We start from the raw sequence: 470,844 nt of genomic DNA on the forward strand, positions 1-470,844 counted from the left end.
ATCAGCCAGCGGGACCCCGGGAACCCCCCGCTCTCGGACCGGTAGCCAGAGATCCATATCTGGTCGCCGCTCTGACTCCCCCTCCCCAGGGCAGCGCGCCAAATCGGCGCATGCGCACTCACAAGATTGCCGCGTAGCTCTTTCTCCCCCCCCCCTTTTTTTCTTTCCCCGCCCCTTCTCTCCCTCCCTCCTCTCCCGGTCCCCTCCCTCTCCCCCCCCCTCAGCCCGCCCCGCGGCACCTCAGTCCGGGGAACAGTGGTGCGAGCTCCAGGCCCGTGCACTGAGGAGGCGGAAACGAGGGGAGACCCCATAGCTCCATCAGGCCCCTTCCGAAGGCTCCCCCACCCGGTCCACGCCCCCCACTCCCCCACCCCGCCTCCTCCCAATTGTGCATTTTTGCAGCCGGAGGCGGCTCGGAGATGGGGCTGTGAGCTTCGCCCGGGAGGGGGAAAAAGAGGAACGAAGAGAAAAGCCGGGGGTGAAGGGTTTGGATTTGGAGGCAGAGGGTGCACCCCCGTCTGCAGGCCCTCCCCACGGGGCTCCGAACTCTACCTCTTCACCCAGACCCCTGGTGAGCTTTGCTGAAGGATAGGATAAGAATAGAGGAGGAGAAGGGAGGAAGGAGGAAAAAGGGGACCCCCCAATTGGGGGGGGGGCGGCGACGGCGAAAAGTAACAGGACCAGAGGGCAGGGGGCTGCTGCTTGCATCAGCCCACACCATGCTGACCCCGCCGCTGCTGCTGCTGCTGCCCCTGCTCTCAGCTCTGGTCGCGGCCGCTGTCGATGGTGAGTGAGATTCCGCGGCCCCCTTGGACCCCTGGGGACACCCACTCCCCAGCCCCCACTCCTGCGTTCGGATGGGAAAGGGAGACGCGGGAGGGGGTGCCTTTTGTTATCCCAGCCCAGCTGACACAGCAGCGGCCTGACTGGGGGTGGGGATGGGGGTCCAATTTGGAGGATAGGGGCCCCAGGCAAATGATGCTTCTGGGACCCCCCCCAGCCCAAACAAAGACCAGAGGCCTGGGAAGGGAGAGGAGGGATCCCCCTTTTTCTGATTCTGGCATCTAGAGGCCTTCTTTTCCTATCTCTGGTGGGGGAGGGCCTCCGCCTCCCCTACATCCTCCACCCCCCCACAACACATCTGAATTGTAAAGGAATCCGGATTTGCTGTTTACTGGCTGCAAAAGGGGGCGGGGGTCCTTTTGCAGTGGCCTCTGCAGAAGGAAGGGGAGCCGGGTCAGGGGTGCCCCGCTGGGCAGAGGGCAGGCAGGACAGGGGGGATGGCTGTGGTGGGGAGAGAGAGGGCCACGGGAGGGCCCCCTGCTTGGGTGTGGAATCTGGGCCCTTGGAGACCGGGCTTGAAGGCCTGGGTCCAGGATCCAGCGGGCTGCCAGCCTGGGTTCCGAAATGAGCACTTCCCCCTCTCAGGGCCTCTGTCAGTAGCCTGGAAAGGGCTGTGTTGGGGGCTGTAGCGGGTGGGGGAAGGCGAAGCTATATGACTTTGAATTTTCCTTCTTAATTCCTGGGAGCTTTGAGATGAAAAACGTTAGATGTCATCATTGGGGAAGGGGACTGTAGAATGGCCTGGAATGCTGAGGTGGGAGGGTGGAGGAAGGCTGCTTTCTCCCTGACTTCTGGTCTGATCACAGTTTGTACTGGAAGGAGAGTTGGAGGCTGGATGGGGTTATGGCTATGCCCCCACCCCCTAATTCCCTGCTCCTTTGGTAGGTGTGTTTATTTCTCTCCACCATTTCCCCTCCTCCCCTCATACGCACACACTTTGTATACTGCCGTTAGGTTTGGGCTAGAACTGTGTCCTTTTGGAGAAATGGGGTGCCCTCTTGCCTTTCTTTAATGTCAGCTATTTTCCCTCTTACTTGTGAGTCACTGGTTCAAGTCTTGCTCAAGCTCTGAGCTGGGGTCATGGGGTTGGGCTGGGCTGGGCCCCTGATTTGGAAGGGGTGGGATCTCATCCCTTCCCGTCATTTTAGTCCTCTCATCCAGGGAAAAATCTGGACCCAATACCATCATGCACCCCTCCTCCATCTTCTAAATTTTGCCAGATTGTGATTGGGAAAGTTTTTCTCTGAAACCAGACTATCTCTCTCTCTCTCTCTTCCCCTCCCCACAACTTGCTTCAGTGGGAGGAGGGAGGTTAGGGGGTCAGGAAGTAGCTGTGCCCAGAAAGACAATATATTCAGTAGCACTCAATTATGCTGTCTTGGGGACTCTGTCTGCCTAACCCCCACCCCACATCAATTATCTGCCCAAGAGGAGGAAAGAGGCTGTGCCCTGAATACCCTTCAGACTAGCCCTTGCCCATGACTTATTCAGTTATGCATGTTGTTTCCTCTTGTTCTCAGCCCTGTGAAGTGAGAGGGGAAACTGAGGCAGAAAGATTTGAGCACAGCGGCTTCTGGGAGGGATAGAAAAAAATTTTAAGAGAGAGTGACCCATCAAGAGCCCCACGATGGGAGGCGGATGGAGTTAGGCAGAGGGACAAGGAGGTCTCTGTGGAGAGCAGAAAAGGTCCCCAGCCTGGTCAGGAATGGCCCCAGGAAGCTTCACCCCCAGGGTTCCAGAGCGATTCTGTCTGTCACACCAAGTTGGTGGGTGGTGAGTGGAAGAGGGAGACTGGATGTGTTTTCCTTAATGGTCTCCCACGCTTTTGTAAGTTTCCACCCAGTCCACAGCTGTAACCCCAGCTCAAACCAAACTCTATCCAAAGTCCTGGAGAGAGGACCCCTCCCCAAACACACATACTGTTCTCACCTTAAGAATGGGAATAGTGAATCATCAGTTCTACCCCATTCTGTGGGGTGCGAAAGGGAAACTGCACAGACCTGTAGGGCCAATGTTGTCTAGGACAGCCTAGGGATTCCTCTATTCCCACCCCTGCCCTCATGTCTCAGGCCCACAGACACGGAACTTTCTCCTTCATTTTCTGGAGAAGGACACGTCCTGGCTCCAGCTTACCTGACTCAATGTCTAACCTTCCTTTCTGCTGCTATCACAGACCTTGCTGCTTTCCCTCCAGGGAGCAGCCCTAGGGTCCTTCTCCACCATTTCTGCCTTCTCTGCTATGCCTGAACCCAATTCCCAGGGTCCCCTTCTCTTTGGGAAGCAATGTCACTCCCTGCTAGTAGATAGAATTGAGTATACTTGCTACCTGGGAGGATGGAGAAACAGATGGAATGGGGAATGGGAAGAGGAGTTATTGAGGTTCCTGCTGAGATTAGGAACATTTTGTAGTGGAGAGGGCTGGCTGCCTTCCTCTCTCCTACCCATCTCCACGTACCCCCTCGAGCCAGTGTATTACCATTTATCAGACAATCTGGACAGTTAAGTGAGTTATGAGGCTGAGTTGTTTGCCTTCTGGCTCTTTGAGAGATGGTTCCAAACTCCTTTCTCCCCTGGTCAGACTCAGATCTTGGACATCTCCCCTCACCCTCATCTGTCAAACCAGGGATGTGTAGGACATTGATTTGGGGATGGAGGGATATTTTGATGTTTGAGGCTGCTTCTCAAGACTTCCTTTTCTCCTAATCTTGCTCCCCCTTCCTCCATTTTCTCTATATTTTTTTGCCCCCAACCACTCCCCATCACTGGGCCTCTTAAGGATGTCAGCAGGGGCCCTGGCCAGAGCCAGATCCTGTCCAAATCCCCGGAACTTTACAAAACTCCTTCCTTACCTTTGGGAAGCCCTTCCTTACCAAGTCTAACTTTCTTTCCTCTTGCTGTAGTCTCAGCCTTTGCATATCAAAACCCAAAGCCTAAGGCGTATTCCCCTCAGTAGTTTCCTGTCAGGGCACCACCCCCTCCCTCCCCAACCCTCTATGAACTCTCCAGCATTCAAGTCCTCCAGCTCTGGATGGGGGCTTCTTGCCCTTTGGGAATCTGAGTGCAGTTGAGTGGGACCATGCAAGCTGTCCCTGACCTGGTGGAGCTGGGTGCTGGGTGTGGGTGTTTGAAGAACCTAGACCCATGCCCCTGTGTTCAGTCCCAGATTTCAGCCTGGTTAGCAGGATCCTGCATTGTTTGGAGAAGGAAGCAGTTGGCTCCGGATTGCTTCCGGTGCGGTGGCCCCAGGCCCCAGTGTAAAACCTCCCTGGGAAAGAGGTGAGGGACAGTGAAGGGAGGTATTTATCCCTCTTGCACCCCCAGGGAAGATGAGAATCTCCTGGAGGCCTTGGCTTCCCTGTTGAAGAGCTTCAGTCTTCCTTCCTCCCACCCTCCCAATTCCGTGGGAGGCAGCGGCCCCTATTCTGAGTCTCCCTTGGGTCAGGCACTGCTAGGGCAGGGACTCTCTTTGTCCAAGTCAAGGTATATGCTTCCCCACCCTGAGTCTCAGGGATGTTATTCTCCGGGTTCATCCCAAGACAACTGTGTCATTGTCTTGGCAACCTCTCGACTGAGACCCCTTCCCTGGTTTTTGCCTCTGTCTGTCTATCATTGGTGTGTGCTCTCTTGGCCTCAAACAACCTCTGTCTCTCATCCTCTCATCTCTCTTATCTCATCCTTCTCTCATCCTTTGTGGCATTCTCTGTCTTGTCTCTCTCAGTCTCTGTCTCTTGCTTTGTCTCTGTCTGTCTCCATCCACCTCCATCCAGGCCTCTTGGTATCTTGAAAACTACCTGGGAGCAGAAGTCTCTCCTGGGCTTTCCCACGTGCTCGCCATTTTGGAGTTATTCTTCCCCTCCCAGGCCAAGCTTGGAATATCCAGTTCGGCAGTGAAAGTTCTCCCTCCACTTTCCTCCAAGTTCCTCTCTCTTCTTCCCCCTCCACTAATTTTGGAGAGAATGTTTCTGGAAGAAGGGAACTTGATACCCTTTGTGGGTTGAGTAAGAGAGGGAGTGCAGATCATTCAGACAGGAGGAGGGAGGTTAGACTTCTGGCAGAACTTCCTCATGACCTGAGAACTGGAGAAAGGTGTGAGGAATGGGTCAGGAGCTTAGAGCTTTTACTTCTGCAGCGCGTAAGCTGTGTGTGTGTTGGGGGGTAGGTGGGAAGGGCTTCTAAAGGCCTGGTGAGAGATATGCTGACCTCTGGAGACATTCGAAGGGTCTGATTTTACTTGTGGGGAAAGGAAAAGATGGTGGGGAGGTCAGGCTAATGTCCTGCTGAGTCAATATTGACTCAGGATGGAGGGGGAGACCCTTCCCCTCCCCCAGCAGCCCAAGCCATCCTGTCTGTCTGTCCAGGCCGCAAAGCAGAGGCCCAGACTCAGGAATGACAAAAATGTGTCTGAGCCTCGCTGAGCTGCGGGAAGGAGCCACGGGTAACACCCAAAATACATAAAATTCAGTGAAAAGCTCTTGGTTAGGGTCTGGGAGGCCCCTGCTGTCCCACCCCCATATGTCTGAAAGTTTAGATTCCTGCAGGCTCTGCCCCCCACCCCCTGGCCACCCCCTGGCTCCTCTGTTCCCTTAGATATATCACGTGGCTCCTTTCAGAAAACATCCCCTGATACACAGCCTATCTCTCCCTCTGCTGTGTCTGCTCTTGAAAAGGGTCTCAGGGGTCTTTTTCACGCTTACCCTGTCTCGGGTCTCCTGGGTCTTTAGGAAATCTCACCACCTCTCTTCCTCTCCATCTCTGCTCCCAAGGGGATCAACGGATGGGTCCCCTCCTCTGGAGAAGACTCCCTCAGGGCTGTACTTCCCAGTCACCCTCTCTACTCTGGTCAGGCCCTCTCACTGCCCTTCCCCACCCTGCCCCCAAGGTCCCAGAATGGGACAGGACGACAGCCAAGGCTCAAGCAGGGCAGCGGGGTCCATGTTGTGTCTGGATGCACACCCAACCCTACACCTCCCGTTCTGGCTCCATCTTGGTGGCCCTGGGGGCCATGGCTGGGCTGGGTGCCTGGGTTTGAGGGGGGGCAGGGGTATTGGCCAGAGTTAGCATGGCGGTCACATTCATCTCCGGGCAAAGCTGAGAACAGACGGCCCCTGTGTCCTGGCGTTCTCTCTGCAACCTCACTCGCTCTCCCTCCGTAGTCCTCTCCTCCTTCTTCTCCCTTCTCTCTTCCCTCTTCTGTCCCGTTCTTGTCCCTTTCCCTCTTCTCCACCCTCTCCCCTCCTCTCTGAGGAGCCCTGAAGGCCACTGCCACCTCCTATAATCCCTGTCCCCACTCCCAGCGCCAGAGGACCCTGCCATTTCCCTTCTTCATCCTTCTTCATGTGGCTCCATCATCGTGGCCAGTGAGGAACCGCCGGTTCAGTCACTAATCGCTCTGTACCTCAGTTCCCTCGTCTGTATGATGGGGATTGCAACAGTACCCACGTCACAGGGTTTGAGGATCTAAATGAGTTAATGTGTACAAAGTGTTTCAGCTCAGTGGCTGACACAGAGTGACCATGTTGAAAAATGTTAGCTCATATCCTTAGAAAGCCCCAAGTCTCATGAGGGGCGGGAGGCAGGGGAGGCCTCTAGTTGCTCCTGAACTTAAGGCCACGTTGTTCCCTCATCTAAGGCCACAGAGGTGGGTTTCCTGGGTGCTGGCATCAGATGCGGAAGGCGCAGCTGAGGGCAGTGGGGTTGGCTGCTGGCTCTAAGCAGATTACAAGTTTCCTACCCCACCGCACTGCAGCTCCCTCTGCCTCCAAGTGAGGCTTCCCTTGGCTGTGTAGACTGCCCCAAAGTAGGTTATTTGTTTCTTTCCTCCCCTCTTCCCCCTGAAGGAAATCAAAGACAGGCCTCAGCCTTCACACTTGAGATTCCTAGGGCTTTCTCCACCATCCCTGATGGAAAGGAAGTTCTTTCACATCTCTCGAGACCCTTGTGCTGCCCTGACCTGTGGGAGACGTGCACCTCCAGTCCCCCTGCCCCGGCCCAAAGGGATGCTGCTGTGGGACAGGGGCCCTGAGCTCTCCTCTTCCTTTCACTCCCCATCCCCCGCTCCCTTCCCTCCGCAAGAGCACATCTGGTTTGTGAATCTCTCTCATTCCAGCTTTTGGAGTTTGCCAGCTGCTGTTTCCTCTGTCGAGTTCAGGCCAAAAATGGGGGTGGGGGACAGCGGGGGGACAAAGTGAGGGCCAAAGGAGGAGGGGATCGTGGCTGGGACTCGGACTGGAGAGGAGATTGGAGTGACCAACCGGTGACCTCAGGCCTGGGCTGTGAGTTCTACCCTGGGGAGGAGAGGGGGCGTGGACTAAAAGTCCAGGTGGAGGCAGGGGTGGCATGGGGGCCTTTCTGGGCTCCAAACAGCCCATCTGCCTCTGAGTCCCATTCCAGCCCCCTCTACCCGCCCCCCGACCAGCCAGTCTCGGCTGGCCAGGGGAAGAGGACCGTTCTCCGGCATGCTAACTAGGCTGGCGGGCTGTTTCCCCGGGAAGACCTCACAGCTGGCCCAGTGGGGCAATGAACTCAGCATTATCCACCTCCTCAAGGGGCCTTTATTCCCTGCTCAGGGTGGGGGGGAGGGGAGGGGGACTCCGGGGCCGGGGCCCTAGCCAGGCCATCCTTGATGTGTTTCCTGAACTCGGCTCTCATCCTGGCCAGGGGCCTGAGTGCAGTCCCCTTTGCCAGAGATGGGGGTTAGGGAGGGAGGACGTCTTCTCAGTGTGGCTCCCCTCAGACTCCATCCCTCCCTGCTCAGAGCCCTGACATACTTTCCTTCTGCTCCGTCCCAGCCCCGAGCTCACTCTGCCCTGCTGTCTTCCCAGGATGCTGTGGCTCCTGAGGGGCCATCTCGCCCCTCCCTGGCACCCCAGTGCCTAGTGCAGTGCCTGGCACAGAGCTGGCTTCCAGTGCACGACAGCTGAAGAGAAATGGGATTGACAGAGACCAAGGAAGAGGCGATGAAGGGCTGGGAGACTGGTTGGGGGTGAAGGAGGGGGGTACTTTTCTTCCGTAGAGGGCATGGTGACGGGATTGGGAGGAACAACTCCTGAGAACCTCTCAGTGAGAATGGGGAGACTGGTGTGCACTGGTTGGTTAAAAGCTTAGAGTCAGCTCAACTGGTATGAGTCCTGATTTTGTCACTTGCCTGCTGTGTGAACCCACCTTCTTTGAGGCTTGGTTTCCTCATCTAGGAAATGGTGGTATTAGTAGTACCTACTTTGTCATATTGTGGAGAGGATTAAATGAGATGATACATGGAAAGAACTAGTGTGCCACATTTCCTGGCACATACTGAGGTAACAATGAGGGTTAGTGTTACCATCTTTAATTCATCCTCGGAGAATGAGGTAAGAGAATGGGGCAGGAGCAGAGGGAAGCTGGTGGGGGTGAAGGGTTAGGGCAAAGAGGTCCCGGATATAGGACCTTAACAGGTCGGCTGGGCTGAAACCAGCTCCTACAGGTCACCCCAGCCATCCCCCTGCCTCAGCTCTCCAGCTCTGTCATCCTGAGCAATCTTAGGTGCTTCTTACCTCTGGGGGCATCTGCTGAAAGTCTAACCAGCAAGGGAGGCTGTGTCTTTAGAGAATGCAGGTGGAGGCAGTGCTCCTCTGCTGATGCCATCTCCAAGCCACCACTGTGCCAAGGGCACCCCAGACACACATCCCATCTGGGGACCTGGTGGTTAGGAGTTGGAGATGGGCAGGATGATGGGTCCCAGGGACCAAAAGTGTCCCAGAGGGCGAAGGAGCAGAGAGGTTAGAAAAGACCAGCTCTGGACCTCTGGTGAGATAGGGAGGAAGATAAAGAGAAAACACGTCAATGGCCTAAATGCCCCATCACTCTCAGTCAGCAAAGTGGGGTTGCTGGTGTCTGACCAGAGTAACAGAGAACAGCAAGGGCTTTGACCCTGAGGACTGGGGGAGGGCACACCGAACAGGCAGTCTTCGGGACTGAGTGGGGGGCAATTAAATGTGCTCCCTGCATCCTTCCCCTCCCGCCGTCGCAGGTACGCAGTTTTCCGGGAGTGAACCCCAGCCACGTGCCCCAACACATGGACTGTGGGTCAGAGTCTGGGCCAGATGGAGACTGATGCTGGGGGAGGAGGAGGAGCCCTAGAGGGCTTTAAGGCCATAGAGTTGGCCTCCATCCCTCATTCACACCCCTGTTCTCTTCCCTTGCCCCCAGTCCCTAAGACTTGCAGCCCCAAGCAGTTTGCCTGCAGAGACCAGATCACCTGTATCTCAAAGGGCTGGCGCTGTGATGGTGAGAGGGACTGCCCCGATGGATCTGATGAGGCTCCCGAGATTTGTAAGTGCCTTTTCTGGATCCCTCCCCCACACCACCGATTTATGCCTTTTCCTTTTGGCCCAGGCAGTTTGGGATGAGGACAGTTGAGCTCTAGCCTGGTGTGGACCTTGCTCTATGATTGTTTGTACATGACACAGCTAAAACTGTCCTCTCCCCCTCTTCAAAGAGCCCGGCATGGTGCTTGGTGTGCTCAGAAATGAGCTCCCTCAGCTGCTATACTCCCAAGCCAGCCAGAGATTGTGTTCTCTGGGCTGACAGCTTTGCTGGAAGGAGAGGGCCCAGGCTCCCCTCCTTTCTGGCTCATCCCTCTTCTTCCCACCTCTGAACCTCCTGATCCTTAATGAGTGCCCCCAGGTCTTGCTGGGTCCCCTTCCTGTCCTCAGGCTCCCAGGCCAAAGGCCACTGGCTCTTGCTCAGTCTCTGTACCAGAAGCCCCACCCCTGCACATTTCCCGCCCTCCCCCTCTCCCCCTGCCCTCCGTAAGTGGTGTAATCAGAGGCAGCTGTTTAAACTGGGAGAAAGGTCCCCACCCAGGCTTTACCCTGCCAGTGGGGGGGAGTGGAGGACTTTCTGGCGGGACCCTAGAGTCCTGGGCAGCTGGCAGAGTCTCTCCCCTGCTGGGCTAATCTGGGCTGGGGTCTAGGGGACCCTGCATTCCTAGGTCTGTCTCCGTTCTCTCTCCGGCTTTATCCTGTCCCAGCCCCATCTCCACACCCTCACCCATAATTATTAGGGGTAATTTTAGGGCCAGAAAGGGAGCCACCAGTTCTCTCTGCCTCACCCCCATACCCTGCCCTGGAGGTGTGGGAGCCAGGGATATTCTGCAAGTGTTTGTATGGGGGGGTGGCTCAGCCTGGGGCATCTTCTTGTCTGATGCCGTCTTTATGCCCCACATTTCTGACCCCAATGCTTGGCGTTAGGGATAAAGAAAGCCATGAGGAAGGTCCAGATCTGGCTCTTTTTATCCATCCTCCCTTTAAGTTGATGTAAACCCCACCTTATACACATCCCCACACTGTCCCCACTCATGCACACTCCTGGACCCGTCACACCCACACTCAGCCCCTCCCGGGCACTGACTCACTCCCCTCCACCCTCCCCGACATACACAGACAGAGGCAGATGCTGGCACAGACACGCTCTCACAGCAACGCAGAGTCAACACTCTGAAATGGGGATGCAGAGACACAACCTGCACTCAGACAGATGCTCCCAGACACTCACACACAAACCCAGACTCGCTCCCAAAAGGACATGGAAATGCACATACTGAGGCCAGAAGCACCAGCACACGTGGAGATTCACAGATTCACCCTCACTCCACACCATTCTGCTCCACGGTACACACCTCCCTCACCTGTGCACGCGGACTCCTACCAGGCACAGGCGGACAGGTGCACTCACATACAGACACTCTCTCACACCTTGTCCAGGCTTGGGAGCCAATGGGCAGTGGTCTGTCTACCAGCCCACAGGTTCAGCCAGCGCCCTAGGTCACCTGGCCTCCTTAGAATCCCCTCAGGAGCTCTACCCTGCCCTCCCCCCAGCCTATCTTCTTGGGCAACAAAGGAAGTACCAAGACATCATCAGTGGGCCACAGCCTTTGACCGTTTCCAAAGCCTTGCATCAGGCCAGCTGCTCTGGGGCTGGGGGTCTATAACAGTGCATCCAATAGAAATATAATGCAAACCATGTACACAATTTCGAAATTTTCTAGTTGCCACATTCAAAAAGGTAAAAATAATCAGGTGAAATTAATTTCAATTTTATTTTACCCAGTGTATCCAAACTATTATCATTTCAGTATATTATTTGTTTAAAAGTATTAATGAGATCTTTTGCATTCTTTTTCGTGGCTGTGGTATTAAGTCTTCAAAAGCCAGTGTGCATTTTATTTTATTTATTCATTCATTTGTTTGTTTGTTTTCGGCCATGCCATGTGGCTTGCGGGATGTTAGTTCCCTGACCAGGGATTGAATCCAGGGCCACGGTAGTGAAAGCACCGAGCCCTAACCACTTGGCCACCAGGGAACTCCCATTGTTTTTTGTTTGTTTTTGCCAGTGTGCATTTTATACTTACAGTTGGAACTAGTCACATTTCAAGTGCTCAGTAGCCACGTATGATGCTGCATATTGAGAAGTGCAGTTCTAGAAGACTTGGTCCAGCTCTCAGCCCCAGGCTCTGTGACCTGGGGAGCTATGGGAAGGAGGTGTACTTTGTCTCCTGAGTGTAGAATGTGAGGCATTGGGGTCCACAGCATGGGGCATTTGGGGAGTGGACTCTTTGCTAAAACCTAGTTCTCCCCTCCACCTGGCGGCTCCCAGGTGTGTAGCTGCTATTGGGAATGGCAGAGGAGAGCTCGAGGTTGAAGAGTCTATCCAGGCTCTAGGCCTCCTGAGATCTAAAAAGTGCAGGTGCCTGAAACCCCAGTCCCAGTTCCCCACTCCCTCCCCCAGTGAACAACTAGGCAGACAGCCTCTGTAGCCAGCGCAGTCATGCTGGCCTTTCCATCTGCCCCCAGGTCCACAGAGTAAGACCCAGCGATGTCAGCCGAACGAACACAATTGCCTGGGCACCGAGCTGTGTATTCTCATGTCCCGCCTCTGCAACGGGGTCCAGGACTGCACAGATGGGTCGGACGAGGGGCCCCACTGCCGAGGTAAGGGCTCTTCCACCTCTCCCGTCCCAGGTGGGTGCAGTGAGTTCTCAGGTGGGCACCTGACAGGTTTGGAGGCCTGCCATCCAAGGACTGTCCTTGCACCTTTGGGGAGGATGAGGCCTTGTCCTGCTCCCCGGGCACTTCTCTGTGTGTTCTTGGACATGTCACTACATGTCACTCTCCAGTCCCCAGTTTCCCACCTGTGAAATGAGAGCTTTATACTAGATCAGCGTTTTTGTACTTTTTATTTTTGTAAATAGCGGGGTCTTTTCTTCAAATGGTTTCTTACATGAGTATGAACAGAGAAGAGCAGATGCTGTGATTGAAGCTGGGGTGGGGGGGGTTCTGGAGCTTTGTCCCCCTGCCTCCCCTGCCAGGGCCCCCAAGGGCGTCCCCTGGGAAGTGCAGATCTTTGAGGCTCTCTGAAGTTGCTTGATGGGAAAGTCACCCAGGCTGAAGAGGGAACTGTAGGATGATAGGTCAGACTTCCTTCCCTGACCTGCAGGCAGCTCAGGTCACCAGCTCTGCAGTTCTTCCCCTGGAGGTCCCCATGACCCAGGGAGAGTCTGGATCTCACGTGAGCAATGGGAGAGATTCTTTGAGGGCAGTGGGGACAGGCAGGGCCTCAGGCCTGTGAGTCAGGGAATGGGGACTTCTCCTACTGCCCTCAAGGTCTGGGCCTGGAGCAGAAGGCTTTGTGAGGCCCTAGGCAAGCCCCTGGGTGTGGGGCAATCTTCCCTGGGGGGGTGGGGACCGTGTCCTGTGCCTGTAACGCATGTCAGAAAACATCTGCCTGTGGGAAGAGACACATCTGGATCTTGTTCACTGAGGGCAGGGAGTGTGGAGCAAGGGAGTTTGTGGAAGATTTTTATCCTTTCCTTTGGTTGATTCTGCATGTTTTCGTCTGAAGCTCCTGGAATGGGATGCAGAGTGTGGGCCTAGGGGCTGACTTCAATTACCACGCACGTCCCATCTTATCGGATGGCGCGTGTTCAAGTTTGCTTGCTTTTGTATACCTGGTCAGTATCAAAAACAACCAAGAACCTCAAAAACCTAGGGTTTGAACTTCCTTCTCTGATATTACAGAAGTTGGACCTCATCATCCTCCCACCCCATATCCAGAAGAGAAACTCTTTTCCAGATTTTCCAGAACAAACACTATTTCCCCCCTGTGTTGGGGGAGGCTGGACAGGGCAGCACATTCGGGCTCTTGGGCAGAGATGGGGAGGAGAGGGAATAACCGCGGCCTGGCCCCCGATCCCAGCTCCTCCTGGCAGGCTTAGTGCCTCTAAACGTCTTAGCATCTCAGGCAGTGCTCTCTCCTAGGTGGGAGGCGGGGAGCAGGGGTGTGAGGCAGCTGGACAAAGGGGTCTTTGTGGCCAGACCGCCTGGCCCCATGCAAGGCCATTAATTGGGTCGCTGGTCTGGGGGGGCAGCTGCTCTCCCACCTCTTCCCCCTCCTGTCTCATTCCCTTCTGTCTCCCCTGTGGAAGTGGGTCAGTGGCAGGAGGAAGATTAGAGAAGGATCCCAGGGGAGCCAGTTTTGCTCCTCCTCCTCCTATCCTCTACCTGGACCTTGGGCCTTCTCTCTGAGGCCTCTAGAGCTCAAGGGATGGGTTGCAGGGGTGCTTCTAGACAAGAGCTGGGGTGCTGCACAGAAAGACTCGATTCCATGCCAGCTCTTCACCCTCAGCCCCAAAGCCAACATTGCAGTCCTCGGGCAGTGCAGGCAAGAGGTATGTGAAGGGGATGAGAATCACTGTCCCCACTTCCCGTTGACCCCAACAAACTACCAGAACCCCTCTCCATGGGGACAGAGGGAGTCCAGGGCAGCCAGAGCAGGGAGATGTGGGTTCTAAATCATAATTGGCTGTGTGACCTTGGACCTGCCTTATACCCACCCTTGGTCTCAGTTTCCTCACTGGCACTATATTTTTTAGAGTCGATGCTTCGTAAGCCCCTTCATCTCTGACACTGCAGGCAGCAGAAGTGGTTTCTGAAGGGTTGGGGGAAGGTTGCAGTCTGGGTACAGCTGCCGGGTCTGGAGGCCTGAGTACGTGTCGCCTGCTCCCACACAGAACAGCGAGGACAGTGCTCTCATCTGGGCTGCCAGCACCACTGTGTCCCTACACTCAGCGGGCCCACCTGCTACTGCAACAACAGCTTTCAACTTCAGGCAGACGGCAGGACCTGCAAAGGTAAGTGTGCCCGCCCGCGCGTGCTGGGGGTGAGGGGTAGTGGGCCGCGCAAGACAGGAGGCGGGGTGACAGGCCTTAGAGCCTCAGGGCATGACTGTGGGCCCTAACCACTTGCTTCCACCAGACTTCTTAAAAGTCATCTTAAAAATTATATAAGTCAGGGACTTCCCTGATGGTCCAGTGGTTAAGACTCCACGCTTCCAGTGCAGGGGGCGTGCATTCGATCCCTGGTCAGGGAACTGAGATCCCACATGCCGCGCAGCGCAGCCAAAAAAAAAAAAAAAAAAAAAAATTATATAGGTCATATGTGAGTTTTCTTGTAAAAAAAAAAAAAAAAAAATTAAAGCATTATAGATAAAACCAAAGTCCCCTTTGACAAATCCTCTTCAGTTCTGGTCCCTTTCCCATCTCTCTGGAGGTCAACTCTGTTACCAGTTTGCTATTTCTCTGTCCAGGCCTTTTTCTGTCCATGTATACATGTACTCATGGAGAATCTAATTGAAAGTACTGTTTATGTGCATGTGATTTTTTTTTTTTTACATAAATATCATACTGTACATATTTTTTTTCAATTTTTTCACCCAGTATGTTCTAGAGATTTTTCCATGTTTATATGTAGAGATCTACCTCATTCTTTTAAAAACCACTGTGATGTATGACTATTACCACAGTTTACTTGGCCATCTCCCTTTTGACGCGTAAGATGTTCCCAGTTTCTTCTGTTACACACAATGCAAACTTTTCTGTTTTAAATTTACCTCCCTGGGGTCTTTGCACAAATGCCACCTTCTCAGTGAGGCCATCCCTACTGCCCTAAAATCCCACCCCCAGCGCCCGCATTCTCTGTCCCCTTCCTCTGCTTAATATTTTTCCATAGCACCAGCCACTTTCCATTGCACTAGCTCCTCTAACATGCCATTTACCTTTTTGTCTTATTATCGTAGTAACAGTATTTCATTTATTATCATAATTTAAGTTTTATGAGGGCAGCAATTTGAATCTGTTTTATTCACTGATGTATCCCCTTAGCCTAGAACAGTACCTGGCACATAGTAGGTACTCAAGAAATCTTTTCTGAACGAATGGATAATATGCATGTGTGTGGATATTTCTCCAGGGTAGATTCCAAGTCTGGACTCTCTAGGTGATAAAGTTTCCACATTTCTTATTGTAATAGATTCTGCCAAACTGTCCTCCGAAGTAGCCATAGGGATGGACACATCCCTGGTGGTGTCTGAGGGCACTCCCTTCCCTGCCCTTGGCACGCTGGAAATGACCACGCTCTCGCCTTTTCCCGGCAGACTTTGACGAGTGCTCGGTTTATGGCACCTGCAGCCAGCTGTGCACCAACACAGATGGTTCCTTCACGTGTGGCTGTGTGGAAGGGTACCTGCTGCAGCCAGACAACCGCTCCTGCAAGGCCAAGAACGGTAGGTGGGGTCACCTGTGGCCATACAGCTGGGCGCCCTCAGTGTTGTTCCCTGATGGGGAGTGGCCGGAGAGGTCCCAGGGCCACTTGCTGCATTGACCCTTCTCTCCTCCATCTACAGAGCCGGTAGACCGGCCCCCTGTGCTGCTGATTGCCAACTCACAGAACATCCTGGCTACATACCTGAGTGGGGCCCAGGTCTCTACCATCACACCCACTAGCACACGGCAGACCACAGCCATGGACTTCAGCTACGCCAACGAGACGGTGTGCTGGGTGCACGTTGGGGACAGTGCTGCCCAGACACAGCTCAAGTGTGCCCGCATGCCGGGCCTGAAGGGCTTCGTGGATGAGCACACCATCAACATCTCCCTCAGCCTGCACCGTGAGTCACCTGCTCCAGCTTGGAGGGCAGGGAAGGGCAGGGGAGATGGGCAAGACACAGCCTGTCTGGGACAGAGTCAGAGGGATATTCGGGATGACCCCTGTCTGGGGCAGGAGCCTAAACAAAAGCCCCTGACGGAGGCCGAGGCAGGGGGTTGCACATGATGACACTTGTTTGGAGCCGGGGCAGAGTTATGGCTGTGCTTCCTCCCCTCTCTCTGAGCTGAGTCTCTGATGGCTCCTGCATTTCTGGCTCAGGGCAGAGAAGGACCTCCCAGGAGAAGTGCCCGATGGGGGCAATAACTGGTCAACCTCCGGGGACCAGGGGCTGTCCCTTTTCAGAGAGAGGGGTGTTGATTAGTCCACAGAGGGGCTTTCCCACACAGCGAGAGCCAGAGCAAGGGAAAGAAGAGGCCTGGAGCCAGAGGAGCCTTGCTAAGTTGTGGCTGAGGGCAAAGGAGCCGTGGCCAGGCTGGGTCCATCTCCTCTTCCATCATTTCTCTTGGGGGCATCTCCAGAACGGACTCCCTGCTGCAGCGTGGCTGTAGGGGTCCTGAGGCTGTTTCTAGGGGGCTTTGTGGCAGGCATGAGCCCAGAGGAGGAGTCGTGAGCGCCGGGGCCGTGTGAGCGTTCTCAGATATCCTGGATGTTCCCCTTCGGGGCTCCCTCCCAGGCCATACTTCGCTGTCTCAGAGGTGGAAGATGGGCTGTCACTGGGGATGGGGCCAGGGCATAGATCCACTGCCTGGAGCCGTCCTGCTCATCTCAGATGCTGCTACATAAACAAACAGAACGTCTGGCATCATCACATTTCCAGGAAATGCACCACAGGGCTGAGGGGGGAGGTCTGGCCTATGGTTGATCTCACCCCCCGGGAGAGAGGGTAACTTGATCTGTGACCTTGAGTAAACCAGAACTCCCTGTCTCTGCTTTGATTTCCTTATCTGCATAATGGGTTTGAGCTTGTCTGGCGAGATCAGATAAATTGCAGAGAAAGCCAGAAGTAACTAGAGGCCAGTGCACACAAGGTTTAGGATGGTAAACCTGGGTCCTGTCTAGAAGATCTTGAAGTTCCTTCTCTGGGTCCCCATGTGATGATCCCCACAGAAGACCAAAATCCCAGGAGGACACAAGGGCTTAGTTTTTGAGGAAGCAGGGGTTCCTCCAAGAGCCCTCACCCTCTTGCAGCCTCATTGTGTGGTCCACACCTCAGCTGCAGCCCTTCCACAGCATCCCCATAGCTGTTGGTGACCAAGGCTCACCTGTGATAGACCTGTCCTCCTTGGAGTGCTGGGCTGGGGGCTGCTACGCCTGGTTGGCTGAGCTCTTGAGGGGTGGGCAGTCGTGGTAGGTAGGGTAGTATTAGGGTGAGACCCCATGAGACCGCTGCCCTCTCCCTGTTCCTTGTCGACGGTCCCACCCAACAGGGCTGTCTGGGCAAACAGCTCCAGCAGTTCCCTCCCTGGCCCTGCTTCAGGGCAGCCAATGGGCTGATGAGCTTGTGGGTAGGTGGCTGGCGGGGGTGCCCTGATGGGAACCTTTTTTGCTCTGGCCTGGCCCCTCTCCTGCCTTCCTCCCCAGGAGAAGCAGGAAATAACCTCAGGTGGGTACCCCTCCCTTGGCAAACAGAGCCTTGCCTTCAAAGTTTGCTAGATTCGTTGGGCCCCTCTGGGGCAGAGTCCAGGAGGCCAGAAGAGACCGGAAGGTTCTGGGGAGAAATGCTGCTGGGGCAAATGAATGGGTTCCTCTTGCCCCAACCTCTGTCCCTTCCTCCTGCCCTACCCCCACCCCATGCCCCATGCCGCCTGCATGTCTGGCTGTCACCCTGAGGATGGTTGTTTTGCTCTCATCCCAATGTCTGGCTGTCACCCTGAGGATGGTTGTTTTGCTCTCATCCCACAAACTAATTATGGACCCTGAGCTGAGGATGTCGGAAGTGTCTCTCCCCAGCACCCTCCCCCCGCCCCCAGTTCATCCCCCTTCCCAGGAGAGGCTGATGGCCTGCCCTGGTGTGCAGCGTGGCTGGTCCCAGGCACTCACCTGTGCAGTGGGTTGCCGGCCTGTAATTAGCTCCCCCAGGGGCAGGAAGAAGAAAGGCTGCTGCTTTCTCCTGCTTTCTCTCTGCCCTCTGGGGGAGCCCTCCCTGCAATCATGCCATTCTTGGCTGACCGTGACCTCCGTGGGACCCCTGGCCTGAGCCCCATGCAGTGGGGAGGAGTCTGACAAGGGTGAGGTGCTGGAGCCCAGAGCCCAGAGGCTGAGAAGCCCGCCTGCTGGTGTGGGAAGAAGGGGGAGCCTGCCCTGGAGAAAACTCTGGAAACAGAAATAGAATAGAAAGAAGGAAGGAGGCCAGGAAGTGAGCCTGTTTCACATGGGTCCTCGGGCGTTTGTGAGCCAGGCCTGCTCAGTCCTGAGCCCTCGGAGGGCCCCTCCCAGGCCCCACAGTGGTTGGTGCGGCTTCATGACTGGCTCTGTGGAATAGGCTTAGGGCCGAGGTCCGGCCTTTTCCTGTCTGAGCCCAGCTCCTTCCCTCCGTTTCTACTCAAGAGTGGGGAGAGACCCACTGACCGCATCCTCACTCGTTCTGACAGGTGTGTGTGCATGTGTGTGCGTGCGTGCCTGCGTGTGTGTGTGTGTGTGTGTTTTCATCCCTTAACAGGCTGGGCTGCCAGCCCTTCCTCCCCCAGCCTGTGTCTTGCATTGGCCTGGGTTGGGGGGTGGGTCTTAGGAATCAGTCCTCATCTCTTCTCCTCCCTCCTGGGATGTAATTCCACGGTCCATCCTCCCCTCTGCCGCTGCCCCAGCAGGACGGGGAGGTCTCTGAGGACTCTGATCCCATGACTAGAGAACACGATGGGGTGAGCCAGGAGACCCTCAGGGAAGACCATGGCCCACCCCTCAGGGTTTACTACTGCCTTTCCCAAAGCAGGAATGCCTTGATTTTTAGGTCGTGTATGGACTTGCATTTTTTATTGTTATAGTTATGTTTTTATGTAATACCCATTAGGAAACTCCTACAACTAGCATATCAAATCTATGATTTCATAGATTGTTTAGGATGCAGCAAAATAAGAAAAGTGAGTTGATGTAAAGAAATGGTAGGTAAATGGTAGAGCAAGCTGCGCATAAACATGGCAAGCATTTTGAAAGTGACAGACAAAAGACTGAAGTTCTGGAAACCGAGGCCAAGAGGAGTTGACAGGCCTGGCCTGCCCACCCTACCCCCCACCTCTGACCACCCTCTCAAGGAACCTCAGGCCCTGTCCAGTCCCCTGCAGGGCCGCCCCTGGGCAGGACTGGAGGTCAAGTCTGCTTGACCCCAGCCCAGCCCAGCCCTGCATTGTCTAGGCTTCACTCCTCTGACTTGTCTTCCCTGAACTTTGAGGATGTTTCTACTGTAGAAAGAACGAGCACAGACTGCAGGAGCGGGGCCCTGGGAAGATGTGTGTGTGGTGAGGGGAGGTTCTGAGGTTGCAAATAGAGGCCTTGAAGGACATAAGGTTTGCTGAAGTCACTTCGTTTGGGACTGTGTATGAGGGAATGCTCTGGAGGGGCCCTCGGGGGTCCTAGGGTTTCCTCCCTGTACCATGCTGCATGGGGAAGGAGGAGATTGGAGGGGAGGCCCAGAAAAGGCCTCCTAGGCTGCAGGCTGCAAGGTTGCGAAATGGGCCCCCAAGTCCAGCTGGCCAGCTTCACTTTTCCCTCCCTCTCGTGTGTGTGTGTGTGTGTGTGTGTGTGTGTGTGTTTAAAATCACAACAGGAAATAGGACAGTGATTTGTCTAGAGAAGGGGCAGAGAAAGAGAGAGTATCTCCTCTGAGTCTGATGAACTGGCTTCCCCGCTGGAAGGGGAGCCGTGCTCCCACTGAGCTGGGCACCCAAGGCCCTCTCAGCCCCCACCCCAGCCTACAGAACATTTCCAGTGTCACAGATGAAAACTGGCCACCTGCTTCTTTGGCCTTTCCACCCATTGGCTGTCAGAATATTGGGGGGCTCTCGCCAGCCTACTCTTGGCCTTGGGCCCCCCGCATCCTGGTGCTTTTGCTTCCCATTCCCATTCCGAGTTTCCTAATCATTTAATGGCCCTTCTCTCCTCTTCCTGGCCAGGCCAGCCCTGTGTCTCCCGGCACAGCTCCAGCCCAGTCCTCTCCTCCCCCGCTGTCTCCTTGAAGTTGCCTCTCCACCCAGCCTGCTCCCAACAACCCCCTCCCTGTTTTCAAGCCAAAGGAAGTAACTTAAGCAAGAGAGATGTGTTTTAGAGCCCAGCAAGAATTTCTCAATAGTGGGAAGACCCTTGTTCTGATTCTGAATCAGAGTTGCAGAGTCCAAGCATCTCATCCCCGGGACCCAGGACTGAGAGCCTGTGTGGACCTGGGCCAGTCAGGGGAGGGGAGCGGGGCTGGAAGTACAAGCGGGGCAGGAAGGGAGCCCAGGGACAGAGCTGACCCAGTGTGGCTGATCCCCGGACCTGCTGGTGGAACAAGAAGAGCTGAAATCAGGACCCAGCAGGAAACAGGAGTGTGAGGACATGCCATTTAGCAAAACTTCTGCCAGGCCTGCCCCGTGGTCTCCTCCCTACCTGCAAAGGCCCCGGGCTCCCGAGCGTCTCCCCCAGCCCTTGGGTGAGATCCCAGAGTGGCTCTGACAAGCAAGAACGTTGCCGGGCAGACGTCTTGTCCCACTGTCTTAGGCATCCTCAGGCCAGAAAAGGAGGATCCTGGCAGTAGAAGGGAAGGAAAAAATTAAGTCCCAGCTCTAGGACAACAGAGTGAGCACTCAGCATTCACCAAATATTTGTTGAATGAATCAGTACGTGTGTGTCAGGCGCTGGGGACAAAAATGAAAGACCTGCCCTGCCCTTACAATATTTGTAATCAGGTAAGCAGGCTGTGATAAAAGGGGCTTATGGAAGCCCGCAATACAGAAATTTTCCTTCTGGGGGCCTGAACTGTCTTGAAGAATAAATAGTAGGTGTCAGCCCCAAACTGCCCACCTGGAGGGCCTACCTTCAGTCAGGAGGCCACAGGGCTGTGGCTGGAGGTACAGATGGAAAAGGTAAGGAAGGATGGGGTTGAGGTGAGGGAGGATCATGCAATGGTATGAACAACAGCTCCCATTTGTGGAGCGTTTATCATGTGCCAGGCCCCATGCTAAGTGCTGTTAATGCACCATCCCATCCCAGATCAGCAGACTGAGACTCAGAGACATCAAGTGACTTGCCCATAGTTCCACAGTTGGAAGGTGACAGAACTAGGATTCACACCCAGGCTGTCAGTGTCTGGAGGCTGTCTGGGCCCAGGGCAGAGCAGAGTGATGGGAGAGGCAGGGAAGTTTCCTGGAATAAGGGCAAGAACTCAGTGGGTTCACTGGGGATGTGGTTAAGGTAGAAATGGGATTTTCCTTCCTCGTCCAGAGACCTGGTACCCTATTCTGCAATCTTTAGGTGTGTGGATGTGTTGGGGGATATTTCCTCAAGGCATAGAGACTCTCCTCCTTCCCCAGAATTATTTTAGGAAGAGTGACTAGAATCCTGCGGCTGAAGTTAGGGTCTTCTTAGGAATGGGCTGGGGGCTGTTGTTTTTGGAAAAGCAGCCACCGTTTAGGGAGACACCTCTTGAGTGATGTGAAGGATGGCAACGTCGAGGAAAGCTGGAGTGGTGGCGCGTGCCGAGCGCTGAGCATCAGGGTTGGGGCACAGGGAGGGCTCAGCAGTTACAAACACACAGCCCAGGTCTATTCTGGGGCCTGGAGCTGAAAGTCCTTTGTGATATCGAAGACAGGCTGTGGTCTATCCTCTGTCTCATTACGCTCCCAGCTTCCTAGCCTCCTTCTCTACCCTGGGATCCCTACCCCTCAGCCTCCAGACCAGCCCCACACTCCTCCCATCACCACACAACGTCCCTCCCCTTGGGTTTACAGGATTTTCCTGTCTTCAGGATCTGGGGCCTTTGGCCAGAGAGCCCTTGTGGAGGGTGCTGTGAGGTGGATCCGTCCAGAGAAGGCTGGGCCACGAGGGGCCAGCTGCCCTCTGGGCGTGTGGAGACAGAATGTCCGGTCCTCCAGGCCGAAGCCCAGGACTCCAGTTGCCCCCTCCACGCCCCGGGACAGGGGGGCAGTGGCCCAGACACTGCCTGCGGGGAGCCCGGGAGGGAAGGTGCCCTCTCCCAATTTGAGCCCGTCTCACTACACTTGGAATGGGAAGAGTGGCCAAGCTTGTGTGTGTGCGTGTGAGTGTGTGCATGTGTGTGAGTGTATGTGGTGGGGTGGCCAGAGGAGTCTGGACTTTAGAAGAGAGGAAGATAATGTGGTGGAGGGGTTGGATAACAAAGGATTTTTGCTTGCAACTAATAGTCTCCAGCTGCAAAAATACCAAAGGGGAGCCCAGGCCGGGCTGGGGACTCCAGTCCTTGCCAACTCCTCACCGGCCTGCTGAGTGGGGCCCTGCCTGGCCTTTGGGAGGTGGAAGAGGAGACGAGCCAAGGGTAAATACCTGAGAGCGGGACGATCCCTCTGCCTTCCTTTCCAGGCCAAGAGGGAGGCTCGAAGGTCGGCCATCCTGAGGCTGGAGGGGAGGATGTGGAACTGCATCTGGGATGGGGGGGGCATCAGATCCCTTCAGGTTTCTTCCTCCTCCCCTCTTGCCGAGGGAAGGGTGGATGGGAGAGCAGGGGAAGGGTGTTGCCAGCCTTGGAGCTGGGCAGTGACTCAGGGAAGCCTCAGGAAGTTGGAGAGAAGGACGCAGCTGCCCCAGCTGGTGCTGGGAAAACAGCTTTGAATGATGAGGTTCGTCTACATGCCAGCATCCCCCAGACCCCCACCGTGCCCACCAAGTAAAGGGCACACAGCCCTGTTTGCCTTTCACCCACCCTGCTGGCTGCCTGGGACTGCGGCAGGGTCCACCCACCCCCGCCCCCCCGGCCCCAGCTTGGGACCTTGGTTTCCTCTGGACGCGGTCCAGCAGCGTTCATTTTCATCTGTTTTCTCTGTGGTCACAGTGTGGGGTAGTTTGCTCGCCTAACCCCTGCACTGGGCCCTCTTCCTACCCGGCCTGGGACCCAGGCGCACAGGCTGCTCTGCCCCCTCTCTTTGACCTTGTCAGTAGGGGACAGTACTGGGGCTCAGAGGAGAGAGTTGCTGGGTTTAGGGACACATCAGCAGTCACAGGGGTAACACCTCACCCCTGTGACCTCTTTCTCCAGTCATCTTGGGGTGGGGTTCAACAGGGGGGACCTGAAGAGGAAACTAGTTTGGTGAGAGTCTCAGATTGGCTCTTTCCCTTCCTCCCTCAGCCTAAGTCCTGTGACTGTGAGTCAGTGTCAGGGCCTGGCCAAGTTCCTTGGGAGCCGCGTTCCTGTTCCCTTTGCCCCCCACCCCTACCCACTGTTAGGAAACAGCCCCTGAATCCCTGTGAGGGAGGGGGGAGGATTAGGGAGGGCTGAGCAGAAAGCCTAGTCATTATACCTGTAGCTGTGTAGGGATTGAATAATCTTTACCAGGTTGAGTGTGGCTAGTGGGGATTTCAGTAAAAAATAAATAAATAAATAAAAAAGTTTCAGCCAAAGACAGGTGGTCCAAAGATTCCTTTTTCCCTGCTGAGGAAATTGGTGGAAGTGGAGTGCAAGGCAGGGGTCCCAGGGAGTCATTGTCTTGGAAACTTCCCAGCTTGCAAGAGGTATCACCTCTGATAGCGGTAGTTGGAGAGGGCAGTGGGTGGATGGGAGCCAGTGGGTCCTGGAGAGAAGGAGCTGCACCGCCCCCCAGGAGGCCAGCAGGGGTCCCGTCCCCAGACTTCCTGCCTCCTAGACTTCCTGCTGCTCTTGCCCCACCCCTGATCTCTTAGGCCCTTTTTGCCATAGACTGAGTATGGGCACCTGGTCTCCATCCTCTTCCCCCACTCCCACCCTTCTGAAGCTCCCCCTCTTTCTGAGCCATGCCTCAGTTTACCTTCAGAGTCCTTTGATGGCTCTCCTCCTCTGCACTCTCTCCTCCAGCCCTATATCTTATTCCCTGCTCCTTCCCACCCTCCCGAGGACTGGAGGAAATTGAGAAATAGGGACATTGAAGAAACAGGGGAATGGGAGTGAGTACAGGAAGTTTGGCCCATGCCACTGGTTCCAACCTTTTGCCACCATGGACCTTCCCTTTTCCATCTCTGTGGACCCCATATTTGGACATTCTCTTCTCTCAGATTGGATTTATTGATGGATGCCCTGCTTTTCCATTTTTAAAAGTCATGCAGCACGTACGGCTTCCAGTCAGTGCTCCTGGCTAGTGTGATATAACTCGACGTACCATACAAAGATGATGAAAGTCCAGCCAAAAGCAGAGATGTGTGATGTTTTCTTAGCCTGAGTGCTCTTATCTCAAGTAAGAGCAGATTTTAAAAATTCTGGAATGAGCTAGTAGACCTATCCTCACTGCCTTTTGGAACCCCAAGAAGATGGTCCCATTCAAGCAGGGGCTGGAGTTGGGAAACCTGTCAGTCAGCCAACCAGCCAACAATTACCCAGTGCCCCTGTGTGCCCACCCTGAGCTCGGCATGGGGAGCAGGGCTGTGTGGGGGGATACTCAGAGACTTCTCTTTGGAGAGACCCTGTTGGTGAAGGGTGGCCAAGAACACGAGGCAAAACGTGCCACTGCCAGTAACTCCCGTAAGAGCTCAGGGAGGAGAGACAGCCGTGGCATGTGTGGTAAAGGAGGGCACCCCACAGGAGGTGGGCTTCCCACGGTAGGTTCTGCACCAGCAGAGGATGGGCATGTCTGTGGGAGGACCTCCCCCATAACCCTTTCGTTCACACTCTCCAGACGTGGAACAGATGGCCATCGACTGGCTGACAGGCAACTTCTACTTTGTGGATGACATCGATGATAGGATCTTTGTCTGCAACCGAAACGGGGACACGTGTGTCACTTTGCTAGACCTGGAGCTCTACAACCCCAAGGGCATTGCACTGGACCCTGCCATGGGGTGAGCGGGGCAGGCAGGGGCACTGGTCCTGGAAGGGGGAGGCAGAGGCTGTGGTAGAAGGGAGGGTGCCCAGTGTCCAGCCCCCATTTAACATGCCATCTGCTCACAGGAAGGTGTTCTTCACTGACTACGGGCAGATCCCCAAAGTGGAGCGCTGTGATATGGATGGGCAGAACCGCACCAAGCTGGTCGACAGCAAGATTGTGTTTCCTCATGGCATCACGCTGGACCTGGTCAGCCGCCTCGTCTACTGGGCCGATGCCTACCTGGACTACATTGAGGTGGTGGACTACGAGGGCAAGGGCCGGCAGACCATCATCCAGGGCATCCTGGTGAGGAGGAAGTCTCGGCCGGGAAACCCTTCTCTAGGCCTCCTGGGAGGGCGGGGGACAGAATGGGAGCGTGGTTGCCCTGAGCCCTCTGGTAGGGAGGGGGTGGGCACGAGCATCCGGGGGAAAGGACAGGATATGGCTTCCACTCGGATGGCCACAGTCATTTTAGAGACCACCGTTTACTTCCCTTTTCTCACTTGAGTTGGGTTCTTACAACAAGCCCCTGGAAAATGAGCAGGCAGGTGTCTCAGTTCCCTTTTGGCGGCTGAAAAAAGGCAGGATTCAAAGAGGTTAAGTGATTTACTTGAGGTTACACAGCTGGGAAGTAGCACTTGAACCTAGTCTAGAAGCCCTTCCAGCTCAGAGATGACATCTCTATTCTGGGATAATTAGGGTGACCCTCCATCCCGATTTGCCTGAGACTGTCCCGGTGTCAGCCCTGAAAGTCCCCTGGGCCAATCTTGGGCAAACTGGGACAGTTGGTTACCTTAGATACATTACGCAGGTAGCAGAGGCTGTTATCAGGCTTGCTTGGGGCCAGTCTGTTCTCTCAACCCTCCCAAAAGCTGGGAGCTAGAGGCGGGCCAAGAATGTTCTCTGTGGACAGAGTGTAGGGCCCAACTCTACTTCAGTGCAAAATCATCCCATCATTGAATATGTGCCTGGTTCTGAGAGGGATATGGTTCCTGCCCCCAAGGGGTTTGAGCGGAGTGGGTGGAGTAAACCCACAGATCACCAGACAGTGGATTACAGCCAGAAATGGAGTGTGGAAGGAGAGACTGTCCTCTCTGGTTAGAAGATTCCAGAAGCCCTTCAAAGAGATGCTCTGTGAAGGATGGATGGGATTTGACAAGCAAATCTCAAGAACAGGATAGTCCAGAGGAGACAGGAGTAAAGCACGGAGTCAGACAACTGGAATGAGTTTGGGAATGCAAGTAATGGAGTCTGGAAGAGAAGCTGAGGGGCTCACCAGGGGCAGAGAGGGAGGATTCTCTTCTCCTCTCACGTTGACCGTTCCTGCCTGCCCATCTCAGATCGAGCACCTGTATGGCCTGACCGTGTTTGAGAATTATCTCTACGCCACCAACTCGGACAATGCCAACGCCCAGCAGAAGACAAGTGTGATCCGCGTGAACCGCTTCAACAGCACCGACTACCAGGTCGTCACCCGTGTGGACAAGGGAGGTGCCCTCCACATCTACCACCAGCGGCGTCAGCCCCGAGGTGAGCGGGGTTCCACAGCCCCTCTAGGGACACCCCTGATTCTCTTGTGGCATGACTGCTTCTCCTAGTCATCCACCCCAGACTACCTCCTCTCCCCCGTCTGCTTCCCCTGCCGCCCCTTCCTGCCCCTCAGCCTCCAGATCCCACCCCCAGGGAGCCCCTTGCCCCTATTCTGCTCGGGACGTAGATCACCGCCCCCACCCCCAGTTCCCTGGCTGGTCTAGAGTAGAAGCGTCTGGCTGTGGGCAACAGTGTGACTCTGTCCCCTGACCACAGAAGTCCCCACCCAAGAGTCTGAAGGCTGGGTGGTGTCAGGGTGGAGGAATGCCAGTTCTGTGGCTTCCGAATCCCCAGAGGGGACAACAGGCACAAAGACCTTAGCAGGAGGGAGAGTGGTCAGACTGCAGGAAGCCTTCTCAAGGCCTGGCACAGGGGCTTCGAGGGGTCCTGACCAGCTCTCCACCCTGCCCCAGTGAGGAGCCACGCCTGTGAGAATGACCAGTACGGGAAGCCGGGCGGCTGCTCCGACATCTGTCTGCTGGCCAACAGTCACAAGGCGCGGACCTGCCGCTGCCGCTCCGGCTTCAGCCTGGGCAGTGATGGGAAGTCGTGCAAGAGTGAGTGACAGGGAAGGGCTTGTATGCCTGATGGGGTGGGACGGGAGGGGTCCTTACCTGCCTCCCATAGCGCAGCTGCATCTGTCTGAGATGCAGAAAGATGGAGGGGCTTACCCAAAGTTTCACCCTAGTGAGGGGCAGGGATGGGACTTGCGCTCCCATCCGAGAGCAGGGCTTATCCCGCTACCCGACTCAGGCTCCGGAGAACACTGTCAACTGGCCCATTCATCCCTTCATTCCTTCATTCATTCAACAAGTATCTAGTGAGCACGCGCTGTGTCTGGCACTGTCCTGGCAGTGAGGGTTCAGCACTGAACAAGATAGATGTTGTCTCTGGCCTCATGGAGCTTATAGTCTGGCAGGGGAGGCAGACAAACACATAAATAACTTGAGGTGAGGGTAGGTGTTAGGAAGAAAATAAAGTGCAGCTTAGAGTTAATGATGACAGCGAAGGCTCCAGTTTAGACAACCGTCAGGGAGGGCTTCTCTGCGGAGGTGAAATTAACGTCAAGCTCTCTGTGAAATGAGGAAGTGAATCATGTGAATCATGTACCTGAAGGAAGAGCGTTTCTGGCAGAGGGAATCTATAGTGCCGAGGCTCAGAGGCCAGCGTGAGCTTGGTGTGCTGGAGAGCAGAGAGGCGGCAGGGGGATGGGAGTGGGGCGGCGCGTGAGTGAGGGGAGATGAGGAAGGGTGTTGGATTATATTCTAACTGGAATGAGAAGCTCTGGGTGGCTTAACAGATTTGATTCACGTTTGTAAAAATGATCATGCTGGCTGCTGGGTGGAGGATGGGCTGCAGGGAAGTGGCAGGACGCTGTTTTTGCGGCGTAGGCAAGAAGTGATGTGGCTTAGACTAGGATGAACAGAGGAAGTGGTCAAAAGGGACCTGATTCCAACATATTTGGGCCACTAATTTCACTACTCAACAGAAGGCACTTACTGAAAACATGCTACTTTTGCCCCATTTCCCACCCCTAGAGTGCATAGGAAAAACTCCCAGGGCGTTGTTCCCTGGACCTTACATGCTTATGTGTCTGTCCATGTGATTCAGACCCCCTGCTGTCCCCACACCCTTGACCCAGTACAGCCGGTGCATTGGCTGGGTGGTGGTCGTGTGTGTGTGTGTGTGTGTGTGTGTGTGTCTGACTTTGTGCCCCTCCTTGTGCCTGCCTTAGAGCCGGAACACGAGCTATTCCTCGTGTATGGCAAGGGCCGGCCAGGCATCATCCGGGGCATGGATATGGGGGCCAAGGTCCCCGACGAGCACATGATCCCCATCGAGAACCTCATGAACCCCCGGGCCCTGGACTTCCATGCTGAGACCGGCTTCATCTACTTTGCCGACACCACCAGCTACCTCATTGGCCGCCAGAAGATCGATGGCACTGAGCGGGAGACCATCCTGAAGGATGGTAAGGGCCCCAAAGCGGGAGGTGTGTGGATGGGACCCCCAAGGCACGCGCCCACCTGAGGCAGGAAGTGATTTGGAGCCTGGGCATCTCTCTCCTTGTGCCCTTCCAGCGTGGAAAGTCCCCTGCTGACTGGCTAGCTGGGCTGGTTGGCATGGAGATGAGGGGATAGACAGATTGACTCCTGGGTGACCCCCTTCTTGGCTGAGCCGGAAAGAGCCCAGAGGATGGATGGGTAAGGCAGTGTGGGCCGTCCTTGCCAGCCCTTGGGAAAACTCAGGGTCTCTCTGCCATTGGCTCTGAGCCCTGGAGCTGCATGCGGCGCACAGCCGGGGAGAGGCCTGAGGCTCTGAATCGGCGCAGACACACCGGCACACGTGTGCACACACAGGGTCTGTGCAGCCGGACCTCACGGCCGCCAAGAGCTGCATGCTTACATGTCCTGAGAAAATTGTGTTTTGTGAATGGAATCCAGTTTTTCCCTCTGAGCTGCCCCAGCAGGTCAGCAGTGCACTGTCTTCTGAATATCCATCGGCGTGGGGGCTCTGAGCCTCCGAGTGCTGCACCATGCCTCCCGGGTGTTAGGAACTCCCAAACCTGCACTCGGGCCCCCAGGATAAGGCTTCCTAGCCAATCATCTGGCTGATGCTGGTTACCACCCTTTGCCCTGCTCTCCATCCCCCACCTCGGCTCAGAGAACCTCAGCCGTCAGCAATCATAAGACTTTGGGGAAATCAAAAGTAACTCCTCATCAGGAAAGGATTGGGGTTCCCTGTACCAGGGATGCTATTTAGCTTGAGATGAAGCCTGTAAGTGAAAAATCACTTCCTAACTTACTCATTTTGTTAGCTCAGGATTTTTAGGCCTGGGATGTGGCATCGCACTTGTGCCCAGAGCCACATGCCTATCGCTTCAGCTGTCCACCCCAGCTCAGGCCCCCGACGTGCCTTCTCGAGTGAGCCCACGTGTGCCACGTAGGTTTTCTTGCTGCCGTGTGCAGCTTTGAGAGACCCTGACTCAACACAGATGTGGCAGCACAAAAGACCTCCCTGGCTCCTTCCTCCAACCTCCTATTCCATCCCATTCCAGCCACTGTCTAGGGCACAGGAGGCTCCCTGCATTCCCCACTAACCAAGTGCTCCAAGGTGCAGGTACCTTAAGAGCCAGAGGCAGGCAGATTTGAGCCTCCTTTGAGGCTCTCCCTCCTTGCTCCGCCCCGCCCACTGCAGGCATACACAATGTGGAGGGCGTAGCTGTGGACTGGATGGGGGACAATTTGTATTGGACGGATGATGGGCCCAAGAAGACCATCAGCGTGGCCAGGCTGGAGAAAGCTGCTCAGACCCGCAAGACCTTAATCGAGGGCAAAATGACACACCCCAGGGCCATTGTGGTGGATCCGCTCAATGGGTGAGTCCTCCCACGGCCTTGGGAGGGGAGGAGCCAGGGACTGCGTGGGCCTCAGGACTGGGGGATAAGAGAGAGAGTGGACAGGGGAGGGCAGCCGAGGTGGGATGCTTAGGCGAGAATTGGGCTGAAAGGGGAAAAGGTGTCCCCATCTACAGGGCAATGGGAGTGATGCTCTAAACACATACATAGAAATCTGGTCCTGTCACTCCCAGCGGGCCCTCCCCTGGCTCCCCTTGCCCTTATCAGCCCCGGAGTCTTACAGGGTCTGCCTGCAGCTCGTTTGACCTCATCTGCACCTCATATCCTGCATTTGGAAGTTTTGTCCTCACAGCCTGCTGTCTGTTCCTTAAACCAGCACTCCAGCTCTTCCTCCCTCAGGGCTTTTGCTCTTGGAGTTCCTCTGCCTGGGACTCCCAAGTATTTGCATATGTGGCTCCTTCTCAGCATTCACATCTCAGCTCAGATGCCACTTCCTCAAAGAGGCCCTCCCCACCGGCTGCCCGGTCACTCTCCATGCCATGCCCCTGCTTTGAGTCCCTCCTGACTTTTCTCACTCTCAGTTGTGTGTGACCCTCTTGACTGACTTGTTTCTTGTCTGTGTCCTGGGTGGGACATATCTCTACGAGAGCAGGGGCTTTGGCTGCCTTGGTCTCTGCTGGGTCCTCCAGCGCCAGAACTGTGCCCAGCTCAGTAGGCGTTCAACAGATATTTGTTGAATGAAGGAATGAATGAATGAAATATGTGGGCCAAGGGTGAGCAGGGCAGGAAGACCCCTGGGAGGAGCTCTGGGATGGCCCGCCTGGATTGGGGTCACAGGGGAGGATGTTGATGGCAGGAGTGGCTATGTGGTGCTGACCAGTAGCTGCCCACAGGTGGATGTACTGGACTGACTGGGAGGAGGACCCCAAGGACAGTCGGCGAGGGCGGCTGGAGAGGGCGTGGATGGACGGCTCACACCGAGACATCTTTGTCACCTCCAAGACAGTACTTTGGCCTAATGGGCTGAGCCTGGACATCCCAGCTGGGCGCCTCTACTGGGTGGATGCTTTCTATGATCGCATCGAGACCATCCTGCTCAATGGCACAGACCGGAAGGTGGGCAGGCGTGCACCTCTGTGTGGGTGTTCATGTGTGCGTTGCTGGACCACATTTGTATGTGGGTGAGGCTGTGTGTCTGAATGTGTGGGCGTCTGTGTGTGTCCGGGCCTGTGTGCTTCATGTGTGTTTACCTGTGAGCCTGTGGGTGTGTCCCTCTGTGTGCTTGTGTGCCTATGTCTTGCGTTGTTTGAGGATTGCTTCTATCAGAGTATCTCTGTGACCATGCACATGGTCTGTGGGCCTGACCACCTGTGTGAACACCTGAGCATACACATCGTGTGCACCTCTGCCTGGTTGTGCACATACAGGCAGCACACACTGGCATGTGCCTGCACTGTATGCCTCTGTACAGGTGCGAGATGCCTAGAGACGGTGTAGACGCACGCTCGTTCATTCCGGGGGCTACGTGCTTCATTCATGAGCCCCGTGCAAGTCTAAGCGTGTGGACCAAGCTCTTTCATGGTATATAAGGCCCTTTATGATGTGGCCCCTGACCGTCTCTGTGGTCTTCTTTCACCCTCTGCTCCCTGCATCCCAGCACTTGGAACAGCAGCACTAGACAGCTTTTAAGTCCAGCACACGTCAACGTGCTGCCCTCTTTGCTGCTGCTCATGCAGATTTTTCTGCCTCCACCCAGCTCCTCCTCAACTGGCACAGCACTCAGGGGCGGGCCACCTCCTCTGGGGTGTTGTCTCCAGACCCCTCTCCACCGCAGACGGCCTTGTGTGCCTTTCCTGAGACAATAGGCAGCTCCAGAGAAGGGATCACGTCTTTTCCGTTTCTTAGTGCTACCTTAGTAGGTCCTGGCAAATGTGTGGTGGACGAAGAAACGAATGTATGGATCCTGGCTGTCTGCTCACTACTCTGTGTGTGCGCGTGCGTGCGCACGTGCACGTGTGTTGGAGGGTTATGAATGAACATGAATCAGCCCAAGAGAGGAGTGTGGGCAAGCTCCCCATCAGCGCTTTGCTGGGTTCAGGGTCTGACACTTCACGGTGTGCACCCTTGCGGGCTTCTAGGCTGATGGGGAAGACAAGTCCCACACCCAGGCCGTGGACATATGAGTGTACAAAACACTGACTCCCCCCGGACCTCCCTGAGGCACCCCCACTTGTCTCCCAGCTCCTTGGTAACCTCTTCTCCATTCCTAGATTGTGTACGAGGGTCCTGAGCTGAACCATGCTTTTGGCCTGTGTCACCACGGCAACTACCTCTTCTGGACCGAGTACCGGAGTGGCAGTGTCTACCGCTTGGAACGGGGCACAGGAGGCGCGCCCCCCATTGTGACCCTTCTGCGCAGCGAGCGGCCCCCCATTTTTGAGATCCGCATGTATGATGCCCAGCAGCAGCAAGGTACCCCTGGGCTGGGACTTGGGTCTGGGGTGGGACCTAGATGGGGGGGTGAGGCTCCTGTGGTGGGTGAGGGCACTCCCCAGGGATCCTAGGCTCTGACTTTTTTTTTTTTTTTTTAAAGAAATTCACGTTCTTTTATTTATTTATTTATTTATTTATGACTGTGTTGAGTCTCCGTTTCTGTACGAGGGCTTTCTCTAGTTGCGGCAAGTGGGGACCACTCTTCATCGCGGTGCGCGGGCCTCTCACCATCGCGGCCTCTCTTGTTGCGGAGCACAGGCTCCAGACGCGCAGGCTCAGTAATTGTGGCTCACGGGCCCAGTTGCTCCGTGGCATGTGGGATCCTCCCAGACCAGGGCCCGAACCTGTGTCCCCTGCATTGGCAGGCAGACTTTCAACCACTGCACCACCAGGGAAGCCCCTAGGCTCTGACTTTTGAGACTCTCTAGAAGAGAGGCCCCCACCCCAATTTGACCTTCTGTGTTCCCCATCTTCCCCCCGCCCCATGCCTGCATCTCCTCTTCCTCAACCCCTCCATATTTCCTCTTTCTGTCTCCTCCTTTTAATGCGTCTCTTCCCCCGGCCTCTCATCTCCCCTCTCTGGCCTTTCCTGACCCTGCTGCAACCCATCCCCTGTCCTCCCCCTCCTTCCTCCTCCCACCCGTGACCCCTCCTTCACAGTGGGTACCAACAAATGCCGGGTGAACAATGGCGGCTGCAGCAGCCTGTGCCTGGCCACCCCTGGGAGCCGCCAGTGTGCCTGTGCTGAGGACCAGGTGTTGAACGCAGACGGTGTCACTTGTCTGGGTACGAGGGGCCCAGCTGGGGTGGGAGGTGGGGGAGCAGACCCCAGCAGGAAGAGGCCACAGTGTCCCCGTCGGAGATGAAGGAGGCAGAGAGGGCCCTGGGGGGTAATAAGAGGTGAGGGATGGGGTGAGAGAAGAAGGCTCTGGGGGCTGGAGGGTGTTTAGGGGTGACCGGGGGGTGGGAGGTTTGGGAAGGCATGAAGATCAGGGGAAACCAAGTGAGGAGCAGGACAGCTATGGAAAGAGAAAACCATTAACTTCTTTTACATTTATTTCCGCATTATTAAAGTTATACAACAATAGTTCAAAATACTGGAAATTAGAGGAGAGAAAAAAAGCCCAATCTCACCAGCAAACACCACTATATTGTTAGTATTTTGGTAAAGGAACACCATCCTTTTTTCCTTAGGTGGGTTTTTACATGGTTGGAATATACTGTATATAAATGTTTTCTGCCCCTTTTGGCTCATATATGTCACAAATTTTCTGTGTTATTATTGCATTATTTTAAATAGCCCTATTTTTTAATAAAAGCGGGTCATGCTCATTGTAAAAATAAACAGTATAGAAAAATACAAAAGAGAAAGTACAAATCACCCCAAATTCCACCACCCATAGATTCCACTGTTACCACTTCAGTGAACAACCTCCCAGTTTCTCTATATATTTACTTTTGCTTAAATGGAATCGTGCTGCACATGCTGTTCTGTTTCCTGCATTTGTCACTTGACAGTGTGTCATGAATACATCAGCAGAATTTCTAATGGCCAAAATATATTTCATTTGGTAAACATCCCATAATTTACTGAACCATTTCTCTACTGTTGGATGTTTAGGTTGTTTCCAGTTTTTTGTTGTAATCACTGCCAGCATTTATTGAACACAGACTATGTACTAGGCATGGTTATAAGCAGTCCTCATGCAGTAACTTATTTACTCCTTAAAATATTCCTGTAGGGAAGGTATTTTTATTATCCCAATTTATAGATGAAGAAATTGAGGCCCAAAGTTAGAGCAGGGGTTTGAACCCAGGAACCCTGACCCAGAGTCTGTTTATTAATCACCTGCTCTGCTATTTCCTATAGCTTCATGCCTTCGCATATTCTGGATGATTTCCTTAGGATAGAATCCCAGAAGTGAAAATGGGTCAGTGGGCCATAGCGTACACCTAAGAGTGAGTGACTGAGGCCAGGTGCAGGGCAAGAGGATTGGTGAAGAGGAGCTTAGAAACTGAGGGGCCAGCGTAATGGAAGAGTCACCTATATGGACGTTGAAATCACCAAGAATGAAGAGGGAGTGATTATGGAGAAAGTGACTCTGAACCAGGAGCCAAAAACCCTTAAGGATGCTGGGGAGTAGCCTTGGGTCCTTTGAAGTAGGGGTTCTTATAGTCTAGTAATGTGAAAGTCAACACTGATTTTTCAGAGGGGAGAGAGGGAGAATGGTCGGGAAGCAGAGGTGAGGAGCAAGGCGGACACATACGGCCTCCAGGTCCAGTGGTCCTTGGGACCCACAGGATTAGAGGGGGTGAGAGATGGGTCAGAAAGGCATGCACAGAGTAGTGGGGTCCAGGGCCAGGGACTGACGTGGGCGTCCTGGGCTTCCTGAGCTTACCCTGTGCAAACACAAAGGACGAAGTGATTTCACTGCTGATAGCCGAAGGCAGATGGCGGTGGTGAGGTGTGAGTTTTCACTCCTGCCGGTAGAGTTGATGCATTTTTGAAGGAAAAAGTCCAGGGACCAGAGCGGGGTCCGGGGATCCTGGAGATGACTTCCAAGGGGCAGTTCATGGAGATGGCAGGGAGGGGCAAGGGGCGGTCTGCTCGGTGGGGACAAAAGGATGGGGGGCTCTAGGCTCTCTTGGAAGCTTCTTTATTCTCAGACCACATTGCAGTACTGGAAGCAGCAGAGCAAACATCACCCTTGTGGCCTGAGAAAGAGTTGCAGTTTCCATCCAGATAATTTCTTCACGAAGAACTATGCACTAGGAAAGATTACTGTGTATATTATTTTAAAATCATAAAACAAGCAAACAGAGGACAGGGGGCTCAGCACCTGTCCGTGACCTGGGTCTGACTTTCCCCCTCACGCCTCGTGGTGCCCACAGCAAACCCGTCCTACGTGCCCCCACCCCAGTGCCAGCCAGGCGAGTTCGCCTGCTCAAACAGCCGCTGCATCCAGGAACGCTGGAAGTGCGATGGGGACAACGACTGCCTGGACAACAGCGACGAGGCCCCCGCCCTCTGCCGTGAGTCCCCGCTGCACAGCCGGCCCTTGGGCAACAGCTGGAGAGCTGGGGGCCCCTCCCTCTGGCTGACCCCTGACCTCTCCCTCCCCAGATCAGCACACCTGCCCCTCGGACCGGTTCAAGTGCGAGAACAACCGTTGCATCCCCAACCGCTGGCTCTGTGACGGGGACAATGACTGCGGGAACAGCGAAGACGAGTCCAATGCCACTTGTTCAGGTGTGGGAGGGGCGTGATCACACCGGCACCCCTCAGTCACCAGGGCAGGGCAGGCGGGGGAGCCAGGCTTGGGAAGACAGAGGGGCCTCAGGGAGAGAAAGGAGCACGGGGCACCCAGGGCAGAGGGGAGGGAGGACAGGGTTGGCTGGGAGGCCCGTGCTTGCAGGGGATAGAGCACAACTCTAGGTTGGGGATGACAAGCGAGGCGGGTGGATCTTCTCCTTGGAGGACACCAGCGACCCCTCGAGAGATGGGGTGAAGCGTCCGGTGTGAGACCACGTAGGTGATTTTGAATGATGTCTCTAAGAGGAATAGCTTTGAGGTCCTTGGGGAGACTTCCAGAGAGGCAGAGAATAATAGCAAAGAAAATGAAATTAAAGAGGGGACTCAGCTATGAGCACTCACGCCCATCCCTGTCCCCAGCTCGCACCTGCCCACCCAACCAGTTCTCCTGTGCCAGTGGCCGCTGCATCCCCATCTCCTGGACGTGCGATCTGGACGATGACTGTGGGGACCGCTCCGATGAGTCAGCCTCATGTGGTGAGCAGGACAGCAGGAAGGCCAGGCTGGCACGGGGAGGGAGGGCCCACGAGAGCGTGCCCTGGGGTGGGGGTGCTGGAGAGACCCTGCAACTTAGTACTTGGGTGGCCTTGAGCAAGTTACTTGATCTCCGTGGGCCCCTGTGAGTTTCATCTGCAGAGTGGGGATAATACTGGCACCCACGTCACAGCACTGACGTAGGGGTTCAGTGAGATCATGCGTGGAGAGCACTCAGCACACGGCCTGCGTTTGGTAATTAGTTGCTTGAAAAAAGGATGCTTAGAGGGATAGGAGTGAATGGGCAGAGTTCCAGGCCAAGGCACCTCCACTTAGCCTTCCCCCCCCCATCCGGCTGGGCTGAGGGCTGCTGGTTATGGGAAGGACCCAGCACCCACCTGCTTGGTGCTGTGATGCTAAATAATCTTGAGGACCCTACTCAGCTACTCTTTCTCCCTGACAGCTTATCCCACCTGCTTCCCCCTGACTCAGTTTACCTGCAACAATGGCAGATGCATCAACATCAACTGGAGATGTGACAATGGTAAGAACTTGTTTCCCTTCACCTGCCCTGATTCCTAGGAAAGCTAGAAGCCACAGCCAGGCCCTGGGTGGCAGGTGAAGGGGTTTTAGAATCAAGCCAGGGCCTTCCTCCAGTTCACAGAAGCCCCCCTGGGTTGTCTGGGAGAAATAAGGACAAGCTAGAAACACTGTGGGGGAACCAAGATGGACCCAGGGGATACCCCGCCCATCGCCTGTCAGTGCCATTCCTCCCCGGGCAGGGCCTGAGCTGCCCATCCTCTGGCAGAGGCTCAGGGGCCAGGGAGAGATGAGCAAGAAGGGCCAGAGGGGCAGAGCAAGGAGAGTCCATGCCCAACTCCATTCTCCCTGCAAACCCCGCCTCCTGGGGTCCCTCCAGGCTCTGGCTCCAGACTCGGGAGCCCACCTGGCGGTCAGCCCTGGACCAGGTGATGTCAGCCATGGGGGCCAGGGGACTGTTGTGTCTGTGCCGTCTTGGGGCTCTGGTCGTGTCTGGTGTGGTGTTGTGACGTGTTGCAGCAGTGGCTCGAGCCCTGGCTAATGTGTGTGAGGATGTATTGGGTCAGCCCCATGTTGCCCCTCATCTTTGCTGTGTCTCGTGTGCCAATGGTTGCCTTGGCGGTTTCTGTGTTTCAGAGAAGGATTGTGGGGACGGCTCTGATGAAAAGACCTGTCCTGAGCCTGCCGGTCAGTGCATAGAAGCACATGCACCATCTCCCCTAGAGCCCCAGCTGGCCTTGGGCCTCCTCCCAGGAGCCCCATGCAGCTCCCCTCCCCAGAGCTCCTAGGATGTGAAGGAAAAGCAAAGAGAGAAAAGAGAGAGGAGATGATAGAAGGAGAAAGAAAACAGTGAAAGGGAAAGCAGAGAGGGCAGAAGGAGCCTTTCACAGGAGAGATGACAGAGAGGTGGGGACAAGAAGACCAAGACATGGGGGAAAGAGAGCGTCAGAGATGCAGAGGCAGCTGGAAAAGAGGCAGGAACACAGCCCAAGGGGGACGGCCAAACCCGTCTTCTCAGGCGTCTTGAAAATGTGAAGGGAAGTCTGGTGGCCCCCCCACGAGGCCTAGAAAGCAGGACATTGGCTCAGTCACCCTGATGCCTCCAGGAGGGGCCCCCCCGGCCTTTCCAGCTGCAGGCAGTGCCCCTCGTGAGCCGGGAGCCCAGAGCTTGGGGCCGGTGATGCCCACACTCAGGGCGGGGCCTGATTAACACCTTCCCTCCCCAGCAGAGAGGCCTCACCTATACTCCGCCCACCTTTGTCCCTCCAGAGCCAGAGAAATCCCTGCCTTTCCCGCAAAGCAAGCGGACCCCTGTTCCCACACCCTGCTGAAACGGGAAAGGAATGAGTCCCGTCCCCAGCCCCAGCCTTCCGAGACTCAGGGAAGGGCCCTCCTGGAGCCCGCCCTGCCTCTCCCTGCCCCCATCGCGTGGGCCATGGTGCATGCTGCAGTCTATGCAGTTTCTGTGTCTTTTCTGTTTTTTATTTTCTCAGTGGGAGGGTTGGGGTGGGTCGAGGGTGGGAATGGGGAGGTGGGAGTGGGGGCCCCATGCTGGGGTCATAGAGAAGGCCACTTGCTGACCCCCTGCTCTCCTCTTCCCTTCTTGCCTCCCCCCAGACAATGACTGTGGGGACAACAGTGACGAGGCCGGCTGCAGCCACTCCTGCTCCAGCACCCAGTTCAAGTGCAACAGCGGGCGCTGCATCCCCGAGCACTGGACCTGCGATGGGGACAACGACTGCGGGGACTACAGCGATGAGACACACGCCAACTGCACCAACCAGGGTGGGCGCCTGGGGACCGGTGGGCTGGGGACCGGACCATCCACCATCCATCCACCCTCCCCACTGCGTGTTGCCACCATCTGGGAACCAGAGATAACCCAGACGTGGCTCTTATCCTTCAGCAGTTTCCAGTCCTGTGGGAGAGGGAGGTTGTCGACAAATCATTGTCACACGCTGTTAAGATCTCAGGCTTTGCAGTTGGGTGGCCTTGGGTTTGAGCTCCATCTCTGCAGCTTACTATCTGGGTGGCCTCGAGCAAGTTATTTAATCTCCATGGGCCCCTGTGAGTTTCATCTGCAAAGTGGGGATGATAATAGCACGGGCATCATCATGTTGATGTGGGGCTTCAGTGAGATCATGCACGGAAGGCACACAGCTCGTCTTTGGTAGCTGGTAGCGTGAAAAAGGGATGCTCAGAGGGGTAGGGGTGAATGAGCACAGTGGGGACCAAAAGAGAGAAGGGTTGGCTCTGTGAGGTCCCCAGTGCCCAGGCCTCCAGACCTAGCGTCTGTGGGATCCCCCGTGGAGGCGGGGGTTACTGGAAGGCACAGACCTCCTCAAGGGATGTTGGTTTCTCATCCCTGGCCGATGGTTACCATGGAAGAATGCAGACCCAAGATTGCCCTGACTTCAAGAGAAGCCAGAAATGCAGATTTATATGTGAAATCTACCCGTTTTAAAGCACTGGTATATTAGTTTCCTAGAGCTGCTGTAACAAAGTACCACAAACTAAGTAGCTTAAACAACAGAAATTTATTGTCTCACAGTTCTGGAGGCTAGAAGTCCAAGACCAAAATGTTGGCAGGGTTGGTTCCTTCTAAGGGTTATGGGGGAGAATCTATTCCAGGCTTCTTTCCTAGCTTCTGGCGTTTGATGACAATCTTTGGCGTTCCTTGGCTTGTACATGCTTTACCCAGATCCCTGCCTTCATCTTTCCTGGCGTTCTCGCTGTGTGCGTGTCTGTCTCTGTGTCCAGGTTTCCTCTTTTTATAAGGACGCAGTCATATTGGATTAGGGCCCACCCTAATGACCTCATCTTAAGTTGATCATCTGGAAAGGAAGACCTATTTCCAAATAAGGTCATGTTCATAGGTACTATGAGTTAGGACCTCAGCCTCTTTTTAGGGAGAGCAAATCAACCCATACAACTGGCAATTGATTTGAAAAGTTTTAAAAACATGGCAGACCAAAATCTCTCTGTAGGCCTCATCTGGCCCCTGGACCACCAGCTTACAACCTCTGCCTTGTAGAATTAAGGTGCGCATAGTGGGGACAGTACTGAAAGCACTGAGTACCCACTGCAGGCCCAGGACTAAGAGGGAGGATGGGGAGGGTCACCCGAGGCCCGGGAAACAGTCACTGAGCCTCGAGGGCCATCTCTGAGAAGGGTCGGGTGAGTGGGACAGGTAATAGTGCCTTGGGATTCTGAGAAGAGGACCCCTGGAGGCCCGTGATGTGGTGAGGTGGGAAGAGCTCTCTGCCCCTCACAAGCTGGGCGAACTTGGACAAGTTGCTTCCTCTGAGCCTTGACTTCCTCCTCTGTGAAGTGAGAGGAGATGTGCGGGGACCTGGCCCGTGGGAGCAGGGATGTCATGATTGGTAGCAGTTGTTAACTATGGTTGTGAGCTGGAATGGTCTGGGACCATTCCAGAGGAGGTGGGATTTGAACTGGGCCCCGATGAGGGATTAGGCTGTGGGTAAACGGACAAGAGAGGGGGTCTTTTTTTTTTTTAATTTTTATTGGAGTCTAGTTGATTTACAATGTTGTGTTAGTTTCAGGTGTACAGCAAAGTGGATCTGCTATACATATACATATATCCACTCTTTTTTAGATTCTTTTCCCATATAGGCCATTACAGAGTACTGATTAGAGTTCCCTGTACTATATGGTAGGTCCTTATTAGTCATCTATTTTATATATAGTAGTGTGTATGTGTCAATCCCAATCTTCCATTTTATCCTTCCCCCCCTTACCCCTGGTAACTAGAGGAAGGGTCTTTAGATGGAGGGTGGGAGTGGCCTGGAGAACCCAGCAGTAAGACTTAGAAGGTGAAACTGAGTACTCCTGCAGGGGCCAGTGGGGCTGGGTGGGGCCCCTCAGACTAGAGGGGACAGCGGGGAATGAGGCAGTGCCTGGAGGGGGCAGATTACAACAGCAGGTGAAAGCAGGTCAGGCACTGGGGACCTTCGAAGGATCTCAGAGCTGGAAGGCGATAAGGTGTAGGAAATGCTTTCAGAAGGCAATCCTGGAAGGGCATTAGATTGGAAAGAGGTTCAGGGGCCCTGAGGAAGGAAAATCAGCTCGGAGGCTGCTGCTGAAATCCGGGCATGAGATGAGCGCATCGACCGTGTTCATGGTGGGGCAGGCAGGAGGAGCAGGGCATGCGGGGGAGCGGGAGTGTAAGGTGAGGCTTGTGCACAGTCACCTGTGCCTCGGGTGCTGCTTCCACTCCTTCCCCAGACTCCTGAGTCCGATCTCACCGTAGCAGCCAGAGTGATGCTACAGAACATGTCAGATCTCTCCCCCAGCCCTGCCCTCAAGCCTGCACTGGCTCCCTGTACACTTTGAATTCATGCTGAGCCCCGCTCCATGGCCTGCAGGACTCCCCCAACCTATCTGACCTGCATTCCTGCCACTCATCTCCTCCTTCACTCTACTCCAACTGTGCAGCCTTAAATATGCCCTGGGCATTTTTCAGATATGCCTTGCATGGTCCTACCTCAGAGACTTTGCACTAGCTGTTCCCTCTTCCTGGAATGCAACTCCAGTTAATCTCATGGCTCACGTCATTCAGGCCTCTGCTCAAACATCTCCTGCTTAAGGGCCTTTCCTGACTGTCTTGTCTCAAGTAGCATCCCATCCTCCCTGGCCTTGACCTGGCTTTGTCTGCATAGCCTTGATCACTACCTGCAGTTCCATTCTGGATTTTTGTGTCATGTCTTCACTGTTTCTCTTCCCTGCTAGAACTTCAGCTCCATGAGGGTAAGGACTTTGTCTTGTTCATGCTGGCACCTGAAACAGTGCCTGGCACACAGTAGGTGCTCAATAAGTGTTTGTGAAGTGAATGAATGAAACGGAGGCTAGGCTAAGGTGGGGGCATTTGAGCTCTGGCTTAGCAAATTGCTTATCCAACCAAGCTCTCGTGTGTAAAATAGGGAGATTAGACAAGATGATTTCTGAGTCCTGGAAGGTGTAATAGCCCTGACTCTGAGTTAGCGCTTTCGAGGAGTGTCAGCAGGACTCAGAGAACTCTCCATCCCTGCCTCAGCTCATAGCCCCAGGCTGGGTATAGCGGGAGGAGGTTGAGAAGGTAGAGAGGGGAACAGCTGACCTGGAGCCCTTAACCGCCCCATGCCCTCCACCTGTCCCCCTGCAGCCACAAGGCCTCCTGGCGGCTGCCACAATGATGAGTTCCAGTGCCGGCTGGATGGTCTGTGCATCCCCCTGCGGTGGCGCTGCGATGGGGACACTGACTGCATGGACTCCAGTGACGAGAAGAGCTGTGAGGGAGTGACCCACGTCTGTGACCCCAATGTCAAGTTTGGCTGCAAAGACTCCGGTAAAAAGGACTGAAGGGAAACAACATGGACAGGAGGAGGCCCTGTTGAGAGCAGAGCAGTGGCAAGGGAGACAGCACCGTACTGTGAGGAGTGGGGTGGGGACGTTGTGAGGCAAAAGGCTGCACAGAAAAAGCTTGTGCCTGTTGCATGGGGGAAGGTATGAAGGGGCCAGGGCCTGCACTAAGGGCCCTGGGAACCAAAACCCTCACCGGTGTTGAGCTTCAACACCTCCTACAGATTCCTGCTTTCTTTGTTGCCCATGTGAATTTGACAGAAAAAGCCTCAAGGTTCCTAGTGGACCCCAAAGCCTTGTAGTCATGACCCTGTTAGAGAAGCCCACTGGGTCTGGGAAGAAGGGCACAGAGAGCCCTGCTGCCCAGGCCTGGCCCCTGATGCTCTACCCATCCCCCAGCTCGGTGCATCAGCAAAGCATGGGTGTGTGACGGCGACAGCGACTGTGAGGATAACTCGGATGAGGAGAACTGTGAGTCCCTGGCCTGCAGGCCACCCTCACACCCCTGTGCCAACAACACCTCGGTCTGCCTGCCGCCTGACAAGCTGTGTGATGGCAGCGATGACTGTGGAGATGGCTCGGATGAGGGAGAGCTCTGCGGTGAGGCCTGGGCCTAGGAGAGGCCCCAGCAGAGGAGTGGGCAGCGGGGCTGGATAAGGAGTCTGGGCCAGGCCAGGGCAGTGGAACAGGACAAGCTCTGTGGGGAGAGGTCTCAGACTGGAAAAGGGCAGCTCTGGCAGCTGGGCAAGTAGTACCCAGAGCAATTAACAAAAACCCGTGTCGATTTAGGACTCACTTTGCCAAGAGGCTGTGCTAAACGTCACACTGTTATAGCATTTAATCCATAAAGGAGCCCTGTGAGGCAGATATGATCCTCACCCCCATCTTACAGATGAGAAAACTGAGGCTCAGAGAGGTTAAATAACTGGCCCAAGGTCACACCGCTCGTGAAGTGCTGTGGTGCAGTGCAGCCCCACCCTGCAGGCACAGCCCACTCAGCCACACTCGTGCTGCAGAGCAGTGCAGAGCAGGCTTTCAAGATGAGGGCACCAGGGTTGATGTGGTCAGGGCAGTCTCCCATCCTGCCGAGTGAGTGAGAAGGTCAGGGGAGGAGGGTGTGCATTCAAGATCAGAAGAATGGGGGTCAGGGAGGGCCACATGGTGTGACTTGGGGATGAGGAGCAGAGCAGAGCAGAGCAGCCTTATCTCCTCTGAGCCAAGCAGAGTCAGGTTCTCGGAGGAGAGGAGTGGGAGATAAGGACTGGCCCTGAGAACTGCTGATGGGTCATCTTTCAGGGCTGGCAGGTCCCAGCGTGTGTCAGAGGACCCAGAGCAGCACATTCCCTACCACAACCCCCCCAAAATCACACCTACATCAGGAGAGAGAGAGGAAAGGGGACCCTCCCAGAGAGAGTCGAAAGGCTGGGGCCCCCACGGTGGGCTCAAGAAGGGGCAGGGAAATAGAGACCAGAGAGAGATGCAGCCATGATGGAGGGGTGCTCCTCGGGGGAAGGAGAGGGTTGGTCCTACGTGGTGGGTGCCGGGGTCCCAACCCTGGTCCTGAGGGAGCCTGGGAAGCAGTGGGACAGAGGAATGGAAAGAAGGACGCCACAGGCAGGGTGCCAGGGTGCCATCTCGGCTACTGGGGACTTGGGGCCCAGCCAGGCCACGGTCCTGCCTCCTTCCAGATCCTGACCCTGATCCTTTGCTCCCCACCCCCCAGACCAGTGCTCTCTGAATAACGGTGGCTGCAGTCACAACTGCTCGGTGGCACCTGGCGAAGGCATTGTGTGCTCGTGCCCTCTGGGCATGGAGCTGGGGCCTGACAACCACACCTGCCAGATCCAAAGCTACTGCGCCAAGCACCTCAAGTGCAGCCAGAAGTGCGACCAGAACAAGTTCAGTGTGAAGTGCTCCTGCTATGAGGGCTGGGTGCTGGAGCCGGACGGCGAGAGCTGCCGCAGCCTGGGTGAGACATGGGTCGGGGTGGCTGGGCAGCTGGGCAGGCCAGGCAGGCCCCTGAGCTGCAGTAGGCTGGACTTGGGCGGCCGAATGCCAGAGGCTGAGGTTTCCATCCAGGCCCGGTGCCAGGGCCCATGGAGACCCTCCCTGCCTGCCCCTGGACAGGGTGGCTCGGAGGCAACAGGCCCCTTGTGACCCCATCACACCCCTCCCCAGACCCCTTCAAGCCGTTTATCATCTTCTCCAACCGCCATGAGATCCGGCGCATCGACCTTCACAAAGGGGACTACAGCGTCCTGGTGCCTGGCCTGCGCAACACCATCGCCCTGGACTTCCACCTCAGCCAGAGCGCCCTCTACTGGACCGACGTGGTGGAGGACAAGATCTACCGCGGGAAGCTGCTGGACAACGGAGGTGACCACCGCCTGCCCAGGACCGACGCGGGGCCCAGTGCACCCAGACCGGGCCCTTGGGCGCTCAGAACCATGGGACCAGATGCAGGCTGCCGGGAGCAGAGGCCCTTAGCTCCCCTGTCCCCCACACTCTTGTTAATTGGGTTAGATTTTGCTGTGGGTCTCAGTGCCTGACGCCCCATAATTATTGTCAGCAGAGCTGCCAGACTGATAATTAACAAAATGATCGGCCTTTCTTTGGAACGGCCAGAATTGCAGGCTTGCAAGAAAAAAGGCATTTAGGGGTGGGGTACCTGAACCCTGCCTTCTGTCCCAAGGCGGCCTGACCCATCACAGATTTCCTTCACTAATAATACACATTCCTGGGACTTCCCTGGCGGTCCAGTTGTTAAGACTCCGTGCTTCCACTGCAGGGGGGCACGGGTTCGATCCCTGGTCGGGGAACTAAGATCCCGCATGCCCCTCGGCGCGGCCAAACACAAAAAACAAAAAAACCCACATTCCTGAGCCCCTGCCACACACACCGGGCCCAGGGGAGACAGCAGGGAGCAAACAGGTCAAAATGTCTGCCCTCATGGAGCTTACACACACGTGGGAACATCAGATATAAACACAGCAAATGAGTACAACACGGACTGTGACGGAGCAGGTAGCACTGTGGATAAAGAGAAAGGAGGCAAGGTGGGTAGGGAGAATGGGAGTGGCATTTGAATAGGATGGTCAAGGAGGGCCCCCTGAGAAGCTGACGTCTGAGCAAAGACTTAAAAGAAGCACATTTTACTAGAGGAGTTGGTATTTTTTGTAATAGAGAAAACCTGGAACCATCTCAAATATCCATCAACAAGGGGATGGCTAAGTAGACTATGAAAATGTTCACACTATGTAATGGTTTCTAAATTAATGACATATATATACATATATATGTACACACACATATATATATATGTATATAAAACCATCGAAAAACCTCTAGGACTGTCTGTGGAGTGACTTCTAGAAAGTTCTGTCTGCCTCATATTGGGTCTAGGTCTGTTCCCCAAAGCCCTCACCCTCTGCTCTGACCTCCTACCAGGGGTTAGCCCTTCAGAGAGTTGCAGGCAGAAGATAGCTGCCACTTCCCCTTCTCCAGTGTTCTAGAAGCCAGGCTTCTACTTGACCTCCTGAGGCAGGGGGCCTGGGTGAGGAGACCGGGGGCTCTGGGAACCCCAGTCAAATCTGGAGCACACCAGAGGTGTTTGCAGAGGTGTCAGGGTTGAGGGCAGGCCATCCAGGTTTCCTAGGATATCGTGAATTCACCCCGCCCCAGGTGATTCTAACCTCCTGCAACCTCTCTTCTCCAGCCCTGACCAGTTTCGAGGTGGTGATTCAGTATGGCCTAGCCACACCCGAGGGCCTGGCTGTAGACTGGATTGCAGGCAACATCTACTGGGTGGAGAGTAACCTGGACCAGATTGAGGTGGCCAAGCTGGATGGGACCCTTCGGACCACGCTGCTGGCCGGTGACATTGAGCACCCAAGGGCGATTGCACTGGATCCCCGGGATGGGTGAGGACCCCGCCCAGCCCTATTCTGGCCTCGTGACCCCCCTGAAGCCTCGTTCAGCTGAGCCGGGCTAGGCATAGCTGCCTCCTCAATGCTATTCGCTCCCTCCGGCCTTCACCAAGGATCCTAGCACAGCCCCTTCCCCGGGCCTCGACCTTGGCCATCCTGACCCCCTCCCCGCTCCCCAGGATCTTGTTTTGGACGGACTGGGATGCCAGCCTGCCCCGCATCGAGGCAGCCTCCATGAGTGGGGCTGGGCGCCGCACCATCCACCGGGAGACGGGCTCTGGGGGCTGGCCCAACGGGCTCACCGTGGACTACCTGGAGAAGCGCATCCTCTGGATCGACGCCAGGTTGGCACCCGGCACCTCACCCAGGAGGCCTCCATCCTCCCCTCCTCCTTAGGGACAGGGTGGAGCCAAGGGTCCCAGGACCTGGCAGCCATGAGGGTGGTGAGAAGGCCCGGGGAAGCTGGAGCCAGAGCCACACGGCCAAGGGCCCAGGAAGAGGACTGAGTAAGGGGAGAGTCTGGGCTGGGGAAGAGGTGCAGATGGAAGAGGGTAGAGGCAGGGCTGCCCCCAGCACAGGGGTGCCCGCCGAGGGCCGAAGTGCAACGCCATCCTCACTCACACATCTGTGTGCTCTCCTAGGGGCTCTGTCTGCCCAGGGAGAGGGGAGACTTTTTCTAGGTGGTGTCCCCAAAGGGGGTGCCTTTTTCTAGTCTTCACCACAGCCCTGTGTGCTAACAGCAGCCCTGGGGAGAAGCAAGCTGAAAGACCTGGGTCAGGGGAATTGGGGTCAGAGCTGGGATCCCAGACCTCGAGCCACGTGGTTCCTTCTCCACAGGGTGCCGTGGGCTGGGGCATGGAGGGTGGGAGCCCCAGGCCACGTGCCCCGAGGTCTGAGGTCCCCACCGGCTCCTCACTCTGCCCCGACCACGCTCTCAGGTCAGACGCCATTTACTCAGCCCGTTACGACGGCTCCGGTCACATGGAGGTGCTTCGGGGACACGAGTTCCTGTCGCACCCGTTTGCAGTGACACTATACGGTGGCGAGGTGTACTGGACGGACTGGCGGACAAACACGCTGGCCAAGGCCAACAAGTGGACCGGCCACAATGTCACCGTGGTACAGAGGACCAATACCCAGCCCTTCGACCTGCAGGTGTATCACCCCTCCCGGCAGCCCATGGGTAAGGGACCAGAAAGGAGCCAGCAGCCTCTGTAGAAGCTTCCAAGAGAGGAGGGGTCTGTGCTGGGGCGGCGGGGGTGAGCCAGCCTGCTGACAGAGGCGGGTCTGGCAGCAGCAATGCTGGGACAGGAAGGGGAGTGGAGAGGGTGTAGGCCAGGTGAGCAGGGCCAGTAGGGTCACTGGATGCTCTTGCTTTCCCCTGCCCTCCCAGCTCCCAACCCCTGTGAGGCCAATGGGGGCCGGGGCCCCTGCTCCCACCTGTGCCTCATCAACTACAACCGGACTGTTTCCTGCGCCTGCCCGCACCTCATGAAGCTCCACAAGGACAACACCACCTGCTATGGTAGGAGGCCGCCCCTCCAGAGCCGGGGTAAACCAAGGCTGAAGGGGAAAGGGTCAGGCACCCAATCTCCAGGTTCTAAGTCAAGGTAGGCAGTCTCAGCTGGGAGGAGCCTGAATGGAGAGGCTCCAGAGACAACTGATGTAGGAAGAGGGTGGCACTCCGGCAGGAAGGTTATGCCCAACAGGGTCTCCCTGATAGCCAAGGGCCAGCAGCAAACAGAAGGAACCAGGAGAATCCGGGGGGGTGGGAAGCGTGGAGGCAGGGGGCCGCCCTCAGTGACCCGCCCCTTGCCCACAGAGTTTAAGAAGTTCCTGCTGTACGCACGTCAGATGGAGATCCGGGGCGTGGACCTGGACGCCCCCTACTACAACTACATCATCTCCTTCACGGTGCCTGATATCGACAACGTCACGGTGCTGGACTACGACGCCCGAGAGCAGCGCGTTTACTGGTCCGACGTGCGGACCCAGGCCATCAAGCGGGCCTTCATCAACGGCACAGGCGTGGAGACGGTTGTCTCTGCAGGTTCTGTCCTGGCCCTGGAACCCCTACTGGGCATGGGTACCCCCGCAACCCCGCCCTTGCTCCCAACCCTGGTCCCAGCCCCACTCCCTGGTCCCCTTGGTCCTGATGTTCCTTCTCCAAATTCTTTTCCCTCTCTGTGCTCCAGTCCTGGTTTCATGATCCCTGTTCCCCCAGAAACCAGGCTGGCCCCTCCCCTCGAGCTTCCTGACCTGTGTCCTGAAAACACCCAATCACAACTCCCCACTGTGTCCCCAGACTTGCCAAATGCCCATGGGCTGGCTGTCGACTGGGTGTCCCGAAACCTGTTCTGGACAAGCTACGACACCAACAAGAAGCAGATCAACGTGGCCCGGCTGGACGGCTCCTTCAAGAATGCGGTGGTGCAGGGCTTGGAGCAGCCGCACGGCCTGGTTGTCCACCCGCTGCGTGGGTAGGTCCAGGGCCCAGGGTTGGGGAGCATGGGGTGTGGGGTGGGGGAAGAAGAGGACCCTGACTCTCCCCTCCTGGCACCCCCAGGAAGCTCTACTGGACAGACGGTGACAACATCAGCATGGCCAACATGGACGGCAGCAACCGCACCCTGCTCTTCAGTGGCCAGAGGGGCCCTGTGGGTACGAGCTTACCCTGCTGCCCTGCAGCCCTTCCTCCCCTAATTCCTCCACCAGGAGATGCTCTCAGGGTTCTCCCCAGTTGTCCCTCCATCTCCCCAAACTCCTGGCTTAGTACTTGTTCTCACCACCCTCCTCCCAAAACCACACACATACTCTGTACCTATCCCCAGACGTGAGGGGCCCAGCTGGGGCAGGCTCCTGGATCCCGGCCCTGGTGCCGTGCTCTCTGGCAGTGACACCCCCCCTCTTCCAGGCCTGGCTATCGACTTCCCTGAAAGCAAACTCTACTGGATCAGCTCCAAGAACCATACCATCAACCGCTGCAACCTGGACGGGAGTGGGCTAGAGGTCATCGACGCCATGCGGAACCAGCTGGGCAAGGCCACCGCCCTGGCCATCATGGGTGAGGGCCACTGGGTGGGAGCAGGGACCAGAGCAGAGCAGGTGGGCCGGACTGGCCAGGAGACAGGGCTGGCCTGGGGGCGGGGCCTTCCCCAGAGTCTCATCCCCTCCTGCCACCACAGGGGACAAGCTGTGGTGGGCGGATCAGGTGTCAGAGAAGATGGGCACGTGCAACAAGGCTGACGGCTCGGGGTCCGTGGTCCTGCGGAACAGCACCACCCTGGTGATGCACATGAAGGTCTACGATGAGAGCATCCAGCTGGGTGAGGTGGGGGGCAAGGGGCAGGGGCAGTGGGATGGGGGGTCACAGAGGTTGGGGCTGTGGCTAGGAGGGGCTGCAGGAACCCCCGGGCAAGCAAGCGAATGGAGATGAAAATGGGTTAGGCTCTGCTCACCACCCAACGGGGCTCCTCTTTCACAAGGGCCAGGGGCCCTGCAGGACAGATGACCTGAGAGCTGGGTTGGGTGGTGACCCCCACAAGGTCCAGGGGCCCTGCAGGACAGAAGACCTGAGAGCTGGGTTGGGTGGTGACCCCCACAAGGTCCAGGGTAAAGGGGTGTGAGCCTGACACCGCGGTCCCGAGGAGAGCCACTAACCCTTTCTCTCTGCCTCCCACCTGACCCCAGACCACGAGGGCACCAACCCCTGCAGTGTCAACAACGGCGACTGCTCCCAGCTCTGCCTGCCCACTTCGGAGTCCACCCGCTCCTGCATGTGCACAGCTGGCTACAGCCTCCGGAGTGGCCAGCAGGCCTGCGAGGGTCAGTGCCCCTGCCTCTGCTCCCCGCCTTGACCCTGGTCCCCAACCCAACCCGACCCTTCCTACTCTACCGCCCACCTTCCTCTTCTCACCTTGGGGACAAGACCGAGTTCATCGTGTATTAAGTGTTCTCTGGGTTAGATGCTTAGTCAGCGCCCACTGTACTGCTTGCCGTGGAGGAAGCCAGGGGGCAGAGGTCCCTGTCCCTGTGCTCTGCAGCCTTAACCAGAAGGGGGGGCCAACATGAAGTGGCTCTGACTTCAGTAGGATTTTGGAGAAATAGACGTTGGAGGGGGCGCCAGGGCCACTTCATGCAAGAGGTGTGTTGGCTGGGTTTTATAGGGCACGTAGGATTTGAGTGTGTGGTTTGAAGAAGGGACGATGTGCAAGGCAAGGGGTCCAGAGCAATAGGAGGGTGTGTGCAGGGCCCTGAGGTGCCAACCCGCGTGGCGCAGGGTGTGGGGAGCCATGGGTGAGGCTGTGGTGTAGGCGGGGCTCCACGGGTTCTCAGCCAGGAGCACCTGGAAGGTGGTGTTTGGGGCAGATTAACCTGGCGGCAGAGAGCCGGCTGAGTGGGGGAGGGAGAAACCAAGGCAGTCAGACCAGTCAGGGGGCTGTTGGCCTGGGCTGGGGCTTAGCAGCTGGATTGAAGAGAAGGGGTGAAACTCAGAGACATTTCACAAGAACTTGCTGACTGATTTACAAGCCTGCCCCAGGACAGCATTTCCGGAAGTGCACTCCTGGGAACCTCCCTCTTTGATGTGATAGATGTTATAGAAAGAAACACTGGGTTGAACGAAGTTTAAGTGTTTTTCTGCTGCACAGTTTCTCAGAGCCTTGAATATGCTCATCTGCACAGAATTTTTCACGGGACGACTCTAGTGTTTGGGGTCTCCCCAAACTCACTCGACCATGAGTCCTTTTTTTCAGGGAGCCTGAGCAACCAGGACCCATTAGGGGATTCATTTGAGGACAGGCTGTGTGAGGGGATAAAGGCAAGGGAGGATTCTAGGGTGCATGGAGAGTGGCGCCTGGTAAGAAATGGGAAACTGGGAAGGAGACTGGCTCCGGAGCGAGGTGTCAGAGACAGGGGTGTGACACAGACCAGACGGATGAGGACAAAGAGGAAATTAAGGTGGAAACCTAGAGTTGGGACTCACCCAGTCCTATTGTCTTGTGTAAACCTCCCCAGATTCTCCCTAACGCCTTTGGGGGTGCAGGGTTGTGTGGAGTGAAGAGGGACTGGAGGGCAGAGCGCGGAGAGAAAGTCAGGTCTCTGCTGCCCTCTAGTGGGCACTAAAGGTCTCACAGGTGGTTCCCCAGAGCTGCATGCTCCCTTGCTCTCTCCCAGCCAGGTGACCTCCCTGCCCAGGCCCCAGGCTAGAGTATGTGTGTTGAGGGGGGAGGTGTGATGGCTGGGAGAAGGTATCAAAAGGGTTTGAGGGTGACAGAAGCCAAGCTTAAGGGGTGTCAGCAAAGCCCATGCCCAAAGTGTCCTTGTGTTGCAGGTGTGGGCTCCTTTCTCCTGTACTCTGTGCATGAGGGAATCCGGGGAATCCCCCTGGATCCCAATGACAAGTCAGACGCCCTGGTCCCAGTGTCGGGGACCTCCCTGGCTGTCGGCATCGACTTCCATGCTGGTGAGCCATTCGGTGGCAGGAGAGGGTGGGACATGACCTTCCCTTTGGGGTGGTGTGCTCTGGGGCTCCAGGGAGAGGCTGCCTGACCACAGCTGGAAGGGGCAACACTTACCACAGCTGCCCCTGCCCCGCTATCTCAGCTTCCAAGTCCTTGGTCCCCCCAGCTCTCAGTCAGCTCTATCCTTACCCCCTTGTGATTCTGACCTCCCACCTTCCCCCTACCTTGTTGAGCGTCCCCATGTTGGCTCCTCCACCTCCAGAAAATGACACCATTTACTGGGTGGACATGGGCCTAAGTACCATCAGCCGGGCTAAGCGAGACCAGACGTGGCGTGAGGATGTGGTGACCAATGGCATTGGCCGTGTGGAGGGCATCGCAGTGGACTGGATCGCAGGTGAGATGCGGAAGGGCTGAGGGGCTGCAGGTGAGGCAGAGGACTGGGGAAGTGGGATCTCGGAAGGAAGGGTCTGAGAAGAAGGGGTGGGCAGGAACAGATGGGGAGAAACAGGGGTATCAGGGGGCTGGAGGGGACCAGGTACCTGCATCCCCACCCGACCCCTGAGCCCCCCCTTACTCCCTCCTCAGGCAACATCTACTGGACAGACCAGGGCTTTGACGTCATCGAGGTCGCCCGGCTCAATGGCTCTTTCCGCTACGTGGTCATCTCGCAGGGTCTGGACAAGCCCCGGGCGATCACTGTCCACCCGGAGAAGGGGTGAGGCGCTGGACAGGCTGACCACTCCTGGCTCTGGTCTGGCCCGGTCACTCTGGCCACAGGCCCCCTCTCCTCCATGTTCTGGGGACTGACCCCCCTCTTCCGCCTCCACCCCAGGTACTTGTTCTGGACTGAGTGGGGCCAGTATCCGCGTATCGAGCGGTCTCGCCTGGACGGCACTGAGCGAGTGGTGCTGGTTAACGTCAGCATCAGCTGGCCCAACGGCATTTCAGTGGACTATCAGGTTTGGATGCAGGCTTGGCCCTGGGGCCGATGGGATGGACCCCGTACTCTGGGGGGCAGCTTCCCTTACCCTGTGCCCTGCTCCCCGTTGAGTCTCGTGTGATGAGCCCATTGGTGGGTAGATACGGACCCAAGGAGTCATGGGGTCCTCTGGCCCAGCGCCCCACCCAGAGTAGGATCCCACCACCCCAGAAATGGCGGAGGGGGTCCCTCAGAAGCGGGCACTGGAAGAATGCCGAGAGGTCGGTAGATCAGCAGGTCAGGGAGCGGGAGGATGTGGAGGAAGGAGGGGAAAGACGAGAGAGGCAGGAGTGAGTGGGCCCTGGGGACTGGCAGTGAAGCGGGTGCCTCCGGCCCACAGGATGGGAAGCTATACTGGTGCGACGCCCGGACCGACAAGATCGAGCGGATCGACCTGGAGACGGGCGAGGACCGCGAGGTGGTTCTATCCAGCAACAACATGGACATGTTCTCGGTGTCCGTGTTTGAGGAGTTCATCTACTGGAGTGACAGGTGGGCCACTGTCCTGGCCTTCCCCTGGGCCGTCCGTTCCCTCCCCCCGGCCCCGGATGACGTCCTGCTCGTGGCCCTTCCCTTCCCCCAGGACTCACGCCAACGGCTCCATCAAGCGCGGGAGCAAGGACAATGCCACAGACTCCGTGCCCCTGCGAACGGGCATCGGCGTCCAGCTCAAAGACATCAAAGTCTTCAACCGGGACCGACAGAAAGGTGAGGCTGGGGCTCCAGGCTGGGCAGGAGAGGCCGGAGGGCCCCACCTGAGAGCCCAGAGTGAGAAGGGCTGGGAGAGGAGTTAGACCCACAGGGCACCCTCTAGGGTCCCACGAGGCTGAGGAGTTGAGCTCAGGGGCCTGGAGGGTTGTCTGAACTGGGGATACTGAGGCAGAGCCGGGCGCCAACCAGAGTTTCCACCTCTGCTGAGATGACAGAGGCACCAAGGTGGCCCTGCTCTCTGTAACCTCTGCCTTCCCCGTTTCCCCCCACCCCCAGGCACCAATGTGTGTGCGGTGGCCAACGGCGGGTGCCAGCAGCTGTGCCTGTACCGGGGGGGCGGGCAGCGGGCCTGCGCCTGCGCCCACGGGATGCTGGCTGAAGATGGGGCGTCGTGCCGCGAGTACGCGGGCTACCTGCTCTACTCGGAGCGCACCATCCTCAAGAGCATCCACCTGTCGGATGAGCGCAACCTCAACGCGCCGGTGCAGCCCTTCGAGGACCCTGAGCACATGAAGAATGTCATCGCTCTGGCCTTCGACTACCGAGCAGGCACCTCCCCGGGCACCCCCAACCGCATCTTCTTCAGCGACATCCACTTTGGGAACATCCAGCAGATCAATGACGATGGCTCGGGCAGGACCACCATTGTGGAGAGTGAGCCCAGACTTCCGTTCTTCCCAGGAAGTGGAGGGGGAGTGCAGAGAGGGTCAGCACAGACTCAGGGTAGAGAAGCCGCAGACACCAGCCAGCCCACCCCTGCCCCGGATCGGAATCCCACCTGCCTCGGTGTCCCTGACATACGGCCAGTGAATCACACTGCACCCATTGTAGTTACTTGAAAGTCTCTCCTCAGTTGGAGTCAGAGTTGGCCCCCTCTGGTCATAGTTCTGCCCCCAGGCTACACAGAATAAGCTGAAGCTCTCCTCTGTGTGTCCACTGCTCACAGAACAGGCTACAGAGGTGGGGTGGGTTCAACCCCAGACACAGGATTTTAGTCACTTGGGCAAGTTTTCTGTGCTCTCTCAGCCTCAGATTGCTCACCAGTGCACAGAGACAGGATGACCTGAGACGACAGGTGGGAGAGCTTAGCTCGGTGCAGGGCACATTGTGTGAGCTCCATGAAGGGTGGGGGTGGTTAGAGCTGTCATCCTAGGACAGCCTTTCAGCTCTTTGAAAACTGCTATTTTATTGCACTAGTTTTCTCTTCTCCGGGCTGGATGCTCCTAGGTCCTTTGACTCATTCATTTGTTCACACATTCATCACTCCTGTCCGTAAAGACCTGCCAGGCGCGGAACTAGGAGCCGGGTATACAGTGGTGATAAAAACAGACCTGTCTTTCAACCTCCTTGGCCCTTTTCTGCCTCATAGAATCCAGTCCCCACATCTGTCTAAAAATGTAGTGTCCAAAGCTAAACTCGATACTCTGTAATCGTAGCTTGATCAGGAGAGGCTGGCAGAAGTGTCCCCTCTCTCCGGGCCATTGTTCGGGCTACAATACTTCTGTTAATGCGGCCTTCTGGCAACCACATCGCCAGACAGCTTGAAGTCACTGAAACCCCTGAGTCTTTTTTCTCTTAACCTAAGTTCTGCTACATCTCTTTCATCATGCACTTAGTTCTTAACCTGAGCCTAAGATGTCTACCAGACAATCCAGTTCAGGGTCTTTTTAAGTAGGAAGCTCCCCAGTACAGCCCACGTGGGAACTGATTTACTGAAATCCAGTTTGCGCCCAACTTGGTAGAACTCTAGCTCCAGGAAGTGTGACCACAGCATAAAGCCAAATCTATCCAGCCATGGGAAGACACAGAAAGAAGGGTTAGGGGGATGGACCATGGATCATTTGGGTGGGAAATAGGGGGTTGAAGAAAGGGCTGGGGGCACTGAGGGCCACACCCATACATGCTCCCCAGCTCCCACACTTCCCGTCCAGCCCCACATATGCCAAGGGAGAGGGTGCCCCAGGCCATCCCCTTAGCGTGGGGATGCCCAGGCTGCCCCTTCGCTCTGCTCTCTGGCCGTGTCCTGACCCATCGCTGCTCCTGTCTCCTCGCAGATGTGGGCTCCGTGGAAGGCCTGGCCTATCACCGTGGCTGGGATACTCTCTACTGGACAAGCTACACGACATCCACCATCACCCGCCACACGGTGGACCAGACCCGCCCGGGGGCCTTCGAGCGTGAGACGGTCATCACCATGTCTGGAGACGACCACCCAAGGGCCTTTGTGCTGGATGAGTGCCAGAAGTGAGCTGCGGGCCCAGGGCATGGGGACAGTGGGCCACAGGGTGGCAGGAACTGCCCCCAGGCAGACCAGGAAAGGGGATGCAGGAGCAGGGGAGGCTGGCTCTAACCTGAGCTCAGCCACTTCCCTGCTGTGTGACCTTAGACCAGCTGCGTGACCTCTCTGAGCTTTGGTTTCCTCATCCGTAATATGAGGACAATAACATTTCAGGTGCCTCATCAAGGGGAGGATGAGAGGGCTGTGGAGGACCCTCTGGCTTGGTGATTAATTGATTCATTCATCAGAGAGCCATATTCAAGGCACACAGTAGGTCCTCTGTCTTTCTGGGTCTCCAAGCTTCAAGCAAAGATTGTTCACTGAACACCTGTTGTGTGGAAGCCTTGAGCTGGGCCCATTCAAGCCACCTAGCTGGGGAGAGAAATCACTGGTGGGAAACTGCTGACGGCACAGGGCTGGATGCGATGACCGAGAGGCAGCACGGGGGCAGTGGGTTGGCACAGGGCCTGGAATTGCAAAGGCCAGGGAAGGGCAGCCCGGATGAGAGCTTTGAGCAAGAGCCGGAGGAGGGAGGGCTCCAGGCAGGGAAAGACTGCAAGGGGCCTCAACCACGCCCAGCCCAGTTGAGGTTCTGGGGCTGGGGGTGCGGGGGGTGGTGCCGGGGGGTTGGTGGGGGACAGGCTTGAGGAAGCCCAGGAGGCTGGGCTAAGGTTGCAAAGGGAGAATTTGGGAGGAAACCCCCCGGCATGGTACACACCCCCAGCCTCCACCCACTCTGCTCTCCTGCAGGGGCAGCCCCCGGCCCCATCACGTGGGCCTCTAGTGAGCCCCCAGCCTCACCTTAGGACTGCTGGCCCACATTCTAGCAAAACTTTTTTCCCCTGGATTTAGCAGCGCTTGGAATGTTTTCTCAAAGCTTTACTAGGAAACTAAGGAACAAACAAAACCCAAAAGCAGCTACTTAGAAACAGTGAGTGCACCAAACCTAGATTCCTTACCCTGATGTAACTCACGCCCGGCCCAAAGCCGGCCTGCCTGGCACCGCCAAGCAGCTCGAGGGTCCTTCCTGCCTCAGTCCTGTCCTGCACATACACGGCTCATGACGGAGATCCCGTCTCCCCCACCGTGACCCTCGGTGACTTCACCTGCCTGGGGCTGGCCCCCCCGGGCCCGTCCCTCGTGAGCCTGGAGCCTCCATGGAGGGGCCATGCTCTGGGCCCCCCGGCCTGCCTCTCACGTTTGATTCAGAGCCCACTAATTTCCTTTGCTCTGAGCTCAGGGGATTCAGTCCTTCACTCAGCAAATGGTTTTTGAGAACCAGCAATGTGCTGAGGATCCGATGGGGAGCAGGGTTGTGTCAGCCCTTTGTCGGCATATTTGATTCTTGCCCTCATGAGGCTGCAGGGAACTCCATGAGTGGGTGACGAGGACCTGACCCAGGCTGGAAGTCAGGGAACGTGTTCTCAAGGGGGCAATGCATGAGCCAGGTCTGCAAGACGACAGAGTACACTGAAGCCGGGCAGGGCACAGGAGAAAGAGCTGAACTGTCTGGGAGAGGCCCTCCCTTGGCCAGAAGGAGCGAGCGCTTTGGAGGAACGGGAGGGAGCCAGTGTGGAGGGAGCAGCGGCCTCCCCCAGCCCGGTTAGAAAGTCACCGCAACCCTGGGTGCTGACTGCCTGCCCCTCAGGAAAGCCTCTCCTCCCCACCATTCCCCACGGCCCTTTCCCGGGGAGTGGTTTGACCGAACTTGGAATCCACAGTGACAGCACGGATCGTTCTGCCACGTGTAGCAGTTTATCATGATAGCAGGAAAGCCGCTTCCCAGCACGGAGCGTGCTGTACCTGAGGGTGTGGGTGTCCCTGATGGGAAGGAAGATGACTCTAGCAGCTGCCTTGGGACACCCATTTTCTCTTGTGGAGGCCAGAGGGAGATGCCTCCATCTGCGCCCATCCTGATTCCAAGAACCACCAGAACCCCGCCCCTCCCCCTGATGAGGCCTTTAAAGCCAGAGCCTTATCCTCATGGGCTCAGGAGCAGCCAGCATCTCCCTAATGGGAGGGAAGCATCCTTTTCCTACCTGAGCACAGTGGCAGGATGGAGAGACGGGGGAGGGGGAGTGTTCAAAAGAGTGAGACCTGGAGAGGTTTGAGGAGATAAGTCCCGCAGCTCTGCAAGACAGCTCTGTAGCCAGAACAGCAGAAGGACAAGGGACACAGGGGCCCGGGGGTTGGGAGGCAGAGGGCAGGTCCTGTGAGGGAACTGAAAAGCGGATCCGGCTTTGGTGTAGCTCAATGCTTCTCAAAGTCCAGGGTGCATGAGGGTGACCTGGGGAGCGCTGGGAAGTCTGGTTCCCTGGCCTCACCCTACCCTGACTGCATGTGAATCTCCAGGACAAAGACCCAGGAATCGCCATCCAATGCAGGTGGTCTGAGGACCACACTGTCACACCCACGTAGTGCTTGACCAGCCCGGAGGTCTTCCACACCCATCTCTGGGGCCTCAACACCACCCCCACCCGAGAAGCACGGCATGGCTGGCCGTTCCCACCACCTCCTTCACTGAAAGGAAGCTGAGGCTCAGAGGGGCCAAGAGGGATGTTTAGGTCAGAGCTAGTAAGGGGCAAAGCTGGGGCTCAGATCCCAAATATGCAAAGGCCTTAAATTATGGAGAAGGTGATTCCTGGGAACTTGATGGTAGAATCCATGCATCCCCAGGACCTAGGACACACTAGACACTCAGCGGTTTCCTGGATGCCAGGAGAAGAGAGAAATGAAGGGGAAAATAATCGAAAATCCTCACATAGAACACACAGCTGTCGTTTAATCCTCAAACCACTCTATGGGGCAGGTAGTAGTATTATTCCTATTTCATAGAGTGGGAAGCTGAGGCACACAGGGGTTAAGTAACTTGCTAAGGTTCCTAGCTGGTCAGTGCTGGAGCCAGGATTGGAACCCCAGAGGCTGACTCACTTGGCTACGCTGTCTCAGTAAATGCAGGTGGCCATTTCACAGACACTGAGAAACACTTGTGCACGTGCACATACACACACACACCCCCCCCACACACACACACACATGCAGGCTGTCTGTGTGGCAGCCCTTCCCAGGCACCGGGGCTGTGTTGGCCTTGGTGGCTCTGAGGTTGCCTGTGGTGCAACCTCAGGTGTCTAGTTGACACCCTGGCCGACCCCTGGGTCTGGCTGTCTGCACGCCCGGGCCTGGTCCCTCCACGGCGGACTCCCTGGCTTTGAGTCCTGATCTCCGTGGCCCTCTCTTCCCCCAGCCTGATGTTCTGGACCAATTGGAACGAGCAGCACCCCAGCATCATGCGGGCAGCCCTGTCAGGAGCCAATGTCCTGACTCTCATCGAGAAGGACATCCGCACCCCCAATGGCCTGGCCATCGACCACCGGGCCGAGAAGCTCTACTTCTCCGACGCCACCCTAGACAAGATCGAGCGGTGCGAGTATGACGGCTCCCATCGTTATGTGAGTCTCCGGGGCAGGCGGGACGGGCGGCACGAGGGGGCTGACACTGGGGTACTGCCGGTCAGCCAGGGAGGAGACTGCCCAGGCTGAAAGCAGGAGAAAGCAGGAGAAAGGGAGGCCACCTGGCACGGTGGGAAGAGCCAGGAGGACAGTGAGGAGTCCCAGTCAGGCCCTGACCTTGCCACTTAGCCATCCTCAGCCTTCCAGGCTTGGTTTCTTCAGCAGTTAAATGAGGAAGGTGATCACAGGTCTCTGCAGATCCTGCCCCTTCCGTGACTGTGTCTAAGGAGCCGGGCCCCTGGTCCCTGGAGCCAGCTGCAGGGGGTGGAGGTAGGGGCGAGAGTGATACCTTTGACGGGCTGATGCTGTCTCCGCAGGTGATCCTGAAGTCAGAGCCCGTCCACCCCTTCGGGTTGGCTGTGTATGGGGAGCACATCTTCTGGACCGACTGGGTGCGGCGGGCCGTGCAGCGGGCCAACAAGTACGTGGGCAGTGACATGAAGCTGCTGCGCGTGGACATCCCCCAGCAGCCCATGGGCATCATCGCCGTGGCCAATGATACCAACAGCTGTGAGTGGGGCCGCTGCCACCAGCCTTGCTCTCCTGCCCACCGTGCCAGCATGTACACACACACACACACACACACACACACACACACACACACACAACTGGTCTGATTCACATCTTTGGACACCCCCAGCACAAGCTCTAGCCATTCCTCCCACTCAGAACCACACCTACCCGCCAGAACCTGATCTCACACCCATCCCAGGCGCTGCCTACTCCACCCTCTGTGTGCACGTGCACAGACACGGTCCCACACTGGCTTGACGACCAAGGGTCCCCCACACAGATGTGCAGCTGTGCCGGCCTCTCACACACTCCTCACACGTGCCCTGGGGCGCCCACCACAACACACACGACCTTAGGCTTGACTCTCCCCAGAGTACGGCTCAGAGCCCCAGTCACCCCACCTAAGAGCACACACATCCTCAACCTCAGGCTCACCCAAACGCTCCCACCCGGCCTTCCCACGGCAGCCCCCGCCCCAGCCGTGAGCCACCGTGTCACAGGCGGTGCCAGGAAGCTCGTCGAAGCTGTTGGGGGTGGGGGGGCGTTCTGCGTGTGCACAGCAGAGGACGCGCTTAGCCCACTGTCCTCCATCCCTGCCTCAGGCGAACTCTCCCCTTGTCGCATCAACAACGGGGGCTGCCAGGACCTGTGTCTGCTCACTCACCAAGGCCATGTCAACTGCTCCTGCCGAGGGGGCCGCATCCTCCAGGACGACCTCAGCTGCCAGGGTGAGAGGGGGAGGAGGGAGGAGGGCACTGACGGGGGGCCCTGGGCGTAGACGGGGACCGTCTCCTCCCAGACTCTCCAACAGCCCAGCCCCGCAAAGCCTTTCATCAAGGTGCGACAGGATGGCCTCAGTTCCTGGGGGGAGAGGCGTATGGGCACTCAGAGCCCCAAGGCCCTGCCTCAGGAAGCTCCTCCACCTTCCTCCCCAGCCATGAATTCCTCATGCCGAGCTCAAGATGAGTTCGAGTGTGCCAACGGCGAGTGCATCAACTTCAGCCTGACGTGCGACGGCGTCTCCCACTGCAAGGACAAGTCTGATGAGAAGCCGTCCTACTGCAGTAAGGAGGCTCCTCCAGCCCCAGAGCCCCCGCCCGCGCCCCCAGGCCCCCACCTCCTGAGTCACCAGCCTCAGCCCGCAGCAGGGTGTGGCATGGGAGTGAGAGGAGCAAAAGCCGCCCCGCGCAACCCCGACCCGAGGAGTCTAGCCCCATGCCGGGCCCGTAGCAAAGCCTCAAGTTTGTCAAGGGAGCAAACGCAGGACGTCTCATCAGAGGCAGCCCCTCCCCTGTAGCTGCTGCTGACTGTGGCCTTCTCCCCTCTCCGCAGACACACGCCGCTGCAAGAAGACTTTCCGCCAGTGCAACAATGGGCGCTGTGTATCCAACATGCTGTGGTGCAACGGAGCAGACGACTGTGGGGACGGTTCTGATGAGATTCCCTGCAACAGTGAGTGGGACCCGTGCCGGGCCTCGGACCGCCCCCAACCCTGCCCCACCCTCTCCCTTGCTGATCTTTGGTCCCCAGGCCCCAAGGAGTCTGGTTCAGGGCACTATATGATGGGGCTGGACAGGCATTTTGGGCCGGGAGCTCTGGCCTGGGCCTGCCTGGCACCCCCAGGGAGGACCCCGCCTGATGGCACCGGGTGGGTGCTGTTCTAGAGACGGCCTGTGGTGTGGGCGAATTCCGCTGCCGGGACGGCACCTGCATTGGGAACTCCAGTCGCTGCAACCAGTTTGTGGACTGTGAGGATGCCTCGGACGAGATGAACTGCAGTGAGTGATGCCTCTTTCCTGGGTGCCTCCTCGGGTGCCCTGCCCTCCTGCCCGGGCTCCTCTCTGCCTTCCCTCTGGCCCACGTGGCAGCCTCAGTCCCCTCCCAGTCTGCCCCGGGCCTGGGCTCCCTGAGACTCAGGGAGGGGGCAGGGATTGGAAAGTGTGGGCAAAGCACCACCACCCCCCTCCCCCCTGAACAACACGGTTCAATTTTCTAAAACGCTTGAAGGCGCCGTATGGGCCAACAGCTCTAAGGGAGGGTGTTTGGAGGGAACCTGGTGTCACCCCTCATCCTCGCCTTCGCCAGGCGCCACAGACTGCAGCAGCTACTTCCGCCTGGGGGTGAAGGGCGTGCGCTTCCAGCCCTGTGAGCGGACCTCCCTCTGCTACGCGCCCAGCTGGGTGTGCGATGGCGCGAACGACTGCGGGGACTATAGCGATGAGCGCGACTGCCCAGGTCGGGCCAGTGGGCAGGTGTGTGGTGGGCAGCGGACCCCCGAGGTGGCTGTGCCTTCATGCCTCCCTCGCCCCCAGGTGTGAAGCGCCCCAGATGCCCCCTGAACTACTTCGCCTGCCCCAGTGGGCGCTGCATCCCCATGAGTTGGACGTGTGACAAGGAGGACGACTGTGAACACGGCGAGGATGAGACCCACTGCAGTGAGTGACCGCAAGCACCCGCTCGCCTGAGCTAGGCACCCAGAGGGCCTGTGGGGTTGGGGCTTCGCCTTAGCTGCTGAGACCCTGTCCAGGCCCCGCCTCTTGGTTCCCTCGCAGGAAATGCCCTCCTTTGAGAAGGGCACCCCGGGCTTCACCCCATGCCCCCAACCCAGACCCTCAGGCTCTGAGACGGGGGCCGTCTCTCCAGCCCCTGCTGAGCTCCACACAGAGGGTGCCGTGGGTTTCTCTCCCATCCGTCCTCTGGCATCTACCTGCCCAGCTGGGTGACCCGCCATCCCTCCCCCATCTAACTGTGGCTTCTGACTGCCCCAGACAAGTTCTGCTCAGAGGCCCAGTTTGAGTGCCAGAACCATCGCTGCATCTCCAAGCAGTGGCTGTGTGACGGCAGCGATGACTGCGGGGACGGCTCGGACGAGGCCGCTCACTGTGGTGAGAGGGGCCTGGGGTCTGGCTGGGGAGGTGGCCCCGGGAAGGGCAGAGCCCCCCCACGCACCCCACCCAGGGACAGCACAGCAGTGGGGACATCACCCCAGCTGCCTGGCCCTGCTCCTCCCGCTCCTGCGTCTCTCAGTGGCTCCCTGTTCCCTCCACAGAAGGCAAGACATGCGGCCCCAACTCCTTCTCCTGCCCGGGCACCCACGTGTGCGTCCCCGAGCGCTGGCTCTGTGACGGTGACAAGGACTGTGCTGACGGCGCTGACGAGAGCGTCACAGCCGGCTGCTGTGAGTGGTGGGGCCACGGTCTCACTTTGCAGAAGGGGAGACTGAGGTCGAGGGGAGGAAGTGTTTCCGCAGGGGTCACTCAGGCGGTCAGTGGCAGAGCCCTGTCTACAGCCCAGGTGTCCAGACGCCCCGTCCAGCGCTCTGCCCATTCTACCACTCAGACCACAGGAAGGTCGGGGGGTGACAGTCAGCAGCCGGTCGGGCGGGGGCTGAGGGGCCGTGTCCGCCTTTGTCCGCAGTGTACAACAGCACCTGTGAGGACCGCGAGTTCATGTGTCAGAACCGCCAGTGCATCCCCAAGCACTTCATGTGTGACCACGACCGGGACTGCGCCGACGGCTCTGACGAGTCCCCCGAGTGTGGTGAGCCCGGGGCCGCGGTGGGAGGGGGCCCCGCCCTCCATGCACAGGCCACCAGCCTCACCTGCCCCCTCCCACCGCAGAGTACCCGACCTGCGGCCCCAACGAGTTCCGCTGTGCCAACGGGCGCTGCCTGAGCTCCCGCCAGTGGGAGTGCGATGGTGAAAATGACTGCCACGACCAGAGCGACGAGGCCCCCAAGAACCCGCACTGCACCAGCCCAGGTGGGCCCCACGCGTGGCTCCCTCCCCACTCTCGGCCCCTGGCCCCATCGCCCAGACCGCCCAGGACCCGGCTGACCCGCCACCTCCGTCCCCCCAGAGCACAAGTGCAACGCCTCCTCGCAGTTCCTGTGCAGCAGCGGGCGCTGCGTGGCCGAGGCGCTGCTTTGTAACGGTCAGGACGACTGCGGCGATGGCTCGGACGAGCGCGGCTGCCACGTCAACGAGTGTCTCAGCCGCAAGCTCAGCGGCTGCAGCCAGGACTGTGAGGACCTCAAGATCGGCTTCAAGGTGTGCTGTGCCCCGGGTGGGAGCCTCCACGCTTCCGAGCCTGGCTGGGGCTCCTTTCTCCATCCCTCATTCATTCATTCATTCATTCATCCATCCAACAAGGGCTAACTCAGCTCCTGTTCTGCCAGGCAGTGTTCTAGGCGCTGGGGACCCAGCATTGAGCAGAACAGAAATCTCTGCGTAGTTGGTTCTGCATCTGTTTGGAAGGTAGAGCCAGCAGGCTTTGCTGGCAGATGAGTTCAGGGGCACGAGAGAAGGAGGGGCATGCAGATGTCAAGCAGGCACCAGATGTGCAGGTCTGCAGTTCAAGGGAGAGGCCAGAAAGGAGAGAGAGTCTGGGAGCTATCACCATAGAGACGGCATTTAAGTCATGAGTCTGGATAAGATCCCGAAGGGGGCGAGTGTAGATGAGGAAGAGGGAGGTCCGAGGCCTGAGCCCTGTGCTCAGCCACGCTGAGGGCAGTGAGGTGAGGGGGGAGCAGCAGAGGAGCCTGAGCAGGGGCAGCCTTGGGGGCGGGAGAGCAGCCAAGCGAAGAAAGTGCTGGAGGAAGAGGTGATGGGCTCTGTCAGATGAGGCTCGCGGGTCACGGAAGAGGAGGCCTGAGCCTCGACCTCGGGACGCAGAGTCGTGGCGGTCACTGGGGACTCACGCCAGTGGTTTGGGTGGGGGTGAGAGCCCGACGGCTGGCGTGGGCCAGCTCAGTGCCTGTGTGCTGCCTGCTTCCCTTGGTGAGGCTGGGCTTCCCCGTCACAGCCAGCCACCCAGGGTGGAGGGGGCTTCTGACCCTCGGTCTCGAGGTGAGAGGCCTGCAGTTCCTGGGGCGGCCCAGACCCCTGCCCATGCCCACCCCAGGCTCCTTGTGCCCGCAGTGCCGCTGCCGCCCTGGCTTCCGCCTGAAGGACGACGGCCGGACGTGCGCTGACGTGGACGAGTGCAGCACCACCTTCCCCTGCAGCCAGCGCTGCATCAACACCCACGGCAGCTACAAGTGTCTGTGCGTGGAGGGCTACGCCCCCCGCGGCGGCGACCCCCATAGCTGCAAAGCTGTGACTGGTGAGATGGGGCCTTAGAGGGTGTGCCGTTGGCCCTGGCAGGCAGCCAGGGGCTGTGGTGGGCGGGCTGGAGCAGCAGGGCTGAAGGCAGACTGGGGACGGGGGGTGCTAGAATGTGCCCCAGCCAGCAGCTGAGCCGGCCTCCTCTGCCTCCAGACGAGGAGCCGTTTCTGATCTTCGCCAACCGGTACTACCTGCGCAAGCTCAACCTGGATGGCTCCAACTACACGCTGCTTAAGCAGGTGCCAGACCCGCCCTCCTCACCCCACTGCCTCCCCAGACCCACAGCTACGTCCCTCACCCAGTACAGCCCCTCGTTCTCCACACTCGGGCCCCTGGCCATCCCCCCACTGACTTCTCCCGCCATCCACGTCCTGACTCTTTGGTTGCTCACCCCCGAAACCAAGGGCCTAAACAACGCTGTCGCCTTGGACTTTGACTACCGAGAGCAGATGATTTACTGGACAGACGTGACAACCCAGGGCAGCATGATCCGAAGGATGCACCTTAACGGGAGCAATGTACAGGTGAGGCCGGGGGCAGAGAGTCAGCCCGTGTCCCTGCCCAGAGGGCCCTCTCTGTTTCAAGGCCATCTCCCCTTCTTCTCACCCACCCCACTGAATTATTCCTTTTCCCCGCTCCACACTGAGTCACCGCAGGACTCTGCTTGTCCTTACTCCTCTCTCCCCTAAGCCCAGCGAGCGAGGTCTAGGAGATTCCTGTCTCTCTTTCCCTAATTAGCAGTAAGTTCCCCTTCTGTCTGACCTCCCTTAAACCTGTGCTCCCGGGCACTGTGGGGTTTGGGTTGTGGTCTCTCTCATCCAGAGACACCTTTCCTCGAGCCTGGGCTGACACCATGCCCGGGGCTGGGCCTTTTCCATCCACTGTGCTCCTAGAGCGGCTGAGAGTCCTGCCCCAACTCACCCAGGGCCCTTCCTCCCTGCCCCTGCCCGCAGGTGCTGCACAGGACGGGCCTCAGCAACCCCGACGGGCTGGCTGTGGATTGGGTCGGCGGCAACCTATACTGGTGTGACAAAGGCCGGGACACCATCGAAGTGTCCAAGCTCAACGGGGCCTATCGCACGGTGTTGGTCAGCTCTGGCCTCCGTGAGCCCAGGGCTCTGGTGGTGGACGTGCAGAATGGGTACGTGGGCGAGGAGGGTTGGGGGAGCCTCTGAAAGCAGCTGGTACACTCGGGCGTCCAGGCCCAGCCTCTCTGCAGGCCCCTGGTGGGACCAGTTGCTGGATCTCTCAGGGCTCACTGCTCACCCACCTGACAGGTACCTGTACTGGACAGACTGGGGGGACCACTCACTGATCGGCCGGATCGGCATGGATGGGTCTGGCCGCAGTGTCATCGTGGACACCAAGATCACGTGGCCCAACGGCCTGACACTGGACTACGTCACCGAGCGCATCTACTGGGCCGACGCCCGTGAGGACTACATTGAGTTTGCCAGCCTGGATGGCTCCAATCGTCACGTCGGTCAGTGTGCCAGTGAGGCTGCCCAGGCACAGCAGACCTAGTGGGGATGGGGGTTCTGAAGCTACAGGGGATCAGGCCTTTGGGGCAAGAGTAGGCTTAAAAGCCAGAGGGCATGGTCTGAGGACACCACCCACTAGGGGTCTGGGGGTTCAGAGCACCCCAGGGTATGCCCCCTGGATCCGCCCAGGCCTGAGGCCACCACCAGCTCCCTCGGGAAGGAGAGAGAGAGGCACCTTGCCATGCACAGTTTCAGATGACAGGCCCCGAGGAAGGTGGGAGCAGGACTGGGGCTGGCGTACCCAGGACGCCCCTACTCCCTCACAGGGAACCGTAGAGTGTATTTGGGCAGGAACCTGCTGTCAGACAGGCCAGGAGTTGCATTTCAGCTCTGCCACTTACCAGCTGTGCGGCCAGGGGCTGGAGCGTGGCTAGTGCCCACCTCACAGCATTGCTGTGGGGTTAAGGGCCCAGTAGGGAAGGCGCCCAGTACTACTTGGTGCTGACCGGCCGCCCGGCCTGTCCCCCGGCCCCCTGCCGCCCTCAGTGCTGAGCCAGGACATACCGCACATCTTCGCCCTGACCCTGTTCGAGGACTACGTCTACTGGACCGACTGGGAGACAAAGTCCATCAACAGAGCCCACAAGACCACGGGCACCAACAAGACGCTCCTCATCAGCACACTGCACCGGCCCATGGACCTGCACGTCTTCCATGCCCTGCGCCAGCCCGACGGTAAGCAGCCGAGGACCGAGAGCCGACCCCCGATGAGCCAGGCACGAGGAGCCCCTGAGGTGGGATGGGGCCCCACCGTCTCAGCAGGGGTTCCAGTCCACCCCTTCCCCAGCACTGACCAAGCAGTGCCTGCAGACACCAGGAGATTCGGAGGCCTATAGACAGGCTGTGCTCTGGCTCTCAGGAGCTACAGCCCAGCTGGGGTCCAACCCTAGTCTTGTAGCAGCGAGGCCCTTAGGCCGTCCAGTAGAGCAGGTCTGGGTGGAGACCACCAAGGCCAGACCCCAAAGGCAGGCAGGCCAGAGCTGAGGGGGAGAGCACGGGGGAGGCAGCGTGCGGGGTTCGGGTCCAGCCTGATCCTGGGACCTCAGGAGAGTCCTCTCCTATCTCTGGCTTCAGCTCCCTCCTGAAAGAGCAGGGTCTGGACCCATCCCACCTCTGCCCAGGATAGATGGGCCAGGCAGCCTTTGAAAGACCAGAAAACGTGTTACCAGTGAGCACTGCCCTCGCCCTGCCAGAGGCCGGCGGCCCAGGGAGCAGTGGTCCGTAAACTGGGCCAGTCCGCCACCCTCTAACCACGTTTCCTCCGGCAGTGCCCAACCACCCTTGCAAGGTCAACAATGGCGGCTGCAGCAACCTGTGCCTGCTGTCCCCCGGGGGCGGCCACAAGTGTGCCTGTCCCACCAACTTCTACCTGGGCGGCGACGGGCGCAACTGTGTGTCCAACTGCACGGCCAGCCAGGTGAGGCTGTTCCCCGGACCCCGCTCCCCATGCCTCGTTCCCCGATCCCCTACACCACTACCCGCACTCCTCCTGGGACCCCAGCACCCGCCCTACTGTCCTCACACATCTGGTTTTCCCACGCTAACACCCCCGCATTTCTTGCCTACCTCTTGTCTCCCCACAGCAATACTTTTACACCCGTCACCTCACACAAACACCCCACCCCCTAACCCTGACCCCCCCCGCCGACCTCCACACAGATGCCCCCTCGCCTGGCCTTCCTGCGCTCACCACACCCCAACCTCCCATCCAGCTCAACCTCCCCCCGAGATACCTGACCCCCCTGCTTCTTTGAGACATCCCGGCCCCTCGAAAGAAAACCTCCTGAGTTCCCCAGACCCCCACCAACCCCTCTCGCCCCCACCTGCCCTCCAGTTTGTGTGCAAGAACGACAAGTGCATCCCCTTCTGGTGGAAGTGTGACACGGAGGACGACTGCGGGGACCACTCGGACGAGCCCCCAGACTGTCGTGAGTGCCCGGGCGGGGTGGCAAGAGGGTCCTGCGTCAGGGCCGCCCGACTCCCGAGGCCCCGAGTGGCCCACCCCCCGGCCCTGCTGACGCTGAGCCTCCCCTCCCGGCAGCCGAGTTCAAGTGCCGCCCAGGACAGTTCCAGTGCTCGACAGGCATCTGCACGAACCCTGCCTTCATCTGTGACGGGGACAACGACTGCCAGGACAACAGTGACGAGGCCAACTGCGGTAAAGGGCTGCCCTCCCGCCCCGCCTTGTCCCCCCCGGGATTTGGGGGTTTGGTAAATGCGCTCCCAGGGCAAGGAGGCTCAGCCCACAGCGGCCACCTCTCCAGGCTGGACTCCTGCTGCTCCAGCCCTGGGCCTGCGCTCTCCCCCCTGAGGGAGTGGGACCCCCGCCCTTCCTGAGTCCTGCATCCACCGTTAGTGACCCTCCCCTCCTCCCACCCCCACAGACATCCACGTCTGCTTGCCCAGTCAGTTCAAGTGCACCAACACCAACCGCTGTATTCCCGGCATCTTCCGCTGCAATGGGCAGGACAACTGCGGAGACGGGGAGGATGAGAGGGACTGCCGTGAGTGCCCCGGGCGGTGGCAGGGAGGGGGGTGGTGGAAAACGGGCACGGAAACACGATTCACATTGAAATCTAGCCCCCGCTTCTTCTAGGGGTCGTGCTGCTCTCAAGTAATGTTACTAGATGAGCAACATAAATTATATGGGGTGTGACTTGGTTTGCTCGTAAAATCATCATGCACATCGTAGAGATGTGCAGATCCAGAAGACAAAATCACCAAAATTGAAGATAATTTTCCTTCCTCCCAAGAAATTGCTGGCAGGGCCAGGACAAGGCCAGGGCTTGGAAGAGGGAGAAGATGGGGATCTTGAACTGTGGTGGGGAGGCGGAATGGGCAGGTCCTCATTCTCTCCCCAACCCCGCAGCCGAGGTGACCTGTGCCCCCAACCAGTTCCAGTGCTCCATCACCAAGCGCTGCATCCCCCGAGTCTGGGTCTGTGACCGGGACAACGACTGTGTGGACGGCAGTGACGAGCCCGCCAACTGCAGTGAGTCTCCTGGAGCCCACCCTCCCTCCACAGTGTCTGCTGCTCCCACCACCCCCACGTGTGACCCCCCTCGATGGCCGCTCCCACCCAGACCACACCCTCACAGTGCATTCCTGAAAGGAGCCTCCCCCTCATCACTGGGCCACCCCCTTGCAGCCCAGATGACCTGTGGAGTGGATGAATTCCGCTGCAAGGACTCGGGCCGCTGTATCCCGGCGCGCTGGAAGTGTGATGGAGAGGACGACTGCGGGGACGGCTCGGATGAGCCCAAAGAAGAGTGTGGTGAGCTTCCCCAGCCCTGCTCCAGGGGAAGGCACCTGACGGGGTGGGCTGGGGCTGCCTGCCGCCTGGGTCCCCGTACGGCCTGTGCCCACCACCTCCTGTCTAATTCCAGTCCCCACTCCCGCCAGCACCTCATCAGCACACACCTGCCCACCCTATGGGATCTGTCGATCCCCTCCCCAAAGCAGCTCCCTCCACTCTTGTCCCTCCTGCCCCAGAAGTTCCCATAGACTCCACATCTCAGAACACGGCCTGGACTCCCACTGCTGACCTTTGTCAGGCTGGAATGCCCACTCTCCCGCTCCTGGCCATCCTGACCACACCTTCCGGGACCCTGACGTCTGCCCCCCACTCTGTCCCTGACTGCCCCTCAATCTTGCCTCTTCTAGACGAGCGTACCTGTGAGCCCTACCAGTTCCGCTGCAAGAACAACCGCTGTGTGCCGGGCCGCTGGCAGTGCGATTACGACAATGACTGCGGCGACAACTCCGACGAGGAGAGCTGCAGTATGTCCCCTACCCCGTCTCACCCGGCCCAGCAGGTGTCCTCCCCCAGGAGACCTCCCCGCTCAGTACCCCTGCCCCTACTGCCACCAGGCTGCACTAGAGCAGGTGGCTGCTTCCCAGGGCTGGGGGTCAGGAGCTCCCTCCCGCCTCACCCCCCCCACCCCGCTCCATGTTGTGTATTTGAGTTTGTGCCATTTCACCTCATCTCATGTTTCTCTCCATTTTCACACTGTCCTCTTGGGGTTGCAGAGGTAGGTGTCTCTGATGTGCCCGTGCTCCTACCACATCCCCTGCTGCTGCCCCAGAGCCCACCTGTCCCCGTGCTGTGCCAGCCCATCATCCTTTACTGACCTCTCCCTAAACCCTGGTGCTTGTCTTAGTGGTCTTGTCCCTCCCTTCCCCTCCCCACACACAGTCTGTCCTGAGGGCAGGGCCAGGGACCCGTGCCCTCTCTCATGTGTCTGCCCCAGAGGGGCACATGTGAGTGCCCTCTGGGCCCGACCAGTCCCATGAGGGCAGCCAGTTGGCTTGCCTGGGATTAGTTGAGCATCTTGGTCATTATGCCAGTCAACTGTGGCCTTCAGGGACACAGGGATGGGCGATATTGCTCTGCAAGGGCTGGAGATGCTCTCGAGGGCTGAGTCCCTATGCCCACCCTCCTGGGGCCTGTCTCTCCCCTGTCCTTCCCAGCCCCTCGGCCCTGCTCTGAGAGTGAGTTCTCCTGTGCCAATGGCCGCTGCATCGCTGGGCGCTGGAAATGTGATGGGGATCATGACTGTGCAGATGGCTCAGACGAGGTGGGCAGGGAGACCAGAAGGAGGGAGGGATGGCCTTAGAAGAGTCAGGCCAGGCCTGCAGGGGTGCCCAGGTCTGACCAGGATGCTGCTGCTGCGCCCACAGAAAGACTGCACCCCCCGCTGTGACATGGACCAGTTCCAGTGCAAGAGTGGCCACTGCATCCCCCTGCGCTGGCGCTGTGATGCAGATGCCGACTGCATGGACGGCAGTGACGAGGAAGCCTGCGGCACTGGCGGTGAGCCCCTCCAGCTCGGCTCCCCAGCCCTCCCACCCTACCCCCACCCCGCAATAGCACTTAATCCAAGAGTCAGTTGGGTTGAAATCCAGCAGAAACCTGTGGGCTGTGTCCACCCAGGCCCCATCCCACAAGTTCCAACACAGCAGTCAGCTGCCCTGAGAAGTAAAGTCCCTGCTCACTTTCCTTTCCTGGGGCAGTGAGGCAGCACCTGCCACTGGCCTGGGCTCAACAGCCCAGAGGCGGCAGTGGGCAGGCCGGGTGAGAGAAGGTTGGCGCTTGGAGCAGTGAGGGCAGATATCCTAGCTCTGCGCTGGTGGGCTGAGGACAGGGATTGGACCCTAGGTCTCCTGACTCCCAGCTGAGTGTACCTGCCATTGAACTACAGTAGGCCCCGGAGCCCTGCCACACCACCAGAGAAAGAGGGCTCTCTGGACCCTTCTGGACACTTTCCCAAAAATGCCTCTTCTCCCCTAAATACCAGAGGAGGCAGTTCTGCCCAGCTTACCCAGCTGGTAGAAAATTAGGAAACTCGGGTTCGATCTGGTGGTACCACCACTTTCCCCGTGTTCCCTCTAGGTCTCTGCCCCTGGAGGGAGGGGTCTGGGCAAGACCCGGCCGCCAGCAGCCTGGGGCTCAGGGCTCATTCTTTACTCTTTGCTCCCCCTGACGCCCAGTGCGGACCTGCCCCCTGGACGAGTTCCAGTGCAACAACACCCTGTGCAAGCCGCTAGCATGGAAGTGCGACGGCGAGGACGACTGCGGGGACAACTCAGACGAGAACCCAGAGGAGTGCGGTGAGGCTCCAGGGGCGGGGCGGGGCTTCGGAAGGGGCGGGGCTCCCCGGCGTGGGCGGGGCTTCTGTCGGGGCAGGGGCGGGGTTCTGACGCACCCTGGTGGCCCTCGGCCCGCCCCCGAGGCTGATTCTGACTTGTCTCCTCTCCCTGCTGCAGCCAGGTTCGTGTGCCCTCCAAACCGGCCCTTCCGTTGCAAGAACGACCGCGTCTGCCTGTGGATCGGGCGCCAGTGCGACGGCACGGACAACTGCGGGGATGGGACTGATGAGGAGGACTGTGGTGAGCAGGGGGCCAGTAAGGGGGAGCCTGGGGCGCCTAGAGTGGGGGTGCTGCACAGGCAGTGGGGCTGGGCCAAGTGGGCTCATCGTCCGGTGAGCCGATTCACCAGGAGAGGGGAGGATCCAGAAGAGGGGAGGATCCACTGCCGGGAGCCTGGGGGCCCTGTCTTGGAGGGAAAGAAGCCCCTGAGGAAGGTATTGAGGTGGAGACTGAGAATCAGGATGTTTAACCAGATTCCCCTGAAGCTTGACAGCCAGGCTTGGGACCCCCTCTACCCGTGACTGACTGGGGGTTCCAGTGGGAAGAGGGGGCAGGGTGGTAAATACCCCGGACCTCAAGCCCCGCCCTCCCCCAGAGCCGCCCACGGCCCAGACCCCCCACTGCAAAGACAAGAAGGAGTTTCTATGCCGGAACCAGCACTGCCTCTCCTCCTCGTTGCGCTGCAACATGTTCGATGACTGCGGGGATGGCTCTGACGAGGAGGGCTGCAGCATCGGTGAGACCCGGCGTGCTGGGGCGAGGTTTGGCCGGGAGGGGTGGAGAGCCGAAGCCCAGGCCTAGACTCTCTTGTCTTCGCAGACCCCAAGCTGACCAGCTGCGCCGCCAACGCCAGCATCTGCGGGGATGAGGCACGCTGCGTGCGCACTGAGAAAGCCGCGTACTGTGCCTGCCGCTCTGGCTTCCACACGGTGCCAGGCCAGCCTGGATGCCAGGGTAGGAAGGTGGGGCCCAGCGGGTCGGGCAGAAGCCCCAGCCGCAAGACTTTCCATGACCCTCCTGTGTAACCCCCAGACATCAACGAATGCCTGCGCTTCGGCACCTGCTCACAGCTCTGCAACAACACCAAGGGCGGCCACCTGTGCAGCTGCGCGCGCAACTTCATGAAGACACACAACACCTGCAAGGCGGAAGGTAGGAGCTGGGAGAGGACGGAGAGAGGGGGCGGGGCTTACAACGCCAGGATAAGAAAGGGGACCTGGAACGCTGTGTTTTCCTCCAAGCACCCTTGCCCAAGCTTGGAATTCCAGACCCGCAGTACAGCTTTCTGCACTCAGTTCTGGCAGCCCTGCAGGGGCCAGAGGTACTGGGGCTGAGGAAGTTTGGGGGGAGAGCACGCAGGCGCGCATCACCATACTTACAGAGCCAAGTGTACCCTACCTGCATATTCCCATTATGCTTTTTTCAGGTTTATTGAGGTATAATTGACAAAATTGTAAGATATTTAATGTGTGCAAGGTGATGATTTGATGTACATACGCCTTGTGAAAGGATTCCCCCCATCGAGTTAACACATCTATCAGTTCACGTATTTACTTTTTTTTTTTTTTTTTTGGTGAGAACATGTAAGTTCTACTCCCACATATGCTTCGACGCACACCTGCACCTTCCTCGTGCCTGTATACAAACACACCCCACATCCATGTATGCACACCCAGGCATACACACACACTGTGCACACACAACCCCGCCACACGTGCCCAGGTGCACTCAGATGCCCATGCACACCTGCCCCCCTCCATGGCCATGCTCATACACCCCCACATACGTGTGCACCTGCAAGCAGATATCAGTGTGGAGCAGGGACCGTGGTGATGCTAGCAGAGGCCATGAGGAGGCAGAAGTCCCTGAGGCTGGAGGAGGAGGGACAGCAGGTCACACTAGATCACCTCAGGAGAGGAGAGGAGAGGAGAGGAGGGGAGGGGAGGAGAGGGGAGGGGAGTTCCAAGGGCTGAGGCTGGAGTCCTCAAGCCTGGCTCTGGGGCAGGATGACAGAGGCTTCTGGCTGGGTCAGATGGTTTGATTAGGAGGAGAGACATTGTTAGTGTGAAAGGCTCTGGGCTGGGTGGGGAGCACGTCGCGGCGGCTCCTTCCAGCACCAGGCCCAACAGCCCCCAGCCCCACCTTTCACCCCCGCCAACATCTGGTCTCTTGTCCCTCCAGGCTCTGAGTATCAGGTCCTGTACATCGCTGATGACAATGAGATCCGAAGCCTGTTCCCCAGTCACCCCCATTCGGCTTATGAGCAGGCCTTCCAGGGTGACGAGAGTGTCCGCATCGATGCCATGGATGTCCATGTCAAGGCTGGCCGTGTCTACTGGACCAACTGGCACACGGGCACCATCTCCTACCGCAGCCTGCCACCTGCTGCGCCTCCCACCACTTCCAATCGCCACCGGCGACAGATTGACCGGGGCGTCACCCACCTCAATGTGAGCACCCAGCCTGGGATGGGACCTACATGGAGGCACGGGCTGGGTGGGAAGACTCCAAAAAGCAGACTGTTCAGAGCAGAGTTTGCAGAGGACAGTGGAAGGGGCAAAGGGTGAGACTGGCATGCAGGGCAGACTGCGGATTATGCCATGAGGCACGGACAGCAGGTAGACAGAGCAGCACCATCATCAGTAGGTGTTTCTGCCGCACGGCAGCCCGAGGCTACAGGGCACAGGGGGCACCTGGCCGGCAGCATCAGAGCCACGTTCAGTTCCTGATCGTCACAGCCAGCCCAGTAACTAACCTATTCCATCTTACTAACCTACTTCGTCTCTTTGGGCCTTACTCTGTTCCTCAGTAAATCAGGGTCATGATATCTAGCAGGGACAGGCTGGCGGGGTGTCGGGGGGCTGGACAATGGGCAGGAAGACAAAAGGTGGAAGCCTCTGAAACTGTAACCCCCTCATCCAGATTTCAGGGCTCAAGATGCCAAGGGGCATCGCCATCGACTGGGTTGCCGGGAACGTGTATTGGACCGACTCGGGCCGAGATGTGATTGAGGTGGCACAGATGAAGGGCGAGAACCGCAAGACGCTCATCTCCGGCATGATTGACGAGCCCCACGCCATTGTGGTGGACCCGCTGAGGGGGTGGGCAGGGGTCCTGGGGGGAGGCATCTGGGCTGGGGCTAGGAAGCCCCTGGGTTGGAGGTGGGTGCCCAGCATCCCCCGGCTTGTCCTTCCTCTCCCAGACCAGCCTGAGGTCAGAGTCCTCCGCAGGCCCCTGGGTCTTCCAGGCTGCGCCCAGCCCTGGCCCTCCCTGATGCTGCCTGGGGTCCTGCTGGCCTGCTCAGGTGGGGCCTGACCTCCACTTGGCTAGCTGTCATGGGCAGCCAGGTTCTGGGCTTCTCCTCTGCTCCAGGGGGCAGCTCTGCCTACTTAGACGACTCTGGAGCAGCACAGTGTGGTTTTAGAGTAAAAGATCTTTAACCTGGTCAGGAAGTTGACTCCCCCCAGTTCTCTCTGGAGGAGGTGGACAAGAGCGCCCTCCTCTCTGTGTACCCAGCAGTCTCTGTGCCCTGTGCCCACCTTGAGTGGCCTCCTGTGGGAGCCCAGGTCCTAGCCACACTCACTCCTTCTCCCTCCCCAGCACCATGTACTGGTCAGACTGGGGGAACCACCCCAAGATTGAAACAGCAGCCATGGATGGGACCCTTCGGGAGACACTGGTACAGGACAACATCCAATGGCCCACAGGTCCGTGCAGAAGTGGGCAGGGGATGTGGGAGGGGTAGGCTCGCTGAGCCTGGGGCCACACAAAAGTTAGGGAGGGGAAGAGGCTTGGACTGGGGTGGGACAGATGGGTTGTGGAGGCTTTTCCCAGAAGAGGTGATTGGGAGTGATCATGGGAACAGAGTGGAACTGTCCCAAACATGGAGACAGTCCTGCTTGCTCCCCCAGCCTGGGGCAGGGAGGCTGGGCCCTCACAGTGCTCTCTGCTCCCCCAGGCCTGGCCGTGGATTACCACAATGAACGTCTGTACTGGGCGGATGCCAAGCTCTCAGTCATCGGCAGCATCCGGCTCAACGGCACTGACCCCATCGTGGCTGCTGACAGCAAACGAGGTTAGAGTCCACCAGCGGCCTTGGGCCCTTGTCCTCCCCTCTGAGCCCAAGGCCTCACCTAGCACCTACCATCCTCCTCAGCCTGGCCCTCAACAGTCTTGCAGTGCCTTTCAGGCCCCTCCCAACCAGACACCCCCTGTACCAGTCCTGCAGGCCTGAGGCCCACCCTGACCCTCTGGGCCACTTTTCCATTCATTCATTCTACCAATGAGTATTGAGCTGCTGCGTGGAGGCGATATGGGTAATAGTAGGAACTTAGCCAATGTGAGAAGAGGGAGCAGAAGTTGATCCTGACCCCAGACATCTAGGGCTGATGGGACCTTTTGCCAGTAGTGGCCACAGCAGGAGGAATAGGTTGAGGAGAGTTTGCTTTGGGATGTTTGAGTTTGAGGTACCTGGGAGCCTTGGGGCCCAGTGTCCTGGAGAGTGTGACCAGGCCCTGAGTCCCCTCTGACCCCTCTGCAGGCCTAAGTCACCCCTTCAGCATCGATGTCTTTGAGGATTACATCTATGGCGTCACCTACATCAATAATCGTGTCTTCAAGATCCATAAGTTTGGACATAGTCCGTTGATCAACCTGACTGGGGGCCTGAGCCACGCCTCAGATGTGGTCCTGTACCACCAGCACAAGCAGCCTGAAGGTGAGCGGAGACAGAGAGCCCAGGCTGGGGCAGGGAAGGCCAGGGGGTGCTGAGCCTCCAAGCCGCAGCCTCAGGTCCTGGTGGGCAGGGGAGGTTCTGGGTCCACAGGGCTCAGCAACCTCCCCCCCTTGCCCTCACCTGCAGTGACCAACCCCTGTGACCGCAAGAAGTGCGAGTGGCTCTGCCTGCTGAGCCCCAGTGGGCCTGTCTGCACCTGTCCCAACGGGAAGCGACTAGACAATGGCACCTGTGTGGCTGTGCCCTCACCAACGCCCCCGCCGGACGGTATGCTCACGCCCCTCCCCGGTCCCCCATCCCATGCTCCAGAGCCCTCCTCCCTGCAGCCCCTGAATTCCCCTCCCCACCCCCTGGCTCTGCCCCTCCCCCCATGACCCTTCCTGCAGCTCCTCGGCCCGGAACCTGTAACCTGCAGTGCTTCAATGGTGGCAGCTGCTTCCTCAATGCACGGAGACAGCCCAAGTGCCGCTGCCAGCCCCGCTACACGGGCGACAAGTGTGAGCTGGACCAGTGCTGGGAGCACTGTCGCAACGGGGGCACCTGTGCTGCCTCCCCCTCCGGTACGGCCTTCAGTTCTCCTGCGGGGACTCCTCCCGGCCCCTGGGCCCCAGCCCCTCCAGCAAGCCGCCTCCGCTCAGACAAATCCCCAGCCCCTGCCCTGCCTTACTTCACCCCTGCCCCCAACCCCGTGTCGCTTTCCTCTGCCGTCTGCCCTCCGCCCAGGCCCTCCCAGCCCTGTTCCCCTGCAGCAGGGCAGGGCGGCTCAGTGGGCCACAGCCCCGCTCACACATCCTCTCCCGCCAGGCATGCCCACGTGCCGGTGCCCCACAGGCTTCACGGGCCCCAAATGCACCCAGCAGGTGTGTGCGGGGTACTGTGCCAACAACAGCACCTGCACCGTCAACCAGGGCAACCAGCCCCAGTGCCGATGCCTGCCTGGCTTCCTGGGCGACCGCTGCCAGTACCGTGAGTGAGCCGTCCCCGGGCCCTGGGGCAGGGGATGATGGAGCTGGGGGTCTGAGAGCGTAGGGTGATGTCACAGGTGCGAGTTCTCTGGAGAGAGGCCGTTTGTGGCCCAGCCAGGCCCAAGTTGCCAGTGCTCCCCCGCGGAGGGGTCAGCACACTCCCCCCCTCCGCCGAGGTAGTGAGCCCTCTGGCATCAGGATTTTTCAAGCAAAAGCAGTGCCCTGTCAGGATGCTCCAGGACATCTTTGTACCCTGGAGCCTGTGACGTGGGGGCAGCCAGGGGCTCAGGAGGAGGCGGGAGTCACCCAAAAGGCCTGGGGGTCCCCTCAGGTGGGCAGCTGCCCCCCACAACCCCTGGGGGACCCTCCTGAGGGTGGCATTCGAGGCACCTCCTCTCGCACCCCCCCAAAACCACAGGGCAGTGCTCTGGCTACTGTGAGAACTTCGGCACGTGCCAGATGGCTGCTGACGGCTCCCGGCAGTGCCGCTGCACCGCCTACTTCGAGGGGCCCAGGTGTGAGGTGAACAAGTGTAGCCGCTGTCTCGACGGGGCCTGCGTGGTCAACAAGCAGAGCGGGGATGTCACCTGCAAGTGAGTGGCGCCCCGCCCTGCAGTCTGCCCGGCCAGACCCTGCCCTGTCCCACCCGCCCCCCACCCCTCCCAGCCCCGCCCCGCCCCGCCCTTTCCCCAGCATCTCACACGCCCTCCATCAGCCCTGCCCAGCCTCTCACTCCTTCCTGCAGCTGCTCCGATGGCCGGGTGGCCCCCAGCTGTCTGACCTGCGTTGGCCACTGCAGCAATGGCGGTTCCTGCACCATGAACAGCAAAATGATGCCTGAGTGCCAGTGAGTTGGGCCTGCGCCTCACTGAGGCCTAGATTATCCCTCCCTCCCCCATGTCTGAGCCGGACCAGCAGAAGCCTGCGGTCCCTCCCAGTTTCCCCGGCAGCCACGGTTGTGGACGTCATGCCTCCTCAGCTCTGCCCCTCCCGTCTGCAGGTGCCCACCCCACATGGCAGGACCCCGGTGTGAGGAGCAAGTGGTCGGCCAACAGCAGCCTGGACGTAGGTGGCAGCGGTTGGGGAGGCAGGGCTGCCGGGACCTGGGACAGAGGGCTTTGTGCCTCCTAAGCCTTTCAGACTGAGCTTCCCGCCTCCTCCCCTCTAGATATGGCCTCCATCCTAATCCCTCTGCTCTTGCTGCTGCTGCTGCTTCTGGTAGCGGGAGTGGTGTTCTGGTACAAGCGGCGAGTCCGAGGGTGAGTTATGGGGAGTCTGGAAAATTGTGGCCCTGATTTTACCACCCTAGCCATATCCCCCTGGAATCCCTGCCCCCAACCTCCTTCCTCCTCGCAGGGCTAAGGGCTTCCAGCATCAGCGGATGACCAACGGGGCCATGAACGTGGAGATTGGGAACCCCACCTATAAGATGTACGAAGGCGGGGAGCCTGATGATGTAGGGGGCCTACTGGATGCCGACTTCGCCCTGGACCCTGACAAGGTGGGCTGGGAGGACAGGGGAGGAGGCTTCAAGGACAGGGACAAAGGGCTGTGGGTGGGGTGACCAAGGGTATTGGGCTGGATGATGGAATGGAGGTGGGGATGGGGTACCCGGGCCACAGAGCCCAGCCCCTGAGCCCCACCTGACCCCTCTGTCGCCTTGCAGCCCACCAACTTCACCAACCCCGTGTACGCCACACTCTATATGGGTGGTCATGGCAGCCGCCACTCCCTGGCCAGCACGGATGAGAAGCGAGAACTCCTGGGCCGGGGCCCTGAGGACGAGATAGGGGACCCCTTGGCATAGGGTCCTGCACCATCGGACTTCTGCAGAGAGCCTCCTGCCCCCTGCCGGAGAAGTCCTTCAAGGAGCCCCCACCCTGCCCAGCCAACCCCTCCCCAGCCCTGCTGGGATGTATAAATGTAAAAATGAAGGAATTACTTTTTATATGTGAGTGAGCAAGCGAGCAAGCGAGCACAGTATTATCTCTTTCCGTTCTCCTTCCTGCCTGCTCCTCAGCACCCCGCCCAATGCTGCCTTCCGGGAGGGGGCGCAGGAAGGGGGCCCCTACAACTTACAGGTATAAGGGGGCCCTGCCTCCCACCTTCCCACCAAAAACGCAGCCCCACTGGGAGAGCTGGTGGTGCTGCCTCCCCCTCCCTGTACAAGACACTTCGTCAAGGCTCTCCCCTCTCATCCCCCCCACCCCTCCCAGCTCCCTGAGGGCTGATTCTGGGAATCTGGGGCGGGTGAGTCCTTTGCTGCCCTTGTCTGGAAGATTTGGCTCTGGCTGAGGTAGGAAGGAAAGGATGGAGTTTTTTAGTTCTTCTTGGGGGAGGCCATCCCATGCCCCAGCCCCTACTCTAGGGGCACCTCTGAGATGGCCACACTCAGTATCCCTCCCAGACAGGCCCTCCCCCTCTCCAGTGCCCCCACTGTGGCTCCCAGGGCTGGAGACTTTCTTTGGTAAACACTCCCCCAGGCTCCCCTCCCCTGGGGATGAGGAGGAAGTGGGGCACACCAAGGGCAAGCAGGCAGCCCCGTTTTGGGGATATGAACGTTTTAATAATTTTTGCTGAATTCCTTTACAACTAAATAACACAGATATTGTTATAAATAAAATTGTAAAAAAAAAGAAAAGCCGTTTGTGTCTACCTGAGTGTGAGACTCTGGGAGCTGGCCTGTGCTTGCATGCTCCAGCCACCAGAGGGAGCCATGCTCTGTGCTGGAGGGAGGCTTGAGCATCGGGCCTTCAGTGCCCTTCTGGAGCTCCATCCCCCTTCACTGGGCTGTGGCAGGGAAGTGGGTGGCACTGGACTTGACCAGAAAGACCTGCTTCTCCTGGCTGTGTGAACTTGAACCAGTGACTTCACCTCTCTGGATCATGTGTTCTCTCTGGCTCTAGGACACTAACTCCAAGATCTGTGTCTCTGTACTGTCACTTCTTTGGGACAACACCGCCACCCCTACCCAAAATTATCTCCCACAGTGAGAAATCCCCCAATAAGAAATGAACACACTGGGGTTGTGAACGGCTTTCTAATCCTTCAGGGTGGTCCCATACAGCTCTCTCTAAGTTTGCTCTTGAAGCACTGACATCTCACACTTCATGGAGAGTAATTAATCAGATGCCAAGAGTCAGAACCCTGGATTCAGGAGAAGGAGGGTCCCTGGAGTTAAAGCTGGGAAGACTAGTTTTCCAGGCCCCACGGTTCACCAACAGACACATCTCACATCCCAGGGGTTGACAGGAAAGGACTGCTACAACCAAAGGGGGTACCAGGTCTACTTCAGCCCCTGCCCAGAGAAGGGAACCTCTTGCAGAAGGTCACACCGCTTTACATGGTCCAAGATTGAGAAAGGGTTAGAGCCCCGCTCTCCCCACAGTAGCAAATATGCTCAGTGATGGCAGCTTTAAACGTCTGAAGGACCCTTGCCAAGCCCAAGGGGGGAGCACTGCCTTTCATTCCCCCTCCCTCCCTGGTTTAACCTTCTCAGTCTATTCCTCCTTTCTTGAGGAAGCTATGGGTCCAAGCACCTCTAGAAACAAGAGCCCTCCCCTTCCCTCTTAGGCCTGAGATGCCATCTCCAGCCTCAGCTTCCAAGCCAGTTCTGCGATCCTCCACTGCCTCCCGGGCTCCCTAGGGCCCCAGGGCAGAGCGATCCGGCTGGGGAAAGGGGGCGTCCTTGTTGATCGCTTAGAGGGAGGCTTGTGTCCTCATCTGTCCACCAGGTGGCGTACGCACTCCTGCAGCGCAGCTCATCCTCAAGCCCAGCACAGCCCCCTCCCCAGGACACTAATTATGCACCTCCAGGCGGACCCCAGCCCAGCCTCTCACTTCCTTCCCTTGGGCTATTCTGCCACACCCCCCTCTTCCCTCCTCCAGCCGGCTCCTCTCCCTCCCCCAGCGCCTGCCTACTACCCACCACCACCAGCCCCACCCCCTCACTCCCTCCTTCTGCCAGCCGCGCATCTGGCGCCCCCGGGGAGCCACTGATTCTCTGCCTGTCGCCTCAAGATCCTGGGCAGAGCGAGAGGGGCCCCCAGCTGCGGCTTGGAACACACACCCCTCCAGTCAGCATCCTCCCTCTGCCCACCAGGGTGGCCAGGAGAGGGTCTACCAGGAGGCAGTCCTCAAAAACTCCCCACCTGCCAAGGATGGCACAGAGACCTAAGACAGAGATGGAGAAGAGACAGGGGCAGAACCAGAGGCAGAGGCTGATACAGATGGAATGAGAGACAGAGACACAGAGATGGAGACAGGGAGTGGGGTGTGTGTGTGTGTGTGTGTGTGTGTGTGTGTGTGTGTAGCTGGAGACAGAAAGCAGTGACCTGAGACTAGCAAAAGGAGGAGAGATGGGGTGGGTAGGACTCCAGAAAACCAGGACTCTAGTGATGGGCTTCTGTCCTGGGTGCCCTGGGCCTGAGTGTGCCTACTTCCCCAACTGCCCACTACCATTTCAGCAGCCCCTGTGCTTAGCACACAGGCTCAGGATTCTGGATGGAGCCTCTTGGCCTTGGGCCTTCTACCCCTTCCTGCCTCCCTCTCTGCCCCACCTGCACCCAGGTTCCTACCTCCTGGCTTCTGTCTGTCTCTCTGGGTGTCTCTGTGTCCGCCTCATCTTCTCAGCATTCCTAATCCTTGTTTTGTGTCTGTCACATCCCTATATCTATCTGTCTTTGTGTGTGCCTGGGCTTGTCTTTCGGACTGCCAGTGCCGGCGTACACCTGAGTGGGTGTCCATCTCCATATGTGGATGTTTGCCTCTCTGCCAAGGCAAGGAAGGTGGGGTCGGCTCTGAGTACCTGGCTGGGTATGCTTGTCTCTTGGTGAAAGTGTCCATTTGTCTCTCTGTCTCTGTGTGCTCCTGTGTGTGTGTAAACCAAGTGTGTCCATCTGTGTGGATCAGTGCCTCTAGGTGTGCACCTGTCTGTGTGTGTGTGCTGCTCTCTGTGTGAATGTGTTTCTCTCTGCCTGTATGTTCACCTCTGCAGTGTGGCCTGCCCCTGTGAAGCACCTGCGTGCATGCCTGGGGGCATGTGCTGGTGTCTCCGGGTATGTGTCTGTCTCTCTGTCTCTCTATGTCTTTGCTTGTCCCTATCTCTTGCTGTCAAGGTGTCGGTCATACCACAACCTCAGCCACAGCCTCAGTGCATAGCAACAGCTGACAGCTGAAGACTCCTTGGGCAGGAGAGAGAGAGAGACTAGTGGGAGGAGGGAGGGATGAAGAAACAGCCAAGAGGACAGGGCCAGAGACAGGGCCAGGCTGGAGACAGAGACAAGGACAGAGACAGAGGAGGAAGGGGAGAAGGATCTAGAGGAGCTGATGATGAAAGATGGGACACTGGGAGAAAAGGGATGGAGACTGCACCAAGAGGCCGGACAGGCGGCGCGGTTCCTGCCCAACCCCACACGCGGGGATGCTCTGGGACGTGTGGAGGGGTCGGCGGTGGGGGGCGAGGGGCAAAGGTGAACGGCGGATCTAGCGGAGAGGTCCTGAGACCGCAGAGGTGCCTTGAAGGCGGGGGCGGTGGGGGGGGCGGCGGGCGCCGTTTGTCAGCCCTATTGACAGAAGTGATGGGGTTTCCGTCCGTGATCAATGATTCTCATCTCCGGGCCGAATGAGCCGCGGGGCGCCCATCCATCCCCGTCAGCGCCGCGCGGCGGCAGGCGCCCGGGGCCCAGCCCGCCCTCACCTCGGCCCCTGCCCTGCTTCTGCCCTGGGACCCTCCAGGGCCCGGAGCATCGAAGGGGCCCGGAGCTCCGAGGGACCCTGGTCTTGCTGGGCCGCTGAGCCTCCCCAGGCCCCTGCTCCACCGTGCCCTGCTTCGGGAACAAGGTCCCGGAGCCTCGAGCCCCACTCCCGGCCCTATTCCTCAGCGGTGCACAGACCCGGCCTCTCGGGTACAGGGTGCCCGAATCCCTCAGCCCTCTCCACTTCGCACCTGGGCCGGGGGCGTGTCTGGGGCGTGTCGGGGTGAAAGTCACCTTCGGTGCCCCCAGCTGGGCGGGAGGGGGCGCGCGGGGCGCGGCCGGGATTGGAGCTCCGCGGAGCCCCGCCCCCCAGCCCGCCCGAGTCAGACCCAACTTTCTCCCCCGCCCGCGCCCCGCCCCCAGCGCCGCTCTCCGCTCCTCTCGCCGCTCAGTCCGCGGGCCGCGCCGCCCGCTCCCGCCGCTTCGGCAGCCACCCCGCGCCCTCGACCTCAGGCCCGGCTCCCGCTTGCCCGGGACCCGCCCCGCGCGCCCCGCCCGGCCTCCCGGGAAGATGCGGCTGCTCCCGGAATGGCTTCTCTTGCTCTTTGGCCCGTGGCTCTTGAGGAAGGTAAGGGCTGCCCTGCGGTAGCGCGAGCGCTGGGGTCCGGGACGCAAAGGTCCCAGAGTGCGAGGGGCTCTGTGCGCCCGCCCCGCCTCCCGCTCGGAGCTTCCGAACTTTGAGCGGCGTGGGGGACGCGGACAGACAGATTCCCGATTCAGGATAGGCGCTCTCCCAGCGCAAGTTGGCTGAGGGTCCGGGAGGCTGGTGCCAGGGTGGAGGCCCGACTCGGATCCCGCTCCAGGCGCGGCGGGGGAGGGGACGAAGCCCGACCCGCGAGTGCGCCAGACGGAGCGGGAGTGCGAGACAGACAGACAAGCCAGCAGGGTGTCAGCCTTGCCGTCTTTCCGCGCCAACCTCGCTCGCCTTCCTCGCTGTCTGTCCTTCCGCCCATCCACCCCCGCCTTCTCATTTCTCTTCTCTGCCCTTGTCACAATGCCAGGTGGGCACTGTGTTCCGAGGATACACAGCTCGAACACACGCGCGCACACACGGACTCACACAGATACCGCCGAACTTGGCTACAGTCTCCCATCACATTTCCCGCGGAGACACCATCTCCCCTGCACAACCTCACAGACACACCCCTCTCTCACGCCCGGCGGGTAGGGGGAGAGGGCTGTCTGGAAAGAGTCTCTCCTCCTGCCCTGTCCTCGCCCCCATCTCCCTAGGCTGCCTCCTTCCCTGAGGCTCCAGGGCGAAGACAGAGGCTAAAGGGGCCCCGACTTGATCTGCCTCCCTCCCGACTTGGAGGCTTCGATTTGTGTACACGGCGCGCTCGTGTGTGCTGGTGTGGAGTGCGGGGGTCAGCGTGTGCACCTGTGTGCGCGCCTGTGTCTGGGGCAGCCAGGCTTGGGTGTCTAGTGCTGGGGTCCAGGGTGCGTGTCTGCTGGTGTGGCGTGTGGTGTTGGCTCTGAAGGGGTGAGTGCAAGTGTGCCTGCTTCACAGTGCAGCCATCTGTGCCCTGCCGTGAGTCCCATAATGGGGGCCTAGGCCCAGGACCCCTATCTTCTTCCATCAGCTCCCCTGTCTCTGACTTTACTCTTTCCTACCCTAAGTGTGACCTACCCAGTTTGGGGCAGACAGGTGGCTCCCCAAACCCCTACTCCCTGCACCCCAACGCCCAGACCCTGCAGAATCTGGAAGGGGTGTAGTTCTCCCCACACACCTGGACCCCCACCTGCTCAGCCAGATCGCACTCAGCAGCTCCAGCAGGGCAGGGGCTGCCCTAGTGAAGCTGGCGATGGAGCTCCCTGATTCTCCCAGACCCGCCTGGTGACCTTGAGGAGCTGGAAGGTGGGCAGAGGAGCCCCCTCCACAAAAACTGCTTCCACTGGCAGGAGCTTCTTTTGGACCTGCTGCCTAGCTCTGCCCATAGAGCCCTGTGGGAGGGGGTCTGTGTCCCACAACCCACCCAGGTGTGAAGGCCCCGGAGGAGAGGTGGTGGGGATGGATGGTACTCCCCTGCCCCTCCTTTCTAATTCCTCCCCACTCTCCTCTCCCCTCTCCCCATCAAGTAAACTCCCCTGTGGACCTATCTGGTTTAATTTCCTTTGCCCCCTGAAGGGGAATGAAACATCTGGTGAAGACTTGAGGGAGAGTAAGCGCGAGGATGTGAGCGATGGGGATGTATCTGAGTGTGCTAGAGCTGCCGCTGTGGGCCTCCGTGTTGGAGTCCGTGGGGGAGAGTGTATCTACCATTTAGTCCAGCTTGTGTGCATGTGAGAAGCTGTGTTTACGTGTACATACAGACCGTGGGTGTGTGAATATGTATAACTGCATGAGGGAGTGTGTGTAGGAAAGAGTGTGTCTGAGTACCTATCTGTGTGCGCTTGTGTGCACTCGTGAGTATGGGGTGTGCTCATGTGTTTACCCCGAGGTGTGTCTCTGGTGGATATATGTGTGTTGGGGTGCATGTGTTGTCTGTATGTGAGTCTCCGAGGCTTGTGAGTGTGTATCTGCTTTCTTGTCATTTTGAGTGCGTTTGAGTGTGAGCCTCAGGATGTGTTTACGTATCTGAGTGTGGCTTGTGTGTGTGTGTGTGTGTGTGTGTGTGTGTGTGTGCGCGCGCGCTCAGGGCTATCTCAGCGCCAGAGCTGGCACTGGGTTGACACTGGGTAAGAGGCTGGTGGGGCACAGTTTACAGGGAAACCCTAATTGTCCAACATTAACAACCCTGCCTTCTCCCATGACGCGCTCACTTGCCCCTCCTTCAGGAGCTCTCTCCCTCCTTCCTCCTTGCTCCAGGCTCCCGGTCTCCTTTCAGGGCCTGCGACTCCTGGCTTCCACTGCCCCTGGGGCTCTGGCCCAGGCCTCCTTCAGGATCTTTCTAACACTGTCTTTGAGTCCTCTCTCTGTCTCTGGTCTTCCCCACCCCTTGCCAAAGCAGCCGCCTACTGGGAGAAGCAGCAGGCGATCAATAGTCACTAATCACTAATCACTAATTACTAATTAGCTGGGGGAGGGCAGGGGCGGGGCCCTGTGGGACCTTCCAGCTCTATCATGCCTCAGGGAAGGATTAGGCTGAATTGAGTCTCTCAGCACCGGCTGGCCCCAGCCCTGCATCTAGCCACCCCCTCCTGCCTCCCTATTCCCCTCTAGCCCCCCAGCTAATCTCTGGCTGGGCCACTTAGGCACGTGCAGCCTGGGCCAGGGCCCAGAGCTGTCCGCAGGGATTTGGGGGTAATCAGGGGCCGCAGCTGGGCCAGGGACACAGGCGAGGTGGGCGCTGTGATAGCTCCCTTGGGCCAGGGCCTGCGAGTATGGGAGGGGCACCCGCGGAAAGAAGAATTTAAACGGTCTTAGGTTTGGGGTGGGGGAGGAGCTGGAGGTCCAGGACAGGGTGGCTGGGGAAGAGGTGAGGTACTTGGGGGACAGAAACAAGGTAAAGAAGGGTCACTGGGGTCAGAGACAGGGTCTTTGGGAAGGGGCGAGATAAACGTTCAGAGAGACCAGGTAAGTGGAGGGGGCATCCGGGGGGTCAGAGATGAAGTCATCGTCGAGGAGATGCGGAACTTTGGACCGAGCCCTGGAACTCCACATGGGCGGGGGCCAGGACAGGGGACAGGGTAACAGAGAGAGGGCAGGGTCGGTCATGGGGGTGGGGTCCCAGGGCTCAAGGGTGGCTGGGCGCAGTGGGGAGTCGCGGGGCTTGGGGTGGGAACGAGCTGCGGGGCGGGGATGGGGAGCAGGGAGCGCTGCCTTGAGCGCTGGAAATTGGCGAGTCTCCCCCTCTCCCTCGCCTACCCCTCCTCCACCTCCACCCCGCCCACTCCCCCTCCGGCTCCGGCTTCGGGAAATTACATCCCAGCTCCGCGGCTCCCACTCCCCCCACACCGCGCCCCGGAGCCCGCGCCTTTATAGGCACATTTATTGCAATAATAAAGTGAGACGCAGGGCAGGGGGCGGGGGGCGGCTGTTCCCGGGGGGACTGCGCCGGCTCTGGGAAGCAGGGAAATAAAATAAAATAAAATAAAATCAAAATTCAGATAACGGTGAGCCTTGCGCTGCAGGCCACGAGCAGGCGGGCAGGCGGGGCTGAGGGGGAGGGGGCGCCCTGCCCAAGGGCAGAGCCCGCCCCACCGGCGATCCCCGCCCCCTCACGCTATAGCTATAGTAGGGTCTGGAAGGAGGTATCTTCGCCTCCACCTGCCTGGCCCCCTCCCATAGCCTGATCCTGCCGGTCTTCTGCCTTTTCCTCTGACTTGTCTCCCACACCTGTCCTCAGCTCCTGTCTCCCTGTCCCTGTCTCTTATCTCCTTCCTTGTCCCCCATTTCCCATTCTAGTCCCCATTCACATTCCCCATCCCCAACCCCATCCCCTGGGTCTCTGCATCCCTCAGTATCCCTGTTTCTGCCCAATAACCATTTCCCATCCCCCATTTCTCTTCCCACCCCCATCTGGTCCCCATCCCCATCTCCCAGTCCCTATCCCACTCTCATTCTTCCCCAATGCCCACCCCTCATCCACCATCCCTGTCTTCCTCCATCCCCATTTTAGGTCCCACCTTGTTCTGTTCCCCCACCTTCATTCTCCTGGCCCCTATCCCATCTGCATCCTAGTCTCTGCCCAATGCCTGTCCACCGCTTCTGATCTCCTCTTCATCCCTGTTCCAATGCCTGTCCTTGTTCCATCCTTATCTCTGCACCATATACCTGTGCCTGCCCAGTCCCCCTCCATCTCTGTCCCAGTCTTCACCCCAGCCTGTCCAGTCCACCCCACTTCTGTCCTCACCCCCATCTCTATCCCTGGTTCCCAGCCAGGCCCTGGCTATTTCACCCGCCCTGACTGCGGTGCCCGCACCTCTTTCTAGGTGCAAGGGTTCAGTACGCTATTCCCTCTCCTTCCCCAACCCAGGCCTGGAGCACTCCTCCTCCCCAACCACAGGGTGCCATCCCCTCCCCCAGTCAGAATCCTGAGCCACCCCGCCTGACCCACACAGCAGGAGAGAAGCCACCGACAGGTCTGGAGGCCTGGAGGCCTGGAGGAGGGGTGCCCTGCAATGCGGCTGGGGGGCCGACAGCCTGATCCTCCCGCATTCCCAGCGGTCCCGTCCCAAAAGAGCCCCCCCACCCCAGTGGAGTTTGTTCAGCAGCAAAAGGCAGCCTCAACTCCTCTCCAATGCGTGGGCTTGCTGCCTTGGGGGCAAAGCACTCCTGGCTCGGCTCCCGCCCCGCCAGGGCCCGGAGGCGTCTGGTGAAGCACACCCCCATCCTCACCCTCCCACTCCCTCCTGCCCCACTAAGCCGACAACCGGACTAGCTTCTCCCCTCCGCAAATGTCACTGCGCCCAATTATCTTAATTAAACCAGCTCTGAAGTGAGGGGGACCCTTCCTCAGACAACACCCTGCTCCCACTCTCATTCGTAGAGGGGGAGGGAGAGCACCATGGATTCTAGGCAAAGAGGGACTCCCTTATCACCTTGCTTTCCCCTCCCTCCCATCCCCACCCACGGTTGGAGACAGACAATCTGAAGGATAGAGGGAAAGAACCACAGTTAGACAGACAGAAACAGAGAGAAAAACAGAATCACAGAAGGAGAAAATTAGAGACAGAGTGAGGAAGAGACAGAGACAAAAAGAGACTGAGAGAGGGAGAGAGAGAGAGAGAGATGGAAAAACAGTGAGAGGGAGAGGGAGAGCAAGAGAGGGAGAGCGAGCGTGCGGGCAAGGAAGCCAGAGGGAGGATTTGATTTGATTTGATTCCATGTTCCCATTTCTCGGCTCGTTTCCTCGAAGACTCTCGCCCCTCCCTGACTGAGCTCTCCACACAGGGTGGCTTCGGCCGCCCACCGCCCCAGCCCCGCAACTCTTCCCTTTTATCTTGGCTGTCTGCAGCAGCGGGCGGGGGGCGCGGGCGCCCAAAGCCCAGGGATTTGCCAGGATCAGAGAAGTGCAGGCAGCAATTTGTCTGGGATCACAGTGGGGGGACACCTGGCACCCCTCACAGCCCAGCCAAGCCTACTTGCCTCTCCCAGCCCCTGCCTGGGAGGAGTCGCTGGACTGAAGCAGTTGACAGGTCCTGCACTGGGTGCAGGATGTCTGGTGCTGCTGGGGTGTGCTGGGAGGGGATAGCTCAGAGGCATTCGGGGTCATAATGGCAGGCTTGGGGACCGATGGATGCCCCGGAAAGAGCTAGTGATTGGGCCCAGAGGGGTGAGGAGATTAGGTGTCAGAGTTCAAATGACTCGCCCCCAACCATTCTTTGACTTCTCCTGGAAGCTTCACACGCTCCCTCCTCCGGGGCTCAGGCTGCTCTCTCTAAGCCCACCTCCTGGGGCCTTGCTCCCTCCTCCTGGAAGGCCCTTTCCCCCTCCCCCGTGGCCCTGGACCCCTTCCCCTCAGCCCCTCTCAGGCCCACCCTCCTGGTGTTAGTTGCCAGCTCGAGCTTGTCAGTCTGAGTCAATCACTCTTGACGCTCCCGCCCCCCTCACCTGAGCTGGGAGGAGAGATGGACGGGAGGAGGAATGAGGGGGGCGATAAATATGTATGACGAGCGGGTGGCGGCGGCATTAATAACCCAGGATCGCAGAGCTGTGGGAATGGGGACCAGGCGGTGGAGATTCTAGCCCAGCAGCTTGACTCTGCCATTCCTGTCCCCTGTGGACACATGGTGTATGCAAACAGAGGGGGACACCCGTGCTGCCTGGCCTCTTTACCTACCCAAAGCTCATCCTGCAGGCCAGTGTGGGACCCGCCCCCCCCTCCCCAGACCATTCATATACAACTCACACATATGCACCCCCCAGGGGAACATAATGAGACCACAGTTGTTATATCATTGTGGATACACTGACACACACCCTTGAGAAAGAGCTTGACACATGGACGGGGGATGATAGGAGCTCACACAGGGAAAGTGACACCCTCAGTGAATCACACACAGCCACCCTTAGATATACAGCCAGTCCAGGCATACAACTGCACCAGCCACACAGATGCAACTACCACAAACTGAAACACAGCCTCACTCAGATCAACACACACAGACAGACAGACACAGCCAACCCAAGCACATATGCAGCCTGGACACCTCCACATAGCCATCACAGACTGATACAACAGACGTTCAGCCGCCACAAGCAGGCAGACACACATGACACAGCCTCCTCAGACTGATACACAGGGGCATACAGATACACACACACACACACAGAATCATCACTCCAGGCAGGCAGGCAGACACATACGTACAACCCTCTCAGGCCAACAGAAATACAACCACCCCAGGCTGACACGCGCAGTACTCCCTGCCCCCCAAGCCGAACCCGCACGCAGTACGGGCCACACTGAATGGCCACAGCTGGCACAGGCTGGCTGACACACTCTGACGTGCACGGCTCCTCTCCCTCTCCTCGCTGGAGCAGCATCTCCGTATTTCTTCCTCTCGCTCGCTCTCGTCGCCTTCACTCCCGGCCACCACCCCACACACCCACACACACACACCCCCGCTCCGCCCCAGATAATTGATGGCCCGGGCCTGCCCGGGCAGCTCTCGCCTATGGATCCATCTTGTACTCCCCCGTGCTGTCTCCCAGATCGGTGGCCACCTGAGACACACGGAGACGAGTGGGGGCAGGCAGGGGGTGGTCTTCCAGCACCCTCCCAGCCCAGGGAGACCACCAGGCGGCCTCCCCCACAGCAGGAGTGCTGGAGGCAGAGAGGGGTGCCCACGTAGCTCCCAAGCCTCAACCCGCAGCGTCCAGACTCTCCACAGCTCTCCGCAGCTCTATTGGTTTCCCTTGCTTCTCCACACAAGGCAGTAGAGGCTGAGGCCCGGGTGAGGGCTCTGGTCTTGGCAAAAGTGTTGGGAGGTCTCACTCTTTCTTGATGCTGGACATTGACAGTGGTCATGGCCTCCCTTTGCTGGAGTCCAGCTTCTCCCTGGCCCATTACTCCCAGCCAAGCCCGAGTCCACAGCTCCACTCCCTATTCAAACCCACATTGGCTTTGGCCTTTTTGGCTTTCTCAGCCCTCATCAGAGTTCCGAGAACACAAGGATTCTCAGTGTCATTTCACAGATGTAGACATTGAGGCAAGACCACACAGCCTGAAAGGGCTGCAGGCCCACTCAAATGCGCACTCCCTGAGCAACTGCTCCGGGAGGCCCGATTCCATTTGGTTTCCTAGCGGCTGTGGAGAGGGACCGGCGTGGCCCTGGCGGGTGGCCCCAGACAATCCCAGCGTCTCTCTTTTCCTCTTTCTTCGTCCACAGGCCGTCAGTGCCCAGATACCAGAGTCCGGAAGGCCGCAGTACCTGGAGCTGCGCCCGGCCACGGCCGGAGGGGGAGCCCCTGGCCATCGGCTCCCGGCACCGCCGAGGTCCTCCGACGGCCTGGGCACCACCCGTGCCTGGAGCTGGGCCTGGCCGGCTAACCACACCCGGGCACTGGCCCGGGCTGGGGCGGCGGGGGCCCCCGCGCAGCGCACCAAGAGAAAGCCGTCTATCAAAGCGGCCCGCGCCAAAAAGATCTTCGGCTGGGGGGACTTCTACTTCCGGGTGCACACTCTCAAGTTCTCGCTGCTGGTGACGGGTAAGATAGTTGACCATGTGAACGGTACCTTCAGCGTGTACTTCCGCCACAACTCGTCCAGCCTGGGCAACCTCAGCGTCAGTATCGTGCCGCCCTCCAAGCGTGTCGAGTTTGGGGGCGTCTGGCTGCCGGGGCCCGCCCCCCACCCTCTGCAGTCTACGCTGGCCCTGGACGGGGTGCTCCCTGGGCTGCGGCCCCCGCTGGGGCTAGCGGCCGCGGGGTCGGGGCTAGGGGGCACCCTCGGGGGCGCGCTGGCGGGTCCGCTTGGGGGCGCGCTGGGAGTGCCCGGGACCAAAGAGTCACGCGCTTTCAACTGCCACGTGGAGTATGAGAAGACGAACCGCGCTCGCAAGCACCGCCCGTGCCTGTACGACCCATCGCAGGTGTGCTTCACCGAGCATACGCAGAGCCAGGCCGCCTGGCTCTGTGCCAAGCCCTTCAAAGTCATCTGCATTTTCGTCTCCTTCCTCAGCTTTGACTACAAACTGGTGCAGAAGGTGTGCCCAGACTATAACTTCCAGAGCGAGCACCCCTACTTTGGATAGCGCGCCCCGCCCTCGCCCGGGCCGTGAGCTTCCCGCGAAATCCCGGACTCCCTAAGTGGGACCTCTCCCCGTACCCCGCAGCTCCTGTGGCCGCGTCCACCCTTTCCACTCTGGGGCGGAGAGGAACAGCCCTCCGGGGGACCATCAGTCGGCGTGGGTCCCCTTTTCCTTATTGGGAGTGCCCACGAGGCTGGGGGTAGCCCCCTTGGCTACAGGCCAAAGTGGAGGAGCAAGAGCGCAGCCCCAGAATAGGCGGGGCTTGGAGGCGGTCCCAGCGTCTCCTGCGTCCACACTGGGTCCTCTTTACGCCCCTGGCGCTGGGCTGGATACTCCCTTTGCCCGCAGCTTTAATAACGCCTGGCCTGGCACCCTCATCCCACCCTGACTTTCTTATCCCCAGGCACTTGTCCTCCACCCTGTACCCACGTAAAGACCATAAAGGCCTATAAACCGTGGCCTATTCCCATCCCCTTCTGCTTGCCGTATGCCTGTCCCCCTTTCCCCGAAACCCCAATAATTAGGGTAGCGGAAGCGGAACTCCGGGGCATAGGCGATCGACCCGGCCCCTGCCCTCCGCCCGCCTCCCTCCGGTCCTTGCCATCCTGCTCCAGCTTTCCGGCTGCTTCCTCTCGGTGATTTTTTTTTTTTTTTCCTACACCAAAACAGACGGGAAAGGGAACAAAATAAAGTGAAATCCAATACGCGTCTGTGGGAGACCTTTGTAGGGAAGGGGGTGGTGGTGGTGGTGTGGGTTTATGTCTGGCAGAGACCTGGCCAGGGCCTCCTTCCTCGGCGGCTCGTGGGGAAACTGAGGCAAATATTGACGGAGCTAGCACCTTGGAGGTCATCCAAGACCAGATCAGATACAGATGAGGACGACCCTTGGGGTTGGAGCCCTGCCTGAGGTGGGAATTTTCCTCCCAGAGGTGGGCGAAGTGAAGCTGCCGAAAATAGGATGGGGATTAGACCTGACAGCGGACCACCAGCGGGCTACTTTGGGGGAGGAGGTATAAGGCCTTGAATGGGATGGAGATGTAGGGACAGCGTAGGCAGAGCGCTGACAACCTGCTAAGCTCCGCGGGGCTGGCGGGAGGCGGCAGGTGGGGCGGGGGGAGGGGAAACGGTGTTTTCGGCATCTGGAGTCATCGATCTTCCTTTTCCTTCCTAATTCCGTGGGCGCTGAGTTTGCAGACGGTTGGGGGAGGGAGGGAGAGAGGCAGGGAGGCCTGAGACGAGGGGGTGGGGGAAGGGACGAGCGCGAGTTTGGAGAACCCAGCAGCGTCGCTGCTGCTTGCCGTCTGCAAACGCAAACAAGGGCCCCTTCAGCCAGCTGCCCACCCTCCCCACCCGCCGCCTCCAGCTCACTCCAGTCGACACAGCTGCTAATTTTATCCGCCCCCAGCCCTGGCCCGGGCGTTAATTGGCTGCGGCTTCATTAGCAGTTCTCAAGCTCAGCTCCCCGCCCCCCCCGCCGCCTCCCCTCGGGACCCCTGACTGGGGCGAGGGAGGAGGTACAGACTAGCTGAGGCACAGAACGACACCTCGTCTTCAGCCTTCCTTCGCCTTGAGTCCTGGGTCAAGGTAAAACCGGAAGAGAGCAGTGTTCTCCAGAGGATTGCCCACTGGCTCCAGCGGGAAACTGAGTCGGAGGTGAGTCTCACCCAGACACACCTGGGAGTGAAAAGTCAGTATGGGGAAAATAAATAGGTGATGGATGGATGGATAACAGGATCAACTGAAAGGAAGAGGAAGGTGGGAAGTGGCTCTGGGTCAGAGATTATAAGAAGGAGAGGAACCCAGCAGACTCCCAACACCAAGCTTATTACTGGAAAAAGCTGAAAGCACCTGAGGCTAGAGTGGGAGAAGGAGGTTAGAGCTAACTAATGGGGGACTTCTGAGGCCTGATATGAGAACCAAGTGGGAATGGCTGGAATTAGCAAGTTAGCCCATCTGGGCCTCAGTTTCCTCACTTGTAAAGCAATAATAAAATAGCCTGTTCTGGAGATTAAATGAGACTTTGCAAGTGAATAGGCTTTGTGATGGATTGTCCTCCCCCTCTTTGACTCACAAACCTATCTCCTCCATCGCCATCCTCTCCTCCTCCCCTTGCTCTTAGGACATCTGGACATCTGGGAGCAGAGTAAGGTGCCTCTGCCTGTAATTGCATTTGTTGTTCACCTCTTTATGGACCGGCAGTCAGTGATCTATTCTGATATTTCCACAGCTATGGCATGCCTAGCATGGTGAAGGGGCTCAATGTGTCTGCTGAATGAATGAATGAATTGTAATGTTGTAAGGCAGTGGTTCTCAAATTCACTGCTTATTAGAATCACTAAGGAGAGGTTTTGTTGTGTTTCAGCGTGAGTGGGCAAATGCCCACTCTTTAAGATCCATTGAATTAGAACCTCTGAGGAAAGGCTCCCCACTCATATATTTATATCACATTTCCCAGCCAATTCTGATGTCCAGGTTTGGGAACCTACTCCTGGAGGGATCGATGAGTCCCTCCCCTAAAGGATGAGTCCTGATGAAGTCAGGCTACAAGGAAGATCCCTTCCAGCTCCAAGGATCTATAGCCCTAGGATACAAAGAGAGCTCCGTGATTGCTGGAGCAGCAAGAATGAATTGGTAACAAAATTCAGCAAGTGCAAGGAAAGGAGGGAGCACCTCAGTCAGCTCCCGGATGTCCCAGGGAAAGAGGAGACGGCCACGGAGGAGGCAGGTTTGTGAGGATGAGGGGGGGGATGATCCATCCAAGAGCATATTTACATACAGCCTCATTTAATTCCTACATGTTGTTTTAGTATTGATTTATAAGTGAGGAAAATGCGGCTCAAATAGGTTAATTTGCTAGTTAGTCCCAGAGCTGGAACTTGAACTTGGGTCTCTCACTCTTCCAAACCAGGGTGCTTTCCAGTGCAACAGGGTTCTTCAGCTTGTATAGGACTCTTTGTATTTCCCAGAGAGCCTAATAATGCTAGGTTCACTCAGTAGACACCCAATAAATTGTTGCTGTCTGGACAACAGACAGGAAAAAAAAAAAAAAAAAAGAAAGAAAACCTTGAAGAGCTTCAGGACAACGAGGAGATGGGGCGGCACTGGATCTCTTTTCTTTCAGGCAAAAGCTTCTGACCCTGGGGCTACAGACGGGAAATGAAAGTGAAGAAGAGGGAAAAAAAACTACAATTCCCAAAAGACCATAAAGCGTCCACCTTACGCATGCATAGACCCCGCCCTAATTCTGTGGCTTCCCGGCAGCTCTTTTTGCGCATGCGCTCTCCGATCAGTCTTCTTCCAACCCCTCGTTTTTCCCGGACGGAGTTGGTGCGTGGAACTCCTGCGACCTTCATCTCCGGTTGCGATGTTGCCCTTCTCTTTGCTCTGGGCGACTCGGGTAAGAATGGGGCTCCGGAGGCTGGGTGACTAGTAGGAAGTAAGCTCCCCTCCTATCCTAGTTAACTATTCACAAACTTGGGGTTCTCTTGGCTTTTAAACGCACGTGTCTGGGTCCTCCGGAGGGGAGAGCGGGAGGGGAGAGAGAATGGGCAACTAGGGGGTCCCTGAGACCCCCGGTGCACGTGGGGTGATTGGGGTCCTCCATTCCGGTAACCAGATGCCCCAAGGCCTTGTGACCGCCCATTTGACGTGGCATTAGGGAAGAGAACTGTGGACCCTGTGCTGGCCAGCGAGCGGGGTTCCTGGCCTGGACCGGCGAGCTAAGTCTTTCCTGCGAGCTCTGAGCCATGCAAATGATGCAGCTGGTTACCCTTGCTTGAGTCAGGGGTCCCACAGCTCTGTGGGCTGGAAGGAGGTGGAAAGAGTGGGAGCACAAAAGACAAGATGTGGGTTTTGGCTTCCCTGCCAAGCAGTCCACCCCCAACCCCGTACACACACCTCTTCCCCAGGGGCTGCTGAAGGTCTACCCTGCCACTTCCGTTGCTCTGGAAACCACCTGTACAGCTCGTTGCCCTAACTCTTGCCAGTTTGGTTGCCTCCCACCCTGACTGGGGTATCACTTTGTGAAGGCTCTGCAGGAAGACCATGCGTTTCTGTGGGTGGGGACTGCCCCTGAGTTCCAGAGACATAGGCTTCTGGAGGACAGACTTTGCCCGAGGCTTTGCAGAGTGGTTCAAGGGCAGAGGTGGAGGGAGAGTCTGAGGTGAGGTGAATGGACCGAATCAGAACCACCCCCTGGACATTGATCTCAACCTTGGCTCTAGAACTGGCTTTTGAAGGTGGAGGTGGAAGTGGTGAGAACTGGAACAGACCGATGAGACAACTGGCTGCTGGATATGGAGCCTGAGGGCCTGATAAGCATGGCTGAGGGTTGTTGACTGTTTTTGTCTGGGCACTTTTTCTTTGACCCTGTCTTTTCCTCCCCCAGCCTCTGCGGAGATGTGGTCGGCTGGTCAGGATGGCCATACGGTGCCAGCACAGCGAGGCAGCCCAGACCCAGACTGGAGAAGCAACCAAGGGCTGGTCAGGCCAGGAGAGTCTATCGGACAGTGACCCTGAGATGTGGGAGCTGCTACGGAGAGAGAAGGACAGGCAGTGTCGTGGCCTGGAGCTCATTGCTTCAGAGGTGGGGCCTGGGAGAGGGGCCAGGGCTTAGGCCACCGTGGGTGCTGCAAGTAACAGGTCATCTTCCTGCTATTTCTCCAGCTCTCCCTTTCAGACTCAGGGCCTTCCTGCTGGACCTCATCTTCCTCTCTTCTTACTGACCTCTGAAGCAAAGGCAGGGCCAGTCTGGCTTATGGGATGGGGCATTAGAAAGCTTCCAGAGCCTCCCGGGGCTCCTATAGTTTAGTCTGGTCCCTCTTCCATCCCAAGAGGAAAGAGAAGCTTGGAAGTGCAGGTTCAACTGGACAGGTGGCCTTGCTGGAGACACCTATCACAGCAGCTGGGTTTCTGAGGATGCTGCTCTGGCCCTGCCCCAGGCCTGGCACGGAATCCTGAATGAACAGAGCTTTCTGTAGAACCCGGCTCCTCCCTGCAGCCTGGGCCTCTGGCAGGATGGGGCTGTGGGATCCAGGGAAGGGGGCTCAATACCTTCTGACATTGCCCCCTCCCCCACCCCAGAACTTCTGCAGCCGAGCTGCGCTGGAGGCCTTGGGGTCCTGTCTGAACAACAAGTACTCGGAGGGTTATCCTGGCAAGAGGTGAGGGCTAGGCACCAGAAGGCTGGAGGACAGCCTCAGGGATGGTGATCCCAGTGGGGGACACCTGCCTGTACCCTCCCAGTGTGTATAGAGAAGTGGCCTTCCCAGTCCTTTGCTGCTGGTCCAGGGGGATGGTGGAACCCTTTCTCTGTGCCCTGATCTACTCCCCTCCCATTGCAGGTACTATGGAGGAGCAGAGGTAGTGGATGAAATCGAGCTGCTGTGTCAGCGCCGGGCCTTGGAGGCCTTTGACCTGGATCCTGCTCAGTGGGGAGTCAATGTCCAGCCCTACTCGGGGTCCCCAGCCAACCTGGCTGCCTACACAGCCCTTCTGCAGCCTCATGACCGAATCATGGGGCTGGACCTGCCCGATGGGGGCCAGTGAGTATAGATGGGGTGGGTGATGGGCTTGTGGGCAGTATGGGCGTGGGAGAAGAGTAATTTGTTGAACACCTACTGTGTTCCATGCGGATGAAACAGGGCTCTCCCAGTCCTGCAAGTTCCAGTGAATGAGGAAGATAAGACCGCAGAAAGCGGTGCCCAGAGCCATGAGGGTGGTGCCTGCTAGGAGCAGTGTTCCAGAGACCCCGGCCTTTGGGGTTGGGCAGGAAGGGAGTGGCTAAGTCTGAGAGTTATTCCACTCTGAACCTGCCTACTTCCTCTCCTCCCCTCCCAGTCTCACTCATGGCTACATGTCTGATGTCAAGCGGGTCTCAGCTACATCCATCTTCTTCGAGTCTATGCCCTATAAGCTGAATGTGAGTGCTCCAGGGTGTGGGGAGGGAGCTGTGAGGAGCTGCCCTGCTTTCTTCTTAGGGCTTTAGCTTTTTGTCTGTCTGTCCAGCCCAAAACCGGCCTCATTGACTATGACCAGCTGGCACTCACTGCTCGGCTCTTCCGACCTCGACTCATCATAGCTGGTACCAGTGCCTACGCTCGCCTCATCGACTACGCCCGCATGAGAGACGTGAGTGGAGGGCTGGAGTACCCGCCCCTCCCTAAGGGCTGGTGGGGAGATTTTGGAGGAGGGGCAGCCTTGGGCAGGCCTGTCTGGGCCCTCGCCAGGCTGAGGCCTGTCTCTGTACCTGCCCAGGTGTGTGATGAGGTCAAGGCACACCTGCTGGCGGACATGGCCCACATCAGTGGCCTGGTGGCTGCCAAGGTGATCCCCTCACCTTTCAAGCATGCGGATGTTGTCACCACCACCGCTCACAAGACCCTTCGAGGGGCCAGGTCAGGCCTTGCCTCTCACTGCCTTCACTCCCGGGGCGTCGTTGGGCTGGATCTGAGGAATTCATTCCCACCAGAAGCCCTGTCTATGACAGTTCTCCTTCTCTTGCCCGTGGAGGCAGTTCCCCGACAGGGGGTTTGGGGGTGGAGGTGAGGGCTGCTCCCCTCAGCCCCTGGAGTCTAGCACACTGAGCACAACTGTGCTGGACTCTGAGAGCCTGCGGGGCTGGGCCAGCCAGCTTCCTCTGTTCTCCCCACCCCCTTGCCCTTTCTTTTCGGCTTAGCTTCTGACCGCCTACCTCCTGCACAGGTCAGGACTCATCTTCTACCGGAAGGGGGTGCGGGCTGTGGACCCCAAGACGGGCCGGGAGATCCCTTACACGTTTGAGGACCGAATCAACTTTGCTGTGTTCCCGTCCCTGCAGGGGGGCCCCCACAACCATGCCATTGCTGCGGTGGCTGTAGCCCTAAAGCAGGTTGGGGAGCCTACTCTTGTGGGGTGGGTGGGGCATGGCCTACAGGTTCAGACCCTGCAACTTGCCAACTGAAGTTGGAGCTGATGGAAGGGAGGTGCCAGGATGGGAGGGGGTTGGGATGGGGTCACACTATGCTGGGGGTGGAGGGGCAGAAGGGGCAGGGCTTAAGGTGGCAGTGCTGCTGTCTCATCTCCAGGCCTGCACCCCCATGTTCCGGGAGTACTCCCTGCAGGTTCTGAAGAACGCTCGGGCCATGGCTGATGCCCTGCTAGAGCGAGGCTACTCGCTGGTGTCTGGTGAGCCAGGGGGTAGGTGAAAGCCTCTGTACCCTCAGGCAGAGGCCCAGGACTCAGTACTTCCTGCTTACTGTCCCCCCTCAGGTGGCACTGACAACCACCTAGTGCTGGTAGACCTGCGGCCCAAGGGCCTGGATGGAGCTCGAGCTGAACGGGTGTTGGAACTCGTATCCATCACGGCCAACAAGAACACCTGTCCTGGAGATCGAAGTGCCATCACACCTGGGGGCCTGCGGCTGGGTGAGACCTGGGTTCCAGGAGGGAAGGGTGGCTGCCAGGTGGGCTTTGGCCATGCTAATCCTCTCCTGCCTCTCTCCCAGGGGCCCCAGCCTTGACTTCTCGACAGTTCCGTGAGGATGACTTCCGGAAAGTTGTGGGCTTTATAGATGAAGGCGTCAACATCGGCTTGGAGGTGAAGAGCAAGACTGGTGAGTGGGCAAGACCTCCCCTGCCCCCACCCAGTTTACATTCACTGTCTCCCCCCTCCTTCAACTGATCGGATGGCCTTCCCCAGAGCTCTGACCACTTTTTTTTTCTCCCCCATCTCTAGCCAGACTCCAGGATTTCAAATCCTTCCTGCTCAAAGACCCAGAAACAAGTCATCGGCTGGCTGACCTCAGGCAACGGGTGGAGCAGTTTGCCAAGGCCTTCCCCATGCCTGGTTTTGATGAGCACTGAAGGCACCTAAGAAATGAAGCGCACAGACTGACGTTTATTCCTCTTCCCCCACCTGGACAAATTAGGGGTGGGGGTAACTGCCTATCTTCCAATTTTTTGCTGGAGGAGGGGAAGGCCGCCCACTTAGGGGAAAAGGCGGGTATAGTTCCCCTTCCCAGGATTTGTAGCTGAGGAGGTTTCTTCTTGTAACAAGACTTAGAAGGAAGAGGCTTGGGGCTTTCTGCCCTAACCTCTCTCATTATCTCAGTGTTATAGACTCCCTGCCCTCTCTTGGGGAGGGGGGAGTTCCCCTTGTGAGCCAGAGGAAGGAGTGGGTAGGCACCCTTCTTTCATTTTTATCTAATAAAATGCTGACCTACCCTGAGCTTCTGTTACTGTGGGAGGGGTCCCCGGGCCAGGTGGTGATTTGTCTCCCTCAGCATGCCTCCCTTCCCTCCCACCACTACCACAAGGATCCCTGGGGCTGCAGTCTCCTCTCCCTCTGATCAGAGCCCGACACCAGACGTGATTAGCAGGCGCAGCAAATTCAATTTGTTAAATGAAATTGTATTTTGCCCACGGCTGCTTCTGTTTGATCCCAGGGGACGGAGAGGAGCAGGGGAGGGGTGGGGAAGGCAGGGGGAGGCCCAGGTGTGAGGTGGGAGGGGGTGCCCATTGGCACGGGAAGCAGGGGGCTTGGGCACTGGGAGGAGCAAGCTTCACCTCCTTGGGTGTAGGTGCCTCATCCCAAGCTGGCTGGGCTGTCAGTGACGAGCCTGGCCGAGCCCAGTCGAGCCAAAGCACCGCCCCTGGGCTGGTGCCCAGAGCCTGGGCTAACGTGGGGCCCGCCACGTCACTTGGCACTCAGGCCTCTGCTTGGTCTTGGCTCTCACGTAGGCCACGCTCCACACGTAGTGTGCACCACGCCCTGTGAGGCCCGCGGGGCAGGGGGACTGGCATGGCCTTTTGGGTTGCCCAGGCTACTGCCTGCCCACCTAACTCCCCCTCCCCCTCCCCCTCCCCCCTCGTGGGACTGAAGCTGAGGGTCAGAGGTGCTTCCGCTGCTGGGAGCAAAGGAAGAGGGTGGGGGTGGAGCTGCCTGCCTCCTCGTGGGAACTGGCCTGTGTAAGCAGGAGCTGGATGGGGTGGCTAGAGTGGTGCCCTGGGGTTGACGGTGGAGAGTGGAAGAAATGAGTAGGCTGGCTGGTGGTGGTTTACATCGACGTGCTCTGCAACCAGGCTTAGAAGTCTGGCCGGTCTTTCTTCAGTTTCTTATAGTCAGTGGAAACTGCAAGGAACTACAGGAGAGAAAGGGGGATTGCACCGAGTGCCCCAGGCCTCCCTTTGCTGGGGTGGGAGGTGCCAGCTGGGATCAAGAGATGAGCGGATCGAGGCGCAACCCTGAAGCCACTGGGAGTTACCTTGTATTGGTCATTGGGGCTCAGGCGGTTCCAGGGCTCCGGGTTGTTCTTTCGGTCCCAGCTGTGGAGAGGGAGGGAGAGGGAGGGGGAGGGGGAGGGTTAGGGTTTCCTCTCTGGGAGCTAGGACTCTGGAGCTTCAGGGGACCAGCAGGGTCTGCGCCCCCGCCCCAGCACGCCCCCTCTTCCGCGGAGGTGGGGGGCATTTCCCAGAGACTGAGAGGGGAGGGGGCACGTTAGCGGGTGCTGACAAGTGAGACAAGAAGGCTGTCAGCATTGTCAGCCTGGGGCCAGGTGATAGACGTGACAACCCGGCCCAGGGACTCCCGCCTGCTCCTTGCCACCCCAAGTTAGCCCCATAGAGCAGAGCGGTGGGAATCAGGCAGAAATCCCGAGGCGCTGGGGTTGTAGTGACGTGCCTCGAATTCAGACAACGCCGTGGGTGCTTCTGCGTGCTGGAGGACCCTACGCTGCCGCCGCCTCTGGCGGGGCTTGCGGTCTCCGCGCCGCCCCGGCCCCAAAGGCACCCGCAGCAGCTCACCCGGCTACACCCCCAGCGCTTGGGCGGCGAGATAGAGGTACCAGAAGGCCACCGGCGGCCAGCAGAGAGGCGTCACCATGGCAACGCGGCCGGGAGCGGTGCTAGTTCCGCAGCCCAAAGCGGGCCGAGTCGCCAGCCACTGAGGAGTGAGCTGTCTGGTGGGCCCGAGCGAAGGCGGGGAGCCTCGCAGGTCAGGAGCGGGCTCCATCCCCGAGATGCCACCTGCCTGGGGATTCCCGCGAGGACCACTCATTCCCACCATTCCTGGGAGGCCTGTGCGTCCCTGTCTCATCTTGCCCCACCCAGGACCCCTTCCTGCGTCCCAAGCCCGGCCTTTACCAGACGTCGGGGCTGCGCAGGGCGAGTCGCAGCAAGTAGAGCATAGCGCTGCCCATGCCCAGGCCAATGAAGCCGATCATCGGGATGAGCTGCGGGAAGACAGAGGGAACTTTCAGGGGCAGCCCCCTCCCAATCGCCCTTTACAAGCTTTTCTGCTCGGCCCGCCCGCTCCTCCACCCCGGGTCTGGCGCCCCCTCCCTTCCGCGAGGGAGGACCGGCAGCCTCCCACACCACATTTTTGCCTTAGTCTTCCTCAACCTATTGCGAGTCTGTCTGAGGTGGATTCAAGGGACACGGAGGGCATATTGCAGGGATGGATTGAGGGCACCCTGAAGAAATATTAGGAGCTTTGGGGGAACTAGGCAAGAGGCAGGGTACTGGGAGATTTGGGGGTTGCCAGGGCAGCTAGAGAGTTAGAAGGTAGAATCATGGCTCCTGGGACCAAACTCACCCCGGGATGTCTCTTGATCTGCCGGTAGAAGCGGGCTCCGAGGCTGGTTCCTGCCATATCGCCTCTCCAGTGTCTGGTCCTCTCCAACGTCCCTGCTCCCTTCCTCCTCCTGGGGTCCCGCCCCTCTCTGGGGAGGGGTCAGCCCAGCCCAGCCTGGCCCAGCCCGGCCGCTTCATCAGACTCACCCCGCCCCCAATCTCTCTCCCTACAGCAGTTCCAGGCTCGGCTGGGAAGAGAATTGTTGGGGAACAGGGGCATTTCTCCTCATCCACTCTCCACTCCAAGGGGTCGGACCCTCGCCCATGGGATATCATCATGCTTTGGGCTTTGCCCTGGTCCAAGGGAGAGGCCTCTCAGACTGACTCAGAGACTGATTGAGGGGGATCCAGAAGTGGGAGGAGGGACTCACCATGGGACAGGCAGACAGACCTCCAGCAAAGTGCAGGTGGGAGTGTTCACAGGTGGGACCAGGAGGGGCCAGGAAAGAATGAGGGCATCTGTAATGCTTCCCTGACACCCCTAGAGCCACCCAGGAGCTGGCAGGTCTTGGGGGCCCTGGTTCTGTCTCCCTCCACAGTATAGTGGGAAGAGGAGGAGGACAGGTAGACCAACAGCACTAAAGCTGCCCCAGCCACTCTAGTCCTGGGTGGTTTCTTCAAGTTGGTTTCTCCAAGTTGTGTTGTGGTTAGCCTGGAACAGTGTTTGGAGGCCAGGGAAGCCGGGCATTATCTTACACCTGGCTCAGAATAGAATAAGTCAGTTGGTTAAGTTTGGGGGCTTGAGAGACTTCCTTCCCCTGCCTACCTGGTGTAGCCATCCAAGGAGGCCACGTTCTGTCTCTGGCTGTGATGGAGAGAAAGAGAATGGAGTAAAGGAAACAGTCGAGGAAAGATAGAAAAGATGTCGAAGGAGAAAAGAGAAAAAGAGACAGAAGCGTCGTAGAGCGATTGCCTCCCTTTACGCGACCAACTGGGGTGTATGAACTTGCGTGTATGCTATGTTGTCAGGGTGGGAAAGCTCACTGCCACCGTCTTTGGGGAACTGGGGTCCTAGGGACCCAGGAGCTGAGACCTAACCACCTCTCCCCCCTCCACACTAACCTCCATCCTCCGTGCCTCCCCCACTGCTGCCCTGGCAGCCCATCCTACAGAGCTCTCTCACTTCTCCCCTCCAGAGCCCCGTGGTGCCCAGGCAGGGGCGAGCTGTGCACCCACCGCTGTGCCCCTCAGAGCACCGAGAGGGAGAAGTCCCTTTCTGGGGGCCCTCCTGCTTTCGCCCCGAGCTGATACGTCCCCAGCCTCCTGCGCTGACAAGCGCGGCTGTAATTAGGCTGCGGGGTCCCGAGCTCTCCGCCTCCCTCCGGCGGATAATGAGATAAAGTGTCAGAGACACGGCGAGAACAAAGAGACAGAGACTCAGTGCTTACGTGTGTGGGGGGACGGGGGAGGGCGACTGACGGGATGTCAGAGCCTGGAGCAGCGCAGAGCCCGGCCCTCCCTGAGCACCCGCACCTCCAGGGCTGGGTCAGAGGCTGAGGTGTCCTGTCACCTGTGCCCCTTAGCCCTCCAGCCTCTGGGACTAAAAATCACTCCTGGAGCTCGAGGTCGAGGGCCGCACAGCTGGGCTGCACATCTGGCTCTTGTGGCACAGCTGGGGCGCCAGGATGCCGATTGGGAAGTCTGGCCCCTGTACCACGCCCCTTTGCTTCTTGGGCCCTCTCCTTCCTTCCGGTGCCATTTCTTGTGAGTTCCAGTGACCCGGGCCTAGCGCATTCCGGACCCTCTGACCCGCTTCTTTCCGTGGAGCCGCCGTTGATCCTCCTGCCTTGGGCCTCCGCCGGAGTTCCTTATTACATTACTGCTTTCGCTCTTGCCTTTCTGGGGCTCCTTGCCCCTTCACCTGCTTCTGGTACTTGTCTCTCACCCCTTGTCGGTGACCCTATTTCTAAGGTCCTGCCCATCTCTGGATCGTGGTCTCTGGGGCCAAGCTGAGACACAGAACTCCTTGGGTTCCACATCCCATTTCTTCCCACCTCTCCGCATTTTCCCACCAGAAGGACTCAGGCCACGCTGACCGAGCCGACTGAGGTCATTAGCTGCGGAGTAGGCGTGGCCAGGGGCGGGCTGGTTTCCCGCTGCGATCTGACTCTGAACCCTAACCCGTACAGGACACTAATCCGCGCTCTGGTGGAGCCGAACGTCAAAAGCAGCTGGACTCCACGGAACAAGTTGGCAGCGGGGCCGTGGGTGCGGGCGCCCCCTGGAGGCGGAGCTGCTCTCAAGCTCTTAGGGGACGATGCCCCAGGCGCCCCCTATCGGGCCGCGCTGGCCCTGTGCCCCGCGGCTTTTGAGCAGGTAAATTAGTGCCAGGAGTGTCGGTCCGGCCAGCAGACCAGCCGTTCCTGCCACTCCCACCGCCAAGGCAGTGGGTCCCTCAACTTCCACTCTTCTGTTGTGAGGTGGGGCCGAGTGAAGGGAAGGAGAGGGGACGCGGAAGCTCCCACTTCGCCAGCTGTGGGCACCCCAGGTTCAGGCCAGTTTCTCTCGACAGGCTGGGCTGCCCCAGATGCCCGGGGCTCCGCCTCCGCCCCGAGACTGCTCTCTGCCCTCTGACCCTACCTGCCCCAGTCTCTGGCTGCCCATTTTTTCTGCGTCTGCTTCAGACCCTATCACTGTCTCTCTGTTCCTTCTCATTCTGTCTCTCCCTCTGCAGCTCTCTTTACCTGGCTGTGTCCCCCTGCATCTGTTTCTCTGTGTCTCCCTCCGTTCGTCTCTCCTTCCCTCTACATTGCTCTACCTCGCTGTGCCTCTTTACAAATGCCTCTCTCTCTGTCACTGTCTTTCTCCCCCCTCCCATTCCCCGGTTCTATTCCTATTCTCTGCCTTGCTGCCCCTGGGGGTCTGCAGCAGTCCAACGGGACAGCCTGGGGACACCTCGGGGCACTGCCCAGGGTCCCCTTCCCGGTCACCTCCACACGCCCGTCACCTTGGCGCGGGCTCCGTCTTCCCTCTGCAGCAGTGGGGCGTGGAGGGGGCGCCAGGGTGGGAAGACACAGTGCCCAGCATCTGCTCGGGAGCCCCGGGGCCCCTGACCCCCTCTGCCGCTATTAAGGACGCCGGGTCCCGAGGCTCTGAGATGATCATGATTGCATCAGCCAGACAGCCGCGGAGCCGGGAGCCGCGCAGCGAGCGAACCAGCGAGACAAAGACGCCTGCGCCATCTGTTTATGCAAAGCGCTCTCCGCCCGGGACCCCGGCGTCCCGGTGCCTGGCCCAGCTCGGGGCATAGGGTCATGAGTCCGCTACTGCCCGGCGCACCCGCCGCGCTGCGGCTCCCCCACTCCCCAGCACCCGGAGGGGCCGCGGGGCGAGCGGAACTGAGGGGGGCGGGGGGTGTTGATGTGATTGGAGCGGACGCGGCTCTTTCTTCAATAATGGATGGAGATGATGCGGACGGCGGAGCCAAGCCCGCCCGGAGAGGAGAGAGGAATAGAAATGGGGAGAGGAAGGGGCGGGGGCGGGAGACTCACCCTGGCGAGCGCACACGCGCGCGCGCGCACACACACACACATATACGAGCGTGCGTGCGTCACACTGTCATTCGAATATACGCCGCCGCGCGGCTCACACCCAGGCACACGCCCACGCACTGTCACTGAGGCACACACACCTGCAGGCAGAGACGCCCGAACAACACACACTCACCAGAAGCTCTTCCTGGTTCTCACACATACACGGTCCTGCAGGTAGAAGCGCACGTAAATGCCCACAAGCGGGGCACACGCAGGAGTGAAGAATGCACAGACACGTAGACCCGTCAAAGCACATATGTACATCTGACACCCAGGGGCTGAGACAGCCAAAAATCTTAAGAGGTTAGGGGTGGGGCAGATCGGGGACAAGACACATACTCAGCGGCACAGGCACACACCAGGGGCATACATACCAGGGGTCCACACATATACACACACACAACACCTGGGACTCTGATAGACACACATTCAGGGCACAGACACACACATACACACACACTACAGAGCAGGGACACAGACACCCATAATCAGCAGGGGCACAGAGAAACCCCCTTCCCCCTTCCCCCCACACACTCAGAGTTTCACACCCACACATGCCAGAGCTGCTGCCTGTGCCCTGCGGTGGCAAAGTGTGGCAGAGAGGTCACTGGGATCCTTGAAGCAGGCCTTGTTAGTCTAGCCATATAATGAGGTTCTGATGATAGGAGATTCCTGGGGCTGTGGACCCTGTGCCCCTGCTTGACTGCCTACAAACTTCCTTTCTTGGCCCCCAGGGCCAGTGGTGTAGACCTTAGGCCTCTCTGGCCACAGCCGACCCTGCCAGCCTCAACCCGGGTAGCTGGGGGAGAGGTGGGAAAGCCATAAAGGGATATTAGCAACTGCACAGGGAGACTCCCAGCACATCCCCAACACAGCCAGGAGGCAGGCTCATCCCTGGTGCTGCTCAATCTTCGGACTTCAAGGGGCACTTTCTTTGCTAAGAGCCGGGTGGGCACTGGGGAGGGGTAGGACGTGGGTTGTGTTCTGGACCCTAGTAACCCGGCCCCTCCTTCAGTCTGTTTTCAATTCAGTCAGCTCCTTGGCCCAGACTTATGACCTTTGCAGTGTGAAGCAGCATCATCCATCACCCAGGTGGCTGCTGGCAGGGGTGGGGGGCGTTGGGGGCTCACACAGGGTCGCTGTCCCTCCTGCCTCCCTCTCCTGAGACCTGCTCTCTTCCCCAGGGTCCACGGGCGGGGCAAGTAGTGGGGGGAGGGTGTGACCAAGAGGCTCAATTGCTATAACTGGGCCTTGCGTCCCCACCCCTGGCACCCCAGCACCCGTCCTTCGAACTCGGCACAGTCAGCCTCCCCGCTCCTCCCGCCCTCCCTCTCTCGGGCCTTTTGCTTAATTTCCTATTAACTGCTGATAAATCCAATTAAACCGCCGCTCTAATTAGGGACAGCTGCCGGCTCCGGGAGGCGGGGGAGGAGGGTGCCCCCCGAGTGTAGGGGGAGAGAACAGCAGCTCTCTCTGCTTCTCGGTACCCCTACACCAGCACTGCCGCCCAATGAGCCAGTAAATTGGTTTTGCTTCAGCATTATGTGTGTGGGGCGCTCTCGAGGATCTTGGGGGGCTCTGGTTGTGAGTCCCTTTGATCGCTTGATGAAGAGTTGCGACCCAAGCCCTATCCGTCCCTGCCCCCCGCTTTGGTGGTAGGTGGATCCTGAGGAGGGATGGGGCAAAGGTTTGATTTGTGTGCGGTGGTGGAGGGGGGCCTGCGATCTGCTATTCCAGCCCAAGCGTGATTCGAGGGGGCTGCCTGAGCTTCCCTTTATGACCCCGCCGCCGCCCCAAGGCGTCCGGGACAGTCAAGGGCAAAGGGAACAGAAAACCGAACCAGGTTCTGAGGCGAGTCTTCTCGTGTGCTTCCCTACCCCCAACACACCTCAGCCTTCTGGAAGGAAGGGGGGCGCTCCCGTCCCGGGCCCTCCTCTTCCCCAGCCCAGCTGAGACTCTGCCCTTCCCCCGCCAGCAGCAGATGGTGCCCGGGCTCCCGCTGCCAACCTTGCTAGGCGGTGCCAACCTCAGGCCTGGCTGACAACCGGCAGAAGAGAAGAGGATCTCTTGACTGGCCAGGCTGACCCTCCCCCACCCGCCATCTCGCTCAAGACCCTCAGCCAGCCCCATTCCAGCGGCCACCCCAGGCTGCCGCTCACTGGTCCGCTCCCAGGTCCCTAAACTCCTCGTCTCCTTCAGCTCCCTTTCCTACACCTTCCCGCTCCCCACCACCTGCCACCGCGACCTGGGCTGGTACATTTGCATATTTGCATATGCAAATGATATATTTGCATACGGAACACAGCAGTGGGGGCCTCCGCTTGAGCTGCTTAGCTGTCTGCCCCGCGCCCTCTCACTTGGTACCTGTCGCAAAGGGCTGGGGCGGGGGCCGCGCGGGAGGGGTTAGGCGCCCCCCCCAGTCTCGCTCGCTCAGTTCCCGGAGGACTTGAGGAAGTGTTGCCATGGAGACGGCACGCACCCCACCCCCTTCCAGGACCAGGGTCTCGGGCTTGGTGTCTCCGGTTCTCTCCTCTCCCCCCCGCCCCCCCCCCCCCACCCCCGTCCCTCGCACTTCAACCGAGATCTTGTATCGCCCCCTGGCGGCCTAGCTCGGAACTGAGCCAGGTTCGGAAACGCAAGGGGCTGCCCACGGCGAAATCACTAAGAGCTAGTGGGGCCTACCCTGCTACCCGATCCTGCTCCCAGCAGCAGGGGCTCGGGGGTCGTGACCCCAGTCCAGCTCCCCTTTCTTCATTGACAACAGAGGCCTTCCCTGGCGGACGCATCTGTCTCCCCACCTCGCACCAGCCTCGGCCCAGGTGGGTCTCGGGTTACCCGATGGTAGTGAGGGGAGAGCTGGGGAAGATTCGCCACCCCTTCCTAGGCACTCTCCTCCCTCTCCCCTCGGCCCCCAGTTAAACAGCAAACTTTTCTAACTTTTGTCAAAACTTTAATAAATTCGCAACATTCGATGGTTCGCCTCAATCGTCACTCCCGTCTCCCTAGTGGAGACGCGTTCTTTTTCCGGATCTCAAAGGTTGGACCTGAGGGGTTGCGAGTGAGGCTGCTCCCGGCACCAAGTATCCGACGCCCTCGGCGGGGGAGGGGGACGGGAACCAGTCCCTTCCCGGAAGCACCGTCACGTTCCGGCGGGCCTTCCCATCTCCCCCACCCAGCAGTATAGTTGCTTTCGCCCCTTTTCTCCCCAACCTCCACTGGGCCTGCCCAGAATGGGGTTTGGTTATCTCCCGCCAGCAGGCGTCTTCACGCCTAAATCTCCTCCAGGAAGTCGGTGGGAAACAGCCCCACCTTGCGGCCGGTGTAGACCTTGACGTAGCCACCGGCTTCATCTCCTTTCTGCACCACAATCTAAAGGATTAAGGGACGAGGGAGGAGAGGAGTCAAGAGAAAACCGTAGAAGAGCTGAGCAGGGGAGTCCAGAGTTATGGAGGCCCAATCTAGTCCCATTAATGGGTTAAGATCTGCAAGGAGTGTAGTTTGCAGAGAAGCCTCTGGGCCTGGGGTTGAGTTGGGGCACCAGAGCTACCTGGTCCTTCTTGAGAGTGATCTGCCCTATCTCGCGGTTCCCCACGAAGGATCTCGTTACGCGGTGCACACGCTCTCCAGACCGGACCCGAATGATGAAGTTTGGAGGGAAAAATCCGACCTTCTCCCCTATTTTCCCCTAAAGGAGATGGTAGGGGGAATTAATCTCACAATCTCTGGTTCTAAACTCAACCCATGTCCCACCCGAGTCTCAGACATTTCTCTTACCCGCCACCACTCCTCACTGGAGTCATCAATGACTGTGATCTTCTCTCCAGGCCTGGGAGAGGAAGGAAGGGGCCTCTGAGATTTAGGGGCCTTACACATTCAGTCCCTTGGCTGTGCCCAGGTCCAGCCCCAAATAGGCTCCATGCCTGAGTCCCCCCTTTTCCTTTCCCATAGGGAGCTGGGCTCTCCCCTCTCCACTCCCAGTACACCGCCACCCCAATCCTAAGGCCTCTCACGGGAAATCCAGATCGTCCTTCTCCAGGGCTTTGAATCGATAGAGAGCCACAAAGTAATGAGACTGCTGGAAGCCAGGCTGCTTGTGCTGGGGGTGAAAGGGGGTGATGAGTCTCAGGGCACCTCTGTCCCAGACTGAGGGGCAGGAGGCCAAGGCAGGGGTATTTTCTAGACACACTACATTCCACCTCTTTCATGTCCCTGAACTAAGAGGAATGTGTTGGCTGTGTGTATGTGTGAGGTGGTAGAGAAGACAGGTTAATGATTGGAACCCATGAAATAAGTGTGAGCTTCTGCTGAGGCCGTGAGTGGCGTGAGTGGTGTCAGACCTGGGTTGGGGAGAGGACTGGGGTCCCTGTAGGGAGAAAATATTCTCACTTTGTCATCAGGTGTCTTCTTTTCAGCTTTCTTATCCCCATCAGGGTTTCCTGGAATGGGAAACACCGACAAATTGTCTCTGGCTTCTGGAGTGTAGCCCTCAATCCCTTACCTTACTGTTCCAGGGCCTCTTACCTCCAAACCTGGCATGCTCTTTGGCCCTCCATCTCCTGTGCCACAGCTGAGCCCTGACCCTCCTCCATCTCTATGGATGGAGGTGGGTGTTACTCACCATTCTGGGGTTTGCCTTCCTGTGGTCTGGCAGACTCTGGCTCCTCTTCCATCATGGCTGCTAGAGACTGGAGAGGGCACTAGAGTTAGGAAGATGCTGTCTTGGAAACCCATGCTTGCCCTGGCTCTCAAGTCAGACCAGAGAACTAGAGAATAGGATCTCAGTGTTGGAAGGAGCCTTGGAAGAAGTATCTAGTCAACCACCTGCCTAATGCAGGGACTTCCTCTGAAATAACATGGCAGGTGACCACCCACATTGTGCTTGAATGTAGTTGACAGGAAGCTCACTACCTTGCAAAATCCATGTCCTTTACTATAATGTCTGCCCTTAAAAATACTACAGTGTGTAAGAGAAAAATTACAATTTTTAGCACAATTTTTAGAATTCCCTTAAAAGAACAGAACCCGAGTGGGCCTTTCTGGAAGCAGTCAGATCACACTGATAGTGCCTTATAAGTCATAGTTCACTCCAAGAAATCCCTAATTTGCCCCCAACTTCCATATCAACTACTTTGAGGCCAGATCTCTAGTTCTGTTTTTGTGCAGTTGGTTTTCTTTTTTTGATCCAAGAACAGTTAGGTATTTTTCCTTACACAATTTTGAATGATTAGTTCTTGGTCTTTCTTCTAGTCTGAATACATTATTCAGGGTATGAGTTTTCCCTCCTAGGTTTCCCACAAACTTAATGGGATATATCATTTATATCTTCATTTGTATCAGAGAGAAAAATGTCCATAGGTGAGGACTAAGGACTAAATCATGTCATAAAGCATCAGAAATCTCCCTCTAGTTGGAAACTCCCTATAGGACCAGAATCCTTTGGGTGCTGTCATTCAACTAATTTTAGGAATCCATCTAACTGTAACCATTATCCACATTAGTTAGTCCATCCTTGTTGTCCAGAAAGATATAAGGATATGCTAACAAATTCCTTGCTGAACTGAATACGTCTATTGTATTACCAATCTAGTAACCTATTACAAAAGGAAATGAAGGTGCTCTTGGCCACAAGCTTTGTGCCTCAGTTTCCTCATCTATAGGATAAATGGGTCAGACCAGATTATCTTCATGGACCCTTGGGGGGGCTCTAGAATTCTCTGATTAGTTGGCATGACAAGCTCTCCTCTCCAAATCCAAAAGCATAGCTTTTCCTCTGTTGCCTGGCAATGCCAGGGCCCTGGGGCCTAGCCTTTAGTTAGTTATGGTGGTTTATCTGACAATTTCAGAAGGGAGCTCCTGGAGTAAACACATGCTATGGTAGGAATTGTTAAACTGAGGCCTTTTAAAATTGCATGCAAAAATTTGTCTGTTGGGTTATGTGCAATTTTAGGGGAAGAGGATCCCTACTTCTGTCAGCTTTCCAGAGAGGAGACAGGACCTGCTCCATGGGGTCTCTGGAAGGCCTCAGTAGGAAAATTGGGTGCTCACATTTTTTTTATCTGCCTGTCCCTTCTTCCGTTCCTTGTTTGCCATGATCACCCCAGTGCGAAGGGTTTCAAACACAGGGTCATTGCGATTGGCAGCAGCTAGTTGGAATGGGAGAAGAAAGGAGACATTACTGGGGAGGCAGAAAAAGGCTTGGAGGAAAGAGAGACCTCCTAAGTAAGGGAGAGATGGGACTGAGTAGGTGCGTGTGTGTTTAGAATTAGGAAAGTGTCAGCTGGGTATACCTAGGGTCATCAATTTATAAAGAGCTCTAAAGACATCACTGGAAATGTGATGGAGAAAAATATTTACCAGCACTCCTTCCAGGCAGAGCATTATATGATGTTGGAAAGACAACTCTGCTAATGAGTTGCTTGGGAGTTGGGGAATGCTCAGAATCACTATTTTCCTTTTAAGGAGAGTGGTCCTTTAACTGCTGGCTTTTGTTCCGCTGAGTGGCATGTGCAAGCTGGGGTACTACCACCAGTGGGTTCTTCTTTCTCCATCCATGCTCCTCACAGAGTTCAGCCTCTCCTCCAAATAAATGTTGAGCAAATTGTCAACAAATACACTTTTAAGGGTTGCCAAATTATGAATCTGCCCAGGATGCCCACAGCTCTTGGTCTGGCCCTGAGTCTGGCACTATGCTCTAACAAGGATGAGGACAGTCTGCTTCATGCTTAGAAATGGTTTTGCATATGAAGAGCAGAGTTTGAAGTCAGGCAGATGAAGGTTTCAGTCTTGGTTCTGTCTCTTTCTTACTGTACAAAGCCCGTGCTAAATCTTATCTCCCTCTGCTATGAAACAGGGGAATGTTGACTCTGCATCCAAGATGGCTAAAATATTAGATTGAGCGAAAACCATAGGAAATAGAGTCTGTTTCAGAATTTGGCTTCCCAATCTGGAGATGGTGCTGAAACCATCTCTAGGCTTGCCCATTCCCTCAGGTCCCGTATGGGGCACTTACAGAGATCTTTGACACAAGCGTACTGCTGGTTGCTGTAGAGAGGGGAGCTATAGGCCCGACGGAAACCAGGGGGCTGTAGGATTGGATGGGAGAAAGCATTAGAGATAACAAGGTAGGGTCCAGAACCCATCTCTCCCATGAGTATTCACGCCTTCTTGGAGTAAGAGATGGGTTGAGGAAAAAAAAGCAGGGAAATGGGTGGGATGATTTGAGGAGGGACTGGCAAGGAGGTAGCTGGCAACACGTCCCCTCCCTTCTACTTTCTTGCTCCCCAGAGCCTACTCACGATCTTGCCGAAGCATCTCTGCATCTCCACATAGGACTGACAGTGTTCGTGGATGTTAGTTTTGCAGTTCTTACAGCGAAGCCCAAATTTGTTGTTGACTTGGGAGATGGGGAGAACATCTGGGTGAGGTTCCTGATTTCCCTTCCCCTTTGTACCACTGCTGCTACTCTAGCTCTTAGGTCCTTTTTCTGTCTGGGACCCAATACTCTCAGTCTGTAATAGTATTTTCTTAAAGCCAAATCTTACCACAGCCTGTCTGATATACAAATACTCCTTTCCTAAACACTTTCCCCCACCCCCTGCCTTCAACATCACACTTTCCACTTCCCTTCATGACTCACGCACAATCATCCGGGCACAGACATCACAGAACTTGGGCTTCTTGAAGAAATGATCTTTGAATTTGTGGGGCTTATCATTAACAAGCTTAGGAGGTTCTGGGGGTGGCTCCTCCTCCTCTTCTTCCTCCTCTTCCTCATAGATGTAGTAGATGGGCCCACCCCCAGCTCCCACTTCCTCCCCATTGGCCTGGGGCTCTGGGGGAAGCTCCATCTCCTTTGTCCCTGTAGACTCCTTCCTGAATAATTGCTTCAGCCGCTGTAGCTGAGGGAGGGAGTGAAGGAAATCCAATGTTAAAAGAACTGTCTTGCTTTCTAGAGTAGGTAAGGCTGAAGCTAACTATACATTTTTCTAGCCTGGGGCAAGGGGCACACCCCAGGATTAGGGGGTATCGGGGGCTGCGGGTGCTAGCTAGCATTTTAACAATAAACGCGTCATATACAAGTGAGATCAATTCAAGCACTTTTCTTCAAGGGCTGCAGTGGTTTCCCAGCTCCCCCCACCCGGTGGTCAGAAGCCCAGACTCACCCCACTTTGCCGAGTCTCTGCTGGGAAGCAGGAGGAGTCCAGCACCTCCTTTTCTGTCATCCTGCAAGAGGTTGGACCCCACTGTGAAACCTAATCCCTGACTGCCATTCTTCCCTCCCGTATTCCTGTCCCTTGCAGTGGGGTGGTCCTTGAAGGGGAGGCTTTGGGAGAAATTTGGTTAAACAGAGATCCTTCCATAGGGCTTATGAGCAGAAAGATTCCATGCAAGTCCAGAGAAAAGCCCAACAGACTAAAGACCTTCCCAACCAGTTCCTCAAACCAATAACCATCCTTCTACCCTGAGGGGCAACCCCAGAGTTTACAGCCCCAAGACAGTGCACAAGGCTGTGTGGTTTAGGGATTTTCCTACAGGTACTTTGTTTCTCTTGGGAATCTGTGGGCAATAGAAATGTGACACACACCTTCCCAGATCCCCTTTCAAGAGGTTTACTGTGTGTGTCCACAAGCATGCGTGGAGGGATGGGCTGGGGACATTTGTTCTCCTCTACCTCTCTCTTGAGCCCTGGGGGCCCAGTGCCTAGTTCCCAGCCTGCCTCAGGCCTCAGCTATTTTAAGTTTTCAGAGTAATATGAGCCTTTCCTTCCCTTACTACTCCATTCCCCTGATCCCACCCCCACCCCACCCTCTAATCCTAGCTCTTGTCCTGGAGTAGAATAATAATAATTTCACTCCTAAAACCCAAACTACTCACAGACAAGCAGAGAAATGAAGAAGCTGAATAGACTACGGATTGGGGAAGCTTGGGTGAGCAGTCCTGGAAATGGAAAGAGGATGAAGAGGCAACTTACGTTTGGAATTCCCTAAGTCAGTCCACAGCCTGTGGAGGAAAGAGGGAGCCCCTGGGATCTTGACGGTGGTGCTGGGGGAGGGCTGGTCCTCTTCCTTGGGGGCTAAGCCCCCCCAGTACTCTCTGTACTCACACCAGCTACCCAGACGGTGTTTGTAGACCTCCTAGCCTCTCGCCTTGGTGTCAGAGCTGAAATGACAGGGCTGGAGGAAAGTGGACAGCTGAGCGACAACAGCTGACACAGAGAAATTGGACACGGGGAGGGCTGGACCCTAACTCCTCCCACCCCCCCAGAGCTGCTGTTGCCTGGTTTTTCATCTATGGTGTGCAGGTCAGGACTGGCTAAATTCAGGAAGGTACATGCCGCATACTCATATGGGCGATTTTTTTTTTTTTTTTTTTGGTCACACTCTGTGTGTGTGGCTTGTGGGATCTTAGTTCCCCATCCAGGGATCACACCTGGGCCCTCGGCAGTGAAAGCACGGAATCCTAACCACAGGACCGCCAGGGAATTCCTTCATGTGGGTGATTTTAAATGACTAAAGGTAAAGATGAATTATAAACAGGCTTCTCCGTCCCCTTTTCCCAAGGTCCAAACATCTCCCCAATTCTACCCTCCCTGGATCTACTTTAGGAACTAGCCTTCGACTTCTCAGCCACCACCTTCTTGTGGCCATGGTTTTTTTTTACCCTCAAGCATCAATCTAGCCTCCAATCTTTAGGAAGGAAAGGGCTTGGAAACTGGTGAAGAAAGGAACATCTGAATTTTCAGAGCTCTCCTATCAGCCAAACTAGATTGCTTTCTTATCCATGGGTAGTTAGAAGGGTACCTTGCTGCTATCCTGTTAAGGGAGTGAAGAACATGTAGTACTGCTTTGTTCCCTCCAGCTGCCCCCAGAGATATCTTTCCCCTATTCCTCTAAAATCTTGTCCACAGGGTGAAAGGAATTCTAAGAGCTATTAAAAAAAGCCAGGCTGGGACTTCCATCTGAGGGGTTCTGGGGGAGTGAGGGTCTAATGATCACATAGAGATTGTTTTGTTAATATTGGACAGAAGGCAATAGCTGTCACACATGGAGTTTTTATCATCTGTAAGTAATGTCCCCTTTCCCATGGGAACTGCAGACTCTTGGAGGTAGGATGGCCAAGCCTCAAGCTTCCTTTATCATTCTGATTCCCTGATTCCATCTCTTTCCTCTGGTGCATATGATCTGATGGGTCAATGAGATATCTGGCATTCTTATCTCACAGGGATGCAGCCTTTTCCTAGTCTGAGCTGTGGCATGGCTGAAAAAGGAGATACTCCCATCTCAGAGCAATTTGGAGGTGGTAACGTCGTGCTGCTTTATCCCTTGTATCTGTAAGAAGTAAAGGATTATGTTGGAGGTTGGGCCAGACAAGCTTCAGAGGAGGCTGGCTAGAGAGATACTGCTACCCAGACACAAGGGATTTCCAGGGCAATGTGCTATGTCATTTCTGCCTACTGTTCTTTTTTCCTTCTTTAAGGGGTGGGTGACATTGAAAAGGGGCTGCTGGATGGTTCTGGGTCAACAGGCTCTTTAATGGCCCTTGTCTGACAGGCTGCAAAACAACAGGGCTAGCTTTCGGAAGATAGAGGAAAGCTCTATTATCTTACAGGCAAGTGACTTCTGCTCTTCACCTTTCTTCAGCTGCACAGAACAGGGACTGCTAAGCACACCTGGATAGTATGACATCTTGGCACAGCAAGTTCAATTGATGTAGCTTTTATTGTAAGAAACATGCAGTTCTGTTCCTGCCAGGTAGAACCCAATCCTCTGGCTTTGGGATTAAAGAAAGGCCCAAGTCCTCCATCCCTGAAGACTTTTCAGAATATGAGATGGACGGGTATGAACCATCTCGACCCAGTTTTGGACGTCACTCACACTCCTCTGGCTTAGCTACCAGGGCCCTAAATGAGTATCACAGAATTAACAGGGTGGAAGGAACCTCGGAGGTCGCCTAGTCAGTCCAAGTCTCTTATTTTACTGGTAAGAACTCAGAGGTCCAGAGTTGAGAGTGATGTGCTTGATAAACCACAGTTAGTGGCAGAGTCCCATTATAGACCCAGCCATCTATCAGAATTATTTGTAAGGAGTAGGACAGGATGCAGGGAATAGTGTTAGGAAGATATGTGTGCATATGCCAGAGAAAGCCATCCCAGCCCGCATCAAATCCCTCCGACCCCACCCACACCAGGGTGGCAACAGAAAACGGACTGATGTCCAGTGACAGATTTTTTTTTTATATTTAAAAACAAAATCAACCCCCCCCCGAAGAACCCCCCAACAAACAAAAAATCAGATTAAATAAAATTTACAGTGAATATACCCAGCAAACATCTGTATGTGCAATTAAATACTGTGTCTGTTACTGCAGCACAAACCTCAAACAAACAATATACAAGTATTCTGGGGGGCGGAGGGAGGCCCAAGTTTTAACTCTGTGGGGTTTGGGGAGATAAGATGGGGTGGGAGAAAGGGGAAATCAATTTCATTTTTTTCTTAATTCTGTCCATATAAATATATTCATAAAGACCAAAAAAGAAAAGGGAGCTTGGGATGGTAAGGAAATAGGAGAACATGGGAGTGTGGGACCCTCCCAATTCTACCTGACCAAAAAATATGAAAGAATTAATTTCATGGTGAGAGAAGAGATAAAAAATCATAGAAGAGGATGGGAAAGAGAGGGAAGCAGACATAGGGCCAACCAGGGAAAAAGAGGGACCCTTGGCAGGAGAGTGAGAAAGAGTCCAGTGCCAGTGTGAGTGTCTGTCTCTGTTTCCATCTTCATCCCTACTCTCTTAGGCTCCAGTTTAGTGTCTGTCTGTGGACCTTACCTTACCTTCTGCCTCTGTCTGTGGTCTGACAGGACCCCTTGACCCCCTCTACCCTGCCCCACCCCTGCCATGCTGGTCCCTTCTTCTCCTCCATTTATTGGGAGCTGGCTCGCTCCAGGATCCTCAGGTCATAGTTCTTTTTGGCCACTCGAAGTTTGAAGCGACTCACAGAGTTGTTGAGGCGAAGGGAGGCATTTTGGGCAGCCAGAGGGCTGGGGAACACAGCCACGATGGTGTACAAGGCAGCGAGGTCCGAGTGGCGGCCATTCTCAGCAGTCCCACCGTTGTCCCCCCCACCCCCACCAGGCAGCCCCTGAGCATCCTTGAGCCACTGGATCTTGGCGCCGGACATGGCAAGCTGAGTGAAGAGTTTGTCCGCCTCGGTACGGGTGATGCCCTCAGGGAGATCTGTCACCTCCAGCACCCGTCCCAGGACTGGAAGGGGAGGAGACAGGACATGGTTGTAAGAGGTATAGAGTAGGAAGGACTGGCCAGCAGCCCAGCAGAGGAGTATCCAGCTGACCAAGTCTGTATACAATGTCCTCAAAAGCCCAGCCTTTCTCACTTAGCTCTTTCCTCCCTCCCCAAATCAACCCAACTCCCTACCATCCAGACTCTGATCAGGGCAACTAGGAGACACAAAGGAAACTTTCTCTTCTCCTAGCCTAGAGATGTAGGCAAGAGGAGACTGGGAATCAGAATCCCAGATTTAAGATCTGGAAACCTATACCTCAGTTCTCTCACAGGGTGCAATTACTGTGAAGGAAGTGTGGTTTTTGGTTATGTTCTTTCACAAAGTTAATAGCTCAATCTGAAATATGTTCCATTCCCTTCCCAGAGGCTGGCCCAGGTAGATTCCTCTTTCTTATCATCTAGGGAAGTCAGTTTCCCTTCCTTTCCTTGTTTAGCAAACTGCTTCAGTAGGCGAAACCCCAAGAGATCTTGTTATGCCTAGTATGGTAGGCCTGCAGGAGGAGAGTTACTCCCCCATATTCTCTTATCAAGCCTCTCCTAAACTGGGTCTAGGACTACCAAAGGTAGACATCCTAGATCAGGGTCAGGACCACTTCCACAAGATTGTCTGTTAATAGCAGGCTCAACAAGCCCCATCATTGTGTTATTCCCAATTTTCACCCTCGTCTTCCCTAGGACTTGGAATGGCTTGGTAAGGAGGACTGAGACACCTCACTTCTCCAGCTTCTCTTTGCTCTTGAGTACGAAAAGGTCCTCTTTTGACTCCCCAACCTAAGCTGGCTTTTCTCACCATCCTGGGCTGGTAATGCAAGGCTGGAGGGGTAAGCACCTTCTTTTGGGGATTCAGCATCCTGTCACTCACCAACGTCTGTTGTCCCCAGGTCAGTGGAGGCAGATTTGAGTGCTTGTCTCTTGCTCCGGTTTCCATGCTTCAATCCACTCTGTCCCTTCAACATTCGAAAGATAACTCTCATTCCAGGTAAACAATGACTGCCTTACATCCCAGTCTTTCTGAGAGATTAAGGAGCAGTACCCAACCCTGAGGACCCCATCCCACCAGGCAGTCAGACTGGCCAGAGAGTGGCCACTGAGAGACAAAGAGCCTCTCCCTCTTGGCACTGGGGAAGGGGTGACAGGAATGAGTACAGGAGTGGGGTAAAGGCTCTTCCCACTTCGTCCATTCTCTCTGTGTTGTCTCTCTTGTCCACCCAGCTAGTTGAGGTGGATGGCTCAGAAGCAGGGGCCTGGATGAGAAGGGGACTCTGATGGCCCTAAGGCTGATGGGAGACACCCTTACCTGGTGCACCGTGTAAGCTGACTGGCCATGGAGCAAGGGAGGGCAGATGGACAGGTTGTACTGTAATGGCTGGCCCAAGAGGGAGTAGTGACCATCACCTAGGGAGGAAGAGCAGATGGTTTTCTGGGAGTTTGAACTACATGGTATGACTTTTATGAGACTTCATGGGGCTTTGGAGATGGACAGCAACAATGCATACTATTCCTACTTTTTCTACGATAGGAGTGCCCATGTCACTGATTTAAGAGTTGTCTCTCTTCCTAAACCCCTTGGCTCTCGGCTGTATCTCAGACAAAAGGGGTTATTAGGTTCCTTCACCTTTGAAGAAGGGCTCTGTCCATTGAAGACAAAAGGCCCTGGAGGAAACCTACAGACCCTTATGACTGTCTTTTGTTTCTCATATAGTTTCTTCTCACCTTAAACCCAGGGCTCAAGTTTCTGACTCACGTGAGAGGCAATACAATGCAGTGGACAAGAACACAGACTTACAGCCAGACTGCCTAGGTTCAAATCCTAGCTCTGTTACTGAAAATGGGATGTTGGGTATGTTTTCCTCTCATTAGCACTGCTGAGGTTAAATGACTATAAGACACTTACAGCACCTATAAAGTAAAGTACTTATAAGTAAAGCACTTAGAGCAATGCTTGATACATATTAAGTACCATGTGTTACCTATTATTGGTGATAAATACTGTATTTCAGAGCAATTTGACGTTTTAAACCATATTTTCATCTTAATTTTATACTGCTTTTGATAGCCACGGCAGAAAGCAGATAAGATTATTTCCATCTTACGTGTGATTAACCTCATTTTATAATATTAGAAAACTGAGGTCCCATTTTAAGTTTAAGTAACATGTTCAACATCACAAAGCTGGTTAGTTGTAGAACTAGAATTTGAACCCAAGTCTTTTAACTCAAATCCAGTATTCCCTCTTCTAAAACCATAATGTTTCTGACACATACCGTTTCTGACACCACCCCATATTCCCAGCCCTCAGACTCAGTACTGATGGATTAAACTCTTTGTTGTTCATTAGAAAGTTCAGTGAACTTCTTTTCCCTGGCTCATAATCACCAGGGACTTGGAAGTAAATACAAAATATCTAACGGAGATCTAGAGTAAATTAACTATGGGCAGCACTAAAGAGGGGCAGGTGTCTTTGGCCTAAACAGGGCCAGAGTTGGATGACCAGCCACACTGGTTCCCTGCCTGTTGCTGCCCTCTCGATCTCCCCACTTGGGAATGGGATGCGAACAGTGAATTTGACAGCAACCAGCCCTTATCTAACCCCTTACCCTGTGCTGGACCCCCAGGACGGGGGAACTGTGTGAGGACAGGAAGGGGACTGAGTCCTGTGCAGACGTTGCTGAGGCTGGTGACAGGAGAGGGTGCTGGAGACTGAGTAGGAGATGTGACGGGGCTGCTGCTCATTTGTGTGTTGGCCTGTGGGAGAGAGAGGAGTACACATCATACACACACTAAACATTACCCTCTGGATATTCCTATGGCTTGGCTTAAAAGTCACCCCTCTCAGGAAACTTCTCTTGCTGAACTCTGTCAAAGTCAGACTGCTCCTTCAAACTAGCCCCTTAGTCTCTAATTAGTTTGTATTATTATTATTATTATTATTTTAAAATTTATTTTATTTTTGGCTGCGTTGGGTCTTCACTGCTGTGCGCGGGCTCTCTCTAGTTGCGGCGAGCGGGGGCTACTCTTCGTTGTGGTGCGCAGGCTTCTCATTGCGGTGGCTTCTCTTGTTGCGGAGCACGGGCTCTAGGCGCATGGGCTTCAGTAGTTGTGGTACGTGTGCTCCGTAGTTGTGGCTCACGGGCTCTAGAGCGCAGGCTCAGTAGTTGTGGCGCACAGGCTTAGTTGCTCCGCAGCCTGTGGGATCTTCCCGGACCAGGGCTCGAATCCGTGTCCCCTGCATTAGCAGGTGGATTCTTAACCACTGCGCCACCACGGAAGCCCAGTTTGCATTATTTTAATATCCACTTTTTGACATACTGTTTTAAGTATTCCCTTAGCATTTTCAAGCATGTGTCCCATTTGCCACCTTAAATCTTAGGTTCCTTGAAAGAAGATGCTCTCTTCTATTTCTTGTGTTTCTTCCCGAAAAGTGCCCAGGGAAAGACAAGTAACAGAGGTTGCTCAGTCAATGGCAAAGATTACTTCCTGAGAAGAATCTGGTTACCTCTCTGCTAAGACAAAGCTGGGTTGCAGGGACTCACCTGGGGGCTCCTGTCAGGACTGTACAGGTCTCCAGGTTTCTGCCCCCGCTGGTCCATGCTGTAATATTTACAGTGACTCCACTGGACCATGGATGGGTTCTGGGGGGGCTGGGGTCCATTAGGGACATTCAGCTGCATGACCACCACACCTGGTCCAGAAGGTGACACTCCTGGGTGGCAGGAAAAAAGCAGTTGGTTGTGAATTCAAACTACATTTTAGGCCTGTCAGCTAACCCTAGGTGGAAAAGCCAGTAAGCAAATCCACCTACTGGCTTCAGGGTCACTTAAACTGTGTCCTGCCAGGAATCTGAGATAGTTGCTGATTTGGTCTCTGACTCTCTCTCAGACCAGTGGAAACTTCGAACCAGTGGAAGTTTGAGTGGAAGATGCCAATGCCCTCCTGGCCTTCACCTGGTGAGGGGTACTTTGGTATGCTTGGCAGAAAACTACTTCATTTCTGTCAAAGTTGGGTATTACCAAATGCCCGGGTCAGACTGCTCAACTGTCTGGGCATGGTACAGGTCCCAGTCTGGGGCTTGGGCCAGGGCTGCAGGCACGTGCCGGCTTTTCTGGTAATGGCTGCAGATAAGTCAGCGATCTCTGGTTGTTCTGGAGAAGATAAATGTGCATAGCTTCACTAAACCAGATCCAGGATATAATTCTTGGGCAAGGGTTGGGTGAATTGGGAACATTTCAAGTAGAGGGAATGGCATAGAGATGTATGTCATACTCAGGAAATGACAAATAACTCAAGGTGCTAAGGCACAGGGGCTATGTAGGGGAAGTAGTAGGAGATGAGATACATTTATTCATTTATTCAACAAACGTTTATTGAACATTTGTCTATGTGCCAGTTCCTATGCTGGGCACTGGGTATACAAACAAACAAACAAACAAAAAGACTGGTCTCTACCCCCATGGAATGAACAGTCCATTAGGGAGTCGGACATTAAACAATTAGCTGGTGTCAGAGTTTGAAGCACATTCTGGTAAGGGTTGTATCCCGTAGGTGTTGGGAACAGGACTTGTGTTTCAGAGAGCTAACCCAAGTGGCCGAATGTAAGATGGCTGAAGGGAGGGAGAGACTAGTGACCAGAAGACTAGTTAGGAGGCTACTGAAACAGAACAAAGTGATTATGAATTAGAGCAGTGACAGCAGGAATGGAGTGGGAGGGTGAGACTCTCTGAAGGTTTTACTGACAGGTTCAAGGTGACTGACTGGATGCAGCCCTGAGGTTTTAGCCCAGGCAACCATGGATATAGTCTTACCCTCTCACAGTCTGGGGGAAGGAAAGGGCTCAATGAGGAGGAACATTAAGTCCTGAATCTTCCTCATGGTGAAAAGCAAGGTAAGGAGTCAGGGAGAAGCAGTTTGAGGGACAGTTCCTGCTGGGAGAGATGAGCAGGAGCTCTGCTTCCCCACGGGGGACTGTCCAGCATGAGGCTTTGCTCTTGACCCCCCAGACTGTATTTCTGTGGATGGACAGGCTGAGTTCATGTGTGTGTCTGGTGGTAGAGAAATGGGACTGAGGGTCGCTAGCTCGAAAACCTGCTGCAGTGCTGCTGTCTTCATGGCTCAGTGCTCTGGGGCTGCCACTGCTGCCGCCATCGCACTGCTTCCTGTGATGGGAAATGTTGCAGCCTCTGCCCTGGGCACCAGTCATGCTGGGAAGTGAGCGTGATTGCTTTTCTCAGGTAGCATCGGTCAAAGGAAAGGAAAAGAAACCGTGGGAGGTCTGAGAGAACAGCTCAGGAGACACAGCATCTGTTGCACCCTATTCCCCAGTTTGTGCCCCCCCCATCCTCTAGGGCTCATACAATCAGAGAGCACAAATACTCAGAGCGACAGGCTCGACAGGCTCACCTCTCCCCTTCCCCTGCCAAAGGGGACAGGGTATTCATCAGCATGGCTTGTAAAAGGGCCACAGGAAAATTGTACAGTTGTGAAGTGTCATGCATTTAACAACTCCCCCTTTACTACAGTTGCTCTGGGCATTGTATTTCCCCACCCTAAGAGCTCCACCTGCTCCGATGTTCTTTACCCAAAAAACTGCAACTGACCTTATTCAGACACCTCACTGCTACCTGAGGGGGCCAACGTAAAAATAATCAAATCTATAGCTTTTCTGGAAGGCAGCTTATAACCTGAGCCTAATGTCCTGGGCCAGGAAAAGGTAGAGGATGTGTGAGTATGTAGGGTGTGGGCATAAGCAAGGCAGTAGAAGCTCTTTCTAATACCAACATGTAGCCGTAAGGAGCTATTAGGGGGCTAAAGTGGAGGGGGAAAGAGAACAAAGTCCTCATATTATTTTCTCTGATCTGAACAAAAACAAAGGCAGGGTTCTCAGTTGCAGCCTCATGCCCGAGCTCCTCCCCTCACTGAGTCCTCCCCCGCTGGCCTGGAGTGTTGTTCCTTCACTCAGCTGAGGACAGAGAGCACTACTCTGCTGATGAGATGATTTTTATGCTTCTCTTCCTCAAGCCAGAAGCTGGTGGCATCCATTAGCAGCTGAACTGTGGCTACTTCTTAATGCACGTGGCAAAAAACCCCCCAAATCCCCCAAAACGAAAACCCCCCACAGCACTGCCCAGTGACAGCGCTTCCACCTAATCAGGTTGGGGGAAGGAGCCTGGGTTGGAGTGGGAAGGGGGAAAAGGGAGTTGAATAAGGAAATCAATTTCAGCTTGAAAGCTCTGAAAGGAGAGGGAACGTGTGAATGGCTTTTTAAGTGGCATCATTAAACCTGGGCAGAAAGGTCGATTGGGCAGAGCAAACCGCATAAATATAAACAGATGACATTTATGTCTGGCAAAATTGCTTTTGTTTAGTTTTTATTTTTTTTTTAAATCGCTGAGGTAGAAAACTGATAAGGCTTCTTCCTTACCATCTGGAATCAAATCTATGGAAAGGAATGTCCAGAGAAATAAAATCCCACAGGCATCTTTCCCAAATTACAGGATAGAATCCTATAGTATCTTCGTAGTTTTCCATTTTTTTGGTGGGGGAGAGGGTTATCTTCAGGGAGTGGGAATTGAAAAGAGTTAGTCTCAGCTTTGGAAAGCCCTCAGCTACAAAATGAACCAGTAAGTAGGTGAGAAGCTATTTCTGTATGTACCTCACTCTGGCCGTGCTGCTGTGTCACTGTGAGTTGAGAGTCTGTGCATAGGTTTCACTGCCATTTCATGTCTGTGTGCCTCTTCCCCAGACAAGCATCCCTGTAGAAACCTCAAGGGACCTGCAAGTCACTATTTTAGTGGGAAGAAAAGTATTTCCTGAGGTTATGGTTATATCTAATATCACAGTGGAGGAATTAACGTCCAGGCCTGGGGGTAAACTGGGCAACTACAAAAATGTATTAATAAACTGGAACAATTGCTCTAGGAACAGCCAATCCTAATCCCTGCCTTTATTTTTGGAAAAGTGACCATGTTGCTACATGGGAGAAGGGCGGGTGACTGTCCTCTGAAGGTGACATAGCAGCCCTTGTGGGGAATGCCAGCCTTCTATCTTTTCAGTAAAGGGCAAACTGGAAAGGAAGGTGTAAGAAGCACTTTTTCTTTTCTTCCACTTCCTCTTAGATTTCCATGAGCAGGGATTGAAGACTTTTAAGATCGATGCTATGGTGAATAGGTCTCTTAGATGATGTGGGTGGAAGAGAGGGTCCCATTATCTAGGAAAAGTACAAGGGGTCAGTCAGAAGCCTAGGGTCAATCAGGGTAGCCAGAAGGAAAGGAAATATAACAGAAAATTCTAAAGCAGCAAGGAAATTAGATGATGAAGAGGGTTTTGTCTATTTCTATTAATTTGGGAAGAGCCTAGATTATCTCCTTCCAATCCCAGTCCAGATCTCTAGTGCTGCCAACTTTCAGAACAATAGCTGTTTCAGTTTACTTAATTAACCCAGCACTAGGTCCAGAGTAGGTACTGAAAAATTATTTTCACTTGATTTGTTTCTAATTCATCTTGTATTTGCAGATGAAGAGACATAACTGCAGAGACCCAACAGATATACTGATATACCACTAAGGATATATACAAAAATTCACATACAAGCATACCCATATGCACACGCACACACTTATTTTAACAAACAGGAGAGAAAACGCCCTGAGGTGCCAAGCACCACCTCAGGCTACAGCAGTTCTTGGAGCTGGTTTCTATAATTTCCATACCCCGTTGGGAATTTCGAGGTCAAGTGCCCCTGGCGGACACTAGGAGAAACAGCTAGAGAGACCAATAATGTAATAAAGGGTAGTAAGGGTTGGTGAATTTTAAAACCTCAGCCTGTAAGAGATCCATGGTTGGTCTGGATAAAGGAAGAAGTCATTACATTGAAGGTAAGAACTGATCATGTCTTGTGAGCAAGCTTAATTCTGGAATTTACTCCAGAGCACCTAACACAGAGTACAGAAAATCTTATGTGAAAAATATGCCATTTCTAAAATAAGAAAAATTGGCAAAATACCTCCTTCTCACCAGAAGAGGGAACCCTGACATGCCCACAATAGAGCTGAATGGGGATGGCTGGAGGCTACCTTAAGACCTCCTCCCCTCCAGAGCCCGTGAAGTCTACTTAACTGCAGCGTAATGATATGTCAGGGTTGGGTGAAAGGGAAACAAACAAGAGCAGTTGTACTTGGTGTATTGGGGGAGTTCTTGGCAAAGACAGATAGTGAGAGGCTGCAAGGCATAAGTCTATTCACCTTGGATAACTGGCCCCTCCAAAGAAGGCCTTTAGCTATTTAACATGATATCCATTTATTTCCTACTGGAGAGAAAGGAATAGAGTACAGAAACCTGTTGAAAATGTGTTACTGAGGATGTAGCATGGGTTATAGAAAGTGAAAAGACCCAAGTTCAAGCTCTAGGACTGTGATTTTAGGCAAGTCATTTATTCTCTTTGAGTCTTAAATTTCCTCTTCACCAGGTTGTGGTGAGAATGAAAATGACACAATGTATGCGAGCACATAGGAAAAACTAAACAAATCTAAGATACGATTTTAAAAGCATTTTATCAGCCTCCCTCACACTCCCAAGAGAAAAGAAAAGCTGTTTACAGGAAGAATGAGTGCAACAGACAGAAGTAAGCACTTTGTGTCTCAAAGGCATGTGAGTGGTGAGTGTAGTGCTGGATTCAGCAAAGAGGGAGAGGGAGAGAAAACAAGGAACTCAATCAACATGTGACCCCCCAGGGATAGGGATCAGGCAACCAACCTCACCTCTTGAGGGGTCAATTTCAGCACCTCTGGAAAACACCAGCCAGCCAGGACTTTGGTCATCCCTCATGATGGGGTCACAGTTGGGGACAGAGCCAATCCCTGAACTCTCTCTGTCCTTCCCAGCTCTAAAGCACAAGTCCTTCAGCAGTGTTTGCTCTCACCAGTGCCCAAGACCCCTCAATTCTTTATCCTCTTACCTGAGTACTGCTGTGGCATCTGTGGTGGACTGCAGGGAGAGGGAGACTGAGGCATCTGGTACTGCTCAGAGCCAGGAGGTTGCAGAAACCCCACAGAAGGGCTGGGGAGATGGAGAAGAGAAGAGTGGTAAAGCGGTAGAGGGAGGAATGCAACTCCTGGCAGACAGCTGTTGCTTCCTGGGCCTCCCCTGTGGGAAGTCAAAGGCAGCTCCAAGCCATTCCCAGACCAATTTGCCATGCAATTTCTAAAATCACTCATCAGTTCAAAGTTAATTATACATATTTGTACTTGATCATCTTTCAATTAGGAAGCTGCTAATCAGTGCTACGGATGGAATGTCAGTAACACATGCTCTTCCCAACAGTGTAGAAACACCAAACACATACACGTGTGCACGCACACAAACACAAACACACACACACACACACACACTCTGAGAAACACAGCAGAAACACGAAGAGAATGCCAGAGACAGACACACAGGGCTAAAGTGCTAGAGAGAGATGGGCAAAAAATAACTAAGGAGATTTAGCATATTTTCTCAATGGCAAACACATATAGTCAACTAAAGACAAATGGGGAAAAATCTCACAAAACTCAAGACAACATGGAGACATACACATAAAAAGAAAGAAATGTGGACACTGAGAGAGACACAGAAATACTTGAGGCCCAGACTTGAGTTCTAGTCCCAGCTCTGCTTCTACTAACTAGTTGTGTGACTTTGGGTAAGTTTCTTAACATCCCTAGTTGGAACTTCCTCATTTATAAAAGAAGAGAGAAAAATAAAACAAGGGGAGTGGACTATTAGACACTTAGAAACGTCTAAATACTTAGACACTTCTAAGGTAACTTCTACCTCTAAAATTCTATTAGCTATGAGCTATACTAAGATATATATAAATAGACATATAGAAATAGGCTATCTCAGATTCATCCATGGATATAGAGGTACACAGAAAAATTTACATATGTATACTCCAAATTGCTTTTTTAAAATAATAAGCAGTCTCTATCTCATAGTTCTGAATCCCACTGATTAGAAAAACAAAAAATGGGGGAAATTATAAAGCCTCTGTCTCCGAAGCATGAATTTTTCCTGCTGATGAATTCTTATGCAGATATCGAATTGACAAGGAGAAGAGGAGAATGAACTCCCTCATGTTCTACCTGCTTTAGCGTACCACTGGGATTTTTACCCCTGCCTTTCTTTCCCAGTGGAAACAAAACCATGGTGCAACAGTTGCTAAAGGTCTGTGGGAGATGCACCCCAACTCTCTGGGAGTCCTCACCTTGTACCGTTCTGCTGAGCTGGAGGGATCATGCTGTAATACACTGGTACGCCCCCTGCTGGGAGGCCCCCTTGCACAGACTGGCTCGCAGTGACCAGCATGGGTTGCTGGAAAGGCGGCTGGACCACATTTTGCGAGTCATTACCCACTGGGACCTGGGTGGAGACAAGAAGAGAATGACCACTCTTACTCCCAAAGAGTTCATCCAAAGAACAGCCTCTAGTCATCACTAGACCAGGACACTCTAACCTCCTTCCCTACCTTTAGAGACTCCTATTCTCCTTACCTGCATAAAGGAAATGCTTAGAGCTACCTCCATTCCCTTCCTCTCCAAACCTCACCCATGGGCATGTGATGTACAGGAAGGAGCCTAATTTCCTCTAGATCCTACTTTTCTGGGTATATACTTGTTTGCATGGCTATATAAAAACCAAACAGTTTAAATAAAGACTGTTCTCAGACTCTCTGGGCCTTCTCTCAGAGGAAGAAAACCTAAAAATTCTAGGGGTAAAGTGAACAATGTTTTAGTGTTCGAGTTGTCAGACTGGAGGATGTGGGAAACTGTGCTCCTTTTCCTCATCCCAAGGACTGGGTGATCTTTCCTAGTACAGAATGCACCCACTTGGTAAGAAGGCAGTGGAGTGTACTGAACCACCAGGCCTTGCATCTGGCCCCCCATGCTGCTCCTCTGGCTGCTGAGCAGGCCCTGGTTCTGTGGCTGCTGGACCCCAATCATGCCTTGGTAAGCCGCCTGCTGCTGGTTAGGCATCATGGGCTGTAAACCTAGGGATGGGCAAAGCAGAGAAGACATTAGCATAGTATCAACAATGTTTAGGAGGTCACACTCTCTCAGTAATTTTCTTTCTATTTTACTTTTTCTTTTTCTGGAGATCACGGGTTCCTCCATAGGACCCTAATCATTCCTGCCGCCCCCCCGCCCCTGCACCCCCTGCTTTTTACTTTATTTTTAAAAATAAATCTATCTATCTATCTATCTATCTATCTATTTATGGCTACATTGGGTCTTTGTTGCTGCACACGGGCTTTCTCTAATTGCAGCGAGCGGAGGCTACTCTTTGTTGCGGTGTGCAGGCTTCTCACTGCACTGGCTTCTTTTGTTGCGGAGCACGGGCTCTAGGCGCACAGGCTTCAGTAGTTGTGGCACGCGGGCTCAGTAGTTGTGGCTCACGGGCTCTAGAGCGCAGGCTCAGTAGTTGTAGCACATGGGCTTAGTTGCTCCGTGGCATGTGGGATCTTCCCGGATCAGGGCTCGAACCCGTGTCCCCTGCATTGGCAGGCGGATTCTTAACCACTGCGCCACCAGGGAAGTCCCCCCTGCTTTTTAAACAGCGAAGGTAATTCTCTTTCCCAGTCTCCACCCTTCCCTTACTCACTACCTTCTTAACATCAGCGGTTCCTCTTACCAGGTTGCTGGGATGGCTGAGGCAGCTGTTGACCACGTTGGGGGCTGTAGGCCACCGGGTGAGAGAGAGGTCGATATTGCTGGTTGGAGTTAGGATACTGTCCAGGGGGATAGTAAGAAACCTGGATCTATGGTAAGAGGAAACAGATGTATCAGAAAGTCCCTCAAATTCAGCCCCAACATCCCCAAACTATTAAATACATCATGGTTAATTCCCAGAAATCTGTAAACGGAGCTATTTTGGGCCTGCAATTGCAGCATTAGTATACAAGTTTGAAACAGAACAGGAAGAACTTGTGTTATTTGAAAGATGGCCTTCTGACTAGAAAGAAGATTCTCAAGTCAAGGTGGGGAAATGGAGGTGGGTAGGGGACAGTTATCCCCTCTGATTTGTCTAAATGAGAGGAAGAAAGAAGGATTATATAATACTGGACAAACTGAGTTAGTGATTTATTTTTTTAAAAAATATTTATTTATTTATTTGGCGGCGCTGGGTCTTAGTTGTGGCATGTGGGATCTTTTAGTTGCAGCATGCGGGCTGTAGGTGCAGCATGTGGGACTTAGTTCCCCGACCAAGGATCGAACCCGGGCCCCCTGCATTGGGAGCACGGAGTCTTAACCACTGGACCAGCAGGGAAGTCCCTGAATTAGTGATTTAAACTGGGAACCCAAGCCACTCACCTGCTGAGGGGGCTGCATGTAGCCCTGGGGTGGCAGGACTTGCTGAGTAGGTGGTGCATGGTTAGAGGTGGAATAGCTGGAAGTAGGGAGGGGCTGTCCTGTAGAAGCCATGATGAAGCTAGTCTGCTGAGGGTGCTGGGAGATAAGTGGGGGCTGGAACAGAGCTGAGGATGGGTCAGCTGCTTCGGTAGAACCTTGGCGGCTAAGGCTCATTTGTCCAAAGGGGTTGCTGAGATCATCTGTCTGTTGAGAGAGTGAGGGAGACCCAAGGACTGAGGTCATATCAAACCCTAGGTCTTTGGCTTCAACACAGACAGACAGACAGAAATAGTAGCCCTCTCTACAGCCTTCCTTACTTACACTAATTTGGGACACTCCTGCATGTGTGCCCTAGGAGGCGCTTTTTAGCCCTAAGCCTCTGTCATACGGTGTTTTGTTTTATTTATTTATTTCATAAGTGTTTTTTTAAAAAATTTATTTATTTTTGGCTGTGTTGCATCTTCGTTGCTGCGCGCGGGCTTTCTCTAGTCGTGGCGAGGGGGGCTACTCTTTGTTGCGGTGCGCGGGCTTCTCATTGCGGTGGCTTCTCTTATTGTGGAGCACGGGCTCTAGGTGCGTGGGCTTCAGTAGTTGTGGCACGCAGCTCAGTAGTTGTGGCTCTCAGGCTCTAGAGCACAGGCTCAGTAGTTGTGGCGCATGGGCTTGGTTGCTCCGCGGCATGTGGGATCTTCCCGGACCAGGCCTCGAACCCATGTCCCCTGCATTGGCAGGTGGATTCTTAACCACTGCGCCACCAGGGAAGCCCTGATAGGGTGTTTTAAATTGCTATGAATTGAACAGCTGTTTGAAGCCCAACTCCAGAGCCAGTCTCCCTACCACATATGGGGTAACAATGGTCACTCTGATTATGATCTTTATTAGAATTAGTCCTGGGGAGATGGGAGCAATGACACAACTTCTATATATAGAAAAAACAGGACAAACTAGTGGGGAAAAAACCCTACAGAATCTTTCCATTTCCTGTCTTCCTCATGCCTCCAACCATACAAAGGGCCCCTACATTGTCATAAATCTCGTTTTTATAATAAAGGACCCAGATAACACCTTGCGTGGATTATGGGTGGGTTCACGTGGCTCCCCAGCTCGGCCTATGCGGTGGAAAGACTGGTGGGCTCCCAACTCCTGCTGCTTATCTCCTTACTCCCTCTTGCAATCATTTCCACCCCTGTTCTCTGACACTTGCCTAGAGTTCTCCTGCCCTTCAGAAACCACTTCCAATTCTCACCTCTGAAAGGAGGCCAGGGTGAGTGGCTGAGCTGAAGGGCGAGACTGACTGGCTAGTTTGTAATTGCCTTCTCTCTCAGCCCTCTTCTCTAAGCAGAAAGAGTGAGGCTGTTCCATCCCTCACTTGTATGGTGATAGGTTAGTCTGTTAACTTCCTCATCTTTTTTGCTCCATGGACAGTAATCAAAATACACATATACATACACATGCAGAGCAGAAGTTCTTTTGCAAATGAAACTAGTAGAAACAAAAGATAATGCTTTCCTGTGGTTTCACTCACTTTTCAGGGATCTGACCTTAGCTATTTTGCTACCTTAGTGGGCAGGAATAGATGACAGGAGGACTGGACTGCAGTTACTATTTTGAGGTTCATATTCTAGAACTTTTCAGAATGGAGATAAGAGGTGGGAGGAAAGAGGGGTTTCTAGTAAAAAAGCAGACAGGTGTGATTAACACAAAGTTAAAAAAAAATCTGGGCTCCTATAACCATGATAGAAGTTATCAACTATGAGACAAATCGGATCTTCAAAGGATTTGTAGTCAGGGTATGAACAATTTAAACAGCATGTGCTATTCAACAGAAGAGGATATTTTTAATGTAAAATAATATGGTAAAATAGGGGAACATTTTAAGTTTTTACCAGTCGTACCAGAGAAATCTGCAACTGTTTTTATTTTTAATTTTAAAAAATTTATTTATTTATTTTTGGCTGCGTTGGGTCTTCATTTCTGTGCGCAGGCTTTCTCCAGTTGCGGCGAGTGGGGGCCACTCTTCATCGCGGTGCGCGGGCTTCTCACTGTTGTGGCTTCTCATTGTCGTGGCTTCTCTTGTTGCAGAGCACAGGCTCTACACGTGCAGGCTCAGTAGTTGTGGCTCACGGGTCCAGTTGCTCCGTGGCATGTGGGATCTTCCCAGACCAGGGCTCGAACCCGTGTCCTCTGCACCGGCAGGCAGACTCTCAACCACTGCGCCACCAGGGAAGCCCTGTTTTTATTTTTAAAATAAATTTATTTATTTATTTATTTATGGCTGCATTGGGTCTTCATTGCTGCGCGCGGGCTTTCTCTAGTTGTGGTGAGCGGGGGCTACTCTTCGTTGTGGTGCACAGGCTTCTCATTGCAGTGGCTTCTCTTATTGCAGAGCACGGGCTCTAGGCACGAGGGCTTCAGTAGTTGTGGCTCGCAGGCTCTAGAGCACAGGCTCAGTAGTTGTGGTGCAGGGGCTTAACTGCTCCGCGGCATGTGGGATCTTCCCGGACCAGGGCTCAAACCTGTGTCCCCTGCATTGGCAGGCGGATTCTTAACCACTGCACCACCAGGGAAGTTCCTGTGTTTTTATTTTTAAAAGAAATTATAAAGAATCATTCTGTACAGAATAAACTGGGTTCCTCAGACATGTCCTGGGAGCAGATGAGATGAAGGATGCACATGGTAGAGAGGATGAGGAGCCCAGGTTAGACCAACATCTGATTTTGTTCACTGTCCTGAAACTCAGGGGAATTCAATGTTCTTCTCTGTCTTACATTTAGGCATCTTCTGATGCCTAAAGTACTGTTATGAGGTCACTAGAATGAAGTATAGTTCAGCCTGTGCTGGCCCCTCAAGAAGAAATACCTTCTAACAACGGTCCTTTAAACAGCACAACTGTTTTGCACGGTTGTCAGACTGACCCAGACATGCCCAGACACAGGCCACACACGGACAAGACAAAAAGGGGGAATGGAGTTTATACCATGTTGTACTGCTGGGGCGGAGAGACTGGCAGAAGGACTTGGGGACAGGAGCCTGGAGAGAACTGAACAGGCTGCGGAGAGGGCTGCAGAGCTGGGACTGGCTGTGGACCAGCAGAGAGACATGTGGAAAGGGAAGAGAAAGGGAGGTACAGGGAGAGGCATAGGCGGGGGTGGGGGTGGGGCAGAGATGGGGAGGGAAAGGGAAGGAACAACAAGGTTAATCATAAAAGAAATTTCACATGAAAAGTAAGGCTTCTGAGCAGGCTGGAGACCAAGCCCAGGACAGCTCATGGTTTTCACATCTCTGACAAATAAGCAATCTCTCCCATCAGTACAGACGCACTGCACACTCTGCCCCATTAGGCACTCAGAACTCTGCAGCTGTTGTGAGCAATCTCAGAGCTAGGGTCTGCCACCTGATCCCAAACACAGCTTTTGCCCCCAGCATTTTTCCTGAGCACAGGATTCCTGGGGCGCATAACCCTCCTTGAATGCCCACGTGAGAAGGGATTCCTGCTTCTGTAGGAAGGGTCATCCAAGGTCTGGCTCGGCTCTCCCAGGCATGCTCCTGATTTCACACCACAGCTCTCCTGAAGGAAGTGCTCATTCACAAGGATCATCAGCCTCCCGAGGGCAGAGAAGGAAAAATAAGCCAGTTCACGCCTGGTTCCGCTACTTCCTCCTGCTCCAGTGATTGTTCTATGCTCCTCCAGGCTGTGAGGGCAGTATGAAAAATGCTCCCATAAGCAAACAGGGAGGGATTTAGGAATAAAATATAAATAGCCTAGTTTTAGCTTTGTTCCTTCAGTCCCTTCACTAGCCTCAAGCAGGAGGACTTGCTTATTAGGAACATGGTGTGTTCTAAACCAGCTAATGGGGAGTTATTTTTTTCTCTCTCGTCTTCCCCTCTAGCTATTTCAATCACCTCATCAGGTTCTCCAGTCGTAGCCTCTGGAGAAGCTATGAAGAGAAGGGGAAATAACACTGATATACATTGTCTCATTTACATACGTTATCTCATTACAACCTCACAATAATCCTATAGGGAGATAAGATAACTTGTACCTGCAGTTAAGATAGTAAGGCTCAGAGAAATTAAATCATACACCCAGGATCACACAGCTAATGCAGCAGAGCAGGGATGGGAACCTAGTTCTGCCTGACATATGTTCTTTCCACTCTACTCTAGCAGTAGGGAGGAGGTAAAGGAAGAAGTCAAACAAAATTACATAAACATCTTTTTGTTTGTGTAACTCTCCTTCCTCTTTCCAAAGTAGAGTATTAAGAGTTGTGGGGGACCAAGGTATCAATACTCTCCTGCCACGTATCTCCTGGGACAGCCTTTCACAGAGGGGACTAACAGTTCCAGAGGCAGGGAGTCCAGGAATTAGAAGACATCCAAGATGGAGAATACTCCTGATATCTGCATTAAATAAAATGTAAGTCATCTTGGCTAGGAAAAAGTTACTGAGAATCCACTGTGTGACGTGGGAGCGATAATGCCACAGCCTTGAAAATAAGCTCTCGGCTCTCCTGGCACACCTATTTTCTGTAAGCCAGTGGCATTCCAAATATAACTGCTGGCCAAGCTGCTCAGCTTGAGCTACTTGTGCTGGTAACTTTTAGACCCATTTTCTATTATCCTAATCCACTTCCTTCTCGGGGGAGGGCCTGCCATACTTCAGGCCTTACATTCTCTGGGGGACAAGGGGAGGCCTTAGGGACAATGAAGTGGTAAAACAACTCTGCCTGTTTTTCCTCACATTTGTGAGTTCTGAGTAAAAAGTGAAGAGAGAAGAAAGGATGCTCCTCTGTTAGGCCTCTCCCAACTGAGGAAGGGTAGTGGTAAAGGCAGGCGTCTCAGTGCTATTTTTAAGTTATTCTACCACTACCCTCAGCTACAGTTCTCTTCTTAGAGAGTCTCAAACACCAGTTAGGGAACTTCAAAAAACCACGGGGAAGCCAAAGACTGGCCCTGAGGGATGTGACTGCCACCTACTGGTGACTTCTGGGCTAGATCATTGGCTCTTGATCCTGACTGGACTCCATGGAGAGGCTCAGAGGACTCCTTCTCAAGAGGTCTACTCTAAGTTAATTGGGCAAAAGGTAGCCACTGGTCCTTTAATCCTCAGTCCCACCCCTTGGTTTCAAACGTTCTACTGATATGTGATATGGAGGCCTACTCTGACAGCAGAGGCCCTCCAAGAAGAGAAAGAGCATAGTTTAGCCAGCACTGTCCTCAGGCCTGGAGCAAATGCTTTTTGCTACAGAGTTAAAGGTTTTTCTTCAAAAGGAAAACCTTTAGAGTAAGCACAGTGGTATACGTGTGTGTGTGGTCACTTCCTTCACCCCTTCACTGTTACGTACCATTTGAGAAACTAAACAGTAAGTATTCTGGGGCTCAGCAACTTGAGTTTGGAGAGCTACCAGTGCTGAGAGACAGGGAAAAAGAGAAAGGAAGGAAGAAAGAAAAAGGCAGTAGGAAGAGAAAGAAAGAGATAAAGAGAAAAGGAGTTATACATAATGGGGTGGTGCTGGTATAATATTAGCAGCTACCATAAGTGCTTCAGAGACACCAAAACTTAACCAAGCATAAGATTTTTTAGTTTGGCATTTGTGATCACAATTAATTGCAAGAATAAATTTCTGAGATCTCTGTACCAAATAATGTTCCCCTGTCCCCAATCTGTAGGACCTAACCTAGCACTGTACTGCCTGTGGACGATCAATCAATACCAAGAACTGACCCACTGACCCTCATGATTCAGAAGCAGGGACAGAATCTGAGGAAAAGCTTGGGATTTAGGGCCGGTTACCTGAACATTCTATCTAAAAGCTTTTCAGTCCCCACTGGTTAGTCTCTTTACTTATCTCTTTATCTTCCTCCCACTCTTGCTGTCTGTTTCTAGATATGGATGGAAAGAGGAGACAGATGGAAGACTAAGAGGGAGAAAAGGGAACAGAACTGTATTAAAATACACACATTTCAGAAAACTCAAAAAAATACTGGGACCTTAGAAAAGTGAGACACACACACAGGAACAGTAGGGGATGGCTGGAGGGAGAAGTTCAGAGTATACTCACAGGTCTGAATTAAGACACAGACAGGGAAAAGCACACACACATGCTATGCTTCAGTATGGAGCGAGGTAAGCTAATGTGAATGAGACTTAATGAGGTGGTAGACAGATGGTGGTAGAATAAGAAAGAAAGTCAGGACTACAGAGAAACTGATTTAGGGACTGAGATGAAGGACTTGGAATGATTGGCATGTGTGTTACGTTAAGCCACAAGGCAGAGTTTCCTAGATCTTCACTGTTCTTTATTTTAGCTTCATTTCCCAATGTATGAATGGGGTAGTAATGGGCCATTCTGGGGTGTTTCCACTCTAGTTTCCAGTCCCTGGGGTATCAGGGCTTAGGACTTGCTTCTTGTACCTATGGAAGAGATATTTCTGAGGCCAAGCTGGACTAACTGAGCAGGGAGATGAGGGAGCCTGGGAGGTGAAATGAGAACTTAAACTGCAGCAGAAAAGAATACGGACATATTGGCTTCCTGACTACCAGAGAATACTTCAGGATAAAGTATAGGCTCTATTCATGAAGAGCTCTATTCATGGAAGAAAAGAGTAAGTGAAGATCTCAGCATATCTCTCCTCAGAGTATTAAGGAGACTTTAAACCTAAAACACCGAGGAGGTTCCAGCATAGAATAGGATCTGATTCTTATGCTGATGACTTGCATGGTCTCCACAGAAGCAAAACTTAAAACCCAGTTGGTACCAACATCTAACAGTCCAGCAACAGAAGGAGAAAGAGAGAGCTCTTTCTCTCTCAGGAAACAAAGACAACATTGGGGGGTTTTGTGCTTTATGGCAGGGGTTTTAATGAGTGTTATTTCCTTTCCCCCAAACCCCAACATATAAATATTTGTTTATGGGTCAACAGCCATATGAATACACTCAGCTAGACTATGGTAGGAGCTGTGATGTTTTCAAGCTCCATGTATGGATATAGGGAGCAAAATCGCCTTGCTAATTACACAGGATAGAGGGAGACGGAGTACAGTAGAAATGTGGAATAGGGTAGAAGGTCCTACTGACAGTTCTCAGGAGGAAGAGAAGGAAATATAAAGCAAAACAACTCCCAGGGTGACGCTACTAAGAACACTTTGGCCAAACCCCGGCCCTTCCTCTTCTCTCCCCACAACTCACATACAAGAGGTGGGGGAGGGAGTGGCATGTCTCCAAAAACAGATCTTTCCTGCCACCCACAGCACAAGAGACATGACTGTACCTCCAGAGCTTGCTTGAATCAGAGCGGAGGGGGCTCTGGCACCGAGTGGTGACTCACCTGTGAGATCATGTGATTATTCAAGGGTGGCTGTTGCTGAGGCGTGGGTGGGAGAGCAGGAAGTTGCTGCTGCGGCTGCTGCTGCTGGGCAGTACAAGGGAGAAGGCCCCGGACAGACTGGGATGAGGTGACCTGGTTGCACACTTCTGGGGCACCTAGCGCCATACCTAAGGCAAAGAGGAGACCCAGCAAGAGTTGTAAGCACAAGCCATGAACATAACCTCCCCTGGGGGAGGGGAGAGGGCTTTCCTCTTTCCTTGCTGTTTTCCTTGTCTTCCCTCTTCTGTCCACTCCCCTACTGTCTTGGGGAGATCCATGCATGAGCACAGATGCATTTCAACAGTCCTGCTGACAGAAGTCCTCATCTTAGCAGGTTTCTACTCCCCGGGGACAGTAACCACCTTGACTGTCAACGTTTGGTTTTGGAAATAAACAAAATGTGAAGCTGCTGAGGTACCTTCCCTGGAGTGCCTAGAATCTGTCCATCATGATTAGACAGCTGAAAACATGAATGTTTGCTTCCTGGGAAGATACAGATTCCTAGTCCCTTAAGAAACTTGTCTTCTCTTTGATTTCTTCTCAACTCATAAAAGTTGCTGAAGGCAACCTTCAAGCACATGCCTGTGCACACAGCCCCACACACGTTCATCCAACTATTTCCCTCATTTCCAGGCTCTCCAAGTCATGTATGCATTTACACAAAATACTTTTACTGAATATCTACTATGTGCAGGCACTGTACGATGAACTGAGGACACAAAGGTAAAGGGAACACGGTCCTTGCCCTTGAGCAGCACAGGATCTTCCGGCAGGAGACGGACATCCACACAATGATTAAATCTGATAAGGGATGCATCAGTGATATGAATAAAGTTGTATGAAAGTAAAGATGAGGAAGCATAACTCTTGGAAGGATTAGAGGGAAGAATTTAAAGAGGACGTGGCAGGAGTGATGGGTTTGAAGGATGAATAGAAGGCCTGTCAGACCAAGAGGAGACAAAGCTAATGCCATATTCAAGAAATGGTTGGGAACTCCCCTGGTGGTCCAGTGGTTAAGAATCCGCCTTCCAATGCAGGGGACGCAGGTTCGATCCCTGGTTGGGGAACTAAGATCCCACATGCTGCAGGGCAACTAAACCCATGTGCCGCAACTACTGAGCCCGTGCACCACAACTAGAGAGGCCGTGTGCCACAACTACAGAGCCCATGTGCTCTGGAGCCCGTACACCAGAACTAGAGAGAAGCCCGCATGCTGCAACGAAAGATCCCGTATGCTGCAGCTAAGACCCGATATGCAGCCAAAAATAATAAATAAATAAATATATAAATAAATAAAAAGAAATGGTTGGAGGGTCAGAGGAGGATGGACATCTGGAAATGAGACTGAGATGGCAAACTGGAGTCAGGAAGTTATGCTATACTAAGTAATTTGGACTTTATTATGCAGGGGATGCAGAAACATGAATATTTTTAAGAGAGGACTGACATGGTTAGATCTATGTTTTAGATTGGTAAACTGGCTCTAAAAAGGGCTGAGGATAGGGAATTCCCTGGCGGTCCCGTGGTTAGGACTCCACGCTTTCACTGCCAAGGGCCCAGTTTCAATCCCTGGTCGGGGAACTAAGATCCCTGCAAGCCGCACAGTGTGTCCTGCCCCAAACCCCGAAAAAAAAAAAGGGGCTGAGGATAAAGCAGGGAAACCGGCATGGATAAAGGCAGAGGCAGTGGGGTTAGAAAGGAGGTAACAGAGAAGGGCAACAGAAACCTAACAGAGGCAAAATCTTTACCACTACTGATGTCTTTTGAGGACAAGACCTACAGAACTTCTAGGATGAAAGTCAAGCAATTCTTCAGAGGCAGAAGGATGGTGAAATAGAGGCTCACTGGGTAAAAAGAACTAAATACTCCTCTGCTAAGAGTACAGCAGAAATATATGGAGAAGGTTACACAGTAGCTCAGGAGAGCTGAAGGGTGGTTACCAGGCTGGCATGTGGAACATATGCTCCTTCTCAGTGACTGGGCTCCAGAGAAGCAACTGCAGCAGTGTCTCTTAAAGTTCTAGCCTATTGGCTGCTACCAATTAATTACAATATTACAAACTCTAAGGTTCCCTCTGCTCTACAAACCCTCTTTATAATCTCAGGGGCCACAGAATGAAAGCAGCCATCATCCTTATTTTAGTACATAACCTGAACCTGGGTTGATAGGGATGTCCCACCTCGGTCAGAAATCAGATAAAATAACTTAATCCCAATCAGTTTTTTTTTCTATTAGGTGTAATTTATTTTTATAATGGGGTTTAGCTGATTTTCAATGCTGTGTTTATGCCGCTTTACACCCCCACTTGATTCACTTACAGAGAGATATGAATAAATACTTTTTAGGATTATTACTAGTCAGATGTATTCTTCTCCAGTGAATAGGGTGTGTGGAGTCCAGTTCACTGAGCAACGAGTAGGTCTTGTCTATTACAGAAAATCAGAGAAGGGACTCAAAAGGACAGTGGATCCAAGAAATCAAATTTCCCCTCATCTGGCTGTGTTAGTGCTTTGTTAAAAGGAAATATCAGTGATGTTTTGCAGAAGATAAGCAAGAAATGATGGAAGGAGAGAAGCTGTGTTACCTGGCCTGGAGATCCTTCCTGCACTGCCACCTTTACTGCTCCCGATGCTGTCACCTCGGGTGAGGATAGAGATACCACTGAAGCTGCTGGCTTTGGTGACAGGGGGCCGCATGCTCCGGACAGAGCCATCAGAGTCCGTGCTGCTCCAGGGCCGTGGCTCCAGGGATTTGAGTTCGCTGTCTGTGCTGCTCTGGCGGCTGCTTGAGGTGCGGCTCAGCCCCTCACGGTTCCCCCTGCATGCAGAGACCGCAGTGGTCAGAGCACCCCCCACCTACCACTTCAGCAGAAGGGCTAGGAGAGAGTTCATTTCTATCCTCTCAGTGACAAAGGAGGGGTGAGGGTTGGGGGAGGATGGACACTGACTTCTTGTTAGTTGGCTGGCCAACCAAGACTTGATGGGAGCAGACACAACAAGGTCCAGTACAGTAACAAAGAGCACAGAGGCAAATCTGGAAGACAGTGCACTGGCAACTAATTCAATACATCAGACCAGAGGTGGATGGGAAACCACGTACATGATGCTGAGATTGGCTGTGGTCTCTTCCCCTGGCCCTTCAGGGATCCCACACATGCAGTAAATAGTGGGGAGCAGAGGGGTACCAGTTCCTTCTGAGAGTTCTTAAAACAAAAGGACTCCTAGAAGTTACTATTGCTGGAAGGCAGGAGTAGCCAATGACATGGATACATCCTACAACAGGTCTTCCATATAACACATATCTGAGCCAGCAGAGGTGCTGCTTATGGCCACTTTTTCAGGATTGGGAAGAAGAGTATAGTGGACTAAAGGGGCACTCAGTCTGATAAAGAGAAAACTCAGTCTGAGAGTCTGGAATCAACCCAACCTGCTTTGTGGAAGTTTTGTGTTAGTATCTGAGGACAATTGGTTCCAGGGTCTCTAAAGGCTGACATCCTCAGCAAGATCAAGCAAACATGCCCTTAGGACTCAGGATGGCAAAGAGCAGGGGGCTGACTGTGCCTAGTTGCCTCCATATTAATAACCCTATTGCCCTAGGCAAGGCACAAGGCTATTGAGAAAAGTGCTTCATCCTCTCTTACTTTACTCTGGAAACATCAGGGTTATCCTGATGCTATAATCACTGTTTGTGATTCTAAACAGCTGTACTCCTCAAGATGTATGAGGCTAGCCTGAAAACCCTAAGTCTTGTTGAACTCTTACTGCTTCTTAATCAATAAGGAACCAAGAACCAGGAATTTTCCTTTCAGATCCCCCACCCTCCAACAACTAATGACCTAAGAAAACCAAATGACAATTATAAAGATTTTGGTATGTATACTGGGGGGCAACTGAGCAACAATCATAGTAGCTTGGGTTCCCTCCTTTCCACCACCATCCCACCCAAAGCAAATAGAAAACCCTATCCCAACCCTGGTAGCTTCCAAGACATTAGGCTCAGAGTTATTCTAATAAAGAAAGGTATTTTTCTTAAGGGACTAATGTTAAAGAAAATACCTTTCTTTATTAGAATATCTATTCCAAAGGTACTGTAGGGAAAATGGGCAAAATATACGCTAGGGTCACTATTTTAGTTTTTAGCCAATCACAGTGGGCTAAGAACACACTGTCATAGCTGGTTAGGGACATGTTAATTCTCTGAATCCCAACTAGATGTATATATAATCTCATTGCTTCTCTCTGTATAGTTAGAATAGAGGACTGGAAAATATTCACGTTTCCCCAAGACTTTACCCCTTTCTCTTGGGGATGTCAAAAGTAGAATGGGAAACAAGAAATAAGTATACATCAGGGACTCTCAAGTTATAGAACCGACCTGAAGTGACAGCCAATAGCTCAAGTTTACTGAGCGGACTCAATAAAGATGTGTGGGTTTTTGTGATATGGGGATACAGCAGTAGCAATGAATGAGGCTGCTCATTAGGCATTAGAACTTGAATTTTGCAAGACAAGCCCTAATGGTCTTTTATACCTAAATCAAACACTATACTTCTATTAGGACAATTCTGCCATTTACTTTCTTCTTCTACCAGGGATAGACAGTGAATGAGTCAACTTTAAACCAAACACTCTGGGAAATTTGAGCCAAAGTACTGATCCAATTCCCCCAAGACAGTGATGGCCAAGTCCTCAAATGTGGATTGTCTGATGATCCTGTGACTTACCTGAGTTAGTACACTACACCCCTGAGAATTAGAGAATCTGAGTCTGGGCTAGGAAGAGAGATCAGTTCTCTTTCTCTTGTTCTACAACTAAACTTAATCTCTAGTCATAGTTTTGTACTTCACTAAAAATAAGGCAATTAGGGAAAGTTTACCAGATTTAATTCTGAGCAACGGATTGGGTTGTGTTATGGAGGTGAAGGACAGAGGACATTCACACTTCATAGTCCTATGAAATCAGGAGCTGACTTTGTTTTTACAAGTGAATTTAGTGCTGGTGAAAAGTCCCGTTTACTGGGTCTGGGGTAGAGAGGCCTGTGGAAGAGGTGACAATAAATATCAGTAAGCCTCGGTGTGGCTTATTTATCAGTGGGGTAGAATCTTCCAAAGAATAGGGAAGTTGCCATAGTTACTGCCAATGTGGATGATGGAATCTGGTGTTATGAGTGTTTGTTTCACACACCTGGGAAGAAAGGTTTAAAGCAGTTAGAGAAGATCTGCTTCTAATCATTTGAGTTCTGGACTAGTACCCAAATAGAGGAAGAAGTTACCCCCTTAAGAGTCCATGGAGCTGCAGTTTAGATGATCTAGATCTTTAATCAAAACTCAGTATGGAAAGCAGCCACTTAAAAGGAGGTCTGGATAGGAGAGGACTGCACCTGCTCACTAGATCCTTCAAGCTATTGTCTGCACAGTTTGATGTAGTTTGATGCTCCATGGCACCAATAAGGCCATCATTCTCAGCAGTGAATTAATTAGGGGTGATGTTTGTAGGGAGCAGGTGTAGTGTGGTGAAAAGAACACTGGACAAAGAGTCAGTCTCAGTTTTGCCATTAATAGCTATGTAAACTTGGGTTAGCTACTTAATCTCTCTGCTTTTGTTTTCTTACATGTAAACCAGCTTACCAAATCAGGATATTGAGAGAATTCAATCAGATACAGTATACTTTGGCAACCATAAAGCACTGTGCATTGTCACATGCAGGAGTTAATTTAAAACTTCTGTTTACTATAGGTATTCTGGGATGTTTATGGAACATGATTTTTTTTTTTAAGGGGGACTCTACTATCTATCTCGGCCACCACCAACAATGCAGAGCCCTTCTGCCTGGGCTTTCTGATGGACCTCAGGGTGGGCTGCTCCAGGAAAAAGAGTTCAAAGATGTGGAAAGGAAGATAAATCCTCCATCCCAAGAAGGGGAAATCTTGCTATCCCAATTTCCACATGGTTTAATTAGCTTTAGAAAGGATGACAGGGAAGGGACTACTAAAGTACTGGGAATGAGAGCTCCAACTAATATGTGTTAGTCAGCTCCTACCAAGCTTAGGATTGAAAAAGAGATAAACCCTTTGAAAAGGGTGAGACCTGAATCCTAGTATTAAATACTCAGGTTTTCTGTACTCTATAGTTTTTCTATTGGTAACATGGAAAGAATATACTTAAAATGAGTTAGTGCCAGGATGCGGTCCTAAAATGCTTCTCTCACCACTGCCTTGTGTAATTGTCTGGGGTGGGACTGAGAGACTGAGAGGAAAGGGTGATTCTCATGACTGCTTTGTGGAAAATGGAGAATATTAGGCACTGGAGAGGTTAGTACAGCAGCCTTCACCAACATTAAGAATAAACCATGGACAATCATATAAAAGACATGCTCTAAGTCCATTCTAAGGCAGACAAGTTCTTTCTGAGATCATCTTACACATTACATTGTCCCAAAGAGAAAACTATATAGACAGAGGTATTTGTATGTTTTTTTATATGGGTGTGTATATTATTCCTTCTTAAGGATACAAAACATTCCCTATGCCGGGTCAGGGATAAACGCTTCACATCTTTCCATAGATTCGGAAAAGGTAGCCAGAAGACACACGTTCTTTTACCTCAATATAAATATATGTTGAAATCCTCCAGAAATGCCCAATTCCAGCAAACTTCTGGGATAGAGCAGTACCTATCCTAGACATACTTATTTGGTCCCCTTCACCACCTATCCAGGACTTACAATGAAATCAGCAACAATAAAAATAAAGTCATTGAGCAATAGCCATTTTTTTTCTAATGGGGAAAAATATCCAATGTTGCAAAAACCACAGATTGACTTATTCCACAAGCAGCCATGCATGGAGCAAACTCGCTCCGCTGAAAAGATTACAGCGAAACAAAATAAAATTAAAAAAACAAAACAAAACAAAAAAACAAGGAGAGATATAGACCAAACAGAGGTACCTAAAAATTTGCCTTCTCTTGTGAGAGCTAGAAGAAAAGGCTTCTTTGGAGAGTCTGTTGGTTAACATCAAAGAAAAGCATCATTACAGGATTATATTAACCTCACTGACAAAGCTCAATGAGAAGCAGGGAACATGCTAAGTGGTACTAACCTGATGTCATTTAGATATCCGTTCTGGCCAGTCTAGGTGAAGGGGAGAAAACGGAAAATAACTTATAAGAAAACAGCATGGCATAACCAAAAAGTGTGTCCATGATGCTATGAATACCCAAGGTCCTCAAACCAAGCTCAACCCCAACAGGAAGAGAGGGAACAGGGACAGGATGACCCACACCCACACACCCAGTCTGACTTCTCACCTTTAATGGGAAAGAGCATTCGGCATTTTTAGCCTTCCCACAGAGTGTTTAAAAAGAGAGGTCAATAAAGGTAGGAGTATGGAAAGGAGAAAGGAAAGTATTAACCTAACTATTATTTATTTTTTAGCTCTAAATTCATTCTCTCTAGAGGTAAGCTGAGCATAATAATTGGTGTGCTTGGTCCTAAAGAGTGTATTCAAAGGAAGGGAAACGGGACACAAGAGAAAGAAATTTAGTTTTTTTGGAAATCATCCTCACTGACTATCCCACTTCTGTCCTCTACACTGGCCAAAATGAAAGACATTCTGACCTGAGACCCAAGGAGAGTAAGAAATTGGGGAAGCAGGTACTTTTCAGAGCCTAGAAAAAATGAGAAAATTAAAAGCCTCAAACATTCCTTTTGGGGATCATTTCCTGACAAAGCCATTGAGCTGCTGAGTGAAGTGAGCATTATGGTGGACTCCAGAGCCTTAGAAAAAGGTAACAAGAGTATTCAGCTGCTGAGCACAGGGGGCTCCATGCAGAGCAGAGCCTATGTGGGGCAGCTTTCCCAGTACACAGCTCAGGCTCCAGAGAAGGCTGCAGCAGCAGCATTTCCATCCAAACACCCTTCTTGCCACTCCCCTTTTTTTTGGACTGCCTCTTCCTCCCCTCTGCCGCAACCTACAACTCCACCCTTAAGCAGTTCCCTTTGACTGGCCAGGTTCTTTCCTCTCCACACGAGAATCTTTGGCATATAGTGGGCTTTGGCCATTTTTCCTTGTCTAGACCTTTTGAGATTCCTGATGCTTCTACCACAGCAAGGGTTAGGAAGTGCTGAAATGAAAGTGATAAATCCATAAGGATTTAACAAAGAATACATATATTAGTAGAGGCTTGAGAGACTAGATATCAGAGAAAAAAGGAGAGAAGAGCTAACTTTGACTTTGTTATGGTTGTAGATAGATATATTCCAGTGTTGTTCATAATAAGCGCTAATATCCTATTAAAAGTTGCTTGTGCTTGCAGAATGGCTTTGCTAATGGCTGGCACGGTGGGACAGTCATTTTCCATGTGTCAGTGAAGCAGAGGAGCACATCACAGATAGCTATGCTATGATGTCACTGGAACTTCTTAATCTAAAGAGCCCAGAGCAGAGCAAGCTATTAAGAGGTGGTTTACTTTAGGGGTTAAGAGCGTGGACTCTGGAGCCAGACTGCCTGAATTCAAATACCAGCTCTTTCACTAACTAGTGGTGTGCTCTTAGGTTACTTAACCTCTCCATGCCTCAGTCCCTCATTTATAAAATGAGGAAAATAATGTAACCTATCTCACAGGCCTAGTGTGAGGATTAAATAAATTAATGTGCACAAAGTGCTAAGAACAGGGTCTGAAAGATAATAAGCACTACATAAATGTTTGCTATTAACATCCACCATCCTGCCCTGTCCACAGTTTAGGGTCATCACCAGCCATAGTCATGTACAAATGACCTCTCTCCTCTCATTCCACTCAACTGATTTGCAGATAAAGTTAGAAAACTGTCTTTGGGCTATAGTTGGATAATTTGGAGGATGGATTTTTCTGACTCAGAATGGAAGACTACATAACATAAGATAAGAAGATTCCTTCTCCTTGGACTTTGGGCCAGAAGGTTTGTTGTGTATCTGTCCACAGTGAGGCTCCTTGGAACACTTGGGTCTCCTGAGACAGTGGAACAAGTTCATAGAGGAGTTCAGTTCTCTAGAAGTTAGAGACAATATTTTTCTGAACTAGGTGATGATGAGAAGATATATATATTTTTGTCTTGATGAGGGAGGGTAGAGTGGGGGAATGGGAGGAGAGTAGTGTCCATCTAAGTATATTGATTAAAACTGGCCATCTTTTGATGACAAAGGGAGGCTGGCTCTTCTTCCCGTTTGCTACTTTGACTCTAACATGGTGCTGCTATCTGGATCATACATTTTCCGGAGATTTGTTTCTCTCTTGACCTTCCTGAGTTTCTCCTATACTTCTGTTCAGTCTGGTAGGCAAAGGCCACCAGATACAGTGGTACCAAGTATATCTGATATGGCCCACAATTCTTAAGAATAAAGTTGCCTATAATAATCCATGTTGCCTTTTGGCCCACGGAGCAGTCCTACTCTAAGAAACAAGGTAAGAAATATAGGAAGGAAGAGACTTCCTATTCAGGTCGAGACTGTAGGGAACAGGGAGTGGTACCCTCTGTGCATGTGGAATGTGGAGCTCAGAGAATGGATGCCACATCTGTGCTCTTATAATCACCAACATAGCCTAAAAATGAGCCTGGCCAAACAAGATGAATGTATAGTCTGTGTGGACACTAAGTCTTCCCCTTAGAAGCCAAGATGCCTAAAATGGACGGTGGAAGTGAAAGAGGGTAAGCAGGAGGGTTTGACGGGCAAGATTCAGGGCACTTCCATAAGCCCTGCCAAAACCATTTCTATTGTCAGTCTAATCATATCTACCAAATTCAGCCACTCCATTTGTTCTCTTTTTATGCCATATGCATTAAAAATAATAAGAATAAAAATCTGCAGCTTCCTAATAATCCACATTTAATTTTAGAGATCAAATATGGGACTGGCTGATGTTGGTTAAAAACAAAATCAGAAAAAAACAACAAAGCATTTATGGAGGTTTCATTCCATTCACAGTTCCAAAGATTAAGAGCTAAAAGCTAGGGGCTGACAACTCTCAGAAGCTACACTTACCTCTCGGGCAAATATTCTCTCTCGGACCCTTTGATATTCCTCCTCTCTCTCTTCTATTGACTTGCTCCTCCTTCCATCCTGCAATGGAACTCTGATCTAGATCGATGAGCAGAATTAAGCTAGTTAAGTTCTCCTCGTACTGCAAGCTCACTGCACACCAGCAAGGAAGAGAAACCGGGAGAGTTTATAGTTGCCATCAAAAAAATGGAAAAAAAAAAAAAGAAATAAAATTTCCAGTGTTGGACAGGTTTCACTGGGTACATCTGACCATGCAGTTTGGGAGATCAGGTTTTCTGGATGGTTGGGGCCTCTCCATCTCCCCACCCCCCCAACCAACCAGAGTATCAAGAACAATAACTTTTTATAAGGATTGGGTTGCTTCCTTGTGTAATCAGGTACTCTCCAATCAGTAAGGATGAAGAGAATAGCCCAGGGAATAAACAACATTGCTTTGGAGGGAAAGCAAGGGATAGGAGGAAGCTAGAGAGGGAGAAGAAAGAGGTATTTAGCAGAGCTAAATTTGGAAGACTTTTTACAGAACTAGCACCTGACATTATCCCTTTTTTAGTCACTAACGCCATGGCCTGTAGACCCAAGTCACACACAGCTCAGCAAAGAGGGCCTTGGAAGTGAAATCCCAAGGGCGAAGCTAAACTCAGAGCTTAAGCATTTTTCCTCATCTTAACTGCTACTGGAGGGAGGGAAAGAGAGAGAGCTTACAGAAATAGAGAAGAAAGAGAACAGAGCAACACAAAGAAGAAAAGAGAAAGAAAAGGAGAATAGAACAGAAAGAAGGATGGACAGAGAAAGGACCAGACAAATGAGATACGGTTGAGAAAGGGGAGAGGTAGAACGATAGAAAGGGATAAGAAGTAAATGGAGGACAGAGAACCTTACATTCTCTGAAAAATATAGTGAGGTGACTAGAGGGGATGGCTGGCCAGACCACCACTTCTGGCTAGCCTACGACCCAACTCTCCACCGCTGTCTTTTCCTCTCTTAGCCTGTGAGTTGTGAGCACTGTCCTGGGTAGGATGTTATAGAGTGTCCTTTTCCATACTGCTCTTTAAGGCAAGGCGCTCTGAGGGAGATAAGTCATCAAATGCATGTCATCAGGTTATAAAAGATTCTGACCTTCAATCCAGAGGCTTTGAAAGTTTCAGATGAAGCAACCAAGGAGACTGCTCCTCTAGGCTGATCTTCCTGATCTTCACCACTCTCCAGAGGTAAGCATAACTTCAGGAGTATCAACTTTTGACTAGATGTAGTTCTCACTAGCCTAAATAACCTAAATTCTGCTAAATGTCCTTTTACAAATCCCATTCCAAGAAGACATAGGACCTCAAGGTGCTATACTGTCTTTAGCCCCTAGCACTGGTAAACCAATGGCAGAATAGAAAGAGCATTGGGCTTTGAGGTCAGGCAGAATCTCAGCTCTGCTACCTCTGAGTAATGTCACTTAAGGCAAGTAACTTAACATCTCCTAGCTCAGTTTTCTTATATTTAAAGTGGGGCTAATAACGCCCATCTGGATTGGGTTGTGTGGAGGATTAAAAGAGATAATGCATATAATGTGTTTAGAACAGAGGCTAGTTCAGGGAAAACACTCAATAAAATAGCAGTTATTGTGTTTATTATTAATATTACCGACAGACAGTGCATAGAGCCTACCCTATTATGGATCAAGCCTGAAGCTGAGAGGTTAAAAGTTCACAATAGGGAGAGATTCCATTCCACCCCAATATGCCTCTAGGCCTGAATAATTCCTGATCCACAGAAAAGGGGTTTTGGGAAAATGGAGAGAAGGGCATCAGGATGGAAAGGCTCTTTCTTGTTTTTTAAATTTTACTTGTCTTTTTGTATGTTTCATTGTTTTCAATCTGACCCAGCATGTTTGTCCACGATAGATAATGGCACTTTTCTCAAAAGGACTCCCTCAAATACTCAAGTAGCAAGCAGGAAAAGTCCTGGTCTCAAGACCATATAATATCCAAAGAAAACTAATTTTGACTCTAGAGGTAAGATATTATTATAGTTTTCATTAATTAGCGAGACTAATTATTGGCTTTACCCAACCATATTCTTTAAACCTTAATCCTGGTTCTCTACCTAACCTCCTTTGGAGGCTAAGCAGAAGCAGGCTGGATCTTAACCCCATGAAGCCAGGAAAACTAACCCCCAAACATCACTATCTGAAGGATGGGCTAGAAACCAGGGCAAAAGCCAGGCCCATAAATGAAGGGATGGGGCAGACTTTCCACTTCTTATTCCCACAGGAGTGGATCAAAAACCTGCCTGAGGTTCCCAGCATCAAAAGCCAAATTAACTCACTCACCTTGGTGGAAGAAGTTGGGAAAAGAATAAGGAGTTTGCAGAAAGGGATCAGAAACACCTTTACAAGTGGGTAAATTAGATAACAATTGTGCAAGTTCAAGGCTAGCCCTGAGATAGGAAGAGTGGAAGTGGGATAAAGTAGCTTTTGGTGGTTCCCAAAGAAATCCAGAACTATTAAAGAAAAAAAGAATGGAGCCATCAGCTGAATCAAGGCTGAAGCAGGGAGGGACCTTGCTTTGTCCCAAAATGAAGTGGAGTTAGAAGTCAGTGGCAGAACCAGGGAGTTCCAGGCCAAATGAGAAAACCCAGCAAACCTCAGCACCATGTCTCTCTGGGGCTAAGAGGGTGGCATTTAGCTCAACAAGTGCAGTTAGTCCTCAACATTAAGCCAAAGCCAACTCAGTATAGCTCAACACTTTTTTCCATACTAAGATATTTTGCATTTTCTCCATCCCACAAAAATTCTTCTCCCCTCCCAGTTTCTCTTACTGCAATCTCTCTGTATAGACCCAACCCTTTCCATTCTTCACCTGGTTATCATCTCGGTCCATACTGGCATCATCTCTCTTGAGAATGAATCTCTGCTGAAATTCTGTATTCTTCTCATCCTTTATATGTTCTGAGAATCTCTGTTCAGGGCTGGGATTGGGAGAGAAATGTGGAAGGAAGGGAAGAAAGACTCTTGTCAGGAAGCAGACCTCCTCGTACAGTTCTCTTAAATTCTACAACTCCCACCCAGGGGATTTCTGAAGTCAGGGATCCAAAAAGTCACATGAAAGTTTTAAAGAAATCCTCTGGGACTGTTCTTTATACATCTATAACTTATCTTCTTCCAAAATTATACCTGTCCTATCACTAAAGGCGAAGAGAGGTCAGGATCCAGTCTTCACAAAACACTAGTGCCTCTAGCATCTATTTCCAAGGCCTCACAAAGAGTAGAAATTGATAATATAACCCACCCTCCCTCCACTGTCCCCTCTCCAGAAAGAGAAATCTTGATCCTACACCTTCCTCTTCCACCCCAGAGGCTTTCCCAGGAAAGTCTTCCCAATCTGTGGTTTCCTCCCTTACATTCTTGTGTTACTGGTTTTGTTGATGATGACAGCTTTTCCAGTTTGATCAACATTGTGGTCCATCCCAAAATAGGCAGCTACCCGATGTAATAGCATCCGGTGATATGAGGTCATCTGAGGGAACTTCTTGAACTGGTTGCTGCAGGGAAACCCAGGGGGAAAAAGTGAAATAAGGACAAGTAACAGCAATAATAGCCAATTGTAATTTTTCTTACAAGTGTTGAAAGTGGGGAATTTCTTAGGAGGAAGAGATATTATTATAAGGAAGATATTTACTTGATGGTAACCAAAAAGGTTCTCTCAGCTTTATCTACAGTATTTTATAGATCCCTCTGACCCACTATCCTCATTAAGACTACTCCTTATGCAATAAGCCCTAGGTCTCACCCACCTAGATGATATTCTACAAAGAAAAAAGAGAAAAACTTAAGAACGGTGAAATATGGGATAAGGGCTAGCTGCTAAATTTTTTTCAACTCAAGTCTAAGCAATAACTTAAAAACTTCATTTAGTTTCCACACATATACTTTTTGATCCATTCTGATTACTTCTCCCCAACTCCTTTTGGTTCCCAGTGAGTTATTACTTCCAAATTCAGACTTCAAGGGAACGATGAAAGAGGGATATCCTAAAATTTTACCTGAATTTCTTTCCAGTACCCCTCCCACCTCTAATGTGTATTTCATTCAAGTAACTTACTTGTTGTCATTAATAAAGTCCAGAATCTCCTGTTCTAATTTTAGCAGCATCATTCTGTCCCTGTTTAAAAAAGATTAAAACAAAACAAAACAAAAGGCAGCCCTCCCATAGACATTGAAAGCAAGGATTGAAAACACAGCCTGCTCACTATACAAGCTGAAGGGAGGGATAGATCCAAACCCCGAGAGTGGATCAAAAATGCAAAGGCTGCTGAGCCTCACTGCCCTGTCTTATGTTACTTTAAAAAAGTAAAACAATCAAGCCTGCTAATAATGTACTTTATTTTCCTTATCAGAAATCTAATTCTGTTGCCAGTCATATTCCTATAAACACATACTTTATACTTATAAATCTAATCATTATTCTACACTTCATCTGGTTATTTATAGAATTTTTAAACAAGTATGATTTAGCTTTGGTACAAATCAATTATTTTTTCTTCTGTGCTTTTTAATTGTATTCTCAAGCCTTCATATTTCTTTGTCTGCATTCTTCTTTCAAAGAATTTTTCTCAACTCTTCTGGAAGCAGGAACCTCAATATGAGGGTATTCTGAATCTCCAACAGAATATAAAACTACTCTGGAGAGAAATGGTGTGTGGGGGGCTAGGCATTCTAGATTCTAATAATGGAAGAATTCTGAGAAGCTATTTGGCCTCTTGGGTATTCTGCTGGTCCTGGCCCCTTTCCCCCTTCCATCAAATCATGTTATTACCTTGGGTTCTTTTTCAGTGTATTTACAAGAAATTCATGTAGGTCTATTCCAGTGGAGTCCGTATATTCTTGGCTGGAGTCTAGAACACCACAGTGAAATAAATTAAAAATAAATGAAACTGCCTTGCATGATATCTAACCCCAAGCAGAAGCCCACAGCCTGATCAGGAGACATGAGAACAGGAAAGGAGAATAAGACTTCAGGATTTTTAGCTTAAAAATCAGAATGACCTTGATTTGCCAGCCCCTCAAAATTCCCCATGACAGTGATATAAGGTGGAATCTGGGTCACAGTGTTACATTCGTATTACATTGAAAAGCCACCTTGCCATCAATAAGTATTTATTGAATGTCTGGACCAAAACAAAGGTTTTATTCTAGTTAAGGAAAATAAATTCTAGGTAAGGACAGACAGGGCTGAATTTTCCAGAATCTCAGCAGATATGTTCAAATGTTGATTATTTATATGATTATTTATATTTAGTTATAAAATTTTAATCCTAAGATTGCCTTTTTCCTCTTAATTATCATTAAAAAAAACTTATTTGGGGCCGTACTGCACGGCTTGTGGGATCCTAGTTCCCCGACCAGGGATCAAACCTGGGTCCCCAGAAGTGAAAGCGTCGAGCCCTAACCACTGGACCGCCAGGGAATTCCCTTAATTATCATTTTTATGGACCATGTCTTTTGGCTACCAGCCCAAGAATTTAAATCCAAAGAGAGCTTAATAATTACATGCAAATTTACATTATTAAAAACAAAATCACTCCAAGCATCCCCAAACCAAAATATAATTATTATCTAGAGAATCTGCTACCAGTGATGATCCATCACTATTTATTCCAGAGCAAAAATAAAATCAGAATTGACTACCATGTCCTCCCCTATGGGTAGCCCAATGTTAATGGAATAGCTCTCTGTCAGCCCTTAAGGCAGGGCTGGATAAAGCAGCAAAGAAAGTAACTTAGTTAGGCACCTCCCCAAACAACAATGAAGTCAGCAGGGCACTAGGAACTGTTGGGCCGATAAGGCCAGTGGGAAGATGGAAGGAAATGGCACTGCAGAGCCAGGCCCCAGGACAGATGAGAAAGGGGGAAAGTCTTCACCTCTAGACAGCATCTTCCTTGGGACCTTTTCTTTGTTTTTGTCCTTGTCTTCCTTTTCAGAGACATCCTTTGTGGACTTTTCTTCCTCCTTGTCAGAGGGGCAGCTGATGTGCAACTGAATTATATCCTTGGACAAGGGGAAAGAGAAATATAATCAAAGCGGAAAACAACTCTCCTGCAGCTCCTTTGAAATCTCAAAGAAGGCATATCTTAGGGTGGCAGCATTCTCTTACAAAAGAGAATATTTTGTTAATTAAATTGTTTTAGCTTTTGTTCTACCAAAAGGGTAGAGGCTAAGCCTTTTCTGTCAACAATCACAGCCTACTGTATGGAAAGCTCAAGTTATGCTTGCTGTTCCTGCCATAAGAATTGGAATGGAAATGGTTCTAACCACCAGACGGAAAGGTGTGGGTCTGCATCATCCTGGGTGGTCCAGGTGTGAAGACCTATACTTCATGCTCTCACCCATGCCCTATTTTACTGCAACAGCCTGTTTCGAAGCTCCTCTACCCCGATTTCCAAGCCTAATGTTGATGCTGTGGTTGCTACACCAGTTTAGCAAACAACTGCCAAACTCAAAAGCTACGCTTACTCTTATAAAGGACCTACCTGGGTTTCTAGTGGCCCGTCAGCAAACGGGGCAGAGGACTCCTCACACACTGCAAGGCTGCGCACCAACTTCAGCTTGGAATTAGACTGAAAAAAATAAATACACATACATATTCCCTTGGTGGACACTGGGAAAGCTTTTGGCTGAATAAAGGGCATTCTCTTTGGCTCTGTTAGTTGCTTCTTCCATAAATAGGGTTTTGTGTTTTTTTTTTCCTTCAAACAGGTCCTACTCATTCATTCCTGATTCACTTGAAAGATAATTCTCTTGCTCACAACAGTAGATATATAACAACAAAACAACTACTTCGGACAGATGATAGGAAAACCACTTTGCTTAGCTCTCCTCTCTCTCTAGCTCAGTGCTCGAATATCACACTCAGAAGTTTACTGAGAATACACAGCAGCAGAGCTTAGTAGAAAGACTGGATTTAGAGCCAGAAGTCCTAGCTTCAACTCCTGGTTTGAGCTATGAGATACTGAGCAAATTACCTGACCTCTCTGGGTCTCTTTTTGGTCCTCAATAAAAGCGGGATAAAAATGCTTAACGGGTTGGTGTGAGAATTAGATTATATAAAGCATGTAAACCTACGTATCATAAATAGTGCCTAGTATAAAGTAGACGATAAATGCTAAGTGACTCTAAACCTGAGGTGGCAAGGGTATGGAAAGAAGTGTCTAAGAAAAAAGTAGAAAGAAAGAAAACTTTCTAACATTTGGGATTCAATGTGATAACTAATCCACTTGGTTTACTTATGCTGGCTGGAAAATCCCAAAAAGCTCTGAAATCCACTTTATAAATCACTGCTCTCCTAGGTATCTCCAAAGTCAAAAATTATAGTGACTCATTAGAAATCTACCTATAAACATTTATTGAGAGTTCTTACAATAAAATCAAAGTTTACAGTAAATACAAAAGCACAAAACATGGTATGTGTGTTCCAGGTAGCACAGTATAGTGAAAAGAATTTGCAAGTCTGAAGAACTGACTTCAAGCCTAGTTTTGCCGCTTACTAATAAATGTCCTCTGTCAAACTCACTCAAACTCTATAAGCCCAAGCTTCCTCCTCTGTAAAATGGAAATAATAACGATAATAACTGTCTTACTTATTTCTAAGGTTTGGGGGGAAGTGAAGTAGCAGAGAACACCCTCTGTTTTTTTTCTTTTTGGCCATGCCCCGCAGCATGCGGGATCCTAGTTCTCTGACCAGGAATCGAACCTGCACCCCCTGCGTTGGAAGCGTGGAGTCTTAACCACTGGACCGTCATGGAAATCCCGAACACCCTCTGTTTTAAACTACTGTCAAGCCCATCACTGTGGATTAGGCCATGTAAGGCAAGCCACAGAGCCAATTTATCATACATCATAGTCTTCTTCAAACCCAAGCCACATACTGGCTGGGACACTCCCAAATTCTGCCATTATTTTTCAAGGGGAAAGGGGTGGACACCCTTAATTATTACTTCGGTTGACAATTCTTCCCAATGCAAGAAAAGTTTAATATTTTACTGTTCCCTAATTAAAATTAAAAAGCTATCACACACTAACACCTATAGTCCTACCTGATAACACTGCTTAAAATAATCTGTGATGTGCTAATTTTATCATACAATGATTAAAAACAAAATCCTCCTCTCTGCCCCAACCTAAAAAGTGAATCAAAACAAAACAAAACGAAACAAAACAAAGCCTATATTTTTAGGATGTCCAAAAATGTTGAATCATTTTACTAATGGTAGAGGATTTATCTTAAAGAAGATTCACATGGCGAAAAACCCCAAAACCGCTGGGGGGCAAAATAAGAGAGCCAGAGATGAGCAGAGAAACTGGCATTACAGCAGAACCAGTACCAGTGTGCTCAGGCTTTGTTTGTGGGAGGCTCTGGCTGGGTATCCTTTCAGGTATCAGAAACAGACTGTGACTGAACTAAAGATAATGGAGAAAAATAAAGCCAGACATTCCAATAGGACATGTGTATATGTGCGTGCATGTTTGTGCGTGAGTGTGTGTACGCATGTTCATAATCAGGGTACAAGGGACAGGCAAACTTTGCCTATATATAATCCAAATAAACTAGTTATTAGTGATAAGTCCATTTGTGCAATGTACTACTAATAACACTAGAAAAGAAGCTATAGAGGAAGGGCTCTCACCTTGGCTCTTTTCCTGGCATGACCGTGGTTGGATGTCCGCCTCTGTTAGAAGGGGATTAGAAAATATTAAAGGTGGGGGAAATAAACACTTAAGCTAAAAGCAATACAAGTTTACAGAGAAAAAGCACTAACTTTAAAACCGTTATAATAGCCAGACTATGATGAGACCCAGTTGTTGTGGTTGTCCCCTATGCTACAACTCTAGCAACTGTGACGTGGAAGGGACCACAGGCCACCTACAGACAAATCACCACTCACCATGAAGATAAAGAATAGAAAGATATTGACTGGTTGGCCTATTTCACAGATTGATAAAAATTACTTTTGGATAAACCAGGGAATCCTCTCCTGATTAGGATGCTTCTGGAAATGTCACTACCATAGCACAATAGAGTGTTTTTTTCCCAAGCTTGCTAACAGGAGCCTATTTAGTCCATAGTGGGTGTGAAATATGGCTCCTAACCATCACTTAAAATAACACCTTTATAGGACAACACACTGAGAGTTCTAACTTGAGATACTCAAAAGACCTGTCCCTATGGCTGCAGAAATGGAATGAAGGCCCTTCTTGCCAATTGCCTACCTCCCTGAATATGAGAATTCTCCCAGTTCTAAGCTCCTGGTGGAGGCTCTTATAGCCTGTCTGGGTCATGGATATAAGATGGGACAGGATAAAAAGAAGGGAGCATGGAAGATGTGGATAAGACCTCCAGAGCAAAGGGAGGTAAGGCGAGCCAGTAAAGAGCAGGATAGAAGCTGAGGAAGGTGAAGAATGAGGGCCTGAGGTGGGATGAGGGAAAGAATGACTAATTAATGGATAAGGTTTCGAATAGCTGAGAAGTCAAAATGAGGACTTTCGGGAAGAGGTTGGGTGACACTTAGAGCTATGTGTGACACTTAGGGCTTCTAAGATGTTTGGAATGGAACTCACTGCCACTGGGGTGTGGAAAAAACTGAGGCTGGTGGCTGGAGGAGGGGAAACAGATGGAGGCAGAGTACCAGCATGGTCCTGGGTAGGTGAGGATTTCTTTCCTTTGTCCTCTTCACTAGTTACCAAACAACACTGCTACAATGCAAAATGGAGAACCAGAAAGGTGGATGGAAAAAGTGAGAAATGATGGTGAATCTGATCAGTGGCAAGATCTGTTATAATAAGGGAAGAACCATAGTCCAGGAATATGAAGCAGTATTTGCCACTATTTTTTTCAAATAAGTTATAACATACACACGACACAAACATTCAAGAGTTATAATGAAGGTATGCAGAATAGTAAGTCTCTTTTCACATCTGTCCCCCAGCTACCTGGATCCCTCCTAAAGGATCAACTAGTACTGAATTTCTTGTAATCTTTTACAAGAGATCTTTTATGCATCTATAAGATTATTGTACATGTGTACACACACTTTTTTTTAAACCAAATAGACGGATATTGTACACACTGCCCTAAACCTTACTTTTAAACTTTTTTTCAAGGATACCTCCATAGAAGAGATACTGTTTTTCTTAATGGCTACATAGTATTCCATTGTGTGGCCATACCATAACTTATTTTACCAGTCCCTTAAACTGCACCATTTAGGATGTTTCTGATCTTTGTTAGTATAAACAATGCTTCAATGACCGTATCGAGTATACCTACAAATATGGTATAGTCCATTCAAAAATCTTACAAAGTATTGCTAAATTGCCCTTCAAAGAAGTTATACCAATTTATAACCCTACAAACAATGTATAAATCTGCTTATTTCTCAGAATGCATAATTTTCATTAGTCAAACATATACTGAAAAGCCTAATATGTATCAGGCACCATGCTAACTACTGGAGGATACAGAGATAAAAGACACAAACCTTGTCAAAAAGGAACTCATAATCCTGTTGGAGAAGACAAATAGACAATTACAATACAGGACATTAAGTGCATTACAGAGGTACTCATGGAGTGCTACAGGAGCACAAGTGTCTAACTCAAACCTAGGAATTCACAAATTCATATGTTCACAAATATTGAGTGCCTGCAAGGAACTGTGCTGGGCCTTCGAGATACAATGATGAGCCTAAACTGACCTAGAGGAGGCCAGGGAAAGAATACCAAGGAGGGCATTCTAGGCAGAGAAAACATGTGTAAAAGCATGCTTTCTCCAAACTTTTCATGGGCCAGCGAATCAGTTAATGCTGGAGCATAGGATTCCAGAGGTGGATGATGGCAGGCAAGGGACTAGGTCACAATATGCCATGCTGACAAATCTGGGACTTAGCCTAGGGCAAGGAGACACACAGAAACTCTGGAGAGAATTAACACAATCAGATCTTTATTTCACAGCCATCTTTCTAAAGCAGTATGGTAGCTGAATCAGAGGGGATTACAAGTATAAAGGCAGAAAGCCTGGCTAGGTTATTTAAAGGACCCACCTAAGTTCAGTATGTGTTAAGTCAGGACTTGCCCATTCTAAACTGAATCTCAGAACCTGCCCTTTATAGCACTGTTTCCATGCCAAAGATGTTCTGAGTTCCAATTGCTGATTCCAAGAATATGTCTCACTCACACAGTACAAGTAATGAAAGTCCCCTTTCCTCAAACTTTCCAGCTCCAATTCGTAACAGGCACTCTCTTGACAGCGTCAGTAAGATTCTTGTGGAGACTTACCAGGTGTGAGTCGGGGGGAAGGTAAGAGAAAGAGCAGAATTTTTAGTGCTATTGAAAGGGAACACTGGTAAAGGGGAGAGGGCTTCTGAAGGGTGGCCAAGACTCTGTAAAAGGAGCAGGAGCTCCAGTAGATGGCAGCAGCAACTCCACCTGCTCTAGCAGCAACAAAAGGAGTCTGAGGGGAGGCAGGTTCCCCACCCAGCCTCCCACACAATCTATCTGTATATCCAGGTGAAGACATTCTTAAACCAAGTGAGTATCCATAAGGCATATAAAACCTATAGTCACCCTTTCTTTTCTGCCTATTCAAGAAGAACACACAACAGGAGTTCAGAACACCACTTAAAATTGTCTCCTGAGAATAGAGTAACTTGGACCAAAAAGTTCATTTAATTATTATCTTCCATGTAACACGACAGCACATAATTAAACATTCAACACTTATTTGTCCTGAGGATTTAAAATTCATTTTTGGGATCAGTGGAAGCTAGAAGTATAGCTGGAACAGGGGCGGACTGTCTCCATAAACTCTGGAAGGATGGGCTGGGAATGACAACTCACATGCAAAAGATAATGGAAAGAAAAGCAGCCATGACAGAGATCTGGCAAACTGTAAGAGGAAAAATAGTAGAAAAGCAGGCAGCTAGAGAACAAAATACTTCAGAGAGTTATCTGATTTTAATTCATCCCTTTGTTGTTGCTATCTTAATCTTTACGTAAGACAAGGCCTAGGTGAATTGGGTTGTCAAGAGAAATCATGCTTCAAGTTTCTAGACCCTCCAAAATGTTATTGCTAAACTAACTTACTACAATTAACAGTCTATCTCCTAAGCATATAATAAAGACCAGTCTCACCCCTGGGCAAGAAGGAAAGGATTTATATAATTTGGGCTTGGGCAACAGAGGAAACTAGTAGTGACCACAGGGAAGAGAACTGGAACAGGTAAGCTAGAGGAGGCCCAGAGGAAACTAGTAGTGACCACAGGGAAGAGAACTGGAACAGGTTAGCTAGAGGAGGCCCAGAGTCTGGCTGGGTACCAAAGAGGAGCCCTGGAAAAAGCTCAGCTGGCCATCTACTGCCATCATATCTGCACTGTAGTATGAATTCGGATGGAAAACAATAGGCAACCAAAGAATAAAATTCCTCTCACTCACATTTACCAAGTGGCAAGTTCAGAGACTATTTCTGACCAGAAAATGCTGACTGCTTTAACACAACCAGGATATGAATTTAACACTGTGTGTAAAGCCAGGCAGCTCTAGTTTTAAGAGTTTATTGTAGGGACTTCCCTGGTGGCGCAGCAGTTAAGAATCCGCCTGCCAATGCAGAGAACAAGGATTCGAGCCCTGGTCCGGGAAGATCCCACAGGCTGTGGGAGCAACTAAGCCCATGTGCTACAACTACTGAAGCCTGCGCACCTAGAGCCCGTGCTCTGCAACAAGAGAAGCCACTGCAATGAGAAGTCCGCACACCGCAACGAAGAGTAGCCTCTGCTCGCTGCAACTAGAGGAAGCCCATGCGCAGCAATGAAGACCCAACGCAGCCAAAAATAAAAAAAAAATTTTAATTAAAAATATGGTTTATTGTATAAGCCATATTATGACTTGTTAAATATGTGTTTGTATACAGTTTATTTTCTGATCGTTAAAAATATCAAAATGTAGCAAGAACCAGTGTTATTCAGGTCCTAATAGATTAGGGATTTCATTCTGCTTTCTTTAGACTTCTTTGTGGACTCTGACAAAAAGGGAAGGAGACATTTCTTGAGAGCTGAAGTTGGGTTTTTAGGGAGAACCAAACGTTTGTGTAAGTGACTGGCTTCCTATAGATTTCCAATGCCACCTCTAATGATGTTTCTATTTTGCTATAAAGAGTGCGCATATGATGCATTTCTAATTCTTACCTGTGTCTCCTGACGCAAACTGGTATCTTCACTCTCTTTCTCAATTTCTTCCTTGCTTGGAGTCTTAGATATAAACTTGTTTTTGTTTACAGATTCTTCCACCAGTTTTTTTTCCGATTCTTTCATTATTTCCAGGGTCTCTTGAGTAGTGTTACTGTTAGACATCTTCTTCAATAGAATACAGCAGCCTCTATGGACTCCTAAAAAAACATGAAATGCATTAAACAGGAGCTGTGTATCTAAACTTTGCATTAAACAGGAGCTGTGTGTCTAAACTTAACACACCTGCAAGACTTGTATTTCACACAGAAGCCTGAAATAGCCTTCCTGTAACCCAGTATAGGGTCCTATGATAAATGTTGCCCCTAGATTAATTTCATTTCTTTAAAAAAAAAAAAAAAGCTTTACTGAGGTAAAACTGACAGAAACTGCATATATTTAAAATGCACTAGGAATTCTCCGGCAGTCCAGTGGTTAGGACTCCCTTGGCGCTTTCACTGCCAAGGGCCCAGGTTCAACCCCTGGTCAGGGAACTAAGATCCTGCAAGCCACGCGGCATGGCCAAAAAAAAAAAAAAAAGTACAATTTGATGAATTAAGAAACACACATACACCTGTGAAACATCATCACAATCAAGATCGTGAGCACATTCATGACCTCCAAAAGTTTCCTCCTGCTCCTTTAAAAGCCCTTCCTCCCCTTTGCCACCACCCCCAGCCAACCACTGTCGCTACAGATCAGTCTCCATTTTCTAGAATTTTACATCATACAGTATATGGATTCTTTTACTCAGCATAATTATTTTGAGATTCACCAGAATTCAGTTCTAAAGCAATGTAGTATAAGTCTCCTTGGCACTTTATTTGCCCTCCCTTGTTCCCTACAGAAATGTGCTTACATCTTCAGCTTGAGCATTCCACAGAGTTAACTCACTAGACTCTCTCCAGAAAGAAGATATAAAGCTCTATTCAGTACCAGAGAGGATCACTCTCCTTTCCCAAGGAGAACTTCCACAGCTGCCACAAACCACAACACTGTTACCAACTTCAAGTATCTCCTCCATCAAAAAGCAGCAAAATCAGACAATGTTTATAGAATCTTAAATTCTTTCCTTTATCTTAAGCAAGCTGAAAAGGCAAGAAGAGAGTTTTGTAGTCATCTGTCCTTCAGAAAGACTGGGTCTCTCCCTGGAGGAAGAGAATCTTTGCTTTGCTATTCACTATTTGGGTTCAGTCACTTTACTGCCTCCCAAAGATGCAGAGATTTGTAGTGCAGGGGTGGTAGCTCTTTATCACTTGCTATCGCTACCTGGGAAATCCTGTAGTGAGGTCAACACAGTAATCCAAGCACCCACTCAGTAACAGAAATTGATGCTCTATACAGAGATTCATGTCCTCAACAACTGTTAAAGTCAAAAATGTTTAGCTCCAACAATGGTTTATAATAGAGGTTTCTCCTTCATGGATTACTGACTGTACTTGAATCCTAAATATTTCTTTCTTTTCTTTAAAAAGATAAGACTGGAAACCTTCCCAGATATCCTGTTTATTCCATGTGACTCTAGAAACCAAGCTAAACAAACAGCAATGCTTCAAGAAAATTGTCATGCTAGACAATTTTTCCTCCTTCTAATCAGTTTCACGGATAAGACCCAGAAGGCTCTTAAGAAGCATGGGTAACCTCATCCTGGCGTAAGTTAGTCTGCAAAGATTATTGCTTTGTTCACCTTTTGGTGGCTACTGAGCAGCTGCCTGAAGACTTAGTTTAAAAGGCCAGAGAGTCATTCATACAATCATAGTCATACAGCTGAATTTAAATTCTTTTTATTTATTTATTGATTGATTGATTGGCTGTGTTGGGTCTTCGTTGCTGCGCACAGGGTTTCTCTAGTTGCAGCGAGCGGGGGCTACTCTTCATTGCAGTGCACGGGCTTCTCATTGCGGTGGCTTCTCTTGTTGCGGAGCACGGGCTCTAGATGCACAGGCTTCAGTAGCTGCAGCACGCAGGCTCAGTAGTTGTGGCATGAGGGCCCTAGAGCACGCGGGCTTCAGCCGTTGCAGCACATGGCCTCAGTAGTTGCAGCAGGCGGGCCCTAGGGCATGTGGGCTTCAGTAGTTGTGGCATGCAGGCTCAGTAGTTGTGGCGCACGGGCTCTAGAGCACAGGCTCAGTAGTTGTGGCACATGGGCTTAGTTGCTCCACGACATGTGGGATCTTCCCGGGCCAGGGATTGAACCCGTGTCCCCTGCATTGGCGGGTGGATTCTTAACCACTGCGCCACCAGGGAAGTCACATACAGCTGAATTTAAAGATCAGAAATAGGGACTTCCCTGGTGGCGCAGTGGTTAAGAATCCACCTGCCAATACAAGGGACACGGGTTCGAACCGTGGGGTCCAGGAAGATCCCACATGCCGGGGAGCAGCTATGCCCATGCGCCACAACTACTGAGCCTGCGCTCTAGGACCCGCGTACCGCAACTGCTGAGCCCGCATGCTGCAACTACTGAAGCACGTGCACCTAGAGCCCGTGCACCGCAACGAAGAGTAGCCCCCGCTCACCGCAACTAGAGAAAGCCCGCACACAGCAATGAAGACCCAATGCAGCCAAAAATAAATAAGTAAACAAACAAACAAATAATAAAATAAAGATGAGAAATACTGGAAGAAACTGGCTACAACAGAAAATGGCTGATATTTTATTTTTTAATTAATTGATTCAGGACCTGGAGGCTTCTATAAAAAAAGTTACAACCTACAGAGCTTACGTTTTTTATTTTTATTTTAATATTATTATTTTTAAATTTATTTTTGGCTGCGTCGGGTCTTCATTGCTGCACGTGGGCTTTCTCTAGTTGCGGCAAGCAGGGGCTACTCTTCGTTGTGGTGCATGGGCTTCTCATTGCAGTGGCTTCTCTTGTGGAGCACGGGCTCTAGGCATGTGGGCTTCAGTGGTTGCAGCATGCGGGCTCAGCAGTTGCAGTACGCAGGTCCTAGAGTGCGCGGGCTTCAGTAGTTGTGGCACATGGGCTCAGTTGCAGCACGCGGGCTCAGCAGTTGTGGCTTGCGGGCCCTAAAGCACAGGCTCGTAGTTGTGGCGCATGGGCTTAGTTGCTCTGCAGCATGTGGGATCTTCCCGGACCAGGGGTTGAACCCGTGTCCCCTGCACTGGCAGGCGGATTCTTAACCACTGCGCCACCAGGGAAGTCCCTACAGAGCTTACGGATCATTGGCTGTACGTGGGAACTGCATATACACATATATTTGTTTTTTTCTCCCATGGGTAAATCAAGGCTCCATTCTCTTCAGTTTGAAATACAGTAAAACTCAGCACACGCCTTCTCTATATCTCTTAGCTGGGAAACATCAATAAAGATCAGAATTGGAAGGGTTCTTAGATACAGCCTCATGCAATCTTCCCCATCCTCCCCAAAGAAGAGTCCCTTTGTGTAAGTTCCTGAGAGGAACTTTCTTTCTCCTAGAAAACTCCTGGGACAGGATCAACTCACTATTTCATAAACAGTCTTAACTGTTATATAGTTTCTCCCTATAAAAAGCTATGAACTGTTTCAATCTTGCTCCTAAATCTGCCTTGGAGTCAAACAAAATTAAGTTTACTTCTTTTACCACATGATAGATCTTCAATATTTTTCTTTTTCAGGCTTAAATAACCTTAAACAGATTACTCTGTCAGAAAGAAAAGGTGAGAGGTGGGGAATGGGGGAATTGGATAAAGGTGGTCAAAAGGTACAAACTTCCGGTTATAAGATAAGTAAGTACTGGAGAGGTAATGTACAACCTGATGACTATAGTTAATTGTATGGTATATTTAAAAGTTGCTAAGAGAGTACATCCTAAAAGTTCTCATAAGAAAATAAAATTTTTTTTTGGCCTGAAATTTTCTTTAATTGAATTTTAAAAATTCATACAACATAAAGTTAACCATTTTAAAGTGAACAATTCAGTGCATTTAGTACATTCACAGTGTTGTGTAACCATCACCTCTATCTAGTCCCAGTACATTTTCATCACCCCAGAAGGAAACCTTCTATGAGGAAACGGATGTTAACTAAACTTATTGTGGTAATCATTTCATAGTACATGTATGTTAAGTCATTAAGCAGTATACCTTAAACTTATACAGAGCTATATATCAATTATATCTCAATAAAACTGGGGAAAAAAAAGGTGGTGATAGGGACAAATATAAAGCAGCTGGTTGTTTCTTTTTCCAGGATGGGCCTCAATTACCAAATAGGTATATTTGTCAATCAGAATGATAACTTTGCAGCTCCTCTTTACATATAAGGCAGAAAAGGCTCAATCATCTGGACACCTCGACTAACTTCACGGTGTCCAAGCACTGTTACTCAGTCAAAGCACTAATGAAAAAACCCAACTAAACCAAAAAAACGGTCTTTCATAATAGCCACCTGTGGAACATGGTCACGCATTCCAACTTAAGTTGTAGGGAGCCACATGGTTTTCTTTGTTCACTGGGAAACAGGAAAACTTGAACTTCAGATTCTTTAAGACGTCCATAAAACAGTGATTAATGCAACCACTTTTAACAATTTTGACAGTCATTTCCACTGAGACTACTGGCCTCTTAAAGAGGTGTGTAAAACAAAGCAATTCCTTTTTTAAAACTTAATTAATAAATTAATTAATTTTTTGGCTGCGTTGGGTCTTCGTTGCTCCGTGCGGGCTTTCTCTAGTTGTGGCGAGTGGGGGCTACTCTTCGTTGTAGTGTATGTGCTTCTCATTGTGGTGGCTTCTCTCATTGCGGAGCACAGGCTCTAGACGCGCGGGCTTCAGTAGTTGTGGCACACGGGCTCAGTAGCTGTGGCTCGTGGCCTCTAGAGCGCAGGCTCAGTAGTTGTGGCACACGGGCTTAGTTGCTCTGCACCATGTAGGAGCTCTTCCCAGACTAGGGATCGAACCTGTGTCCCCTGCATTGGCAGACAGATTCTTAACCACTGCACCACCAGGGAAGTCCCCAAAGTAACTTGTACTCTGAGGAAAAAGGAAGCAGCAGAGAAAGGGTACGGTAGACACTATACTGGCTACCTATCCAAATCTCCCCTTTCTCCCACACTCAGTCTAGCCCAGATTTCCTTTTGGTGTTTGCCTTCCTCTGAGGACACATGATCAGGGAAGGTAATCCTATCCCCAAGCCCTAGGAGGTGGATCTTTCTTCTTTTTTTAATTTTATTTGGCTGTGTTGGGTCTTAGTTGCGGCATGTGGGATCTTCGTTGCGGCACACGGAATCTTTTGTTGCACTGGCGGGCTCTTCATTGTGGCACGCAGGCTTCTCTCTAGTTGTGGCACTCAGGCTCTAGAGCATGCGGGCTCAGTAGTTGCAGTGAGCGGGCTCTCCAGTTGCGGCGTGCCAGCTCCAAAGTGCACGGGCTCAGTAGTTGTGGCATGCAGGCTCTCTAGTTGTGGCGTGCAGGCTCCAGAGCACACGGGCTCAGTAGTTGCGGCAGGCGGGCTTAGTTGCCCTATGGCATGTGGGATCTTAGTTCCCCAACCAGGGATTGAACCTGCGTTCCCTGCATTGGAAGGTGGATTCTTAACCACTGGACCACAGGGAAGTCCCTAGAAGGTGGATCTTAATTAGCTAGACTAATCGTGGTAATTCTGTTTCCTTTTTGTGTCTGGGTTAGGAAGGGACAAGTGACTCAACCATCACCAGTGAGACATGAGAGGATTTTGCTAGGTGGGTGGCTTTAAAGAAAGGCTTCCCACTGTATTAAAAAAGAAAAAAAAGCCACTAGAAAAATGGCTATCTTCTGCTGAAGGTTTGTCTTTTATGCAGATGATGCCTGGACTGCAACAACCTGCCAACACATGGAGAAGGGTGGATCAGAGAGAATAAGACAGTAATGAGGAGTCAGAGTTTTAACTCTAGAGTTAAGATCCATCAGAAGATACACCAAGCTCAAAACTGTATTTCTTGAGCTGAGGGTCTCTTTTGTTCTCCAAAATAACCTTTAACTACAGCCATTTCCATAATCCTATGCAGAAGGCTCTCCTTTCTCTTGGGGCATAAGGATTTCTGGAAATAATTTTTTCTGGGCCAAAACGAAAGCAAAAGTTGCAGCCAAGGGACAAGATAATTTATTAGCAGGAAAAAAAAAGAAACAAAGAAAAAGCTTTAAAGAGGAAGAATAAAGCCAGTAGACAAGGGTCAAAAGGCAGAGAAGTAATTTCCACTGTGGATGGCTTACTCAATGGAGAAAGGAACTATTTCATATATCACTTGACTAGAACAAAGCAAGACATTAAGCTCCCAGGAGAGCCTAGGTGTGTGCTTCTCTGCAACCTATCAGTGTACGTTGTACATTTCACCCAGGCAAATAGCACAATTTTAAGGCAGGGTGTCTCCTGAGGACACTCAGTGGCTCAAGCTGCACAGAGGGGACTGTCAGAAGTCAAGGGCAAGGATAGGGAGTGAGGAAATAGGATGATACAGGGGAAGATGATTGGGAGCCAAGATTTGGCAATTTTTTCAGGAAGAATACTGCATATTCCCCATAAATTTTTTGACTGCTGAGGTAAGTACCTTCCAGAGCACAGTGAGATTATATATCCTTCCATCAACTCTATAAAAAACCTTCTAGGCATTGTGCCAAAAAGAATATATTATATAGGGGACACTCAGAGAAAGAAGTGCAGTTTCATTTTCTCCCTTTTAATCCATGGCCAAGTAGAGAGAATTCAAGAAAGAACAAAATAGCTATAGGCTAAAAATTCTGACATACCCTGTGGCAAAATCCCTGTAAATTTTCCAGTCCTTTTCTCATTTATATATCAAGAATAAATTACTCCCAGTTGATACTCATACTGAAAAAATATTTAAAATCTAGGGGTTCAGGAGAATGTATAAACAAATTATGGTATATTCATATAATAGAATACTATTCAACAATTTAAAAAATGAACTTTTGGTGTTTGCTTTCCTCTGAGGACACATGATCAGGGAAGGTGACCCTATCCCTGGACCCTAGAAGGTGGATCAATCGTGGTAATTCTTTTTTGTGACTCGTTTGAGAAGAAGCAAGTGATTCAATCATCACCCGTGAGACATGAGGGGACATTGCTGGGTGTTTACTGACATACTCAAAAACATGGATGGATCTCAAAACTATATAGTAAGTAGAAGAAAGTGGATCTCCTTCCCCAAAAATACATACTATGTAAGTCCATTTTTATGAAATTTAAGAACAGGCAAAACTATCCTACAGTGGTTTAAATCAGAAAGGTTTGGGGGTAAAATACTGATTGGGAAGAGACATAAGGGATTCTTTAGGAGTGATGGAAATATTCCATCTTGTTAGAGGTAGTGGTTACATGGGTGTATATAACTGTCAAAACTTACTAACTGAATGCTTAAGATTTATGCATTTTATGGTATGTTATTTAAACACACAAAGCGAAAAACATGCCCTTAGTAGTCAAAACACTGGGGACAAAACATTCATAGGGTTAAAATGGTAGGTTAAAAACAAAACAAAACTGTCTAGATGCTCATGATGGCTAGCCTATTTATACACTCTTTGACATTGGAGTTAGGAGAAAAGGAAAAACCATTAATGTTTATTGAGTGCAATTATGAAGTTGGTGCTTTATGCACTTCCACTCATACAGCCAAGAGTAGTTAAGGAATTTGCCCAAGGTCTGGTGACCTTGGGCAAATTCCTTAACTACTGTCATACTAAATGACAGAATCAGACCCAAACTCTAGTGCTGATGCCAAAGTCTACATTCTTTCTATGACTTTGATTATTGTTTCTATACATTACTTTAATCATAACAAAACTCTTTGCTAGGGCATTTCTAAGATGAAGAAACCAAAGCTCAGAGGAATTAAATAACTTTCCCAAGATACGAGGGGCAAAGGCAAGATTCCAGCCTGTGTCTGATCCCAAAGCCAAAGTTCTAGGTATCCCAAGGTAGACATTCAGGAGTATTCTGGGATGTGAAGTAAGGTATGGGAGGAGTGCCTAGATGCAAGGCCTCTCTTCAGAGAGTGTCAGTGGGGGACATATTTGGGGGCTTGTAAACTCTCCCATCTTTCCCCTCAATCTGGGTCACCTCTCATGACTTAAAATTTTTTATAGTTTATAGAAAATATCTTATTTGATCTTCTCAAGGTATAAAATATCACCATTTTATTTATAAATGAAATACATTGTTCAGGGCCATACAGTCTGTATAAGAAGCCAGAATTCAAACCCAGGTCTTCTTGATTCCAAAATCCCACGTTCTTTTCACTACAGTGCCCAAAGGATGAAAAACAAAAACAGTATGATAACTGCATACCTGAAAAGGAAAACTGGTTCAACCGCCCTTGGGAGAAGGACAAGAAAGAAGGCCCTACTGAGTTATGAGGGATATGGGTCCAACACTCCCTTCTCTTCAGAGAGAGAAAGCAGAATGTGAGGGAGTAGAGTATAAAGTACTTATGGAACACGTAAAGCTAGTTATGTGACAGTCACCAAGTCCTTTAAGGATTTCAGAAGTCAAATGTCATAGGTTTCACTAGTACTAGGCCAATAAAAATAACAACAACAATAATAACAATTATGCCAATTTTCTAAATCAGGGAAGCATGAGAAAATCATTCTGCTCTATAAATGCAAAAGGATTCACTGGTGTGTAAGGGAGGCCACAGGAGTTGGCTGATGTCCAGAGCAATTCCTTAGGCAAAGTAAACAGAGAAACAAGATTAAAATGTTCTGGACATGTACTTTGTTCAATATCTGTGATGGTTGTACTTGCCCTGAAATGAGAACTACAGGTGCTTTGATCGAAGGACTGAAGTGTTAGTTGGGCTTCGTTTCAGTTTCTAACGGCTTCTCTACATTCTTGGCCCAAAATGCCCATTTTACTTCCTTGAGCGAAACAGAACAAATCATATTTCCTCCTCTTCAGACAAAAAGCAGCAGTGCTCAAACAATGAAGAACCTCTGCTGCTTCTATTTTATTTAGCTTTATCATAGTAATGCCACTATGTAGAAAACATCACAGAATCTTAGGGATGGAAAAGACCGTGAAAGTTCATACTGTCCTTTCCCACACCCTGGCAAAACTGCTCCTAACTAAACCCAGACAAGACATTTTGGGAAAGAAAAAAAAAAAAATCACAATTTATCTACTGTTCATGGCATTTCAAGATGCCTTCTATTGCTTAACTTAAACACCATGCAACTAAGTCTGTATTGCCCTACTGTGATGAACTTAGAGATCAATGTTACCGCCTATTAGGTGGAGAGGACACCTAAGCCAACAGTTTAGTATTAAAAGACTCTTTCAAAATCTAAAATTGAATGTGAGGGGCTTCCCTGGTGGCACACTGGTTAAGAATCCGCCTGCCAATGCAGGGGACACAGGTTTGAGCCCTGGTGCGGAAAGATCCCACATGCTGCAGAGCAACTAAGCCCGTGCACCACAACTACTGAGCCTGTGCTCTACAGCCCGCGAGCCGCAACTACTGAGCCCATGTGCCACAACTACTGAAGCCCGTGCACCTAGAACCCGTGCTCCGCAACAAGAGAAGCCACCACAATGAGAAGCCCGCACACCACAACAAAGAGTAGCCTCTGCTCTCAGCAACTAGAGAAAACTCACGTGCAGCAGCGGAGACCCAATGCAGCCAAAAATTAAATAAATGAATAAATAAATAAATTTTAAAAATAAATAAATAAAATAAAATAAAATTGAATTGAGTTTGGCCAGAGAAATAAGATAAGAACAATCTAATTTCACATGAAGGAACTGGAAAACTTTAAGAATCATTACTCCTTAAGCCTCTGCTGCGAAGGAGAGCCTGCTATTTATTCCCCAATAGCCAATCACCTCTTCCTCAACACAACTACTGATTTAAAAACAAAATTTTTTAAAAATTTATTTTATTTATCCTTGGCTGCATTGGGTCTTAGTTGTGGCACGCTGGATCTTCATTGAAGCATGCGGGATCTTTCCTTGCGGCACGTGGGCTTCTGTCTAGTTGCAGCGTGTGGGTTTTCTCTTCTCTAGTTGTGGTGTGCAGGCTCCAGAGCACGTGGGCTGTGTAGTTTGCGGCATGCAGGCTCTCTAGTTGAGACACGCAAGCTCAGTAGTTGTGGCGCGTGGGCTTAGTTGCCCCGCGGCATGTGGGATCTTAGTTTCCTGACCAGGGATCGAATCTGCGTCCCTTGCATTGTAAGGCGGATTCTTTACCACTGGACCACTAGGGAAGTCCCCAACTACTGATTTTTAGTTGGGCACATGGCTGCCTATAAAAATGCTACACATATCCCAACCTCCATTATAGCTAAAAATGAGTGTGTGACTAGGTTCTAGTCCATGGGATGTAAGTAGAAAGAAGTATTGTTATAGGTTGGATTGTGTCCCCTCAAAATTCATATGTTGAAGCCCTAACACCACACAACCCCGACCCCCCACCCCCGCCCAATACCTCAGAACCTGACTGTATTTGGAGATAGGGCCTTTAAAGAGGTGATTAAATTAAAACAAGGCCTAATCTGGCTGGTATTCTTATAAGAGGAAATTGAGACACACAAAGAGACACCAGAGATGTGTAGGCACAGAGAAAAGACCATGTGAGGACACAGTAAAAAGGAGGCCATTTGAATATCCAGAAGAGAGACTTCAGGAAAATCCAAATCCGCTGACATCTTGATCTTGAGACTTCTAGCCTCCAGAACTGTGAGAAAATAAATTTCTGTTGTTTACGCCATCCAGTTTATGGTATTTTGTTACAGCGGCCCTAGGAAACTAATACAAGTAGTAAATACAACTTCTATGAAGTATCCTTAATGGAAGTGAATGGCCCTTCTTTACTCATCCCTAATTCTTGCTGGCTTGAAAGTAGAAGTAAAAGGCTGGCACTTCAGCAGCCATCTGAGACTGTGAGGTGATAGTAGGATGGAAAACCATAGACAGTGGGGCAACAGAAGAAACCTGAGTCCTTGACTAGACCAACCCTGGACTGGACTGGCTCCCTCTGGATTTCCTGAATGTGACAGAAAAATACACTTCTGTCTTGTTTAAGATACTATTTAAGTTTTGCTGTAATATATATTCACAGCACACACACACTCAAAATAATAATAATGATGAAAATAACAGTACACAATTAGTCAATTCCTATAAGCAAGGAATCCTGTAGCAACAACCTGGAGCTTATACGTACTTGGGAGGGAAGAGGTAAAATAAGGGAAATTTGGTACTTTTACAGAGGCTATAAAAGCATCACCCTCGTGCTCCAATACTACCTCTGCTGCAAGGAAAAGGCTGAGCATCATTAAAGGGTGAGTTAGGGGCAGCACCCATCAAAATAAAGAACATTCAATCTCTAGAGTATAAAGGGCAGTAAGCATGTTATAGTGGATACGTTTATGGACTTTGTAGTTTGACATAATTTGGCTATAATACTAATGTTTCTACAACTTATTAACCATGTAACTAAGCCTCAGCCTCCTTATCTGTAAGATTAGACATGATACGTATCTCATAGAGTCATTGGAAAATCACATAGCAAATGTAATGTGCCTACACACAGTATGCTCAAGTAAATGTTAGTTCCTCCTAATCCTATTCTACAGTAAGAAGGTAAAGAAAGATATTTGAGAGACCCCTCTTCCTGGCTGTTCAGTGGTACTGTTTTTCTCTTATGAACAAACATATTTCCACTTGGAATTGGCACCTTTTATACACCCATTTCCCAATCAGTATTGAACCCACATTATTCTGCATAGGTGAGATCCCTGCCTATTTTAATGAGAATTAGAATTCTTATCTTTTTTCTTACTTGCAGTCTTTTACTGCCTATTTACCACTTACTGTACTTGGTTTCCTACTTTGCTTGATACTTCGGTATTTTAAGAATTGTTTTTAAAAGTCGATTTAGGTAAATGCTTCTTTCAAAAGGAAGAGCTCCAATGTTCGATATAGCTGTAAGCATACACCTAAGGCAAGAGATGGATCAATGAAGAGTGGCTGGTTCCTTCAGACATGTTACTCATGATGTTTAAAGAACACACAACATTTGATGGCTCAGATCCTAAAGAGGCCTCACTTATAGAAAGTTTATCATTGATCACTCTATTGTGTGTACAGGGCTAGACATTTTACAAGTAGATATCACCATTCTCTTTATAGAAGAGTAAACTGAAGACCAAAATGATCAAGGAGCAAATCCTGTTGACTCTAACTTCAAAATATAACCAAAATCTGATGACTTTCTACATTTCCACTGCTACCACCCTGGTCCAAGCCACCATCTCTCTTGGCTGATAGCCTTCTAACTGGTCTCCTGATTCCAATCTTGCTCCCCTACAGTATTTTCTAAACATAGCAACCAGAGTAATTGTGTAAAAACAGTTTCAGATCATGTTATAGCTTTGCTCAAAACTCTCCAATGGATCCCCATCTCACTCAGAGCAAAACCTGAGTTCTTAAAATGACCTACAAGACCTTAAATAATCTGACCACTAATTTGCCCTCTGATCCCATCTCTTACTATTTCTCCAATATATGCAGTTTCAATCACATTGGCTCCTCCTTGTGCCCTAAACCCACTTTATAGTGATTGCTTTTACTGCTCCTTCCTTCTGCCTGGAATGGTCTTCCCCCAGATAACAGCATGGCTTGCTTACTCAGTCTTTTCAGGTCTTTACTCAGATGCCATCTCAGGGAGCCTTTTTCTGGTCAAAATAACTAAAATTACAAAACCCCAAACACTTCCTATCCTACTTTTCTAAGGTCTCCCCCACAAAAAGTTAGCCAGATATCAAACAGACTTTTTGCTCCTCTTTGCTTAACAGATAAATCTGAAGTTTGGTTTTATTCCTCTGAGACAGAAAGCGATGGTATAATGAGAAGTTCGCATCTCACTCATAGAGACTTGAATAGTTCAAAAGAGGGGAACAAACTCATGGATCTCTTGAAGTCTCTTTCAATCCTTCAAATCTATAAATAGCCAAGCATGGAAACACTGGAGGAGAGGAGAACAAGACCCACCATAACTTCTCAAGTATCCCTGACATAAAATGTAAGAAGAAAAATACAATACTCTTGACTTCTTTCATTTACAAGATCTAGAGGGGGTATTTTCTTTGTATGAATGAATCATTCTCAGTCTCTAAAGCAATAAGGTACAGGAGAAGATACATGCCATCATCTGCTATGACAAGGAACTAACGCTGAGCTAAGTGAAATCTCCCAGACGTATGTCAATAAATATGAACAAGCTAGAGAAGTGAAGATGGAGAATACAGAAGCTACTCCCAGCTAATCCTCTAACTCCAGACCAAATAGTGTGCAAATATAACATTTACAAGGACTACCATATCAGAGTGGAAGAGAAAAGGAAAAACAAGTAAGAAAAAAGCTGCCAATTTCTGACTCAGCTCTAAAGCTACCAAAATAAGCAAGGCAGCTTCAGATATCAAGACAAATCTCCTCTGGTCTAGAGGCCAGGGTTTGACTTAGACTTGGCATAAGCCCAATTGACTGCAGCAGCAACTCAATTCACAGACAGGTGATAGGTATTTCCCACCATATCTTTTCCCAATCAAATCAAAGTAAGAAGCTATGTATTATTACATTGTTTACATTAAGCAGCAAATTTTGAAAAATAAGAGAAAACCACCTTATACCATTCTTGAAACATTTTATTTACAGCTTTATATACAGTTATGGTATTAATGTCATATATCACTGACTAAATGAATTCTGCAAGGTTAAATGATGATGTGTTTATGTTCTAACTGCTCATTGGCCCCCAGGTCAGCCAATCTGATCCAGGACTCCATGGCAACAGGCTCTATCACTAAGAGCTACAAGATGATATTCCCCTTGCCTCCTCCTCTTTTTTTTTTTTTTTTTTAATAAAACACTTTCCACAGAAACTGCTGCAAATATTATCAAAGAATAGTCTCTACAGACAAGTAAGCAATGCTGCCATTCTGATATACTAAAAATGAATAGTAGGGGGAAAGAGTGAATAGCAATGACAATGAATCTATGCAAATAACAAAGGATCCTCCAAACTCCAGAAATCTTCCCTTGTTTAATTTCAAAAGAGAAATTCAGGAATCCTTGTACTGTGAAAAACCATCACTAGGATGAATTGTGGGATTAGTATAAGTAAAGTGCTGCCCAGCTGAAATCCCAATATTGAAGCTTCCCATGCTATAGTATATGGAAAAAGCTAAACGTTTTAAGACTGCTAACCTTTGTAAGTTTCCCATAACTTTCTTTGAAATGTTAAAATCATCATCAAAACTCACAGATTTCAGGCTCTTATTTTCCATATTCTCAAATCAAAGTCAGCTCATACAGTTCCTGTAATTCTATGATATCAGTCCTCTTTTCTACACTCCCCTCCCCCATCACGCTCCACTGTGCTTAGAGAAAAAACTGCTATGTCCAAATGAGGAAATACGGTAGTGTCCCCCCCACCCCCAATTCTGCAGCTTTGCTTTCCTTGGTTTCAGTTACCCACAGTCAAGTGAAGTCCAAAAATACTGAATGGAAAATTCCAGAAATAATTCATAAGCGCTGTTCTGAATAGCATGACGAAATCTTGTGCCATCCCACTCAGTCCCGCCCAAGACCGGCATCATTCCTTTGTCCCTCTGTATCCCACCTGTCAGTTACTTAGTAGCCTTCTCAGTTATCAGATCGACTGTCATGGTATCAAAAGTGCTAGTGTTCAAGTAAGCCTTATTTTACTTAATAACGGCCCCAAAGCACAAGTAGTGATGCTGGCAATTTGGATACGCCAAAGAGAAGCCATAAAGTGCTTCCTTTAGGTGAAAAGGTGAAAGTTCTCAACTTAATAAGGAAAGAAAAAAAATCATATGCTGAGGTTGCTAAGAATGAATCTTCTGTGAAATTGTGAAAAAGAAAAAATAAATCTGTGCTAATTTTGCGGTCACACCTCAAACTGTAAAAGTTATGGCCACAGTGCATGGTTAGTGCTTAGTTAAGATGGAAAAGGTATTAAATTCGTACAATAAGATATTCTGAGAGAGACCATATTCACAAAACTTTCATTAGTATATTGTTATAATTGTTCTATTTTATTATTGTTGTTGTTAATCTCTTACTGTGCCTAATTTATAAATTAAACTTTGTCATAGGTATGTATGCATAGGAAAAAGTATAGTATATACAGGACTTGGTACTATCCAGGTTTCAGGCATCCACTGGGGGTCTTGGAACATATCCCCCATGGACAGGGAAGAGCTACTGTAATACCTTTGCTCTTCACATTCAATTCCCAATTCCTTCTCCCTCAGCTACAGATCTCCTTGAAGCAAAGAGGATTCAAGATAATTATAAACTAGATGAGGAGACTAGACCAAAAAGTCCATCCTTCTCCTCAGTGGTGCTCATTAACATTCTAAAATCCACCTGATGTATTACAAGGTATTCCCCTTTCCTTGCATGCTTTTTGCAAATAATTGATATAATATCTCTGGCTGTAACAAGCAACTTTGGTCCCCATCTCCTGGTATACGGTAGTAAGTGAATGCTGAGAAGTAGACAGAATCTGAGGTGTCAGGGTCATAATTAGCTTGGAAACTGCACATTTTCATCTGGCTCACACTGTTGTGTTTTTTGTTTTAACAGTGGTAAAATACATATAACATAAAAATTATCATTTCAATAATTTTTAAGTGTAAATTTCTATAGTATTAAGTACATTCACATTATTTTGCATTCTGGAAGAGAAAATGGTCTCAGGCACAAAAGCCATGGTGTTAAGAGACTATAGTCACTTTTGTCTATGACTACTTACTAAACATGTATTTATTGTACAAGTCACATATTAAGAACTATAGTGATTATGAAGAATAAACTGTCAAATATTAAAAACATTTGACACGGGGGGAAGGCTGGGAGGAAGGGATAGTTAGGGAGTTTGGGATCGACATGTACACACTGCTATATTTAAAATGGATAACCAACGAGGACCTACTGTATAGCACAGGGAACTCTGCTCAATGTTATGTGGCAGACTGGATGGGAGGGGAGTTTGGGGGAGAATGGATACATGTATATGTATGGCTGAGTCCCTGTGCTGTGCACCTGAAACTATCACAACATTGTAAATCGGCTATACTCCAATATAAAATAAAAAGTTAAAAAAAAGAATATCTGACACTACTGCTCAGTAAAAATAGCCACTGACGTGTATTTCCAGTATGTTTTTCGCATGTTGAAAGTATTGATAGTTTCTTACATGCACATCTCAGTTCCCAAGCAAGTCCAAAGTAGAGGGAAATCTACATTTCTTTTTTATCAGCACTGAGTTCCAAGGGGCCCATATGGTTAGACTAACTTGAGAAGGAACAGAAATTCCTAGAACAAAGAAAATCTTTTCTGTTATACTGTTTCAAATTTCCCAAGAATTCTTAAGGAGGCAACCCAGAAAGGGGGATAAAAGCAACTTACAGTGGGAGTCATAAATTATATCAAAGCTAGGGACTTCCCTGGTGGCACAGTGGTTAAGAATCCGCCTGCCAATACAGATGACAGGGGTTCGATCCGTGGTCCGGGAAGATCCCACATGCCACGGAGCAACTAAGCCCACGCGCCACAACAACTGAGTCTCCACTCTAGAGCCCGTGAGCCACAATTACTGAAGCCCCTATGCCTAGAGCCTGTGCTCTGCAACAAGAGAAGCCACCACAATGAGAAGCCTGCGCACCACAACGAAGAGTAGCCCCTGCTCGCCACAACTAGAGAAAGCCCATGTGCAGCAATGAAGACCCAATGCAGCCAAAAATAAATAAATAAATTTTAAAAATAAAAACTAAATTATATCAAAGCTAAAAAAATTTTTTAAGTCACTGCAGAAAATCACTACTAGGCCCTCTCTACATCAGTTTCCTTTATACCTTCATAAGACAACACAAAACATTTCACTCTGGTCCTACAACTTTTTATTTTTTTAATATCCTGGGCCAGTACATACAGAAGAACAACATATTTATCGACCTCGGAAAGACAAAAAGCTGCATGAATAGTATACTATCTCAGTGATGTTGCCTCCCAATATGAAAGGGCTCTGATCATAGGAGGCGATCTTCCTCAGTACACAGAAGCTATCATTTATTAAGCATTTACTGTGATCCAAACACTATGCTTAGGAATTTATATGTCATCACATTTGTTTTCACTTTAACACATTCTGAAATTTTACTTTCACATACTAACAGAAAGGCTTTTATGATTAGAGAAGTACTATAGGCTTCTTTATACTTATAGAAAACACACACAAGTAGAAGTAGAAAAGAAAAATTACCCATACTCTGTAACTCAGAGATAACTGCTATTAATAACACCAATGTTCTGAGATATGTTTTTCTAAACTTTGCTTCCATATTCGAATGGAAATTGTATCCATTTGGATGTTTCCATACCTAATAATTTTTATGTAATTTACATTATACAGAACATTTTTATACCATGCTTTTTTCTATTACTAGAACTGTGACCATTTTCCCCGTTAATTACTTCTACCAAAGTCATTTTAATAACTATCTAATATTCTACTACATATATGTACCACTATTTATTTAACCATTTCCCTCTTACTGGATATTCAGGAAGCTGTTAATTTTTATAATAAAATAATGCTGTAATGAGTATCTTTGTACCTAAATCTTTATTCACATTTCTCATCAACTCCCTAGAATAAATATGTTCAAGAGTTTCGGAGATAAAAGATTTCCCCCTTAGTTCACTCCAGAAGCAAGGTCAGTTGCATTATCTAATCATAGTGTTTCTCAACGTTCCCCCAGCAACACATAATGTCCACTTAGCACATCCCTTGGCAGTGCCTGCCTAGACTTTAAGGACATTCACCTGGGTAGTCCTTCTTTTTATTTTTCTTCAATTTATGCTCTCCTTTTTAATAATATTAACTCTCTTTCCCCATATATTCCACTGGAAAAGATATGTAACCAGTACTCCTTAAAACTCACTGGCTTAAGAAAATTAATAGGGAGGAAAGAATAAAACTTTACACAGAAAGGTATTTTCTTCACTATAAATGTTACACACATTACTAGCTCTTGTCAGTGTACCTTTGTAGTTTAGACAGCAATCCAAAAGGCGAAGCCTCAAAAACCACAAAAGAGTAACACTCTAAGTCTTTAATATGAAATTAAAAGAAGGTAAAAGGGCATGGACATATTGGATATTTTAACATTTTTGATTTGATATTTGGTCCATTTAAGATCCTAGATTTTTTTAACACGGGAAAGGAAACAGTCACCTAAGTCCAGGAAGTGCAGAGAGTCCCATACAGGATTAACCCAAGGAGAGACATGTCAAGACACATAGTAATCAAACTGACAAAAATTAAAGAGCCTAGATTTTTTAAGCTAGTTGATTTAAGGAGTCTTGATACATAGGACTTCATATAAACCTTATACTCTCATAAATATATGGAGAAAGAACACCACCACATCAACGTACATAGAGAAAAGCAGAGGACACAAAGTTTCAGAGGTAGACACCAAAGGCAAGTGTCCTAAGATTTTAAAGTAGATCAGAACCAATGGAAGAAAGTAAAAAACAAAAACAAACAAACAAACAACAAAAAAACCAGTCATCATCTACAGAAGTCAAAAGATCAATGATGGCCAAAGAAAGAAAAACAGAGCTGTTAATCTGAGGGAAGGTGTTTGCAATGTGGCCTATGAGCATCAAATTAGAAAAGATACTTCCTAAGAGGATCAAGAGTGTCAATTTTAAGCTTAAATATTTAGATTATACTTATATTCATTTTAAACATGCAACATCCTACATGGCTTGAAAATCTCTTCTGGCTTCCTCAAAAATTACAGGTGATCTGAAGATACAAATGGTATATTCCTGTTTAATTTCTAAATATTAATAATAGCTAATGCTAAGTAAGCCTTTAAGATGACCAGGAACTATCTTAAAGGCTTTACATGTATTAACTCTTTTAATCCTCAAAACAATCCTAGGAGGTGGATACTATTATTATCTTCATTTCACACATTTTACATATGAAGAAATGGAGAGGTTAAGTAATTTGTCCAAGGTCACAGAACCAGCAATTGGCATAGCTAGGATTTGAACTCAGGCAGCCAAAATCCAGAGTCCAAGCATTTATTAGCTACTATATGTGCTTTTCCAAAAAAGAAGCTCCTGAACAGGCTATAAATCAGTGAGTGTAGGTGGGCTAGGAGAGGAGCACTTTGGAGAGAAGTACTTATGGTAACTTTTAGGCACAGAAATAGTCCCTATCAATTTTGCCAGAAAGTTCTTCCAACATATATCACATTTTTAATTATCCCAAACAAGGTGATGCTAAACATTTTTTGCAAAAGCAGTCCTTGATCTTTTCTTTTTCCTTTTAAAAAAAAAAAAGTGCAAAAAAGGAAGGATAAAAAGAAACAAATCTTACTTCTCCAACATCTTTCAACAGCTTTTCTTTCCTTGACCTTTTCTAAAACCTTGATGGTTAGAAAATAAAGATTAAAAAAGGTACTTTCAGCTGAAACAAAAAGACCTCTTAATAATTTTTCCATTGCTAATGACTGAAACATTTAAGAAGACTTTAGGTCTATCCCACCCACTCCCAAATGGAAGGAATACCAAGTTAACAAAACCGTCATCTTTTAACTTCACAGCAGTTTTCTTCCCCCTCAAAGGCTATTCCTGTCCTCGCTGCAGATGGGGAACTGCTCCCGGTGACGTCAGAGCAGTCTCCCAGCAACAATTAATGAGGGTTGTCCACGACAGGGGTTTCCTGAAAAGCTAGCAAGAAATTATCCACATATCTGCAGCAATACTGAGATGCAAGGATGCAGTAGAATTTCTATTAACCCTTATAGCCCTGGTTTCTGGCAACCTTCTAAATAGGTTATTCTTCCAGAATGCTCTTGGTTTACCCTAAGATTGTCTTTCTTTTTCTTCCCCCTCCTTCTCCCCAAATAAAACTAGAATTTTGTTAGTTTGAAATATTTATGGCTGTAATAAATATTAACTGAACTACCATAACAATAGGACTGCATAATGTAAGCTAAAAAACAGACATTACTCTTTTCACTTAACACAGAGAACTCAGAATAAATGAGAGCACAGAACAGAAAAGAGTATCAGGACAGAAAGTAAACCAGCAAGTTCTTAAAGGCACTTTTCAACATATGTTATCCAAACACATCCACAGGCAAACCTAAAATATTCCTAGGCTCTAGTCTACTGAATTTTTCACACTGGCCTCTGCAGGTAGTCCTCCAGAGATCAGATTATTAATGTGGAGTTGCATAAAAAGGAACTGGAAGCCCAAACTCTTACTCCAAAAAAGGTAAGTTAGGTCCACACCTAAGAGTATAACAATTTCTTCCTAAGCTTTACTTTAGCTTCATACATTCAAAAATGAGGGTTTCACTCTAACTACAGTGGCAAGGAATTTTATATAGCTACCTATTTTTGAGGTCTGAGAAACAGCGTACAAACTGCCTGCTCAGGACCAGTGCAAATAAGGTAGAAAAATTCCAAATTCCAAAACCCAACCTAGAATTACTCATGTTTGCTAGGTTCCAGAAACCTGCTTACGAGCTCTTTTTCATTCCATATTTACAAAAAGCAATTAAGTAAAATTCATTAGCAGCAGGACATACAGGGTTAATTCAGGCACTCTGCTTCAGCAATCCTGACTTTGGCCTCAGCCTATTCAAAAAGGAAACAAACAAAAGAGCATCCCTATCATTAACAACATCCCACTTTGGCTTCAGCTCTGTTCAACGGTACCCAGTTAGGCATAGATGGGAGAACGCACCACTTCGGATGGATTTTTCTTCTTCCTTCTCTCTGTCCCCTCCCTCTCAGAAGAAGAAGACTGCAAACAAAATCACTACGTCACTGGAGGCAGAGGGAATCCCATCTCTGCACTCTTTAGAAACCAAGGCCAGCAAACAAAAACAAACCAATTATAAGAAACAAACAAGTAATCCAAAATAAGAAGCAGTAAACCCACAGGAAATTCTTATGACAACCTCAACGTCAAAAGGCATGTTTCAGTAAAAAGGCTGAATAAATTCCTCCTAAGATGTTCATAATCAAAAAAGCTTCCTAGACACAGCAAAGGTGACATGTTTCTTCTCAACACATTTAAAGACTAGGGGACAGTTATGTAAAGACATAGGACAGAGAAACATATTCACCAACTGGGTGTGGATAGCTGTGGAATGACACAGTGAAGGATATTTATAGGGGATTCCCTGCTTCCTGCAATGTGTGTCAACAGCATCACCAAAAAGAATAGAAATCACCACTATTCTTACAACCTAAATCTGAATGAAGCATCACTTGAAATAGCCATAGAAGAGGTAGAAAAAGACTAGAGTAAAAGTTCTAGCACACCTAATTTTAAAAATATTTTAAAGATAAAAAACAAAAATGCCTACAAAATCCTCACATACTTAACACTTGAAAATTATCTAATTTCCCAAATGTGTATTATACAGTTAAACTGGCCAAGATACAAAAGATATCTATCTTTGTAGCTTCTTCCCTACGCAGTCTGTGGAGTTCAAGGACTTTTATATAAAGAGAGAAAATTATCCAAAACTCACCCCAGATGGATCTTCACTTAAACCAACAGCGAGCTCACATTATTAATGGAGACTTCATTGTAAGAATCTGTTCTGCAGGAATTTTGCCGGAAGAAATTCCTTCTGGGAAACCTGTGCCTCTTCCCCCGCCCACAGTCCCCTCCCGCCCCCATCACCCTTGAATGAAACGCTACTGATCCTTGCTGCTGCGTCTCTAGCAAGCTAATTGCTCTGACAAGCAGCTCTGAAGCAGACCATGGCCCAGCTGTTCAGAAGGATGCCACCTAGAGCTCTGCCAACAGTCACACTCACATGTGTGAGCGCGCGTGTGCGGGAACACACACACGCTACAAGAGCACCCCCTTCCACCTCCTCTTCTCGCTCTCATTCAAGCACTTCAGTGACAAGCCTGCCTCCACACTGCTTGGAGGATAGTTTTTAAAGACACAGCACCAGCTCTTTTCTGCTACATATGTTGAGATGCCAAAATAGAGTCTTATTAGAGAAGAATAACGAGCTGTGGATGTGTATTGAATTAAAAGTTCATGTTTAAATTTACTTTGCCTTTTTCTCTCCTGCAAAATAATTGAGGCCAGAGAAATGGTCTTTGCCTAAAAGGTACTGGGCTGAACTTTAGAAACTAAGGGCAAATCTAGTTACAGAGAATTTTCTTTCCAGCAAGCTATATTTAATAGAATCATTTTTCATTTTGAACACAGGATACCAGTAGCTATCTGTTCCTCCTCCCATATCTGCCCCCAGAATGATGGGGAGAACACTTTAGTTATAAAACGGGATAATGAGGAAACCATGAAGGTACCTTACTGATAGAACTGATGAAAAAGAATGAGAATAGAGCATATGGATGGGAATGAGGATAAACAGATTAAAATGAAGAAAGTGGTACAAAGGACACCAGGAAAGGAGAGTAATAGTTCTTGAAAGTATGCATGGCTCCGGGACTTAGAAATGACTTTCAGGTCCTAATTTTTAAGAGCCTAAGGAGAGGTAGTAATGATCTCTATTGCTACAGCAAGTAATAGACATTACAGGTGGTACAAGGCCTGCAATAACACAAAATAACATACAGGTGGGGTTCAGACATCCTGAGGAAAATAATAAAACCTGTCACAAAGACACAACCAGTCATTCATTCAAACACGTTTGTTGTGTGCTTGTATTCTTACTATTGGCCAAACACTACAATAAGTTCTAGGAATATAAGATAAATAAACTAAGGGTCATAGAGAAGAAGGAAAAAAAAAAGGAATTCTGGCTTTCACTCTGAATGAGACGAAAAACCAATAGGGGGTGAGAAAGCTGATCCTGAAGGGCCAAACGACCACTAAAAGGAATCTGGCTTTTACTTAGTGAGATGAGAGGCCATTGGGAGTTTTTAAGCAGAGGAATGGCATGTTTCTGACCTATATATGTATTTTTTGCCTCCAAATTTTTGTTTGAGAAATTTTTAACATACAGATAATTTGCAAAAATAGTACAACATTCACCCAGATTCACATACAGATTTAGTACACACATGCAGGCATGTATGTATACATTTTTTTCAGAACTATTTGAGATGTTCTCATAATGACCTCTCACACCTAAAACAATTCACCATGTATCTCCTAATAGTAGGTCACTTTGAACTATGAGAATAGCCACCAGTCAAGTCCCATATGAGTTAAGGGGTAGTGCACATGCAAAGCAGATCTAAATAGCACTGTAAAAACTAAGAAAACTGAAATAACTTTGGAATCACCATCCACTGAAGGCTGGACAGAATTCGCAAGCTGAACCCAACCACGTCAAGTATCTGCTAAAATAAAAGTCAACATTCACCATGGCATTTAACAAGACCCAGACCCTAATAATATTCAAAAATTTCAAGATATAATCCAAAATTACTTAGCATCCAAAGTACCAAGATAATCTCAATCTGCATAGGAAGAGAGATGAACAGATACAACATGGAGGTGACACATATGTAGAAATTATCTGACAGCTATTAAAAAAGCTATTATAAAATATGCTCCCAAAATGTAGGGAAAACACTCCCGAAACTATAGAAAGACAGAATGTCTCAGGAAAGAAATAGAGGCTATAAGAAGGAACCAAATGGAAATTTTAGAACTAAAAAATATAGCAACAAAAACATAACACTCACTTGATGGGTCCAATAGCAGAACAGAAATGAGAGAAGAGTTAGTGAATTTGAAGACTGATCAAGTTCAAATTGAAGACAAATCAAATTTCAATAGAAACATCAAATATGAATCAATATCAAATCTGAACAATAAAAAGAAAAAAGATGGGGAGGGGGAGAACAGATTATCAAGGGCCTGTAAAAAATATCAGAAAGTCTAATATTTGGGCCATCAGTATCCCAGAAGGAGGGGAGAAAGAGTGTGGTGAAATATGTTAAGAAATAATGGCTGAGGGGCTTCCCTGGTGGCTCAGTGGTTAAGAATCCGCCTGCCAATGCAGGAGACACGGGTTCGTGCCCTGGTCTGGGAAGATCCCACATGCCGCGGAGCGGCTAGGCCCGTGAGCCACAACTACTGAGCCTGTGCGTCTGAAGCCTGTGCCCCGCAACAGGAGAGGCCGCAACAGGGAGAGGCCCGCGCACCGCGATGAAGAGTGGCCCCCGCTCGCCGCAACTGGAGAAAGCCCTTGCACAGAAACGAAGACCCAACACAGCCAAAAATAAAATTAATTAATTAATTAAAATAAATAAAAGGTGATTAAGAAAAAATTATATTTAAAAAAAAAAAAGAAATAATGGCTGAAAGCTTCACAAACTTGACAAAAGACATAAACCTAGAGTTAAGAAGCTCAGAAATCCCCAAACAGGATAAACACAACAAAATCCACTCCTGGATTCATTACAATCTAACAGGTAAAAACTAAAGACAAAGAACAAATCTTAAAAGTAACAAGTCAAAAATGATGCTGGACTTATTAAGGGAACAGTGATTTGAATCACTTCATATTGCTCATCAGAAAACTATGAAGACTAGAAGGACGTAGAATAACATGTTTAAAGTGCTTAAAGGAAAGATCCATAAACACAGAATTCTATGTGCAGAGAAAATAACCTTTAGGAATAAAGATGACATAAAGACATCCTCAGATGAAGAAAAACTAAGAGAATTCATTGTCAGCAGATCTATTCTAAAAGAATGACCAAAGAAAGTTGTTCAAAAAGGTGGGAAACAATACAACAAAACCTGGAATACCAGGAATGAGGGAAGAAAAACAAAAATGCTAAATATCTGGTTACATATAACATTCTTCTCCTACTGAGTTCTTTAAAATATGTTTTGATGTTTGAAAGCAAAAATTGTAAGATTATCTCATGAAGTTTTCAATGTATGTAGATAAATGTAATGGACAGGACAACTATAATATTAAGGGGAGAAAAGGAAAGGAACCTATATGGTGCAAAGGTTTTGACATTCCACCTGAAATGGCAAAATAGTAACTCTAAGTAGACTGTTAATAAAAGTTAGGTGCATGTATATGCACATACACATATACATATGTATATTTGTGTTTGTTTGTATATGCTGAAAGAAAAAGAGAAAAAGAAAGAGAGAGAGACCCCTAGAGCAACCAATTAAAAAACTATACAAAAAGATAGTCAAAACCTTAAAGATAAATTTAAGTGATTAAAATGAAATACTACAAAATGTTCAAATGACTCAAAAGGCAGGAAGAGGGAATCACCAGAGTTTAAAAATAGAAACAGCAAAGAAAAAACAAGTTAGATGTAGATCTAAATCTAAAATATCAATAATTACATTAAATGTAAATAGTCTAAAAATGCCAACTAAAAGAGAGAGATTGTCCAAATAACTTAGAAAGTCACTTCAAATATAATGATATAGGTGAATTAAAAGCAAACAGAATAAACTATTCTGTATGATACTTTAATAGTGCATACATGACATACATTTGGCAAAACCCAGAGAACTGTACAATACAAAGTGAAACCTAACTTAAAACTACAGACTTTAGTTAATAATAATGCATCAATATTGGTTCATCAATTGCAACACATGTACCACAGTAATATAAAATGTTAAGTAACAGGGGAAACTGTGTGTGTATTGGTGAAGGGTGGCATATGGGAACTCTGTGTACCTTCTGCTCAATTTTTCTGTAAACCTAAAACTGTTCTAAATAATAGTCTATTAATTTAAATTTTAAAAGATTGAAAAAGATACACTATACAAACACTAGCCAAAAAAAAGCTGGAAGGACTAAATTAATATTAGACAAAGTAAACTTCTGAGCAAAGAAATTACCAGGGATAAAGAAGAGCATTACATAATGATAAAAAGGGACAATTCACCAAGACGACAGCAATTCTAAATGTCTATGCACCTAATAACAGAACTTCATAATACACAAAACAAAAACTAAGAACTGAAATGAAAAATAGACATGCACAATTACAATTGTATATTTCAACACCCCTCTTTTAGGAATAGATAAAACCATTAGGCCAAAAATTAGCAAGGAGAACTGAACAACATTGTCAAACAACAGGATCTAGTGGACATTTATGGAAGACTCCAACTAAAAACATAATGCACATTCTTTTCAAGTGCTCATGGAACATTCACCATGATAGACCATATATGCTGAATCATAAAACAACTTGAAAAAATTTTAAAAAACTGATATAATCCAAAGTATCTCCTCTGACCATAATGGAAATTAGAAATCAATTAACAAATATATGACAGGTTCATCTACAAACACTTGGAAATTAAACAACACACTTTAAATAATCCATGGGTCAAAGAGGTAGTCTCTAGAGAAATTGGAAAATATTCTGAACAAAAATGTAAATAAAACATATCAAAATGTGTGGGATGCAAACTTAAGAAGTACTTAGAGGGAAATATATATGTAGCACTAATTATTAGAAAAGTAGTGTAATGTGCCGAATATTTGTGTCCCTCCAAAATTCAAATGCTGAAACCTTAACCCAGTGTGGCTATATATGGAATGAGGCCCCTAAGGAAGGAATTAGGGTTAAACAAGATCATACAGACAGGAACCCTGATCCAAAAGGATCAGGGCCCTTATAGAAGAGACACTAGAGAGTTTGCTCTTTCTCTGCTGGCATGCACAAGAAGAGGTCATGGGAGCACACAGCTAGAGGGCAGCTGCCCACAAACCACGACTAGAGGCCCCAGAATAAAACCTACCTTGCTGGTATATTGATCTTGGACTTTACAGCCTCCAGAACTGTGAGAAATAATTTTTTGTTGTTTAAGCCACCCATTCTGTGGTATTTTGTTATGGCAGCCTGAGCTGACTAATACAAGTAGAAAGGTCTCATATCAATAATCTAACTTTCTACCTTAAGAAACGAAAAAAAAAAAAGCAAAATAAACTCAAAGTAATCAGAATGAAGTTAATAATAAAAAGCACAAATCAACGACACTGAAAACAGGGGGGGAAAAAATCAATGAAACCAAAAGCTGGTTCTTTGAAAAGATCAGTAAAATTGACAAATCTCTAGCAACACTGACAAAAAAGAAAAGGAAGAAAACACACATAATAATAGCAGGAATGAAAAAAAAAGAAAAGATATCACTACAGATCCTGCAGGCATTAAAAAGATAATATGAGAGTATACACACAACTCTAAACACAATAAATTCAATTGCTTAGTTGAAATAGACCACTTCCTTGGAAACCACAAATTATCAAAAGTCACCCAAGATGAATTAGATAACTTGAATAACCCCATAACTATTAAAGAAATCTACAGGTCCAGATATTTTCTCTGGTAAATTTTAACACACTTGCAGAAGAAACAGTACCAATTCTATATAATCTCTTCAGAAAACAGAAGAGAAGGAAACACCTCCCATCTCACTTTACGAGGCCAATGTTACCCTGATATCCAAATCAGGCAAAAATATTACAAGAAAATGATGTAGAGACACAGAGAACAGACTTGTGGTTGCCATGTGGGAGAGGGTTGGGGGACGGATGGAGTGGGAGGTTGGGGTTAGTAGATGTAAGCTATTACATATAGAATGGATAAACAACAAGGTCCTACTGTATAGCACAGAGAACCATTTTCAATATCCTATGATAAACCATAATGGAAAAGAATATTAAAAAAAGAATGTGTATGTGTGTGTGTGTATATATATATGTGTATATATATATACCTGAATCACTTTGCTGTACAGCAGAAATAAACACAACATTGTAAATCAACTATACTTCAATTAAAAGAATTTTTTTAACCTTAAAAAATAAAAATTACAAGAAAGCTATAGACCAATATCCTCACAAAGATGCTAAATATCTCCATAAAATATGAGCAAATGAAATTCAGTGATACATAAAAAGGACAATGCATGACAACCAAGTGGAGTTTATTCTGAGAATGCAAAGCTGGCTCAGTTTTTTGTTTTTGTTTTTTATTTGGCTGCGCTGGGTCTTAGTTGTGACACTCGGGATCTTTGCTGTGGCGTGCGGGATCTTTTTTTTTTTTTTAGTTGCGGATGAGGGATCTTTTAGTTGCAGCATGCGGGATCTAGTTCCTTGACCAGGGATCAAACCCGCCCCCCCTGCATTGGGAGCACGGAGTCTTAACCGCTGGACCACCAGGGAAGTCCTGCTGGTTCAATTTTTGAAAAGCAGTCAATGTAATCCACTTTATATTGAGTCTAAAGAAGAAAAAACATGATCATTTCAACCAATGCAGAAAAGCATTTGACAAAATTCAATACCCATTGATAATAAAAACTCTCAACAAACTAGGAATAGAAGGAAATTTCCTCAGTCTGATAAAGGGCATCCATAACAAACCTACAGACTGACGCCTTCTCCCTAAGATCAGAAAAAAGGCAAGGTTGTCCACTACCACCACTACTATTCAAAATCATACCGAAAGTCCCAGCTAGTACAATAAGCCAAGAAAAAGAAATAAAAGGCACAGAGATTGGCAAGGAAGAAATAAAAACTGTTTCACAGACAACATAATTGTATACCAAAGAATCTACCAAAAAGAAAAAAAAACCCAACTAGAACTAGTAAATGTGTTTAGAAAGATCACAGGACATAAAGTCAACACTGCCAAATCAATGAAATTTCCATATACTAGCAATGAATGACTGAACACCAAAACTTAAAAAACAATATCATTTATGATCTCTGTCACCCAAAATTAAATACTTAGGTATATAATTAACCAAACATGGCCAGGGTTTGTATACTGAAAACTACAAAACACTGAAGAAAGAAACGAAGACCTAAATAAATAGGGAGACACACCATTTTCACAGACTGGAAGATTCAACACAGCAAAGATGTCAATTCTTCCCAAATTGATCTATGGATTTAGTACAGGTCTACTCAAAATCCCAGCAAGATTCTTTGTAGATACCGACAAACTAATTCTAACATGTATATGGAAAGGCAAAGAAGCAAAATAGCCAAAACAATTTTGAAGAACAAAGTTGTAGGAATTATATTACCAATCTTAAGACTTACTATAAAGTTACAGTAATCAAGATAGTATAGAATTGGTGAAGGGGAGAACACACGATGAATAGAAAAAGAAAGTCCAGAAACAGATCTATACAAACATACCAACTGGTTTTTAACAAAGATGCAAAGGCAGTTTAATGGAGAAAGGACAGTCTTTTCAACAAATGGTATAGAAGCCACTGGACATCCATATGCAAAAATAAATGAATACTGACCTAAACTGTATACTTACACACAAAAATGAACTCAAAATGGATTGTTGATCAAAATGTAAAATGCAAAACTTTAAATGTTTAGAAGAACACACAGGACAGTAAATCTTTGTGACCTGAGATTAGGCAAAGGGTTCTTAAATAAGATACCAAAAGCACAATCCAAAAAAGAAAAAAATTGACAAGTCGGACTTTATCAAAATTAAAAACTTTTGTTCTGCAAAAGACACTGCTAAAATAAAAAGACAAGCTACCAGATGGAAGAAAACATATGCAAATTATGTATCCAACAAATGATTTGTATTCAGAATAAAGAACTCTCAAAACTCAATGATAAGAAAATAACCCAACTTTAAAATGGGTAAAGGTTTTCAATATAAAATACTGATACTCCTGGTGAAGATACGGGGCATCTGGAACTCTCATACACTGGTACAGCCACTCTGGATAACAGTTTGGTAGTTTCTTATACAGTTAAAATAAACCTACCATATGACTCAGCAATCCTACTCCTAGCTATTTAACTTAAAGAAAACTTACATTCATACAAAACCTGTATAAGAATTTTTTTGTTCTTTTTAAAATTTTTGGCTGCGTCGGGTCTTAGCTGCAGTACGTGGGATCTTTTGTTGCGGCATGCGGGATCTTTTGTTGTGGCATGCGGGATCCGCCGCTCCAGCACGCACACTTCTCTCTAGTTGTGGGCTTGGGCTCCAGAGCACGAGGGCTCAGTAGTTGCGGTGCACGGGCTTAGTTGCCCCACGGCATGTGGGATCTAAGTTCCCTGACCAGGGATCAAAGCAGCGTCCCCTACATTGCAAGAGGGATTCTTAACCACTGGACCACCAGGGAAGTCCCTAGTCCAACTACAATAATAACAACAACAACAAAAGTGTGTTGACTGGGTACTGAAATCATGGTGGTTCATTAGACCATTCTCTAGTTTGTTTATTTATTTTTGTATCTTCGTTTTGACACACTCCCCTTTGCTTTTTTAAAAATAAATTAATTTATTTATTTTTGGCTGCGATGGGTCTTCGTTGCTGCACACGGGCTTTCTCTAGTTGCAGAAAGTGGTGGCTACTCTTTCCTGTGGCGCGCAGGCTTCTCATTGTGGTGGCTTCTCTTTGTTGTGGAGCACAGGCTCCAGGCATACGGGCTTCAGTAGTTGTGGCATGTGGGCTTCAGTAGTTGTGGCACCACAGGCTTCAGTAGTCGTGGCTCATGGGCTTAGCTGCTCCGCTGCATGTGGGATCTTCCCGGACCAGGGCTCAAACCCGTGTCCCCTGCATTGGCAGGCGGATTCTTAAACCACTGAGCCACCAGGGAAGCCCTCATGTTGAACATCTTTTCTTGGGCTTATTTGCCAACCCCATAACTTCTACGGCAAAGTGTTCACATCTCTTGCCTGTTTTTTAATTGGGTTGTCTTATTGTTGAGTTATGAGAGTTCTTCATATATTCTACATACAAGTACTTTCTTATAGATGAGATCGATGCGTTCAGGGTGGTATGGCCGTAGACAAGTACTTTCCTTTTTTTTTTTTTTTTTTGGCTGCGTTGGGCCTTAGTCGCAGCACGCAGGATCTTTGTTGCGGCATGTGGGAGTTGCGGCGTGCAGGTTTTTCTCTCTCTAGTTGTGATGCATGGGCTCCAGGGCGTGTGGGCTGTGTAGTTTTCGGCATGCAGGCTCTCTAGTTGAGGCGCACGGGCTCAGTAGTTGTGGCATGCAGGCTTAGTTGCCCCGCAGCATGTGAGATCTTCCCGGATCAGGGCTCAAACCCGCATCCCCTGCACTGGAAGGTGGATTTTTACCACTGGACCACCAGGGAAGTCCCAGTACTTTTTTAAACTTATATTTTCTGTCAGTCTGTGACTTGCCCTTTCATTTTCTTTACCATTGTCTTTAAAAGAGAAATATTATTTTGATGAAATAAAACTTACCTAATTTTTAATACTTTGTGTTCATCTTACGAAATCTTTGCCTAATCTATGAAAACAACGATTTTCTCACATGTTTTCTTCTAGAATTTAATAGATTTAGCCCTTACATATAAGTCTATAATCCATTTTGAGTTAATTTTTTGATGGTGTCAATTAAGGTTAGAGTTTTTTGTATGTTTTGTTTTGTTTTTTAATGCGGTGAAAGGTAGCAGAATTTGCCACCCCCCAAAGTGCCACTTCTAAGGATTATTTTGAGGAGAAGGCAATTGAAAAACAGATGCAAGAAAAGCTCTCTGCCCTCCCTGTATTTGCCTAAAAGCAGGAGTTAAATTTACAAAGGTGTCCTCCTCCCCTCTCTACCAGGAAAGACAAAAGTTAATCACATGAGACAACCATTACCAGTCTGAAGATGGCACCAGAGGACTCTTCAAAACAATCTTCACTAACGAGCGTTTGCTTTCCCACAATTTGCCACCCCCAGAGACTCAAGGTCCTTTTCCTTTGTCTTGTCACATCTCTAAAAAATTTATTGTTCCTTTGTTAAGCTATATAAACCTAAGTTCTAACTGAACCTTTGAGTTACTCATTCAAGAGCTTCTCCCACGTATATATGAGATACACATGTTAATGAACGTATTTTTCTCTTGTTAATATGTCTTTTGTTAAAGAGAACCAACTAAGAACCTAGAAGAGTAGATGGAAAAAAGATTTTTCCTCCCTTACAATGGTTATCTAATTATTTAAGGACTACTTACTAAAAAGATACCCTTTCCCCACTGAAATGCTTTGGGAACTATCAAAACTCAACTGACCATAAAACTGTGGATCTATTTCTGGACTTCTATATTCTTCCATTTATCTATATGTTTACTTTCACGCCAATACCACACTATCTTAATTACTGAACTTTTATAATAAGTCTTGAGATCAGGTAGTAAAAGTCCTCCAATTTGGATCTTAATTTTCAAATTTCTTTTGTCTATTTTAGACCCTTTGTGCTTCCAGGTAAGTTTTAGAGTCAGCCTATCAGTTGACTGGGATTGTGTTGAATCTATAGATCTGGGAAGAACTGAAATCTTAACAATATTGAGTCTGATCCATAAGCAATGTTTTGTATTTTTCAGTATACAGCTATCGCATGTGTCTTGTTAAATTGAGCCCTAAGAATTTCATATTTTTATGTTATTTGTAAATGGTATGTTTCATCCACTTCAATTCAGATTGCTCTACCAAGTATATAAAGATACAATTTTCATACACTAACTCTGTATCCTACAACCATCCTAAATTTAATTTAATTCCTTATGATTTCCTATATACATGATGATGTCCTCTGCAGTGGGAAAACAGTTTTATTGCACTGGCGAGAATCACCAGTACTATGTTGAAAGAATTGGTGAAAGCAAACATTCACACCTTGTTCTTGTTCTTAGGAGCAAAGAATTCAGTATTTCATCATTAAGTATAGTATTAACTGCAGGTTCTTCAAAGATGCCTTCCCTGGTGGTCCTGTGGTTAAGAATCTGCCTTCCAATGCAGGGGACGCGGGTTCAATCCCTGGTCAGGGAACGAAGATCCCACGTGCCACGAGGCAACTGAGCCTGCACACTCTGGAGCCCGTGCGCCACAACTAGAGAGAAGCCCGCACACCGCCGTGACAAAGATCCTGCGTGCCGTTAAGTAAGACCCAGCGCAGCCACATAAGTAAATTAAAAAAAAATTTTTTTTAAAAAGATGCCGTCTATCATATTGAGGAAGTTCCCTTCTAATCTGTTGAATTTTTAACACAAATGGAAGTTGAATTTTCTCAAATGCTTTTCCTATCTCTTTTCAGATAAGCATATGTTATTTTCTTTTTTGGTCTATTAATACAGTGAATGACATTGTTTGAATTTTGAATGCAAAACCAACCTTTAATTGCTGGGATAAACCCTACTTGGTCATACTATATTGTCATTTTTATAAACTGTTGGCTTCAATTTACTAAAATTTTGCATCTATGTTCATAACAGATGTTGGTCTGTGGTTTTCTTACGTCTTTGGTTTTGGTATCAGGGTAAATAAAGTTCGGCTCAAAAAATGAGCTGGGAAATATTCCCTCCTCATCTGAGTTTTTCAAAAGTTTATGTAGAAATGGTACATAAATTCTCCCTTAAATTGTTGGTAGACCTCAGCAGTGAGGCCCTCTCCTCCTGGAGCTTCCTCTGTGGAAAAGTTTTAAACTATACTTCAATTTCTCTAATAGATATTAGGTTATCTGTTTCTCTTTGATTGAGCTTTAGCAACTTGTGTCTTTTAAGGAACTTGTCCATTTAATCTAAATTGTCAAATTTACTGGCATAGAATGATTTGTGGTATTCATTATTATCTTTATAACGGCTGTAGAAACATCAGTAATGTCCCATCTCTCATTTGTGATATTGGTAACGTGCTCTCTCTTCCTTTTCTAAGTCTGGCTAAAAGTTTATCAGTTTTGTTAATTGTTTTTAAAAACAGCTTTTGAATTCACTGATATTCTCTATTTGTTTTCTGATTTTTTTTTGGCTGCATTGGGTCTTCGTTGCTGCACACGGGCTTTCTCTAGTTGCAGTGAGCAGGGGCTACTCTTCATTGCGGTGCGCTTCTCTTGCTACAGAGCACGGGCTCTAGGCACGCAGGCTTCAGTAGTTGCAGCATGGGCCCTAGAGTGTGTGGGCTTCAGTAGTTGCAGCACATGGGCTTCAGTAGCTGTGGCTCACGGGCTTAGTCGCTCGGCGGCACGTGGGATCTTCCCTGACCAGGGATCGAACCTGTGACCCCTGCATTGGCAGGCAGATCCTCAACCACTGTGCCACCAGGGAAGTCCCTGTTTCCTATTTTTTGCTATGATCTTTACAATTTCCTTTCCTCTGCTTAATTGGAGTTAAGTTTGCTTTTCTAATTTCTTAAAGTGGAAGCTTCAGTCAGTGATTTTAGATCTTTTTACTTTCTAATATAAGCATTTAATGCTATAAATTTCCTTCTAAGTACTGCATCCCACAAATTTTGCTATGTCATGTTCTCATTTTCATTCTTTAAAAAATTTTTTCTAATTTCTCTTGTTCTTCTTTGAACTCTATCTAATTCAGTGTCTAATTTCCAAATATTTGGGAATTTGCCAGATATTCTTCTATTACTGATGTCTAATTTACTCCCTTTATGATAAAGAATGTATTTTGTATAATTTAAATCATAAATTTATTGAAACTACTTTTATGGCCCAGAATATGGTCTACCTTAGTAAACATTATGTGAACACTAGAAAAGAATATGTATCATGATGTTGTTGGGTGGAGTGTTCTATAAGTGTCAACTAGGTCAAGTTATTTACTGATTTTTTGTCTAACTGTTCTATCAATTATTGAGAGAGAGTAGTGTTGAAATACCCAATTATACCAGTGGATTCTCTATTTTTCCTTTCAGTTTTATTACTTTTGCTTTATGTATTTTGAAGTTGTTATTGAATGCATAAATATTTGCAATTGTTAGTCCTCTTGAAGAACTGATCCTCCTTCCATCATGAAATACCCCTCTATATCCATGGTAATATCCTTGTTCTGAAACCTACTTTGTCTAATATTAATATAGTAACTCCTGCTTTCTTCTGATTACTGTATGCATAATATATCTTCTCCCATCCCTGTACTTTTAGTCTGTGTCTTTAAATATATTTAAAGTGGGTTTCTTGTAGATAGCACCCAACCAGGTCTTGCTTTTAAATGAAATCTAATATTTTCCACCTATTAATTATAGTGTTTAGGTCATTTGCATTTAATGTGATTACTGATATTGTTGGATTAAAATCAACCATCTTGCTTTTTGTATTCTATTTGTCCAGTCTGTTCATCTTCCCCTCAGGACATCTTTTATATTAATTAAGCATTTTTATGATTCAGTTTTATCTCCTTTACTGGCTTATTAACTATACCTCTTTGCTTTCTTTTTAAAAGTGTTTTTTTAGGATTTAGGGTATACATCTTCAACTTATCACAGTGTACCATCAAGTAATATACCACTTTGCATGTTATAAGGACCTTAGAACAGTATACTTCTTTTTTTTTTTTTTTTTTTTGCGGGATTTTTTATATTTTACTTTTAGAACAGTATACTTCTATTTCACTTCTCCCAATCTTTTGGGCAATTGCTGTCATACGTTTTATTTCTACATGTCATAAATCCCACAACACAGTTTTATTATTTGTTTTAAATAGCCAATTATCTTTTAAGTGGCCTTTTTCAAATATGAGAACTCTAATATTTTCTACATAGATTTCTGATCCTCTTCATTCTCTCATATAGATCTAAATTTCCAACTGGCATATTTTTCTCCTGCCTTTAACATTTCTTATAGTGGTAGTTTGATGGTGATTACTTCTATCAGCTCTTGCATATTTTTAAAAGGCTTTATTTCATCTTCATTATTTGTATTTTGTGTAATTCATATGGCATACAATTCACCCATATAAAGTGCACAATTCAATGGCTTTTAGTATATTTAAGGTTGTGCTTCCATCGCCAAAATCAATTTCAGAACATTTCACCACCCCAAAAAGAAACCCCTATATGCATCATTAATAACTTCCCATTTTCTCCCAATACTTGGCCCTAAGCAACCATGAATGTACCTTCTGACTCTGGAGATTTGCCCATTCTGCACATATTCTTCTTCAATTTTGAAAGGTATTTTCACTGCATATACAATTTAAGGTTTACAGGTTTTTTTCATTTAGGAATTTATCACTCCAAAGGTTTACAGGTTTTTTTCATTTAGAAATTTGTTATCACTCCAATATCTTATAGTGTGCAATGGTTCTGATGAAAACTTTGCCGTATTTCTTACCTTATTAGTCTGCTAGAGCTGCCATAACAAAACACCACAGACTAGGTGGCTTAAACAACAGAAATCTGTTTTCCCACAGTTCTGGAAGCTAGAACTCCAAAATCAAGATGTCAGCAGGTTTGGTTTCTCCTAAGGCCTCTCTCTTTGGCTTGCAGATGGCCACCTTCTCACTGTGTCCTCAGACGGTCTTTCCTCTGTGCCTCCATGCCCCTGGTGTCCCTCTGAGTGCCCAAATTTCCTCTTCTTATAAGGACACCAGTCAGACTGGATTAGGGCCCTTTCTTTCTTTAAAGGTCCTTTCTCCAAATACAGTCACATTCTGAGGTGCTGGGGTTAGAGCTTCAACATACAAATTTGGGGGGATATAATTCAGCCCATAACACCTCTGTATATAGTGTTTTGGGAGGGGTTTGTTTTTGGTTTTGTTCCTGTCTGCTTTCAAGACTCTCTCTTCACTAGTTTTGAGCAATTTGATTAAGGTGTGCCTTGATACAGCTCTCTTTGTGATTCTTCTGTTTTGGGTTCTAATAGAACCAAGCAGCTCAAAGAACCCAAAACAGAAAAATCATGAAGAGAGCTATACCAAAGCATATCATAATCAAATTGCTTAAAATCAGTGAAGAGAAAACCTTAAATGAGCTTTTTTGATCTGTGAGTTTATAGTTTTCAATAAATTTAGAAAACATACAGCCATTATTTTTCAAATATTTTTTCTGTGCCCACTCCCACATTCCTGAGACTCCAATTATATGTATTCTTAGGCTCTCTGATGTTGTCCCACCACTCACTTATTCATTATTCTCTTATCCCTGTATATTTATACTTTCAATCTTTTTCTTATGTTTCATTTTGGATGCTTCTATTGCTATGTCCTCAAGTTCACTAATTTTTTTCTTCTGCAATGCCTATCTGCTATTAATCCTGTCCACTACATTTTTCATTTCTGCCATTGCAATTTTCATCTTCAGGAGTTTTATTTGAGTTATTTTTATATCTTCCATGTCTCTACTTAACATGCACAATCTTTCCTCTAGCTTTTTGAACCTATGGAATAGTTAAAGCGGCTACAGTATCCTTGTCTAAGTCTGTCATCTACTATTTCTATTGACTGGTCTTTTTTCCTCAATATTTACTATACTCTCTGCTTCTTTGTATGACCTGACAATTTGTGATTGGATGCCAAACATTGTAAATTTTGCATTGTTAACTGCTAGAGTTTTTCTTTAAATTTCTTTAACTTTGAACTTTGTTCTACTAATCAGTGACTTGAAAACAATTTGATCCTTCTGAGGCTTGCTTTTCTACTTTGTTAGGAAAATCCTTTAAACTGTGGCTAATTTGGCACCATTACTAAGGCAATACCCTTCTAAGGACTCCACTCAACGTCCCAGATGTCAGAGTGGCTTCTGTGCTGGCTAGTGGAAACAAAATATTCATGGCCCTGTATTCCAGTTCTGACTAATGCTTTCTAATGATCTTTTTCTGGCCTTGGGTTAGTTTCCTCATTAATCATGAACTGACACTCAGCTGAAGAGTCTAAGGCAGTAAAAATCCAATAGAACTTTCTGTGGTGATGAAATTGTGGCTACTGAGCATTTGAAATGTGGTTAATGCACCTGAGGAACTGAATTTTTATTTAAATATACACATGTGGTTAGTAGCTACTGTACTGCACCATGAAGGTTTAGGGGAAACCTCTGCAAATCTCTGTTGCTCTCTTTCCTATGAAGCCCTCTGCCCACAAATTCTAGCTGCCTTGGCTTCCCCGAACTTTTACCTCTGTCTCCTCAATTCAGGGAGACTGCCAGCTCTGTTTGGGTATCCCTTCCCATCCTAGCTGCTGTAGCCTGGAAACTTTCTTTAGGTGGAATGTGGGGCCATGATAGGGCTCAACTTGTTTGTTTTTCCCTTCTTTCAGGTATCACTGTTCTCTGCTACCCTTTGTCCAATATCTGAAAGCAGTTTCTAAAATACATTTTGTACAGTTATTTATTTGTTTAAGGCAGGGGCATAAATCAACTTCTTGTTATTCCACCATGACCAGAAGTACAAGTTCTTTTGCACTGAGTTTTTAACTTTGAATTATGTTTTTTTACTTCTAAAATATTTAATGGCTTATTTTACAAACGAACCAGTGTTGTTTTTTTCCTCTTCTTTGTTAATCATCGTTTTTATTCACACACTCCTATTTCATTAAAAATACTTATTTTACATTCTATAGCAAATAATCCCAATATCTGAAGTTTCTGTGGGTCTGGATCAATTGTTTCTGCTGACACTTGCTCACAGTGACTTGTTTACTTGTGATATTATTATTATTAGCTCATATTTGTTGGTAATCTATCTCTGGGAATTCTCTGAAGCTAGGGTTGAGGTACGTTCCACCAGATGATCTGAATTTGCTTCTCTCAGGTGCCTGGGAGCTCTAACAACTTGCACCTACTTTTTAAAAAAATTCCATTTATATATATCTAACTTTTTGACCAGAAAATAAATTTACGTGGTTCAAAAAATTTAAACTAGGGACTTCCATGGCGGTCCAGTGGTTAGGACTCCGTGCTTCCATTGCAAGGGGCATGGCTTAATCCCTGGTTGGGGAACTAAGATTCCACATGCCATGCAGCCAAAAAAAAAATTAAAAATTTAAACTAGTTCCCTTCCCCTTTTTCTTGGTTGGGCCTAAGGCACAGTATGTCGTAAAGAATTTAACCTTGCCCCAAAAGAGCTCTGGTTTTTGCCTTTAGAACTCTAGAAGTAATCCTAAGTTGCTGGAATGTCCTGCTTGATAAGAGTCTTTGTTTACTGGGGGGCCTTGAGCTGTGCCAGATAGCCTAACAATGTGATTTATGGTGGGGACTTTGTACAATACTTTGTCACATAGTATTAGCTCCATCTGAGGAGAGGCTGGAGACTGAGGTTGACTACATAGGCCATCAACCACATCTATGGGATGATGGAGTCCCAGTAAAAACTCTGGACACCAAGGCTTGGATGAGCTTCTTGGATCGGCAGTAGTCTATGTGTATTGTCACGCATCATTGCCAGGAAGAGTTAATGCTGTCCATGACTCCACTGGGAGAGGACAACTAGAAGCTCAGCATTTGGAACCCTCCTGGACTCTGCATCATGAGTCTCTTTTATTGGCTTATTTTAATCTTCATCCTTCTGCTGAAATAAACCGTAACTTTGAGTGGAACACCTTTTAGTGAGTTCTGCGAGTCCTTCTAGCAAATTATTGAACCCAAAAGTGGTCCTGGGGACCCCCAAACTCTGAAATTGGTGCCAGAAGTAAGGGCAGGCTTGGAGACCATTCCCTCACTCTGCACACAGTTAGCAGCATTGGGACTGAGAATTCAGCTGATGTGGCTGGGGTGGGGCTAAGAAGGCAGGATAAGTGGTCAGGAGATTGATTTCACATAGAAGGGTTAAGCAAATAAGTATCCTCAAGTAGCTTTCCTCCTAGTCTTCACCCAGGAACTTTCAAGCTACCAGATCTTACTCTCCTACCCCCTACCCCTACCCTAGCACCTTAACACCATCAAATGATCTAAGAAGTGTCAGGAAAATGAAACATAGCTCCACTTCTTAAAAGGTCAGGGACCCTAGATCTGAAATAAGATTTCTAAGGTAAACTCAACTCTCATGCAAAGTGTCATGGGGGGGTTGGAAATGAGGTTAACAGCCCTGCAGATGATGTGCAATTCTGGGTTTGAATGTCACCTAAAAGACTTTCACAGTAAACTAATACAAACTCAAATCTATTAAGAATGTACAGCTATACCATAGGACTGTCAGGGATAGACTTTTTGCTCAGGTAAGCCACCCTTCTAGCATGCCAGTAATAAGTAGGCTTTAACTTCGTTATGCAGACAAAACTTGGATGGCTATTTCAGAAACCAAGCATGTCTTTTGGACATTCAGTCTGTAATCTGTGTCATTTAGTCTCCAAAATATAATTCCAAGTAAGACTGTAAAGTCTTAGTATTCTTACCATTATAAAAGATACAAAAGAGAAAATATCCAATACTTAGGATCCCTCTTTCCCTATATTGATACCTATTATCCAATGAGACTGCCTCATGTTAAGGCAGGTGGCTGTCTACTACATGCCGAGAGCAGTAGGAACAGTTCATCAGATTTCTTCTATGGAAAACAAGACACTTGCTCTTGCTCTTACAATTGAAATCTGGAATTTAAAAATATATGTGTGAAATTTAAAACCAAAAGAATTCAAAATAATTAGAAAAATAAGTCCATTCATCTTTGAATCCCCCCTAAGATTAGACCTCCTAGAGTTCAGGGACTATACTTTACATCATCAGTAACTTGAAAATAGAAGCCCCAATAACTACAAAAACTAGGAGTACACACAAATTAATAAGAGTTGGGTAGTTTGAACCATGGAAAGTTTCCTAAAGAACACAGTTTTGCACTGGATTTTTCAAGAAATCATGGAAATGTATTGCTAAAGAAGAGAGTCAGGATAACTTGGAGGAGAGCAAAAGCACAAGGGGAAAGACAGTAAATTTAGTTTAGTTCAACTTGGCTGACACAGTCCAAAGAAAGGAGTTTAGTGAAATGTCAGGAAAACAGTCAGTGAGTGGGGCTGTCCTTAGGTCCTGCTGAGATATGTGGGATTTATGCAACTGAGAACCACTATCACAGGGCAGTGAAATGATAATGATAAAAACTGGAATCACTGAGCAGTGAGATACCAGTTTCTCAGCCAGTAGCACTGACCAAAAGCAGCAACAGAAGGCCAAAATGCTTGTTCTGGTTCAAAATATAAAAGCAAAAAAAAAAAAAATATATATATATATATATATATATATATATATATATATAAAAGCATTTCATCATTACTCCAAGAATGGGAACCAAATCTATACCATTACTTTTTTTAAAAAGGTACAAGCAAACTCAGAGATGGACAACAGGGCAGTGGGGACAAACAAGATTACTCTTCTGCCCAAGTGAGTGACAGCCACCTACTTCTGCCTACAATGATATGAAAGGGGAAAACATTTTTAAAAGTAAAGAATATACATATAGTAGTGTGCTCATACATCAGAGAAAAAAAAAGATGCAGGAAAAAACACTGGATGGAGACAAAAGAGAAACATCAGTTCTGATGTACTGGAAAATAGAAAAGGGAAGAAATATTCAAAATAATTGCCTCACTCTTAGATTTGCCATCCTTCTTCCAAGCCTACAATCTGTAAGATGGTGAAAGAATAGGCAATGAGAAGAAATATTCCCAGACAAAACAAACAAATTCCCCACAACCCATACCCCAAGACCAGAGAATTTCAAAGTGCCCCTAAGTATCTGGGTCATATTTATAACTAAATTTGAATCTTGATTTAATGCTATGCTTTTTGTAGGGATTCCTCCCTCATCTTTCCTGAAAATACAACTATAAAAACATAAAATAAGCTTCATCACAAAAATCATCATAACAATCTCTACCTTTGAGCAGAGACTAAGGAAAGAACATTGCATAGCTTCTATCTTTCCCACTGCTGCCAAAACAAAATAACAATAATCTAAAAGCCTGAATGATCTTACAATGTATCACAGATTGTGGCCTGTTCCCACAATGCCTTGCAGCCTTGCGAGGAGGAACCAGTGGGATTTAACATGAACCAAATCTGTCAACCAAGTTGAAGACAGACACATGGGTTCTAATGAGCAGTGGTGAAAAAACATACTGCTCCATTCAGCTCCAAACAATGATAAATAATTCAGGAAAAGAGCTCCCGCAATACAGAGCACAGCAGCAAGACTTAAAAATAAACTATAGAGCCTAGATGGAGGAGTTGGGAGTAAGAGAAAATAGATTTATGTCAACAAATTCCCAAGCCCTCTGCAATACAGGATGCTGCTGAAACTGTCACTCAAAACAGATCCAGAATTCCAATTTGTTTTTTCAAAAAACAAGTATTTTTCAGGAACTTGGCAAATTTGGTAACAAAAAAAGGTAATAAACAATAGTACTATTTGGCAACAGTAGGTATCATAAAAAAAGCAAATCCAAATGACATAGGGAAGACATTTTTTTTAGAAAAAAATTAGAAGGGGGGTTAAAATTCTATTTTTCACACCACTATATTCTAGGTCTAACATCAATTTAGACTTACTAATTATGCCTCTAGTATTGAGGGTACATAGCACTCAAGATTTTACTATTCAGTTTTCCACCCCTAACAGAGCTGATCACGCAACACATGCACACATAAGATTCTCACCTGTTAACAAAAAGGGTACCTTGAAAACTGAACAGAAGCCATGATTATGTTCTTTCCATATTTAAATTAAACTCCAAGTCTGATAAAATCGATGAATTTGGGACTTCCCTGGGGGTCCAGTAGTTAGGACACAGCACTTTCACTGCTGAGGCCCGGGGTTCCATCAGTGGTAGGGGAACTAAGAGCCCGCGGCCAAAAAAAAAAAAACGAAACAACAAGTTTATAATTAGATGAGGATAGTCCAAGGTCATGGGTTCATGTGGATTGTGCAGGTTTCAACCTACTCAAGAATGCTTCAAGTATGGGGTCTGATGAATAGTGTGGCTGGACAGTCATCCTTAAAACTGGTGTCCTGAGGACTATAAGAATGATCAGAACCCAGATGTATTCCACAAACTCAACAATCTGTGTGATGAAAATATAACATTCTACATCCAAACTTCATTTCCTCACAGCCACCAAAATATACATCACTCTCTTCCTAATTCTGAGATCAATTTCAGACAACTGAAAATTTTAAGACTATATAATGATGCCTGATCTACCTTTAACGTATGATATAAAATACAACAGAAACCATAATCTAGTCCTTTTATAAATGCTTCATTCTAACTAAGCAAAACAAACAGTACTGAAGAAATTCTTGTTCAGTGTAAATTCCAGCCCAAAACATAAACAGACCAATATGCTTCTGCCTCACCCATCTTTAGAAGAAAAATTGTATATGTCTCTTCATAACTGTGCCATTCAACTTAAACTACAGAAAGACCAGAATGCACTTGGAACACATGAAGTTTGTTTGTTTTCAATTCTTTTCTGTTTTTTTTTTTTTTTTTTGGCCATGCGGCATGTGGGATCCTAGTTCCCTGACCAGGGATCGAACCCATGCCCCCTACAGTGGAAGCGTGGAGTCCTAACCACTGGAGGGCCGGGGAAGTCCCTTTTTTTCAATTCTTAAATTCCCTAGAGTCTAAGAGTAAACACTAAATAGTATTTTCAAAGGAGAAACAGACTGGCTCATTGAAAACATGATCCATCTGAAGCACTTCTCCAAGCATGACATAACATAGTCAGACTAGCTGTTTTCCATCCCTGCTCCACTCACCAGACAGTAAGCCATCACGTCCTTTCTCTGTAAATCCACACTTTCTTACTGTTGACAAAGGACAGTATGGTCAAATGTACCTGGGTTTGAGTCCTGGTGCTAGTACCACCCTTGGCTGTGGTAAAGAAAGCCTATTCTGGGTCTTGCACTTTAGACAGATCCACTCTGACCCTCTTCTGACCTGTCTATCCCCTCAGGGCAAGATGTTCATGGGACCAAGGGGCCATACCTACCTGAAGCCCCCAACTCTGTCACTCCCAACTATATTCTCTGGATTCTAGAATGCCCCGCCCAAGCAGTCCCAAGCTCACTTCCAGGGCCTTCAGTGGATCTCTTCTCAAACTCTGTTCTCGACAGGCAATACTCATTGTTGTTCACATTCCATGGTCTGAATGGTGGGCAAGGGACAGATAATGAGAGAGAGGGGTGTAGATGGAGACTAGACCTAGAGGGTATCCCTGTACTATCCCATCCTATCTCAGAATTTTGGTGAGTCCAGGAATTGTGGCCTTCTAGGTCATTATGAAAGTATATCTAAGCAGGAGGAAAGAATTTTTTTCTAACAGTTGTTTTTAAAATCCTGATTTATAACTTAAATATCTAGACACATGGAATATGTGCTTCCATTCATGCTTTTGCCCTGGGATTTAAAACTGTTAGGAGCAGGTATGCCTAGATATATCACACACCAGCTATGTCATCTCAGAGTAGTTATCACCTCTGTAAGCCTCACTTTACTGACCTGTAAAATAAGCAAGTTAAAATCTCCTTCACAGGATTTTAATGCAATTAAATAATTTTCAAAGTTATTTTTCAGGGTGCCTGATGCACAGCAAATCTGTGACAAACTGAAACTATTATTTATTATATGCTCTTCTATCACTCTTCTCCCTAGTATGGGCAATGTAGGTACTAAAAGGACAAAGAAGTAGAGCCAATTCCAGAGAAACTACAACCAAAACACAGCCATCTGTAAGTCTCATCTTAAGGAATTCTGCATTAATTCCATGGAAGTCTGATGGCACTGATTATTTTTCTTATAACCATTTCTCCCACTAAAATGTAAGCTCCATTTTTCTAACTACACAGGGAGATGAATGTTAACGAAACTTATTGTGGTAATCATTTTTCAATATATGTGTCAAGTCATTGTGCAGTACACCTTAAATTTATACAGAGCTATATGTCAATTGTATCTCGATAAAACCGGAAAAAAAATGTAAGATCTATAAGGGCAGGGATTTTTCCTTTTCTTTTCATTGCTATATCCCTTACTCTCAGATAGTTCCTGGCACAACGAATAAACCATTGTTAATAAACCATTAACTACAAAAAGCAAGTATGGAGTGGTTATCTGATACCCCAACATCAATATCATATGTAAGCAAGCCTGGTATAACCAGAAAGTGAATTATTTATATATGGCTACTTCACTTAGCTGCTCCCTCTAATTTCAGAACAGTTTCTTTAAAAATGAAATTAACTGAAACATCAGAGTATGTCTTTAATGTAAGGACATTTTTGCTCTCTTCAACTTTGATTCCTTACCTGCCTGCACAGAGATACTAATAATACTCAGTAATTTCACACATAATCCTACCAGAGAGGATAATTCAATTAACTAAATTATACTGAAGCTCTTGTTTTAGGCTCCAAATATGATGGGATATAATAGAAAGACATCCAAAAGAGCAGGTTAGGGAAAAGGCACCTTTCTGCATGTCTCTCACGCTTTTATCCGCAACCCCACTGAATCTGGCATAGGTCGATCCTATCAATTCTTAAGAGCTTCAAAGCAAGTCTACAAACCATATCCTACACCCCATCAAGTTCTCAAAAACATTATTATGGTTTTTAAATTTTCTTAAATCAATCCATTTATCTCTCTGATGAATGCTCATTTTCAAACTAAGGGTTAGAACATTGTAGCAGAAGTATGTAATCTTCTATTCTGAAACAGACTGAAACAACTTTGACAACATTATATACATAACACTTTCAGATAAGACAGAATGATGGCTGGTAAAAAGATACCTCAGCAGCATATCCTGCATAACTGAGAATTAAAAGTGTGTCGACATGGGGGACCTGTTGTGGCTGTGCTTTCTGATTCACACAAATCCCCAAACTAGGCTGGGTCCTTATTTTAATAAAATTATATCCTCCACATTGGTCTGATTCCATCTACAACATAAAGCATCATCTTAAAGAAAAACTACTTTTGGTGACTTCAGAATACTATTAGCAAAAGACAAGTATGATATTCCTGGATACTGGCTAAATAAACTCGCAATAGCCCTAAATTCCATGACTGAACTTAGATTAACATAACTCCTCCCTAAACTAAATTCAAAGCTTTCTTTAAAAAAAAAACAAAGACACAAAAGCCAAAAAGTTCCAACACATCCTATTCTAGACCAAAAATACAAAGCTATAAATGTCTAGACATGCCTCAAGGTGTGTAATTACTAAAGCTAATTAGCATTCTCAAAATTAAACATCCACAGCAATGCTTAAGGAATGGGGGGAGGGCAGATGTATCTAACAAATAAAGAAAACAGGATTCTGGAATTAACCAATGTAACTTGCTAGGAGAATAATTATCAGCTTCCTAAGTCTCAACTAAAATATGAAACTTTTTGTTGCTATTATTCACTGGGAAAGTAGGAATTAATTGGGCAGGAAGCTCAGAACTATGATATTAATTTTGTAATAATGATAACATTGAAAGATCCTTTCATTCGTACTAAAAAGATGGTGTTTTAAAAGAAAACACATTTTAAAAAATCTATAGTAAATCATCTTTTTCTGTAAGATCACGACACTAGAGTTGTGCCATATAATTTTACCTCTAATCCTCACATACCTTTATCCTAACAAAGACTATAAATATGGGATCCTGGGTAAAAAGATTCAGTATTCTGCACAGTATAGTTTTTAGAGATTTGACTTCCCCACCTGCCACTTACAAGCTGTGTGATCTTGGATAAGCTGCTTAACCTCTTGGTGCCTCAGTTTCCCTTATCTGTAAAACAAAGGTTAATAATAACTATCTCACGGGGTTGTAAATATTAAAGTGAGTTAATATACCGGTAAAATGCTTAGATACATGGAAAATATTTTAAATAAATGTTAGCTATTATTTTGTTGTTGTTATTTAGTCTCCTCTAAACCAATACAAGATCAGGGATACTATTTTTTAAATTTGGAAGAATTAATATAGAAATATTATTATTTGTTTTATAGTTTCTCTGAAACTGAGGGCTTTGCTTACATAGAATGAACAGAATAAGTAGGTCCAGAGTGACATTAGGTTTTAAGGCCCTCAACATACATTTTCCTTTTAGAAATAAATATTCTGGGATGCAGACTAATTTTCCTGTGCCAGAGGAATGAAGTTCCCTTCCTGTACCTACCAGGAAAATCAATCATGCAGGTGACAAATAAGTAAATTCTAATATGTTAAATGCTAGCTAGAGCTGCTCACAAGGTTAAATGGAAACAGAAGGAACAGTCATCTAAATCACACTGGAGGAAAGGCTTCCAGAAGGAGGGGATGCTTAAGCCTAATAATCCTCAAGGACAAACAGTATTTAGCCAAATAGAGAAGTGGAGAAACAGACTTAGATTCCATATTTAACAACTGGATGATCTGAGGAAAGTTACTTCACTCTTTAAATCCCAGTTTCCTCATCTACAAAATAAAATGGTAAAAGTACTTCTTTTGGAAGACTGTGTAAAGATTAAATGAGATAATATATGTAAAGTACTTAGAACAGTGCCAGGAACATAGTGTGAACCCAATAATATCATTAACACAGATGTATGGGTCACCATGATGCTTTCTCAGGACTGCAAGTATTGCGTAAAGAAAGTTATAGTATAAGGTACTCACAGAAAAGTGTTTGGAGAAGAAGCTAGAGGTTAGTGGAAACAGGATCATAAAACATCTTGTGTACTAACTAAAGCAATGGGAAACTTGTAAAGGACTTTCAGAAAGTAGTTATATGATCATATTTCTATTTTAGAATCTATTTTTGCTACAATGTGGATGGGTTAGAAAGAAGATAAAATAGAGGCAGAGACACCAAGTAGGGAAAAGATGAGATAAGCATTCTGGCTGTAGAATGAGGGGACTCTGACCCAAGAGGCATTAAGGAGGTAGAATCATTAAGACTTGGTGACATAGGAGGTATGTGTGATGGTTGGGAAAAGAGAAGCCTAAGAGAACACCCAGGCAACCAGAGAGAAAAGGAGTTATCACAGTGTGGCCTGGGACCCCTGGGAAGCTCCAAGACTTTTTCATGGGATATGCAAGGTCAAAACCATTTTTATAATAATGGTTTTGGTTAAGACCTTATTCACCCTTTTCACTCTCATGCCCTCAAAGATACACAAGAGCATTTTCCAGAAGCTACATGACATGTAATATCACAACTAACTGAATGAAAGGCAGATACGAGAATTCATCTGTATTCTATTAACCCCAACACTAAATTATTTGCAAAAATTAAAAACAATGACACATTTCTCATAAATTTTGTTGCTGTTGTTATGGGGAAAAAATTTTTTTTAATTCACTTTTATGTTAACATGTAATGGATTTATTATCATTTTTAAATGAATTAATGTTTTTTAAATTTCTCAGTTTTAATTTCTAATACATTAATATTGATAGTTATAACCTACATAAAACAAAAGCTCTTTTGGAGGCCTCAGTAATTTTTAAGAGTACAAAGAGATTATGATACCAAAAAGTTTGAGAACAATTGGGGTAGACATTTCCACCACTGAGATACAAATACTGAAGGAGAAACCAGTTTGGGGAAAAAAAAGATAATAAAGTTCTGTTTAAAACATGGTAAATGTGATGTGCCCACAAGCTGACATAATCAAAGTGCCCAACAGGCAGTTACACTGATGGAACTGGATATCTAGACCACCAAACTGTGGCAGAAGTCGAAACCTTGGATTTTAAAAGGAGAGTGCATGGTGAGAACAGTGTCAGATTAACCACAGAAAAGACTAGAGAGGTGAGCATAGGCCTCAGGACACATCAATATTTAAGGAATAAAGAAGAGGAAGAGAACTCCATACAGAGGAAAAGTAAGAAAAATTAGAAATAAAAATGAAAACTAAAGGAGCATATCACTAGCTATAATTAAAGAGAAAGCTGTTCAGGGCTTTGAAGAAAAGCAAAACACCAATCCATCATTAGTAATGCCAGGGAAAGACAGAAAAGATAAACGAAATCCAGTATTAACTCAAAACTCTCATTTTAGCCAGGAGTTTCAATTTCTTCTCATACAATACTTTTTTCTTATCCGAGTTACTCATAAAGAATGAAATGATTTCAGGTTCATCTTCTTTGCCTTCTTTGTTCACCCTCTGGAGGAAATACAAACAAAAAAATGACCAAAAGGATAGAGATGGAAAGAAAAGAAAGATCCTGGATGAAATATATGAAGGGAACTGACTGAAGCAGTGACTCAAGGAAGAGGCATTCATTCATTCATGCAACAAATACTCTGTAACCATTCTGTGCGAGGCATCATGATACACACTGCGGAAAAACAGCTGACTAATAATATACCAAGCTATGCCCTTGTTCATCAGCAGAAACAATAGACTGGGAATAGAAATAAAACTTTCCTGATGAGACTAGCATAAGCAGAGGCAGCTCTATTCTAAAGGTGGCTCTAGCAGATTCCCAGAGCTCAGTTACCTAATTACTGAAATGTGTCCTAATTCCACAAAATAACTCCAAAGAAATATTTTCTTCAAGTGTTTGATAGCTACTAGCCATGTGATCCTGTGGCAATACTTATCTCTCTGAATTTTTACATAGATAAGCACAGCTTTGAAATGCAGAGAGAAATCTTTAAGAAATACTTGTATATATATTAAATCACCATTAACTCTGAGATAAGCTCCAAAACTAATAATAAAGGTCAAAGGAGAATTACCTAGCTAGATGTACCTAGGCTGGAAAAGGCTGCTTTAACTGGTTAACTCTACCCTTTAAATAAAGGAAAATGTAATTTTAAAAATATGGTTATTCTTTTTTTTTTTTTTTTTTGGTTATTCTTTTAAGGAAAGGACTATAAGGATAAGAATAGAGAAAAGGCATTTGAAAACACCCAGAATCTAGCATTACATTCAAAGAGAATCCTGAACAAGAAAGGATATATTATCACACACAAGCTGTCACAAAAATCTTTTCCCACCATCATTGTGTGCTATGGTAGCTGACCTATTTCCAGCTTTAAGCCTGTATGTATCTGATTGATTTGCAAACTTCCGAAAGTAGCTGGGCTTCAAGAGACACTGAACAACATCAGAAGTATCTTTTTGTCTGAGTTATATTTAGCCTCCATTCCCACCTCACCCCCCAACTGGCCCTTTTTTTAAAACAACTTAAGAAAGGAAGGAATTTTGGGACAGTAGTTAATAACAGTGGATGTTCCTAATGTTATTGAAAACTCTGGGGGTTGGGGTGGGGATCTCACTTCTGACTAAGTTGGAATAACAGGGATGATGTTTATCTTCCTGGAAGAAACAATAAAAAACCAGACAAATGTGTGAAACACTGGTGTTTAAGACACTGGACAACAGGCAATGAAGGACAATGATTCCTCAGAGATGGGAAACAAATAAGGTAAGCTCTATGATTACCCAAGTTTAATGCCTAGGGAGAGTTTCCAAGAAATGTCAAAAGAGGGAGTCTAAGGGGAACCTAGGCATGCTCCAACATGCTCCCTAAGTGGAGAACACAGGAGTGAAAGTCTGAGAGAGCAAAGGAGTCTAGAGCTCATAGAAGAGAGTAAGCCACAGATTGGAGAAATATCTGCAAACCACATATCCAACAAAAGACTTGTATACAGAATATATAAAGAATTCTCAAAACTCAACAGTAAAGAAACAAACAATCCAAATAGAAAATGGGCAAAAGACATGAACAGACATATTCAAAATCATTAGCCATTAGAGAAATACAAATTAAAACCAAAATGAGATATCACTGCATACCTATCATAATGGCTAAAATAAAAAATACTGTTTGGAATTCCCTGGTGGTCCAGTGGTTAGGATTCCATGCTCTCACTGCCAAGGGCCTGGGTTCATTCACTGATCAGGGAACTAAAATCCCACAAGCTGCGCAGCATGGCCAAAAAAAACGAAACAAAACAAAAAAACTGTCAATACCAAATGTTGGCAAGGATGCAAAGAAACTAAATCACTCATACATAGCTGGTAGGAATGTAACATGGCAAAGCCACTCTAGAAGAAAGTCTAGCAGTTTCTTATTAAATGAAATATGCAATTACCATGCCACCCAGCAACTGTACTCTTAGACCTTTATTCCAGAAAAATAAAAACTTATGTTTACACAAAAACCTGTCTGTGAATGTTCACAGTAGCTTTATTCATAATAGCCCAAAACTGGAACCAATACAGAAGTCCTTCAACAGGTGAATGCTTAAACAGACTTGGGATAGCCACACCATGGAACACTACTCAGTAATAAAAGGGTACAAACTATTGATACACACACACATATACAACTTATATGGACCTCAAGGGAATTATGCTGAGTGGGGGCAAAAAAAGTCAACCTTAAAGGGTTATATACTGTATGATTCCATTTAAATAACATTTTGAAATGACAATATTATAGAGATGGAGAACAGATTAGTGGTTGCCAGGGTTACAGGTTTATGAGTGGGGTGGAGGTAGGTAGGATAGGAGTGGTTATAAAAGGGCAACAAGGACTTCGCTGGTGGCCCAGTGGTTAAGACTCCATGCTCCCAATGCAGGGGGCACGGGTTTGATCCTTGGTCGGGGAACTAAGATCCCCAATGCTGCGTGGTGCAGCCAAAAGAAAAAAAAAAGGGCAACAGGAAAAATTCTTGTTTGAATAGAACTGTTCTGTACTTTGATGGTGGCTGTAGATATACAAATTCACACATGATGAAATTCCATAGAACTACACACACACACACACACACACACACACACACACACAGGAGTAGATGTAAAACTGGTCAGATACGAATAAACTCTGAAGACTGTACCAATATCAATTTCCTAGTTTTGATATTGTCCTATAATTATCCAAGCGTTACCACTGGGAGAAAATGGGTGAAAAACACATGGAACATGTACAACTTCTTATAAATTATACTTATTTCATAATGAAAAGTTAAGATAAATGACTGAGAAACAATACAGATTATAGAAATAGTAAAGAAAGATATTTAGAAAGTTATTATAACTGCATTCCATATATGCAAAAATCGAAAGGAAAAAGTAGGCACGTTAGAAGAAGTAAAAAAAATCTCTGATATGTTAGAGATAAAACTACACTATGTAAGACTAACAGCAGATTAGAAATTACAACAGAATACATCAGGGGAAAAAACTAAATAAAATGAACAGTGGACTGTGGAATAATTTCAAATTACCTAACATATGTGTCAGTGGTATCTCCAAAGAAGAGAGAGGAAAAAAATATTACAGAAACAATAACTTAAAAGTTTCCAAATTGGAATAAAACTATAAATACACAGATCCAAGAAGCTCAAAGAACAAAACACCTCATTACCAAACTACCTAAAACGAGTAATACAGAGTAAATCTTAAAAGTAGCCAGAGAAGGGGCTTCACTGGTGGTGCAGTGGTTAAGAGTCTGCCTGCCAATGCAGGGAACATGGGCTCGAGTCGGTCCGGGAAGATCCCACGTGCCGCGGAGCAACTAAGCCCGTGCACCACAACTACTGAGCCTGTGCTCTAGAGTCCACAAGCCACAACTACTGAGCCCGCATGCCACAACTACTGAAGCCTGAGTGCCTAGAGCCTGTGCTCTGCAACAAGAGAAGCCACCGCAATGAGAAGCCGGCACACTGCAACAAAGAGTAGCCCCCGCTCGCTGCAACTAGAGAAAATCCATGTGCAGCAACAAAGATGCAATGCAGCCAAAATTAAACAAATAAAATAAATTAATAAAAAAAAAAAAGTAGCCAGAGAAAAAGGACTTATTATCTATAGAGGAACAAAGATGGAGGTAACAACAGAATTCTCGCTGGAAACTATTCAAGTCAGAAGACAATGGAGTGGTATCTTAAAGGACTGAAAGAAAAAAAAAACTGTCAACCAAAAATTCTATACTCACAGAAAATATCTTTCAAAAATGAAGGCAAAATAAAGTAAATAAAATAAAACTTTTTTATTTAAAATAAATAAAACTTTTCAGACATACAAAAGCTGAAAGAATTCATCACCAGCAGACCTGTACTAGTCCTTCAAGATGAATGAATATGATAACAGATGAAAATCTGGATCTACATAAAGGAGTTAAGAGCATAAGTGGTAACAATGTGGGTAAATAGATAAAACTCTTTCTTCGTTATTTAAATATCTTTTTAAAATACTAAACTATTCAAAGCAAGAATAATTTAAAATATATTGTACAATTTATATATACAAGTAAATGTATGCCCAGGAGGGAAGAAACAGAAGTACAGTATTGTAAAATCTTATACTATACAAGAAGCAATATAACAACATTTCCTTGAAGCAGAATGTATGGCCCACAAGGAAAAATGGCAGTCAACGGAAAGTCACTTAGGGAGCCCAAACATTGGATTTAGATAGAATTTTAAAATAAGATCAGCCATTTTAAATAAGATCAAAAAAGGAAAGAGGGAGGGAGGAAAAAAAAATCAAAAAAGTTAAGATAACTATGACTAAAGTACTAAAGAAAAAGTATGAGAAAAATACCTCACCAAAAATAGAATATTAATAGAAAGACAGAAATTACAAAAAGGAACCACAAATGGAAATTTTGGAGTTGGAAACTACAATAATGGAAATGAAAAACATCAGTAGAGAGTTCAACACAAGACCTGAGCAGGAAGAAGGAATAATCAACAAACTTGAAGCTAGGTCAATTAGGCTAGATCTGTCTGAGGAACAGAAAGAAAAAAGAATAAAGAAAAATGAACAAAGCCTCAGAACAAAGCCTAACAATTCATATTGGGAGTCCCATGACAAGAGAGAAAGGATATTTAATGAAATAATGGCCAAATTTTTCTCAAACACTAAATCTGCAAATCCAGGAAGCTCATCAAAAACCATGGAGGTCAGAAGGCAATGGAAGATTTATTCAAAGTGCTGAAAGAAAAAGACTATCAACCAAGAATCCTATCTCCAGCAAAGCTATCCTTCAAAAACAAAGGAGAAATTAAGACATTCCTAGATAAAAATGAAAGAACTCATCACTAGCAGATCTAGTTTACAAGAAATACTAAAGACAGTCACTCAGGCTGAAATAAAAGGACTCTAAGGCAGTATCTCAAATCCAAACAAAAAAATTAAAAGTACTGGTAAAAGTAACTATATAGGTAAATGTAAAAGATAGTATAAATAAATGTTTTGTTTGTAACTCTTTGTCTATCTGATTTAAAAGACAACTAAATAAAGCTATGATTATAAACCTGTGTTGATGGGCACACAATGTACAAAGATGTAATTTGTATGTAACAGAACAAAAGAGAGAAGAGGGAACAGAGCTATACAGACACAAAGTTTTGCACACGACTGTAACTGAGTTGGTATTAAATTAAACTACATTGTTATAAATTAAGATGTCAATTGTAATCCCCAGGACCACTAAGGAAATAACTCAATTTCATAAAAGGAATCTGCAAAACCCCATAAATAACATCCTACTTAAAGACTGAATGCATTTATCCTAAGCTCAGTAACAAGACAAAGACATAAACTTTTGCACTGGAGGTTCTAGCTAAGGCAATGAGGCACTAAGAAGAAAGAAAAGGCATCCAGACTGGAAAAGAAGTAAAAACGATCTCTATTTGCAGATGACAAGATCCTGTATCTAGACAATCCTAAGGAATCCACTAAAAACTAATAAACAAGTTCAACAAGGTTGCAAGATACAAGGTCAATATACAAAAATTGATTGTATTTCTATACACAAGCAATGAACAACTCAAAAGTGAAGTTAAGGGGGGAAAAATTTACAATGGTAACAAAAATAATACTTAGTTATAAATTTAACAGAAGAAGTGTAATGGGGTAGAGTTAAAAAAATGTAACTTGTATATTGAAAATCACGAACTATTATTGATAGAAATGAAATAATATCTAAATAAGAGTAAATCCATCCTATGTGCATCAATTGGAAGACTTACTGCTAAGATGGTAACACTCCCAAAACTGATCTACAGATTCAAAGCAATCCCTATCAAAATCCTGGCTGGCTTTTTTTTTGCATAAAATGACAAACTGATCCTAAAATTCACATGGAAATGCAAGGGACCTAGAATAAACAACATAATCTTAAAAAAGAACAACAAAATTGGAGGACTCATATTTCCCAAGTTCAACTAACTACACAAAGCTACAGTAATCAAAACAGTATTGTAGTGGAATAGCATTGAAAGTCCAGAAATAAATCCTTACATTTATGGTCGACTGATTTTTGACAAGGGTGCCAAGACAATCAAATAGGCCAAAGACAGTCTTTTCAACATGCAGTAATGAGACAAGTGGATATCTATACATAAAAGAAAAAGTTGGAACCATACCTCACACCATACACAAAAATTAACTCAAAATGGATCACAGACCTAAATGTAAGAGCTAAAACCATAAAACTCTTAAAGAAAAAAATAGATTCAGTGGACTTAATCAAATTTAAAACTTTTGTCTATAAACAATACCATCAAGAAAATGAAAAAACAACCTATGGAAGAAATATTTGCGAAGCATACATCTGATAAGGAACTTGTACCCAGAACTCTTACAACTCAATAATAAAAAGACAAGTTATCCAATTTTTTAAAAGGCAAAGGATTTAAATAAATATACATTTTTCCAAAAAAGATATACAAATGGCCAATTTGTACGTGAAAAGATGCTCAACATCACTAGTCACCAGGAAAATGCAAATCAAAACCATAATGAGATACTACTTCACACCCACTAGGATGGCTGGACTCAAAAAGACAGACAATAAGACGTTTGATGATGATAGACAAATTGGTACTCTCAAACATTGTCGGTGGGAATGTAAAATCATGCAACCACTTTGAAAGCAGTTTGACAGTTCCTCAGAAAATTAAACATACAGTTACCATATGATCCAGGCATTAGACTTCTAGGTTTATAGTCAAGAGAAATGAAAACATATTTCCACACAAAAACTTGTACATAATTGTTCATAGCAGCATTATTCACAGTACCCCAAAGTGGAAACAACCTAAAAGTCCACTAACTGATGAATGGATAAACAAAATGTGATATATCCACCACACAACAGAATATTATTCAGCCATAAAAAAGAACAAAGTACTGGGAGTTGCCTGGTGGCCTAGTGGTTAGGATTCCAGGTTTTCACTGTCATGGCCCAGGTTCAATTCCTGGTGGGGGGACTGAGATCCCGCAAGCCACATGGCGCACCCAAAAAAAAAGAACAAAGTACTGATACATGCTAAAACTTGGATGAACCATGAAAACATTATGCTAAATGAAAGAAGCCAATCACAAAAGTTCACATATTGTCTGATTTCTTTTATATTATATATCCAGACTAGGCAAATCCATAGAGACAGAAAGCAGATTAGAAGTTACCAAGGGATGGGGGGAAGAGAGAATGGGGAATGATTAGTTAATGGGCATGGGGTGGTTTATGGAATAATGAAAAAGTTTTGGATCTAGAAAGTGCTTGTGATTGCAGAACACTGTAAATATACTAAATACCAATGAACTGTACACTTTAAAATTGTTAATTGTACGCTACGTGAATTCACGTCAAAAAAAAAGAAAAAAAATAAAGAAAGAAATTAACTTGGAGGGAAAAATCAAGTATATGTCCATACAAAGATTTGTACACAAATAATCATAGCATAACTTTATCTGTAACTGCCAAAAACCGGAATAAACCCAAATGTCCATCAGTAAGTGAATGCATGAACAAATTGTGTTACAGCTGTACAAAAGATCACTACTCAGCAACAAAAAGGAATAACTATTGATACATGCAACAACATAGATGAATCTCAAAATAATTAGCTTGATAAAAAAAGCCAAACCAAAAATAAGTAAATATGAGAGTATACACTTTATGATTCCCTTTATATAAAATTCTAGACAATGCAAACTACTCTATAGTGACAGAAAATTGATCAGTGGTTGCCAGGAGACCACAGAGGTTGGGAGAAGGATAACAAATGGGGATAAGAAAACTTGTGGAGGTGATAAATATGTTCATTATGTCTTTTTTTTTTTTGTATTCCATTGTTTATACCAAGGAATGAGTGAGAAATCCATCCAGGGAATAGTTTCAGAGAGCAAGGATTCATAGATTTTCATTATCTTGAGCTGATAACACTTCGTCAGTCTTCCACCTGGCTACATACCCCAGGGTAGAAAAACCAACATGTGTCTCCAGCATACGTCTTGCTCTTTTCTTCCCAGGAAAAAACAAGGTTTAAGTGTGGATTTAAGGCTCCTCCCCAACCTGAGCGCTCTCTGATCACTGACCTCAGTCGTTCTCAATCCGGCTGAATCCCAAGATTGCTTGTAAGGATTGCTGCAAAATACTCAGGCTTCTTCCCAGACCCACCATCTCAGAATGCTGGGCACGGAGCCCAAGATTTGCTTATTCAACAAGCCCTACAGGTGAGGCTGGTGCACAGCCACGTGGGAATCCTGGTCTACGTTCTTGCTACTAAATGTGATCTGAAAGCAGAATCAGCACCAACCTTGTTATAATACAGAATCCCATGCCCTACTACAGACCTTCTGAATCTTACCAAGATGTCCCGATGATTCTTATGCAAATTAAAGTTTAGGACTCCCTGGTCTCTGTGCTGTCTAGACGCAGTGCCAAAACTCTGCAGTCTGCTCAGGTGTGTGGTCTGATCAGATCACATAGCACTGGGACTTCCAGGGTTTAATCCTTGTTCCTTTCCAGTTTTTGGTTCTTTGGAAAAGATGGAAAGAATAATCCAGGAAACAGCGCTTTAGGACTGGTGAAAGATAACATCACAGCCCTGGGCACTGTCGCTGCCTGAGTGCTTCTTCCTCCAGATCACAGCTCCAGCCACCACAGCTCCAGTGACCACCAAGAGAACCAGGCCAACAACGATGCCATGAGGACGGTGGGCTGAAGAGGTTCGGCCTCGCTCTGGTTGTAGTAGCCGCGCAGGGTGTTCAGGTTCACTCGGAAAGTCTGTGCGTGGTGCTTGTAGATCCCCGAGTTCCGATCCCAATACTCCGGCCCCTCCTGCTCCACCCATGGCATCTGCGGCTCCATCCTCGGATTCGGGGCGTCGCTGTCGAACCGCACGAACTGCGTGTCGTCCACATAGCCGACAGAGATGAAGGGGGACTCCCCGCGGCCGGGCTGGGACACCCCGGTGTAGAAATTCCTTAGGGAGTGGGAGCCTGGGGGCAGGGAGGGGCACGGTCCCGGGGTCCGAGGTGTTGGGGCCGGGAGGGGGAAGGGGGCGAGGGGCTCGTGAGACCTTCATTATGTCTTGATTGGCGTGACAGTTTTACAGTGAACACATGTCAAAACTTAACAAATTGTACGTTTTAATATGTACAGTTTACTGTATGTCAATTATTAAAAGCCTCAATTAAGCTCTTTTTTGAAAATATGATAGGGCAATGTACACATGCTGGCAACTCAATAATTGATAAGGTAGTAATAAAGCGGTTTTACTTTACCTTGCTGAGTGTACAGGCAACTCCTGGCAACATTAAACATGGAGAACCACTCAAAGTAGCATATAAATTTGAATTTTTTTGTGAACTTAAAAATACTTCCATGACTTCTCTGGTGGCGCAGTGGTTAAGAATCTGCCTGCCAATGCAAGGGACACGGGTTCGATCCCTGGTCCGGGAAGATCCCACATGACACGGAATGACTAAGCCTGTGCACCACAACTATTGAGCCTGCGCTCTAGAGCCCACGGGCCACAACTACTGAGCCCACTTGCCCCAACTACTGAAGCCTGCGTGCCTAGAGCCTGTGCTCCGCAACAAGAGAAGCCACCGCATTGAGAAGCCCATACACCGCAACGAAGAATAGCCCCTGCTCACTGCAACTAAAGAAAAGCCCACGTGCAGCAACGAAGACCCAATGCAGTCAAAAATAATAAATAAATTTTTAAAAATTAAAAAAAAATACTTCCGGGGGACTTCCCTGGGGTCCAGTAGTTAAGAATCCACCTTCCAATGCAGGGGACATGGGTTCGATCCCTGGTCGGGGAACTAAGATCCCATATGCCACGGGGCAACTAAGGCTACGCACCACAACTACTGAGCCCACGCGCTCTGAAGCCCGCACACCACAGATAAAGAGAAGCCCGCGCGCTGCAACGAAGAGCCTGCGCGCTGCAACTAAGACCCGATGCAGCCAAATACATAAATAAAATTTTAAAAAAAAGAAACTTCCATTAACCTACATTATAATTTCAGAGATGCTCGATCTTCATTTTTGACTGATCTTCAGTCGGTAGTGCTAGACACCCTGCCAGTTCTGGCAAGTACTACAATTACTGTAATCTGTAAACAAGCATTTAGATACACCAAAAAAAGCTCCTACAAGAAACCCTAATAAGGTTCCTTAAACTTGAAAATACTTGTGAATAGTATCTCAAGCGTGATGAAATCAACAAAAAAAACTCTATTATCTATATTAATCACCTCTTAAGAATTCCTCAATTATAGATATCTACCTTTTGTAGATATTTACTCAAAAAATATAAACTATTGCAAAACTTTTTATCTACTTTCTAAAAAGTTCAAAAAGCTTTAAGGTTAAAAACCCTAAGCTGGGGCTTCCCTCCTGGCGCAGTGGTTAAGAATCTGCCTGCCAATGCAGGGGACACGGGTCCGAGCCCTGGTCCAGGAAGATCCCACACGCTGCAGAGCAACTAAGCCCATGAACCACAACTACTGAGCCTGCACTCTACAGCCCGCGAGCCGCAACTACTGAGCCCACATGCCACAACTACTGAAGCCCGTGCGCCTAGAGCCCGTGCTCTGCAACAAGAGAAGCCACTGCAATGAGAAGCCCGCACACCGCAATGAAGAGTAGCCCTCACTCGCCACAACTAGAGAAAGCCCGCGCACAGCAACAAAGACCTAACACAGCCAAAAAAAAAAAACCCTAAGCTGAATTTTTCTTTACCAAAAGATATTTCCACTGTTTTAAAGACAAACTAAAAGGACTTTCCTGGTGGTGCAGTGGTTAAGAATCCTCCTGCCAATGCAGGGGACAAGGGTTCGATCCCTGGTCCGGGAGGATCCCACATGCTGTGGAGCAGGCTAAGCCCATGTGCCACAACTACTGAGCCTGTGTTCTAGAGCCTGCGCGCCATAACTACTGAGACCACGTGCCACAACTACTGAAGCCTGCACGCTCTAGGGCCCGCCTGCCACAACTACTGAGCCCGTGTGCTGCAACTACTGAAGCCCACACGCCTAGAGCCCGTGCTCCGCAACGAGAAGCCACCGCAATGAGAAGCCCGCACACCACAACGAAGAGCAGCCTCTGCTCACCGCAACTAGAGAAAGCCCATGCACAACAATGAAGACCCAACGCAGCCAAAAAAAAAAAAAAAAAGACAAACTAAAAGCATGATGTATTCAGCAATGAGGAAAAGTTATGGAAATGAGGGTGAAGTACAGCCAATCAAAACCATTTTACATTCACGATATTTATGCCAGGTAAGAAATGACATCACCTAACCCAAGCTACCATCATCTCTCACTTTGACTATTACAGTAGCCTTTTTCCATTTTTTAATTCAGATTAATTCAATCTTGATATACTGTGAGTCTCAATCTCTTCATCTATTAAATGGGTGCAGTAACACTCCCAACCTTATGAGATTGTGTGAGGATTAAATGAGATCAAGGGTAAAGCACTTAGTTTGTTGCCTGGCACATAAGAAGTATTCCATAAATGTTATCTATTATTACCTGAATAAATGTTCAGCCTCCATGAGTCCAGTGCTGGAATGGCGTCACATATAAGTAACAAGTCTAACCTCCAAAAAAAAAAAAAAAAAAGGTAAGTTAAAAGCAATTTCAATCTTAATATATTGAGACTCTCAAAGAAAATAAAAAGATCTATTTCAAATCAGCTTCTTAATATCTTCTTTCCCAATTCCTTTTGCTCACAATATTTCTTATAATCCTACACCTTGTGCTGAACCCTCTATATCCATCCCTACTCTCAATTCACAATAAAACACTATTCATTTGGCTCTTTCCCCTCTGTTGATCCCCTCTACTTACAAGCAGTTCCCGGTCCCCTTTCTAATACAAACAAATCATCCAGTCTTACTCCTTGAAATTCTTCAGCTGTTTTTTACCCATTATCCTTCCACACAAGACAAATCTAGAAACTGAGCTAGCAGATCTAGAATATCTCTTGGTAGGTGCAAAGCAAAAGCAGAGGTCAGAGACAGAATTTTCTTCTATGAGTAGAAATAAGTATCACAAACACATAATTTAATATCTCCTCACTCCAACTGCAATATTTATTATTATTGCTCTTACAGGACTCTGAGGGCTGGCTGCTGCTTAATCCACTTCAACAACCCAGAGTGCTGAGTGCCACCACCGGAACCCTTAATATGCGCAAGCCAGCCTGTGTTCTTGGAAGCCCAAAAAACCTAAGCCCCACTGCGTTCTACACAGTGAGGAGTATCCCTAACTTATAATTTTGTCTTATAACTCTATCCTGTGGATATCACATCAAAAGTCCACCTTCCCAATATCTTACACAGATTTCTATGAAAAAGCTCTTCTAGTTTTTTTATGGCCCCTTCCTCTCAGGGTTTTGGCATTAGAGACGTATGGTAGTTTGGTTAGGATTGGGAGGCATGACCAAACGATATTGCCCTTCCCCTTTTCACTGCCAATCTTGGTCCTGAAACATGGCTGCATGGTGAATTTTTTCCCCAGGAAATGCCTTGTTCTCCCTCATGCAAAGAAATTACTGGCTGGGTTGCCTTTCCCTACAGGCCCTCAAGTCATGCCCAGATGTGTGGGATTTTTAAGTGAGCAGAGTAGGTTCAGGCTGAGAGCCTTGCCACACCAAAAAGTCACTCTCCAGCTCTGAGTCAGAGAATCAAGAACAACATAATTCAAAGCACACACTAGTACTTATTGCTATAATGGTTTTCTTGCCCTATCTGTAATCTTAACAAAATTAAAAGTGAAATACTTTCTGAAAGAAGTTGAATTCCCTTCTGCCGTCCATCTTCTAGCCTCCATATAATTGCAGTTTTTTAATAAAATGCAATAGCCTCTTAACTAATCATTCTACTTCTGCTCTGGGCACTCTGCTATCTGTTCTCCCCAGAGAATCAAGAGTGATTTTTTTTTTCTTTAATTGAAGTATAGTTGATTTACAATGTTATGTTATGAGTGATCTTTTTAACACGTAATTCCGATCACTGAGCTTCCTTGCTCAACCAGCTTCCTTCCACCAGTGGCTTCCCATCATCCCAAGCAAGGTCTACAGAGCCTTATAAAATCTGGCCCCTGCCTACTCTTGAACATACCAAACCACATACTTCCCACAAGTCCTTTGTATTTGTTTTTCCTCCTGCCCAAAACAGTTGTCTTTCATCAGGAAATGCTGGTTCTGCCTCCCGTCAATTAATAGTTCATATGTCACTATGAAGAGGTCTGACCACCCAATTTGAAGTATCCCCTTCTCCCTTACTCTCAAATCACATCATCATATCAATCTTCTTCATAGCACTATACTCTGTAATTATCTTATTGATTTATTTGAAAATTGTCTATCTTCTCAAACAAGAATGTAAGCTCTTTGAGGGCAGAAATCTTATGTGTCTTGTTCATATGTGCCTCCAATGCCAAATAGTGTCTGACACATAATAAGCACTGTAACAGTTTTCTAATGGTTTGCTTCATTTACAAAGCCAAGTACTACCTCTAAGGTGTTAGGTTTTTAAAAACTTATTTCTAGGGACTTCCCTGGTGGTGCAGTGGTTAAGAATCCACCTGCCAACGTAGGGGACAAGGGTTCGATCCCTGGCCCAGGAAGATCCCACATGCCGCGGAGCAACTAAGCCCGTGCACCACAACTACTGAGCCTGCGTCCTAGAGCCCGCAAGTCACAACTACTGAGCCCGTGTGCTGCGACTACTGAAGCCCGTGTGCCTAGAGGCCATGTTCCGCAACAAGAAAAGCCAACGCAATGAGAAGCCTGCGCACCACAACGAAGAGCAGCCCCCGCTCTCCGCAACTAGAGAAAGCCTGCGCGCAGCAACGAAGAACCAACGCAGCCAAAAAAACAAACAAACCAAAAAAAAAAACCCAAAAAACGTATTTCTACAGCCAATAAAATGGCCAGGCTTCAAAACCCTATGTTCTCTTCCACATTCTAACAATCTGCCTTGTATTCTCAGAAAGCTCCCTTCCTTTCTCTGAAGGTAAAATTTGCCCTCAGAAAATTAAGATGGCAATCTTAGCTGGCAACACTGTTCTCTAGGTCTGTGGGTTTCAGATCCAATGTTCTCAGGCAGCAGCAATTACCAAAACTCTGGCTACTAGTATTGCACTGAGGAGTGCCTCACGTACCAGAACCACCAGGCTAATCTGACGAAGCTGCAAACACCTGTGAGAGTACCATAGTTAGTAAGAGTTCTGTGAGGCACTCCCAACGCCTTAAAGATAACCTCACAGGAGTAGGAAGATTTAGTTCAGTCATCTGACTAGTGGCACATTCTATAAAGCCTTAATAATGACCCTGTCACCAGAAAAACAAATACTTTGTCCTAGCCTTCTATCAACTGCATTTAGCAACCAACATCCATCTTTTGCAATAAAATGCCACCTCTGAGTTCCTATTCCTATCAAATTATCACTGGTTTGAGCAATAGATAAATCAGAAACTACAGTTAACAAATCTACTTGTCTGGCACCCAAGACAATTAATTAAACTTACCTTAGAGATGCAGAATAGCCTCTAGTCACCTGGAGACAAGTTTTAAGATGCTAACAACTGTAACACTTCGGCACATCAAAATGGCTATAATGTGAAAAACAGCCACATGCCACTTCCAATGGTGCACCTATACTGAAAGTGACCTTCCCCCTCCAAAATAAATAATGTTTAAAGTCAGCTGAATCTTGAAGAATGACTCTGACTTTTCTCTAAAATAAGGGCTATGACAGCTACCTTAAGAGAGGCCCAATAAACTCAGGGCAAGGGGCTCACTGTGCTGACGTTGTCACCTCATCTAGGACTTGAGCTGATTCATCCTGATGGGCTGACAGGTCACTAAGACCTGCACCTTGCCCAAGATTCTTATTTACTTCACATATAAAAATACTGTCTACTCAAGACAACTGCAATCCAGACACCTTCTCCTGACAGGGAGGCTTTCCCTTCCTGACTTCACTGAGCACCCTGGGAAAAAAGTTGTCATTTCAGGCCCACTTTAGTAACTGTGGATGACTAACAAGGCATTGAAGGGCCAGGAAGAGAGCCCATAAAAAGACCAGAACGTTAAGTCTCAGCAATTACAAAAAAAAAAAAAAAGGATTTAAAAAAAAAGACCAAAATCACCTGGAGAAGAAACTAATCTCTCCAGCATTAACAGATGTTTGGTACAATTAACGTAATTTGAAAAGCAGTCACAAAGTCAAGACCTGAAAACATCTGGTCCTTGGCCACACCAAGAAATCACAGAAGACATCCTTTAACCAAGTAAGCTGTGTTCTAACATGAATTTCAAGAAGAAAGACAAGGAAAGGCAATTTTCAAAAATCCACAAACTATCCCCTTAATTTAAAAGGAAGGAAGGGAGGTTAGCTGCACTCATGGCGGCGCCCTGCAAGGCGGTGTGATCATCCTCGGGAACGGGGGCTGGGATGTGGCCACCCACGGCTGGTACGGCTGGGTGAAGAGGGGGCTGGAGCAGATACCTGGTTTCCAGTGTTTGGCTAAAAACATGCCTGACCCAATCACAGCTCGAGAGAGCATCTGGCTGCCCTTCACGCAGACGGAGCTGCACTGTGACGAGGAGATCATCATCATAGGCCACAGTTCCGGGGCCACTGCAGCCATGAGGTACGCAGAGACCCACCGGGTGTGTGCTATTGTGTTAGTGTCTGCGTACACGTCTGACCTGGGGGATGACAATGAACGGGCAAGCGGATACTTCAGCCACCCCTGGCAGTGGGAGATCAAAGCCAACTGCCCTCACATTGTGCAGTTTGGCTACACTGACGATCCTTTCCTTCCTTGGAAGGAACAACAAGAAGTGGCCAACAGGTTGGAAGCCAAATTGTACAGACTCACTGACCGTGGCCATTTCCAGAGCACGGAGTTTCATGAACTGGTGTGGTCAAGTCCATGCTGGAAGTGCCAGCATAACCAGGGTGGTTCCTGCTGTTCTGCGTAACAACATGGGAGCAGGGCAACGATCAGATTATTAACAGATGACAATCATCTACTATCAGATGAATAGCGGGCATGCAAAACAGATCAAATTAAGGTCCAAAAAACACACAAGTTTCAATGTTCAAACTAAATTACAAACAATATTTTCATTTTCCATAGAATCTACATCTCCTCAAATTACTCTGACCTAAAACAGTATTTTTCCCATTTGATAAGGGACATGGGACAGCTTAACCACCCTTACCTCTCCAAAGTGAATAAGACAGAAACGAAACCCAGGTTTCCTGATCCCTAGTCCAGATTAAAACTAAACAGGTTTCATGCTATGCTGTAGGAGTTGCAGCATAACATGTCCTTAAACATGTTGAGAGAGTGACACACAAGGAGGTTGAGGCAGGGGTCTGCAGGGTCAGGCAGGGATCGGTCTAAGACCAGACTGGCGAGGATTAGGGCGACGGGGAGAACTCCTGCTGGGTCCTGTCTGGATTGTTGCCACGTGGGAATTTGGCAAGGCATTGCCAGTTTTCTGATTTTCAAGGAAAGAAATTCATACAGTTTTGTATTTAGGAACCATAAGTGTATGTATATATAATCCACATGTACGTGAATTACGTTCAGTCCACAGACATAAGGGTTATGTTAGTTGGCAACTACAGCGTAAATTAAAAATCTGCAAACACGGCAAGACACAAAGTCCAAGCCATCCATGTGTGACCTCTGCTGTAAGTATTCACTTAGCCAGTGCTTTAGAGCTTGAGAAAAGCCTGAGAAATAGACATGACGTCAAAGGATGAAATCATGGGAACAGTTTGGATTTTGTTACAAAGTCTTAAATATTTTAAAAAATGATCTTTCCATATCTGAAATTTTGTTCTGTAAAGTGTTCTACCTTTTAATTTCCATGGTCCTTTAGATCTTTCAGCATCATTCCATGATTTTTCTTCTAATCATACTCCCTCAAAAAAACCCTTTTTCATTTTCCAACGTTTTTTGGCTATTATGATCCCCAAGTAACATCTCAAAACAATTCCCAGTAAATTCACACCTGATATTTGCTGCAATAATGTGAATTCTCACACTGTTCATACCTAACAAAAATTCAAAGCCATCATTTGAACCTGAAAAGGCTTTTGATTTCTAAATGTGCTCAAAAAATGTCAGGAGAGATTCTCTAAATTTTTAGCAGCAATTATCTTAGGGGATGGGAATTTTGGTAGTTATGGTGCAGTGGACGTCTCCTTTTTACATTATACACCTGGGGATTATTTGAGTTTGTGCACTGTGTCTTACTTTTATAGTTAAAAATAAAGATTAAAAACAGTTTATTTGACAAGTTAGTGAAAAGCAAAGTAGATAACTCCATTGAATACTTTTCTTACAGAAGCTGTTTAGCACTGATTTGACCGAGCCTATAATCAAAGCTTGATTCTATTTGAATTATTTGAAAGTAGTCATTGTTCTACGTATTCTCTGCCTTGTTTTCTGAAGTCCTTTCTTAAAAAAATTTACAAACTTATACAAATAACAGTTCATAATACTTTATTGTCCTCTTCCTCTGTAGAAAAAACCAAATATATACAATTGAGAAATAAAAAATAAAAATAAAAATAAATAAATAAAAGGAGGGAAAGGAGGGAGGGGAGGGAAGGAGGGAGAAAGAGAGAAACAAGGAGAGAGAAAGAAGAAAGGAACAAGGAAGCGTAATGCCCAGTGTTGTAGATTAAACATGGCCACAGATTATTTGCAGCAATTCCCATCAAGAAGTGGAGCTGGGACTTCCCTGGTGGTCCAGTGGCTAAGACTCCACGCTCCCAATGCAGGGGACCCAGGTTTGATCCCTGGTCAGGGAACTAGGTCCCACATGCCGCAACTAAAAGATCCCACATGCCGCAAAGACGGTCCCGCAAGTGGCAACGAAGATCCCGTGTGCCGCTAGTAAGACCCGGGGCAGCCAAATAAATAAATAAATATTAAAAAAAAAAAAAAAAAGAAGTTGAGCTCATTTCCCCTCATTGTCTCAAAGACAATGCTGAGCAAAAAAAGACACAAAGCATATCACTATATTCTATTAATATGAAATTCAAAAACAGATAAAACTAATGTATGGTAATAGAAGCTAGAACAGTGATTATCTTTTTTTTAAATTTATTTATTATTATTATTATTTTTTTTTTTTTGGCTGCGTTGGGTCTTTATTGCTGTGCACGGGCTTTCTCTAGTTGCGGCGAGCACGGGCTACTCTGCGGTGCACGGGCTTCTCACTGAGGTGGCTTCTCTTGTTGTGGAGCATGGGCTCTAGGCACGTGGGCTTCAGTAGTTGTGGCGCGTGGGCTCAGTAGTTGTGGCTCATGGGCTCTAGAGCACAGGCTCAGTAGTTGTGGCGCACGGGCTTAGCTGCTCCGTGGCATGTGGGATCTTCCCGGACCAGGGCTCAAACCCGCGTCCCCTGCACTGGCAGGCAGATTCTTAACCACTGCGCCACCAGGGAAGTCCCCAGTGATTATCTTTGAAGTCATTTTTGCAAAAGAGATTCTAGAGCATATTCAGTGTTTCCAGAGAAAACTGTCTATACAAGAGTATTTGAGGGGACAGCTTATAACTGATATGGTGATGGAAGCAGCTAATTGTGCTCCTGCCCATCCAGCCAAACAGATGCTGCTAGGCTTACCTCTACTTTAGGAAGGACATGCTCTAACCCCTGCACCGGTTTGTACAGCCTGGCCCTCTGTGGCTCCATGTCCAAGTCAGTGCCTTAGTTTAGAACCTCATCATTTTCCACTGGACTTACCACAAAACACACTGTGAAAAGGGTGATCTTTGAAAAATACAAATGTGATGGCATCACTCTCCCACACCCATACCATACATACACACCCCTCCTCCTCCTTAAAATCCTTCAAAGACTCCCCAGTGCCTATAAATTCTGCACTCCCTATCAGGGTACTTAAGTTCGTTTATAATCTAGTCCCTGACTACCTTTTTCTCTCTCTCTCTCTCTATATATATATCCTGAGTTCCATAACGAATTACTTATAGTTGACCTAGAAAGCACCTCATCTCAGTATCTCTGGGTATAGAGTTGACCCTTGAACAATGAGGAGGTTAAGAACGCCAACCCTCCCCACAGTTGAAAATCCGAGTATAACTTATAATCAGCCCTCAGTATCCGCAGTTCCCCCTGTATCTGGGATTCCACAGATTCGACCAACCACAGATCATATAACACTGTAGTATTTACTACTGAAAAACCTCCATGTTGTTCAAGGCTCAACTACGTAATGCATCCTCTATCTAAAACAGCAGTTCTCAAACTGTGGTCTCAGGAGGTCTATGAGGTGAAAGTATTTTCATAATAACAAGATGTTATTTGCCTTTTTCACAACGGTGATAAAAGCAATATAGGTATAACTGCTAGTGCCTTAGCATAAATCAAGGCTGGGGCATCAAACTGTACTAGTAATATCATCTTCTCCGCCACTCCACATTTGGAGTTTAAAAAGGAAAAGATAAATTTTACTTGTGAATATCCTTGATAAACCAGTAAAATTTAATAATATTATTAAATTTCCAACTTTGAGTACGTCTTTTTAATATTCTAAGTGTCAAAATGGGAAGTAAGTATAAAGCACTTCTCCCGCTTTACAATAATCATACAATAATTGTCTCAAGGAAAAGCAACTGAGCTACAAGCTGAACTAGCTGCTTTTTTCATGGAATACTATTATTTCTTTTTTTAAATTAATTTTTATTGGAGTATGGTTGTTTACAATGTTGTGTTACTATTATTTCTTAAGTAAACAACTGACAGGCAAACTATGGTTATTCAGACTTGGGTATGTACAACATTTTCACGAAAATGAACAAAGTGAGCCTATGACTTCAAAGAAAACAAATGAAAGTATTTGTTGCAAATGATAAAATTCAAACTTTAGCTAAAGTCAGAATTTTGAAAACATGTATCCCCTATGAGCTTGATGGCTTCTCAATACTTTAAGACTTTCCTGATGAAACGGTAGTGGTATTAATGAATGTGATTTTTAAAAACTGTATAATTAACTGTATCAAACACTTGGAAGATCTGAATAACCAAATGAACCAATATTTTCCAATTAATTAAATCATGATGTTTCAAAATCATACATGGGTAAAAGACCCATTCAACGTACTAAACAAACGAATTTTAATGTCACCAAGTACAAAAGTTCATTAATATGGTTTCATATTAATGAAACCATACAACTAACCTATATTGCAACTAACCTTTAATAAACTACCACTTGTTGAGTTTGGGTATAATATCAAAGAATACCCACAATTACCTAAAGAAGATATTAAAATACTTCTGTCTTTTTCAGCTACATATCTCCAAGGCTGGATTTTCTTCATATATTTCAACCAAAATGACATACTGCAACAGACTGAATGCAGATGGAGATACAAGAATACAGCTATCTTCCAATAAGCTAGACATCAGAGACTTGTAAAAATATAAAACAATGTCCCTCCTTCTTCTCACTAAATCTTTTCTGTTTTAAAAATTAGTTTTTTCACGACAATGAGGTACCACCTCACACCAGTCAGAATGGCCATCATTAAACAGTCTACAGGGACTTCCCTGGTGGTTCAGTGATTAAGAATCACCCTGCCAATGCAGGGGACACGGGTTCGATCCCTGGTCCAGGAAGATCCCACATGCCACGGAGCAACTAAGCCCGTGCACCACAACTACTGAGCCTGAGCTCTAGAGCCCGCAAGCCACAGCTACTGAGCCCGCGTGCCACAACTACTGAAGCCCGCGTGCCTAGAGCCTGTGCTCCGCAACAAGAGAAGCCACTGCAATGAGAAGTGTGCATACCGCAATGAAGAATAGCCCCGGCTCGCCACAACCAGGGAAAACCCACATGCAGGAATGAAGACCCAATGCAGCCAAAAATAAAAATTAATTAATTAATTAATTAATTAAAAGACTTAAAAAAAAAAAAAAGTCTACAAATAACGGGACTTCCCTGGTGGTCCAGTGGTTAAGAATCTGCCTCCCAATGCAGGGGATGCAATTTTGATCCCTGGTCAGGTAACTAAGATCCCACATGCTGCGGGGCAACTAAGCCCGTGTGCCACAACTACTGAGCACACGGGCCACAACTAGAGAGAAGCCCACACACTGAAATGAGGAGGCCACGCACTGCAGTGGAGGGTTCCGCATGCCACAACGAAGATCTCGTGTACTGCAACTAAGACCCGACGCAGCCAAAAATAAAATAAATAAATAATTTTTAAAAGTCTACAAGTAACAAACGCTGCCGCACGTCGCAACTACCAAGCCCACACACCACAACTACTGAAGCCCACATGCCTAGAGCCCATGCTCCGCAACAAAAGAAACCACCACAAAGAGAAGCCCACGCACTGCAACAAAGAGTAGCCCCCGCTCACTGCAACTAGAGAAAGCCTGCACGCGTGGCAACAAAGACCCAGCGCAGCCATAAATAAATAAATAACTAAAGGAATGAATGAATGAATGAATGAATAAATAATTAAAATTAAAATTTAAAAAAATGCTGGAGAGGGTGTGGAGAAAAGGAAATCCTTCTATCCTGTTGGTGGGAATGTAAATTGGTACAGCCACTACAGAAAACAGTATGGAGGTTCCTCATAAAACTAAAAACAGAGTTGCATTATGATCTAGCAATTCCATTCCTGGGCATATATCTGGAAAAAACTATAATCCAAAAATATTCATAGCAGCATCATTTACAATAGTCAAGACATGGAAACAACTTAAATGTCCACTGACAGATGAATGGATAAAGAAGATGTGGCATATATATACACACACACACACACACAAATGGAATACTACTCAGCCATAAAAAAAAGAATGAAAAAATGCCCTTTGCAGCAACGTAGATGGACCTAGAGATTATCGTACTAAGTGAAGTACAAATACCATAAGATATCAATGGTATGTGGAATCTAAAATATGACACAATGAACTTATCTACAAAACAGAAATAGACTCATAGAGAACAGACTTGTTGTTGCCAAGGTCGGGGGGTGGGGGAGAGATGGACTGGGAGTCTGGGATTAACAGATGCAAACTATTATATATAGAATGGATAAACAACAGGGTCCTAGTGTACAGTACAGGGAACTATATTCAATATCCTGTAATAAACCATAATAGAAAAGAATATGAAAAAGTATATATGTGTGTGCGTATATAACTGAGTCACTTTGCTGTACAGCAGAAATTAACACAACATTGTATCAACTATACTTCAATAAATTTTTTTACAAATTAGTTTTTTCAGGACTTCCCTGGTGGTCCAGTGGTAAAGAGTCCACCTTCCGGGCTTCCCTGGTGGCGCAGTGGTTGAGAACCTGCCTGCCAATGCAGGGGACACGGGTTCGAGCCCTGGTCTGGGAAGATCCCACATGCCACGGAGTGACTGGGCCCGTGAGCCACAACTACTGAGCCTGCGCGTCTGGAGCCTGTGCTCCGCAACAAGAGAGACCGCGATAGTGAGAAGCCCGCGCACCGCGATGAAGAGTGGCCCCCACTTGCCGCAACTAGAGAAAGCCCTCGCACAGAAACGAAGACCTACACAGCCAAAAATAAAAAAATAAATAAATTAAAAAAAAAAAAAAAAAGAGTCCACCTTCCAATGCAGGGGATGTGGGTTCAATCCCTGGTTGGGGAACTAGGATCCCACATGCCACAGGGCAACTAAGCTTGTGCGCCACAACTACTGAGCTTGCAAGCCTCAACTAGAGAGCCTGTGTGCCACAAACTATTAGCGCCCACGTGCTCTGGAACCCACGCGCCACAACTACAGAGCCCATGTGCCCTGGAGCCTGTGCGCCACAACTAGAAGAGAAGAGTCGCACGCCACAACTAGAGAGAAGCCCACGTGCTGCAATGAAAGATTCCACATGCCTCAACAAAGATCCCCCGTACCACAACTGAGACTGACACAGCCATAAGTAAATAAGAAATAACAGGGGGCTTCCCTGGTGGCGCAGTGGTTGGGAGTCTGCCTGCCAATGCAGGGGACATGGGTTTGAGCCCTGGTCGCACCGCGATGAAGAGTGGCCCCCACCTGCCGCAACTAGAGAAAGCCCTCGCACAGAAACGAAGACCCAACACAGCCATAAATAAATAAATAAATAACTTAAAAAAAAAAAAAAGAATGCAGCTATCCTTTAAAAAAAAAAAAAAGAAAAGAAATAACAGAACTATTAAAAAATTAGTTTTTTCAGTAAAAAGTACATTATAAAAAATTGGGCAGAAGAACTGAATAGGCAATTTTCCAAAGAGGAAATGCAAATGGCCAACAGGCACATGAAAAGATGCTCAACGGCGCTAGTCATCAGAGAAATGAAAATCAAAACCACAATGAGATATCACCTCACACCTGTCAAAATGGCTATCATCAAAAAGAACACAAATAACAAATGTTGGCAAGGACGTGGAGAAAAGGGAACCCTTGTACATTGTTGCTGGGAATGTAAACTGGTGTAGCCACTGTGGAAAAACAGTATGGAGGGTCCTCAAAAAACTAAAAAAAGAACTACTATATGACTCAGCTATTCCACTCCTGGGTACACATCCAGAAAAAACAAAAACACTAATTCGAAAAGATACATGCACCTCAATGTTCATAGCAGCATTATTTACAACTGCCAAGATATGGGAGCAACCTAAGTGTCCATCAAATGATGAATGGATAAAGTGTGTCTGTGTGAATGTACATACACAGACACACACACACACACACACACACACACAAAATGGAATACTACTCAGACATAAAAAGGAACGAAATTTTGCCATTTGCAGCAAAGTGGATGGACTTGGAGGGCATTATGCTAAGTGAAATAAGTCAAAGAAAGAAAGGCAAATACTATATTAAATCACTTATATGTGGAATCTAAAAAATACAACAAACTAGCGCACATAAAAAAAAAGCAGACTCACAGATATAGAGAACAAACCAGTGGTTACCAGTCGGGGGGATGGGGGTGGGCAAGAGCAAGCAATATAGGGGTGGGAGAGCAGGAGGTAGAAACTATTGGGTGTAAGATAGGCTACAAGGACATACTGTACAATACAGAGAATACAGCCAATATTTTGTAGTAACTGTAAATGGAGTGTAACCTTTAAAAATTGTATAAAAAATTAGTGTGTTATATATACTAATATGTAAGGAGTTTATTATTTTTAATAAATATTTAAATGTTTTCTTAGTTTTAATTTCTAACACAGTAAATACTGGCAAATATAACTCCACATAAATAAAAGTTCTTTAGCGTCTGTAATAACTTTTTGAAGAGTTAAAAGGTCAGACACCCAAAATTTGAGAACTACTAATCTAGAATTTCCCCTGCCCCATTTGTCCTTCAAGGCTCTGCTCCTCCAGAAAGCCTTCCCTGAGAGCTTAGGTAAAGTTAATCTGCTACAGTTGCTTACAGTGGAGCACAAAAGACTACACTGGTTCATAGGCACTCAGTTAACTGTTGAATGAACAAGGCTAAGCTGAGGGCACATGCTGCCAAATATACATGTACGAAAACATTTCAAAGTTGTTATTTTGTATATATCCACCACGACTAAAACCTCTCTCTCAAATCTTGAAACAACTGCTGGTGGAAATGTAAACTTCATATATCTTTGGAAGGCATTTTTATAATGTCTATAAAAATTCCAAAGTATACACCTTTAGAAAATTATCTTACTGATATTACAAATATGCAAAATGACATATGTACAAGGTTATTCATACTGCACTATTTGTAACTGAGAAAAAATCAAAATGCCCTTTAATAGAAGAATGATAAACAATACATACATAGCCCATATAATACTGTACAGACATAAACAAGAATAAGGAAATTCAACTTACAACAACACATATAACTTGATGTATGTGTAAGTAAGAAAAGAGTAAGACACAGAACCATTTTTGTAAAAAGGAAGAAAAGAAGATACATACATATTTACATGTATGTGTATATTTTATGCTTATAAGCACACAGGATGCACAAAAACTGGTAATACTAGTTGCCCCTGGAAAGAGGAACTGACTGGTTTTCATTGTAGGAACAAGAAAACTTCTCTACTTTTTTCTATACTTAGAATTTTGTACCATGTAAATGTGATACCAATCCAAAAAGTAAATCTAAAAATATGTAAGAATCTTCATTTCACATAAAGAATAACTTCTCATCTTTCTTTTTCTAGCCTCAAAAAACGTCAATCCCCAATTTTTTTTTTTTTTTTTAAGGAGGCAAGTGCTCTCTGCTCCATCTCCCATTTCTTTTTTTTTTTTTAAAGTGTTTATTTATTTATTTATGACTGTGTTGGGTCTTCGTTTCTGTGCGAGGGCTTTCTCTAGTTGTGGCAAGCGGGGGCCACTCTTCATCGTGGTGCGCGAGCCTCTCACTATCGCGGCCTCTCTTGTTGCGGAGCACAGGCTCCAGACGCACAGGCTCAGTAACTGTGGCTCACAGGCCCAGCTGCTCCGCGGCACATGGGATCTTCCCAGACCAGGGCTCGAACCCGTGTCCCCTGCATTGGCAGGCAGATTCTCAACCACTGTGCCACCAGGGAAGCCCCCCAATTTTAAAAATTTTTTTTTAATTTTTTTTATTCAAGTATAGTTGATTTACATTGTTTTGTTAATTTCTGCTGTACAGCAAAGTGATTCAGTTATATACATACAATACATTCTGGTTTTTTATTATTTACCTTTATTATTATAATTATTTTTTACAATACATTCTTTTTCATATTCTTTTCCATTATGGTTTATTGCAAGATATTAAATATAGTTCCCTGTGCTATACAGTAGGACCTTGCTGTTTATCCATCCTATATATAACAGTTTGCATCTGCTAATCCCAAACTCCCAATCCATCCCTCCCCCTGGCCCTTGGCAACCACAAGTCTGTTCTCTATGTCTATGAGTCTATTTCTGTTTTGTAGATAGGTTCATTTGTGCCGTATTTTAGATTCCACATATAAGTGATATCATATGGTATTTATTTGTCTTTCCCTTTCTGACTTACTTCACTTAGGATGATAATCTCTAGCTGCATCCATGTAACTGCAAATGGCATTATTTTGTTCTTTTTTATGGTTGTGTAGTATTTCATTATATACATGTACCACATCTTCTTTATCCATTCACCTGTCAATGGACATTTAGGTTGTTTCCATGTTTTGGCTATTGTGAATAGTGTTGCGATGAACATAGGAGTGCATGTATCTTTCTGAATTATAGTTTTGGCAGGGTATGGGGTGGGAGGGTAGGAGTGGGACTGCTGGATCATATCACCATACACACAATGGAATATTACTCAGCCATAAAAAAGAATGAAATCCTGCTATCTGCAGCAACATGGATGGACCTAGAGAATATTATGTTAGTGAAATAAGCCAAAGAGAGAAAGACAAATACTGTATGATAACACTTATATGTGGACTCTAAAAAATAATACAAATGGGGGGGTGGGGGAGAGTTGGATTGGAAGTTTGGGACTAGGAGATGCAAACTATTATATATAGAATGGATAAACAATGAGGTCCTATTGTATAGCATAGGTAACTATATTTAATATCCTATAATAAACCATAATGGAAAAGAGTATGAAAAAGAATATATATTCATATATACCTGAATCACTTTGCTGTACACCAGAAACTAACACAATATTGTAAATCAACTATACTCCAATTAAAAATAAAAAATAAAAATAAATAAAAATTAAAAATAATACAAATAAATGTAATGCAAAACAGAAATAGACTCACAGATATAGAAAACAAACTAGTGTTTACCAAAGGGGAGAGGAGCAAATTAAGGGTATGGAATTAAGAGATACAAACTACTATATATAAAATAGATAAGCAACAAGGATATATTGTATAACACAGGGAATTATAGCCATTATGTTGTAATAACTTTTAATTGAGTATAATCTGTAAAAATACTGAATCACTATGCTGTACACATGAAACTAATAAAATACTGTAAATCAACTATATGACAACTAAAAAAAAAAAAGGATTTCCCCAGTGGTCCACTGGTTAAGAATCCGCCTTCTAATGCAGGGGACGCCGGTTTGATCCCTGGTTGGGGAACTGAGATTCCACATGCTGTGGGGCAACTAAGCCTGTGTGCCACAACTACTAAGCCTGCACACCTCAACTAGAGAGCCCACGTGCCACAAACTACAGAGCCCACATGCTCTGGAGCCCACGTGCCACAACTACAGAGCCCGGGTGCCGCAACTAGAGAGAAGTTTGTGTGCCACAATGAAGAGCCCACATGTTGCAAAGAAAGATCCCGCATACTGCAACGAAGAAGATCCCACGTGCCGCAACAAAAGACCCAACGCAGCCAAAAAAAAAAAAAAAAGAAAGATACCCACTATGAAGCCTTTAAATTAACTGTGTTAAGTGGTTAACTAGTGATTCTAGGGTAGGGTCAGTATCTTCACCTTTTACCTTGTATACTTTTGAATTATTTAAATTTCTTACAATGATTACATATTACTTTTGCAATTTGAAAACTGCAAATCTGTAAGATTGAAGATACGGAACTTAAAAATCTACAGTCCTGACTTTGAATTAGACATGTTGATATGAACTTGTGATGCACTTTCTTTCAAAAAAAAGATGCCATTTTCCTAACCTTGTTCACTAAAAACAGCAAGAAACAATGAACAACCCACTAAGCAATGAGTACCTCTTGCACCCAGACTGTGGCCTCTCAACATCATTTCCCAATAAAGGGGCAATGGCTGTTAGATGCCCAGGAATGGAAATGTAAAAGAGGATCTCAGAGTATCAGGTCAGGCCAGAAAACAAAGAAACAATCAAAGACTAGGAGGATCATACCAAGAGGACACTGCAGGGAATTCCCTGGTGGTCCAATGGTTAGGACTCCATGCTCTCACTGCCAAGGGCCCGGGTTCAATCCCTGGTTGGGGAACTAAGATCCCACAAGCCACGCAGCATGGCCAATAAATAAATATATTAATTATTTACTTTTTTAAAAAAAGGACATTGGAGCCAACTTGAAGAGGTTCCCATTTGCCATTATCAGTTAATCAGTGAGATATCAATAAGAATAAAAAAAGAAATTGACTGAAACCCATAAATATATTTAAATTGGTGAGTTCATAATGACAATTTAAAAAAAAACTAATCAGTCACCTTTGCAGGATGTTAGTGAACAAATTCATTATTTTGAAAATGGCAATGACTGTTAATTAAAATAAAGACTCAAAGCATTTGTCTCACCTTTCCTGTACAAGATATACCTGAAAGTAACCAACTAAGTGATGAGGGAAGTATCTCTTTATAAAAGTATTCCACCTAAAATAAATTTTAAAATAATACAACTTCAATATCACCATTCTGTAATCACTAATGAAATTCAATAAAGGATGTAGACAATGATCATCAATGACTGCTGACATCATGAAAATTAGACTAACAGACATCACACACTTCCTCCTAATGGAACTACACTATAAAGTATTCAAGCCAAAAACACTGAATCTGAATCTGATCAAGTCTCTAGATATAACTGCCCATTTGAAGGAAATACAAAGTACAGAGAAATATGTTAAATGACACCACTATGATGTCAATCACCAAATCCACTTGTGGGAAACTACTGGACAGATAACCCAGATTCTTCAACAAATACACCAGGGGAAGAAAAAAAGGAGAGGGGAAATTTTTCAGATTAAATGATTTTTAAAGATATATCGACCAACTACAAGGTACAGATTTTATTTGGATCCTATTTTAAACAAACAGGCTGTTTAAGAAATATGATACAATCAGGGAAATATGAACACCAGATATTTAATATTAAGGAATTATTGTTAATTGTTTTAGAACTGTAAATGGTATTGAGGGACTTCCCTGGTGGCACAGTGGTTAAGAATCCACCTGCCAATGCAGGGGACACAGGTTTGAGCCCTGGTCTGGGAAGATCCCACATGCTGCGGAGCAACTAAGCCTGTGCGCCACAACTACTCAGCCTGCGCTCTAGAGCCCACGAGTCACAACCACTGAGCCCACGCGCTGCAACTACTGAAGCCCACGTGCTGCAACTACTGAAGCCCACGCACCTAGAGCCTGTGCTCCGCAACAAGAGAAGCCACCGCAATGAGAAGCCCGCTCACCGCAATGAAGAGTAGTCCCCGCTCACCATAACTCCAGAAAGCCCGCGCGGAGCAACGAAGACCCAACACAGCCAAAATAAATAAATAAATAAATAAAAATTTAAAAATAAATGGTATTGATACTATGTTTTTTTAAAGTCCTTATTATTTAGGGTATATACTGAAATATTTAGGGGTGAAATAATACATCAGATTTCCTTCAAGATAATCAGGAAAGGGGAGCCCAGTTCAATTCCTACCTCATCCCTACCTTTCTATATTGATTCCTCTCTTCTTTTCTTTTACATCTGTTTGTGCTGCACAATTAAATGTAACTAAATTCTACAGCATTCCATCTATAATACAGAATCTAATCCATTACATCTACTGTTGTTTTGTTCAAGTTTTATCTCCACCACTAGCCAGCAAGGTCTTTTAATGCACACAAGAAATTTTTGATCCCACAACCCTAGAATGGTGCTAAGCCTTCTAATGGTCCCAAGTACCTAATCTGACACTCAAGGTGTCTCTGAAAAACCCTGGGACCTACGGAAAAATGCAATATTCTTCCTTGTCACCCCAAGGGCTACTTTGTGCTAAAGTTTAAGTTTTAACCATAGTAAAAGCATATAATATTATCTTATTCAAATTTAACAGGGGTTCCTTTTATAACATCAAAATGCTAAGTCTTCAGCAAGTTAGGGCAAGCTAATAAGCACAAGCTTTTCCTCCCAGAGTTCAAATGGGAACTTGAGTATTTATACTCTTTCGCAGAAACAAAATTATACATTACTAGGTTTAAATAGAAATTTTATTATCTAAGTGATTGATTAAATACACTGAAGTTATTTAATAAAAGCTTCAGCTGTAATGTAAAAAGAGAGCTTACCCAAAGAAATAGTCACAAAGCCCAGGAAAAAAAGAACTCACTACCTAACTGGCAACCAGTAGCACTGGAGAACAAGTCTACTGGAGTACTTACAAGTTTTAAGAGTTGATTTATAGCCCCTTTATCCTTTAAAAAAAAATTTTTTTTAATAAATAAATTTATTTATTTTTTACTGCATTGGGTCTTCGTTGCTGCGCACTGGCTTTCTCTAATTGAGGCGCGCGGGCTTTCTCTAATTGTGGCGAGCAGGGGCTACTCTTCGTTGTGGTGCATGGGCTTCTCATTGCGGTGGCTTCTCTTGTTCACAGGCACTAGGCACATAGGCTTCAGTAGTTGTGGCACACAGGCTCAGTAGTTGTGGCTCGCAGGCTCTAGAGCTCAGGCTAAGTAGTTGTGGCGCACAGGCTTAGTTGCTCCGTGGCATGTGGGATCTTCCTGCACCAGGGATCGAACCCATGTCCCCTGCATTGGCAGGCGAATTCTTAACCACTGGGTCACCAGGGAAGCCCCAAATATGTTTTAAAATAATTGATTTTTTCCCTCTAATCATAAAAGAAATCCATGTTATTTATAAATGAGATAAACAAAAAAGAAAATAAAAACCATCTCACTACCTCCTTCATAACATTTTGTCTTACTAAACAGTAAGTCCTTTGAGGGCAGCTCACTTCCCCAAGCAACACAGGAAATTGTGTTCTACAGCTCTCTACGGAAGCCCTAAGGGGAAGGAAAGAGGAAAAACCCATGGGCTTAATTCAATGAGAGCAACACGTAGATTTGTCTTTCAGTTTTTTTTACATTTCACCATTTATATAAATCCAGGGTCAGAAAAAAAAAACTTACATTCCACTCTTATGGAATTTTCTTGGTTTGTAATAATTTGGGGGGCATTTTTTCCAGTGTCCTCAAAATTTCTTACTATAGCAGCAGCAAAGTCTTACACTTCGAATTGGCAAGTCGGGTAGTAAACATTTCATATTCACTCTGTGTAAAGTCTGTGTCTATTTTAACTTATATTTAAATTAGTTACTCAAAGTACCATTCCATTTATCTGTTATTTCTTATGTTGAGGTCCTACCCAACTCCGTCAACAGATTTTTCTTATTTCATGTAGTTAAGTGTACACTGAATAACTAAGTTTCTCCTCAAAATATCCTACACTAGTCTGAATCTACACATATGCAAAACAATTCTGGTGTCATGAAATTCACCCACAAGTACCCAACTGTAATGCTCACCTGATCTCTAACTCAGATGTATTGCCTCATCCATCCAGGCGAAGTATAATAACTGTACTTATCAAGCATAATTTGAAGAGACACTGGAGAAAGCAGAGTAGATAGCCTCCAGCAATTCACCTAGGAGGGGAAAAAAATTATCCCTTTCACCACCCAGTCTAGGCTCTAACAAGTTTTCAGCAACAGTCAAATAAAATTCTCAAAACAGTTTTGACTTTTCACTGGACTCTGTGTCTTAAGCAGTCTGAGTGACAGTGCAAAAATTAATTTGAAGCTACTTTTCTTCTTCCTTACTCCAAAAAGCCAAATATTGTCTGTCCTGACTATTCAAATCCCCAGAGATTTCAATTCTGCAGGAGCTCTACATGGTTCTAAATTTAGCCAAGTAATAGAAATAGTTGGAAGGCATGCAATTCATTTTAATATCTGCACCTCTATGTTGCCAGGAAGCTAATTTTTAAAGTAGTCTTAGAGCAGTCATCCACATAAAAGAACAAATATATAAGCCATGTAATCAACTGATAGGTTAGTAATTGTGTTAATTAAAATATTACCTATAACTTCTGTAAGTGACCAACATCACCCCTCTGAAAATATATTCTATATTTCTTACACAGGGATAGAGTTTTAAATATTTCAACAAAACATGGGACTTCCCTGGCAGTCCAGTGGTTAAGACTCCGTGCTTCCAACGCAGGGGGCATGGGTTTGATCCCTGGTCGGGGAACTAAGATCCCGCATGCCGTGCGGTGCAGCCAACAACAACAAAAAAAACACGTTAATAGCAAATCACTTTCCCTACAGCTTATTTATGTTTCTACTTCAAAGGAACACATAGATAGGTTTAAGGAGTTTCACCTTCAATGCAAAATGTTTTTGTACACTTTGCTATACAGCACAAATCAGCACAACATTGTAAATCAATACCTCAATAAAAAAAAAAAAACCAAGGGGGAAAAAAAGTTTTTGTAGAAAGGACTGACATGTCTCATTTCACGTAGAGTCCCAGAGCAGGACATTCTCAAGCTGTTGGACCATAAGTGACCAGGGTGTACCAGATCCCAATTCTAAGGCTAAATCTAGTTTGGATTTTCTAAAACATCAGGCCTCATAAGGAGCCATAAAACCATACTCCAGCATAAGTGTTCAATACAATAAACACCCTAATTTCATGTCAGTTTCCTAGACTGCGTTCACAGATCAATGTGTAAAACATATGTGCAGATGAATACAAGATGCAGGTTCAAAGCACAAAGTATAAAAGACCTGGATTAGAACTTTCCCTATCTAAGGAGATTTTAATTCAGAGAGCTGAAAATAACAAAGAGGGAAACAACTCAAGTGACTATACCACAGAAAGAAAAAGCCTGGATTACATAAGAGTAAGAAGGATACGAATACTTATTTTCACCTTCACATGTCACCACTAAGTTAGGAGAAGAAAAAACAATACAATGCCAATTTTCTGCACAACATCCCATCTCCTATGGCAAGTCATCAGCACTGCCTATATATAACTCACTTCATTCTGAGAAGTAATTCAATTTAGACACTTTATTATCAAATAATTCTGAGAAGACACAGAAGGGTCTTAGATCTGGAATCCACTCTTATTTTTTGTCCGGAAATAACTGATCCCATAAAGATAGCAAAGAATAGATAATTAAGAATGAGAAGCAGTTCCCCTTTAAAGGAACCATTCCCCACTAAAGGTATCAGGGTTCCTTGCAGAAGTGACTGATTCCAAGTTTGTAAAGTACAAAGTGAGCCCAAAATACCTTGTTGTGCCAGGATGTAAGGAAGTCCTCAGAACTTGACTGGGACAAGTCAAAAAGACATAGGAGTTAGTTTGAAGGGGCTCCCACTGACCAAAGTGACGACAATTGTTGCATGTATAATACTAAGTATTGTCAGTATTTTTTTAAGTGCTTTTCCTTATTGAAAAAAAAAAATGGAAAAGAACAAAAATACACATACACACAAACTCCAAAGCTCTGAAATTAAGCATTAACAAACCAGGTTCATGATATATGATCAGTATCCAAAAACCCAACTATAAACAATGCCAAGCAGTGCTCCTCAGTATTATTTTTACAATTGTTAGTCATGTTAAGCATCAAGAAAAAGAAAACACATCATTGCACATTACAGCCAACCCCCCCGCAAAAAAGGCTAAAATTTTGACACTAGAGAATTGAATAATGTTTGATGCTATACCACAAACAGCTTCTGATGTATATCCAATGTGAAAAAGTCTTTACACATATATGACATATTTTTTATATTGATAAAGGATTGTAACATATTGAATTTTTTAAAATACCAAATCTATAGTGATCCTCAAAAACAAAAAACGGGAGAAATAAAGTTCTTCTTTGTAGAATAACGCCAACTAGTAAATGTAGAAGGAATGACAGACTCAACATTTTGCAACCACCAATGTAATAACTAATTCAGACAAGGATCATCAACGAATGTTACCACCACTGGGCAAAACGCAGAGGAAAAGAAGAGTCATTCCATCTTAACAGTATCATCCCACAGATTGTTTCTTAATTACAAAGGGAAAAAGGCACCTTTACAAAGAAGAAATGTAGCCTATATCAACTTATCTAAGTGACCAAACTTATATCACAATAAGCACACAATACCTAAATAGTATTCTTGCCAAAAATATTTAATCTGAACCTAATCATGACAAATCCAAATTGTGAAATATTCTTCAACACAACTGGCCTGAACTCTTCAAAAATATCAATGACACGAAAAACAAAAATAGAAAGAACTGCTCTGAATTAAAAGGCTAAAACAATATGAAAATTAAATGTAATTCATGATACTTGAATAAATCCAGGATTGGAAGGACAGCTATAAAGCAATATCTCAATTATTGAGATGATGGAGGAAATTTGATTATAGACTATAAATAATTATATATCACTGTAAAATATTTAAATGTGATAATGAGTTTGGTAACAGTATTATACTAATATAGGAAAATACCTTGTTCTTAGGTGATATATACTTAACAAATTCTGGGTGAAGATTCCTGATGTGTGTAATTTCCTAATACAAATTCCTAATACACAATAAAAAATCATGTATATATGTATAGGGAGGGAAGGGAGAGAGGTGGAAAGTGAGGGAGAGAGGGGGAAAGTGAGAGAGAGGTGGAAAGTGAGAGAGAGAGAACGAGAGAGAGGGAGGGAAGGGGTAAAGAAAGAGTGTAAGAGCATAAATGTGACAAAATATTCAATAAATATTAGGTAAAAGTCATATTGATGCTCATTGTATCACTCTTTCAACTTTTCTATAGGTTTGGAATTCTTCTACATAAAAACATGGGGGTGAAAAATAACAAGCAGCAACATTAACCCAAGCTCTTGGCTATCCAGTATAAATTTTGCTGTGTCCTAAAAGCAATTCCAGGTGATGATTACAAGTGCAGACTTCAGCATGAAACTGGGTTATGTTCTGGCTGCATGATGATGGACAAATAACCTAACCTAACCTCTCTGCAATGGTCTGAATGTGTCCTCTCAAAATTTATATGTTGAATCCTAACCCCCAAACATGATATTAAGAGGTGAGGCCTTTGGGGTGGTTAAGTCATGAGCTTACTGCCTTATAAAAAAGGTTCCAGAGAGATTCCTAGCTCCTTTCACCATGTGAGGACACAGTAAGATGCTGGCTATTAACCAGGACAAGGGCCCTCAGCAGAATCTGACCATAGTTGATCTTGGACTATTCAGCTTCCAGAACTGTGAGAAATAAATTTTTGTTGATGAGCCACCCAGTATTTTGTTATAGCAGTCTGAACAGATTAAGTCACTCCCTAAACCTCAACTGTAAATAGGGATAATACAGTACTACTCCATAGGGACTAGCTTCTGAGGATTAAATGATCTAATATGTCCTATTATTATACTTCTGTGATATCACATTCTTTGTTCACTTAACTGCCCTGTAAGTACATGGGGAGACTGGACCAATTTTTAGCCTTTCTCTGACTTGGCAACTAGCTTATAAGCTATAATAACTTTATTAAAATTTTGTGAATTGCCAAATATATCCAAATTCAAATAAAAGAATTAAAATGCATTCCATCTAAGGACCAATAAAAATAAATCCACCATTAGCACAAATGACAGAGCTAACATACTCTAAAGTACCTGTCAAAGCAGTAGCTTTTCACAGCTTACATTTGCTCCTTCCTCAAAATAATAGAGGGTCACCTTTCACGAACAGACACAGGCTGCCTTGGTCCCAAAAATGTCAATCTTTACGTTAAAATCCAATGCCCTCAGGCCAGAAGTGCCTCTTACATTCTGGAATTTCCTGGGGCTTCATGTCAGCTCTCTTATCACTCTGTAAGTTTGCCCTGCATGATCCCATTTCCTATCATGGACTGAACACCCTTCATGTACAGAGTACTCCAAAAACCTAAATACCCCTGCTTCTCTGTAGAGCTCCAGATTCATTTAGACAACTAGCTGCTATACATTTTCCAAAAGTGAACTTTACCAACACTCCTCTAAGCCGAAACCTGCATCCCCCTTTTTTAGTGATATAATTGACATATATTAGCTACAGGTATACAACATGATTCAATACATGTATATACTGTGAAATAATCACAAGTCTAATTAACATCCATCACCAGACATATTCACAATTTTTTCCTTGTAATAAGAATGTCTAAGATCTTCTCTGCTAGCAACTTTCAAATGTACAGTACAGTATTTACTATAGTCTCCATGCTGTACATTTCATCCCCAAGACTTATTTATATATATGTGTGTGTGTATAAACATATATATGTAACTGGAAATTTGTACCCTTTTGTCCACCTTCACCCATTTCAGCCATCCCCCACTCCCTGCCTTTGGCCACCACCAATCTGTTCTCTGTAGCTGTGAGATTCCACATTAAGTGAGCTCATACAGTATTTGTTCTTCTCTGACTTATTTCACTTAGCATAATGCCCTCAAGGTGCATCTATCTAATCTATCTATACTGTCACAAATAGCAGGAGTTCCTTCTTTTTCCTGTATGTGTGTGTGTGTGTGTCTGTGTGTGTGTGTCTGTATACAGCCATATTTTCTTTATCCATTAATTCGTTGCTGGACACCTAGGTTGTTTCCATGTCTTAGCTACTGGGAACAATGCTGCAATGACATCAGGGTGCAGGTATCTCTTCAAGATAATGATTTCATTTTCTTCAAATATATATCCAGAAGTAGGACTGCTGGGTCACATGGTAGTTCTATTTTTTAATTTCTTGAGGAACCTCCATACTGCTTTCCATAGTGGCTATCCCAATTTACATTCTCACCAACAGTGCACTAGGGTTCCCTTTTCTCCACATTGCCACCAACACTATCGCTTATCTTTTTGATAATAGCCATTCTAACAGGTGTAAGCTAACATCTCATTGAGGTTTTGATTTGCATTGTCCTGATGATTAGTGATGATGAGCACATTTCCATGTACCTGTTAGCCATCTGTATATCTTTTTTGGAAAAATGTCTATTCAGTTCCTCTATCCATTTTTTAATCAGATTGGTTTTTTTCCTATTGAGTTGCATGAGTTCTTTATACATTTCAGGTATCAACCCTTTTTCAAATATATGATTTTTTGGAAGTACAGTTTATGTACAATATTATGTAAGTTACAGATGTACAATATAGTGATTCATAATTTTTCAAGGTTATACTCCATTTAGTTATTATAAAATATTGGCTATATTCCGTGTTGTACCATATATCCTTGTAGCTTTTTTTATATATAATAGTTTGCACCTCTTTCGAATATATGATTAGTAAACATTTTCTCCCATATAGTAGGCTTTTTCATTTTGTTGATGGTTTCCCTTGCTGTGCAGAGATTTTTAGTTTGATATAGTCCCACTTATTCATTTGTGCTTTCGCTGTCTTTGCTTTTGGTGTCAAATCCAAAGAATCCCCAAGACTGATGTCAAGGAGCTTACTCCCTATGTTTCTTTCTACAAGTTTTATGGTTTTAGGTCTTATGTTCAAGCTTTTAATCCATTTTGAGCCATTTTTTGTGTGTGGTGTAATACAGTAGTCCAGTTTTCCCAACACCATTCATTGAAGAGATTATCCTTTGCCTATTGTTTGTTCTTGGCTCCTCTGTCATAAATTAATTGACCATGTGTGCACGGGTTTATTTCTGGGCTCTCTATTCTGTTCCATTAATCTATGTATCTGTTTCTATGCCAATACCATACTGTTCTGATTACTATGGCTTTGTAATATAGTTTGAAATCAGGAGGTATCATACCTTCAGTTTTGTTCTTCTTTCTCAAGATTTCTTTGGCTATTTGGTGTCTTTTGTGGTTCCACACAAATTTTAGGATTGTTTGTTCCCTGTGAAAAATGCGACTGGAATTTTGATAGTGATTGCATTGAATCTGTAGATTGCTTTGGGTGGTATGGATATTTTAACAGTATTAATTCTTCCAATCCATGAGCAGAGAGTATCTTTCCACTTATTTGTGTCTTCTTCAATTCCTTTCACTGATGTCTTATAGTTTTCAGTGTACATGTCTTTCACCTCCTTGGTTAAACTTATTCCTAGGTATTTTATTCTTTATGCTATAATCGCAAGTGGAATTATTTTTTAAATTTCTCTTTTTGATAGTGATTAATGTATAAAAACACAACTGATTTCTGTATATTGATTTTATATCCTGCAACTTTACTGAATTCATTCATTAGTTCTAACAGTTTTTGGTGTAGTGTTTAGGATCTTCTATATATAATATCATGTCATGTCATCTGCAAATCTTCTTCCTTTCTGATCTGAATGCCTCATTTCTTTTTTTGCCCAACTGCAGTGACTAGGACTACCAAAATTATGTTGAATAAAAGTGGCAAGGAAAAGCTTTCAGCTTCAGTTGAGTTTAATGTTAGATGAGGGCTTGTAACATATGGCTTTTATGGTGTTGAGGTACATTCCTTCTATACCCACTTTTGTTGAGTTTGTTTGTAATGCTTTTTCTGCACCATTGAGATGACCATATGATTTTTATCCCTCATTTTGTTAATGGGGTGTATCACACTGATTGACCTGCAGATGTTGAACCACCCTTGCATCCCTGAAATAAATCCCACTTGATTATGGTGTATGATCCGTTTAATGTATTGTTGAATTCAGTTTGCTAATATTTTGTTGAGGATTTTTGCATGTATATTCATCAGGGATACTGGCCTGTAATTTTCTTTACTTGTAGTGTGTCCTTGTCTGGTTTTTGTATCAAGGTTATGCTAGCCTCATAAAATGAATCTGGAGTTTGAGAAGGACTGGTATTAGTTCTTCTTTAAATGTTTGGTAGAATTCACCAGTGAAGCCACCTGGCCCTGGACTTTTGTCTGTTGGAAGGTTTTTGATTACTGATTCAATCTCTTTACTAGTACAGGCATACCTTGGAGATATTGCAGGATCAGTTCCAGACCACTGTAATAAAGCAAATATCGAAACAAAGCAAGTCACAAATTTTTTGGCTTCCCAGTGCATATGAAAGTTATGTTTAGACTATATTGTAGTCTATTAAGTGTGAAATAGCATTATGTCTAAAAAAAACAATGTACATACCTTAATTTTAAAATATTTTATTGCTAAAAAATGCCAAAACAACATAATAGTAACATGGAGGATCACTGATCACAGATCACTGTAACAAAAAGTAATGAAGAAATTTGAAAAATTACAAGAATTACCAAAACGTGACACGGAGACACAAAGTAAGCAAATGCTGTTAGAAAAATAGGGCTGATAGACTTGATCAATGCAGGGTTGCCACAAACCTTCAATTTGTAAAAATCACAGCATCTGTGAAGCGCAATAAAGCCAAGCTCAGTAAAATGAGGTATGCTTCTAATGGGATTCCTCAGATTTTCTATTTCTTCATGACTTAGTCCTGGTAGGTTGTATGTTTCTAGGAATTTATCCATTTCTTCTAGGCTGTCCAAGTTGTTGGCATATAATTGTTCACAGTAGTCTCTTGAGGTACCAGGTGTTAACATCTCCTCTTTCATTTCTGATTTTATTTGAGTCCTCTTTTTTCCTTGGTGAGTCTAGCTACAGGTTTGTCTATTTTATCTTTTTAAAAAAAAATAACTAGCTCCTAGTTTCACTGTTCTTTTCTATTGTTTCTCTATTTTATTTATTTCTACTCTGATATTTATTTTCTTCCTTCTACTTACATTAGGTTTAGCTTGTTCTTCTTTTTCTAGTTCCTGGAGGTGTAAAGTTAGGTTATTTGAAATCTTTCTCATTTCTTAATGTAGGCATTTGTCACTATGAACTTCCCTTTTAGAATTACTTTTGCTGTATCCCATAGGTTTTGTATTTAGTATATTGTATTTCCATTTTCATTCGTCTCTGGGTATTTTTTATTTTCTCTTTTTATTTCTTCTTTGACCTGTTGATTATTCAGTAGCATATGTTTAAGCTCTACATGTTTATGAATTTTCCAGTTTTCCTCTTATCATTGATTTCTAGTTTCACACCACTGTGGTCAGAAAAGATTCTTGACATGATTCGATCTTCTTAAATTTTTTAAGACTTGTTTCATGCCTTTCATGCCTGACATATACTCTATCTTGGAGAATATTCCATGTGCACTTGAGAAGAATGTGTATTCTGTTACTTTTGGATGGAATGTTCTATACATGTGTGTTAAGTCTATCTGGTCTAACTTGTCATTTAAGGCCAATGTTTCCTTACTGATTTTCTGTCTGCATGATTTATCCATTGATGAAAGTGGGGAATTAAGGTCCCCTATTATTGTATTGCTGTCTATTTCTCCCTTTAGGTCGGTTAATATTTACTTTAAGTGCTCCTAAAACCTGCCCCCTTTCTTATCTCTGTTAGTAACACCACCCAGTCACCCAAAACAGAAACTGAGAGTCACCTATTCACAATTACTTCCCTCACCTCTCATATTTAGCCAATTTCCAAACTCTGGCACCATCTCCTGGATCCACTTGATCTTCTCAGCTCCTGTCCTCTCTTCTCCACTCCCATCACTGATAGGCAGAGAATTTAGTTAATGGGACAAGACGTCCAGAGTTCTTTTTTGCCTCCAGCAGAGCAATTGGCTATGTCCACGATGATTGCTCTGTTGGCCTATCAGCCTTTATCCCTGAATAACTAAAATCTCTAACCTATCCTTGATGAACACGTAGTGTGAGTGAGAAATAAACCATTGTTTCAAGCTATTAAGATTTGGGGGTTGTTTCTTACCCATCATACCCATCTCTATCCTGATTTCAACATCTTCTGCACTACTACAACAGCCCCCTAACAAGTGTCTCTCCCTCCACTCTAAATCCCCTGTATTTTTCCAAAGTGCTACCAGAGTTACCTTTATAAAACAACCATTCCATTTCTCTGATGAAAATCTTCAGAGGTTCCTTTATGCCTCAAAACATTCCAAAGTCCGGGGCTTTCCTGGTGGCGCAGTGGTTGAGAATCTGCCTGCTAATGCAGGGGACACGGGTTCGAGCCCTGGTCTGGGAAGATCCCACATGCCGCGGAGCAACTGGGCCCGTGAGCCACAATTACTGAGCCTGCGCGTCTGGAGCCTGTGCTCCGCAACAAGAAAGGCCGCGATAGTGAGAGGCCCGCGCACCGCGATGAAGAGTGGCCCCCGCGTGCCACAACTAGAGAAAGCCCTCGCACAGAAACGAAGACCCAACACAGCCATAAATAAAATAAATAAATAAAATTTTAAAAAAAAGAAAAAAAAAAAGAAGAAGAGAATCTTTAAAAAAAAAAAAAAAAATTAGGCTCTATATACATTCTTTCCAGCCATTCAAAATAATGCTACCTCTCCATACATACCATAGTTTTTAATACTCCTGAGTCTTTGCCCAGGCTAGTCTATCTGCTTGAAATGCATTCCCACCCTATACCACCCCACCCTACCTCTGTCTGCCTAGCCAAACAAACCACTTGGCAACCGTCCCTCCCATTTTCTCAACAGCTATTCAAATTTCTGTCTCTTCTCAAGGACCCTATTTTGCCAATGCTCTTTATTGGAACACACTAGCCCCCTAAGATCACAAGGAATATCAGGGCTTTAAGGTAGGAGCTCCCTCAAATTCCTTTGTTCAGTTACCAAACATTTGTCCCCACCCCTTCTTGACCTTTTCCTCTATCTTAATAAAGGAAAGAACTTCACTCCATTATCACCACTCTCTAATGTCTTTTGCTAATTCCCCGAACATATAAATAAGCTCAAGTCTCTCATCTTAAAAAACTCTTCCTTGGGACTTCTCTGGCGGTCCAGTGATTAAGACTCTGCGCTTCCAATGCAGGGGACACAGGTTTGATCCCTGGTCCGGGAAGATCCCACATGCCGCGGAGCAACTAAGCCTGTGCGCCCCAACTACTGAGCCTGAGCTCTAGAGCCCACAAGCCACAACTACTGAGCACGTGCACCCTAGAGTCTGTGCACCGCAACTACTGAGCCTGCGCGTCACAACTACTAAAGCCCGTGCGCCTACAGCCCGTGTTCTGCAACAAGAGAAGCCACCACAACGAAGAGTAGCCCCTGCTCGCCACAACTAGAGAAAGCCCATGCGTAGCAACATAGACCCAAAACAGCCATAAATTAATTAATTTTTAAAAATTCAATATATTAAAAAAAAAAGCCCCTACCTACCTTTCTAGCCTTTTCTATAAATAATTCCCACAAACATCCCATGTGTAGGCATATCCTGTCCTTGAAGTTTGTCAAAGGCATCATGCTGCTCTGCTCTACACCTCCACCGTTTATGTAGGTAGTTCCTCCCCTACAGGTAGCTCTCTTCCTTATACCTGTCTACCTGGTTAACTCTTGTTGGCCCTTCAAGATTCATAACCCCCTGACAGAAAGTCTTTCCAGATCTCCATTGTACTTCCAAAGCACTTTGTGCATTCCTCTAGCTCAGAGTTCATCAGCCTGCAGTATCCTGACTGACTTCTCTAAGTTCTTTGAAGGTAAGGATTATGTCTTGTTTTTTTACACCCCCAGCACCTAATACTTCGTAACTATTCATATGCTAGTTGAATTAATGAATCCACTGAGACCCAATTCAAACTTCACCTTCTCTGAAAAGTTGAATCTGAAACTGTTATTTAGAATTAAGCATTCTTCCTCCTGCTTTCATATTACATTTTATTACCACCTTGTAACACTCATAACCTTGTAATTTATTTACTCTTTTGTAATCTATAAAAATAAAACACGAGCTCCTTGACAATAGGGACAATGTCGCATCTACCTTGGTATCTTTAGCATATAACACAATATCTAACCAAGAAACGGGCACCTATTAAATGTTTGAGTAAATGAGTTAAGTTGCTCTTTCCATAAATTTTCTTGTGGTATTACCTGCCTTGAAGATCACTTTCTATTGTAAAAATGGAGAAGAAAGAGAAACTAAGAGAAGACCTTCTAACAAAGAACTGTCCTGGAAAGAAAACATATAGGTGATGTTTATTTTAACAAAGACTAATAATAAACTGAGTTTCTCTGATTTCTAAGCTAGTACTATATGACAGGCTCATAGTACACCAAAGCAAAAGCTGGGTTGGTAAGATGAAACAGTGGCAAGTGAATGCCTGTAATTCTTAATTGAACATCTATAATCTTTTCAGAGGGCCTCAGGTGGCAGACTGCGTGTGTGCGTGTGTGCGTATGGCTAAATTTGTGTCCCCTACTGCGGGAAATGAGCAAAGCACAAGTCAACAATAAAGGACAGGACAGAACAGAGAGAACAGAAGAGACTCATGGCCTAAAACACATTATGGATCTGAACAGATCCTATAGCTGAATCCAGTCAGACTGCTAAACTGAAAAGACAATTGCTATTTCCCAACCTATAAGAAACTAATAGGCAGAAAAACATTTATGAAAGCAATGTTAATTCCAAAGAGAAAAAGGAAAAAAAAAGAGAAAAATAAAGCACACAGAAATAAAGCACCATTTTATCTCAGCCAATATAACTTCAATGCTGTTCTGTTACCTAACAGCACTAGAGAACATTATTTAGAGACTAGTAATTTGATCATGTTTACTATAGACCGTCCTTCTGTGAGGTAGGCTATGCTTGCTGACTGTGGCCACCAAACAGATGTAAATACATCCCAGCTACATGGAAAGTGTGCTCATTAATATCTGTAGATACCTTTTTGTCTCTCTTCTGTATTATCTACTAACTACAGGTGAAGTAAAATACTGAAGCTCGCCTAAGAATTCATTAAGCGCAGCTTCAATCTCAAGTGTTTACATTTTAAATGAGTAAATGTATCAGGAAGTATTACTGTATTTAACCTTGAGATATCTCCAAAAGTCAATTTTCCTGTACCCTAAAAGGAAACAGACCAACAACTCCATTTTACATATAAAGACACTGATTCAGCAGAGTTCATGAGGGTAAACTCAGCACAGCCTCAGAGAACTTCAAACAGGGTTAAAAATTCAAGTCTCAAGCACTGGCTCTGATTTTACTCCCTCACAAAGCCTACACAGAAACTAAACAGGTTTGATTCCTTTCAGTAGTCCTATCTTATCAGTCAATCACACTTAATTTTTCAGCCAACACACTCATTCAGTTAAAAAGAAAGAAAAAATATTTCTGCACTATCATATAGGGAAAATACTCCAAGCGCAAACCCTCTTCGTCTTCCTCTTCTTTTCTGTCAAAAATACTGCTAAGGCAACTAAGCCATGTGCCACAACTACTGAGCCTGCGCTCTAAAGCCCGTGAGCTACAACTACTGAGCCCGAGTGCCACAACTACTGAAGCCCACGCGCCTAGAGCCCGTGCTCCGCAACAAGAGAAGCCAGCGCACCACAACATAGAGTAGCCCCCGCTTACCGCAACTAGAGAAAGCCCGCATGCAGAAAGGAAGACCCAATGCAGCCATAAATAAAAAAATTTTTTTTAAATTAAAAAAAAATACTGCTAGGACAGAGAGTAAAACACAAAGAATAAATTTTAAACCAAATAACTCTGAAGGGAAAATAAGGAGAACTGGAAAGGGGGATAACTAATTTAAGGCTGAAGATACCATGATAAAGGTAAAACTTTGGTAGTACAGGCACAACTTAGTTCAGGATTTCAGTTGTTGGCCTTAGTATAGCTCTGCCCCAAATCAAGACTCTAACAATGATCTCTCTTGGGTACAGTGTTAGCTAGGAGGGGCAAAACAACTGGCAAAGGGAATTCCCTGGTGGTCCAATTGTTAGGGCTCTGTGCTTCCACTGCAGGGTGCACGGGTTCAATCCCTAGTCGGGGAACTAAGATCCCGCGTGATGCGCCCAAAAAAAAAAAAAACTGACAAAATCACAATCTAGACACAGACCTCTAGAACATATGCCTCAAATTATCTAATTATTTTTCTTTCCTTCTCATTTCCTTACAGCTAGTAGAGGAATAAGACAAAAATCACATGCTCTAGAGCTCTTCTGGCACTGGAGAGATCACGATCCTAGCAAATTTAACTTCAGTGTGAGCAGAAAACTTAGAATGGAATGTACAGAGGTAAACATGGTAAAGACAAAGAGGAACCCAGCTTTGTGGAAACTGGTCCAAGAGAGGCAGACAAAATGAGAGTTTTGGGGATGCCCTGAAGGGTTCCAGAACATTACACCTAAACGAAGGAAGGTTTCTGTGGTTTTCCGGTGGAGAGGCGTCCAGCTGAAACAATGGTATACCCCAGGGCAGCAAGGTGTGACAACAGGGAAGGTGAAAGAACAAGTAATTCATCTGTAGCTGAAGCCTAACCCTGAAAGCAAAGGGAAAACAGCAAAATGTAAGGCAGGTGAGGTAAAGCAGCCAGATTTTAAAACTATATATGGGCTTCCCTGGTGGCACAGTGGTTAAGAATCTGCCTGCCAATGCAGGGGACACAGGTTCGAGCCCTGGTTCGAGAAGATCCCACATGCCGCAGAGCAACAAAGCCCGTGCACCACAACTACTGAGCCTGCACTCTAGAGCCCGCAAGCCACAACTACTGAGTTCACGTGCCACAACTGAAGCCCGCGTACCTAGAACCCGTGCTCCACAAGAGAAGACACCACAGTGAGAAGCCCACGCACCGCAACGAAGAGTAGGCCCTGCTCGCCGCAACCAGAGAAAGCCCACGCACAGCAATGAAGACCCAACGCAGCCAAAAATAAAAAAATAAATAAAATAAATAAATTTAAAAAAAAAAAAGAAAAAGATTCAAGAGAAACTGCAGAGATAAGAGGCTACTTAACTTATGATTACTGGATATTAAAGAGTAAGAAGGATTCAAGTATGACATCCAGGTTTCTGGCTTATGCAACTAGGTAGTATGATTCAAAGAAAAAAGAACTCAGAAAGAACAGATTTCCATGGAAAAATTATTTCTGCTGTGGGCATGTTGAGTCTGAGGTGCTGTGTAACAGTCAAATGGAGATGTTCAAGAGACCACTGAATAAATGAGCCTAGAGCTCAGGTAAGAGATCAGAACTGGAGACAGAGACTCACAAATTGCCAGCTTATAACAGATGCCAAGTGAAGCCATCAGGGTGGATGAGACTGACAAATAGAACAATGTTCTTCTAAATGTCATCCAAGACAACTGACCAGAGACATCACAAACACCTGGAATGTTTGTTAAAATACAAACTCCTGGGCTCCATCCCAAGCCTACTAAGTCAAAAATCTCTGGGGATAAGCCCAGGAACACACATTTCATTCATTCATTCCATAAATGTGTATTGAGGGACTATTCTAGGCATTAGGAATATAACAGATATAAAATAAACAAGGTCCCTGTCCCATAGGTTTTGGGTTCTAGGCATGGCCAGACTACAGGCAAGAAAACAAACAAGATAACTTAAGATAGTGTTAAGTGCTATGGAGAAAATAAAACAGAGAAATTTAGTGAAGCAATAGTAAGAACAGGAAAGTGTGGTACAAGGTAAGTCAGAGCAGCTGGCAGAGGCGAGATCATGAAGGCTTTTGTAAGCCACATTCTTAAATTCTCCAAGAGATGCTTATGCCTTTAAGGTTTAAGAATCAGAAGTAAAAGGGGAGAATACGACAGTAACCTTACGGAAAACACATATTTAAGGGATGAGCAGGAGAAAAAGAGCCAGGAATGCAAGTGGAAAAGAAAGTAGTATCACTGAAACATTTCAAGAAAGAGAAGGGTCAATATGACAAACACGCCAGAAAACCTGAATTAAGATAAGGATGAAAAGGAGTCCGTTAGATTAACAAGGCCCACCATGTTCTTCCCACTGATTTTGATGGATGCTGGGAGCTGCTCCACCAATAGTATTAGAAACACTAAGTGACCACTTCTCGCAGATGTGTATATTCACCTGTTACCCATCCATAGCACATTGTTTCCTAGAAGTTATCAGCTGGTTACTAGTCCTAGATCTTCTTCTTCCCTTCTCCCACAGAATCAAAAAGGAGAAAATATAATTTGTGAGTATAGGGAGAAAAAATGTATTTCAAATGTATCCCTTATTAAGTTTGGATTGTCACTGCCTTGATTACTTTCCTCCTAGTTCTGTTATAAAGCTTACACAAGTCTGAACCACCCTTCTCCAAGGAAGTATTCCCCATAATGCTGCTCCTGTGCCAAAACCACGCACAAATTCTTACAACTGGCACATCCAACAAAAACACAGCCCCCACAAAAATATGAACTGCATACCCGGAAAATCTAGTCTTTTAATATGAATGTTGACCACTTTAAGGTCCGATCAGCTTTTAAGAAAGAGAAAAGTGCCTTGCAGATATGAAATATGGTTTTGATCATTATTAATAATAAACACTGAGGCACAAATGTTGTTATCAACATGAAATATACCAAAAACATCCATACATGGAAGATAACGAATCAAGTGGCAAAGGAAACTAGCTAATAATGTTAAAAGTCTATCTCTATTCTGTACACTAGACAAGAATTGTATGGAAGACTAATAGTGGGAGCAAAATTACCTCCAAAAGATCAAGATAGCACTTGACTAGTCTGCAAACCAGCTTTTTCTCTTTCTTTTCCCACTACAGACTCACAACCAATAAATATCAATTAGAAATAAACTATTTTATTAAACTTAGAAGGTTTTGCATAGCACAGGAAACTGTAAACAAAACAGACAACCCTCAGAATGGGAGAAAATATTTGCAAATGAGGAAACCAACAAGGGATTAATCTCCAAAATATGTAAACAGCCATGCAGCTCAATATCGAAAAAACAAACAACTCAATCAAAAAACAGGCAGAAGAGGGACTTCCCTGGTGGCACAGAGGTTAAGAATCCGCCTGCCAATGCAGGGGACACGGGTTCGAGCCCTGGTCCGGGAAGATTCCCACATGCCACGGAGCAACTAAGCCCATGCGCCACAACTACTGAGCCTGTGCTCTAGAGCCCGCGAGCCACAACTACTGAGACCGCTCGCCTAGAGCCCATGCTCTGCAACAAGAGAAGGCACTGCAATGAGAAGCCCACACACCGCAACTAAGAGTAGCCCTCGCCCGCCGCAACTAAAGAAAGCCCACGCACAGCAACAAAGACCCAACACAGCCAAAAATAAATAATAAATAAATTAATTTTTTTAAAAATGGGCAGAAGATCTAAACAGACATTTCTCCAAAGAAGACATACAGATGGCTAAAAAGAACATGAAAAGATGCTCAACATCATCTAATTATTAGAGAAATGCAAATCAAAACTACAATGAAGTATCACCTCATACCGGTCAGAGTGGCCATCATCAAAAAATCTACAAACAAAAAATGATGGAGAGGGTGCAGAAAAAAGGGAACCCTCCTACGCTGTTGGTGCGAATGTAAATTGGTACAGCCACTACGGAGAACAGTATGGAGGTTCCTTAAAAAACTAAAATAAACCCAGCAATCCCACTCCTGAGCATATACCTGGAGAAAACCATAAGTCAAAAAGATACACGCACCCCAATGTTCACTGCAGCACTATTAACAATAGCCAAGACATGGAAGCAATCTAAATGTCCATCATCAGAGGAATGGATAAAGAAGATGTGGTACATATATACAATGGAATATTACTCAGCCATAAAAAAGAACAAAATAATGCCATCTGCAGCAACATGGATGGACCCAGAGATTGTCATATTGAGTGAAGTAAGTCAGACACAGAAAGACAAATATCATATGTTTATATGTGGAATCTAAAAAAAAAGGGTCCAATGAACTTATTTACAAAACAGAAATAGAGTCACAGATGTAGAAAACAAACTTATGGTTACCAAGTGGGAAAGAGGGGGAAGGGATAAATTGGGAGGCTGGGATTGACATACACACACTATTATATATAAAATAGGTAACTCATAAGAACCTACTATATAGCACAGGGAACTCTACCTAATACTCTGTAATGACCTATATGGGAAAAGAATCTAAACAAGAGTGGATATATGTATAACTGATTCACTCTACGGTACAGCAGAAACTAACACAACACTGTAAATCAACTATACTTCAATAAAAATTAATTTAAAAAAAAAGAGAAAGAAACTGAGTTATTTTAAACCCTGCTGATTACCTCACTTATCTTTACACTTCTAGCTCTACAGGATAAGGACTTAAGCTGAGATCTTTTGGGACCTGAGTAACTGTGTAGGTGCAAACCTATAGTTTTTACTTGCCTGCAAAAAATTTTGAGGTCTTCAATGAAAAGCAAAAACAAGCTGCAAAACACATTATTAACGCCTTTAGAGCATAGGGCTAAGTCAGGGAAGAGACCTTACAAAAGCATTTAACCACTAGCTTCATTTTTTTTCCCCAAGAAAATACTGGGAAAGGCCTGAAAAGTACCTCCCAGGAAAAATCAAAGTCTTTGACAATTTAGAAAAGCAAGCAAGCAGTTAAAGGGACCGAAAAGATTTTTTGTTTTCTTGTGGTATACAAACTAAGGAGGAATAGAATAAAATGAGTCCTTTAAAAATACCAAAAGTGTTTTGACTATTGGGAGACATGACTGCCTGAGGCTTTTTTACCTTTTTTCCTTATTCTCTCTCTCATCTCAAGGCTGGGGTTCCCAATCTGATCAGTTCTTTTTTTAAAAGCACAGTTAAGTACTCTGGGAAACTTACTGTCAAAACTAGAAAACTGAAACAGCTTTCCCAGTATAGGTTCAAACAACTGGACTGAACAACTCATAAGAGATCTTGCAGAAAAGCAAAAAGAGGGGACTTCCCTGGTGGTCCAGTGGTAAAGACTCCACGCCCTCAATGCAAGGGGGCTGGGTTCTATCCTTAGTCAGGAAACTAGCTCCCACATGCATGCCACAATTAAGAGTCCACGTGCCGCAACTAAGAGCCCACATGCCACAACTAAGGGATTCCGCATGCCGCAACAAAGTTCCCACATGCCGCAACTGAGACCCAGTGCAGCCAAAGAAATAAATAAATATTTTAAAAAAAGAAGAAGAAAAGCAAAAAGAACACCTGGATTTAGGAAACATCCCAGAATCTTTCCTTTCATACCACCTAAGTAAAAATGATGAAACCACTGCAGATTATTGTACTTAGGGCTTTCAACACCAATTTTTTTTAAGTGTTAGAGAAAATAGATACACACTAAGGAAATCTAAAGGAACTCAAAGAGGAGTTAAAACAGATCAAGGTTAAGAAATCTTTCCTATCTATATCTGTTTTCAGAAATAAATTCAAACTTAAGAAGGGGGACTTCCCTGGTGGCACAGTGGTTAAGAATCCACCTGCCAATGCAGGGGACACAGGTTCATTCCCTGGTCCAGGAAGATCCCACATACCATGGAGCAACTAAGCCCATGCGCCACAACTACTGAGCCTGTGCTCTAGAGCCCGCGAGCCACAACTACTGAGCCTGTGCGCCACAACTACTGAAGCCCGTGCGCCTAGAGCCCGTGCTCCGCAACAAGAGAAGCCACTGCAATGAGAAGCCCGCGCACCACAACGAAGAGTAGCCCCCGCTCACCACAACGAGAGAAAGCCTGCGTGCAGCAACAAAGACCCAGCGCAGCCAACAAAAAACAAACAAACAAAAAAAAACTTAAGAAGGAATGGACAGAGTAACTTTATTGGAGAGATGGAACAAGTGCTACACTGCTAAAGTGACAATCATGGTAAGAACAAAAGGTAACCACTAAAAGACAATTAAGTGGCATGTTTTCTACAGACAGTGAAAAGGATACAGCTGAAGGAAAATACTAAAGCCACTGTGTATGAAGAATATCTCTAAAATTAGACCCACCAACTGTATTCATGCACACATATTCAAGCCATGAGTCCAGTTATTTTTCCTACTTATAAGTTGGCAGCACATTCCACAGAGGGACACTCAGAGTCCTTTATCCCATCTTACAAGTAGGCATGAGGGAAAAAAACAAAACAAAACACACACACACACACACACACAGACAAATACACACACACACAGAATTTCACAAAATTCTCTCCTCTGTACTTCCTGGGACCATGTAACCAAAATGCAACACTTTTTATCCCTTCCTCAAAATCTGCTTTTTCCTGAAAGCTTTCCTTGAGTTCATGAAGAGATCTGGTACAGGAATAAGCAATGCATCATTCAGAAACCATTACCTATACTGAAACATTGTCAGTACTCAGTACAGTATTTATCTCTAAGAGGTGAGAACATGGCATAGAGATGTTTGAATGTCTCTGGGTCCTGAGAAAGACTTCTTAGAAACTTTGTGAAAGGATTTTAAAAGAGACAAGAGAAATGAGGTAGAAGCCTTTATTAATGTGCCAAAATTATGTCAGGAATTATTCACAAAATGAGAATATACCTCTTTACAATAATAATAACTGAACCAGATCCAGTCCAACAGATGCAAGTTCCCCAATTCTCCCACTCCCACTTCCCACTCAAACCGTTCTCTCATGGGCCTGGAAGCTTTCAATGTCCTGGCAAAAGTTTAAGCAAAAACCTAGCTTTGCAACCAGCATTCCTACAAAGTGTTAAAAGCACTACCTCGCCCGCTTTGCCTTCCTAAGCTGGAAAACAGTTGCCAGGACTGCCCCAAAGAGAAATCTCATCCAGGCCACTCTAGCCAGAAGATCAATGAAGGTAACAAATACACCAATCAAGAAATGAGAAAGGAAAAAATAAATGAGGGATAAACCACACAACTCAGGGGGCCTGCTCTTTTTACCCTCAAACTTAATATAATTTAGTTGCTAAAAATGACCCCACAAATGGATTTGTAGAAAAAAGGATCAGATGTTCCCCAAAACCGAACACTCCACCATTGTTAAAGAAAGCTATTCTTCCAAGTTTTCAAGCTCAACTGTCTCCACATGAATGGGGGAAAAAAATCTAACCCATACAGCCCAGACCATAAATATTAACATCTTCAGTGTACTGAAAAATTCAAAGTGGAACCAGCCTACTCAGTTCTCTGAGGCCAAAGAGGTTAAGGATGGTGATGTTCATCTCATCAGAGATGTGAACAAACCTCAAGGCAAGAGCCTGAAACAGTAAAAATTCTAGCCACATGAAATCTGAGATAATCTTCCTCGGAGACCACCAACACCACACTCCATCCTCTCTGCCTTCAAAGTGCTTTCACTCAATGACCTGAAAGCTCAAGACTTCTGTCAAAACAGAAACGTGGCAAGAACTCACACAAAAAAAACTCAAGTTCTTCCAGTAAATACCTTACAAAATCCTAGTGGAAATACATGTCTCTCATTTATGACAATGAGAGAGTTCAAGAATAAAACTCCTCTTCTTGGGGACTTCCCTGGTGGTTCAGTGGTAAAGAATCTGCCTTACAACACAGGGGACGCGGGTTTGAACCCTGGTCAGGGAACTAAGATCCCACATGCCACGGGGCAACTAACCCTGTGTGCCACAGCTACCGAGTTCGCACGCCTCAACTAGAGGCCACGTGCTCTGGAAGCTGTGCACCACAACTACAGAGCCCACACACCCTGGAGCCCGCACGCCACAACTAGAGAGAAGCCCACACACCACAACCAAGAACCCGCATGCCTCAACGAAGATCCCCCCGTGCTGCAACTAAGACCCGACACAGCCAAAAATAAAAATAAAACAAATAAATCTTTAAAAAAAAAAACCTCTTCTTTACCTATTCAATCAATAAATTTGTTGAGCACCTACTGCATATCAAGGGCTATACTAAGGGCTGAGGATACAGCAACTAACAAAACAAGACCATCTAAACCTCATGAAACTTACACTCTAATGTGGGAGACTAAATATGTATAGTATGTTATAGGTTGATAAGCGGTAAGGAGGAAAATAAAGCAAAATGGGATAGGAAGTTATGTAAATATATGTGGAGGAATGGCTTTGCAATATAGATAACTGAAGAAATGTCACTGTTAGAGTGAAGCCCTCTATTTGAGTAAAGCCCTGAAGGTGAGGGCACAAGGCTATGCAGGTTTACATGGAAAAGGTGATCCATGAAGACCCAAGTGCCAGCTGCTGAGGCAGAAGTGTGCAAGGAACAGAGCGGAAACCAGTGAATATGTTTGGGGCGGGGGGGGGGGGGGGGGGGAGGTTGCTACATATCTTGGACTTTAAAGACGACTGTAAAGTCTCTGATTTTTATTCTGATAGAGGAAGGTAACCAACTCCTCTTCAGACTTCTTTCAATTAAAAAAAATCAGGCACCCTATTCTTATATGTGCAAGTTTTTTAATTTTTGTTTTAAACTGAAGATCTACAGTGTAGATCCTAGAGTGGAGGCGAAACTGGAACTTAAACTCTGAAATACAACTTTCGCTGACAGTTCATCAGACCTTCAAGAAAGATTCTCTGTTCTCTCAACCCTGTGGAGAACTGCAACAGGGAGGAAAAATACAACTAAAAGTGAACTGAATGGACTAACTACTACCACCTTCCACCACTATTTAAGCTGTTTCAGTCTTGATGTCCCAGACTCCAAAAAGGGGGGGAAAAACAGGAGAAATAAAACGAGAGGTGAAAAAAAAAAGCATTAGGAAGCAAGAGGAGCCATAAACAACTGATTCAAGTGCCAATTTGACTATCCAAAAATACAATAAAAAGGCAAGGAATGTGTGACATTCCTGAAGTGGAACCTGTCACCTCCCTCCTCCCCAGTCTCCATGCTGCCTACCAACACAGACAGGGCTCAGGCGTCTCAATTTTGGTTAAGTCTCTTTGAAAATATATATATAAAAGGACATTCATCCAACTGAGAGCTGAATTTAAATTTTCCAACACCTCCCTTTGATTTAATGAACCTCTGGGACTGTTATTCGATCATTTCTCATCATTATCCAAGAACAATTCACTTTGAGTGAATAAATATTCTGTGGACTTACTACGCTAATGGTCACAAACGTTGAAATTTTGGGTTCTACAGGTAACCGAAATCGAGAAGAGTTTTCAGAGCCTCAAGAGTTAGTTACGAGCTTAGCGTAGGCCCAACTTTTAAGCTCCAGAACCATCTCCCTTGTACGTTCCAACTCAAATCTCTGTCCAATGAACTCGGACACCAGCATAATCTGAAACACTCCAACACCTTTCCCTCCCATTTTTCCAAGGCTCAAAGGAAAACGGAGACCCAAGAAACACATGGAGCTAGTCACCCCCGAGCACCACAAGGGCGCAACAGTTTTTAGGTCCCACCGCACAGGCCACAGGTGGCGCCAGCCCCACACCCTCAGCCCCGCGCCCCTCGCTTCTCGCCTGCGCTCCCCGAGCACACTTGGGGCGTCTCTGGCCTCGGGGCCGTCCTTCACGGGAGGCTCGGGCCCTGACCCACCGCCCGCGGGTCCGGGAAGTACCAGCGCGGGGACCCAGACCGGGGGCCTCCGCCCGCCCGGCAGCCCGCGCGGCCGCCACGCCCCCTCCCCACGGGCCGCCCGCGCTGCCCGCCCCCTTGGCCGGGAGGTGGCCTCACCTCACGCGGGCCGTAGCGGGGAGGGCGCCCGCGTTTCCGCCCGCCGCCCGGGCTCACGGCCGCTCGGCTGCGGCTCGGCCCCGACGGCCGGCGGCGGCGCGCTTCTGGGGGCGGACTCTTCTCGGCCGGGGTTTCCCCGGGGCCCAGGGCGGGGGAGTAGGGGGGACTGGGGCGGGGGAGGGGAAAGGGGCTTGGGAAGGAGGGGGGAGAGGGGGAGAAAAGGGGGGAACCAAACCCGGAACGGGAGAAAAGGGGGGAGGGGGAAAATCAGAAGGGGAAGAAAGGCCCAGAGTCCGCCCCCCGCTGCGGCCTGCGCGCTACGTCACCACGTCCGGCGTAATCGTCACCGCGTCTTGCGCCCGGAGCGTCCCTGCTTCCTGTGTGCATGTCTCCACGCCTACAGACGCCCCTTGCCTACTCACCCACCTCCCCAGCCCGCACGCACACGCTGTGCTGTCCGACACACGCGTTCGCTCTGTCGCCTCCGCGTTACCTGTGTCTTCAGCCGCCAATGCAGATCCACTGCGACCCTCAGTTCACCTGAAGCCCATCAAGTCTGTCAGATTCACCCTTGATTTAAACATAATACTAATAACTGTAGTTTAAGTTTACAGAGCACTTTCAAAGTAGCCTTTCACTTAGGACAGTGACTCCTGCTCCCGAAACAGTATATATGCAGTAAATATTTGTGGTATAAATGGATAAAGATCATGTGGTAGGTAAATGTCCATTTTTTCCAGATGTAAAAATTTAACTCTAAATAAAGTAGGTTTAAGTACATCCCATTTAAAATCACTTCTTCCCGCCACCACCCTCTAACCTACAGTTCTCTTTTAAAAAGTCATTTTAAATTTGCAACCTCCCTGACGAAGTGAGAGAGTGGCATGGACATAGATACACTACCAAATGTAAAACCGATAGCTAGTGGGAAGCAGCCGCATAGCACAAGGACATCAGCTCTGTGCTTTGTGACCACCTAGAGGGGTGGGATACGGAGGGTGGGAGGGAGTCGCAAGAGGGAGGAGATATGGGGATATATGTATATGTATAGCTGATTCACTTTGTTACAAAGCAGAAACTCACACACCATTGTAAAGCAATTATACTCCAATAAAGATGTTAAAAAAAAAAGAAAAATTTGCAACCTCCCCACACTGACCATTCTAGGCAGAATCAATCTAGCTACTAATTACATGTATTTGCATCGTTTCTTGACCAACTCCCTCAAAGAAGCATTGTAGTCTTACATTGATAGAATTCAACCATTAAATATTTACTATGTGACAGGAACTGCAGTAGGAAACAAAAAAATTATAGTATAATGTAAGTGCTATAATAGAGAGGTGTTCAATGTGCTATGGAAACACAAGAAGGAGCAATTAGTTCCTAGATGTAAGAGATTGAGTAAGCTACAGAGAAGCTAAAGGTGAAATTTCAGTTAACCTTGAAGAATATAAGTAGGAGTTCATCAGAAAGGCAAGAATGGAGATTCCAGAAAGGTCATAGAGGTAAGAACTTCTCCTTTCCTTCAAGAATCGGCAAGTTCCAGGTTTTCAAGTTGGAGGCAGGAGACAATGACAGCCAGGGGGAAATAATGGCTAATATTTGTGTTATGTATGTATGTATATAGAATATGTAGCATTCTACAGCTATTATTTCCATTTAATCCTCAAAACAACAGGTATTACTGTTACGCTCATTTTGTAAGATAAGGAACCCTGAGGCACCAAAATCCCAGATTTTGAACTGAGACAGTTTATCTTCGAAGCCTGCTCTTAATCACTGCACTATTAGAAATGTAACTGGAAAGGGCAGGTTTCAAAGGACCTGTGTGTCGTAATGCAGAGTGAAACAGTTGGGTCTTTTAGGGACAAATGCAGTAACTGAAGAACAGCTAAGGCAGAAACATGAGGCATCCAGCCCTAAGAGAAGCCCTCCTCTGTTTCCCCCGCTTTTGCTAACCTCTTTTTCCCCAACTATTTGCCAGCGAGAAGGGGAGCAACTGAAGTCTTCAGATGTGAGGGGGTCTGGGAACTACATACTGTAGTTAAGACATGAAACAAATAGCAGTATAACTACCTCCCCCAACCTCAAGATAAAGTTATATCCATGAATGAAATTAGGAATATTAAAATGTTAGTTATAAGATCAGTCCCTGTAGACTGGGAAACTATTAGAGAGTGACTACTAATAGGTACAGGGCTTCTTTTGGGGATGATGAAAATATTCTTAGTGGTGGTGGTTGCACAACTCTGTGAATGTAGTAAAAACCGCTGAATTATATACTCTAAAGGGTGAATTTTATGTTCTGTGAATTATATCTCAATAAAACCCTTATGGTATAAATAAATAAATTTATACTAGAAACTGAATAATAAATCTACTTCTATCACAGTGCTTAAAAAAGAAGAGGGGCTTCCCTGGCGGTCCAGTGGTTAAGACTCTGTTCTTCCAATGCAGGGGGCTCTGGTTCGATCCCTCGTTGGGGAACTAAGATCCCACATGCCACTCGGCAAAAAAAAGAAAAAAGAAAAAAGATCAGCCCCTGTTGAAGGGGCTAAGAAACTGTGACACACGAAAATTCAATCTAGGTGACTTGAGTGTAACTTCTTATAACCAGCCTGTAAGCCTGTATTCTAGAATTTATTCACTCAATAAATATGTTTTAAACACCTATATTATATTGTTGGTCCTATGTGCAATGCTGGAATATAGTGGTAAGCAGCAGAGATGACTTAAGTGACTACACTACAGATGGTGATTGGGGACATGGCCTCTAAGAAAGGAGAGTCCAGAAGGGCAAATATTGGCAGAATTTCTTCAGCACATCTAGAGGTGAGGGTACTCTGGCCCGCAAACAAACCTATGTAGCAAGAATAATAATAAACTTTTATTAAGCCACTTACTCTGTGCCAGCCACTGTAAAGTGCTTTACAAAATTATTTAAATCTCAAAACTCTCAGATAATCAATACAGATCTATAATTACATATTAAAAATCCATAGGGCCAGACATGTTTCAGAATTCAGAAAATTTCAACTTTTAGAAAGGAAAAATGGAGAATTTCCTGGTGGTCCGGTGGTTACGACTCTGCAGTTTCACTGCCGAGGGCCCAGTTTCAATGCCTGGTCGAGGAACTAAGATCCCACCAGCCGAGGGGAAGATCCCGCAAGACGCACAGCGCAGCGAAAAGAAAAGAAAAAGAAAAGAACGGTAAAATGGTACGTATACTGTATATCGTATAACACCCCTAGGGGTAGCATCCCATAATCAAGTAATGAAGACCCAACACAGCCAAAAATAAATTAAAAACAAAAAACAAAAAACAACAACCTGCATGACAATGCCCTAAAGTGTCCTGCCAATGACCCCCTCTTGTTTGAAAGTCATTCTTTAACATTCTATCTTAAAACCTCTGATCTCCGCACCCTACCTCCGCCCCCCACTGCCAGGCTTCCGAGCAAGGCTGTTGATCTGAAGAGGAGTTTCATCTCTAACCTTTGTTCCCAGGCCTGGCAGCTCACATGGGTAACCCACTATCTCCCAAAGTTGGCCCAGGGACATTTCTTTCCCCAAACAAACCAACCTCCCCTCACATCCCCCACTCTGTAGTTTCACTGACTATATGGCTTTTGCCAAGTTCTACCTGTAAATGGCTTCATCTCTCAAGTTGGATGTTTGACTGCTCTATCCCCTGCAACCAGGAGTAATGCCAGCTGGACACACTCTCCTTCCAGGGCCCCTGGCGGCTGGGAGGGAGCTGAGACCACAGCTGTGGAGACCCTGAACCCCAGGGTTTGCGGCTCTATCTCAACTGTGTTGCTCAAGGAAGGCCTTCCCCAGCAATGACCTCCTCATTGCTCCTGGCCTTCCTGTTCCTGGCTCCAGACGCAGTGGCCACTCCCAGAGCTGACAGTCAGTGTCTGGCATGTGGGGGGCCCGCCTTGGACCTGGAGAGCCAGCGGGAGCTGCTTCTTAACCTGGCCAAGAGAAGCATCTTGGACAAGCTGCACCTCAGCCAGCGCCCAACACTGAGCCGGCCTGTGTCCCGAGCTGCTCTGAGGACTGCGCTGCAGCGCCTCCATGGGTCCCCACAGGGGGCTCTTCCAGAAGCAGACAGGGGACAGGAGTATGAGATCATCAGCTTTGCTGAGACAGGTGGGTTCTTGGTCTGTGGATCTTCCCCCAAACCCGATCTCTTAAGGAAAGGAAAAACTTCCTCCCCAATCTGACGCCTGACTTTCTCCCCAAAACCATCCCAACTCCTGCCTTCCACAGCATGTAATCTCCCAATCCCAGGCTCCCCCCCCCCCCCCTCCCCGCCACCAGGCTCTCTCTTTGTAGTTTAGACTTGACCAATGGGCACCTGGGAAGCGGGTACGTTTCATTTCTTTTGAGACTGCCTGCCGCTATCTCGCATGGCTCCTCTCTCTGCAGGCCCACAAATTTCCACAGGCTATGATGTGAGCCCAGACATTTCCTGGGCTTGGACCAGGGTCTGGGAGCTGGAGAGTCTGTCCTCCCTCTGGCCCTGGGATCCATCTGTACCCCACTCCCCCAGATACATCATTTGGGTAAAAGGAAGAAAAGTAAAACACTGGGATTACAATACCTCTCCACCCTACTCCTGTCCCCTTGCCTTGATTACCTCGGGTCCGCATGTCAGAACAGGGCCAAAACAGGACTCAGAAAGGTATTTAAAGGATAGAGGATAAAGACGAGAGAGTTCCTTCCATAGAGGGGAGAGGGGTTAGAGAATTTAGTGGGCAGCTGGAAAGAAGATCAAGAATTCAGAGACAGGGGAATTCCCTGGTGGGCCAGTCATTAGGACTCCACACTTTCACTGCCGTGGGCCCGGGTTCAATCCCTGGTCGGGGAACTAAGATCCCACAAGCTGCAAGGCGCGGCCAAAAAAAAAAAGAGAGAATTCAGAGACAGGATCTGAGAACCAGAAACAAACAAGTGATCTCTCTGGCCTCTAAGCTTCTTGCAAGTTCTTCTCTCTTAGGTTTAGAAGGCCCTTCCCAATCCTGGCCCTTTTCCCTTGGTCAGCATCTACTCCCTTCAAGATCCAGCACTCCCATCCTGAAAAAACCCACCCTGACCTGAAGGTGAGGGGCTCCCTCTCTGGTGGCCCCCACACGCTCACCCTGAACTTGGACCTTCCTTATGGAATTGCCTGTTTCCAGGTTTTCTATGAAGTCTGTCTTCCCATAGAATGCAACCCCTTGAGGTCAGGAACAGTCATTTATTCCTCACATTATCATCAGAGGCTAGTGTATAGTAGAAATAGATAACACTTATACAGTGTTTACTGTGTTCTAAGCCTTTTAAATATACTAACTCCTTGAGAGCCTCACAACAAGCCAGTGAGGCAAATACTATTGTTACCCCATTTTAGAGGTGATGAAACTGAGGCACAAAGAGGTTGAGTAACTAGCTCAAGGTCACATGACCAGTAGATGGTAGAGCCAGACAGCCTGGGTTTGGAATCCATGACCTTGACCACTCTACCACTCTGCCTCTTGCAAATATAGTAGATGCTCAATAAACAGCCAAACCATTCTGTAGGTCAGCTCAGCCATGTCTAGAGTCCCCAGTGATGGATGAGACCCTATTCTAGTTCAAAAGGGGGTTTCTGCTCATGATTAAGAACACAAACTCTGGAGCCAGATACACTGGGCTCAAATCCCTGCTCAGCCACTTATTTCTATGTGTCCTGGGTTGTTAATAGTCAGTTTTCTCATTTGCAAAACAGAGATAATGAGAGGATAGTTGAGAGAATTAAGTGAGCTAATACAGGTAATGTACTTAGAAAGGATAAGGTGGGAGGGAACTGAAAGTAGAAGACTCAGCTCCTGCCCATGAGGGGTTTAGTTGTTGCTGCTGGGAATAAATTACTTAGAATATAAGGCAGAGTGAAATAAATGCTAGATGAGGGCACAAGTGCTTAATGGACCAGAAGTAATTCACTGGGACCTGGTAAGTCAGGGAAGTCTTTCAGAAGAAGTTTGCTAATTGGCTGGCATTGTGGACTAAGTTTGACTTCAGTGGGTAGAAAATGGTAAACAACATCCTAAATGGAAAAACATGAGTAAAAGTCTAAAGAAACAGACTGCATTTAGAGTTAAAAAGTAGTCTGGAGTGGATGAGCACAAGGTGGACAAATGGCCATGAACACCAAAATCCTGGTTGGTTTTTTTTTTTCACCTGTCTATCCCTGATACTTAGCCCAGTTTCCTGGCACATTGTGACAGTAATGACGGTTACCAGGTATTTAGTGTACCTGCCTCCTCTCAGTTCATCCTTACAATCACTCCATAAAGTAGACTTTATCATTCCCATCTTAAGAATGCAGAAACTGAGACTCGAAGATAATTTACATGGCCAAGGTCATACAGCTTACAAGGGGCAGAATTCAAACACAGTTCTCGCTGACTTCAAAGTCTTTATACTTTCCACATATTTGCTAATCAATGAATGAATACAGCATTTAGGCTGCAGGGGGTGTGACCTGAAATGAACTTGGAGGTGAGAATGACTGATGCCTGGATTCTACCTTTTACATTTAAATGTTTTAGTTTGAAGTTTTCAATTCCAATTTAAGCTATCATCTCCACCATCGTGTGAAAGAAAGATCTGAGAATTGTTCTTGCTGGAGATATGAAGAGAGAGAGCTTGGGGCCCTGGGGAAACTCAGGTAGGAGCCTTCAATGGTGTCCTGAAACTGGCTCATACTGGCTCATGAGAGCTGATGGTGAACATCTCCCAGCTGTGCATCCAGTGGCATCACATCGATAGTTTGAAATTGGCCAGGATGGGAGAATTTATACCGCAGAAATTGGCAAACACTACAAATCAGGGCCTTTTTTCCCCCCTCTGGAATCCAGTTGTTAAATATTTACCAACACAACACTGCCTACGACCTAAAAATTCAAGTTATCTGCCTCCCACATACCTAACATACAATGCTGATTCAGGGATGGAATATATAGATACTTCTGTTCCAAATGGCGAATGGGGGAGGGAGACGCAGAGCAGTCACTGGTCCATGAAAATTCTGACATCCAGCCAGCCACATATCTCAGTCTACCCCAAATCCAGAATTCCTTTGGTTAGGGCCTGGTTCTGCCCACTGGTAGGATTTTCCTCTCCTCTTAAGGAGAGCCTACCATTGCTCCCCTAGACTTCTATATCCATTCTCTCAGCTCTTAGTGCCACCCTCTGAGATGTCTTTCCTTTTAAATAGGAAATGACCTGTGTTTGCAGCTAAGTAGTTTTTTCGGCCTGCATGCTGCCCAAAGAAGTTGGGAGCCTGGAGACTTCTTTTCATTTTGAATCATCTCTGTCCCTTTTAGTCCAAACTGGTGCTGCTTTCACTATTAAAATTCTCTTTAACACTCTGTGAGCCTTCTAAATAATAAATTACAGTCTTCTCACTCAGACAAAAGGCACTCCACTCTATCAAGACAGACACTCCTCTTTAGGTTACAAGTCAGGATACCCTCTTACAAGTGAGATAACACTCTTAAGATTCTTAGAAGCCCTCTGTCTAGTTGAGAGGGTCTACAGAACATCTTAAATTTCAGATCTTAACAAAGATGTTAGATCTTAACAAAGGGTCTTACAGTTCCCCCTTTATTATTATTATTTATTTATTTATTTTTGGCTGTGTTGGGTCTTCGTTTCTGTGCAAGGGCTTTCTCCAGTTGCGGCGAGTGGGGGCCACTCTTCATCGTGGTGCATGGCCTCTCACTGTCGCGGCCTCTCCCGCTGCGGAGCACAGGCTCCAGACGCGCAGGCTTAGTAGTTGTGGCTCACAGGCTTAGTTGCTCTGCGGCATGTGGGATCCTCCCGGACCGGGGCACGAACCCGTGTCCCCTGCATTGGCAGGCGGATTCCCAACCACTGCGCCACCAGGGAAGCCCCCCCTTTATTATTTTGATCTTCGCTCTGAAGCTATGTTTTACTGGCAGTGCCCTGGATTTGGTTTTTGCTCTGAGACCATTTATTAGTTTGATAACCTTTTTGCCAGACAGAGAGTTGAGGGATGAAAAAAAATATTTTATTGTTCCATCTAGCAAGTCCTATTGGAAATGTTTTCTCTAAATTCTGCTTGAAAATTGAACAGTTCGTTTTTTAGTTCATCTCACTCCTGAAATGCCTTATCATAGGCAGCTAAAATAAGCCAAATGGCATTTTCAGCATTCTGCCTGGAAATATCTTTAGCTAAATTCACAATTCTGTTAGATACCATTTCTAGCTTCCAGTTACCAGAGACGATAGCCAATACATAACACAGGTTCTCCTTTGTCCAGCTTCCAGTAGCAATTTCCTCACTGTCCTTCCAGACTTCACTAACAGTCTCCCGGCTGTCCTTCCATCCTCTGGCTGCCACCCAGTCCCAAAGCCATTGCTACATATTTTAGGTCTTTGCTATGGAGTACCCCACTTCTGATCCTAATTTCTGTTTTAGTTATCCATTAATATGGCAAATCAGCTCAAACACTGAGTCTTAAAACAAAAAAATTCAATAGTTTCTGTGATTTTGTAATTTGACTGGACTTATTCTGGACAGTTCTCTCACTCCATGTGGTGTAACTGAGTTCATTCAAGCAACTGCGTTCAGCTAGGAACTCAGATGGGGCTAGAACATCTAAGATGGTCTCTCCGAAGTCTCCAGATGGCTTCTCATCATTCAGTAGTCTAGCCCAAGTTTCTTTAAAGCATTAAAGTTTTCCTACCTCAAAGTGTAAGTACTTACTAAGTTTCCGCTTGCATCGTGCTTGCTTACGTCTCATTGGCCAAATCAAGTCACATGCCAAGCCCAGAATTAATATGGGAAGGGATTGCACGAAACCATGAACATTGGGAGGTGTTGTTCCCTGGGGGTCAACAATGTAATGGTCTATCACAGCCCCTGCTGGTCCTGTGTCTGCCTACCATGACTGGGGTGACTTATGAGGTTCTAAATGTTGGGTGCTGGTGACCTAGCAAGAAAAGATTAGCTGGGTCAATCAGACTCTTCTTTTAGGATTTTGGAATTGGAACACTGAAAGATCAGCTCACTTAGCTAGGAAGAGCTAAGTTAAAGGTTCTGTAGATGCAGGAGCTAGGGCCACCATTTTGGGACCTGAGGAAGGTGACAGGGAAGCAAAAGAGGTAGATCCACAGAAAGAGAAGAGTGGAGTAGACTTACATAGGGAGAGTGAGATGAGAGAGATCTTGTTGGCTCTGAGAGCTGTCAAGGGCAACCTTATTCCAGACCTTACAATTCACACTAAGTCTAGATGAACTTTATTTTCTGCTCTTTTATGCCCATGAGAGTATCAGTGGCATTCCCACAATAAAGCATCCTTTACTTAAAATAAATAAATATAAATAAATAAGCGTTGCTAAGGCCAAAGCATAATGGCATTTAATTGCCTCCTAAAAGAGTTTGGTTTTATTCATCAATAAAGTTTTTGAAACCATGAATTTTATGATCTAGCCTTTTTGGAAAATAATTATTGTGTCAGTGTAAAATAAGAATTAAAGAATGAAAGACCATTCACTCACCAAATGTTAACTGAATGCCTATTATGTACTAGGTACTAGGGATACAGTGGTAAACCATACAGGCACAATCTCTACCTTCATGGAGTTTACATTCTAGCTGGGAGCAGGGAGGGGGAGAAGAGGAGGGGAGGAGAAGCAAATGAACAAAAAACCAAGATGATTACAGAGAGTGATAGTGGCTATAAAGACAATTAAGCAGGATAATGTATTAAAGAGATGAGGGTAGAGTTGAAAGCTGCTTTAGCTAGGTTAGTCAGGGAAGCCTCTCTGAAGAGGTGAATTTGCGCTGAATGCCAAAAAGGAGCCAGTCATTCAAAGAGCTTGGAAAGATATTCCAGGCAGGGGAAACAGCAAGTGCAAAGGCCATGAGGTGGGTCCATGTTTGGTGAGTTCAAGGAACAGAGAAAAGCCAGTATAGGTAGAATATAGTCATTAAATGGCAGAATGCCTAATCATACGTGTTTCCTATGTTAAAGGGTTTAGCTTTTATTCAGATAGCAATGGGAAGCCTTTGAAGGGTTTTAAGCTGAGAGGATTAAGCTGATCAGATTTATGTTATAAAAAGATCACTCTGGGACTTCCCTGGCGGTCCAGTGGTTAAGACTCTGTGCTTCCACTGCAGCGGGCACAGGTTTGATCCCTGGTTGGGGAACTAAGATCCCACAGGCCACAAGGCACGGCAAAAAAAAAAAAAGAGGTCACTCTGGCTGTTATGTGAAGAATGGTTTTGGGGACAAGAGTGGACCACTTGGCAAGCTATTGCCATAGTTCAAGAAAAAGATGATTGCGGGTTGAACTAATGTATGGTAGAGGAGGTGGGGTTAAGTGAAATTATTATGAACTAGAGATAGAGTTGACAGGTCTGCAGATAATTTCAAAGAAGGGAATGAGGGCAAGCAAGACTTTGGTTTAAGCAGTGCATTTACAGGGAAGGGGAAGATTGAAGAAGGAACAGATATGGGTTGTGGGGGATAAATCTAGAGTTCTTCTTTGAACATGAAAAGTCTGAGATAGCATTGGATGTCCAAGTGGAATATCAGATCAGCAGCTGGATATACAAGCCTAGGCACAGGGAGAGGTCAGGGCCATGGATATAGATATCTGGGAGTCGTCAGCATATAGATGGAATTGAAAGCCAGGGGAATTGATGGGTTCTTTCTGGGAGAGAGTATAGATAGAGAAGAGGAGGGAGCTTAGGACCTCCAACATTTAGAGGTCAGGCAGAGGAAGAGGAGCTGTCAGCCAAAGAGACCAAGATGGAGTGGCCAGAATCATGAAAGCCAAGAGAGGGAATTATTTCAAGAAGAAAGGGATGGTTAACTGTGTCAAACACTGCTTAGAGGTCAGGTAAGATGAACATAAAGAGATGAAACCATTGGATTTGGCAACGTGGAAGGTGTTAGTGATCCTGACAAGAGCAGGAGTGGAAGAAACCCAATTAATGTGTTTCAATAGGTCAGGTGAAGGATGAAGAGGGGAAACTGGGCAACAGTAACAGGTACAGGAAGAAATGCATAGCCGTTAGAACCACTGTGGTGAGGAACTGGATGTGGGGAGTTTCTAAAGGTGATAAGGAAGGTAATGATGCCACCAGTTCTAAGAACGGAAAGAGAGGTACATAGGGAGGAAATAATGATTTTCACGTGGGATAAATTGATTTTAATATGCTGGCAGGATGTGGCAAAATTAAGCAGTTAGAAGTTTAGGCCTGAAGCTTGGTGATTCCCAAGGTGCAAAATGGTCTGGACTGGACATACAGATTTGTGAATCACCAGCACAAAATTTGTGTTGGCTGACTGTGAGTGTGGGTCAGAGCTCCTCTCAGTGTAGAGTAAGAGGAAATGGGACTTCCCTGGCGGTCCAGTGGTTAAGACTCCTCGCTTCCACTGCAGGGGTCGCAGGTTCTATCCCTGGTCGGGGAACTAAGATCCTACATGCTGCATGGCAAAAAAAAAAAAAAAAAAAAAGGAAATGAAGGTCAAGGACAGACCCTGGAGAACTCTTGCATTGGAGGGATGGTGAGAGAAAGAAAAGCCAGCAAAGAAAATCAAGGAAGAATCATGAGAGTTGTGTCATGGAAACCAAGAGAGAAAAGATTTTTAAGAAGGAAGGGGTAGTTAACAATGCCAACAGTGTGGTCGAGAAAGAACAAAGGGAATTCAAGCATGCTGAGAATAGATATGTAGTTGGTAGAATTGACTCCGAAAGCCACTGACTGGGGCTTCTTGTGTCCACAGGCCTCTCCAACATCGACCAGACTCGTCTTGATTTCCACTTCTCCTCTGATAGAACTGTTGGCGGCCTGGAGGTCCAGCAGGCCAGCCTCATGTTCTTTGTGCAGCTCCCTCCCAATACCACGTGGACTTTGAAGGTGAGGGTCCTCGTGCTCAGCCCACATGCCACCAACCTCACCTTCGCCACTCAGCACCTGCTGGAGGTGGATGACAGTGGTTGGCACCAGCTCCTCCTGGGGCCTGAAGCTCAGGCTGCCTGCAGCCAGGGGCACCTGATCCTGGAGCTGGTCCCTGAAGGCCAGGTAGCCTGGAGCCCAGTCATCCTGGGTGGGGCTGCCCATAGGCCTTTTGTGACAGCCCGTGTAAGAGTTGGGGGCAAGCACCGCGTTCGCCGGCGAGGCATCGACTGCCAGGGTAGGTCCAGGATGTGCTGTCGACAAGAGTTCTTTGTGGACTTCCGTGAGATTGGCTGGCACGACTGGATCATCCAGCCTGAGGGCTACGCAATGAACTTCTGCACAGGGCAGTGCCCCCTGCACGTGGCAGGCATGCCTGGCATTGCCGCCTCCTTTCATACTGCGGTGCTCAATCTTCTCAAGGCCAACACCGCTGCGGGCACTGCCGGAGGGGGGTCATGCTGCGTGCCCACTGCCCGGCGCCCCCTGTCTCTGCTCTACTATGACAGGAACAGCAACATTGTCAAGACTGACATACCTGACATGGTGGTAGAGGCGTGTGGGTGCAGTTAGTCTGTGTGGTACAGGCAGCCTGAGGTGGGGTAGGCAAACATGCCCTGACGGAGGCGCTCTTCCTTGAGAGGAGGGGGTGGCCCCGTTACTGCCTCTGTCCAGAAGATGGACTCCCTCTTCCTGAGCAACTTATGAGAATTATCCCAACTTTGACGTGAGGAGATCTTCATCAAAGGAGAATCACTGTCATCTAAGGAGAGTCACTGTACCATCTTCATAACGACCGGCCCCTCTCCTAGAGCATAGTCCCTCCAGGGAGCTCACGTGCTCACCCGCCACCCTAGGGACTCTCATCCACCTCCAACCATGAGCAGTGCCATCTGGTTCCCAGACAGATACCCATAGCCCAACTTTAATCCAGCCCACAATCCACTATGCCTCCCTGCCCTTTCTACTCAATGTCCCCCACTCCAGGATGAGTTGACCCAGCCCCTTCCCCTGCTTTTCTGGATCTCCAGAGAGTCCCTTCCTTAGATTCACCAAACATTCGATCCTCTCCATGTCTTGAGCCCTTTTCCTCTTACTTGCCCAATGGGCTGCTAAAGGCTCTCTTGGCACACTCTCATCCACTCTTCGTCCTTCTCCGTGCTGCTCCGTACCCTTGGGGTCTGACTCACCTGAGTTCCTTTGGCCTCTGGCTTCCTTCTGAGTTTGACCAAGAGGAGACAGAGGCAGGAGATCAAAGGATAGGAGAAGACAGAGGTCAGGGTGTTTCTTATTCCTCCTCCTTCTGCCTAGGTTCCATGGTTCTGTGTGACTGTGGCTGCATCCATGTCCCTACAGCTCCTGTCTAGCTCCCCACCCCCTCCATGGCTCCAGCTGTGCCTAAGTTCTGATATCACCGCTTCCATGCTACGGGCTTGTAATGGCTTTCCATTCTTGCCGGTCCCTGGGTGCTTCAATATCCCTCCTTGGTTCCCTTAACCCTGCCCATACCTCCGTAAAGAAGTCCTTCATTAAGTCTTCTTAGTGATGCAAACACAGACAGGTGAGTGGGTCTTTTATGTCATGCCAGGACCCTGACTGACACCCCAGATGACACAGAGCCTGCCTGCCCTGTCCACTTTTCTCTCCTCCCAGTCTCCTTAGGGCTGAACTATTATGTCCATCCCACACATCATGACTCTTCCTTCACCAGGCTGCTTCCTCTCCTTTCTTAGGCCCCCTCCTCCCTCCCAGAACCATCTTTGCTTGTCTTATGGCTAATAAAGACCTGGGTTTTACCTGCTCCTCTCCTCCCTCTGTCCTCGCTCCAAGAAATGAGACAGATCACTGCTCAGTCAGCAAGTAGGTGACAACCTGTGGGCACACACATGGTGGGAGGCAGAGGCATGGCTCCGAGCTGGCTGCCTTCCCTTCACTCACCCCCAGGGCTCCAGCTAGGAGTCCTGTCTGGAAGCTGGAACTGGCCAAGGGCCACTTGAGTGGGACAAGGAGAAGAAAAGGAAGGCCTGGGGTGAGGAGAGGGAGGCATTTGCTCTGAGACTGGGTCCTCTCTAGACCTTTGCCCTCTTCCCCCACCATCTCCTCCCTTTGGTTGGACAGCCCTGAACCATGGGGTCAATATTGTCTGCAGCCCAAGGCCGAGTTTGCGCAAAACCCATGTGTCCTTTGGGAAACGTGATGTCAGTGTTTGCTCAGCATATAACCCCCGCCTATCTAGGTCTGAGGTCCTTGGAAATGGAACCCTAAAAGGAGAAAGTCTGAAAGAGACCTCCTGGGGGACTGCAAATCTGAGCTGTGGGGCTTCAGGAGCAAACTCATGGAAGTTATCCCAACTTTGACTTGAGGAAATCTTCGTCTAAGCAGAGAATCTAAGGAAGTCTTCTGGTGGCTCTGCCTCCCCCTTCCACCGCTGTCTCCCACCCCCAATCCACCCGTCCCCCCAGATCTAACCTCCCTCCCTCCAACTATAGCTTCAGTCCCCAGGGCCAAGACTAAGGTGAGGAGAAGTGAGGCTCTTGCCTTGGGGACAGAATTTTAAGGGGATGCCAAAAAATTCATCAGTCAAGATAAATAGGATCTTAATGCAATATTTTTAAAAAGCAATGCAAAAAAATCCAAGATGAACAAAATAGCAAATTTTAAAATAAACTAAATTTAGAAGGGATCAGTATTATTCTTTTTCCTTTTTGGCTCTGTCTTTGACAAAAAGGAGAAAGAGTGGAATTGCCTTCTTCCAAACCTTTTCTTGCAGAGCTCCCTGGCCCCTAACTCTAGACTTGGTCAGGCTTTTCTCTTTCGGGCAAGATAATCACTCAGGCTCCTTCTACTTCCTTACCCACCCTCAAGCCTGTCGCTACCCCCAGCCCCCAACCAGGTTGGTGGTAGGGCGGGCTTGGGAGGCAGATGGCTGGGGTATTTATAACCTGGGAGCACTTCTTGAGAAAAGTGACTAAGATGCTAAGAGCATATTTATAGCTGGGTTCTGACGTAAGTGTCAGTAGGAAGGTAGGGGCAGGCCAGGCACAGCAGCAAGAGGGTAGGAAGAGCTGGAAATTGGGGGCATCTGACACAGAGGGGAGGGGAGAGATGGGGTCAATGACTCCTGCAGCCACTTCCTGTTGCTTCACTTGACTCAGGCTCACCCACAGGTAAGCCCTCTGAGACAGCACCATGGGCAGAAACCTTTGCTTTGCAGTTCTGTGGTCCAGACCCCAGGGGGTAGAGGGCTGTCACTCACCAGCCTGACCGATAGAGAGGGAGCTGGGAGCTGGGGAGAGCCCTGGACAGATGGGCTTGAATACGACTCAAGACCTAAGGTGGAGAGGAGCATCTAAAAGTCTCATTGTCCCCCTCCCCACCACAGGTGCCCTAAGTTTCTAGGAAGAGCCTGGCACCCATCACCACACTCCATTGCCACATGTCAGCAGCGATGAGATCCAAAACCAAACCGAAGTTAGCAGTGATGTGGTCCTGACGACAGCTTCTGCTCTCCAGCAGTGGCGAGGGGAGAGAGCTGAGGGACCAGCTTCTCTGTCTTCTGGTGTAGAGGCAGGGTCCCCAGAGTGAGAGGTTGGGAAGCGCTCTGAATCTCTCCACTCCCCAGAGCAGCCCCTTCCCTGGGAAGCTGGTCAGCGCCAAGCCTGCTGCTGTCCAGTGGCTCAGCACTGCCACATGGTGGACACTGGTGGTACTGAGCCCCAGCCCCCAAGGCGCCACCTCTCTTCCCCTGTGCCATATCTACTAGTCTCTCTTGACAGCCCCCACTGGCTGAATAGCGGGGAGACTAATAAATTGGAATAGGGGCACATTTCCAAATCACACTCACTTCCTCCCAGCTTCTTGAAGAAACTTGAGCATAAGGAGAAAGGCTGGCATGAGGCCTTGGTTAGGCCATTTAAAGCCAGTGAGCAGTGTGGTAAGGAGGGCTGGGGTTGGGACTAAGGTTGCTGTACTGGCCATGCTTTGTTCTTAAAAGTCCATAAACCTGGGCTTCCTGGTGGCACGGTGGTTGAGAATCCACCTGCCAGTGCATGGGACACGGGTTCGAGCCCTGGTCCGGGAAGATGCCACATGCCGCCCAGCAACTAAGCCCGTGCGCCACAACTACCAAACCCGTGTGCCTAGAGCCTGTGCTTGGCAACAAGAGAAGCCACCGCAATGAGAAGCCCATGAACTGCAACGAAGAGTAGCCCCCGCTCGCCGCAACTAGAGAAAGCCCGCGCGCAGCAACGAAGACCCAATGCAGCCAAAAATAAATAAATTAAATAGATTAATTTTTTTAAAAAAAGTCCATAAACCTTCCATTTCCCACCACCATGAACAGAGGCTGGCACCACTTCTAGGATATCCCAAATCTAGGCAGTTCTTACAGTGCCCTGAAAGAGAACCAGCAGCTGGGGACAGGCCCTTCCAACTCCCATGCCCCTCTGCCATCCTTGATGGACTCTGCCCTGCTGTAAGATTGCATCACCACTACCCCCACCTCTCTAGGTTTCCCCAGACATCACAGTAACGTGCTACTCCCCCCCAATGCTCCAGCCCTCGTCCACACTGTGCTCCAGTCCAACTGGACTCTGGGCGGTCAGCACAGGCAAGGTCAGGGGGTGACTTCTGTGCCCCGTGGCACTGCCACCTTGGCCTGGGCAAGAGGACTCCGTTCCTCCCACCCCCAGCCTCTCACCACTGTCCCAGTCCCATTGCTAGAAATAAAAAGACCAGAGTTCACCTTCCAGCCCAGAGAAATAACCACTGGGATTCCCAGCTGCCTCATGGAAACTGCTGCAGCAGTGGTGGATGGGCAAGCTAGACAGACTGTAGGTATGGGGGAAACTGCCCTTCACACCTTGCTCATATGGAGTTCCCTCCCCCGAGCCCCAGACCTTGGGGACTGAGCATGTGAAATCATCCTCCTTCTTGCATCATGCGTGTCCACATAGCCCCCCCACCCCCCTACCCCTGCCTCAAGCTCCGTGACCAGGGCCAGATGGTGAAACCTGAGCTCCAGGGGGGAACCTCCACCCCCTGCAGGGACCTGATGGGCAGCACAGTTGGCCAATCCTGGGGCTCAGAGGGTAGGTCTGCCTGCTGACCACTAGGTGAGGGAGCCCTAGGCTGCTGGCTCTAGAGAGGCCCCAGTCAGTAGCCAGACATAAGCTGTGAGGGTCAAAGTGGCAGACTACACTGAACACAGCTACCCATCGGACCATCCACTGTCTGCCTTCCTGAGTCCCAGGCAACAGAAGACAGGTGGCTCTACCCTTGGCCAAGGGTAGGTGTGGCACTGCTGTCTGCTGCCGCCGTGCCCTCACTGGCCTCCACGCAACCAGACTCAACAGAAGGAGCAACTGCCATCCGAGGCTCCCGACCTGACCCAGGGCCATTCACCAGGAACATGGGGCTCTCTGATGTCCAGCTCCAGCTGGTGCTGCTGTGGGCACTGGTGTGGGCACAGAGGGCAGGGTCTGTGTGTCCCTCCTGTGGGGGCCCCACACTGGCACCCCAAGCAGAACGAGCTCTGGTCCTTGAGCTAGCCAAGCAGCAGATCCTCGAGGGGCTACACCTGACCGGTCGTCCCATAATAACTCATCCTCCACCCCAGGCAGCGCTGACCAGAGCCCTCCGGAGACTGCAGCGGGGAAGTGTGGTTCCAGCGAATGGGGAGCAGGTCATCAGCTTTGCTGCCATCACAGGTGGGTGAGGGAGAGACAGGCAGAGAGCAGGCGGGGGAAAGGGAGGAGGGAGGGGAGAATGACAGCGAGAGCAGAAGCAGAGGGAGCGCAGTACAGGAGGAAGAGGAGGAGTTGGAGCAGGACTGGCCTCGGAGTCCCTGCTTCTTCTAAAGGTGGGAGTTAGGGAGAACGGCTGGCAGGGCTTGCGGGAGTCTCAGGGGACAGCATCATCTCCGCTAGCATTCCTCAATCCCTTCTCCATCTTCCCGGCAGACTCCTCCACCTCCACCTGCAGCTCCACGCTCACCTTCTACCTGTCCACTCCTCGCTCCCACCACCTGTACCACGCTCGCCTCTGGCTGCACGTGCTCCCCACCCTTCCCAGCACTCTTTCCTTGAGGATTTTCCGATGGGGCCCTAGGAGGAGACGCCGAGGGTCCCACGTCCTCCTGGCTGAGCACCAACTGACAACCCCAGGCTGGCACGCCCTGACTCTGCCCTCTAGTGGCTTGAGGCATGAGGAGTCTGGTGTCTTGAAACTCCAACTGGACTGCAGACCCCTAGAAGGCAACAGCACAGCTGCCCCCCAAACTCAGCAGCTCCTGGACACAGAGGGAGAGCAGCGGCCCTTCCTGGAGCTGAAGACCCGGCCCAAAGAGCCTGGAGCAGGCCGGGCCAGGAGGAGGACCCCCAGCTGTGAGCCTGAGACCCCCTTATGTTGTAGGCGAGACCATTATGTAGACTTCCAGGAACTGGGATGGAGGGACTGGATCTTGCAGCCCGAGGGGTACCAGCTGAATTACTGCAGTGGGCAGTGTCCCCCGCACCTGGCTGGCAGCCCAGGCATTGCTGCCTCCTTCCATTCTGCCGTCTTCAGCCTCCTCAAGGCCAACAACCCTTGGCCCTTGGGTACTTCCTGCTGTGTCCCTACTGCCCGAAGGCCTCTCTCTCTCCTCTACCTTGACCGTGATGGCAACGTGGTCAAGACAGATGTGCCAGATATGGTGGTAGAGGCCTGTGGCTGCAGCTAGCAAGAGTACCTGGGGGTTTGGAGTGAAGAGATCAAGCTAGGGGTTCCTAGGCAAAGGGCATCTGTGTCTGGAGGCGTCAGATTCCTGATCCATACCTTCATCCAGTGGGTCACCTGGCAATATGACTGGGTTGACCCCTCTGGGACCCAAATGGGCACTTTCTTGTCCAGACTCTGGCACATTCCAGGCTGGTTGATGTGTGGGGAGATGGGAAAAGTGTGTCCTCTAAAGGAGTCTACCCAGAAAGTATGATTTCCTACCCTAAGCCATCTGAGAAGATGGCAGAGGTGAGGGAGGGAGGGTGGGAAGGAGAAGGCAGAGAAAAATCACTTAGTCTCTCCAGAGGAGAGAAAGTCCTCAAGTGAGGGAAGGAAGAAGCAGACCAAGGGCCCATTGGGCTTGGGATGGGGGAAACAGGCTGGCCAAGTGTAAGGGCTGTGGAAGTGCTTGAAGGGAGGCTCAAGAGGGAGCTGGGAAAGGGGCTGATGGGAGGTGTTTGGGAGAGCCCCAGAAATGGGAGTCCAGAGAGAGGAGTGCTGAGCCTGAAAAGTTCTCTGGTTTTTCTTGGGGGAGGCAGGACCCTTCAGGGAGGCAAATGTTTATACTTTCCTAATAAAAATGAGGAAAAAAAAATCAACAAGTGTGAGTCATGAAGAAGGGCTGGGATGATGGTCCAGAGCAATGGTTCTCAGAGTGTGGCCTGGGAACCTCCAGGAGGTCCCTGAGACCCTTTCATGCAGTCAAAACAATTTTCATAATAAAACTAAGATGTTATTTGCCTTTTTAATTTTCAATGTCTCAACAGCCTACAGTGGAGTTTTCCAGAGGCTGTAGGACATGTGATTACATCACCTTCCTGACATCTTTGTTAATGGGATGTGTGCTTGTGTATTCTTGTGTTACAAACTTTTTTTTCAGTTTTAATTTCTAATATGGTAAATTGATATAAATCACATAAACAAAAGCTCGGTCATTTTTCAGAATGTAAAGGGACACTGAAGCCAAATTGTTTGAGAATTGCTGATCTAGAGTCTTGGATGGGGAGGAGAAAGCAATGCGCTCTAAAAGAGCTCCCCTGGGACTTCCCTGGTGGCGCAGTGGTTAAGAATCCGCCTGCCAATGCAGGGGACATGGGTTTGATCCCGTGGGGTCCGGGAAGATCCCACATGCCGCAGAGCAACTAAGCCCGTGCGCCACAACTACTGAAGCCCGTGCCTTTAGAGCCTGTGCTCTGCAACAAGAGAAGCCACCGCAATTAGAAGCCCGCACACCGCCAGGAAGAGTGACTCCCGCTCGCTGCAACTAGAGAAAGCCCGAGAGCAGCAACAAAGACCCAACACAGCCAAAAATAAATTAAAAAAAAAAAAAAAAAAAAAAGAGCTCCCTGGAAGGGGCATATGTAAGGTCTCTTCTCCAGTTATCATTGATCTTGCCTGACCCTCTGGGTATAACTGTCTGGGTCAAAGTCATGTGGGGGAGGGAGGCTAAAATAGGGCTCCTTATCTGTCCTCCCACAGTTAATACATATATTTGTCAGGCCTCAGACCTCTTCCTAGCTTCACCTTTCCCTTGACCCTCAGACTGAACAGTTAACTGACTGACTCTCCAGACCCAAGGAGGCGTGGTTCTTGGAAGCAGAGCTAGGATGTGGGAGGTCTATCTGAGGGGTGACAGAAAAAGAAGGGGCTCCTTTCCCCCACCATGCCTTCTCCCCTTTCTCATAAAGAAAGTTCAGAGAGATTAAAATAGCTGCCCCTTCCCCTGCATCTGGTAACCATGGCAACACAAGTCCAAATGGACAGGGCACTCCCCTATCAGACACTACCACTCTGCAGTAGCAGCCTCTGCCGGTGTGCCCCTCTGTTTCTTTGGGGTTATGTAACCCCTGCATGGGCTCCCAGCTGGGCTTTGGTGGGGGGACCTAAGCCTCCTACTCCTTCACCTCCCCCAGTCTCCTCTGCCTCCAATCAGACTCGAAGAAGGTGTCATGTGCCAGAAAGACCACCAGAGGGAGCAGACAGCCTTGAAGAGCAGAAAGAGAGAGGGACGCGTAGAGGTGCAGAGGTGGCCCCAGTCTCCAGAACTCCGAGATGAAGGAAAGTAGGAGTTCTCCGGGAACAGTGCTTCAGTCTCAGGGTTCCTTAGCAACTTTGTGAACACAGGCCCTGCCCTGCACCCAGAGCCTCAGCCACTGCTCCTCCTTTTTATGCTCCATGGACCCCTCACCTTCCGCCCAGGGCTCCCAACCCAACTCTGTCCCAATCCTGTTTCCACCCCAAATCTGTCCCAACCCCTTCATGTTCTATCCAAAGGGTGAGGCAGGCAGAAAAACTACAGGATAGTTATGGAATGCTCAGTTAGCACCAACTAAAGTCGACGACCCTACTTCCAATATTATTTTTCTCGGGTGAGTTTTTTCGTCGCCCCTCCGCCCCCCAATATATATCTCAATTTATTTTTTCTGGCTCTGATTCAGGGCCTCTTCGTAGGCAGCCGATCCAGGGATCCACGCCGGGATTTACTGCCCACTACCAGCAGCGTGTTCAGCGGGGGGGGGGGGGGGGGGGTGTTAGGCAGTATAGGGTGCCTCAAGGGAGGGGGAGGATCCTGGGGGTCCTGGGGGTGCAATAAGCCCGGCACCCCCTCTCTTGCTTCCAGCTACCCCGCCTCATCCTCCAGAACGGCAAGAGGGAGGGAAATAGGAGGGAGGTGAGGGGCGAGCGGGAAGAGCGGCGGCGCGCCAGCGGCTAGAGCGAGAAAAAGTTTTTGCAAAAGGGAAAAAAAAGTTTGCGCTTCTCGCGGGTGGTCCCGGCTCGCGGCCCGGCGGGCTGGGCCGGCGGGAGGGCTGGGGGCCAGGTTGGGGGGTGGGGGTGGCCCTGAGGCTGCGCTGCTGTAGCCCTGTCCGCCCCCCCCTCCCCACCGCACACCCCCCAGCCCAGACTCCAGCCCTGGACCGCGCATCCCGAGCCCTGCGCCCAGACGGAGGTGAGAAGTGGGGCAGGAGGGGGACCACCTGGGAGCGGTGGGGGAAGGGACCTGAGGGGATGCTCTACTTGCGAGGGACTCTGCCCAGCCAAGGCGGGAGACCTAGGGCATAGAGGCAAAATAAGAGTGGGAGAGCCTGGGACAAGATATTAGAAAGTTTGGAGAATTTTTCAAATGTATCTCCCTTTCTCTGTATTTTTTCCCCTTCTTCTGACAGTCTGTGTGTCTCTGTCTCAGGCAACCGTGGATCTCTTTGTTTGTCTCCGCCTCTCCCACATGTTAGGAACATCTCACTTTAATGAGGTTGGGATGAAGAGGTTGGAAGGACGGCTAGCTGGAGGTCTGCGTGGTAGAGAGGGAACTCCAGGTGTGATTGTGAGCGCAGGGCAGGAAGACATCAGTGTTTCTGAAAGGAGGGAACAGCTACGGAGAGACTCCTAGATAGGGTGTGTGAGGTGACAAAACCACTGGGGGGCGGCTGGGCTTAAAACTCTGACCTGCCTTGTGACAGATGTGCTTGCTGGTGCATGTATTTTGGGGAAAAAGAATTGTCTTCTGGAGTAGGAAGGGGGCTGGTGGAGTCAGTCTCTAGTTTAGGCCCTAGGAAGACTCCCCAAGGAATTTGGACTCCTGGGTCCCAATGGCAGTGGGCAGGGTGCTAAGGAGGAGCTGAGAAGACCTTGTCTTGACCCTCTGACCTCAGGACCACCAGGGCAGCTGGGGCCAGCCACAGGGAGACCCCTACTGGGATGGGGCGGGACCACTGGCCACAGCCTGCCTGTGCATCCCCGTTGGCCCCCCTCCCAAATGGGAGCTGGGGACCGAGGCCCCTCCTCTGGCTCAGACCACCCTGCCTGCCCTTGCTCCCCGCTCTGAAGCCTCTTTCAGGCCCCATGACCCCGAAACAATCCGTCCTGGGCAGCTAGCTTTGGGGACAGGATTAGGGAAAGGGGATCCCATAGATACTGGGGACTGAAGGTTTTAGGGCGCTGGAGAACTGGGGTCTTCATACGATAGGTCTTTACGGTCCAGTAGAGGGAGAACGCAGCGCAGTTTCCCGGGGGGGAGTTGTAAGGGCCGGAATAAGGGTGGGTTTTCCTTGGGGGGCGGGGTCCAGAGACACCCCCCCCCATTATCTCCCAGGCATCCCCTGCCAGGCGGCACAGACCCCGCCCTTGACGTCACTAGGGGGTTCCCGGGGGTCTGGAGGGGTTAACCCTTGGGAAGCCAGCTGGGATACCCAGTAACCTAAGGTGTCCTGGCCCCTCCCCCTCCCCAGACACACCTTATTTTATTTACCCTAGTCACTTTCTCTCCCTGTAGTTTCTGGATTCTTCTTTCTCACCCCACCAAGGGGACTCCCACTCTCCAACAGTGCCCCCCCACCCCGCCCCGGGCGCCAATGCCAGCTCTCTGGATGCACTGAGGGGAGGAGGGAAGAATGTGTCCCGCCTCTCAGTCCACCCTCCCTCCACTCCGCTGCGGCTCGCTCGACTGGGCTCCCGGGGCGGGCGGGGGAAGCGGAGCCGTCTGCAGCCAGAGCCTGCGGCGGCGACTTGGGTGGGCCGAGGAGGCACGGGGGCGGGGAAGGCGGGACGGGGAGAAGGGGGGCGGGGCCGACTCCTGGGAGTTGGGGAGCGGGGGTGCGAGGGGGGACTCCGGAAAATTAGGAGACACAGAGGATGATTCAGGGCTCCAGCAAGGGAACCCTGGAGCTCCCTGCCCCATCCTGCGCTCTCATCCACACCCCAGAAAAACTTAATTTTCTGAAGCTGGAAAAGTTGGCGAAATCTTCCTTTCACTAATGTGAAGGGGAGACGTGGGTGGGCTGTGGCACGCGTGGGTGAGGAGGGATGTCGCCCAATTTCCATCTCGGCCTCCCCTATGGCTGGGCACTGGGGCAGGAAGATGACTGAGTAGGCATGTTTGGGGGAGTCTCTTTAGTTTTGGGGGGTCGTTAGCTAGCCCCCGCCTCCTTCCCCTGGGTGAGTCATAGAGGAAAGAGGCGGGAGAAGTGTCCCCCCATCCAGCTGCCAGGCAGCTGTGCCCCCCCCCCCGAAGTAGTGCCAAGGTCGAGTTGGGAGGTCTTGGTTGCAGGATCCGGATCTCCGCTGGTAAAGGAGGAGTTAGGAAGAGTAAAGCCCAGGCTGCGGGGCTCGGGCTGGGTCATGGGGTCCGGGTTCCGCTCCCCATCTTACCCCGCCCTCACCCTAAATCCCAGCATCCTGGGATCACCCACCGCGCCGGCCGGCCCGCTCCCTGTCGCTCTCCACCCTACCCCGCCCCACCCCACCCTCAGTCCCGGGAGACCGGAAAACCCGGGGTGGAGTAAAAACTGGAGTTTGAGGAGAAGAGCGGACAGCGGCACCCTCTTCTCCCTCACTACTCCTCTCTAATGGATGACTTGTGTGTGTTTGTGTGTGTGTGTGTCTGTCTGTGTCTGTGTCTGTGTCTTCTCCCAAAGCTTTCCCTCACAGCCCCTTTCCTGTTCCCCCAAAACAGACCAAAAGAGTTAGGCGGACGCCCAGATTCAAACCACCCCTGAATAACACCAGCTTCCATCCTTTGTACCCAACAGACCCTGGAGGCTCTCCTCAGAAACTTTATCCCCTTCCACACAGTTTGCTGCCTTAGAGAGGAAAGGACAGATCATCTGGGCTCCCTCCTGGTCCCGTCAGCCTCTCTGGGCTGTGGCGAGGGCTCCCTCTGCTGGACACTGGAGAGGTTGTAGACGGGCTGTCACTAGGCAGCGAGCAACAAATGAAGAAAGGGAGAGGGGCTCAGGCTGAGCAGCCAGCCCAGTGCCTGAGGTCAGTCACTCCTCCTCCTGAGTTCCCCCATCCCACCCCTCAAAGCTGGCCCATGGTCAGAACAAGATGAAACAGAGGGCCCATGGTATAAAATCACCTAAAGCTCACAGGCACAATTAGTCCACAACACTCCCCCTACACACACACGCACACACACATACATACACACACACACACACACACACACACACACACATACCCACACACACCCCACCCAGGCAAAGTTCCCACCCGGTTCCCACAAAGATCCCCAAGATTGCCTCTACCTCTATGGGACTTCTCTCCTTACCCTCCCCTGGCCGAGGGAAGCTCATTTCAACTTGATTTCCCATGGCAGATGTCTTGGAGGTGCTCTGCCCAGGGTTCGGCACCTGAGTTAGTTATCTGACCTTCCATATTTCTCTCCTGCCTTTATAACTTGCAGATCTCCCTTCCCCTCCTGCAGTGTCCCCACACTCTCCTCTGAGACACCATGTTCAACTCGATGACCCCACCGCCAGTCAGTAGCTATGGCGAGCCCTGCTGTCTCCGGCCCCTCCCCAGTCAGGGGGCCCCCAGCATGGGGACAGAAGGTCAGTGTGTACACCAATCCCCGGACCTTGAGGACTGGCAGATCTCTCACCCGGTCCCAGGGATCCCTCATCTATCTCCGGCCCCATGCCAGTTTCCCATATACAAAAAGATCTGAGGCCCCATGTCATTGGAAGACGGGATCTTCCAATGGGGCTTGGAATATGGGATCAGGCCTCACCTGGGGTTTCAAGGTGAGACCTTATGTGTCCTCCATTCCCAACCCCCATTCCAGCTGTACCTCTTTTCTAGGACTGCCTGGCCTGCCCTTCTGCCACCAGGCCACCCTCATGTCCGGCCCCCACAGTTACGGGCCAGCCAGAGAGACCAGCAGCTGCACGGAGGGTGAGGCTTCGGGCAACATCTCTTTCCTTTCTGCCTCTTTGGGACTTGTCCTGAGGGAGAAAGTTGGAGGGCAGGGCATCTACTTTGGAAGAGGAAATGCTTGGAGATGGGATCAAGGAATCAGAGCATGATCAGGAGGTCACAGATGGGGTCAACAGGGCAGAGTCTGGTGTCATTTCTTTTGGCTGAGAGTCAGGACCCATGGGCTGCATGCATGGGGGACATGCTCCTTTACCGTATCTATCTCCCCTGTTTCCTGCCCCAGCCCCACTGTTTCCTCCTCCCCGGAGTGCAGTCAAATTGACCAAGAAGCGGGCTCTCTCCATCTCACCTCTGTCAGACGCCAGCCTGGACCTGCAGACAGTTATCCGCACCTCACCCAGCTCCCTCGTGGCCTTCATCAACTCACGCTGTGCATCTCCGGGGGGCTCCTATGGTCACCTCTCCATCGGCACCATGAGGTGCAGACAGCCTCGGGCTAAGAGGCCCCTAAAGGCCCTACCAAACCCCATTAAAAGCCTCAAGCCCTCCAAACCACCTGACCCTATTTGAATCCTTATCACTTCAAAGGCGTGGAAGCCCTCCTCAGTACTTCCCTGGGACTGCCTCAACCACTTCCCATACCGTCTTCCAGAAACCCTCCAAAGAGCTCAAGAACTCCTGAGGCTTTCTGAGATGATAGTCCTAAGTAACTGCCTCTCCTCCTCCTCCTCCTCAGCCCATCTCTGGGATTCTCACCCCAGATGAATCACCAAAAAGGGACCTCGCCTTCCTTCGGGGTCCAGCCCTGTGGTCCCCATGACCCCACCCAGGGTGGGATGATGCCACATCCTCAGTCCCGGGGACCCCTCTCAACTTGCCAGGTGAGAGTCCTCATATTGTCACCTGATTTCCCTCAGTTCAGGGTGGGTGGGTGGTAGACTTTTTAGGGGAAAGGTGAATGAAGAACAGAGGACGTAAAAGTTTTCAGTGCCAGAAAAATTAAGGGGTATGGGTGCCGGGGTTCACTTCTTGGGGTTGAATCAGTCTCTTCCAAATGAGATCCCACCTTTCGCCCATCCCATTCACCAGTGCAGTCTAAGGAGGAAGTCTCTTCCCAACCCAGGGGTTCCCGCTGCTTGGGTGGGGGCAGTCAGGGCAGGAAGACCTGGCTGGGCTCTCTCTTCGTCCTGCTCACTTCTCCCTTCACCATCCTCACCTCTGCCCTTGGGGAAGCTGAAGTCTGAGCTGGATGCGCTGCTTAGCAAGTGCCCGGAGGAGCCCTTGGAAGGTGATATGTGCAGCCCCAACTCCACGGGCACACAGGTAAGGGGGAGCGGGGAGCTTTACCTCTGCAACCTGAGTGAAACAAAAGCTGTCACCCAGGTGACACTAGGATTTTCTCTCCTACCCTAGGATCCCCTGCTGGGGATGCTGGATGGGCGGGAAGACCTGGAGAGAGAGGAGAAGCCTGAGCACGATTCTGTGTATGAGACTGACTGCCGCTGGGACGGCTGCAGTCAGGAGTTCGACTCCCAGGAGCAGCTGGTGCATGTGAGCCGCAGGGGGTAACAGGGATGCTGGCTGGAGCCTGTAGGACATTCTGGGTGGGACATGGTGGAATCAGGCTAAGGGCAGGAGGTCAGAGGTTGGGTGCCCAGTGGGTAGGCAGAAATTCAGGAGGTGTAACTTTGTTTTAGAAACTTGGAAGAACAGAGCTGTGGGCTGTGATGTTCCTCCTGCCTCTTCTTCCCCCATGATGGGAAGCCATGGAGGGATATGGTGGGGTGGGGAGGTCCAGGGAAGGTCTGTTGTGGATCTCAGGGGCATAGGAAACCTCAGAGAACCTCTGCATCTTCTCCCTCAGCACATCAACAGCGAGCACATCCACGGAGAGCGGAAGGAGTTTGTGTGCCATTGGGGGGGCTGCTCCAGGGAGCTGAGGCCCTTCAAAGCCCAGTACATGCTGGTGGTGCACATGCGCAGACACACAGGCGAGAAGCCACATAAGTGCACGGTGAGGCACCCCCTCCCCAAGCTCAGGGTTCCTTTCTAAATCGGGGCTCCCCACCAAGGCAGGGCCCAATCTGACTTTTGCCTTCATAGGTCCCTTCCTCCATAAACAAATATTCAAAAATTGTATTTTATGACTAGGTTGGTATGAAGATGAACATATTGATATCATATATTAGAACACTTTCTTGGACCTAAAAGCTAATTTTTCCCCTTGTTTTTAAAAGAAATTAAAACATTTTTGTGGGCCCCTAGAAGTACAGTGGGCCGTAGGCACCGGGCCTGCAACTCTGCCTAATGGGGAAGCCCTGCACTGAGGACACACACTCCCCGGATGACCCCTCCTAAGACAGTCTGGGCTCCTCGTGCAGGAGACGTGCCCTGGTTTGACCAGGGGCTGCTCGCTGCCTCAGCTCCATGTCCCTGCAGGCCGAGTGCCTCCAGCTACTTCTGTTCCCCCAGCTCTTGCCTGCCCTTGTCCCTGAATTTTGGGAATTCTGAAGCCCCAGTGCTCTCCCATCTTGAGTTATATTCTCTGATGTATGTCCCTTTTGAGATTCAGGGTTCCACTAACCTCCATGTCCTTCTGTCTGAGAGCAATCCTTTGACCCCCATGTCCCCTAGTTTGAGGGGTGCCGGAAGTCATACTCACGCCTGGAAAATCTGAAGACACACCTGCGGTCACACACGGGTGAGAAGCCATACATGTGTGAACACGAGGGCTGCAGTAAAGCCTTCAGCAATGCCAGTGACCGAGCCAAGCACCAGAATCGGACCCACTCCAATGAGGTGAATGCCCCACTCAAGAGACCCTCCCCACTTAAAGAAGCCACCTACTGGGGAGGTTCCCCCATAAGAAATCCCTTAGCCCAGCACCCACTCCACAGAGGTGAGTTCCCCCTACCCCCGACCCATATAATTCACCTGAAGAAGGTCTTTCTGAAACCAAGAATTTCCACTTACCACCCCTCCCCCTACCTCTAACCAGCCAAAGGGCTAAACTAAAATAGACCCATTCTAACTAAAAGAGACCCCTGGTCCCTTCAACCCCTGAATTTATGAGGCCTCACAGACCTGGGTTCACCCCCTCATCTTTCCCAGGCCTGGGCTGTCAGTTTTCCTAATCTTCCCCTTGATCCTTTCATCCTTTACTCCAAGGGCCCTACTCTCCTTATTTCCTTGGGTGCTATGCATTCCTCCCTGACCCCCCTCATCCTCACTTACCACCACTTTTTCCCATTTCTTTTGCATTCTCCCGCTTTGATCCTTTTGCCTGCTGTCTTCACTCTCCATTCAACAGAAGCCCTATGTGTGTAAGCTCCCTGGCTGCACCAAACGTTACACAGATCCCAGCTCGCTCCGGAAACATGTCAAGACAGTGCATGGCCCTGACGCCCACGTGACCAAGCGGCACCGAGGAGATGGCCCCCTGCCCCGGGCACCGGCTCTTTCCACAGTGGAGCCCAAGAGGGAGCGGGACGGAGGCCCCATCAGGGAGGAGAGCAGACTGACTGTGCCAGAGGGTGCCATGGTGAGGCAACCCCCTGCCTCCATACCCCCGCCTGCCCTGCCGACATCTTTCTAGTCCCCTCCCAACTGGTCCGTCGCCTCCTGTGCAAATCTCTCTTCTGTGGCCGGTCCCCCAGTGTCTTATCCAAGTTTTGCTCCTTGGGCTACCTCAAACCTAGGGATTTTAGTGTAATTAATTATTTAATGGGTTCAACAAACTCATATATAGGAATTAGTATATTATTTTAGGCCTTGTGCCTGTATAATTTCACATACTCCTCACAACAACTTCACGAGAAAGGAACTTACTCTCCCCATTTTCAGATAAGGAAACACAGGCATAGAGAAATTGTTCAAGGTCATAGAGCCCAAATTTGAGTCAAGGTAGTCTAGGCTCTTCTCATCACCTTTTCTCCAGTTTGCCCTTGTCTTTCACTTGCTCAGCCCTCTCTATACCCTTAAGCAGTCACTGGGACACAGGCTTTAGCCACTCACCAAGTTCAGGGAACTGTGGGGAAGGGGGATGGGTGCCACCCTTAGCCCTCATCTTCCCCACAGAAGCCACAGCCAAGCCCTGGGGCCCAGTCGTCCTGCAGCAGTGACCACTCCCCAGCAGGCAGCGCAGCCAATACAGACAGTGGTGTGGAAATGACTGGAAATGCAGGGGGCAGCACCGAGGACCTGTCCAGCTTGGACGAGGGGCCTTGCATTGCTGGCACTGGTCTGTCTACTCTTCGCCGCCTTGAGAACCTTAGGCTGGACCAGCTACACCAATTCCGACCGATAGGGCCCCGGGGCCTCAAACTGCCCAGCTTGACCCACACCGGTGAGAGATGGGTGTTGGGGGTGGTTGCTAGGCTGGGATCTGGACCTTCTCTGGGGTTGGAAGGAGGACGTCACCCTTCAGGGCTGCTATACAGCTCCTTTGTACAATTAGAAAAACGTCCTCCTTCCTCAGGACGCTTTCCTTCCATCTATCAGAAAATTGTTGCGATATACAAAGTCTACGATGCAAATGCTGTCCCCTAGGATTGTGCAGTGTACAACCTGTAGGACTGTTCACAGCGACCCTGAATCCCTGGTGACCCAGAAGCAGAAAGGGCATGGGTGAAGGAGGAGACAAAACTGAGTGGTTAGAGTTAAGGAGCCTTCCTTGGGATTCTAGGACAAGGCTGTCCCTTGGGGGAGGCAGGGTGAGATTCAGGGGGCTCCCTGGCCACCCTGCCTTTTCTACCTATCACTTGCAGGCACTCCTGGGTCTCGCCGTCTGGGCCCCCCAGTATCTCTTGACCGCCGCAGCAGCAGCTCCAGCAGCGTCAGCTCAGCCTATACTGTCAGCCGCCGCTCCTCCCTGGCTTCCCCTTTCCCCCCTGGTTCACCACCAGAGAACGGGGCATGCTCTCTGCCTGGCCTCACGCCTGCCCAGCACTACCTGCTCCGGGCAAGATATGCTTCAGCCAGGGGAGGTGGTACCCCACCCACTGCAGCACCCAGCCTGGATCGGATGGGGGGTCTTCCTGCACCTCCCTGGAGAAGCCGAGCCGAGTATCCAGGATACAACCCCAATGTAGGGGTCACCCGGAGGGCCAGTGACCCAGCCCGGTCTGCTGACCGCCCTGCCCCAGCCAGAGTCCAGCGGTTCAAGAGCTTGGGTTGTGTCTACACACCCCCCACAGTGGCAGGAGGAGGACGGAACTTTGATCCCCAACTCCCAACCTCTGTCTACTCACCACAGCCCCCCAGCATCACTGAGAATGTCGCCATGGATACCAGAGGGCTACGGGAGGAGCCAGAGGTTGGGACCTCCGTGATGGGCAGTGGTCCGAACCCCTATATGGACTTCCCGCCTGCTGATACTCTGGGATATGGGGGACCTGAGGGGGCAGCAGCTGAGCCTTATGGAGCCAGAGGTCCAGGCTCCCTGCCTCTTGGGCCTGGTCCACCTACCAACTACGGCCCCAACCCCTGTCCCCAGCAGGTCTCCTATCCTGAACCCACCCCAGAAACATGGGGTGAGTTCCCTTCCCACTCTGGGCTGTACCCAGGCCCCAAGCCTCCAGCTGGAACCTACGGCCAGTGTCCTCGTCTTGAACATTATGGACAAGTGCAGGTGAAGCCGGAACAGGGGTGTCCAGTGGGTTCTGACTCCACAGGACTGGCACCCTGCCTCAATGCCCACCCCAGTGAGGGGCCTCCACGCTCACAGCCTCTATTCTCCCACTACCCCCAGCCTCCCCCTCCCCAGTATCCCCAGTCAGGCAACTATACCCAGCCACCTCCTGATTATCTTCCTTCAGAACCCAGGCCCAGCCTGGATTTTGAGTCCCCTACTCATTCTACAGGACAGCTCAAGGCACAGCTTGTGTGTAATTATGTCCAGTCTCAACAGGAGCTGCTGTGGGAGGGAGGGGGCAGGGGAGATCCCCCAGTCCAGGACCCTCTCTACCAGAGTCCCAAGTTTCTGGGGGGTTCCCAGGTTAGCCTGAGCTCTGCCAAGGCACAAGTGGCCACATATGGACCTGGCTTTGCACCTAACTTGCCCAATCACAAGTCAGGCTCCTATCCTACCCCTTCACCATGCCATGAAAATTTTGCAGTAGGGGCAAACAAGGCTTCCCATAGGGCAGCAGCACCACCCCGACTTCTGCCTCCACTACCCACTTGCTATGGGCCCCTCAAGGCAGGGGGCACCAACCCTAGCTGTGGCCATCCTGAGGTGGGCAGGCTGGGAGGGGGCCCAGCCTTGTACCCTCCTCCTGAAGGGCAGGTGTGTAACCCTCTGGACTCTCTTGATCTCGACAACACTCAGCTGGACTTTGTGGCTATTCTGGATGAGCCCCAGGGGCTGAGTCCTCCCCCCTCCCATGATCAGAGGGACAGCTCTGAACATACCCCACCTCCTGCTGGGACCCCCAACATGGCTGTGGGCAACATGAGTGTCTTATTGGGATCCCTGCCTGGGGAGACACAGTTCCTCAACTCTAGTGCTTAAGGAGTGCGGAATCACAGTTCCACATTTCCTAAGGGGTTTCCATCCCCACAAGAAGTCAGGAGGAGGAGCCATAGCCCCCTGGAATACCCCAGGGATGGGATGTATGGGCTGGGGCTGTACACAGTCTAACTATATTTCGGGAGGAATTTGATAATGACACTGTTTCCTGATAATAAAGGAACTGCATCAGAAAGAGCCCTACTTTATATGTTATTATCTTGGGGGAGGGGTGATGACAGGGAACTAGAGAAGCAGGGGTTAATCCATCCACCTCCCTCTTTAGAGAAGCTTCCTCACCCTTTCCCAACCCCTCAGGTCAGACTCACAAAGATGGAGACAGTCATCTGGGAGACACAGGATTTAAAGGGATATCCTCAAAGCAGAACAACCCCCACCAAAGGCTATCCAAAAGAGATCACCGGAAACACATTTTCTCTTCTTCCTTGCCCCAGTCAGCGGAAGAGGCTGGTGAAGTCGGTGAGCATCAGCTGGACGAGCTGCCCAGGGTAAAGGGCATGGGCTGCTGGGTCAGATGTCTCCTGCTCCGGTCGAAACAGGGTTGGTCCAAACACAATTCCCAGGTTGTGGGAGGTCATGCGGTTCTTGTCTGAGTGTGCTATCACCCTGTGGGCAAAGGCCGAGAGACAGGGCCATAGGGCAGCAGCCGTGCCACTGCAAATAAATCTAACCCTTCAGAGGTTTGAGGAAGAGTTCACTTTGGGATCCCTCCATGCGGTGGCTGAAGAAAATCAAGGAGAGAGCCTCCAGGGGGACGGAGATGAGACCAATGGAGAAGTCTTCAGGATACAACTTGAAGATACAACCTAGGATACACCCACCTCTTCCCAACTTCAGAGACTGCCCCTAGAGTCCTCTCTGCTCACAATTTGGGAGGCTTTAATTCAAATGGCTATGCTCTCTCTCAGAGGTCACTGCCCAGGCCCAACTCCACCAAATAAGTCATCCCTACTGTCCCAGTGAAAGACAAAGAAGCAGAGGGAAGGGAGAGGGTGAGATTTTCCTTATTTCTCTCGCAACATCCCTGGGCTTGTCTTGGTCCCCAGTTCCCCATTTGATGCTGACTGAGCAAAAAGGCCTTGACTCTGGTAATATGTGCTCCGCACAGAGGTTGCTTATTTCCTCCATCACCCGCTAAACTTAGGTGTTTCCCTACCTTCACCCCATCTGAACACAGAGTCCCAGCTGCAGGCCCCATCCCACCCTCTCCCAACATGAACAAAGATGTTCAGTCTTCCTGACCTGCATAAATGCTCCAGGAGGTACTGTAGAGTGTCATGGTTGGGCTTCGGCATTGAGCTTATTAATTCTTGTATTTGAGAGAGGCGCTGTTCTGATTCAGAGAGTGCTAGAGAGAGAGTGATGGGAAGGGCATGGGAGTGAGGTTAGGGAAGGTGCTAGGGCAGGGTGGGTAAACTCACTACTCTTTCCCATGCTCGGTGAAGACATCATTAATCTATCACAGCTTTCTTTTTCGCTGAGCCCAACTGCAACCTTAGAATTCTTTTAAACTCAGCCCTCTAAACACTCACCAAAAAAACAACTGGAGTTGGCACATTAGTTGCAAGTTATTTTCCATCTCTGTGCTCAGGATGGGACAGAAGAGTATAAGGGAACCTCTACTCTATTCTTTATCACTCATGCTCCCCCCCACTTCCCCTCCACCCCATATCAAGGGTATTGCCCAAAGCTCCCATCCTTTACCAAGGGCAGCACGAAAATGAGGCAGCAGCAGTGGAGGCACCAGAGGCTGAGGTAGCTCCCTGAGAAAAAGCTTCAGGGCTCCAGTGATCACATGAATGTCATCCCACTCAGCACTGTCCAAATCTAATCGGCCTTCTGGAAGGAGAAGGAGGTACAGAGGGGCTCAGGGCTCAGAAATGGCCAGAGGGACCAAGAAACTGAGAGATCAGGAGTTTGGGAAAAGATTCAGTTAAGGCAGACCACAGGAATGCCTAGGGGGTCCACAGTGGGGCAAGACGGCACAGATCAGGATGGGGACAACCCCCCAGAAGCAGGACACGGGGAGCAGGGATGATGTGGGTGACTGTTAAGGGTCTGAGGGGCCCTTCATGTAAGTACCTTGTCCTGGCTGTTCTGGGAACACGTACCTCCCATCGGAGGTGATTGCCCGCTCTGCAACATGTATAAGAAGAGATCAAGCGCTAAGACATGTAGCTCCAGACAGAAGACGTCCCTTTTCTTCCAGCTCCCTCACTCAGAACCACCTGTGATTCTGATACATGAAGTTCTTAGTACCACACCTGCCCACAGCCACCTCACCTCTGTCCACCAAGAAGCGAAGTTTCTGGACCACTGCCAAGTTTCCGCTCACCCGGTAAATGCCATCCACATTTAGACCTAGGAGATAAGGCAGGGAGCAGATAAGGATTCTTGCTCTAAAGTGTGTGCTGGTGATGGATCTGAGGGTAGAGTGAAAAAGGGCAGAAGGAAGACTAGGATGGGGGAGGTGGGGAGTTCTGGGCCTTGGCCTGTTAGAAGGGGAGATTCTGGGGTCTCTGGGAAGTGACCTCTCTTATCCACAGCAGCAACGCAGAGACGCACAAAGCTGGGCACGGTGTCCCCTTCCCGCTGGCACAGTGATTCCAACTGGCAGCCGAACACCTGGTCTGGGGAGGCACAGAGTGAGGTGGGGAGCCAGTGACAGTGTCACCCATAAAAGCTCTTTCTAGCACGAGTCTTCACCCCAAAGTTGGGCTGGCTCTACTGCCTGCCTGTTCCAGGTCTGGGCAAGGAAGTACACCCCCTCCCCCCAACAATCAGCTGCAGGGGGGAAAAGCAGTGGTCTCAGAAGACCGCTGATCCAGTTTGGGAAGCTCTACTCTGAGCCTCGCTGAAGTTTTCTCATCCATGAAATGGGCTGATGCCGAGATCCGGAATGTAAATAAAAGTGCTTGCAAAAACACTAAAGCAGGCACGAAGGAGAAGGGCCTTAGGTGGCCCAGCCCATCTCACCTCGGAGCAGACCCCGCTCCTGCAGGGTTTGCAAGGGCGGTCTCTTTGCGATAAGCCGCTTTAGTTTGTTTCGTACCCGGTTCTGCTCAGCTCCTTCCGGACACCGACCTGCGGAAGCAAGTGCAATCTGAGCATGAGAGCAGCCGCGGCTGTGGCTCCGAGGAGCGGGGAAAAGCCCCCAGACCCCGCCCACCAGGCCTGCCCCTTAACTGGAGCTCCAGCGGCCGCTGATCCGCAGCAGTGGCTTGGACACCGGCTCGGACTCCTCTTCTTCGTCCTCCCCCGCGCTCAGTTCCCCCAGCTCCGCAGGTCCCGAACCGGACAGACGCAGCTCCAGGGGGTTCTCTCGATCCTAGATCGGCACAACAAGATGGGCCGAATCAGAGGTTGGAAGAGAGCTCGGAGAGAAATCTGCACCCCCCTTGCCGGCTGCTGGGGTGCCACACATCCCAGGCCCACCCCAGGGCTCTACATGCCACCTTGTCCCTCACCACCCCACATCCTACAGTTCCTTCTCCACTCCTTCTGCCCGCCCGAGCCTCTCCCGGGTCACTGTCCCGCCACCTCCCACCCATCTCACCAGGCGCTCGATGACGGCCCGCAGTGCGCGGTGCCAGGCGCGTAGCTCGGCCTCGTGGTCTGACTGCAGCAGGAACTCGTGGCCAGGGACCGTGCGGATCTGAGGGGCCCGCGGGGAAAGGGCTTGGGTCAGCGGGAAGGAGCATAAAGAGCAGGGAGGCCCAGCGGGAGACCCGTGAGGGAAACGGGGGGCGCACCCTCGGGTCGGGTGGGGCTTCGGGGATGAGCGGGAGAGCGCTCACGTGTAGGACGTTGCGGCGGCTGGACAGCTGGCGGCCGTGGGCCAGGGCGGCCCCGCGCAGGTCCACGCTGCTTTCAGGTCGGCTACCCGCTGGTCCCTGGCAATTCGGGGAGAAACTGAGGCCACGGCGCTGTTCCCCTCACGGCCTCCCTCTCACCCGCTGGACTGCGAGGACACCGGAGGCTGCGCTCCTTCCTCTCGACATGCCCTCCCCCTCCCCTCCCCCCCTCCCCCCGGTAGGCCTGAGGCCGGTAGAAGTTGTGCCAGAACCCCTCCTGCCCCCCGCTGCTCCCCTCCCTCACACTCACCCAGACGGTGCAGGGGGCGGTCGGCGGTGGCTCTCGGTAGAACACCAGGCTGTTACCCGCTAGTACCACCCAAGATGGGCCCCAGTTCTTCCTGCAGGGGCGGCGGGGGGCAGTGATAATAGTGCAGAGGTCATTTACATTCGCGTGGGGAGGGCCCAACACTTGGCGCTCCCCGAGGAATCCGACAGTCCCCGCCCCTGCTGTGTTCCCAGTTCTCACCGGAGCTTGCGGCCGCCCTGGGCGATCTTGGTCATATTGAGCATGCCCGACCTTTCCACCTCCTGGCAAGAGGAAGGAAAGATATCAATAAGTCACCCAGAGCCCCCCACAGTCACCATGGCTTTCCCCAGGGGATCTCCCAGGAGTGAGGTCCTTTAAAGTTGAGCGGGCGGTGCTCGGTAAGAGAGGATACCCAGACAACGCTCAGAAAGAGGAAGACCTTTCTGAAGGAGCAAGAACTGGGGGCTGGGCGGGGAGGAGCTTGGCGTTCACAAGGAAACGGGAGACTTACATGGGGGTCGTCCAGGACCTGCGGCAGGGGCCGAGGGGACTGCAGAGCTGAAGGCTGGTCTGAGGGGTCAAGCTGGGAGGCGCGTCTGCAGAGGGAGGGTGAACCCTGGGGGAGGGGATTGGAGAAACAGGTGGAGGAAACTTTAACTTTGGAGTCCCTGGCTGTAGGGGGAAGAGGGGTGCGGATGTGGGGGTGTGAGTCAGGGGGTGTGGTGGGGTACTGAAGAAGAATGTCTTGCATAAAAGAGAAAGTCTAAAACGATGGCTTTTCCTGCATGTGATCAGGAGGAGGGAGGGATCTCACCTGGGAGTCGAAAGGTCCTGGCGTCCCTGTGCCAGATTCTGAGTCCTTTGCCTGAGGTTGCAGGACACCGTTGTCCCTATTCATGGTCTGTGGCCCCTCCATGGAGCCAGGGTTCTGGGGGGAGGGAAAGGCAAAACTACATCCAGATGCCACCTCAATCGGCTCTCAACACCCTTCTTAACAATTTTTTGATTTGTCTGATCTTCTGAGAGCCCCAGTGAGAAAACATACTACTTTGGGGATCAGTAGGGGAAAGGAGGAGATTGAAGGGACAAGGGACAAGCAGGAGGGAAGGTCTCACCATCTCTCGGGTGCGAGTGTGGCGTGGAGGCTTCCAGGATTTGCAGCCAGTCAGCGAATTTATGTAGAAGCAGCGTCCAGAGTTGGGGTCCAAGTGCTGCTCCCAGGCGTCCAGCCTCTGCAGCGGGGGACGTGCAGGGCTTGTGGGTGGGGACCGGGGACAGCGGCGAAGGTCCACCAGGTTGCAGTACACAGGGGGCTCTGACATGAAGGTCTGGGGTCTTGCCTGCAAGGAAAGGGGGAAGAAAGAGGTAGTTATTCTACCTGTGGCCCTCCCCGATCTTCTCTCTCCTAACCATCTCCTCCTCTCTCCCCCACCATTTTCTCACCACCACCTCCTGGCTGGGGTGACCCAGGTACTGAGGAAGAAACCCTAGTCTCCTGCAGCTGGTTTTTTTCTGGTTTTTTTTTTTTTTTTTGACTCCCTCCCTCACAGTCTTTGCTTTTCTCCTCACTTCCTGTTGCCAACTTCCCTCCTCCCCCACCCCACCCCCACCAGAGGACCTCAGGAAAGGGGAACAGGCTTTCCGTGTGCGTGGAGGGAGGGGGCGAGAGGAGCGTCCCACCCTCACATCCTCCAGAGTAAAAGGAGACAGAGAGGGGTCAGCGGAGTGACTCCTGCTAGCGGAGTGTGAGAGAGGAGGGGCCATTTTTCACCCACTAGTAAGTAAGAGAGAGGGGAGGGGCTGAATCTTCAGGAAGATCAAGGGAGTTCCATCTTTAGAGGAAACTCGCTGGTGACCTGAGCTAGCAAGACAGGACACAGCAAAAAACCCTGCCCTGGGCCGGGAGTCAAGAGGTTGAGAGAGAAAAGCAAAGTTAAGCTGGCCTTTCAGTCCCTCTATCATTTTCCAGGTTCCATGTACCCTCAGGATCTTTGCTACTTGCTGTCCCTCAGCTAGAATTCCTTCTCATCTCTTCATTTGTTTCAGGGCTGTCTCTCCTTATTCAGATTCAACTAAATGTCATTTCCTCAGAGATGCATTCCTAGACCACTTCATTCATCCTCCACAACATTTAGCTTCTTTGTAGCGCTTATTAGTACCAAGGGCTATCTTATTTATGTGTTCATCACCCCCATGGGAATCCCTTGAGGGCAGAGATTCTGTCTGTCCTGTTTGCTAATGTGCCTAGAACTAAGCCCAGCAGTAAATGTCTGTTGACTGACTGCTCAGAAGAAGCACTATGACTCACCATGTTCACATCGGCCTCTGTCAGCAAGTCTTCCTGGGAAAGGGATCTTCTACTTGGTCCTTCCTGGAAGTTCTTCAGGAGGCTGGGCCTCAAGTTGGTAACACTGATACTTCTACACATTTTAGGGGGAAGAGGAGGAGGCTGCTCAGATGTAGCCTGGGCGCTGCCTGGGGCTTCCTGACTCAGGTGCGTCTCCTCCAGGGAGCCAGGAAATAACTTTGGCCCTGGAAACAGAAAAATGGGAAGAGTTGGGGGCAGGGTCCCCCCATGGGTCTTGGCTGGGTCCCTGATCTTGGGGGCTCACAGGGAAGACAAGAGCAGGTAGAAAATTACATGAGATCTAGAAGGCTTGAGACTAGGAAGGAGAGGCGATAGGGACACCATGGTGGGGATGAGGGGTAGGAGTAGAGGATTAGCAACAGCTTCGGGGAAGGGGATCTTTCCAATAATTCCCAGAAGCCAGGGAGGTAGGAAGGTGATGGGGGAGGACTTACTCACCAGGAGTCCGGAGGGATTGGCTGGGGGTGATGGTTGTTGGGCTCTGGGAAGGGCTGAATTCCTCTGTCATGTAGGCAGCTGGGATGAAGATGGGCCGAGAGGTGGGGGGTGCTCCCAGGCGCCTTACCAACCACCAGTCTGAGTTGGTCTTTTGAAGCAGTAGGAACCTGTCCCCTTCAGCCAGAGACACCTGCCGGCCATCTGCCCCAGTGTAAGTGAAGGCATACAGGGCACGGAGCTGGGATCCCTGAGAAGGGCTACGGGGCCCCAGCCCTAGGTTTCCCTGGGTACTTGGCCACCACCAGCTTGATAGCATTGTCATCGGTACTGTCACCTATGGGAAAAAGGGGTGAGGGAGATCCAGAAAAGGACAGGAGTGGCTGCTTGCAGGCAGAGAGACATGGTTCTAAGAGCAGTGTGGGGTAGAAGAGAAGACTAGAAAGCCTGGGGTAAGAGTAGGGGGTAAGGCAGAGAGCCTGAGTGGGGGTCAGTAACAGGTTTTGGGGGCTGAGAAGTCCTGGCTGATGTGACTAATGAGGAAGTATGTAAGTAAGGTGAGAGAGGATGTGGTCAGCAGGGCTTCGAGACCAGCAAGGCAGGAAATCAGAGGAGGGGGTCTAGCTGGGTGATTTTCCTCTAAGTACCTTCTGGGGCCAATCAGAAGATCCAGGGACAAGAGGAGCTGGTCCTGGGTGGTGGTGGGACTCTTGAGCTGGACACAAGAAGATGAGGAGAAAGAATCAGGTCTGAGACAGAACACAGGCAAAGAGACAGGAGTTAATGAATGACAAAGATACAAAAATGTGTGACACTTTATTAAATTTACACAAGCACCAATGTTTCTATTGCCAATCACCTCAGACCTAAAACTGCGTGCTTCCTGTGCAGATTCAGAAAAACATAAAGACAGAGAAACAGAGAGCCAGAGAGAGAAATACTAAGACCAAACTGGAGAGAAAGAGAAAGTGGCTGGGAGAAACACAGAGGGGTTCAGAGTTTGAGGAAGAGGTGAAAATACCATCCTCTCAATTTAGGATGTATTTTGGGGAGCTGAGCAGCCTTGATATGATCCTCTGTACATAAGCCTCTTGGGTGGGACCATACTTTAGTGTGTGGGTTCATTCATTCATGCTCTTAACAAGGATTGGCTGAGCACCTCCTGTGTGAAAAGAACAGTGTCAGCTACTGGAGATAAGAGAGGGGAAGGAGATAGACATAGCCCTTGCCCTCTTGAAGCTTAAAGACAGATCTTAACTGATGACATAATAAATTTATTAATTACAATTGAATCAGGGACTATGGACAAGTAGTACAGGATGCTTTGACAGCTTATGGGGGTGAACGGGGGACTAATGTTAGCTTCTCCCTGGTGGAAGGTGGGAACTGACCTCCGCTGTCAGTTGCCAGAGCTTTAAACCCCACACCTGTGCTTCCTCCTTACCTGACCACGCCTCTTTTCCCCTTCTCTCAGTTTCTCCACTGCAAGATGTGAGGATTTCTGTCTGGCTTTGGAGATGTGGGGTAGGGAGTGCCCCACCCCCTTGATGACATCAGAGAGCCAGCTCTCCTCCCCTGACACGTGATTTGAGTCCTGGGCTGCCAGTATTGGGATTCTGTCTCAGTGATGTCTTCCTCAGTTTGCTCTGTTTTCAACTTGTGGAGAACCTTACCTCTCAACTCTCCCTTCCCACTTCCAAAATAGTGACCAACTTTATTCATTTATCCATTCGTCTGGTGGTTGTTAAGTGCTCAAATCTCATCCTCTTCTGCCTTCTCTGCCATCTCTCCTGCACTTTATCCTTTTCCTCTTTATTGGCTCCTTACCATTAGCTTTTAAACATATCCAAGTATCTCCCATCTTTAGACAAACTTCCCTTTACTGTACTCTCCAGTTGCCACCCTATCTCTGCCTTCCTTCTTACAGTCAAACTTCTTGAGAAAGTTGCCTACACATGGGGGTCTCCATTTCCTCTCCCCTCACTCCCTCACCTTTGCAAGCTCACTCCTCATAGGGTCACCCCTAACTCTGCAGTCCTTATGTTGCTTGACATCTCAGCAACAGCCAACACAGTTGACCTTTTCAGCAGTTCCTTCTCTGTTGCATAAGGAAGGACTTTGCTTGCTTCTTAAACCCCAGAAGTCTGTCTAAGATCCTGTACCCTTTGCATTCTATACACCATAGGTGATCTTATTCTCTCCCCAGCTCAAATGACCTCCATACGTTGCTGGCACCATATCTCTGGTCCAGATCTTTCTCTGGGGCTCCAGTCTAATCCATTGTCCACTTAAAAAATCCACTTGGGTTTTTCACAGGTAACACAAACATAGTATGTTCTGAACTGAACTTGTCAGCTTCCCCCCCAAATCTGTTTCTCTTCTAGTACAACTATTAAGTTAAATATACTTATTTATTTATTTTTGGCTGCATTGGGTCTTCGTTGCAGTGCACAGGCTTCTCATTGCAGTGGCTTCTCTTTGTGCGGAGCACGGGCTCTAGGCTCGCAGGCTCAGTAGTTCTGGCTCGCAGGCTCTAGAGCGCAGGCTCAGTAGTTGTGGCACACGGGCTTAGTTGCTCCGCAGCATGTGAGATCTTCCTGGACCAGGGCTCAGACCTGTGTCCCCTGCATTGGCAGATAGATTCTTAACCACTGTGCCACCAGGGAAGTCCCTATTTATTTATTTTCTTTTTTGGCTGCACCATGCTGCTTGAGGGATCTCAATTCCCCAACCAGGGACTGAACCCGGGCCATGGCAGTGAAAGCCCGGAATCCTAAAACCTAGGCCACCAGGGAACTCCCAAGTTAAATTTAAATTTATAAATATTTATTGAATGCTTACTACCATACGTGCCAGGGCAAGAACCGTGTGCTAGGCATTGTCAATTAAGATGCCCTCTCTTGGGGACTTCCCTGGCCCTGGCCATCCAGTGGTTAGGACTCAGCTCTTCCACTGCAGGGGGCATGGGTTCCATCCCTGGTTGGGGAGCTAAGATTTCGCATTTTTTGGCGCGGCCAAAAAAAAAAAAAAAAAAGATGCCCTCTCATAACAATTAAAATACAGTGTGATAATCACTATGATAGGGGAAATACTATCATCTGTTGGAGCACATAGAGGATGTACCCAATTGCCCATGCCAGAAACCTGGCAGCCAACCTTAATTTCTCGTTTCCTCACCACTCACATTTAATTGATTACTAAATCTTTCCAACCTGTCTACTTCCTTTAATCCCTACAACTACCGCCCTTTTTAGCCCAGATAATATGACCTTTGAACTAGTCTCCTTGCATATAGTTCTACTCCTCTCCAGTCCATTCCTGGCACAGCAGCCAGAGTGATGCTTCTAAAACATAAAAATGGCCTGCCACTCCCCTGACTTAACCATTCAAAGGCTTCCCATTTTCCTCAGAGTAAAGTCCAAATTTTACAGTGTGGTTTACAGAGACTTTCTCCTTTTAGCCTAGTGTTTTCACACTCCCCACCACAAACTCCATACTCCAGCCACACACTAATTCCTCACATTCCTAAAGAGCATTGAGGTCTCTGGTCCTTTGCATAAGTTGTTTCCTCTGCCTGAAACACTTCCTCTCCCCTCTCCTACCAACCTCCACCAGGCTAACTCTTACTCATCAGCTAGATCTCCGTTGAAAGGTCATTTGCACAAGAAGGCCTCTCTTAACCCCTTAGAGTCAGGTAGGGGCCCTAACTAGGAGACCCTACAGCAGACTTTACATTCCCACATTATAACTTTCATGACACTTTAAAGGTTATTTGACTTTCTGACTTCCCAGGAAGTCTGTGAGCTCCGCTAAGGCAGAAGCCTGTATCTATTTTGTGAATAATCGTATCTTCAATGCATTGTATAGCACAAAGTAACCTCTCTGTACCTCAGTTTCCTCATCTGAAAAATGAGAATGAGAGAAGCTACCTCACAGTTTGTTTGTAATTTAAAAAATAACAACCATTCTCTTATAACCCACAATTTTATGGGGCAGAGACTTGGGTAGGGCTCAGCTGGGTGATTCTTCTGTCCCATGTGGTATCGACTAGGGTCACTTGGTGGTATTCAGCAGGCAGATAGATGGGTTGGTCTGGAGAGCTTCACTCACATATCTGACACCTTGGTGAAGATGACTGGAATGCTGGGATCAGCTGGTGCTGTCAGCCAGAATGTCAACACGACACCTCTCCTACATGGTAATCTCAGGGTAGTAAGACTTCTCACATGGCAGCTCAGGGCTATCAGAGTGTTACAAGAAGCCTGGGCAGAAGCTGCAAGGCTTCTTTTTTTTTCTTTATAAATTGATTTATTTATTTTTGGCTGCATTGGGTCTTCGTTGCTGTGTGAGGGCTTTCTCTAGCTGTGGCGAGCGGGGCCTACTCGAGCGGGGGCTACTCTTCGTTGCGGTGCATGGGCTTCTCATTGTGGTGGCTTGTCTTGTTGCGGAGCACGGGCTCTAGGCGAGTGGGCTTCAGTAGTTGTGGCACACGGGCTCAGTAGTTGTAGCTTGCGGGCTCTAGAGCGCAGGCTCAGTAGTTGTGGCGCACGGGCTTAGTTGCTCTGCAGCATGTGGGATCTTCCTGGACCAGGGCTCGAACCCGTGACCCCTGCATTGGCAGGCGGATTGTTAACCACTGCGCTACCAGGGAAGTCCCTATAAGGCTTCTTATGGCTTAGGTTCAAAAGGCCCACCACAACCACCATAGAGTTTTTTGAGAATTAAAAATTTTTTTATTTTTGTTTTTTTGTTAGTTCTTTTTGAGAAATATATATATATTTATATATATGTATAAAAAACAGTGCCAAACTCATAAGTACGATTAGGTATTAATTAATCTTAAAGGTATACAAAGATGATTAAGAAGGGTCCCTTTCTCAATTACTGATACGTGCTTCCTTGAATAACGTATACGTATTGACAAACTCTTAGCCTTCTTACTCCGCCTCAACTTACCTTTTTCCTTTACATGCTCCCTTCCCTTTAATGAGGTTGCCTGGCTGCATATGCGCTTCAGAATGGTATTAAATCAATATTTAATAGTCACATTCTTTTTTGTTAATAGGATACGTACCCTAATTTTCATTGTGTCCCTAACGTAAGTTTATCATAACTCTCAACTCTAAAACTCTGATTCTTATGAACTCGAATCGGGAGTCAGCCATTGCGAGTAGCCGCTGTATAACATCGCTACTTCAGCAAGATGACTGAGGGCCTCTGTTTCCGTCACCGCCCTTGGGCTGCGTTACAAGATTGAAGTGCGTCGAACCCCACACGTAAAGGTCTCCTCGGCCCACCCACCAAAAAAGTGCTGCTCTGGCACAGCATCTACTGCCTCTCCATCTCTATGACACTGTTTTCCTGTTTCCTAGTGTTGCATGATGGGAGAAATAGTCTACTTTCCGGGAGTCTGGCCGGGGGAAAGGCCGCATTCGGAACTCCATTTCCCGGCGTGCCTCGCGGCGGTCGCTCATCCCACTGGCGGGAGACCGGTTCCGGTTGCATCAGCGTGGGATCCACGGCGAAATGAGGTTGTTCGTGAGCGAGGGCGCCCCGGGGAGCCTGCCCGTGCTGGCCGCGGCCGGGAGGGCCCAGTGCAGAGCGGAGCTGCTCATCAGCACTGTAGGCCCGGAAGGTAGTCTGCTGGTGCTGGTGGGCGGTGGATGAGCCGGGCGGGACTGAAAACACGCCGACGACCACCCTACAGTTGTCTTCGTCAACCCCGCCCCCCCCCACGCACTCCCGTCAACCTTCTCCCGCATTATCCTTGGACACCCCATACCCTCTTCCTTCCCAGTCGTACCTTTCATCCGTCACTTCCCTTAATTACCCTCAGCGTACCCTTTTCTTTCTTCCAGGACCTCGCCTCACTCCAGTGAACCTCTTTCCCTTTTCCAATCTTCTCCCACGCCTATCAGGCAACCCCCCGCCCCCCACGTCACTCACATGATAACCACCAGGTTCCCCTTTGTCGTTCTTAGGAAACCCTGCTTTCCTCTCCTAAGAACACAGAGACACACATACTCTCTTCCGTTTACCTCTTCTCATTCCCAGCCATCTGTTTGCGTGACTCTTAAGCGGTTCTCTTGTCAATCCTCCCAGTTCTCTTAATTTTGTTCTCCCACTGTAGCTCAGATCATTCTCAGATACCCTAATTACTTTCAGTTGTTCCACTTCTTGGCTGCAGCACTACCCCAGTACCACCACCTCCTCACTGCAGTCCCCATCTGTTGTTTCCAGCTGGCCGTCTCAGCTGAACACCTGCTGGTCTCTCCAGTTCATTCTGGACCCACCCCCTTTCAGTGGTCCTATCCTGGACCCTCTCCGTGAGACTGCCCATCCCCCCTGCCCCCACCCCACCCCCGTGAAGTTGTCCTTCTAAGTTGACAAAGCATTTCTTTTCTTTTCTCTGTTTTTCACCCGTCTTCCTCTCCCGGGTCAGAGTGTGTGGTCCCGTTCCTGACCCGGCCTAAGGTTCCTGTCTTGCAACTGGATAGTGGCAACTACCTCTTCTCCACCAGTGCAATCTGTCGGTCAGTACTGGTCCTTGATGCAGGGAGGTGGCTGAATAGAATAAGGGATTATTGTCCTCTATGTAGCCTTGTTTACAACCACTGTTTCACTGGGGAGTGAGAAATGGGCTAGACAAATGGGCCCCTTTAATTCTGCCTCTGTTGCTCTCTCCCTGGGTAGATACTTCTTTCTTTTATCTGGCTGGGAGCAAGATGACCTCACCAACCAGTGGCTGGAATGGGAAGCGACAGAGCTGCAGGTAGGGCTGAGATGTGGGGAATGGCAGGCAGGCTCTTGCTCTGCATGGCTGCCCTGACCCGTGTCTCCTGCATTTTAGCCAGCTTTGTCCGCTGCCCTGTACTATTTAGTGGTCCAAGGGAAGAAGGGAGAAGATGTTTTTAGCCTGGTCCGGAGAGCCCTGACTCATATTGACCACAGCTTGAGTCGTCGGAGCTGTCCGTTCCTGGCTGGGGTGAGTTGGGCCTTGAGATGCGTACTGGGGAAAGCTGTATGATATACGAATTAAGAAAGAAGACTGTATTCAGAGTTCAGACCTTCCAAACTGCCACTTACTAGCAGTGTAAACTTTAAAACTCACAAAAACTCTTTAAACTTCATTTTTTTCACCTTTGAAGTGAGGGTAATGTATTATTGTCCACCTCAGTGGGTTATTGTGAAGATTAAGAGAGGTAATTTAAAATGCTTAACACAGTGCTTGACACATAGTAAGTGCTTAGGAAATGTACGATACTATTATGTCAATTGGGAAGAAACTGAGTGTCTCACCTGTGTACTTCTTCCTTTCTTTCCTCAACAAAGGAGACAGAATCTCTAGCTGACATTGTTTTGTGGGGAGCACTGTATCCATTACTCCAAGACCCGGCATACCTCCCTGGTGAGAACTGTGCATATCACTTCTCCACCAGCCCCAACCCCAGGAGCTTGGTGTAGGGGTTACAGAGTGGGCAGTAGAATACTGAGGACCCATTTTGAAGTGTAGCTTGACAGGGCAGCTATAGCAGAAAGATGGCTGAGGGAACTGGGAAAGGCAGCTGGAGAAACTTTGTGAAGAAGGGGAGGGGGTCCCTTCCCGCCTACCCATTCTAGGTCTTACTGATTGCTTCTTTTCTTCCATGCCACAGAGGAGCTGGGTGCCCTGCACAGCTGGTTCCAGACACTGAGTTCTCAGGAGCCATGTCAGCGAGCTGCAGAGACTGTGCTGAAGCAGCAGGGTGTCCTGGCCCTCCGGCCCTACCTCCAAAAGCAGCCCCAGCCCAGCTCCCTTGAGGGGAGGGCTGTCAGCAATGAGCCTGAGGTTTGGAACAGAGCAGAGGGGTCCCCACAGAGCCTCAGTGCGTGAGGTGGTGGGTGGCTTGGAGAGGGACTTTGAGCATGACTACTAACTTTTTCAGTTCATGGAGAGCAAGGAGAAAAGTTCTTTACTCTACGGCCCCCCCCTCACCTGGTGAGGGATACTGTCCACTCTTCATAGGAGGAGGAGCTGGCTACCCTATCTGAGGAGGAGATTGCCATGGCGGTAGCTGCTTGGGAGAAGGGCCTGGAAAGCTTGCCCCCTGTTCAGCCACAGCAGAATCCAGTGTGAGTAGGCACACATGAATGGGGCTTGGTTTCTTACGTGGAAATTGTCGATAGAGCCAATACCTGCTTGTCGAATTCTCTTTGCTGACCTTTAATTTTCTGTCCTCTCAACCTCTTGGCTAATACTTTGGATATACTGTCCATCAGTCCCATCTGCACCCATGTTTTCAGCTACTTTCTGTCTACTGATTGCACCTAAATCTGTTTTTTCCAGTTCAGATCTCTATTCTGAGCTCCAGACATAGTTGTCAGACTATCTCCTAGATTTCCTCCACCTCCACTGGCATTGCAAACTCAACGTGTACAAAACCAAACCTATTACCTTCCCTGCCAGCTTCTCTTTCTCCTTCATTCACTTGTCTTAGTGAATGACTCCCACCTTCCACCTAAAAATCCAGGCCAGAAATCTTGGTGTCATCTATCTATACCCTTCTCTCATCTCTGCTTGTTATCATTTGTTCCATTACCAGGTCATTGATTCTAACTCCTAAAGAGTCCTTGTATCCATCCCTTCTCCCTATCCTCACTGCTGCTACCTGAGATTGGGCCTCACCATTTCTTACCTTCTCCTTCCGTGCCATCCCATGCTTCACGCTGCCACCAGAATGGCTGCTTAAAACTGCCTATGTTATCATCTCACCTTCCTTTTCAGAATTCTACAGATGGTTTCTTTGTGTAGTTCACAAGGCCTTTCATATTCTGGCCCCTGCCTGCATGCTTAGCATCATATTCTGTTACTCTCCTGAAAGCTTAAGATAATATTCACACACATATGTAGATTTTTCCATCGAAATGAAATGTCTGTAGTTCTGAACATGTTGTTCAATAAAGATTTAAGTGTCCACTCCTTGTCAGGCCCTGTGTGCTGGGAACTGGGTCTACAGAGGGGAATGAAACAGACAAGACTGTGCTCTCATACCACTTTGAGTCTAGTGGTATAGACAGGTATTTAAAAAAAACTGTCACTCATGAAACTAACACAACGTAGTTAATCAACTGTACTCCAATATAAAATTAAAAGTTAAAAAAAACCTGTCACACAAAGGTATAATTATAAATTTTGGTAAGTACTATGAAGGAAAAGAACAGGATGCTATGAGAAAATATCACAGGAGATTAACTTAGAAAAATGGCATTTGACCTAAGACTTGCAGGAATTCCCTGGTGGTTCAGTGGTTAGGACTCCACGCTTTCACTGCTGAGGTCCCAGGTTCAGTCCCTGGTTGGGGAACTAAGATCCCGAAAGCCGCGCAGCGTGGCCAAAAAAAAAGGAACTAAGACTTGCAAGATGAGTAGAGTTAGGCAAGGGTAAGTCTGGGGGAAGGGTGTCTCAGAGCAAGCACCGTGTTTGGTTCTTTATAAGGAATTTCTAAAAGGCTAGTGGCTGGAGGCTGGTCAGTCAAGGGGCAGTTGGGTCAAGATGAGTTTTAAGAGGAAGGCAGGCTGAGATCATATACTCTCACACCTTGGTGTCTTTGCCCATGCTCTTCCTTCTCCCTGGAATGCCTGCGTCTTACCTACCTGCTGTACAGTTGTTCAAGAGACCGGTTCTATAATTTCTTTCTCTATAGAGCTTGTGAGAGTCTTAAGTGCTTCATCTTCTGGGAGCTTCCATTGTCATATTATGTTGTAATTATCTCTTTATAAACTTTTTTTTTTTTTAATTTTTGGCTGCGTTGGGTCTTTGTTGCTGCACGCAGGCTTTCTTCTAGTTGCGGCGAGCAGGGGCTGCTCTTCGTTGCGGTGCGCGGGCTTCTCACTGTGGTGGCTTCTCTTGTTGCGGAGCATGGGCTCTAGGCACACGGGGTCAGTAGTTGCGGCGCATGGGCTCTAGAGCCCAGGATCAGTAGTTGTGGTGTACGGGCTTAGCTGCTCCACGGCATGTGGGATCTTCCCGGACCAGGGCTCAAACCTGTGTCTCCTGCATTGGCAGGTGGATTCTTAACCACTGTGCCACCAGGGAAGCCCTATAATTGTCTCTTTACATGCCTGTCTCCTCGCTAATCTGTAAGCTTATTGAAGGCAGGGCCTCCCTCTTCTTTTATGGTACACATTTTCTAGCATAGGGCCAAGCATTTGGTAGATAATGATAAAATTTGAATGAATTAATGAAAGTTCGTCCTTTGTTCATTCACTCATTTTGCGTATTTCTTTGAGTACCTATTGAGGATTGTTTTAAAGGTAATAAAGAATAGGAGATAGATTTTCTTAGGTGTTTATACAGGCTAACATGTTTAAATGTGTACTTAGAGGAGGAGACAATTGGCTAAAGACCCTAGAGCCAAACCAGGCTATCTTCTGTGCTTTTCCTTCTGACTGAAGGACATCCCCAGTGTCTTTTTTTTTTTTACTTTTTTAAAAATTAAACTTTTTATTTTGAGATAACTGTAGATTCACATGCAGTTGTAAGAAGTTATACGGAGCATCCCCAGTGTCTTGATCAGGCAAATTCCCACCCATTCTCGAGGCCCAACTCAAGTAGTTCTGCCTCTGTGAAGTCTTAGTCTTAGGCTGGAGATGCTTGCCTTCCTTCGAGCTCCTTGGGCACTTTGTACCTCTCATCGCACTGATCCAGTTAGAAGTTACCTGATAGAATGTAACCCTCTTGAGGGCAGAACCCTGGGCGTACTCTGCGGTGGTGCATATCTGCCACCGTAGTAAGCACACTCAAGATGAGAGAGACGTTACAGGGTGACACAAAAGGAGCACCACAGAATGTGTGGTACAAGATGCTTATGGACTCGGGATACAAGGATGACTGGGTGGAAGGCCGGTCATCAGCAAAGAAAGGCTTTCCTGAAGGAGCTGATTTCTAAGCTGGATTTCAGAGAAAACTATGGTACTCAGTCATGGGGAGAAAAGTCAATGAATCCAGGAGAAAACAGTGAGATCTTTCTCAAGGAAATGAGCTGTAAAATGTTCCAGGAAGTAGATGGAACATCTAACCGGATATATAGCATGCAGCTGGGAAGAAGGGTAAGGTTAACATGAGGGAATCATTGGAGTCTCTATTAGCAGAAGAGATTATGGGACTCGGTGTGCTCGCAGGATGCCCAGGGTTGAAGGACACGGTAAGTGATGGTAGTCAGCAATTGTAGATTAAGAATGGTTGGAAGTAACGCAACATTGTAAATCAACTATACTTCAATAAAAAAAAATATTAAAACTGAAAAAAAAGAGAAAAGAATGGTTAGAAAGATGAAACCTGGTGAGGTGTCAGTGCCGGGGAGGGGGGTGAATACAGGATGTGTGCAGCTGAGCTTTCACTGGTGATGAAGCGTGAAAAGAGAAGAGCAGACTGAGTGACTTCCGACAGCAGATTGAGCTGCATGACTAGGAATGATCCTGGGAAAGTGGGGAGGAGAGGGTGGCTATGAAGGCAATGGCTGCTTCCTGCTGGTTTGAGTCAGGCCGTGAGGAAGTGACCGATACGGGTTAGGGAGGGAAGAGTCAAGGGATATGAGAGGACTTGGGAAGGCTTGTGTATGGGCTGGCGAGCTGTAAGCATTTCAGGTAGTGAGTAGAGGTAATGTTAACATAGCACTTGGGAAGAAGGGAAGAGGTCAGTGCTGGGAAAGTGTTTTTGGGTGGCATTGGCGTCTAGGAAGTCAGCAAATGATGGTGGTTGGACAGATCCTGGGGAGAGTTGTCAATACCCCAGAGTTTGGAGCCTGGGAATGAGCTAATGGAAAAGGAGTACTTAGGGTAGTAAAGAGAGACAGAGCTAGTGTCAGAATGAGGCTTCTTAGGAGCAGTACACGAGGCTTGCTTGCTGTGGGCAGGGCCCTGTATTCGCCAACTGTAGGGATCTCATGGCTTTTGGGGGAGTTTATGCTCCAGTGGATTCATGTGAGGAAAGACTTCAGATGGATGTGGCCCTGTTACAGTAGAACAGATGCATCTGGGTGTTCTGTGCACTTTGGGTCTCTCTTGACCCTCTCTTCTCCCCCCTGGACTGTTCTCTTCCTCTTCCCTACCAGGTTGCCTGTGGCTGGGGAGAGGAATGTGCTCATCACCAGCGCCCTCCCTTATGTCAACAATGTCCCCCATCTTGGAAACATCATCGGTTGCGTGCTCAGTGCTGACGTCTTTGCCAGGTGGAGCCGGCTGCTGGGGGAAAGCCCTGAGGGAGCAGTGGGCCCCAAGGGAATAGGAGGCCTCAAGGGGGGAAGCCGGAGGGATCCTGGGCACATGGGAGGGGCTGAGATGGGGCCCCATGATCACCACATTCCCTTCCAGGTACTCCCGGCTCCGCCAGTGGAACACCCTCTATCTGTGTGGGACAGATGAGTATGGTACAGCGACAGAGACCAAGGCTATGGAGGAGGGTCTAACCCCCCAGGAGATCTGTGACAAGTACCATGTTATCCACGCTGACATCTACCGCTGGTTTAATATCTCGTTTGACATTTTTGGTCGGACAACCACTCCGCAGCAGACCAAGTAGGTTTCCTCTAATCAGGCAGAAATGGAGGGCGGGGGCAGTGGGAATATCTAGGAGACAGAAAGAAGGAACCAAGATTGTTCCCCGCCCCCCACCCCCAAACATCCGGATATTGTCCTGAAATGTGTCCCAGGCATTATTATGGGGATTCATTGTGTGCAGAGAAGCCTGACCAGGGCTGAAGGTGTAGCTGAGGGAGGGAAGAGACAGGACTTAGGCTCATGGGAAGGACCTGCCTTCCCTCTACCGCCTCCCTTCTCTTCCTGGCCGCCACGGTCTCAGGACAGCCCCTCCTACTCCTGTGTTTATAGCAAATACACTCATCTTCCTCTGCCTGATTATCATCCTTATAAAAACTGCATAGTAGACAGGCTGCCAGCTGAGCGTGCTGTGCAGTTTAGCAGCACTCTGATTTAATTTTAATTTTTAGGACATATCAAAGAACTAAACAGTCCTATCCTTTTGGAGATTTTTGTTAATGAAGAATACAAAACAGATAAATCTGTATTTTACAAAAGTAAATTCTAGAGCGATGAGGAAAGAGATCGTGTGGGGAGTTGGGCAATTTATGTGAGGTGTTTGGGCTCATTAGTAAACTCCCTACAAATGACTTAAGTGGCCTCTGACTGATTTCTTTGGCACTTGGACTGAATGGGTTTGGATCCTGGGCGGAGTGGAAGGAGGGAGGGGCGCACCACTTCCTCTGACTTACCCCGGTCCACCCCTCCCCTGTCCCTTGCTCACCTCGTCAGAATTACCCAGGATATCTTCCAGCGGTTGGTGGCCCGAGGTTTTGTGCTGCAAGATACTGTGGAGCAACTGCGGTGTGAGCACTGTGCCCGCTTCCTGGCTGACCGCTTTGTGGAGGGTGTGTGTCCCTTCTGTGGCTATGAGGAGGCCCGGGGAGACCAGTGTGACAAGTGTGGCAAGCTCATCAATGCCATCGAGCTCAAGGTGAGAGGAGGGTCTCCTGGGAGCCCGGAAGGAGACAGTCTCTAATCTTAAGGGACTCCCAGTCTGGTCCGCCTCAGGTTTTTTTTTTTTTTTTTTTTAATTGAAGTATAGTTGATTTACAATGTTGTGTTAATTTCTGGTGTACAGCAAAGTGACTCAGTTATACAAATGTATACATTCTTTTTTATATACTTTTCCATTATGGTTTACTCCAGGATATTGACTATAGTTCCCTGTGCTATACAGTAGGACCTTGTTGTCCATAGGATTTTTGTTTTAGCATTCAACACCTTTCACCAGTGGCTCTTCCTACTCTGTCCTGACAACTCATCACCCAGTCCATTGCATAAATACTTACTGAGCATTTACTATGTGCTTGGCATTGTGCTGGAAAATCGACAAGTTGAGTTCATACTACCCTACCTTTGCTCCTGCTTCATACCACCTGATCTGCATTTGTTTAGTTCTTTCTCTCTTCCATATATACCACCTTTTCTTCTACTCCATGTTTATTCATTTGGTAGTTCATTCATTCATTTACTCAACAAACTTTTTTGAGTCTTTAAGGTAGGGTAGTCACAGTTCTAGGTGTTGAGGATGTAGCAGTGAACAAGACAGATTTTTATCTAGTGCGGGAGGAGACCAACACTAAAGAGAGAATAGAGTTACTCCAGGGTAAACTGCCCGGAAGATGTGGTGGAGGGTGACTTCTGGGGGAAGAGTTAAGCTGGGTGATTAGGGAAGGCCTCTCAGAAGTAACATTTGAATTGAGAGTTTAACTGAAGAATGAGAAGGAGCCAGGAGGTGATGAGTGGGGTTAAGAGTGTTCCAAGCAGAAGCACCAGGAAATGCAAAGGCCCGAGGCAGCAAAGCGCTGAAAAGGGGAATTGAAAAGGACAGTGTGGCTCATAGTGAGTGGGGGTGGGGGTGGATGGGTGGTGGTGGATTGAGACAAGGTCAGAGAGGTAGGCAGTGACCCGATTTCCAGGGCCCAGTCAGCCATCTGGGAGTGGAATGGCACGCTGCTCTGTGGATAATGGGTGGGAGGGAAGCAAGAGAGAAAGTGGGGAAACCAGTCTGGAGGCCAGTGGTAGCTCAGAAATGGGATGACGATAGCTTGGACTAGGTTAATAGCAGTAGAAATAGCGGAGTGGGAGGGGGGAAGGATTTGAGATATGTTTTGGAGGCAGACTCTATAGAACTGGATAGACTGCAATTCGGGGTGATAGGGAAGTCAAGAGAATGACGACTTGTATGCTTTTAGCTTGAGCAGCTTGGGCTGATGGTAGTACTATCTGTGAACACAGGCAAGATTGGGTGAAGAAGAGCTTTCCTGTGGAATGCAGTGATACTATTTGGGTTTGTTAAGTTTGAGGTGCCTTCTTAGACATGCAAGGAGGGATGTTAGGTAGGCAGTTGATACAGGCATGTGGAGTTCAGGAGAGAGGTCCTGAGAGAGTTATAATTTCTCACCTTCAAAAACCCAGATCAAAACTCATTCAGAAGCTTTCATTGGTTAACTCCACCTGTTTACTCCTTTCGCCATCATCCTTCAATGTTTGTACAGTCAAGTTGTGCCATGAAAATAAGTATTTCTTGACATTTTGCCGTGTGAAAGCCTGTGCTTGTTTCTCACGCAAGCCCTCTCTCCCTGGTTGATTGTAACTTCCTCAAGGAGAGGAACCGTGTGTCTTCTCTGCGTGGCTCTCTGCTCCTCACACAGCTGCGTACAGGGCAGGGCTCTGGGTCTAGCCTGTGCTCAGAGAATGTTTTTTCCTATTCTTTGGAGTGAAAGGACACAGATGTGAAACTCTGAGTAGCAGATGTTGTGCTATGCAGACCTGAGTCTGCAAGTTCAGAGAAGGCCCAAGTAAGTAGTTCGTGAGTTGGCGGGGTGTGAGAGTGAGGCTAAGCTTGGTGGCAGACGGGGGACCTCATCTCTCTGTGCCTCCCCCCTCGCCTGGACAGCTCCTGGCCTGCAGCCTGATCCTGACTGTCCTACCTTGGGTCACCCCTTCTCTTGACTTCCCCTTCACAGAAGCCTCAGTGTAAAGTCTGCCGGTCGTGCCCTGTGGTGAAATCCTCTCAGCACCTGTTTCTGGACCTGCCTAAGGTGAGTGGGCCTTTCCCTCAAGCCAGTCTGCATGGCCTCCTCTGTCCCCTCTGCCTCAGCCACAGGCAGAGGCAAATTTGTACCAAGTCACCCTCATATGTTTTTAATTTCCATTTTAAAATTATACTTACATGCTTAAGGTAAAAAGATGTAACAAGAAAAGGGCACAAAGTGAAAGGTCCAGGCCCATCTGCCAAGAGGTATTTACTACTGCTGATTTTCCTTTGTAGCACTTGCATATGAAAGTATTCTTATGCCTTTTTTTCCTCCTTAATACAAATTAGATCATGGCATTCATATTCTTCTTCAGTCTACTTTCTTTCTTTTACTTCACAATGTGTCTTAACCAATTTTTCACTTTAGTGGATTTGCTGCTCTTTTTTTTTCCTTTTAAACTTTTTATTTGGAAATAATTTCAAGCTTGCAAAAAGAGTTGCAAGGATAAGCAGTTGCTAGAACAAAGAACCTCGTGTTCTTTACCCAGAAGAACCTCATGTACCCATTACCCAGATTCACTGGCTGTTAAGATTTTGCTCCATTTGGTTTAGCATATTCTCTCTCTCATACATGTATGCATGTGTACTTATATAACCTCTTTACTCTTGAATGCTGCCTTGTGTGTTTCCTAAGAAAAAAGACATATTCCTGCATAACCACAGTATGGTTAACAACTTCAAGAAATTTAACATTGATATAATTGTGTGATCTACCAGCCATATTCCAGTTTTGCCAACTATTCCATTGATATCCTTTCTAGCATCATTTTTCCTGTAGTGTAGAATCTGGCTCTGGATCATGTATTGCATTTAGTTTTTCTGTCTCTTTAGTTTCCCTTAATCTGAAACAGTTCCTCAGCCTTTCTTTATCTTTTATGACATTAACAGTTTTTAATAATATAGGCCCTGATTCCCCCTTTTAAAATAGAATATTCATTTTCGATTTGTTGGCTGTTTTCCTCATGGCTAGATTCAGGTTATGCATCCTCAGTTGGAATACTACATAAATGATACTTTGTTCTTTCCAGAGGCATCATGGCCATTTCCCCCTCATTGGTGATGTTAGTTTTGCTCAGTCAAGGTGTTACCCAGCTTCTCCACTGTACAATTAATATTTTCCCCTTTGCAACTTATAAGCAGTCTGTGGGAATACACTTTAAGACCATGCAAGTACTTTTCTCTTTATTGAAATGTTCCCTCTAAATTTAGCATCCATTTATTTAATCATTCTTACCTGAACCAGTTTTCGTTAAGATTTGCCAACTCTGCCACTCTCTCCACATTTACCCTTCTCCTTCATTCATTTATCTCCTTATTTATTATCAGTGTCAACTCATGGATTCCAAGTTTTTTCAATGGTTTATAATTGATTCCTGTCCTAAATAATTTTCATATTCGAATTGTCCCTTATTTGGCCAATGGTAGCCTATTCAAGGTTGTTTCTCTGGGTGTTTCTGAGGTCTCCCATCATTTTTTAAGCACTTCCTTATTTTCTAGCATAGCAGGATATTCTAGATTCATCTTGTTCCAGTCTGGGATTCAACCATTTCTCTACCAAGCCCTGTTTTTTTTAAGTAGGGAACAGTATTAGAGACCAAGATTTAAGTGTGCTCATTGCTACTGGGGTGTCTTTGCTTCTAGGCCCTGTCAGCAGAGAGTTAGGCATTTGTTTTGGGTTCACACCGACACCTGAAATTCCAGTCCAGCCCCATGGGGTTCTTCCTCGCTTTCCCTCATCTCATATTTTTATTTCCCTTCTTCCAAACAGTAAGTACTCTGGTTCCCAACAACATTATTTACTCATTTGCTCGATTCTACAATACACCTAAAAATTTCAGAATTGCTTCACCCGTACCACTATCAAAAAACCTACTAAGACGAGTGTAGGGTTTATTGGCAGTCCTGCCCCTTCCCCCACCAAGCACGGGTATATAATCAAATATGTTCAAAATTGTCTTGGCTTAGTTTTTTCCCCCTTTAGTGTGGTTGTGTTACTGAAGTAAGCCAATAAGTTTGTTTCATTTGCTTCTAGTTCTTTTTTCTCTCCTCATTAACTTAATTTTTTGAAAATGTAGAACATCAGTATGCTTCTAAAACATCAAAACCATGCAAAAAGGTATACTCAGAGAAGTGTCATTCCCTCATTCCCTTTCCTGTCCAGGCTACCTTGTTCTCCCATCTCCTGTAGGTGATTGGCTTTGTTTTCCGATTTAGTCTTAGTGTGTTTATTTTTGTAAAGATAAGCCTATATATATATATATATGTGTGTGTGTGTGTTATTTCCTCTTATACAAAATATAGCATACTGTATATACTCTTTTGCATTTTGTCTTTTTCATCTAACAGTATGTTCTAGAAATGACTCCATATCAGGATTACTTCATATCAGATCATAGAGAGCATCCTTACTCAGCCTTGTTTGTTTGTTTGTTTGTTTTATTTAAACAGCTGCATAGTACTCCATTTTGTGTGGGTACCATAGTTTTTTGTTTTTTCAAATATTTATTTATTTGCACCAGGTCTTAGTTGTGGCATGTGGGATCTTTAGTTGTGGCATGCAGAATCTTTAGTTGTGGCATGCGGGATCTTTCTTTTTGGTTGTGGCATACGGGCTCTTAGTTGTGGCATGAGGGATCTAGTTCCCTGACCAGCGATTGAACCCGGGCCCCCTGCATTGAGAGCGCAGAGTCTTAACCACTGGACCACCAGGGAAGTCCCGTGGGTACCATAGTTTATTTAACCAATTTCTTGTGTTTGCCATTTAGGTAGTTTCCAGTATTTTGCAGTTAAAAATACTATTGCAGTGACTAACCTTGTGCATGTGTATTTTTGTATTGTGGGAAGTGTATCTTCAGGATAAATTCCTTAAAAGGGATCACTTGCTGTGTGCAGGAGAAATGCATATGTAGTTTATTGCCAAATTTTTCTCAATAGGTGTTATTCCATTTTACATTCCTCCCAGTAGTGTGTGTGTGCACTTGTTTGCCCATAGCCTCACCAGTAGAGTGTGTTGTCAGGTTTTGGATGCTACAGTATTTGTGTGGATGAATCACATGAACCATCCCTTACAAAAGATTTATCTTTGTTTTTCTGCTTACAAAAGTGATATACGCTTGTTTTTAAAATTTCAGAATGAGGGAATTCCCTGGCGGTCCAGTGGTTAGGACTCTGCACTTCCACTGCAGGGGGCTCAGGTTTGATCCCTGGTCGGGGAACTAAGATCCCACAAGCGGTGCGGTGCGGCCACAAAAATAATGTTCAGAATGAAATACATGGTGTAAAAGTGGATGTTCCCCTTAATCAGCACTGAGATATAGTTTTCCTCAAAAATTTTCTGGCCTTTTTTCCGGGCGGCCTCAGGGGCCGGAGCCCGGGTCCCCGCCCGCCCCAGCGCCCGCTGCCGGCCGAACCCCGCCCTCCGCGTCTCATCGTGGCTCGTGGTGGTCGGATGTGCGCCCGGGTTCGCGGGACAGGCGGGCGCAGAGGTCCCTTGTGTTGGCGCGGGTGGCTGTGGCGAGGTTCTGGCGCCTCCGCGGAGCATCGTGGGTCTGGGGCTGGGGGCGCCCCGGATTGCTATCCTCTCCGCACTTTCCCGGCTCTGAAGCCTCGAGAACACGGCTAGGCAGCAGTAGTTTAATGGGGAGTTTGCCTGCTGGGAACTGGGGGCCTGCTGGGGTCTCAGTTCTTGGCTGGCCCCGGAACACGAGGTTGCCAGATGTGTGACAGCAGCAGGTAGGAGTGACCCGCTGGTGCAGTGATGAGCAGGAAAGGAAGGACAGCGGCTGTTGCCCTGTGAACCTAGGCAAGAATGACCAGCCGACACAGTCCAGTACAAGGTGGAGAGTGCATTTTGCTGTTTCCTGAAATGTTTAAGTTGGAGGGTTGAACAAAAGCTGTAGGTCCGTGGGCCCAGCTCAGTCCTGTGCGTCTGGTCAGTGGAATAGACCTGCAGGTGTGGCTCTTGTCACTCTCGGACTGGCTTCAGGACAGTGTGAGTCAGCAGTTCTGAGGCAGCAGGCGTGATACAGAAGTGTGAGCAGAGACTGTCTGGAATCCCCAGACTCCAGGGAAACTAAAGGTGACAGCCAGCCTAATGAAGAGGACAGGAGTTGGGGGCCGGTGGCGGTGGGGCAGGAAGGCGCCCAACGGCAGCGTGGCCCATCTGCGGTGGCAGCCGCCCAGCAGGCGCCCCTCATCTCAGGGCCCTAATCCTGGCTCCAGCTGGCTGGTCAGGGGAGCTGCAAGGTCTTCTGGGCGAGCAGAGCCCACAGTCCTGAGCTGTTCTTCTCTGTGTTTGGGTCATCTCCCCCCATCCAAGGGGAGAAATCTAGATGAGGTTTAAGAATCAGTGCTTTAAGACTGTGGATCTTGGAGTTGAAACCTCGGAAGACCTGTCTTCAGCACAGGGTGTTAAAGTGAACGGCAGGATTCAACCCCTTTTCAAGAAGGGTGTCTCCATGTGGGCAGAACTAGAGAATAAATGGGTCTTGAATAAACAAAACAAAACAAAAAATTTTTTGGCCTTGTGTTAATCTGTGTATTACTATTTATTTTTATAAGAATAGGATTATATCATATATTACTGTTGAGCAGTTTATTTAATTAATGTATTTCTGAGATCTTTACATATCAATACATACAGGTCTTCCTCACTCTTTTTAAAGGGCTTATAAGTATTTCATTATGTTGATATACTATATTTCTTTAAATTCTACTGAACCAAGTGAATTAGTTTTTTAATTTTTGCTGTGGTGAACTGTGCACTTCTTTATAAACACATCTGTACACACTTATGTGAATATTTCTGTTGAAAAAAATCCCTAGAAGTGGAATTGCTATGGCAAAGTCATGAATCCTTAATTTTAATTATATATCACCAAACTACTCCAAAATGGTTGTACGTATTTATCCTTATGGTGACCACACATGCGACTGTCCTAAACCAGCTCTCTGTGCTTCTCTGCTGTCTCAGTTGGGAAAGCCGCTGGAGGAGTGGTTGGAGAAGACGTTGCCTGGCAGTGACTGGACACCTAACGCCCGGTTCATCATTCGTTCTTGGATTCGGGATGGCCTCAAGCCACGCTGCATAACCCGAGACCTCAAGTGGGGAACCCCTGTGCCCTTAGTAGGTTTTGAGAACAAGGTAAAAACCCTATGCTTTATTCATATCTCATATTATTCAGCTTTGGGATTGAAACCCTGGGCTAGCAGAACAGAGTGTTGATTGTGTCTTGATTCAGTCTGAGGCTTTGGGTTGGCAGGGTTTTCCCAGTGTTCTTGCATCTTACTGTGTCTCCTCCCTCCTGACCCTCCAGGTATTCTATGTCTGGTTTGATGCCACCATTGGCTACCTGTCCATCACAGCCAACTACACAGACCAGTGGGAGAAATGGTGGAAGAACCCAGAACAAGTGAGCAGTTCTTTGTTAGCCTGTCAAAGACCTGGGGAGGGTGCGTGTATAGTGGGGTGGTTAGGGGTGGGTAGCTGATCTTTCTTGGGCCTTTGAAGAGGATCTCAGGAGCTCTGTCTCCCAATTATATTCCATAGGTGAGCCTGTATCAGTTCATGGCCAAAGACAATGTTCCCTTCCACGGCTTAGTCTTTCCTTGTTCAGCCCTAGGAGCTGAGGACAACTACACTTTGGTCAGCCACCTCATTGCTACAGGTACCCTGGGAGATTGGAGATGGGGATGTTCTTAGGGAATGAGGGCCAAGACAGTACTTGGAAGAAGCTCCTGGAGAGGCGCTAGGTCTTGAGTTAGGAGTTGAGATGAAATAGGAAACAATTAGAACATGGAAGCTCAACGCAGAAAAAGGGAACAAGAACCTGAAGAGAGCAAAAGTCCAAAGCTAAATTTTGTAATGGGTAGAAGTAAACAGAAGAAGACCAGAATGCAGAGGAAGGATCTCCCAAGTTCTGTGCAGGCCAGCTACTCTAGAACTGAGGTTGAGGGAGAGGAAAGAAGAGTTAGTGGGTCAGAGAGGAAGGACATGACTTTTTTTTTTTATACAGCAGGTTCTTATTAGTTATCTATTTTATACATATTAGTGTATATATGTCAATCCCAATCTCCCAGTTCATCCCACAAGGACATGATTTGAACAGATGGTTCTCATTCTCCTTTTCTGTCCAGAATACCTGAATTACGAGGACGGGAAATTCTCTAAGAGCCGGGGTGTGGGAGTGTTTGGGGACATGGCCCAGGACACAGGGATCCCTGCTGACATCTGGCGCTTCTATCTGCTGTACATTCGGCCTGAGGGTCAGGACAGTGCCTTCTCCTGGACAGACATGTTGCTCAAGAATAATTCTGAGCTGCTTAACAATCTGGGCAACTTCATCAACAGGTGGGACCTGGTGAGGGGTGAGAGTCAGCAGATGAGCCTGGGGTGGGGCTAGTAGGCCACGTATGCTTGGGGCAAGTTAGTTGTAGAGATGTGATTTAGCAGAGTTGGTCACAAAGTGAATTTTTGCGAATTATTTTCTTATTAGTGTTCTTTGTAGAATTGGAAATGTGTTCTTTCCTAGCAAAAAGGTTCACCTGCAGACCACTGAAAAGTTTGGCTGAAGAAGGGGGTTATTTTAGCATAGGGGTAGGAGACTTCTGCTGTACTTTTCAGTTTTGTTACTTAAGGCTCACATTCCATTATCGGTCCCTATCTCAGCTACTCTGCAACCTAAAGAAATATCCTCCATGGCTACACACGCTTTCAGGTTTGCTCATTAACCACATTGAACAGATAGTCCCTACTAGAGGATTTATTTGTTTGGTAGCAATTAATGCATATTTCAACTTGATCATTCTGAGTTTTTAACTTCTTAAAAATAAACGGTTGCTTAACTTTATTAGCTCCCTTTATATAAGGGATATCTGTATATAAAATGTCTGTTATGTGCAGAGTCATATTCTTAGGGGAGAGGGAGAATAAGGAATTAATTTGTTAAGTTTTGCCTTCCAGCTTGAGGGAGCCAGGTGGTTTCAGTTCTGAGAAGATGCAGAATTATGAAAATCGTGTCACATTTCTCTAAGGAGACTGGGCAGTAACTCCTCTTTTCTCTCCCCTCTCCTTCCCTCCTCCCATCCAGAGCTGGGATGTTTGTGTCTAAGTTTTTTGGGGGTTTTGTGCCTGAGATGGTGCTCACCTCTGATGATCGGCGCCTGCTGGCCCACGTCACCCTGGAGCTCCAGCATTACCACCAGCTGCTAGAGAAGGTTCGGTAAGTATCTACACCTCTGTCTCAACTCAGTGATCTGCTGGCATGTTGAGAGCTCCATACTGGTCCCCCCAGAACCTTACACCTTGGCCTGCATCCTTCCTTCCCAGGATCCGGGATGCCTTACGCAGTATCCTCACCATCTCTCGCCATGGCAACCAGTACATTCAGGTGAACGAGCCCTGGAAGCGGATTAAAGGCAGCGAGGCTGACAGGTAGGTAAGGAGGTAGGGTTGGCTCCAGGAATAAAGTGGCTGGTAGGCTGCGTCCTCCTGGGGGTCGTGACTAGTGTCTTTTCTTCCCCAGGCAGCGGGCAGGGACAGTGACAGGCTTGGCAGTGAATATAGCTGCCTTGCTGTCCATCATGCTCCAGCCTTACATGCCCACGGTTAGTGCTACCATCCAGGCCCAGCTGCAGCTCCCACCTCCAGCCTGCAGCATCCTGCTCACAAACTTCCTGTGCACCTTACCAGCAGGACACCAGATTGGCACAGTAGGTCTCTGAGATTTGGAAGAGCCAGCCTCTCTCAAAATTCCTGCTTTTGCCATGCAGCCTCTGGGGAGGGGTCAGGGAGAACTTAACTTTGGGCATGAGACTCTCATAGCTATTCTCCGAACCCCTTCCCCACTCATCCCCACTCTGCACTTAGGCTTGTTTCTAATATAAAGTCCTTGGTATTGGTTTACAAGCCCAATGTTTTCTGTAGCTCATGTATCCTCACTGTCCTTCATGCCAGGACCCAAGGGGCAGGGAGAACACAAGGTAACCACTTCCTCAACACAAGGTGATAAAAGTATGTACACCTCTAAGCTTTTGCATCAACCTAGCATCATTAAATAGTTTAATTTTTGACCCTAGTGAATGCTTTTTCTGGATTCTATACTGAAATCAGCAGGTATTTGCTCAGTGTTACACTCTATAAAAGTTTTTTTTCTAGACCACTGAGTTCCTAAATGTCAGAAGTTGGGGTGGAGAGGCCCTCTGTATAGTCTGGTAGAGTTTATACCTAATCAGTGAATGATTCTGGAATTCTTTTTTTCACAGGTCAGTCCCTTGTTCCAAAAATTGGAAAATGACCAGATTGAAAGTCTGAGGCAGCGCTTCAGTGGGGGCCAGGTGAGAAAGCTAAAGACTGTGCCTCACCCACCAACAGTTAGTATCCTTCAGTAGCCCTCACTCATCCCTCTTTCCATCTATTGGCCCTGCTGCTTCCTCACTTCATTTTTCTTTCCTGTCTTAGCTAGAAGAGTCCTTGTCATTAAAGGTAATCACTTTCCCCCTGAGATGTTATATAAAGCTTGAGGTCAGGGGATGTTTATGGTAGCAGGTGCTAACTCTGTTGTTGATCTCAAGGCAAAAGCATCCCCCAAGCCAGCAGCTGTAGAGACTATGACAACAGCTGGACCACAGCAGATACAAGTGCTGATGGATGAAGTGACCAAGCAGGTACGGAGCTTAAGCCCTATGGGAGGCTGACCAAGCAGGCTTAGGTTCCCTACGGAGCTTAAGCCCTATGGGAGGCTGAATCCTAAATAGGTCATTTTTGGTCTCACCGTTGTGATTCCCCCATCCCCTCTTCTCTTAGGGCAACATTGTCCGAGAATTGAAAGCACAAAAGGCAGACAAGAACCAGGTTGCTGCAGAGGTGGCTAAACTCTTGGATCTGAAGAAACAGTTGGCTCTAGCTGAGGGGAAACCCCTTGAAACCCCTAAAGGCAAGAAGAAAAAGTGAAAGTGAGAACTTGGCTCCTGGAAAGTCACTTTAATGGATGTGGACAGTAATAAATAAATGTACAATCTCTATATACATGCCGAGACCCTCTCCTGTCATCTACCCTAAGTTTTCCCCCTACTGAATAGATGGGGGTGGGAGGGGTACATCGTTGGCACTGGTGAGAAGGTGGTCAGTAGATACTTCCAGGAAGGGTCAGAAGTGGCCCGAGGGGGAAGTGCTGGTCCCAGCCGTTCACGCTTGGTGCAGATTAACCATCCGGTCAATCAGAGCTCGGCGAGTCGCCTCCACTTCCCTGGTCAGGCGCTCAATTTCCTGCTTGAGCCGTTCGTTCTCTTCAGCTAGCTGTGCCACTTTTCTTTCATTCTCTTGTCCTTTCTCCTTCATATGCTGCTTTCCAGCCCGTGCCGGGGACTGGCCACTGTGTTTCCGTTTCCTGGGTCTTTCTTGGTCTTCCTCTTCTTCCTCCTGAGCCGGGGAGCTCTGACTGGAATCCGGAGAGCTGGGGCTCTGGGAGGTGCACGTGACCGCTGCTCGTCCTGGCTCCTCGGTCAGCCAAGCCAGGGAGGCGGGGTCAAGAGTGGTGAAGGTTTTTGGTCCTTCCTTCAAAGGAATGAGGAAAGGCAGAGTAGGTGTTAATTAGCTGAGAAGGGACGGGCAGTACCCCGCAGCCCCCGCCCCCCGCCCAGCCCAGCGTTAGGCCTAGCATTCTTACCTCCTCGTTTCCAGGGGGTGAGACACAGGTACCCCCATTTTCATCTGAGGACAGCACCTCCTGCAAGTCCTCATACCAGGCCTCCAGCTCCCAGCTGGACAGTGTCCCGAAGGAGAAAGGCAGTGACTCAGCTGCCATCTCTGTGGCTGGATCAGGCTCTGGGAAAGGACATACTCAGGATAGTGGGGCGGGGGAAGAAGCTCCACAAAGCCGTCAGTCTACAGGTTGGCACACTGGCCTGCTGCCTGTCTGTTTTGGTAGATAAAAGTTTATTGGAACATGGCCACATCCATTTATTTACATATTGTTTACGGCTGCTTTTATGAGACAACAGCAGAGATGAATAGTTGTGACACAGACTGTTCTGTGTGGCCCTCAACGTCTAAAATACTTACTGTCTGACCCTTTAAAATTTACCAACCCCTGATCTAGAATGATATTCCCTCTTTGCTTTTGCCCAGCACCTGAAGAAGCAAGTGCTTGGATGTGCATTCTTATGGGTTCCTAGTAAAAGTCTTCAGCCCCCCTTGGGGAACTCCGCTGGTTGTTTCCAGCGGCAGTCACCAGACCATCTGTGCTCCTTTCTCCTCCTGTGTGGGGAGCTTGGACAAACAGTTCTTGGGTCAGTCTAACCCTGGTGGGGACTGAGGTGTGGTGAGACCTCACCTGACTGCTGACTGCTCACTCAGAGCCAGCTTTCAATTAGGACATGCTCTAAGAATAGTGATTTGGTCACCTTGTTAGGGGCAGGTCAGGAGGATGGACGTGGCCTAATAGCAAAAGCCTGCTCAGATTCAAACTCTCCTCTCCCACCTTCTCTAGGTGTTTTCATAATTTCTTAGGGTCCCAGTAAAGGGGGCTTAAGCAGCAATTCTTAGAAGCTGGCTTTGGGAAAGGGTTGGTTAAGTTTACCTGCTTTCAGGTGTGGTGATGTATGAAGATACACTTCCTTCTGGAACACTGTGGGGATCAAAGATAAATGTTAGCCATTTCTGGAAGGGGGGAGAGAGGCAGGTTCTTTTATCTCCAGCTTCCTACTGCTCCTTCCTTACTTCCTGTCTTATAGAGTATAGTTAGTTATTGGTTCCTGTAGCCATTTCTAAGGACAGAGAAGAGCCTGACTTCCTTTATTTTTAGTTGCTGACATTTGTAGTCCTGATTACATAATAGCAAAATCCTGGCCAACTCAGCTTTCTCTAAATTTAAGGCAGTCCTCAAATCTGCCAGGGTAAGGACTGGACTACAGGGAAGGGAACAAATCAAGTGGCATTTTCCTAATTCCATTCCCACGCTGACATCCTCCAAATGTGTATTTCCAGTCTAGAACCTCTCCTGGGACCTCCAACTCTATCTAACTGCTTACTTGCCATTCTCTTTTTGGATATCTAATATGCATCTCAGACTGAACATGTCCAAAGACAAACTCCTGCTAACCTTCTCCTTCCAAGGTCTTTCCCGTCTCGGTATACAGCAACTTTAGTTGCTTGAGCCAAAAACCTTGGTATCATCCTTGATTCCTCTACTCTCACACCCCACAATCCAGTCCAAACCACCAGCAAAACTTCTTAAGTCATTCTTCAAAACCCCAGAATCTAAACACGTCTCACCAATTCCACTGTTTCTAATCTAGATCAAGTTACTATCATCTCTCTTGGGTGACTGCAGAAACCTCTTGACTGCAGGTCTCCCAGTTTCTGCTTCTGCAACCCCTCCCAGAGTCTATTCACAACAGCACCCAAAGTGAGCCTTTTAAAACTTAAGTCAGGCTGTGTCATTCCTCTGTTCAAAACCTTCTCATTTCACACATATTAAAAGCTAAAGTCCTTAAAATGGCTTAGAAGGCCCTCCACAATCCGCTCTTTCCTTGCCCTGTTTTTCTCATTGACCACTCTCCGTCTTGCTCACTCTAGTCCAGCCAACTGGCCTCCTGTTCCCTAAAGATACTATGCATGCTCCCACCTTAGGACCTCTGCTCTTGCTATTCCTTCTCCTGGAAAGCTCTTCCTTCCACATATCACATGGCTTACTGCCTTGCCTATTTTTAGGTCTTTCATTTAAATACCACCTCAGTGGGGGAATCCCTGACCACCCAGTGTAAACTATAACCTCCACTCAGCATTCTCTACCCTTCCATGCTTTATAGTTTTTTTCTATGGCACTTAACATATTTGCTTACTGTATGCCTCTTCCCACTGAAATGTAAGCTCTGTGAGAGGAGAGACTTTTTTTCTCTCTTGTTCATGGATAAATGCTGGGCCCCAAACTTAACCAGCATAGTAGGTGCTGGTTAAGTATTTGTTAGGAATCAATGGCTAAATCTCCCCAATCTCTCATAGGAAAAGGAGGACGAAGCCCAGAGGCAGAGCGGCAGCTGCCTATCCCTGGGGACTGTAGATGCAGTATCGTCCTCAGTGCTTCTCTACAGGGCTGTCCTCCCTGGGGAACCCTCCTTGCTTTCCAGTGTGTGGGACATAGCTTTCATCAGCAGTGGAGCCCCGGGCCAGAGGGCTGCAGAGCCAAGCAGGGGGCTGACCTGATGCAATGGTTACACAGCGATCAGCTGGAGACAGGACAAGGGGAAAGAGGCAAGGACCAATCCCAGGGGAAGGACAATCCACTGGGAGACCTCCAAATGGCTTCCCACACATAAAAGATCCAGGATGCTCTCTTGTGCAGAAGGCTTAGGGACCTCTGGGGAAAAGGAAAACTCATCTCTGCTCCCTGTCCATCGACACCCCTCTTCCCAAAGGCTTGTGTCAGTCTCTTTTAAGATTCTCTCCTCTGCAAGGGTGCAGAAAGAATGTCCTGTGGAGGGTCCAAAAGCCCCATCTACTGACGTGGCTATGCTGGCCCTGAGACGCTGCGGCTGAGACAGGATTGGGGGTGGGGGAGGGGGAGGACGCTGGTGGCAAAGTGGCGGCAGCGGCCTGAACCACTGTCAACCAGGCTTCTCGGCGCGGGGGTGTGTCCTGTTGCCCCGCCTCCCACCCGGCAGGCCTAACGAGGAGGCTTGGGGTCTGCAACGGGAGAGAAAAAATCTTTCTAGGGCAGCTGGGGCCCCTTCCCTGAACAGCACAGAGTAGGGCCTGTGCTCCGGGCAGTGGCGGGATGCTGCTGTCGTGCGAAGGAAGAGGGGTCTGTTAGCACTACTTCTGAATGAAGGCTTCTCCTCATCCCTCCCCCGGACGGTCACTTCACTTCGTTGCGGAGGGGGTGGGACCACATCCTTAAGAGCGGATGCCCTAACTTTAAGGGGATAACTGGTGTTCACGAAGATGGGAGGGTAAAAGGTAGATGGGGGAATCAGTACTCGCCTCTCTCCTCAGGTTCCGGCTCTGATTTTGGCTCTGTCGCTGCCACCCGCTCATCTTCAACATGATACACTCTACGCCTTAGACTCAAGCCTCTGACCCCGATAGCGCGGAGCTGAGATCTTTTAATAGGGCCTTGCCCTCCTCTCCGGGGGCGGATCCAGAAGCCTACCAATCAGAAAGCGGCACGCCGGCATTGGCCCCGCCTCATACCTTACATCCGCCACTCAGGAGCCCCCAAGGCACCGCCCCCATCGCTCGCTCCCGCTTGGGGGTCGACTTAGTGTTGGACCCGGAAGCGGCTTTGGGTCACGAGGCTTCGCGGAGGAGGTGAGTGAGTCATGCGCGCGCGCGGAGGGGAGAGCTGGCGGGGGAGGGGAGGAAAGGGGGGCGGGGATGATGCAATGTTTGGCAACCGGTGTCTGCGCGCGCACGCGCAGGGCACTACAAGGGTGGTGGGAGGTGCGGGGGGGTGGGGGAGAGGAAAGAGGGCGGGGCGCCAGCTCCCGGCACCCAACGGCCCCAACAGCGCTCAACCGTGATCGCCCCTAGGCTGCGGTGTGAAGCCTCACTGCAGCTTGTCTCCCTCAAGAGCTCTTGTTCCGCCCACCTGACATGAGCCCCCGTTTTACTTCCTCCACAGAGACTCCCATTTTCTTTGCCCCTCATCCCCTCCCAGCTAATGGACACAAGGTCTTTTAAACCTCCGTCCTTTGAAAATTTGCATCCAACCACCAGGGTTGTTTGCATCTTCTTGAGTCTTCCTAAAGGGGTTCTCTCTTTTAGCTCCCTGGCTCCCTCAAAAGAGGCCAAATAACTTGAATCCCCTTGGTAGTCATTTTCAGCTCCTCCTCGCTGAAGAGCACCCTTAAACTCTTATCTTTGTAAAGTTTTTGATGAGCCCTTGGCATGCCAGAATTCATGTTCTTTGCCGGGTGGCCCCGATTCCCACTGTTTCCCTTATCACCTTCCCCCGTGGTGCTCTGGTGCCCTTCACCAAAGATCAGGCCCGCCCTTTTCAGTGTACCAGACCTGCAAGTCCTGTGACTCCCTGCTGTGAGGAGCTGGGCATAGGCCTCCTGCTTTCTAGGTGTTTGGGCTACAGTAGGGCTGTGTTGCCTGGAACACTGCGTGCACGTGAGTGCACGACTGCCTTGGACTGGGTTGTCAGGAGCCCAGATTCTAGCCTCAGCGGTCCCTCAGTTGCCCAGGGATCCCAGGCCTGCCAGCTAATTTCCCCGTGCTTCACCGTTCTTGTTAGTAAATAAAAGATAACGAGTTGTGGAAGTAAAATGAGAGAATTACGAACTTGGAGGCAGCTTGAACAAAAGTGAAAAGCACCGTGGAAAATGCAAAGTATTTTTCTAGTGCCATTAGGTAGAAAACAGAGGCCATATGGTGGCCTGTTACATATCCTGTCATACCCTCATGGGGGCAGCCGGAGTTTGTCCTAAGTAGAAACTGTCAACAAGGCTGGTTGTGGCTGGGTGGCAGCTTCAGGCGGTGGTGTGACGGTGACAGGTCCTTGGCTAGGCCTGCACCATTGCTCCAGAGCTCCGTTTCTCCTTCTGTAAATGGGGGTGGGGGTGGGTTGGAGCAGATGGTCTCTCCTGGCCCGAAGACATGACCAGGTTGTCAGTGACAGGCAGAGGTCATGTGACTTGACAGGCCGGGGTCGTGTTGTGACTTGTTGACCTGGGGAGGCGGGTCAAGTCCCAGCACACTACCCGGGAAGCCTTTGGGGGCGGGGCAGGGCAAGTCGCGACTTTCATCTTTTGGGGCCGGTTCCTCCCGGACCTGGCATTCGTGGCTCCCCCAACAGATTGTGGCTTCGGAAGGGGCCCCTCCCGGGGGAGGGCTGGGATTGGCCACTAGTGGCCTGGGAAGAGGCTCGGATCCTTCCGCGGAGGCCGGGGGGGGGGGGGACCGGGGGGTGGGGCCCGCGTGGGGTGTTTGTTCTCTTGGGGATTAATGGGGGGTTGTGGGGGAGGGGTAGGCGCGCTCCCGCATGCGCACTGCGGCCCCTCCAGTTGGCTCGTCCTTGTCCGCTGGGCGGGGGCCCGGCCCCGCCCCTCTCCCGTCCGGGCAGCGGCGGCGGCAGCGGCGGCTGCGGCGGTGGCGGCGGCAGCGACGGCGGCGGCGGTAGCAGCCTGCGCGGTGCCTTCTGGGAACGGAATCCCCAGGGCTGCCCCTGGCCCCCATGGCGCATGCGCGGGAGGCCGCTCGGTGATCCGCGGCGGCGGCAGCGGCGCTTCCTGCTAGGACCGGCCGGGGCCGTACCGGAGGCTCGGGCTCCACCGACCCTCCTCCCACTCCCTCCCACTCACCCTCTGGGCCGCGACTGCGCAGGGCGGGGCCGGCCGAACCATGGGCCGCGGTGAGTGCAGGGCCCGGCCCCCCCCCGCCCCTCCCCCTCCCCCTCCTCCTCCTTTCCCCTCCCCTCCTCTCCCCTCCCCTCCCCTCCTCTCCCCTCCTCTCCCCTCCCGTCCCTACCCTCTGCCCCCTCCGCGTCCTCTCGGCCCCTTTCCCTGGCCCCATCCCCATTCCCCCGCCCTCACCTGCCCCCACCGTTTTTCCCTCTCACTGCTTGACTTTTGCCTTCTTCACCTCCTTCCCCTCAGTGCTTCGCCCACCCTCCGCCCGCCCTCTCCCCAAGTTCCTTCCTACTTCGTGCGCCTTCCCCTCTTCCCCAAGCCGAGGGAAGCAGGCTGGGTGACAGGCGCCTTGTTATGAGAGGGAAAGTTTAGAAGCCGCCGGTGTGGGGTGGGAGCGATGGTAAGGTTGGAGAGGATACTTGCAGGTTTGGGGGGCGTCCCCATGTACATCAGAGGAGACTCCTTCTTGGAGGTAATTTGAAGCCAGTGGAACAGGAGGTGCTGAATCCCCTTGCCTTAGGTTTGGGGGAAAATTGGGAGTTTCTGAGAATCGTGGGAGAAGACCCAAATGAACTAGATCAGTGATTGTCTAGTGGAGCCAGGCATGGGGGGAGTTATGCTGGTACCACCCCAGCGGGCAGTTGGGCAATTGCCTGGTGACCTGTGGGGCAATCTACTTTTTATATGATCTTCCTGAGGGGGAGGGAACAGCAGGGGCCAGACTCTCTGGGAAACTTCCTAGTGGCCTGGTATTATAGGAATTAGCCCACACTCTTGGCTGAAGGTTTCTCTCCTTGGTGGGACAAAGGGGCCTTACCCTTTATATGCCTAGGGATTGGGCTGTGATTCCTTGGTCCCTGGAACTTGAGGCTTTGACCCTCTGGTCCCTAGGGACTGGACATGGAAAGGATGGTTGTGGACTCAGCTAGCAGATCCCTGAGATCTTTCTACCTCATATTATTAAGGATCTTTCCCTTGAGAGTTTCCTGGGCTGTGGTGCTTTCCTAGCTTGGGCAGATTCCTGACGGTCCCTCCTCTCTCCTGTGTTGCAGGTGTGGGCTAAGCCGGCGGCCCCGGCTTTAGACTGGACCCCACAATGTTTGCAGAGATGTTCAGGTAGCCATGGTGGGATGGCAGAGGGTTCCCCCTCGTTCTGTCTCCCAGCTCTCCGAGGGTTTCCCCTTGCCTCCGAGTCCTCTTGAGTCTCCCCACAACCTTTGCTTTTCTTAAGTACTCCCTCAGGTACCCAGCCCAGTTTAATCCTCCTAATGCCACATGGATGTCTGTGTTATCAGGCACGTGGGAGCTGATTACACACAATGAATGGGGGCAATGAGAGCAGTGGAGCAGACAGAGCTGGGGGCCCTGTGGCCACATCTGTCCCCATCGGCTGGCAGCGCTGTGTTCGAGAGGGTGCTGTGCTCTATATCAGGTATGACTCCCCAAAATTCCCCAGTTTCTATCCCCAGGCCCTTCAATTGCCTGTTTTCTCCCATCCCTCCTCTCAAAGCCCAGATTGCTGGTGCCCTGTTGCTCTCCTCTGTTCCTCCTCCTTCCTCAGCCTTTTTGCTCTCTGTGTCAATGGCCCTTTGCATTTGTTCTCTCTGTCTCTTCCTTACTCTGCCCTTCCTAGGAAGGTATTTGACTAACGAACTGTTCTTTAAGAGTCTCTCCCAATTCAGTGTCATCTAATCCCATACTCTCTGACCCTGTCCTCTCCCAGCCCAAGTGGCACAGAGCTGTCTTCCTTGGAGCAAACCCGGAGCTACCTCCTCAGCGATGGGACTTGCAAGTGCGGTCTGGAGTGTCCACTCAATGTCCCCAAGGTCAGAGTGGTGAGGGGAGCCAGAGAGTACAGGGATAAGCCGAGAGACTTAATGCAAATCACTGACTGTGGTAGCTCTTCTCACAGATTCTGTTCCCTCAGGGTCCCTGTCCATGCTTCCACCTTGCAGGTTTTCAACTTTGACCCTTTGGCCCCGGTGACCCCGGGTGGGGCTGGGGTGGGGCCAGCATCAGAGGAGGACATGACCAAGCTGTGCAACCATCGGCGGAAAGCCGTTGCCATGGCAACTCTGTACCGCAGCATGGAGACCACCTGCTCACACTCTTCTCCTGGTGAATCTTTTCCACTTTACTTTAGAGACTGAGGAAAACTTAAGGGCCTGGAAGAGGGATGGTGGGAGGAGCTTTGTGAGAGGGAAGCAAGGAGAAGGGTGGAGTGGGGAGCTGCTTGGTGAGAGGAGGGCACAGGGAAGCTGGGAATTTATGGGAGAAGGGATGGAGAAGACAAAAGAAAGTTCTTGGGAGGGGAGCCACAGGTTGATCCTTTGTTTCTCATTTATTGCAGGAGAGGGAGCGAGCCCCCAAATGTTCCACACTGTGTCCCCAGGGCCTCCCTCTGCCCGCCCTGCCTGTCGAGTTCCTCCTACAACTCCGCTTAATGGGGCTCCTGGCTCCCTTCCCCCAGAACCACCTTCAGTTCCACAGGCTTTCCCCCCTCTAGCAGGCCCTGGGGGGCTCTTCCCACAGCCAAGGCTTCCTGACCCAGTCCCCTCCGGAGGCAGCAGCAGCCCTTGTTTCCTGCCAAGGGGCAATGCTCCCTCTCCAGCTCCACCTCCTCCACCTGCTATCAGCCTCAATGCCCCCTCATATAGCTGGGGAGCTGCTCTCCGATCCAGCCTGGTGCCCCCTGACTTGGGCTCTCCTCCAGCCCCCCATGCCTCCTCCTCACCACCTTCTGACCCTCCTCTCTTCCACTGTAGTGATGCCTTAACACCCCCTCCCCTGCCCCCAAGCAATAATCTCCCTGGTCCCCCTGGTCCTGCCACTCAGCCACCAGTGTCTTCAGCCACTATGCACCTGCCCCTGGTCCTGGGGCCCCTAGGAGGGGCCCCCACGGTGGAGGGGCCCGGGGCACCCCCCTTCCTTGCTAGCAGCCTACTCTCTGCAGCGGCCAAGGCACAGCACCCCCCCCTCCCCCCTCCCAGCACTTTACAGGGCCGAAGGCCCCGTGCCCAGGCACCCTCAGCTTCCCACTCCTCATCATCGCCCCGTCCCTCTCAGCGTCGTCCCCGCCGCCCCCCAACTGTACTGCGATTGCTAGAAGGGGGAGGCCCTCAAGCCCCTAGACGGAGCCGCCCTCGGGCCCCCGCTCCCGCCCCACAACCTTTTCCTCTCCCTGAGCCCTCCCAACCGATTCTCCCTTCTGTGCTGTCCCTGCTGGGACTCCCCACCCCTGGCCCTCCCAACTCTGATGGAAGCTTTAACCTTTTGGGGTCAGACGCACATCTTCCTCCTCCCCCAACCCTCTCCTCAGGGAGCCCTCCCCAGCCCAGGCACCCCATCCCGCCCTCCCTGCCTGGGACCACCAGTGGCAGCCTCAGCAGTGTGCCAGGTATGTGAGTGTGATGGAGCCCTTCCTCCCTTCAGGTGGAGAGAGACATCCAGGGCATTTACGGGAGAATTGAGAGAGCTCTGAGGTGGTTTTCTGGGTTGGGGGCAGGGAGGTTGGATTCTTTGGACGCTGGGAGGAAGGACCTCCCTTGAGCTGAACCTCTCTTTTTCTTTGCAGGTGCCCCTGCCCCACCAGCTGCCTCCAAAGCCCCCCTAGTCCCTAGCCCTGTGCTTCAAAGCCCATCCGAAGCGCTCGGGATGGGGTCGGGCCCAGCCTGCCCTCTGCCTCCCCTGGCTGGTGGGGAGGCTTTCCCGTTCCCCAGCCCCGAGCAGGGCCTGGCGCTGAGTGGAGCCGGCTTCCCAGGGATGCTAGGGACCTTGCCTCTCCCTCTGAGTCTGGGGCAACCTCCGCCTTCTCCATTGCTCAGCCACAGTTTATTTGGCGTGCTGGCTGGGGGAGGGGGACAACCTCCCCCTGAGCCCATGCTACCCCCACCAGGGGGGCCTGGCCCTCCCCTAGCCCCAGGCGAGCCCGAAGGGCCTTCGCTTTTGGTGGCTTCCCTGCTTCCACCACCCCCCTCAGACCTTCTTCCACCCCCTTCCGCACCCCCTAGCAACCTCCTTGCCTCCTTCCTGCCCCTGTTGGCCCTGGGCCCCACAGCTGGGGATGGAGAGGGATCTGCAGAGGGAGCCGGGGGTCCAAGTGGGGAGACATTTTCAGGTTTGGGAGACCTGCCCCCCTTGCTGTTCCCCCCACTTTCAGCCCCCCCCACCCTCATAGCTTTAAATTCTGCGCTGCTGGCTGCCAGCCTGGATCCCCCGTCGGGGGCGCCCCCCCAGGTGAGGATGAGGGTGAGTGGGTGGGACAGAACCAGAGGTAGAATCAGAGATGGGAGCTGGGAATCAAAGGCTTTCAGTTTCATGTCTGAGCTCTTCCTCAGGGTCTTTGGGGAGGGCTTAATTCTTGGCTGGGGGTAGGATGGCTGCAACAGCTGGGTCTGTATTTAATAAGCATGGCCTACTTCATGTGAGGCTTCAGTGGGATTGTACATATGAAAGTACTCTAAACTTATTGAATACTTTACACATGTAAATGTAATAACTATTCTTTCTCCTTAGCCCTGTGTCCTGAGTGCCCCCCAACCTGGACCACCTACCTCCAGTGTCACCACGGCAACTACTGACCCGGGGGCCTCCTCTCTGGGCAAGGCCCCCTCCAACTCAGGGAGATCCCCCCAACTCCTTAGCCCTCTGCTGAGTGCCAGCCTGCTGGGTGAGTCTGAGGGAAGACTCTGGTGTGGGAGAGAAGAAAGGAAACAGAAAAATTGAGAGTAGAGGCTGGATGAATTAGGGAAGAAAGTCTCTGACCACCGGGTAAAGCCTAAAAGAATAATAGGGTCTGCTCAGCCTAGCTGGTTGGCCTAGGGAGACCCTTGACTTTACAATTCCTCAACAGGTGACCTGTCTTCGCTGACCAGCAGCCCTGGAACCCTCCCCAGTCTGCTGCAGCCTCCTGGCCCTCTTCTCTCTGGCCAGTTGGGGCTGCAGCTCCTCCCTGTGGGGGGAGCTCCTCCACCCCTCTCAGAGGCTTCTAGCCCCCTAGCCTGCCTGCTACAGAGTCTCCAGGTGAGGGTATGGGTGTGGGTGTGTGTTTGTTAGGGAGAGAAGTTTTTCCCAAACTGGAAGTATAGACATTCTGAGTCACAGTAGCAGAGGGACTGCATTTGAGACGGACTGAGATTTTGTTTTGTCTGCAGATCCCTCCAGAGCAGCCAGAAGCCCCCTGTCTGCCCCCTGAGAGCCCCACCTCAGCCCTTGAACCGGAGCCTGCCCGGCCTCCCCTCAGTGCCTTAGCCCCACCCCACAGTTCTCCCGACCCCCCAGTCCCTGAGCTGCTCACTGGGAGGGGGTCAGGGAAACGGGGCCGGAGGGGAGGAGGGGGACTTAGGGGCATTAATGGTGAGGCCAGGCCAGGCCGGGGCCGAAAGCCTGGCAGCCGGCGGGAGCCTGGCCGACTGGCCCTCAAGTGGGGGGCACGTGGTGGCTTCAATGGACAAATGGAACGGTCCCCAAGAAGGACCCACCACTGGCAGCATAATGGGGAGCTGGCTGAAGGGGGTGCTGAGCCCAAGGATCCATCCCCTTCTGGGCCCCATTCTGAGGACCTTAAGGTGAGTGCAGAGTGATGGCGGTCTGGGCACAAAGACTCTGAGGAAAGGTTGAGGCCAAGGCGCCTTTTCCTAACTTTTCCTACACACACAGTCTGTCTTTTCTCAGGTGCCCCCAGGGGTAGTCAGAAAGTCTCGTCGTGGCCGGAGGAGAAAATACAAGTGAGTACTGGGCCCACCACAATACCGGCCTTTCCGCACATCTCCTTGGGTTTATAGAAATAGTTCAAGAGTGACTTGGCTTTCAAAAAGGCAGATACTTGCTTGAATATGAATAAGGATATTACGCCTTTACTACCCAAATGTAGAAAGTTTCCCACCCAAACTCTGAAATTCACCTGGTGCCTGGGGAGGTGTTCCTGATCATGTGCCCCTTGTTGCAGCCCCACCCGGAACAGCAACAGCTCCCGCCAAGACGTTACCTTGGACCCCAGCCCCACAACCCGCGTAAGTGTGCGTCCCTGTGTGGGTGGGTGCGAGTGCCTGTACGGGGTGAGACAGGAGGAGAAGAAGGTCAGTGGGAGTGGGGAGAAAATAAAGGACTTCCTGATACCTAGCTGTTTGATCACTTCTTTCAACTTCCCCTCTTGTATAGGCGGCTGTCCCTCTGCCTCCCCGGGCCCGCCCTGGCCGTCCTGCCAAAAACAAGAGGAGGAAACTGGCCCCATAGCAGCCATACCTGGAGCTGGATCTGACCCTGACTGGGGAGAGCTGAGTGCTGAGCCTTGGGAGCCCCTGCCAGCCACGTGCACCTGTGGACAGTGGGTGGGGGCACTACTCCCCACTCAGAGCACAAATGCAACCCCTTCCCCACAATCCCATCCTGAGCCATTGCAGGGGGTAGGGAGGTCACCCCCTCCCCCCCAAAGCCATGTCACTGAAAAGGCCTGGGGGGGGTATATGGCCCTCTCCCCACCAGGCTAAGGGGAACACCCCTTTCCCCAGGTCTTTTATTTGTTTAAGTTATTTTTGCACAAATGACTCTTTTATATTTAATTCGACTTCATTGCCTCCCTTCTCGAAGCCAGCAGGCTCAGTTTACAAACCTGTGAGCTACTGTTGGCTGCTGCCCTTCTTCCCAGTGAAAGGTACAAAGCAATAAGCATCATGCACCCTCCCCTCACCCCTACGACACCCCTCTGCCTCTGGCTCAGGTTGCTCAAAGCACAGATCCCCTCTTACCCCTGTCCCCAGGTTTGAAACACATAGCCTCATTTCAAGGTGTAGCCAGCTTCCCTCTACTTTCCTCTGGGATATAAAAAGGGGGTAAGGGGGCAAAGAGAGCCATCTGGGTCTCTCCTCCCATACACACTACACTGCCCCTTCTCCCCCCATCAAAACGCTCAGAGACGTTGTGATGATGCGACTGAGGATTATGCAACGTGGTCCAACCGGAGCGGCCAGCATGACCAGCTGTCCAGGGGCTGCCTCCTGCCTTTTCTTTTGTAAAAAGACAAGACCTTTGGGAGTTTTAATTCTGTTTTGTACTTGCCCTTTGGGGCCTCCACTGCTTTTCTATGGGAGACACTCTTAATTTAACAGATGAGAATATTTTGAAACTCTGGCTCTGACTCTGTCCTCATTTTTTCCTTAGTTCTTTTGTACGAAAAGGTTACAATTTAAATCCTTCTCTTATAGTAGAGAGTGGCTTAGACTGTCTATTACAATGTGAATGTCTATCTCCCTAGTGCTGCCTCTTCCCCAGGAAACAGCAGAGGCCACACAGAGTACAACAGCATTTAATGGTCAGAAACAGTTGTACAGTATTACAATCAGTCACAGAAGCTGTGCTGGAGGACAGGATCCAATCCTTCCCCACACCAGGCAAAGCAGTATTGGACAGGAGCTGGCATGTGGCTGGACCCACGTCCTCATCCCCGTGGCCTGAGGGGAGACCACCATCTAATATCCCCCAGGTTCCACTACTCTTCAGAGGAGGGGTGTAAGCCCCACATGCAAGAAGAACCCCTTGCCCCCAGTGTCAGATGGGATGTGAGAGTTATGATTAAGGGGAAACCTTGTGTAAGGTGTTAACGGAGTTCAAAGGGGTAGGGATTACCCCTGTTCTCCATCTCCCAAAGGTGCTCACTTTCCCAGTTTCTTCATCCGTTCATCAATGTTGGCAAAGTTCCGCTCAACTGTGGATAGGTTTTCACGCATCGTTGTCTGCACCTAGAAAGTGACAGAGCTGTTTTACTCTTTGTCAGGTTCGGGTGCTTACCTGAATGAGGACCTGAAGAAATTCTCTTACAGAAGACAAAAAAGAAATGGAGGGGAATTCCCTGGTGATCCAGTGATTAGGACTCAGCACTTTCACTGCCGGGGCCCCGGTTTGATCCCTGGTTGGGGAACTAAGATCCCACAAGCCGTGCGGCGTGGCCAAATTAAAAAAAAGAAAAAAGAAATGGAAACAAGTTGATGGGCCCCAGAGCGGGAAGGTTATTGCACCAGTTTCCAGGCTACCCTGGAATACCGTGGACCTAGCACAGGGTCTGCCAAGCACGCAGGCTTCTTAAGAATTCCCGTCCTGACTTTAACCAGAACAGCTCTTTTATCTGTTTTATGTAATGAGGAACAAGTTAGACTTTGTTGACATGAGGGTTTCACAGGTCCAGTTTTAGAAAACTGCTCTGGAGGAAGAACATATACCAAGCACTTTAATTTATCCTGATGGTCCTGTGATACAAGACAACTTTAGTGCTTCTCCCAGCTCTGAGAACAGTGCCCCCAACAGAAGCCGAGGACTCGCCATGTGCTGGGCACTGCTAAGAGAATGAAGGAAGAGGCGAGGCTCACTGCCCAGCATCAGGAAGGAAGTGGCAGAAGCAGGTGGGAGCCCAGCTCCTGACTTCAAAGCCCATGTTCCATCCGACATGCTGTGCTCAGGAGCGTCTGGTTGAGGACCCAGGGAGGGTAAAACTAAGCTGTGACTACAGAGTGAAGGGGTAGGTTTTACAGGAAAAACTGAGGTTTACTGAACTCTTAACAATTCACTCATTATTTCACCTAATCCATACAACTCTGAGACAGGTATAATCTTCCAGATGGTAAGATGGAGGTTCATAGATTAAATAAGTTGTCAAACGTCCCACAGCCATTGAGAAACAGTACGGAGACTCAAACCAAGCCCCTGCCATACCACCATGACACCAAATGGGCTAAGGCAGAACCCTATGGAGATGAAGCTGGAGAACCTAGCCTGTGTGTGCTGGGGAAGGGAAGTAGCCGACCAATAAAGGGGCACACACCTGGGTCAAGAGGGTGGCGCTGTCCTTGAGGGAACAAGCGATCATCTGCTGTGTGGTATCCAAGTGTGTCAGAAGCTGACCAAACTGCACGGCTATGAAAGAAGGTCAGAACGGTATGTGTGGCGTTAGAATCCAAGACCAGAGGGAAGGGAACAAAAGCTGCCCACTTTCTAATTCCTCTTAGCACCCCTGGCAGCTGGCCTCCCACCTTGTTCATGCAGCTGCCTGATGGTGACAAGTCTCTGCACCAGCTCAGGAAGGGTGGAGGCGAGGGGGCTCCAGCGCTGTATGGTTTCATACAGCTGGTGCACCTGGAGGGACAAGACAGTGGCCAACCTTCAGCGAAGTACACACTGACCACTTCACTAGGGTGGGAAAGGTCAACTTGGTGGGGCAAGAGGGAAGCACTGCCTTTTCTCAGCTATTAAGAGCTTATGAAGACAGGGACCTGAGGATTCAGTGCTCTCATGCTTTGCTCTTAACCACCAGAAGAGTACATAAGGGAGCAGGAAAGGGTATGAAGATGGAGGAAAGGTAACTTCCTGACCTTGCTTTGTGCATCTGCATCCTCTACAGAAGCTTTATGCTTGGCAATCTCATTCACTTTTCCCAGGACACTCTGAAAGCACAGATTTTAAGGTTGATAGGGCATCTAGGGCTTCCAGAGTCCCAAGCTACCTGTAATCCAATTTGCCCCCCACTTAATACCTGTAGACGAGCCTCCACTTGGTCCAGAACTGCAAGGTCCAGGGCGCTCACCTTTGCTTGCAACAGCTCTACAGTCTCCTGGGGGCGGGGATTAGGACAAGCTTCATGAAGGGGAAGAATCAGACTAGAAAAGGCCACCCCATATTCCACTGGAAGTAATAAATAGCTACAGATCCAAAACCAATGTTCCAAGCAAACCCAATCCCGATATCCCCTCTGTAATCCAAACACTCCAGTTCCTTTTACACTCACCATAAGGCAGGCTCCCTGCAGACCTGCAGAAAGGGGATTCTGATGGGGAAAAGGAGGAAAGAAGTCAGTGGTTCTTATCTCTCCATGTGGTTACCACCTTCTCCCATCCTTTCTGGTTCTAGCAGGCAACCCCTGGCTGATCCTGTAACTGGAGCCCTTTCCTGACTCCTCCCAGGATTCTGTGGAATGCTGTGGACCTCAGGGCTCAGGGTGCAGGATATGTGGGTTGGACTAAGTATAGGAGAGCACCTGACCTGAGCATCCTGATCACAGCGTACAGCTGCTTCCAGCTCTGCCAGGCGCTTCTCGAGTTCTGCCACCTAGGGGGAGGAAGGAGGGGAGATTTGCCATCCACCTCCCTGCTGCTGCAGTGGGAGGTAAGATCCTGCTCTTTGCTTGTCTGCTTACCACTCCCCTACCCTCTCCCCACTGCTCTGCCAAGGGACTTCTTTCCCTGGAACACATCCCTAGTCACAATCTTAAAGTCTTCACTGAAAGTAGATGGTGCGGCAAACACGGAGAATGAGACATCAAGAGGAATCAAGCATTCCCAGCACCCTCTCCCCAGATGTGATCCCTTGGAGGCAGGCAGGAAAGTCTCTAGAGCCACATCTCCCCTGGCCCCTCAACCAACATTACATACATACATACATACACACATACATACATACATACATACTTTGGCAGCTTGAGAGAACTTGTCCTGCTCAGGCCGAGAATGTAGTTCATAAGTGACAAGGCTGCTATCTGGGGGTGTCCCACTGGTGGTCTTTCCCCCTGAACCAGTCCCTTTGCTGTTCTTTGTTGCTTCCAGCTGCAGCAGTAGGCGCCTGGGTCAGGAAACCAGAAATAGTATCATGACTTGAAGGATGTGGGTCAGCCCAGTCACTCTCATTTCTGCCTCACAGCATTAAGGAACAGCTAGGCCACTTCTCCCCTTCGTATCCCTGTCAGTACCTGGCTGAGTCCCTCTACACCCCAGTCACCAATGATTTCCCAACGAAGTCTGGCACCTACTTAGCCAGAGCTCCATCAGGGTCAGTAAGGTTGATTGCGGCATCTGGTCCCAGCAGCTTCTCCAGATGGGAAGCAACCAGCTGCTGCTTCAGGGCTGCCAGCTGTTTAGCCAGCACCACGGGGGTCAGCTTCTCCTCAGTGGCTGACTCCTTCACTGTTGTCTGGTATGAAAACAAACAGACAGTGAGGGGTGGCAAGAGTGAGTCAAGGAAAAAAAATAGATCAAGACCCTTAAAAATAGCTGTGGCTGAGGACTTCCCTGGTGGTGCAGTGGTTAAGAATCCGCCTGCCAATGCAGGGGATCCAGGTTCGAGCCCTGGTCCAGGAAGATCCCACATGTCACGGAGCAACTAAGCCCATGCGTCACAACTACTGAGCCTGTGCTCTAGAGACTGCAAGCCACAACTACTGAGCCCGTGTGCCACAACTACTGAAGCCCGGGTGCCTAGAGCCCGTGCTCCGAAACAAAGAGAAGCCACCGCAATGAGAAGCCTGTGCACTGCAACGAAGAGTAGCCCCCGCTTGCTGCAACTAGAGGAAGCCTGTGTGCAGCAACAAAAACCCAACGCGGCCAAAAATAAATAAATAAAAATAAATTTATAAAAAAAAAAAATAGCTGCGGCTGAAAGTCACTGGGATGGTCCTTACCCACCTATAGCACTGAATATAAATTCATGTGCATTTCTAAACTCTGAAAACCTCAGCCCCCTTATCCAGGAGCTTAGGGAAGCTTTCTCCTCCTGCTGGGAGGTCTTCCTCTGCTATATAAGTCATAGCAGAGAGGGGAGAAGAGAGTTTATAGTTACCTTGATTTTCTCAACTTCAGTCGTCAGCTCTTGGACCTCATGCAGCAGTCTCTGGTACTTTTGCTGGGGTGTCTCCTTCACTCCCAGACCCTCTCCAAGCTAGAGAGCAAGCACAGATGGTGATGTTACACCTCCCAGTAGAGGGAACCTCAAGAATTTGTCCAAACCCCAGGCCTAGTTTGTAAGTGTATCATACCCAACTCAGAATCCACATCATCCTACTACAGGAGAACTGGAGATAGCTGGAGGCCTGGAGACTCTCCAGAGCAAACAGCAGGGGGACAAAGCATCCTCAACTGCATCCTGCTGGGTTCCTCAGGGCCCCCAACCAGAGAGAAACTTGGAATCCCAACTATGTCCCTTGATCTCTCTCTTAAATGCCCGCTGGATAGGACTGCTGCAACATTCCCATCAACACACACACAACAAACCATCTCATATTCTCCAGATTCATATCCCGTTCTTTTGGTTTTTCCAATTCGATCTGAGAAATCTGCCAAGAAAAGAAGATGGAATTGAGGGCCTGATCAAGACCCACGGCAGTCATGGTCTCAGATGACTGTGAGGGCTTCCATAAGACAGCCCAAAGCAAAAGTCAGTAAGGCCTGAGGTCAGGCTTCCCCATCCAATTTCCAACCAGGTCTCACCAAGTCCCTTTGTTCCCACTCTCTTGTCTTTGAACTTGTCATAGGCAGCATTGGGATTGACAATGATGTGCTCCACACTTGTACTCGTCAGCTCCTCCTGCAGGAACAGGTAGTTCAGACCAGGGGCAGACTCATTCCCACCCTCAAACTTCCCCGACCCCACAAAATCCCCAAACCATTGGGAGACTGGGCCATACTTTCCCAAAGGGGAAAGAAGGGCAGCTCCATTCCAAGCTACAGACCCAGGTTCAACCTAGGAAATGAAAGCTTCCTGGTAAATTTGGAGTCTCAGTTGTATAAATATTAACACCCTGATTCAACTGGGAACAGAGGCAGCATAACCTCCCCGCCCATTCTGTACATAAGCCTCCCTATCCCCTCCCCTTCCCCAATCCAACTGGGCCCTCCCAGTTATCTGGCACACACCATGCATTCAGGGCCAGAAATCAACTTGACTTCTTTTAACCTCCCCCTCCTAAAAGTAAATCTCCTTGCTGCTGAGGAAGTCTATTTTCAAGCTAACTTCCCATCCTTGCTGGAGGGAAAGAGGAGACAATCAAGCTACTAACTCTGAGAGTGAATATCAGGACTTTCATAGCTGCTGAAGGGAAGATACCAGCTCTTAGATACAAAGGGAAGGTTGGCAGAAGGCCTGACCAGAAGCCTTGTTTCCAGGCTGCCGTGAAGTCAGGGAATTCAGGGGATACAGAGAAGAGGCAAATGCTTTTGAATTTTTTGGCTGCACCGCGCGGCACATGGGATCTTAGTTCCCCAACCAGGGATCGAACCCACGTCCCCTGCATTGGAAGCGTGGAGTCTTAACCACTGGAGTGCCAGGGAAGTTCCTTGCTGTATTATTTTTTAGGGGACATCTTAGAAGCAACAAGCATAAGCTGTATCTGTTTGCCAAGAGTACCCATGGGCAAAGGCCACGTCTAAGTCCTGAAATGGAGATAGCCCAGGATCTTTTCGGAGAAGCTGCAGTACCTGCCTCTTCTCCCTGACCCCTCTGCTGTTTCTCAAGCACTGAAGCTCTTCCATAAAGAGGGGACATGGTAAAGAAAGTGAAAGAGATTTCACCCTAGAAATTGAGGCAGAAAAGTTCCCTCCTTACTAGATATCTATTAGCTGTAGATTCTAATAACTACACCAAGACCACGCCCTCCAGACTGCATGTCTCTCCTTCAATTGTCAGCAGTCCGACAGGTCTCATTACGTTACTGAAGGAAGCGGAAGGAGGCCAGGAATCCTCTTCTGTTGGGGTGGACATCTCCACCTTCCACAGGAGGAAGGCAAAGAGAGTCTTCCTTCCTTTAGCCAGAGCAATGATTCTCAACCCTGGCTGCACAACAGAATCACTTAGAAAAGGGGGGGCGGGGGAGAGGCCTGGGTTCACCTCTGTAGATTCTGATTTAATTGTTCTGGGGTAGGGCCAGGGTAGTAGGCCAGTTTAAAAGCTACCCAGGTCATTCTAATATGTATCCACGACTGAGAGTCTCTGTCTGCGTGTGTGTAGTAGGGGTTGATTGGTGGGGGAGCGGTTATGATGGAGAGACATGGAGAAAGAGCAGCAGACACAAGCTCCGTCCTTCATCTCTGCTCTGCTGTTACAGAAGGAACCAGTGTGAGTGGCAGCTTTATAAATAAGGGAGGAGGGGGGTAAGGAGAAAATATCAACTTCGACCCTTACCTCTTCTTCAGGGAAGTGCTAGGCAGAGGGGCAAGAGCTAAAGATTAAGGGAAAATAAAAGGGTTCAATGTCCCATATGCAAGTGCCTAGGGGAAGAAACAACTGAGTCCCATATTATTCTCTCCTTCATTCTCTCTGAAATGTTATGGCCAGAGCACACACTGGCCAAATAATTGTGTGGTCTCTGGCCTCAAAAAGTGTTTGTCTGAGAAGGACTCATGTTCAGGAAAGAACATCACCCTCTCTCAAGTTCCCCCTCAAGAATATGCCTCTCCTCCTGTGAGTGCCCTGATCAAGGCCAATGAGGTAGAAAAAAACACCTCTTTGGGAGGCATAGTCTACAGACCAAGGAAAGAAATTAATCACAGCTACCATTTTGTTAAGCCCTTATTATAAGCCAGGCACTATGCAGATGAGAACCTACTTTCTTATTTACTTTCCTAAATAGGGAAGGTGTGGAATAAGAAAGGGTCAACAAACAGAGCATGAGTCTCAGAGGTTCTGGGAGGGTAGCAGGGATGGTCAGTGCTTTCATCTCACTATTCCTGCTGCAGGAGCACGTCCTGAGTCAGAAGGGCTGCCCGACGCTGGCATCCTCTTGGAGCCTCTCCGAGGGTGTGGCCCCGGAGACTCAGGTCGACAGCATACTTTAGCCCTCCGGTGGCACCTACTCCGCCAGTGACTCGGAGATCTGGGCGCATGGGCTGGAGGTAGTGTCATTACAGTGATTCGTGAGATGGGAAAAGGTCAGCTGGGGCTGGGGCTGAATGGAGGGACAAAAGATCTAGTAGAGATAAAAGGACAGAGAAACAACTGCCCATCATAGCACACCCCGTTAAAAAGCACATGAAAGGTCAGGCTTCTTACCAGCTCCTTGTGGTTTCCCCAGAGGTGAGAAAATCAAAAGAGTTAAAAGGAAAGGGAGTGGGGAAATGGGGGTGAGGGAGGGAAAAAAAAGACAAAATTGTTATTAGCAAATTGTCACATGCACTACATGATAGTCTTCAAACATACTGCACCACAGGGCCCAGGGGAGCCTAGCAAAATTTTGGGGCCAAGAAATTTCAGCTGGGGTCACCACATACCCCAAGAGAAAGAAGAGCTTGGGACCCTTTCCTCTCTGGTGGTGAGGATGTCATGAAGCTTTGCCATTAACAGCAGTAATTCAGGATCATCTGAGAACGAGTAGTTAGATGTTGCAAGCTGGTGGCATGGAAGAGGAAAGTGGGGGGAGAGAAGGCTGAGATGGAGGGGAAGCTGTAGAAATGGCAGAATGTGAAGCAGAGGCTGTAAAGATATTCTGAGAACCTGTAGCTGATTGAAGGTCCATGATTCTCAAGGGGGAGTCATGGCTCAAGTCTTCTTCTCTCTCAGTTTCTCTAGTTTTGAAGAATTAGGCATCTGGATGGCAGAATCAGTCATAATGAGGGTGCTCATGTGGGTGGTTTGATATGACTTTATGTTAAGCAGAACAAAATATGTCAGGTACAGATGGTGAGTTTAAGGAAATACGAAGTACCTAATTGAAGCCCCATCCTCATTCTCTGTTGCCAGAGGAGAGGCAGGGCAAATCCTGGTCCCTCGTGTAGTCTGGTGTGTTTACATCCATCTTGAGTGGTTGGGAACTCACCCTACAGCTCTGAGGGATCCAGAGCAATTCTGCCATGATGTGCTAGCACAAAAAGTCCAAAAGACACCAAGATTCACAGCTACCAGACATGTGCAGAACATATTTCTTCAACCCTCTGTTCACAAGGTTCACAGGGGTTGGAGGGTACACAAGGGGGAAAGGTGAGAGTATCTCAAAGAGGCTGTATTTTAGTCCAGGCCACGTAGACAAGGCTCCACTTCCAGGCAAGACCGGTAAAGAACTGCCAGGAGAGGAAATCCAGCTGTATGCACTGCCTTTCCAGGAACTCTACTGATGGGTAGACAGAAGTGTGGGAAGTCGAGGATGGTTATATGTATATGAAAACACATGATGGGACAAAAACAACTGCATCCTGCCCCAGAGATTTCAGCTAGATACATCTGAACTTCAACCTCGCCATTCCCCTGTCTCATGCCAGAGTCCAGCCCAGCCGAGACTCCTCTTTCAGCTCAGGGTAGAGGTGGACCCAGGTCCTGTGGTCTAGGCTGGGATGTCTCTGCAGAGTGGGTGTAAGCACTCACAGGTGCACACATGCAAACACACAAGGGGAGGCACACACACTATACCTTTCTCTTACTTGCCTCACCAAGCTAAAACCAGCTTGAGAAAAACTCAAGGAAAAAGAGAGGACAATGGGCCATAAGTTCAAGTTCAAGTTCAAATCATGAGGAACAAGCAGAATGGTGGGGGACGAAAGAAAATCAAAAAAAGAAAAAGTGGTATATTTGTTTGTAAATAGTATATACCACCTCCAGGTCTGACCTATGCGTGGGTTGGGAAATGAGATTTTAGGGATAATTTCCGTAACCTGGAGTAGTAATAGTCACCATGGGAACCTATTACACCAGCCAACTTGATTAGAAAATTCTAAGTGCCCTGATCCCAGGTACCAGTTTACCTGGTACAGGACTCCCAGTCCCTCTCACTAATAAACTCCCAGATGCCCCAGGGTTGTTTGGCTAAGTGGCTATGCCTCAGAGGGCAAGACCTGAGGTTCCAGATCAGACACGGGAAGAGGTCACTGCTGCTCTCTGAGCCTGTCAGGCTCTGTGCCAACACCGCAGCCAGGGGCACTTCGGAACCATGATGACAAGGAAGATGGATAGTGCTGTAGAATAAAACTGTCCAGGATGGACCAACATAGTGCTGACCATCCAACCATTTCTAAAGGAGGGGTACAGAAACAGAAAGACTCACGAAAGCATAAAGAACCCAAGCTAGTACCCTAAAAATGCATATAACACCCCCTTCCTATCCCATTTACCTTTCTCTAAAGGCTTAGCATAGGGGAATATTAAAATGAGGTTTTTACCAGGTACAATCCACATACAGCCAGGAAGTGAGGACTGTTGCTGTCCCCCTTGTTCTCCACCCTTGCCCAGAATGGTTAAAAGTCACTCCCTTTCTCTTAACTCCATTTCAGTCTGCGGAGAAGAAAGGCAACCCCCTTCCAACTCCAGCTCTTAAATGCCTCATGTCCAGAAGCATTCTTAGTCTCCATGTTTCTATCCCATCCTCCACTGGACAGTTGTGTTCTGCACACCTCACAAGGGGAAGAGACAATGATCCATGAATCATAGTTGTGCTTCTAAACCTTGATTAAGGATCTTTAACCATGAGGCCAGCAGGCCCCTTAGTGACCCAGCTAGAGATGCATTAGAATTTAAAACGATTAGCTGCAACAATAGCACAGTGACAGAGCATTGCATGCGAGATGGCAAATGAAAAAACCATGCAGAGAAGAAGCATCGAATGGTCTTACTTGTGCAAACTAGTGTCCAGGCAAGGTGGTGAGGAGGGAGGATGGGGGAAGCATTAGGAAAAACTCAGATAAGTTCAAGTGTGCCAATAGTCAATGAACACAATCAAGCATACTCTGTGATATCCCAAACTGTAAGGAAAAGAACCTACTATTTCACATCTCAGGCTGGTGGAGTTTTCAGCATTATCTACCCTTTGGAGAACTGAAGCCTCTGCCACAGACCCACCAAACTAAGGCTAGGTCACTTTTTCCCTTTCACATACATCAGGGACAGTTACAGCATAAAGGGAGGAACTAAATCCTATTTCTAGTGAGTTTTCTAAATTTACTCCCCTTGTTCCGGCATTTCAAAAGCCATGAGCAGAATGCCTCAAAGACCCAAAGGTAGGCTGTGGGCCCAGGGGGCAAGAAATTCCAATTGGGAATTAGCTTTCCTGACAAGACATTTTAAGAAAAGTTTCCAAAAAGCCCATCACCCCAATCAACCCAGGAGTGTCTGAAATGCAGAGGGGATCCTCCTAGATAGAGGAGGAAAGAGCTAGACTGTGTGGTTTTCTGGCCCATTCACTTTAGAATACTTTAGTTCCTGCTAAAATTGTTTTGAAGGGATAGCAGGAAAATCAGGATCATGTTTACCAAAAATAAAACCGTCTACTACTTTCCTCCCCCATCCTCCCCACTATGGGAATCGCAAACTTTTATGTTTAAGTTAAACTAGCAATTACAATCTTTAGGGGCTATTACAGGATATTATTTCCTTCAGCAGCCCAATTTCTTCCACAGTGGAGCAATGAGAAAGGAAGTGAAAAGACAGTGAGGGTCAACACCTCTTGACTGTTTCTTTAAATAAAAATCTGGAGACCGCCCTGCAAGGTTCCATACGAAGCCGGTCATATTGGTTGTCTCCAGGGAATGGAACTAAGCAGTGGCAGGCAGCGGTGGGAAGAGACACTTTTTGTTCTACATGCATATATTATCTAATTCAAAAACTAACAAAATTAAAGTTGAAAATAATCTGGAAACTAAGGCAGAATATGCTCTTGCCAGGAGTGAAGAAGGTGATTGAAATCTCATGGTTCAGCCACAATAGTGGTGATATGCACTGTCACCTGTACTAGATCTTGGGAAGGTAAGTGAGAAGGGGACAGGCTGCTAGTGAGAATCCAGGCCTCACAGAAATGAGGTTTCTGGATTGTCTAAGTACAACCCACTGCTCCTCAAGTTGCACATATACGTCAGTATTGAGAGCAGTGGCAGAACCATTACTCAGCTGACTTCCTGAAAGCTGCCCTCCTAAGGCCCACAGGGACATGCAGGGGCCAGAGACATTAGCTGACATCAGGAAACATCTCAGGCCTCTCCCACTCCCGCCAGGGCTCCTGAAGTAGCTGAAGGTCTCCCCACCCCATTTACTCCTCCCTAGTGATGGAGAGTCATTTAGCTGAGCCTTAGGTGATAGAGGCAACTTAGCTCCTCTTGTATTTACCATCCAGTTCCTATATACTTCTATACTGGCATCCTGGGCTACATGCTGCAGGAAATGAACACTTATGGTGTGCTCTCCCCATCAGCCACCCCACTAGATGCTACTAAAATAGGCTGCTCAGGCTCAGCAGGGAGAAACAGCCAATCAGGGCTGCACATTCAGCTCTTCCATGCCTGGGATGAGGGTCATGTTTTTATTAAGAGATAGCCCATAACTTCAAAAGGAAAATTACAATGTATTTTTTCGTTTGGAAAGGGGACTGCTATGATATTCCCAGTCTGTATCACAGCCAGCGACAAAGGGACAAAGTTACACTCATTATCTCACCATGAAGGCTTGATATTTTATAGGCAGAGGCCTAGGCCAGAGTTGAACAGTCTCTGAACTATGGTAGTAGAATATACATACTCCTGCCCTTTGAGGTCAGAGACTGCTCCCTAATAAGATACCTCTTAGAGTGACAGGTCCACACCTAGGTCCTGAGCAATGACAACATCCGCATTATCTCCAGATACTCAAGTCTGGGGGACAAACTGACATGCCAGCAAGTACAGAAGCAACAAGGAACACACCACTCTGAGAGGGGGCAGGGAAGGTGCTCCCCACAAAGTAGGAACCACTTCCACATGGGGGAAATCAAATAAGGAATAAGTGAGTACGCCAAGCCATACATTATAAGCCAGCCACCAGCATTCTCCAGAACTAACCAGCCCCACAGACATAGCCACAGGACTTACAGACACACATACTTAGCCTGTTCCCACTGACTCTTGGTCACAACTTTATTGAGATCTCACACCATCAATGTGACCCTAGCCCAGCTCTCCTTGGAAATTACAGAACCTAAAACACATCCTATAAGACATGCTGACAGATCTTTGCTCCCCTTGGCACTTACATATAGAATTTTTACTATGTTGATTTCATTCACTCAATATTTTCTTTCATGTTTCCTACATGTATCCTAACTCCCCCATTAGTCTAGGTGGTTTTTGAGGGCAGGGACATTTCTTCCTCTGCATTGCACAAAAATCAACAGAGAATGAACACATTCAATAAATAATGCTAAGTGGTTTCCCTTATGGTTAAAATGTGTCCATAGCTAATTCCTTCCTCTTGAGTTCTTCTTGAATCTGAAAGTGCTACCAGGGCCTCTCCTCTGCTGATATGAAAGATTTATGTGTTTCCTCAAATTTGTTTTGCTCTAACCAGGTTCCTTATCTTTCCAAAATCTCGAATTCATTTTCCTGCTCCTTGGCCAATGGATACTGTATATTCACATAAAAGAGTATTCCTCTATACTTCAAAGTCTAGCTCTTGTTAGCATACTAACAAACATGTACTGAGCAATAGATTTTATGAAGTAGAAGGCCTAGGTCTTAACCTCAAGCAGTTTGTAAGTGCTCAGGATTCATGATTCATTACCATGGACTAGCACCCAGGGCCCTAACTAAGTCACTAGCCCCCAACCTGTTTTAAGATATTTCAGTTTTATTTAAAAGGCCCAAGTACCAGTCCTCTTAGCTGTAATTCCACTGACCTGACTCTCCTTCCTGGCATTGCTCATTTGCAAGCCCTGCGACCTACATACCACCCAGGCTGGGTTGGCATACCCGCTTATTGCTGTGGCTCGCCAGAAAAGGGAAAGGGCCTGCCTGGGGGAGAGAGGTCAGAGTCCAGAGGAGTCCTGAGGCAGCACACAGTCTTACCGCATCAAACTCCGCTTGATCATCCTCAGGCAGGTCGCTGGTTTCATAAACATCTGGCTCGTTCCTGGCCTGCAGGTAGAAGCAGTGACCACCCAACCTCACTACCCAGCATCCACCAACACCCCTGACCCCACTCCATTTGAACAAGTTAACAGAGAAAGCAGGCTGTGACGCCAGGATTCTGCCCCTTCTTTCACCTGCCCCGTGAACTGCCGGTCAGTTCCCATGTCTCAGAGGAGTGGGGATAACAGTGGGGACACCTGATGGTTGATGGTGAATGTTAAGTGATGACAAAGATGTTACCCTGAATCTGAAGGGGGGCGGGTCCTCGGCACTCATGTCAGAAGGAGGAGAGGAGCTATCATTAGGCCCTGTACACACTACCCTGGCACAAGGGCTGAGAGTGACTCAGGACCTTAGTACCCAAGGTCCTATCCCAACCCCCACCCCGAAAATGCAGGCAGGGCAGCACAAAGGGAGGGTACATGCCGGCCTGTGCGGGGGTTTGGGAAGGAGGTTCCCCAGAGGACACAGCTCTCCATCTGGCACAAGAGGGGTTCTGTCACGGTAACCTCTTCACTCTTGCCAGGGTGAAGGCCATCACCAAATGGTCTGGTATGTGTGTCTCGGGAGGGGGTGGGGGGCTCATGGGAAGATTTGGGGAGACACGGGTGGTGTTAACACGGATGGTAGAAGCATTCGAGCACAGTGGTAAGCGCCTGGAGATGATTTCTGAGCCGAGAAACCGGCGACTGCCGGAAAGGGGCCTTGTAGGCCGTCCCAAGGCCCGGCCCAGTCGGGTCGAAGGAGTCCGGAGGGTGCAGCGGCCGGTCGGGGAGCTAGCGGCGGGAGCCCTCGGGGCGGAGGAGGGGTTTCAGGCGGGAAGGGTCACGGGTTGCTGTCTGTTGGGGGTCCTTAGGAGGTCGGGGGCGCGGTCTTGGGGAGCCAGGGCCGGCCGTGTACTCACAATGCCGGGAAGGTCGGCGTATTTAGGGTCCGCCATGGCGGCGGCGAGGCGGGGTTGGGGGACCGGGGCCTCGGTGGAGCCGGGGCCGGTGTTCGGGTAGGGGAGAGGCTGGGTCCGGGTCCAGGATAAGGCGGCCGCAAAGGGAGCGGCGGAGGAGGCGGAGGAGTAGGAAGTCTCGCGACAGGAGTAGTACAGGGGAAGGGTGAAGCAAAAGTCGCGAGAACAACCCGCTACCACACCCCTGGCGTGACAGAGATTGGCGAGAACGAGACCTGGGAATGACGTAATGGCGGGGAAGATCCGCCTAGGATTGTGGGATATGTAGTCTTGGACGATCCGGCTTGGGCGGGTGAGGGACAATAACGCGCCTTGGGAGTTACTTCGTACGACTTATTTTCTTTCGTTTTTACGTCGAGTCTGTGAAAGAGCTTTTATAATTCCTGTTTTTCAGATGAATAAATTTGGACTCCCAGAAATTAAATAACTAGGTAAAAATAACACAACTAGGCATGCTATGGCACAGCCAGGGCTTCGAAACAACAATAACAACAAGTAAAATTTAGTAAAGATTTAGTCATGTTAGGAATGAGAAAGTTAAGTAAACTTCTCAGGTTAGGGCTGTCAGGTAAAATACAGAGCACCTAGTTAAATGTGAATTTCGGATAAACAACTAATAGTCTTTTCAGTATAAGTACCATACGGTATGGGACATACTAACACACAAATTATTAGTGTTTCATCTGAAATTCAAATTTAACTGGGCTTCCTGTTTTTGTTTTTCAAATCTGGCAATTCTACCTCAAATAGAATAGGCACTTGGTAGCACCATGTCTGTCTGAATACCTTCTGTGCTCTTAATCCCTTCACTAATGGTTTTCAGACTTTTGAATTTCACAGTTCAATACAATTAAAACAACAAAAAACCTTTTTGAAGATAGGCATAGTATTGCTACCTTTTTATTTTGCCAAGTAAGTACATTAAAAAAAAAAAAAAAAGAAAACCTTCTCTACTATTACCATCATTACTTAGTAGAAAAGTATGGAAGGACATACAGTACTCTCAGAATAAAAGACAGTCCTTTGAAACAACAAATCCAGCTTTATTAAAAAACTTACCACATTCCACATTGTGTGGTGGTTTTTGGGGGGAGGGATGCATACACATGAACTTTTTTCTCTGACCAGTGACCCTCTATGGACTAGCACTTTGAAACTCCTTCACTAAGGATGCCATCCTGGAACCCTTGGGCGCCTGAGGTTGGGCTATTTCCTGAGCTTGCAGGATGCTGCAACAATTAGAAATAGTGCCAGACCAAGTGACTGAAGAGATGCCTATATTTCTGAGTTTATAGGAACTCATTGTCATTCTATGTGTCCTCTCCTGGCTCCTCCCCAAGCCTCTTTCTCCATAGTCCTACTGCCTTCCCATCCAGCTTCTTATGCTGAACCCTTTTCCTTCAGTTTCCTTAAGATTCAAGGTGAGTTAGGGGTATATGTCCAACTTGGAGACCCCTTCAGCTGCCTTCCAAGTGGTTAGGTCTTGTCTGGCCAGGCCATCTTTCTCTCCTCCTTGCCTCATAGTATCTAAGTGACCCTAGACACTTACCAGGCAATTGCTAGGCAGAACCTCCATCCCCTCCTCCCTTCTTCTCCCATCACCCTGCTCCTCCCCTTGGCCTAGAGCCTCAACTCCTGCAGTCTAACTCTGTTGGCCAGCAGAGGCCCTGTGACGTGGAGAAAAATCAATCTGGCCAGTTTCTAGGTGGTTCTGTCCAGGGGCTGCAGCAGGAGTCTGACCTGAGGGGAGGAAGGACACAGAATCTCTAGCCTTGGCTCTTTTTTTTTTTTTTCCCCCAGGGAAGGGAGAGAAACAGAAGAAGGGCCTGAGAAAGGGGCTGGGGTGTTGGGACTCTGTCCAACAGTACTGAGACAGGAAACACACTCACGTAGGTGCCTAAACCTGCCTGAAGCCCAAATGCAGATGTCTGCTCTAGAGGTCCTTTCTCAAAGCCCCTCTGGCCTTATCCACCGCCATCGCCATCATCACCCCTCCATCACTGCTTTCTGACTCCCTTTCTCTTGCAAAATTACTCTTTCCCACCTCCATCCCAGCCCCAACCTATGAGGCAAAAATGAGAATTTTACCTGCTTTTGAATTCTGATAGGCCAGAATAGGAGTTTTTCTTCCTTCCAACTGGGGATCTATTGTGTATGTTGGGGAGAGAGTAGAGTGCACCTTTGGTTGTAGAAGGGGAAGGGAAGAGCCAGACCTCCCTTGACCCTCCTCTCTGAAAAAATGGGACCTGGACACCCACCTCCATAGGGGTACAGGCAGCTGCCCTTGAAGGCTGAGTGGGCTGGGAATCTTTGCGAGGGTTGTGGGGAGAGGGGAGGAGAGGTGTGCTCCCAATTTGGAGAGAGGATTGTGATGGGGGTGAAGGATGCCTTGGAATAAAGGAGGTGTAAGCACAATTGACTCTCTTCCCCGGACAGTAGACAGGCCCACCTCGGATCCCTCAGCCCTTCCAGGGGGGTGGAGTCCGAGCGAGGGACAGACAGGTCTGGGATGCAGGGGGTGGGACGCAGTGAGTGACTGGGGTGGGGAAGGGGTGAGGACCAGATAATCTCCAAGGGTTAGGGGTGGGGAGAGGAGGCGAGAAAAGAGCAGAGGTGCCGCGGTTCGGCAGTGGGCGCCGCGGAGTGGCAGCCCCCCGCGAGGGAAGCCCCGCCCCGCTCCTCCATCACCGCCCCGCCCAGGCCCGCAGCGCCGCGCTGCAGCGCGAGGGGCGGAGAGGTAGAGCGCCGAGAGAGGACCAGACAGACACCCAGGTCGTCCGCATCCTGGTGCCGCAGGAGCGAGGAAGCTCGCCTCGGCCCTGTTCCCCAGCCTTCGTCCAGGCGCCCGCCGCGCCTTTCTGAGCCCCAGAGACCGAGCACCTGTTCTCCGCCAGGGCCTCAGCTGAGCCCCTCTCCCCCGGAGCACATACGACCCCTGCAGCAGAAGAAGTGCCCCAGCCCCACGCCGACGACCACCATGGCCGAGACCAACAACGAATGTAGCATCAAGGTGCTCTGCCGATTTCGGCCCCTAAACCAGGCCGAGATTCTGCGGGGGGACAAGTTCATCCCCATTTTCCAAGGGGACGACAGCGTCGTTATTGGGGTGAGTGCCGCCCCTGGAGGGAATTTCGGAGAGGGGGCGGGAGGCTGAATCTTTTCCCCTGCCGAGCCTCAGCCCCTGCCTGTCTCTGCGCCCTCTCTCCACCGCTCATCCTCCATCCTTTTCGCCGCAGCCCCTCCTCTCCCTGCATCAGGATGCCTGGGTGTGGCCTGGCCAGGCCGGCGGCCGAGTCTCTGCAGAGGGAGAGGGGGCTACTTTCCCGTGATCAGGGGACCGGATTCCCCTTTGCTGCTCTCTGCAGCGTCCCCACCCCTAGAGCCAGTCCCATGTTTTTCTGATGTTTTCCTTCTTCCCTAGGGAAAGCGCATCTTCCCTTTGTTATTGGCTCAGATCTCTACCCCCACCTCCCAGAAAGGGGGAGACTAGTGGATGGGCTAGATGAGAGGTGGGCAGTCCAGGGTCTCGCGGAGGTATAAATGAGAGTGGACTCTAGGATCAAGGCCTCCATCATTCCCTGAAGTAGTTACAGCCTGGACTTGGGGGGAGGGCACAGGTCTGATGAAGGGTTTTCAGAGAAAGAAATATGTTGGTGCCACACCCAGTTTGGTGGGGGAGCCTCTGGGTCCTAAGGAAATGTCTGCCTTTCCCTCCCAGGTACAGTAGGAAGAGGATTTCCGACCCCCCAACTCACCCTAACAAATAAAAATAACCAAACCCTGAGATCCTAACAAGTAGTTGCGTATTCATCCTTTCTCTTGATGATCCAATAAAAAGTAGCAAGCCATCTCCTCTACCTCATCATGACAGCCCCTACCCATGGAAGAGACCTTATTAAGAAGAACTAGTATCTACTGTGTGCTTGTTACTCTACATATATTATTTAATCTTCAAAACAACACTCTGAAGAAGGTATTAATATTTCCACTTTACAGATGAGGAAATTGAGGCCCAAAGATGTTGAATGACTTTCTCAAGGTCACACTGTTAATTCACAGATCTGAACCTAAATCTGTGACTCCAAAGCTCACGTCTTTCCTTCTGTATCACATTGCCTCCACGGTTTTCTGTTCTGGACTTTTATCTGTGATGGCCCCAAAGGAATTCCTAGGGAATTCCTCACCTACCCCTCCTTTCCTAGATTGGTTGGGACTGTCAGGCTATGGGGTGAAAAGATCTGGGGTTGAGTCCAATAAGGAGTAGGTCTTAAGGGGTGCTGGGCCAGGAAACTGTAGCCAGTTTGAGAAGGGAGGGGCCCATATAAGGACCATCCTCAAGGTCAGGGGCACTTCTTAAGTGTCTTTGATCCACAGTGCTTGTCACAGGGCATGCTTGTTAAAGGAATGAAGGAAAAAAGGGGAGGGAGCCTGGGCCTTCTGAATCAGTGAGATTGGGACTTTGAGTAAACATGCCTTAGGAAGAGACTTGCTTACATGTCCTGTCCCTAAGGGCCCTAGTCCGTCACCAGGCTCTCTCACCCACACTATGGACTCAAATGGGTGCTTTCGCACTGTGTGTGTGCTTATGTATGTGTGTGTTTGCCACATTGAGAGGGCCCCTGCTTCTCTTTGTCTCAGGGATGTTAGACCTTGCAGTCTGGTCAGTCTGGCCAGGCTAAAATAATGCCTGGATCAACCCTCGGGGCCTCTTCTCTGAATAGTCTGGACAGTGGGCGTTAGCTGTGAGAGTTAGAGCTTGAGGGCCCCTTGAGACATAAAGGCTGAGAAACAGGAGAAAGGTAGTTATGGAGGAGCAAATCCACAAAAGCCTAGCTTCCTTGCTCTAGGTTTTTTAGGTAAATCTGAACCAACTCCTTTAGGCTCTCTGGGCCATCCATCCTGGCATGGTGGGCGCAGGGCATGGGGTGATGTTGGGAGAAGGAGTTGTGTTGATCTGTCCAATTTGCCCAGCTAAATAGGAGAGACATGGTGGAGGTGGGGAGGGAGGAGAGATGAAGAGAGGCCCAGGGCCCCCTGCTAATTCAGATTCTATCTTACTCCACAGCTGTTCCTTCCTTATCTGTTTTGCCTGATATTTGCAGGGCTGTACCTTTGTCTCACTCTGCATCTTTCCTTGCCCTAGCCCTTCCTGTCAATCTCTCCTGCCAAGATAAGTGCTTATGGGGGGCCATTTTGTCTCAGGCAGCATCCTTGGAGCTGGCCTTCCCAGCCTTTCTATTCATTCCTCATTCCAGAGGATGAGGGCTATAGGAGAAGTGATTTTGAGGAGTGCCTTGAGGGTCCCAACAAGGGAAAGAGATCTCCCATTCCCTTTCTTCTCTCTTCCTCTAGCTCCCTTTGGGGACCAGTGTGTGGGAAACTGAGGAATTCATGGAGCAAGCTGCTTCAGGATGTCTGGGAAGGTGAGGGAAGGATGAAGGTGGGAGAGGCTAATCTCTCCAAGCCCAACCCCTGCTCCTTTCTCTGACAGCTCTCCTCTCTGCACTGCGGCTAGCTCTGGGCTACCGAGTCCCTAATGTTTGTGGGCTTTTTCTGCTTGGCAAAATGTAGGAGAATAAGCTGGGAAGACAGCTCTGTGAGCCTTATCCACACCGCCCCCCCATGACTTCTCCCAGGAATCTGGGGGATGGAGCTTTGCCCAAGTTAATGACCTGAGTCATAGTAGAAGGGTGTCTGTGTGTGCTATGTACCTTGTTTTGCTCTTTGGGTCACTCAGAATCCACTGTGACTTTTTAAGTGGACCCATTTAAGTGTCTCTCTGCCTTGGTCTTGGTGGGCAGAGTGCCTGCTGTCTGAGCTGTTGCATCTATACCAGACACGGAAGGGATGACAGTAGGGAAACACATAGCCTCTCCGCCCCCCCCCCCCAACTTCCTCTGTCTCTCCCCTTCCCTCCCTCCCTCCCTCATTCAAGTATTTACCACATTCTACCTCCCTTAGGTCTCCTGATGGTTAAGTGGGTTCTTACGGAGGCAGAAAAGCAGGGTCGCCAAGTACCTCGTTTGGAAAAGCCAGGTTGGGACCTGCAGGATTATTGGAACAGGGTCAGTATTGTTTGAGGTGGCTCAGGATTCCTTTGATGTCAGAAGAGAGGGAGTAGTCTCCCCTTAGCCTTGGGCGAGTCTGTAAAGGAAAATGGAGAGGGGAGGTAATGTTCACTGTGGCCAGTATCGCTCCAGCATTACCATGGCAACAATCCCCAGGGGTGTCACTATGGAAATCAGTCCTGGTGCTCTGAAGTTCAGCCTCTACCAAGTGGTTTAGCAAAGGTTGGAAATGTTGGTCGTCTTTGGACCCCTGATCTTAGGCCCTCCCATTAGCTTTAGTCAGCACACACAGTGGAAAACTCCAGAAAGTGCTGGGAAACACAGCTGGACAGGAGACAAGGAAGCTTGGAGTGGGTCAGAGGAGAACAGAGTCCTGGGTTGGGGGACTCTGAAGAGAAGCCCTCTGGAATAGGCACTGAGGAGCGCTTAGACTGCTGTGGGTGGAGACATAGTGGAGCTCAGAGGCATTCCTCGAAGGTGGAGGGTCTCCCTGAGTGTTTCTAACCTAACAGTCTTCTAGTCCCTGACGCTGTACTGAGTCACAGAGTCTTGGATTATTACCTGGAGGTAGAGATGGTGAGGGAGGCTCCTTGGAGAGGATGGGTGGGAGAACTGCATTCTTCTGAAAAAGGGGTTGAGGTTGCCAAAAGGAAGTGAAGAAGGGCTTTAGCTCTGTCCAGAAACATTTGGAGAAATGCCCACATGGAGGGGGGCGGGTCGGGGAGGGGAAGGAAAAGCCACGACAAGGCTCTGACGCAGTGTTGGCACGTCAGTTCTGGGATCACTTAGGCAGTGTGGGTCTGGAATCAGATTGCTTGGATTTGAAACCTTGCTCTACCATTTCTCAGCTGTTTGACTTTGGGAAAGCTACCTTACCTCTCTGAACCTCAGTTTTTGCATCTATAAAATGTAATAATAATAGTACCTACTTCCTACGATTGATGTGAGCATTAAATGAGATAATGCATATAAACTGCTTAGCACAGTGACAGGCACATAATAAACTCCCAATAAGAGTTAGATGTTATTATCATTTTATATGTGCTGTCTCCCCACAAGCTAGCCTTTGACACAACTGGGCAGTGGTTAACATTTTCCCCTCTTACTGGTTGTTTCATCCAAACATCCAGGTCCCTAGTATCTTCTTGCTCTCTTCTTCCATCAATGTCTGTGTTTCTTCAACAAATATTTACGAAGAGCATCCTGTGGGCCAGGGACTTTTCTTGGTGTTGGGGATTTAGAGGGAATCCCTGCCTTCAGGAAACACTTGGTCTACATGGTGATCCAGGCTGAAAAGTGGCCTGGGCAGAGTCCTGGGAGGGGGCATCAGAAATGGCTTTTGCTAACTGTACATACACTTCCCCAGATTCTGATAAGAAATCCCCCACAAGGTACTACAGTCTGACTTGGAATAAATATGTGTCATGAAAGATGTAAATAATGGTGATGCTTCCCATGTGAGTAGTCTAGAAGTGGAAAAAGTGGAAAACCACTGGTCTAGTTATTCTCATAAAAAGATCTGACAAAACGAATTCACCATGGCTGTAATCAATAGAAAATTAAAAGACATTTGTACTTCAACAGATATAAAAATCTTAAGAAATGAACTAGATTTGGAACTCAAGGGCTCAACCGAGAGTAGGGAAGTGGTAGAAGGCCTTCCCAGAAACCCTAGAATTGTATCCATTGCTTTCTCTGCTCACGAGATTACTAAGTGCACCCATTTTTAGCTCTTGGATATTTATTATCCTCATGGTTCCAAGAATGCCACCCTTCCTCCCTCTCTGGTCTCTTCCTTCCTCCCAGCCTAGGCTGAGGAAAAGGAGTTCCTCGGGCAATAATTGCCTTCAGCACTTGGAGAGCGCCCTCCATTTCATTGCGTCCACAGCACCCTCTGGAATCCTGTAACTGGGAGTGTTAGAGAGAGAGAGAGTTAATCCCCACGTTCCCAGAAGGGAAGAAGGGAGGGGCGAGGCTGGCTTGAGAGTTACATTTAATCCCCTTTGGCTGCATGCCTGGCTTCAAGAAGCATAGATAGACATCATTGGTGGAGAAGAGGTGAGAGTCGCTGGCCTGAGATGGACATGTTTTGTTTGTTTCTATTTCTTGGCCACTGGATGGGAGAAATATTGAGTTAGATTACAATTCAAGAATCAAGGTTCAATTATAGAATAAAACAAAATGAAAGAAAGATATTACCACTTAGAAGGAGAGGTGTCAAGGCCGCTTAAAATCTGTTTATTGTAACACTGTATGATCTTATTCTGTGTAATAAGAATTTTATGCTTTGTAATGAAGTGTAATGACGAACGGTATAGATAAAAAGGGTGAAAAATTCACAAAAGTCCTATGAATAATTCATAAACTCACTCAAACCTTAAAAAAAACAAGGTAGATTTTTCTTTAATAATTCTAAACATAATCATAATCTGATTACAACACTAATGTATTTTAATTGTTGACAAAGTTAAAAACAAAGAAAAGCACATAGAAGAAACTAAAACTCACTCAAAATCCCACCCCCCCAAAAAAATACTGTTAACAATTTGATGTATTTGTTTCCAGTAGTTTTTTCCTGCATATAAACATATAATAATTTTAATAAAAGTGTATCATAAATTATATTGTTTAGTAACCTATTTTTTCACCAACAAAATACATGACTATTTCACCATCATTAAATATTTTACATAATTTTATTTATTAAAAAAAACTAAGTTAATTTTTTAATGTCTTACATGCACATGTGACAAAATTCAAATGATATAAAAAGATATACAATGAAAAGTAAGCCTCCTTCCTACTCCTCTTTCCTAGCCACCCAGTTCCCCTCTCAGAAGGCAGCCTTATTGCCAGTTTCTTGTGGATCCTTCTAAAAGAATATCATACATTTACAAGCAAATACATATATACATGCATGCACTTTTTTTTACACAAATGATAGCATACTATACATATTGTTCTGTACCTTGCTTTTTTTTTACTTAACAGTGAGTCTTGGAGATCCTTCTATATCAGCACAGAAATATCTATCTCATTCTTTTTAGCAACTGTATAATTTGTTGTAGGGATATGCCATAATTTATTTAACCAGGTCTCTATTGATGGATATGGATATTTAGGGTTGTTCTAATCATTTGCTATTACAAACAATTGAACGACCATATGTATATTTAAGGGCCCAGCCAGTGCAATGCATCATCAAACTATTTTTGGCCACTGCATGCACGTGGGATCTTAAGTCCCTGACCAGGGATCGAACCCATGCTCCCTGCAGTGGAAGCATGGAGCCTTAACCACTGGACCACCATGGAAGTCCCATCGTCAAACTATTTTATTTTGGCCACTTTGATAGGTTAAAATGCTAGTCTTAATATTCATTTCTCTTATAAACAATGAGGTTGTGCATAATTCATATTTTAAGAGCCATTATCACATCATTTTGTGATGTGATATTTTATGATAGCACTTACTGAGGTATAATTTACATACAGTGAGTGCACAAATCTTATGCAAACAGCTGGATGAATTTTATAACATATTTTGACACCTATGTGACCACCACCCAGATTGAGATCTAGAGCTTTTTTTTTTTTTTTTAATTTATTTACTTTATTTTTGGCTGTGTTGTGTCTTTGTTGCTGCGTGCAGGCTCTCTCTAGTTGCAGTGAGCAGGGGCTACTCTTCGTTGCAGTGCACGGGCTTCTCATTGAGGTGGCTTCTCTTGTTGCAGAGCACAGGCTCCAGGTGCGCGGGCTTCAGTAGTTGTGGCACGCAGGCTCAGTAGTTGTGGCTCGCAGGCTCTAGAGAGCAGGCTCGGTAGTTGTGGCGCACGGGCTTAGTTGCTCCGCAGCATGTGGGATCTTCCCGGACCAGGGCTCGAACCCATGTCCCTTGCATTGGCAGGCGGATTCTTAACCACTGCGCCACCAGGGAAGTCCCAAGATCTAGAGCATTTTGATTGCCCCTGAAAGCTCCCTTTTGCCCTCTTGCTGTCAATATCACCCCAAGGCAACCGCTACTTTGACTTCTATCACTACAAATAAGTGTTGTTTATTCTTGAACTTTATATAAAAGGAATAATACAGTATGTGCTCTTGAGTTTCAGTTCTTTCACTCAACTCCTTTTTGAGATTTATTGGTGTTCTATTATGACATCATTTTATTTTTTAATTAAAAAAAATTTTTTTGGAGTATAGTTGCTTTACACTGCTGTGTCAGTTTCTGCTGTACAGCAAAGTGAATCAGCCATATGTATCCCCTCTTTTTTGGATTTCCTTTCCATTTAGGTCACCACAGAGCACCGAGTAGAGTTCCCTGTGCTGTACAGGAGGTTCTCAGTAGTTATCTATTTTATACATAGTAGTGTATATATGTATGACATCATTTTAAATAGCAGCAAAGAATAAAATATATGTACATGCCATAGTGTAATCAATTCCTTGTATTAACCAGTCCCCTAAATGTAACTCCTTTCAGTTGTTTTCAATTTCTCATTATTATAAGCAGTGTTGATAATAAACATTCTTGTAGCTAAATATTTGCTGCAAATATTTCCCTAGTACAAATTCTTAGGAGTAGAATATCTGGGTCAATGGATATGTACAATCCAAGGCTTTTGATTATGCATTTTTGAATTGCCCCTTAAAAGTATGGATGTACTGTCCTACCAGAAAAGAATGAGCATGATCCTTTCGAAGAAATTATACCCCCTTGAACCCTCATCTACACTGCATATTACAATTAAGTTTTTGTTTTCCAGTTTGATAGGTGAAAAATGATGTTACTGTTTTTTTCTTCAAAAATGTTGATCATCTTTATGTTTATTGAACATTTGTATTTCTTCTTCTGTTGTTAGTACCTAACTCTTGTCCATATTTTTCTGGTTAGTTTTGTCCTCTGTTACTAATTTATGAGAGTTCTTTATGTAGTAAGAATATTAATATCTTTGTTTAAAATTTTTTCTTGTTTAAAAATTATGTATTTTCATTTTGGAATAGTTTTAATCTAAATCAAAAAGAACAACAACAAAAAAAAACTCCTAAAATCCCACTGTCCAAGGATAACTACTGTTAACACGTTTTTCTATGCAAGCTATACATATATACATATATATAATTTTTTTACAGACATGGAATAATGCTTCATATACTCTTTTGTGTGTGTTTTTTTATACTGCATACTATAACATCACCTATACTATTTTCTTTTTTTAATTTCAAAGCAATACGTTGTCATTGTAAAATATTTACATATCACAGAAAAAATGTAGTAAGCATAAGTTCCTGTCATTCTGCTCTCCAGTGATAACCACCATTAACAGATCTATATACAGTCTTCCATATCTTTTTTCTAAGACTATTCTATCCATATGCTTTTTAAAAATGTATATTCACATTATACAAATTGTTTTTATTTTTTCACATGATCGATCTTGGACATGTCAATATATGTAAACCAAACTTGCTCCTTTTAATGGGGGTAGATTATGGAGGTATCATAACAGATATCTTCTTGATGGATGTTTGAATTGTTTCTAGTTTTTCTTGGATACAAACGGCTGCAGTGAACATCCTTCTACACACATCTTTAAGTGCTTAAGCAAGTGTTATAAAATAAATTCCTAGCATTGAAATCGCTGGGACAGAGTATGACCAGCATGGACATTTAAATATTTAATAGAATTGTCCTCCAGAAAGCCCCTATCAGTTTACAGTACTCCCTTAGTTGTAGAGAGCACCTTCACAACTTCTTTCTCTTTGTGGATTCTGTTTTTTGGGCTTCAGAATCTTTCACCACAGAGAGACCAGATAAATATTCCAGGCAGATATTTATCATAAGCCAGATTTTAAAAAAATTTTTAATGTTAAAAAAAATTTATTAGTATAAATAATATTTTCCTTTTTGCAGAGAAGTAAAAAGGAAACAAAATAATACACTATTGTCTCACTCTCTTTGGCATTAATAAAACAAGACAAAACAAAACACTTGTACATGGTTTAAAAATGTAAACTTTCCAAGATGCAAACTGAAAAATGAAAGCCTCCTCTCTCCCAGTTTCTCTCCCCCAAATAACCACTGTTAATACTTTTATATAATTCCTTCTGGAAAAAAATTCTACATATGTTGATGCAATATTGTAGATATACCTAGACCCACATCTTCAGCTTTAGCCAACTTTTATGATTTCTCTCTTTTTTTTTTTTGAACTGCAAAGACTGTTTATTTGACACCAGTAGCATACATCATAGTAAAAAGGAAACCAGTGATCACAATTTAATGTTGTTTGGGGGATTCTAAGATAAAATAATAAAATAAGCGGTATTAACAGTGGAAAGAAATAGACAAAACTATTACATGCATATGATTTCATACCTGGTAACTCAAAAGACTGAACAAAGAAGCTAATAACATTAATAAGATATTTTATAATGTGATTGGATAGAAAATGAATAAATTGAAGCACCTATTATGTCCCAGGATCCAAAAATACACCTTATAATAAAGTATGACTTTTCTTAATTAGTTAAAACGTGTCTCCCAAACTCTGGTGTCCATAGATCTGAAGGTTTACATATCAGTTGAAGAAAGATGGACTCTAGTAAAATAATTTGACAACTAAGTCATAGTCTCTTTACACTGAATGACGGGAAAACACGACTGAGTAGTTTGTCACTTATGACGGAGAACAAGCATAGTCTCATTTAATCTTACCAGAGATCTTCCCTTTAATATGACTAGATAGCAAATATATTCTGTTTGGCTCCCTGGGTTGTAAATATTTTGTATCTTTAGCATTCTTATCAGCACATGTGATTTATAACATATTACCTGAATTAAACAAAGTACTTGTAGGTCTGAGTGACTTGCTTCACAGTTTCTCTTTACTTAAAGCTGCTTCCCTAAAGGGAGATCTATATTTCTTTTTTTTTAAAATTAATTAATTAATTAATTATTTTATTTTTGGCTGCATTGGGTCTTCGTTGCAGTGCGCGGGCTTCTCATTGCGGTGGCTTCTCTTGTTGCGGAGCACGGGCTCTAGGCGCGCGGGCTTCAGTATTTGCGGCTTACGGGCTCTAGAGCGCAGGCTCAGTAGCTGTGGCGCACAGGCTTATCTCCTCCGTAGCATATGGGATCTTCCCGGACCAGGGATCGAACCTGTGTACCCTGCATTAGCAGGTGGATTCTTAACCACTGTGCCACCAGGGAAGTCAGAGACCTATATTTCTGATTTCATATATTCTTTTCACAAACAGAGAGCTTGTGTTAATATTTCCACAACAGCTCAGCAGTTCGGTATTTGTGTATTTCATTTACACAATAGGCAACATGCTATACATCTGTCCCTAACTTTGCATCTTTCACTTAATGCATCTTCAACATCTTTTCACATCAGGACATATGGATCTACTGAGGAAGATATTTTTTAACTTAGTGGTAGATTTTTTAATGTTAATTTATTGTTCTTCACTCTCCACAGCCTGTGGCCCTCTTGTCTTTTCCCATTTGGCTTCCCAGGCTAGGGGTCTGGGATGGTGAGTGCTAAGTCATCACACCCAGACTGAGATCCACTCGTGCAGTCTCGCTGTGTGACCCTCCTCAATGACATTCCACCCCACAGACACAACTCCTGATGTCAGTACTAAATTTTGCCTCTCTTTAGTTTCCCTCATCCCCATAATTGTCCATGCGTACAGAAGGTTGAAGAACGGATGCCTTTTCAGGTGTTTCTCCTCCCTCACACCTGCCTACTGATGTCTGCCATCTTTTATTTCCATTCCAGGGGAAGCCATATATCTTTGACCGTGTATTCCCCCCAAACACGACTCAGGAGCAAGTTTATCATGCGTGTGCCATGCAGATTGTCAAAGGTAATGAATGTATTTTTAGAATGTATTTTTTTCAGGCTCCTCATTCCCTACCCCACTTCTCTCTACCTGTGCTCTTTCTCTGCCATCTCTTCAGATGTCCTTGCTGGCTACAATGGCACCATTTTTGCTTATGGACAGACATCCTCAGGGAAGACACATACTATGGAGGTAAGGGTTCTGACTTTTATGGGCATGAGGAGCTGGGACTGTTAATAGGAGGCCAAGGAATCTCAGTGGGGAAACATCTAGGAATTGAGGGCTGCCTGGTACAGAGGATGAACGGAGGGCAGCGTTATAGTGGAAGTTTAATGGAATCCCTTCAGCCTGCTGCAGTTCACCCTCCTTTCCACTACTCCAGTTTTCTTCTTTTCACCTGGAAAAGAAGGAGCAATGAAAGTCCAGAGGGCTGCTCAGTTCCCTCCTCCTTTCACTAAAAGGTAGTGACCATCCCCTAAGTTAGGATAGTCTTCTTAGCAGCTGTTACCTCTGTGTTCATCTGCATACCTCCGAGTTGTCTGATTCCTCCTGAGCCCCAGCCTCATTCCAGAATACCCTTACTCCCCAGGGAAAGCTGCATGACCCCCAGCTGATGGGAATCATTCCTCGAATTGCCCAAGACATCTTCAACCACATCTACTCCATGGATGAGAACCTTGAGTTCCACATCAAGGTGATCAGGGCATGACTGCTGGGCATTCTCTTATGAGACTGGGAGGGGAGGGTCTAGTATGAGCCCACTGAGATCCTGGTGCCCCAACTTATTCTCCACCGTGGTTACCTAAGTTCTTCTCTGCCAACATAGTCTCTTCTGCCTTTTCCCTTCCACCACCACCATTTGAGTGGGTCGCATTAGCCTGAGATCCCTGGATCAGATTTAAGATAGGCCCTCTTCACTTCATACTTCTCCTTTCTCCCCAACCAGGTTTCCTACTTTGAGATTTACCTGGACAAAATCCGTGACCTTCTGGATGGTGAGTGGTGTTTAACCCCAGTGGGTGGGTAGGGGTGAGGAGGGCAAGGAAGAGAAAGATCACATTGCTTTTGGGCTCTTGGGTTTTGGTACTGTTTGGTGAGTGATGCAGCAGGCACACAAGGACACACACACTTGTACTCATGTCCCTTGCCTCCACTCACCAAGAATTTCCCAAAACCGAAAGGGTCAGAAGATGAGCTTAAATGCCCAGGCCCATGTATAAACAGCCTGAGTCTAGCTGGAGCCCTGGGGCTGGAATCCTGCAGGAGGAAAAACAGCCTTCAGCGCGTGCAGGGAGTTTAGGCTTCACAGGGGAGTCTTCCTCCCTCTTGCACATAGAAGAATCCACCATCCGAGTAGACTGCAGTGTGCAGGGGTTGGGGAGGTGGGGGGCTGGAAGTGCTGGCCTCGCTCACCCTGAATTGTCTTGATTCAGTGACCAAGACAAATCTGTCTGTGCACGAGGACAAGAACCGGGTGCCGTTTGTCAAGGTGAGAGTGGGGATGGGACACCCAGGTGGGGCCAGTGTATTGAGAGTGCAGGTGTAGGAGGAGGGTAGACCAAAGGCCCACCCAGAAGTTGGAGGGCGGACGTCCTGGTGGGGTGAGACACGCCAAGGGGCTGGGGAGAGTCTGGAGCCTGGGAAGAGGCGCCGTCCTGAGAGGTCATTTGGTCACTGTGCAGGTAATTTAATTTGCAGATCAAAGTGCGTGGGTCACTGTCCATTTGCCCCCTATAGGGTTGTACCGAGCGCTTTGTGTCCAGCCCAGAAGAAATTTTAGATGTGATTGATGAAGGGAAATCAAATCGTCATGTGGCTGTCACCAGTGAGTGGGGAGACAAGGGGCTCTTGAGCGTGGGGTCTGCCTCTCCTCTGTGCCCTCTGGGGCTGAGGGACGCGAAAGTGAGCAAGGGAAGGCTGTGTCCTCCAGAGGAGGAGGGACGCTTGTCTGTGTGACCCTGAGACCCGCTGCCGGGGAGACGTAGGGGCTAGGCTAGTCCTGACGGACACCCCCTCTCTTGGCGGGTGGAGGCAGGGGTCCGTGGAAGCCGGGGCTGAGGGCTTCAGTTCCGCAGGGGTTGGTACAGGGACTGTTTCACCCTCCCTCCTACAGACATGAATGAACACAGCTCTCGAAGCCATAGCATCTTCCTCATCAATATCAAGCAGGAGAATATGGAGACCGAGCAGAAGCTCAGTGGGAAGCTGTATCTAGTGGACCTGGCAGGGAGCGAGAAGGTTGGGGGTCCTGTCAGGGTGGGGTGGGCAAGGAAGGAAGCCTTGGAGGGGGGTGGCCTTTTTGTAAATCAAAATAACTTTCTTATTGAGCTAGAATTCACATACCATAAAGTTCACCATTTTAAAGCGTACAGTTCAGTGACTTTCAGTATGTTTGGAAGGTTGTGTATCATCACCACTAATTCCAGAACATTTTCATCACCTGTTGACAGTCATGCCCTCTTCTCCCCTCCCCCATCCCCTGGCAACCACTAATCTACTTTCTGACTCTGGATTTGACTTTCTGGACATTGCACATAAATGGAATCGTATAATGTGTGTGTGTGTGTGTGTGTGTGTGTGTGTGTGGTGAGGTCTTGTAGCAAGAGCATTTAGGGGAACAGAGGAAGGGCCTTCTCTGTCCTCTTTCCCTCTCCCCGTCTCCTTGGACTAAGCCACCTTACGTGGAGAAGAGGTGGGGAGAGCCCCCTCCCTCTGCAGCCGCTCACGACATACTCACCCCTTCGTGCCCTGGTAGGTCAGCAAGACTGGAGCAGAGGGAGCCGTGCTGGACGAGGCCAAGAATATCAACAAGTCCCTGTCAGCCCTGGGGAACGTGATCTCTGCGCTGGCTGAGGGCACAGTGAGTGCTCCTTAGGTGTCCGCACCCCTCAAGCCCCACCCCATCTTCTGCCTTCTCCTAATGCCCCACCTCATCATGCCAATTCATGGGTTGCTCCACCCCTAGTCAACACCACCGTCCCTTCTTTATTTTTATTTTTATTTTTTTTGGCTGTGCCATGCAGCTTACAGGATCTCAGTTCCCTGAGCAGGGATTGAACCCGGGCCACAGCAGTGAAAGCCCGGAAGCCTAACCACTAGGCAACCAGGGAACTCCCCCACCATACTTCTGATTCCCCCATTGAATTTTTTTTTCTGATTTGTGTCCTCTCTCTTCCCCCAGAAAAGCTACGTTCCTTATCGTGACAGCAAAATGACACGGATTCTCCAAGACTCCTTGGGAGGAAACTGCCGGACAACCATGTTCATCTGCTGCTCACCATCCAACTACAACGATGCGGAGACCAAGTCCACCCTGATGTTTGGACAGCGGTCGGTGGCAGGGTCCCCCACACCCTGCCGCAGCCCCTGCTGCGCTCTCCCCTCAGGGTCTTGTGAGCCTTAATGGAGGTCTCATCTCTTCATTCTCCTCTCCAGGGCAAAGACCATTAAGAACACTGCCTCCGTGAATCTGGAGTTGACTGCCGAGCAGTGGAAGAAGAAATATGAGAAGGAGAAGGAGAAGACAAAGGCTCAGAAGGAGACGATTGCAAAGCTGGAGACAGAGCTGAGCCGGTGGCGCAGTGGTTAGCAACGGGTCCTGTGGGTGCAGGGAGCCAGAGGGGGCTCCTACGATCTCCAAGGGGGGCTGCGTTTCCGGAGGGGTGCAGTAGAGCAGTCATGAGAGAAAGCGAGAGCGGCTTGACTGCCTTTACCCCCACCCCCCAAAAGGTTGACGGTCCACTTGGCAAGAGAGATGGAGGCCTGGAGGTCTCCGCATTGTACAGTGAGGGAGGAAGGACCCTCGGATGCAGCTGTCCCTTCTCCCATCCCTCACCTTGTTCCACCCCTTTGCCAGGAGAGGACGTGCCAGAGACGGAGCGCCTGGCTGGGGAGGATGCAGCCCTGGGGACTGAGCTCTGTGAGGAGACGCCCGTGAACGACAACTCATCCATCGTGGTGCGCATCGCGCCTGAGGAGCGGCAGAAGTACGAGGAGGAGATCCGCCGCCTCTACAAGCAGCTTGATGACAAGGTAAGGACAGTCGGGCAGGGCACAGAGGTGAGAGCCCAGTGGGATGGTAAGTGAGGGATTAAAGAAGTAGCTTATCCTGCCGTTTTTCTGATTTTAAAAGAGATGAATGTTCATTATTGAAAATATGGAAGATAAATAAAAATATATAGAAGAAAATTTAAATCATCTCCTCCCACCATTCAGAAATAAAGCCATGCAATTGAGATTATACTGTATATGTAACTTTGCATCCGATTTTTTTCATTCCTCATTATATAATGAGCAATTTCCTACTTTGTTAACAATTCTTCATAAAAGTATTTTAAAATAGCTGCCTAACAGTCAATTTATCAGAACGTATTTAACCATTTACTTATTTACAGGCCTTCTAGGGTTTTTTGTTTGTTTGGCTTTTTGTTGGTTGGTTGTTTTTGCTATTATAAATAGCTCTGAAATGACTGTCTCTTGTGCGTAAGACTTTGCTTTGGAATGATTTGATTAGAATGGAGCGCTAGAGTGGGATTTCTCAGTTAAAGGATATGAACATTTAAAGGCTTTTGCTGTGCATTGTCAAGGTTATACCAACTTCTAGGAAGAAAGGGATTAAAAAATGAGGGCAGGGGTCAAGGAGAGAAGCTGAGGGAAAGACCTCTTTCTTTTTTTAGGATGTGGAGTTTCTAAATCAAAGCCTAAACTAGCTGGATTTTTATCAGGATCCACATCTACCCCAACCCTGTAAGTCTAAACTGGAAAGAGTAGTTCCCTTCACCCCGTCTTTACCCCTTTTGCCTCCAACAGGATGATGAGATCAACCAGCAGAGCCAACTCATAGAGAAGCTCAAGCAGCAGATGCTGGACCAGGAAGAGGTAATGGGAAGGAGGGCAAGACACGAGAGGAGAGGGTTGTGTGTTCATCCCTGAAAAGCATCAAAAAGACCTTTTCCTGATAAGATGGAAGAAGGGCCATTCTGCTTAGGGGTTAGTCACCCTCCAAGACTATAGAAATCTGGAAACTTAATTGGGGTTTTGCTTAAAGCATGGATGCCGGAGTCTGGGTGCTTCTTCATTCTGTTGCCCTACTTCTGTGAAGCGGAAAGCCCATTTCCTCTTGACTCTTGCTTTGGCCCTTGCTTCTCTCCTAGACCTATACCTGGGTGGGGGGCTCAGCTTCCCCAGACCAAGGGGCCATCGAAGTGGTCGCCGGCAGAGGACTCCCTCACGTGGCTCGCCCCTCCCTTGCAGCTGCTGGTGTCCACTCGAGGAGACAATGAGAAGGTCCAGCAGGAGCTGAGCCACCTGCAGTCGGAGAACGACGCCGCGAAGGATGAGGTGAAGGAAGTGCTGCAGGCACTGGAGGAGCTGGCCATGAACTACGACCAGAAGTCCCAGGAGGTGGAGGAGAAGAGCCAGCAGAACCAGCTTCTGGTGGATGAGCTGTCTCAGAAGGTGGTGAGTAGCCGGCTAGGAGCTCCCTGGCCTAGAACATCCTCCACTTCCAAAGGGACCTCTGCTTCCTGATAGGGCAGGATCCCGTTTGCACCTTTGCACTGCCGTTCAGTGTGTCGTGGGACACTCCCCCATCCCCGCCACTGCACTTTGCCCTTCTGACCCCTCTCCCTTCCAGACCCTTCTGCAGGGCTTGTGTTCTCTTCATAGCAGCCATCAGGGTCATGCGTGAAGGTAGAGGCCTCCGCCTGGGCTGGGGAGGGGAGCAGGAAGATGGCGGTGGGATGACCTGAAGGGCTGTCCCCAGGCCACCATGCTGTCCCTGGAGTCTGAGTTGCAGCGGCTACAGGAGGTCAGTGGACACCAGCGGAAACGAATTGCTGAGGTGCTGAACGGGCTGATGAAGGACCTGAGTGAGTTCAGTGTCATCGTGGGCAACGGGGAGATTAAGCTGGTGAGTGGAGAAAGAGGCGGCAGCCTTGTTCAGGTCATTCTTGTTCTGGGCACTGGTGGGAGGTGCCAGTGAGACAATCCAGGCCCTCAGGGATACTGGGGAGGGGGTGGTTCCAAAGATCCAGGAAACACTCCTGCAAACTAGACACAGGAAAGCAGGTAGAGGTTTGCATAGACTCAATTGAAATACACGTTCTAAATCCACACACCAACTGAAATTCACATTGCTGAATAAAGAAGCAGTGGAGATGTGCTTATAGCAGGATTTGGAGATGGGAGCACAAAATTAGGAATGATATATGCAGATCTGTGGCAGTGACAATGACCCATCTGGGTGATCAAGCAGGTCAGTTTGACTACAGAATATCCTGTTGCTCTATAGGATGAAAGAAGGTCAGAATTGGATCTTTAAGCGCAGAGAGAGGGATTTAGTGTGAAATGACAGGTGATACAGAGCTGCTAGAAGTCATCTGGAACATAGCCATCCCACCCGAGTCCCTGTGTCTGTGGGTGTGTGTGCCTGGGGGCTAGGCCGAGTAGAAGGAAATGGATAAAGGGCTTCCCGGCAGCAGAGAGGCACCTCCTCCCTTGCTTGCTCTCCCACAGCCGGTGGAGATCAGCGGGGCCATCGAGGAGGAGTTCACTGTGGCCCGACTCTACATCAGCAAAATCAAATCCGAAGTCAAGTCTGTGGTTAAACGGTGCCGGCAGCTAGAGAACCTCCAGGTCGAATGTCACCGCAAGATGGAAGTGACTGGGCGGGAGCTCTCATCCTGCCAGCTTCTCATCTCCCAGGTGAGTGCGGAGGTCCAGAACCTTTGGGTGCCGTGGGAGAGGACGGGCAACTCTGTGCTTATGGGATAACTCCTAGCACCCACGTTTATGTCAAGAGCCTAGGGTCAACTGAAGTCAAGGACAGAAGAGCTGGGGGAAGCAGAGAGGGTCCAGGCTAGAGAAGTGAAGGATCGGGGGATACTGCCCTCTGATCCAAGAGGGTCTAAAGGAAGGGTCTCCAGAGGAATGTCCCTCGACCCTGCATCCCCATGGGAGGTGTAGCAGGAAGGGAGGAGAGCTGGAGCTTATGGAGGTCTGCACTGCCTGGAGTTGGGTCCTTTGCTGCATCCATCTTCTTCCTCTCATGAACCCTCACCCCACCAGCATGAGGCCAAGATCCGCTCCCTGACGGAATACATGCAGAGCGTGGAGCTCAAGAAGCGGCACCTGGAAGAGTCCTATGACTCCCTGAGTGATGAGCTGGCCAAGCTCCAAGCCCAGGGTGAGGCCCTCTTAAACGTCCAACCCACCCATCCTGGGATCTAAGATCGCAGAGGGGACAGGGAGGGAAAGTGACAAACATCACAGGAAACCACCCAACAGCACACTCACCAAAGCATTAGACTGAAATCGTGGAGTCCAACTCACATGCTGCTTAGCACACTTTTGCACGTAGCTCATTTTCCATGAACCATAAACCCTCCGTTGTTCTTTGTCCCTGCTGTATGAAATTGGACCATCCTCACCCAGAAGAACATCCCTGTGGGCCCATTCTGGGTAGACGTGCCTTGGTCTGCCTGGAGCTCTGGTCACAATGTGAAGTTCTGTCCGGAGGAGGTAGGTCTGATGTAAGCTGTCTTCCCCTCTGTCCCTCAGAAACTGTGCATGAAGTGGCCCTGAAGGATAAGGAGCCAGACACACAGGACTCCGAAGATGTGAAGGCGAGTGGGGAAGGCGTGGGGAGGACTGGGGCCCGGCAGGGCTGTGCTGGTCCTCACTGAGCGGGTGTCTGGGAGTCTAGCTTTGAGCTTGGGGCGGGGTTGTTTGCAGAAGGCCCTGGAGCTGCAGATGGACAGCCACCGGGAGGCCCATCACCGGCAGCTGGCCCGGCTCCGGGACGAGATCAATGAGAAGCAGAAGACCATTGATGAGCTCAAAGAGTAAGAGTTCCCCAGGGCGGCTCATCTCCACCCAGTCCCCTCCCTTTGCTGTGCCTACTCAGATGCTCCCTCTTGCACCAGTATCCGGTTCTTTAACTTCCATGTGTCATTCCCCTGACAATGACACGACTTTGCAGCCCAACTCCAGGAGGTACAAGGAGTGAGGACTAGTCCCTATCTGCAAGGCTATTCTGATTAGATAGCTCAGGGCCCCTCTGTCATGGAAGCAGTGGCCTGAGTCTGCCTCTGATACCCGAAGGTAGATGCATCAACACTACCAGGACTCAGGTGTAGAAGAAGGAAAGTGTTTGAGGAGCTGGGCTTCCCTTTGCCTCTCACTGACATCTTTTTGTTCTCCCCAATACCTCCTTGCCCTCCGCAGCCTGAATCAGAAGCTCCAGTTAGAGCTGGAGAAGCTTCAGGCTGACTATGAGAAGCTGAAGAATGAAGAACATGAGAAAAGCACCAAACTCCAGGAGCTGACGTGAGTGACGGGTCTGCCTGCAGACCCTACTCAGACATACTGCAGAGGCAAGACACAATCTAGATGTGAATATGGTGACCACAGGAAGCAAGTGCCTCAGAAGAACAGTTTGATGGGGTGGGGAAGGGGGAAAAAGGGAGGCTTCTGTTCAACATTAGCAGACATGGAAGGATGTGGGTGATGTTTTGTGACATGTAAAAAGCAGGTTACAAACAGTAGGAATGGTATAATCCCATAACAGTTATGTGGGATATGCATGCATGGAAGAGTCTGGAAAGATGGACACCAGAATGTTCACGGTGGTTTGATCTGTAAGTAGCAGAATCATGGCTTTTTATGGAACTCATTTACTTATCTTTTTTTTTTCTTTTCTAATTTCTGCACTGTGAACATGGGTAACTTGTGTAATAAATAATAATAAAATATAGATCAAAGGAATGGAGGAGGGAGGAGAGAGGGAGGCAGGGAGGCCCTGAGGGATTCTTCTGTTTCCCTCTTCCTCCAGATTTCTGTATGAGCGACACGAGCAGTCCAAGCAGGACCTCAAGGGTCTGGAGGAGACAGTTGTGAGTGGTTTCCTTCTCTGCCAGGTTAACAGTGTGTGGGTGGAGGGCTTCAGTTCTTCCTCCCGATTTCTTCCTAACCCCATTCCTCCTTGCCTTTCTGCAAAGTCAGTCTGTGGCATGATCTGGACGCACCTTTTCCTAAAGGATGAGTGACTCACTTGTCTAGAGAGACTGGAGGGTCCAGTAATTTTGGAGGGGGAACGGTGACCGGGTATTTGAAGGCCCCCAATTTTTCTTCATTGTTTCCAGGCCCGGGAACTCCAGACCCTCCACAACCTTCGCAAGCTGTTCGTTCAAGACGTCACGACTCGAGTCAAGAAAGTGAGTGCCGTCTCGGGGTCTTCCCAGCCCCCGTATCCTCCCCCTGTCCTCAGGCTTCTCCAGACCCTGTGGCCTTCAGTGGGGCTGGCTTGGCCTGGTCTGGGTGGGACCTGATTGGCCTCAGGACAGCCACACCTTTCCCCTGCCTCTGTCTCTCATCAGAGTGCAGAAATGGAGCCCGAGGACAGTGGGGGGATTCACTCCCAAAAACAGAAGATTTCCTTTCTTGAGAACAACCTGGAACAGCTTACAAAGGTTCACAAACAGGTAAGAGTGAGGGTAAGGGGTGAAGAGAACTCTTGAGGCCGGGAGCCTAGGATACCTAAATCTTTGGAGGCCCTTGGATTTAGGAAAATCTACTTGCATGTTTTCCTTACTTTTCCCTTTTCCCTTTCCTACTAATCCCTTCTTTATCCTGTATTTGGTTCCACTTTTACCTTGTTCTTGGTTCTATGCCTGTTTTCCCTTTCCCAAAGCTCCCAGCCTGCCTCTGCTCAAAGTGGAATTCCCCAGGCCTACGCTGTTGGAGGGAAAGGTTGAAACTGATAGAGGTTTCAGAGGCATGGGGCCGTGACCGTACACAGGGGATACTGGTCAGACGTTAGCCAGAGACAGAGAGCAGAGAGACAAGAAGCCAGGAAGCTGGGCTTTCTCTCATGGAGAGGACTCCCTCTGCCTAGGCCTGGGGCAGGCACACAGGGCAATTACATGATGTCCTCAGACGGCCCAACCGGCCCCTGGTCAAGGCCAGTGAAAACTCCTGTGTATTAAGTTGCTGCCTCTCTATCCCCCTCCTTGCTGCTGCGGTTCCTTAGGTGGAAGACTGGGTTTCAAAGGTATGGGGTGGGGAGGTGGAAGGGGCAGTCCAAAGGAGTCAGGACAGGAAATGTTTGGTGCATACAGAGCAGGAGCACCCTGGCTAGTGCCAAATAGCTGAGCCTTGAAGACAGATGCAACAGACTGTCAACTGGCTCTTTTAACTGATTCGTAAAATAAACCCTAACCTATACTTCATTCCCTTCTTTTCGAATCCACCTTAAAATTCGTTTTAAACTCATATTCTCATTAAACTACAGCTTAAACTTCTTTTCTTCCCAGTGCCATACCCAGCATATATAGTAAATACCCAGTACACCTTCTTATTTTTTTAAATAATGAAGAAAATCCTAGAACTGTGGCCCAATCATAGTCCACAGGGTTTATTTATTTTTTTTGGACCTGCAGAGGGCTTTAGAACCATCTTTCCCCCTTTACTTATTATAAAACAGTGTGAACAACATTATAGAAAAGTTGAAAGGGAAGAAACATTTGTAATCGGTTTTGCCTTTCTTTTTAATTTCTGTGTTCATTTTCCTTCTTAATCCAAATGCATATTACATTGCTTTTTTTCCCCAATTTTTCATTGTAGTAAAGTACACATAACGTAAAATTTATGACCTTTAATCATTTTAAGTGTACCATTCGGTGGCCTTAAATCCATTTGTAATGTTGTGCAACCATCACCACCATCCCTCTCCATAAGTCTTTTCATCCTGTAGAACTGAAACTCCATCCCCATTAAATAATAACTCCTCATTCCCTGCTCCTCCACCCCCTGGCAACCCCCATTCTACTTTGTCTCTATAATTTTGGCTACTCTAAGAATCTCACCTAAGTGGAATCATCTGGGATTTGTCCTTTTGTGACTTGTTCATTTCACTTAGCATAATGTCTTCCAGGTTCATCCACATTGTGGCACGTTTGAGGAAATCACAGGCTGTTTCCTTTTCCCCCATGAAGGCTCTGCCTCTGTTCTAAGTCTCAAAGACCAAAAGCTACTCACCTATAGGAGAGAGGACTCCTAATATCCTACCTCAGGGGACACAAGACTAGAAAGGAAAACATGAGCGATGTAGAAACCTCTCAGTCAACAGAATCTTAAATAGCCAGGGCCATAACCCTATTACAAATTAAGCTAAGTTATTGTCACAGCAAAACATTGTTTATAATCTGTAAATTGTCCAAAATTAAAGGGACAATTCTCCCAGTGTTCCCTGCTGCACTGATTTACCTGGTATCTTCCAAGGCCGGCTCCTTCTGCAATCTGTAGGGCCCTAGTCATTGTGTGAAACCTTGTAAAAAGATCAGGAAGTCTTTTCTGGCTGCAAGGTGGTTGCTACCACACTGTAGCTTAATTTAAATGGGGAGAGGGACAGCCCAGGAAGTCCTTGAACATGAGGTAATGAGCACAAATGTTTGTGAGACTTCAAAACATTTTCTTTCCTTCCTATGGGACGGCCATATGTGTGTGTGTGTGTGTGTGTGTGTGTGTGTGTGTGTGTGTGTGTGTGTGTGTGGCGCGTGCGCTCCTGTATTCCAGCTTCTGCTCCTGCTCTACACTGCACCTAACCTGCACTCAGTACCATCTCCACCCTCCAAACTGCTACTGTGCTCTTGCTGCCTCGCCCTGTGCATGCCCACAAAGCCATCTCTGGGGGAGGGGGAGGGGCCTCATTCCCATGGTTGCCCTGGGGCTGTTGGTCTGGCACCAGCTGTGAGATATTGGGGGGTTGGTGGTGTTTAGGCCAGGAGGAGACTGGAACTCTTGCTATCCCAAGAGTTCTGGGCTACAGAGGAGTTGGCATGTTTTTGCTGCTTGGAAAACGATGTAACTTTTTAATGCCTGACTACCATTTGCTAAAGGGAGAAGGAAAGAACTGGCCAGAACAGCAATTAGGTAAAGGGAATGAGGCCTTTGGAGGAAACGACATGGTCTCCACCTTCCCTGACATGACTTTTCCTTATTCTCTCTCCCACCCGCACCCCCGACTCTGCTGCCTTGTTCGCCTCTCTCCCCACCTCTTCGCTGGGGCTCATCCCACAGCTGGTACGTGACAATGCAGATCTGCGTTGTGAGCTTCCTAAGTTGGAAAAACGACTTAGGGCTACGGCTGAGAGAGTTAAGGCCCTGGAGGGTGCACTGAAGGAGGCCAAGGAGGGCGCCATGAAGGACAAGCGCCGGTACCAGCAGGAGGTGGACCGCATCAAGGAGGCCGTTCGGTACAAGAGCTCCGGCAAACGGGGCCATTCTGCCCAGATTGGTGAGTGGGGAGTGGGCGTCAGTAGGCGGGGCGGGGTGGGGGGGTTACGGGGGGGATCACAACCTGGGGGAACCCAGCAAATTCCTCAGTGTAACCCCACCCCAGCCTCATCCCACCACCACTACAAAAAAGTAGAAAAGTGAATTACCTTACATGCAACTCAGTTCAGCTCTAGCTAAATGACCTTGCAGGGCAACTGCAAGGTAACAAATAGCCTCTTCACGGTCATTTTCCTTTCTTTGCCGCAGCCAAACCCGTCCGGCCTGGCCACTACCCAGCATCTTCACCCACCAACCCCTATGGCACCCGGAGCCCTGAGTGCATCAGTTACACTAACAGCCTCTTCCAGAACTACCAGAATTTGTACCTGCAGGCTGCACCTAGCTCCACCTCAGATATGTAGTGAGTGACCATGGGCGGGCTGAAGTCCCAACCCAAGGCTCTCTGCACCCTATAAGGCATAAGACTGGGTTAATTATTGGGTGAGACTTAATTCTTTTCCTAAGTAGCTTCATTTCTAACCCTTTCTCAACTTCACACCTTTGATTAGAAGGTGGGCATCTGCCCTCCCAGCCTGAGGCCATGTTTGTTGTCCTCTGGTCTCTGGGGATGGGAGGGGTGGATGGCTTCATCCCTGAGGGTGAGTGTGGATCCGTGGTCCTCGGAACAGTGGAAGGTGGGTGCCAGAGGTTGCATCTCTCTGCTCTGCTCCATCCAGCTTTGCAAACTCCTGTACCAGCAGTGGGGCCACATCTTCTGGAGGCCCCTTGGCTTCCTACCAGAAGGCCAACATGGACAATGGTGAGTGAAAAAGATGGGTAACCAGCCTGTGGGATCCCCAGGGCAAGTTGAAAAGTATCAGAAAAGTAAGTGACCCTGCACCTACAGCTCAAACACAGGGTCTTGGACGCTTGGAAGTGGATTCCTCCGGTCACGTGCCTGTCCCAACCCTTACCTTCCTTTCCCCTTCTCCTCTCCTCTGTGAGGGCTCAGGGAGGCTTTTTCTCAAACAAAATAATGATGCAGATTGGGGTAGTTGAAGACGAGTGCCACAGATCCAGATGGCAGCTATGTTCCCAAGACACTTAGCTTTTTCTCCAAGGGATTAGGATGAGAGAGGGTTTGAGGAGACTGTTAGTAACACCCAATCTCTTTTTTCCTTCTTCCAATCTTGTGTCCTCCATGATGTTGTCTTCAGGAAATGCCACAGATATCAATGACAATAGGTACGCCGGTTGCCACTGCTCTTGGGCTCTCTGGGTGGGACCAGAAGAAATGGTTACATTTTCCTCATGCCTTACTTAGAGGTTTGCTGGAGACTTTGGGGAAAGGAGGAGGAAGTGAGAACCATTCTCGCCATCACTGTGTTGTCCAGGAGGTCCAGTCATCCCCTGCCTTGGTGTAACACTGTCCCCTCCTCCAATTCTCCCTGGGGTTCCTCCCCATGCCAGCTATGGGGGCTGGGAGAAAGCGCCACGGACATCTGATGACCTGGGTTTCCCTCCTACTTTTGGGAACTTTGTGACCTGGGGCAAGTCAGCTCTATCTCTCTGGCCTTGATTTGCACTGTATTCCTGCCCTTCGTTATCTCACAGGGATGCTGAGAGAGCAAAGTGACAGGAATGATGTCTTTTATACGGAGCTGACAATGCTGTGATTATGCTGGGTCTCTTCTTCCAGGAGTGACCTGCCATGCGGCTACGAGGCTGAAGACCAGGCCAAGCTGTTCCCTCTCCACCAAGAGACGGCAGCCAGCTAATCTCCCACACGGGCTGCTGCATACCTGCACTTTCAGGTAGTTTCAGGCCGCTTCCTCTGACCAGCTCAGGTTGCCTCCTTTCTTGCCCTCAGCTTCGTTTCTCCTGCTTTTTTTAAAATCATCTCAAAACTTTTACTATATAGTTGTCCCTCAACTCCCGCTGTCCCCTCCCAGGGGCTACATCAGAACTGCCCGGTGTCCCCTAGGCACTGGCCTCCCCTCCCCGCTTGTGCTTGGCCATAGTGGGAACCACAGTACTGCCTTTCTGCCACTAGGGGTCGCTGCAACATGTCAAAAGAAGTGGGCAAGGGCAGTGTCCATCTAGAGCCCCAACACAGGTCACAGAACCTAGTAGTTATTAGGAGACCTTGGGAGATCTCTGTGTCCTATACTAATATCTGTATATGTCACCAATGAGCTTTAGCAAATGCCCCAGGAAGTCTAACTTTTTGTTCCTCTAGCTGCTGTATCAGCACTCCCCTACAATCTTTCTAGTGGAGGTGGAAAACAGCTGCGTGCCCACCTCCAAGCCCCACCTTCACCTCTGTCCTGGGTCCCCTCCCCTGTTCCCTGTGCTCTCCTAGCAGCACAGGCACCTTCCTGGTTCTTGTGTGTCACCAGGCTTCTCGCCAGGGTTGCTTTATGGCTCAAAACGGGCCCTGGGATCCTGTTTTATTGTCCACCTTGGATCCTTGGAGAACGAGAAACGAGAGAACATGGCCAGTCTCCTAGTGGGCGGCATCCAAGCTGAGCCCTCTCCAGGGGTTTTCCAGAGTAATAGGCCAGGCACACGCAGGCAGAAAGGCATGAGAAGCAAGCAGTAGGAATGGGGGAGGAAGAGTTAGGGAAGGCCTGCGGGTGGAGGAGCAGGAGCTGGGAGGGTGGCGTCTGGTTGTTGATATCAAAGGAACAGGACTGTAAACCCAAGTTGGTACAGATGCCACCCTGTTCCTCTTCAGTAACCGGGCTGCAAGGTGGTTCCTCACAACCTCTTTCTCTTTCTTCCCCAGTTTCTAAGAGGGACTGAGGCCTCTTCTCTCAGCATGCTGCAAACCTGTGGTCTCTGATACTAACTCCCTCCCCAGTCCTTGTTGTTTGACTGTACTATGTTTGATGTCTTCTCTTACTCTGTATCTCTTTGTACTCTGTATCTATGTATCAAAAGCTGCTGCTATGTCTCTCTCTTCTCTCTGTCATACTCTCTAGTATCTAATGATGTATTTAGCAATTTCTAAGCATAGTATACCCTCCTCATTTGGGGCCATAGGGAGGAGGGTCAGCGTTTCTTCTTTCTCTCATATATGCATCTCTCACACTGAATGGTGTTAGTCACGGAGATGATAAAAGGAAAATGGGAGCTAGAGGGCTGTGATCCTTCACAAACACACACACACATGCACGCACACAAAGCCTTAAGCAGAAGAATGTCTTAGCGTCATGAGAAGATACAGAAATAGACTCTTCCTCCCTCCTCTTCCACATTTAGCACAGGGGAGGGTAAAGTGGAAGGACTGCTTAAATTATACGGTGAATTTTCTTCAGACACCCCTCACCCAAACGGAGGGGTTCTGGGTGTGCACCTCTGCCCCCCGAGGTCTGCCTTTTGCCTCCCTCTTCCTGTGCCCCCTGGACAACCAAGAACATGGCTTGCTCAAGGGACCACTTCCCTTTCTCCTCAAAACTCCTTTTGATACTCTCTACCCCAGAGCTCATGACCAGAACCCAAAGCTGCTTAAAATTATTTTGAAAAATTAAGGAGGCCAACCCATTTCCAACAATCTGTCAAATGGTTGCTCATCTGTCCACGGTGATAGTTATAGCCAAGCGTAAGCAAAATGATTCCTTCTTTGGCTTTGGGGGTAAACAGACTGGAAAATTCCTAAGTATTTTTTTGCCACAGTGATGGGCTGGATTCCTTTCTCTGTCCCATATTGGGCTGTATGTTCTTCCCATCTCCACCTTTTGGTTTGGGGGCTTCCAGTTCATTGGCAAAATAGGTATCTCGAAATGCCTCCTTTCAAGCTGGAGCCTGACTTTTCCCCGATGATACACATTAAAAAATGTTTTTTTCCGAAAAGAATTCCCTCTATCATGTCCTCATCTGGTATTAAGTGCACTTTAAAGAAAAGGGCAGGGCAGATTTTCCAGAGGTGGAGGAGCCCAAGGGCTTGACCCAGGGGGCTCCCCCACTCCCTATGGAATTGACAGGACTATTGTTTTGTTTTCTATCCTGTCCTACCACATGGTGCTAAGGTGGCTTTCCAGGTAACTGCAGGGATGGAGAGTGGAGGTCACAAGGAAGTCCAAATCAAGAAATATAACCTGGTGTCCAGATAGCCAGTCTTATCTGGGATGGAAGAACAGGGTAGGAGGGCAACCCATCACCTAGTTTCTAAGTCAGGAAAGAGAAACTCAGTGTGAGTGTCAGCTGGTAAATACAGCCTGTATTGGCCTGTGACTCCTTCAAAGAAAAAAGTCCTTTCTCCCTTTACCTGTTGGGCCCTTTTTAGCAATTAAGGAGAAATGCAGGGAAAAAATATATATACCAGAGGGGTGTAGAATAAATCCAAGGCGGTGATATTCAAACATTTTTCAGAACCAGTCTCATATAGAACGCTGATATAAAGAATAGCTAAAAGTGACGCAGACCTGGGCAGTTTGCATTTTTGTTGTTTGGTGGAAAATGCTTCACTAGTTGAGGAGCCCTTGAACAGTCCTTAAGAGACCCCAAGGATTCTGTAGAGTAGATTGAAAACCACTGCTCTGAGGAAAGGGGTTCAATCTGGCTCCCCTGCCCCAAGCAAAGGGGGAAAGGGTGGGGTTGGTGAGCCACGCTGTCTCCAGACGCAAGCGGAGAGGAAGGAAGATACCTGTGCACCTGGAGACTTGTGCTAAGATCGGCCAGCAGGGCACCCAAGAATCCAGTGGGCTTTATGTAATCTTGCCACCAAATGACTCTTTTAAAACACAGAAGAAAATGTGAAGGTGTAGGGCAGATGAGGAGAGAGGTGACAGAGGGAACAGCCTTCTCTTTAGCAAGATGTAAGGGAAATATAATTCCCTTACATAAATAAGAAACGACACACACACAAAGCCTTCGCCAGAAGCTTCACTCCACATCCTCCTCCTCCCCCTCCTCCCACCCCCCTCACCACATTCCTTTCAGAGAGCCAGGGTCTCCACGAGGGGCACCTGGCCTGCCCCCTCACATCTGCCAAAATGTTGCATGCCAGCGTGGAAGACAAACCAAACTGCACCAACCCCAGTGTGTATTTACTTGATGTACATAGATACCTTTAAAATAAAATAAATTCAATGATGGCTCTCCGGTGTTGTAAGTCTTTATCCCTCCCCAGTCTCACTCCCTTCCCTGCATGTAATGGCATTATGACAGTGTGGGATATATCCTTCCAGGTGTTTTTCCATATATTTACACGCAGGTTTTTTCCCCCACTTGACAATATGTCCTAGAGATCTTTTCATGTCAAGATACATATTTACCTCATTAAAAAAATACATGATTTTTCATAAACTTATCCTATAATTTATTCAACCATTCCACTATTGGTGGACATCTATCTAGGTTGTTTGTAATTTTTAACAAACGGAGGGGTTCTGGGTGGTATCCTGTTTTCTTCATTGTTTTCCCCAGACCACCCTCAGCCCCAGCATCAATTCCATCCCTCTAGCACGTCTGCATCCCTCCCTCGCCAAGAGCTCAGCTCTCTTGTCCCAAGATTGTTTACCACAATCACCCTTCTAACCCCCATTTTAGAGCATAGCCCTACCTGTCTTCTCTGCTCTTACTTCAAAGTTTCTGAGATAAGTGGAGAAAACCACACAACCAAAACACTGGGGCAATTAAAAACAAAGAGCCCCAGAGGTAACTGGACCTTTGGTGCTGGTTTAACGTTCCTTCTGTGTGTTCCCGCTGTTTTCTCTCCCACTCTCCAGAGCAGCTAGTCTAAACCCTCACTCCTCAAGATCCCTTCTCACCCTCCTCTCTTAGGCAACAACTTTGTCTGTTTTAGAGGGTAAATTAAGGTGACTGTGTGAAATTCTTCATCTCCCCCCCCCCCCCACCTACACACTTACCTCTGTCTACACAGATCCCTTTGCTTTCTCCCGTCTGACAAGTGATAAATCTCCCTTCTCTGGACTAAATCAAGGCCCTTCTAGATCTTCATTCCTGAGGTACTTACAAAGACTCAATATATAAAATAACTAATGAGAACCTACTGTATAGCACAGGGAACTTTACTCAGTGCTCTGTGGTGACCTAAATGGGAAGGAAATCCAAAAAAGAGGGGATATATGTATATGTATAGCTGTACAGTAGAAACTAACACAACATTGTAAAGCAACTATACTCCAATAAAAATTAAGAACCTAAAACAAAAAATATATAAAATAACTAAAAGTGATGCAGACTTGGGCAGTTTGCATTTTCTTCGTTAACTTCTGTCCAGTGATTTCTTCCCTTGTCCTTGGTAAGGTCTCCCTTAAAAGTGTGTTTTACTGTGTTTCTCTATAAGCCACCCCCCACCTTGTTTTCTCACAACCAAATTTCCTGATGAAGTCCCACGCTTCCCTTCCCCACTTCCTCACCTCCTATTCATACCTCAGCCCACCTGGATCTGGCTCTTGTTCTGCTGAAAGTGCTTTCCAGAGGTCACTAGTTGCCAAAGACAGTGGGCACTTCTCCTTCCATGTCTTGCCTCACCTTTCCATGACATTTGACACTGCTCTCCATTCCTTCCTTCTCGAAATTCAACTCCCTTGGCTTTTGTGACCCTGCTCTCCTGGCCCCTTTTACTTCTCTGGCCACCCCTTCTCAGTCTTCTCCCTCTAGCCTCTCACATGGTGGCCTATACCAGGGTTCAGCCTTTCCTTGCTCTCCCTGGGAGGTGTCATCCACACCTACGGATTCTTCGCAAAAATTAAACTTTTATCCCCAGCCCAGATCATTCTGCTGAACTCTGGGCCCATATGTCCGGCTGCCCTCAGGTGCCTCAAACACGGTCCAAATTGAACTCTTGTTTTCAACCAAAACCGCTCCTTTTCATGTCACCGCCATCTCTCTACACCTTAGCCAGAAGCCTGGGATTCATTCTCAATGTCTCCCTTTCCCTCAAATCCCACATCCACTAAGGATTTTACAAATTGACATCAAACTATACCTTTAGATGCCAGCCCCTTCTTTCCATCCCAATAGTCATTGTTTTAGTTCCTCATCTCGTGCCTAGACTTTTGCAGTACTCTGGTCACCCTCCAGAATGATGCCTGAGAGGTCTTTCCAAAAGCACAAAACCCAATTAAGGGATCTCCTACTTCAAAAAGAAATGAAAAAAAAAAAAAAAAAAAATGCTTTCGGGTTAGCTTCAGGGCGGAGGTTATTCCTAGAAACTGGGCGGCGACTTTGCAGCAAAGAAGTCCTAGACCAAGGGGTTAAATCAGGCCAGTCCAGGCAGCATCCCCTACGCCTGGATGACTGGTCTGGGCCTCGCGGACTGCTCGCAGCCCTCAGGGCAAAAGGCTTCGGTGCGACTCCCCGCCGCCAGGTGAGTCCAGCCAACGCGCGGGCTTTGGGGCAGACGGGCGGCCGCCAGGGGGCGGAGTCAGCCTGCCCCGCCCTGCTCGCGCGCCTGCGGACCAGCCTCCGGTCACGTGACGGAGGCGCAGGTGAGCGCCGCTTCCGGGGTTGGGAGACCACATCGCGGCCGGCTCTGGCTTTCACTCGGTTGGGTGTGCGGGAGACTATGGCGTCCTCCTCGGTCCCGCCGGCCACTGTACCGACGCCGACAGCGGCTTCCGGCACAGGTTTCGGCTTCGCTTCCAAAACCAAGAAGAAGCATTTCGTGCAGCAGAAGGTGAAGGTGTTCCGCGCGGCCGACCCGCTGATGGGCGTGTTCCTGTGGGGCGTAGCCCACTCGGTGAGACCCGGCCCCGGCCCCGGCCCTGGCCCCGCGGAGGCCCTGTCCGAACCCCTCAGCTCCTCCGGGCTTGTCTGTTTCCAGGCTCCCGCCTCCGGAGCCCCTAGCGCTGCCACTTTTCCCCCAGGCTGTCCTGGTCCCTGCCCACCTACCCTCAGGTGTTTCACCCAGCGTACCTTCTCGCTCTAGACCTTTTTTTTTTTCTTTTTAACGTAGACTTTTGTCTCTCCCTCCGCCCGTTACTCCTCCACTCTGGTTCCATCTTCCCCAACTGAAATCCAGCTCCCTGCCTCCTTCCAGTCAGTTCCAGCCTCAGGCCACGGAGACCGGCCGGGACCCGGCTCCGTCTGGAAGGACATTAGGGAGAGTAGCTCTTCTGGCTTGGTAGTGGTGAGGTCTCCGGTGAGAGTGTAAGTGTAGAAGGGGAGCGGAGAGGGTAACTGGATGAAGGGAATCGTTCGCTTCTCCTTTGCACTTTGCTTTACAGCCGCCGTCCGTGACTTTGGAACCTTGGCTTTGGGGGAAGCTCCAGGCTTCCTGGACCTTCTAATCCTGCATGTGTCCCTTCCTTTCCCTTACAGAGGTACAGCATTTCAGAGAAGCTACCCCACCCTGAGCCTAGTGGTTGCACTTACTCAGCACTTAATGTATGTAAGCCTTTGGTCTTAATTGCAACCCATTGCTGGCTGGAGTAATGGTATTTGGTGTAAGTGGGGGTCATCTTTGACCAAAGATCTGGCTCAGGAGCTCTGGTCATGGGGACATTATGGTGGTGAACTTTAGAATCAGGGAACTGCTGTAGACGGTTGGCCTGGGAATCCGGAGGAGGCCAAAAGAGGCCAGCTCATCTGCTTTCCTGAGGATACCTCAGGTGAAGGAAGCACAGCCATTGCCCCCCTTCCCTCAGATCTGGATTGGAGGGATGCAGTGACCTTGAATGTGACAGGCAATATTTAAAAAAAAATTTTTTTTTTTAAATTTATTTAATTTATTTATTTTTGGCTGTGTTGGGTGTGCAGGCTTCTCATTGCGGTGGCTTCTCTTGTTGCGGAGCACAGGCTCTAGGCATGCGGGCTTCAGTAGTTGTGGCATGCGGGCTCAGTAGTTGTGGCACACGGGCTTAGTTGCTCCCCTGCACGTGAGATCTTTCTGGACCAGATGTCGAACCCGTGTCCCGTGCGTTGGCAGGCGGATTTTCAACCACTGCACCACCAGGGAAGCCACCAAGCAATATTTTAAAAACTCAACTTCCTTGAAACATTATAGTCATGGTAGTGCTGTGGAGGTGGAAGGGGATGAGGAGGAATACAGTTTTTGTCACATTTTTATGTGGCTTAGAAAGTCATCTGGGGGTGTGTCACCTCCCTTTTGCATTTGTGGCTCTGTGGACTGCTCCCAGCTCAGTCTAAGGCACTTGGTATGGGCAAGGCTGATGGAGGTGGGCTGCCTCTGTTATGACTCATCCATCCATCCCTTTGGGAAGCTTAAGGAGGGTTTTCCTTTGGTAAGGATTGGGGAATTACACATAAGACCTGCGTCAGCTTCCCTAGGTATATATACTTTAGCCCCAATACCCCATCCTCTAGCCAGCACACATTTACTTCAAGGGTCTGGAATGGAGAAATTCCTTGAACATATGTCTTAGTGATGATTCAGCCTGCTTAACAGCAGGTGGCGAGGAGGGGGCATGAAGAACTGTAGCTGAATTTTAGGCTGGGAATCTCTAGTGGCTTTTTTTTTTTCTGGAGGAATATGTTCTGTCCTCCTTTCCTACTGAGAATGAGAGGAGCTGGGTTTCCATTGCAGTGTATGGGATTTAGGTTAGACTACACTTCATAACCTCTGTCGAATGATCAAGTAAGGATAGGCAAGGCATCTGTTTATTCAGTTAATAAACACTTCAGGACCACTGTGGGCCAGATATTGTGCTAGCTAGGCACCTGAGTGATGCAGATGACTAGAACTGGTCCTTACCAGAGCTCACAACCCAGGTGGGGAACTCACGTAAACTAGAGGTTAGAGTCAAGTGATAAGGGTGCGTGAAAGATACTATGGCAACAGTGGGGAGAAAGCACATCTCCTGGGCATTTCTTAGTGCAGGATCCCCCTTTCCACCCTGAATTAGCAGACTGCTGATTCTTGGGGCTGAGGAGAGCATGTGATGCTTGCATCCTTTGGGCTGTGGGTTGGCTTGACTTCAGTGAACAGATGCCTAATGAGCTCATATCCTTTGCCTGCCTGCATTCCCTCTGAAATCAGCTGTTTTTCTTTTATCTTACACCTAGGCAGGTGGGGACCTACTACAGACAACTGGGTCAGAGTGGTCTGGAAGGACTGGTCCTGTTTGTAAGGAGATGCCTCCTTCAGGATATGGACGTTTCATTCTCGCTGCTGTCGACCCCTCAGAGTCCCCTTAACTCTCTTTGTACTTTGAAAACGCCTTTTGTTTCCAGTGGAGCATGGAACTGTTTGTCTTGAATGTGTTGAGTCTGCTGAGGGTATTTTTTTTCTCTAGAATTTGTCACAGCTTTAAAAAATAGTCCAGAGTTGCTTACAGAGTTTGCCTAATATAAAATGACTGTTGTGAGCATGAAGTTCCACGGGGGCAGGAGTGTGAGGGGCTGTGTGCAAGGGTTGCTTACTGCAGGCCTTGGGCAGCAGAAGATGGCAGACGCATACTCTCACCTTTGTCAAGCATATGCATAACCAGTGTTTTTAAGGGAATGAGGTTTGAGTTGCCCTTTTCTGACTCTTGCCCAGACACAGCGTATAAGTAGCTCTCCAACCCCTACTCACTGCCTTCCTGTTCTTGTTTTGGCTTATCAGATCAATGAGCTCAGCCAGGTGCCTCCCCCGGTGATGCTGCTGCCAGATGACTTTAAGGCCAGCTCCAAGATCAAGGTCAACAATCACCTTTTCCGCAGGTATGTGGGAATCCCCACCCTTCTCATGTCAACCTTCCTAGAAAAGAGAATAAATAATTTTAAGAGTTAAGATTGAATGAGTTGAAGGTTTTAGATTTAGAAGGCAACTTACAAGTTGTTATTGTATTGTCTAACCTTCCTTCCAATGCAGAAATTCAGTATTTTGTAAAGAAACCACTAAAGTAATTTCCAATGTTCCTTACACCCTTACCTATGTGTACTAGTTTACCTCTCCTCTAGCCTGGAGATTCACAAAGTAATAAATACGTTTTGATGCCATTACCATTAGTTTCTGAGAGGGACTCCCTGAAAGAAATACCTGAGTCCTATAAGCCCTCCTAGTATCAGAAGATGCCATTCAAGACCTATTGCTTATTTAGGGATGTCTCTGACTTGCTTGAGATTTGGAAAATGCTGCTGTTTGGATGGGCAGTAGATCCTGGTTCTACTTAAGCCGCTTACCAGTCATGTGACTTCAGCAGGTCACTCAACCACCCTGAGCCAGCCTCCCCTTCTATAAAATGGAATAATACACCTTTAAAGGACCTCACAAGGGTTTTATGAGGATCAAATAAGGTAATATGTGTGAAGGTGCTTTATAAAGTGTCAAGCCCTACATAAATATAAGGTAATATTGTTACTTTGTTTCTTATCTTGAAAACCCCTATTGCAGGGAAAATCTGCCCAGTCATTTCAAGTTCAAGGAGTATTGTCCCCAGGTCTTCAGGAACCTGCGTGATCGATTTGGTATTGATGACCAGGATTACTTGGTGAGAGTCCATTGGGTGAGGATAGTCCTTTCTCCCTGACAACTGGGGGATCCTTGGGACAGTCATGTTTGGAGAAATGAGGGCCTTCACAGGTATTCTTTACTTTTTTGTGGTCACAGGCATCTAAAAAATCTGAAGAAAGCTATAAACCCTATCCTTGGGGGGAAACGTAGATACATTAAAAATTTTGCTTTCAATTTCATTTAGTCCATATATGGACACCAAATTTAGAACCCTTGCTCATCCTCGTATGTCAAGATTTTATCCACTTTCAGGTGTGTTCAGTTGGCCACTGTCCTAGACTTGCATCTCTATATAAAGGGGAGGAAAAGAGCTTCTAGCCTATTCTGTGTCCCCAGGTGTCCCTTACCCGAAGTCCCCCGAGTGAAAGTGAAGGCAGTGATGGTCGCTTCCTTATCTCCTATGATCGGACTCTGGTCATCAAAGAAGTATCCAGTGAGGACATTGCTGACATGCATAGCAACCTCTCCAACTACCATCAGGTCGGGTCTCTCTCCAGCCTCGTTCTTCCCCTCCCTACTCATAACTCAGCTCCAGAGCACTTGGGAGACTTCCTATCCCTCTTCCTCCCTATAGCCCATTTTGTTCCCCAAGAAGCATTTGACATCATACTTTTGAAAACAAGGCATTTCAAAAAGAGAGCCTCTGCATACCGATTTGTGTTTGATTAAATAGAAGAGTTTGTGTTCCTTCTCATTTGGCACTTCTAATCTAAAACCATTGTGAATTGATAGATGCATAAAGGGTACATGTATAGCAAAGTATAAACTTTAGACTAAGTCAGAATTAGATGAAGTGTTAACACCAAATGTACTATCAGGAATAAATGCAGTCTGGGGAGAAAACCAGGATAAGTGCACAATTGGGATAGATTGGAGGAGGGAAGCCATGATCATATCCAGCCCTAAGTGGGATTAGGGAAGCTATTCTGTCCGATCAGATGAATTTGGAATGTGAAGTTTCTGGACTATTTTGGGAGTAAAAACATGCTTGAATATCTTTCTACTGAAGAAAAATCTCACCAAAATCAATGCGCAAGGAATAAATGAAAGATTCTAAAAGAGTTTTTGGTTATTCAACAAATATTTGATGTCTGTTGTTATTAGTTCTTATGTTAGGCAGTAGAGAAAGAGGTGAATGAAATGGCCGTGGCCCTTAAGTTTCTCTTGTTCTAATGGCAGAGACCAGTAAGCTAGCGTTAGTTAGCACACAGCAAGCTGCGTGCAAGGAGTAAAGGTATCTAGGGGATGCTCTGGGGTGGCAGAGGAAGAGCATCCCAACTCACCTGGGGCAAGAGGTGCACTTGGTAGGCTCAAAGAGAGTTTTTTAGAGGGAGTATCCTAGAAGTTGATTCTTGCATGACTAGTAGGGACCAGCCATTGGACAAGGAGGAAGAGAGCACTCTAGGCAAAGGAAAACAGCACTTGTAAAGGCACAGAGCCATGAGAGAGCTTGGTGTTGTGGAACTGCAAGAAATTCAGTGTGGCTGGGATAAGGTATTGTGGAAAAACAGTTAGGCAGGAGCCAGGCTGTGAGGGTTTTATAAGCCACACAAAGAGTTTGGGCTTTATCCTGGAGGTGGTTTGCAGGGGAGTGATATATATGTTATTTAGAGATATCCCCGTGTCAGCATTTTAGAGAATGGATTGCAGGAGGGAAATACTGAGAGTGGAGATACCAGTTAGGAGGTAATTGTAATAGTCCAGGTGAGAAATGACAAGGGCCTGGAGGGATGATGCAGTGGAGATGGAAAGGAAGACCTTTGGGAGAATTGTGGGAATTAAGGCAGAGGCGCTCCAAATTCCTGCTTAGGGATAACTGGGTGCCCAGTGACCAACAGTTGGGGAGCAGAAAAAGAAACAGGTCTTTGGAGGAAGACAGTTCGGATTTAGGCATGTCGAGTTTGTGGTTTCTTCAGTTCATGCAGATATAGATGTCCCATAAGTGGTTGGGGTATGGAGTTTGGGAAAGAGGACTAGATTAGAAGTCTAGATTTCAGAACTATAGGTGAATAGATGGTAATTATCACCATGAATGTATTATATTGGGTTGGCCAAAAAGTTCGTTCGGGTTTAAGATTATGGATGTGTAGAGTGAAATGAAAAGAAGATGGAGGAAAGAGCCTTCAGGAGCAAGAAGAGAAAAGAGCCCATAAAGGAGACTAAGAGTTGTCCGACGCTTTTTTTTTTTTTTTTAACGTGTTTGCTAGGTTTAATTCAATAGCTATACACACTCCTGCCTTGTAAAAATAACAGAGTGCTCCTCTCAAAGTTACATAGAGACACAAGTTAGCACAAGTTAGAGACACAAGTGAGCACAAGTTTGTTGTTTTTAATACAGCTCTACAAAAAAGTTGGCACTAAATGCACATAAAAGAAGTTTTAAGGCTTAATAAAAATACAGACTAGTAACTTCTCAATACAGCTTGGAGGCTGAGAACAGGATGCTAAGAGTTAATGAATCTTCCAAATACAGGCAGTCCCCAATGTATAGAGCATTTTCCAAATACAAATGGCCTCCTCCATCAGGTTCAAAGGAGCAAAAACTTTTTCTTCTGCTCCTCCCAGTGACCAGACTACCCTGGCTCTCTAAAGCCATGCCCACAGCCCCAAGGAGGGAAGCAAGGAGGGAAGATGGGAACAAAAGTAAGGCCACGTGGTCACTGCTGCCCAGAGGCTCTGCTATGGTTGTGTTTTCCTCCTTCCCCCAGGCCTCTATCCCCAGCTCTGAAGTCCCTGCTAGGGGACAGATCTAGAGACCTCTTCCCCTCATGTGGCTGACGGTGAGGCTGAGACTGAAGCCCCAAGGGCCAGCACCACGTCAGGGTCTTTTTGGCGAGAGCTGTCAGATGCTTTTAATGATTTATGCCCTCCTGCATTCCACACAGGATTTGAGGATAGAGAGGAGTGGTGTGATGGGAGCTCAGGGTGAAGAGAGTTTTAAGGAGAGGCTGGTCAGTAGTATCAAGTGCCAGCCAGTTAAAATATGATGATGACTAGATACCCATGAGATTGGCAACTGAGGGATTTGAGGCAGTGAGGAGTAGAGAAATTTCAGAGGAGAAATGAGGGTATAATCTGATTTCAGTGGTTTGAGGTATGAATGAGAGAGAGGAAGTGGACTCGTGGCTGACTAATTTTCTGAGAAGGTTGGCCATGAGGACAAGTAGGCAGCAACACTGAGGGAGATTGCAGCATTGAAAGGGGAATTTTTTTTAAGAATCCAGATTATAGACCATCTTGCAAACATTTTTACTGTGGGAGTCTAGCCCACCAAAAAACATTGGTCTAGATCAGTGGTCCCCAACATTTTGGGCACCAGGGACCGGTTTCGTGGAAGACAGTTTTTCCACTGACCGGAGCTGGGGCCGGGATGGGGGGTGGGGGCGGATAGTTCAGGCGGTAATGCGAGCGATGGGGAGCTCGCCTGCCGCTCACCTCCTGCGTGCGGCCCGCTTCGTAACAGGCCGAGGACTGGTACCGGTCCGCAGCCCGCGAGTTGGGGACCACTGGTCTAGATAAAATCATTTTGTTGATGTAATTTCTACTACTGGTTCTGTGACTACTTGCATATAAAGAGGGATAATAACACGTACCCTTCCCCATCTCAAAGAATAATAAAGACAAAAGGAGAGATGGCGCTTTAAATTTAAGAGACATTATACACGTGGGATAAATGAAAGGTGATGAGGATTCAGAAACTGCATGGATACCAGGGGCATCTTTAGAAAGTCCCCACACCACTTCAGACCTTCTGTAACCTATCTACTTGAATCCCTATGGAATAGTAGCATTTGAATTCCCATCCCTGAGCTGCTCAGCCTCTTCCGCTTCCTTCCTCCCTTCCACCCCAGTACATTGTGAAGTGCCATGGCAACACACTGCTGCCCCAGTTCCTGGGGATGTACCGGGTTAGCGTGGACAACGAAGACAGCTACATGCTTGTGATGCGCAACATGTTTAGCCACCGTCTCCCTGTGCACAGGAAGTATGACCTCAAGGTAAGGAGAGGAGGTGAGGGCTGAAGGGGAGGCTCCTGATGACCTGAGGGTGGGGAAGGGCCAGGGAGGGCACTGGATGATTCATTTTAAAGGAAAGAAGGCTGTGGGTTTGAGGACTTGTCTTAGGAGCTGGGTCCTGACTGTTCTTTTAGCCACGTCTGCTGACTTTGTCTTTGGGTCTCTCCACAGGGCTCCCTGGTGTCCCGGGAAGCCAGCGATAAGGAGAAGGTGATATAATTTTAGTTGATAGGGTGAGGGATGCGGGAGGGCAGGTCAAAGGGACCTTCTTGGGATAAAGAGGTAGTGATCCCCAGCTATTTATTCTTATCTTAAACCACCAAAAAGAAGAGAGATGTAAACTTTTCCTGATCCAGGGATTGTTTGGAAGGGGCAGTGGGAAGAGCTTCTTTGGCACTGGCATGGGTTAGTCCGTGTGGAAGGTTTGGGGATGTGTGAAAATGCCAGACTTCAAGAGCAAAATGCTTACCAGCCGCCTCCCATTCTGAGCTCTCATATTCAAGCAGCTGTTTTTGCTTCAGAAGAAGAAAGAAAAGTCAGAATGGAGGTTCTGGACTGAAACCATAGGCAGAAAGTAGTGGGATGTGATTTGGGGTACAGCCGCAGTGGCTGGGTCTGGGGAAGCCACCAGAGGTAAGAACAGGCTCTGGGCAGCATCCTAGTATGAAGTCAGATGAGAGATGGGCTGTAAATCTGTCTCCCCTAGACACCCCAGAGTCAGAGACAAAGCCCTACATAGAGCAGGGTTTTCTGAGAGCGTGGGGTAAGGGCTGTATTCCCAAGATGTCCCTTTACCTATTCTCAGGTTAAAGAATTGCCCACCCTTAAGGATATGGACTTTCTCAACAAGAACCAGAAAGTTTATATTGCTGAAGAGGAGAAGAAAGTCTTTCTAGAGAAGCTAAAGAGAGATGTGGAGGTGATGGTTGGGGTGCTGTGGGAAATGGCTTTGTGTCCCTTTTTTGCTCCCCACAAGGCAGTTGCCCATTCACAATACGAGGGAGCTCCTCCCCTTCCCTTTGGGTTCTCTGCATGTAGGGGAGTTGGGTATGAGTCATGAAAACCCTCTAGAGGTGACCTATGGAGGGGGTGGCTGGCTTGAGCTAAAAGAATGATCTTAGATACCCAGGACAATTAGGTAATAAAGGGCAATGGTATACTCCCAACCCTCAATTTTTACACTTCTTTTCCCCAGGAGGGCCCCGGAAATTCAGGGATGGAGGTATAAGGGTGGTACCTGGGAGTGGAGAGCGAGATCTGGGGCTTCTGATTTGTCAGTGGGGTCTCAGTTCCTAGTGCAGCTGAAGATCATGGACTACAGCCTTCTGCTGGGCATCCACGACATCATTCGCGGCTCTGAACCGGAGGAGGAGGGGCCTGTGCGGGAGGAGGAGTCAGAGGGGGATGGGGACTGTGGCCTGACCGGACCTCCTGCTCTGGTGGGCTCCTATGGCACTTCCCCTGAGGGTATCGGCGGCTACATCCATTCCCACCGGCCCCTGGGCCCTGGAGAGTTTGAATCCTTCATTGATGTCTATGCCATACGGAGTGCTGAGGGTGAGAAAGAGCCTGGTAATTTTAAGGGTGGGGAGGGTGGTCCCTGGAGGACAGAGACAAGGGTGGTGGGTGGAGAGGCTGTTTAGCTTTTCAAAACAGATCTGACTGGTTCCTGGGGAGAGGGAATTGGGACTGTACTTGCTCTTCATTGCTGGTCTCTCTCCCCAGGGGCCCCTCAGAAGGAGGTGTATTTCATGGGCCTCATTGACATCCTGACACAGTATGATGCCAAGAAGAAAGCAGCTCACGCAGCCAAAACTGTCAAGCATGGGGTGAGGGTTCTCTAAAGCCTTTCCTTTCTTGTCTTGACTATTCAAGAGCCTCTTGTGCCAGAGCAGTGGGGTGGCAGAAGGATGAAGGGTTAGGTATGGAAATGATCTGGAGTGGAACTGAGAGTGGGGAATCGGGGAGGGGTGCGGGGCCTGACACCATGTTCCATACCTCCTCTCACAGGCGGGGGCAGAGATTTCTACTGTCCATCCTGAGCAGTATGCTAAGCGATTCCTGGATTTTATTACCAACATCTTTGCCTAAGAGACTGCCTGACTCCATGGTGACTGCTGCTGTGTTCCAGGTGGTAGGGTTCTGAGAGGCTTGGGGGAATTGTGGATATTCTGGCCACTACTTCTGCTCTTTCTCTTTTGCTAACTTCAGGCTACAGGCTCCTTCCACCCAAATAACTCAGTCTTGTTGAGTAGGCTCTTCCTGGCCCTCAGAAATACATTGTCCTCTCTCCTCTTCCTTTCCTTCTCCCTTCCCCTCCAACAAGTCTGCTTGCTTCATTAGAGTGTTACTGTTGACTCTCTCCCAAGTGCCTTGATCTTTGTAAAATGTCCTGTTGTTTCCATAACATAGGAGGAGCTGGGGGAAGGGTGTTGTTTGCCATCTTCAGGACCTGACTGGACAGATGGACCTGGCTCAAGCTGCTACTCTGGATGCACTTTGCTGTGTGGGATGAACTAAGAGTGTCTGAATTTTGCTGATAACTTTATAGAGCTCACTGTGGCACACTTCCTTCCCGGTAGGCCCTGGGATGGAAGATTTTCAAAATACTACAGATGTGGGTGCAGGCATGCACACATACAATGGGATATGGCCAATCTTATGCGGGTGGGGTGGAGAATGGTGGGCGGCTGGCAGCTCATGGAGGTGGGACCTGTGAGGACTCTTGTGATTATGCAGGGAACTGGAGGTCTCTGTTGAGGGTTGACTACTCTCCAGTCTCTTCCCTCACTCCACGTTCACCCCCACCAGAGATGGCCACAGTGTTGAATCCTGGGTGAAGGTGTTTCACTGTTGCTGCTCTTCACCAGGACCTCACATCCCTCCTGGAGCTGGAACCCTTCATTGGGGGTGTGGCCAGTTCTGGAGGCTGGGAGGATGAGCCAGGGGTATAAGGTTCACTCCCCACGTTAAATTCCCTTTCTTCATGTCTAGCCACCCCTAAGGTTTTAGACCCAGCAGAAGGGAATATCTCTACCTGGGTTAACCCTGGTTATTTCAAGAGAACGGAAGTCTCACGTGTGGGAACCTCCTCTACTCCCTGGAAGTGTGCCCCTAGCATACTTCCTTCCCCTCTCCTTCTCAAACCCTTTTTCCAGTTGGATTTGTTATTCTGTTCGTCTTATACTGCTACTGTGTCTCTCAGGGGACAGATGGCCGCCTTTGTCATCTTCACTCTCCACCCCCAGAGAGGAGTCAGAGCCATAACCCGGCCCCCTCCAAAGATAGTTGAGTTAAAACGTGATACTCTCAGAATGTAGCAGACCCTGATGAGCTGAGATAGTGCACTCCCTTCCCCGCAATGCCCTTGGGGCTCAGGCAGCCGTTCTTCTTGTGATCCTACATCCCCCCTGAGGCTTCTGCACTTCTCTAAAACATAAAGATGGGCACCAGCAAGTGGCCTGTGGGGTACAAAGACTCTTGCTCTGTATCTGCCTGGACTGATCTGTCTCACAAGAAGTCATGAGGTCATAAAGGAGAATTCCTCCTGCCCCTGCATCTTCTGCTCCAAAGGAAGTGACAAGAGGAGTCCCTGGTTAAGGATTAGAGTCCCTATAATATGTTCCTGTCAGGAGGCTGATGGATCTTTTTCATTCCAACCATCTACCTTTCCCCTGTTGAATGCAATAAAACTCCATGACACCAGCAACTGTTGTTCTTTAGAAATGGGTTTTCTGACCATGTGGCTGATGTATCATAAGCATTATGGTCTTCTTCATTTGTTGCTTCTGTTTTTTTTCATCTTTTTTGTTTTATTAATTAATAAAAAAGATCTTGTGTATTTACTCCCGTTGCTGTCACTATATAGAAAATAAATTATTGAATCTGAATTCCTTCACAGAAATGCCTCTTCTTTCCCTCTCGCTATTTTGGAAGCTTGGGCTTAGGGATGCAGAGACCAGATGAAGAATTCTGATTGGTCTTTAAGGTGTTGGTCCCTAAGGATGTGGGTTTCAAGATAGATGGCTGTGAACTTAAAAAGGTGTTGAGGAGTGTGCATGGGAATGGAAAACATTCCCCAATTTTGTGGGAGTTAGCTATAGGGGGGCCAGGGACAGCTGAGATGATGTGACGCTCCTTCTTCCCCCAGGGTTCTGGGCTAGATCACACTCCCATCTCTGTAAAGGTGAGCACCAAGCACACATGAGCTAAAGGAGAAGGAATTCAGTGTTCCCGCAGGCTTCCTGGAAAGAAGTCCTCTGGAGGGCAGGAAGAGTACAGCAGGGTCCTGGGAAAGTAAAGAAGAAAGTGACCAACCATCCAGATGGAGAGGGAGTAAAGAAAAGGGGGTGGATTATCAGAAGTTGCTGCCAGTCTGGGAGATCCATCCGGTACTGCTGGCTGAGGAGGTCTTTTGGCTGGTGGAAAAACCTGGCTTGATGTGGCCCCAGGGAAGTGAGTTGGACTGGGGGCGGAGATTGCTCTGATGTGGGAAGCAGAAGAGAGAAGAGCTTTTTTTTTTTTTTTTTCCTTTGAGAGTTTTTAACTCTATTTCAACCATAGACTTGATACTACCATCACTCCAAGCATTAAGAAAAAAAAAAAAGTATTCACTTCTCATTCTGTACCAGCCTCAGTATCCCTGTTTGTGTAAAGAGAAAAATCAGAGACACTTACCAATACCCATCTGGGAGCAGGTTTTGCGGGGTCACAGAAGGTAACAATCTGGGAAGAGGCAAGCGATGAGGCAGGGGATTGAAATAGTTTAGTCCTGGACTTATTTTTTGGAACCAATGCTTCTTACTATGACTCTTCTTCCTACCCCATATTCCTCAAAGGCCTTTCTAGAAAAAGGATCACAGAGAAATTGCCCTCTCTTCCCCATCTACGTAAGCGACACTCCTCACCCACCCATCTACCACTAGCTCCCAGAAGCTGCCACGAAGCTGGCTGGGAAAGAAAAGGGAGAGGGCCCCTTCCCGGGAGGGGGAAGCGAGAAGGGTGGCGTCTCTAAGGGATTTAACCTCCCACCCTCTGTTCCACGATACCACCCCAAGCCTCCAAAGATTGGGACGGCGCCTCCATTTTTGTTTTGGGGCAGAAGAGCAGGGGCTTGTGGATAGAAGGGGTCAAAGGAAACGGTGATTATCACCCGTGAAGGGGAAGGGGGGTGCCATCCTCCTTCCTTCCCTTTCCCTCAGTCTGCACCCCCTGCAAACTCCCCCCCCGCCCCCTTCTCGGGGTCTCCCCCCCCACCCTGGTTGCTAAGGCCCAGACCGTCATCCCAGCAACAGCCTCAGTCATGTGACCGGCAATGGCGGCGCTGACAAGAGGTAGGTGAGCCCGGCGCCCCCCACACCCGCCGCGCGCCCCCCGGGCCCCGCTCACACCTCCCCGCGCACCCTCCGGTTCCCCCTGCGCCCCCTCCTCCGCCTCCTTCCCCCGCGCGCGGCGCCGGGGCCCCCTTCCAGGCCCCCCTAATCCTCTTTCTGTCACCCTCCAGCCTTGGCCTCCATTCGGGGGTTCTGGGGCCCGCGATCGGGCCGACATCCACCCCACCCAGCTGTGGGGCTGCGGGGGCTCTGTCGAGCGGGGGATGTGGGAGGTGGTTCCGGGTCGGGTCTTGCAGGAGGTCGTGGGGGGAGGGGTGGAGATGCCTCAGTTGATGCCCGCAGGGACCCTGGCCCTTCCTGGCTGCCCCTGTCGGCGGCCTCTGTCTGGCGAGAGGGACTGGCCCCGTGTCCGGCCTGGGTTGCCCCAGAGGAATCGGACCCAGCATAAACTGTGGCCCCGCCTCCCTTTTCTGTGCCACCAGGACTCGGAGCAAAGGACACCTAGGTCCTGGCTTCTCTCTGATGGGGAGAGGGTGTTCCACCTGGATGGACAGTATGAGCCGAGGCTCTAGGGTTCCAATTTCACTTTCTGAATCTTGAGGTGCATCTGGCCTTGAGGGGACTATGATGGAGGCACAAACGGAGAGCTGCTCCCCTATGGATCAGTCAAGGAATTGAGGTCACACTAATGGCCCTTCTTTCTATTTGGGCTGCATTTGGAGGTATTGTAGGGATAGCTCTGTAGCTGAACACGGCAAGACTCCGGGGAAACATCAGGCTGCTCCAGCGGATCCCTCTGCCTGAGCCCCACCCCTCCCTAAATGTAGCCTAGGTAGCTGGCAGGCTTGGACTTCGCGTGCTGGGTTTAAAAGGTGACAGCGAGGACTTTGTTATTGCAGGGGCTGCTGCCACTTCGTTGGCATTCCAAACAGACTCCAGCAGAAGGGACCGGGTTAACTCTCAAGGAAGGCTCCCTAGCAATAGGGGCTGAATTATTCGGGAATGTGGAGCAGGGCGAGGAATTGGGGAGCAAAGGAAATATCCTTGTCCTTGTGATCTGAGGGAGGTGGCAAAAAAGACCTCTATGTGTGTGGGCTTTTCCCTTCCAGACTTCTTTTATCCGTGCCCCTAGGCTTTCTTAAGAGCCTCAGAGCTGAGGAAGAGGAAAGTTAGCATGCTGAAGTTCCTTCTTTAGCAACTTGGGGAGTGGCTGGGGATGGAATTCTGCAAGAGACAAGGAGAGGAAATGAAAGAGGAGTTTTTGTTTCTGGGCTGACTGGGGAAAATGGTAACATTTGTCATCCTAACCCAGTCCCACCCCCCCACTCCCCCTGCCCCAGTCCTGGTCAGCTGAGTGTGGAAACAGAGGGATTTCTGCTGCTCTCATCGTCCATGGGCTTTCCAGGTATCTGCCTTTCATGGGAACCTCAACTTTCACCTTTAAATTGGTTGCCTCTATTCCATGTTCCAAGTAATCCCATTCTCAGTAACTTACACACAGATTCTGTCTCTGTTAAGTGGGCTGCTGGGTTGGGGCTTGTGGGAATGGGAGAAGGGGTTTTTCACTTTCCCTCCTTTCCCTTTCCACCCACCAGGTCACACAACCTACAAGTAGGGAGCAGGAACAGAGAGAGAGAGCCTGCATGCCAATTCCAAGCTCTTCAGGATCAAAGTGAGCGAAAAGGAGGGCAAAAATCTCCCTTCCTTTTACAGAACCCACTTCTCACCTGACGTGGGGGGAGGGGCAGGTTGTTTCTGTGATCCTGGGAGCAGTATAGGAGAACCAAGATTGATGCTTGGCTTGGATGATAATAAAGATATAGAAACTTTCTTGCTCTTCAGTGGGTGCTGGAGTTTGAAAGATAAGAGGAAACAGAACATGAACTTGGGGGAGGAGTTGGGGGTTGACCTCTGAGTGAGTGGAGATAATATAGGGTCGGAAAGGAAAGGGAAGTAGGAGGCACTGATATTTGTCAAATGGGGACCCCCCCACCCTGAGTCCTTTTCACCCTGGGGGCAGTGTCGTTCGTCCTGTCCAGAATGGCAGCCTGTGGAGGCACCTGCAAGAACAAAGTGACTGTCTCCAAGCCTGTGTGGGACTTCCTCAGCAAGGAGACCCCCGCCCGGCTGGCCCGGCTTCGGGAGGAGCACCGTGTGTCCATTCTCATAGACGGCGAGACTTCTGACATCTATGTCCTCCAGCTTTCCCCCCAGGGCCCTCCCCCAGCCCCTCCCAATGGGCTCTACCTGGCCCGGAAGGCTCTCAAGGGGCTGCTCAAAGAGGCAGAGAAAGAGCTGAAGAAAGCTCAGAGGCAGGGGGAGCTTATGGGCTGCCTGGCTTTGGGGGGTGGAGGGGAGCACCCTGAGCTGCACCGCCCAGGCCCGCCCCCTCTCCGAGCAGCCCCACTCCTGCCCCCAGGGGCACGGGGGCTGCCCCCCCCTCCTCCTCCCCTGCCCCCTCCTCTTCCCCCCCGCCTTCGGGAGGAGGCAGAAGAGCAGGAGAGCACCTGCCCCATCTGTCTGGGGGAGATCCAGAATGCCAAGACATTGGAGAAGTGCCGGCACTCGTTCTGCGAGGGCTGCATCACCCGGGCCCTGCAGGTGAAAAAGGCCTGCCCCATGTGTGGCCGCTTCTATGGGCAGCTGGTGGGCAACCAGCCCCAGAATGGGCGGATGCTGGTCTCTAAGGATGCCACACTCCTACTACCCAGCTATGAGAAGTACGGCACCATCGTCATCCAGTACGTCTTCCCGCCAGGTGTCCAGGGGGTAAGAATACCATGGCCTGCCCTTACCCTTTGGTTTTCCCCGCGCTTGTTCTCTGGCCTAGGAAAACTGGGTGAGGGGGAGTACGTTTGTTAGATGTGATACAGTCTTGCTGTCTCCCGGTATGCCTTCCCACTCAAGTGCCCTGGAGCTAGAGGCCCCCTTGAAGCCTAGCTTTTCCATCCCCATGACCCCAAGGCACCCGTGAAAATCAGGTATGAGAGAAAGGAATTGAATTCTATTTCTTTGATGAACTTGGATGTTGACATCTATTCTTGGCAGAGGTGAAGTCTGTGGAGATGGTGGCTCAGGTGCAGACAGGCACGGTGGGAAGGGTCTGACCTCCCTTAACAGTGCTGGGAGCGTTACTCCATTCCAGATTTATGAGAGGGAAAACCTTGATGACAGTGGAAGGTTAAAATAGGAGCGGTCAAGAACCTAAAGGTGTCTTCCTGCTTGACAAAGAGTAATGTCCAGTTCTGGTTTGCAGAGTGATGAGGAAGCTCTGAAGGAGAGTAATAGAAAAATAGAACAGCCTAGACAGTGGAAGATGCATTGGGAGTGTTTTCAGGTGGAGAAGGGAAGGCTGAAAGACAAATTATTCTCAGTCTTCACATTTCTGCTGAGTTATCTGGAGAGTAAGGCCCAGCTACTTTTGAGAATCCATTTGTTGCTGAATAGAGGCTTGAGGGATTGGGACAGCAGAAAGAACCTCTTAATGATGAGGATTTTGTCTGGAAACAGGCTTCTGCTGCCCAGACCCTAGAGTTGCTCCTTCCCTGGAAGGCTGTCGCTGCTCCATCAGCATTAGCTGGGGGTGTACAGCCAGAAGGCTGGCCAGGATGACCCTTAAGATGCCCAGCTGCTCACTGCCCACTCTGCCTCCCCCGCCCCAGGCTGAACACCCAAACCCAGGAGTTCGGTATCCTGGCACCACACGGGTGGCCTACCTCCCGGACTGCCCTGAGGGCAACAAGGTGCTGACCCTGTTCCGCAAGGCATTTGACCAGCGTCTCACCTTCACTATCGGCACGTCCATGACCACAGGGAGACCGAATGTCATCACCTGGAACGACATCCACCACAAGACCAGCTGCACAGGGGGACCACAGCTGTGCGAAACTCCTTCTTCCCTTCCCTTGACTCCACCCCTTCTCCCCATTTCTCTCTGGGAGCCTCCTAACTGGAGAGGACCACCCCCAAACTATTCAACCATCTTGCCTATCCCAGTTTCTCCTATAGTCATCCTGGTCCTAATGTGCCCAGCTTAACCTACAAAAATAAGCAGAATTGGGCTCAGTTATCTTGGGTTTGGATAATCTTAGGGAAGGTGGGGAGGGGCTAGAATGGGGCACCAGAATGAGGGTGAGCCTGGGGGTAATATGAATAAGCCTGAACGGCTAACCCTGACCCTCATTTCTCTTTGCTCCCAGGTTTGGGTACCCGGACCCCACCTACCTGACCCGGGTGCAAGAGGAGCTGAGAGCCAAGGGCATCACCGATGACTGAAGGACATCCCCTTTGGGAGGCCCCTGCTGTTCTCCTTCAGTAGGACCCAGTGGGAGCCTCTGTTGTCTCTCCCTCTGCCCCCCTCATCACTCAAGTAGGGGACTGTCTGACTGGGGAAGGGGTTCAGAGAAGGAGGGGCGATCCCTTCCCCAGTCCCCCACAGGCTGAGTGCTTCAGTGCAGTGTGAGCCACTCCCTTCTGGCAGAGTCTGATGTCCCAGGCTCTGCTCCCCTCCTCCCCATGTACATACTCCCAGTCTTCCTGCCCCCTCCATTGCCCTTGGCTTTTTCTGGTTTGTGATGTGCTCCAGTGACTAAGCTGAGAAAGGACCTGGGTGGGGAGGAGAGGGTCTCTTGATCCCCCCCCCCATACTGCTCCACTGCTGAATTTCTGCGCTGGGAGAGGGGTCAGGCTGCTGTGAGCCCCCGTAGAGCCGGCCGCGTGTGTTCTTCAGAAACAATTCCCCTTCTCCCTTAACCTTGTCCTTTCTCTCCTGTGTCTCTGTCTTTGTCAGTCTTTCTCCCACTCTTCTCTGCCCCCTAGAAGGAGCCTCCTTACCCTGTTCTGGAATCGCCGCCAGACTGTAGCTTTTAATTTAATAAAAATAAAGTAAAATATGCAACTCTCTATGCCACACCCGTTCTGTTCTGTGGGCCGGGGTGGGGGATGGGGGGTGGGGTGAGGAGCTGGACCTGCTGAGAGGGAGAAGGGGGTGGTAATCGGGAACTCCCTGGGCGCCTCCCCAGGCTCTCTGCCTCCAGAGGGCCTGGGAAAACGGCATGTACTTAGTGGGCTCCAAGATAAAACTGCGAAGCCTTGGATCGTGATTCGACAGCGGAGTCAGGGTTAAGAGGGGTTTGTTTGTTGCTGAACTACGGTTGCAGAGAAAGGAACAACCCTACCCCTTTTGAAAAGTTTGGCTGGGGTGGGAGTGGGGGCGGAGCCGGGCAGGGGGCGGATTCCGCGGCGGCAACTCCCCGGACGCACGCTGGCCTCAGACCCCCCAGCTTCCGTGTCCCCTCGGCTCTGAAACTTGGAGGAGGGTAGGGGTCCAGCATGAAGCCCCCGGACCGCCCCGCCCCTGGCCGCACTGACCGGATACTGGGGGTCATGGGGGGCATGCTCCGCGCATGCGCCCTACCCGGGCAGGAGGGGGTAAGAAAGGGGGACCACGGTGGGGTCGGGGGTCTTTAGGGGGCTTCAGGATGGCTGCACCCCACAACTCAATTTACCGCAAACAAGAATTCTTCGGGGTAGTCGCAGGAATCCAAAAGTTCCATTAAGAGGAGCATAGGCACGTTCTTGGGTAAACTGCTCTCTCCACCCCAGCCTTGGCGACGACCCTTTTATAACAAAGTGGATTTTGACAGGAGGGAGAAGGGGAAGCGGGAGGTCTAGGCTGGGCGTGGAGGGCGGGTTTCTTACGATCACTCTGTCCCCGCAGCACCCGAAGAGAAGCCCCCTAGGGCCGGGGGGGACCGAGCCAGAATCTAACTGTATGGAGGGGAATCAGAGAGGGGAGCGCGAACGCGAGGTCCCCGCCTGGGCTCCGCTGCCCGGTAAGAAGCTAGGGGTGGGGTGGGGCACAGTTTGCCATCCTGCGCAAAGTGGCGAATTAAAAAATATGCTGCTCGTATTAGTATAAAGGTTCGCATCTAATTTGCATGAGACCCATATAAACTCTGAGACCTCCACGCTTCTTCTCGCCCTCTAGCCTGCTGTGTGTCCCCCACCTCAGCGGGTCCCGAGCCCCCGCTGGCGTAGTGTCCCCGCGCCCCACCCCTGGCCCCTCGCCAGCCGAGTCTCCAGGACTTCTCCTTAATTGGTGATTAGCCTCAGCTGGAGTCCCGGGCCCTGGAGGAAAGAAGGGTCCGGCGAGAGGGCGGTACCCGGGCTGTGTTCCCCACAAAGAGCTCCCCATTCACGCACCCGCTACTGGGGGACCTTGTCCACCCCTGCGCGGCTAGACACAGTCCCAACCCCAGGACCTCTTCGCACAGGCTAAGGCCCCATCCGCCGCGCCCTTCTCCGCCGCAGAGGCCGAGGGGCGACCCTAGCAGACCCCGCTGCCGGGCTTAACCCCCACCCCAGTGCTCCGCAGTCGGAGCCGGAGATGCGGGAGGGAGAGGGAACCCGGGGCTGGGGAGCCCAGGCTAGAGAGGAGGGGCGGAGGCGCTGGGGACTTGGAGTGGGAACAAGGTGGTGCCTGGGGGAGGGGGAATTGGGGCGGGAACCCGGCACTGGCTGAAGGGGGAAAGCGAGGGAGAAGGCGGAGCTGGGCCGCAGAGGCCCCTCCCCGCGGCGACCCGGCGGCGGGGCCTGTTATTCTGCTCGCCGCTCGGCCGGGACCCGCGCAGCGCCAGTGACTCGGGGAGTCGGCCCCCGCCTCCTCCCCTGCCCGGGCCTAGAACCACCCCCAATCCGGGAGGCCGGAGACGGAGCTGGAGAGGCTGCCGCATCCCGGCCCAGCCTCCTCCACCATCCCTCCCCTTCCCGCTGGACATCTGGACCCTGGGCCCCGCACCGACTGGGTTCCGGAAACCCTCCCCGCCCAGCTCGGCGGCCCGGCCCCGCGCCGCCCTCTCTGCAGAGTCCCCAGCCCTTTTCCAGACCAGACTTCCGCCTACCCCTGGACCCCCCCTTCCCATTCCCTCCCTCCCCCCCCTCCCCCAGCCTGGAGCGGGGTAGGAGGGAGGGGGGGTGTGCGCCCTGCGCCGTCCCCGCCCCCCGTGATTCCCCCTGCATGGCCCGCCCGGGTGGGGGGTGCGGGGGGGCCTGGGCGCCATGCGGGGGGGGCAAAAGGGGGGTCGCTGTGCCTGTCCCCGCGTGATCCGAAAAGTGCTGGCAAAATGCGGCTGCTGCTTCGCCCGGGGGGGACGTGGTGAGTGTAAGGTCGCGAGGGCCCAGTGTTGAGTGGGGGGCGGGCTGAGGGTTCAGGACTTGTGTCTGTCCCGGCGCTAGGGATTTAGAGGCTGGAGACTATACCTGTGTTTTCCAGGAAAGTGACCTAATAGATGATCTCTAAGATCCCCTCTTGCCTTCAAATTTCTATCAGTTAAAGTTAAGGAAATTGGGGAAGGGGCAGGGGACTCCTCTCAACTGGGTATGCACAATCCCCTTGTGCCTAGACCACATCTTCCCTCAAATCCTTTTGCTGAGAATCTACTTCACATCTGAAGAGCGACAGGGGGATGGAGGAATGAGGGATGAGGAGGGTCTACCAGGGACTTTTCCCCAAATCACAGCTCCTCTGTCCCTGAGCCCAGGCCAAGGATAACACCGATGAGCTCTCCTCACTTGCCCCCTCTATTGGGTTTGTGCATGTGCTGGGAAGGTGGGCTGCAGAAGTCTTTTCTTTTTATAGTGACTACTGCACTTGGTGGAGGAGGGGTCTGGGGGTGGCAGATGGGCTCTTAAGCTCTTTTTCTCCCCCCCCCCCCACCGCCCTTCTCAGAGAATGGTCTGTACCCATTGCAAGGGGGAGCATTGTAGGAGAGCAGATGGCCACCCCCAGCTTCCAGTGTCTGCCCGGATGGCTGCCCTCACCCCCATATTGGTGCCATGCTCAGATATGGGGGAACCCCCACATGTAACTGGGGGGTTCCAGGCCTAGGGAGCCAGGTGTTTTCTGTCCTTCCTCCCAAGGGTGTCCTGGTGAAATTTTCTCTCCTGGCCAACTCCAATGAGGATGGCAAGAAAGTGAGCCCTGAGGGAGAGGGGCTGAGCATCACAGAGCAGAGACTCTGGGAGCTCCCTAGGGACCCTGAATCTGGAGCTGAAGCAAAATTTATCACCCCCTTTCTCCCCCTACCCCACCCCCTTAGAATCCTATTCCATTGCTGGCAGTGAGGGGAGTATCTCGGCTTCAGCTGCCTCGGGTCTGGCTGCTCCCTCTGGCCCCAGCTCTGGCCTCAGCTCTGGTCCCTGTTCCCCGGGACCCCCAGGGCCAGTCAGTGGCCTGAGAAGATGGTTGGATCATTCTAAACATTGTCTCAGTGTGGAAACTGAGGCAGAAGGTGGCCAGGCTGGACCATATGAGGTGAGGAGGGAGCACCAGAGAAGCATGTAGGACATCCATGAAGGGTGCTGGGAGAGGGCAGGTCGGGGGGGCCACTGGTCACTGGGGAGACACAGCTACTGTCCCTGACCTTTGAGACTTGACCTCTGGCCCCCAGAACTGGATGCTGGAACCAGCTTTAGCCACAGGAGAGGAGCTGCCAGAACTGACCCTGCTGACCACATTGTTGGGGGGCCCTGGGGATAAGACGCAGGTATGAAGAAATGAGTCTGACGTGGCTCCCCTCACCCAAGAGGCATCCATTTGCTTACTCTGGGATGTTCTTCCTTACAGCCACCTGAAGAGGAGACTTTGTCCCAAGCCCCTGAGAGTGAAGAGGACCAGAAGAAGGCTCTGGAAAGGAGTATGTAAGTGTCCACACACTCTCTATCCCTGACCCCCGCAGTCGCACAACTTCCAGAGGATTGTCTCTCACATTTTAGATTTGAGACTTGGAATTTCCCCTGAGGTTGGCTGTGGTAATGAAGGGGCTTCTAGTCCAGGAGGGAGGAAGTGGCTAAACCTGTTCTCTTCCCAGGTACGTCCTGAGTGAACTGGTAGAGACAGAGAAAATGTACGTGGACGACTTGGGGCAGATTGTAGAGGTAGCTCCCTTTTCCCTTCCCAGCCCTGGCCCAGCCCTTTCCCTCTCCCCAGGGCTAATGTTAGGAGATGCCTTGTTGCTCCTCTGTCCCACCTTCCCAGTCTCCCCTACATCCTGGACTTCTTGGGGAGGGGAGGTTCCCACCAGGACTGGCTCCACACACTCATGTTCCCACCCAACCTTCCCACAGGGTTACATGGCCACCATGGCTGCTCAGGGGGTACCCGAGAATCTTCGAGGTCGTGACAGGATTGTGTTTGGGAACATTCAGCAAATCTACGAGTGGCATCGAGAGTGAGTGATGGATCCCTGAGAGCGAGGGGAGGGGCATATGTCTGGTGGTCTCTGTATCCTACCCACGGGCCCATTGTTGCCTGAGGAATGTTTGGAGAGACTTCGTGGGGAACACTACCAGGGCAGACAGCTCTGAGTTGCTTGGAGTAGGGGTATTTGACCAGCCTTTTCCCTTCCTACCCCTCCAGCTATTTCCTGCAGGAGTTACAGCGGTGTTTGAAGGATCCTGATTGGCTGGCTCAGCTATTCATCAAACATGTGAGGCTTGAGAGAGTGGGGCCCAGGAGGGGAGGGGCTTGGGAGTGGGTCAGGACTTTCTGGAGATGTGCCCTCTCTCCTCACTCACTCTACTCTTTCTTGAATTTTACTCCTGTTAGGAGCGCCGCCTGCATATGTACGTGGTGTACTGTCAGAATAAGCCCAAGTCAGAGCATGTGGTGTCAGAATTTGGGGACAGCTATTTTGAGGTCAGTGGCTGAGATACCTTGGGGAAAGGGGGACAGAATCATCAGCATGAGCAGGCTTTCCAGGCTGCAAAACCACCCCGTCTGTCCCTGTCCCCAGGAGCTCCGGCAGCAGCTGGGGCACCGCCTGCAGCTCAACGACCTCCTCATCAAACCAGTGCAGAGGATCATGAAATACCAGCTGCTGCTCAAGGTCAGGGCCACCTGTTCCCTGGGGGCACAGCTGGTTGGGATGGCCCTTTCCTCATTCGTCTCCCCAGGGTTCCTAAGGCTCCCCACCCAGACTTCCGGGGGGCCCTCACCTGTGTCCTCAAGGGAGGATGTGAGGGCTTTTGAGGATGTTCTCATAACCTCCCTGAGCATTTCTTCTCTGTGTCTTAGGATTTTCTCAAGTATTATAGTAGAGCTGGGATGGATACTGAAGAGCTGGAGGTGAGTACTCCCAGATCTCATAGGACACACCACACACACCTCATCTTCTTAGTCTCCTGGGTTCCTCCAGCTCCATGGGTGGTGAAGGGGAAGGCTGGTTGGCGATAGAAACATGGTCTGAAGACGCCTCTTTCCCAATGATGACAGTGCTCTTCTTTTCACTTTTGTCCCAGCAAGCTGTGGAGGTCATGTGCTTCGTACCCAAGCGCTGTAATGACATGATGACCCTGGGGAGACTGCGGGGGTTTGAGGTACAGGGATGGAGTAATGCTCTTCTGCCCCAGGCTGAGCACTCAGGAGATCCTTACAGGGAACTGTGCTCTCCTGGGGCTGACAGGAGATGGTTGGTTGGGAGTGTCAGGGGAAGGAGGGAGGAGCAGAGAGTTGCCCCTTTTCTCTTATTGTTTTTGTCAAAGGCCATTCTCCTTTGGTTTCAGGGCAAATTGACTGCTCAGGGGAAGCTCTTGGGCCAGGACACATTCTGGGTCACAGAGCCCGAGGCTGGGGGACTGCTCTCTTCCCGAGGTCGAGAGAGACGTGTCTTCCTCTTTGAGCAAATCATCATCTTCAGCGAGGCCCTGGGAGGAGGAGTGAGAGGTGGAACGCAGCCTGGATATGTGTACAAAAGCAGCATCAAGGTGGGGAGGGTGTCCCAAGGGAGAGGTCTGACTGGGCTAGGGGAGGCCTCTGAGAGGATGGAGGCCTCTCAGATCCTCTTGGATTTGTTGGAGGGGACAGGAACCAGAGAGGGCCTGAAGAATTTGGGGGCTACCTCTTATTTGCCAATCCAGGTGAGCTGCCTGGGACTGGAGGGGAACCTCCAAGGCGACCCTTGCCGCTTTGCACTGACCTCCAGAGGGCCAGAGGGTGGGATCCAGCGCTATGTCCTGCAGACTGCAGACCCTGCGGTCAGTCAGGCCTGGATCAAACAAGTGGCTCAGATCCTGGAAAGCCAGCGGGACTTTCTCAATGGTGAAGCTCTCACCCTCCCTCCCCGACATCCTCCCTTGGTCCTTGGATCTCCTGAATCCCTCACCGCCCAGTCTCCAATCCCTGCCCTCACCCCAGCTTCTCCCCATCCCTCATCCTCACTTTTCCACTACTAGCTCAAGATTTAGTAACTCAGAATCCCCTAAAGCCTCAAGCGACTTACATTGGCCGACAGTTCTTGAGAGCAGAGCCCCTGGGAAAGGGCGTGTCTCTGCTGTAACCCTCCTTCTGTCCCTTTGTTTGCCCCAGCACTGCAGTCACCCATTGAGTACCAGAGACGGGAGAGCCAGACCAACAGCCTGGGACGGCCAGGAGGTCCTGGGGTGGGGAGCCCCGGGAGAATTCGGCCTGGAGATCGGGCCCAGGTCAGCACACACACACCCATCAATGGCTCTCTTCCCTCCCTGCTGCTGTTTCCCAAAGGGCAGGTGGCCAGAGTCCCCCCGTCCCTGGACACACAGGTATGAGGAATGGAGTTCCCTGGTTGTAAGGGCAGAATGGGGAGGTCCTCTTTTGTTCCAGGATCCCCAAACCTCCTTCCCCCGTATCATTCCTTTCTTCCACCACCTTCCTTTTGTCTGCCCCTTCCTACCTCCCATCTCTCGCCCTCCCCCACTCCAGTTTAACCCTGGGAGAAGCTGATGGTCTCAGATAATCTAAGATGTCTGGCAAGAGGGGGTGGCTTGACTAGGGGCTTACACTGACAAGAGAGGAGTGAGGGTGGATTCCTGAACTTTTTTGATCCTCTGACTTGAGTCTCTCTTCAGGCCTCCAGTGACATCCCCCAGGCTCCTCATGACTCTCCTCCAGTTCCACCAATTCCAAACACCGCTCCCTGCCAAGCCAGACTTGCCAAGCTGGATGAAGATGAGCTATAACTGGTGAAGGCCACGGGGGTGGTGCTGACTCAGCCACTCTGTTCCCCCAGGAACTGCAGGGCAATCCTTCTGGCAGCGCCCCAGAATTCCTCCCTCTTGGTGTATTTGGAGGGTGGGCAAGGCTGGGAGTGTCAAGTTGGAGGAGGGAACCTAGACTCAGAAAGACTTCTTTCTGCTCAAGGAACACAGGTTCCTTCAGCCCCCACCCCTATGCATGCATCACAGGTCCCCCCAAAAGGAGGATATGTGGGTGGGTAGGAGGGCTGGGGCAAGGGCCAGACAGAAACTATTGGTTTTGTTTTTGATTTTGTTTTTTCTGTTTTTTGAGAATAAAGGTTTTGTTATATCACTAAAGCTGCTGTCTTGGCAGAGGGAAGGGGAAGCTGAAGTAGGGGTAAGTGGGGTAAAGGGGTATGGAAGAGATCAGCTGGCCCCTCAAATCAGTTATTTGAGGAGGGGTCTGGTGAAAGGAGAAGGGTGTGGGATGTAAGATAAAAGATGTAATTATCTTTGTCCCTCACCTGCAGTTGCAGCATCTCTCAGTCTAGACCTGGAGCTTAGGGCTACTGGAAAACCCCAGAACCTTGACGTATCCTCCCCTTTACCCAGTCCCTCTTTCCCTCCCCTCTGGTCTCTGTTCTAGACCCCACTGGAAAGCCCACTGTGGGGTGACTTCCCACCATTCCCCCCAACACCCAGATTCTAAAGCACCGAATGCCCAATGTACCTTTCTTTCTGGGGCCACCATGTTCAGCTGAGGGAACACGGGGAGGTGGAGAGGATGCTGGGGGCTGTGGCCCCTTCTGGCTCTGGGTATCCTTATTTTTGCTGTCTGGGAGGTTGTAAGGCATATCCATACTGAGCAGGAAGGGATTCTTCTTCAAGCCACAGACCCAAGAGTGGAGAGCCCAAAGGGGTCTTCACCCCTCCCAACTTCTGGGGCAGCCCCTGGGATAGAGAGCCAAATGTGCAGAGATCCATGTCCAGATGCCCTGTCCTGGGTCCTTGGGCATCGGTGTGTCCACTGTGTCCATCCGTCCCCTGGGCCCAGTCACGTGTACTTGAGCTTCCTCAGCAGACAATAGACTGCTGGGGTGGGAGGGTGAGGAGGAGCTGGAGTCTCCCTGTGGGCCTGAGGTCTCTCTGGCCACAATGGGGGGAGGGACCTCTAAGGTGGAGGGGACAGGACGTACAGCCCAGATAAGACTTCTGGGGAACAATAGGAGGAATTGAAGAGGGGAGACCCACCCTCACTGTACCCCACCCCCAGGGCTTTGGGGTCAGGGACTGGGGAGGGGTGCTAAGGATTCTTGTGAATGGAGGAGGGGATGGGGCAAACAGAATTCTGGAGCTCAGAACCTTTGTATCTCTTTAGGGACCACAGGGGTACATGAGGTGGGTGGGTGACCCTTTTGTGCTTAATTTAACCACATATGTGTTGTTGAGTGCCTACTTTGTGAATAGCACTGGTATGTAATAAACAGTGCTTCAGTGTTTTTGGCTTCTGAGAAATAAAATCAAAGTTCCCTGTCTGTTCAGTGTTCCCCCTGAGGCCCTGAACTGGGAATTTAGGCCCAGCCACTCCCAGCAGAGAGGTGTGTGTGTGGCAGGGCGGTTCTCTATCCATCCGTATCCAATAGCAGCTGCTTCCCATCTAGATAGTTGGTGAGACAGCTGAGGCCAATGGAGCCCCTTACACTTTCTGGGGACAAGCTGCGCCCCATGAGGATTTGGGTCTGGGGGGGGGGGGGAAAGGGAGGTTGGAACGCCGCTGAACCTTCTTGTGGGCAATGCAGCGGCCCTGGGAATGACCAGTAACCCTAGAGGAGTCAGCGTCTGTCTTCGCCCAAGGTGCAGATGCGGAAAGGAACCGGGAGCGAGAAGGCGGGAGTCAAAAGACCTAGGAGCGGTAAATAGTGGGTGTTGGGTGATGGGGCGCGTTTGTCTTTTGCCCTACCTCTCTGGCTCCTACCCCTTTCCACAGCCATCCCTCCCCCCATAGCAGGCTGCAGAGCGAGCGATCCGGCCAAGGATGTCTGAGGAAACGCCTAACGTAGAGACACCCCCTCCCCAAGGCGCAGCCGGCTCCTGACTGTAGAAGGTCCCCAAGAGAGGGCGCCCTCCAGGACGGGATTGGACCCTGCTTCGCGGAGGCGGGACCCGGGGCCCGCGGGCGGAGGGGTATTTAAGACTGGGCGGAGTTGGAGGTGGCTGAGGGCAAAATGAGTGGGCTACCCGGTGCCAGCACCTGCCCAGGTCCGGGAGAGGCCTCCGACCTTAAGTCCCCCCTGGGCGCCAAGTTCAGGGAACCTCTTACCGAGGCCCGGTTTCAGCAGCTCTTCGGGGACGCAGAGCAGGAGGCCGAGCTACTCGCGGAGCCCCGCTGGTCGCGGCTGCGCCGGCTTTGGAGGCGGCGGGCCCGCGCCTGTTCCGGACCGGGGGCGTGGCGCCTGCTGCGGGCGCGGCTGCCCCCGCTGCGTTGGCTGCCCCACTACCGCTGGCGGCCCTGGCTGCTCGGGGATGCGGTGGCAGGAGTGACCGTGGGCATCGTGCACGTGCCCCAGGGTGAGCGGCGCCAGCAGCAGCCTGTCAGGGGCCCAAGCTCTAGAGGGCTTCGGGTTGGCACGGGGCCTGGGAACCGGTAGCGAAGTGGTGGGTTAGTGTGGCTTGAGGGCTCGGCGACAGGGACCTGAGGCCAAGTTCTGGGTAAGGACAGTGGAGCTCCATCAGATCCCCACCCCCAGCTCCCCTCATCTGTGCAATTATGCGCGAAGTCTTGGACACGGTCCGGCTCAGGGAACTGGAGAGAGGCCGGACGCCTGCCCCCCAGGACGCGGCCGACACAGATCTCTGACCTTATCCGCCCCACGACCTCCCATCGAGGCCCGTTAACCCCTCAGTTCCCTCATGTGGCGTGATTTAGAGTCCCCGGGCCAGCCTCCAAGAGTGCGGGAAGGGAAGGGCAGTCCTGGAGGCTGGGCACCCTGCCCCCTAACCCACACACCGGAGACCTTTCCTTCCACTACTCCCCCAGGCATGGCTTTTGCTCTCCTGACCTCTGTGCCCCCAGTGTTCGGACTCTACACTTCTTTCTTTCCCGTCCTCATCTACACCTTGTTGGGTACTGGGAGACACCTGTCCACCGGTGAGTGACCCAGTGACTCCTCTCCTCTGTGGGGTGGAAAGGACAGGGGTTTGAGGCTTCCGTTCTTATAAGCTCCCTCGCCCTTATTCCCGTCTTCACGTCCCCTGCCTTCCCTTCCGCCTCTGCCGCTACACTGCTGTGAACCTCTGACCTAGGCAGTGCTCGCTGCGGGAGCTGAGTGGGTGCAAAGAGGCGGGAGTTTACTCGGACTTTTCCTCTCCATGAAATTTGGTTAAAATGAATGTCTCTACGACTTGGAAGAGGGGAAAGGAGATACGCTGTCGCCCAAAGGAGCAGGCAGTCCCCAGGGCGTCTGCAGGAGGGGGCAGGGACGCAGTTGGGAGAAGTTTTTTCCCGGCGGGTGCTCCCTCCTTTCCCCCCTCACCGCTGGTTCCGAGCTGCTGCACCAGCTCTTGGCCCCAGAGTCTTCACCTGAGCAGCAAGCCTTCTAGGAGAGGGCGTCTGACGGCAGCATCCTGGGCGGAGAGCGCGAAGCCTGGGCTGTCGCCGCGCCCCAGGTGGCACAGCTGGTGACCTCTGCGTTTGTCCCCCGGCCCTAGGAACTTTCGCGGTACTCAGCCTTATGACGGGCTCGGCCGTGGAGCGGCTGGTGCCTGAACCCCTCGAGGGGAACCTGAGCGGCATCGAGAGGGAACAGCTGGATGCTCAGCGGGTTGGTGCGGCTGCGGCCATGGCCTTCGGGAGCGGGGCACTGATGGTGAGGGAGGACCTTGGGGGAGGACCCTGAGGGAATCCACGCTGGGGGCCCGGGGAATTGGGCCAGGGGGGAGGGAGGGACAAGTCTCCAGCACCGGTCTAGGCGGGAGAGGTGCGCGGACAAGCTGGTGCACTGCGCCGGGGCTGGTCTGCTCCTTCTCTAGTGGTGATGGCGCATCTTCTCCCCCGCAGCTGGGAATGTTCGCGCTGCAGCTCGGCGTCCTGGCCACCTTTTTGTCGGAGCCTGTAGTCAAGGCGCTGACCAGTGGGGCCGCCCTGCACGTGCTCGTGTCCCAACTGCCTAGCCTTTTGGGGTTGCCCCTCCCGCGTCAGATCGGCTGCTTCGCTCTCTTCAAGGTGAGGGTGGGAGAAGAGCGAAGAGGCTTCTAGCGGTCCCGGGAAGAGGGAAACCCGTAAAGAAAGGAAGGGCGGCGAGTGGAGGGATAGTGTGTGGCACGGGCGGAGAAAAGGTCAGAACCACGTGGCTGAATGAGGGTCGCTGAGGAGGTGGAAGCCCTGATGGGAGCCAGGATAGAAGGCCTCGCCTCAGTCTGGTGGGTTCGCGCTGGGGGCAGTCTACCCTGGCCCCAGGCCCTCTGCTCACTGCCCCTGCCCGTAGACGCTGGCCGCCGTGCTGACGGCGCTGCCGCGGAGCAGTCCCGCCGAACTGACCGTCTCGGCACTCAGCCTGGCGCTGCTCGTGCCCGTCAAGGAATTGAACGTGAGGTTCCGAGACCGGCTGCCCACCCCGATCCCAGGGGAAATCGTCATGGTGAGGATGGGGTCCCAGCCCCGTGCACCGCACAGACCCTGCCCGTCCTGTAGGAACTGGCCGCTGCCGCCCCCTCGTGGAGTGCAGAGAGGTCACAGATGAGAGGTCCTGCTTACATGTGTACTTTTCCAGGCCTCTTCCCAGAACACTTTGACCCTCGGGAATCCCCCACCCAAACCTCCCCCCTTCTCTCAAAAAGCTGGCTGTAGGCGTCTTAGAAAGCCTTCTTCCTCCTTACAGCGCCCCCTTGCGGTGTCGCTCGCCACGGCACCTCCACTCCCGTCTCTCCCCTCACCGGTCCTGCACTGTAATTCACGGTTTATCCTCCTTCCCGCGTCCACCTACATTTCTCTCTCTCCCCAACTAAACGGGCTCTCCTCGTCTCCACAGATACCCCATATATCCCGTGATATAACCCAGCTTCCCTGCTTAGAATGGCTCGATTGTACCTCTTGATAGCCACCATCCCTCATAGCAGCCCCCTCTTACTTCCTCCCGTCCATCTCTCTCCATAGCTCCAGGCATACATCATTCTTCTTTCCCATCCCCACTTTCCTTCACTCTAAACCAGTTGTTAGGCACCCATCCCCAAAACATCCCAGCTACCCCAGTTGCTGGGCTCCTGCAACCACCTAATCCTGCGTTGCAATCCTCTCTCATATTGAGCTCCTTCTAGCGTCTGCCAGGGGCCTATCTCCTCCCATGCTCTAATTTGCTCTCTTTCCCAGGTGCTTCTGGCCTCCGTGCTCTGTTTCACCTCTTCCCTGGACACAAGATACAACGTCCAGATAGTTGGACTGCTGCCCGGAGGGTAAGAGAGAATGAAAAGGCACCAGTTTTCTTTTCTCACAACTCTCCCACCCAACACCTTCCCCTGTCCTGCCCTATGCTATTTCCTCTCTCTTGCTCGTATCCTTGTTATACCCAACCCATCCTCACCATGGATTCCTCTCTCTCTAGATTTCCCCAGCCTCTCCTCCCCAGCCTGGCTGAGCTGCCCAGGATTCTGGCCGACTCGTTGCCCATGGCACTGGTTACCTTCGCAGTGTCTGCCTCCCTGGCCTCCATCTATGCAGACAAGTACAGCTACACTATTGATTCTAACCAGGTGTGACTTTGAGTGAGGACCCCAACCTCATTCAGGAGACAACCTCCTAATGGGATTCCCCCCTCCCAGCCATGCCTTTGTCTCCTCTTCATCTCACTGCATCCCTCCAGGAGCTCTTTGCACATGGTGTCTCCAACCTCATCTCCTCCCTCTTCTCTTGCTTTCCCAACTCGGCCACATTGGCCACAACCAGCCTACTAGTGGATGCTGGTGGGAACACACAGGTAAGAGCACGTCCTTGGGTGAGGAGAAGGGGGGAGGGGCATCCAGGTTGGGTGGTGGTGGAACAAGTGGAAGATTGGCAGATCCCCAGTTGGCAGCTCTATAGAGAAGGATGGAATTCTCTGAGGGAAGGTGAGTGAGGAGATGGGATTACCTGGGTAGGAGGTATAGAAGAGAAGAAAGGTCCATTAAGACCTTTGTAGACTCTAAGCACTGAAAAAGTTTATGGTGCCCTATATGTAGTTCAAAATAAGAACAATACTAATCTGGAAAATAAATTTAAGAAACAAAATTCTGGTGTTTTTCCTTGTGAGGACATTTTCTTTTAAAAAGAAATATCACATTTCAAAGTCTCTCCCTTCTATTTTTGGTTTCCTGTACTTTGTTGGTGCCCTAAGCATGTGATTAGCCTGCTTTTAGGGTCATCCAACAGTGGCTTTTAAGATGAAGGTACGCTGGTGGGGGAGGGATAAATTGGGAGATTGGGATTGACATATACACACTACTATATATAAAATAGATAGCTAATAAGGACCTACTGTATAGCACAGGGGACTCTACTCAATACTCTGTAATGACTATGGGAAAAGAATCTAAAAAAGAATGGATATATGTATATGTATGACTGATTCACTTTGCTGTACAGCTGAAACTAACACAACATTGTAAATCAACTATGCTCCAATAAAGTTTCAAAAAAAGATGGAGGTAGGCTACAAAAATAGGGATGTTGAACTATATCTTGGGGCAGACGAGCAAATGACAGGCATTTAATTGGGGGAGGGGAAAGGTAGGTGTGAGCGGCAGAATATCAAGAAGGGGGTTGAGGGGTGAAGAATATCAGTGTGGAAGGGGATTTGGGAGGAGGGAGACTTCCAAGGAGGATGAGGCAGAGTAGGCAGGGAGACCAACTCTCACGTGGGGGTGGGTGAGGTTCCCTTCCTTCTTGCTTCCATCCCTCCTTCCCTCTAGCTGGCAGGCCTCTTCTCCTGTATGGTTGTCCTGTCTGTGCTGCTGTGGCTGGGGCCTTTCTTCTACTATCTGCCCAAGGTAAGCAGCAGAGGAGGTGGAGGGGTGGCTGGGAGGGGTGGCGACATCCCTGCACACTGGGGTGGTCAGCTTACCTCCTCTGCCCCAAGGCTGTCTTGGCCTGCATCAACATCTCCAGCATGCGCCAGATGTTCTTCCAGATGCGAGAACTTCCACAACTATGGCGCATCAGCCGCGTGGACTTTGTGAGAAATGGCAGCATTACCCTCGGACGCCCCCTCCCATTTACCAGCATCCCCAGCCTCTGCCCTTGATCAAAGCTAATTGTCCCAGTCCTAAGTTCTGCAACCCACCCACCCCCAACATGTATACCTCCTAATCCCTTTACTCAGAGACAAGGTGAAGGGTGGAACTTAAACCTCTTCAGACCTGAATATTTGTAACTCCCCAGATGGTTCAAGGTCTGGGGTCATTACACTTGGTGTGTATCCCCTATTAGGTCCATCCCACTCCTTCCTTCTGTCATTGTTTCTACTTTCTCCCGGGCCATCCCTCCCCATCACTTGCCCCGGCAGTCACTGCCCCTGGACCCCTTTCCCTGGCAGTGATGGCCTGGCATTTCTTTTGGTCATTTCGCTCCCATCCATGTCCTGCAGGCTGTGTGGATGGTCACATGGGTGGCTGTCGTGACCCTGAGTGTGGACCTGGGCCTGGCTGTAGGTGTGGTCTTCTCCATGATGACTGTGGTCTGCCGCACCCAGAGGTGGGAGTAGAGATGAGGGGAGTCAAGATGAGAGGAGGGAAGAGAAAAGAGTGCTTGGGGTGACTCTCCAGCCAGGTCAGGCTGGGAATCTGACTCCAGCTTCCTGCCCAGGGTACAGTGCCTGGCACTTGGACTGGCTGAGGGGACAGAGCTCTACAGGCCACTCAGAGAGAGTCACAAGGTGGGTGGGACACAGCCAAAGAAGGAAGGGAAGATTAGACTTGGATGTTTCACTGACCCTCTGACCCCTTAGCTCCTCCAGGTCCCAGGGCTCTGCATCCTGAGCTATCCAACACCGCTCTACTTTGGGACCCGTGGGCGGTTTCGCCGCATCCTGGAGTGGCATCTGGGGCTTGGAGAAGGAGGCAAGGTGAGGGACTTGGTCAAAGGGGAGTATGGCTTCTTTGGGGGTGGGAGGCAGGTGGGTGTTCTGAGGGGGGTCATTGTGCTCAAGGGGTGCATGTTCGTGCTTGTGTCTCAGAGATGGTGACTACCCTTTTCTACTCACAGGAGGCCCCAAAGACAGATGGCCCACCTGATGCAGGTGAGATGGGATGACAATGAGGGAGATTTGGGCACAACCCATGGAGGCATCTGGGTACTCCTGCCTTCTGCCATCCTAGTTGCTGAGCCTGTCAGAGTGGTAGTCCTAGACTGCAGTGGTGTCACCTTTGCAGATGCTGCAGGGGCCAGAGAAGTGGTTCAGGTGAGGGAGAGGGAAGGTTAAGGAGAAAGTCCCCTTGTCCCACGAATCCTCTCTGATATAGGATTTAACCCCGTGCTCTCCCCCCTCCCCCCACCCCACGTAGCTGGCCAGCCGATGCCGAGATGCTGGGATCCACCTTCTCCTGGCTCAGTGTAATGGTGAGATGTGGAGGATGGAGGGATCTGGAGACTGGGGAGTGACTGGATGCTTGGGGGGAAGGAAGAGGACACGGTGTAGACGTAGGACCTGAGAGCCTGACCCCTTCTCCACACAGCCTCAGTGCTGGGGACACTGACCCAGGCAGGACTCCTGGATAGAGTGACCCCAGAACAGCTGTTTGTGAGTGTCCAGGATGCAGCTGCATATGCCCTGGAGAGACTGGTGAGGCGGCAATAGCAACGGGAATGGAAGCCAGGAGGTGCTGGGCTATGGCGAAGGAGGTGTGAGTCAGTGACTGAAGATCCAGGCAGAGGGATTTGTGAAGGGGGCTGAAGAGGGAGATGAAGGAAAGGGGTGGGGATGAAGTGATTAGTCTATATAAGACTAAACCAGGGAGACTGGGCCCAGCTGTGGGTGAAGAACTGAGGAATTAAGCTTCCAAAGCAGGCAGTGTACCCCTGAGAGGACTGCCAAATTTGGGGTGAGGGAGGGGGGCACCTAATCTACTTCTGACATGTCGTTCCCTTTTCCAGGAGCTCACTGGTCCAAAGACTTGCACAGTGTGGGTCTGACCCGGTCACGTGGAGTGTGCAGGGTCCCAACAGCATGTGTGTGAGGAGGGCCAGGGTCCCTGAGCCCCCTTACTTAATGTAACTAATAAAATGAAGCTGAGAGCCTCTGGGGTTCATGAAGTGAGTCTGGGTGTCTGCACACAGACCCTTGGTGCCCCGTTCCTCCATGCGCACAGCATTGCAGAGACACAACTGAAAATGGCTTTCACCTGTATGTTCACTGGTCCCCACACCAGCTCCCGTCACCAGTTCTCTCCATGGGGTGGGGCTGCAGTCGCTGCACAGAGTCCTGGATCCAGGGATGCGAGGGAGGCGCAGCCCTGGGAATATATACTGGGGGCTTCCCCACCCCCTTGGTCCCCAGGAGATGAGAGGAGAGTGTTTCCGCTTTAGGTTTTTAGAGTCCCCATGGGCTCTTTGGCACTTGGAAAGCAACCCCCCACTTCCTGCCCTATGGGAAGGGGGTGGGGGGAGGACTTGGCACTGGCTGTGGGATGAGTTATGGCTCCATCATGCCCCTGGGCACTCGCAGAAAGGAGGAATGTCACCAGGACAAGCCCCTATTTGGGATCAAGTTCTGAAGGAGATTGGGGACAGTCAGTGGAGTGGTCACTGGCTGGTGGGTTTGCTAGATATTCCTGGCAGGGGCAAGGAGGTAGGCCCAGCCTGACAGTTGGAAGGCCCTGAGTGGCCGTCACTCTGAGGTCATGCACTGGAGCCGGTGTTTGAAGAAGAGCAGGCGGTGTTTGGCCACCTGACTTTCATCCAGTGATCCCGGGTAACGGTATCGAGCGTAAGTCTCTGCGCTAGCATCCCTTGATGTCCAAGGCAACTTCAACTTGGATGCATGATCCACAACAACGTCCGAGCAGGAGCCCACCCGAAGAGTACCAAGTCCATCCAGGAAGAATTCTGGGGGTGGAGGAAAGGCGAGTACACAATGAAGGGTCTTGAGGATACAGAGCCCCACCATTAAAGGAGAACTGAGATTTGGGATATGCTGGGTGCATATAGCAAAGACCCCATTTCTAAGGACCTTGGGCACGTAAATCAACCCTTTTGAGTCTTCGTTTTACTCTTGTATAAAATGGAGTCAATATCCTTACCTTGTGCTTTGAAAACTGATCCTCCGCCCCACCCACCGCCCCGCCCTGCCCCGCCCCCAACACACACACACGCAGAGGTTCAATAAATGCCGAATGGGCTGCTCCGAGGTGGTCTGAACCAGGGGATACGGCTGGGAGCGAGATAAAGGTGCAGGTGACAGTGGTGGGGAAGTTCAAGACGGACCCAGCGGTTGTACTGGCTGGGGAGGTTTAAATGATGTTCGGGGCTGGGAGGGTGGAAGCTCTCTCTCTTGCCCGGGCACAGGTCTCGGTAAATCTTCGTAGAACTGCTCTAGGGGCCCCAGTAGCAGCCGTGGGCTCCGCGGGGGTGGTCGGGGAGTAGTACCCAGGGCCCTTGGTGCCTTACTGCACCGAGCCCAGCCCAGCGCCCCGCGGGGTCCCTGCCGGGCCCGGCCAGGAGGGGGCGCCACTCACCCAGGTGCGCCACGCGGCTGAGGCGCGGGTCAAAGCCGACCTCGCGCACCTTGTCAGTGCGCGCCAGGAAGAAGTTGACCACGCCGTCGGTGACCACGCACCCTGGGAAGCCGACGAGCTCGTGGTGGAAGCCGCGCTTCTGCCGGAGGCAGTTCCCGCGGCCTGGCGCGCCGGGCTCCACGCTCAGCAGCTGCCGGTAGGTGGTGGCGAAGCCGGAGATCTCGCGCACCGCGCCCCCCACCTGCCGGGGCGGGAGGACGGCTGCAGGCGGGGCGCGGACCGGAAGGGGATCCTCTCCCCCCCGCAGGGCGGCTCTCCTGCCCCGTCCTTTCCCGCTTCTCCCCTGCAGGACCCAGATAGTGCCTCAGGCTCCGCTTCGTCGTCCCCTCCCGTCCCAGGGCTGGCTGCCCTCAGTCGGGTCTACCGGCCGGCCGCGGCCTCAGTCGGCCGAAGGCCCTCCTCCCATCCTACATCTCAAGGCCCCTCCCCTACCAGGTCCAGCGGCGTCCGCTCCAGCACGTCCACAAGCCTCTCCAGTCGTGTCCGCGCCGTGAAGACGAAGTCGTCGTCCACCCACAGCACGTACTTGGTGGTTACTTGGGATACGGCCAGGTTCCGGCCTGCGAACCAGCCCTGGGGAAGGGTAAGTACGGTTGGCGATGCTGTCGAGATAGCACGTAGCCCTCTGCCACCTTTCCTCCTCACTCCTGACCCCTCTCAACAGCCTATGCCCCCCTCCAAACTTTCGAGTGCTTACGAATGGCCGGGAGCTAGGTAAAAAATGCATTTCCCACTTGTGCGAGGCGCTGAGTCAGTGTTCTGGGGGAGGGTATTGGAATGCATTTAATTACTGAGTTCATTCATTCATCAACTATTTATTGAGTCCCCCAGTAGGTGCTAAGCACCATTCTAAGAATGCAGCGCTAATAAGACACACGATTCCTGCTCCCGCGGAGTTTACATTCCAGAAATCCTCATGGTTAACAGGCGCCTCAGTGATTCTGAGGCAGGTAATCCTGGAATCACTATTCTGGAGACTGCAGACTGAGGGTGCGCCCCCTCCCGGTGCCCTGTGGCGCACAGTTCAGCCTCGCTGGCCGCGCACCTTGCCAAAAGGCATGAGATAGTGCTCGATGTGGGGACCTCTAACACTCTCTGGCTTGTCGCTGTCGTCGGCGATTACCACTGTGACTGTCGGGTAGAAGCGGCGGATGCTGGCGATGAGTGCCCGTAGCCGATTGTAACGAAGGAAGGTCTTAGTGGCAATGGTGACCAGAGCGCTGATGTTGTACTGGGCTGGGAGAGAGGGGCAGGGTTAGGTGCAGAGGAGAGTAGGGAGTGAGGAGCAGGAAGACATCTCCCAGGAATGTCTCCCAACTTGTCGCCCTCTCCCAACTTGCTCCCCATCAGGGCTGGATCTATGTCCCTGAGCACACCAGTCTCACCTCCCAGGGGTGGAGACCCAGGTGGGTACAGCTGAGGGCTGGGTGGGTGTCTTATGCGTATGGTGAAGGCAACTTCGTGTCCCTCGGTGGAGAACCGGACTGGGAAGAAAGGACATGAGATGTGGCCCCTAGGGCTTGGACAACATTGTCTTTTCAGTAAATCAATATTTAAGCGCCTACTCTGTGTAGCACTTTTCTAGGCCCTGTTAGACAAGAATGCAAGGTTCTTATCCCCATGGAACTTACATTTTAATGGGTGGGAGAAAGATGATAAAAGAGTTCATTAGAAGCTAACTTTTATTGAGCATTTACTATGTGCCAGGCACTTTTAAAATTACCTTAAATATATGAACTCACTTAATCCTCACAGTAGCCCTATTAAGTAGATTCCTACTACAGAAAAAGAAGGCACAGAGAAGTTAACATGTCCATAATTACCCAACTATTAAGCAACAAAGCTGGGATAGGAACCTAGTCAGTCTGGTTCCAGGCTAAGTAAATAAGAAAATTCAGATACAGATAAGTATTGAATAGAAAATAAGACAAGTAATGTGATAGTGAAGAGGAGCCATTTGAGCTGACATCCAAATGATAGGAAGGAGCCAGCTATGCAAAAATCTGCGGGAAGAGCATTCTAGGCAGAGGGAACAGCAAGTGCAAAGGCTCCAGAGTGGGAGTAGGTTTGGTATAGAAGCTTTGGAGAGAAGCAGGAGGGCTGTGTTATGCCCCTTTTGCTAGAGGAGAAATGGGGGCTCTGGGAGATAAAGCCCTTTGCCCTCTAGTAAGTGGTGGGCTGGGAATAGATCTTGAGTCTTCTGGCTCCTGGGGCAGGTCACTTCCTGGGGCCCCCATGGTTGGCCTGAAGGGGGGACACACCCAAGGCTCGGGTTTCCCTCTGGCCTGCTCCAGCCCCAGATGAACAAAGGCCCCTTCTCTCCCTCCCTGGCCCTGCTGGCCCAGCTGAAATGCCCATTGTGTAGCTGGGCAGCGCTGGCCATCGCCCGAGTGTCTCCCACACCCTCTGCCACTTGCTCGCTCCTGCCTTTCTTGGTTCCCTGTGTTCACCCAGCCTGTTACTACCTCCACCTGGGCCTCGCACCTATGTCTGCTGTGTTTGCCTGGTAGCTTCGGCTGCTATAAGTGACCAGTTGCAGCTGCCGATTGAGTTGGTCCAGCCCTGGGCTGGCGAGGGTGAGATCTGGCTGCCCCTCTCCAGTGAGAGTCACTCCAGTCACTTCCCCTGCCACGTCCCAGGTGCCCAAGGAGGCAGTCAGGTTCACCTGGGAGAGGGGATTGGAGAGTGCAGGGTGAGTCCCTAGACCCACCTCTTGCCTCCCTGGTTCCTCCATCCCTCCTTTGGCAGCCTTGTTGCCCTCCCGGCATCCTTAATGCCCACCTGGCCTCCTCGCCCTCCTGTTTCTTCTCACCTGGTATACCTCCTGACCAGAAGTGGCCTGCAGGCTCAGTCCTGGGAGGAAGGAGAGGGGATCAAAATCACAGACAATCTGGAATTCCTCATTTTCTCTCCCCTCTTTCACCACACACAGCACAGAGTTTCTCATGCATCCCTCTTGTTGAGGCCACAGCAGGGCACATTGCATGGCATAGCCCAGAGTAACTGATTTTTTACTCCTTCCCATCAAAGCAGTAGCTCTTCTGTGGCCTGCCCTACCTGTCCACCTAACTTCGGCCAGTCAGCAAGAATAGACCCTTCTCCCCAAACCTCTCCAGTCACTGTCTTCTACAATTCCTATCTTAGAGTCCCTTCTGTCCCCATCTCCCACCTCATGAGCCCTCCCTGACCTCAAGTCTCCCTTTCATCAGAAGTCCCCCACCTCCCATTCCAATCTTCCCTCATTCTTCCTCACCCAACCTGGGCTCTGCCAGACCCCACTGTGGCTTAGGTCATCCCCTAGGACCGTTCTCCCCACCTGGCACCAAGATGCTCCTGAGGGGCTGGACCTCCACACCCTGCAGGGGGTACTGTAGTGGGGAGTTGGCAGGGGCTATGAGCAGCTGGTCAGCAGCAGACTGGCTCCTGGCAGTGAAGGAGGGGGAGGACAGAGGAGCAGTCAGGGGGAGACGGGCTCTCCCTCCTGCCACACCCACCCTCCAGGCTTCCCACTGCTCTCCCCCTACAGAGTCATGCCCTCCCTTCCCACTGGTACCGGTACCTTGAAAGGAAGGCCTGGAACTCCTGCTCCCTCAAGGCAGACGCAGCCCTCAGCTCCTCAGAGTCAAAGGCCTTGGTGAAGTCAATGGCTTGGACCTGCCTCTGGAAGGGGAGGTGAAGGCTCCCCCCACTGGATTCACAACTGCAATTGTTTGTGGACAGCAGCCTGGAGCCGGGAGGAAGGGTCCTCAGAGCCCAGCCATGCAGCTCACTCATCCCACAGAACATTTACACAGGACCCACATCTTGGCCTTTCAACCCTGTCCATCCAAAATCTGTCCCCTTAAACACTGCTCTTCAAATAGTCCCCAGGAGGAGGAACCACCAAAGGGATGACCCATCCCCTAAATCTGGATTTTACAGAGGTGTAGAATAGGGCCAATTGCTAGGTGTTCTGAGTTGCCTACACGCCATTAGGACCCCACCTGGACTGTCCTTTCACAGGGAATCACCAGGACTCAGAAAGTCAGGGCCCTCCCCTGACTGCACACCCTCCCTTCCCCATACCATGACAAGGTTCTTGGAGGACAGATTTGTCCCCCCAGCCAGCACAAGACTCAGTAGCCCCCTCCACCTCCCACTTCACCCCTCCGCAACCAGTCGGGGGGAACCCAGGCATCAGAGCTCAGCAGTGGAGGAAACAAAAGCTTCCCACGCCGCCCCCCAGCGAGTGCCATGCCGGTACCACGACTCCTTGCACTCACCCCACCACTTGCTCCTTGATCCTGACTGGGATGTGTGCGTACCGGGGCTCGGGGGCAAGACCTGGCAATTCTGGCCTGGGGTTGCCCTGCAGGGGCGTCCACAGCGCAAGAGGTGCCTGGAGGCCCGGTGCGACCCGGGTGCTCGCGTACAGGAGCCCCAGCGAGGCGCAGGCCAGCAGCAGGACCAGCACACAGAGGGCCCGGCGGCCCAGCCGCATCCTGGGTGGGCGGTAGGGGTGGGAGAGTGAGAAAGGTGGGCAGCGAAGGCGTGGGTTGGGGCCCCCGCGCTTCCAGAGGCTCCTGCCGGCCACCCGGGGCTCTCCACATCTCGCGCGCCAGGATTTGCAAAGCGAATCGGTACCCCTGTCCCCCTCCCCTCACTCCCCGGGCCTCGGGTCTCCCGGCCTCCTTTCTTTCCCTCTCCCGCATCTCGCTTTCCTCTCACGCCCGAGGCCGGGCATCTTGAAGCAAGAGACCGTTGGAGGTAGTGGTTTCGATGCGGCGGCTCATAAGTAGAAGAGCACCATTTTATTAGAATAGCTGATGTTCCCGAGCCCGCCACCTCCCCTGGCCCGCGCATCCCCCAACCCCTCAGTCCGAGCATCACCTGGCCCCGGCTGGGCTGCAGAGGGCAGCGCCACACCTTGCCTGTCATGAAAAATGCAGAATCACGCCCGCGCTACTGGGTGGCCCCGGCGGAGGTGACCCCGTGAGTGGCCTCGAGAAGCCGTGCGGGGGGGACAAGGTGGACCGGCGTGCGCGCCTGCTCCCGCCTCCAGCTCGGCCCCTTATCCCGCCCGGGCACTGACCTGTCTAACGCTCTGAGGCCGCCGCAAGATTTCGGTCCGGGCTGCGCCAGGCTCTCAGCTCCGGCCTGGGGGTCCTCATGGGGCTGGAGGCGGCCTGATGGGGGAGTCGGGTGTGAGGCTGAGAGTGAGGGGAACCTCCTGCCTCCCGAGCGCGCCCGACCCCTCCCGCCTTCGGACTCTCCGGGCTTTGTAGACCAAGGCGCTGGGGTGGTTCTGGGCGTTTCCTGCGGGGGTGGGGATCGGAGTCGAGAAACCGCCGCACCCCAGTCCCAGAAACAAATCCGGGGCTCCCCGGTACCCTGTTCCACTTGCTGGGCCGGGAGAGGTCGGGCCGCCGCCCGGCTCTTCAGTTCGCGGTGCCGCGCGGCTCAGCTCCCGGGCTGGTTGCGGCGGAGGATCCGGCTACTCGCGGGGAAGGCGAGCGCTGGGGCGCCTTCTGGTGGACGCCGAGGACATTGCGGGGGCGCGAAGCCCGCGCCGAGCGCAGGTCCTTCTCTCCACGCCCCCCTCCCCCTCCAGCCCTTCGCCTCCGAACCCTGGCATCTCCCCCGCCTGCCCCCGATCCCAGTCACTCTATTCCCTATTCGTTCGGAGCCGCCCTCTCATCTAGACTGTAGGCAAGGACAGGAGACAAGGGCTTTGGGAAGAGTTGGGGCGGAGGCGCCCTGTAACCCCATTTCGAGGAAGATTTGGGTATTTAGGGTGAGATAAAGGAAGACAGACAAGACTCTGGAAAATAAAAAAATGCCTGGCTAAGAAAGAGTTTCACAGCCTCCCTCCCATCCTCGCCTCCCCCGCCCCCCAATCCCCAACCCCAGTTATCTAACGAACACTCAGTGATGTACCAAACACTCAGCGATTCAAGGGCCTGCTTCTTCTGACTGCTTGTTGCAGATTTGCGGGAGGAAAGAAACCCCAAACAGTGGCTAGATTGGTTGTAGTTCTGCGTGCAAGCTGCAGACCTGTAGACTCCCTTCTTTGTAGCTGGATTCTTGACGCTGCCGTTAAGTTCCGTGGTTCCACGGTTCTAATAAAAGATGTCACGATTTAATAGGGAAAAAAGATATAATAAGAAATGTAAAACAATGAAAATGTGGGGACGGGGAGAGGGAAGGATGGATTATTGGGTGAATTGTGTACAAAGAAATGACTAATCAGCTGGGGGAAAAGTGGGATTCTCACCCTCTTTACACCAAAATAAATTCCAGATCTATCAAGTATTTTAGTATTAAAAGTGAAACCACAAAGAGCAGTAAAATAATTCATGGAGTTTGTTTTGTTTTTTACAGTCTTGGAGTGGGGAAGAGATCTCTAAGCAAGATATAAAAGGAAATATTAATACATATTAATATTAATATAAAAAACTTGAGTGAAAAAATTTCTATAAACAAACTTGAGAGATGACAAACTGTGAAAAAGTATTTGCAACATGTAAGACAGATAAAGGTATGCTTTTCTTAAGAGCTCTAAAACATCAGTGAGAAAAAGTGGGGACTTCCCTGGCTGTCCAGTGGTTGAGACTTCACCTTCCAGTGCAGGGGTGCAGGTTCAATCCCTGGTCAGGGAGCTAAAATCCCACATGCCTTAGGCCAAAAAACCAAAACATAAAACAGAAGCAGTATTGTAACACATTCAATCAAGACTTTAAAAATGGTCCACATCAAAAAAAAAAAAAAAAAAATCTTAAAAAAAAAAAAGAAAAGAAAAAATGATCAACTACCGCCAAATGAACAAAAATTGTGATTAGGCAGTTGACAGAAAAAGTGAAAATGGCTTTTCAAATATATGAAATTATACTTGACCTTATTCATAATAAATAAAATGCAAATTAGAATAACAATGAAATGGTTTTTTGATTACCAAGTTAGTAAAGGTCAAAGAGCTTGCTAGCACATTGAGTGGTCAAGTATTTGGAGAAACAGTCACTACCATACATTGTTGTGAGTGTAAACTGACACAACTTAGAGCAATTGGCCAATCTATTAACACTTAAAATATTAATCATTTAAATTTTAAATATTAGTAAGTTAAAATTTTAAAGACATGGTTCAGTCAGACAGTGGGACACTGGGTTAATCTATATCTATTGATACTGGATGATATCCAAAGCTGTTAAGAAAAATAAACAAGGTACAGAACAGCATATATAGTTGGCTCCTGAGTGTGGGTTTTAGCTTCTGGGTTTGTCCAAAATCTGGAAATGAAGTGCTGCCGTAATAAAAACCTAAAAATGTGGGAAAGACTTTGGAACTGGGTCTTGGGTAGCAGCAGGAAGGAATTTGAGGAGTGTTAGTGAAAGACCTAAGAATGTTGAAGAGCATGTTAGTAGAAGCCTCATGTCCTTTAAGGAGGCTGCTGATAAAGAGAAGTGAGGAAAGTAGGGAAATTGAAGGAAAGGGGGTCCTTGTTATTGATACATTTAGCAACATTGTCACCAGCAGTGAAGTGGAAAGTAGAAACTATACTAATGAATTGGGGATCTCATTGAGGAGATTTCCAAGCAGAATGTTGAAAGTGCCATCTGGTTTCTTCTTGTTGCTTTTTTTTTTTTTAAATAAATTTATTTATTTATTTTTGGCTGCATTGGTTCTTCGTTGCTGCGCGCGGGCTTTTCTCTAGTTGCGGCGAGCGGGGGCTTCTCTTGTTGCAGAGCACAGGCTCTAGGCGCCTGGGCTTCAGTAGTTGTGGCATGCAGGCTCAGTAGTTGTGGCGCACGGGCTTAGTTGCCCCGCGGCATGTGGAATCTTCCCGGACCAGGGCTCGAACCCATGTCCCCTGCGTTGTCAGGCGGATTCTTTACCATTGCACCACCAGGGAAGTCCCTTTTTTTTTTTTTTTTCTTTAAATATTTATCTATTTATTTATGCTCTGGGTCTTAGTTGCAGCATGTGGCTTGTAGTTGCGGCATGCGGACTCTTAGTTGCGACATGCATGCCAGATCTAGTTCCCCAACCAGGGATCGAACCCAGGCCCCCTGCATTGGGAGTGTGGAGTCATACCCACTGGAGCACGAGGGAAGTCCCTCTTTTTGTTGCTTATAGTAAAACATGAAAAGAAAGAGATAAGCTAAAGGAAGGAATGAGAACAAAAAGGATCTGGGGATTGTTGGGTTTGAAAATTCCTAGCCTCTCCACGGACAAATGAGGCTAATATTTAAAAAATGGCTTCCAGGCAAAGAGCATATCTAAGGAATGCTCAAGAAAACATGGTCTGAAAATGAAGCCAAGGAGGTGAACATAAATTCTTTGTTAAGAAAGAGTTAAGGCAGTGCCTCAGAGAATAGTTCAGTTTAGCAATAGGACTCTCAGTGATCAAAGAAGAAGCTCAAGGAAGAGAAAGGTTTATCTAATAATATTTGTGAATATGGCTTTCATTTGATGTAGTTAATCTCAATAAGATTCACAGGAGACCTATAAAGATTTTAAGAGAACTGTATCTGCAGAATTTTCTTGGTGATAGAATGATTCTCTCTCATCATTCTGATAAATATTTGCTGTTTTAAGTCCCCCAAGTTTGGAGTAATGTATTACATAACAATAGATAACTAATACTGAATATTATACAGTTGACCTTGAACAATGAGAGGGTTATGGGCACCAACCCTCAAGTCGAAAATCCATGTAGGGACTTCCCTGGTGGTCCAGTGGTTAAGACTCCATATTTCCACTGCAGGGGGCGCAGTTTAGATCCCTCGTTGGGGAACTGGTCAGAGAACTAAGATCCCGCATGCCGTGAAGTGCAGTCAAAACAAGAAAAGAAAAGAAAATCCGTAGTCAGCTCTCCATACCTGGGGTTCTGCATTCACGGATTCAACCACCCATGGATCGTGTAGTACTGTACTATGTATTTAGTGGAAAAAAAAAATCCTCATATAAGTGGACCCGCACAGTTCAAACATGTGTTGCTCAAGGGTCAGCTGTATAGACTGAGAAGAAATGGTCTGCAACTATACATGATAACTCATAATGCTGAAAGAAAAAAAGCCAGACACAGAAGATTACATTCTGTTAGATTCTTTTTATTAAAGTAGAATACAGGCAAAATTTATCTGTGATGTTTATAGTCAGGATCATGATTATCTTTGAGGGGTGGAGTAGTAACTAGAAGGGATCAAAAAGAATCTGGGTGCTAGATGGTAAATGTTAAATTTCCCAAAGTTGATAACTGTGGTTACCTAAGAAAATATCTTTGTCCTTAGAAAACATACTCTGAAGTATTAAGAGATAAAGTGGCATGATGTATGTAATTTACTTTCAAATGGCTTGGGAAAAGAAATAATAAATAATACAGTGTGTATGTGTTGTATATATATGTGCATGTGATATATACAATATGTAATTTATATGTCATTAATTTAATAATTATTAACTATATGAACTATATAAAATTATATATAGAAAATGGTAAAACAAATGAAAAAGGAACAAATGATAAAACAAATTTTGACAAAATGTCAAAAATTGGTGAAGCTGGTTAAAAGATATGTGGGATTGGATTGGATGAAAGTGGTCAAATAAAAAAATTTTTAAAGAGAGAAAAAAGGATATGTGGGAATACTCTGTATGTATTCTCCAAATTCCTAAGTTTGAAATTGTTTCAAAGTAATTTAAAAAGAAAAAATTTAAAAAGAAAAAAAATTTCGCTCCTCTACTGCTTTAGTTGAAAGTGAGCATCTATTTAGTAATTTAGAGGTGGTGCTGAGAAATTGTTTCAGCATATTTCTGTCACACTTATAAAAATGGACAAGTAAAAATTTTAATAATGAAATAATGATATTTAAATATTCTAATATAACTTCATATTATTTTTTGTATCTCAGCATTTCATTCTTTGATGGTGATACTTAGTTTCAGCTAAATACTGATTTTATCACTCTGTATACACACACACACACACACATTCTTTTTGCTGAACCATTTGTGTTAGTTGTGACTTTTTACTCCTATATACCTAAATACTTCAGTATCTATCTCCTAACAACAAAGATATTCTCCTAAATAAACAACATGATTGTCAAACTCAGGAGATTTATCACTGATAAAAAACCATTATCTAATACACAGTCCATATTAAATTTCTCCAGTTGTCCCAATGATGTCATTTATAGCTTTTAAAAGAATTTCAATCAAGGAGTGCTTATTGTATTTCTTTATCATGTCCCTGTAATTTCCTTATCTTTGAGGATATTAACCATACTTATTTAAAACATTTTTTGAGTTGCTCTATTATTTGCATTTACATAGAGTGATTTCTCCTGTTTACTGAGCTTGTTGACCATCTGTCATGGTGGTACTTTTCATGATGAGCTTTGAAATTTTTGTTTGCTAGCCTGTCTTTTGTGAGCGTCTCGTTCTCACATGTGTGTCTTTGTCAGGGTTTGTTGTAGATGAGGTGTTCATTGTTCGGCATCAGGTGGCTTACAATGTGGTTCTGGGATTGGTTTTTGCATGGGTGATAGTGCCTTCCATAGGGCATTTTTGGGGCTAAGAACGACTGGTGAAGCTACTGGCAGTTGGTAGGCGGGTGTTAGCTAAGCTAAATGAATAGAACAAACCTTGGCAACAAAGACTTGCCAATACAAACTCAGTCGAAAACGCTGCTTTAGGCAGAACGTGTAGGAAACAGCTCTCAGCCTCCAGAATCACAGTTGTTGTTATCAGCAAAACTGTGGTCACAATCACAACAAGCTTCTCAAAACAGGAAGCTGCTTATTACAGAGCCCCTTGGCCTCTACCACAAGTCACATCAGGTGAAGTGGACACTTTCTACTGGAGGTCATCCCTCCTCCCCCAGTTTAAGGCCTAGTTCAACTTAGGTTTCTTAGGCATGCATTTAACTGATAAAGGAACGTCTAGCTGCAAGGGATTTGGGGAAATGTAGTTTTTAGTACTCCAGTTTCTGCCGCAGAGCCAGATACATTAGAAAAAGGTGCTAAATATGCCAGTCCACTTCAGAGTTGTAGGTTTCCCTCTCTCCCCCTGCATCCCTCACTACTAAGTGGTTTTGTGACCATCTCCCCAGTCCAGAACCAGAGTCGATGTGGAACACGCAGGGATCCAGTCGGGGGTGATGTTGCTGATCCCGTCCCTAGCCAGTTGGGGGTCTAGTTTATTCAGCATGGTAGCTTGGAGGGCTGGCTAGCCTAGTCCTCTCTGCTCTTTGCAGTCACTCCAGGCAAGCAGCTTTTAACTGATAGAGCCCAGTCAGGGGTCACAACATCATACAGCCACCTGTCATGCAGCGGATCGTCTAGGGAACTCTCCAAAGGAACTTGTTCCAGGCGGCTAATACCGGCCCTGTGGTTTCAGCCTCCAGCCATCATACTTGCATTTCCAGTTCAAGGAGATGCTTATTTTGGTTTTTGTTTTTGTTTTATCATGGGTTGCCTTTTAAATATGCATTTGGAATACATTATCTGTCTGTTATTTTATCTGTTTGGAGTGAAGGGAAGATTTTCTCTAGAATTCGCTCAATCCTTTTGATGGAAAGTGACCTTATAAAACTTGTCTACTTATAAACTTTTTTTTTTTTTTAAGCAGAGAAAGGATTATACTATACTCACTGAACCACACACTACTTTTTTTCACGACACATATCTCTTGTAGGTCTTTTTATAAGAGCACATGAAAATATATCTCATTTTTAAAGTTGACTGCATATTATTTATTATGTTATATGAAAATATCATAAGTTATTTAGACAGTCCTGACCGACACCTTGTTTCCTTTACAAATAGGGATGCAATAAACATTACTAGGTGAACTTTCGTGAATATGTCTGCTCTATTTAAACCAAATGCCAGTTATTATATGTGAGAGTGCTCTTTAATTTAGATTTTTTTTATTTGTATTTTTTTAACATCTTTATTGGGGTATAATTGCTTTACAATGTTGTTAGTTTCTGCTGTATAACAAAGTGAATCAGCTATACATATACATATATCCCCATATCCCTTCCCTCTTGCGTCTGCCTCCCACCCTCCCTATCCCACCCCTCTAGGTGGTCACAAAGCACTGAGCTGATCTCCCTGTGCTATGCAGCTGCTTCCCACTAGCTATCTCTTTTACATTTTGGAGTGTATATATGTCAATGCTACTCTCTCACTTCGTCCCAGCTTACCCTTTCCCCTCCCCGTGTCCTCAAGGCCATTCTCTATGTCTGTGTCTTTATTCCTGTCCTGCCCCTAGGTTCATCAGAACCCTTTTTTTTTTTAGATTCCATATATATGTGTTAGCATACGGTATTTGTTTTTCTGACTTACTTCACTCAGTATGACAGACTCTAGGTCCATCCACCTCACTACAAATAACTCAATTTCATTTCTTTTCATGGCCGAGTAATATTCCATTGTATATATGTGCCACATCTTCTTTATCCATTCTTCTGTCGGTGGACACTTAGGTTTCTTCCATGTCCTGGCTATTGTAAATAGTGCTGCAGTGAACATTGTGGTACATGTCTCTTTTTGAATTATGGTTTTCTCAGGGTATATGCCCAGTAGTGGGATTGCTGGGTCATACGGTAGTTCTAATCTTAGTTTTTTAAGGAACCTCCATACTGTTCTCCATAGTGGCTGTATCAATTTACATTCCTAACAACAGTGCAAGAGGGTTCCCTTTTCTCCACATCCTCTCCAGCATTTATTGTTTGTAGATTTTTTGATGATGCCCATTCTGACTGGTGTGAGGTTTCAATTTAGATTTTTGACTTGGGTTATGGCAAAGAGCCCATCCGAAACTGTCAATCTGAAGAGGCAACCAAGAAAAGTGTGAGCCACTTACTGCTTGCCATACACACATTTATTCTCATTTGGCAGATTAATGAACAATCGGCAACATGATCAGTTAAGTAGCAATGAGAGCTGACAAAGGCCCTGTGCTACTGAATCCACAGAAATGCATCTGGCCGGGGGCATGAGGTGGGCTCTGAGGAGCTCTGGTTCTTTATGTCTCATCACAGAAAGAATTCAGTGAGAGGCAAAGTGATTGATAAGAAGTAACTTATTAGAATAGGACACTTGTCTGCTGTGTATATTTATGAATGTTAATGAATAAAAACTGCTTGGATGGTATACCTTAACTACTTCATGAGGTTTTTTTGAAGCGTGCAGGAGTTTTAGCGACCTTGTTATTTAAAAAATTAAATACAAGGAGTAAAACTTAAGCAAAAATAAAAGCCCAAAGCTTTCCCAAACATTACTCAATGGTTATGCAGCAAAAGCGTTACTTGACAAAGTAGCTTTTGAATAATGTCTGACTGATTCACCTTACTTTGCGTGCCTCTACGCACAAGCCAGCTCTGCAGTGGAACCTGGGGTCGGAGCTGGTGTCATGCTCTGCCCTGTGTGGCTGTCCTGTGGCCCTGTTAGTCATCTTACCATGCAGAGCTCAGCCTGTCTAACTCATCCATAGAAGATACACCAGCAAAGCTGCTGTGAGAATCTGCTGCAGGCGTCTGAGTGCCCTAAAAACAAATCCTGTTCTATTTTTTTAAGTTTTTACTTTTTGTGGTTGTTTAAATTTTTTTCAGTTGTTAAATATGTTTTATTCAGGTGTAGATGAATTTCATTTATTCACTGTTCCACAAAGTTAAAATTTAAAAAAAAGAGTAGGATGCTTGTGAGGCTTACAAGTGGGCAGGCAAGGGAGTGTGTGCTGCCCTGAGTACTTAGTGGGTTACATTTTTATAATCGAAGGAAAAGAGGGGAGGGGGTGAAGACCACCTTCTTCTTCGTTCTTTGAGTCTTCCATGATTAACTTCTCCCTCATGTCGGGCCCATCCAGGACTGTCATGGTGCTATGGAAAAATTATTTCAGGTCTCAGTATAATGAGGGTTTTTACTTGGAAAAGTCACCTTTCCCTAAACTATTGTTTTTCATGTGCACAGAGAGCATGTCCTAGGGGTCATCATTGGGCAGGGTGTAGGCCTTATTTTTCCACTATTGTTTTATTGTCTTCAGGCATAACTCATGCCTCCATTGCATGGTTTTGTAAGTTTGCTTTGTTTTGTTGTTAGGCAAGCCTGTTATGATTGCTGTTAGTATGGGACATTTTCACTTTTTTTGTGCTAATATTATGATATTGTATTGCTGATATTTTCTTGGCACTTTTGCCATTTTCTTTTTCTTTTTTCTTTTTTTATCAGTTGACTCACTTTCTTTCTGTTTTCCTTCCTTCCTTCTAGTTTTACTGAGATATATTTGACATACAGCCCTGTATAAGTTTAAAGTGTACAGCATAATGATTTGACCTACACACCTCATGAAATGATGATCACAATAAGTTTAGTGAACATCCATCATCTCATATAGACAAAATGAAAGAAAAAATTAAAAAATATATTTTCCTTGTGATGAGAGCTCTCAGAATTTGCTCTCTTAACAACTTTCATATATAACCTACAGCAGTGTTCATTATATTTATCATGTTGTACATTACATCCCTAGTACTTATTTATCTTACAACTGGAAGTTTGTACTTTTGACCACCTCCATTCAATTCTCTCTCCCTCCAGGTCCCTCTTCTGGTAACCACAAATCTGACCTCTTTTTCTATGAGTTTGTCTGTTTGAAGTGTAATTGACCTACAACATTATGTTAGTTCCTGGTGCACAACACAGTGGTTCAACATTTCTATACATTACAAAATGATCACCATGATAAGTCTGTCACCATACAAAGATAGTACCTTATTATTGACTATATTCCCCACACTGCACATTTCACCAACCATGATTCATTTATTTATTATTTTAAAAAAATCTTTATTTATTTGGCTGTGCTGGGTCTTAGTTTTGGCACGCGGGATCTTCACTGTTGTGTGCAGGATCTTCGTTGTGGCACATGGGATCTTAGCTGCGGCATGCAGGTTCTAGTTCCCTGACCAGGGGGTGAACATGGGCCCCTGTATTGGAAGCGTGGAGTCTTAACCGCTGAACCAGAGGGGAAGTCCAATAACTCATTTATTTTGTAACTGGAAGTTTGTACCTCTTAATCTTCCTCATCTATTTTTTTCATCCCCCTAACACCACCCCTCCCCCAGCAACCACCTGTTTATTCTCTGTATCTATGATTCTGTTTCTCTTTTGTTATGTTTGTTCCTTTGTTTCCTTTTTTAGATTCCACATATAAGTGAAACCATACAGTATTTGTCTTTCTCTGAATTATTTCACTTAGCATAATACCCTCTAGGTCCATCGTGTTGTCACAAATGGCAAGATTTCATTCTTTTTATGGCTGGGTAATATTCCATCATATGTATATGTCACATCTTCTTTATCCATCCATCTATTAATGGGCACTTAGGTTGCTTCCATATCTTAGCTATTGTAAATAATGCTGCAATAAACATAGGGGTACATGTTTCTTTTCGATTTAGTGTTTCTGTTTTCTTCGGATAAATACCCAGTAGTGGAATAGCTGGATTGTATGGTAGTTCTATTTTTAACTTTTTGAAGAATCTCCATACTGTATTCCATACTGTTTTCCATAGTAGCTGCACCAATTTACATTCCCACCAACAATGCATGAGGCTTCCCTTTTTTCCACATCCTCACCAACACTTATTATTTCTTGTCTCTTTGATAACAGCCATTCTGACAGGTGTGAGGTGATATCTCATTGTGGTTTTGATTTGCATTTTTTTGACAGTTAGTGATGTTGAGCATCTTTTCATGGGCTGGTTGGTCATCTGTATGTCTTCTTTGAAAAAAATGTCTATTCAGGTCTTCTGCTCATTTTTTAATTGGGTTGTTTGCTTTTTTTGCTATTGAATTGTATGAGTTCTTTGTATGTTTCTGATATTAACCCCTTATCAGATCTGTTGTTTACAAATGTCTTCTCCCATTCAGTAGGCGGCCTTTCATTTGTTGATAGTTTGCTGTGCACAAGCTTTGTAGATTGATGTAGTCCCATTTTAAAATTTTTGCTTTTGTTTCCCTTGCTTGAGGAGATATAGCCAAAAGAATATTGCTAAGACGTGTCAAAGAGTGAACTATGTTATCTTCTAGGAATGTTATGGTTTCAGGTCTTACATTTAAGTTTTTAATCTATTTTGAGTTTATTTTTGTGTATGGTGTGAGAAAATAGTCTGGTTTGATTCCTTTGCATGTAACTGTCCAGTTTTCCTAACACCATTTATTGAAGAGGCTGCCTTTTCCCCATTGTAGAGTCTCACCTTTTTTGTCATAGATTAATTGACCATATATGTATGGGTTCATTGCTGGGCTATCTATTTTGTTGCATTGATCTATGTGTCTGCTTTTGTGCCAATACTATACTGTTTTGATTACTGTAGCTTTGTAGTATAGTTTGAAACCAGAGAGCATACCTTTAGTTTTGTTCTTCTTTCTCAAGACTGTTTTGGCTATTCAGGGTCTTTTGTGTTTCCATACAAATTTTAGAATTATTTGTTCTAGCTCTGTGAAAAATGCCATTGGTATTTCGATAAGGATTGCATTAAATGTGTAGATTGCCTTAAGTAGTATGATCACTTTAATAACAATGTTAATTTTTCCAGTCCATGAGCACAGTATATCTTTCCATTTGTTTGTGTCATCTTCAGTTTCTTTCATCAGTGCCTTATAGTTTTCTGAGTACAGGTCTTTTACCTCCTTAGTTAGATTTATTCCTAGGTATTTAAAATTATTTATTTATTTATTTATTTATTTAGGCTGTGTTGGTTCTTTGTTGCTGCGCATGGCTTTCTCTAGTTGTGTCGAGTGGGTGCTACTCTTCATTGTGGTGTGTGGGCTTCTCAGTGCAGTGGCTTCTCTTGTGGAGCACAGGCTCTAGGCACGTGGGCTTCAGTAGTTGCAGCATGCAGGCTCAGTAGTTGCAGCACACGGGCCCTAGAGCACACAGGCTTCAGTAGTTGCGGCGTGTGGGCTCAGTAGTTGCGGCACATGGGCTCTGGGGCACACGGGCTTCAGTAGTTGTGGTGCGTGGGCTCAGTAGTTGTGGCTCGTGGGCTCTAGAGTGCAGGCGTAGTTGTGGCGCACGGGCTTTGTTGCTCCGTGGCATGTGGGATCTTCCCAGACCAGGGATCGAACCTGTGTCCCCTGCATTGGCAGGTGTGTTCTTAACCACTGCACCCCCAAGGAAGTCCTATTCCTAGGTATTTTCCAATGCAGTTGTAAATGGGATTGTTAATTAATTTCTCTTTCTGATAGTTCGTTGGTAGTGTATAGAAATGCAACAGATCTTTGTATATTAATTATGTATCCTGCAAATTTGCTGAATTCATTGATGAGTTTTAATAGTTTTTGGTGGTATCTTTAGGACTTTCTGTATATGGTATCATGTCAGCTGCACAGTTACAGTTTTATTTCTTCCTTTCCAATTTGGATCCCTTGGGCTTGTCATAGCAAGCCTTTATTATGTTAAGGTATGTTCCTTCTATACCCACTTTGTTCTTTTTTATTGTAAAGAAATACACACACATATATACAAACTATAGTTTAAAGAAGAATGACAAAACTGACCCCTGTGTACCCACCATTTGGTTTAAGCAATAAAACATTACTTGTTCCATTAAAGCAGTCACTCTCAAAGTATGGTCTGTGTACCCCTGCGAGTCCCCAAGACCCTTTGTGGGGAGTCCATGAGGTCAAGGCTGTTTTCATAATACACCAAGGTGTTATTTGCCTTTTTTGCCGGTTTGACATTTGCACTGAGGGTGCAAAAGCAACGGCGGGTAGAACTGCTGGCCCCTTAGCACTAATCAAGGCAGTGGCACCAAACTGTACTAGTCATTGTTTTCTTTACTGCCACATGCTTGCAGTAAATAATGCCAGTTTCACTTAAGGATGTCCTTGATAAAGCAGTAAAAACCATTAGTTTTGTTAAATCTCAACTCTTGAGTGCATATATTTTTAAAATTCTGTGTTACAAAATGGGAAATGCCAATAAAACACTTCTGCTGCATACCAAAGTACGGTCATTTGGAAGGAAAGTATCTGCATTATTTAGATGCAAGCTGAACTAGTCCTTTTTATTTATTTATTTTTTTAATGGAACACTGTTTTTACCTGAAAGCATGATATATAATACTATGTTTGTTGAAATTTGGGAATTTGGCAGGCGTTTTTACAAAAATAAATGAAGTGAGTCTGTCACTTGAAGGAAAACTACTTGGCAGTGTTTTTTGCCAATGATAAAACTGGAGTTTTCAAGCCAAAACTAGAATTTTGGAAAACTTGTACCTGCCATCTGAGCTTTATAGTTTCCTGATACTTCAAGACTTTTCTGATGAGATTGGCGGTGATATTAATGAATATGATTTTTTTGATGCTGTGTAATAAAATGTGTCAACATTTGGAAGATCCGCATAACTCCATGAACCAGTGTTTTCCAAATGACCAATTCATGTTGTTACAAAATTATATAGGGGTAAAAGATCCAGTCAAAACGCAAGATGTATTTTAATATGACAGAGTAGAAAAAACTTATTGATAGGATTTCAGATTCCACATTGCAACTAATCTTTAACAAACTCCTCCTTGTGGAGTTGTTGTATAAGATCAAAGAAGACTATCCATAATTATCTGAATAGGCTATTAAAATACTCCTCCGTTTTCCAGCTACATAGGCAGATTTATTCATATATTTTAATCAAAACAACCTATCACCATAGATGAATGGAGAAGCAGATATGAGAGTCCTGCTATCTTCTGTTATTGTCACACACTAAAAAATTCTGCAAAATTGTAAAACAGCACCCCTCTTTTCACCAATTTTTTGTTTTGGAAAATATAGTTATTTGTTAAAATAAAACATGTTATTTATGTTAAAAGTGGTGGCTTTATTATTGTTATTTAAAGTGACATGAATATATATACTTAAAATCTCTCAGTTTCAATTTCTAGTACAATAAATATCAATAGATATAACCCAAATAAACTACAGTTGTTTAGAGGACTCAAGTATTGAGTGTAAAGGAGGCTTGGGATTAAAAGTTTGAGAATTATTGCTGTAAACCCCCAAAAGGACCTTCCCTATTAAACCTCTTTCCTGCTCCTGTGTAACTCCTATTCAGAGTTTCAGTTATTCCCTTTCGCTTTCTTACAGTTTACCATATATATTCCCCTTCTTGATCACATCTCCTCCCCACATTCTACTGCTGGTGGGATTTGGCTTGTTTCAAGTTTTTGGCTCTTCTGAACTATACTTCTACAAATATTTTTGTACACGTCTCCTGGTGCACAGGTGCAAGAATTTCTTATGGTATATACACAAGTGGAATTACTGGGTCATAGGTCAAGAAATTTTCAACTTTATTAGGTAGTGCCAGATTATTTTCTAAAGTTGTTGCACCAATTTACACTCCCACCAGTAGTATATCGAAGTTCCAACTGTTTCTCACCCTTGCTGGCACTTTCTGTAGTAAGACTATTTAACTTGTGCTGATCTGTTGGCTGAGTAATAATATCTCTTTTTTCTTTTTTTTAATTAATTAATTTATTGATTTTTGGCTGTGTTGGGTCTTCGTTTCTGTGCGAGGGCTTTCTCCAGTTGCGGCGAGCGGGGGCCACTCTTCATCGCGGTGTGCGGGCCTCTCACTGTCGCGGCCTCTCTTGTGGCGGAGCACAGGCTCCAGACGCGCAGGCTCAGTAGTTGTGGCTCACGGGCCTAGTTGCTCCACGGCATGTGGGATCTTCCCAGACCAGGGCTCGACCCCGTGTTCGCTGCATTGGCAGGCAGATTCTCAACCACTGCGCCATCAGGGAAGCCCAGTAAGACTTTTTGATCAGGGCCTTCTCAATTTTATTTCCCACTGTTTTAAGTCTTAAAGCAATAGAGTTTTCCAACAGTTTAAGACCTAATGTTTCTGGCCATGTAATTCCCTTTAATATTTGCTTGCAAAAAAAAAGCCAGTTCTAAAAAAAAAAAAAAAAAAAAAAAAGCCAGTTCTCATCTCTTTTTTGTAATGCATCCAAAATTTTCCAGTGCATGCTGGCCATTTGATTCTTTCCAACCTCTTCCCTTTGTGCTCAATAGCGTATACTGTGTTTTCCAAATTATTACAGGCATCATTTTACCAAGTATTTTGTCATTGTAGAACGTGATGTTCCAGATAGTGTCTTTGGTCTCTTAGCTCCACACTTACCCTTTTAGAACATCTTTTCTAATGTCAAGTAGGACTACTTTCCTAATCATGTGGGTTCCTGTTAGGTTCTGACAGCGCTGGAGGGAGCTGCAGTGGTAACATTGGTAGCAATGTGATTGTGTTCCTGTTCAGGCATCTGGGTTTCAACAGCAGCAGCCTCAGTGCTCAGCAATGGTAGATCCTGGGTAACACCATTTTCCCTTTTGCTCCACTGGCCCCAGAGTTAGTGACTTCCTGCACTTACTAATCATTGAGTAACCTTATCTTCCCCTTTTTTCTACTCCATCCCTTGTGGCACTTTGTAAATGATTATCTGTATTAAATTCTCTCTATTCGAAATACCCAGAATTGTTTCTGTTTTCCTAACAGAACAGTGTTTACTGTCTTGTTTACTAACACAAATAGATTGCCATCCTTTGAGCCTCCAGTATAATTTTCTCATTGACGGCCACCTGATTGCTATGTCAGTGCCATGTATTTTGGTTTTTGTTACAGCAGCACACCACTTCCGCTATCATAACACTGATACCAAAGCCACACAAAGAACTACAATAAAAGAAATCTACAGACAAGTATCCTGTATCAACATAATGCAAAAATCTTTGATAAAGATTTCTATTCTTTCTATTCTAGCAAATAGAATTCAGCAGCATATTAAAAGGATCATACACCATGAGCAAATGGGATTTATTTCTGGAATGCAAGGATGAGTCAATATACAAAAATTGATCAGCGTAATATCCCACATTAACAAAATGAAGGGAAAGGACCGCACGATCATCTCAATTGAATAAGCAATCGAATAAACATTCAGTTGCTGGAGGGAGTGTGGAGAAAAGGGAACCCTCCTACACTATTGGTGGGAATGTAAGTTGGTGCAGCCACTATGGAAAACAGTATGGAAGTTCCTCATAAAACTAAAAATAGAATTACCATATGATCCAGCAATCACACTCCTGAGCATATATCCAGACAAAACTACAATTCAAAAAGATTATGTTCGTAGCAGTGCTATTCACAATAGCCAAGACATGGAAACAACCTGAATGTCCATCAACAGATGAATGGATAAAGAAGATGTGGTATATATACACCACATATATGTACCATATATACCATTTGCAGCAACATGGATGCAAGTAGAGATTATCACACTAAGTCAGATATCATATGATATCACTTATATGTGGAATCTAAAATATGACACAAATAAACCTATCTATGAGACAGAATAGAATCACGGACATAGAGAATAGACTGGTGGTTGCCAAGGGGGAGGGAACTGGGGAAGTGACGGATTGGGAGTTTGGGATTAGCAGATGCAAACTGTTATATACAGAATGAATAAACAACAAGGTCCTACTGTATAGCACAGGGAACTATATTTAATATCCTATGACAAACCATAATGGAAAAGAATATTTTTTTAAAAATAGCAGGGTCTCAAAGAGATATTTGTACACTCATATTCATAGCAGCATTATTCACAATAGCCAAAATGTGGAAGCAACACAAGTGTCCATCAAGAGATGAATGGATAAGAAAAATGTGGCATATACATACAACAGAATATTATTCTGCAATATGCTACAGCATAAATGAATCTTGAGGACTTTATACTGAGTGAAATAAGCCAGTCACCAAAGGACAAGTACTGTACGATTTTACTTTTATGAGGTACTTAGAGTAGTCAAAACCATAAAGACAAAGAGTATAATGGTGGTTGCCAGGGGTTGGGGTAGGGGATAATAGGGAGTTATTGCTTAATAGGCATAGAGTTTCAGTTTCATAAGATGAAAAGTGTTTACAGGATGGATGATGATGATGGCTGCACAACAATGTGAATGTACTTAATACCACAGAATTGTATACTTAAAAATGGCTAAGGTGGAACATTTTATATTATGTATATTTCAAAACAATAAAAAAGTCCTTTAAGACAGTTGCTTGCCTATATACCAGCAATGAACAAGGGGAATTTGAAGTTAAAAATATATCATGTGACTTTTTAAAAAAATAAATTTGTTTATTTATTTTTTGGCTTCGTGGAGTCTTCGTTGCTGTGCGCGGGCTTTCTCTAGTTGCGGGAGCGGGGGCTACTCTTCGTTGTGGTGCGCAGGCTTCTCATTGCAGTGGCTTCTCTTTGTTGCGGAGCACAGGCTCTAGGCACGCGGGCTTCAGTAGTTGTGGCACGCAGGCTCCGTAGTCGTGGCTTGCGGGCTCTAGAGCGCAGGCTCAGTAGTTGTGGCGCATGGGCTTAGTTGCTCTGCAGCATGTGGGATCTTCCCAGACCTGGGGTCGAACCCGTGTCCCCTGCGTTAGCAGGCGGATTCTTAACCACTGCGCCACCAGGGAAGTCCTTACCTTGACTTTTGTAGTAATCACTTCCTTATGGCTCTCTATGGTTTAAGTTTCCAAATGTGACTCCCTAGACACGATAGACTTGCCTAAGACCCAGTCTTAGCCTTCCCCTTTTATGTCACTTTTAAATAAGTAAACATTTTAAAACTTTATGTTGAGATATAATTTACAAGCCATAAAATTCATCCATGATATGTGTACAGTTCTACAATTTTTATTTAATTATAGTTGTGCAACCATCATGGCAATCCAGTTGTAGAACATTTCCATCACCCCCAAAAGTTCCCACGTGCCCATTTTCAGTCAACCCCCACTCCCACCCCCAGCCCAGGTACCCCCTGATCTGCTTTCTTTCCCTAAGATTTGTTTTCTCCGGCATTTCATGTAAATGAAATAATGAAATATGTAATCCTTTGCATCTGACTTCTTTCATTTCACATAATATTTCTGAGATTCATTCATGTTATAGCATGTATCAGTGCGTTCCTTTTTAGTGCTGAATGATATTCTACTGTACGGATATATCACATTTTGTTTATCTATTCATCGGTTGATGGACATTTGAATTGTTTCCAGCTTTTGGTCGTTATGAATATTGCTGCTATGAACATTCGTTCTTAAGTCTTTGTGTGAACATATGTTTTCATTTCTACTGGCTAGATACCAAAGAAAGGAATTGGAGTTTGTAGGGTATGTTTATGTTTACTTTTCAAAGAAACCATCACTTTCCAAAGTATTTGTAACATTTTTGTAAAAATATTTATTTATTTAATTTATTATTTTTTTGGCTGTGTGGGGTCTTAGTTGCGGCATGTGGGATCTTTCATTGCGGTGCGGGCTCTTCGTTGTGGCACTCGGGCTTCTCTCTAGTTGTGGCGTGCCTATTTTGTCTCTCTAGCTGTGGCGCCCGGGTTCCAGAGCACGTGGGCTCTGTAGTTTGCAGCAGGAGGGCTCTCTAGTTGAGGCGCCAGGGCTTAGTTGCCCCGTGGCATGCGGGATCTTATTCCCCTTTGTTGTAAGGAGGATTCTTTACCACTGGACCACCAAGGAAGTCCCTGTACCATTTTACATTCCCTACAGAAACGTGTGAGGGTTCCAGTTTCTCTGTGTCTTGCCAACGTTAGCTATTGTGTCTTTTTCATTATAGCCATTCTAGTGGGTATGTAGTGGTATCTCATTGTGGTTTGAATTTGCATTTCCCTAATGACTTGTGATGTTGAGCATAATTTCATGTGCTTATTATTATCCATTTTGTTATCTTCTTTGGTGAAATATCTATTGAAATCTTCTGCCCATTTTTAAATTGAGTTATCTTCTTATTATTATTGAGTTGAGTTTTTATATGTTTTGTGTTACAAGTCAGTAGGCTCTCCCAGGCTTTCTTTTCATTTTCTTAATGATGACTTTTGAAATGCAAAAGTTTTAACTTTTATGTAGTCTAATTTACTAATTTTTCATTTTATGGCTAATGGCTTGGTGTCGTATCTAAGCATTCTTTGCCTATCTCAAGGCCATAAATAATTTTTCCTATGCTTTTCCTTAGAAGTTTTGTAGTTATAGCTTTTACATTTAGGTCTGTGATTCATTTTGAATTAATTTTTGAGTGTGGCAAGAGTCTAAATGAATCTTTTTGCTTATGGATATCGAATTGTCCCAGCAACATTTGTTGATAAGACTATCCTTTCCTGCCATTGAATTGCCTTGGCATCTTTGTCAAAAATCAATGGACCATAAATGTAAGGGTTTTTTTCAGAATTCTCAAAGCTGTTTCATTGATCTATATGCCTACCTTTACCCCAGTACCAAACTCTTTTGATTATTGTGGCTTTATAATAAGCTTTGAAATGAAATCGGCTGAGTCCTCTGAACTGCTTCTTTTTCAAAATTATTTTGACTCTTATAAGACCTTTACATTTCCATATACATTTTAGGGTAGGCTTATTAATTTCTACTAAAAATCCTGCTGGGATTTTGCTATGGATTACGTTTAGCTTATACATCAATCTGGGAAGAATTGTCAGCTTAAAAATATTGAGTCTTTCAAAAGAATGAGAAGGCAAGCCACACACAGGGAGAAAAATTTGCAAAAGACATATTTGCTAAAGTACCATTATCCAAAATATGCAAAGAACTCTTAAAACTCAAGAATAGGAAAACAGACAATACAATTAAAAATTGAGTCAGGGTCTTCCCTGCTGGTGCAGGGGTTAAGAATCCACCTGCCAATGCAGGGGACACGGGTTCGATCCCTGGTTCGGGAAGACCCCACATGCCGCGGAGCAACTAAGCCCGTGCGCCACAACTACTGAGCCCTCGCGCCACAACTACTGAAGCCTGCGTGCCTAGAGCCCGCGCTCCGCAAGAAGAGAAGCCACCGCAATAAGAAGCCCGCGCACCGCAACAAAGAGTAGCCCCTGCTCACTGCAACTAGAGAAAGCCCGCAGGCAGCAATGAAGACCCAACGCAGCCAAAAATAAAAATTAATTAATTAATTAATTTTACAAAATTGAGTCAGTTTTGATAGTTTTCTAGGAATTTGCATATATATATAAATTTATTTCCTAAAGTTTTCACACTATCTTTTTTTTTTAAAAAACAACACTTTATTGAGGTGCGATTTATATGTGTTGTACGTTTTAATGTATATGACTTGATGAGTTTCACAATATCTTTTTAATGTTGGTGGCATCTTTAGGCATGTTCCATTTTCCAGTCCTGATGTTTCTATTTTTATTAGAATTTGGATTTAATTAACTTTTGACTTGTTGATCCTCCTCTATTGAATGTTTATTTTATACTTCAATCTACTCTTTATTTTATCTCTTTTTGCTTTCCTTTTCTTTTTGCTGCCTTTTTTTTTTTTTTGAACTTCTGGAGATAGATGTTGAGCACATTTTCAACATTTTTTTCTTTATTAATATATGTATTAATAAATGCATAAGGCTATGAATGTCTTTCTACATACTATTTTACTTTCATCACACAGGTTTTGTTATGCAGTACTTTTATTATTATTTAGTTAAAATATTTTCCAATTTCCATTATGATCTCAACTTTGACACATTAATTATTAAGAAATGTCAACATTCCCAAGCATATAAAGTTTTCTAAGTATTGCAACAATGCCAGCATAATTACTTATTTGCTTTACCACGTAATACACACAGAAAAGTAGGGTAAAAGTATAATACTACCTCTCATCCTATGATTACTGAAATAGTTAAAGATTTTGTTCACAATTCTTAGGATATATCCATTCCAGTACAAACGTACAAATTATTGTGTTTGAAAGATATTTAGAGTTGTTTCTTCCGTATAGTTATGCCAGCAAATGGATAGTTAGGCTAATTTTGTTTAATTTTGCTTTTAAATTCTGGGTTAACTTTCTCGAGGGGGATGGGAAGAGTTATTTAGTTTTACTTTTATGCAAAATATTTACACAGTCCAAAACCTTATCTACAAAATAAGGAACAAGACTGTGGTAAGCAGAATGTCCCTCAAAGATATCCACACCCAGATCCCCAGAACCTGACAATATGTTATATTACATGACAAAAGGGACTTTGCAGATATAATTAAGGTCGCAGACTTTAAAACAGGGAGATTATTCTGGATTGCCTGGATGGGCCCAATACAGTCATATGAGTTCTTAAAAGCAGAGAACTTTCTCCAGCTTGGAGCAGAAAAGATGCAGCAGAAGAGGGAGTTGAAGAGATTTTTCTGTATCTATTGAGATGATCATTAGGTTTTTCATTTAAAAATTTAATTTAATTTTTAGAAACCATCTTGGGACTTCCCTGATGGTGCAGTGGCTGGGAATCTGCTTGCCAATGCAGGGGACACGGGTTGGAGCCCTAGTCTGGGAAGATCCCACGTGCCGCGGAGCAACTGAGCTCGTGCGCCACAACTACTGAGCCTGCACTCTAGAGCCCGAGAGCCACAACTACTGAGCCCACATGCCACAACTACTGAAGCCCACACGCCTAGAGCCCGTGCTCCGCAACAAGCGAAGCCGCCGCGATAAGAAGCCCGCGCACCGCAGTGAAAAGTAGCCCCCGCTCGCCTCAACTAGAGAAAGCCCGCGCACAGCAACGAAGACCCAAGGCAGCCAAAAATAAATAAATAAAAAATAATAATAAAATTTAAAACCATTTAAAGTGTACAGTGAGTAGTGTTAAGTATATTTAAGGTATACTATTGTGCAATGGATCTCCAGAACTTTTTTGTCTTGCAAAACTGAAACTCTATAACCATTCCCCACCCCTTTTAAAATTTTTAAAATATTGTGAAATAAATTAATTCATCTTCTAAGGGTTTTTATCTTTGCATTTTCTGTGATAATCTATGGCCATTAAGTATTTTTTAGTACATTGCTATACTCAGTATCCTAATGTTTTAATTTATTTTTACAACTACCTTCATACATGAGATTGGTCCATAATTTTTTCTTAATTAATTACTTTATTTTTGGCTGCATTGGGTCTTCTTGTGCGCGGGCTTCTCTAGTTGCGGTGAGCTGGGGCTACTCTTTGTTGCGGTGTGCGGGCTTCTCATTGCGGTGGCTTCTCTTGCTGCGGAGCACGGGTTCTAGGAGCGCGGGCTTCAGTAGTTGTGGCACGTGGGCTCAGTAGTTGTGGCTCTCGGGCTCTAGAGCGTAGGCTCAGTAGTTGTGGCGCACGGGCTTAGTTGCTCCGAGGCATGTGGGATCTTCCCGGACCAGGGCTTGAACCCGTGTCCCCTGTACTGGCAGGCGGATTCTTAACCACCGTGCCACCGGGGAAGCCCCATAGTTTTTTTTTTGTACTGTCCTTTTTTGTTTTGGAATCAACTTATTTTAGCTTCATGAAATGCCTCCAGGAGCTTCCCTCTTTTCCTGTTTTCTGGAACAGTTTGCTAAGATAGGGATTACGCTATTCTTTAGAAATTTGGTAGAACTCTTTAAAATGGCCCCATGGGGATGGCTTTTACTACCGATTTAATTTATTTAATGGCTCTACAATATTTTAAGTTTAGTACATCATGAAGTTTCGATAAATTATAATTTCTTAGGCCATTATTCTGTTGTCTGAGTTTTCAAATGTATTAGTGTAAAGTTATTTATGCTGTTTTCTTATTTTTAAATACTGTCAATTTTTGTAGATATATCCTCTTTTTCATTCCTAATGTTGACTTTTGCCTTTTCTCTTCTTGTTGGTCTGTCTTACCAGAGGTTTGTGTATTTTATTAGTTTAAGAACCACCTTTGGTTTTTTAATCCTCTGTATTGTCTAACATTTCTTTAGCATCACTATTTCTTTCCTTTTCTTTTCTCTATGTTTTTTCTGTGTTTTTTTTTTCCTGTCTAAATTCTTGGGGTTCTTTTTAGCACTAAAAATATCTGTATTTAATTTTTTGAATAGGTGTTACATTCATATAGGTCACATATAGAAATGTTTTAAAAGATATACAGAGAAAATTCTTAAAACACTCTGTCCTGCATAGACTATTCTTATCCCCATTGTTAGCTTCTTTTGTATTCTTTAAACATTTATTTATTTATTTATTTATTTATTTAATTTATTTATTTTTAATTTTTTTTTTTGGCTGCGTTGGGTCTTAGTTGCAGCACGCGGGGTCCTCTTTGAGGCGTGCAGGATCTTTCGTTGCAGCGCAGGCTCTTCGTTGTGGCTCTGGGGCTTCTCTCTAGCTGTGGTGCTCAGGCTCCAGGGTGTGTGGGCTCTGTTGTGTGGCACATGGGCTTAATTGCCCTGCAGCAGTGGGATCTTAGTTCCCTGACCAGGGATTGAACCCACGTCCCCTGCATTGGAAGGCAGATTCTTTACCACTGGACCACCAGGGATGTTCTTTCTTTTGTATTCTTGCAGAGATTTTTTTAGTGCATATACAACCATATATCTATGAGGTCTTTCCAAATCACAATATAAGGAGCTTCCTTATTCTTTTTTTTTTTTTTGAGGTGAAATTCACATAACAAAATTAGCCATTTTAAAATGTGCAATTTAGTGGCATTTAGTGCATTCATAATGTTGTGCAACTACCACTTCTATCAAATTCCAAAATATTTTCATCACCCCGAAAGGAAACCCCACACCCATTAAGTAGTCACTCATCAGTCTTCCCTTCCCCCAGCCCCTCACAACCACCAATGTGCTTTTTGTCTCTATAGATTTACCTATTCTGAATATTTCAAATAAAATGAATCATATGATATGTGACCTCTTGTGTCTGTGGGGTTTTTTTCACTTAGCATAATGTGTTCTAGTTTCATCCTCATTTTAGCAGGTATCAGTACTTCATTCTTTTTATGGCTGAGTAATATTCCATCACGTATATACCATATTCTGTTTATCCATTCATCCACTGATGGACATTTGGGTTGTTTTGGCTATTGTGTATAGTGGTACTATGAACATTCATGTACAAGTATGTTTTGAGTATCTCTTTTCAATTCTTGGGATATATACCCAGAAATGGAATTGCTGGGTTATACAGCAATTTAACTTTTTGAGGACCTGCTAAACTATATTCCATAGTGGCTGCAACATTTTACATTCCACCAGCAATGTACGAGGGTTCCAATTTCTCCACATTCTTGCCAGCACTTATTTTGTATCCTAATAGGTGTGATTTTTTTAAAAAAAAATGAGATATAATTGACATATAACATTGTGTAAGTTTAAGGTGTATAACATGTTGATTTGATACGTTTATATATTGCTCTATGATTAACACCATAGTGTTAGCTAACACCTCTATCATGTCTCATAATTATCATTTCTTTTTTGTGGTGAGAACAATTAAGATCTAGTCTCTTAGCAACTTTATAGTTTATAATAGTGTTGTTGAATATACGATTTTTTTTAATTGCATTTTTTTTTAAATTTATTTTATTTTTATTTATTTATGGCTGTGTTGGGTCTTCGTTTCTGTGTAAGGGCTTTCTCTAGTTGTGGCAAGCGGGGGCCACTCTTCATTGTGGTGCGCGGGCCTCTCACTATCGCGGCCTCTCTTGTTGCGGAGCACAGGCTCCAGACGCGCAGGCTCAGTAGTTGTGGCTCACGGGCCCAGTTGCTCCGCGGCGTGTGGGATCTTCCCAGACCAGGGCTCAAACCCGTGTCCCCTGCATTGGCAGGCAGATTCTCAACCACTGCACCACCAGGGAAGCCCGAATATAAGATTTTTAAAATTATAGCCATCGTAGCGTGTGTGAAGTGGTATCTCATTGTGGTTATTGTTTGCATTTCCTTAATGATTAATTATATTAAGCATCTTTTCATGTGCATGTTGGCCATTTGTACATCTCTTTGGAGAAATGTCTATTCAGGTTTTTGCCCATTAAAAATTTTTGGGGGGGTTGTTGTTGAATTGTAGGAGTTCTTTACATATTTTGGATATTAATCTCTTATTCAACATATAATTTCCAAGTATTTTCTACCATTCTGTTGGTTGTCCTTTTCACTTTCTTGATAATGTCCTTTGATGCATGAAAGTTTTTAATTTTAATTAAGTCCGGTTTATCTATTTTTTCCCTTTTGTTACTGTGCTTTTGGTATCATATCTAAAGATCCATTACCAAACCCAAAGTCATAAAGATTTACTCTTGTTTTCTTCTGATTTTTTAGTTTTAGCCCTTGTGTTTAGGTTGTTGACCCATTTCTTACTCTTTTTTATGGCTGCATTTATTCTATTATAAATCTGTATGATCATTTATCTAAATAGTTTCCTGTTAACAGACATTTAGTTTATTTTAAATATTTTATTAATACAAAAGTGCTACAGTGAATAATCTTGTACCTATAGAATATATCTAGATTAAGTTCCTAGAAATTCGCTCTTGTAATTTTGATATGTACTGCCAAATTGCCCTGTGTAGGTAACTTATTCTCTGTGGTGGTTAATTTTATGTGTCGCCTTGACTGGCCATGGACCACCCAGATATTTGCTTAAACATTATTTTTGGATGTGTCTGTGAGAGTGTTTCTCCATGAGATTAACATTTGAATCAGTAGACTAAGTAAAGCAGATTGACTTCCCCAACGTGGGTAGGCATTACCAAAAGGTTGTGGGCCTGAACAGAATGAAAAGGTTGAACAAGGGAGAATTTGATCTCTCTCCGCCTCCCTGCTGTGATGGTATATCAACCTTACCGCTGGTGATGGTATATCAGTCTTCTTCCATCTGGCTGGAACTTCTACACCATTGCCTCTCCTGGTCCTCAGGCCTTCAAACCTGGACTGAACTTACACCACTGGCTCTCCAGGGTCTCCATCTTGCTGACTGCAGACCATGGGACTTAGGCTCCATACAACTAATTCCTTATAATACATCTCCATATATATATTTATACTATTCATTCTATTTCTATGGAACCCTGACTAATACACTCTCCCTCCAGAAAAGTATAAGAATGCTGGTTTCCCTACAGCCATGCCAACTCAGTGTATTTTTAAACTTTTGGATTTTGGCCAATCATCCGATAAGCATCAGATAAAGAATGGTGTCTCAGCTCCGTTTTTTAAAAATATTTATTTATTTATTTATTTGGTTGCCCTGGGTCTTAGTTGCAGCAGGCAGGCTCCTTAGTTGTGGCATGCAACTCTTAGTTGTGGCATACATGTGGGATCTAGTTCCCTGACCAGGGATCAAACCCGGGCCTCCTGCATTGGGAGCATGGTGTCTTATCCACTGCCTACCAGGGAAGTCCCTCAGCTCCATTTTAACTTGCTTTTTTTTTTTAAATTTATTTATTTTATTTATTTATTTTTGGCTGCGTTGGGTTTCCGTCGCTGTGCGCGGGCTTTCTCTAGTTGCAGCGAGCGGGGGCTACTCTTTGTTGCAGTGTGTGGGCTTCTCATTGCGGTGGCTTTTCTTGTTGCAGAGCACGGGCTCTAGGCACGTGGGCTTCAGTAGTTGTGGCTCGCGGGCTCTAGAGCACAGGCTCAGTAGTTGTGGCACATGGGCTTAGTTGCTCCGCGGCATGTGGGATCTTCCTGGACCAGGGCTCAAACCCGTGTCCCCTGCATTGGCAGGCGGATTCTTAACCACTGCGCCACCAGGGAAGCCCTAACTTGCAATTTTTTTTAGGAAAAGGTATGTAATCTCACTCACGTTTAAGAGCTATTGTCTTTTTTTCCTCCTTTACTCTTTTCTTTCAACCATTTGATTCTTTACTCATTTTTCTAATGGGGTGTTGATTTTTTTTCCTCTCAGTTTATAAGAGCTCTTCACATAATAGATTATCACTATGTCCATGATAGGAGTTGCAACTATTCTTCTAACTTCTTGCGCAGGATGCTTCCCTCACTCTCTCCTTTTCTAATCATGCATTTAAAGCTACCCACTTCAGGGAATTCCACAGCGCTTAGTGGTTAGGACTCCACAGCGCTTTCACTGCCGAGGGCCCAGGTTTGATCCCTAGTTGGGGAATTAAGATCCCACAAGATGAAAAAAAATAAATAAACAAAATAAAGCTACCCACTTCACTCTGAGGACCATGTTGGTTGCATCCCTCTTGTTTTTTTTTTTTTAAATATTTATTCATTTATTTATTGGCTGCGTCAGGTCTTAGTTGCGGCACGTAGGCTCAGTAGTTGCGGTTCATGGGCTTAGTTGCCCCGCAGCATGTGGGATCTTAGTTCCCAGACCAGGGATCAAACTGACGTCCCCTGCATTGCAAGATGGTTTCTTACCCACTAGACCACCAGGGAAGTCCCCCATCCCTCAAGTTTTGATATGTGGTGTTTCCATTTTCATAATGATTTGTACTTGGCTTCAGAACTTATTTAGAAATTATGCTTATTATATTTCTAAACAAATGTGTTTTGTTTCTGTTGCTTTTATATGATTGCTACTGATTTCTAACTTTGTGCCATTCTGTCAATGATTTTTTTGGTGATTGTTGAGACTTTCTTTGGGGTGAGCTTTGAAAAATAGTCTGGGTGTGCTCGAAAGCATGTGTTTTCTCTAATAATTCATTTCAAGATTCTAATTCTGTTGTTCAAATTTTCTGCTAATTTTTTATCCAGGTACCAATCAATTATTGATATGTTGTGTTAAAATCCTCACTGTGATGGTTCATTTGGAAATTTTTATCACTTTTCCTTTATAAATTTTGAGGCTGTGTTAGGTGCATATAAATTGAGAACTGTGGTATCTTCGTGGTAAATTATTCCTCTTATATTTGTCTTATACCTTAATGTTCTAATCATTTTTTCCTAATCACATTTTTTAAAATTATTGTGAAATATATCACAATATGTAAAGTTGTATAAAACATACATATATTATAATAAGATATATATATATATATAATAAAGTGAGGAATAATAAAGGAAATACCAATCTAATCACTTTATGGAAAAGCACTGACAGGACCTTAAAAGCTCCTCTGTGCCCTGCACACCCCATCCCTCCTTCTCCCTTAGCACAGAGGTAACTGCTACCCTGACTTTGTGAGGATAATCCCTTTGCTTTTCTTTAGAGTTTTACCATATGTATGCGTCTCATTGAATTTAGTCTTTTTCTGAACTTTATACAAACGGCATCATATCACATGAAAACACCCAGAGTATATATACAGAAGTCACTTGTTTCTTTACTGTTTTGATGAGATGCATACATGTCGATGGCTATAGTTGCAGTCCATTCACTAACATGCCCATATACTGTTCTTTTGTATAGTTCGTCATCTATCCACCCAAATTACCTTTCATGGACATTTGGATTGTTTCCATTTTTCTGCTATTACCAAAAATTGCTTCTATGAACAACATTATTTTAAGTACCTCCTAATATTATGTACAAAAATTTCTTCAGGAAGAATTTCATCTGGTAGTACATTGCTGGGTATAGGATATGAAGGTGAGCCCATATCCTATTTTAGTATAATGTCCACTTTATTTGGCAATGCCAATTGTTTTCCAAAATGGTACTCCACTTACAGTGTATAAGAGTTCACAGTGTGTCATATCCTGGCCAATACTTGGTATTGACAGACTCTTAATTTTTTAATAATTTATTGAGTGTTTAATGGTATCTCATTATGAATATAATTTGCATTTCACTGATTCCTAACAATTGATCATATTTCAAGTTTTTATTGACTAATATGAAACTGATTTACTTAATTGATGTACTTAAACTAATGTACTTAATTGATATCCTATTAAGTCAAACTTTAGTATGAAATTAAATCAGTTATTTATTTTCATGTTAAACCAATTTTGCATTCCAGAAATGAACCCAGTTTGGTCATTATGTATTATCCTTGACTATCCTTTTTATATCTTGCTGGATTCGGTTTGTTAATGTGTGTGTGTGTTTGTGCTATTTTTAAAATTGAGGTATGATTGACGTATAACATTATATTAGTTTCAGGTGTACAATATAATGATTTGATATTTGTATGTATTGTAAAATGGTCACCACAATAAGTCTAGTTAACATCTGTATTGTATTTATTCTCTATTTTATTAATTTCCACTCACTATTTTCCTTCTGTTTTTTGAGGGGCTTAATTTGCTGTTCATTTTTCAACTTCTTTTTTAAAGAATTGAGATATAATCAACATACGTTATATTAGTTTCAGGTGTACAACATAATGATTGGATATTTGTATACACTGCAAAATGATTACAATAAGCCTAGCTAACATCCATCACCACACATAGTTACAATTTTTTTCTTGTGATTAGAACTTTTAAGATCCACTCTTTTGGCAACTTTCAAATATATAATGCAGTGTTATTAACTATATTCACCATGCTGTTCATTATATCCCCAGGACTTATTTATTTTACAATTGGAATCAACTTCTTGAAATGAATGCTTAGCTCATTTATTTCCAGCTTTTCCTCTTTTATAATATGAACATCTCTTATAAAATTTTCACCAAGTACTACTTTAAGTATCCCTCACAAGTTTTTCATGACTATTTTAATTTCCTTATATAATTTTTAAATGAATAATGTTTTCCAATGATTAAAAATCCAGAAAGTATAAAAAAGTGTACACTGAAAAATCTACCTCCCGAACTTATTTCCCATCTGCTCAGTTCTCATTGTACCCTCCCCCCACCCCCAAGGTAACCCTGCTGTTAGTTTTTCATGTGTCCTTTCAGCCTTTCTTTGTGCATTTACAAGCAATTATGACTAGAGGTTCTTTTTTCTGTTCCCTTTATTCACACACAAATATAGGATATTAAATGCACTGCTCTGCAGCTTGTTTTTAATTCCCCTTAATAAAAGGGAATTGTGTTCCCCCTTAGAGACTTTTCAGTAGAAATACATATAGAGTTGCCTCCTTTGTTTTTATGGTTGCGTATTATTTCGTTTAGGAATGTTTCATCATTTTGTTGCCATTACTATCCTGATTAAAATTGTTTCCCCCAATCTTTTGTTATTACAAAAGATTATTACATTGTACATATGTACATGTATAAATACATCCATAAAAGTATAATTACTGGGCGAAAGGTATGTTTATTTAAGATTGTATTTTTAAAAACATTTTATTATGGAAAATTCAAAACAAATATAAAATTAGAAATGTTATAATGGGGACTTCCCTGGTGGCGCAGTGGTTAAGAATCTGCCTGCCAATGCAGGGGACATGGGCTTGAGCCCTGGTCCGGGAAGATCCCACATGCCGCGGAGCAACTAAGCCTGTGCGCCACAACTACTGAAGCCCACGCGCCTAGAGCTTGTGCTCTGCAACAAGAGAAGCCACTGCAATGAGAAGCACATGCAATGCAACTAGAGAAAGCCTGCACGCAGCAACAAAGACCCAACATAGCCAAAAATAAATAAAATAAATAAAATTTAAAAACCATAAACATGTATGATATCACACTAAAAAATTAACAGTAATTCTTTAATATAATCAAATATTTGGTATTTCCAAAGTTTCCTAATTATCTCAATTTTTTTTTTTTAAATAAGAAAACTATAGGCTTCCCTGGTGTCGCAGTGGTTAAGAATCCGCCTGCCAATGCAGGAGACACGGGTTTGATCCCTGGTCCGGGAAGACCCCACATGCTGCAGAGCAACTAAGCCAGTGCGATGAGCCACAACTACTGAAGCCCGTGCACCTAGAGCCCATGCTCCGCAACAAGAGAAGCCACCGCAATGAGAAGCCCGCGCACCGAAGTGTAGCCCCCACTCGCCGCAACTAGAGAAAAGCCCGCGTGCAGCAACGAAGACCCAGTGCAGCCAAAAATAAATAAAATTAAATTAATTAATTAATTAATTTTAAAAAAAAAAGAAAGAAAACTATGCTTGGCTTGTTTGAATCACAGTCCTAATAAGGCCCGTATACTCCGTTAGATTGTTATGGCTCTTTAAGTTTCCTTTAATCTATGGATAATCCCACCATCATTTTTTATTTCCTGCCATTTATTTATTATAGAAGCTAGATGTTTACCCCCTTGTTTTCCATAGTCTGCTTTTGCTGATTGCATCCCCAGGTGTCTTTTAATGTTTTCAGTCCCCCTGTATTTTCTGTAAATTGGTAGTTAAATATTGATCAGATCAGATTTCTTCTTTCTTTTTTTATTGATCCCACTTTTTGGCCACGCTGCACAGCATGCGGGATGTGGGATCTTAGTTCCCCAACCAGGGATGGAACCCGTGCCGCCTGCAGTGGAAGTGCAGAGTCCTAACCACTGGACCGCCAGGGAAGTCCCCGATCCCACAAGTTTTGATATAACAATATTTTCATTATCAATAAATTATAAATGTTTTCTAGTTACATTATGATTTCTACTTTGAACCATGGGTTCACAAACAAATGACAGAAGAGAACATGGGTGATCACACAGGATATTTATAGGGCCAGAACTGAAGGTAGTGTACATCACTTCACGCACCATTGGACAAAACTCAGTCATACAGTTCCATCTGACTACAGCAGAGACTAGGAAATGTAATCTAGCTGTAGGATCAGGAAGAAAATGAAATCGGTTTGGTGAACACATGATATGGCTTTTACCAGAGTCTATCCTTTTAGTCACCAAATATTCATTTTATTTTTACTGACACATGTATATAACACACTCACCTCAGGTGAGAGAACCCAAATTCCCATCTAGTTCTTGCATCAAGTTCAACCCAAAATCTCAGAGTGATTTGAAGTCCTCTTCCTCAGTTCCAGTTGCGGCTCCTCTCTGCCTCCCCACCCCCTTCCTTATAGGTACAGAAGAGCTGCAAATAAACACTCACACTCAGAAAAGGAAGGAAGGGAAGGAAGACCAGCTGCAGTCAATGGCTCTTAGTGATATGGGAATCCTGCAGGGCAGGCATAGTGAAGTTTCCTGCTGTGCAGCAGAGAATTTCTCTGATTAGACTCTGGTTCTGCTATTTGAATAAACCTTGTTATCTGTATTCTCCATGGAGCCACCTTTGGCATGGGGGGGTGGTTTACTTATTCTCTATCATCATGATTACATCTCACGTAGGCTTTGGAGAATATTCCCTCCTTGGGGCTATACAAGTTTTAAAGCCAACTTTCTATAGTAGAAATTTGGAAGCTATATAGTGGTTTTATATTTGAACTGTCAGAGACAGTTTGTGGTTTCTTTGCAGTGCAATGCTGCAAAAACTTAGAGGAGATTTTTGCTGTCTCTTAATTCAAGAGAGGACACATTCTTAATCTGTGTTTTGCCACAAGGCTGGATATTAGTAAGACTTTTTTTAAATTTATTTATTGATTGATTGATTGATTTTGGGGTGTGTTGGGTCTTCGTTTCTGTGCGAGGGCTTTCTCCAGTTGCGGCGAGCGGGGGCCACTCTTCATCGCGGTGTGCGGGCCTCTCACTGTCGCGGCCTCTCTTGTGGCGGAGCACAGGCTCCAGACGCGCAGGCTCAGTAGTTGTGGCTCACGGGCCTAGTTGCTCCACGGCATGTGGGATCTTCCCAGACCAGGGCTCGACCCCGTGTTCGCTGCATTGGCAGGCAGATTCTCAACCACTGCGCCATCAGGGAAGCCCAGTAAGACTTTTTGATCAGGGCCTTCTCAATTTTATTTCCCACTGTTTTAAGTCTTAAAGCAATAGAGTTTTCCAACAGTTTAAGACCTAATGTTTCTGGCCATGTAATTCCCTTTAATATTTGCTTGCAAAAAAAAAGCCAGTTCTAAAAAAAAAAAAAAAAAAAAAAAGCCAGTTCTCATCTCTTTTTTGTAATGCATCCAAAATTTTCCAGTGCATGCTGGCCATTTGATTCTTTCCAACCTCTTCCCTTTGTGCTCAATAGCGTATACTGTGTTTTCCAAATTATTACAGGCATCATTTTACCAAGTATTTTGTCATTGTAGAACGTGATGTTCCAGATAGTGTCTTTGGTCTCTTAGCTCCACACTTACCCTTTTAGAACATCTTTTCTAATGTCAAGTAGGACTACTTTCCTAATCATGTGGGTTCCTGTTAGGTTCTGACAGCGCTGGAGGGAGCTGCAGTGGTAACATTGGTAGCAATGTGATTGTGTTCCTGTTCAGGCATCTGGGTTTCAACAGCAGCAGCCTCAGTGCTCAGCAATGGTAGATCCTGGGTAACACCATTTCCCCCTTTGCTCCACTGGCCCCAGAGTTAGTGACTTCCTGCACTTACTAATCATTGAGTAACCTTATCTTCCCCTTTTTTCTACTCCATCCCTTGTGGCACTTTGTAAATGATTATCTGTATTAAATTCTCTCTATTCGAAATACCCAGAATTGTTTCTGTTTTCTTAACAGAACAGTGTTTACTGTCTTGTTTACTAACACAAATAGATTGCCATCCTTTGAGCCTCCAGTATAATTTTCTCATTGATGGCCACCTGATTGCTATGTCAGTGCCATATATTTTGGTTTTTGTTACAGCAGCACACCACTTCCGCTATCATAACACTGATACCAAAGCCACACAAAGAACTACAATAAAAGAAATCTACAGACAAGTATCCTGTATCAACATAATGCAAAAATCTTTGATAAAGATTTCTATTCTTTCTATTCTAGCAAATAGAATTCAGCAGCATATTAAAAGGATCATACACCATGAGCAAATGGGATTTATTTCTGGAATGCAAGGATGATCCAATATACAAAAATTGATCAATGTAATATCCCACATTAACAAAATGAAGGGAAAGGACCGCATGATCATCTCAACTGAATAAGCAGTCAAATAAACATTCAATTGCTGGAGAGAGTGTGGAGAAAAGGGAACCCTCCTACACTATTGGTGGGAATGTAAGTTGGTGCAGCCACTATGGAAAACAGTATGGAAGTTCCTCATAAAACTAAAAATAGAATTACCATATGATCCAGCAATCACACTCCTGAGCATATATCCAGACAAAACTACAATTCAAAAAGATTATGTTCGTAGCAGTGCTATTCACAATAGCCAAGACATGGAAACAACCTGAATGTCCATCAACAGATGAATGGATAAAGAAGATGTGGTATATATACACCACATATATGTACCATATATACCATTTGCAGCAACATGGATGCAAGTAGAGATTATCACACTAAGTCAGATATCATATGATATCACTTATATGTGGAATCTAAAATATGACACAAATAAACCTATCTATGAGACAGAATAGAATCACGGACATAGAGAATAGACTGGTGGTTGCCAAGGGGGAGGGAACTGGGGAAGTGACGGATTGGGAGTTTGAGATTAGCAGATGCAAACTGTTATATACAGAATGAATAAACAACAAGGTCCTACTGTATAGCACAGGGAACTATATTTAATATCCTATGACAAACCATAATGGAAAAGAATATTTTTTTAAAAATAGCAGGGTCTCAAAGAGATATTTGTACACTCATATTCATAGCAGCATTATTCACAATAGCCAAAATGTGGAAGCAACACAAGTGTCCATCAAGAGATGAATGGATAAGAAAAATGTGGCATATACATACAACAGAATATTATTCTGCAATATGCTACAGCATAAATGAATCTTGAGGACTTTATACTGAGTGAAATAAGCCAGTCACCAAAGGACAAGTACTGTACGATTTTACTTTTATGAGGTACTTAGAGTAGTCAAAACCATAAAGACAAAGAGTATAATGGTGGTTGCCAGGGGTTGGGGTAGGGGATAATAGGGAGTTATTGCTTAATAGGCATAGAGTTTCAGTTTCATAAGATGAAAAGTGTTTACAGGATGGATGATGATGATGGCTGCACAACAATGTGAATGTACTTAATACCACAGAATTGTATACTTAAAAATGGCTAAGGTGGAACATTTTATATTATGTATATTTCAAAACAATAAAAAAGTCCTTTAAGACAGTTGCTTGCCTATATACCAGCAATGAACAAGGGGAATTTGAAGTTAAAATCACAATACCATTTACTTTAGCACTCCCCAAAATGAAATACTTAGGTATAAATTTAACAAAATGTGTATTATATCTTTATGAGGAACACTATAAATTCTGATGAAAGAAATCAATGAAAAATTAAGTAAATGGAGAGATATTCATGTTCATGGATAAGAAGACTCGATATTGTTAAGATGTCAGTTCTTCCCAATTTGATTTATAGATTCAACACAATTCCAATCAAAACACCAGCAAGTTATTTTGTGGATATTGATAAACCAATACTAAAGTTTATATGGAGAGGCAAAAGACCCAGAATAGCCAACACAATATTAGGGAGAAGAACAAACTTGCAGACTGACACTGCTTGACTTCATGACTTCCTATAAAGCTACAGTAACCAAAGCATAGTGGTATTGGTGAAAGAAGAAACAAATAGATCAATGGAACAGAATAGAAATCTCAGAAATAGGGACTTCCCTGGTGGTCCAGTGACTAAGACTCTGCGCTCCCAATGCAGGGGGCCTGGTTTCAATCCCTGGTCAGGGAACTAGATCCTACATGCCGCAACTAAGAGTTCTCATGCTGCAACTAAAGATCCCGTGTGCTGCAACTAGGACCTGGTGCAACCAAATAAATACTAAAAAAAAAAAGAAATCTCAGAAATAGACCTACATAAATATAGTCAACTGATCTTTGAGAAAGGGGCAAAGGCTGGGAATTCCCTGGCAGTTCAGTGGTTAGGACTTCACGCCTTCACTGCTGAGGGCCCGGGTTCAATCCCTGGTTGGGGAACTAAGTTCCACAAGCTGCGAGGCACAGCTAAAAAAAAAGAGAGAGAGAGAGAGAGAGAGAGAGAGAAGGGAGCAAAGGCAATACAATGGAGAAAACACAGTCTTTTCAACAAATGGTGCTGGAACAACTGGACGCCCACATGCAAAAAAAAAAAAAAAAAGAATCTAGACACAGACCTTACGCCCTTCACAAATGTTAACTCAAAATGGATCATAGACCTAGGTATAAAACGCAAAATTATAAAACTCTTAAAAAGCAACGTAGGGTGTAGAGAATGGACTTGAGGACACGGGGAGGGGGAAGGGTAAGCTGGGACGAAGTGAGAGAGTGGCATGGACTTACATATACTACCAAATGTAAAATAGATAGCTAGTGGGAAGCAGCCGCATAGCACAGGGAGATCAGCTCAGTGCTTTGTGACCACCTAGAGGGGTGGGATAAGGAGTGTGGGAGGGATATGGGGATATATGAGGGAGGAGATATGGGGATATATGTATATGTATAACTGATTCACTTTGTTATAAAGCAGAAACTAACACACCATTGTAAAGCAGTTATACTCCAATAAAGATGTTAAAAAAAAAAAAACAACGTAGGGGAAAATCTAGATAGATAAAATCTTGGGTATGGCAATAACATTTTAGACACTACACTAAAGACACCATCCATGAAAGAAATTATTGATAAGCTGGACTTCCTTAAAATTAAAAACTTCTGCTCTGTGAAAGATGCTGTCAGGAGGATGAGAAGACAAGCCACATACTGGGAGAAATATCTGCAAAAGACATATCTGATAAAGGAATGTTATCCAAAATATACCCCAGAACTCTCAATTTCAACAATAAGAAAACAAACAAGCCAATTAAAAATTGGGAAAAACACCCAAATAGACACGTCACCAAAGAAGATATACAGGTGGCAAATAAGCTTATGAAAAAATGCTCTACATCATATGTCATTAGGAAATTGCAAATTAAAACAACAACAAGATAGCACTACACACCTATGAGAATGGCCAAAATCTAGAACACTGACAATACCAAATGCCAGTGTGGGTCAACAGAAACTCTCATTCATTGCTGTTGGGAATGCAAAATGGCACAGTCACATCGAAGGACAGTTTGGTAGATTCTAACAAACCTAAACGTACTCTTAGCATACAATCTAGCAATCATGCTCCTTGTATTTACTCAAATGAATTGGAAACTTACATGCACACAAAAACCTGCACACAGATGTTATAGCAGCTTTATTTATAATTGCTAATACCTGGAAGTAACAAAGAAGTACTTCAGTGGATGAATGGATAAATAAACTGTGGTACCTCCAGACTGTGGAATATTATTGAGCAGTAAAAAAAAAAAGAGTTATCAAGCCATGAAGAGACATGGAGGAAGCTTAATTGCATATCACTAGATGAAAAAAGCCCATCTTAAAAGGCTACAGATTGTACCATTCCAACTATATGACATTGTGGAAAAGGTAAAACTGTGGAAACAATAAAAAGATCAGTGTTTGCCAATGGTTAATGGAAAGGATGAATTGACGGGTTACAGAGGATTTTTAGGGCAGTGAATCTATTCTGTACGATACTATTAATGGTAAATATATGTCATTATACATTTGTCAAAACTCATGGGAACTAAAGGCCCAGGCCGTGGAGGGAGCACAGGTGGCTGGTTTCAGGTGGAGCAGGATTGTTTGGCCACAGCAGAGACCTCCCAGTCGGCCACAGGAGCGACCTTGAAGGACACTAAGATGCCTGGTGAATAGCAGATGGAGGAGGAGGGGGGAACAGGAGGGGGAAGAGGAAGGGAAGGAGGAAGAGATGCAAGAGGAGATTGGTGCTGCTGGTGAAGAGTGAGGAGGATGAGGGTGAGAAGTATGAGATGATGAAACTCAAGATCCCCATGGACCACAGGGAGGTCTCCAGGGAGGCGCCAGCACCCGTGGCCAATGGGGCAGGTCCACACTTGGGCTGGCCTGCAGCCATGCTTTTGCTGGCCCTCCATGTCGACCAAGTATCCACTGACATGGGTGAGAGGCTCTTCCTGTACACCTAGCGCAGCCAGGGCTCCTTGGTGAGATTGGTGCACACCAAATATGGCCAAAGGAAAAAAAAGAAAGAAATAACCCTCATAGAATGTATAACACCAAGAGTGAACCCTAGTGTAAACTGTGGACTTTGGGTGATGATGTGTCAATGTAAGTTCAATGATTATAGGGAATGTGCCACTCTGGTGTGGGATGTTGATAGTAGGAGAGGCTCTGCACGTGTGAGGACAGGGGTTATATAGGAACTCTCTGTACTTTATGCTCAATTTTTCTGTGAACCTGAAACTGCTGTAAAACATAAAGTCTGTTTAAAAGAAAAAAATGAAATGTGGTTTTCAGAATACCAGCTCCAACATCACGGTGGTATATAGAAGGGTGGATTTGAAGCCAAAAGACATAATAATCAGCACACTCTCCTTGCAGACAATACAAGAAACCTTGAACAATTTACTTTATTCACAAGTTCCCAATGTGTGTTATTGCTTTGGTGTGTTTTGATTCCACCTTAATAGTTAAACCCCAGAAGACATTAGCACTGTTTTTTTTCTACTGTCAATAATCATGTAGGATTTTTACCTATTACTCCACTTCATTCCTTCTTACATCTCAGACCTTCCATCTTGTATCCCTGTCCTTTCCTCTGAAGTATATCTTTCCTGGTTGCAAACCCTCCTGGGGGGTTGTTTTTGTTTTTTGTTTGGTCTGAAAATATTTGTATTTTGCCCTCATTATTGAAAGATATTTTCACTAGCCATAAAATTCCCAGTGGCAGTTATTTTCTTTCATCACATTGATGATATCATTTATTGTCTTCTGGCTTCCACTGGTGTCATTTGAGAAGTCAGTTCTCAGTCCAACTGCTGCTTCTTTGAAGGTAATCTGTTTCTCTGGCAGCTTTTAATTTTATTTTTATTGTGGTAAATGTACATGCAGTGAAATGCATGGGCCTATGTTGTAGGTCAATGAGTTCTGACACATGCATCCACCCATCCAACCCATACTCTGGATGCTTTTGATATCTGCTGTTATTCGTTAGTGTCACTTAGTTTCATGGTGATATGTCTTAAGTATAGACTTCTTTTCCATCTATTCTGCTTTAAATTTTTGGGGGCCTCTTGAATATGTGGATTTTGTATCTTTCATTAGTTCTAGGATATGCTCAACAATTATCTTTGCTTCATTCTTTCTTTCTCTTTCCAGGACTCTCACCAGGTTTCTCACTTTACTCTCTGTATGTCTTATTTTCTCTTTCATATTTCTCTCTTTGTTGCTCTGTGTTTCATTCTGGGTATCTTCTTCTGATGTGTTTTCTACTTCACTAATCCTATCTTCAGCTAAGTTTAAACTTTCTTTGAGTTTTTAAAAAGAAAATTTAAATGAAAAATTTCAAATACAATCAAAAGTAAAGTATAATGAATCTCCATGTATTTATCATGCTGCTTCAACTAAAAATATGGTCAATTTTGTTTCATCTATACTCCCACCACTTCTCCCAGACTCCCACAGAACTATTTTAATGCAAATGCCAGTCATTATACTGTTTCATTGATACATACATGAGTATGTATCTCTAAGAGATAAGGAGTATCTTTTTAACGTAACCATAATACCATTATTACATCCAGCAAAATTGACAATGATATCTTAATATCATATAATATCCAGTCAGTGTCCAAATCTCCCTAGTTGACTCATAAAAGTCTTTTTCTAGGTAGTTTGATTCAGGATCCAAACAAGAGCTATACATTGCATTTGACTGATACATTTCTTAAACCTCTTTTAACCTATAACAGTTCTCTTCCCCCTTTTTTTCTTGCAATATATTTGTTGAAGAAACTGGAATATTGATCCTCTTTTATTCTTGATTCTCATGGCGTTGTTTAACATATTGTCCTGTTTCTCATATTTCTTATAAACTGGTAGTTATATACAGAGTCTTGTTTTTTTGGCAAGAATCCTTTGTAGATAATGCTCTGTACTTCCTACTGTATCCCATCAAGAAGCACATAATGTCTGGTTGTTCCTCTTTTCATGATGTTAAGTTTTATCAGTGTATGCACATGGTGTCAGCTTGATTCATCTATAAGCCTCTTGGCTAATGTTTCTGACAGTCATTGATGACTACTGCCTTGATCAATTATTTCGTTAGGATTATA

General features: G+C 48.3%; 22 protein-coding genes and 2 pseudogenes across 66 annotated transcripts; 15 read left to right on the forward strand and 9 right to left on the reverse strand.

Annotated features, from left to right (window-relative positions):
* Window positions 1-226: 226 nt before the first annotated feature.
* Window positions 227-79,957, forward strand: LRP1 (LDL receptor related protein 1). The gene is made up of 89 exons (XM_068559841.1): window positions 227-786; window positions 9,028-9,150; window positions 11,673-11,810; window positions 13,889-14,008; window positions 15,310-15,438; window positions 15,559-15,822; window positions 24,626-24,788; window positions 24,898-25,120; window positions 26,155-26,344; window positions 26,818-26,961; window positions 28,140-28,376; window positions 29,603-29,783; window positions 30,656-30,878; window positions 32,033-32,234; window positions 32,916-33,041; window positions 35,148-35,288; window positions 35,380-35,505; window positions 35,929-36,045; window positions 36,506-36,586; window positions 38,200-38,367; window positions 41,744-41,926; window positions 42,340-42,540; window positions 43,664-43,909; window positions 44,119-44,316; window positions 45,656-45,860; window positions 46,046-46,210; window positions 46,805-47,049; window positions 47,260-47,391; window positions 47,689-47,916; window positions 48,172-48,346; window positions 48,433-48,527; window positions 48,781-48,930; window positions 49,052-49,192; window positions 49,557-49,691; window positions 51,199-51,330; window positions 51,591-51,725; window positions 51,917-52,046; window positions 52,164-52,290; window positions 52,651-52,802; window positions 52,894-53,018; window positions 53,298-53,675; window positions 55,076-55,265; window positions 58,544-58,748; window positions 59,126-59,318; window positions 59,924-60,049; window positions 60,257-60,385; window positions 60,654-60,773; window positions 60,986-61,099; window positions 61,407-61,556; window positions 61,634-61,756; window positions 62,090-62,206; window positions 62,371-62,499; window positions 62,739-62,861; window positions 62,942-63,082; window positions 63,180-63,370; window positions 64,241-64,424; window positions 64,580-64,665; window positions 64,831-64,950; window positions 65,380-65,567; window positions 65,704-65,909; window positions 66,454-66,642; window positions 67,236-67,384; window positions 67,802-67,895; window positions 68,009-68,125; window positions 68,352-68,471; window positions 68,837-68,959; window positions 69,116-69,241; window positions 69,631-69,747; window positions 70,438-70,544; window positions 70,648-70,780; window positions 71,458-71,577; window positions 71,734-71,856; window positions 72,212-72,352; window positions 72,436-72,570; window positions 72,649-72,768; window positions 73,798-74,066; window positions 74,539-74,717; window positions 75,217-75,323; window positions 75,575-75,691; window positions 76,157-76,333; window positions 76,478-76,618; window positions 76,738-76,911; window positions 77,156-77,317; window positions 77,735-77,909; window positions 78,062-78,163; window positions 78,317-78,381; window positions 78,485-78,575; window positions 78,673-78,817; window positions 78,983-79,957. Exons 1-89 carry the CDS (start codon window positions 720-722, stop codon window positions 79,121-79,123), a joined length of 13,635 nt encoding a protein of 4,544 aa, XP_068415942.1. The 5' UTR covers window positions 227-719; the 3' UTR covers window positions 79,124-79,957.
* A 3,528-nt stretch (window positions 79,958-83,485) lies between these two features.
* NXPH4 (neurexophilin 4) lies at window positions 83,486-92,909 on the forward strand. The gene is made up of 2 exons (XM_068560719.1): window positions 83,486-83,640; window positions 91,347-92,909. The coding sequence occupies exons 1-2, from the start codon at window positions 83,584-83,586 to the stop codon at window positions 92,208-92,210; spliced, it is 921 nt and encodes a 306-aa protein (XP_068416820.1). The 5' UTR covers window positions 83,486-83,583; the 3' UTR covers window positions 92,211-92,909.
* Window positions 92,910-95,485: 2,576 nt separating this feature from the next.
* SHMT2 (serine hydroxymethyltransferase 2) lies at window positions 95,486-100,408 on the forward strand. The gene is made up of 12 exons (XM_068559708.1): window positions 95,486-95,604; window positions 96,595-96,792; window positions 97,290-97,369; window positions 97,550-97,750; window positions 98,046-98,127; window positions 98,214-98,336; window positions 98,463-98,602; window positions 98,910-99,075; window positions 99,272-99,371; window positions 99,456-99,611; window positions 99,692-99,799; window positions 99,922-100,408. The coding sequence occupies exons 1-12, from the start codon at window positions 95,572-95,574 to the stop codon at window positions 100,047-100,049; spliced, it is 1,515 nt and encodes a 504-aa protein (XP_068415809.1). The 5' UTR covers window positions 95,486-95,571; the 3' UTR covers window positions 100,050-100,408.
* A 166-nt stretch (window positions 100,409-100,574) lies between these two features.
* NDUFA4L2 (NDUFA4 mitochondrial complex associated like 2) lies at window positions 100,575-102,899 on the reverse strand. The gene is made up of 4 exons (XM_068559711.1): window positions 102,778-102,899; window positions 102,327-102,415; window positions 101,450-101,510; window positions 100,575-101,326 (listed from the first exon to the last, which is right to left on the reverse strand). Exons 1-4 carry the CDS (start codon window positions 102,832-102,834, stop codon window positions 101,270-101,272), a joined length of 264 nt encoding a protein of 87 aa, XP_068415812.1. The 5' UTR covers window positions 102,835-102,899; the 3' UTR covers window positions 100,575-101,269.
* Window positions 102,900-109,264: 6,365 nt separating this feature from the next.
* STAC3 (SH3 and cysteine rich domain 3) lies at window positions 109,265-116,970 on the reverse strand. 2 transcript variants are annotated; one of them, XM_068559709.1, is made up of 12 exons: window positions 115,320-116,970; window positions 114,511-114,571; window positions 113,985-114,246; window positions 113,644-113,741; window positions 113,358-113,430; window positions 112,394-112,491; window positions 110,967-111,033; window positions 110,735-110,784; window positions 110,359-110,444; window positions 110,123-110,174; window positions 109,896-110,033; window positions 109,265-109,717 (listed from the first exon to the last, which is right to left on the reverse strand). In XM_068559709.1, exons 2-12 carry the CDS (start codon window positions 114,568-114,570, stop codon window positions 109,619-109,621), a joined length of 1,083 nt encoding a protein of 360 aa, XP_068415810.1. In that variant the 5' UTR covers window position 114,571; window positions 115,320-116,970; the 3' UTR covers window positions 109,265-109,618. The 2 variants fall into 2 exon arrangements, with proteins under 2 accessions (XP_068415810.1, XP_068415811.1); XM_068559710.1 differs by lacking the exons at window positions 113,358-113,430; window positions 113,644-113,741; window positions 113,985-114,246; window positions 114,511-114,571; window positions 115,320-116,970 and adding an exon at window positions 112,703-113,257.
* Window positions 116,971-117,047: 77 nt separating this feature from the next.
* Window positions 117,048-265,171, reverse strand: R3HDM2 (R3H domain containing 2). Of its 18 annotated transcripts, none has more exons than XM_068559700.1 (27): window positions 264,907-265,170; window positions 241,964-242,083; window positions 222,190-222,252; window positions 161,664-161,863; window positions 158,964-158,987; window positions 157,113-157,154; window positions 154,959-155,045; window positions 154,350-154,476; window positions 153,245-153,323; window positions 152,531-152,590; window positions 151,830-151,970; window positions 151,289-151,397; window positions 148,425-148,520; window positions 145,503-145,534; window positions 140,988-141,220; window positions 138,365-138,531; window positions 134,013-134,114; window positions 130,997-131,239; window positions 130,317-130,443; window positions 129,515-129,675; window positions 128,893-129,047; window positions 127,600-127,700; window positions 122,183-122,352; window positions 121,247-121,394; window positions 119,947-120,044; window positions 119,512-119,596; window positions 117,048-118,610 (listed from the first exon to the last, which is right to left on the reverse strand). In XM_068559700.1, the coding sequence occupies exons 4-27, from the start codon at window positions 161,826-161,828 to the stop codon at window positions 118,270-118,272; spliced, it is 3,093 nt and encodes a 1,030-aa protein (XP_068415801.1). In that variant the 5' UTR covers window positions 161,829-161,863; window positions 222,190-222,252; window positions 241,964-242,083; window positions 264,907-265,170; the 3' UTR covers window positions 117,048-118,269. The 18 variants fall into 18 exon arrangements, with proteins under 18 accessions (XP_068415801.1, XP_068415802.1, XP_068415799.1 ...); XM_068559701.1 differs by having other exon boundaries at window positions 222,190-222,257; XM_068559698.1 differs by lacking the exon at window positions 241,964-242,083.
* On the reverse strand, window positions 219,164-219,967 carry LOC137775816 (BOLA class I histocompatibility antigen, alpha chain BL3-7-like; annotated as a pseudogene).
* Window positions 226,072-226,627, forward strand: LOC137774629 (putative hydrolase RBBP9 pseudogene; annotated as a pseudogene).
* Window positions 265,172-268,751: 3,580 nt separating the features above from the next.
* On the forward strand, window positions 268,752-277,447 carry INHBC (inhibin subunit beta C). Its single transcript, XM_068561863.1, has 2 exons — window positions 268,752-269,064; window positions 276,702-277,447. Exons 1-2 carry the CDS (start codon window positions 268,752-268,754, stop codon window positions 277,445-277,447), a joined length of 1,059 nt encoding a protein of 352 aa, XP_068417964.1.
* A 4,585-nt stretch (window positions 277,448-282,032) lies between these two features.
* On the forward strand, window positions 282,033-283,851 carry INHBE (inhibin subunit beta E). Its single transcript, XM_068560836.1, has 2 exons — window positions 282,033-282,582; window positions 282,835-283,851. The coding sequence occupies exons 1-2, from the start codon at window positions 282,285-282,287 to the stop codon at window positions 283,590-283,592; spliced, it is 1,056 nt and encodes a 351-aa protein (XP_068416937.1). The 5' UTR covers window positions 282,033-282,284; the 3' UTR covers window positions 283,593-283,851.
* A 2,615-nt stretch (window positions 283,852-286,466) lies between these two features.
* Window positions 286,467-296,988, forward strand: GLI1 (GLI family zinc finger 1). 3 transcript variants are annotated; one of them, XM_068560358.1, is made up of 13 exons: window positions 286,467-286,577; window positions 289,156-289,387; window positions 289,812-289,959; window positions 290,210-290,302; window positions 290,568-290,763; window positions 291,021-291,165; window positions 291,518-291,607; window positions 291,698-291,835; window positions 292,149-292,298; window positions 292,919-293,083; window positions 293,595-293,825; window positions 294,362-294,629; window positions 295,051-296,988. In XM_068560358.1, exons 3-13 carry the CDS (start codon window positions 289,860-289,862, stop codon window positions 296,793-296,795), a joined length of 3,321 nt encoding a protein of 1,106 aa, XP_068416459.1. In that variant the 5' UTR covers window positions 286,467-286,577; window positions 289,156-289,387; window positions 289,812-289,859; the 3' UTR covers window positions 296,796-296,988. The 3 variants fall into 3 exon arrangements, with proteins under 3 accessions (XP_068416459.1, XP_068416458.1, XP_068416460.1); XM_068560357.1 differs by having other exon boundaries at window positions 289,833-289,959; XM_068560359.1 differs by having other exon boundaries at window positions 289,833-289,959; window positions 293,598-293,825.
* Window positions 296,989-297,138: 150 nt separating this feature from the next.
* On the reverse strand, window positions 297,139-304,045 carry ARHGAP9 (Rho GTPase activating protein 9). 3 transcript variants are annotated; one of them, XM_068561011.1, is made up of 17 exons: window positions 303,724-304,045; window positions 303,226-303,449; window positions 302,033-302,257; window positions 301,732-301,845; window positions 301,429-301,533; window positions 301,137-301,198; window positions 300,918-301,008; window positions 300,611-300,706; window positions 300,370-300,468; window positions 300,000-300,141; window positions 299,790-299,897; window positions 299,345-299,443; window positions 299,097-299,174; window positions 298,896-298,949; window positions 298,518-298,652; window positions 298,056-298,161; window positions 297,139-297,419 (listed from the first exon to the last, which is right to left on the reverse strand). In XM_068561011.1, the coding sequence occupies exons 1-17, from the start codon at window positions 304,043-304,045 to the stop codon at window positions 297,248-297,250; spliced, it is 2,232 nt and encodes a 743-aa protein (XP_068417112.1). In that variant the 3' UTR covers window positions 297,139-297,247. The 3 variants fall into 3 exon arrangements, with proteins under 3 accessions (XP_068417112.1, XP_068417113.1, XP_068417114.1); XM_068561012.1 differs by lacking the exons at window positions 303,226-303,449; window positions 303,724-304,045 and adding an exon at window positions 302,536-302,598; XM_068561013.1 differs by lacking the exons at window positions 303,226-303,449; window positions 303,724-304,045 and adding an exon at window positions 302,361-302,407.
* Window positions 304,046-309,190: 5,145 nt separating this feature from the next.
* MARS1 (methionyl-tRNA synthetase 1) lies at window positions 309,191-328,366 on the forward strand. The gene is made up of 21 exons (XM_068561010.1): window positions 309,191-309,355; window positions 310,163-310,253; window positions 310,414-310,492; window positions 310,571-310,705; window positions 311,053-311,128; window positions 311,376-311,548; window positions 311,726-311,832; window positions 315,813-315,929; window positions 316,072-316,275; window positions 317,029-317,230; window positions 319,269-319,343; window positions 324,312-324,482; window positions 324,655-324,750; window positions 324,888-325,005; window positions 325,475-325,688; window positions 326,428-326,559; window positions 326,667-326,771; window positions 326,863-327,049; window positions 327,602-327,673; window positions 327,911-328,003; window positions 328,143-328,366. The coding sequence occupies exons 1-21, from the start codon at window positions 309,247-309,249 to the stop codon at window positions 328,287-328,289; spliced, it is 2,703 nt and encodes a 900-aa protein (XP_068417111.1). The 5' UTR covers window positions 309,191-309,246; the 3' UTR covers window positions 328,290-328,366.
* On the reverse strand, window positions 328,305-329,155 carry DDIT3 (DNA damage inducible transcript 3). Its single transcript, XM_068561015.1, has 2 exons — window positions 329,005-329,155; window positions 328,305-328,892 (listed from the first exon to the last, which is right to left on the reverse strand). Exons 1-2 carry the CDS (start codon window positions 329,140-329,142, stop codon window positions 328,524-328,526), a joined length of 507 nt encoding a protein of 168 aa, XP_068417116.1. The 5' UTR covers window positions 329,143-329,155; the 3' UTR covers window positions 328,305-328,523.
* LOC137775286 (DDIT3 upstream open reading frame protein) lies at window positions 329,088-332,396 on the reverse strand. 2 transcript variants are annotated; one of them, XM_068561016.1, is made up of 3 exons: window positions 332,319-332,396; window positions 329,917-329,964; window positions 329,088-329,253 (listed from the first exon to the last, which is right to left on the reverse strand). In XM_068561016.1, exons 1-2 carry the CDS (start codon window positions 332,379-332,381, stop codon window positions 329,923-329,925), a joined length of 105 nt encoding a protein of 34 aa, XP_068417117.1. In that variant the 5' UTR covers window positions 332,382-332,396; the 3' UTR covers window positions 329,088-329,253; window positions 329,917-329,922. The 2 variants fall into 2 exon arrangements, with proteins under 2 accessions (XP_068417117.1, XP_068417118.1); XM_068561017.1 differs by lacking the exon at window positions 329,088-329,253 and having other exon boundaries at window positions 329,911-329,964; window positions 332,319-332,381.
* A 225-nt stretch (window positions 332,397-332,621) lies between these two features.
* Window positions 332,622-341,818, forward strand: MBD6 (methyl-CpG binding domain protein 6). Of its 4 annotated transcripts, none has more exons than XM_068561007.1 (13): window positions 332,622-332,645; window positions 335,743-335,806; window positions 335,986-336,122; window positions 336,414-336,516; window positions 336,646-336,808; window positions 337,041-338,087; window positions 338,265-338,926; window positions 339,206-339,359; window positions 339,543-339,712; window positions 339,844-340,257; window positions 340,364-340,416; window positions 340,638-340,701; window positions 340,850-341,818. In XM_068561007.1, the coding sequence occupies exons 3-13, from the start codon at window positions 336,010-336,012 to the stop codon at window positions 340,922-340,924; spliced, it is 3,018 nt and encodes a 1,005-aa protein (XP_068417108.1). In that variant the 5' UTR covers window positions 332,622-332,645; window positions 335,743-335,806; window positions 335,986-336,009; the 3' UTR covers window positions 340,925-341,818. The 4 variants fall into 4 exon arrangements, with proteins under 4 accessions (XP_068417108.1, XP_068417107.1, XP_068417110.1 ...); XM_068561006.1 differs by lacking the exon at window positions 332,622-332,645 and adding an exon at window positions 334,427-334,692; XM_068561009.1 differs by lacking the exon at window positions 332,622-332,645 and adding an exon at window positions 334,874-335,090.
* Window positions 341,819-341,977: 159 nt separating this feature from the next.
* DCTN2 (dynactin subunit 2) lies at window positions 341,978-356,380 on the reverse strand. The gene is made up of 14 exons (XM_068561781.1): window positions 356,198-356,380; window positions 355,231-355,299; window positions 346,933-347,029; window positions 346,717-346,778; window positions 346,286-346,384; window positions 345,480-345,640; window positions 345,142-345,292; window positions 344,717-344,782; window positions 344,463-344,501; window positions 344,211-344,288; window positions 344,050-344,121; window positions 343,711-343,813; window positions 343,503-343,594; window positions 341,978-342,426 (listed from the first exon to the last, which is right to left on the reverse strand). The coding sequence occupies exons 1-14, from the start codon at window positions 356,231-356,233 to the stop codon at window positions 342,340-342,342; spliced, it is 1,212 nt and encodes a 403-aa protein (XP_068417882.1). The 5' UTR covers window positions 356,234-356,380; the 3' UTR covers window positions 341,978-342,339.
* Window positions 356,381-359,204: 2,824 nt separating this feature from the next.
* KIF5A (kinesin family member 5A) lies at window positions 359,205-385,407 on the forward strand. Its single transcript, XM_068561782.1, has 28 exons — window positions 359,205-359,360; window positions 370,106-370,193; window positions 370,288-370,361; window positions 370,759-370,863; window positions 371,116-371,164; window positions 371,603-371,658; window positions 371,907-371,994; window positions 372,283-372,407; window positions 372,925-373,029; window positions 373,351-373,499; window positions 373,605-373,753; window positions 374,026-374,201; window positions 374,979-375,047; window positions 375,423-375,629; window positions 375,934-376,080; window positions 376,686-376,874; window positions 377,238-377,355; window positions 377,730-377,794; window positions 377,904-378,013; window positions 378,396-378,497; window positions 379,003-379,063; window positions 379,313-379,384; window positions 379,547-379,651; window positions 382,248-382,464; window positions 382,713-382,866; window positions 383,183-383,265; window positions 383,663-383,690; window positions 384,145-385,407. The coding sequence occupies exons 1-28, from the start codon at window positions 359,232-359,234 to the stop codon at window positions 384,221-384,223; spliced, it is 3,099 nt and encodes a 1,032-aa protein (XP_068417883.1). The 5' UTR covers window positions 359,205-359,231; the 3' UTR covers window positions 384,224-385,407.
* Window positions 385,408-389,897: 4,490 nt separating this feature from the next.
* PIP4K2C (phosphatidylinositol-5-phosphate 4-kinase type 2 gamma) lies at window positions 389,898-401,730 on the forward strand. 3 transcript variants are annotated; one of them, XM_068560924.1, is made up of 11 exons: window positions 389,898-390,156; window positions 392,983-393,080; window positions 393,754-393,850; window positions 394,210-394,353; window positions 397,725-397,871; window positions 398,061-398,099; window positions 398,695-398,808; window positions 399,179-399,446; window positions 399,615-399,718; window positions 399,900-399,999; window positions 400,302-401,730. In XM_068560924.1, exons 1-10 carry the CDS (start codon window positions 389,983-389,985, stop codon window positions 399,978-399,980), a joined length of 1,266 nt encoding a protein of 421 aa, XP_068417025.1. In that variant the 5' UTR covers window positions 389,898-389,982; the 3' UTR covers window positions 399,981-399,999; window positions 400,302-401,730. The 3 variants fall into 3 exon arrangements, with proteins under 3 accessions (XP_068417025.1, XP_068417024.1, XP_068417023.1); XM_068560923.1 differs by having other exon boundaries at window positions 389,899-390,156; window positions 399,900-400,020; XM_068560922.1 differs by having other exon boundaries at window positions 389,900-390,156; window positions 399,900-401,730.
* A 1,462-nt stretch (window positions 401,731-403,192) lies between these two features.
* DTX3 (deltex E3 ubiquitin ligase 3) lies at window positions 403,193-408,111 on the forward strand. 4 transcript variants are annotated; one of them, XM_068561733.1, is made up of 6 exons: window positions 403,198-403,222; window positions 404,563-404,627; window positions 404,818-404,894; window positions 405,262-405,991; window positions 406,885-407,102; window positions 407,422-408,111. In XM_068561733.1, exons 3-6 carry the CDS (start codon window positions 404,866-404,868, stop codon window positions 407,495-407,497), a joined length of 1,053 nt encoding a protein of 350 aa, XP_068417834.1. In that variant the 5' UTR covers window positions 403,198-403,222; window positions 404,563-404,627; window positions 404,818-404,865; the 3' UTR covers window positions 407,498-408,111. The 4 variants fall into 4 exon arrangements, with proteins under 4 accessions (XP_068417835.1, XP_068417834.1, XP_068417837.1 ...); XM_068561735.1 differs by having other exon boundaries at window positions 403,217-403,222; window positions 405,243-405,991; XM_068561734.1 differs by lacking the exon at window positions 404,563-404,627 and having other exon boundaries at window positions 403,193-403,222.
* A 408-nt stretch (window positions 408,112-408,519) lies between these two features.
* On the forward strand, window positions 408,520-418,950 carry ARHGEF25 (Rho guanine nucleotide exchange factor 25). Of its 11 annotated transcripts, none has more exons than XM_068561350.1 (18): window positions 408,520-408,652; window positions 408,942-409,056; window positions 411,322-411,536; window positions 411,673-411,768; window positions 411,849-411,922; window positions 412,093-412,159; window positions 412,349-412,452; window positions 412,641-412,710; window positions 412,830-412,919; window positions 413,017-413,109; window positions 413,298-413,348; window positions 413,522-413,599; window positions 413,786-413,986; window positions 414,140-414,320; window positions 414,588-414,799; window positions 415,106-415,610; window positions 417,068-417,125; window positions 418,922-418,950. In XM_068561350.1, the coding sequence occupies exons 1-16, from the start codon at window positions 408,554-408,556 to the stop codon at window positions 415,214-415,216; spliced, it is 1,857 nt and encodes a 618-aa protein (XP_068417451.1). In that variant the 5' UTR covers window positions 408,520-408,553; the 3' UTR covers window positions 415,217-415,610; window positions 417,068-417,125; window positions 418,922-418,950. The 11 variants fall into 11 exon arrangements, with proteins under 11 accessions (XP_068417451.1, XP_068417452.1, XP_068417446.1 ...); XM_068561351.1 differs by having other exon boundaries at window positions 414,588-414,703; XM_068561345.1 differs by having other exon boundaries at window positions 413,522-413,986.
* Window positions 418,951-420,960: 2,010 nt separating this feature from the next.
* On the forward strand, window positions 420,961-422,528 carry LOC137775458 (putative solute carrier family 26 member 10P). The gene is made up of 3 exons (XM_068561358.1): window positions 420,961-421,182; window positions 422,153-422,230; window positions 422,320-422,528. Exons 1-3 carry the CDS (start codon window positions 421,030-421,032, stop codon window positions 422,482-422,484), a joined length of 396 nt encoding a protein of 131 aa, XP_068417459.1. The 5' UTR covers window positions 420,961-421,029; the 3' UTR covers window positions 422,485-422,528.
* Window positions 422,529-422,835: 307 nt separating this feature from the next.
* Window positions 422,836-424,398, forward strand: LOC137775817 (solute carrier family 26 member 10-like). Its single transcript, XM_068561958.1, has 8 exons — window positions 422,836-422,886; window positions 422,971-423,114; window positions 423,187-423,303; window positions 423,444-423,477; window positions 423,557-423,639; window positions 423,743-423,797; window positions 423,914-424,020; window positions 424,332-424,398. The coding sequence occupies exons 1-8, from the start codon at window positions 422,836-422,838 to the stop codon at window positions 424,368-424,370; spliced, it is 630 nt and encodes a 209-aa protein (XP_068418059.1). The 3' UTR covers window positions 424,371-424,398.
* A 313-nt stretch (window positions 424,399-424,711) lies between these two features.
* Window positions 424,712-430,466, reverse strand: B4GALNT1 (beta-1,4-N-acetyl-galactosaminyltransferase 1). Of its 4 annotated transcripts, none has more exons than XM_068560776.1 (10): window positions 430,234-430,466; window positions 429,531-429,695; window positions 429,288-429,394; window positions 428,784-428,824; window positions 428,456-428,636; window positions 427,348-427,455; window positions 427,017-427,207; window positions 426,404-426,544; window positions 425,912-426,152; window positions 424,712-425,282 (listed from the first exon to the last, which is right to left on the reverse strand). In XM_068560776.1, the coding sequence occupies exons 1-10, from the start codon at window positions 430,449-430,451 to the stop codon at window positions 425,065-425,067; spliced, it is 1,611 nt and encodes a 536-aa protein (XP_068416877.1). In that variant the 5' UTR covers window positions 430,452-430,466; the 3' UTR covers window positions 424,712-425,064. The 4 variants fall into 4 exon arrangements, with proteins under 4 accessions (XP_068416877.1, XP_068416878.1, XP_068416880.1 ...); XM_068560777.1 differs by having other exon boundaries at window positions 427,357-427,455; window positions 430,234-430,451; XM_068560779.1 differs by lacking the exon at window positions 429,531-429,695 and having other exon boundaries at window positions 427,357-427,455.
* Between the last annotated feature and the right edge of the window lie 40,378 nt (window positions 430,467-470,844).

This window comes from Eschrichtius robustus, chromosome 13 (assembly GCF_028021215.1).
Source record: "Eschrichtius robustus isolate mEscRob2 chromosome 13, mEscRob2.pri, whole genome shotgun sequence".
Classification (NCBI taxonomy): Eukaryota; Metazoa; Chordata; class Mammalia; order Artiodactyla; family Eschrichtiidae; genus Eschrichtius; species Eschrichtius robustus.

Excerpts from the sequence above, each read along its gene's own strand:
- GLI1 (XM_068560358.1), top strand. The coding sequence starts at position 289,860 with ATGTTCAACTCGATGACCCCACCGCCAGTCAGTAGCTATGGCGAGCCC. Across the intron at positions 289,960-290,209 it reads CCCCAGCATGGGGACAGAAG|GACTGCCTGGCCTGCCCTTC; the intron begins GTCAGTGTGTAC and ends CCTCTTTTCTAG. Across the intron at positions 290,303-290,567 it reads GACCAGCAGCTGCACGGAGG|CCCCACTGTTTCCTCCTCCC; the intron begins GTGAGGCTTCGG and ends TTCCTGCCCCAG.
- SHMT2 (XM_068559708.1), top strand. The coding sequence starts at position 95,572 with ATGTTGCCCTTCTCTTTGCTCTGGGCGACTCGG. Across the intron at positions 97,751-98,045 it reads GACCTGCCCGATGGGGGCCA|TCTCACTCATGGCTACATGT; the intron begins GTGAGTATAGAT and ends CTCCCCTCCCAG. Across the intron at positions 99,612-99,691 it reads ACCTGGGGGCCTGCGGCTGG|GGGCCCCAGCCTTGACTTCT; the intron begins GTGAGACCTGGG and ends CCTCTCTCCCAG.
- LOC137775458 (XM_068561358.1), top strand. The coding sequence starts at position 421,030 with ATGCCTTTGTCTCCTCTTCATCTCACTGCATCCCTCCAGGAGCTCTTT. Across the intron at positions 421,183-422,152 it reads ATGCTGGTGGGAACACACAG|CTGGCAGGCCTCTTCTCCTG; the intron begins GTAAGAGCACGT and ends CCTTCCCTCTAG. Across the intron at positions 422,231-422,319 it reads TCTTCTACTATCTGCCCAAG|GCTGTCTTGGCCTGCATCAA; the intron begins GTAAGCAGCAGA and ends CTCTGCCCCAAG.
- MARS1 (XM_068561010.1), top strand. The coding sequence starts at position 309,247 with ATGAGGTTGTTCGTGAGCGAGGGCGCCCCGGGGAGCCTGCCCGTGCTG. Across the intron at positions 324,483-324,654 it reads TAGTAGGTTTTGAGAACAAG|GTATTCTATGTCTGGTTTGA; the intron begins GTAAAAACCCTA and ends CTGACCCTCCAG. Across the intron at positions 326,772-326,862 it reads AAAGGCAGCGAGGCTGACAG|GCAGCGGGCAGGGACAGTGA; the intron begins GTAGGTAAGGAG and ends TTTCTTCCCCAG.
- MBD6 (XM_068561007.1), top strand. The coding sequence starts at position 336,010 with ATGAATGGGGGCAATGAGAGCAGTGGAGCAGACAGAGCTGGGGGCCCT. Across the intron at positions 336,123-336,413 it reads GGTGCTGTGCTCTATATCAG|CCCAAGTGGCACAGAGCTGT; the intron begins GTATGACTCCCC and ends GTCCTCTCCCAG. Across the intron at positions 339,360-339,542 it reads GCTGAGTGCCAGCCTGCTGG|GTGACCTGTCTTCGCTGACC; the intron begins GTGAGTCTGAGG and ends ATTCCTCAACAG.
- LRP1 (XM_068559841.1), top strand. The coding sequence starts at position 720 with ATGCTGACCCCGCCGCTGCTGCTGCTGCTGCCCCTGCTCTCAGCTCTG. Across the intron at positions 36,587-38,199 it reads CAACTGGAGATGTGACAATG|ACAATGACTGTGGGGACAAC; the intron begins GTAAGAACTTGT and ends GCCTCCCCCCAG. Across the intron at positions 53,019-53,297 it reads CAACCGGGACCGACAGAAAG|GCACCAATGTGTGTGCGGTG; the intron begins GTGAGGCTGGGG and ends CCCCACCCCCAG.
- STAC3 (XM_068559709.1), bottom strand. The coding sequence starts at position 114,570 with ATGACAGAAAAGGAGGTGCTGGACTCCTCCTGCTTCCCAGCAGAGACT. Across the intron at positions 111,034-112,393 it reads GACAGGCAGATAAAAAAAAT|TCTCTAGCAGCCATGATGGA; the intron begins GTGAGCACCCAA and ends TGCCCTCTCCAG. Across the intron at positions 110,785-110,966 it reads GGAAGGCAAACCCCAGAATG|GAAACCCTGATGGGGATAAG; the intron begins GTGAGTAACACC and ends TTCCCATTCCAG.
- NXPH4 (XM_068560719.1), top strand. The coding sequence starts at position 83,584 with ATGCGGCTGCTCCCGGAATGGCTTCTCTTGCTCTTTGGCCCGTGGCTC. Across the intron at positions 83,641-91,346 it reads GCCCGTGGCTCTTGAGGAAG|GCCGTCAGTGCCCAGATACC; the intron begins GTAAGGGCTGCC and ends CTTCGTCCACAG.
- INHBE (XM_068560836.1), top strand. The coding sequence starts at position 282,285 with ATGGGGCTCTCTGATGTCCAGCTCCAGCTGGTGCTGCTGTGGGCACTG. Across the intron at positions 282,583-282,834 it reads CAGCTTTGCTGCCATCACAG|ACTCCTCCACCTCCACCTGC; the intron begins GTGGGTGAGGGA and ends TCTTCCCGGCAG.
- NDUFA4L2 (XM_068559711.1), bottom strand. The coding sequence starts at position 102,834 with ATGGCAGGAACCAGCCTCGGAGCCCGCTTCTACCGGCAGATCAAGAGA. Across the intron at positions 102,416-102,777 it reads AGATCAAGAGACATCCCGGG|CTCATCCCGATGATCGGCTT; the intron begins GTGAGTTTGGTC and ends GTCTTCCCGCAG. Across the intron at positions 101,511-102,326 it reads CTGCGCAGCCCCGACGTCTG|CTGGGACCGAAAGAACAACC; the intron begins GTAAAGGCCGGG and ends CCCTCTCCACAG.
- DDIT3 (XM_068561015.1), bottom strand. The coding sequence starts at position 329,142 with ATGGCAGCTGAGTCACTGCCTTTCTCCTTCGGGACACTGTCCAGCTGG. Across the intron at positions 328,893-329,004 it reads CACCCCCTGGAAACGAGGAG|GAAGGACCAAAAACCTTCAC; the intron begins GTAAGAATGCTA and ends ATTCCTTTGAAG.
- ARHGEF25 (XM_068561345.1), top strand. The coding sequence starts at position 408,554 with ATGAAGCCCCCGGACCGCCCCGCCCCTGGCCGCACTGACCGGATACTG. Across the intron at positions 411,537-411,672 it reads GCCAGGCTGGACCATATGAG|AACTGGATGCTGGAACCAGC; the intron begins GTGAGGAGGGAG and ends TCTGGCCCCCAG. Across the intron at positions 411,769-411,848 it reads GCCCTGGGGATAAGACGCAG|CCACCTGAAGAGGAGACTTT; the intron begins GTATGAAGAAAT and ends TCTTCCTTACAG.
- R3HDM2 (XM_068559703.1), bottom strand. The coding sequence starts at position 161,828 with ATGTCTAACAGTAACACTACTCAAGAGACCCTGGAAATAATGAAAGAA. Across the intron at positions 152,591-153,244 it reads ACACTGAAAAAGAACCCAAG|GGACAGAATGATGCTGCTAA; the intron begins GTAATAACATGA and ends TTTTTTAAACAG. Across the intron at positions 119,597-119,946 it reads CAGCTTACACGGTGCACCAG|GGACAGAGTGGATTGAAGCA; the intron begins GTAAGGGTGTCT and ends CGAATGTTGAAG.
- LOC137775817 (XM_068561958.1), top strand. The coding sequence starts at position 422,836 with ATGGTCACATGGGTGGCTGTCGTGACCCTGAGTGTGGACCTGGGCCTG. Across the intron at positions 423,640-423,742 it reads GGGCCAGAGAAGTGGTTCAG|CTGGCCAGCCGATGCCGAGA; the intron begins GTGAGGGAGAGG and ends CACCCCACGTAG. Across the intron at positions 424,021-424,331 it reads CATATGCCCTGGAGAGACTG|GAGCTCACTGGTCCAAAGAC; the intron begins GTGAGGCGGCAA and ends TCCCTTTTCCAG.
- KIF5A (XM_068561782.1), top strand. The coding sequence starts at position 359,232 with ATGGCCGAGACCAACAACGAATGTAGCATCAAGGTGCTCTGCCGATTT. Across the intron at positions 374,202-374,978 it reads ACAAGCAGCTTGATGACAAG|GATGATGAGATCAACCAGCA; the intron begins GTAAGGACAGTC and ends TGCCTCCAACAG. Across the intron at positions 377,795-377,903 it reads AGGACTCCGAAGATGTGAAG|AAGGCCCTGGAGCTGCAGAT; the intron begins GCGAGTGGGGAA and ends GGTTGTTTGCAG.
- ARHGAP9 (XM_068561011.1), bottom strand. The coding sequence starts at position 304,045 with ATGACAATGCTATCAAGCTGGTGGTGGCCAAGTACCCAGGGAAACCTA. Across the intron at positions 299,898-299,999 it reads CAGCGGCCGCTGGAGCTCCA|GTCGGTGTCCGGAAGGAGCT; the intron begins GTTAAGGGGCAG and ends TTGCTTCCGCAG. Across the intron at positions 298,162-298,517 it reads TCATTTTCGTGCTGCCCTTG|CACTCTCTGAATCAGAACAG; the intron begins GTAAAGGATGGG and ends CTCTCTCTCTAG.
- PIP4K2C (XM_068560924.1), top strand. The coding sequence starts at position 389,983 with ATGGCGTCCTCCTCGGTCCCGCCGGCCACTGTACCGACGCCGACAGCG. Across the intron at positions 393,081-393,753 it reads AACAATCACCTTTTCCGCAG|GGAAAATCTGCCCAGTCATT; the intron begins GTATGTGGGAAT and ends CCCCTATTGCAG. Across the intron at positions 397,872-398,060 it reads ACAGGAAGTATGACCTCAAG|GGCTCCCTGGTGTCCCGGGA; the intron begins GTAAGGAGAGGA and ends GTCTCTCCACAG.
- DCTN2 (XM_068561781.1), bottom strand. The coding sequence starts at position 356,233 with ATGGCGGACCCTAAATACGCCGACCTTCCCGGCATT. Across the intron at positions 344,502-344,716 it reads GCTGTGATCAGGATGCTCAG|AATCCCCTTTCTGCAGGTCT; the intron begins GTCAGGTGCTCT and ends TTTCCCCATCAG. Across the intron at positions 342,427-343,502 it reads GCGCCACCCTCTTGACCCAG|GTGCAGACAACGATGCGTGA; the intron begins GTGTGTGCCCCT and ends GTCACTTTCTAG.
- INHBC (XM_068561863.1), top strand. The coding sequence starts at position 268,752 with ATGACCTCCTCATTGCTCCTGGCCTTCCTGTTCCTGGCTCCAGACGCA. Across the intron at positions 269,065-276,701 it reads CATCAGCTTTGCTGAGACAG|GCCTCTCCAACATCGACCAG; the intron begins GTGGGTTCTTGG and ends TTGTGTCCACAG.
- B4GALNT1 (XM_068560776.1), bottom strand. The coding sequence starts at position 430,451 with ATGCGGCTGGGCCGCCGGGCCCTCTGTGTGCTGGTCCTGCTGCTGGCC. Across the intron at positions 427,208-427,347 it reads ACCCCTGGGAGGTGAGACTG|CCCAGTACAACATCAGCGCT; the intron begins GTGTGCTCAGGG and ends CCTCTCTCCCAG. Across the intron at positions 426,153-426,403 it reads AGCGGACGCCGCTGGACCTG|GTGGGGGGCGCGGTGCGCGA; the intron begins GTAGGGGAGGGG and ends CCGCCCCGGCAG.
- LOC137775286 (XM_068561016.1), bottom strand. The coding sequence starts at position 332,381 with ATGTTGAAGATGAGCGGGTGGCAGCGACAGAGCCAAAATCAGAGCCGG. Across the intron at positions 329,965-332,318 it reads GCCGGAACCTGAGGAGAGAG|TGTTCCAGAAGGAAGTGTAT; the intron begins GCGAGTACTGAT and ends TGATCCCCACAG.
- DTX3 (XM_068561734.1), top strand. The coding sequence starts at position 404,866 with ATGCCAATTCCAAGCTCTTCAGGATCAAA. Across the intron at positions 404,895-405,261 it reads CCAAGCTCTTCAGGATCAAA|AATGGCAGCCTGTGGAGGCA; the intron begins GTGAGCGAAAAG and ends CGTCCTGTCCAG. Across the intron at positions 407,103-407,421 it reads TGCACAGGGGGACCACAGCT|GTTTGGGTACCCGGACCCCA; the intron begins GTGCGAAACTCC and ends CTTTGCTCCCAG.